The 576,716-nt window shown below is 36.8% G+C and overlaps 4 protein-coding genes, 2 long non-coding RNA genes and 2 pseudogenes across 24 annotated transcripts in view; 5 read left to right on the top strand and 3 right to left on the bottom strand.

Moving 5' to 3' along the window:
• Positions 1-26,501, top strand: part of EHBP1 (EH domain binding protein 1) — a 366,839-nt gene extending 340,338 nt beyond the window's left edge. For 11 of the 12 annotated variants that reach the window (XM_027623541.1, XM_027623544.1, XM_027623543.1 and 8 more), the window contains 4 exons: positions 17,984-18,083; positions 19,202-19,275; positions 25,547-25,661; positions 25,880-25,970. In XM_027623541.1, coding sequence (XP_027479342.1) covers positions 17,984-18,083; positions 19,202-19,275; positions 25,547-25,661; positions 25,880-25,970 — 380 coding nt within the window. Of the gene's footprint in view, positions 1-17,983; positions 18,084-19,201; positions 19,276-25,546; positions 25,662-25,879 lie in introns of all 12 variants that reach the window. The other variant, XM_027623542.1, reaches the window with a different exon arrangement.
• A 4,741-nt stretch (positions 26,502-31,242) lies between these two features.
• Positions 31,243-38,242, top strand: OTX1 (orthodenticle homeobox 1). 2 transcript variants are annotated; one of them, XM_027622856.1, is made up of 6 exons: positions 31,243-31,352; positions 31,710-31,778; positions 32,520-32,732; positions 33,394-33,600; positions 34,559-34,710; positions 35,967-38,242. In XM_027622856.1, exons 4-6 carry the CDS (start codon positions 33,504-33,506, stop codon positions 36,780-36,782), a joined length of 1,065 nt encoding a protein of 354 aa, XP_027478657.1. In that variant the 5' UTR covers positions 31,243-31,352; positions 31,710-31,778; positions 32,520-32,732; positions 33,394-33,503; the 3' UTR covers positions 36,783-38,242. The 2 variants fall into 2 exon arrangements, with proteins under 2 accessions (XP_027478657.1, XP_027478658.1); XM_027622857.1 differs by lacking the exon at positions 32,520-32,732.
• Positions 38,243-93,800: 55,558 nt separating this feature from the next.
• Positions 93,801-529,362, bottom strand: LOC113937823 (WD repeat containing planar cell polarity effector). Of its 7 annotated transcripts, none has more exons than XM_027622691.1 (20): positions 528,783-529,362; positions 429,083-429,167; positions 423,557-423,604; positions 422,741-422,791; positions 421,194-421,264; positions 420,863-420,922; positions 397,236-397,350; positions 394,356-394,489; positions 390,646-390,837; positions 368,008-368,617; positions 351,961-352,149; positions 348,372-348,495; positions 305,231-305,282; positions 301,876-301,922; positions 290,714-290,777; positions 233,694-233,796; positions 167,596-167,758; positions 143,767-143,846; positions 105,994-106,022; positions 93,801-94,645 (listed from the first exon to the last, which is right to left on the bottom strand). In XM_027622691.1, the coding sequence occupies exons 2-20, from the start codon at positions 429,141-429,143 to the stop codon at positions 94,595-94,597; spliced, it is 2,244 nt and encodes a 747-aa protein (XP_027478492.1). In that variant the 5' UTR covers positions 429,144-429,167; positions 528,783-529,362; the 3' UTR covers positions 93,801-94,594. The 7 variants fall into 7 exon arrangements, with proteins under 7 accessions (XP_027478492.1, XP_027478489.1, XP_027478490.1 ...); XM_027622688.1 differs by lacking the exon at positions 528,783-529,362 and adding an exon at positions 432,166-432,258; XM_027622689.1 differs by lacking the exons at positions 105,994-106,022; positions 528,783-529,362 and adding an exon at positions 432,166-432,258.
• LOC113937828 lies at positions 115,326-116,086 on the bottom strand (annotated as a pseudogene).
• Positions 324,635-369,354, top strand: LOC118357260. Its single transcript, XR_004820244.1, has 4 exons — positions 324,635-324,687; positions 324,784-324,876; positions 368,490-368,635; positions 369,305-369,354. It is a non-coding gene; the product is annotated as an uncharacterized LOC118357260 (long non-coding RNA).
• On the top strand, positions 454,504-455,271 carry LOC113938431 (annotated as a pseudogene).
• Positions 529,363-529,484: 122 nt separating the features above from the next.
• On the top strand, positions 529,485-548,445 carry MDH1 (malate dehydrogenase 1). Its single transcript, XM_027622698.1, has 9 exons — positions 529,485-529,631; positions 534,613-534,711; positions 535,872-535,968; positions 538,504-538,679; positions 540,563-540,685; positions 545,942-546,118; positions 546,830-546,943; positions 547,497-547,586; positions 548,107-548,445. Exons 1-9 carry the CDS (start codon positions 529,629-529,631, stop codon positions 548,230-548,232), a joined length of 1,005 nt encoding a protein of 334 aa, XP_027478499.1. The 5' UTR covers positions 529,485-529,628; the 3' UTR covers positions 548,233-548,445.
• Positions 540,693-555,386, bottom strand: LOC113937831. The gene is made up of 3 exons (XR_003524733.1): positions 555,344-555,386; positions 552,859-553,005; positions 540,693-541,043 (listed from the first exon to the last, which is right to left on the bottom strand). It is a non-coding gene; the product is annotated as an uncharacterized LOC113937831 (long non-coding RNA).
• Between the last annotated feature and the right edge of the window lie 21,330 nt (positions 555,387-576,716).

Here is a 576,716-nt window from a genome sequence, read left to right as displayed (position 1 = left end):
AAGTCTTCTAAGAGGTAATTCTTTATTTACATAATTCTAAAGCGCAAACCATTTTTCCCTCTATACTGTTTTCAAAAATAGAATTGAGTTCTATTATAGAGAGCAGGGAGCTTTTGAATTTTAACTAACTGAATCAGGCCTGCATGTGGCTAGTTGGTTGTTTATGACAAAGAACAGAAAATAAATGTTTTAGTGTTGTGTTCTGAAATGAATGGCAACATTTTTTAAAGATTGAAAATTATGTCACTTAGGTTGTTTCTGACTCTTTCTGAACTTTGTGATTCAGGCAAAAGAAACAAGCAAAGCAGTGATAAAGGTATTGAGGGTATGCACTAAGATTCACACACATGTCCTTTCTTATAAGTGGTGAAAAAAAACTTTTTGACTCAAACTGGAATGATACTATATAGGGCTGAATGTGCAGGAAAGGTTCCCACAATGCATTGTGCAAACCTAGGGCTAACAAATACCCTGCTGCTTTGAAACCCCCCCAAAAGACAAAAGCACAATGAAATAGAAAGCTTACCACCGGTAGCTTTCAAAACGACAAACTAGGCAAACTATACATCTCCACCACTCCAATTTTGTCAGAATGCTAATGAGCTTGCTCTGATCTTTACTCGGCTTCCCGTGTTTTCTACATCTTCAAGGACCACATGGCGCTAGCAAAATAAAGACAACTAAATGAGAATTTCGAATGCTTTTTGTGTTAGGACCTGGTGCTTTTCAGTGGACGCACTCGTTGAATATTCTCAACTTAAAAGAGTACAACAGGGGGTTGGGTATGAACTTTTTAACAGGAGGAAATTTGTACAAAAGTAAATTAGTGAGATGAGGAAAATATGAGAAAAATTTCTGATTAATTTCCACTCCATAATATCAATGACACCTTCAGCCCCACTCATACTCTTCTAACAAGAGATGCTGATAAAAGATGAATGATTCTGTGTTGTTCACAGTGAATGTTTAGTGGTTTTTTAATAGCAGCATTCTACATAAAAGGCACCAGGAAGTACTCCGCATTAGCAGTTGAGATCACTAGTTAATAGGATGATGTCTTTTAGCTTTTGTCACAAGATTATTAGAAAGGATGGGTTTCTGTTCTCATCGTGGCATAGTTGGAGTGCCTGTTGAGTACAAGTGCTAAAATACAGGTTTCTCAGTATTGTTTCACATGTAAAGCAAAAAGCCTTTTAATGCAACACCTTTTTCCTTTTTTTACCAGGTGATTTTGTTATTGATCTCTAATCTGCCCCTTTTGCTGTATTGAATGCTTGAAGTGTCCTGCTTTTCACTGTAGCCTTGATGCTAGCTATTTGTGTCTATAAATTCATTAACATTAAAACAGGGTCTATATAAACCATTTGATTCCGTGATTTAGAAAATGGCAGATAATGTAGTTTTTATGGTTTAAAGTATAGATAACAACAGAAAGGTAAGATTGCCTGAGTAAATACTATAAAAATAGGTTCTTTGATTAAAAGAAAAAACATATTTTTATGAGATTTAAATTATATATTTGTAAGGAACATATTTTTAACTAGCTCTGTCTCTTTTCTCTAGCAATCACTGTACAATTACTAGGAGATTAAGGTACTCAGCTGCATCTCTCACCATACCGATATCTGTAAGGGGAAAATGAAAATCCAAACTGGGCACATTTTTATATATAAAGATATCTGAACATAGAGTTAAACTGATTCTGTGCAACTAATAAATAGCCAGGAAAGGAAGTTTGATACACCAATACTTCTCAGGTTTTGTGTGGAGAAAATTCTTGGCTTAATACATATATTTCTGATATTTCTATATACTGTTCTTTAAATTTTCTCTTATGCTGAAAAATTGTATTTTTGTACATTAAACATTGAGCACATGGCTTAAGATCTTGCCTCTTAAGATACTGTAATTTATTCATACTTCTAACATAAAGAAGAGGGAAAACCGTACTATAATAAGAATAACATGGACAACTATCATTAATAAAGTCAGCAAAAAGTAGAAACTATCTTCTAAATATAACAACAAAGGTGTTTTTCTGTCTGGTTATTCTATATTCTCTATGATTTAGCATGATATTTCTAGGCTTCTTACAAGCATGGGTGGGAAGTGGTATTCACGTAATAAAATGTCTCCATTTTGTATAGGTTCTTTTTTAATAGACATAAATTTGTCTCCTTTCATATAAATTACAGTGAGAAAAGAGGCCATGTCACTGAAAAATATGCATTAAACCAAGTGAAATATCTATTTTGGCATGATAGTTATAAAACTGAAAAAAAAAGTTAAGAACTGTAGATTTCCCATTAATGAAAATTTTTTCTAACTTCATATGACATACCATGGTAAAATAGAAAATGAAGTTTTTAGCTTATTAAGGTAGAATGTTTCCATTTTGTCTCCATAAACATAAAATATGATGAAATGGACAAACTAAGATATCATACTGTGTCTGCAAAGGAACTTTTCATAAATACGAACAAAGTAAGGGAATTCTGGTCCTAAAAAGTAAATCAAATAATGTCTAAGGTTCAGAAGTAGTATAGACTTAGCCTATAGTTCCTCACTAAAATAATTACTCCTGACAATTCATAGGGGATTGAATCTGTAACATAATAAAGAAGCCAGTGAAAAAGTTTACATTTTATGTCTGAAAATTTTCTACAAAGAGAGTGTTTAGCATAATTTCCAGAGGCATTGAGCCACATCCTTTGATAGATTCTAAGAGTTCATAGAATCCATTCCTTTCTGGAAGTAAAATGGCAACATACTTTTGGTAAATGTGGTGTTACAGGTCTGTGTTGTGTGTCTCTGTGTTTTTAGCTGTGTCAAAATCTTAACTTTATGTCACCTAACTCCAAGAATGCAAAATAATATAAAATCATTTTCTAATTGCAAAAAGTGACATAACCTCATGTAATTATATTCTAATCCAATATTCAGAAAAATTAAAAGCATAAAAGAACATGTCATACAATTGGTTCTGTCACATCTTTGATTAGCAGAATCATAGCCAGGTGGAAGAATAGTGAGCCAAGGCCCAGCTCTCCAAGGTCTCCATGTGAATCTTCACTCCCGTGTCCTTGTCCATTACATACCAAAGCCCATCTGTCTTCCATTGCTGTTAACATAATTTATAGGAGAGGCTTTTCTTCCATACTTAATCCTTGGTATACCTTCATCTGAAAACATGGGCTCAGTCCTTCCAGCGGTGAGTTGGGACCCTGACGGGGAGATGAGAGCCATTCTAGTGTGCTATATGAAGCTCAGCTTCATAGTTTTGAGCCTCAGTTTCCACTTTAACAGAATGAGGACACTATGGTTTTAGAAAAAATTGGGGGAAAAGAACCTAACTTTAATTCCTATAAAGGAAGAAATTCATTTATCCTTTTATGTCTGGTGATTTTCATTCAACAAATATTTTTGAGCCCTGTTGTGCTTAAGTACTATACATTGAGTGTAGAAACTTAGCCCTGGCTAGTGAATATAATGAGTTCAAATTTGGTCACACTGGGTTAAAGTTGATATGGTGTGGCAGCTAAGAGAATTGTGAGAATTAAATTAGGTACCTTATATCAAGCATTTGCACAGTGCCTGGTGCATATATAGTGTTCGATAAATGTCATCTATTATTATTTATATAATCTCGTTAATATTTAAATTTGTCAAGGTCACCTTTGAAATAAAAAATACCAAAGGATGAAAAACATTAGTATGTTAGGAATGTTACCTGTCACCATCAAGCATTAAATAAAATATTTATAATAAGTTGGTACTGTTCTCGTTGCGCATATATACATTTTATTTATTACATATTGCACACATAATGGAATAGGCCTTTGATTACTGAAAATAATTAAATACTAATAGAAATATAGTATAAAGAAAACAAAGTGTTTTTAAAAGGAAAATTTACAGGGGTGCTTGGCTGGCTCAGTTGGTGGAGCATGTGACTCTCGGTCTCAGTATTGTAAGTTCAAGCCCCACATTGGGTGTAAAGATTACTTAAAAAAAAAAAAATCTTAAAAAAAAATAAAGGAAAGTTTACATTTTATTTTTTTTTTTTTAAGATTTTATTTATTTATTCATGAGAGACAGACAGAGAGAGAGGGAGGGAGGCAGAGGGAGAAGCAGGCTCCCTAGGAGCAGGGAGCCCGATGCGGGACTCGATCCCAGGACCCTGGGATCATGACCTGAGCCGAAGGCAGACACTCAACCATCTGAGCCATCCAGGCGCCCGAAAGTTTACATTTTAAAGTGCTTACAGTTTAAAGTGCTGTTTACTTTTTTACATCTTCAATTTTTAAAATTGGTAATATTCCTAAATTATTTTGTCCTTAATATTTTCCTTCTGTGGTTATAAGAAAAATTAAAACTACTGTCATACTTTCAGAATATCTTTACTCTCACAATTTGTTCAGCTAATTCACACATCTTTAATGTCTTGTTTCTATCTGCATTTCATTATTTGGATTATTTAAGAAAGAAAATATGTAAATTATATTTAAGTGTGGTAGCACTCAACTATTGTTGAATCAATCTAGTTCATGCAATAGATATTGGATCATACGATTTCTAGAAAGGAATCTCTCTGATTCAGAATACAGAGAACCTCACAAGGTTCTCATTTCTAACATTTGTTTCTTTTCTCCTTGGCACTCACTGTATGTCCCCGCCTTTTACTATATAGTCTTAAGGTGACTTTTTCATTTGCTGATTCATGTTTGTTCATTTATCCAGAAGAACAAATGTGTATAATTTCTACCAGTGATATTTAGAAAGTATTTTCTACTACTAGAAATTTGAATTGGAAATATAAAATATAATTTTTGAACCTAAAGAATTATCACATCACCATAATTTTTAATTTGGAACATGTCTATTGCCTAAAGTGAGGTACATTCTTATTCTAGACTGTAATAAAATTTCTTAACACTTAAAAAAGTAGAAATTCCAGGAAAATGTGTTTTTCTCAGCAACTATCTATGAAACAAAATTTAGGCATTTGAACTGATTTGGCAGCAACATGTTTTTCTTCTGAATGTGAAATTAAATTTGTGTAATGTCATGCCAATGCTAAAATAACATCTTATACATGAAATATCACCCTTTCTTAAAAAAAAAAAAAGATCTTGGTGACTTATTTGTAAAAGGGCTAAGACAGTGGTTCTCAAACTTTTGTCTGCATTTAAAAAAACCACCTGAGGAGTTTGTTAAAAATACAGATTTCCAGGACCTGCCTAAAAGATTCTGATTCAGTGGATCTGGGGTGGGGGCCATATTCTAGGCAATTTATAATACAGGTGATCCATGGACCACATTTTAAGAAACAAGGGACTAAGATACGTTGAATCTACAGTGTAATAAATGCTGAGGGAGGGCGCCTGGGTGGCTCAGATGGTTAAGCGTCTGCCTTCGGCTCAGGTCATGATCCCGGGGTCCTGGGATCGAGTCCCGCATCGGGCTCCCCGCTCAGCGGAAAGCCTGCTTCTCCCTCTGCCTCTCTCTCTCTCTCTGTCTCTCATGAATAAATAAACAATCTTTAAAAAAAAATAAAAAATAAAAAAATAAATGCTGAGGGAAGTAGCACAGCATAAAGATAGCAGAGCGTAGACTTAAAAACCAGCAAGATACCAGCTAGACTCTGGGTGGTCTTAGACAAATTACTTAACCTCCCTGAGCCTCTATTTCCTCAGCCATTTACTTTGAAAAAATAAAAAGGCTGATAAAACCTATTACAGAAGGTTATTGAGAATATGACATATTGATACAGATATAGATAAAATTTATATAAGAGTACTTGGCACAGAGCTCTCGGCAGAGGGTTAGTACCCAGTATAAAAGTAGCTGCTGCCATCAGTTATAGCAGTCGCTTCATTATTTATTATTCTAACTCTTCTCTTCCCTCAACACACATACACAGACTCTCTGAGTCCCTCTCCCTCCCCCCCAACCCAAAAAATGGTTTTAAGAACTGATTTGGCAATTTGACATAAGACTGGAAAGTTGTTGTTTGTTTGTTTGTTTAACCCTTGGCTTACACACAAAAAATAACATAACTGTGTGAACATTTTCACAACTAAATAAATAGCTAGGAGCAAACCTTAGGAATTTGCTAGTCCCTCAATCTATATACGTTTCATTGAATTGATATACTAATTATATGAGTTTCATGAGGCACATACAGAAATGAACAACTTAAGCTTTGTATTTTGAAAAATTTACTTTAGGACATCCATGTAGGAACCAACTTTGCAAATGTATTTTCTTGTCTTCTGTTTCATCCTGACACTATCCCAAGAAGCTTAACCAAGATTTCATAATTTGATTTGACAAAGAATGATATCAGAGATGGCTAAGCGTGTGTGAATTGCCTCTTCAGTCCAGAGTCAAAATCAAGGTAGTTTATGGAAGGATGAGAGCCCTGTTCCGGCACCTTTCTCTGAGTTTCCCCAAATGGAAGCATTTTTCTTAAAAATACAGATGTTAATGTACAGAGACAACTGGATAGTTGCTTACCCTTACTAGGTCCCTTCATCTTTGGATTAGGACTGTCCAGTTGAATAGCTGTGAACTTTCTCTTTATTCTTATACAGACTTACAAAGTTCTGCTTTCAAATCATTACTTTTTAGATTGTATAGACATTGCCAGCTCTTAGTCTAGTGGGTTGTAAATTATTGTCTTTCTTTTAGCAACCAGATAGGTTTTTAACACTTTCCAAAGGCCTCTAGGTGCACTGCATCAAAAAACTAAACATATATAATCATTGCATCTGTTCCCTGTCCCCATGTCATTTCTAAGCTGGAATGTGAAAGGCATTCATCCACTCAGGTGAGCTATTTCTTCAGGAGAAGTTTACGATATAAGTTAAGAAAAAAATGTCAAGCTGGTATCTATTTTTAAAAATTAAGTTAGATTTTTTTTTTAAAAAATGCTTAATATTACTGATTTGTAATGTTTATTGCTGATTAGTTTTTATGTAAAGGTTTTTTGTGTTTGTTTTAATTGGGTAATTTGGATGAATGTTGTAGGAGGAGGAAAATTAATCAAAATTGTTGGATTATTTTTATAGCTGCATGGCCTGAAAGGATAAAGTTTGAAAATGTATATGTAGCTGTTTTCCTGAGGGAGTACAATGGACTTTACCATCAAAATAAGATATATGAATTAGTTTTCTCTTCTGTTTTTATACTGGTGACATTGAGTGGGAGAGGATATGTAAATTCACAGTACAATGAGTTATGAACATCCAACTTGTGAGTGTTTTCTGCATTTATTGACTGTTTATATATTTTACCCACCCCAAAACCACCCAACCCCACTCCCCCAATGCCAGTTCACTCTGAATTAATAGCACCACTTGGTGGCCAAAGCTAGGAATTGTGTAAAGTACCAACATTTCTTCCCCACCAGCGTGTTCTCCCCAGATAGACGCTTTGATCTGAAACTTGATGGACCTGGTTATAGCTCTTTCTGTTGTACTTTTGAAGGCTCTACCTCTGTAAGGAAAGTTAAAGGATAAATTTTAATTTAAAAAATGAGTTTTTTTATGCATTTCAGTGCTTTAAACAATAGCAGTAGTTTCCTGTTATGTATAAATAACTTTCCACAGGAATAAATTATTAAAGTAGTCATAAATATTTTAATTCCTCATGAGAATAAAATTAGGGATAGCTAAAATTTCAAACTTTTAATACCACTTGTTTTAATTCAAGTGCTTAGGGGCACCTGGGTGTTTCAGTCGTTAAGCGTCTGCCTTCGGCTCAGGTGATGATCCCAGGGTCCTGGGATTAAGCCCCGCATCGGGCTCCGTGCTTGGCAGAAAGCCTGCTTCTCCCTCTCCCACTCCCCCTGCTTGTGTTCCCTCTCTCGCTTCTCTCTCTGTCAAATAAATAAATAAAATCTTAAAAATAATAAAAATAATTCAAGTGCTTATTTTGAATCTTAAGTAAAAGGTTAATAAAGTTATACTGAACGTTGCAAAATTGTCAGTGTTGACTCGGTAGCTATTTTGCTAAATTCTGAAATGTAGAATATTAACAGAAACATTGTGAGGACGAAACAGACTTGGAGTTGACCATGAATTTAGGTGGAATGTAGGTAAAGTTGTGTTACATGTGATTGCTCTAACCCTTTTTAAATAAGCTATACCTTATACAATAGAAGGACATATAGCTAACTGCTGGAGATTGGCCCATAAGACTTATGCAAGAATCTGAGAGAGACTGTTGGGGTAGCATGATGTTCTTCAGTCTCAGGGGTATCTAAACATTTCTATCATGATAAAAAGGGGAATTGAACATATTTTGGGGATTAAGTTGAGGAAAAATCTGAAAATCATCTTTAGAAATTCTAGAGATCTGGGAGTTACACACTAGATTTTTACTTTCTCTGAATTTCTGACTGAAGATACTGCTATTAGCAAGGGAATCTTTGCAGAACATGTGTAACCTTCGGAAACAGAATGTCTCGTATTGGTTTGCATTTGTTTTGATCCTTTAAAGAAAAATGGGTAATAGGTAAGTCAATGGGCTTCCATACTTGAGGGGAATGAAAAACTTAAAATGATGGTAAGATGACTTGGCCAGTGAAATGGATATGTAAAGACAGAAATTTCTGGCTCAATGTAGCTAACATCTCAAGTTTTGCACCAAATTGCCCAATGTGTTTACTTCTGTGGGTAGGCCTTCCCAGTGTTTGCATAGGCAGTAAAAAAAAAAAAAACAAAACTGAGTCTCTGCCAGGAGAAATCACTATTCCTTGCTCCATCCATAATGCCAAGAATCAGATAGTCAGAGAGGATCCTGGAGCTTAAATAAAGAGTGTGGCTCCTTACTGCATGTGTGTATATGGAGAGAAAGATAGTAAGAAAGAGAGAGAGAAAAAATACAGCAATAGCAATATAACAATAGCAACCACCATGACGTTGATTAAATAATGTTATATGCCAGGCACTATTCTGGGTGTTTTACATATATTAACTCACTTAATCTTCACAGAACCCCTGTTGAAGTAGTACTGTTATTTCCATTTTTACAAATGAGGAAACTGAAGCATAGGGAGATTAAGTTATTTATCCAAGTTCCTGTAGCTCCTCAAGAGCAGAGCTGGAACTTGAATACATCCTGATAATCCCGTGCTAGGCAGAGTATTCTTGTTTGGCCATTTTCACTGAAGGTTGCTTCAAATGCTCAAATGGAATCAGAGTGGTATATAGTTGTCCAAGAAGTGAACAGATCTATCCCTGGAATCATGTTTCTAGCAGACATTATACACTGACCTATAATTCAAGGATCATAAAGATATATGTGCATAGGAAAAAAGGCTGATTCACCTTGACATCCCCTGATGTACTTCTCTGAGATCATTGTTAAGTCCCAGTGGCCTACATTGGAAGAGCAAACAAAATCCCCACTACTAATGGATGAACTAAGGAACAGAATGGTTTTTGTTTGTTTATCAGAGATTTGAAGGTTTGCTTTTTGCTTTGTTTTGTTTTGTTTGTGCCATTTTGCTTATCAGAGCCATTCAGAAGGCTTTGTCAAGGTTAGCCTGAATTCTAAATAAAGGGCCTGTTCTTGTAAGACTGGTTACCCTGTGAGTGTCAGGTGGGGTAGCTGAGAGTGGTGGTTTACAAGACAGACTGCCTGGATTTAAGGCCTAGTTCTACCACTAGCTAGCTCTAAGTTATACAGCCTCATTAAATATCTGATGCTATTATCATCATTATAATTATCATTATTACCAGCCTATAAGAAAGTTACTGGTTGTCACTGATCTGATGAAAGAGAGATATTATATAGAGTAGCTTCTGTGAGACATTGTTGTTCCAGGGATTCAGGAAACAACACTGTGGGTACAAGTCCATCGTGAATGTGTCTTGTGTGCCACGATGAAGAGAACGGCTCCAATGAGAAGATTAAGGGGCGTTGGATGAGTTGATATATTGCTGAAATCCACACTAGTCACCTGGTCTAGTCTAGAAAAACAGCATTCATTGCTTTTGATTCAAAGTATTGTGTAATTTTGAAGCTTTGTGCAGGTTAAAGTGCTGCTGGAGATGGTTCTGCAGTGTCCATTTTGAGACTGAACATGGCCACAGGCTAGAAGGGGATAGGTTAAATTTCCTTCTGCTCTCCGTCATCAAATAAAGACTTTTAAGAAGGCACATAAGGAAGGATATATCCCAGTGTTACTTGGTTATCTGAACCCAAGCACGATTAAAGCAGGTATAGAGTGGAAGAGGTGCATTGGAGGTTGGGGCTTGAACTCATTCCTTATTGGAAACTGAAGGCACTGGAGACACTGTGTGTAGGATTTTTAAAGGACATTGAAACACTTTAAGCAACACAAGAGGGGGTTACCTAAAAGAGTAGCTGACTGACTACATAATACAACTTTGGAGAAACTTTATTAGAAAGAAGCCTATTTAGAGCATATCTACCTGGTTTGTCTTTCTATATTTTAAAAATGAAACATACTTAATTTTCTACATTCTCAACAGAAATCTAATCTCATTCTCACCTGGCATTTAGTAAATCAGCTGTTTCATCTGCATTGCCAATTTTATAAGCTGATTTTAAAGATGCTCTGCTTTTAATATCAAAATCTCTTTCTATAAAAATGATGAAAGCTTACTTTCTCAGTGAAGGTTTTTACTTTACAAATATTTAGTTTTTCTTGCTGAGGGCTTTCTTTTCTTAAAATTATATCCACTTTTACTTCAAATTGTCATTGTCATTTTTTTCTTTATTCTAATGGTAAACTTTTAAGTGTGTTCTAGTAGTGCATAATTTTCAATCTTAAAATTTACCTTCTTTAGTCTTTGATATTAAGCAATATTCTGTGATCTTTATTTTTAAATGTCTAGCACCCTGCAAATAATTAGACTCTCATTATTTGGAGCACAGCCACATTATTGTGTCATCATTACGGCCGCCTTTTGTATGCAGTAGTGATGCTGCTGACCTGGTAGGGCATCCACTTTGTTTTTCCAGCTGCAGCAATGAGTTTGTACTGATTCACCTACATTTTTCACCTATCCTGCTTATGACCAAAGACATACTAACTATCCTAACTGTATAAGTTGTTATGACTAACAAAGATTTAAAATATAATTTGTATCTGTGGAGTTGTTTAGAAATTGACCCTCACGCTAGTTATTCCTGATTATGTGTCTTTCCACATTAGACTGTGAGCCCTTTTGAGGTAAAAAGCCACATCTTGGTCATCTTTGTATCTCCACAGTGCTGCATTATGCCACCATCTCCCTCTTCATTATCATCATCATCATAACTAGCATTTTTAGTCTCAGGTACTGTGCTAAGGACTTTACATAGATTTTTTTCATTTAATTCCTCTAACAACCGTATGAGGTAAGCAATATGATTACCCTTATAGAAATGGAAACTAAGGCTCAGAGAGGTTAATTAGACTAAGATCAAGGAGCTCAGTCAATTTTTTTTTTTAGCCAGACTGGAAGAAAAGCCATTTGGGATGCAGATTCAATGTTCGTCTTATTTGCATCACATTCAAGATGATGGTTCTAACCAGCCACAGAAACTACAGACAGTACAATTATATGTTATGCTTAGCCTTACCAGAATTTCTAGTCTTATCCACAGAAGTTCCCCAGAATTAATACAAGTAAACACATTCATAAAGGTGGTACTTAATTTACTAGAGGTCTTTATTCTGAAGTTAATTTATGAGTCATTTTCATTTATTTATGAATATTTCCATAAAATACTTAAATTATGGATTGAGTTCCCAGACCACCCTAGAAAAAAAAAATTATGCCCAAATGACTGTAAAAAAAAAAAAAAAAAGGTAGACCTTGATTCTCCCAATGAGAAGATACCCCCTCCCGCCCCCAGAAATCTTGACTTACTTAAATATATAAAAGGTTAGGGGCACCTGGGTGGGTCATTCGTTAAGCATCTGCCTTTGGCTCAAGTCATGATCCCAGGATTCTGGGATTGAGCCCCACTTTGGGCTCCTTGCTCAGCGGGAAGCCTGCTTCTCCCTCTCCCACTCCCCCTGCTTGTGTTCCCTCTCTCACTGTGTCTCTCTCTGTCAAATAAATAAAAATAAAATCTTTAAAATATATATATATGTATAAAATGTTAGAAATATCTTTTATAATATTTAATTTAGCTATATAAACATACATTTAAAATCACATCTTCAAGTACATTAATCTAGAAATAATTGCTTCTGTCCACTCCTACTTTTCAAGAAATAATTTTATTCAACTCTTCATGTTTGTCTTTAACATTAATGTCTCTGTCACTTCTGGAGCACCTCTGAAGTCATTTCTATGACATGACTGTGAGAAGACCTTAGGACGGGATGGGGGGTAGAGGAGTTCACCAGGTGCAGTCCAAACAAAAGGGGCTTCAGGAGAGGGGAGAACTGGTGGGGAGAAGCTATCCATCTGTAAGCATGGCTCACAATTCAAGTTTTCCCCTTATTACAGGATGCCTAATTGATTCACTAAGTAGACAATAGTCTGTTTGGTTCAATGATGCCTATAAAAGTGACTCACTGTATTTTATCTTATTTTACAGAATATGTTAAATGTACCTTAAAAAAGTAAACACAGTTTTAAAGTTATGTTCTGAGCATTTTAACTAGTCAAGTGCCTATTTGTAGGTAGTCAGGATGGTCATGTATTACCTGAAATGTGGGTCATGTTAATACCTTTACATGCTCTTAGCACTGAAAAGTTAATAGGTGCAAATCCATCCCATATGTAACTTAAAGAAAATACTAAACTGTAAGTAAATATAAAGATTTTTTTTCAGTTACAGTTTTTCCCATGATAACTCCTTCCAGGCTTTTAAATTTATTTTTATTTTTTGCTATTTTGAGTTTGTGCCAAGTTTACCTTTGGAAATCTGGCACTGACCTTTGGCAGGAAAAAAGGCTACTCATACGCTATTAAGGAGTTGGTACAAGAAGACTGCTGTTAATTTCCAACCTTCGGAAATAGCTCCTTTTTATGTAAAAGTTTATGTAGGAAGAACTTTGGTGAAGTTGTCTATACCTCTTTCTGTAAGAAGTATGTGCTAGAAGTCTATCAGAAGTTATCTGTAGAGAGATGTTGCCCTGAATCTGTTTTACCAAATGGGTAAATAAAAGGTATGTTTGAGAGAGTGTGTTAGTTTTTATTTTACTGCAACAAAAGGAGACGGGATTTTCCCCAAAGTTTGTATTCTTAACACTATAACAAATATATCATGTTAAGCGAATAGTTTTAAGACAATTGCTGCTGAAAACATCAATAAAGATTATGAAATTCTTCATTTATGTTGACTGCTGTTTGAGGATATTCTTGGGGTAGAAACATTTATCAGCTATTTGCTTATATAGTAAAATTTCCTTTCATAATAAAGCTCTGTTTCCTAAGTGTAAAATATTTTCTAAAACTGATGCACTGGAGTCCTGTAGGAATATTGGCTTTAGGAGTTCATGTGTCTATGACCCTACATAACTACAGTAAATTCATCTTTTTTGTCCATTATATAGATCTACCAGATTTCACTTCCTTTGTTATTAGAATGTGTTTCTTAGTACCAGCTAGTTGGACAGCTTTGTGTGTCTCTCTGTTGTATTATATTATGTCTTTCAGAGATCATCATATTGGTGTTATCATACCATCAGGACAATTTGTAATGGCAGCTTTTTTGTTTTTATGTTTGGTTTGGCTTTGTTATGTTGTGTCCTTTAAGGGCCATATATGATCACTGGTCAGCCATCTCCACTATGGGGCTATGGCAAGATTTCTGGTAGAAAATCTTGAATTTGTTTATATGTACAACAGCAGCCTACATCTTTGTGTTTTCATTCCTTCCCACTGAATTCATCTTCTGTTTGGCTAAAATTGTATTGTTCCTTATTTATATAAGAATTCACTGTCTAAAAATATATCTTTCTAAAGAGATAAGGATTAATTAGGAAAGGTAAATTAGTAGAAAATTTTTGAATATATGATTCATAATTTTAGGTTTTTCACATCACTTTTCTTTTATTCATTTAAAAATTTACATTGAAAAAACTGCTTCTGAAAAATAAATGAAAACTACATACATATTCCTGGATGAATGAATGAATTCTTGAATGAAATTAATCTTAACTAAATTTAAATAATTTTTGGAGGAGATGAAATATAAAAATGGTTGATAGTCAACCTGTGTTTATTAAGTACTTATACTGTATGTAGTGCTATGGATTACACACTTTCTGTTAAATGGTTTTTGTGAACTATGTCACAGGGAAAATGATTTGAAGTCATATTTATAGTTACTTTTCCTGCCATTATCATTATTCTCGATCATTTGATAATTTTTACAAATCATATCCCAGCTCTGTAGTAATTGGTTAAAAGAAGAAACTGATGTTAAGAGATTGTGATGTCAGAAAAGATGTTACATTTCTAGAGGCAAAATAAAAAACAGAAGTCTTTGAGGGAAAAAAGGTAGGAAAAATATTGCCAGAGATTGAATTACTTAGTCAATACTTTAAAATGTTAATGTGATGTTGTTATTTGTAGTATATTTACATGAGGCACTGTGTTTTAAAATGCAGTATAACAACCCAGCCATGTTTTTACATTTTAGTAATTGTATACTGACCTGTAGTATTTTGTCATTTTTTTATTTCAAAATGGTCTTCACTTGTATATGTCCTGAATTTTTCAATTCATGAAACTGAAAAAAAAAATTGGGATTTTTTTTTTTTAAAGTATCCGTATTCCACTCTAAAGTGTCAAAAAAATGTAGTTGTAATTACAAATTAAAGATAATTTTCAAAGACAAGTAGTTAACCAGGTGAGGTTAAACAAGATAAAATGATTTATGGCCATTTTATAAAATAATGACAGTCTTCATTTTAAGCTACAATGTAAAGTGCTTTATTCTGAGATTATGTATTGTGGCAGAAGCTAAAACTGCCTTTTTTCTAACAGTGCCAGAATACAACCTCTTTTTCTTTTTGCACTAACAAGACTGCTTTACCACCACAGCCCACTCTAAGTAATTAAATCAATCCTTTGTACTTACCGTATTCTCCTCTAGTGACGGTACTAGATCTGATTATATGCTTCATGCATATTCAAAGTACCGCACTGACAGCTCTTTAATGAGCTCTTACTTAATCAGTATGAACAATGTTCATCTTGTTCTTTTTTTCCTCATGCATTAGAGCTAGGAACAGTTGGGAAAAATGAAACATCCAGCATTCATTTGAAAAATATATTGTACTTTGAAAAGTGTCTAAGCTGAGGAAGTTGCATTCTGCCCTTTAAAAGTCTGATGGACAAATTGGATTACTAGTATTGGATTAAATAACAAATGGTTAGAGGAGAAATGAGAAAAGCTCACTGTGATCACAGGCTTTAATATTTTTTGTTACTTATAAAGCTAAAGGGGTCTTTAACCAGTTATTAAAGTCAGGATTAATTTGTAATGGTTCAACTTACTGGCTTTTAAAAGCTTTTTAAATTTAAAAAATTTTAAATCCCGAAAAACAATAGTGTAATGATGTATTAGAAGAAAATTTAATTTTTTTATTACTAGGCTAAGTATAGATTTCCATCTTGTATACTATCTCAGATAAGGGTTTGTGATACAGAATTGATTTAACCTCAAATATGTTTTTTCAGTTAATTTATATAATCTGTGTAGCAGAGTGTAATGTGTCTTTAAATATTTGTTATTGTTAGGTTTATTTCCTTTTGAAACATGAGACTCTTGTATTATTAGTCATTTCCTAACAATTAGGGAAGGGGATCTTTTATTCTTACCTAGAAATCTTAGGCATGAGTTAAACTGAAAATAACACAGTACCATATCAATATTGTTATTCTCAAGGAAGCAGTCTTCCATTGAAGAAAATGATGCTAATTTAAGAGTAGGCTAGTTGCTTCTAGTATTGCTGAAAGCCTCAATTATAGGTTGAGTTAAACTCAAAACAAAGTTTTAAAATGTCTGTATTTTTAGAAGCCACTTATGCTATGAACACAAGAACTAAGTGTTTAATTAAAAAATAAAATATCATAAAAACTGCACCTATTAATATTGCACACATGTGTCATTTCACTGATCAAAAAGGCCTTCACCAGGGTACAATTGGCCTTTTTCCAAATTGCAAGCTTTTTCTCAGCTTTTTCTTTCTACTCTTTCTTCTTTTGTTGCTACCCAGGGATTTGTGCGTATCGCAGCCTGTATCACATGACCAGTGTCAAGACATCACATGGTCCAAAGTGAATACAAAACCAGCTACCCTAAAAGAGAGATTAAAAATACTGTAAAACAATAAAGACTTTTGTTCATATCCCAAAAAGATCTATCCTACGTCTGCTTCATACCATAAACTTAATAGCATTTAATGAAGGCACGTATCCTCACTATGCTCCCTAACGATGAACAACAGATACCTATTTTACAGGGATGCTCTGAAGTACATGTTTAATCTTTTGCACACAGATTATCATCTCTTTATATTCTATTTCCATTCTAAAAATTTCTTCAGATTTCTATTAATGTGGAAATAGTTAAATTATGGCACATCCATAATTTATGCAAGTATTAAAAAGAATGAGGTAGATCTTTGAACAGCATAACAAAAGCAAATCACAGGGCAATATATAATATGATCTCACTTACGCTAAAGAAAAGAAACCTGTATGTGTCTATAGATAAGGTATATGCATGTGTTTGATGCACATAGTAATCTCTGTGGTCTGGAAGGAGATATGCTAAACTGTAGAAGTACTTACTTCTGGAGAAAGGAGATGGAGAGAGGAATTGGAGAGAGAGGGGTTGGTGAAAGACTTGGCTTTTCACTTATTTTAGGTATCTATTGTCTGAATGTTTAAAATGGGCTGGTCGTGTGTTTGAAAGTTAAAATATCTTCCTTAAAAAGAAAATGAAACTAGAATATTTTATTTTTTATTAGATATTTAAGTTAGCCCTATGCATCTGTACAGAAGTGGGACTGAAGTATTAAATAATGGCCTAGCAAAACAATAAACCAATCATGGGTGAAATTCAGAAAAAAGAAAAGTCAAAGAATTATAAATTTGACTATGTACAATTTGAATGAAGAGGTGGGAAGAAGGTAGGGAATTAATATTTCTCTTGAATGTGATTGTGGCCTACTTCTACATGAACAATAATAAATATATCCTATACATTATAACCCTTGATATACTGGCCTTGGAAGTGGTATAGATGATGGAAAATGAATTTTAAATGTGCAATCAGTAAATCTAAATTTTAGATCTTCTCTCTGCTGAAATGTTTTGTGATTTACTGAACATTATTATTTCCATTATACTGTGTCTTTTCACAGATAGCTGTAGGCATTTTTTGTAGCCTGGTCATTTACAATGTATTTAAAACAATTTGCATGTGTTTGCCCTATTAGAGATGATGAGTTCCAGAATGGTATATGAACATATATCTTTAGTTTACTTTTGGGGAGAAAAGAAAAAAAGCAAGTTGTTACAAGTGGAAGCTTTCATGAAATCTCTGGACTTCTCTGATCTTTCTGCTAGTCTTATAATTCTCATAATGATTTTTGAATTTTTTTTTTTTTTATCATGACCTTATGTCTGTCAGCACCATGAGTTCCTCATTGAAACATAATAACAAATCAGCCTCTGGGGAGGATTTAAAAGTTGGAACACTTTTTTTTTTTTTTTTTTACTGTACTTAATGTTAGTCTGATCTGTAGATATGTTCAGGGGGACTGAAATATACATGCTGAATAATACCAGCTTTAGAAGATTGGCTTATGAATTTTTAGATGTTGATTTCTCTTTTCAGACCCTGGACTTTAATATTATGTTATTATAAACAGTTTAATTTGTACTGTTGGGGTAGCTAAAATATGTTTCATGTTAAAAAAAAAATACTTGTACTAAACTATTATTTGGCTTGTAAAATGTCATATAATAAATAATTTGCTGAATTACAGGAAGGAACACAGAAGAAGAAGAAGCTATGATGCAGGAATGGTTTATGTTGGTTAATAAGAAAAATGCCTTAATAAGGAGAATGAACCAGCTTTCTCTCCTGTAAGTACCCATGACTATGCTTGTTTTTCCTACAACAGTGATGAACTTTAGGCTTTTTGTCATTGCCTTCTTTGGGATTTCATATTTATTAGGCTTAATATTTTTCTTTCCTTGGAGATTACAGTATAGTTTTTTATAAAAATAAAAATTAAAAATAGCATATCATTTCTCATCTGAACAGTAAGTTTTTTAAAATAGTGATATATACTAAAAAATGTTTATTATATAGGAAGCCAAGGAATAAAAAAAATTTTGTATTTAAGAAATAAAGCACTTATGCACAAAAAGGAGATTTGGATTATATTAAGGGTTAGAGGACAAAAGAAATAAAATTGAAGTTTATTTAACATCACATTTTAAGTTAAAAATGAAAATAACTCTTAATAAGGACAAAAGTACATTTGTATTCTACAGATGATGTTACCCTAAATTTGGATAATTCCTCCAATCACAGAAAGATCACTTTTGTGTACAGTAAAATGGAGACTAGACCAAATGTAAGCATTCTTGGTCTTTAGCATTTAGTTCACTATAGGACTTAATGTGTGTTTCTTTTTGTTCACCAGCAATATTCTTATATTATGCCACCTAGTGTGGGAAGGAGCAGGCTCACATGTTTTATTTTAGTGAAAACCTCTATTTTTGTCATTTCTGCTATGCCTGAACTTGATAAAAAGAGTTATGAAGAAGCACAAAACTTAGCTCTCCGGATTTTTAATTGTCTCTGTATTAGATTTGCACTGGTAGTACTTACATGTTTCTTGTATTCTTTTTACATGGTGCTCCAGACAAAAGAGTGCTTATTGTGAGCTATGAAAAATATTTTACAAAATAGTCCTATACCTGGCACTTAAGACAAGAAGCATTGAAGAATGAGACTACTTATCTGAAGGTTAAAATATACCTCTGTGCAATTCAAAATTGAAGGAGAAAAATAATAGCATTAGTAATATTCAACCTGAGGAAGGTTTTAGGTTTGTGTATCATTTGTTTGGAGTAGCTTAAAGTTAAAGAGAAAAGTCAGTTATGAGTCCTAAAATCAATGTAACCTACAGGTTCTTTTAAGTGTTTAATGATTTAGTAATTAGCATATTGATGAACTTTTGCAACTTGCCTAGGGAAAAAGAGCATGATTTAGAACGACGGTATGAGCTGCTGAATCGGGAATTGCGGGCAATGCTAGCCATCGAAGGTAAGAAATGGCTATGATGGAATGAGGTATGTGAAGTGTCAACTGTCAAATAGATTTAAAGAGTGTAATACACTTCTGGTCTCACTAGGTGTGGCCTGACTAGGAACCAACAGATAAACACCTTAGAGTTAGAAAGCAACAGTCACGTAAACCCTAAGAACCCTAATTCAGATAGATAATCATTACGTGTGCTATTTAACACAAAATTGTCTTAACTTTGTCAGTAAGCTGAAATGTCCATAAAATAAAAAATATAAGGAGTTAAGTGATTTAATTACATTTTACTGTGTGTGAAATTTAATGTTTACACGAGGGAGGTGGGGAAAGATTTATCATTTTGATTTTTCACATCAGACTCTAAATTTTACCTTAATATTTAATTGATGTCAACACTGAAATATGCCTGCAGTCTGCTATAGTTCTTAAGATTCCAACTCCTATTAAGTGATTATTCAGGCAAAGATTGACATAAGAGATAAATAAAACACTTTAATACTTTTCATAAAGCTTTTATATGAATTACATAGTAATCCTAAGCATGGTTCATAATATCAGTAAACATCAGCTAGCTTAACTATGGCATTTACTGTATGATTTTTTAAAAAAATTCTTAACGTGTTTAAGAATGCACTTCTCCTTATGCCTTTTAGTTGAAAATGTCTTATAGTTCAAAGATGTCTGCTTAAAAAGTAATCCTTTGGGCTGTGTAAAATGGACCTTTTGTCTAATCAATGCAAATTGATTTTCCTATTCTATATTGACCTCTTAACCCATTGACTGTCCATAGTAATTTCCTTCTTTACCTGATAAGGTACCTGATCCATAATAAGCCAATTCTAATTAGTTTAGAAACTAGAAATTTAAGTTTGTAAGGGAAAGCCAAATGAAACCGTATATTTTAAAAATATTTTAATTAATATTGTGATTAAATAAAATATATGCTGTTTATCTAAATATAATCTTATATATTATAAAAGTTTTATTTTTAATTGCTTTTATATCTGTAATCTCATTTGATAAATATGACCGACAACGTTTGTGTATCCTCATTCAGAAATCGGATTTACTTTATTTTAAAGGCTTCAGATAGCTTATTTCCTTCAAATGGCTATCCAGATGAATCAAATTATACATTGATAATGACTAAAAATTTTGTCAAAATTATTTAGAAGTTCTGTAGAACTTGCCATTGAAATAAAATGCACAGGTGTGCTAAATGGTATTTTTCTTCTTGACACAATTTTTGTAGTCATGGTGTAGTCTTTAAAAGATTGGAAAGCTAAATAGTTGAAAAGTGGGTATAGAAGATACTATTTATATGGTTTATATATATATGTGTGTGATATAAAATGTATGTATATATAGTATATATAATGTGTGACTCATTGTACAGTTTATTCTTTATAGATTCATTACACATTATACTCAATACAGAGTATTAAAAACGCTCTCTCATGTATAATAAGTTAAATTATCCCTAAAATACAGCTTGATACAATACAGTTGATTTTTAAGGCAGATATTGTTTCTGTCCCCAAACCAGTTATATTACCAAATACCATCTTGAAAGGAGGGCCATGACACATACAAAAGATCTCAGTTTTATGGTAGTCCTGTGTCTATATACCAAACCTACAGTCACGAATCATTGAACATTTTATCTGCCTGTTCTTCTTGTACATATCAGTACAAAGTCATATTTTTTTTAAGGAGGGGAAGAAGTGTTTTTCTTTTTCAAACCCCTTTAATACAGTTGGTAGTTTTTTGAGATTTTGTTTTATTTTTTAATTAAGATCATTGTCTCATATGTGATTGTGCCAGTTTCTGTTGCTGGTTGAGGGACAGAAGAGACTTGAGGAAAGAAGTAGCTTGTTGATGACAAATAAAGGCACTTTCTTAGTAAGAGGCCTGTCCCACTAGCCTGGGCAGTGCATGGCCTGGGCTGTCCTAGACAGGTACTGACTGTCGTGATGATCAGTTCTGTGAACACACTGTCCTCTGAGCCAGCCCTTAGAATGTATACACATGCAGTTCAGTAGCCTTTTGGAATATTAAAACCCACAGAATAACACATGAATAGGCAACATTATTTGGTGTTGTTTTGCTCTCCTTTGTTGTAAGGTTCATTCCTCTTTTTGTCCCCATCTCTTCTACTAGGTAGCCATAAGATGGTTTTCATAATAAATAAACTAAAATCTTTTCAAATAAATCTGCTCCTGAAACCATTCACTAGGAGAAAGCACAGAATGTTAATAGCCACATAGCACATTGAAAGAAATATTAACAGCTTGGTTTGAGAGGGGAAAAAAAATTCAATATATCCATTCTTCTGAAAATCCATAATCACTTTGGCCTGTTTTTTGCCTTTTTTTTCCTCGAGGTGTTTTTCATAGCAGGAGTTTCACTCTACTGAGCTAAGTTGTAGGATCCCTTAAGCTAACAAACATCTTTTAGATACTTTTCCTATAGTTTTTTTGTTCCAGATTATTTAATGCCCCCTCAGGAAAGATAAATTCATTTCTGCACACATTGGGGTGGGCTTTTAGAAAGTGGTGTGTTCATTTTCTGCACAAGAAATGGATCTCCTCTAGGATTTTGTACATCTTGATTTATTCTTGGCTTAGAGTTTGAAGTGGGTGCTCTTCTAAAGGGATTTATGCATAGGTTCACTATTTTTGTAGTTATGGTTTATATGATAAGCTTTTTATATTTAAAATCAATATGTAATCCTGTGGAGGAGCTTATCCCCTAAAACCCCATTTGTAAATCTATTTTAGCTTTGTTACACAGCACAGCCACAGTCTTCCATAGATTGATTAGGTACAGCAGTAGAATCCTATCAAATGGCCTGCTCTGATGATGATGCAAACTCTTTCAGGATTGCTAGTTGACTGGAACTAAAGATAAGACTTGACTGCAATCCCCCAATGTGCTCTTTACAAAACTAGTGTTAATTTTCATCAAAGTGCCAGGCTTATTTATAGTGGCAAGGTTGAAGGTTTACTACAAGAACTTTAGGTCCTTTCTATCAAAGTGTTTATAGGTATTTCTTTTGCCTTTTTTCCAAGGTAATTATCAACTTCAGCAAATAAACTGAATCGGGGAATGAATAATTGGCCCTATATATAAAAAAAGAGATTTTTAAATTAACAAAACAGCTCAGTGCAGATGGACATAAACAGAATCTCTTTATTTCAACACTTTGGCTCAAATGCAGCATCAAAACTTAATCCTATTTGTTGCAAGAGGATATGGCTTTTGTAGAAGAAGTACACTGGAATCTTTAAATTAATCAGAAGCCACATTGTAGTCTGTTCAAGTCAAAGTCAGTGTATCTAGCTAGCTGTGACTGGTGTTATAGGTGAATAATCCTTTCTTAAAATGCGTAACAGGTAACACATAAACTTACAGGCAGGTTTTTAAAACATGACATTACATCTAGGTGAAGCTACTAAAAGGGGACTTAAAATTTTTTTAAATTTAGGCATGAACATACAAATATGGATCTTGATCAATTTGAAAGGGATTATTAATTTTTAAAAAAATCATCAAAATAGTTTAATTTCCCAAATCAGCATTCAATTATGTGTGTGTGCGTGTATAAATTTACTCCCGTGAGAAAGCAAATGCAAAGTAAAAGTAGTTCTGCTAGTATAAAATATACTCACTGTACATAGCTGTTTCCTCTACAATTGACTAATATTTTGTAGATAAATATTAACATAGCAATGACAAATTTAATATGAAAAATCCTTAAATTTATGCTGTAACATTTTAAATTCTACTCTGTTAAATTTGACTGTGAAATGATGAAAATAACCTAAATATTCATAACCTTAAAAATGTTTTTGTTACAGTTACAGAAAATGTCAGTATTGAGCTAGGAAAAAGTTAAGATTTTTTAAATTATTCGGTACTTCAGGGGTTAAAAAATAAAAGTTTTCTCTCATCCATATTGTTAAAGCCTTATTTATCTTGATATTTCTAATTATTAATTAAAGCCTTAAAAGTGACTGGTTAAGTACAGAAAAGGAACAATTTAATTAAGAAAATTATATGTCCTTTGTTAAAATTTATTTTTTTCTTGGTTTTAGAAAATTTTGTAATTTTCCATTTAATTGTATTTTTTAAGTGTATGGTGGAGGAAATTTATTTCCCAGTTGTGAAGCTCTTATCAAAATGTTTGGAAGTAAATAATTATAAGGCTTATAATCTGAATGATTTCTTGAGGTTAAAAGTGGAAAAATTAATATTCATCAAAACTGGTAGTCTTACTAATTATAAAATTTAGTTACAAATCTTTTACAAATTTAGCAGGTTTTTCTCTGAGTTAATATTTCTGGAACTACAGTTACCTGAAATTAGACTAGATGACCTTAAAGATCCTTCCAACTGGAGTGTCTATTAATTTTGCTGCTGTGTAGAATAAGACTGATTAAGAACAAGAACCAAATTAGAAAATTGTGTAGCTTTCCTGACCACAGTTGCATTTAAATCCAAATAACAAAATTGTGATAGATATGGCTTTTCTTCAATTTTGTTGTTTTATTATTTTTTAAAATTCTTATATTCAGAAAAAAACTTTATGTAAATAGTTTCTTTACTCCTCAAGCTATAGAATATTTCACTTCTTTTTTTATAGGAATGTAATGTGACCAGTTATTTAATGTACTAATTTTGTGAGTTTTGTATCAAATGTGGCTAATTAACACATGGCATGTTTCATATATATGTATGTATGTATTTGAGCTTATAAAGAAAGGAATAGTGATAAAATTGAATAAACCATTCTAGCTTTTTGCTGCTATTCTAACCTATATTGCATGATGATGCATCTAATTTTTAATTTGTAAATACAAGATAGAATTCCCTCTAGCACCATTTGCTTTCATAAAGCTGCTGAGCAGTTTGCTGTCTTGAATAAATTTTGCTTTGGAGGGGGTCGGGGGGATTTGAACCAGCACATTCTTGTGTGGTTTGTGAAGATTCACATGGTAACCAGCGGTGTGCATTGTTAGGTTTATCTGAATAAGCACCAGCCATGTGAGTTTTAACATGATTGCCCAGGGCAATGGAGAGAGAAGAGAGAAACCCAAAAGGATTGCACTCCTCTCTGTTTTTTGGAAAGTGCATTTGCTGGGGGAGGGGGCTGCATGAGTCAGTGGCCCTGGATTTTTTTTTTTTTTTTTTTTAAAGCTGGTGTCCTGTTTCCCTCTAGGTCCTCATTTGTTCTGCTATCTGCCTCATCATCTACTTCTTCTTTTCATTGTTTACCTTCCTAATGAGGGAGGCGGGGTAGACTGGGGGTTGATTGACAGCTACAAGCCCTTACAGTCTGGCCAGAGAGCAGTTGGCTTTGGTTTTAAAAGTGCTTTAAATGTTCGATTTGGTCCTGTTTTTATTAAACGAAACTGCTGCTCATCTTAAGGAAATTATCAGACCAGCGAAGATTAGCAAATATATTATTGGGTCCTAAAACCTTCAAAAAACCTGCCCCTACGCATGGAAAGAGCACTGCCCATCGGATTTTCCAACCTTTAACGTGAGGTTTCAAAAAGAAGTATGTAATTTTTCCTTTGCAGAAGTGCTTTGATTTTAAACCACCCAGCAAACCTCTCCAAAAGAAAACTGGCTGTGATGCGATCGAGAGCTGCAGTGTAATATTGCAGAGCAAATTTATTTTTTACTTCAAAGAAAAATGCTAATTAGCCGATTCACTACTTTTAAAGTTATTGTGAAGCATATGGCGCCCAGTGTGAGATACATCCAACTGCTAAAATAGAGCGAAGAGGAAATTAGCGAAGAATGGGCTGTATGGGGTGAGCATGGGGGTGGGGGAGGAGGATAGGTTCTCAAGCAGATTCTCTAGCCTTTTCAGACTAATTTTTATCGCCTATCTCTGCTTCCCGCCCCCTCATTTGCCCACTTCCCCCACCACCAACCCTCCGGCCGATCTTTTCTGGGCCTCCAACTCCCCCTCCCCCCCACTTTGGTGAAATCAGGTGCGCACCTCCGGCTGGCCACCCGCTCACACCTGGTCTCTTTTGCAGGTTCCAGCTCAGCGGTAGCCATCTCCATCTGCGGGAAAGATTTAGAAAGTTGGGTTTTAGGGTGAAATCCTCATCACGACGGCCAAACTCCCCATAAAACACTATCTAGTGGCTCTCTAACATGGTTTGCGGAGAGATACAAGGAAATTGGAAAAGGCGGGAAGGGGGGGAGGGTGTGCCGAGGCTCTGCGGGTGGGTAACGAGCCTCCCGTCCTCTGCAGACTGGCAGAAGACCGAGGCCCAGAAGCGACGCGAGCAACTCCTGCTGGATGAGCTGGTGGCCCTGGTGAACAAGCGCGACGCGCTCGTCAGAGACCTGGACGCGCAGGAGAAGCAGTGAGTGGGCGGTGGGGTCGGGGGTCGAGTCTCCAACGCCAGCTGAGGGGCCATGAAGTTTTCGGAAAGTTCAGTCCGGAGGTCTCGGGTGGGCCGGGGCAGCCCCCCGCTGGCCCCAGGAGTCTCATTCCCGCTGGGGCTCGGATTGCGAGGTGAGAGGAGAGTGCGGCTTTGCCCTCCACGGAGAAAAAATAAATTTGTTTCCGTTTGACTTCCAGGGCTGAAGAAGAAGATGAGCATTTGGAGCGAACTCTGGAACAAAACAAAGGCAAGATGGCCAAGAAAGAAGAGAAATGTGTTCTTCAATAGCAGCCGGACCAGAATCTCCCAACATTTTAGTCTTGGGTCCCCAGACCAGAAAATGTCAGACTCGTTGTTGATGTAAAACTTTTAACATTTTGGGGGGCTGGATTGTACTTCTTTACCACCACCACCCCTTTTCCTCCCTCCTTTCCAGATAATAGAACTCCAAAAGAGCTTTGTTTAAGGCTATTTTTTTTGTGTGAGTTAATCATTTCCTTGAAATCATGTGAAATAAATTTGCACAGACACCTTGTGAGTGATTGGTATTGAGTGTTCAAGAGAGTGCTCAAAGAAGAAAGAAAAGCAAACCCTTCCCCTCATTATTTTCCCTCAGTTTTTGATGGGAAAAAAAAATTTGGAACATTTTTGTTGTTGTTGTTGTTGTTAATAGCATAATGGTGGGAGGGGGGTAAGTGGGGGATAAGAAAAATGTCATGAATGATTATTCCAGTCCTGCCATATGTAACACTTGACTCTGTTACCTAAATTTTATAGTTAGAGCATATTCAATCTACTTATTAAACTGTGTTCTATTTACTAGTGGGATTTTCTGCAGTTGTTTTGCATTTCACTGTAAGGATAATAGAGTTCCTGTTCTCTGTTTTCCTTAGAGTATGGCCCTTTAATGTAGCCTGAGACAGTCCTGTGATTTGAAGGTGAGCTGTGAGGATGGGCCTAATTGACATGCATCAGTTTACAAAGACGGTCTTATCATCTGAGAATGCGCCATCTTTTTCTCTAGATAATTATTTATTACATCTAGCTTGGTTCCTACATTTTGTTGGGTCTGAACATTGGCTCAAGAATGCTGTTAATATTTATTCTGTATCGATAAAAGTCTGTCTTGCCACTATGAGTAAATCCCCCAATTAATATTTTCTTCTCTAGCATAGCACTGTCATTTTTTTGTGGAAATGGTTATCTGTTTATTTATTACACTACCGAGTCATATATAAATTTTCAATAAAAGCAGAAACTTTCTTACCTTAACCACTGCTGCTATTTCCTTACAATGAAAACTTGACACTGGTTTGAGAAGTTCCTGTATCCATAAGACTTTTCATGTGGAAAAAAAATGGTCCTCTTGAATGCAGAGCAGGATACTAGGCTGTATTTGGAGCTGAGTAAGTTTATACCATCCCAAAGGGGCCCTGCTGACACACGAATGCGAACTGAAAAGCAATTAGTCATATTTTCATAAGCAGTGTAAACTATCATCTTTTGTAAAGGGTCATCTCTGTTGTTAAAGATTTGAGGAAATTTGTGATTCCACAGCACTGAAAAAATGCTAATATCTTGATGAATTTTCCATGTTATTTTCGATTGTTAATGTTGCACTCATGAGGAAAAATTATGACTTCCGATAACATGCAAGTCTGTAGGTGCTGAAGTGAAAGGAGGGTTATTGTTGGCAGGGAGGGTAAATGTGTGCAGGTGTGTGTGTATGAGAGGAAAGAAAGAGAACTTTTAATAAGAAGTTCTAGGCTATAGAAAAATACTGGCGATTTTACAGTAGTTGCCATCACTCCTCTACAGAGGTGTCTGAAACAAAGAAAGCTCGTTCAACAAGTCTAGAGACAGAACAGTCCACTAGCGTTTATACTTTAGCCTAGATCACACATAAACATATACATGTACGTATACACACCAATCTACACACACACACACACACACACACAAATTCCGTTCCAAAAGTACGCAGCCGCCTTCAACTGCCAGTCTTTCAAAATGATAAAACTTGCTACGGTAGATTTCTTCATGAAAAGGATTTTAAGAAGTTACTGAAAAGTTATCAGAACTAAATGAAATTGAGTATTTGTCCTCTTTATTCAAGCAGGGGAGCGGAGCTGGCTGCCGCTCTCTGGGGAAAGCTCTCAGAACCCGACTCTAACCCCAGGGAAGCAGGCGGACGAAATCACCAGCCCCAAGATGCCTGGGGCTTGGGCGGCCAGCATCACCATCCCATTTACGCTGCATTCGGGGAACCCTCCCTCCCGAAGAGCCTCGCGGAGAGGCGGCTCCCCATGCCGCTCCCGACCTGTCAAGTGACAAACCTTCCCTAGCCCCACACTTGCTGTCCCCCTGCCCCAGTCCCGAGCCTCGCGGGGTTTCCATTTGGGCTGCTCTGTGGCGCCCGCACGCCCCGCAGCGGCGGCGGAGCGCGGACCCCCGGGACTAGTGGGGTCAGGCCCGCGGCGAAGGCGCCGCGTCCCCATTTCGTCGCGTTGTGCCCAGAGGCTGCCGGCCGAGCGCAGGCGCAAGCCAGAATGCCGAGAGGCCCGGAACCAGAAAGCCCGCGCTGCGGGTTAAAGAAACTGTGGGCTGAGGGGTCGCTGAGGAGGAGGAGCGTTGGCAGCCGGCTGGTTTGGGCACGGCCCGCGGGCCGGTGCAGAACTTCCGCCCCTGGCCAGGATCCCACGACCCCGACGCCAAACCCCTCCCCCTGTCCCAAGTGTCCCCCAGAGTCCGGCCCGGCCTCGAGGTCACCTGGGTGCTGGATCCGGGTCCCAGGGCCCAGCTCCCACGCCCCCTCCTCGGCCCGGGGGCCTGGAGCTGGGTGGACGTGCTCTCCCTCGTTGATGCCCCCTCTTCTTCCTCCCCGCCCTTCGGCCGTTGCTGGAACGGTCGCGGCTTCTGGCCCAGCGTCTCCCACCTGGACGTTTGCCTAGCGACGGCCTCCTCAGTCCTCCACGACGCGTACAAGAAACTTTCATCTCAGTCTCTCTTCCTCTCTACACTCCTCCCTCTCCCTCTCTTTCTTTTCTTAATCCCGGGGTTTTATGGGTTGAGCATTAAGAAAATTCGCCTGCAATTTGGGATTAGATAAATACTCTCATTAGAAGGGAAAAAAACCTGTGCTACTTGATACCTCCCAACTTCCCCGAGACCGTGGCAGCATCTGGAAGCGAGAGCGCCGGACTCCCGTGTGGCGGGCCCTGGGGACCGCCTGAGCACATTCCAGCGCGCACAGCCGCCCCACCTCGCGGCGCGGGACCTCGGCCGGGCGCTGCAGCTGCAGGCGAAACAGGGCCCGGAGCAAGCAGGAGCGCGAGAGGTGGCGGGGCTGGGACTAGGGCGTGCACCCCGGCAGCAGAGGGCTATACGCAGGCACAGAGCGCGCAGGCCTGGGCTGGGCTGCGCCGGCTGGGGACGCAGACGCGGCCGCAGCGCACCCCAGGGCGCCCGCTCAGTCTTCCCCCCAAAACTAGTGCCCTCCTGCCCGCGCCTTTCCCCAGAACTGAAGGCGGGGTGTATTTCATTTCTTTCTTTAAACCTCTGCACCGTCACAGGGGCTCCGAACCGCGGGCCTCGCGGGCTACTCCCCGCGGGGGCCTGCGAGAGCCTAAGTTGTGTCCCCGCCCGGGTCAGCGCTGCGCTCTGCGCAGTTTCTTTTCCTGTTAAAGCTTTTTCTTTCTCATGTTTTTCCTTTTCTCTCGTTCTTCTATTGTTTTCTCTCTCCCTCTCTCTCTCTCTCTCTCTCTCTCTCTCTCTGTCTTTCTTTCCCTTTTGTGAATGGGCTGCGGTGTCTTTGTTCTGGAGAGAAGCGCCCGTGTCGCTGACTTTTGTGAACCAGAGAAGGATCTTGTAAAACCTCCTTTTCTCCTTCATACTCCCCCACTCCCACCCCTCCTCCTTTGCCCCTTTGATTAGATGTTCCCTCATCGTCCAAAAAAAAAAAAAAAATGTAATTTCGTTGGTCTGGCGGCCACTTTCTTTGAACATTAGCTCGCTTTCAGCTCCAACTTCAATTAGAAGGAGTTGATTTTGAGAGATCAACAAAAGAACCGACCAAAGCCTTATTAAAGGTCCTAAGAAGATCTCCCGGGTCCTTTGAGAAGCAGTTAAGGAAACAGTGTGCCCTCCATCATATTCTGTTACCGTATTTTATTCGGACTCCAAAGGAAAGTGTCGCTTGGGGGAGGGGGAAGCACTTTGATGAGCGGCGGCCGCGGTCCCTTTTCACTCAGCGGGCTCCCCCTTCCTTCTCCTCCTCGCCCAGAGCCCAGTCCGCTCTCGGTGCCCGACCTCGAGGCCCCGGCTGCGCTGGCGCTCCCCACCGCGCTGCGCCTGGCGGCTCCTTGACTCGCCCTCACACTTACTCCTGTTCAAACTTTTCACTCCGCCTGTTGGGATGGAGGGGAGGGGGGATTAGGAAAAAGGGGTAGGAATTCCTCGAAAGGGAGTAAAGTGGTGCCTAATATTCAGAAAGAGGTGCCACTTACAAGAATCGCCTTGCTCAGGGTTGGGGCGAAAACACCTTTTTGGGGGGGGGCGCTCTGAAAAGTCCACCAGGTACACGGGTTTGAGAAGTTTGTTCGGCTGGGAAATGGGCTTCGCCAGTACGAACAATCCGGGGAAATAGCCCCAAGAAGGGTCCTTCTGCAGTGTGTGAGAAAGAAATTGAGGGCAGGGGTCTGTGGCCACGTTTTCCGCCAGATTGTCCCTGGTAAAAGGAGACCGGGAAGGAGACAGAGACTGAGTGTGAAAGAGAAAGTTTCCTATTAAAATCTTTCGATTCAGAAGTAGAGTGTGTGTGTGTAAGGGATAGGAGACGCTGAGCTCCAACATTTGAGAAGAAGCGTTTAAGATTTGCAAACACCCTTCGTGGGAACTGTGAACCTCAGGAGACGCCGAGGAGCAGGTAAGTGGCGGTGCCTCCCCAGCGGGTGCCGTTCCCGGGCGCGGGAGTCCCGAGGCGCCGAGGCGGGATCTGCGCACCCAGAGCTGCTCCTGCGCTCGACAAAGTAGCCTGTGCCAGCACGAGCCGCCCGCGGCGTCCGTCTGCAGGTGGTGGCGCGGTGAAAGAAGACGCTGGGGCCGCGGCGCCGAGAGAGGGGCCGGGGGCCCCCTCCACTCCAGCCCGCGGCTCCGAAGTCCTCGAGCCCACAGCCGGGCCGCTGAGCCGAGTGGCGCGCGGGAGAGCGAGGGAACCGGTTCTCCAGCACCTCGTCTCCTCTCTGCCACTCCCTCACGGGCGCCGAAAGGGCGAGGGAAGGGCGGGGACCCGGGGGCAGCCTCGGGACCGGCGTCCCCCTCTGCGGACGGGGCTCTGGCGCAGCGTTCGCTGTCTTCGCCTTGCTCTGCGCGGCGTTTGTCAGCCAAGCCCTGGAGTTAGCGCGCGACCAGGGCGGGGCGGGCGGGCGGTGAGGGCGGGGTGCAGGGGGCGGAGGAGGGCGGGGGCGCGCGGAGGTAACCCCCGGCTCGTGCTGCCATTGCCCGGCTCCCTGTCACTCAGCCCGCGCGGGGCCGGGGATTGGCAGCATAGCCCCGTTACGCACTCACCTCGCGTTCACATACCCGGGGAGGGCAGTAGAAAGGTGATCAATCTTCATCAGGCTACATTTCCAATCACCTAAACAACCCGGCAAGACAAGCCACTCCGACAAGGTAAATCGCTTGATTTATTTAGTTTGCAAAGTGCCTCTGCAGGACTTCCCTAGCCCCCACCGCCTCCACGTTGTATCGGGAATGCAACTGCAACCGGGAGCCACCTCCCCACTCTGCCCCTTTCACCCCCACCCAACCCTTGCGGCCCCTCGGCGCGGTCCCGGGCGAAGTAGTGTCTCGGGAACGCGTATGGCTTTGCAAACAAAGTGTGCAATAAAGTGAAACCTGGAGGGACACGCACAAAGCCACTGGAAAGAAAGAAAAGGAAGGAGGGAAGTTGGGCAAAGAAAGAAATCCGGGGATCCTACACCAACCGTCCGGCCCGGCGAGTAATTCCTGTGCCGCTCTGTTTTGCAGGTTGGCTGTCCCGCGGGTCTGTGTGAGGGCGCGAGGTAGATGGTGAGCGGCCCCGGCAGCTGAGGGCAGGTAAGGAGAAAGCCGTGGGGCCGCCCTGGACTCCGGGAGCGCATTGGTCGTTCTTAACTCCCCTTCCTCAAACGGGTCCCCGCTTCCCAGGTCCCCGGCAGGTGGGCGGGGCTGGGGGGCGGCCTCGCTCCCCTCTTGGTGCGCGGAAGACCCCAGATCTCTGCTTGGGCCCCGCGCCCCCTCCCCCGCCTCCTCCGAAGTCACCGAGCCGAAGTGCTAAGTTTGAAGAAAGTCTTTGAAAACTCACGCTGCAGCCTAGCAGAGGCGCCACGGCTTGACGTCCAGTTCTCTTTCGGCCCTCGAGCCCTGGCTCTTTCCCTTTCGTCCCCTTCCCTGCAAACTGTGTTCCCCCAGCCCAGACCCTGCGTCCTGGAGGATAGGAGCGGGAGACTTTTTTAGTTCTAACTGCTCTCCCTGAACTCCCTAGCCCGGGCCTGCTTTGAATTCCCGCGACGCGGGGTGAAGCGACAGGTCCTCTGGGGCCCCAGCCGCACTCCCCCCAGCTCCACTTCCTACCCCTGGGAATAGCGCCGCAGGTTGGAGGCAACCGGGGAAGCGAGGCTTCGACCTTCCAGCCCGGGTCAGCGCGAGCTACGCTGCCGAGGCCTAGTTGTCTAGTCTCGATAGGGCCCTGGGGCTGCGGGTTCATCTAGAAGGATAGGTGGGGCGCACATGGAACGCTGCACTGAGGCCTCCCAAATCTGTGAAACCCTTTGGGGCGCTGGGCGGGTCACCTTTCAGCCTCCGCCGGGACGACATTGTCCGCAGCCAGGACCCGGCAGAAGGAAGGACCCGCTCGCGTTCGCGAAGAAGGGCCTGCGGCCGTGGCGAGGCGCCCCTGACCTCCCGCCGCGTCTTAGAGCCGCCACCTCTACCGTGGCCCCTTCTGCGTCTTCTGGCCGCCTCTGCGGGCCCTGGGCCTGTAACTGCGGTTCAGGTGTGGTGGGATTCCCGGTGAGCAATCTTTCAGCGGCTGGGCACTGAGAAGTTAACTGGAGGGGTGGCTGTGGGCTCTGGGGCCCAGACCCAGTGGCAGAGACCTTGGAAGGAATCTACTCTCCTAAGTGGGCAAGGCCTCCCAGAGAGGCCCAGGTGCTGCTAGCCCCCCCCCCCCCCCCGCAGTGCCTCACCTTAGCTCTCCAGAGTCTCTACCTTTTTGTCCCGCTTTCAAAAACAAAACGAAACAACCCCTCATGCCCTGGACAGCCTGCCTCACTGGCGCCGAGTAAACGTTTGCTTTTGCAGTATTATTGAGGCCGGCTCCTACCGGACCAGAATTTTGCCTAGACTTGGGACCTTGTACACTCCACGTTGTTTCAGGCTCTCACCTTTCCAGCTTGGCCCTGCTTTTTAATCTCTCCTCACTCCTAGTGACACCCTTCGAGTGTCTTTTATCCATTCCAAGCCTGAAAAGAGGCGATGACGATCCAGAAAAGCTTACTTTTCAAAGAAGCTTCCAGTCTTTGGGCTAAGGCCTTGTAGAGCCGAGTTGACCGCCCTGCAAAGTTCCATAAGCCTGCGTCCCCTCCCCATCCCGAGGCTCCTTGCCTCCGCCAAGACCAGGTAGCCGAGATGGCTCCCAATCACTGTTTACATGTGTCTCCTGTCTCCATAGGCCGGGCCCCAAGACGCAACAGAGCTTGAAAGACTGCGCAGTGGGAGCCCCGCACTGCGCCTGGCCCAGGCCCCCTGGATCCGTCCGGGCGCCTCCACCCGGCTGTTAGCATGATGTCTTACCTCAAACAACCCCCATATGGCATGAACGGGCTGGGCCTGGCCGGGCCAGCCATGGACCTCCTGCATCCTTCCGTGGGCTACCCGGGTGAGCACCAGTCCCCACCCCCAGCCCCTGCAAATCTTGGGGACCCCCAGACTCTCGAGTTTGAGCACACATTTTGTGGCTGAGCAGGCCCAGGGAGCCGGTTGGCTAGTCTGCCTACAATGCACCGCATGTTGCAGGCTCACAGGACAGCCGTGGGTGGGTGAGGTGGGCCAGGCCAGTGATGTGATGCAAGGTATGTCCTCCCAGCCTGACCACACGGGCAACCTGTCTCTCATTGTGGTCCCACCAGCGGCACAGGACACATTGACCCACGGATTCATTTCTCATGGGTGGTGTTTTTGGGGTGTGTGTGTGTGTGTGTGTGTGTGTGTGTGTCTTTGTGTGTGTCTGTTCCTTTCCCCCCAATACTGAATGAGGAAATCTGGACACTCTCTAGGCCCTGACAGGAAGGGCCAAGATTTCCTTATGGAAATGACTGGCTGAGATGGAGAAGACGGATTCTTCCTCCCTAATTAAATTGTCCTATACGTCGGTGGTCTGCACCAACTTTTGCACTGCGGATGTGGAAGGCTTGAGCCGAATCCCAGCTTTTTTTTTTTTTTTTCCTAGCACCCACTCCTTCACCTCCATTTATTCCCTCGGAAAGTGTTTTCCAGGTGGTGTTTCTGCGCACCCCTTCCCCATCCTCCAGCCAGGGGATGTGTTGGGGGGGGGTGGTGAAAGAAGGGAGATTGTATAACTTCTCCTTTCTTAACCTCCAAGAGGCAGGGAAGGGGGCAACTCTAGAGTCTTGAAGACACTGGTTCCCAGTTGCACACATGCACTTTCTCCCACCTGTGGCCTCTCAGGCTCGGCCTTCCGGGGGTTTACTTTCGCTTGGAGCTCGGCTTTCTTTTGCAACGGCCTCGCACAGGGCCCGGCAGGGGCCTGTCTGCGTCCTCTAGTGTGGGTCCGCGTGGCCACCGCTGACCCGAGGCGCCCCCGCGTGTCCCCTCAGCCACCCCGCGGAAGCAGAGGCGGGAGCGCACCACCTTTACACGCTCGCAGCTGGACGTGCTCGAGGCGCTCTTCGCCAAGACTCGCTACCCTGACATCTTCATGCGCGAGGAGGTGGCGCTCAAGATCAACCTGCCAGAGTCCAGAGTCCAGGTGCGCGTGCCCAGGGCTCCGGGGTCAGGGTAGGGGCCCTGGGGCTGGTTGGAGAGGGCCTGGGAAGGGTGGTGTGGTGTGGGGCGGGCCTGCAGACTGGGCAGCCCCTCTCAGACTCCCCCTAGCGCTCAGCCCGGGCCTGGGAGAGGGGCAAAGTTAAAGTAACTAGCTTAGAGCCCTGGATTCGGCCCCTTGGTCCCAGGGCGCCTTCGGTATTGAAAGTCTTTTTTAGGATTTCGGGAGGGCAAGCGAGGCTCCCAAAAGTAAAGTGCCTAGAGGGCCTGACGCTTGCCCCTGCTTCTTCGGCCATTCCAGGATTTGGCAGTTTCCTTCGGGGTCTTGAAATCTGCCCCCGCTCTTGCCTTGCATCCGGGGGATCCTGGAAATGGAAGAGTGGAGCTTGGCCAGAGCCTGGTGCCCTGTCGGAGTGCACTCTGTGGGTGGCGCCGGTGTGATTAGACGCTCCTTTGCCCAGGGAGGATGCTGAACGCAAAACCCGGCTACCGGCTTTGCTGTTTCTGGTTTTTGCGATAAAAATACTGTTTGGATTACAACTCAGAACTCTCCTGAAGGGCCTTTTATCTCGTCTTCTTTCCCCCGAGGCCCGAGAAAGAACCTGGAATGTTGAGAACTTTGCCCCATTTGGTTCCCCACTTGGAGCCAAGAAGCCCAACGAAATTCTGCTCAGGCTTCCTTCACCAGTCCCCCGAGTGTACTGCCTCTGTTCGGCCTCCTGGCCTTGCTTCTGCATCCATTCAAATTCTCGCCTTGCCCACGGGGGGGAGGGGTGCTTCTGGGGCCGACTGGCTCCCACTTTGGACTTGGTGACTGTCCCACTCTCTGCGGTCTCCTTGATGCCTCTCCGCAGTTTCCTCAGCTCTAGTCATAGAATACAGAGCCTCCAAACATACACGACGCTGTTGGGAAGCAGCCAGCAGCAGCAGTTTAGAGATGGCTGAACTTCTGGCTGGACAGACGCAAATGTTCCGCCCTAGGGCAGAGCTGCGCTGGGGGTGGAGAGGGCACATCCCTGTTTGCCAGAGGAAGATCTTTGGTCAGAGGAACGGGGGAGGGTGGAGGAGCTGGGACCACTGGGACGTGGGTTGGCCTGGCCGGAGATGGGGAGGGGCGGAGGCCCTGGTAGGAGAGGGATGAGAGACCCTAGGCCGGGTAGTGGGTACAAGAGGCGGGGGAATAGCAAGCTCAGCTCCCCCCCCCACCTCCTGACACCCTCTTCCCCACTCGGCCCGCTGCAGGTCTGGTTCAAGAACCGCCGTGCCAAATGCCGCCAGCAGCAGCAAAGCGGGAGCGGGACCAAGAGCCGCCCAGCCAAGAAGAAGTCGTCCCCCGTGCGGGAGAGCTCGGGCTCGGAAAGCAGCGGCCAGTTCACGCCGCCCGCTGTGTCCAGCTCCGCCTCGTCCTCCAGCTCGGGCTCCAGCGCCTCCGCCAACCCAGTGGCGGCAGCGGCTGCAGGCCTGGCCGGGAACCCGGCGGTGGCAGTCCCGTCGTCGTTGAGTACGCCGGCTGCTTCATCCATCTGGAGTCCGGCCTCCATCTCGCCGGGCTCAGCGCCCGCGTCGGTGTCAGTGCCCGAGCCGTTGGCCGCGCCTAGCAACGCATCGTGCATGCAGCGCTCGGTTGCAGGCGCCGCCTCGGCCGCAGCCTCTTACCCCATGTCCTACAGCCAGGGCGGCAGCTACGGGCAGGGCTACCCTGCGCCCTCCTCTTCCTACTTTGGCGGCGTGGACTGCAGCTCATATCTAGCGCCCATGCACTCGCATCACCATCCGCACCAGCTCAGCCCTATGGCACCCTCCTCGATGGCCGGCCACCACCACCACCACCCGCATGCGCACCACCCGTTGAGCCAGTCCTCAGGCCACCATCACCATCATCACCACCACCACCACCAGGGCTACGGCGGCTCGGGGCTCGCCTTCAACTCTGCCGACTGCTTGGATTACAAGGAGCCTGGTGCCGCCGCTGCTTCCTCCGCTTGGAAACTCAACTTCAATTCGCCCGACTGTCTGGACTATAAGGACCAAGCCTCATGGCGGTTCCAGGTCTTGTGAGGCCAGGAGTGGAAGGAAGAGGAGAAGAAACTCAACTACCTGCGCCCTCCGTGGTCCCCGTCCTGTTGCTGCTGCTGCCACCGCCCGCCTTCGCCTCGGCTTCTGCAGACCTGAATTTTCATGCCCCTAAAAGATGCCCTTTGCTTGCACTGCCGCCCTCATCTTTCTGCCACTTGTTTGGGGGATGTGCAGACCCGCCCAACCCTTGGATGAAGGGACCGGTGCCTCGGCTTGGCCCGCAAGTTCTATATGGGGAGAGCTGTGTGCTCTCCTCCTCAACCCCTAACGAACTCCTAAGCCACTCTCCTCCAGTCTTTCTGGGCAGTTATTATGCACTTGCAGACTTCGGAGGCTCTTTGCTCTGACTCGCTGTTTGAGCCCTACCTATACTTTTATTTATTCTTTCTGGACACTGGAGTCCCTAACTGGCATGTGTCTGCCCATTGGAGTGTACCCACACTCCACCCCAAATCAAAACAACCACTAAGTGTTTCTCGCTTGCAGACTACCGCTCCTTCAGAGGCCCTCGCCCCTGCTCCCCGCCTGCAGGCCAGACCTTCCCGGCGTTTTCTCCTCCCCAGCAGGGTGCGCGGGGACAAGGCCCGAGGGAGGAGCGCGCCCCTAGCCTCTCGCGCACAGCCCCGCCCGGCGTAGAACTGGCTCAAGCTTCCGCCTCGGCGGGAATGCTGTACATAGTCCGGTCCGTTACAGGGACCACTTAAACTTTTTAGTTGCTATTGGTTGAACTGAACATATCTCGTCTTAGCGCCCAGGAAATAGAACTTTAAGATATATACAGCATATATATACATATATATACACACATATATATAAAACAAAAGCAAAAAATATTTTCCCTCTCCCCCTTCCTCTCTTCCTTAAACGATGGCGCTTTTATTTTTTCAGTTGTTGCAAAGCTGACCTGCCCTCTCACACCTTCTCCCTCTGTGTATTTATTAAAGAGAACCTTTTGGTTCCAGGAAGCTGGGCGCGGAGGGTCGGGAGGGTCTGAGAGTCTGGAGGAAACAGCCAAGTCAGGGTACGAGTGAGGGGGCTAGGCTGGGCGGGGACGTAGGACTGAGCCCTTCATCAGGTCCAAGCACAGAGTCGCAGTTCCGGTTTAGAGACCAATCACAAAAGAAAACAAATAAAACAAATAAAAATGCGGCATTATGGAAAAACAAACAAACCCATCCAGGCCCCAAACCCCAGTTCCAATTCCTCTGTCGGCTTCTCTCTTTTTAAACAACCCTGTTTTGTCTAGTGAGTTTTTAGTGCACCTTCATTCTCCGAAATCTGCGGAGAGCCCGCGCCTGTGTATGAATTTTGGCTTTGGCCTTTTCGTCCAGTAGGTGGGAAAGTAATTTGTAAATTTGATTTGTCCGATGTGAAGATCACAAATTACTTGTTTGAAATGTAAGGCAGTCCCCCTCCTCCCCCTTTATCTACATTATTTCCCGAAAATAAATGCAAATTAATGAACGGCTTGTCAGTGTCGCTCTTCTGATTCCAGCCCCAGGTCCTGGTCTCGGGGAGCCTAAAAGGAGGGAAACTCCCGCGTTAATACCCCCGCGTGTTAATGACCTGTGTGAAGCAGGAGGCCAGACGGTAGGGAGGGAGGACGTGGCAAGAGGAGTCTTGAGAGAACGTTCTCTGAGGGAGTGTCCTACCCTCCCGGTCAGCTTGGCCTCTTCCCCCAGGCATTTTGACCCCGCATCCCCTCTCGCCATCCAGGACAGAGACAGGTGTCAGGACTCAATTCCCGAAGCAATTCCTTTCTCTTCAGAGGCAGGAACCTGGCACTGATTTCTTCACCCTAATTGCCTGCATCAGACAGAAGAGGGGGAGGGGAAGAGGGTCGGAGGCGGGAAAGGATAGCTCTGTAATGCTCTCAGAGCTGAGCCAAAAAGGAAAAGAAAACAAAACGACAAAAAACCGATCCGTGTCCTGCATGTTGGCAGCAGACAACCTTCCTTTCTGCTGAGCTGTCCCGGGTGGCTTCACGGCGGCTAGGGGATCCGAGTCATTCCTTCCACGTGCTAAGATGTCCCTCTAAACCCTCAGGCCCTTGCCAGAAGTAGCCAAGTTATCTTTTGCTTATGGTGAAGTTTCTTTAAAGCGCAAACATAAAATCTATAAAAGTCGACAAGGACGCAGTTCACTTTGGCAGGGGAAGAAGACTCCCCACTTGCAGCAGGGGGTCGGAAAGGACGGTTCCATCTTGCCCTGAGAGAAGACCAGGAAGGAGGTGGGGAAGGGATGGGGTGATTCCTCCAGAAAACCCAGAGCCGGAGCTGTCCAGATTGTTTGGCCTGAAATCTCCTGGGTGGAAGGCCGAGAAGCTGTTCAACTTGTCCACGGGCGGGAAGGAAATAAGGAAACAACGAAAAGTTTCCTGCGAAGTGACCAACACACCCTATTCTTTTTATTCCGTGTGAGACCTGAGAACACAACGTGAGGCCGGGTTTGGAGAACGACCCCTCCCTCAGGGTCCCGCGCGGAGCAAGGTCTTAGGGCTGCGAGCTCCGGTGGTAGAAAAGCCTTTTCGGCCGCGTCCTCCCCCTGGACTCCGTAAGCCCGGCTCGGGCGCATTGCGCCTTCCCACTTCAGCAAACCCATTATCCCCGATTCAGCAAAGGCCCGCGGGAGGGCGCAGCCCGGGCCCCGCCGAGCCCGGCCAGCCGGCGCCGCCCCGGGAGGAAGACCCCCGACCGCAGTGCTGGGCCGCCCCCGCGCGGGCTCCGCCTTGGGCAGCGCCTCCAGTTAAAGGCGGAGCCAAGGCCGACCCGCCCGGGGAGCGCCGTGGCCCCTCGGGTGCGGGGCCCGCACGTGCCGGAGAGGCCGGGCCGGTGGCCAGAGCCAAGAGGCTTCCAGACCGCGCTGCACGGGCCTGGGCACCACTGCTGGAGGGCTTCCCAGGCGCTCTCCTCAGCCGACCCTGCCCGTCCCGCCCCGGGGCCGCTCTGCCTCACGCGGCAGCTGCCAGTGCCGCTAGAGGCCCAGGTGCTAGGCTGCCCCCACCCGCAGCTCTGAGGCGGGTTCCGGGGGGGCGCCTAGCGGTCCTCTTGGCTGTTCGGTGGAAAGAAACCAGGAGACCCGGCTTTGCGCCTGCTCGGACAACAGTGTGGCCTCCGGAGCAAGGTACTCAAACCCCTGGGCCTCAGTTTCGTCGCATTTGTTAGTTTGTCCCTCTTGGCCTGGGACGTTCCAGAACTTCACACTTTGTGCCGCGGTTGCTGGTGGGTAGGTCTGACGTGTCCCCGCGGCCCGGCCACTCGGCGGCGTCTAGAAGCTTCGGCGCCTGCGTACTTCGGCAGACGGGAACCGGTGGCCAGGCGCACGGAGGCCCGGCGGGAGTTCCCGCCCGGGGGACGAAGCTTCGAAAAGAGGCACGTGCTTTTCCCAGGGCCTCCCCGCCTGTGCCGAGGCCCCATGGCGCCGGGTGGAAACCAGGAACCCGAAGGCGCTGGGGCACCGCAGGCCACCGGGACGCGGGAGCTGGGGGGAGCAGGGTGAGTGCTTGGCCGGCGTGGGGGCGGCCGGAGGTGGCCAGGCCCAGTGAGGTGAGGGCGCCCTCGCGGGCGGAGCGTCCTCGGGAGGCAGCAGTGGCGGCGGCGGCGGCGGCGGCGGCGGGAGCGCCAAAGGCCCCTCCCGGCCGGCCACCTGTTAATGGGCAGAGCCGCCCTCAGCTCGCCCTTCGCCCTTCTCCCGGGGGAGAGAGGTTTGTCTGGTTTGGGTTTTGGTGTTCGTGACTCAAGTGAAGCAACTTAAGGAGATTTGGCAACTAAAGAACATTTAGCAATGTTAAGATGTCAACAGTTTTTTTCGTGGCGTGCTCAACGAAATCTTCGTGTTTTTTACCCATAGCGTGTATTCTCTCCTCGAACCCCAGAGGCAAAAAAGTTTACCCTTAACGTGAACATGTGCGAGGTGCCGTGTGGGTAAAGATAACTCATATTTGTGATTTTTAAGGAATTTTAAAACTTAAAACCATCCCAGGAGAACCGCATTAATTTACTGAAGCTCTGAAAAGATTCAGTAAAGTAACCTCGTTTGTTGTAGAACTTTTCAGTATTCAGTAGCTACTGAGAGTATATGGAGACATTTTCTTAGATGGTGAAAACATTTTTTGGGGGGAATCCTTAAAGCTAGAGAGTTATTAACGCGGTAGGAAAAACAGGTAAAAAGACAATGTCAACAAATTCGTGTCTGCTACATTATTGAGAGCAAAAAGCAGTGGTTTCATTTATTGTGTCAAAAGAAAATTACTAGGTTTTTTCATATATTTTGTTCAAAATAGCAGGTTCACAAACTTTTTTCGATTGTGAAAATAAATGAGAAATTCACTGGCAGAATTGTTATTGATGTTATTAAGCATTAACAGGCACTAAGGTTTTCTTTAGATACAGAAATAAAATGTATCTGATATATTAAATGTAGTTAATATATACATTATTGGTAAAGAAAATCTGTATCATTACTATTCAAAACCAAAAAAATCACTTGGCTTCTGATGCAGAATTAATTTAAGAACAGCAACAAGATATCTTTATAAAATTCCTTAATTGAAAACCGATCAAATTCTCAACAAGTTATTCTATATTTTCCACACTTTCCCTTCCCCCATACATTTTAATATCTAAAACGAGACCGAAAAAAAAAAACTCCTTAGGTTTAACTGAGGAATATTTTATTCAACAATATAAATCTTAAAGTAAAAACCAACTAAATGGTGAATACGAAATAATAACAATGTATTTCTTATTTGACAACAAGAAAACATCTCCATTATCTTTAAGAAAGAACTTGTTTAAATGGGTGTCTGGAATATACTCTTTTTGAGAAGGAGAGGCTTTATTTTTGGCTTTTTGGCTTTATTTTTAGTAAATTGTTCCTGAAAAAGCAATTATGCCTTAATCATCCTGTTGCTATTTACTGATACCTGAAGAAAGAATTGGATTGTTTTGTGAGGGAGGGGACCATGCCATTTTGACCTAATGATTGTTTAATCATGCTTTGAAAATGAGTTGGATTTTACTTAAAACACATTAGGTGCAGTCTTTCAAAAGCTTTTGAAAATCAAAAATATTTTCCAAAAATTCTTCAGTAACTTAGGTGAAATGGCAGTTGCATAATATAGCCAAAGTTGAAACTGCTTTTAATATATCTGATTTTTTTCTTAGGAAAAAACAAAGCACAGAAGTTTGTGGTGTGCTCACAATGAACATGCATATTCCTCTAATTATGAAATTGTACATTCAGGTTTCTAGGACTATTCAGAGACAAGGATATGCTTTAAAATATTTTGGAGTTCTTTCTAATCAAATAGGACTTAACTCGATTTAATCAGTGGTGACCCATCAAAATTTAAACATTGACAATCTGTTGTGTTTCTAAAAATTGTACACCTCCTATCCCCTTTGGATAATTTACTTGGTGGCTAATATCAAAGACACAAAGTTCCATTTCATTCCAAAAGTCCTAAATACTTCATTTTTCAGAGGTTAATCTTTATAGAACAGCTTATGAAACTATTTTAGAAAATTTTAAAAATTCTTTTAAAGTGGATTGTAAAACTAGGATTTAAGGAACTTGAGTCACAATTTTTTCAGGATTGAAGTGGAGTATAAATAAATCATAACTAATTTTGATAGTTGGCATAAAATTAATGAAACTGTAGGAATAAATGGCCTCTGATTCAACAACGTGTCTAAAGAGCTTATAAAATATTTTTAGTATGCAAATATTCTCATGTATGTTCAAAGCTCTGAATGCTTATAAGATATACCATCGTCTGTCATAGCTATTTAAATGTAGGAATCAAATTTTCTTTTTAAAGTTTACTTAAAAATTTTTTATTGTGAAATATACATGGAAAAGAAAGTGTAAAACACATATACTTTAAAGGGAAAAGAAAATTTACATGGAGCAGCATGTTTTGAAATACTTTGAAAAGTAGATTTGGAGTTGGTTACAATAGCAGTGTGTAAATCTGTTACATAAATTATGTCAAGTTATGTTTCAGGGATTTTGTTAAATCCTTTAGAATAGTGACTATTAACATATAAAGACACCTTTTTAAGGCAGAAGAACAATTACAATCATAGTATATAGAAGTTCTATAGGCCTTTGAAAATCTGTAGGGTTTCTTTTTTGATGTAAGAATTGTGCTTTATGTCTATGTTTTTAATGAAGGAGCACCAAAAATACCTATCTTCTTGTTTCTGAAGCATGGATATTTGACCTCCACACATAGCAACAGCTTCAACTCTTGATTTCATTCCTGGTGACCCTCAAATCCATATTCCTCTCTCAGACCTATCTGTTTGACTTCATATACCTGTACACCCACTGAGAGAAGCCATTGGAGTTTAGGTCTTAGTATGTTAATGATACGATGTCTGGGACTTGCTTCAAAATAATAGAGGAAGAGAAGGAATGAGTGGAATATAGATAAAACCAGATTAGCCACGAGTCGGTAATTGTTGAAGCTAACTAAGTGAGAATACATATAACTCATTATATTATACTTTTGTATGTTTACATATTTTTTCATAATAAAAAGGGAATAAAAATATGTATTTGCTGAAAGTAGTTTTTGAGTATGTTAAGAAAACTGAGTTTCCCATACTTTTGGAGCTCCTATAGTATTATTTGCGTATATTATTTTCTTTATCTGCTCTCAAGTCTTGCAAGATTAGTTAGTGTGAGCCTCAGAGAGGTTTGATTATTTACTCAAGGTTACATAATTGATAGGTGGCAAAACTTGGTACTCAGGTCTTCAGATCCCATGTTCTTTTGCTATAAAAGCTACCTAAAATTTTCAGTATGTTAGCAAACATTAATTTTTAAGAAACCACCAGATCACTTGACAGTCCAGTTACCAGATTATCAACAAAACATGCTTTATCTAAGTTCGAGTTATAAAATTTGAGCTTTGATAACTGAGAATTATTTCCTGGGACATTATTACCTTTATGTTTCTGGGCATCACTTCAATCTAATTTTTATGAGTGTTCAGGAAGATTTTAATAGAGCATTAACTGAGAGTACTGGTCTGAGACCAGGTCTATCTACTCTTCTAATTTCTTATTAATTTTTAATTCCTTACTAGTTCATTTCTGAGTAATTTTAAAATTCCTTCCTGGCTGGTTCATGTTTATGAGTGGTGTTTTTTGTTCTTGACCAAATCTTTTTTGCTCCTTAGAATATTGCTTTGCCACGTTATGAGAGTTTTAACCAGGGAAAGCTATGTAAACCAGATAAGGAGTTGAGATTAGATTAATGGCTCCGTGTGTGAGGCTTAATTTGTTTGTAAACAGATATTTGGAATCTTATTCTAACTATACTAACTTGGGAACTTCTCTTTTCAAGTTTTGAAGTTTGTAGCTTAATTTTTAAAATCTGATAGCAAATCCTGTCTTTTTAAGGGTAAATTTTATTTTTTCAGAGCTAAATCTGGAAATTTAAAAATGGGTTAACAAGTTGGGTAAGAGAAATCACATCACTTTATAGATATAGGTTTCCTTTATTGAAAAGTGAAAAGCAGCAGTCTTGTTTAAATTGCATCTTTATTTCTTCAGTTTTTAAAAACCCCTCAGGTCATGCTTCTGTTCTTGCTACTGTCCTCTTTCTTCAGTCTTTCTCTTCCCTGATGTAAAAAATAAAGGTTGTTTGTTCAGGATCCTTAATGTTTGGAAAAGAACACATCTAGTATCCGTATTCTTCCTGTATTTCCTCAGTTGAGGCAGAAACTTTATCATATACTTATATTAGCACCTAACAATTCCTGCATGCCTTTGTGTCTGTACATTTGGAACCGAGAGTCTTCCCACCCTATTGTATTCCAATCAATAAAATAGCTAAATCTTTTATCCCAAGAGAGATGAGAAGTCAGTGGGGGTCCTAATGCTGAGGGAAGCCTAAGGGATGTAAGTTTTCCTGTACTTGAAGTCCTTGGCACAGTGCCAGATACAAGGTAGGTCTCAAATGAAAGAATGAAATCCAGTCATCAGCCTTGAAACAGATTAAAATGTAATTCATCTCAGATACAGAATTGTCTTTTTTTCTTTGTGGTATTCAGAGTTAGTTCTGAATGAATTCAATAGCATGTTTTCTTAATCTCTTTTAATCATCCTTAGAATCAAGACCTTTCTGGTGACTTCTCACTATTACATCTCTTGTTAAATATAAGACCATTTCAAAATTTTGTTCATTAAATTTTTAAGTTATATACTTAAAAGTCCATAAAATGTATATATACATTTAATCAAATAGTTATCAACATCTTGTAATCACCACCACCAGGGTCAAAGAATATTGGGACTGCAGAATTGCTTGAATATATCCCTTGCCCATTACAATCACTTCTGTCTACCCATAAGTAACCACTATCCTATCATTTATAGTAACTGTTTCCTTGCATTTCTCTTTTAATTTAACCACTGGATATGTATTCCTAAACTATATGGATTTGTTTTGCCTATTTTAAATTTTATGTGAATAGAATTACATTGTATTTTTTTTGTAACCTTTTTCCACTTAAAATTATAAGATTCATTCATGTTATGGTGTGTATCTGTAGCTTCTTCACTTTCATTGCTGTATGCTGTATAGTATTCCATTGTATAAATATACCACAATTAATCTGTTCTACTGTTGATAGGCATTTGTGATGTTTCCAGGTTGGGATAATTATAATGGTGCAGCTCTGAACATTCTTTTATGTGTATCCTGATGTGCATAAAGATGCAAATCTCAAGAGTATATCCTAGGAGTGAAATTTCTGAGCCATAGGGGATGCATATTTTTAACTTGACTAGATATTGGCACAGTTTTTCAAGTTGGTTGTGTTAATTTATGTTCCCAAATAGTGTATGAGAATTCCAGTTGCTCCTTATCTTTGTCAAAGCTTAGTATTTTTAGACTTTTAAAAATTTTGTCAATTTATTGTATGTGTAATAATATCTCATTGTGGTTTTAATTTGTGTTTTCTTGACTAGTAGTTAGATCGAATGCCTTATGTTTATTTGGATATCATTTTTGTGAAGTGTCTATTCTTATATTCCTTTTTTTTCCTTTTAGGTTATCTACCTTTTTTCTGATTTGTAAGAGCTCTTTACATATTCTGAAAACTAGTCCTTTGTCATTTATAGGAGTTGAAGATTATTTTTCCCACTTCGTGCATGGTCTTTTCACTCTTTCTTATGGTGTTTTAAAGATTTTATTTGTTTATTTGTCAGAGAGAGAGAGCACAAAGCAGGGAGAGCGGCAGGTGGAGAGGGAGAAGCAGACTCCCTGCCGAGCAGGGAGCCTGAGGTGGGACTCGATCCCAGAACCCTGGGATCATGACCTGAGCCAAAGGCACTTAACTGACTGAGCCACCCACGTGTCCCTCTTATGGTGTTTTAAAGTAGCTGAATTTGTTAATCGTTTATGATTGGTGCTTTTTATGTGTCTTGTTTAGGAAATCCTTTCTTACCTCACGATCATGAAAGTATTTGCCCAAATTTTCTTTTAAAAGATTTAAGTTTCGCCTTACATATTAATCATCTGACTTTTTTGTAGAGTGCAGTATTTGACAGCGTTTCCTCCTCTTGAAACTATCTGCTTGTATAACTGCAAATGTTGATAATTCCAAAAATCTATATTTTTGGTATTGACTGTATTCCGTAGCTGAGACCCATATTTCCAACTGCCTCCTGGATCTCTCCACTTGAATGTCTTGCAAATATTTGCTAATATCTTAGTTTAAAGCTCATTTTTTAAAACTTTGTTTTTTGTTTAGATTAAATCACAGTATAAGCCAAAATACATGGTTGCATCTTTGACTCTTTCCTTATCTTCTCCATCAAAACAGCCATCCTGTTCAAGTGATTCTACTTAGGAAATGCATGTTAAGTCCATTCGTTCCCTTCTTTCCAGTTGCACAGTTACTGCTCAGAGTTCCACCTAGTCTGGTATGGTACCTTCTACTTGGTTTTCCTGCCTTCCTTCTATTCCCCTTCTCTAGTCATTCGCTCACACAGCTCCAGAGTTTTCTTTGTAAGACACAAATCCCATCTCTTTCCTGCTTTTTATGGCTTTTCATTGCCTTCATTATAACAAAAAATTCAAATTCCTTCACACAGCTCCTACCATTGTTCTGCAGGAATCTCGTGTTTTAGCCACACCATGCTACTTACTGTTTCCCAAAGAAGCCAGGTCCTTCTGCCTTTTTCCATGTTGTCCCATTTGCTTGGGATAGTCTTCCTTCCACCTCTTCTCACTGGGAATATCCGCCATCATTTCCAGAAAGAATTAATCCTCCCTGCCTCTGGGCTTCCCATAGCACTTTGTTCATACTTTTATTACAGTACTTATAACGCTTTATATTTATTGGTCTCCTATTCTAGACTATGAAGTTTTTGAAGACAGAGAATATGCTTTATTAACCTTTTCTTCTTAGAATCTAGCAATGCTTAGTACAAAATAGTAGTCAATAAATCCCTGAAGAAAAAAATATTGAAGAATTGTGTTAACTTTAAAAAAGAATATAGAAATGTATGCATTGACTAAAAAGCCATAAGCGGTGAAATACGTTCATGAAAGGGTATACTGGGCTGTTTTATGTGAGTGGATTATAGCTGAAAATATTAGAACCATGCTGCTCTGGTCCAATGCTAACTGAAGGGACAAAAATAATCTTAAAAGAACAAATAAAATTGAGTTCTCATTTTTAAAAGGGTGACTTACATATCAAACAGACTTAGAATAAAAAGTTAAATAAATTTAGTTTTAAAAAACCTAAGAAATTCACAATACTGCTAAAGAAGTTTTTGACTTTTAGGGACCACATTAATAAGCATAGTCTATCCTGTTACAAATTTTATAATATCGTGAATTACATCTGTTTTGACAATGCTTGCTAACTCTTACTCTGGAAGGTGCTGGTAAATCGAGGTACCCCTTAGGTTTAATCAGAACAGTGACAGGTTGACAGTTGTTGCATTTGCTGATTCTGCCGATTCCTATAACCAATAAAACCCTGGTGACTGGAGTCTAAATATTTACTCAATGTTCATACAGCAAACACACAGCACAATTGAATTATGGTGAGACAGTCTTTTACAGTTCCTCTGGAGGAAGCAGGGTTAGTGTTCAATAACATTATCTTTCTTTTCATGTTAATATAACTGATTCATTGTATGCACAAGAATATTCTAAATACAAAATGTTCTTAGAGAAATTTTAAGAGCAAAATGATTTTTCATTAAAATATTATATATCATTTATATTGGATTTTTGATTGGAGTAAATCTTTAAAGAAGCTTGAAAAAGTTTGTCTTTATCTGCAGATAAGTTATCTTCTGATGATGAATTTATAGATTTTGAAATAAACCAGCGCCTTAATCATAAAAGCAACTTCTAGATAAACATGGTCAGTTGAATACATGTTTGATTTTCACTGTCTCTTGAAAACATACTAAAATGAAAGTCAGGGAATAAAGAAAGGCATAAACTCCATAAGGACAAAGAGAACATGAGAGGAGATATCAACAGACGTTTGGAAGCTGGGCCATCGGTAGATGGATGAGTGGTAACTGTCTTAGTAAAGAAAGCTGACCCCTCCGTTTGTGCACACCTGGCTAGCTAAGATAGTGACAATCGGCAGGTGGCTGTTTAGATACTGATGGTCTCCAAACAAGAGGCCAGCGTGAGCTTGGTAGGGAACCAGAGCTCTATCTTGGATGATCTGATTGCAATACGTTTGTCTAGATTCTTTGAGTCTGGGAATAACTGAACATTCATAGATGAAATATGCTATGTAAGCAGCATATATTATGAATGATATTATTAATGAATATAAGGAAGACCTGCAGTGGGCTTTGTTCAATGAGGATACAATAACTCTAGATATTATACAATCATATAGAGCAACACTGTCTAATAATGTGGCCACTAGCCATGTGTGGCTTTTGAGCTTCTGAAATATTGCTAATCTGAATGAGGATTGCAATGTAAGTGTGAAATTCACCTTGGATTTCAAAGACTTAGTATAAAAAAATGTAGAATATCTCCTTAGTGGGGCTTCTGGGTGTCAACAGTCCATTAAAGCTTCCGACTCTTGGTTTCGACTCAGGTCGTGATCTCAGGGTTGTGGCATGGAGCCCTGGGTGAGGCTCCACACTCAGTGTGGAGTTTGCTTAAGACTCTTTCTCCCTCTCCCTCTGCCTCCCCCCTACCCCCATACTTGGTTTCTCTCAAATAAGTAAATCTTTAAAAAAATCTTAGTAATTTTTTATTAGTTGCTTAATGAAATATTTTGCATAGTATATGTTATGTTAAACAAAACATATTATAAAAATATTTCACCTGTTTTTACTTTTCTAATGTGGATACTAGACCATTTTAAATTTCATACGTGGCTCTTATTTTTATACAGCTGTGAATAGTGGTATTGATCCTTGAGTGGCTGGTACGGTTCCCTGGTCTGTGTCTTACAGGGGCCCTTTAAAATGAGGCCCTTTAAAAATAAATAAATAAACAAATGGGGACCTCCTCCATATTGTGCAACACCTCTCAGTAGTACCTAAAGTATTGCAATATATCCTTCTAGCAAAATATCCTGTTAGTGGAATTATGAGTCTGTTTATTGAATAAAAGAGAATAGTCTAAAGGTATCAGTAGATATCTTGATAAAATTTGTAATTTTCTTGTTATCCATCTACCATGGTTCAGCACAACTCCTTCCTTGATTCCATATAATTTTACTTACCTGATTACTGATTGCTTTAAGAAAAAAGCACAGATTTGAGCCAAATGAGAATATTGTAGAATCTTGGTTACCAACCTGGTCTTTGGTTCTCAAGCTTTCTAGCAATATTTCTGTTTTCTAATACTTCAGTCTTGATAGTGGCTACTTAAAACCTTTCACTCTTCTCAAGCCTCATATCCATGTTCTCAGCAGATGACCCCACATCCTACTTCACTGACAAAATGCTATGCAAGGTGTCAGAGGAGAAGGCCCTTGACTTTCAACTACAGATCTTTCTTGGAGTTATGTCCCAATAAACCCGATGTAAGTTGAAAATATTTTGAGTCAAAATGCATTTAATACACCTAACCTACCAAATGTTTCAACTTAGCCTCGCCTACCTTAAATGTGCTCAGAACACTTACATTAACCTACAGTTGGGCAAAATTATCTATTAGAAAGCCTATTTTATAATAGAGTGTTGAGTATCTCCTATAATTTATCGACTACTGCACTGAAAGTGAAAAACAGAATGGTTGTAGGGTATCACTTTGTGTGCTGTCATGGCTGACTGGGAACTGAAGCTGGCTCTCACTGCCCAGCATCATGAGAGAGTATTCTACTGGGAATCGCAAGTCTGGGAAAAGATCAAAATTCAAAATTTGAAGTATGGTTTATACTGAATGTGTATCACTTTTGCACCATCGTGAAGTCAAAAAATTCTAAGTTAGGGACCATCTCTATGAATACTCTCTATGTATGTATATATGTGCCATGCTACCATTTAACCTGTACTTAAAGCCATTCTTTACCTCCTGTCCACTGCTAGGCATGGTGGTTCTCTTCTCCTGTCTGAGGATAATCTCTTTCTGTGTTCTGCATCTTATCCCCTTGTGCTTCCTCAGAGCCCTCTCTTTTTGCATCTTCAGTTCCTTTCTCCTTCTCTATTAGCTTCATCTCAACAGTACTTAAACATGCTTTAACTTCTACCATCTTAAAAAAAAAATCTTCTTGGGGTGCCTGACTGGCTTGGTCAGTAGAGCATGTGACTCTTGATCTCGGGGTTGTAAGTTCAAGCCCCAAGTTGGGTGTAGAGATTACTTAAAAATAAAATCGTCTAAAACCAAAACTCTCTCTTGACTACTTGTCCTGTACCTACCACTGGGTCTTCCTCTGTTTAACGGTTGAGCTTCTTGAAAATATTTTCTGTTTGTTGTTTTCACATTCTCCCCCCTATTCACTTTTTAATTCACTGTCGTGAAACTCCCACCCCTAAGACTGCTTTTGCCAAAGTCACTAGTAACTTATTTGTTTGCAATCTGAGCGATAGTTTTCAGTCTTAATCATAATTCATCTCTCAATAGCATTTAATACTAGGAATCATTTTCTCTTTTGTGAAATACTTTTTTCTTTTGGTTTTTTGATACTCTACTATTCTGGTTTTTATTCTAATGTCTCTTCTTCCTTCTTCTTAGACTTCTTTGTGACTCCCTCTTTGCTGCTGTATTAAATAGTGTTGTTCCCCAAGACTCCACACTAGGCTGTCTTCTTACTTAACAAACTCACCCTGGCTAATTAATCTACTCCCATATTTTCAGTTTTAAATTTGTATTTTCAGCCCTAATCTCTAGATCCAATTTCTGTCTGGAAATACCATAGTACCTCTACTACCACATCTGCTCTTCTTGCTCTATCCTTTATCTCCACGAGCTAAACAAGGAAACCAGAGGGTCATCTGCATTCTAACCACAGTGGTCCTTCCTCAACACTCATTGTCAGTTACTCATCAAGTTTGGTCCATTTCATCACTCAACAGCTTTTTATTCTATTTACCTGTCTACACCCCAAATACAAATACAAAATGTCATTACAGTCTCTTAGCTAGTTTATTCTAATGATGTTGTAACTGGTTGGTATTCTCCAGTCTTGCACCTATGCATAAAATCTCTGGTAGCTCGTTTCCAAAGATGGCCCCCAGTGAACCACATCTCCTAGGATTCAGGCCCTTGTTTAGTCCCCTCATTCTGAATCTGAGCTTACCTTGTTACTCACTTTAAGTAATGGAGCATGGCAGAGGTGACGTTGTGCCAGTTCCAGGCTTCAGCCTTAAAAATGCATGATAGCTTCAACTTTTGTATCCGAAGTTCCTTGTAAGTCCCGCTAGTGCTGGACATCCCAGCATCCCAGCTGAATTCAGACTTCTAGATGTCCCTTCTAAGATGCCAAAGCTAGAGGAGAGCTTATTATACATGTTCCATACCTGGAAAACTCCTAGGTGACTTCAGCCCCAGGAGACATCAAATAAGCTAGAGAACTGCCCAACTGAGCCCAGTCAATCCATGGAGTAATGAGAGATAACAAAATGATTGTTGTTTTAAACCACTAAACTTTGTAGTGATTTATTTCACAATAGATAAAACCAAAACAAGACTTCTCTGTTCTGCTTCCTATTCCAGTCTTATCTTTGGCAATTCATCTTTGACACTTTAAGCTCTACCTTCACTAAGCTGCTTGAAGTTTCTAGACTGAACTCTGCTTTTTCTTCTAGACTTTTTACTCCTGCTGTTAGAAACATTTTAACATGCCCTCCCTTGCCAGATTCCTACCCAGCTTCCAAGTCTTTACTTAGACCTACCTAAAACCGTGGGTGACTAATTGCCTTGCTTATGTCCTCTCATAGTAGCAAATGCTCTTCCTGCAGAATAGTGGTTGAGAGTATGGAGTCCAGCAGTGTAATATTTTGCAAGGTATTCTTTCTAAGCTTCAGTTTATTCATCAGTAAGATGAGGATAATAATAGCAATTAGTTTGTTGGGAGCATGTAAAGTACCCCAAAAATGTTAGCTATTAATGTTATTAACACATTATCATAAGTGCCTGTTTATCACTTTATCCCTAGAATCTAGCCAAGTGCCTGGCACATAATATGTGCTATATAAAATGTCAGTGAATGACTGAATGTATAAATAAATTCAAATCATTTGGATTTCATTATACTAATCCAATTAAACCTAATTTCAAGCTTGTTTTTTTTATTGTGATGAAATATCTATAGCATAAATTTGCTAGTGTAACCATTTTTAAGTGTAGAATTCAGTGGCATTAATTACATCCACAATGTTGTACAATCATCACTGCAGTCTATTTCCAAAATTTTGTCATTACCCCAGATAGAAAGTCTATCACATTAAGCAATAACTTCCATTTCCTCCTTCCCCTCGGAGTCTGGTAACCTCTGATCTACTTTTTGTCCCTATGAATTTGCCTAATTTGATTATGTCATATAAAGGGAAACATACATTATTTGTCCTTTTGTGTCTGGCTTATTTCACTTAGCATAATGTCTTTAAGATTCATCTATAGCGTAGCATGTGTCAAAATTTCCTTCCTTTTTAAGGATGAACATTTCATTGTATGTGTATACCACTTTTTGTTTATCTGTTGATGGACACCTGGATTATTTCCACCTTTTGGCTATTGTGAAGAATACTATGGGAACATGGTATCCAAATATCTGCTAAAGACCCTGCTTTCAATTCTTTTGGGTATATACACATAAGTGGAATTGCTGGATCATGTAATTTGTAATTTTTTGAGGAACCACCATAGTGTTTTCCGTAGTGGCTGTACCATTTTACATTCCCACCAGCAATGCACAGGTGTTCCAATTTCTATATAACCTTGCTGACATTGGTATTCCCCTTCCCTTTTTTTTTTTAATATAATGGGCATCCTGATGTGTGAAATGTTATCTCACTATGGTTTTGATTAGTATTTTCCTAATGACTGGTGATCTTGTACATCTATTCATGTGCTTATTGGCTATTTGTGTATCTTCTCTGGAGAAATGTTTTTTCAAATCTTTTGCCCATTTTTTAAATCAGGTTTTGTTGTTTTGGAGTTGGAGGAGTTCTTTATGTATTCCAGATATTAAGGCCTTATAAGATATATGATTTGCAAATATTTTTTCCTAATCCATGGGTTGCCTTTTCACTTTGTTGATAGTGTCCTTTGGGAAACAAAGTTTTAAATTTTGATGTATTCTAATTTTATTTTTTTTTAATTTTATTTATTTGAGGAGGGGGTTGGTGAAGGACAGAGGGAGAAGCAGACTCCCACTGAGCAGGGAGTCTGATGTGGAACTCGATCCTGGGACTCTAGGATCATGACCTGAGCTGAAAGCCAATGCTTAACCAACTGAGCCACCCAGGTGCCCAGTGTATTCTAATTTATTTAATTTTACTTCTGTTGCCTGTAGTTTTGGTGTCATATCCAAGAAATCTTTGCCAAATCCAATGTCATGAAACTTTCTCCCTATTTTTTTCTATCAGTTTTGTGGTTTTAGGTCTTAAATTTAGTTCTTTGATCCATTTAGAGTTAATTTTTGAATGTGGGCAAGATAAGTGTCTAATTTCATCTTTTACATGTAGATATCCAGTTTTCCCCAACACTGTTTGTTGAAAAGACTACTTTCCTTATTTTATGGTCTTAGCACCCTTGTTGAAAATCATTTGACTGTGTGTGTGAGGGTTTATTTCTGGGCTCACTATTCTGTTCCATTGGTCTATTTGTCTTTATGCCAGTACCACTACTCTTTTGATAATTGTAGCTTTTAGTAAGTTTTGAAATTGTAGATGTGAGTCCTGCAATTTTGTTCTTTTCCAAGATTATTTTGGCTACTCTGGGTCCCTTGAAATTTCATATGAACTTTAGGTTTTTTTTTTTTTTCATTTCTGCCACAAATGCTATTGGGATTTTGCACTGAATCTGTATATTATTTGGGTAGTGTTATCATCTTAGCAATATTAAGTCTTCCAATCCATGAACATGAATGTCTTTCCATTTATTAATGTCTTTAATAGTTTTTGGCAATGTTTTATAACTTTCAGTGTACAATTCTTATACCTCCTTGGTTAAAATAATTCCTAAATATTTTCTTTTTGAAAAAAGTTGTAATTATTGCAAAATACATATAACGTAAAGTTAACCATCTTAACCATTTTTAAGTGTACAATTCAGTAGTATTAAGCACATTCACGTTGTTGTGCAACCAATCTCTGCAACTTTTTTTTATCAGGCAAAAGTAAAACTCTGTACCTTTTTTTTTTTTTTTAAGATTTTATTTATTTGACAGAGACACAGCAAGAGAGGGAACACAAGCAGGGGGAGTGGGAGAGGGAGAAGCAGGCTTCTCGCTGAGCAGGGAGCCCGATGCGGGGCTCGACCCCAGGATCCTGGGATCATGACCTGAGCCGAAGGCAGACGCTTAACGACTGAGTCACCCAGGTGCCCCTGTACCCTTTTTTTTTTTTTTTTTTAAGAACGCTTTATTTTATTTTATTTTAAGTAAACTCTGTGCCCAGTGTGGGGCTCAAACTCATGATCAAGGGTCACATGCTCTACTGACTGAGCCAGCCAGGCACCCCTAAAACTATATCCATTAAACAACTCTGTAGTCTCCTTTTCTGCAACCCATGGCAACAACCCTTCTACTTTTTGTCTCTGAATTTGACTACTGTATGTATCTAATAAAACTGGAATTACACAATATATGTCTTTTGTGACTAACTTATTCACTTAACATAATGTCTTCAAGATTCCTCTGTGTTATACCATGTCAGAATTTTCTTTTAAATTTTCTTTTGAAAGAGTAAGATTTCATTGTGTGGATGTACCACGTTATGTTTATCCATTTATCTATTGATGGACCCTTGTATTGCTTCTACCTTTTGGCTATTGTGGATAATGCTGCTCTGGATTGAGTGTGCAAATTTATTAGTTTAGTAGAACTGCCATAAGAAAATAATACAGACTGGATGGCTTAAACAACAGTAATTTATTTTCTCACAGTTCTGGAGGCCAGTAGTCTTAGATCAGGATGTCATCCGGGTTGATTTCTCCTGAGGCTTTTCTCCTTGGTTTGCAGATGACTGCCTTCTCTCTGTTCTCTCACATAGCCTTTTCTTTGTGTGTGTACAACTCTGGTATTTATTCCTCTTCTTAAAAGGACATCAGTCATATTGGAGTAGGACCCACCATATGACCTCTTTAAATGTGTTATCTCCAAATACAGTCACATTCTGAGGTATACGGGGCTTAGGATTTCAACATATGACTTTTGTGGGGGAACCATTTAGTCTATAACAATACATGTCTGTTTGAGATTCAGCTGTTACTTCTTTTGGGTATATTCCACTGAAGTAGAATTGCTGGATCATGTGGTAATTCTATTTTAGTTTTTTTTGAGAAACCACTGTACTCTTTCCATAGTGGTTGCACCATTTTGACTTCCCACCAACAGTACACAAAAGTTCCAATTTCTCTACATCCTCACCAACATTCAGTATTTTCTTTTTTCGATAGTAGCCATTCTTACACCTAATGGGTGTAAGGATGATTTTATTCTTTCAATACCCTTGTGAATGATATCATTTTCTTAATTTTTTTTAAGATTGCTCATTGCTAGTGTGTAGAAATACAACTGATTTTTGCCTGTTAATTTGTATCTTGCAACTTTGCTGAATTTATTTCTTAGCTGTAACAGATTTTTTTGGTGGATTCTTTTTTTTTTTTTAAGATTTAATTATTTATTTGACAGAGAGAGAGGAGAGAGGGAACACAGGCAGGGGGAGTGGGAGAGGGAGAAGCAGGCTTCCTGCTGAGCAGGGAGCCCAATGCGGGGCTTGATCCCAGGACCCTGGGACCACAACCTGAGCCAAAGGCAGACGCCCAACGACTGAGCCACCCAGGCACCCTTTTTGGTGGACTCTAGGTTTTCTACATAGATCATGTCATCTGTGGATAGAGATAGTTTTATTTCTTCCTTTCCAATATTGATGCGTTTTATTTTTCCTACCCAGTTGCTCTGGCAAGAGCTTCTAGTACTATGTTGAACAGAAGTGGCAAAAGTGGGCATCCTTGTCTTGTTCCTGATCTTAGAGGAAACAAAGCCAGTTTTTTTCTGTAAAGTAAAAACTTCCATATGTGGAGAATGATCTTTCAGATTTGGGATACATTTCTCATTAGCTTGGTTTGAATGAAGGACACATAAGAACTTATTAAGAACAAGAGGAAAAAAGTATAAGATGGAAAGAGCTGGGATGAAGCTGATAAGTAGGTATGGGAGAACCTAACCAGGCTTGCCGAGATGTTGAAACAGAGGTGGGGTCAGGAACATTCAAGAATCACCCTACCACTAGGAGGCAGTCCCTAGCTATCTCAGCTCTAGATCCTGACCTAGTAAGCAGGACTCTACAAGTTATTAGCAGTTATAATGGATATTCACAGGCTATGAGAGGTGTTTTTATAGATTAGGAATAAACATGAAGTAAAAAATAAGTGTAGTTCATAAGAACTTCCTGTCTTCATTGATGTGGGATCCATGTAACTTATTAGCTGTACTTTAAGAGTGAAAGAGGGTGCTACTAGTGATCCTTCCTAAAAAGCAGGTGTGAATTGACTGTCCCAAGGCAACTGGGACACAGGTTATTCTATTTATTGAACTCTTCACATTCATAGATTGCAACTGTAGTTAACATTTAATCTTGGGAATGTTTAGTCATAATGGCATATTGATTAATTTCTGTAGAGAATTGGCTGCTAAAACAATCTAAAGGTAGATTCCTAAGGTCGAGAAATTTAAGTAATTTCAGATTACAAATGAACAGAGATAATAAAGGATAATTTATGAGGAATATAGACATTCCTTCTGCTATAACCTCTGTTATTGCATATAACTATGTGCTCTAAGCTGGACTGCCTTTTAGACAACTTTTTTGCCTGTTACATTGAGTCACAGTAATCCTTATGGTGATGCAACTTTTTGTGATGATTGATCACGAGTTTATAGTTCATTTCTGCTTACTGTTATTTTCTTAAATTTGTAATAGCATCTATGGGTCTATTGACTCACCTATATATGACAGAATCCCTTTTCTGTAAGTAGTGTGTGTTTCTTTTAGAAAAGCCTTCTTCATGGAAGGATATATACATTACTTATCTACAGGCTGTAATATTTGTTATCAACCTAAAAGTTTAGGGGTTTGTATCATATTTGTAAACTGTCATGACTCTGTGGTCTATAACCTTTCTTAATTCTTAAAAAAATAATTTATATTTTTAGTTTCTAACACTTCCCTGGCAAGAGTAGAGCTTTCCATAGTTTTATCATTTGTATGTAAAGTAATATTCCCTTCTTTGGCTGCTGTGTGGTTCTTCTGGTTCTCTAGCCAGTGAGTGCTGTCCAAGACCCTATCTTCCACCTCTGTCTCTCTAGGCATTTTCTCTCTGAGCTCATTCATTCTGATGATAGATTCAGCTGTTAGCTTTATGTTGGTTTGGGGATTTTTGTTTGTATTTTAAGGGAGGGAGAGAGAGAGAAAGAGAGAGAGAGAGAGAGTGTGTGTGTGTGTGATGGGGGGGCAGAGAGAGAATCTTAAGCAGGCTCCATACCCAGCACAGACCGTGACATGGGGCTCCATCTCAAGACCCTGAGATCATGACCTGAGCTGAAATCAAGAGTCAGATGCTTAACTGACTGAGCCACCTGGGCGCTCCACTTTATGTTGGTTTTTAAAACTATCTATTGAAACTGATCATCTCAGTTTCATCAGATGTAAAACTTATCTTTGTACTTCACACTCCCCCTCCCAGTGTTGAGATTATTTATACATGTCTTTCTCTAAGTAAGTCTGTCTGTTCTATGTATTACTATTAGTCTTATCCTAAGTAATTTATCTTTACTACTCTCTCTGGGAGTGTATAGGAGCTTCCTTCTGTTATTTTAAATTCAGGCTCTTATGCCCTTCAAGGTTTTTCATCCTCTAGTTCCAGCATTTCTCTCTCACTGGTTCTCCCAAGATCTAACTTTGCCCCTCTTCCCCCTCCCTTGGCAAATAGGCTGTTTTTTTTTTTTTTTTTTTTTTGTCACGTACACATAACTTGCTAAAGCTGTCCAGTTAGTTCTGGAATGCACAACAGAAGGTCTGTCTTATTCTGAGGCTTTCTTGACCACACCAGGCTCCTAATTATGAACATTTGTTTCACAAAAGTTTAGAAGTTAACTGGCATTTAGTTCTTTGTTTTAATTGTGGCTTTGTCTCCTTCAATTCCCTGTAAGTTCCACGAAGGCAGACCGACCTGTGTTAAACCTCTTTGTCTATCAGTGTAATCAAGTGCTAGGCACATAGTAAAGACTTGATAAATTATTTTATCTTTTTTTGTTGTTGTTTGTTTCAAGTTTTAATTAAATTCCAGTTGGTTAACATATAGTGTAATATTAGTTTCAGGAGTAGAATTTAGTGATTCATCACTTACATATGCACCCAGTGCTCATCCCAGCAAGTGCCCTACCTATCACCCGTTTAATTCATCCTTCTGCCAACCTCCTCTCCAGCAACCCTCAGTTTGTTCTCTGCTGTTAAGAGTCTGTTTTCTGGGTTGCCTCTCCCCCCAACCCCGTGTTTATCTGTTTTATTTCTTAAATTCCACATGAGTGAAATCATAATGTATTTGTCTTTCTCAGACTGACATTTTGCTTAACATAATACACTCTAGCTCTATCCATGTCATTGCAAATGGCAAGATGCAATCTTTTTTTATGGCTAAGTAATGTTCCATTGTGTATGTATGTATGTATGTACACACACACACACACACACACACAACAACTTCTTCATCCATTCGTCAGTTGATGAACATTTGGGCCCTTTCCATAATTTGGCTATTGTTGATAATGCTGCTGTAAACTGTTGGTGGGAATTCAAACTGGTGCAGCCACTCTGGAAGACAGTATGGAGGTTCATCTAAAAGTTAAAAATAGAACTACCCTACCACCCAGCAATTCACTACAGGTATTTACCCAAAGAATACAAAAATACTGATTTGAAGGGATACATGTACCCCAGTGTTTATAGCAGTGTTATCAACAATAAATTATATCTTAAACATACTTTATTTCCCAATATTTATCTTTTTAAAAAGTATTTATTAAGTAATCTCTGTACCCAATGTAGGCCTCAAACTCACAACCCTAAGATTAAGAGTTGCACACTCTACCAACTAAGCCAGCTAGGCACCCCGTATTTATTTTAACCACACCATATTCGTGGATTAATTTAATCATGTTTTTGGTCAGTCATAGATTGTTCTAATTCAAATCTTCATCTTTAGAGAACCAAAGCTTACAGATCAGTGGTTCTCAATCTCATCAGACTGAACACCATCCTTTAAAAAATAAAATTCTTTTTCACATCCACTTTATTATCCTGAAATAAAATTTATAAACAGTACAACCTATTTATACATCTAATTTAAAAAGACAATATAGGGGCGCCTGGGTGGATCAGTCGGTTGAGCATCTGACTCTTGATTTTGGCTCAGGTCATGATCTCAGGGTTGTGGGATGGAGCCCCGAGTCAGGCTCCATACTCAAGTGGGGAGTTTGCTGGAGATTCCCTTCCCAGTGCATGAGTGTGCAATCTCTCTTTCTCGCTCTCAAACAAATCTTTAAAAAAATAAAAGACAATATAACGTTTGAAATCCTATTAAAAAGCAATAAGGGAAACTGACTTATAATAAAATATTAGATATTTCAGTGTATAAGTGCTCAGGCAGGACTGTACCAGAAGTTCCAAGGAAGTAGTCAGATTCTTGCACTTAGAATCACTGTTAAATAGACTGTACAAAGTGACAGAGGTGCATTTTATTGATGTTTAAAATATCATGAGTGGTGTTTCTTTTAATAGTGTGATTTTCTGAAATGGTGAACTGCTCTTGAAAAAATTCCAAACTTGGCATTCTTAAAAACTTCAGCACATATCAATAGCTTGCAAGAATACATTGTTTATATGAAATATGTAATTAGATTCTAGGCTTACATAATTATAAATTTTTCCCTTATAATCATAAGGAGTTTGGAAGTTGTGGGACATTTCTTTGTTGTATGGAACCATCCTCCTTCTTGCTCACTTGCTTTTGTCCACTAAATAGCAGCACCTCACCCATTCTGATGATTATAATCAAAATGCCACCACAGAGTTCCAAAAATATGTAAAAATTTTTAAATTGCCACATGTTTATTTATTTTTATTATTTTTAAAATATTTAACAGAGAGAGAGACACAGCTAGAGAAGGAACACAAGCAGGGGGAGTGGGAGAGGGAGAAGCAGGCTTCCCGCTGAGCAGGGAGCCCGATGTGGGGCTCGATCCCAGGACCCTGGGATCATGACCTTAGCTGAAGGCAGACGCTTAATGACTGAGCCACCCAGGCGCCCCTAAATTGCCACATGTTTAAAAATCAATTCCCTTTTATTAGGGGATGCCACCCCTTGAGAATAATGTTGAAAATGATTTTGATTTCGAGATAGAATCAACATTCTTCAAACTGTATTTTGTGATAAACCAGTTTTTGACATGATAATAGAATACCCATGAAGGAGAAAACATTCTATAGTTAAAACAAAATAACCTTTTTTCCTCTTAGAAGGGAGAAAAGATTCTATGGTTGAAGCAAAACAGTTTTTCTTTTTTTTTTTCCTCTGAACTGCATGACTTTTCATAGCCTTTAATGTGTTAATAGGTATTGTCAATTTACCAGAGGAAGATGCTGTATTTCCTCAAACTATCCATTGTGGAGTCTTTTTGAAATTGCTGAATTAGATTGTTTATTTATTTATTTATTATTATTTTTTTAAAGATTTTATTCATTTGAGACACAGATATACAGAGAGAGAGAGAGAGCATGAGCAGGGAGAGAGGCAGAGGGAGAAGGAGAAGCAGGCTCCTCGCTGAGCCAGGAGCCTGACGTGGGGCTCGATCCCAGGACCATGGGATCATGACCTGAGCCAAAGGCAGACGCTTAACCATCTGAGCCACCCAGGCACCCCAGATTGTTTAAAAATATAGACCCTTTAGGCATATTAGACTCTGTGGGTTGCATTTTGAAGATAAAACATGAATGTCTGTAAAATGATCTATTCATAATAGGAGATAGGCAGTCCTTGGTAAGCTAGAGAATTTTTAGAGTTGTGTATGTCTTGCCACATGTGAGCCTTTCAATTCCAAATTCCACCCGAATATTATGGAACAATTCAATACTGGACTGTGAAATTTAATAAACTTAGGAAAAGTTATGAAAAACTTATGAAAAATCATTATTGCACAATTAACTTTGGTATCATTCTAAAAGCGGCAGGAAGATGGAATGGCCAAAATTGGTGAAATAGGTTACCAAGTCTCCTTTGTTGACCAATCTGGTCTTAAATCTGTTGTGGATTGTTAAAAATTTCCTTTTGTTAATAATTCAAAAAAATTCATGAAGAGATTATATGCAAATTGGAGAAGACAGAACTCAGTGTAAAATATATAAATGTATCTCTAAAAAGGTACAAAGGGGTCACCTGGCTGGCTCAGTCCACAGAGCATGCAACTCTTTATCTTGGGGTTTTAAGTTCAAGCCCCACGTTGGGTATAGAGATTACTTAAAAATAAAATCTTAAAAAAATGCTAGATTTTTGGAGAAACCTCAAGCAAAGTTGATGGTCAGATGAAAAGTCAAAGAGAATGAAATGCACTAAAGGCTAGAAAGAACACAAATAAAATATATAGAAACTGTTACTTCTTGCCAAATATTTATTACAGGTGTTTGCAAGTAATAAATTTCCTGCTAATTTCCTTCACCTACTTGAAGAGGTGATTCTGGCTCTTGGTTGATAAATATTGTAGTTTTGTAACTCACGTGCTTTAACATCACACATATGTAGAATTACTAATTTCAAACTACCTAGCTGGCAGGAAATCTGTGATCATACCAAAGTTTCAGAGAAAATAATATAATAAAAGAAATAAAGACTCCAGTCTTTATCCCAATATTAGGAACTCCTCAGTCTTTGTCAATAATAGAAACAACATGACTGGATCAAAAAGTAGGCTCCATATATAGGTCCACTCTACCTCTGCTTCTAAAATGCCCCTAGTTGGGATGTCTGGGTGGCTCAGTCGGTTAAGTGTCTGCCTTTGGCTTAGGTGATGATCCCAGGGTCCTGGGATCGAGTCCTGCATCAGGCTCCCTGCTCAGCAGGGAGCTTGCTTCTCCCTCTGCCTGCCATTCCCCTGCTTGTGCTGTCTCTCTCTGACAAATAAATAAATAAAATCTTTAAAAAAATAAAATGCCCCTAGCTCCTTTAACCAGAACATATGATAGCCCTTTGATATGTTTAACAGCACATTAGTAGTTCCAGAGAGTTGAGAGAAGATAATAAATGCTTCAGATCAATTGTGATTGGACTGAACATGATTTAAAAAAAAATAAAAACTATTTTTCGGGGCACCTCAGTGGCTCAGTCATTAAGCGTCTGCCTTCAGCTCAGGTTGTGATCCTAGGGTCCTGGGATTGAGCCCCACATTGGGCTCCCTGCTCAGCAGAAAGCCTGCTTCTCCCTCTCTAACTCCCCCTGCTTGTGTTCCTGTTCTTGCTGTGTCTCTCTCTGTCAAATAAATAAAATCTTTAAAAAAACCCACTATTTTTCCATATAATGCTGATAAGACCTTACGTAGCATGGTGCAAGATGTTATCTTGGGGCAGTTGGGTGGCTCAGTCAGTTAAGCGACTGACTCCTGGTCTTGGCTCAGGTCATGATCTCATGGGTCTTGGCATCCAGCCAGAGTAGGGGTGGGTGTGGGGTCTGCCTACTATGGGGGGTCTGCTTGAAGAGCAGACCCTCTGCCCCTCCCCCCATGTGCATACATGTACTTTCTCCCTCTCTCAAATGAAGAAATCTTTAAAAAAAGAAGAAAAGAATGAAAGGAAGAAAGAAAAAGACGTTATCTCGCTGTTTATGTCTGAGGAAAAATGTGGCTGACTTTATGGAGACCTTGACACCAAATCAAGGGGTTGGTTACCATGGTCATATACAAATTTGCTGGAGGAAAATGAGGAGGAAACAGTGACTATGGCAACTCTATGCTCTACATCCAAAAGAAGCATCAGCCTGATGAATTGATTTGAGAAAAGTAGTGTCATTTCCCTCACTGAATTATTTGGAATGTTTGTCAATAAGAACAGTTGCAGAATTTTCCAAAACACTGTTTGTGGTAATAACTATTTCCTAAATATTGTGCCTATTTAAAAAAAAGAAAAAAAGAACATTAAGGAAGTGACTTTTAAGTACAAATAATATTGTTTCAAGTATTCATATTAAATAGGTGCATTCTATAGGGAGCTTGGCAGAAACATTGAAAAATAACAGTAATTGTAATTCATAATTCATACCAATCAGTCTTGAAACTCACAATGCAAAAGTGGGAGGCAGTATCCAGTGATTAACAACTTCATAGTTTTTGCACATCTGAGAAATCAGATGAATTTTATCTTCGGCAAGCATATTTTTATAAGAAATGTGGGTGTGCCTATTTTAACAATTGTTTCCTGTATCATGAAAAGTATTCTGCACAATTTTAAATGTTTTATACTAGAGAATTCTTTAATGCATACTTGTTAAATGTATGTATATTTATAATATACATATATATGTATATAATATATAATATATATTGATATATATTATATATTATATACATATATGTTAATATAATATATATTAATATAATTATATATATATATTACCCATATTACCTTTTTATTTTTTGTTTTAGATGTAAGAACATGCTCATATGTTAGGTACTTACATAAATTGTTACATTATTTTTTCTTATGTAATACCTTTTGTTTATGTGGTTCAAATATATTCTTCCTTTAAACGCTTTAGGAAAAAAAAAAAGCAACAGCTGGGACCCCTGGGTGGCTTGAGTCGCTTAAGCGTCTGCCTTCAACTCAGGTCATGATCCCAGGTCCTGGGATTGAGCCCCGCATCGGGCTCCCTGCTCAGCGGGGAGCTTGCTTCTCCCTCTACCAGCTACTCCCCCTGCTTGTGCTCTCTCTCATTCTGACAAATAAAATCTTAAAAAAAAAGCAACAGCTGCAGATAAGATAGTAGATATTTACAAAAGTGCTTTTACTTTTAAAGCATCAGTGTTCATCTTAGAAATATTTCCTAATGATGTAAGTGTAGCAAAACTGTCTTTTCTAAATGGAGAAAACCACTTTGCTACTGTGGAATTCTGACCATTGGGGACAGATGATCCATGGTACCAAAATGTGTTGGAAAAAAAAATCCTTGAAGTTCATCAAGATCAAATATAGGTAAACCAGTGTATGAAACTATAGGCTGCTGGTCCCAGGTTCCTTCCTGCTAGGGTTCAGCAACTTGTCGCTCTTAGGATGGCAAAGTAGGTGATTTCTACCAAATATTAATGATATAGGGGCCGTGTTGTTTCTACTCTAGGACTCTAGGGGTGCACAAGGTTTGAGTTATCCTAAATGCAGTTGTCAGGGAGTATTACCTGCTTTGAGGGGGGGGATGCTCTTTAGCCGGGAAAGAAAATGCAAGCACATTTATGATGGGAGAAGCAATGAGCTATTTAATTAAAGAATTGGGCATCTTTGCTTTCTTAAGGCAAAACAGCAGAGGAGTCAAAAGGAAACAAGGTAATTAATAGGAAGATGCCCAGATAGTTGAAGGAATCTTCCAGAACCCTGACTCTGCCTAATTAGGTCTAGCACTGGAGATGAAAACCTGGAATGACTCACCTGGCCAAATGACCCAGAACCCTGTGCTGCACACCAAGGCAGCATTCCTTACTCTCCCCTGGATAAAAGGGGACAAGTGGTCAGAGTGGACAATTTACAGTTATACAGAGACACCTTTTTATAATGAAACATTGCTTGAAAAAGCACTCTTTGCCCCTCCCTTAGCAACAAAATCCCTCCACTTAAGAGAGCCAGGAGAATTCTGTTTTACTACATTTGCCAATTTATGAAGTGAATGGCAAACTACTGATATTTAGTTGTTACATACAAAAGTTGAAGAAAAAAATTTTGAAGGAAATGAGGGAAAGTATCATTTATCACTTATAAAGGCAAGTACATGAACATTCATTTGTCATGCACTCTGCCTCATATTTTCTCCCAGGTTAACTAAGGTACAAAATAAGGAGGAATAAGATGCAAATGCTAGTTACTATAAAAATGCCTGCATATCTATAAAATCCAAGGGCTGGCAACTAAAACATAGTCAAATGATTTTAGGATTTTTTTTCAATATTGATACATCAGCATAAGTATTCACTTCCAAATAACACTTTTTGATTTTTTTTTCTCCTTCCTGCAGGAAAATTCCAATAAAGTAATAAACTTGAGGTTTGGGGTCTTTTTTTTTTTTTTGAGAATTTTAGTGAAAGACCTATAGGTTTATATCAGCCATGTTTGTGCTATGTCTAGAAAGCCCCCTATTTTGGGAAACTTAATCTGAAAGCTTTCTCTTCAAAATGAAGGCATCAGATTAAAAAATATATATATATGTATATAGTTTCTTTAATGTGATGCTAAGATAAATCTTTTTTTCCTGTTTATATTGCTTTAATCCCTGTCAAGTGTAGTTTATGAAGGGAAAGGACAAGTACCTTTGTATAGAATATACAGACACAGCATAGCACCATGGGGCCCATGGGAGGGGCAGGGGAGACAGCACTTTTTTCTGGGAGAAGCATCTCTAATCCCAGGAATGGTTCTCGGCTCCAAGCTGGCAGCTGGGGGCATAGATATCTTACTGAAGTGCTGCAGCACAGTGGCCTCAACTATTAAACTGTAAACAGTCAGTCATTCTCACTTAAAATAGTGTGACTCTTCTTCTTTCTCGTCTTGGGTGTCCCGGAACCTTGGGCTACTAGGATTGAATTCTCAAGGATGCAGCGCAACACAGGAAGCCCTCTAAGTGCTGCAAGGTAATGGATCTCACATTTATGAAATGTCCGTTAGATGTAGGCGCTGGGATAGATTCTTTTCATTTAATTCACATAATCCTCAGGTAAGTTTAGATATTTTTATTCTTCTTTTACAAATTATAAGAACTGAGACTAGGAAAAGTAACTTGTTGAGATCATTTAGCTGTTACTAAGCACTTTAGATTTTTAATTGTGGTTACTCTGATACCAAGTCAGTTATTTTTGCCGATTTGCATAATCTAAAACACAGTGTGAATGCAAATTATTTCTACTTATCAAGAGCAGGAACAAATTTTTATAATTGGGTTGGGTAGATCATCTTTTGGAAGTGACATTATATCCCCTTCTGAGTGGGGGATTGTTGATGAGTAAGAGGCAAAGAAGATCTTTTCTGGGAATAATGCACATGAGTTGGAGCCCCTCTACAACTGTCACCATTTGACAGGGAGTTGACTATCAGGCCTTGGGTGATAACAAGAAAGCAACCATTTGGGTCACTGATGCACTAGAACCTCAGAGTTGAAGCAGATTAGAAAAGGGGTAATCATGTAACTTCTTTGCTTGAAATCCTTCATTTTGGCATTCTGTTTAACTCATTGTAAAAACGTTTTTTTATTGTTTTTTTTCAAAGATTTTATTTATTTGAGAGAGCGAGAATGAGAAAGAGAGAGAGCACATGAGAGGGGGGAGGGTCAGAGGGAGAAGCAGACTCCCTGCTGAGCAGGGAGCCCGATGTGGGACTCAATCCTGGGACTCCAGGATCATGACCCGAGCCGAAGGCAGTCACTTAACCAACTGAGCCACCCAGGCGCCCATAAAAACGTTTTTTATAGTGGCCTACAAAGGCCTAATCCCGACCATACCCCTTTCCCTTGTTGTCTTTCCAATCTCCTTTCCAACCTCCTCCTCCACTATTTTTCTTCTTGATCATTATGTTCCAGCCACTCTGGCATTCAGATTTTTTTTTTTTAATACATCAGGCATATGTCTGCCTGTTCTGTCTTCTAGAACATTGTCTAGATATCCATAGGCCTCACTTTTTTTCTCTTTCAAGTCTTCGTTCAGGCTGTCCTGATTATCCTCCTTAAAATTGCCACATCCCCTATCTCAGTGCTCTCTTACCTTGCTATATTTTTTTCCCCATAGCATCTATCACCCCCAACATACTATATAATTTATTATATTTATTATCTTCCCATTCCCTCCCAATTAGAATACAAGCTCTATAGAGATTTTTATCTCTTTGTTTATTGATACAACTCCAGTGCCTAGAACAGGGTCTGGCACAGAGAAAGTGCTTAGTAAATATTTGTTGAATGAATGGTTGAGTTAATGAATGGCTTCTTCTTCATTTTTTCAGAGGTTTTCTGACATCTGCAGCAATTATTTTGAAGAATCCCTCAGTGTGTTGTCATCAGACAGTGACCCCGATAAGTAGTGGATAAGTCCCAGTTTCTCTGAGTGACAATATGGTCAGTCCATTTTTGGTAGAGTGACTTCGCTGTGATGATACTTGGATTAACATATATGAAAGACAAACCTTGATTTTTGTTTTCTGTTTCAGCTTATATAGTCTTAGATTTTTTTTTTAGTAAATTTTTTTCTTAACTTTTCATTTTGGAAAATTTTGGATATAAAGTTGGGAAATAAAATGAACTCTTAGGTACCTATCACACAGCTTCAACAGTTAATGCATGGCTAACCTCACTTTGTCAGTACTCCTTCTTGCTCACTGCCCATTCTCCAAGGTTATTGTGAAGCAAAAAGCAATGATAGGAAGACAACACATCATTTTATTTGTAAATTATCAGCGAAGTTTTAGATAAAATTGAATATTGTTTAAACTCAACATTGCAGCTCATGATTTGTTTCAAAATATAGTAAAAATCACTGCTGAAGCAAGTCACTCATATTCGGGAGTTTTACTATATTTTTATCTTTCCATTTAAGATCTGCTGGACCAGTTTTCTGACTTTGGTTTGAATGTGACTTCTTTAGTGTCGGCTAACTAGCTCAATGTGTTGGACAAAAAACACAACTTCCTTTTAAGGTAGCTGTTTTTCATATAAATAGCTTTTATATAAAATGATTGGATACTTTAAAAAAGGAAAGCTGTTTGTTTTTAGGGAGGTGGAATTATGGGTAATATGTATTTTTTCCAAAATTGGACTATATTATTACTGTTAAAAGAAAAAAACATTTTGTAATTAAGGGTTCCCTGCTTATCTGTGGAATATGAGATGACCAAATTAGTGATGCATGACAAAGGTCAATTTTGTTGTATCAATGGCTGAAGAAGAGTTGGATAAAATACTTTGTTCAGAGCAAATGGGCTGTGATTTTTATCTGAAAGCTTATTTTTTGAAGCATAAATTCTGTCTTTGCCCTGGGGTTACTTCAAGACATTCTCAAAGCACAGCCAAAGTCAAAGTGTTTAATTTGCTGTAAGTTGTTATAGGCTCCTATGATCTGCAGGTATTTTTTAGATTGGAGACAGAGGTGAAGGTAATCAATTTGTGTAACCATCACAATGTGTGCATTATTAAAACAAAGTTTTAAAAAATTAAAATTCCTTAAGTAATATATATCATATGCAAATTTCAATCTTGTTAGACTGTTACATGAAGTCTTAATAATTTTCTTAGCTTACCAGTTGTGAAGGTATAATAAAAAATTAGTCATTTGCTGTTGCTAAATTATAGTCCATGTTAAGGAACATATTCTGCTTAGAAACATTTGAAAGTTTTAAGTGCTGACTAGGAAATTTTTAAATGTTATATTATTTTAAAAAGATTTTCTTGACAGACAAATCAGCATCTCTGCCAGTTTTTGCATCATTATTTTTGGCAGGATAATAAGCTGTAATGCCAGGATTCAGATATATGGTAGTTGGAATTATAGATGATCCAAAAATTCATTCTCAAACTGTGATATATCTCACACCCATAGGAAGTAGGGTGTAGATTACAAATAACTAGGTGTATACATGATTTTAAAGCTACCCAAATAAAGATAAGTGGTTTCTAATAAGGGGATAACTTTTGAACTACTGTAACTTTGATTATATATTTTAAGTTAACAGAACATTAAAAGCCTTAGCACTTTGTCAGGCTTTGGCAGTACATAATAGTAAATATGTAATAATGCTCTGCTTTTCCTAAGAAGAAAGGCATAACTTTAAACAGTTTCTGATGTGTGTGTCCTTTGCTTAGGCGGGAACAGCTGAAGTCACAGGAGCAGGGGTGGTTGATGGAGTACAGTTTCCAAGGATGTGGTTGGTAAGGCCATCTTAAATGGTTATGTGTAAGAATGCTGGGCCAAGTGGGTGAAGAAGGGCAGAAATCTGGTGCTCTGCCTGCTAAATTTATGCCCTTGTGTAGGGATCATGTGCCTAAAGGAGGCACTTTTCTCTTACACAGTTTATACATTAGCCATCAGAGGCTCTGGTGGGTAGAGATGAGCTCCAGAGCTCAGGAGAAGCGATTCCTATTCCATAATGACAGTAGGCAAGCAGAAAGCAAAATCTAAGTAGACACTCTTTCAAATATTTATTTTATTGAGGGTAGGAAGATACTTTTCTAGTGAAAAAATTTTACATACATACATATATCATTATGTTTGTAATAAATTAACCGAAGGCACAGAACATAGCTTAACATTTTTAACTTTGTTAAAAAAATTGTTTTCCTATCACTTATGACTAGATAGCATTATCTATACACACTCATTAAGGTTTGAGTGGCCCATAAAGCCTTACTTGGTCTGACTTCTCCCTATATTTCTGCCATTATTGCCTACAGTTTATTATATTTCAGCCATGGAGAAGTCTTTTCTTCTATTCTTCAAAGGCCAAGATCATTTTTGGGGGAGACTTGGTATTCCCTCTGCTTGGTTCTGTTTCTGCCCCTGCCCTACCTTTGCACGGTGGGTATCTTTTTATCCTTTAGGTCTTTTGCACCGTACTGTGACCTTCCCTTTCTTACTTCCAGTCTCTAGTAGCAGCCTTGCCAGCCCAGTCTTCTCTCTCACATAATCTGTTTTTTTCCAAATAGTATCTATTAGTATATATTATCATCATTTATTTCTTATCTGCTTCTCCCATAATGTAAGTCTTCAAAAGCAGGGACCCTTGTTTGTCTTGTTTCCCAGAAAAGTACCAACACATAATTGGTGCTCAGTAATATTGTTTAATAAATTATTAAAGTGGGAAAGACTTGGTCAAAATATATTTTAAAGTTATTTTTTTCTGGTTTGTATGTTGGCAGCATGCTTCTTATTTTTCTATATTTTGGTTCTTTAGTCAGTTTTCTAATGCTGTTTTCTGAACCAGACAGTTTCCTGTGAGGCATACTAAAGTTTTCAAATTTAAGTTAAAAAATAAATTGCTTGTTCCTGGTAAATAGCATCATGCAATGCATGGTTTAATTTCAAATTTTCTGCAGATTTTGACTGTAAGTTTCAAGTACCTGTTAGTTATCTAGATCAGCATTCATAGTGTAGCCTTTAGTATACTGTACGATTTAATAAGTAGATACAATTTGCAAAAATACTGATGTCAATAGGTTAGTGTTAACAAGAAGTATTTAAAAATTTTCTACCAAATGCTGTCATTTGAAGTAGTTATGAAGTAGTTGGTTTAAATGGTCCCCTGTTACCAGTCTATTCCAGTGATGTTAAAGTACTTCTTGTAGACTGGTACTCAGGGAGCTACCTGTTCAGTCATCCCTGTAATCCAGCCTTAGGAAATGGATGGGTATGGGTATGGGTCCGTTTAGTGTGACAGCAAGAATTTGAGGATTTCCTGACCGATGTCCCTTATCAGTGAATTAGGCAGGGTCCCTTTGCTCAGATTAAGGGGACAATAGCATGATGGGAGGATTGAGGAAAACAGTGTAGAATGGAAAGGAATTGACTAGGGAAGTGGAGAAAGGTTATTGGGTGGAGTTGAGGACAGAGATAGGTAATGATATATTTCAGTGGTACCAATCTGTTCAATTGTATGAATAACTGGAATGATAAATTGTTGGGTAACAAATAGACAATTCTTATTTTTTTCAAGTTCTCTAGGATATGTTTGACAATTGGAAAAAACCCCACTATCAGGGTTTTTAGTGTATGTTAGTGTAGTTTATGAGACAATACAATATGAAGGGGGACGGTAAAGGGATCTATATGATGGTAAGATTCTATATTTCATTTGAATTGTTAAAATAGTGATTCTTTGTGGTTGCCAGGGGCTGGGGGGAGGAGGAACAGGGAGTTGTTAACCAACAGGTATACAGTTTCAGTTATGCAAAATGGGTAAGTTGTAGTGATTTGCTGTACAACATTTTACCTACAGTTAACAGTACTATATTGTACACTTAAAAATCTGTTAAGGACATAGACCTCATGTTAAGTGTTCTTACTACAATAAACTTGTTTTAAAAGGGAAGAAACAGTAATTCTAAGAAGCTTGTGCAAAGTTAAGTAAATTCATTGTAAATCTCTACAGCAACCACTAAAAAAAGATATAATAAAAAACGTAATACATTAAAATGAAATACTGAAAAAATACTCAAATAATCCGGAAGAAGGCAAGAAAGAGAAAACACAGGAATGAAAACAGAAGGACAAAGAGAAAACAATAAAATGGGAGTCTTAAATCCAAATGTCAATATTTATATTAAATATAAATGGTCTAAATACAACAATTGAAAGATAGCAGTTAAATTCAATAATTTTTTTCCAAAATTTTTTAAAAGATTTTATTTATTTATTTGATAGAGAGCACAAGCAGGGAGAGTGGCAGGCAGAGGGAGAGAGAGAAGCAGGCTCCCCACAAAGCAAGGGAAACCTGATGTGGGACTCAATCCCAGGACCCTGGGATCATGACCTGAGCCACGCAGGTGCCCTCAATGATAATTTTTAAAAAAACTCTGTTATATTCTGTATACGAGAAACCCATTTTAAGTTTAATGCTGTACGTAGGCAGGTTAAAAGGAAAGGATGGAAAAAGATATACTATTCAAATACTAGTAAAATATTTGGAGTAGCTATATTAATATTAGGCAAAGTACACTTCAGAGCAAGGAAAATTACCAAGGATATTATATAGTAATAAAGAACCAAGAAGACTTAATGATTCTAAATATTTTTCTACTTAAGAACAGAGCTTTAAAAAAAATACACGAGGCAAAAACTCGTAGAACTGAAAGAGGAAATGAGCAAATCCACTTGTAGGTGAAAATTTCAACATTCCTTTCAATAAGTGATAAACAAAATCAACAAAGATGTAGAACAACTGAATAACATCAACTAACTGGATCTAACTGAAATAGAGAATACAACACCCAAAAGAATAAAATATATATTCTTTTCAAGTGCTTGTAGAACATATACAAAGAATAGAATCGGCAAATGTTTTGTGTAGAAGACCAGATAGTAAATATTTAGGCACTATGAGCTGTATGGTTTCTGTCACAACTATTCCAATCTGCCACTGCAGTGCAAAAGCAGCCCTAGATAATTCATAAATAAATGAGTTTGGTTATGTTCCAATAATACTTTTTTTATGGACATTAAAATTTGAATTTCATGTAATTTTCACAGGTCATGCAATGTTCTTTTGATATTTTCATCATTTAAAATATAAAGATAATTCCTATATCATTGGGCCATACAAAAGCTGTCAGGGACTGGATTTTGATGTAAAAATAGGCCATAGCTTGCTCTCCTCTGGCCAAAATAAACCATATCCTGGGGCATGAAACAAACCTTAAGAAATTTTAAAAACTTAAACCATACAAAGTCTTTTCTCTAACAGTAATGGAATTAAATTATAAAACAGTATAAAAAGGTGTCTGGAAAATACACACATGTTTGGAAATTAGACAGCATAGTTCGAAATAACCTGTGGATCAGAGAAGATGAAAGAAATCTCAAGGGAAATTACAACATAGTTAGAATTGAACTAAAATGAAAATATAGGCAAACATATAAATACTTGTGGGATGCAGAAATAGAGGGAAATTTATAGCATTAAATTTATAGCACTAAAACAGAGGGAAATTTAGAGTACCAGATGCTTGTATTAGAAAATAAGAAAGATCTTAATAATCTAAGCTCTTATCTGTAGGTTTTTTGTATAGAAAGTTCATTTCTTTCATTATGCTGTTATATGATTTTGTGATTGACTTGATATTCCTTTTATTGTGCCCATTCTTAAGATATGGATCCCTCTGGGGTGCCTGGGTGGCTCAGTCGTTAAGCGTCTGCCTTCGGCTCGGGTCCTGATCTCAGGGTCCTGGGATCGAGCCCATCGGGCTCCCTGCTCCACGGGAAGCCTGCTTCTCCCTCTCTCTCTCCCCCTGCTTGTGTTCCCTCTCTCGCTGTGTTCCTCTCTGTCAAATAAATAAATAAGGTCTTTAAAAAAAAAAAAAGGTATGGATCCCTCTTCTGACTTTATATTTTCTTTAATCCAATATGGCTAAATTATCCTTGACTTCTTTTTTTTTTTAAAGATTCAAAAAAAATTTTTTAAGTAATTTCTACACCCAATGTGGGGCTCAAACTTAGAGTCATATGCTCCACTGACTGAGCCAGCCATGCACCCCTTCTTGACTTCTGATCTGTGGCCAGTTTATCTTCTCTGAGCTACAGTTTGGTGGTTGGGTAATGCCTTGTATTTATTTTCTATACTCTTATAGCTGGGAGGGCTATGGGAATAAGGGTAATTCAATTGGGGTTTGTGAAGCCTTTTCTAAAGGAAATGGGTTGTGCTTTTTCTTTGGAATTAATTATTAAGTGTCTGAACCAGGGTTCATTTCTTCTAACAATGGGATATACTTTTCCTGTGGAGGATGTCTCAGAGTTCAGATGGTTTCCTCCATTTTGTTGTGTAACCCTTGTGCTTTTTCTTCCACTGGGAAGAAACATTCTACTCCATTTTACTTATGTATTTCTACTTCAAAATTTATAGTTTATAATAGTTCACTTTCCTTTTAGTTTTTGATTTTGCTACATTCTGATTTACTGTTGTGGACCGTTGGCTATGCTTATGTTTTAAACAGTGGGCCTGAAGTTTCCTCATTTCTTCACTGGGATATAGGCGCTGTATTTGGAGTTTGTCTACTCTGAAGACCTTTTCAGTCCCTTTTTCCTGAGCTGCCTACTCACTTCCTCAATCTGCTTTTTTTCAAAGAGGGCACAATTTGTGAGAACTCTCATGATTTTTCTGACATTGCTTTTTTCAGAGCTTCTTTAGGGTGGAGGTGGGATGAAGATTATAGCCACTGCACACATTTCTTCAGTCAACATTTTTTTGAAGATTGTGGCAAATCATCAGGAAAAATTTTCCTCCACCCTCTTAGGTTCATTCTTGAGGGACCTGCAAATTAAACTACCAAAGACATGTTAGCAAGAGGAAAAGACAAGATTTAATTGTGTATGTTGCATCGGAATTAAATGTGATTGAAGAATTTGGAATTTGGGGCTTATATAGCATCTTAATCGGGGTGGGAGGGTAGAGGGGCATTTTTGGGAGAACAGTGACTTCTTAGAGGGGCATAGGGAGAAGGGGCACTTACGAAACAACAAATGACTTTTGGAAAGATAAGTGGGTCCTTAGGAGAAAAGATGATATATAGTTTTGTGACAAAATCTGACTGGGTGTAGTGCTGACTTCTTTTTTAGGAAAGAAATTAGAATTGTTCCTTGGGAGGGGCTTTATGACAATTGAATTCTTTTGGGAGTTCTGCTTTTGGCAGGTAAGGGATTTTAGAAAGTCAAATGCCTATAGCTCAAAATAATTTTTATGCCACAGTGGCTTATTTTTGACCCCTTCATATGGTTGTTTCTCCTTTCTTGTTTGGTTTCTCTGCCCTTTAAAATGTTCTTTCAGTTGTTTTTTTAGATTTTGAAAAAGAGAGTTTGTGATTCAGTTTTACTCGTATCCTTCCCTCCCGTTTTCTGAATCTGTAATATTTTATAGTAAGCAAAATTAATAAAGATATTAACATTTAAGAGAGTGCAAAATAGATCAAGAAGCAATTTATGAAAGAATGAAATGCTCATATATGTTTTAAAAATTGTTCAAAATAAAAGCAGTGCAGTGAAGTATTCAAAGAAAAATGAAAATTTATTGAGTATGCCATAAAAATCATATTCAAACCTGTTTCCTGAGAATTTGTGTTAAACTTTGTGAAAAACAATGTGATATGTTTGAAAAAAAGTTTTTAAAGATTTTATTTATTTGACAGAGAGCAGGAGAGCACAGGCAGAGGGAGAGGGAGAAGCAGGCCCCCCGCTGAGCAGGGACCCCCCCCCCCCCAATGTAGGGCTCCATCCCAGGACCCTGGGATCATGATCTGAGCTGAAGGCAGTCTTTAACCAACTGAGCCACCTAGGTGCCCTTGTTTAAAAATTCTTAAAAACATTTATTTTTTTTGACATAGCATTCCAACTCTAGGAATTTGATTTAAGGAAATACTCAGAAATAAGTATTTAAAAATAATGTAAATATGTCAATGTTAATATAAACCCTAAAATGAAACTTATCTAAATGCTGATCAACAGCTGAGTGTTAAAGTGTAATTGCAATATACTCAACTAAAAAAAGCAGGACCCTAAACTATATATGTTATGAGATCCCAGTTTTATAATATACAGGCATACCTCAGAGATGTTGCAGGTTTACTTCTAGACCACTGGAATAAAGCAAATCAAATGAATTTTTTGGTTTCCCAGTGCATGTAAAAGTTATGTTTACACTATAGTCTGTTAAGTGTACAATAGCATTATGTCTAAAAAATACACACCTTAATTTAAAAATACTTTAGTGCTAAAAAAATGCTAACAATCATCTGAGACTTCACCAAATTGTAATCTTTGGTGGTAGAGAGTCTTGCCTTGATATTGATGTCTGCTGATTGATTAGGGTGGTGGTTGCTGAAGTTTCAGGTGGCTTTGGCAATTTCTTAAAATAAGACAACAGTGAAGTTTGCCCCATCAGTAGACTCTTGCTTTCACGAATGATTTCTCTGTACCGTGGGATGCTGTTTGATAGTATTTTACCAACAGTAGCAGCTTTCAAAATTGACGTCCATCCTCTCATACCCTGCCACTACTTTATTAACTAAGTTTATGTAATGTTCTAACTCCTTCATTGTCATTTCAACATGTCTTCATAGCGTCTTCACCAGGAGTAAGTTCCAACTCAAGAAACCACTTTCTTCATCCATAAGAAACTTTCCTAATCCATTTAAGTTTCATCATGAGATTCAGTCACAGAAATTTAGTCCCATCTTCAGACTCTGCATCTAGTTCTAGTTCTCTTGCTATTTTCACCACATCTGCAGTTCCTTCCTCCACTGATGTCTTGATCTTCTCAAAGTCATCCATGAGTGTTGGAATCAGCTTCTTCCAAACTCCTGTTCATGTTGACCTCTTCCCATGAATCATGAATGTTCTTAACAACATCTAGAATGGTGAATGCTTTCCAGAAGGTTTCAACTTGCTTTGCCAGATCCATCAGAGGAATCAGTATCTATGGCAGCTTATGAAATGTATTTCTTCAGTAATAAGATTTGAAAGTTGAAATGACTCATTGATCCTTGGACTGCAGATTGGATGTTGTGCTAAAAGGCATGAAACATAATAAATCTCATTTTGTATCTCCATCAGAGCTCAGATGCATTGGTAATGAGCAGTAATATATTCAGGGGAATCTTTTTTTCTAAGCAGTAATTCTCAACAGTGGGCTTAAAATATTCAGTACACTATGTTGTAAACAGATGTGCTATCAGTCAGGCAGGCTTTGTTGTTCCATTTCTAGAGCAGAGGAAGAGCAGATTTAGCGTAATTCTAGAGGACTCTAGGATTTTGGGAATAGTAAGTGGGCATTGGCTTCAACTTCAAGTCACCAGCTGTATTAGCCCCTAAAAAGAGAGCCTGTCCTTTGAAGCCAGGCATTGGCTTTCCTTCTAGCTATGAAAGTCCTAGATGGTACCTTCTTCCAGTAGAAGGTTGTTTTGTCTACACTGACAGTCTGTTTTTTTAGTGTAGCCACTTTCATAAATGATCTTAGCTAGATCTTCTAGATAACTTCCTGCAGCTTCTACATCAGCACTTGCTGCTTCACTTCTTTCCTTAAACACATGAGCCAATTTCTGCTAGCTTCAAACTTTTCTTCTGCAGCTTCCTCACCTCTCTGAGCTTTCATAGAATTGAAGAGTTAGGACCTTGATCTGGATTAGATTTTGGCTTAAGGGAATGTTGTGGCTGATTTAATCTTCTATCTAGACCACTAAAACTTTCTCTATATCAGCAATAAACAACGCTGTTTCTCTTTCTTACCATTCGTGTGATCACAGTTGTAGCACTTTTCATTTTCTTCAAGGACTTTTTCTTTGCATTCACAATATGGCTAACTGTTAGGTGCAAGAGGCCTAGATTTTGACCGGTCTCAGCTTTGACATGCCATCTTTACTTAAGTTTAATCATTTCTAGCTTCTGATTTATAGTGAGAGACCTGCAACTCCTTGTTTTACTTGAACACTTGGAGGCCATTGTAGCATTACTGATTGGCTTAATTTTAATATTGCTGTATTTCAGGTAATAGGGAAATCTAAGGAGTGGGAGAGAGACAGAGGAATGGCCCATCAGTGGAGCAGTCAGAACTCACAGAACAATTATTATTAAGTTTGTCATCTTTTTTTTTTTTAAAGATTTTATTTATTTATTTGAGAGAGAACATGAGAGGGGGGAGGGTCTGAGGGAGAAGCAGACTCACTGCTGAGCAGGGAGCCCGATGCAGGACTCGATCCCGGGACTCCAGGATCATGACCTGAGCCGAAGGCAGTTGCCCAACCAGCTGAGCCACCCAGGCGCCCTTAAGTTTGTCATCTTATGCAGGTTCAGTTTGTGGTGCCCCAAGGCAATTACAATAGTAACATCAAAGATCACTGATGATAGATCATTATAACAAATATAGTAATAGTGACAAAGTTTGAAATATTGGAAGACTTATCAAAATATGACACAGAGACATGAAGCAAGCAATGACTGCTATTGAAAAATTTCTTACTCAGTGCAGGGTTGCCACAAAGCTTCAGTTTGTAAAAAACAAAAAAACAAAAAACAAAACCCCAAAAAACATAATTTCTGTGAAACCCAGTAAAGCAAAGTGCAATAAAATGAGGTATGCCTTTATTTACAGAAAAGGAGAGTAAAAAGTTTCAAATTTTATTCTTTAAAAATTTTATATATTTTAAAAAACATTCTATAACACATAATTTAAATTCAGAGAAAAAATAAGGTTAAAACGTATCTAATCTTGGGGCACCTGGCTGGCTCAGTTGGTAGAGCATGTAACTCTTGTTCTCGTGGGTTCAAGCCCCACGTTGTTTACCTAAAAATAAATAAGTAAAAAAAAAAAAGGTATCTAATATGGATAAAATAAATATAAAGAAACACTTGAATGCAAATTTAAGAAGTATTAAATAAGAGGATAAAAATAAGAGTTTAAAGTGGTAAGATAGCAAAAATATTAAGACAATAATATAAACTAAGTATAACCAATTTGGAATAACCAGAAAGTAAAAGATTAAATAACAAAATGATAAAATATGTTCATGTGATACAAAGAATAAAATAGTCTAAGAAATTGAAAAAAAATCACACAAATACGGAGGAGGTAGGTAGAAACTCAAATTAAATCTAGACATTAAAATCCTGTAAGATTGTTAACAGGTTCTGGGTTGAGGAAGTTTCACAGCTTGAGTGCTTTACTGCAGATTTTTTTAGAAGTAAGCTTGATGGCCAATGTGGGGCTCAAACTCAAAACCCTGAGATCAAAAGTTGCATGCTCCACTGACTGAGCCAACCGGGTGCCCCTTTACTGCAGATTTTTGAGGGATAAGGGGCAATATCTATTTAATGGTGTCATTTCTCTCATGCTTCTCATATTTGCAAAAACATTAGTTCTCAGATACTTTAAAGGAAATTTGAGTTTGCTTTTTTATTCTATCTTGTTTTTGGAAGTCCTTAATTATTTTGTAAAACTCTGTGTATGAAATATTTTCTGAATCATTGTCATAATCAATTAATGTTTGTTTATGAAAGCAGAAAGCATTCAAAAAGGTTCAAGTAAAACTCTCTTGGAAAGAGTTGATATCTTAAAGGGCATTTCATTTCATTCAATTGCTGGCAGCTTCTAGGAAACAGCTCTCTGGAACCAGCTGGCTTATTGACATTTCTCTGCATGTTTGTTTCTCTCTTCTTATTCATTATAAACTGACTTTCCTGCTCACATATTTACTTGCATATGGCCTTATCATGACCATTTCAAAATGATAGCCTAAGACCTATAGTCTACATGACTTCTAGCTCTTCATCCCACATCTGAGTGTCCCATCTTATAATTCCAAATTGCCAGGAGATAAGAATACATTGCTTCAATCAGTTGTGTTCTGGAGGTAGGGTTAGGAGTCAAGGGACAGGGTCAAATGGTACAAGAGGTCTGTCCCTTCCAGGGTTGTGAGCAGGACAGGTTTTCAAATAAGAAATTAGTGGCATCTCTTGTATATGTCCTGAGTAATTTTATTTTTTATATATTATGTTAATAATTACAGAGTAAAGCAAAGGATCTTCTTTTAGTCTGACAGTGCCTTTTACTCTTCTTGTGAATTATGTGAACACATCTCTCCTCTCTTGATGGTGGTAACTTCATTAAGTGATACAAAATGAGAACATGCTGACTTCTAGCTAGTCCCCCCTTCAATAAATTTCGGTATTTAATTCTTTTATATAAAGTGTTATCAAATGAAGACTTTAATTCTACCTCTTAAAAATTAAACGACATTTATTTGACATTTTAAAATAAAGAAGTCATTTATGTTACCTTAGACATTTTTGACACTTTTGACATTTTTAAATAAAATCTATTCATGTTATATAGACATTAAAACCTAATATTTTAGGAAAATCTTATTCTTTGTACATTTCTGGCATCACTTCCTGTATAATTTTTAAATCTGAAATCCTCTTAACATGCAGAATAAATAGATTATGATATACTGAAGGATTAAGCTTTACTGTCTTGTGTCAGATTAATTCCTCATATATAGATCATCATTTGAACTGACAGAAATATGGCTGCAATTCAGCAAAAAAGCTCAATGGATAAATTATTTTATGTAGGATGAATTCTACACTTCTTTACTAGTTGTTGTATAATTCTCCAAATTTAAATAAATCTCATAAACATTTTTCTTAGACTTTCATAGAGATTCATGGAAAAGGTGTCTCTGATGGTTTATGTGGTGAAATAGTGCCATTAAATATTCTATTTGGATTTTCCCACTTTATTGAGGTAACTCACTTGGTAAGGGTATTTTTAAAAATTTTTACATAAAAGTTGATATTATTTTGAACTTCATCTCGTTATACAAGTACAAATTTGCTTTTAAACAAAATAGTTAAATCTGTAAAAACATTGCTCCACTTGTTTATGTTTTTGAATGAAACAAGTAAAAGCTAAATGCATATAGGTGAATATTAAAATGACCATGAAAAATAAAAATAGCTGTTATAGTATGAGGAATATGGTGTGTAATTAATATACATATACTTAAGAAATATTTAAAGGGAATTTAAATAAAGCATACTTTTTTCCTAACAGGAGATGGTCTGAAAATGATTTGTAACTATCATTTTATGTAAATAGTTGAGTGATAGAGTAGAAATACTGACTTTAAATAAAATTGTTTTATTTTATTTATCTTTTTTAAAGATTTTATTTATTAGAGAGAGAAAACAAGCGGGGGGGGCAGCAGGCAGAGGGAGAAGCAGGCTCCCTGCTGAGCAAGGAGCCAGATGTGGGACTTGACCCCAGCACCCTGGGATCATGACCTGAGCCGAAGGCAGATGCTTAACCGACAGCCACCCAGGTGCCCCTAAATAAAATTATTTTAATAAATACTTAAAAAAAAGTTTGGGGGTATCTGGGTGGCTCAGTCAGTTAAGCATCCAACTCTTGATCTCAGCTCAGGTCTTGATTTCAGTGTTGTGAGTTCAGGCCCCATGTTGGGCTCCATGCTGGGCATGGAGCCTACTTAAAAATAAATAAATGAAATAACAATAAAAATAAAAAATAAAAATAAAAAATAAAAGTTTTAAGGGCATCTGGCTGGCTCAGTTGGTAGAGCATGTGACTCTTGATCTTGGAGTCATGAATTCAAGCCCCGCATAGGGCATAGAGCTTACTTACAAGAAAAGTTTTAAGAAACGTATATAACTCATGAAAATATTTGTGTGTAGTTTATGTTAGAATAATTGTGAGAGTGGGGTGTCTGGGTGGCTCAGTTGGTTAAGTGTCCAACTCTTGATATTTGGCTCAGGTCATAGTCTCAGGGTCGTGAGATCAAGCCCTGTGTCAGGCTCCGTGCTGGGTGTGGAACTTGCTTAAGATTCTCTCTTCCCCTTTCTCTCTGCCCCTCTCCCCTCCCTCTCTAAAAAAAAATTGTGAGAGAATTAAGGAATACTGCTTGTTTTCTTTGAGAATGGAAGTAGAATATCAAAGTAGATTTTTAGCAGAGTAAAATTAAATCTGGATTTTTTATTTTTCGGCTTATTTTTATTTTTATTAGTTTTTTAAGTAGCCTATGTAGCAAATGTGGGGCTTGAACTCACGACCCTTAGAGCAAGAGTTGCGTGCTCTACAGGTTAAGCCAGCCAGGTGCCCCTTTATTTTTAAAATTATTTTATTGTAAGTATATACAGTTCACGTACAATGTTATATTAGTTTCAGATGTATAACATAGTGGTTTGACAATAATATACATTATGAAATGCTGACTATAAGTGTAAGCACCATCTGTCACCACACAAAGTTATTACAATATTATTGACTGTATTCCCTATGCTGCACATTTCATCCCTTTGACTTATTTTATAACTATTTTGCGCATCTTCCCACACTCTCCCCTCTAGCAATCACCAATTTATTTTCTGTATTTATGAGTCTGTTTCTGTTTTTTTTATTGTTTATTCATTTATTTTTTAGATGCCACATATAATGAATTATTTGGTATTTCTCATTCTCCATCTGCCTTATCACACTTAGCATAATACCCTCTAGGTCCATCCATGTCACAAATGGCAAGATTTCCTTCTTTTTTATGGCTGAGTAATACTCCTTTGTGTAGATATCTTCTTTATTTATTCATCTGTCTATGGATACTTAGGTTGCTCCTGTAGCTTGGCAATTATAAATTGTGCCCCAGTAAATGTAAGGGTAAATCTTTTTAAATTAATATTTTTATTTTCTTCAGGTAAATACCCAGAAGTAGAATTACTAGATCATACGGTACTTCTGTTTTCAGTTTTTTGAGGAATCCTCCATACTGTTTTCCATAGTGGCTGTACCAGTTTACGTTCTCACCAATGTGCATGAGGGTTCTCTTTTCTCCACCTCCTTGCTAATACTTATTTCTTGTCATTTTGATAATAGCCATTCCTACTGGTGTGAGGTGATATCTCATTGTGGTTTTGGTTTGTTTCGCTGGTGATTAATAATGTTGAACATCTTTTTCATATGTCTGTTCCATCTGTGTGTCTTCAGAAAAATGTTAATTCAGATCACCTCTGCCCATTTTTTAAACTGGGTTGTTTGGTTTTTTGGTGTTGTTTTCTGAGTTCTTTATATATTTTGGATATTATCTCTTCTCCCATTCAGTAGGCTGCCTTTTTTGTTGTTGTTGGTTTCCTTCACTGTGTAAAAGCTTTTTAGTTTGATGTAGTCCCAGTTATTTATTTTTTTGCCTTTTTTTTTTTTTTTTTTTTGAGAGCGAGAGAGCAAGTGAGGAGGGGTAGAGGGTGAGGGAGAGAGAGAATCCCAAGCAGGTTGCATGCCCAGCATGGAGCCCGACAGAGGGCTTGCTCTCACGACCCTCAGACCATGACGTGAGTTGAAATTGAGAGTCAGATGCTCAACTGACTGAGCTACCAGGTGCCCTTGTTTTTGCTTAAAAAAATTTTTATTTTGCTTTTGTTGTCCATGTTTGAGGGGTCAGATCCAAAAATATTGCTAAGACAAATGTCCACGAGTTTACTGCACTTGTTTTCTTCTAGGAGTTTTATGGGTTTGGGTCTCATATTTTGTTCTTTAATGTATTTTGAGTTTATTTTTCTATATGGTATAAGAGAGTGGTCCAGTTTCATTCTTTTGCATATAAATGTCCAGTTTTCCCACTGGGGGAGATTGTCTTTTCCTCATTGTCTACTTTTTTTTTTTTTAAGACTTTATTTATTTATTTGACAGAGAACACAGCAAGAGAGGGAACACAAGCAGGGGGAGAGGGAGAGGGAGAAGCAAGCTTCCCATTGAGCAGGGAGCCCGTTGCGGGCCTTGATCCCAGGACCCTGAGATCGTGACCTGAGCCAAAGGCAGACTCTTAACGACTGAGCCACCCAGGCACCCCCTCATTGTCTACTTTTGCCTTTGCTTCCTTTGTCATAGATTAATTGACCATATAAATGTGGGTTTATTTCTGGTCTCTTTATTCTCATCTGTTAATCTATGTTTCTGTTTTTGTGCCAGTACCATATTGTTTTGATTACCATTGTATAGTTGTATAGCTTTGTAGTATAGTTTGAAATCTGGGATTATGATACCTCCAGCTTTGTTCTTCCTTCTTGAGATTGTTTTTGCTATTTGGGATCTTTGGTTGTTCCATACAAATTTCAGGATTATGTGCTCTAGTTCTGTGAAAAATAGTTGATATTTTGATAGGGATTGCATTGAATCTGCAGATTCCTTTGGATACTATGGACATTTTAACAATATTATTCTTTTAACCCATGAGCATGGAGTATTTTTCCATTTCTTTATGTCATGTTCAGTTCATTCATTGGTATCTTATAATTTGTTTTTTTTTTTTTTTTGTCAAGGTAAGTGTACTCTCTAATCCCCATCCCCTATTTCCCCTATCCAACCCCCCCCCAACCTCCCTTCTGGTAACCATCTGTTTATAATTAAGAGTCATTTTATTGGTTTATCTTTTTTTTTCTTTGTTCATTTGTTTTGTTCAAGTTTTTATTTAAATTCTAGTTAGTTAACATATAGAGTAATATTGGTTTCAGGAGTAGAATTTAGTGATTCATCACTTACATATAACACCCAGTGCTCATTACAACAAGTGCCCTCCTTAATACCTATAACCCATTTAGCCCATTCCACCCATCCCTTCCCTACATCAACCCTCAGTTTGTTTTCTCTATAATTAAGAGTCTCTTATTATTTGCTTCCCTCTTTTCTCCCCTTCCCCTGTGTTTATCTGTTTTGTTTCTTAAATTCCACATATGCGTGAGATCATATGGTATTTGTCTTTCTCTGACTGACTTATTTCACTTAGCATTATACTTCTTAGCTCTGTCTGTGTCATTGCAGTTGGCAAGATTTCATTCTTTTTGATTCGACTGAGTAATATTCCAGTGTGTGTGTGTGTGTGTTTGTGTATATGGCCTCTTCTTTATCCATTCATCTATCAATGGACACTTGGGCTTCTTCCACGATTTGGCTATTTTATTTTATTTAAAAAAAATTCTGGGGCACCTGGGTGGCTGTTGTTAAGCATCTGTCTTCGGCTCAGGTCATGATCCCAGGGTCCTGGGATTGAGCCCCGCATCAGGCCTCCTGCTCAGTGGGAAGCCTGCTTCTCCCTCTCCCACTCCCCCTGCTTGTGTTCCCTCTTTTGCTTTATATCTCTCTGTCAAATAAATAAATAAAGTCTTTAAAAATAAAAAAATTTTAAAGATTTATTTATTTTAGAGAGAGCATGAGGGGGAGGGGCAAAGGGAGAGGGAGAGAGAATCTGAAGCAGACTCCATGCTGAGAGCAGAGCCGGACGTGGGGCTCAGTCTCACCACCCTGAGAACATGACCCTAGCCAAAACTGAGTCAGACGCTCAAGTGACTGTGCCACCCAGGCACCCCTAGTTTGGCTATTTTAAATAGTGCAGCAATAAACATAGGGGTGCATGTATCCTTTTGAATTAGTGTTTTTGTATTTGGGGGATAAATACCCAGGAGTGTGATTCCTGGATCATAGGGTAGTTCTATTTTTTAACTTTTTGAGGAACGTCCATGCTGTTTTCCACAATGGCTGCACCAGCTTACATTCCCACCAGCAGTGCATAAGGGTTCATTTTCCTCCACATCCTTGCCAACACTTGTTTCTTTTATTTTTGATTTTAGGCATTCTGACAGGTGTGAGATGATATCTCATTGTGGTTTTGAATTGCATTTCCCTTAAGATGAGTGATGCTGAGCATCTTTTCATGTGTCTGCTGGTCATCTGTATGTCTTCTTTGGAGAAATGTCTGCTTGTGTCTTCTGCCCATTTTTTAATTGGATTACTTGTTTTTGGGGTGTTGAGTTGTATTGGTTCTTTAGATATTTTGAATACTAATCCTTTATTGGTTATGTCATTTGCAGATATCTTCTCCTATTCATTAGGTTACCTTTCCATTTTGTTTGTTTCCTTCACTGTGCAGAAACGTTTTATTTTGCTGAGGTCCCAATTGTTTATTTTTTCTTTTATTTCCCTTGTCTCAGGAGACAGATCTTTAAAAATGTTGCTGTGGCTGATGACAGAGAGATTACTGCCTGTGCTCTTTTCAAGGATATTTATGGTTTCAGGTCTCATATTTAGGTCCTTAATCCATTTTGAGTTTATTTTTGTGTATAGTAAAAGAAAGTGGTTCAGTTTCATTCTTTTTCATGTTGCTGTCTAGTTTTCCCAACACCCATTTGTTGAAGAGACTGTCTTTTTCCCATTGTATATTCATTCCTCCTTTGTTGATTGACTGTATAATTGTGGGTTTATTTCTGAGTTTTTTTTTTATTCTAGTCCATTGATCTGTCTCTTTTTATGCCAGTGCCATACTGTTTTAATTGCTACCACTTTGTAATATAACTTAGAATCTGGAATTGTGATACCTCTGGTTTTTCTTTTTCAAGATTGCTTTGGCTTGGGGCACCTGGGTGGCTCAGTCGTTAAGCGTCTGCCTTCGACTCAGGTCATGATCCCAGGGTCCTGGGATCGAGCCCCGCATCGGGCTCCCTGCTCCGCGGAAAGCCTGCTTCTTCCTCTCCCACTCCCCCTGCTTGTGTTCCCTCTCTCGCTGTGTCTCTCTCTGTCAAATAAATAAATAAAATCTTAAAAAAAAAAAAGATTGCTTTGGCTATTCGGGATCTTTGGTGGCTCTATACAAATTTTAGGATTGTTTGTTCTAGTTCTGTGAAAAATGTTACTGGTGTTTTGGTAGGAATTGCATTTAATCTGTAAATAGTTTCGGGTAGTATAGCCATTTTAGCATATTTGATCTTCCAACCCATGAGCATGAAATGTCTTTCCATTTTTTTGCGTGTCTTCAGTTGCTTTCATTAGTGGTTTGTAGTTTTCAGAGAACAAGTTTTTCACCTCTTTAAGATACTGTTTTTGGTGTAATTGTGAATGGGATTGTTTTCTTAATTTCACTTTCTGCTGCTTCATCATTAGTATATAGGAATGCAACAGAATTTTGTATGTTGATTTTGTATCCTGCAACTTTACCAAATTCATTTATCAGTTCTAGTAGTTTTTCAATGGAGTCTTTAAGGTTTTCTATATATAGTCTCATGTCATCTGTAAATAGAGTTTTACTTCTTCCTTACCAAATGGGGATGCCTTTAATTTCTTTATGTTGTGTAATCATTGTGACTAGGGCTTCTAGTACTATATTGAATAAAAGTGATGAGAGTGGACATTCTTATCTTGTTCCTGACCTAGGGGAAAAGCTCTCAGTTTTTTACCATAGAGTATAATGTTGGCCATGGGTTTTTCATATAAGGCCTTTATTCTGTTTTCTTCCATTTGCATAGCGTATTTCTTTCCATCCCTTTGCTTTCATGTTGTAAGTATCTTTTGATCTAAAGTGAATCTCTTGGGGCTCCTGGGTGGCTCAGTCGGTTAAGTGTTAAACTCTTGATCTTAGCTTAGGTCTCAATCTCAGGGTGGTGAGTTAGTGAGTTCAAGCCCAATATTGGGCTTCATGCTGGTCAAGGAGCCTACTTAAGAAAAAAAAAAAAATAAATACAGTGAGTCTCTTGTAGACAGCATATAGATTGGTCTTTTTAAAATTTTTATTAATCCATTCAGTCTCTTTATGTCTTGGATTGGAGCCCTTAGTCTGTTTGCATTTAAAACAATTACTGTTAGTTATGAACTTATTGCCATTTTGTTAAATGTATTCTGGTTGTTTTTGTAGTTCTGTGTTCATTCTTCTCTTGCTCTCTTTCCTTGTGGTTTGATGGCTTTAATGTTATACTTGGCTTTCTTTCTCTATATTTTCTTGTGTATCTGCTACAGGTTTTTGGTCATGGTTGCTGTGATGTTCATAGAATATAACCTCCTATGTTTATAGTAGTCCATTTTTTTTTTTAAGTTGATGGGTACCTATGTTTGAACACATCCTAAAAGCACTATATTTTTACTTCCCCCTCCACGTTTTAGGTGTCTGATGTCATATTTATATTTTTTTATTTTGCATGTCTCAACTAATTTTTGTAGACATAATTGATTTTACTGCCTTTGTCCTTAAATTTTTTTTTTAATTTAGTCTTTTGAGAATTTTTCTTTAAAGATTTTATTTGTCAGAGAGAGAAGGAGAGAGAGTATAAGCAGGGGGAGCAGCAGGCAGAGGGAGAAGCAGACACCCCAGTGAGCAGGGAGCCCGATGCAGCCTACCTAGGTGTCCCACTACCTTTGTCTTTTAAACTTTGTACTAGCATTATAAGTGATTGACTGTTATGTGTTTGCTTTTACTAGTGAGATATTTTTCCTTTCACAATGTTCTTACTTTTAGTTATGGCCTTTCCTTTTCTGCTTAAAGAAGGCTCTTTAACATTTCTTGTACAGTTTAGTGGTGATGAACTTCCTTAACTTTTGTTTGTCTGGGAAATGCTATGTTGCTCCTTCAGTTCTTAGTAATAAACTTGCCAGGTGAAGTATTCTTGGTTGTATGTTTTTTTCTTTTCAGCACTTTGAATATATCATGCCACTCTTCTCTGGCCTGAAAAGTTTCTGCTGAGAAATCAGCTGATAGCCTTATGAGGTATCCCTTGTATGTAACTAATTGCTTTTCCCTCACTGATTTTAGATTCTCTCCTTTTCTTAATTTTTGCCATTATAATTATTATGTGTTTTAGTGTGGACCTCCTTGGTTCATCTTGTTTAGGTCTCTGTGTTTCCTGGATCTAGATGTTTGTTTCTTTCCCCAGGTTAGGGAAGTTTTCATCTGTTATTTCTTCAAATAACTTTTCTACCTCTTTTCCTCTTTCTTCTCCTTCTGGGACTCCTATAATGTGAATGTTAGTATTCTTGATGTCATCCCAGAGGTTGCTTGACCTATCTTAATTTTTAAAATTCTTTCCTCTTTTTGCTGTTCATTTTTGATTGTTTTCACTACTCTGTCTTCCAGCTCGTTAATCTGTTCTTAGGCATCCTCTATCTGCTTTCAAATCCCTCTAGTATGTTTTTCATTTCAGTTACTGTATTCTTTAGGTCTTATTTTTTTTAATATTTTATATCTTTGTTGATACTCTCACTGAATTCATCCACTCTTCTCTCAAATCTGGTGAGCATTTTTGCAAACACTACTTTGAACTCTTCATCAGTAGATTGCCTACCTACATTTTGTTCAGTTCTTTTTCTGGGGTTTGTCCTGTTCTGTTGTTTAGACTGTTCTTTTAATTTTGTCTGACTCTCTGTGTTTGTTTCTATGTATCGGTAGGTCAGGTATGTCTCCTTGAAAATAGTGGCTTTGTATACAGGGTGTCAGCGGGGGGCAGTAGTGCAGTCCACTGGTCACCAGAACCAGGTGCTTCAGGAATGTCTCCTGTGTGAGCTGCATGCATCCTCCTGTTAATGACTGAGCCACAAGTTTTATGGGCATTCTGATGGCAGGTCTGGGTTAGATTGGCTGACTGCAATGACTGGATGTGACTACTGCCAGCATACTGGTGAGCAGGGCTATTCCCTGGCACAGATGGTGGAGAGGCCTGGCTGATGCTGCTGAGGGGGTGCTGGTTGGTGGGATTAGCCTCTGGCAGAGCTCGCTGACAGGCTCTACTATAACTATTGTGGACTTGCTGGCAGGTGGTGCTGGCCCCCCTTAGTGGGGCAGAAGACACTTTGGAGTGGTGCCTGTTGAGGTGGGCAGGTAGGGTGGGGGTGGGTCTTTGGGGGTAATGTTGGGGCTGGGTAAGCACTGCTAGCAAGTTAGATAGAGATTGTCAGTGCTGTCTTCCACCAGTGTTGGGCTAGCGAGGCTGAAGAGTGTCAAGAATAATGGTGCTCATCAGCAATTCCATTCCCAGGAAAGTTCCTACTGATCCCTGCCCCTCTAGCACATGCTCTAAAGTTAGTCAAAATTTTTCTTCATGTAGGGCCCAGGTGCTTTTTGAACACTTGCCCCTCTTCTGGGTGTTGGAGTGAATGCTATAATGTGCTGGTTTCTTTAAGAGTAGAATCTCAGTTCTATAGCCCTCCGGTTCTTCTGGAGTTAAGCCCTGCTGATTTTCAAAGCCAGACGTTATGGGGGCCTGTCCTTCCAGCACAGATCACCAGGTGGGGAGTATACCTAATGTGGGGCTTTTTGCCCTTGCTCTTCAGGAAGGACCTCTACATTTTTGATATCCCACTTGCTTGTCACTGCACCAGGGTTTTGATTCCCAGCCACATCTCTGGCCCTTCTACTCTTCTTCTTCTTTTTTTTTTTTTCCCCCTTCTACCCTTCTTGATGTGGCTTTTTCTTTACATTTTTAGCTGTGGAAGAGCTAGTCTGTTAGTCTTTAGGTCATTTTCAGATTGAGTTACACTATATGTAGTTGGAGCCTTGATGAGTGAGTTCAGGATTCTCTTACTTCACCATCTTCCCAAATTCTCCAAAATGTGAGTTTTTTAAGAATTGTGTTTTAATCCCCATGACTTTTTAAAAAAGCAAATTGGTGTTATTATATAGGGTTATACTTCTGGGTTATTAAAATTTAGAAAAACCTTGGTACTTCTGAAATTTAGCTCTTTTTTTGGAGTTATTTTAAGAAGATAACCAATCTCAGTGTACTTCTTTCAGAGCCTTCAAGGTCATATAATAAGGTAAACCTGTATGTTATCCATACTGAATTCACAACCCTGAGATCAAGACCTGAGCTGAGATCAAGAGTTGGACACTTAACTGACTAAGCCACTCAGGTACCCCGTTACATGCATATTTTAAAAATTGTGATAAAATATACATAAACATAAAATTCATCATCTTAATCAGATTTAAGTGTACAGTTCAGTAGTGTTAAGTATATTCACATTGTTGTGCAGCCAGTCTCCAGAATTTTTTGTCTCTCAAAACTGAAACTCCATACCTGTTAAACAGTTCTTGATTCTCCCACCTCCCAGCCCCTGGTAACCACATTCTCCTCTCTGCTTCTGTGAATCCGACTACTCCAGATACCTCATATAAGTGGAATCACACAGCATTTGTCTGTCACTTGCTTATTCACATAGCACAGTGTCTTCAAGTTTCATCCATGCTGTGGCATTTGTCAGCATTACCTTTCTTTTTAAGACTGAACATGCTATTGTATGTATATACCACATTTTGTTAATTTATTCATGCTTTGTTGGATACCTTGGTTGTTTCCGTCTTTTGGCTATTGTGAATAATGCTTCTATGAACATGGGTATACAAATATTTGAATCCCTACTTTATATTCTTTTGGGTATATATCAGAAGTAAAATTGCTGGATGGCAATTTTATTTTTAATTTTTTGAGGAACCACTGTATGTTTTCCATACCAGCTATAGCATTTTATATTACAATCAAGAGTTCATAGGGGTGGGCGCCTGGGTGGCTCAGTTGGTTGGGCGACTGCCTTCAGCTCAGGTCATGATCCTGGCGTCCCTGGATCGAGTCCCGCATCGGGCTCCCTGCTCAGTGGGGAGTCTGCTTCTCCCTCTTACCCTCCCCCCTTTCATGTGCTCTCTCTCTCATTCTCTATCTCTCAAATAAATAAATAAAATCTTTAAAAAAAAAAAGTTCGTAGGGGTTCCAGTTTTCTATATCCTTGCTGACATTTGTTTTTCTTTTCTTTTTTTTTAATAGCCATTCTAATGTGGTGAAGTAGTATCTCATTCTAGTTTTGATTTGCATTTCACTAATAATTAATGATGTTGAATATCTTTTCATGTGATTATTGGCCATTTATATATTACATTTGGAGAAATGTCTATTCAAGGTCTTTGCCCATTTTTAATAGGGCTCTTTGTTTTTTTGTTGTTGTTTTAGGAGTTCTTACCAGATACATGATTTGTAAATATTTCTCCCATCCTGTAGATTACTTTCTTACTCTGTTGATAGTATCTTTTGAGTCACAGTGTTTTAAATATTGATGTTCAATTTAATCTATTTTTACTTTTGTTGTTTGTACTTTTGGTGTCATATCCAAGAAATCACTGCCAAATCCAACGTAATGAACTTTCCCCCCATATTTCCTTCTAAGAGTCTTATTATATAAATTAGGTCTTAATGTTTAGATCTTTGATCCATTTTGAGTTAGTTTCTTTGGTGCAAGAAAAGGTTCAACCTCATTCGTTGGCATGTGGATATCCAGTTTTCTCAGCACCATTTGTTGAAAAGATTGTTCTTTACCCATTGAATGGTCATAGTACTCTTGTTGAAAATCAAAATCATTTGATTACATCTGTGAGGGTTTATTTCTGGGCTTATCATTCTATTCCATTGCTGTATCTCTTTTAAAAAATATTTTATTTGAGAGAGAGAGATACAGTGAGAGAGGGAACACAAGCAGGGGGAGTGGGAGAAGGAGAAGCAGGCCTCCTGCCCAGCAGGGAGCCCAACACAGGGCTCAATCCCAGGACCCTGGGATCATGACCTGAGCCAAAGGCAGATGCTTAATGACTGACCCACCCAGGAGCCCCTGTTTTTATATATTTAAAAAAATATAATTAATGAAGTTTTAGAATATAATATTACTTACAAATTCGATAATTCTTATTTTTATTATTGTATAGATGGTAAGAAAAAATGTAATATTAGTTTGGGTTATTTGGGTTTTTAATGAACCAAAACCATTAAGAGAGAAGTATTGCAAACAGTTTATTCTGGTAAAAGGCACAGTGTCATAGCTAATATGAATTATTGTGGAAATTATTCGAGATCTGAGAATTTTGAAGAATAGTCAGAAAAGTTCATAGATCCATTCCTGAATGAGAAAGTGAGCCTCTCAGTGCATGTGCTACCAAGCTGTTCTTGTCTATGCCACTATTCTCACTTTAGAGCTGTGGTGGTAGCAGAGCAGGAATATTAATTTCTTGGAATAATTAATTAGTAAACATCCCCAGGTTCACAGTGTTGGGAAAATACAACATTTATAGATGGATATTGTCAAGGATCTCTTGTATAATATATTCTTACTACTGTCTAGACTTGGTTTTCTATATATTTGAGTTAATTTTTCCAGAGGCATGTGAAGGGGGGAAAATGGGCAATTTAAGAATTAAAATTGTTTAGTTTTCATTTAGGTAACTGGCAAACTTATCATCATTATGATTATATAGGACAAATAGTTTTATTTATATGTATATTTTATCTTAATGTCTCATTTAAATTTTTACTTTTTTGCATTGACTATATTTATTTAGCATAGACTATGTCTACTTACATAGGACCTAGAAATAAAACTGAACTTTTCTACCAGTCTCTCACATCGTTGTGGAAGATTGTGGTGAAATGAATAAAAGGATATGGTAGATCAGGAAATGTGGTTTGTATTTTTAGTTAATGACTATTTATTAGAAAATTTGGAGAAAATGTGTGCAATCTTGACAGAACTATACTTTCTCAATACAATTTTTTCTTTAAAAACATTAGTTAACTTTTGATTATTGTGATAAAGAAGGATGGGAATAGTAAAATGAAAATTTGCTGGTAAATACATCTCTTTTTAGTATGGCTCACATACCATGTATTACTAAATCTTTTCCAGAGCAGTAGCAAACTGAAAAATCTAATTTGAGTTTTACTTCCTTTCTTCGTCATACCGTCTGGTAGAAGTACAGATGAATAGGAAGCAGGGAGAAAAATCTGAAGTATAAAAGCCTTCAACTTAATTAACTTTTAACTATAACATTTAAATATATAATATACCTCATGTATGACATTTGAAAAAGATGTTGATTATTCTAGACATTTACTATTGTAAAATATATGCTATCTGCTAATGAATGGGTGTCAAGAACTATGAAGGGTTTGAGATTTTTACCCTACTTGTAAACTAAGAAGTTACCAAGCAACAGTTTCATGCTGGTAGAAGACATGAGACTCCAGAGTCAGAAACAAAAGACAGTTTATTACTCATAGTAATAGTAGCTGGAGTGTCAACTTTTGGTGGGGGCATTGATTCCAAAGCCCATTCCCACAGGGTAATGTAAAGAGGGTCAGATGATACCTGCACACAGTGGGCTATGTAAAGGATAGGAACTCTGAGCTTAAGGAACTTTAAATCTTTTCAAATGGGTGGGGAACCTGGTTGGCTTGGTCAGTGGAGCATGCAGCTCTTGATCTTGGGGTTGTAAGTTCGAGCCCCATGTTTGGCATAATTACTTAGCAATAAAATCTTTACCAAATAAGAAAATAAAACTTATCAACTGGGTAGTAAGCATGCCTGACCTGTGCTGCAGAGATGGTATCTGGCTCCAAGGGACATTCTTTGCCTCATAGCAATAATTCAAGAGACCTGGGTCTGGGTGGAAATTTTTGCATAATAAATTTCTTATTCATAATGCAAATGAATAATGTAAACAAGATCACAAGAAATGTTTAAAATACTTGGGAGAACCAAGTTTAAATACTTTACTTTTTAAGCACCTAATGTACAATTTAAGAAACTTTGAAAATTTTACATTATTGAAAATAAATTAAGGACTTTTACTTATGATCACTGCTGTTATGCTACATGTTTTTGAGACTAATAGAAGTTTATTTTGAGAATATTCTGAATTTAAAACTCTTAACTAATTCATAGTGTTTTTCCTCTTTTTAATCTGTACAGGGAGATTCTAATCTGTACCAGGCCATGAAAAATTTAGATGTGAAAAATTAAAAAAAATTTTTTAAGTAAAAAGGAAGTTTTTTTTATTGTTTATACCAAGCCAAAGTGAACCATTCTGAGAGAACCACCATCTCCAATTTCCTGAAAGTAAAAACAAATAAAAACAATTAAAATCATGTTTGAGTAAACAATAATTGACTTAATATTTATATCTTTAATATTTTAATTTAAATATCAGAAAACATTGAAACAAAATAAAATGCACTAAATATATGTACATAAGAGAACTGTGTATTTTTCTTACTGTTAAAATATTGATAACAGTATTAATAAAAGTCAGTAAAGAGAAATAACATATGAAGCATAAAAGACAAAGAAGGAAGGACAGGATATTAGTTGAGATTTGAAAGCATGTGAAGGCCCCTACAGTGAAAAGTTGCAAACTGTGGGTCCTCATTTGTGATTCTTCCTATTACCTATTTGATTTTACAATACTGTCTATTCTCAAAAGTCTGATATAACATGTATTTCTTCATTTTGGTGTTTTACTGAGTATTTGATAGTGGCTTTTCAGGTAATGTTTCATAGAAAAGATCATGGTTTTCTTTTTTTTTTTTTTTTAAGATTTTTATTTATTTGACACAGAGCGAGACAGTGAGAGAGTGAACATAAGCAGGGGGAGTGGGAGAGGAAGAAGCAGGCTTCCCGCCAAGCAGGGAGCCTGATGCGGGGCTCGATCCCAGGGCCCTGGGATCATGACCTGAGCTGAAGGCAGACACTTAACGACTGAGCCACCCAGGCACCCCAAGATCATGGTTTTCTAAGCCCTTCATAAAATTTTATGAAGCTGCAAATAGATGCAAGGACTTCATCCATTTCCCATTTTTAAACTTTCTTTCACCCCTTCCCCCAACCTCATTAAGTATAGATAAACAAAGAATTTTATGATAGGATTCTGAAATTGGAGTATGTTTAAACATAGCACCAAAGGTGAATGATATTATTTAGAAAACAGTACAGTGGGGACATTTTTGAAAGTCTGGAGATAACCTACTTAGAGTTGAAAGGTAAAGGGGAAAAGTAAAGAGCGTAGGGATGGTGGTTGGTACTTAAACTAACATGTCATATTGGTGACATTTCTCTTATGTAAAAAAATTTAAAGTTATTCATTAATTATATTTGAAAGTTCTTTTTAGTAAGAGAAGCCTTTCAGAAATTTGTTATTTCTAGAAGAAAACAGGTATGGGGTTGGCAAGTAAGGGAAACATGTATGTATGCATGTGTCTGTGGATCCTGATTAACACAAAATTTAAAAAAAAAAAACCCAACCTGGAAAAACAGGTAACAAGAATGAGTAATTTAATATTGCCTGAGGCGTGTGTGTGTGTGCTGGCAAGTTCAGGGGTTTTAGGTAGCTTTGAATTTTAAAACAAAAAACATTGAATACACCAGCATTTTAAAAAACATAAGTTCCAATTCTTGGCTTATAAACCACTATAGCAAAAACCTATCCTGTACATCAGTAGAATGGTCATCAAGAAAGCTGGATTTAGCTTTTGGTCTTGTTAACTAACTGGCAGAGATCCTAGGTAAATTATTTTATTTTTCTAATATCTGGTTATAATTGTTGCTGGAAGGCCAGATTTTGTATACTTGAAGTATCTGGTTCAGCCATATTCTTGATGTATACATAGTGTCTTATGTTAAGAATTACATTTTAAAAAGTAGGAATCTTGGGGCTCCTGGCTGGCTCAGACGGTTAAGTGTCTGCCTTCAGCTCAGGTCATGATCCCAGGGTCCTGGGATCAAGCCCTGCATCGGGCTCCCTGCTCAGCGGGAAGCCTGCTTCTCCCTCTCCCTCTGCCTGCTGCTTCCCTTGCTTGTGCTCTCTCTCTGTCAAAAATAAATAAAATCTTAAAAAAATTAAAAAGTAGGAATCTCGGAATTAACTTCTCAAGAATCTCCCAGGACTTAAAAAAAAAAAAAAGCTTTGAAGAGTTTCCTTAAAAATTCAGCCTATTTTTAAAAGACTTACTTCAGGGCATTTCCAGGATTTCCATGATAATGTGTTCCATGCTGAATAACATTGACTTGTACCTTGTTTAACTTAGAAGAATATTTTGATGATTAATGAAATAATTGTTTTGTATACTCATTTATTATTTAAAAGTATATTCATTAAATAGAATTTGGAACACAGAAAGTATAAAAATTTACCCATATTCTCACCAGTATTATGAAACTGTGGTTTACCGTGTATCTGCTTCAGTCTTTTTTCCCCCCACATGTTTTATTTTTTAAAATATAGTTTAAATCATATTATATATACAATTCTATATATTTTAGAGGGTTTTGCCTTACTTTGAACACTTTTTTCAGTGCTCCCACAGTCTTTCTTTAATGGCTAAATTTTAGTCCATTAAATACTATAGCTTTATTTAACCATTCCTTATTTTTTTGGTTAAATTGATATTCATTCCTAATTTCCTTTTTTTTTTTTTTTAAATAACTCAGTGATAGACATTCCTTTTTTTTTTTTTTTTGTGATAGACCTTATTAGGCATGGCGGTTTTTTTGTGTTCAGGATTATTTCCTTGGTATGGAGTTGCAGAAATAGAATTATTGGAGCAGAGCTTATGAAATTTTAGGCCTCTGGATAAACACTGTAGAATTGGTAGTTTTGCTTTGTTTCTTTCCTGGCTTGGGAGGAGGTGATTTTGTTTGGTAATGGGAAGTATGGTTTCAGTGGAGGATGATCTTCATCTTATTATGTGCTGAAATTGTGCTCACCCTTGACTGAATGGTTACATGTTAATTCCTGTAATAATTTACTGCAACAAAAGGGTTTTCCCCAGACCCTCATTTGATTTCAACATATAGTTATGCACATTTTTCTAAGCCACACCCTCTTGCTGTTACCTAATGTTGGGTAATAGCAGGTCACTCTCTTTTAAATGTACATAGACTTCCATAAGACAAATTCTGTAGACAAGACAACTCGTTCTGTAGACAAGTTAAGCTTTGCTTTGCTACAAATTGGATTTTGACCTGTTCCTCACTTAATACAGATTTTTTTTTAAGACTAAGCGATCATCTCATTATTTTATATTAGGTTTCCCCTCATGGTCTCATTCAACATTTCTGATTTGGTTCAACAGTAATTAAATCCCAGAAGTATACTGTTTTAGAGATAGAAGAAAGTTTCCTAATTTGCAGTCTTTTCATTTTACAGATGAGGAAACCAAGGTTCATACAGGTTAAGTCTTTTATCCAAAGTTACTCATATAGTGGCAGAACTGGGATGAGAATTTAGTTATATCTCTGTGAAGTGCTTTTTTCCACTACAGCTTCTTTATGTAGTAACAGGGAACATGTGTTCCACAGGCTACTTTATGATTCACTCCTAGGATTGCCTTTACTTGTCATTTAAAACTCTTGTTTATAGGCATGCCAGTAGCCCACCCCTGTGTGACAGGAGATGCTTTCTTTTCTTTCTTTCTTTCTTTCTTCCTTCCTTCTTTCCTTTCTTTTCCTTTCCTTTTCTTTCTTTCTTTCTTTCTTTCTTTCTTTCTTTCTTTCTTTCTTTCTTTCTTTCTTTCTTTCTTTCTTTCTTCTTTCTTTTTCTTTTCTTTCTTTCTTTCTTTCTTTCTTTCTTCTTTTTTTTTTTCTTTTTTTTTTCTTCTTTCTTTCTTTCTTTCTTTTCTTTCTTCTTTTCTTTTCTTTCTTTGTTTCTTTTCTTTTCTTTCTCTTTCTTTCTTTCTTTTAAAGATTTATTTATTTTAGAGAGAGAGAGTGCACACATGTGGGGGGGAGGGGCGGAGGGAGAGGGAGAGAATCTTCAAGCAGACTCCCCACTGAGCATGGACCACCCCCTGCCTCCATGCAGGGCTCGATCCCACTACCCATGAGATCATGACCTGAACCGAAACCCAGTCAGAGGCTTAACCGACTGAGCCACAAGATGCTTTCTTGTGCAGTCAAGTTGTCCAGTTACTCAAGTTTCACTATTGACTGTTAACTCTGCTTCTTGCATATTTGGATCATACAGGGATTTTTTTTTTAATCAGTGTTCCAGAGTTGTGGTGCTTGATGCTTTTTCTAGAAAATGAAATCTTAAATTGACTACAATCTAGCAGTTACCAGAGGTTGGCTTAAGGCTTCTGATACTTACGAGAGACAGGCTAATAGATAAGCTAACTATCTAATTTTCCAACTTGCTCTGTTAAGTAAACCATCAGAAAGGAATGCACTTGGAGCTTGTCCTCTCACCTCTCTACAGAACTGCCTTCACTGAATTGTGGTTCAGTATAATTCCAGCTTTTATAGAAGGCTTATAGTGAAAACATCTATGTGAATAGGATTTCTTTTTCAAAACTCTACTTGAAGACATGTTTAGTTTTCTAACACAGACATTCTTTAGTGTGTTCCTAGTGCTGGAAAAACATTTCCATCCAGTTGAATTTACTATGTGCATACTTTAAACTATTAAGTCAGTAAAGACAATAATAATGAATGGTGTTTTGGAGTTTATAAAATGCTTTCACATTACCTAATTTTATGTAGCAGTCCTGTGATGTTATTAAATATAAGTATTCCCATTTTACAGTTTAGAAAATAGGTATAAAGAGGTATGGCTCTGAGGAAGTAGTGGAACAAAACTGGAACTGAGATAGTTTGCCTGTTAATCCTGCATTTTTTTTTTTTTTAATTTCTTAAAAATTCAGTTTAGTTAACACATAGTATAGAATTTGTTTCAGGGGTAGAATTTAGTGATTCATCAGTTGCATATAACACTCAGTGCTCATTACATCAAGTACCCTTCTTAATGCCCATCACCCAGTTACCCCATCGCCCCACCCATATCCCCTCCGGTGACCCTCAGTTTGTTTTGCATTCTTTCTATTATATCATGGTATCTCCCAGAGTAAACCTATTTCCCTTTTTTGCCTTAGCCTCCCCAAATTCTGAGTTAAACTCTGTTTTAATTTATATATATAACAGCCCACATATTCGACAACATCTCTTACTTTGCAAGTTTTAATTGATTTTTGCTTTGAGTAATGGTATTATAGGTATTTTAGGTATTTTGCTTTATGTAATTATATAAATAACTTTGTGAACTCTGCCCCAAATGTTTCAGAAAGTAGATAGGTCATAGATACTAAGATAAATTGATTTATATCTATGAAGAATGATCACTGTATTAGGGCTGTGTTGGCACTTCCGTTTTCTACCTAATAGTTTATCTAACTCTCCTCTTTAGGTAATATGTTGATACACTTAAAAACATTTTTAAAAATTTTTCTTTGGAGGAAAGATATGAGAATAGTTTAGCACTTATCATATCTCAACAAATATTTGAAGATGTTGTTATCCATCAAGTAGATTAATAAGCTTTATGATAGTAGTATCAATGAAAATCAAAATTGCTTTTATCACACTTTTAGAAATTGAATACTTAAACTTCAGTTATATAGGATGCTTTTTATTAAAGTGGATAATTGTCAGTATGTAAATATATTGATATATATGTGTAAATATATATGTATATATACATATGTATGTATATTATATGTAAATATATGTATATATTACATATAAATATACATGTGTAAGTATATGAATATATGTATGTGTGTATATATGTCTATATTACATATAAATGTATATGTAAGTGTGTGTGTATCCCCAATATTTACATATTGACATTATAGAGACACACACAAATACACTCTCTGTACTGTTTGTACTGCTCTCTTCTGGCTGGAATCAACCTTCCTGGATGATAGAAGGGCCAAAAGAGCAATATAAACAGCAGATTGGTATATCTGTCATAATTCCACATTTAAAGAATGAGTTTCTGGCATTTCCAAGTCTAAGATTTTTTCCAGACAGTATGCCAATGAGTAGTACAGGCCAGACAACATAGGTACATGACTATATGGTTTGTTACCTATTTGTCTGTGACTGAAGTCAATGGTAGGCAACAAGAGGTATGCTCCATCCTAGAAATGTATTCCAACATGCAAGCCCAAGTTAACCTCTTCCAAATTTGTCTATTAAAGTTTAATGGAAAACTCAAATTCTTTTCATCAGCTTTTGTCACTACAAAAGTATCCTTCCCAAAGTCTTCCTAGGAGCCAGCTAGATCTCTGTGGGTTTTATTTCTTTACTTTTTTTATTGTGGTGAAATATGCATTACATAAAATTTGCCATTTTAACCATTCATGAATTTTCTAATTTGTTTTTCTTCACCATGGTTGACTCTTAACTGTATCTCAGCTAGGGTGTTTTTTAAAATGGTTCTGGAGAAAGTGGGTAAGAATCTTAAAGTGTACTATATCAAAGAACAGTCTACTAAATTGCAGGGCATCTGAGGTTAGTAAGATAACTGTGAAGATGGTCTATAAACTTTAAAATGAGTAGGAGTTAAGCAGTTGTGGAACTGCCTTCTTGCAGGGTAAAAATTGTCAGCATTTTTTTGTTTTCAGAAAGACTAATATAATTGTTCTTCAGATGGTAGTTACTTCAAGTTAAGACATGGAACATAATTCCTTTTTCAGGTTTTTCACGAAAGAGAATGTGAACAGGGAAATCTGAAGAACAAACTTTTTCTTAAGAAATTATAAATAGGCACTAATATATACTATTTGAGAAAAATGTAGTTACTGTAGTAATAAAGGTTTTAACAGCCAGCTAATTCAAAGCATCAGAAAACTTTACACCCTGGATCTTTCTATATATTACCCAGCAGATTCTACCCAAAGAATTTTCTTAGAATTGAAGTCCATATTCTGATGAGGCCTAAAGCTAAGTTATGGTTAAAATAAGCAAGGATTAAATATAGTGCCACTCCTTACTTTAACCAGAAAATAGCTTTAGGTCTGAGCAGAATATGAACTTTAATAAAAGTGTTTGGGTAAAAGTTCTCTGGGGATTGATGGAGATAGATAGATAATTTATAATAATATGGGTGCAGTATATGTTATGTTTTTAAAAAAGATTTATTTATTTATTTTAGAGCACACAAGCAGGGGGAGGGGCAAAAGGAGAGGGAGAGAAACTCAAGCAGACTCCCTGCTGAGCACAGAGCCTGATGCGGGGCTTGATCTCACCACCCTGAGATGACCTGAGCCAAAATCAAGAGTTGGCTGTTTAACCGAATAAGCCACCCAGGCACCCCATATTGTTATGTATAACACACAGACACACTAATATAATGGAACACTTAAGATCTGTGTGTTTCATTGTATGTATATTTGGGAGGGAGTGGAATATTGTAAACAAATATTAAACTGTAGTTAATGCTATGCATGCTAAAGTGGTTTAAAGGGGTGAAGTGTATGGATGTCTGCTACTCAGAATATAAAATGGATTGATAGAAGGATTTGTTGATAGATATATGATAAAGCAATTACTATAAAACAATTGTAAAATCTAGGTAATGGTTATGTGGATATTTACTGTACAATTCTTACAACTTTTTTGTATATTTGAAATTTTGCATAATAAAAAGTTGGAAAAAATAGTGTTAATGATAAGGTACTTAAGTCTACATAGGTCTAGTTTGGTACAGTCAACAATTATTGACACCTACAGTATGCCAAAGTGCTATAACTGGTATTAGGATTATATGATAGTGAAATGACTCAGACAGTCTTAGGTGGTGAGTAGCAGGAGATGAAATTGGGGAGAAAGGCATATTAGGTAACAGAGAGTTTTATATACCATAATAAAAAGCTTAGACTTTATCCTATGGCATTTTAGGCAGGGGAATGATAGGTAGATCACTCTCACAGCTTTGTGGAGGCGAGATTTGAGGTAGTGGTGGCAGTGGTGGGGCTAGACTAAAGATGAGGATATTAATTAGGAAGTCGTATTCCAGATGCAGATGATTAAAACCTGAATTATAGCAGGGCTAGATTCTAGAAATATGTAGGAGCAATAATCAATAGAGCAATAATTAATAGAATAGATTCGTTTTATTAGTTGTGAGTAGGTTATAGGGAATCAAGGGTGACAAATACCATGTAAGAGAAGGAGCACGTTTGGGTCTGGAGGGTAAAACAGTAAGTTTGGTTTTGGATATGTTATGTTTCAGATACTGTTAAAATAACCATAGATGAAATCATTCATGCTACACCCCACATCAGCAAAGCAGAACCTAACTAAGTTTCTGTGCGTGGCCTTCCCAGAAAAGGAAGGCCTAGGTCAACTAGTTAGTGCTTGCCTACTTACACAAGTTACCTAACCCTGCTCCAAAACTTCCCTTTGCTTCATATAAGGAAAGTAACCCTACTTTAACCAATTAGCAAATGCCCAGAATAACTTCCTTGTTCCTGCTTACTTTACGCTGTAAATATCTCTTGCCTTGGGGCACCTAGGTGGCTCAGTCAGTTGAATGTTCGACTGGGTTTCAGCTCAGGTTGTGATCTCATGGGTCCTGGGATTGAGCCCTGAGTCAGGCTCAGCACTCATAGGAGAGTCTGTTTGAAGATTCTCTCCCTCTGCCCCTCCCCCTACTCATGCTCACTCTCTCTCTCTCTGAAATAAATTAATTTAAAGCAATCTCTTGCCTTGTACAGTTTTTTGGACTTCCTTTCTTTTTTTAAATATTTATTTATTCAGAGAGACACAGAGAGAAAGAGCAGAGGGAGAAGCAGGGAGCCCAATATGGGACTCAATCCCAGGACCCTGAGATCAGGACCTGAGCCGAAGGCAGATGCTTGACCAACTGAGCCACCCAGGTGCCCCTGGACTTCCTTTCTATCTACCAGATTGGATGCTGCCTGATTCATGAATCATCTGAATAAAAGCTTACTAGGTCAGTAAATTGTCTGTAGAAATTTTTCTTTTAACAGATATTATCTCCTCAAAGCGATATTTATTCATTCATTTGTATTTAATGGTATTTGACAAATACTACTACAGAATTCCATACCTGCTGCTAATAAGATGGTGGGCAAAAGGGACACAAATATTGCCTTTAAGAACCTTACAGTATAGTGGGAGAGAGAATTAAACCAGAAGGTATAATAAAAAGTGACATTTATGGTGGTAGGAGAAGCACAGGATGCTATGGAACTTCACAGAGGGGACAACTAACAGTCTGGCAGTGGCTCTGCAGGAACAAGATATATCAGTCTGAAACTTGGGATGGAGTCTGGGCTGGATACAGCAATTATGACTCTCTGCTACTGATTCCTGAGAGTTGATAAAAATGTCAAGGGATAATAGTATAGAATTGTTAAAGAAAAATGAAGGGGGTGGAAATCGGAGGGGGAGATGAATCATGAGAGACTATGGACTCTGAGAAACAAACTGAGGGTTTTAGAGGGGAGGGAAGGTGGGGGGATGGGTTAGCCTGGTGATGGGTATTAAAGAGGGCATGTTCTGCATGGAGCACTGGGTGTTATACACAAACAATGAATCATGGAACACGACATCAAAAACTAATGATGTAAGGTGCCTGGGTGGCTCAGATGGTTAAGCATCTGCCTTCAGCTCAGGTCAAGATCCCAGGGTCCTGGGATTGAGCCCCGCATTGGGCTCCCCGCTCGGCGGGAAGCCTGCTTCTCCCTCTCCCTCTACTGTTCCCTGTGCTTGTGCTCTCTCACTCTGTCAAATAAATAAATAAAATCTTAAAAAAAAAAACTAATGATGTAATGTATGGTGATTAACATGACATAATAAAATAAAATTAAAAAAAAAACAAAAAAAAAAGAAGAAAAGGCTAAAGGCAAGTAAAAAGCCAGAGAAGGAGACAGAAATGAAATAGCAAGGTAGAAGAACTAATTGAGTGTGGTGTAATGGAAACTGAATGTTTCAAAATGAAGAGTGTAGTCAGTAGTGTTAGTATAGAAAGTTCTGATGAGTTAAATAGCAATAATTGGTTTGGCAATTTGGAGGTCATTGGTGACTAAGTGGAAGTAGTTTCAGTTAAGTGATGTTTAGTTAAAAGTAAAAAAATTTTAATATCTTTAAGATATTAAGATGTAAAGAGCTACAAGACAAAGCACAAGGAAATGAAATAAAACTTTTATCTTAATTTTAAATTGGAAATATCTGTTACATATTTATTAAAAGAAAAAAGTTTTATTTGTATTCACTGAAAAAGTCTAAAAGTTAAAAACCCTAGAGAAAATAGTAGAAATGGAGAAATAGTAGGTTCCACATTTAAAGCAGGGAATATATGAGTCTGGGACATCTTGCATAAAAGTAAAGCAGCTGCCAAAGATGAATTGGTCCATATCAAAGGACAAAGGAGCCAACAGGGAGAAATTGGCACATCAAAACTGATAATGACTACAGGGGATTGAGACACATCAAGCACCTAAAAATCCATGAGTTCTTAGATTTTAATTTCCCTCTTTCTTTTATTGGGTATATGGAGGTTGCTGGGCCACCAACTCATTACTTTAAACCAGGGATCAGAAAACTATGGCCTATGGCCCCAATCCAGTCCAATCCCTATTGTAAGGCTGTGAGCCAAGCAGAGTTTCATAATGAATCAGTAATCCACTGTGACTTTTTAATAAAATTATGAGATCTTCTCTGACACATAACCTTTTTGAAATTGGTGTAATAGGGCATGGATACTTCCTCAAAATGAACTTAGATATGTTTATGGCAGGATATGGAGAGGGTCCTCACATGCATTACTTATAAAAATTATACATAAAAATAAAAATGAATTGGATGGCCTCGTCACTTTTATAAACCTTTTATCTTTAAACTTTTAATTTTGGTGAAATCTTAGCATTTGCAACTATGTGGATGGAGCTAAAGTGTATTATGCTAAGTGAAATAAGTCAAAGACAAATACCATATGATCTCATTCATGTGAAATTTAAGGCAGAAAACAGATGAACATAAGGGAAGGGGGGAAACAAGCCATGAGAAACTCTTGACGATAGAGAACAAACTGAGGGTTGGTAAAAGGGCGGGGGGGGGGCGGGGAATGGGCCAGATGGGTGATGGGTATTAAAGAGGACACTTGTGGTGAGCACTGGGTGTTGTATGTAAGTGATTAATCACTGAATTCTACTCCAGAAACCAGTATTGCACTGTATGTTAACTAAGTAAAATTTAAATAAAAAATAAACTTTTAATTTTGGATAGTTTCAAACATAGCAGAGAAAATGGTATATGTAAACTGCTATTTTACCCATTACCCATCTTCATCAATTATCAACTCATGGTAACTTAAATTCATGTATATCCCTCCTTCTTTCTCCCTACTGGATTATAATGAAGCAAATTCCACATACATAATTTCATTTGTACATTCCATTATGTACAATTTTATTTTTCAAAAATAGTATTATAACCTTGGAATACTGAAAAGCTGAATAGTTATTTAGAAAAATGTTTTCCAGTTAATGTATACCAGTAGGCATCCTTTTCTGAGTTCACAATAATCACATATACTGTGCTTTTCTCTTGGAGTTTAATTGTATAATAATAAAGGTTAAGAGGAAGTGTTTTACCTGTTCTATGCAGTCTTCTCTCATTTCTCCTTTAAAAATAAAATATCACAACATTAATTATCTTAACAGAACCTTTTCATATAGCCTTAGTAGAAAGAGAAATACTTAAAATAATCCTAATTTAAACAAGTTGAAATACTGAAAACTGAAGAGACAGCAATAGCCAAAACTCAAAAAGTATGAAAGTACCGATGATTCTCATACATAACCTTTAGGGCTGATATCTTCACTGAAGCCAAATGAGTAGACTATGCCTACATTGCTCCTTCTGTTCTTAAAATGATACCTTAAAACTTGCATGGCAAGTAAGTTTCATCTAAGTGCCAATTTTAGTTGATAAGTGGTGGTTACCTACAGAATTGTGCTGAGAACTTTTATAAGGCCTTTTTTTTTTTCTTCTCAATGGGAAAGAATACTGTATTTGATTGTGGGTTATTTGCTCTCATAGCAACAAATTACCTGCTGGCTCTGGTTTAGTATATCAAATGACGCTTTTATTTTTTTAAACATTTTATTTATTTGACAGAGAGAGACACAGCGAGAGAGGGAACACAAGCAGGGGGAGTGGGAGAGGGAGAAGCAGGCTCCCCGCTGAGCAGGGAGCCCGATGTGGGGCTTGAACCCAGGACCCTGGGATCATGACCTGAGCTGAAGGCAGACACTTAACGACTGAGCCACCCAGGCGCCCCTCAAATGATGCTTTTAAAAGAGACATCTTTGCTTAAATTTATAGGCCATTAGGCTGAGAGAAAAGCTATGTGATAGGGCTACAGTCTAATTTCTCATTATTGATAGATATTAGGTAGACATTAATTTACATATTCTCATCCTTGAAACAAGTAATTGTGTATAATTTGTGGGTATTTATAAGTACCAGTTATGTGTTTCTCTTATAGCACTTAGTGCTTGCACGCATATACCACTCATTTGGCACTATGCTTATGTTAACTTATTATTTACTTCCTTTATTTATTTAGTCTGCCTTCCCAAGTAGATTGTTTTCTAAAGCTTATCCGCAGCATCTTATCATATTCCTCCCTGTAGTCTTAGCACCAAGAAATGCCTTGATGACGACTGTGTTTCTATAAAAATACATGTTACTTGTCTGTCATTAACTCAAAATTACTTGCTATTTTGGGATATTTTTGTATAGACTGGGATTTTTTTTAGCTATATAGTTCAAAAATTGCATAACACTTCTAATATGATATGGAATCATGCTGTGAGATCTGGATTATAATGTTTTCATAGGACATCTGAATTTTTAAGATAGTAGATGGCCCTTGTCTTTAGGTAGATAAAAGAATAAATCCTACAGTAAGATAGTTATTCTCTTGAAGATCTCTAGGAATGTAAAAGTTAAGTCTCTCTCAGAAACTTGTTTAACATTCTCTCTTCCCAGTAGTCAATAAATTATTCTTATGACCAAATAAAACTAAAGACAAAAAACAAACCCTACCCTGCTTGAATTTATGTTTTTTAATCTTCCTTAGACTTTAAAAACAGCCCAGGGTACTTTGTATAGTGTTAAATAGAAATTGTTATGTCTGTAATCTTGATATTTTTCAAGCTAAACAACTTTTCAAAGCTATTAAAAGTAGACATCGAGTTTCACCATATTAGTCATTATCAATCTTCCTTGAATCCATGCCAATTTTTTCATGTAAAGGAAATTAACTTTCATGACAGAAGGGTTAAGATCTAAGATCTAGATTCTAGAAGGACATCTAAGGGGATTGGTGTAATGAAGTGATTGCTTCTGACTCTGGTATGTTACAGTCTTTTAAATATATACCACTGCTGTTTATTTTTCTCATAAAAGCCAGTGGTTACTGCTTCATTTAGTTTCTTGTCAACTGTAACAGTCCCCATCTCTTAACTATATTTGTCTTAGTCACGATGAGGGGCCCCATTAGGTAAAGAAAGGACCAGACAGTAAATATTTTAGGCTTTGCAGGCCAAGAGGCAAAACTGAAGATATTAGGTAAGTACTTATATATCAAGAGAGAAAAGTTCTATTAAGTTTTTATTGATAAAATTTAAATTATAATTGAGTATTTTGTGTGATACACATCTAATGGGAATGTGGGGATAGCATTTAATTTAATTGGGGTTCAAAGTTAGTGTTTTCTCTTATCAAACTCAACTGCAAATGTTCTGTTAATGCTGATCTTGGTATATATTTTGTGTATTTCACCTTTGAAAATGCCCTTTCAAACGGGTAGGTACTACCAAATACTGATACCAGTCTGTGAGCAGCATCATATTTTATAGAATTCTGTTAGATTCTTCTCTTGATGTTGGCCTTTTAGCGTGTTATTACATTGCAGATTAATCATTGCTGGTTCTGGGAAGCTCCTCAATTGCACAGTTGATGGATTTTGAAATAGGGAAATTTACTATGCATTTGTATTTAGGTCCGAAAAATGCTGCTGGAATTAGGGGGGCCAGTTCTGATATTCTGGGACTGAGTGGTTTCCCAGGATTTGGGACTCAAAGTGCTAAAATTGGGACTTTGTTACCCTTACTAGGACTTAGTTTGAGATCAGAAAACAGATCTACTTCAGATTTATATGGGAATACAGATGTCATTTCTTTTTTTAATTCTTGACAACTCAACTTGACATTACTTTATAATTCAAACAACATTAATAGCTTTACTTCAGTAAAAATTTCACATATAGTTAGTTTTGCCTTGTAATTTTAGGTTCAGTTCATCAAGAAACATCAAATTTGAAACAAAAGATGATTTCAAAAAGCCATTCAATTTGATAATAGTGGCCAGTTCAGTGGTGGTTCTCATTCAGAAAAATTTCAGTCTCAGCATAGAGCTAAAAAAAAAAAAAAGCCACTGCTTTTACCACTGCTAAGTTTTTGAACTTGTGGATAGAAGGGCAAGTCAGGATATTCAGCTTCTATTTCTGACAAAAATTCACAAAACTGAAAGTGGTGAAACTCACAGGAGTGAATGAAGTTCACCTTTGACATTTTCGGTTCAGTAACATATGACGTATTTACATATTTTCTGCAAAGTAACTGTTGGTTGAGTAATATATTTAAACATCTAAAATTTTTAAATTTTATTTTAAATAATAGATTTAAACACCTTAACTTTTTTAAACACCTTTAAAAATAAAGATTTTATTTATTTATTTGACGGAGAGAGCAAACTCAAGCTGGGGGAGCGGCAGGCAGAGGGAGAGGGAGAAGCAGGCTCCCCAAGGAGCAGGGAGCCTTACGTGGGGCTCAATCCCAGGACCCTGGGATCATGACCTGAGTCCAAGGCAGCAGCTTAATAACTGAGCCACCCAGGTGCCCTTTTAAACACCTTTTTATAAGCTTCATAAATTTGTCTTTTTTCCTCTCCACATATTTATCATAATCAGTTGATTATGCACATCTTAGCAGATTCCACTTTAGGTTGAAATGAATTAGAGTTTTCTCAACTTTGAAAATATTCTTGCCTGAAGTTGTTTTACACAGACTATTCATAGAGGCTAATTCTCCAGTTACTTCAAACTTGGCATTGACTCAAAAAAAAAAAGTTGAACAGTGTACATCTGTTGACCACAGAAAACCACTTTAAATCATCTTCCTTTTTTTGTCTTGTTTTTAAATAAACTATTAATGTTGCTCCCAGTGTCCTCAACTTTTAAGCAAGTGTACTTGCCCAGTGGCCAAAAGTCTTAAGTTTGTTTTCTCTGGACACATTTCTTCATCTTCTACAGTCAAACATGGTTTAATTAACTCACCATCAGTGAATGGCTTTCCTTGCTTGGTTAACAAATGAGCCACTCAGAAACTTACTTTGGTCATACTTCATGTTTATTTTCTGTTAGTGAAGAAATTCTCCTATGATGAGACACTTCTTTGTAAATTTTCTACTTTTTCTCACTGTTGCTTGCCTGTGGGCAGGGGATACTACGATGAGCCCTTTGTTTGGTAATACTGCTGCATATTGGACTGTGCCTCAAAAGTGTGATATTGTAAGTCCAATTTTCTTTCCTTATTTTGATAAGATGGGTATGCACTGGTAATAAAAATTAAAAGTTGTGGTGTAGCAATATGTGTGGCACTTGCAATGCTGTGCACCTATAACCATGTCACTACAATTGGCGGTGTGCCAAACAGCCAGGTAATGCGCTAATCAGTTCTGTCATTGTAGCATGAAAATAGCCATAAATAATATGGAAAAGAATAAGCATGGCTCTGCTCCAATAAAACTTTATTGGCAGACATTGAAATTGAATTTCGTATAATTTTCATATGTCACAAAATTCTTACTTTTTCGAAAGTCCTTTCGACTTTTTCCAAACCATTTAAAATGTAAAAACCATTCTAGTTGTGGGCTCTAAAAAAACAAGTGACGTATGGGCTGTACTTTGTGCATCTCTAGTCTAGATAGCTTTTTTCAAACTATGTAATATTACTTATATTTTTTAACCCTTGCATTCATTTATATCAATTTTCCCTTTTTTATGTTATTTTAAAATTTATTTCTACTTAAATAAAAAAACTGAGTGAGGGCACCTGGGTGGCTCAGTCATTAAGCGTCTGCCTTCCGCTCAGGTCATGATCCCGGGGTCCTGGGATCAAGCCCCACTTTGGGCTCCCTGCTCAGTGGGAAGTCTGCTTCTCCCTCTCCCACTCCCCCTGCTCTCACTGTCTCTCTTTCCCTCTCTCTCTCTCTGTCAAATAAGTAAATAAAAATTTAAAAAAAAATAAAAAAAACCTGAGTGATAGTTATTCTTTAAATGGAGGATAACTAACTTTAGCATAGCACCTAAAATACTCAGCAGAGTGCCTGGCACATTGTAAATGCTCAATGATTGTTTGCTTTACTGTTGACATTCTTATTGAGATCATCCCCTGATAGTGGTAGAGAGGTGTTTAAGATGAAAGAAGGAAAAAAGGAAAGAGGAAAGAAAGGAAAGGAAGGAAGGAGGGAAAGGAAGAAAGGAAGAAAAGGAAGGAAGAAAAGGAAGGAAAGAAAGGAAGGAAAGATGCTTTCTACACACACACACACTTTCTAGTTTGTTTTGGAATACAGGACACAAAATCATGAGCCCTTTAAAATTGGGGTATGAAGATTATATCTATAACTTAACCATGTAGACTGTGATAGAAATAAACTAAATTGATAGGATGAGAATTGCTTTCGAAACAGAAAAGCCTTGCTTGTTGTATCCTCGTCTCATGAGTTTTATAGGAAAGATGCTAAATTATTGAGTAATTTCTTTCCATACCTGGTCAAGAAAATTGCAGTGTTAATCTGACTTCTGTGATGCTTTTTAAAACAAACACTTGTGATCATTAGCCATTGTTTTAAATCCCTTACAGTGCATATCCATTAGGTCTTTCTGACTTGAACACATCCAATGTTTCTGTTATTTCATCACAGATTTATTATATGAGCTTCCTCCCTAAGGTTAATGGGGCATTATTCTTAGACCAGTATTACTCGAAGTATGGGATGAAGACTAATAACTGATCTGCAAAATATTATTGGCCTGTTAACTGTTTATTATTTGTGATAGAAAAAAATTAGTAGAAACAATTATAAACTTTTATGACAGTTTGACAGGATAATTTTATGTATATTTAACAAAAATTTGGATATTTTTATTAAAATTTTAATACATTTAAAAAGATGATATAATTGGTATATAACATTATATTAGTTTTAGGTGTACAACAAAATGATATGATATATTGTGAAATGATCACCACAGTATGTCTAGTTAACATCTAATACCAGTTACAATTATTTCTTGTGGTGAGAACTTTTAATGTGCATTCTCTTAACACCTTTCAGAAATACAATACAGTATCATTGACTGTAGTCATCATGCTGTGCACTATATCCTTATGACTTATTTATTTTATAAATGGAAGTTTCTTTTTTTATTTTAAAGATTTTATTTATTTGTCAGAGAGTGAGAGAGAGAAGTAAGAGAGTGAACAAGCAGGGGGAGCAGTAGGCAGAGGGAGAAGCAGGCTCCCCACTGAGCAAGGACCCCGATGCAGGACTTCATCCCAGGACCCTGGGATCATGACCTGAGCTGAAGGCAGATGCTTAACCAACTGAGCCACCCATGCATCACTTAATGGAAGTTTCTACCTTTTGATCACCTTCACCCACTTCTCCCACCACCCCACCTCTGGAAAACACTAATGTCTTTTTTGTCTATAGGAGTTTAGGTTTTTGGGTTTTTTGTTTTTTAAGATTCCACATGAGTGAGATCATATGGTGTCTGTCTTTCTCTGTCCGACTTATTTCACTTTGTATAATGACCTCAGGGTCCATCCATGTTGTCACAAATGACAGGTTTTCCTTGATTTTTATGGCTGAATAATATTCCCTTGTGTATTTATACCACATTTTATTTTTTCAACCATTGATGGACACTTAGGTTGTTTCCATGTATTGGCTGTTGTGAATAATGCTGCAGTTAACATGGGAGCGCAAATATCTTTTCAAGTTAGTGTTTTTGTTTGCTTTGGACAGATACACAGAAGTCAAATTGCTAGTTCAAACAGTAGTTCTATTTTTAATTTTTTGAAGAATTTCCATCTTGTTTTCTGTAGTGTACATTCATACCAACAGTGCACAGGGTTCCCTTTCCTCCACATCCTTGCCAACCCTTATTGTTTCTTGTCTTTTTGCTAATAACCATTCTCACAGGTGTGAGATGATGTCTCACTGAGGTTTTGATTTGCATTTCTTTAATGATTACTTTTGTTGAGTACCTTTTCATATACCTGTTGGATATCGGTATGTTATCTTTAGAAAAATGTCTACTTAGATCTTGTGTCCATTTTTTAATTGGGTTGTTTGCTATTGAGTTGTTGAGTTCTTTATATATTTTTGATATTAACCTCTTATTAGATACATGATTTGTAAATATTTTCTCCCATTCAGGAGATTGTCTTTTCATTTTGATGATGGTTTCCCTTGCTGTGCAGAAGCTTTTTAGTTTGATGTAGTCACACTTACTTATTTTTGTCTTTGTTGCCTTTGCTTTTAGTGTCAGATTCAAAAAATTGTCTCCAAGATATATGTCACGGCTCTCCTTGCTTGTATTTTCTTTTTCTTTTTTTTAATAAGATTTCATTTATTTATTTAACAGACAGTGAGAGAGGGAACACAAGGAGGGGGAGTGGAAGAGGGAGAAGCAGGGTTCCTGCTGAGCAGAGAGCCCAATGCGGGGCTTGATCCCAGGACTGTGGGATCCTGACCTGAGCCGAAGGCAGACGCTTAATGACTGTGCCACCCAGGGGCCCCATCACTGCCTGTTTTTTCTTAAGGTGTTTTAGTGTCAGGTTTTATGTTCAGGTCTTCAGTCCATTTTAGGTTATTTTGTGCATATAAGATAGTGGTCTAGTTTCATTCTTTTATATGTAGCTGTGACAGTTTTTCCAGCACCATTTATTGAAGAGACTGTCTTTTCCCCTTTGTATGTTTTTGTACCCAGTGTTGTAAATTAATTGACCATATATGCCTAGGTTTAATTCTGGGCTCTCTATTATTTTCCATTGATCTATGTGTCTGTTTTTTATGCCAATATCATACTGTTTTGATTACTATAGCTTCGTAATACAGTTTGAAATCAGGAAGTGTGATACCTCCAGCTTGGTTCTTTTTTAAGACTGTTTTGGCTATTTGGGGTCTTTTGTACTTCCATACAAATTTTAGGATTGTTTATTCTTTTTCTGTGAAAAATGCCTTTATAATTTTGAAAGGGATTGCATTAAATTGTAGATTCCTTTGAGTAGTATGGACATATTAACAATATACTTCCAAACTGATCATGGTTTATCTTTCAGTTTATTTGTGTCACCTTCAATCTTTCATCAATGCCTTATGGTTTTCAGTGTGCATGTCTTTCACTTCCTTGGTTAAATTTATTCCTAGGTATTTTATACTTTTTGATGCAGTTGTAAATCAGATTGTTTTATTTCTTTTTCTCGTAGTTCAACATTAGTGTATAAAAACACAACAGATTTTTGTATACGGATTTTGTATCCTACAACTTTAATGAACTTGTTTATTCTAACAGCTTTTGGGTGGAGTCTAGGTTTTCTATATCCTGTCATCTGCACATAGTGACAGTTTTAGTTCTTCCTTTTCAATTTGGATATGTTTTATTTATTTATTTTTCTTGCCTAAGTGCTCTGGCTATGACTTCCAATTCTGCACTGAATAAAATGACAAGAAGGGGCATTCTTTTTTTTTTAATTTTTTATTGTTATGTTAATCACCATATATTACATCATTTGTTTTGGTGTACTGTTCCATGATTCATTGTTTGTTCATAACACCCAGTGCTCCATGCAGAATGTGCCCTCTTTAATACCCATCACCAGGCTAACCCATCCCCCTACCCTCCTCCCCTCTAGAACCCTCAGTTTGTTTTTCAGAGTCCATCATCTCTCCTGGTTCATCTCAAATTCTTGTCTTGTTCCTGATCTCAGAGGAAAAAGCTTTCAGCTTTCACCATTCAGGATAATGTTAGCTGTGGGCTTGTCATTTATGGCCTTTATTATGTTGAGGTATGTTCCCTCTGTAACCACTTTTTGAGATTTTTTTTTAAAATCATAAGTGGATGTTGAATTTTGTCAGATGCTTTTCCTGTATATATTGAGATAATCGTATGTTTTCATTTTGTAAATGTGGTGATCACAATGATTAATTTACAAATGTTGAACCATCCCTTGCATCCCTGGAATAAATTGCACTTGATCATGGTGAATGATCCTTTTAGTGTTATTGTTGAATTTAGTTTTCAAATATTTTGTTGAGGTTTTTTGCATCTGTATTTGTCAGAGATACTGACCTCTGTAGTTTTCTTTTGTATGATGTCATTGTCTACTTTTGGTATCAGGGTAATGCTGGCTTCATGAGATGAGTTTGAAAATGTTCTCTGCTCTTTTTTGAAAGAGTTTCAAAAGAATTGGTATTCTTATTTAAATGTTGGTAGAATTCACCAGTGAAGTCATCTGCTCTTGAACTTTTCTTCTGGGAGAGATTTTTTTTTTTTTTCACAAATATGATTTTTGTATTTGTCACCATTAAATGTCTGGCTTTTTTTAAAAAGATTTTATTTATTTATCTGAGAGAGAGAGAGAATGAGAGATAGAAAGCACGAGAGGGAAGAGGGTCAGAGGGAGAAGCAGACTCCCTGCTGAGCAGGAAGCCTGATGTGGGACTCGATCCCGGGACTCTAGGATCATGACCCGAGCCGAAGGCAGTCGCTTAACCAACTGAGCCACCCAGGCACCCTAAATGTCTAACTTTTAATCAGATTCTTGGACTGGTGGGCTCATATCCATCAGCTCGTTCAACTTTAGCACTCGGTCTCATCCCCAGTAGCTTTTCCAGAACTACTACCTTCACCATGAAGCTCCATGAGCTTTCCCAATTCAAACTTGGGCTTCTTCAGCATTTTTACTTTTCTAATGAAGACATCATGAAGTGGATAATAGACTGACAAGCCTTTTCTGTATCTTTTCCAGATGCTGTCTGGAATCAATTATTGACCACTTCTTTCACGTCATTTGTTTGCACCTCTCAGGTCATGATTTCCCTCATCTTTTTCCGAATTTGACGGACCTGTTGGTGCTGAGCATAAGAGGTCTTCTGAATCTGATTATTGCGTTTTTTAGTAAAACCAACACAAAATAGACAAAGCAAATAACCATTGGTAGTCTTGACATCAACATGAGCTTCAATCATGGTCTGCCATTTTTTGACCATGGAGCACATTTTGTCATGGGTAAGATCCATGCCATGAAAATTAGTCAGGCAGTTTTTGCCCTGAACATTCTCAGTAATTAGCTTGAATTTTCTAAATGCAACTTCATCATTCTGCAAATCAGCAAGGCTCACTTCAAAAATCCGACCCTTGAGGCCATCAGATGCGATTTTGGTTCCTTGAGTTCTTGTGACTAATGTTTTTCCAATATTTCTTATATTGAACATAGCTGGTGCTTTCACATCATACCAATCTTTCTTAGAAAATGGATCAACCACTTTCTTCTTGGCTCCCTTTTTGCCGCCTTTCATAGGGCACTTGTTCTTGCCGGCCACCATGGCACTGCTCAGGGAGCCAAAAAAAAAAAGTGGGAGAGATTTTTGATTAGAGATTCAATCTACTTGTTATTGGTCTGTTGAAGGTTTTCTGTATATTCATGATTCGCTTTGGTGGGCTGTATGTTTCTAGGGCTTTGTCCATTTCTTCAGATTTTCCAATCTGTTGGACTTTAATTGTTCATAGTAGTCTCTTATCCTTTGTAAAGGTTTCTGGGATAACCATTGTAATGTCTCTTTCTTTTCTGATTTTATTATTATTTTTTTTTTTTAGTCTTCATTTCATTTGTTTTTGCTGATTGTTGCTATTTCTTTCTTTTTACTGACTTTGGGTTTAGTTTGTTCCTCTTTTTCTAGTTCCTTGAAGTGAAAAGTTTATTTGAGATCTTGTTTCTTAATGAAGGCATTTATCATTCTGACCTTCCCTCTTAGAGCTGTTTGTGCTGAGTTCCATAAGTTTTGGTATGTTGTATTTCCATTTTCAGATTTCTCAAGATATTTTTTGCTTTTTCTTTTGGTTTCTTCTCTGACTACTTGGTTGTTCAGCAGAATGTTGTTCAGTCTTCACATATTTATAAATTTACCACTTTTCTTCTTATAACTGATTTTTAGTTTGAAACCACTGTGGTCAGAAAAAAATGCTTGATATGATTCAGTTCTCTCAAAATTTTATGACTGTTCTGTGGCCTAACATATGATTTTTCCTGGAGTATGTTCCATGTGCACTTAAGACTGTATGCTGTTGCTTAGATAGAATCTTCTGTATGTTTGTGTTAAGTCCATCTAGTCTAACATGTTATTTAAGTACAATGTTTTTTTAATAGATTTTCTGTCTGGATGATCTAATTGATGAAAGTGGGGAATTTAAGTCCTCTACTATTTTTTAATTGATGTCTATTTCTCCCTTTATATCAATTAATGTTTCTTTATGTATTTAGGTGGATAAATATTTACAAATGTTTTATCCTCTTGTTTGATTTGTTCTTTTATCATTATTTTATGACCTTGTTTGTCTCCTATTATAGTCTTTGTCTTAAAGTGTATTTTGTCAGCTCTATATTTTGTAAATATACCTACCCCAGCTTTCTTTTGGTTTTCATTTGCATGTAGTATATTTTTTCTACCCTTTACTTCCATTTTGCACATCCTTACATCTGAAGTGAGTCGCCTGTAGACAGCATATAGATGGATCTTGTATTATTATCCATTCAACCACTGTGTGTCTTTGTATTGGAGAATTTATTTCATTTTCATTTAAAGCAGTTTTTGAGGGGTCTGTACTTATTGGCATTTTGTTAATTGTTTTCTGGCTGTTTTTAAGATTTCATTGTTCCTTTCCATTTTTCTTGCTCTCTTCCTTTGTGATTCAATGATTTTCTTTCTTTTTCTTTTAATTTTATTATGTTATATTATTGACCATACATTACATCATTAGTTTTTGATGTAGTGTTCCATGATTCATTGTTTGTGTATAACACCCAGTGTTCCATTCAATATGTGCCCTCTTTAATACCCATCACCAAGCTAGCCCATCCCCCCACCCCCCTCCCCGCTAGAACCCTCAGTTTCTTTCTCAGAGTCCATAGTCTCTCATGGTTCATCTCTCCCTCTGATTCCCCCCCACCCTTCATTTTTCCCTTCCTACTGTCTTCTTCTTTTTTTTTTTTTTAACATGTATTATTTGTTTCAGAGGTACAGGTCTGTGATTCTATAGTGATATGCTTAGATTCCTCTTATCTTTTGCATATCTATAGACTTTTGCTTTGTGACAACCATGAGGCTTACATAAACAACACATATATATTATTTAACACACACATATGTAAAATAGTCTATCTTAAATTGATAGCTTAAGTTTAGATCCATTCTAAACCTTTTTTTTCTCCCTCTCCCACATTTTATGTTTTGATATCACAATTTACATCTTTTAGTTTTCAGTCATTTACAAATTACTGTAGTTGTATTTTTACTACTTTAGTCTATTAACCTTCATACTAGATTTATAAATAATTAACCAACCACCTTTAAGATTACTCTGAATTTTACTATTTATTTGCCTTGACCAGTGAGATTTATACTTTCATATATTTTCCTATTACTAATAGTACCCTATGTTTCAGCTTAAGGAAGTCCCTTTAACATTTCTTGTAAGTCTGGTCTAGGGGCAATAATTCCTTTAGCTTTTGCTTGTCTGGAAAACTCATATTCTACCCCCCCACCCCATCCAAATCTGAAGGACAGCTGTGCTAGGTAGAGTATTCTTGTTGGCACTTTCCTTCTTTCAGTATTTTCAATATATTATGCCCACTCCCTGCTGACCTGCCAAGTTTCCACTCAAAAATTTTGATTGTCATGGGCCTTCACTTGTGTGTAACTGTTTTTCTCTTACTGCTTTTAAGATTCTCTCCTTGTCCTAAGAACAAATAGTGTTAAAATGTCCATACTACCCAAGGCAATCTGCAGGTTTAATACAATCCCTACCAATATACCAACAGCACTTTTCAAAGAACTAGAATAAATGATCCCAAAATTTGTATGGAACCACAAAAGCCCTCAATAGCCAAAACAAGAATTAATACCTATTTTTCTGAAACTGTTCCAAAAAATAGAAATGGAAGGAAAACTTCCAAACTCATTTTATGAGGCCAGCATTACCTTGATCCCAAAACAAAAGACCCCATCAAAAAGAATTACAGACCAATATCTCTGATGAACATGGATGCAAAAATTCTCACCAAAATACCAGCCAATAGGATCCAACAGTACATTAAAAGGATTATTCACCACAACCAAGTGGGATTTATTCCTGGGCTGCAAGCTTGGTTCAACATCTGCAAATTAATCAATGTGATACACTACATTAATAAAAGAAAGAACAAGAACCATATGATACTCTCAATAGATGGAGAAAAAGCATTTGACAAAGTACAGCATATAGCATCCTTTCTTGATTAAAACTCTTCAGAGTATAGGGGTAGAGGGTACATACCTCAATATCATAAAAGCCATCTATGAAAAACCCGCAGCAAGTATCATTCTCAATGGGGGAAAACTGAGAGCTTTTCCCCTAAGGTTAGGAACATGGCAGGGATGTCCACTATCAGCACTGCTGTTCAGCATAGTACTAGAAGTCCTAGCCTCAGAAATCAGACAACAAAAAGAAATAAAAAGCATCCGAATCAGCAAAGAAGAAGTCAAACTCTCACTCTTTGCAGATGATGTGATACTTTATGTGGAAAACCCAAAAGACTCCACCCCAAAACTGCTAGAACTCCTACAGGAATTCAGTAAAGTGGCAGGATATAAAATCAGTGCACAGAAATCAGTTGCATTTCTATACACCACCACCAAGACAGAAGAAAGAGAAATTAAGGAGTTGATCCCATTTACAAATGCACCCAAAACCATAAGATACCTAGGAATAAATCTAACCAAAGAGGCAAAGAATTTGTACTCAGAAAACTATAGAATACTCATGAAAGAAATTGAGGAAGACACAAAGAAATGGAAAAACGTTCCATGCTCATGGATTGGAAGAATGAATATTGTGAAAATATCTAGAGCATTCTCTAGTACTTAGAGCAATGTACACATTTAATGCAATCCCCATCAAAATACCATCAACTTTTTTCAAAGAAATGGAACAAATAATCCTAAAATTTGTATGGAACCAGAAAAGACCCCGAATAGCCAGAGGAATGTTTAAAAAGAAAAGCAAAGCTGGCGGCATCACAATTCCGGACTTCAAGCTCTATTACAAAGCTGTCATCATCAAGACAGTATGGTACTGGCACAAAAACAGACACATAGATCAATGGAACAGAATAGAGAGCCCAGAAATGGACCCTCAACTCTATGGTCAACTAATCTTCAACAAAGCAGGGAAGAATGTCCACTGGAAAAAAGACAGTCTCTTCAACAAATGGTGTTGGGAAAATTGGACAGCCACATGCAGAAGAATGAAACTGGACCATTTCCTTACACCACACACAAAAATAAACTCAAAATGGATGAAAGACCTAAATATGAGACAGGAATCCATCAAAATCCTAGAGGAAAATACAGGCAGCAACCTCTTTGACCTTAGCCGCAGCAACTTCTTCCCGGAAACATTGCCAAATGCAAGGGAAGCAAGGGCAAAAATGAACTATTGGGACTTCATCAAGAAAAAACTGCACAGCAAGGGAAACAGTCAACAAAACCAAAAGACAACCGACAGAATGGAAGAAGACATTTGCAAATGACATATCAGATAAAGGGCTGGTATCCAAAAGCTATAAAGAACTTATCAAACTCAACAACCAGAGAACAAATGATCCAATCAAGAAATGGGCAGAAGACATGAACAGACATTTTTCCAAAGAAGATGTCCAAATGGCCAACAGACATGTGAAAAAATGCTCAACATCACTTGGCATCAGGGAAATACAAATCAACACCACAATGAGATACCACCTCACCCCAGTCAGAATGGCTAAAATTAACAAGTCAGGAAAGGACAGATGTTGGTGAGGATGTGGAGAAAAGGGAACTCTCTTACTGTTGGTGGGAATGCAAACTGGTGCAGTCACTCCAGAAAACAGTATTGAGGTTCCTCAAAAAGTTGAAAATAGAGCTACTGTACAATCCAGCAATTGCACTACTGGGTATTTACCCCAAAGATACAAATGTAGTGATCCAAAGGGGTGCATGCACCCCAATGTTTATAGCAGTAATGTCTACAATAGTCAAACTATGGAAGGAGCCTATACATCCATCAACAGATGAATGGATAAAGAAGATGTGGGTGTATATATACAATAGAATATTATGCAGCCATCAAAAAAATGAAATCTTGCCATTTGCAATGATGTGGATGGAACTAGAGGGTATTATGCTAAGTGAAATAAGTCAATGAGAGAAAGACAATTATATGATCTCACTGATATGAGGAATTTGAGAAATAAGACAAGATCATAGGGGAAGGGAGAGAAAAATGAAACAAGATGAAATCAGAGAGGGAGACAAACAGAGGCTCTTAATCTCAGGAAACAAACTGAGTGTTGCTGGAGTGGAGGGAGGTGGGAGGGATTGGGTGGCTGGGTGATGGACACTGGGGAGGGTATATGTTATGGTGAGTGCTGTGAATTGTGTAAGACTGATGAATCACAGACCTGTATCCCTGAAACAAATACATTATATGTGAATAAAATCCTACAGAAAAAAGAAAAAGAAAAACAACTGGAGATATCACAATCCCAGATTTCAAGTTATATTACAAAGCTGTAGGAATCAAAACAGTATGGTACTGGCACAAAAACAGACACGTAGATCAGTGGAACAGAATAGAAAACCCAAAAATAAACACACAATTTTATGGTCAGTTAATCCTTGACAAAGGGCAGGACATGCAATGGGAAAAAGACAGTCTCTTCAACAAATGGTATTGGGAAAACTGGACAGCAACCTGCAAAAGAGTGGAACTGGACCACTTTCTTACACCATACACAAAAATAAACTCAGAATGGGAAACCTGAAACCATAAAAGTCCTAGAAAGAGAGCACAGGCTGTAAAATATCTAACTTTGGCCATAGCAACATCTTTCTAGGCATGTCTCCTGAGACAAGGGAAACAAAAGCAAAAATAAACTATTTGGACTACATCAAAATAAGTTTCTGCACAGCAAAAGACAACCTACTGAATAGGAGAGGATACTTGCAAATGACATATCTGAAAAAGGGTTAATATCCAAAATACATAAAGAACTGATACAATTCAACACCAAAAAAACCCAGTTAAAAAATGGGTAGAAGACATGAACAGACATTTCTCCAAAGAAGACATCCAGATGGCCAATAGACATGAAAAGATGCTTAATATCACTCATCTTAAGGGAAATGCAAATCAAAACCACAATGAGATATCACCTCTTCTGTCAGAATGGCTAAAATCAAAAATAAAAGAAACAACAGTGTTGGTGAGGATGTGCAGAAAAAGGAACCCTTATGCCCTGTTGGTGGGAAGGAAAACTAGTGCAGCCATTGTGGAAAACAGATGGCGTTTCCTCAAAAAATTAAAAACAAAACTACCATATGATCCAGTAATTCCACTACTGGGTATTTACCCAAAAAAGAAAAAATACTAATTCAAGATGGTAGATGTACCCCTATGTTTATTGCAGCATTATTTACAATAGCCAAATTATGGAAGCAGCCCATGTGTCCATCAAATGATGAGTGGGTAGAGAAGATGTAGTGTGTGTGTCTTTGTGTAATAGAATATTAGGCATAAAAAGAATGAAATCTTGTAATTTACAACAACATGTATGGATGTAGAGGGTATAATGCTAAGTGAAATAAGTCAGAGAAAGACAAATACTATATGACTTCACTCATATGTGGGATTTAAGAAATAAATGAATGGACAAAGAAAAAAAAAAGACAAACCAAAAACCAGACTTTTAAGTATAGAGAACAAACTGATCATTACCGGAGGGGAAGTTGGTGGGGGGGATGGGTGAAAAAGGTGAAGGGGATTAATAGGACACTTATCTTGATGAACACTGAGTAGTGTACAGAATTGTTGAATCCCTATATTTTACACCTGAAACCAATATAATACTGTATGTTAACCAACTGGAATTAAAAAAAAAAAAACTACATAGATGTGAGGCTGAACCAATTACCAACAACAAAAAAATTCTCTCCTTCAACTTTAGACAATTTAATTATAATGTGTATTGGAGTGGTTCTCCAAGAGTAGGGAAGTTTTTAGCTTTTATCTCTTCAAATAAGTTTTCTACCCCTTTCTGTCTCTTCTCGTTCTGGGGCCAGTATAATATGAATGTTGGTCCACTTGATGTTCTCCTATAAGCCCCTTAAGTTTTCTGCTCTTTTTTTTTTTTTCTTTTTGTTGCTCTGATTAGATGAATTCTGTTGACCTGTCTGAGTTTGCTGATCCTTTCTTATTCATCATCGGCTGCTGAATTCCTCTATTGTATTTTTCAGTTCTGTTATCATATTTATCAGTTCTGTGATTTCTCTTGGGCACTTTCTTATATTTTCTCTTTGTTAAAATTCTTAACTTTGTTCATGCATTTTTCTCCCAAGATTGGTAAGCATCTTTCTGTCATTTTGAACTTTCAATCAGGCAAATCACTTGTTTCATTAAAATCTTTTTCTGAGGTTTCATTTTGTTCTTTCATTCGGAACATATTCCTCTCTTTCTTCATTTCCTTGACTCTATGTGTTAGTTTCTATGCATTAGATAAAACAGCTATTTCTCCCTGTATTGAAGGAGCAGCCTCATATAGGAATGATCTTCACCTTTCAACCTCTCAAACCTTTGTGCCTGTCCAAGCAGCCTACTTTATTCTTGGTGGCTGTGAGTAGTTGAGGGTTTGCCAAAACTTGTCAGTGACCCAAAGGAGAATATCTTGGTTGGCCTCATAGATTCAGACTGATTGGAAACCAGACCCTCAGGCAGCAGCTTTTAAAGTATGCAAACATACCTCTTTCAGGGGAAGACTAGGAATGTTTTTGTCTTTCCCTCTACACTGAATCCTGAGGTGGTAGCCTGTGAAAGCAGGTCCCACTGGCCACCAGAGTCAGGATATCAAGGGTTTTGTCCCCTGGGCAGCAGACAAAAGTTGTGGCACAGGACATGTAAACAAGCTCCTTTCTCAGAAACACCAGCAACCTGGAGTGAGGCAGAGGGAGTGCAGGAAGATCGCGCCCACCCTCTGAGAGGTCTGGAGAGGATACAGTTGGTTCTTAGATGTGTATTTAATTAAAAGCCTGTCACTCAGAGTGCAGCCAAGAAGATACACTAATAGACCTCTCACAGAAAGACTGGGCATTTCAGTCTGCTGCCTCTCTGTTGTGCATTGGGGTAGCTGGTTAAGAACTCTTTCTCCATTTGTTGTAGTCATTTTGGATGTAAGCCTTGCTGGCCACCAGAGGTAGGTGATCAAAGGGTATCCCCAGGGTGGCAGCTACAAAAACTGGGATGCCAAACAAGTGCGTAGTTCACTTCCAGGAGGTATTGGCAACCTGGAACGAGGCAAAAGAACACATAGATGGTTCCTTCCAGTTTCCATCTTTGGAGAGTATTTCCATAGAAACCTAGATGTGTGTTAAATTAGATGCCTGTCCCTCAGGTTGAAGCTTTAGGCCTATTTCCCAGAAAGACTAGATGATTTTCAGTTGGCACCTCTGTGCTGGGCCCCTTTAAGAACTCTTTCTGCATTTGCTTCAGTGTTGTGGTCTCATGGATGCAAGCCGAATTTGCTGTGTTTAGGGCCTCATGTCTCAAGTGTTGGTCGTTGTCATTGTCCTCTTTTTACATTTTGCATTTTATTTACTTTTTGCTACTTGATTCAAAGTTACTGGTTTACAGATAGATATGTATTCTAGAATAAAAAAATTTTTTTGCCACTTTGTATACTACTAATATCCACCTGACTCTAGCCTGTAAGACCCTTTAGTTTCATCATCTTACACCTACCCCCTGGAAGAAGTAGTAAAGTACATCATTGTGCAGTATTATATATTAATATATGTTGATCTCTCTGTGTCAGACCCTGTATAAAGACAGGTATGATGCAATGGGATTTACTTAACGTCCTTGAGCCATAGTGTTTTCCTCTATATAATGGCAATAATTATTTAGAACCCTCAGGGTTAGAATGAGGACTTAGGAAGAGTTCCTTGTGAGCTGCAAATTGCTGTATAAATGTTGGATTGATGTCATTTTCTTTCCTGCCTTACTTTCCCTTCATTTAACAAACTCGTGTCTTTTATTTTTTTTAAAAGGCCAAGGTCCTGAAGATTTTTTTTTAAATTGAAGTATAATTCATTTACAGTATTTTAGTAGTTTCAGGTATATATCATTGTGATTTGATATTTTTTATATTATGAAATTAACCCTATGGTAAGTCTAGTTACCATCTGTCACCATACAAAGTTATTACAATATTATTGACTATATTCCCTGTGCTGTATATTATATCCCCATGACTTACTTATTTTATAACTAGAAGTTTATACCTCTTAGTCCCCTTTACCTATTTTGCCTGCCCCCCAAACCCTCCCCACTCTAGTAACCATCAGTTTGTTTCCTACATCTATGAGTCTGTTTTTTAGATTCCACATGTAAGTGAAATCATATGGTATTTGCATTTCTGTTTCACTTATTTCACTTAGCATAAAACCCTCTAGGTCCATCCATGTTGTCACAAATGGCAAGATGAGTTATATTTCATTGTGTGTGTGTGTGTGCCTGTGTGTGTGTATATCTCACTTTATCCATTCACCTATTGATAGACACTTAAGTTGTTTCTATAACTGGCTATTGTAAATAATGCTGCAATGAACATAGGATGCATATATCCCTTTGAATTGGTGTTTTTGTTTTCTTTGGATAAATATCCCAAAGTGGAATTGCTGGATCATGTGGTAGTTCTTTTTAATTTTTTGAGGACCCTCCATACTGTTTTCCATAGAAGCTACACCAATTCACATTCCTACCAACAGTGTACAAGGGCTCCCTTTTGTCTACATCCTTATCAACACTTGTTATTTTTTGTATTTTTGACAATAACCAACTTGACAGGTGTGGGGTGATACTTCATTGTGGTTTTAATTACATTTCCCTGGTGATTAATGATGTTAAGTACATCTTCATGTCTTTTTTAGAAAAATGTCTATTCAAGTCCTCTGCCCATTTTTTACTTGGGTAATTTGTCAGGTTCAGGTCTTAAAAGTTGGGGTACCACATGTGGGGTTCAAACACTCTGCTTTTCAGGGAGAAACTTAGAATTGAAAGTTCCCTCCTGATTGTGGATTGCCAAACTATGGGTGGAGATTGTGGTGAGATTGTGGTAATATTGTGTCCCAGGCTCTCCTATCTGTTTCATTGTGGGGTTTATTTGTCTGCCCAATGTGTAGGAGTCACTGAGCTTTTTTGAGTTTACTTCAGAGGAAAAGTTTTCCATATGTAGATGTAGATTTGGTATGTCTATGGGTGGGGGGGATGAGGTGAGTTCAAGAACTTCCTACATCACCATCTTGAACCAGACCTTCTAGGATATTACTTTTTAAACTTTATATTAATTTTTGTGTTTATTTTACAAACATACTGATCCATTTTGGATTGGAAATTATTTAAAAAGGGAAAGAAACAAAACTGATCTTTCTCCACATACAGTTTCATTAATGTATGATTTCTATAAAGAAAGAAGGGAAGAAGCATGAAAAGTTTCTATTTTTACCTTTACTGTACTTTCCCTCCTCACTCTTGGGCTGATTTCCACTTTTTTTTTAACCCTTCAAATTTCAGTAAAGACCTTAACGTAGACAACATGGTCATTCATTGGGTTTTTGTTTTTACTTTTTGGTGTATCAGTTTATTTTATTTATTTATTTATTTAAAATTTATTTATTTGACAGAGAGAGACACAGCAAGGGAGGGAACACAAGTAGGGGGAATGGGGGAGGGAGAAGCAGGCTTCCTGCAGAGCAGGGAGCCCGATGCGGGGCTCAATCCCAGGACCCTGGGATCATGACCTGAGCTGAAGGCAGACGCTTAATGACTGGGCCACCCAGGTGCCCCCGGTGTATCAGTTTAGTTTATAGCTTCCTAATCAGCCTCATCTCTATAGTATTACTGCCTGTTATTTTGCATTAGTAAATATCACCTTTATAAAGGTTTTGTACTGTGTAAATAGACTTGGCTAAGCAGGACCCATGGACAGTTAAGTTTGTAAGTCCATTTGGGCCCACATTTTTGTCATGGTACCTGGTTGTTTGGTCAAACATTATTGTGGGTGTTTCTGTGAATGTGTTTTGCATGAGTTTTCAAGTTAAGTTGATATACTGAGTAAAGCAGATTGTCCTTCCTAATGTACCCTCCCCAGAAAAGCCCGAATGCCTGAATAAAACAAAAGGCTGACTCTTTCTTGAGTGAGAGGGAACCTCTGCTTGTCTGTCTTTGAGCTGGGACATTGGTTGTTATCTGTCTCTGGGCTTGAACTGAAACATCAGCTCTTCCTGGATTTTGAGCTTTTGTCTTCAGATTAGAATTAGACCATCAGCTCTCCTGGGTTTCCAGCTTGCTGACTTCAGATCTTGGGACTTGTCAGTCTCTATAATCACATGAGCCAATTCCTTATATTAAATACACACACAAACACACACCCCCCCTGTTGGTTCTTGTTTCTGTGGAGAACCCTAATACAAGCCATGTTCATTAATTTGTTCTCACTGCATTCATCCTTTGGTACTTACGTGTGGCAGTTCACACATAGTAAGACACAAAGAGAAGACCTGATGTGTCATGTAGCCACCTGTTTAGAATTTTTAACTTAATTGAATACTATTTCTAAAGTAGTTATTAGAAATGACTAAGATATAAATAGGGCAAAAGAGGATTCAGTGGGCTAGAGAACAAGGAAGGAAAAGATAAGAGTATTTCAAGGAAGGAATAGTCAATAATATAGAATGCTACCAGTGGTCATGTGGAGGAGCTCTGGAGAAAGATCATTAGAATTTGTCAGTAGGAAATGATTAATCATTTTCAAGTATTTTTAGAAGCATTGGGTAGAAGGTGTCATACACACATTGTCTTGCTTGATGAAGAAACAGTTAAAATGTGTAGTAGTAAATAAGGTTGGATAGAGATGACATGGACAGATTATACAAGGTCTAAATGGTTTAAGGTCACCCTAATGTCAGTTTGGAGAATGCCTCAAAGCCTTCTACCAAAGTTTTTGCCTATGAACACATTATAGGCAGGGATTGTGTCTTTTAACTCTATTTCCAGTGCATAACATAGTTTCTGGAACATACTAGGCACTTAATAAATATTTGTTGAATGCCAGATAAAAGATTGTAAAAAGTCATATTAAATCTTTTAACATAATTTCTCTCGAAATTAACCTTTTTGTGTTCTTACTATCAGTATTTTCTTTTTTTTTCCTTTAAAGATTTTATTTATTTGACAGAGAGAGACACAGCGAGAGAGGGAACACAAGCAGGGGGAGTGGGAGAAGGAGAAGCAGGCTTCCCGCGGAGCAGGGAGACCAATGCGGGGCTCGATCCCAGGACCCTGGGATCATGACCTGAGCTGAAGGCAGACGCTTAACAACTGAGCCACCCAGGTACACCACTACCAGTATTTTCACATAGACCTACTACTAAATTATTATAATAAGCTTTCTAGGTAGGTTTTCCTTTTGTCATTTCTCATTTCAGCCAACTTGAGATGAGGCTGTCAGATTGTTTTTATACCATGCTTTTGAGTATATCACTGTCCTGCTTGACAACTTTATTTTTTAAATTATTTTATTATTATTTTTTTCTGCTTGACAACTTTAAAAGCCATATAAATACCTACTGAAATAAATGTAAACTCTTCAGCCTTACACCAAAGCCTACCCAAAATCTGGCCCGTAACCTGGGTTTCAGTCCTTATCTTCCACTGCTCCTTTACACTTTAGCATCATTAAGTTTAGAAAACATATAAAGCTATGATCTGCTAGCCAAATACAATGACTGTCCCTGTCAAAATGGCAGAATCTCACAACCATATTGGTTGTTCCAAAATAAGTCAAGTTCTTCAATTACATTTCTTTAATACCTTGAAGGAAACTATATTAACCAGAGTGATACAAAAAGCTGTAGATGTTTAAATGTATACAACATGATGGGTTTGGAGATAAGCATACACCTATGAAACCATCATTATTATAACTGCCATAAACTTACCCATTACTTTCAAAAGTTTCCTCCCATAGCCCCTTTGTTGTTTCTCCTTTTTTCCTTTGTGGTGAGAGCACTTAGTATAAGATCTACTCTTTTAGCAAATTTTATTGTATTATTTATTTATTTATTTTTAAGATTTTATTTATTTGACAGAGAGAGAGAGACAGCGAGAGAGGGAACACAAGCAGGGGGAGTGGGAGAGGGAGAAGCAGGCTTCCTGCCGAGCAGGGAGCCTGATGCGGGTTCGATCCCAGGACCCTGAGATCATGACCTGAGCTGAAGGCAGTCGCTTAACCAACTGAGCCACCCAGGGACCCCTCTTTTAGCAAATTTTAAAATATATAATACAGTATTATTCATCATAGGTCCTGTATCTCCAGAACTTGTTTTGCGTAACTGAAATTTTGTACTCTTTGACCAACACTTCCGCATTTCCTCCTTTCCCCAGGCCCCTGGCAACCATCATTCTACTCACTGCTTCTATATGTTTGACTGTTTTGGATTCCATATATAAGTGAGATCTAAGATTTGTCTTTCTGTGTCTGGCTTATTTTACCTAGCGTCCTGTCCTTCAGGCCAGTCCACGTTGTAGCAGATGGCAGGATTTCCTTTTTTAAGACTGAATAATATTCCATTGTATACCATGAGTTGTAGTTATTTATAAATTTTGAGTATTAACCCCTTATCTGATATTTGGTCTGCAAATATTTTCTCCCATTCTGTAGGTTGCCTTTTTATTTTGTTGAGGATTTCTTTTGCTGTGAAGAAGCCTTTTACTTTGATCTATTGTCTATACCCACTTGTCTATTTTTGCTTTTGTTGCCTGTGTTTTTGTTGTCCTATCCAAGAGACCATTGTCTAGTCCAATGTCTGGCAGCTTTTCCCCTAGATTTTCTTCTAAGACTTTATTGTTCCAGGTTTTAAGTTTAGGTCTTTAATCCATTTTGAGTTGATTTTTTAGAAACGATTTTATTTATTTATTTGAGAGAGAGAGAGAGAGAGGCAACATGAGCTGGGTGGGGGAAGGCAGAGGGAGAGGAAGAAGCAGACTCCCTGCTGAGCAGTGAGACTGATACGGGGCTCAATCCCAGGACCCTGGTGGCATGACCTGAGCTGAAGGCAGACACTTAACTGACTGAGCCCCCCAGGCGCCCCTGAGTTGATTTTTAAAATATGGGGTGAGATAAGGGTCTGGTTTCATTTGTTTACATGTAAATTTCTAATTTTTCCACCAGCATCTGTGGAAGAGACTGTCTTTTCCCATCCATATTCATGGCACCCTTGTTGAAGACCAGTTTTCCTTATATATGGACTTAGTTCTGGACTCTCTATTCTGTTTTATTAGTTTGTATTTGTTTTTATGCCAGTACCATACTGTTTTGATTATAACTTTGTAATATGTTTTAAAATTGGGCAGTGTGATACCTCCAGCCTTCTTCTTCTTGATCAATATTGCTTTGGTTATTTGGGGTCTGTTGTAGTTCCAAATGAATTTTCTATTCTATTTCTGTAAAAAATGCCATTGGGATTTTAAAAAATAATTTATTTATTTGAGAAAGAGACTGAGCACAAGCAGGGGGAGAGACAGGGAGAGGGACAAGCAGACTCCCTGCTGAGTGGGGAGCCTGACACGGGGCTTGATCCCAGGATCCCAAGATCATGACCTCAGCCAAAGTTAGACGCTTAACTGACTGAGCCACCCAGGCACCCCACCACAGGGATTTTGATAAGGGATTGCACTGAATGTACAAACTGCTTTGGGAAGTATGGACTTTTTAACAATACTAAGTCTTCTAGTCTGTGAACATGAGATGTCCTTCCATTTATTCGTTTCTTTTCAAATTTCTTTCATCAGTGTTTTGTAGTTTTCAGTATATTTTACCTCCCTGGTTAAATTTATACTTAAGTATTTCATTCTTTTTGATATTATTGTAAGTGGAACTGTTTTTTTTAAATTTCCTTTTGATAGGTTTTTAGTATATAGAAATGCAGTTGATTTTTGTATGTTGATTTTGTATACTGTGTCTTAACTGAATTCATGTATTCTAACAGTGCTTTTTGTGGAGGCTTGAAGGTTTTCTACATTTCAGAATATGTTACCTGCATTATATGTTAAAAAAAAAAAAAAAGAAAGCAGGAAGGGAAGAATGAAGGGGGGAAATCGGAGGGGGAGACGAACCATGAGAGACTATGGACTCTGAGAAACAAACTGAGGGTTCTAGAGGGGAGGGGGGTGGGGGGATGGGTTAGCCTGGTGATGGGTATTAAAGAGGGCACGTACTGCATGGAGCACTGGGTGTTATATGCAAACAATGAATCATGGAACACTACATCAAAAACTAATGATGTATGGTGATTAACATAACATAAGAAAAAAAAGAAAAGAATATGTTATCTGCAGTTTTACTTCTTCCTTTCCAATTTGGGTGGTTTTATTTATTTTTTGTTTTGTTTTTAATTGTTCGGCCTCATACTTTCTGTACTATATTGGAGAGGGGAAAGTAGACATCCTTGTTTCAGAAGTTAAATGGGATGCTTTCAGCTTTTCACTGTTGAGTATTGATGTTCGCTGTGGCCTTTTCATAAATGGCCATTATTTTGTTGAAGTGTGTCTTATATTCTTATTTATTGAGAGTTTTTTCTTTTTTATCATTAGAAGGTGTTTTATCATTTTATCATTAAAAGCATTGTCAAATGCTTTTCCTGTGTATATTGAGATGATCCTGTGAGTTTTATCCTTTGTTATGTTACTGTGGTATATCACATTCATGGATATTTGTATGTTGAACCATCCTTGCATGCCAGGGATAAATCATACGTGGTTAATATATGGTTCTTTTGATGTGCTGTTGAACTGAGTTGGCTAGTATTTTGTTGCGAATTTTTGCAACTATGTTTGCCAAAAATACCTGTAGTTTTCTTTTTTTCCTGATGTCTTTGTCTGGCTTTGGTATCGGGGTGATGTTGGTCTCCTATAATAAGTGTAAGTGATCCCTCTTCTTTGACTTTTTAGAAGAGTTTGAGGAGGATTGGTGTTAATTTTTTTAATGTTTGGTGGAATTCATCTGTGAATCCATCTGGTCCTGGCTTTTCTTTGTTGGAAGGTTTTTAATTACTCCTTCAGTTTCTCTTTGTTATTGGTCTGTTCAGACTTTGTATTTCTTCTAGATTCATTCTTGGTGGGTATTATGTTCCCAGGAATTTTTCCATTGCCTGTAGGTTTTTCAACTTATCGGTATATAATTGTTAATAATAGTCCTTTATATGTCTGTGGTCTCAGTTGTATTGTCTCCTCTTTCATTTCTGTTATTATCTGAGTCCTCCCTCTTTATTTCTTAGTCTAGGTAAGGGTTTGGTGACTTTATCTTTTACAAAAAACAATTCTTAATTTCATTGATTTTTAAAAACTGTCTTCCTTTTTCTATTTCTACTCTAATCTTTATTATTTCTTCATTCTGCTAACTCTGTGATTAGCTTGTTCTTTTCTAGTTCCTTGTGGTATAAAGTTATGTTGTTTGAGATTTTTTAAAAATAAAAAGTTTATGGCTATAAATTTTCCTGTTAGTACTGTTTTTGCTACCTCCCATAAGTTTAGTATGTTGTGTGTTCATTTTTGTTTGTTTAGAGATATTTTCTTATTTCCCTTTCAATTTCTTATTTGACCCAGTAGTTATGTTTTTAAAATTTCGAACATTTCTGAATTTTCTCATTTTCATTTTATTATTCATTTCTAATTTAATTCCATAATGGTCAGAAAAGATGTTTCAAATGATTCCAGTCTTTTTAAATGTATTAAGACCTGTTTTGTGACCTAGCATGTGATCTATCCTGGAGAATGTTCCAGGTGCACTTGAGAAGAATGAGTATTCTGTTTTGGGGTGGAATGTTCTGTGTGTTTTTAGTTTCCATTTGGTCTATAGTGTCATTCAGTTCTGCTGTTTTCTTACTGAATTTTTTGTGTGTGGATGATCTATCCATTATAAAGGCAGGGGTATTAAAGTATACTACTATTGTATTATCTATTTCTTCAGGTCTGTGTTTGCTTTATATATTAATATATATTGATAGGTTTATATTTGATGTTGGGTGTGTATTTATAATTATTACATCTTCCTGGTAAACTGACCCTTTTATCATTGACTTTATCTTTTCCAAAAATCAATTCTTAATTTGTCTTGTGATAGTTTCTGAATTAAAGTATATTTTGTCTACTATAGTGACTTCTGCTCTCTTTTGGTTACCGTTTGCATGGATATCTTTCTCCACCCTTTCACTTTTTAGGCTTTCTATGTCCTTAAATCTAAAGTGAGTCTCAGGCTACCTGGCTGGTTCAGTCGGAGGAGCTTGCAACTCTTTATCTTGGAGTCATGGGTTCGAGCCCCACATTGGGAGTAGAGATTTCTTAAATAAATAAAAAAAATAAAGTGAGTCTCTTGTCAACAGCATATAGTTGAGACTTGTTTTTTTTTTAATCCATTCAGCCACTCTATCTTTTGATTGAGGAGTTTATTCTATTTACATTTAAAGTAATTACTATGATAGGAAAGGACTTATTATTGCCATTTTATTAACTGTTTTCTGCCCATTTTGTTCTGATCATGTTCCTTCTCACTTGCCTTTATTTGATGATTTTGTAGTAGCAATAATAGTAGTATTCTTAGATTCTTTTCTCTTTATCTTTGATGTATCTGTCATGCTTTTTGCTTTTGTAGTACTGCAGGACTTACATCAAACATTTTGTAGTTAAGGCCATCTGTTTTAAGCTAATAACAACTTAATTTCAGTTATGTACAGAATGTGTACACTTTCCTTCTAATCTCACACAAACTTTGAGTTGATTCCAGATTCTACTTACTTCTTTTTAACAATTTTTTAAAAAGATTTTATTTATTTATTTGTCAGAGAGAGCACACACAAGCAGGGGGAGCAGCAAACAGAAGGGAGAAGCAGGCTCCCTGCTGAGGAAGGGGTACAGTATGGGACCCGATCCCAGGACCCTGGGATCATGACCTGAGCCAAAGGCAGATGCTTAACCAACTGAGCCACCCAGGCATCCCAAGATTTTACTTATTTCTATATTGTGTTTCATTTCAGTGGTTATAATTATTCTTAGTACGTTTATCTTAATTTTGTATATTAGTGTTAAAAGTGATTTACTTGCCACCATTACAGTATTTCCTTTAACAGCAACAGTGGTATTTTCATATGCTTTCATGTTACTGTTTAGCTTTTTTGTTTGATTCAACATGAATTCTCTTTAGTACTTATTGTAAGGCAGAACTAGCATAATATACTTCCTCAGGTTATGTTTGTCTGGGGAAACTCTTTCTTTTATTCTTGTTTTTTTAATGTTTTTTTTTTTTGTTTTGTTTTTTCTTTTTAGTATTTAGTTTTCATTTAAATGCTAGTCAGTTAAGATAGAGTGTAAAATTTGTTTCAGGAGTAGAATTTATTGATTCATCACTTACACATAACACCCAGTGCTCATCACAAGTGCCCTCTTTAGTACCCATCACCTATTAAATTCATCCTGCTGCCCACTTCCCCTCCAGCAACCCTGTGTTTGTTCTCTGTTGTTAAGAGTCTGTTTCTGGAGTGCCTCTCTTTTTTACCCCCACTATGTTCAATTGTTTTATTTCTTATATTCCACATATGAATGAAATAATATGGTATTTGTCTTTGAATGACTTATTTTGCTTAATGTAATACACTCTAGCTCCATCCACATCATGCAAATGGCAAGATTTCTTTCTTTTCTTTTGATGACTGAGTAATATTCCATTGTGTGTGTGTGTGTATACCACCTCTTCTTTATCCATTCATCAGTTGATGGACATTTGGGCTCTTTCCATAGTTTGGCTGTTGTTGATAATACTGCTGTAAACATCAGGATTGATGTGCTCCTTCAAATCTTTATTTTTGTATCCTTTGGGTAAATACCTAGCAGTGCAATTGCGAGGTCATTGGGTAGTTCTATTTTTTACTTTTTGAGAAAACTCTATACTGTTTTCCAGAGTGGCTACATTGGTTTGCATTCCCACCAACAGTGTAAGAGTGTTCCCCTTCCTCTTCATTCTCACCAACATCTGTTGTTTTCTGCGTTGTTAATTTTAGCCATGAAGTGGTATCTCATCATGGTTTTGATTTGTATTTCTCTGATGATGAGTGATGTTGAGCATCTTTTGATATGTTGGTTAGCCATCTGTATGTCTTCTTTGGAAAAATGTTTATTCATGTCTTCTGCCCATTTCTTAACTGTATTATTTGGTTTTTGGGTGTTGAGTTTGATAAGTTCTTTATAGATTTCAGATACTAACCCTTTATCAAATGTCATTTGCAAATATCTTCTCCCATTCTGTAAGTTGTCTTTTAGTTTTGCTGACTGTTGCTTTCTTTGAAGGCAAGCTTTTTATCTTGATGAAGTCCCAATTGTTCAGTTTTGCTTTTGTTTCCCTTGCCTCCAGAGATGTGTCTAACAAGAAGTTGCCATGGCCAAGGTCAAAGAGGTTGCTGCCTATGTTCTCCTCTAGGATTTTAATAGTTTCCTGTCTCACATTTAGGTCTTTTGTCCATGTTGAGTTTGTTTTTGTGTATGGTGTAAGAAAGTGGCCCAGTTTCATTCTTTTGTATGTTGTTACCAAGTTTTCCCAACACCATTTGTTGAAGACTTTTTCCCATTGCATAGTCTTTCCTGCTTTGTCGAAGATTAGACTATATAGTTGTGGGTCCATTTCTGGGTTCTTGGTTCTGTTGTATTGATCTATGTGTCTGCTTTTGTGCCAGTATTGTACTGTCTTGATGACCACAGCTTTGTAATATAGCTGGAGGTCTAGAATTGTGATGCCTTCAGCTTTTTCTTTTTCAAGACTGCTTTGGCTATTAGGGGTCTTGCCTCATTGAGGTTAATATTACCTAAATTCTATACAAATTTTAGAATTGTTTTAGTTCTGTGAAAAATGCTGGTAGTATTTTGATAGAGATCACATTATATGCGTAGATTGCTTTGGGTGGTATAGACATTTAAACAATATTTGTTCTTCCAGTCCATGAGCATGGAATGTTTTTCCATTTCTCTGTGCCTCTTCAATTTCTTTCATCAGTGTTGTATAGTTTTCAGGGTACAGATCTTTTAACTCCTTGGTTAGGTTTTTTCTTAGGTATCTTCTGGTTTTTGGTGCAATTGTAAATGGGATCGATTCCTTTATTTCTCTTTCTGCTGCTTCATTATTTGTGTATTGAAAGGCAACAGATTTCTGTAGGTTGATTTTGTATCCTGTGACTTTGCTGAATTTCTAGCAATTTTTTGGTGGAGTTTTTGGGTTTTCTATATAGAATGTCATGTCATCTGCAAAAAGTGAAATATTGACTTCTTCCTTGATTTGGATACCTTTTATTTCTTTCTGTTGTCTGACTGCTGAGGCTAGGACTTCCAATACTGTGTTAAATAAGTGTTGAGAGTGGACATCCTTGTCTTGTTCCTGACCTTAGAGATAAAGCTCTCAGTTTTTCCTCATTGAGGATAATATTACCTGTGGGTGTTTCATATGTGGCCTTTATGATGTTGAAGTATATTCCCTTTATCCCTACTTTGTTGAGGGCTTTTATCATGAATGAATGTTGTACTTTGTCAAATGCTTTTTCTTGAAATGATCATATGGTTCTTATTCTTTCTTTTATTAATGTGGTGTATCATGTTGATTGATTTGCAAATATTGAACCACCTTTGCAGCCCAAGAAAAATTCCCACTTGATCCTGGTGAATGATTCTTTTAATGTATTGTTTGATTCAATTCTAGTATTTTGTCGAGAACCATCTCCTACTTTCTTTTCTTTCTTTCTTTTTTTTTTTTTTTTTAAGATTTTATCCATTCATTTGACAGAACACAAGTGAGGGGAGCTGCAGGGGGAGAGGGAGAAGCAGGCCCCCCACTGAGCAGGGAGCCTGAAGTGGGGCTTGATCCCAGGACCCCGGGATCATGACGCGAGCCAAAGGCAGATGCCTAACTGACTGAGCCACCCAGGCGCCCCTCATCTCCTACTTTCATTGATCTGTTCTACCTTTTTTGTTGTTGTTTTTATATCATTTATTTCTGCTCTGATCTTTATTATTTACCTTCTTCTGCTGGCTTTAGGTTTTATTTGCTGTTCCTTTACGAGCTCCTTTAGGTGTAAGGTTAGGTTGTATATTTGAGACTTTTCTTGCTTCTTAAAGGAGGCTGGTATTGCTGTGTGCTTCCCTCTTATGACCACTTGTGCTGCATCCCAAAGGTTTTGGACTGTTGTGACTTCATTTTCATTAGCTTCTATGTATTTCTTCTTTAATTTCCTGCTTAGCCCATTCATTCTTTTTAGAATGTTCTTTACCCTCCGTGTATTTGTGGTCTTTCCAAATTTTTTCTTGTGGTTGACTTCTAGTTTCATAGCATTGTGGTCGGAAAATATGCATGGTACGATCTTGATCTTTTTATACTTTTTGAGGCCTGATTGGTGGACCTAGTATGTGATCTCTTCCAGATAATGCCCCATGTGCACTTGAAAAGAATTTGTATTCTGCTGCTTTAGGATGAAATGTTCTGAATATATCTGTTAAGTTCATCTGGTCCCGTGTGTCTTTCAAAGCTATTGTTTCCTTGTTGATTTTCTGCTTAGATGATCTGTCCATTGATGTAAATGGGGTGTTCAAGTCCTCTACTATTATTGTATTATTATTAGTGAGTTTCTTTGTGTTTGTTATTGTTTTAAATATTTGGGTGCTCCCAGGTTGGGGGCATAAATATTTACAATTGTTAGATCTTGTTGGATAGTCGCCTTTATTAAGATATAGTGCCCTTCATTTCTTGTTTCATTGTTTGGTTTAAAATCTAGTTTGTCTGATATAAATATCACTACCCTAGCTTTCTTCTGACATCCATCAGCATGATAAATATTTTTCAATCATCTCACTTTTAATCTGCAAGTATCTTAATGTCTAAAATGAGTCTCTTGTAGGCAGTATATAATTGGGTCTTGTTTTTTTGTTTTTAATCCATTCTGATACCTTGTGTCTTTTGGTTGGAGCATTTAGTCCATTTACATTCAGAATGCTTATTTTTTTAAAGATTTTATTTATTTATTTGACAGAGAGAGAGGGAGAAAGAGAGAGGAGAGAGAGACAGTGTGCGCACAAGCAGAGGGAGCAGGAGAGAGAGAAGCAGTATCCCTGCTGAGGAGGGAGCCAGACGCGGGGCTTGGTCCCAGGACCCCATGATCATGACCCGAGCCAAAGGCAGATGCTCAACCTACTGAGCCACCCAGGCTCCCCAGCATGTTTATTGATATATATATATATGTACTTAGGGCCATTTTATTAGTTGATTTGTCGGTGTTCCTGGAGATTTTCTGTGTTCCTTTCTAGGCTTTGTTGTTTTTGGTTTTTCTTTCCAGTTAAAGAGTCCCCTTTAACATTTATTGTAGGGCTGGTTTAGTGGTCATGAACTCCTTTAGGTTTGTGTGTCTGGGAAACTATTTAGCTCTCCTTCTGTTCTGAATGAGAGCCTTGATGGATAAAGTATTCTTGGCTGCATATTTTTCGCATTCAGCACATTGAATATATCCTGCTGCTCCCTTCCGGCTTGCCAGGGTCTCTGGAGAGATCTGCTAACCTTATTTGTCTTCCCTTGTAGGTTATGGTTTTCTTTTCCTTGCTGCTTTCAGGATTCTTTCCTTATTTCTGTATTTTGCAGATTTTACTCCAATATGTCTTGATGTGGCCTCCTTTTGTTGATTTTGATGGGAGTTCTCTGTGCCTCCTAGATTTGGATGTCTGTCTCCTACTCCAGATTAGGGAGGTTTTCAGCTATAATTTGCTCAAATAAACCTTCTGCCCATTTTTCCCCCTCTCCTCTTCTGGAACTCCTATGATATGAATGTTTTTACACTTTACAGAGTCATTGAATTCCCTGAGTCTGTATTCATGATCAATATTTTTCTTTCCCTCTTCTTTTTAGCTTTATTATTTCCCATAATTTTGTCTTCTCTATCACTTATTCATTCCTCTACTTCTTCTACCCTTGTGGTCATTATATCCAGTCCATTTTGCATCTTAGTTATAGCATTTTTTTTTTTTTTTAATTTTGGCCTGACTAGTTTTTAGGTCTTTTATCTCTGCACTAAGGGACTCTGGTGTTTTCTATGCTTTTCTGAAGCCCCAGCTAGTATCCTTCTGATTGTTGTTTTAAATTCTGGTTCAGGCATATTACTAATATCTGTTTTGATTAGATCTCTGACCATTACCTCTTCTTGTCCTTTCTTTTGGGGTGAATTCCTCCATCTTGGCATTTTTTCTAGGTCTCTGTATTCTGTGTTATGAAAAACTGTTATGTTTCATGCTCCTGAGAGTAATGACTATATTAAGAAGAGGTCCTATCCTGTCCAGGGCCTGGCACTTCAGGAATTGTTTCTGATGTATGCTGCATGCACTCTGCTGTTGTGTTTTGGCTGCTTTTTCCCTCGGGTCAGTTCTCTTCAGAGTTTCTCTTTGCCTGCAGTGGTTATTGTTTTAACAAGGCGTGTTTTGGTCTGCTTGTTAAAAGAGGCTAGATCCTGTTTCTCCTAGAGCTGAAGCTTTTCAGCACTCTATGGTCAGTAGACTTGATGCGTGCAGGGGGTTTGTGCTGGTCTTTTGGGGGAGAGGCCCACTACTGTTTTGAGTCTCAGGCACACTTGCCCTAGTTCAAAAGCACCTGTAGAGATGCAGAGGTGCGTGGCTTGATGTAAGTGACCCAAGCCTCCACTGTGGGGCACTTTGCTGCTCACTGAAGTTCCTCCATGCTGATGGGGAGGATGAGGGAGGTGGGGGGGTGTGGAAATGGCATCAGTGGGCTCTCTGGTCCCCAGAGAGTGGAGTGTGCACCCACTGCTGCTCAGGGAGCTCTCATAGAAGAGCAGACAATTTCCCCTCATTTGTCCCTGGCATCCCTCAGATCACTGCCTTCACCCTGTCTGTGTCTGAGATGTCTGCCCATCCAGTCATTCAGTGCTCCTGTGTTTTATCTCAGACACACTGGCTGGGTTTCAGAACTCCTAATTTTAGGGACCTAGTGCCGTATGGACCCACACTGATCCACTGGAGGAGGGTCTGGCCAAGCTGTGGCTGGTGCCAGTTTGTCCCAGAAGAGCAGTCACACAAATGTGTAGGGGCTTGAAGTTTATGGTGAAGTGCAGCAAAAAGCCAGTGTCCAGATTATCTGCCCTCTGTAGGTGTCTGTGCTCATATGCTAATGAACAGAGCAGCCCAACAGGCTCTTTTGTTCCTGGAGAGGCAGTGCCATTTCTCCCAATACACTCCAAGAAGGAGGAGAATTGTCTCTCCCAGTGCCACCAGGGATCTTCAGAGCACACTGTCCACTGTCTGCTCCTGGGCCTCTGCCCTCCTTCTCCACAGGAGCACCTCTACACCCACCAGGCTCTATGTAGTGATGTTGCAGACTTCTAAAACTTTAGTCTCTGAGCTCTGCTGCTTCTAAAAACTTGCAAAAATCAGCCTCTCTCATTTTCCCTATCAGTGGTTTTGGGGAAGTGTTTTTCTTGTGTAATGCCCCAAGTTCTAGTCTCTCTCTCTCTCTCTCTCTCTCTCTCTCTCTCTCTCTCTCTCTCTCTCTCTCTCTCTCCCCCCCTCCCAGATTAGGGCTCTTTCCCCTCCACAGCACCTGTGATTCTTTTCTCCCCCAAATCACATCTCTGCATCTCCTAGTTTCCAGGATGTGACCACTTTTCTCCCTCTAGTTGTGCAGTTTGTTCTCTCAGTTCTCAGATTGATTTCCTGGGTGTTCAGAATGATTTGATATTTATCTAGCCATGCTGGAGGGACAAGGCAAATACAGGGTCCTCATCTTAACTTCTCCTCTTTTATTCTTAAAGTATAGTTTTTCCAGGTAAAGTATTCTTGTTTGGCAATTTTTTTTTTCCTTTCAGCGCTTTGAATATATCTACCCACCTTCTTCGGCTTACAAGGTTTCAGCTGAGAAATCCACTGATAGTCTTAGGTGCTATTCCTTGTATAGTCCATTGCATGTGACAAGTCATTTTTCTCTTGCTGCTGTGAAAATTATTTTTGACTTCTGACAATTTAGTTATAATGTGTCACATGGTGATCCCTCTGGGTTGAACATATTTGGGAAATTTTGGGCTTCACAGATTTGGATGTTCTTTTTCCTGTGTAGATTTGAGATGTTTCAACCATTATTTAAGTTTTTGGCTCCTTTCTCTCTCTCTCCTCCTTCTGAAACTCCTATAATATGTTGGTTTTTTTTTTTTTTAAAGATTTTATTTATTTATTTGAGAGAGAGAGAATGAGAGATAGCACGAGAGGGAAGAGGGTCAGAGGGAGAAACAGACTCCCTGCCGAGGAGGGAGCCCGATGTGGGACTCGATCCCAGGACTCCAGGATCATGACCTGAGCCAAAGGCAGTCGCTTAACCAACTGAGCCACCCAGGCGCCCTATGTTGGTTCTTTTTGGTGTTGTATTAAGTCCCATGGGCTTTCTTCATTTTTTCATTCTTGTTTGTGGGTCTGAATTTATAATTTCAAATGAATTGTCTTTGAGTTTGTTGATTCTTTCTTCTGCTTAATTCTGCCGTTGAAGTCCCAGAAATTTTCAGTTTGATCATTAAATTCTTCATCTCCAGATTTGTTTAATAGTTTTTATTTCTTTATTTTTATTTTTAATTTTTTTGTTTTGTTTTTATTTTCTGAGCTTCTCATTTTGTTCATGTGCTGTTTTTCTGATTTTCTTTAGTTATCTGTGTTCTCTTTTAGCTCATTGAGCTTTTTAATGACAATTTTTAGGAATTCTCTGTTAAGCAGTTCATGGATTTCCATTTCTTTGGCACTGGTCACTGAACTTTTTTAGTTTCCTTTGGTGGTGTCATGTTTGCCTGATTCCTTGTGACTCTATAGCCTTGCACTGGTATCTGTGCAACTAAAGGAGCAGGAACTTCTTCCATTCTTTACAGAGTGCTTTTGGTAGGTGAAGACCTACTCAGCAGGTTCCCAGGAAACAATCCTGCCTCTAGGAGTGCAGTTGAGCAGAACCAGGGTCAGATCATGGGGCTGTTTTCAGGTCTACAGTCAGGTCAATGGTTAGCTACTTTATTACTGGGGGCATCAGTAGGCATAGCTTGTGTTGGTTACCCAGGTGGATAAGCTACTTCTGAGTCCATAGTTGGCAGGCCTGTTACTTGGGACACAGATTGGCATGTCTCCTCCCTGGTCCCTTGGGTGGACAAGACTGACTCTGGGATCACAGTTGAGCAATTGGAGTTAGTTATGGGGTTGCTTCTAGGTCTGCAGTTGGATCTGCAGTCAGTGAACCTGTTGTTAGGGTCACAGGCAGGTGTTATCCCTACCAGGTCCACTGGTAGGCAGGACTGGTAGCATGACAATGGATGTGTGGGGCCAGAACATATACATGGGATAATAGAGCTGCTCCTGTGTCTGTAGTCAGGCCTTGGGGCAGGGTATGCTTTCTCAAGGAGTCCTCTGTCTTGGGCTCCACTGTGGTGTTGCAACTTCCTACCTGGATTTTGAAGCTCCCACGATGGCACTTTTGTTTGTGGATGGTTGCCAAATTCGTGTTTTTTGGGGGAACGAGGGCTGGAGACCTATTCTGCCATCTTGCTAGTAACCATCAATTAGCTGCTGGCCTTGTTGAATACTATAACTTCACACTTCTTTTCAAATTCAAAGGAAAACAAAATTGGAAAATGCCATTTTTTTTCCCTACAGGGAATCATTAACTTTAAACTACTAATGCCCAAAGCATTGCTTTAAATTGGTTATTCAACTGCTCATCCTTTATAAGAATTGTTCCATTGAAATTTTGATTTTATAGATGAGAACAACTGAAGAGTTGAAGTGATAGTATTTTGGGTCGGAGTTGGGACCGTGTATTGTGTTGGCTTTGTGACACACTTGATAGGCCTCAGTTTATAAAACAATAGCAGTAAAGTAAGTGCTATATGCCTGGCACTATGCAATACTTCTGAAAAGTTCTTTTTTTCTCCCGTCCACTTCCCTCAGATGCTGAAGTTGCTCTCATGCACTTCCTTCTCTGGGCTATGCAGAAAAAAAAAAAACAAAAAAATCCAAAACCCTTCATATAAAGTCTCAACTCCACATGCCTCTCTTGTCTTTCTCTGTATTTTTTCTTTTGTTCCAAATTTTGCATTTCAAAGTCTCAAAGACTTAGTTAAGCAGAAATGACCCATTTTCAGAGAGAAAGGTAAGAAAGTAAATAGGCAAAGCTAAGATTCATCTTTAGGGAATAGTGAAAAGGGGACGTAGTGAGAACATTAAAATATTAACTATTTTTGCTCCTCCACACACAGTCATCTATGTGCTATTTGTGCTTTTTTCTATAATTCCTCATACGATTTCTTCTGCCATGTTGAAATTCTTATTTTTGAAGGCCACCTGCTCAGCTGAACATCTTGGCTGGAAGTGATTGCTCTCTTACCTCCTCATGTTTTTTGGGAGTTACCACTTGTAGTATAACTTACTATGTACATTTCTTCCTTACTAAATTAGGCAAGAATCATGCCATTTTTCTCAGTGACCTTCAAAGCCTGGTTTCTCAAAGTATAATCTCCAAGCCAGCAGTATAGACATTACTGAGAGCCTGTTGGAAATTCAGAATCATGGGCTCTGCTCCAGACCTATTCAGTGAGAATCAACATTTTAACAAGATCCCCTAATTTATTTGTATGATCATTAAAATTAAGCCTTTGTTATAATCAGCTGACTTGGTATTTTACATTATATTACCCAAGAACCGTCTTATAACACACCAACTAGCAATGCTCAGGGATTTCTTATTTTTATTCATTTACTAGAAGCTCTTCCCAGCTATAACACTGTTACTCTGTTATACTTTAAATACTTTGGGTAATTTGGATACCATTACCTTCTTTATTACAGGTCTTAGGCGTCAAAGATTCGGCACAGGTGTCTTTTTCAAGTTCATTTCTTCCGTCAAGTACTTGTCTGTTGTTTTTTTTAATTGAAATAGGATTAAAAAGAAAATTATAGGGTTAATATGTTACAGACTTTGAAGTATTAAATACTTTCAAACTTCTGAAGTTTTGAAAATGTAATAAAAAATTTCTTTGGAACCTTTCAGCAATACAATCATTTAAATACCATAAAAACATTGAAAATCGTTTTCAACTTTCCCATCATTAAATAATTTATAGGACATTTTTGGAGAATAATTAAATTCAAATTTAAGATACAAATAAAATATTTTACATATATGATTTTCAAAAGAAGTAATGGAAACAAAATGTGACACTCTAAACTGCTGGGGTTTAGAAGATTTGAATGTATGGTAAAAATTTCCTATTAAGTAAATTTTATTTTCCTAACTTTAAAAGTAACCTATTACTATAGGAAAATTTAAAAACCACAGGAAAAAAAATTAATATAATACAAATATCCAGAGTTCTCATCTGGATAATTAGCTCCTATACTTACTATTATGCATTTTTAAAAACAAAGCTGAGATAGTATTGTCTTATAATGTTTTTTATAGTTCTCATACGTTTTTTGTTAAATGTTTTATTTAAATTATTATACATTAAAATGAACTTTTAAAGATGTAGATTCTAGGGCTAGCTCAGTTGGAAGAGCATGAGACTCTTGATTTCAGGTTTATGAGTATGAGCCTCACTTTGGGTTTAGAGATGACTTAAAAATAAAAAAAATCTTTAAAAAAAGATGTAGATTCTGGGAATTTAACAGATGTATAGATATAGGTTATTGCTGGGGTGCCTGGGTGGCTCAGTCAGTTAAGCAGCCTGTTCTTGATTTCAGCTCAGGTCATGATCTCAGGGTTCTGGGATCGAGCCCTTGTTGGGCTCTGTGCTCAGTAGGGAGTCTGCTTGAGGATTCTCTCTCTCCCTCTGTCCCCTCCCAAATAAATAAACAAATCTTAAAAACAAAACAAACATTTCTGTTACTGCTACCAGTATACAGAATACAAAATAGTCTCAGCATGTCAAAAAAACAAACAAACAAAAACTCCCTCACACTTAACAGTCACACTCTCCCCTACTAGTAATCCCTAGGAACCACTAATTACTCCTCCATAACTATAGTTTTGACTTCAAGAATGTCGTGTAATTGTAATTATAGGTAAAAACTTGTGACTGGGTTCTGTCACGCAGTATAGTGTTCTTGATATTCAGCCAAGATGTTAAATTCAGTAGTTCACTTTTTATTGCTTAGGAGTATTTCACTGTATAGGTGTATCAGTTTGTTTATTCACCTTTTGAAGGATATTTGTTTTCCCAGTTTTGGCGATTATGAATAAAATGACTCTAACCATTGGGTCTTTTTTTTTTTTAATTCATTCTGATACTCTGTGTCCTTTGGTTGGGGCATTTAGTCCATTTACTTTCAGAATGCTTATTGATATATATGTGTTTAGTGCCATTTTATTAGTTGATTTGTTGGTGTTTCTGGAGATGTTCTCTGTTCCTTTCTAGTCTGTACTTTTGGTCTTTCTTTCCAAAGAGTCCCCTTTAATATTTCTTGCAGGGCTGGTTTAGTGGTCATGAATTCCTTTAGTTTTTGTTTGTCTGGGAAACCCTTTATCTCTCCTTGTATTCTGAATGAGAGCCTTGCTGGGTAAAGTATTCTTGGCTGCATATTTTTCCCATTCAGCACATTGAATATATCTTGCCACTCTCTTCTGACTTGCCAAGATTCTGTGGAAAGATCTGTAGTCAGCGCTATAATCCCATGTAAGTTAGGGATTTCTTTTGTCCTGCTGCTCTTAGGAATTTTTCTTTATCACTGTATTTTGCAAATTTAACTATATTATGTCTTGGTGTCCGCCTAGCCTCTGTTGATTTTGATGGGAGTTCTCTGTGCTTCCTGGACTTGATATCTATTTCCTACCCCAGACTAGGGAAGTGTTGAGCTATTATTTCCTCAAATAAATTTTCTGCCCCCCTTTTCTCTCTCTTCTTGTTTTGGGACTCCTAATACCGTTGCTATTATGTTTGATAGAGTCATTGAATTCCCTAAGTCTGTTCTCATGATCCATAATTCTTCTTTCTCTGCTTTGCTCTATTTCCTCATTTTCCATTATTCTCTCTTCTATATCACTTGTTTCTCTGCTTCTTCCATCCTGGTGTTCATTACATCCAGTCTGTTTTGAATTTCAGTTACTGCATTTTTCATTTTTTATTTCTTAAAATTATTTTATCTCTGTGGTAAGGCTCTCTTTGACATCTTTCATATTTTTCTCCAGGTCAGTGAGTATCCTTATAATTGTTGCTTTAAATTCTTCATCAGGCATATTGCTTATGTCTCTTTCAGTTAGATCTCTGGCCGTGACCTTTTCTTGTTTCATTTGGGATGAATTCCTCCATCTTGGCAGTTTGTCTAAGTCTGTCTTCTTCTTTGTGTTAGAAAAGCCTGTTATGTTTTCTGCTCCTCAGAGTAATGGCTTTATGAAGAATAGGTCATACAGTGTCCAGGGCCTGGTGCTTCAGGAAGGGTTTCTAGTGTGTGCTGCGTGCTCTCTGCTGCTGTGTTTTGGCTGCTCTATCCTTCAGGCCAGTGTTCTGCAGAGGCTCTCCTTGCCTGCAATGGGCAGCATTTGGACCTTAGCCAGAGTGTGGCAAGTTTTAATGGGTTTGCTATGGTCTGCTTGTTAAATGAGACCTGATGCTACTTCCACTAGAACTGAAGCCTTGGAGAACTCTGGTCAGGAGACTTGGTGTATGCAGGGGTTTCTGCTGGTCTTCTGGGAAAGGGGCCCACTGCATGGGGATTAAGCCACATATCCCCAAGAGGGGCAGTACCAGCAGAGTGCAGGGGGGCAGGATTTGGTCTAAGAGGTAAGGTAGCCAGTGTTGGCACTGTGCTATTTACTGAAGCTGGTTTATGCTGAGGGGTTGGGGGAGGGAAGTGGTGCCAGCCAGCTCCTTTGTCCCTGGAGAGAGATCTGCATACTTGCTGCTCTCAGGGAAGCACTCCCAGAAGGGCAAACAATCTCCACCCCTGTGCGTCACAGGTGTTTTTCAGATCACTGTTTTCACATTGTCTGTGTCCAGGTTGCTTGCCTGCCAGGAGCAGCACAGCGCACTTTGGGCTCTATCCCAGCCAAGCCTGATGACTTTTAAAACTCTAAACTTTAGGGATGTGGTGTGGGGGGTTTGTGCTGGTCTTCTGGGGGAGAGTCTCCAGGTTTGACCAAGAAGGGCAGTTGTGCCAGAGCATGGGGCATGGGACTTAGAGCAAGCAGGCTAGGCAGACAGTTCGTGGTGAGCCACCCTCAGCAAGTGGTTCTGTGGCTATGCCAAGGGGTGGGGATGGGAAAGGGCGCCCACCAGCTCTTTTGTCCCCAGAGAGGCATCTCTGCAAATGCTACCTTTCACAGATGCACTCCAAGAAGAACAAATGATCTCTCCTCTGTGGGGTGTAAGCATTCCCCACATCACCCTGTCTGCTCCCAGTGCTGCTTGCTTGCCTTCTCTCCAGGAGTAGGGCAGTGCCCTCAGGGTTCTATCCCAGCCAAGCCTACCAACATTTAAATCTCCAATCTTTGACCCCCACTGGTTGAAAAATAACTTAGGAGGTATAGATCTGTACCTCTGAAACAAATAATACATTATATGTTAAAAAAAAAAAAAGAAGATAGCAGGGGGGGAAGAATGAAGGGGGGGATTGGAGGGGGAGACGAACCATGAGAGACAATGGACTCTGAAAAACAAACAGGGTTCTAGAGGGGAGGGGTGTGGGAGGATGGGTTAGCCTGGTGATGGGTATTAAAGAAGGCACGTTCTACATGGAGCATTGGGTATTATACGCAAACAATGAATCATAGAACACTACATCAAAAACTAATGATGTAATGTACGGTAATTAACATAACATAATAAAAAAAAGAAAAAAAACTCAGGAAGATCAGCCCCTCTCGTCTTCCCAGCCAATGGCTTTGGGGAGGTGTTCTCCTTGTGCGTTCCCATGTGTTCCACCCTCTCCTTCTCTGCAACTTGGTCTTCCTCCTCTCTGCAGCAGCTGTGATCCATTTTTCCTCCAAACCACGTCTCTGTACCTCCTACCTTTCTCAATGTGGCCTCTTTTCTCCTAGTTGTGCAGTTTGTTCTATCAGTAGTCAGGTTGATTTCTTGGGCATTCAGAATGATTTGTTAGTTATCTAGTTGTGTTCAAGGGACAAGATAAGCCTAGGGTCCTCTTGCTACAACACCATCTTAGCTCCCTCCTCTACAAAACATTTAAAGAAGAGTTAGTACCTATCCTCAAATTATTCCAGAAAACTGAAGAGGAATGAACCCTTCTGAACTCATTTTACAAGGCCAGCAAGTTAGTGCTTTCATTTTCTCTGAATAAATACCCTCAGAAATGAAATTGCTAGGTTATATAGTTCTCTTTTTAATTTTTCAAGGAACCTCCATACTCTTTTTCCATAGTGGCTGCGCCAGTTTACATTCCCACCAGTAGTGCACAAGGGTTCCCTTTTCTCCACGTTTTCACAAACCCTTGTTATTTCTTGTTTTTTTTTTAAATTTTTTTAGATTTTTAAAAAGATTTTAGCCATTCTGACAAGCATAAGGTGACATCTCATTGTGGCTTTGATTTGCATTTCTCTCATGGCAAATGATGTTGAGCATCTTTTCATGTACCTGTTGGCCATCTGTATCTCATTGGAAAAATTTCTAGACTCTGTGCCCATTTTTCATATTTTTTGGTTTTTTGCTTTTCAGTTGTATGAATTCTTTATATATTTTCGATATTAACCCCTTATCAGATATATGGATTTACACATATTTTCTCCCATTCAGTAGGTTGCCTTTATATTTTGTTGATGGTTTCCTTTTGCTTTGAAGAAGCTTTTTAGTTTGCTGTAGTCACACTTGTTTAGTTTTGTTTTTGTTGCCTTTGTTTTGGTGTCAGATCCAAAAAACATCATTGCCAAAACCAGTGTCAGGGAGCTTACTGCCTTTGTTTTCTTCTAGCTGTTTATGACTTCAGGTCTTACAGTTAAGTCTTTAATCCATTTTGAGTTAATTTTTGGAAGTGGTGTAAGATAGTGGACTGGTTTCATTCTTTTGTTTGTGGTTTTCTAGCTTTTCCAGCATCATTTATCGAACAGACCGTCCTTTCCCCATTATATGCGTGGCTCCTTTGTTATGAATTAATTGACCCATGTGTATGAGTTTATTTCTGGGCTTTCTATTCCTTTCCATTCTGTGTGTCTTTTTATGCCAAAACCATACCATTTTTATTGGATTGTGATTTTTTTAATTTATTTTTTTATTATGTTATGTTAATCACCATACATTACATCATTAGTTTTTGATGTAGTGTTCCATGATTCATTGTTTGCATATAACACCCAGTGCTCCATTCAGCACGTGCCCTCTTTATTGTGATTTTTAAAAATGTATTCTGACAAGGTATTTTGATTAATCTGTGTGTTAAGATTATATTTAATGTTTGGATTTAAATCTATTTTTGTCATTTCTTCTCCCACAGTTTTTCTTTTGTTTTTTCTTTTGGGGTATTTTAATTTTTTTTTAGTATTCTATTTTAATTTATTGTGTTTTTTATTATTTATCGTTGTGTAGTCTTTTAAATGGCTGTTCTAGGGATACAATATGCATGCTTAACTTTTCTCAGTCTACTTAAAATTATTATTTTACCACTTCAAATGGAACATAGAATCCTTTATGCATGTGTGTTCCTTTACTGTTTATCTTCTGCACTTTTGTAGTTTTCTTCTATATTACTGTAGAATGCTATATTATTGAAATAATCTCACCAGTGTTATATATCTTTGCATTCAACTTTCAAACACTTTAATGAACTCAAGAGGAGAACAGTCTATTATATTTATCCAGGTATTTACCATTTCTGTTTCTTTTTCTTCATTCCTGATGTTCTCTTTTTTTCCTCTGGTATAATTTCCCTCTGTCTTCCTTTAGTAATTCTTTTAGAGCTGGTCTGTTGGAAACATATTCTCTCAATTTTTCTTCACCTGTATTTGAGAAGTTTTCAGCCATTCTTTCTTTCTCTATTTTTTTTCAGCATGGCACCCTTTTTCTTTTCTTTCTAGGACACTGATGTTATGAATATTAGACTTTGGCATTGTCTCAGAGGTCCCTGAGACTCTCTCCTAATTTTTTTTCAATATATATTTTTTCTCTTGTTGTTCATTGGATATTTTCTATTGATTTGTCTTCCAATTCACTGACTCTTTCCTTTTTCATCTCAATTCTATTATTGAAGCCATCAGTGAGCTTTAAAAAAATTTGGCGTTTATTTTTGAGTTCATTATTTGTTTTTTTCTGCTTTCTATTTGTTTTTGAGACTTTATTTTTCATTTGTTTAAATGGTTTTATGTTTGTTGGAGAATTTTTGTAAAGCTGCTTAAAGTTTTGTCAGATAATTCCAACATCTGTCATCTCAGTGTTGTCGTTTAATTTTTTTTTTGTTTGTTTGTTTCCAGGTGAGTGGAGTTTTTCCTGGTTCTTTATATGTCAAGTAATTTTGGATCCTGGACATTTTGAATATTGTATGACTTCCTTGTTAAAATCCCATGATAAATGTTGATATTTTTGTTGTAGCAGGCAACTGATCTTGTTAGGTTTAGGTTTCAAATTTCAATGCACCTCTGTGCATTGTGGTTCCAATATCAGATAAGTTTTCAAAGTCTTTGCAATACTATTTAGATCTGTCCATATGTGCACTATCCATTTGTCAATCTATGACTTGGGTGATGTTTTATCTGTTAGTTTAGATCTCAAAGTCTTTTATATTGCTGGTTAAGATTAGATCCACACATGCATGGGCTTGGGGTGTGAACCTGGAGTTTATAAATAATTTAATGGGGTCACTTTCTTGAGGTCCTTCCTGTCTGTAATCTCCTTTGGTACCTTCTACTTCAGGAAGCAGTGGCTTCAGTCACTCCATACTGCCACACACCTCCTTGACTGTAACTGCTTCCAGGCCCAAGTAGTGGCAAAATGAAGGAAAAAAATACTGGTAAATTCACCATAGCATGAGGTACTTCAGATTCTGGTCTTCTTTCTCACTCTGTCAGCCACTCTTTACTTTCTAGAGTCTTCAAATAGCTACTCTGTACATTCTTTGTAGGATTTTAGCTGTATTCAATAGGAGAGAAAGGAATAAATAGTGTGCTCATTCCATCTGGAACCAGAATCTGATCATCATGATTTTTAATGGCTTACATAATATTCTAATATTTGGATATACTATAATTTACTCAATTTCCCAAATACACATTTAAGATTGTTCACTTTTATGATAACAATGTGATGTACATTTCTATGTATATATTACAAAAGTGAAATTTTTTTTTTTTTTAAGATTTTATTTATTTCTTTGAGAGAGAGAATGAGAGATAGAGAGCACGAGAGGGAAGAGGGTCAGAGGGAGAAGAAGGCTCCCTGCCGAGCAGGGAGCCCGATGCGGGACTCGATCCCGGGACTCCAGGATCATGACCTGAGCCGAAGGCAGTCGCTTAACCAACTGAGCCACCCAGGCGCCCCACAAAAGTGAAATTTTAAGTCAAGATATTAAAAGCTTTTTGATTCAATTGCCAAAATTACTTTCTGGAAAGCTTAATTGGATTTATAAAACTTGACCATCAAAAAGAATATTGACCACATTAAAATAAAAACAAATGGAGGGGTACCTGGGTGGCTCATTCATCAGTTAAGTGTCTGACTCTTGATTTTGGCTCAGGTCATGATCTAAGGTCATGAGGTCAAGCCCCCAGTTGGGCTCTGTGCTCAGCGGGGAGTCTGTTTCTCTTCCTTTCCCTCTCCCTCTGCCCCTCCCCATTAGTGTGTGCATGTGCGTGCTCTCTCTCAAAAATAAATAAATAGAATTGTTTCTCTAATTTCTCTTTCTACAGTTGCATTGTTAGTGTATAAGAAAGCAACTGATTTCTGTGCATTGATTTTGTATCCTGCCACATTACTGAATTGCTGTATGAGTTCTAGGAATTTGGGGGTGGAGTCTTTTGGGTTTTCCACATAAAGTATCATGTCATCTGCGAAAAGAGAGAGTATGACTTCTTCTTTGCCAATTTGAATACCTTTTATTTCTTTTTGTTGTCTGTTCTTGCTAGGACTTCTAGTACTATGTTGAACTGGAGGAGATTATGCTAAGTGAAATAAGTCAAGCAGAGAAAGTCAATTATCATATGGTTTCACTTATTTGTGGAACATAAGGAATAGCATGGAGGACATTAGGAGAAGGAAGGGAAAAATGAAGGGGGGGAAATCAGAGGGAGAGATGAACCATGAGACACTATGGACTCTGAGAAACAAACAGGGTTTTAGAGGGGAGGGGGCATGGGGGAGGGGGGATTGGTTAGCCCAGTGATGGGTATTAAGGAGGGCATGTACTGCATGGAGCACTGGGTGTTATACGAAAACAATGGATCGTGGATCACCACATCAAAAACTAATGATGTATTATATGGTGACTAACATAACATAATAAAATTTAAAAAATAAAATAAATAAATCTTTAAAAAAAACAAAATGGAGACCAGCCTTGAAAATTCTCCCAACAGGGAATTAATGGTTGATGGGGAACTTTCTATAGATCTTCCTTGACTTTTGATGGCGTTATATCCTGATAAACCCATTGTAAGTTTCAAATACTCAAAGTGGATGATGCATTTCATACCCTAACCTACCAAACATCATAGCTTAGCCTAACCTACCTTAAATATGTTCTGAACACTTATATTAGCCTATAGTTGGGTCAAATGATCTAACACAAAGCCCATTTTCTAATAAGGTGTTGAATATCTCATGTAGTTTATTGAATACTGTACTGAAAGTGAAAAACAGAATGGTTGTATGGGTACGGAATGGTGGTTAAGTGTGTCGGTTGATTACCCTCCTAATCATGTGGCAGATTGGGCGCTGTGGTTGGCTGCCACTGCCCAGCATCACAAGGGAATAATGTACCACATATTGCTAGCCCAGGAAAAGATCAAAACTCAAAATTTGAAGTATGGTTTCTACTGAATGTATATCACTTTTGCAACCTGATAAAGTAAAAAAAAATCCCAAGTTTAACCATCCTAAGTCAGGGACCATCTGTAATGGAGAATTCCAGTTATTAATTTTAGCATCACTAAAAGACATTGTATACTTCATGTTGTGATGTAAGAAAGAACACACAGTATCCTTTATTTTTTGTGATTTGGAACACAAAGCAACCATTTCTCTAGATTTGTTTATAGGAACATATATAAGAAAAGCAAAATAATTATAATTTCTAATTATAGGGGATTTACAGATGATATATATTCTTTTCCCTTATTCCAGACATGCAGTTTGTCTCTGGGAAGGGATATGCAAAGCTTGGTGTATCTAGAATTATAGGTAAGGGACAAATAGCTTGGTCTATAAGGAAAAGGTATTACATGGTGCTGTCAGGGTGTTTCAGGCCCCATTGAGAGGATTTTCCTGGAGATCTGCCATATCTTCAGAATGTAGTTCAGGACCTCTGTCCACCTGTTTTCAGTTGTACATGAAATAGCAAAACCAAAGCATCTTTTGTTACAATTTTTTCCTGTATATTTAAATGGCATCATCTTAGGTTATTTTCTGCTTTTGTAATTCTCTCCTTGAAAGCTTCAGTTTCCTAACTTTTTTCATTTCTCTTTGTTGTCAGAGGAAAGGTATGTGAACCTAGATTCAGCAAATATGGCAGAGAGATAAAAGATAGACCCAAAGAAATAGTGAAGAACAGTAAAGGCACATAGATATTTCTGCTTTGTCCTCAATGGCATACATTTCATTATTTTGAAACCATACATTTAAATATTTTAATATAGCTGCTTGAGGTCCATATCCAAGGATACTACTTTCAGGAAACAATAAATGTATAAATAAAGGCTCCTTGAAGTGAGTCTGTTTCTTTCCTTCCTTTCTTCCTTCCGTCCTTCCTTCCTTCCTTCCTTCCTTTCCTAGAGCAAGTCAGTTGAGGGAGGGGCAGAGAGAGAGAGGGAAACCAGCAGATTCCCCACTGAGCGGGGAGCCCATTATGGGCTCCATCCCAGGATCCCAAGACCATGACCTGAGCCAAAACTAAGAACCAGATGCTTAACTGACTGAGCCATCGAGGCGCCCCAAAGTGAGTCCCTTTAAACTGGAATTGAAAATCACCATAGGGGCAGCTGGGTGGCACAGTTGGTTAAGCATGGGACTGTTGGTTTTGGCTCAAGTCGTGATCTCAGGGCTGTGAGATCAAGCCCCACGAGGGGCTCCGCACTCAGCCAGGAGTCTGCTTCCCCCCTCCCTCTCCCTCTACCCCTCCCTGCCAAGCTTTGTCTCTCTCTCTCTCAAGTAAATAAATAAATCTTTAAATAAAAAATGTTAAAAGAAAATCACTGTAATAGTAACAATACAATTAATACAATATAATTAACTAAAAACAATACAGTTAACTAAAAAATAAAAGGTAAAAACAGAAAAGCTTATATTAATAAAAGGTAGGTTATAATTTCAACTCTGCACAAATTCTTAGAAGGAACAAAGAGTAAATCAATTAGGTGGGTGGGGAGTGGTCCTAGTTTTTCTGACTAGATTCTCTAGAAGTGTTATATGGCATCTTTAACTTCACATTTGACTTTCACAACACACATCATCATAAAGAGGGCCACTTTTTCAAGAAATACTTAAGGACTTCATCTTTCTGTGGCTTCTATTAATACTATGATAATAAACTCATTTTCTTTTGGAATTCTTTTAATTTCATTATCCTTGTGGAATTTCTCTTTTTCACTTAATCGGTCTAAATGCCATTTCCTCATTTATCAATGGTTTTTGCATGAGATCTGAACATTTCCCCAACATCCCTTTCACTGAGCTCATGAAATATTCTTTCGTGCAAGATTTTTAGTTGTTTCTTAATGTCTTTGTATTACTATGTTAGGTGTTTGCATAGCTGACAATCTGTGAAAGCACTGATGACCTAGCACATAATAGGTGGAATTAAATGATTATACTCACTGTGGAGGGATATTTGAGTGGGGACTGAGGTATAAGTAGTTAGCTCATTCTTAACTATTTCACATTATGAAGACTGTTGTTGTTCTATATAAACTCATATAACTATAGGGTTTCAGAATGAATACTAGGTAATAAGGACCCCCCCCAAGCTGAAATGTTATATTTTGAATGCAGAGTTATGAAGTTGGAATGCTCTGAGCTTCGTGGAAGAAACGTACTATGTAGGAAGTATGGTGAAATCCACTAATAAAAGTTAAGGGTTTCAAAATATATAATACTAATAAGGCTTTGTACATGAAATTATACTTTTATGTTTTTCATTTCACTTAGTTAATAAAAAGAATACATTCCAAGCCAAAACACTAACCCTTAAAATACATAAATTTTGGAGCTTTGGATTTTCAAGGTATTTGCTTTTCTAGTTTTAGTACTGGAGAACTACGATTCTATAATAGAGCCATGAATCTGTAAAGCACCTCATTCCCTCTTAGCTTTTCTTGAGACACATTAAAGCCACAATAAAATGAAACTTCTCTTTCACAATAAGCTTTAGTGGGTCAGAAAATGAAAATAAGAAAATTCATTGGAGACCAGATTAGGCTGGAGAGAAAATGGAAATACTCTTTTTTTGTTCTCCAGCTGTCATTATATATCTTTCTCACATTATCTTGATGAGCTTTCTTAAACATAGCTAGAGATTCAGTGAAAACCTGTAAATATCTTTTGGTTGTCAAAATGCCAATACCCTTTAATCTTTATGTTTTAAAAGAGCTTAAGACTGACGGTCTTCTTTGGAAAAATGTTTAAAATTGGCCAGTTTTAGTCATATGCTGGGGCTTAGAAAAAGGTGTCTGTACTTGTTTTATGTTTGCTGCCTATAAAACCAAAAACTATCTTGGGGATAATTTGAACTTAATTAGTCCTGTGTAATATACATTAAGTTACCTTAATAGCCGCACATTGGAAATGCTCAGTATATTCTACATTTATTTCAGTTTAAGATGCAGAAATGGACTTCCTAGACATATGCCATATGTTCTCTTCTTATGCCAAGTTAACAAGAATTAAAAGACTGAGATGAATAAACAAGGTCAACTTAAGCTGAGCCAAATTAGACAACAGAATAATTGTCAGATTTTCTGTTGGCAGGGACAGTTTGTTTTGAGCCAATCTTCATGAATTATAGGCTGTAAATTTTTTTTTTCTGGTAAGTCTACCGCCAGGCATTCTGTTGACAATTTTCTTTGTTTTGTAAACACTGAAAATTTTCATCAGTTATATTGTTTATAGGCACACATAAGGATTATGGATAGATAGGGGTTTTTGTTTGTTTGTTCTAAATTAAAGGAAATTTGCTTAGATACAAATCAAATAAAACCAAGCCAAAATGTAGTAACTTTTAACAGGGTAGTATTTAATTTGGAGTTTCTTAGGCATGAATTCAGATATAGTAAATAGCAGGAAACTAATATTACAATTAATTTATGACAGTAAGTATAAAAGTGGATACATTTGTTACAAATACAAGGTTTGATTGCTCTACAGTAAAGAATCTTAGACCTTGAAGGGGCTATTCTAATACAAATGGGAAAATTGAAGCAACCAGAGAAATGGAATGATTTTAAATATAATAACTAGTTTAGAGCAGTACCAAATCTAAAGGTAAATATTTAGTCCTAGGATCATTTATCATTGCCCTCTCACTCTGCCCTTTTTCTTTCTAAACTGCTTTCTCTTTGAGAGTTGTTTAACTTTTTCAAACTACCATGTCAACAATATGAAAAACTAACCATTTGAATAATGTTTATCTTAGCCACATCAAAAATATGAAAACCAACTATTTGAATAATAGTGGCAGTGACATATAAAGTATAAAATCTCAGTCAAATCACACAATGGTGATTTTTAAAAACACTCACTTATACCCTAGATGTAGTAATTGCTATTACTGTGCAAGTGCCTGATTATTTTGGGGTATCTAAAGTGTCTATTTAACACACTTATTACCAGCTTTATATTCTTATAGCCTGTATATTCTTGTATTACAAAAATAATTATTTTGCTTATTCAGTAAATATTTATTAAGCATCTGTTACATGCCAGGCACTTTTCTACATCCTGGAGGATCCAGCAGTGGGGGAAAAAAAAAAAAAGACAAACCTCTACCCTCATACGGTTTATATTCAAGTAACTTTGTTTATAAACTCAAGCACAGTAGTCTATTCAAAACCAGTTTTCAGTTGGCTTCTGAATTATATTTAGTTCAAGTTAATTCAGTTTATTTCACCATAAGCTACCCAGAGATTAAAATTTTATTCAGTCATATAAGCATATGAAGAATGTAAATAATGAATGGGAGGGAAGGATTTAAAATTAAGAGGCTATTTTATAAAGTAGGCTGAAATTTTATGGTTCATTCATTCATTCATGGATGAGATATTTGTTGAATGCTCACTCTGTGACTGGTACTGGGTTGGATGCTGTGGATACAACAGTGAGCAAAAGTAGATACACCCTTAACCCCTGGTGAGTGGGCCCATGCTGCCATTCTATTCACTCTGCTTCTCTCTCTTTTAGAGCCTGAGACATTACTGAACTCCTCTAGACAAAAACTTTTAAGTATCTTGGGGTAGCTAAACTTCCCCAATGCAGTTCTGGTATTCAAATTTAGCCCTGAGCCCTAGCATTCAGATGGTGACGTGTGAAAACAGACCTCACATCAAATTTCCACTGATATCAAAGCAGCTTTCCCTATCAAGTCAGCCCAGTCATTCAAAATGATCTGTTAAAGATGCAGAACACATCTTAACACTTTGTATTAATTCCTCCTTGCTGCCATAACCAATAGCCACAAATTTAGTGACTTAAACAGGGTGCATTCCTTTCTGGAAGTTCTAGAGAATAATCTACTTTCTCGCCTTTTTGAGCTTCTACAGGCCACTCTGCATTCCTTGGCTCATGGCTCCTTTCCTCCAAAGCTAGCAGTGGTAGGTTGAGTCCATCTCGCCATGAGTTACTGGACACTGATTCTTCTGCCTCTCTCTACCACATTTAAGGACCTCTTTCACATTTAAGGATTACATTAGGCCCATCTAGATAATCCATCTGTTTTAAAGTCAGATGACTAGCAGCCTTAATTCCACTTGCTACCTTAATTCCCCTTTGCCACGTAATATAACATATCTACAGAATCTTGGGATTAGGATGTGGACATCTTTGGGAGGCCATTATTCTGCACACCATATACTCTAATATCCTTTATTGTCTTCTCACTGCAATTAAAACAAAGATCATACACACTGACATGGCCTACAGGCCCTAATAATTTATTATCTTCCATGCCCCGTTTATAGTTTAGCTGTATTGGCTCTCTGTTACTCAAACCTCCCAAACTTATTTCTACCCTAGGGCCTTTGCATGTGCTGTTACCCCTCCCTAGAATCTACTGGCAATATACCACATCTTCACATAGATGACTCCTTGTCTTTCAGCCCTTAACTCAAATAGTGCCTTCTCTAATCACCAATTCTTTGTATTTTTTCCTAGTACTTACCATTAACTGAATGACCTTAGTTATGTATTTTTGCTTGTTTCTTATCTGTATCATTCCTCCTCCTCCCCCGCCCCCCATTTGAGAACTTGAAGAGTGCAGTAGGCCTTGCAGTGTGCTAACTACACACCAGGCATTGTGCTAGGGCTTAAAGAAATGATCCTAGGACTAAATATTTATGTTTAGATTTGGTACTGCTCTAAACTAGTTATTATATTTAAAATCATTTAAATATAGCTTAAAGATCATTCTTAGAAATGATTTAAGAATCATGATGGTTTTTGCCTTCATGGAGTTTATAGGTTAATGAAGCAGATAGTAATCTAATAATCACATAAAAATAAAATTACAAGTGTGACAGTGTTACAAAGCTTTATAGTTAGGGTGTTTTAGTATCTGATAGGACTAGCTCCTCTCTCATAGTTTCTTCTTTATTTTGTTTTTCTTTTTTTTTTATGTTAACCTTAATAGCACTTTGTCTAACTCAATAAAAAAGTATGTTGGTCTTTTTATTGGGATTACATTAAATTTAGTTAATTTATTATTTATTATTTTTTTAAAAGATTTTATTTATTTGACAGAGAGACACAGCAAGAGAGGGAACACAAGCAGGGGGAGTTGGGAGAGGTAGAAGGCTTCCCACCAAGCAGGGAGCCCAATGCCGGACTCGATCCCAGGACCCCGGGATCATGACCCGAGCGGAAGGCAGACGCTTAATGACTGAGCCATCCAGGTGCCTCTAAATTTAGTTAATTTAATAATTTAACATAATACATTAATTTAGAGAGAACTGACATCTTTATGATGTTGAGTCATCCTATTCAAGAAGAGAGGATATCTTCTCATTTGCTCAAGGCCATTTTTGTGTATATCAGAGTGTTTTAAAATTTCCATCATGTGAATTTTGCATATTTGTTGTTCAGTTTATTCCTCAGTATTTAATCTTTGTTGATAACATAAATGGAGTTTTCCTCTACCATTATATCCTCTAACTCATTTGTGTATGTGAAGGCTATTGGTTCTTGTACATTAATTTTACTTCTTTCTACCTTATTATTTTTGAAATATTTGATTATGTTTTATCATTGATTCCCTAGGGCTCTTCTGTTATATTGTCATATCATTGCAAATGAAGATACTTTTATTTCCTTACCAATTTTTATTCTCTAGTTCAAGGATTGGCAAAAATTTTCTGCAAAGTACCAGATAATAAATTTTTAGGCTTTGAGGATCATACAGTCTCAACTACTATAGATGATAAATAAACAAATGGGTATGGTTGTATTCTAATAAAACTTTATTTATAAGAATAGTCAGCAGGTTTGGATTTGGCCAGTGGGCCATAGTTTGCCCCTTTGATCTGGTTGATTGATCTAATTGTAATGGCTAATAACTCTAGTACAGTGTTGAATAGTAGCAGAGATAGTGGGTATTCTTGCCTTGTTTCTGATCTTAGCAGAAATGCCCTTAGTGATTCCCCATTAAATAAGATACCAGCATTAGGACTAGTTATATATATATACATATATATGTATATATACATATATTCTTATGTTATAATATATCCCTCAATTTCTATTTTCTTGAGTATTTTTATGAGGGTTGTGTTTTGTCAAAGGCTTTTTCAGCATCTGTAGAAATAATCATGATTTTTATTAACCATAGATCTATTAGTATGCTGTATGATCTTAATGCATCTCAATGGATTTGGTAACATTGAACCAACCTTGTAACATCAGGATAGATTTAGGGGTTGAATTTTGTTGTAATATTTAATATTTTTACATTGATATTCATGAGTGATATTCATTTGTAGTCATCTTATTTTTGTACTGTAGAAGTTTTTCTTTAATTTTAATGTATTGGAACGGTTTGTAGAGCAATTAAAATATCTGTTCTTTGAACAAGGGTTGGAGGTAGAATTCTCTAATCAAAACACCTGGGCCTTTTTAATAGGGTACTTCCTTAAGAATTTTGTGTATTTCTTTCATGGAAATTGGTCTGCTTCAGATTTCTAAATCTAATGGTGGTTACTTTTGGCAATTTGTATTTACCTAGGAAATTTTCTTCTGCTTTTAAATGTATTTGCATAGAAATCTACAAAGTGGTCTCTTATGATTAAAAAAAAAATCTGTTACAATGGTTAATTCCTCCCTCTCTGTGCCACTTCTTATTTTGTATATTTATGCTTTCTCTCCTTGGTCTATTTTCTTTTTTTCAAAAACATCTAGATTTAATCAGATCTATAATTTTTTATTTTGTTTCTAAACTTCTACCTTAGGGGTCAGTAAACTATGGCCTGTCAGCTAGTCACCTGTTTATATAAATAAAGTTTTACTGGATCACAGCCATGTTCATTCATTTTATGTATTATTACAAACAGCTGCTTTTGTGCTGCAACAAGAGTTGAGTAATTGCAGGAGAGAACATATGGCCCACAAGCCTAAAATATTTACTCTCTACACGTTTAGAATTTCCCAACCTCCACTCTGCCTCATTAATTTTTGCTTTTATCTTTATTATTTCCTTTCCTTTTACTTATTTTGGTTTAGTTTCTTGTTATTTTTTTTCAGATTTTTGAGTGGGAATTAATTTATTTTGTTTTTTCATTTTCTCTGATTGAAGTGTTTAGTGCTAGTACTTTTTTCTAATTATTGCTTTCAATACATTCCATAGATTGTGATATGCAGTGTTTCATTATAATTATTTTTTTAAGAATTCGTGCTGTTTTCTTCTTTCACACAGGAGTTAATAGAAGGCTTTAAAATTTCTAGGAGGATGGTCCTTTTGTTTCTCGTTAAACATTTCTAGTTGTATTGCATTGTGATCACAGAGTATTTCTAATAGTTCTTTCTTATGGAACTTAGTGATATCCTTTTGGCACCTAACATATCATTTTTTGGTGAATATTTGGGGAAAAAATCTATTTTCCATTATCAGAGTGTAGAATTTGATAAATATCCATAATATTATATTACTCATTATGTTGTTTAGGTATTCTTTCTCCTTATTTTTTGCCTAATCTATTTTGTAATAAGAATAATGAGTTAAAGTCTCCTGTTATTAGTGTCTATGTCCCCTTGCATTTCTTATAGATGTAACTTCATAGAGGTGGTTTCTTTGTTAGTTGGTGCTTACATACTGGTTGTATCTTTGTTGTGAAATTTGGATGTTAGTATTTCTTTGTCAATATTTAATACTTGGGGGCTTTAATTCTGTTCTTTTTATAACCAGGAGTTCTGTTGGTTTCTTATTTTCATTTGCCTAGGATATCTTTTCCCATTTCTTCATTTTTAGTTCTTCTAGATCAATTTATTTTATTTTGTTTTTTTATTTGACAGAGAAAGACAGCAAGAGAGGGAACACAAGCAGGGGGAGTGGGAGAGGGAGAAGCAGGCTTCTCGCCAAGTCAGGAAGCCCAATGTGGGCTCGATCCCAGCAACCTGGGATCATGACCTTAGCCGAAGGCAGACGCTTAACAACTGAGCCACACAAGCGCCCCTAGATCAATTTATTTTAGATATATCTCTTTAAAGATGGATTTATTTTAGCACAAGTTGGGGGAGGGGCAGAGGGAGGGAATCTTCTAGCAGACTCCCTGCTGAATGTGGAACCTGAAGCAGGGCTCAGTCTCACAACCCATGAGATCATGATCTGAGCTGAAACCAAAGTTGGATGCTCAACCAACTGAGCCACCCAGGTGCCCTCCTAGATGTCTCTTGTATACAGAATATAGCTGGATCTTGGTTTGTGGGCATACTGAAAATCTTTTTCTCTTAATAGAGGAGTTAAGTCTATTTATATTAATTGATATGACTGATATACTTGATCTCTCTTTGAATATTTTATAATTATGTGAATTTTGTAATATTTGCTTACATTTCTTAAGTGGGTGTGATTCTTATATTTAAGTGGGTGTATTTTTTGGGAAAGTTTGTATTTAGTTTTAGTATTTACCTTTGTACTAATGTTTTTTCTAATGCCCTTAGTCTCTTCTTAGTTAACCTTTCATTATCTGATGTATCAATGTTTATTGTTGTCTTTTAACTCCCACCTATGTCTATACAACAATCAGAGTTTATTCTACTTTTCTCTTTCACTCTTTGTTCCTCTCCCATTTTTTCAGTTGTATCATTTCTATTTAAGAGTCTTCCACATTCATCTCTCCACTCTCCTGTTTTGGTCTTTTTTTTTTTTTTTTTTTTTAGGATTTATTTATTTGTTTGAGAAAGAGAGAGCATGCGTAGATGTATGCGTAAGTAGTGGGAGGGGGAGAGAGAAAATCCTTAAGCAGACTCCATACCCACTGCAGAGCCCATGGCAGGGCTTGATCCCAGGACCCTGAGGTTATGACCTAAGCCAAAACCAAAAGTCTGTAGCTCAATTGACTGCGCCACCCAGGCGCCCCTTGTTTTGGTCTTCTGTCTACATTTATATGTATTAAAATGTTCGGAATTAGTTCTTTTGCTGAAGTTTTTCCAGTTATCTCATGGTTGGATGAAGCTCTTCCTTTAGTATGTTCCTCAAGAAGGGTTCATGAAAACTATTTTTCTTTAGCCTTGATACTTGAAAGAGAGCTTGGATAGCTATAAAATCATTAGTTTACACTTCTTTTCACTGAGTTTTTAAAAATCGCTGCTCTACTTTTGTCTTACCTTGTATTTAATTTTTGAAAAGGGTGATGCTTGTTTAATTCTTCTGCATTTGCAAGTTATTTGATCTTTCTACCAGGAGGCCTTTGCAGATTTTTAAAACTAATCTTTGAAATCTAAGAGTTTTGTTAAGATATGTCTTCGAACTGATTATTATAATAATTTTTCTCAGGCACTTGGTATATATAATCTTTTTTTTAAGATTTTATTTATTTGAAAGAGAGAGAGCATGAGTGGGAGGGAGAGCGGAGGGAGAGGGAGAAGCAGACTCCCTGCTGAGCAGGGAGCCTGATGTGGGGCTCAATCCCAGGACCCTGGGATCATGACCTGAGCTGAAGTCTCAACAGCCACCACCCAGGTGCATCTTGGTATAATCTTTTGATATGTAAACCAAAATCTTTTAAAAAAAATTTATTTCTGAAACATTTCTCTGGATTATAGTTTTAAATATTAATTCTGTTTCCAATGAATCAAATTGTACAAATGCTCTTACTTCTTTGCCTTATTTGTTTTTCCATTACTTTCTCCCTTGTCTTTTTTTTTCTTTATCTCCTTTTCATTGTCTTGTTTTCTGCCTTTTTCAGTGCCTTTTATTAAATTTCAATTTGAATTTATTCCCATTTGGGTGCCTTGCAATATTTCATTTTTAAGATATTTTTCTTTCTTTTCTTTCTTGAATGCAATGAACTTCCTCCTTTCCTACTCCCAGCTCTTCCTCTTAGTTTTTGTCCTTCTAATTCAGAGTGGGTTTCCATGTACCCAGCTGCTTGTTTGAATATATTTAATTTTGCATGGAGTGTTGTAGTTCTCTTCTATTTCATAGTTGTTTTGGGGGTTGAGAATTTTTCTCAATTGGTATGTGTTGGTTTCATTTTCTGTTTCTTTGAAGTAACTGTATAGAACTGTTCATCTATTTCCTGTTTATTTTTGTGGTATTGGAATGTATTTTGGGAGATTCTCGTTCATGGAGCCCTCAGTATAGCTAAGTCTGGCACTTGTTTGTGTAAAAGTAGATATAGAGACCAATGGAACAGAATGCCAAATCCAGAAATAAATCTTTACACCTATGTTCAACTGATTTTTGACAAACGTATAAAGGCAACTGGATTTTCATGTACAAAATAATGAACTTAAACACTTTATATCACATCAAATATAAAAATGAACTCAAAATGGACTTGAGTGCAAAAGCTAAAGCTATAACATTTCCATTAGAAAACATAAGAGAAAATTTTGTGATTTTAAGTTAGAAAAAAATTCTTCTATACAAAACAAAAGCATAATCAATAAAAGAAACCATAACTACATTGGGTTTTACCAAAATTTGAAACTTTTGCACTTCAAAAGACACGATTAGGGAAATGAAAGGGCAAGCCACAGACTGAGAGAAAATATTTGCAAATCATATATCTGATTACAATTAAGAATATGTAAAGAGGTCTTATAATTCAATAATAAGAGAACTTATTTGAAAATGGACAAAGTTTTGAATAGATATTTCACCAAAGAAGATATACTAATGGCTAATAATCACATAAAAATGCTCAGCATCGTTAGTCATTAGGGAAATGCAAATTAAAATTATAATGAGATACTACTTTATACCCAGTAGAATGATTATAATCAAAAAGACTGACAATACCAACCACAGGTGAGGATATAGAGAAACTGGAACCCTTGTACATTGCTGATGGGTATTTAAAATGTTATAGTCACTTTGGAAAAACAATTTGGTAATTTCTAAAAACTAACAAGATAAATATAAACTTAAAATATGATCCAGCAATTCCACTCCTAGATATCTACCCATGGGAAATGAAAACATGTCCCCTTGAAGACTTATATATGAATATTTATAACAACATTATTCACAATAGCCCAAATCTGGAAGTAATTAAAAATATCCAGCAGCTGGTGAGTAGATAAACAAAATGTGGTATATTCATACAATGGAATACTATTCAGAAACGAAAAAGGAATAAACTACATGCTACAACATGTATGAACCTCAGAAACCATAATGCTAAGTGAAAGAAGCCTGACACAAAAGACAACATATTGTATGAATTCATTTATATGAAGTTTCCAGACTATATGATTTCATTTATATGAAGTTCCTGTAGAGGCAGAAAGTGACCAGTGACTGGCTCAGGCTGGAGGTAGGAGTGGGAATGCACTGTAAGTTGGCACAAGGGAACTTTGTGGCAATGGAAACGACTCTGGTGGTAGTTGCATAATTTTATAAATTGCATAATTTTATAAATTTAGCAAACATTGAATTGTATACTTACAGGGGGCAAATTTTATGGTGCATGTAAATTATACCCCAGTAAAATCATTTTTAAAACAGTAAATAAAGAAGTAGGACTTCCAAGAAAAGGGGAGTATGTCAGAGGGGGAGACGAACCATGAGAGATGATGGACTCTGAAAAACAAACTGAGGGTTCTAGAGGGGAGGGGCGTAGGGGGATGGGTTAGCTTGGTGATGGGTATTGAGGGGGGCACGTTCTGCATGGAGCACTGGGTGTTATGAACAAACAATGAATCATGGAACACTGCACCAAAAACTAATGATGTAATATATGGTGATTAACATAACAATAAAAAAATTAAAAAAAAAAAAAAGAAGTAGGACTTCCAGGTAGTTGAAGACAATACTGGCTGCCTTCCTTTGCACTTCCCAGTACTTCCTCTATAAATGATATAGAACATAATAAAAGAAGAAAAGAAACTACATGAAAGCCCCACCTTTAGCATGACTTGACAGAGAACTTCCAGACAATTGTAAATAAAATGGAAAAAATGCCAAATCTCAGGGCATGATCTCCACATCCTGCTGTTCTTGTAGATTAGAGCATGAACTACACCATGCAGTGTGAAGGGGTAGTTTTTTAAATGCACAGCTTCTGTGGTGGGGAGATGGGTGGGTGAAAAAAGGCAAAAAGGGAGAGGCACCTTCTGACAGTTGGGTATGAAGGAAGAAAGAAGCAAAAGGGGAAAATTTAGGGTCCCACAAGATAAAAGGGAGCCAAAAAATAAGAGGTCATACAACTCCATCAGGAATGTGTAGAGAGCTTAATTAGACCCTCTCTGATTCTTATTCCAGATCTTCCTGTTAAAAATTTTTTGGCTAGTCTCCCGTTCTGTCACTTGACTTAAGCAGGCTAGTAGGGCTGTGGCTTTCCCTGTTCACTTCCTATCAAGTTTGTTACTTTTACTGACAGTTAGTTTGCTGTTTTATTGATAATGCCGCTGGGCAGGGTTTTTCCACTCTAAGCTCCAAATCAAGTCAGCTGTTGTTTTTCACAGCTGTCCTACCCTAGTAGAACTACAAGGCTGAACTAGCTTGGGGGTCAAGAAAGGAAGGATGGGAGCAGCCCCAGAACATCAGATTTCCCCTTTATTACTAGAAGTTCAGCATTTTTTCATGAATAATGCTTATCAAACTCTTGTTTGCTCCTATTTGATTTCCAGAGTTCTGAAATGGTAATTTTTGTCCAGTTTTATCATTGTTTCCTGGGGAGAAGATTTACTTACCTCTAAACTCTGCCATACCTGGAAATTCTCCTTTATTTAGTATTAATTAAACTATGTAGTTTGAGGCATTTTCCTCAAGGATATTATGAGTGTATATATGTATAATATGAAATATATGGCTTATATTTCATATGATATATATAAAAAATACGGCCTCTTCACAATTATTGTATATAAGTTGGGATCCTCAGGAGCAGGTGTGTAAACTGCAGAATGGGGGCCAAATCCTGCCCACTGCCTGTTTTTGTAAATAAAGTTTTATTGTAACACAGCCACTCTCATTTATTAATGTATTGTCTGTGGCTGCTTTCATACTACAATGGCAGAGTTGAGTGTTGTGATAGAGTCTGTATGATCCACAAAGCCTAATATCTGGTGCTTTACATAAAACGTTTGTTGACCTTTGCTTCAGAGCAAATTATAATAGTGACTAACGTAATTACCATTACAAATAATATTACTTTGTCTCATATTTTTTTTCACATTTATCCTGTTTATTTTCTCAATAACCCATATAATCAGCTGGATAGTTATGAAATTATCATTTATCAGATTTCAGAAACTAATGGCAAAGTTGCATAAGTACGATCATATGAGTTACAAACTAAATATACTAAACATACTAAAAATTAATATTTTAATTTAATAATCTAACAATTCTAAAATTTAACAACAGAATAAAAATAGAATTTGATATGTTATAGTAATTTCATGTTCATCTTGGCCTGGAATAACATTCATTCTAACAGTATTCTGTTTACATTGAATTCTTCCTCCATCATACCTGCTCTCGCATGACCAAACTACTGCAAAGTCATCGCCATGAGAAAATGCACATTTTTTTCTTTGACATTTTGAAATATTCTTGCTTAACTATTAGTTTGGATTTCAACAGGGTATATTTAAATTGTTTAATACTAAACACTGTGGAGCACTTTTCTCAATTCAACATATCTTACCTATTAGAAGAGACATTCAGTGTTCTTTGTTGAATAATATGTTTATGGATTGAACAAAAGGGAGGGAGGTTATCTGTAAATATGTCTTCTCCTTGAGGAACTAAAGATAGGCCAACAAAAGCTTCATTTAGCATATCTCCTCTGTCCAAAGGCCCCAGGAGTTCTGTTAAAAAATGATCAACATATGAGTCAAAATCCAGTAAGATTTCTGCTAGCTCCTTTATGATTACAGGAAAACTTCTGCATATCCCAATGAAACTTTTTAAAAATTTGTTAACTATATAGTGTAAAACTTATAGTCCTACTCCCTATATGACTTCTCTTCTTCTGACACTTAGCTCAACCAGGGGAATTTGATAACTGAATAAATGTTTTCAAGTTCACATTTGATAATTGAATGAATTAATGTTTTCAAATTCACATTTTAAAAATTCATTTATAACTTCCCCATTCATAGTGTTTTTAACCAGCATTTTATTAATCAAATATTTTTTGTTGTTGTTAACTACTGGAATACTTTATTATATTGGAAAATAGAAGTGAATTATTTTACATCCCACATATAGAACACAGTTTGAAAGCAAAAAAGGAAAGTATCTTTTATAGGAATGTATCTTTTCCAATATTTACTCATCTTAATGTGTATAGAGAGTTTGCTGTTCCCACGTCATACAGATGTACAGAGCAAACTTTAAAATTGGCAGCTTAGGGCATTGTTTAGAAAAATTGTGAAACATGTTGAAGTTGTGAAAAATATATCTGAAAAAACAAACTTTATTAAAGTCTAAAAGCTCTTAGGACCACACTATGTGTGTGTATTTTTTTTTTTTTTTGCCATGTTAACCATTTTCTAAGCGTGCAGTTCAGTAGTAGTAAGTATATTCATCTTATTGTGCAATAGATCTCCAAAATTTTTTTCTGCTTGTAAAATTGACACTGTACACCCATTAAACAACTCCTTATTTTTCTTTCCCTTCCTCTAAGCCCTGGTAACCACTATTTTGCTTTTTGTTTCTATAAATCTGACTACTTTGGATACTTCATTTAAGTGGTATCATATAGTATTTGCATTTATGTGACTGGCATATTTCCCTTTGCATAATGTCCTCATGGTTTATCCATGTTTTAGGATTCCCTTCCTTTTTAAGGCTGAATGATATTCCACCGTATGTATATACCACATTTTGTTTATCCATTTGCCCATCCATGGAAATCTGGATTGCTTCCAGCTTTTGGCTATTGTGAATAATTCTGTTATGAATATGGGTGTGCAGATATCTTTTTGATACCCTGATTATAATTCCTTTAGATACATAGCTATAAGTGGGGTTGCTGGGTCATATGTAAGTTCTATTTTTAATTTCTTAATTAATTTCTTTAATTAAATGTAAAGTTTTATTTAAGTAATCTCTACACAGAATGTGGGGCTCAAACTCACAACCCCCAGATCAAGAGTCACATGCTTCTCCGACTGAGCCAGCCAGGTGCCCCAACTGTTTTTAATTAATGAACCACCATGTTGTTTTCATTGTGGTTGCACCATTTTACAATCCTACCAACAGTGCTCCAATTTTTCCACAACTTTGCCAACACTTGTCTTTTTTTTTTTTAAGATTTTATTTATTTATTTGAGAGAGAGAGAATGAGAGATAGAGAGCACGAGAGGGAAGAGGGTCAGAGGGAGAAGCAGACTCCCCGCTGAGCAGGGAGCCCAATGTGGGACTCGATCCCAGGACTCCAGGATCATGACCTGAGCCGAAGGCAGTCGCTTAACCAACTGAGCCACCCAGGCACCCAACACTTGTCATTTTGGTATATTTTTTTTTTTTATTATAGCCATTCTAATGGGTATGAGATGATAACTTGTTATGGTTTTGATTTTGCATTTCCATAATTATCAGTGATGTTGAACATTTTTTCATGTCCTTATTGACCATTTATTTATCTTCATTGGTGAAATATCTATTCAAGTCCATTTGCCCATTTTTGAATCAGGTTGTTTGATTTTTGTTGTGGAGTTTTAGGAGTACTTTATATATTGTGGGTATTAATCCCTTATCAGATATATGATTTTCAAGTATTTTCTCCCATTTCATGGGTTGCCTTTTCATTCCATTGATAATGTCCTTTGATGAATAAAAGTTTTAAATTTTGATGCAGTCCAATTTATTTTTACTTTTGTTGCCTATACTTTTGGTAACCATTGCCAAATCCAATGTCATGAAACTTTCTCCCTGTTTTTTTCCCTAAAAGTTTTGTGGTTTAGGTTTTACATTTAGGTCTTTGATACATTTTGAGTTAATTTTCATATATGGTACAAGTTAAGGGTCCAACTTCATTTTTTAAAATATGGACATCCAGTTTTCCAAGCACCATTTGTTGAAAAGATTTTCCTTCTCCCCACTGAATGGACCCAGAACCCTTGTTGAAAATCATTTGACCATATATGTAAGGGTTTATTTCTGGGCTATTTTATTGCATCAGTCTATCTGTCTGTTTTTATGCCAGTATTATATTGTTTTGATTACTGTAGCTTTGTGTAGTGAGTTTTGAAATGAAGTGTGAGTCCTTCAGCTTTATTATTTCTTAAAATTACTTTAATTCTTCAGGGTCTCTTGAGATTCCATATGAATTTTAGGATGGGTTTTTCTGTCTCTGTAAAATATGTCATTGGGATTTTGATAAGGATTACATTGACTCTGTAGATTCCTTTGGGATGTATGGACATTTTAAAAATAAATCCTACAACCCATACACAAAAGGGATGCTTTTTCACTTAGTACTGTGTTTATTTTCTTTCAGCAGTGTTTTCTACTTTTCAGTGTATAAGTCTTTCACCTCCTTAGGTTTATTCCTAAGATTTTTATTTTTCTTGATGCTCTTATAAACAGAATTATTTTTAAAATTTTCTTTACAAATTGTTCACTAAAAAATTTTTTAAGGTTTTTATTTAAATTCTAGTTACTTAACATATAGTGTAATATTAGTTTCAGGTATACTATACAGTGATTCAACACTTCCATACAATACCCAGTGCTTATCACAGCAAGCACACTCCTTAATCCCCATCACCTGTTTTACCCATCCTCCCACCCACCTCCCCTCTGGCAATCATCAGTTTCTTCTCTGCAGTTAAGAGTCTGTTTCTGATTTCGATGCCTTTTATTTATTTTATTTCCCAATTGCTCTGGCTGGGACTTCCAGTACTGTGTTGAAAAGAAATAGAGAAGAGGGCATCCTCATCTTGTTCATGATTGTAGAGGAAACGCTTTCAGTTTTTCACTATTGACTATGATGTTAGCTGTGGGATTTTAATAATTTTAGTATGGGTCTTTTTTATGTCAAGGTAGTTTCCTTCTAGATTTAGTTTACTGAGTTTCTTTCAAAAATGGGTATTGAGTTTTGCCAAATGCCTTTTCTGTATCAATTGAGAAATATATAGTTTCTGTCCCTTATTCTGTTAATGTGGTATTAAATCAATTTATTTTTGTAGGTTGAACTATCCTTGCATTTCAGAAATAAATTACTTGGAGTATAGTTTTTTTATTTTTATTTATTTATTTATTTATTTTTTAAAAAAAGATTTTATTTATTTATTTGAGAGAGAGAAACAGCACGAGAGGGGAGAGGGTCAGAGGGAGAAGCAGGCTCCCCGCTGAGCTGGGAGCCCGACGTGGGACTTGATCCCAGGACTCCGGGATCATGACCCAAACCGAAGGCAGTCACCCAACCCAACTGAGCCACCCAGGCGCCCTGGAATATAGTCTTTTTAATATGCTGCTGAATTTGGTTTAGTAGTATTTTGTTAAGAATTTTGTATCAATGTTCATCAGAGATATTGGTCTGTTCCTTAGTGCCTTTGTCTGGCTTTGGTTTTAGGGTGCTAAGAGAGTGGGGGAGGGACATCAAAATATCCCTAAATTGAGAAGGCACTTTGAGACAGGAAAACAAAGGAGGTGACTCTATACAGTTTACACAGAGTTTTATTAAGGATAACTTACTGATGGGGGAGATCAGGTAGAGGATGATTCATGGCAGCTGCACAGTTATTCTCCACAAGATCCAGACCTTAGTCCATAGATTTTATTAGAGCAAGGGGACACAAAGAAGGACAGTGCAGTGAGATCAGAGGGTTCACATGCACCTCAAAGGGATGCATGCACCTAATTGACAGCTAACCTTTAATTAGATCCAGTGGCACCACCTGTGTGTCAGGCAAGAGAAAGACTGTGTTATTGCTAACAGATTCATGGGAGGCCAGAACATGCCTCCCCCGCTATCCTGACCTTGGCAGGCTTTCTAAGGTATGTATATTAATCTCCAAGGGGTCTGGAATATGTCACCCCAAGTGAGGTCATCAAGTGAACATGAACAAGATGGAGGGCCAAAGATGAAATCAGTATTGTCAGTAATAGAGCAATGATGACTTCATAGAATGAGTTTGGGATGTGTTTCCTTTTCAAATTTTTGTACAAGTTTGAGAAGGATTGGTGTTAATTCTTCTTTTAATGTGTAGTAGAATTTCCAGTAAAGCCATCAAGTCCTGGACTTTTCTTTTTGATTTAACCATTTCTAGAATTTATCCATTTCTTCTAGGTTTTACAATTTGTGGGCATGCAATTGTTCATAGTATATTTAGAATCCTTTTTATTTCTGTGGTATTTGTTGTAACAGCCCCTTTCATTTTTGATTTTCATTTTTTGAGTCATTCCTTTTTTTTCCTTAATCTAGCTAATGATTTGTCAATTTTTGTTGAAGTTGAAAAAAACAACTCTTAGTTTCCTTGGTCTTTGCTATTGTTTTTCTGGTCTCCATTTCATTTATTTCAGCTTTGATCTTTGTTATTTGCTTCCTTCTGTTGACTTGGGGCTTAGTTCTTTTTCTAGTTCCTGTGGTGTAAAGTTAGGTTGTTGATCTGAGATCTTTCTTCTTCTTAATGTAAACATTTAATGATATAAACTCTCTTAGCACTGCTTTTGCTTCATCCCATAAGTTTGGGTATGTTGTGTTTTCATTTTCATTTTTCTCAAGATATTTTCTAATTTCCCTTGTGATTTCTTCTTTGACCCATTGGTTATTTAAAAGTGTGTTGTTTAATCTCCATGTTATGATGGTTAATTTTATGTGTCAACTTGACTGAGCTAAGGGATGCCTGTAGGCAGTAAAACATTATTTTTGGGTATGTCTGTGAGTGGGTTCATGAAGCAATTAGCATTTGAATCAGTAGAATGAGTAAAGAAGTCTACTCTTACCAATGTGGACAGTTACCATCCAGTCTACTGAAGGCCCAAATGGAACAAAAAAAAACAGAGAAAGGACGAATTGTCCCTTTTTTTCTTAACTGGTATATCCATCTTCTCCTGCCTTCTGACATTGGAACTCCTGGTTCATGGGCCTTTGGTCTCTGGAACTTGTACCAGTGGTGCCCAACCCCATCCTCCCCTCCTCCCCCTTCTCAAGCCTTTGGCCCCAGACTGGGAGTTATACCCTTGGCTCATCTGGTTCTCAGGCCTTCACACTCGGGACTGAATTACACCACCAGCTTTCTTGGTTCTCAAGCTTGCAGATGGCATATTGTGGGACTTCTCAGTCTCCACAATCATGTGAGCCAATTCTCATAATAAATCCCCTCGTGTATCTATATATATATTCTATTTGTGCTGTTTCTCTGGAGAACCCTAATACACACATATTTACAGATTTTTAGTTTTCCTTCTGCTGTAGATTTCTAGTTTTATTCCACTGTGTTAAGAAAAGATACCTTTATGATTGCAGTCTTTTTAATATTGTTAATACTTGGGTTTTTGTGCCTGACTTAAGGTCTGTCCAGCAGAATGTTCCATGTGCACTTGAGAAGAATATATTTTACATTGTTGTGTGAGTGTTCTGCATATGTCTGTTAGGTCCACTTGGTGTATAGTATTGTTCAATTCCTCTCTTACTGATCTTCTGTCTGGTTGTTCTTCTATTATTGAAAGATGGGTATTGAAGTCTCCCACTATTATTTTGTTACTCTCCATTTCTCTTATCAATTCTGTCAGTTTTTGCTAAATAAATATTTATAATTGTTATATTCTCTTTGTGAGTTGTTCTTTTTATCATTATATAATACACTTCTCTGTCTCTTGTGACAGTTTTTGACTTAAAATCTATTTGTCTGATATTAGACAACTCTGCTGTCTTATCATTTGTACAGAATATCTTTTTCCATCCTTTCACTTTCAGCCTGTTGTTGGATCTTGTTTTTTTAATCTACTCAGCCAATCTGTTTTTTGATTGGGGATTTTAATCCATTTACATTTAAACTAATTATTGATACAGAAGGATTTACCAATGACATTTTGGTACTTGTTTTCTAATGTCTTACAGCTTTTTTGTCCTTTGTCTTACTGCATTTTTTTTTATTTCTTTGTGTTTTTTGTTTGTTTTTTGGTAGTGATATGCTGATATGCTGATTTCCTTTTTTGTGCATTCTATAGTTTTTCTTTTGGCTATAATTTTGATTACATAAAATATTTTAAAAGTTAAAAAATCTATTTTAAACTGATAACTTTAATTACACACAAAAACCTTACTCCTTTACAGTTCTGCCCCTGTCATTTGTTATTGTTACAAATTATATCTTTATATATTGTGTACCTGTTAACATAGATTTACAGGGTTTTGGGGAGTTTTTGTCTTTTATAGTCTATATAAGAATTAAAAGTAGATTTATGCAGTTAATAATACAGGATTCTATATTTGTTCATGTATTTAGCTTTCTTTACTGGGTAACCTTATACTTTCATATGACTTCATGTTGCTGTCTAGCATTTTTCTGTTTCAATTTGCAGGACTCTCTAGCATTTTTTTTTTTTTTTTTGTATGGCAGATAAGTGGTACTGAATTTCTTCAGTTTTTATTTGGGAAGATCTTAATTTCTTCTTCAGTTTCAAAGCACATTTTTACAGGACACAATAATCTTGGTTGGTAGTTTTTTTCTTCTAGCACTTTTAGTATACTATCCCATTCTCTTGTAATCTTGTAAAAGCAAGGTTTCTGCTGAGAAATCTGATAATCTTACTGAGGCTCCTCTGTACATGATGAGTCCTTTTTCTCTCGCTGTTTTCAAGATTCTCTTTGACTTTTAACAGTTAGGTTATAATGTAGGTCTCTGTGGTTTTGCTAGTTGGAATCATTTGAGTTTTTGAGTTTGTGTTTTGATTTCTTTCCTCAGATTTGGGAGGTTTTCAGCTATTATTTTTTTCAAATGAACTCTCTGTCCTTTCTCTTTTCCTTCTGGGACTCCTATAATGCATATGTTGGCCTCTTTGATGGTGTCCCATACGTCTCTTAGGCTCTCTTCACCTTTCTTCATTCTTTTTTTCTGTTTCTCTGACTCAAAGAATTCAAATGACCTGTGTTCAGTTTTACCAGTTCTTTCTTCTGCCTGATCAAGTCTGTTTTTGAACTCCTTTGATGAATTTTTCAGTTCGGTTATTATATTTTTCAGCTGCAGAATTTGTGGAGTTTTTTTTCTTTTAATATTTTCTATCTCTTTGCAGATACACTTTTTGTTCATGCATTGTTTTCCTCATTTGTGTAGTTACCTGTGTTCTCTCTAAGGTTATAAATCATTTTTATGATAATTACTTTAAGTTCTTAGGAACTTTATACATATGCATTTCTTTATCTTCAATTTCTGGAGCTTATTTTTAATCCTTTGATCAAGCCATGTTTCTCTGTTTCTTTGTATGCCTTGTTGTCTTTTCTTGAGATTTTTTCATTTGAAAAAATAGCCATCTCTCCTAGTCTTTATGGACTGGTTTTGTTGAGGGAAAGATCTTTACCAAACAGACTAGCTAGAGGTTCTGGGGCCTCTCGGTCCTTTTCTGATGTGTCTTCCTTGAGGGTGTGTGTGCTTTCATTTTAGTATATATGGGTGCTTTTGATTGTCTTGATTTCCCCTCCCCCCCCAGAGATTTTTGTTTCTATTTCTATTAAATTACTCTGCCCTTATTCTCTTGCTCTGACTAGTGCCTGCCTGCATGACTGCAGAACCTCTGCTGTTTCATTGCACCAAGGCCCTCACCTGTTTTCAGTGGCCTCCAACCTGATATGCAAACTATACTGCTGTCATTCTTATCAACACCCTGGGCCAGGAAGGATAGAAATCAGTTCCTTGTGCAGCTCCCAGAGAAGTCAGAACACTGTACTTAAGTTCCACTGTATTTCTTCTGTTTCAAGGGAGGGGCTGGTTCCTGGGTGACAGTCTTCCTATTGTACCACGCTGCCCGAGGAGAGAGGTATTGTGTAGGCTAAGCAAAATGCAATGAACTTTTTTACTCTTATTGGAAACTACCCCCTTGGTGTGGGTCCTATAGCCCCGTTTCTAAAGTTCTCACAAAGATATTTTGTTTCTTATATTGCTGTTAAGTTGGTGTCTTCATGGGAGAACAGGGGCCTGAAGCTTCCTATCTTTCTGAAGTCACCCCTTCCACAACGAAGTCATTAGTTTCCATAATATGTGTGTAAAACTGTAACAGGTAAAAACTAAATGCTTGGGCGCCTGGGTGGCTCAGTTGGTTAAGCAACTGCCTTTGGCTCAGGTCATGATCTTGGAGTCCCGGGATCAAGTCCCACATCGGGCTCCCTGCTCAGCGGGGAGTCTGCTTCTCCCTCTGACCCTCCTCCCTCTCATGCTCTCTGTCTCTCATTCTCTCTCCCAAATAAATAAAAAATCTTAAAAAAAAACTAAATGCTTTTATGTAGACAAAGATGATTGCATTTATTCTCACATTGAGTCCTTTTCTCAATTCCTATTGTTACCAGTTTTTTTTTTATGTCCATTACAAAATACATATGGTTTAGATTCCAATAATTTTCAGTAATAAATTCTTCTTGGAGATCTGTTAGTATTATCTTAAGGAAGAAAATGTTTGTAGGAAGTGTTTTCATAAGCAAACTTACTTTCCAGAATACCATTACATGTGCCATTTTTACTCTTTGCTATTCATAAACCTGAAATGAGAATGTATAAATCTCTGCCAATAAACAGAGTTCTCAGGTGGTTCCATTTTCAAATGTGAAAGTAAGCTTTGGTTATTCATATAAGCGAACTTTCATTGAGAGTCTGCTCTATGCAGGTTGCTCTACTGATTGATTGGGGGATATAAACATCAAAATGAAATAATCCCTGTCCTTGATGGGCTTACAGTTTGATAGCAGGATAGGGAAATGGTCAGAAGAAATAAAGACTAACAACATAGACGCAGAGTGGAAAAGTTCTTGGAAGATACTAAAAGGCTTATTTTGGGTTATTTGTGCTTATAAAATGCTTAAATTGTGCTTTCTTGAATATAAAGTGGAAGTAAGATGCACAGTAGCAGTAAATGATTATTGTTGCAGTTGGGGGAAATGTCAGCAGAAGGGAAGAACAGTTAGTAAAAAAAGATTAATTCAACAGTCTTTTTAGTCTTAAATTAACTATTTTAAGTCAGATGGTCTTAGATTATAGCTGTACTAGTGTGGTTTTATTTAAAAATATAATACTGAGCTTACTAAATTTCTGGGAAGGTTGTAGGCATGACTAGTAGTTTGGTGCCACCTAGTAAACAAGGCATAAAGTCTTACACTAGGAAGCTACAAAGAGGCAGAATTTTGTTTAGGGTAAAGCCAGAGGATTGGGTAGGGAGAGGTTATAGACTTAGTGATCTATTACTTTTATGGAGAGGAAGAGTTTGGGCTAAAGCTTACTGAATTGGGTAACTTCATGTGTTTGCTAGAAAGCAGGAATTATCTAGAATTTTGTTTTGTTTTCCTAAAGCAAAAGATTTTAAACTGGTAGTCCATATACCCAATTCAGTTTCTAGATGTATACATGTATATAATTATCTTCTAAGAACAAAGCTTTATTTAAAAGAAAAAAACACCAAAAACCTAACACTTCTTAAAAGATTATGTCTAGGGGCTTTCTGAATTGTTTAAAAGATCAGTATGAAGAATTCTTGTAAACAGTTCTTACTTGGTCTGTGTCCTTTTAACTTAAAAGGTTTTACAGTATAATTGCTCTGTAAATATCAGAATTTTCTGTATGTTGTGCAGTGTACACAAAGAAGCCTTCAAATGGCTTACCTTGTACTTACCAACTTGTTTATTTTTATGCCTCCAAAAAGCTGTATTTTTTTACAAGAGCAGCTGCTACTTTGTAAATATTTTAATGGCTTCTGTTAAGTAGAGCTGTCAGTTTAACAAACAATGTTATAAAAGATTTTCATTCTTCTGTGTATTGCATATCTTGAAATGTACTTTACCCTGAAAATCTCTGGGAGATTTTAGACTGGAACGGATATCTCCTTTGAAGGTGCAAAGCCAACAAAAGAAGAGATTTAAAGAGCAGTGTATAAGATAACCAAGGAAATAGTGCCATTTATTTCAGAACACAAATGTATGACAGCAATAAGTTCTCTTAGCACACATCTCCTTTTTTGAACTCAATTGCAAATTTAAAGTCTGTTCAAATTAATAAACTGACACAGGCAATATGATAATTACTAACCATTATCTGAGTTTTATTCTTGGCTGTGCCATCCGATCTTGGACAGGTCATCTAACTTCTCAGATTGTTGGTAAGGGTTTTAGAAATGGGCATCTTGTATACTGTTGATTGTATACTGTTGTAAATCAACAGGGAAATTTGGCAGTATGCATAAAAATAAAAATATTTCTCTCTTTGGCCTAGAAATACTGTACCTTGAAATTTATCCTAAACACTAGCATAATGTGTACAAAGGTATTTACAAGGGTATTTTTATTTATGCCAGCTTGTTATTTAAACATACCTCCCCCCACCCCAGAAATCTTATCATGGAATTTCAACATGTCTGAAACTAAAGAGAACAGTATAATGAACCCTTAGCTAGTTCTCTGTTATCCAGCTTCAACAATTACCAGGAATGGTCAGTCTTATTTCTTCTCAATCCTCTACCACTTCCACACTCTAACCACTGGAATAATAATTGAAGCAAATCCTGGACAGATCATTTTGCTTGAAATATTTTATATTGTATCCCTTAAAAGATAAGTGATTCCCCTTTTTTATTATTTTTTATTGAAGTATATTAATATCTTAGTTTCAGGTACAATTCTATGCTTTTACTCAGTGTTTATTAAGGTAAATGTACTCTTAATCCACTTTATTTTACCCATTCCTTCATCCGCTTCTTCTCTGGCAACCACCACTTCATTTTCTGTATTTAAGAGTGTGTTTTCTTGTTTCTCTTTTTTTCTTCAGTTCATTTGTTTCTTAAATTCCACGTATGAATGAACTCATATGGTATTTGTCTTTCTCTGACTTATTTTATTTAGTATTATTTTAAGTAGATACATAGTAGTAGAAATGCTGGATTGTATGCTATTTCTATTTTTAATTTTTTAAAGATTTTATTTATTTGAGAGCAAGAGATAGCAAGAGAGAACATGAGCGGGGGTGGGGGAGAGGGAAAAGCCGGCTCCCTGCTGAGCAGGGAGCCCGACGCGGGGCTTGTTCCCAGGACCCTTGGGACCATGACCTGAGCCGAAGGCAGACACTTAACAACTGAGCAACGCAGGTGCCCCTATTTTTAATTTTCTGAGGAGTATCTATACTGTTTTCCACAGTGGCTGCACCAATTTGCATTCCCACCAACAGTGCACAAGAGTTCCTTTTCCTCCATATCCTCTCCAACACGTTACTTCTTGTCTTTTTGATTTTAGACATTCTCACAGGTGTGAGGTGGTATGTATGTCTTTGTGGTTTCAGTTTGATGATTAGTTATGTTGAGTATCTCTTCATGTGTCCACTGGCTATCTGTATGACTTCTTTGGAAAAATTTCTATTCAGGTCCTCTGCCCATATTTCAATTGTATTATTTGGGGGGGGGATTAAGATGTATAACTTTTTTTTTCTTTAAAGGTTTTATTTATTTATTTATTTGAGAGAGAGAGTGAGAAACAGCATGAGAGGGGAGAGGGTCAGAGGGAGAAGCAGGCTCTCCGATGAGCCAGGAGCCTGATGTGGGACTCGATCCCAGGACTCTGGGATCATGACCTGAGCTGAAGGCAGTCACTTAACCAACTGAGCCACCCAGGCACCCCAAGATGTATAACTTCTTTATATATTTTTGTTATTAACCCCTTATCAGATATGTCATTTGCAAATATCTTCTCCCATTCAGTAGGTTGTCTTTTTGTTTTGTGGATGGTTTCCTTTACTGTGCAGAAGATTTTGTTTTGGTCCAGTAGTTTAATTTTGCTTTTGCTTCCCTTGCCAGAGGAGACATATCTAGAAAAATGTTTCTGCGGCCAATGTCAAAGATATTACTGCCTATATATTCTTCTAGGAGTTTTATGGTTTTATGTCTCAGATTTAGGTCTTTCATTCATTTTGAGTTTATATATGGCTTAAGAAAGTGGTCCGTTTTCATTTTTTATGTAGCTGTCCAGTTTTCCCAACACCATTTGTTGAAGAGGCTGTCTTTTCCCCATTGTATATTCTTGCCTCATTTGTCATAGATTGACTATAAAAGTATGAGTTTATTTCTGGACTCTCTATTCTGTTCCTGGATCTGTATGTCTGTTATTATGCCAGTATCATACTGTTTTGATTCCTGCAGCTTTGTAGTATATATTGAAAATTGGGATTGTGATATCTCCAGTTTTATTTTCTTCTCAAGATTGATCTGGCTATTTGAGGTCTTTTGCGGTTCCATACAATTTTTTTTTTTTTTTGTAGATTCCATACAATCTACAGTTTGCTTTGGGTAGTTTTTTTTTTTTTTAATTAATTTATTTTTGAGACAGAGAGCAAGCGGAGTAGGGGGGGTTGGGAGAGGAGAGGAAGAGAGAGAGAATCTTAAGTAGGCTCCACACCCAGCACAGAGTCTGAAGAGGGGCTTGATCTCATGAGCTGGGATCATGACCTGAGCTGAAATCAGAAGTCAGACACTTAACTGACTGAACCACCCAAGTGTCCCTAGATTGCTTTGGGTAGTATGGACATTTTAACAATATTGGTTTTTCCAATCCATGGGCATGCAATATCTTTCCATTTGTTGTGCTATTTTGTTTGATGCTTGGTTTGGTTTCTCTCTCTCTCTCTCTCTCTCTCTTTCTCTCTTTTTTTTTTTTAATAGAAACTACATCATTATTTAATACTGATATTGTCAGTTTAAGTTCAGGTCTCCAGCAATTTTTCTTTTTCATCAGTGTTACTGTACTTATATCACCATTCTCCTATGTTGAAAATCTTAGTTCTTAATAATATTATCATTATCATTTGCTTTATTCTGTACCACATGTGTGACTCTTGGGTTCTCAATAATACTGCTGCTGATATGATTATAAAACAGTTAAAGATTTTTTTTTGAAAGACTGTTTTTATCCTTGGGGTATACCTATTTGAGATGCAGAGTTACAAATATTGTATTTTTAAAAGTCACTTGGAATAATTCCTTCATTATTATGGCAACAGTTGGATATGTAGTTAGCTTTGCTTCATTTCAGGATTTTTTTTTTAGATTTTATTTATTTGAGAGAGAGAGAGAATGAGAAAGAGAGAGAGAGAGCATGAGAGGGGGAAGGGTCAGAGGGAGAAGCAGATTCCCGCCAAGAAGGGAGCCTGATATGGAACTCGATCCCAGGACCCCAGGATCATGACTTGAGCCGAAGGCAGCTGTTTAACCAACTGAGCCACCCAGGTTTGTTTGTTCATTTGTTTGGTTTTTTAGAATCCACATAAACATGAAGTCATGTGGTATGTGTCTTTCTCTGTGTGACATTTCACTTAGCATAATACCTTCTAAGTTCAACCATGTTGTTGCAAATGGCAAAATTTCATTCTTTTTTATGGGTGAATAATACTCCATTGTGTGTGTGTATGTGTTTGTGCGTGTGTATATATACATATATATCACATTTTCTTTATCCATTGATCCATCAATGGACACAGGTTGCTTGGCTATGTAAATGATGCTGCAGTGAACATGGGAGTGCAGATCTCTCTTCAAGATCCTGATTTTGGGGCACCTGGGTGGCTCAGTTGTTAAGCTTCTGCCTTCGGCTCAGGTCATGATCCCAGGGTCCTGAGATCGAGCCCCGCCTCGGGCTCCCTGCTCTGCAGAAAGCCTGCTTCTCCCTCTCCCACTTCCCCCGCTTGTGTTCCCTCTCTCACTGTGTCTCTTTCTGTCAAATCAATCAATCAATCAATCAATCTATCTATCTATCTTAAAAAAAAAATCCTAATTTCACTTCCTTTGGATTTATACCTAGAAGTGGGATTGCTGGATCTTATGGTAGTTCTATTTTTAATTTTTTGAGGAACCTTCATAGTGTTTTCTATACTGGCTGCACCAATGTACATTCTAACAGGGCACAAGGGTTTCCTTTTTTCCACATCCTCACCAACAGTTGTTATTTGTTGTCTTTTTGATAATAGCCATTCTAACAGGTGTAAGGTGATGTCTCGTTGTAGTTTTGATTTGCATTTCCCTGCTGATTAGTGATGTTGAGCACCTTATTAGATTCTCTTCCCATTTTTAATTGGCTTGTTTAGGGTTTTTTGCTATTAAGTTGTATGAATTCTTTATATATTTTGGATATTAACTGCTTATCTGATAAAAGATTTGCAAATATTTTCTCCCATTCTGGAAGTTGCCCTGATAGTTTCCTTCAGTTATTTTTTATTTTTCAAGTGTTTTCTCCTTTAAATTTTCTAGTTATTTTAAGGCATTGTGTTTATTTGGTTTTGTGATACTTCTAGTTTAAGCTCCACTTCTGAAATGATTTTTTTCCCTTTTATTTCTAATTATTTTCTTAGTTTTTTTCATCTCTAAGAAATCTCACCTTAGTTATGAATTTCTCCAGTACTGATTTATATTGTTCTTTCATAACTTCATAATGTGTATTAATTTATTTAAGCTTACTTTAGAATATTAGGGTCCATTTTCATGTACTTGTGGGCATGTTTTTCTGGAGTGCTTTCATTCTAGGGAATTATCCTGCTCTTCTATTTTTTACAAGTAACTGTGTATAAAATTTGATGGTAACTTTTACTGTTACTCGTTTTTATGAGAAATTGGTTTTTCTACTTTTAAGAGGGCAGGAGGGGCCAAAATAACTTTTTAAAATCTTTATAAGTTTGTATCACCGGGGTGTGTTTTGTTCATCAAGCAGTCAAAAATACAGTTTCCTATTATTGTCTTATTCTATGTAGGCTGCTGTACCAGAATACCACCAACCTGGGTAGCTTATAAACAACAGGGACTTACTTATTTTTATTTAAACTCACTTAGCCAACATATAGTACATCATTAGTTTCAGATGTAGTGTTCAATAATTTATCAGTTGCATATAACACCCATTGCTCATCACATCACATGCCCTACTTGGAACTTATTTAATATTGAAGACGAAGATGCTAACAAGATTTTTAAACAATATTTTTAAAAAACAAGATTTTTAAAAAATCCCAGCGACACATTTTCCCTTTGAAGCATAGAAATAAGTCCATGAAACAAGAATCAAAATAACCTATCAAAACAAGGGTTGTTAAACATGACAAGGCTAAATCCAGCCTGATGCCTGTTTTTCTCCGATCTATAAGCTAGGAATGATTTTTGTATTTTTAATGGTTGGAAAAAAGTCAAAAGAAAAATGTTTTTATTTTATTTTATTATGTTATGTTATTCACCATACATTACATCATTAGTTTTTGATGTAGTGTTCCATAATTCATTGTTTGCATATAACACCCAGTACGTGCCCTCTTTAATACCCATCACACCAGGCTAACCCATCCCCCACCCCCCTCCCCTCTAGAACCCTCAGTTTGTTTCTCAGAGTCTATAGTCTCTCATGGTTCATCTGCCCCTCTGATTTCCCCCCCTTCATTTTTCCCTGTGAATTGTGTAAGACTTGTACCTCTGAAACAAATAATACATTATATGTTAAAAAAAAAGAAGATAGTAGGAAGGGAGAAAAACAATGTTTTGTGACAAGTGAGTTTATATGAAATTTATATTTCAGTACCCACAAGTAAAGTTCTATTGGAACTCAGCCTTGATCATTCATTTACGTATTATCTATAGCTGCTTTTGCCCAATGGCAGGGTTGAGTAGTTGTGACAGAAACTATGGCCTGCAAAGTCTAAAATATTTACCATGTGGCTCTTTATAGAACAAAACGAGATAGAATATCTCATTAACCTGGAAAAGCTGGGTCCATTAAAATCCTAGGTTTTAGATCATCTCTTCAAATTTATTTTGGTTCTATCAGAGTGATCAATAAAACAATTGGTTTGATCCTCAATTAGAATTTTTCATTTTCATTCATGACTTTGGTAGGAACAACAAATACAGTATTTGAAATAGTTTTCTTTCTCCCTAACTAAAACCGTACCTCTCAGCTGTCATCCTGGAGTAAAAGGGAAGACATATTTTGTGCTGGGCCACATAATTAATGGACCAGTGCACACACTGATGGGTTTAGATGAAAAGTGACTGAAATTTGAACTGTTAGCTTTCCCTTTCTTGTTACTTCAAAACTAGTTTGGGCTTTAAACATCAACTTACAGGTGTTTATCTTTTCTGACTTGTCAGATAAATAGGCTTCCTGAGACATAGTTTTGTGGTTTGGTCCACCTCAAAAAGAAAATCCCAGTAATCCTACAGTTGAATCCACAAAGACTAAACTACCTAATATCCCTTAAGGTTGCCTCCACCATTGACATATCCTTCATATTCATTCAGATATGAAAAATTAGAAGTGTCACTATTGAATACTAAGTTACTGAGCAATCAAACTGAAAGATCTTTACCTCATAGTTTGAGCACTGATCAGAATTTGGTTTGGTAATTTATGGTAAAGGATTAAAACCTTAATACTTATCTAAAAGCTAGACATTTGAATTATTGCATTACTGAAATTTAGACCACAAAAGTTATTTTGTTGCAAGTAAGGTTTTTGATCAGGGAAAGAGGGATTATAAGGGATTTTCACTGATTATACTGGTACTCTATAAAATTTGAATTTTTTTTCAATTTCATACTTTATTAAGACTAGTTAAGATTAAATTATCTAATATTCAGTAGTAAATATTTAGAATATTATTAGTAAGCCAATAAAATGTAATACTGGTTTTTATCCCTTATTTCAGTTCAAAATTACACAGAAAAGTATAATGTCAATGTATATTTTTTCTGCATCTATTTTTTTTCCCCTTCAAATATTCCATTTATTTATTCGAGAGCGAGAGAATGAGAGATAGAGAGCACGAGAGGGAAGAGGGTCAGAGGGAGAAGCAGACTCCCTGCTGAGCAGGGAGCCTGATGTGGGACTCGATCCCAGGACTCCAGGATCATGGCCTGAGCCAAAGGCAGTCGCTTAACCAACTGAGCCACCCAGGCGCCCCATCTATTTTAATATTTTAATGTAAAGTTAGGCATTTCTAATAAAATACATTATGCTTTAAAACAGACATTTTTCCCCATAGGACTCCAGTGAAGTTTTTGGTATTGATAGCAATTTCTTTCTTCTTTTTTTTTAAGATTTTATTTATTATTTATCTGACAGAGAGAGACACAGCGAGAGCAGAAACACAAGCAGAGGGAGAGGGAGAGGGAGAAGCAGGCTTCCCGCCGAGCAGGGAGCCCAATGTGGGGCTCGATCCCAGGACTCTGGGACCACGACCCGAGCCGAAGGCAGATGCCTAACGACTGAGCCACCCAGGTGCCCCAGCAATTTCAATTCAGTATATATTAACAGTGTTTTAAAATACTGGTTCGAAACTGCCAACAATTAATAAAATTATTTTCTTTCTCCTCAATCTGAACTAGCTGAACAATAATTAAGGGTGAATTAGCTCATTGTAATGTTTAAATGTATTTTATATATATATATATATGCTCTCTCTATATGTTATATATATATATATATATATATATATATATATATATATACACATATATATATAGTGTGATAAATCTTCTTTGCATTGCTTTTTGCTATTTGGGTTTATTATTTCATTTTTTTTCCAGATGGATGCTTTTATGAGCCAAAACATAGGAGCAGTTTCTGAATTTACCTTTAGGCATTAAGACAAAAGAAGTAGGGGTATTATAACCCAACTTGTTTAAAACATCACTATGCTACTTTGAATGACAGTTTACAATTTACAAGTAGGGTGTGGCTAATAAAGTCACTGAAGCAGACATAAGCATAGGTTTCTTCTATACACACTCCTGGCCTGTCAGTCACATCTCCCAAATGCTCTGTTGCACAGGCATGCCAATAACTAAAACCACATTTTATCATTCTTGTACCCAAAGGCTTTTAAAAGGCCATACAACCATATTAGTGTTTGAAAATTCCAGATTAAAGTTGAAGTCCTTAAGCAGAGATTTCTTTTCCATCTAAAAGAGTAAAATTTCCTTTCAACTGATATAATGTATTATAGGAATGATGAAAATTATAATTGAACAAAATTGTTAAAACTTTGGCTTTAAGGGGAGCCTGGGTGGCTCAGATGGTTGAGCGTCTGCCCTCGGCTCCGGTCGTGATTCCAGGGTCCTGGGATGGAGCCCCATATTGGGCTCCTGGCTCAGCACGGAGCCTGCTTCTCCCTCTCCCTCTGCCTTTCCCCCTGCTCATGCTCTCTGTCTCTCTGTATCTCTGTGTCTCAAATGAATAAATAAAATCTTTAAAAAAGAAAAAAAAACAACTTTGGCTTTAAAGTACTTGTTCTGCCTTGTTTCCAACATTTTTTATATAGTAACTTTTACACATCTAGAAAATGTTAATACAGATGACTTAAATATATATGTATATTATCTTCAGTGGTTTAATGCATATTTTATGCAAATTAAGGTACAGTAAAAACAACAGCAACAAAAAACTATGGCTATGCTGACCACATCCCCTTTCCTGGCTGTCCTGAACATGGCCAGGAAATTTTTTCTTATTTATTTATGTATTATCTGTATGCATTTTATCTTTTGTGTGGTAATCTGATACATAAATTTAATTCTAAGGCATAGATTTGGGTGGTAGAAGCAGAGTTTAAGCCAATAAAAGTTTTAGCACTTTCTAGTTTTAGAAAATTGGTTCGCATGATAGCAAATTTCAGCGCTGGATATGAGGTTGTCAGGAGTTTGTTACTTTTTGTATACCCTCTGTGGTTGGAGCATGGGGTGATAAAGTAACTTGAGGGAGGCAGGGAACAGCAGAAGAGTAGGTGAATCTGACTGAACATGTACAACCCTAAGCTGAATGTGCGGTAGTTGGTTACAACTATGACTGTGAAAGGCTCAAGAAAACTTCTAGCTAAAATGGATGTGTTCTCGAATAAAATGGTGTTTCCAGCTTTGATTATATCTCCTGATGACTGTTGTCTATTGCTTGGTAATAAGAAGGTTTTCTCTAAGTCTTTTTAGGTTTCTTAGTGTGAAGTTCTTCCTAAACTAGTGACTTGTGAGGCTTTGTGAAATTACCCAGTGGTGCAGAAAAAAAACACAAAACAGGCTAGTGTCTTTTTGAATTAGTATTCCTGTTTTCTTTGGGTAATTCCAGTAGTGGAGTTATTGGATCATATGGTATTTTTGCTTTTAAGTTTTTGAGGAAACTCCATACTATCTTCCACAGTGGCTGCACCAGTTTACATTTTCACCAACAGTGCCTGAGGGTTCCTTTTACTCCACATCCTCACCAACACCTGTTGTTTCTTGTCTTTTTATTTTAGCTATTCTGACAGTGTCAGGTGATATCTCATTGTGCTTTTGATTTGCATGTCCTTGATGGTGTGATGTTGAGCATCTTTTCATGTGTCTGTTGGCTATCTATGTGTCTTCTTTGGAAAAGTGTTCAGATTCTTTGTCCATTTTTTAATCAGATTGTGGGTTGTTTTTTTTTTTTTTTTGGTGTTGAGTTGTATAAGTTCTCTATATATTTTAGATATTCACCCCTTTTTGTATATATCATTTGCAAATATCTTCTACTCAGTAGGCTGCCTTGTTTTCTTGATGGTTTTCTTCATTGTGAAAAGCTTTTTATTTTGATGTAGCATTATCTCTCATAGCCAAGATATGGGATCAACTTAAGTGTCTATCATAAACAAATGGATGAGGAAGATGTGATGCATACACACACACATGCATACACGCACACACACGTATCTACAATGAACCATTACACAGCCATCAGAAGGATGAGATCATGCCACTTGTGACAGCATGGATAGACCTAGAGGGTGTTATGCTAAGTGAAAAAAGTCAGAGAAAGACAAATACCGTATGATTTAACTCACATGTAGAATCTAAAAAACGAATAAACAAACAAAGCAGAATCATACCTATAAATACAGAGAACAAACTGATGGTTGCCAGAGGGGAGAGGGTGGTAGGATGGGCAAAATGGGTGAAAAGGAGTGGGAGATACAGGCTTCCAGTTACGGAATGAGTAAGTCACGGGAATAAAAGGAAAAGCATAAGGAATATAGTCAGGGTATTATGGCAGCCTTGTATGGTGCTAGATGGTAGCGACACTTGGGGTGAACATAGTACAATGTATAAACTTGTGGAATCACCATGTTGTACATGTGAATTTAATGTAACACATGTCAATGTGTACTCAGATAATTTTTTAAAAAGGTGAAAAAACGGGCGCCTGGGTGGCTCAGTCGTTAAGCGTCTGCCTTCGGCTCAGGTCATGATCCCAGGGTCCTGGGATCGAGCCCCACATCGGGCTCCCTGCTCCGCGGGAAGCCTGCTTCTCCCTCTCCTGCTCCCCCTGCTTGTGTTCCTGCTCTTGCTGTCTCTCTCTCTGTCAAATAAATAAATAAAACCTTTAAAAAAAAGGTGAAAAAAACCAGGCATGGAAGTCAGAATTACTATGCAGTGATATTCTGTAAATGAAGGCAGCAAATTATTATTTACTGGCATAGTAACCCTCCAGTGCAGAGTTTATGTTTGAGTTTTTCTTTTAGATACATAGAACCAGATATACTGCCACATGACTTCCCCATCTTCTGACCTATATTCCTTATCTTTAGGGGCTCATCTCTAAAACGTTCTTGATGAGGTTAGGTATTGCTATGTTTAGGTGTCCATTTATTTCCTCCTAATTGTCTTTGTTAATTAGAATTATGTGCAGAATTCATAACTAGAACTAGAAAAGTTTCACACACACACGTGTGCGTGCATGCATGCCCACACATGTGCACACATGCACATACTCAGGCACACACACATGATTACTCCTAGTATAAAAGATCAAACTTTAGTATCTGGCTGAAGCACTACAGTGGAGAAATTACTTTTAGCTGAAGAGTTTCTGGAAGGCTTTTCTACTTACACTTCTCCCCTGTAAGTACAACTTCTGTAGGACACAGACCTCACATTGTAGAGTGCTGGCACAGTAGGAGTTCCCTCACGTCCCACCCCCTTCCTTTTTTTAACAAGACATTAGAAAAAAACTGAAGATCTCATGTATCAGAGCCATTGATCAGGAAAGTAGGCACAGAAGAATCTGGCTTGGATAATAACTACATTGTTTGCCATGCTAAGCACTAAGTCCTTCACTTACAGTTCTAGTGACAGGGTAAGTCCTTTGGTTTCTTGATTTGTTGACTATGTTTAAGGCCCTGCCTAGATGTGAAGCTTGCAGTATTTGAGTCAGCAATACAATACAGCCTGCATTTGCAGCTGCTACATTTACAGTGATTCTAAGCACAGATATAAGCAATTTAGTATTTATTTCATTATGCCTTTTAGTCTAGAAGTATCACAAAGATATTTTTAAATTGTAAATGCATTGTTTTATTAAAATTATGCATGTGTGTAATATATACATGTTCATCACCTATGAGTTTGATTCTGGCAGTTTGTTTTTATATTTTTATTTTTTTGAAAGATTTATTTGAGAGTGAGAGAGCACACGAGCAGGGGGAGGGGCAGTGGGAGAGGGAGAAGCAGACTCCCTACTGAGTAGGGAACCCAGTGTGGGACTCGATCCAAAAACTCCAGGATCATGACCTGAGTAATGGACTGAGCCACCCAGGCGCCCCTCAACCGTTTGTTTTAAAAAGAGGAAGAAGTCTATTAAGGTTAAGAACAATTGATCTAACCTATAAAGCCTAAGAAAAAATGGGGAAGTGGCCCCAACAAAGCAGTTTTCTATACAGACATTATAAAATGGATATATTCTTTAATTATTTTAGTTTCTCATTAAAGAAAAATGAAAAATGACTGTATCAGTTTTATTTAAGTCTAAATGTAGGAAACCTTAAGTCTTTAAACTAGTAATTCCTATTTAAGGGAAACAACCCATCTTCCATTGATAATGCTTATGAATTCTATTCATACTTGAATGTTGGGGTCATTTTGACTAAATTGTGCAATCCATTTGTGACTATTCAGGTAATTTCTGAGAGACAAACAATAATCAGTAAAGACTCAGATTCTCCATTAACCCAGTGATATTATCAGAGAACATTTTACTACCCTCCTATGTGAGTATCACTAGACAGCAGATGTCTAATTTTGAAAATCCTAGTAGCACTTACAAACCTGGCTATGTAAAAAAAATATAGTATTGTTACAGTTATATGAAGGCACCTTGGAAGAGAGAACGATAATAGTCTAGTTTCTACTTTCCTTTAGCATTTGTAAGAGCCCCATTCTAGGGAAGTCAGTGGGCAAGGTTTTGAGTGAATTTTGCAAAACTGAAGACATAACAGCTTCACATAGGGTAATTTGTTTTTGTTTTTTTCAAATTTTTATTTAAATTCTAGTTAGTTAACATATAGTGTAATACTGTTTCAGAATTTATTGATTCATCACTTATATATAACGCCCAGTGCTCAACACGACAAGTGCCCTCCTTGATACTCATCATCCATCTAGCCCATCCCCACCTTCCTCCCTCCATCAACCCTCAGTTTGTTCCCTGTCACTGAGAGTCCTTTATGGTTTGTTTCCCTCCCTCTCTTTTTTTCCCCCTTCCCATATGTTCATCTGTTTTGTTTCTTAAATTCCACATTTGTCTTTCTCTGACTTATTTCACTTAGCATCATACCCTCTAGCTCCATCCATGTTATTGCAAATGGCAAGATTTTATTCCTTTTTATGGCTAATATTGTTACATATATATACGTACACATACATATATATGTATGTATACACACACACACCACATCTTCTTTCAATAAAGAAGATTCATCATGGATGGACATTTGGGCTCTTTCCATAGTTTGGCTATTGTTGATAATGCTGCTGTAAACATCAGGGCACATGTACTCCTTTGAATCTGTATTTTTGTATCCTTTGGGTAAATACCTAGTAGTGCAGTTGTTCAATTGTAGCCTAGTTCTATTTTTAACTTTTTGAGGAGCCTCCATACTATTTTCCAGAGTGGCTGTACCAGTTTGTATTCCCAGTAACAATGCAAGAGGGTCCCCTTTCTCTGCATCCTTGCCAGCACTTGTTGTTTCCTGAGTTGTTAATTTTAGCCATTCTGAGAGGTGTGAAGTGGTATCTCAGTTAGCCTTCTGGATGTCTTCTTTGGAAAAATGTCTGTTCATGTCTTCTGCCCATTTCTTAACTGGATTATTTGTGGGTTTTTTTGGGGGGGGTGTTGAGTTTTTTAAGTTCTTTATAGATTTTGGATACTAACCCTTTATCCAATATGTCATTTGCAAATATCTTCTCCTATTCTGTTGGTTGCCTTTAGTCTTGTTGTTGCCTTTGCTGTGTAGAAGCTTTTTGTCTTGATGAAGTCCCAATTGTTCATTTTTGCATTTGTTTCCCTTGCCTCCAGAGACGTGTCTAATAAGAAGTTGCTATGGCCAAGGTCAAGGAGGTTGCTGCCCGTGTTCTCCTCTAGGATTTTGATGGTTTGCTGTCTCACATCTAGGGCTTTCATCCATTTTGAGTTTATTTTTGTGTATGCTATAAGAAAATGGTCCTCATTCTTTTGCATGTTGTTGTCCAGTTTTCCCAAAAACAATTTGTTGAAGAGACTTTTTACCTTTGCGTAGTCTTTCCTGCTTTGTCAAAGACCAGTTGACCATATAATTGTGGATCCATTTCTGGGTTTTCTATTCTGTTCCATTGATCTATGTGTCTGTTTTTGTGCCAGTACCATACTGTCTTGATGATTACAGCTTTGTAATTTACCTTGAAGTCTGGACTCGTGATGTCTCCAGCTTTGTTTTTCTTTTTAAGGATTGCTTTGGCTATTCAGGTCTTTCGTGGTTCCTTACAAATTTTAGGATTGTTTGTTCAAGCTCTGTGAAAAGCTGGTGGTATTTTGATAGGGACTGCATTAAATGTGTAGATTGCTTTGGGTAGTATAGACATTTTAACAATATTTTTTCTTCCAATCCATGAGCATGGAATGTTTTTCCATTTCTTTGTGTCCTCTTCAATTTCTTTCATCAGTGCTCTATAGTTTTCAGAGTACAGATCTTTTACTACTTTGGTTAGATTTATCCTTAGGTATTTTATGGTTTTTGGTGCAATTTTAAATGGGATTGATTCCTTTATTTCTCCTTCTGCTGCTTTATTATTGGTGTATAGAAATGCAACAGATTTCTGTATATTGATTTTATATCTTGCATCTTTGCTGAATTCATGTATTAATTTTAGCAATTTTTTGGTGGAGTCTTTTGGGTTTTCTACATAGAGTATCATGTCATCTGTGAAGAGTGAAAATTTGACTTCTTCCTTGCCAATTTAGATGCCTTTCATTTCTTTTTGTTGTCTGCTGAGGCTAACCCTTCCAGTACTGTGTTAAATAATAATGGTGAGGGACGCCTGGGTGGCTCAGTTGGTTAAGCATCTGCCTTCGGCTCAGGTCATGATCCCAAGGCCCTGGGATTGAGTCCTGCATCGGGCTCCTTGCTCAGTGAGGAGCCTGCTGCTCCCCCTACTTCTGCTTTCTGTCCTTTCTCTCTGTCTCTGACAGATAAATAAAATATTAAAAATAATAATAATAATGGTGAGAGTGACATCCCGGTCTTGTCTTCCTGACCATAGAGGAAGATCTCTGTTTTTCCCCATTGGGTATGATATTAGGTGTAACCTTTCATATATGTCCTTTATGATGTTGAGGTATGTTCCATCTATACCTACTTTGTTGAGGGTTTTTATCAAGACATAGGGTAATTTGGGCGGTGGGGAGGATGTGTTGGGGAGCCCAGGATGTTAGTGCCTTTGTAGATGTTACGGGTCTTTACTACTAGTCTGAGCAATTTTGAAATCCCTTGTCTGGAAATTATGTACTGATTGCCAGTATTTCAGGAACCAAATAAGAAAAGACCACCAGGGATCTTAGCATTTCTTAGTTGCATACCATAACTTAATCCCTGTTTGTGGCATGGTACTAACCCTGGGGTCTCACTCCTTTTTACACTCTCCAGAGAAACCCCTAGAAAATAAACCTCTACTTTTCTGCCAGGGTGGAGAAGGTCACTCATCTTGTGGCACGGGGATCAAACTACCTACCCTTCTTCAGGAGCTTTCCCTGGTCCTTTTTATCCCCTCTTTCTACCCTGACTTCATAGTTACCTGTTACTGCCATTTCTTTTAGTGTTTTGAGGAATCTCCCTTATAATTTGAGAGTTTTAGTGAGTAAATAATTTATTTTGTGCTTTGAAGGTTTGATCCACTGTTGTCTTGTTGCTGGTGCTGCTGTTGAAAAATTCAAAGAAGGTCCTATCCTTTGGCTTTGTATAATTTGGCTTGGTTCTCAGCCTTCCCCATGCTGGATTATTTCATCAGTTTGTCAGTTACCAACCCTTTACCTCTCTTCATCCTCGTTGTAGTTTTGGGAGACAGCAAAATGAGATGAGTATAGCCTGCCATTTTCTAGGAGCTTAAAAAAAATTCTTAAGTGAGTTCACTCATAACTCTGGCTTCCCTGCTTTCTCACTGAAGAAAGGGTTTTCAGAATTTCAGAAAAAACAACTATTTTTAAGTGTAAAGAGTAAGTCTAAAACTGGAAGATAAAAGATTTTAATGATGCCACAACTCAGAACACTTTTACATCCTCTCAAATAATTCAGTTTTCAAGTCTCTTTATATCTCTTCTATAACATTTTGTGTTGCTTAGGAATATTAAAATTTTCTCCTTTGGAAATAAAAACCTTTGTTTCACAATGCCATATAAATAGTCAAAGGAATGCACAGTGGAGATTTCTTTATTCTACCCTCTAGAGTTTTATTAGTAGCCAAATCTGAACTGCATGTACTTGCCCAGAGAGCTGTACTATGGAGCCCGTCAGGTAATGACCAGAATTTTACCAAAATCTACAAATAAGAAACATGTTTAGTGTATATATGGTATGCTTTGACAGCAGTAAGTTACAGGTTTTAAAACTATACTTTTCCTTGAGAAGTTAAACTGAATTTTTTTTAATTACAAAAAATTCCTATTCTAAGATATTTATGCTGTGATTGCTTTCTGAATATTTCTAATATTATCAGGAAGGGTACCAATATCACCTTGCTCTCCCAATTTGGTAGGTAGGAAAACTAAGGCATACAATATTGATTTTTTTGGGTATATGTTAAGTTTTAGGAGATATACTCATGTAGTGAAGTTTAATACTTAATGTATTATTATTGCATTATTAGGAGCAACGTAAAAAAAATCATTTTCCTGACCTCTTTCCTGCTGCCTCCAAACAATAACTCTGACTTAAAAAAAAAAAAAGTAACATGGGTAATATAGAATGAGAGATTTTTTTCATATTTCATAGGGAAATAACTAGATATACTAATGGAGTGAGTGCTTATATTGTGCCTTTGTGAGCTGCAATGCATATGGCTGAAAACAGATGTATCTGTTACAAATGCCCAAGAATACTGTTTTACTGTGCATTGTCACATTACTTCTTTGGAAGGTTGCCCATGACTCTTCTGGTTCATTTTGTGTATTAGAGGAAAGATAATCATTTCGCCCCATTTCATTTTTTGTTAATTCTCAAACAGATGCAAAATTAGTCCCTATCAAAATTGATTTTAATATCACTGATTCAAAAAAATAGTCAAGAGGATAATTAACATGAGAAATTGAATAACAAAAAGACTAAATTCTAAATCCCCTGTCTCTCCCCTCTGGCTTGGGCTCTCTCTCACTCATTCTCTCTCTTTCTCTCTCAAATAAATAAAAATAAAATATTAAAAAAGAATGTTAAAGGGATGCCTGGGTGGCTCAGTCGGTTAAGCGGCTGCCTTCAGCCCAGGTCATGATCCCAGGGTCCTGGGATCGAGTCCCGCATCAGGTTCCTTGCTCAGCAGGGAGCCTGCTTCTCCCTCTGCCTGCAGCTCCCCCTGCTTGTACTCTCACTCACTCTCTCTCGCCTATGCTCTCTCTCTCTAGCAAATAAATAAAATCTTAAAAAAAAAGAATGTTATGCAAATAGATTCATACAGTATGAGACCTTTTGAGATTGACTTTTTTCATTAAACCTAACACCTCTGAGGTCCAACCTAGTTGCTCCCTGTATCAATAGTTGACTCCTTTTTTTGCTTAATGGGATTTCATTATTTGTATGTGCCACAGTTTAATCATTCACCATATTAGTTTCCAGTTTTTGGCTACTGCAAATAAAACTGCTGTGAACAACTGTGTATAGGTTTTGTGTGGGCAGTTGCTGGATCACTGGTAAGTGTATGTTTAGTTTTGTTAGAAACTGTCCAACTGTTTTCCAGAATGACATACCATTTTACATCCTCATGAACAATGTACGAGAGATCTAATTTATCTGCATCATTGCCAGCATTTTTTATTATTATATTTTTTATTTTAGTTGTTCTAATGGGTGTTAGATTATATCTCATGATGGTCTTAGTTTACATTTCCAGAAGAGCTAGTGATGTTGAATATCTTTTCACATGCTTATTTCCTAGCTTATATCCTCTTCTTAAAAAATTTTTAAAAAGATTTTATTTATTATTTTGGAGAGAGAGAGCAGGGGGAGCAGCAGAGGGAGAGGGACAGGCAGACTCTGTGCTGAGCACAGAGTCGGATGCGGGGCTCGATCCCACAACTCTGAGATCCTGACCTGGGCCAAAACCAGGAGTCAGATGCTTAACAGACTGAGTCACCCAGGTGCCCCACTATATCCTTTCAAGTGAAATGACTCTTCATATGTTTTGCCTAATTTGTAATTGGATTATTTTTTACTGTTGAGTTTTGAGATTTCTTTATATATTCTAGATATGAGCCCTTTGTTAGATAATGTGGTTTGCAAATATATTCTTCCAGTCTATAGTATATCATACTCTTGAGAGGGTCTTTCATGGAGCAAAAGCTTTTAATTTTGAGTAAGTCCAATTTCTCAATTTTTCTTTAATGGATTATTTTTGGTGTTATTATCTAAGACTCTTTACCAAGCCCTAGGTCTCCAATTTTTCTTCTGTCTTATCGTCTAGAAGTTTTATTGTTTTATATTTTATAATTTGCATATGACCCATTTTGAGTTGTTTTTTTTTTTAATAAGGTGTGAGGTTTAGATTGAGGGACTTTTTTTCCCCCTTATGACTCTCACCAGTTGTTCAAAAGGTATCCTTCCTGAAATTAATTGCTTTTGCACCCTTCTCAAAAGTCATTTGAGCATATTTGTATGGGTCTATTTCTGGGTCCTCTGTTCTGTTTCTTTGATCTGTGTGTCTATCCCTCTATCAATACTATAGTCTTGATTACTTGATAAGTTATCTTGAAAATGGGTATACTACCACTTCCCTCTATATGCTTTTCTTTTTCAAAATTATTTTCACTCTTCTTATAATGATCTTGCCTATATCTACCATTAATCTTGCTGTGATTGTGATAAGAATTGGGTTAAACCTGTATATCAATTTGGGGAGAAATGACCTCTTTCTGGTGTTGAGTCTGCCAATCCATGAACATGGTATGTCTCTACATTGACTTAGATCTTTGACTTTTTTTCATCATTGTGTTGTACTTTTCAGCAGAAGAGTCTTGAAAGTGTTTGTTAGCTAAGTATTTTATTGTTTTGAGTAGCTGTATATGGTGTTGTATTTTTAATTTTGGTGTCTATGTGTTCATTGTTGTCTTTGGAAATACAGCTGAATTTTAAAATTTGATCCCTTATCCTGCAACCTGCTGAGCTTATATATTAGTTCTAGGAGGTTTTTCAAGATTCCTTGAGTTTTCTATGTAGACCATCATGTCCTTAGCAAACAGAGACAGTTTCCAGTTTTCTTTGTTTTCCGACTGTATGCCTTTTATTTCCTTTTCTTACCTTACTGCACTAGCTAGAACTTCAAGTACTTTGTTGAATAACAGTGGTGAGAGTAGATATCTTTGCTTCTTTCCCAATCTAGGGAGAAAACATTCAGTCTTTGATCATTAACTGTGATGATTACAATAGGGGCTCTTTTATCAAGTTAGAGAAGTCCCTCTCTTCTGATTTTCCTGAGAGTTTTTATCATGAATGGTGTTTGTCAGATGCTTTCTCTGCCTTATTATGACCATATGAGTCTTCTTTAGTCTCTTCATATAGTGGACTACACTGAGTTTCAGATATAGTATCAGTCTTTCATGCCTGGGGTACTCTGACTTGACCACACTGTATAATGTTTGTTTTTGTGTTTTGTTTTGTTTTGTTTTTTACATATTACTGAATTTGTTTTGCTGATATTTTGCTAAGGATTTTATTCATTTATATTCATGAGGACTACTGATATGTAGTTTTTTGTTTTTGTTTTGTTTGTTTTGTTTTTGTACTCTCTTTGCCTGACTTTGGTATCAGGGTAATACTGGCTTCGTAAGATGAGTGGGAAAGTTTTTTCTTCTCCTCTGTTTTCTGAAAAAGACTGTGTAGAACTGGTGTTACTTTTTTTTTTTTAAAGATTTTTATTTATTTGACAGAGACACAGCAAGAGAGAGAACACAAGCAGGGGGAGTGGGAGAGGGAGAAAGCAGGCTTCCCGCTGAGCAGGTAGCCCGATGCGGGGCTCGATCCCAGGACCCCAAGATCATGACCTGAGCCGAAGGCAGACGCCTAACGATTGAGCCACCCAGGCTCCCCAGTGTTACTTCTTCTTTAAAAGTTTGTCAGACTCCAGGAGCACCTAGGTGGCTCAGCCGGTTAAGCTTCCAACTCTTGATTTTGGCTCAGGTCATGATCTGAGGGTGATGAGATTGAGCCCCGTGTTGGGCTCTACACTTAGTGTGGATCCTCCTTAAGATTTCATCTCTCCCTCTCCTTTTGCCCGCAACCCCCCCCGCCCCCGCCGCTCGCTTGCACTCTCTGTTGCTCACTCCCTTCCCCCCCCGCAAAAAAAAGTTTGGTAGACTCCAGTGTATGCCACCTGGGCTTGGAGTTTCCAAATTATGAATTTTATTTAATATAATAAGATTACTTGAATTATCCATTTCACATTGGGTGAATTTGGGTAGTTTATACATTTTGAAGAATTGGTCCATTTTCATCTATGTTGTCAAATTTAATTCTAGAGAGTTCAAATTTAGTTATTTGTAGTATTCCTTTATGAGCCATTTTATGTCTGCAGGGTATGTGGCAAAATTTCTTTTTTCACTGCTGATAGTAGCATGGTGAATCTTCTCTTTTTGTTTTGTTTTTGGTCAGTCTTGATAGAAGCTTTTCACTTACTGATGTTTTCCAAGAACCAGCCTTAGTTTCTCTGCTGTTTTCTGTTTTCAGTTTATTGATTTCTGCTCTTCGTTTTATTATTTCTTTCCTTCAGCTTAAACTTTGGGTTTATTTTGCTCTTCTTTTTCTAGTTTTTTGTGAGAGCATAGATTATTAACTTGAGACTTTTAATCTTTTTGAATATAAGCATTCAATTCTATAAATTTGCCTCGACATATTTTTAGCTGTGTCCCACAAATTTCAATTCTTATTTTCATTTTTATTCAGTTCAGTGTAATTTTTAATTTCCCCTGAGACTTCCTCTTTTGTGACCCATGGATTATTTAGAAGTGTATTGTTTTCCAAGTGATGAGGGGATTTTCCTGTTATATTTAGATTATTTTTATCTGTTACTGACTTCTGTGATTCCCTTAAATGCAGAGAACACATTCTTTATGATTTCAGTTCTTTTAAATTTATTGAGGTTTGTTAGCTCAGGATATGATCTGTCTTAGTATATGTCTTCTGAGCAATTGAGAAGAATATTCTAATGTTGGGTAGTTGGTGATGTTGTTGAGTTCTTCTGTGTTCTTGCTGATTTTCTGTCTAGTTCTGTCAAGTGTTAGGAGAGTAATTGTGGGCTTGTCTAATTCTTCTTCCAATTAAGTTACTTTTAGCTTCACTTATCTGGCAGCTCTGTTTTGTACTGCATACACTTTTAGGCTTATTACTATGTCATCTTGGTGGGTTGCTCTTTTAGATTATGTAATGTCTCTACTAATTTGCTCTGAAGTGTACTTTATCTAACACTAATAGAGCCACTCCTGATTTCTTTTGATTAATGTTTGGATGATAAATCTTTTTCCATTTTTACACTCAGACTACCTCTATTATTGTTGAAAAAAAAGAAATGAGTTTCTGGTAATCAAAATAAATGTAAGGTGTTTTTTTTTTTGTTTTTTTTTTTAACCACTTTACAGATCTGTTTAGTTGATACATTTAGACATTGACAATTAAATTATTACTATGTAATGGCTTAAATTGTTATTTTTTATTCTCTCTTAATGAGACACAATTGACATATAACAATTGTATTATTTTAGGTATACAACATAATGATTTGATAAATATTGTGAAATGATTACCAAATAAGATTAGTTAACATCACCACACAATTTTTTTTCTTATGAGAACTGATAAGATTTAGTCACTCTGTAACTTTCAGATATATAACACAGTACAGTTAAATATAGTCATCATGCTTTATATTACATCTCCAGGATTTATTTATTTTATAACTGGAAGTTTGTACCTTCTGACCACCTTCACCAGTTTGGCCCAGCTCTCGCCTCTGGAAACCATCAGTCTGTTCTCTGAGAATCATTCTTCTTAGAGTCCACATATATGTGAGATCATGTGGTATTTGTATTTTATTGTGTGACTTATTTCACTTAGATGGACTTGAGGGCATTATGTTATGTTGTTGCAAATGGCAAGATTTCCTTTATGTTTATAGATGAATAAACACTCCATTGTACAGGCCTCCACATTTTCTTTATCCATTCATCCACTGATAGACACTTAGGTAGTTTCCTTATCTTGGCTACTATAATGTTGCAGTAAACATGGTGGTACAGGAATCTTTTCAAGTAAGCTTTGTTTCCTTAGGATAACTACCCATAAATAGAATTGCTGGATCATACAGTAGTTCTATTTTAATTTTTTTCAGGAATTCCATGCTGTTTTCCATAGTGGTTGCACCAATTCACGTTCCCATTAACTGTGTACAAGGGTTCCCTTTTCTCTGTATTCTCACCAACACTTAATTTTTTGTCTTTTTGGGAATAGCCATTCTCACAAGTGTGAGATACTTCATTGTAGATATCTCATTATAGATATTTCATTGTAGTTTTGATTTGCATTTCCCTGATGATTAAACATGTTGAGTACCTTTTCATGTACCTGTTGGCCCTCTGTGTGTCTTCTTTGGAAGAATGTCTTCAGATCTTCTACCTATTTTTAAATCAGATTGTTTTTTTACTTTATTAAGTTGTATGAGTTCTTTATGTATTTTGGACATTAAGTCCTTATCAGATATACTATTTGCAAATTTTCTCCCGTTCTATAGGTAGCCTTTTCATTTTGTTGATGGTTTCTTTTTAGTTTGATGTAGTCCCCCTTATTTTTGCTTTTGTTGCTTTTGCTTCTGGTGTCAAATCCAAAAAAATCTTTGCGATCACTCATGTCAAGAAGCTTATCAGCTGTTTTCTTCTAAGAGTTTTATGGTTTCAGATCATTATGTTCAAGGCTTTAATCCATTTTGAGTTAATTTTTGTGTATGGTGTAAGATGATGGCCCAGTGTGTGTGTGTGTGTGTGTGTGTGTGTGTTTAGATCTATTTATTTGAGAGGGAGTGGGTGAAGGGCAGAGTGAGAGAATGTCAAGCAGACTCCCCACTGAGCACAGAGTCCAATGCCAGGCCCAATCCCAGGACCCTGAGATCATAACTGAGCCAAAATCAAGAGTCAAACGCTAAACGATTGAGCCACCCAGGCATCCCCAGTTTCATTTTTTTGCATGTGGCTGTCCAGTTTTCCCAGCACCACCTATTGAAGAGATTATCCTTTTCTCCAGTGAGTATTCTCAACTCCCTTGTCAAATATTAGTTGATGTATATGCATGAATTTATTTCTAGGCTCTCTATGCTGTTCCATTGATCTTTGTGTCTGCTTTAATGCCAGTACCATAATCTTTTGATTACTATAGTTTTGTAATATACTCTAAAACCAGAAAATGTGGTATCTCCAGCTTTGTATTTTTTTCTTGAGTGAGTGCTTTGGCTATTCAGGGGCTTTTGTAGTTCCATACAAATTTTAGGATTATTTGTTCCAGTTCTATGAAAAATGCCATTGGAATTTTGAAAGTGATTACAATGAATCTGTAGTTTGCTTTAGGTAATATGGAGGTTTTAACAACATTTAACAACAACAGGTTTTAACATTTAACAACATAATTTTTCCAATCCGTGAGCATAATTTATATTTCCATTTATTTGTGTTATCTTCAGTTTCTTTCATCAGTGTCTTATAGTTTTTTTGTTTGCTTTTTAAGATTTTATTTATTTATTTGACAGAGAGAGGCACAGCGAGAGAGGGAACGGAAACGGGGAGTGGGAGAGGGAGAAGCAGGCCTCCCGTGGAGCAGGGAACCCGATGTGGGGCTCGATCCCAGGACCCTGGGATCATGACCTGAGCTGAAGGCAGACGCCCAACGACTGAGCCACCCAGGCACCCTTCTTATAGTTTTAAATGTATAGGTCTTTCAGCTCTGTGATTGTTTATTCCTAAGCATTTTATTCTTTTTGGTGCACTTGTAAATGGGATTGTTTTCTTAATTTCTTTCTGATCAATATTAGTGCATAGAAGTGCAAGAGATTTTTTTTTTAAAGATTTTATTTATTTATTTGAGAGAGAATGAGAGACAGAGAACACGAGAGGGAAGAGGGTCAGAGGGAGAAGCAGACTCCCTGCTGAGCAGGGAGCCCGATGCGGGACTCGATCCTGGGACTCCAGGATCATGACTGAGCCAAAGGCAGTCGCTTAACCAACTGGGCCACCCAGGCGCCCTAAGTGCAAGAGATTTTTGTATATAGATTTTGTATTCTGCAACTTTACTGAATTTGTTTATTAGTTCTAATAGTTGGGTTTTTTTTTTTTTTTTTTGGTAGCGTCTTTGGGTTTTCTATATTTAATCGCGTGTCATCTGCAAATAGAGACCATTTTGCTTCTTCCTTTCTGATTTGGATAACTTTTATTTCTTTTTCTTGCCTAATTACTTGGACGAGGACCTCTGATAATATGTTGAATCAAAGCGGTGAGAGTGGGCATTCTTGATTTTGATCTTAGAGAAAGAGGTTTCAGCTTTTCACCACTGAGAAAGAAGTTAGCTGTGGATTTGTCATATATGGCCATTATTATGTTGAGATATGTTCCTGCTATACTCACTTGAGAGTTTTATCATAAATGGAAATCAAATTTTGTCATATGCTCTTTCTGCACCTATTCAGATGATATGATTTTTATCTTTCATTTATTAATATGTGTCCTACTGACTGATCTGCAGATATTGAATCATGCTTGAATCTCTGGAATAAATCCCACTTGATGAAGGTGTATGATGATCCTTTTAATATATTATTGAATTCAATTTGTAGTATTTTGTTGAGGATTTTTGCATCTATGTTCAACAGATATTGGCCTGTAATTTTATTTTCTTTTATAGTGTCCTTCTCTGGTTTTGGTATCAGGGTAATGCTGGCCTTGTAAAATGAGTTTCAAAGTGATCCCTGTTCTTTTATTTTTTGGATTGAGAAGGATTGATATTAATTATTTAATTAGTATGCTAGTAGAACTCACCAATGAAGCCATCTGGTCCCGGACTTGTGTTTGTTGGAAGGGTTCTGATTAGTGAGTGAATCTTCTTACCAGCAATAGTTCTGTTCAGATTTTCTATTTCTTCATGATTCCATCAATCCATTTCTTCTAGGTTGTCCAATTTGTTGGTGTATTTAAGGTTTCGATTTGGATTATATTTAACATAGATCAATTTGGACAGTACATGTGTTTGAGTATAATTATGTCCTTGGGGTTTACTGAATATGCCACAGCTTGCTGTAATTTTTTTTAACTCCAATATAGTTAACATAAATGTTAGATTTGATTTTAAAAATATTTTTCTATTTTTTCCTCACTGTTCTCACTTAGGCTTCCACTTGTTATGTCTAATAACTGCCATGAGCCTCTTCTACTATGATTAGAAAAAACAAGCCTGTAAGTTTCTCAATATAAGTTCTGAATGAATAAAGTTACATGAGGTCTAGTTTAGTGCATGGACTTTATGATCTCTGTTTTGTCTATTTGGACTTCTTTTCCGTTTTCTATTTTACAACCTTGATAGTTTAAGTGGCCAGTGAAATCATTTGAAAAAATGAATTATTGCTGTACATTATACTCATGTTATTTTTCTAATTTTTAATTGCCTATTAAAATACAACAGTTTCAGTATTTACAAATCACATACAATGTATCTAAGGATAATTATAATCTTCCACAAAATATCACTGACCCATATATTAAAAATCAGTGACTTGTACACTTTGAAATAGTTAAAATGGTTAATTTTATATTTTATCACAACAAAAAAGTCATTGACCCTATATTTAAGTTATTTTTAAAATTACTTGAAAGTAAAAGAGAATCTAAATTTTGCTTTCAGGTAGGATGAAAGAGTTTGCAGCACACCAGTATTCTCTCTGAGAACAAATAGAAATCTAGATTAAAAATTTTTTAAATTACCTGTTTAATTTTAAAGATATGTATTACATAATATATAATAATGTTACATGTATTATGTATGTTTGTGCATATGTATATACAGAGTAGGAATAGGGAAAGGTCAGAGGTAGACTAAATTTTACCAAAACTACAAGCAAGTCTCAATTTAGCCCAGTCTCTGATTGTATTAAGGTTATCATCCCTCACTTTTTTGCTGAGCAGAGGAAAAAGAGAATCCTATCTAGAGGAATATAACTGGAGCCTCTATAATTTTTTGGATTTAAGGTATAGAATTTAATAAAATATTACTAGTAAAATCAGGAGATAAGATCATACCACTGAAAAACAGGGAAGAGATAGACAACAGAAACAAATTCAGAGATGATCTCGGTGTGGAGTTTTAGTAGAAAGAACCACTAAGATTTCGTTAGTATGTTTCGTCTGTTTCAAGGAACACAGCCTCTTAGGGATTCATCCTATTCTTCTAACCTCTTTCTCATGAGCCTCCCTTTATTTCAATGGTTTATGGATCTGCTTCACCACTACTTTTTTTGTATATAAATTATATGGCCTGATTTAAAAGAAAAACAAGTCTACACTACACGAAAAAAAATTATATGGCAACAAATTAGACAACCTAGAAGAAATTCTAGAATAAATTCTTAGAAACATACAATTTTCCAAAACTGAATTAGGAAGAAATAGAATGTCTGAATATATCAGTTACTAATAACAAACTTACTTAAACTGGTAATCAAAAAATGTCCAACAAACAAACAAAGTCCAGAACCAGGTGGATTCACAGGGAATTCTATGAAATGTTTGAGGAAGTGTTAATGCCTATTCTCCCCAATCTGTTTCCCCCCCTCAAAAAAAAGAAGTGGAAGGAAAACTGCCAAATATATTCTATGAGATCATCATTACCTTGATTCCAAAACCAAAGACACTACAAAAAAGAAAACTACAGGCCAATATCCTTGATGAATATAGATGAAAAAATCCTCAACAAAATATTAGCAAAGCATACTCAACAATACATTAAAAGGATCATTTGCCATGATCAAGTGGGATTTATTCCAGGGATGCAAGGATGGTTCAATATTCACAAATCAACAAATGTGACACACCACATTAACAAATGATAAAAATCATCTGATCATCTCAATAGATGCAGAAAATGCACTTGACAAGATTCAACTTCATGATAAAAACTTTCAACAATGTGGGTTTAGGGGCGCCTGGGTGGCTCAGTTGGTTAAGCATCTGTTTTCAGCTCAGGTCATGATCCTGGGGTCCTGGGATCGAGCCCTGCATCGGGCTCCCTGCTCATCGGGGGACTACTTCTCCTTTTCTCTGCTGCTCCCCCTGCTTGTGCTCAGTCACTCTCTGTCGAATAAATAAAATCTTTAAAAGAAAACAATGTGGGTTTAGAGGGAACATAACATAATAAGGGCCATATATGAAAAACTCCAGCTAAGCACACTCAATGGTAAAAAACAGAGAGCTTTTCCACTCAGATCACAAACAGGAATGTCTACTCTTGCCACTTTTATTCAACATAGTACTGGAAGTCCTAGGTGTAGTAGTCAGACAGGAAAAAGAATTTAAAAGGCATCCATATTGGTAAGGAAGAAGTAAAGCTTTCACTATATATCCAGATGACATGATACCATACATAGAAAGCCCTACAGACTCCAATAAAAAACTATTAAAAGTAATAAATGAATTCAATAGTTTCAGAACACAAAATTAATACACAGAAATCAGTTGCATGTCCATGCACCAATAACAAAATAGTAGAGAAATTAAGAAAACAATCCATTTATATTTGCACCAAAAACAGTAAAATACCTAGGAATAAACTTAACCAAGAAGGTGAAAGACCTGTACTCTGGAAACTATAAAACACTGATGAAAGATATTCCATGCTTATGGACTGGAAGAACAAGTATTGTTTAAAATGTTCATAATACCAAAAGCAATATACTGATTCAGTGCCATCCCTATCAAAATTCCAATGGCATATTCCACAGAACTAGAACAAATAAGATTTATATGGAACCACAAAAGATCCCCAATAGCCAAAGCAATGTTGAGAAAGAACAAACCTGGAGATATCACAATCCCAGATTTCAAGATATACTATAAAGCTGTAGGAATCAAAACCATATGGTACTGGCACAAAAACAGACACATAGATCCATGGAACAGAATAGAGAACTCAGAAATAAACCCACGCTTATATGGTTAATCTTTAACACAGAAGGCAAGAATATGTAATGGGGAAAAGATAGTCTCTTCAACAAATGGTGTTGGGAAAAGTGGACATGCAAAAGAATGAAACTTGATCCTTAATCCATTTTAATTTTGTTTGTATATGGTGTAAGGATGTAAATGTGAGACCTGAAACCAAAAAAATCCTAGAAGAGAGTACAGGTAGTAAATTTCTCTGACATCAGCCATAGCAACATTTTTCTAGCTATGTCTCCTTAGGCAAGGGAAACAAAAACAAAAACTATTGGGACTACACCAAAATAAAAAGCTACTGTACAGCGAAGGAAATTGTCAACAGAATGAAAAGGTAATCTAGTGATTGAGAGAAGGTATTCGCAAAGATATATCTGAAGAGCAGTTAATATCCAGAATATATTAATAATTTATACAACCCAACACCAAAAAAGCAATTTTATTAAAAAATGGACAAAGGATCTTAACAGACATTTTTCCTAAGAAGACATACATGGCATACACATGAAAAGCAACTCATCATCAGGGAAATGCAAATCAAAACCCGTGAGGTATCACCTTACACTTGTTAGAATTGCTATCAAAAAGACACAAAATAACAAATGTTGGTGAAGATGTGGAGAAAAAGGAACGCTCATGCACTGCTTGTGGGAATGTAAATTGGTGCAGCCATTGTGAAAGACAGTATGGAGAGTCCTCAAAAAATTAAACATGGAAATACCATATGACCCCGTAATGCCATAACTGTATATTTCTTTAAAATAAAACACTAATTCAAAAAGATAAATGCGCCTCTGCGTTTATTGCAGCATTATTGTCAATAGCCAAGATATGGAAACAACCAAAATACCCATTAACAGATGAATCGATAAAGACGTGGAGAGTGTGTGTGTGTGTGTGTACACTCACACACAATGGAATACTGGCCATAGAAAAGAATGAGATCTTGCCTTTTGTAACAACATGGATAAAATTAGTGGGTATTATGCTAAATGAAATAAGACTGAGAAAGACAAATTACATATTACATGTTACACATATTATATATATTATTTATACATATTATTTCACTCAATAAACAAAAAGCAGAAACAGACCTATAAATACAGAACAACTAGTGGTTGCCAGAGGTGATAGGGATGGGGCCTGGGCAAAATGGGTGAAGTGGAGTGGAAGATAGATGCTTCCAATTACGGAATGGATAAGTCGTTCATCGTATGGTATTGCAATCACATTGTAAGGTAACAGATGGTAACTACTTTTTTTTTTTTTAAAGATTTTATTTATTTGAGAGAGAGAATGAGATAGAGCATGAGAAGGGGGAGGGTCAGAGGGAGAAGCAGACTCCCTGCCGAGCAGGGAGCCCGATGTGGGACTCGATCCTGGGACTCCAGGACCATGATCCGAGCCTAAGGCAGTCACCCAACCGAGCCACCCAGGCACCCAGATGGTAACTACTTTTGTGGTGAGCACAGCATAATGTATAGACTTTTTGAATGACTATGTTTTACAGCTGAAACTAAAGTAACATTGTATGTCAAGAATACCTCAGTATGATTTTTTAATAAGTCTACAGAAAATGAACCTCAAAAATATACTATTTATAAGAGCATAAATATCCTAAATATTTAGAAATAAATTTAAGGAAAGACATGTAAGACCTCTACATGGAAAATTGTGAAATATAAGTTAGATTGAAGAGGATATATAACATGTGGATGGTTGAATGTTCTCAGCATACCAGTTCTCTATATTTTTTAAAATTCAATGCAAACCCCTTTAGAGTCCTAACCGTTTTTTTTTCATGTAAATTGAAAATTGATTATAAAATGGAAATGGAAATTGCAAGGGACCAACAAATAGTCAAGGCAATTCTGAACAACAAAGCCAAAAGACTTATATTACTGGAAATCCAGACCTTTTACAAATCTGTAGTAATGGAAACAGTGATAATGGTGAAAGATATAATGTAGTAACCTGACTTACGATAAAGGTGGCACTGCAGTGGAGAAAGGATTACCTTTTAAATAAATAGTGCTGGGTTATTCGGATATCTATTTGGTTAAAACATCAATTTCTAAAACCGTGCCCCACAGTGTATATAAAAATCAATTTTAGATGGATTACAGACCTAAATATGAAGAGTAAAATAAAGATCTTAAAGAAGACATAAGAAATCTCTTCAAGACCTTAGAGTTTTTCTTAAGACTTTAGAACAGGGCACAAAATGTAATAAGCATAATGGAAAAAATGGGCACTTTGTAGTACATAAATTGGAGTACATTAATACTAAAAACTTCTGTTCTCAAAAGAATATTTAAAAAGGCAGTCCAAGAGTATGACAAAATAACTGTTCTATAATATATCCAATAATGGATTTGTATCAGAATATTTGAAAATCATAAAAAGGATAATAGAACAATGATCAGAAGTCTTGAAAGGCACTTCACTACACACATATCTACATTTTCAGTAAACATACAAAACAATATTCAACTTCATGAGTCATCAGGGAAAATAAATATTAAATCTACAATGTAATATACCTTCCAGAATGAGTAAAATTGTGGCAGGGGATAACAAGTGTTGGCAAGGGTGGGATGACCTGGAATTCTCATGTACTGATAATAATGTACACTGCTTCAGCTATTCTGGAGAAATCTTTGGAGGTATATACTCAAGTTGAATGTATGCAGAAATAGGTATATTTGCAAATGACATGAAGAAGAGTATTTGTAAGAACCCCAAACTGAAAACAACCCAAATGTTTCACATTTGATGACAAAATAAGTAAATAAATTGTGGTACATAGTTGTATATGATAGAATAATATACATAAATGTATGGGTGCATTTCACAAACACTGTTAAATGTCAGACCCCAACCATCCCCAGAAAAGACCCTAATATTCATCTCTGTACATTACTGCAGTACATATATTTATGACTGCACCTATTTTTAGATAAGGATGTGGGATTCCCTTACAAGATCAGGTAAAACTGATTTGTAGTACTAAAAGTCAGGAGTGTTTATCCTTTGGAGGCATGAGAAGAGGGGGACAAGGAAGCCTTTTGGGGGTGCTGAGAAAGTTCAATTTCTTTATCTGGATTATAGTTATATGAGTGTGTTCACTGAGTTGAACATTTACAGCATGTACACCCCTCCAAATATATATTTTAATGTTTACTTCAAAAAGGACACACTCATTTTCCTATGCTAGAAACAAAATTAAGCCCCTTGGAAGTAAATATTATGATCTAACCATATTCTTTGTTGAAACCCCATGCTTTGGGATAGGAGTGTATGATGACATTGAAATAACTGCAAAGGCTTTAGAAGAAAAGGAATAGTAGGCGATAGAAACAAATTCAGCATTTGATTTGTCTGGTCAACAAATAAATATGGGAACACTGAATAAATAGATATATCTGCTGGTAGGTACTCCAACAGTAAAGGACCCTAGAGATTCCTCCCCTATCTTCATTGCCAAATATTTCCTTTTTTCTGAGTAAAAGACTTTCTTAAGCATTTGAAGTTAATTCTTTATAGTCTTTTTTCCTATTATTCATCATATTCTATAGATCTTTAAAATACTATTTATTTAAACTTTTTAAATTTTTTGTTTTTAAGATTTCTTGAAATTCCTGACCTGAGTCATCTTTGTGATATGTCATACCCTGTCACATCAAGTTACCTTACATTGAGTAAACAGAAGAAAGGTTATAAACTTAGCATGCATACCACCTGACATGAAAATATTTGCCAGTTGTTTCTTCTGCTTAAATGATTGTGTTCCAAATGTCTAGATTATTAGCTTGGGAAAACTATAAATTTTATAAAAATTTAATAGTCATCTCTGAACATTTTTCTAGTGCGTACATTTATGAATGCACCTAATTCTAGATAAGGAAAGAGTTTTACTAGAAACAACATGTTTCTCTTTCACATTTTGTCTTTTCCTTTGCTCTTGGGTATACATGTATGTGCTCAAGTTTGTTTTACTTCCTTCTTAGAGGCAATTTATCAGGAACATGGTAACTCTCTATTACACATGGAATTTAGGAAAATTAAAAAGAATAAAGTAATTGAATTTTAACAGAAAATTTATGCAGGAAGTATTTATGGTGTTCAGGTCTTCATGACATTTTTCATAACAAATGGTATGTTAACGTAAACAATTTTATTTCTAATTGCTAAGGCAAAATTAAGTGTTGGATATTTAGTGCAGGAAAAAATTTTTCTGAGTAAAAGTAATCAGTCTTAACACACGCTCAATAGTTTCCAATAACGTAAATCATTTAGCTACATTAGGCAGAGTTTTTAGAGTGCTTAGTCCTCTTATCTCATATTTTGTTATATAGGTTTCAAAATATCCACTACATGGACAAGTCATTTTCTTTTAGTTCTGGAGAAATGGCAGTTTACCATTTAATAAGTGAAGGAACTATTTAATAGCTCAAAGTCTAAGGTAAAGAAATTCAGTTTCAAAGGTATAAGAGAGATTGCATGAGCTTGTGCTCAAAGCTATTTTCCTGCACTATGCTATGAAAAAGGTGTAAGTACTCACTTTTGGCACTGTTAGTATAATATGGTAACCAAAGATAACAGAGAAAACCTTTTTTTGCTATCCTTCTTTACTGCCCCAAAACTTCTCACAAAAACCAAAAAGGCAAAATAACTTAAAAAATAAGTAACAAGCAATGTTAGGCAGTAAGGAATAAGGGAAATAGCAGTGAACTTGAAATAAAAAAAGCAGAATGCAAACTGGTTCAGAATATGAGATTTGGAGTCAAACAAGAATGGTTTTAAGTTCTGCATCTCAAACTTTGAGTCTCTGTATCCTCATTTGTAAATGAGGAAAGTAATATCTCTTATGGTTGTTAGAAATATGAAATACAACAGTGATTGCAGAGCATAATACCGCAATTGGCAAATAACATGTGCTGGCAATAGTAGTATTTTTATTTTTAATGAAGATTGGTTCCTTTATTCTCTTACCCTGATAATACTCCATTTTTAGATTCAGCGTAGTAGAGAAGTTAAGGACATACGCTTTGAGGTAAAAAAGACCTATGTGTAACAATCTCTCTGCATCATACTTTCTTCATCTGTAAAACAGATATGTTGCAAGATTGTCATGACCATTAAATGAAGTAATGCACCATGTTCAACATATTCTCTAACATCTAGTAAGCATTTACTAAATTATGGCTAAAATTCATAATACCTGTATTCTGGCTCCAGCCCTTGCACCGATCACTGTGTAACTATGAGCAAATCTCTTAGCCTTTTTGAATATCATCCCCAAAATGGGCCTAACAACACCTGTCCTGTTTATCTTGTAGGTTGTTGAGATAATAAAATGATGCAGGTAAGCACTTGGAAAACTATAAAGCCAGTAAAAATGGATGGTATTATTATGGTTCTGATGGCAGTTTAGAGGTTAAGTACCATAAAAATGAGATTTAAAAATTCATTTTGCGTAATCAAGAGAGCTGTACTGGACTTTTGTGAGTTTTGCAGAAAACAAACAAGTCATGAACATTATAGAAGTACCATTTTTTCCATTGGGATTGGTTTATTATGGTACTCAGGATCAGAAAAGTTACTTAATATGAATATTTTGTCCTGTTCATCACTCAGGAATAAGACCTTAACACTTGAACTTTTGTAGTATAGAGTGTATGACAAGTGTATTGAAGGTTTTTGTTGAGCAGAAAGATCTTTGGCCTCAGGAATTCACGTTTTTTTAATTCTTTTTTTTAAATTTATTTATTTGAGAGAGAATGAAAGAGAGAGAGAGAGAGAGCATGAGAAGGGGGGAGGGTCAGAGGGAGAAGCAGAGTCCCTACTGAGCAGGGAGCCCTATGTGGGACTCGATCCCGGGACTCCAGGATCATGACCTGAGCCGAAGGCAGTCGCTTAACCAACTGAGCCACCCAGGTGCCCCTCAGGAATTCACTTCTAACAAAAATGATATGTTCTTTGTGTAATTACAATTTGTAAAGCCCTTCTAAGATGGAAAACACTCTATAAATGCTTAGCATTTATTGCTACTAACACCTGACAATGTTAACTCTTCTTCAAAATGCAGCTATTTGATGATTAGTTGTTTAAATAACATAACATGACAAAAATGGTCTCTGTTGTATCCTATGAGTGATTTCATAATTATAGCAATCATTAGAACTTTTATTAGTTATAACTATTAATTCATTATTCTACTAAGGTTATTATTGTCTCAGAAAACTGAGGCACTGAAAAGTGAAATAATTCATTTGATTGCAAGCTTTAAGCTGGCACAGAATAAGGCCCAAGCCTCTGGGAAACTTCTACAGTACAGATGCCACAGAGCTACACTGACCAGTCCATTAACCACTAGTATGTGTGGCTGGTGAACTCTTGAAAGGTGGCTAGTATGACTGAGGAAGTAACTTTTAAATTTTACTTAATTTTAAATAATTTAAAGTTAAAAACTGATACTCAGTTTAATAATTATTAAAAAAGAAAAAAAATGTGTGGACCAACCTGGGTACTGGAAACTACTTCAACTGTAAATTTTATGAATTCTAAATGCAGTTGAAGTGTTTCCAGTGATAAATTTAACATCTGATTTGAGATGTACTTGAAGTTGTAGTTGAAAATTTTATATATGGCTTGCATTGTTTCTATTGGACAACACTGTTAAACAGGTTCAAAGACATGCAATAAATTATACATGATATGGAGCTTACTCTCTCTCTTATCCTTCCAATCAAATTATAGGAAGTTGGAGAAGGATATATGAATGTTAAAAATTTTATTCAGTTCTGGTAGTTATAAAATCAGGTACAGTTATAGATCTTTGATAGGGGGAAATTCTGCTCTCATGAACTATAACCTGGGATCACCTCAGTGATGTTTTCTTAAATGATTAATAACCAAAACAAAAGCAAAAAAAAACCAACAACAACCCCAATTTGCTTATTTCTGTGACGTGAGTACTCCTACCGTGGCCATTTTCAAGCTACCAACATGGTGTCACTGAACTTTCAGTGTATCTCTTCCCAGCTCTTGCAAGGCCATAGAAGCCCACACTAATGCATCACTAGAATACTTTCTGAATTCCTGACATCTACATTTCTTGAAAGGTGTGTATGTATGTGCATGGTAGGAGCTGAAATAGATCAGCTTTAAACTAAATTCTACCTCACAGCAAACTATAAGGATGATTAGATCTGGGAATGTAGGGCATTTTATTTTCGTTATGCCTCTGGGAACTGACTATAAAAACTCTGATTGGGTGTTATATGCAAACAATGAATCATGGAACACTACATCAAAAATTAATGATGTAATGTATGGTGATTAACATAACATAATAAAAAAAAAAGAACTCTGATTGTTCCCTGATTCCCTAGGAATATAGATTTATGGTAAAATGAAGCCATTTTGTAAACTTTAAAATGATTAAAAGGAGGTAAAAATACTACTTAATTTTGATAAAACAGATGTATGTTTTTAACTCATAAACTTTATAGATCAACTATATAACACTGTTTTGTGAACAGTGGTTTCCAGGGGGCATGGTAAGGGTACAGAAATGTGACCTTAAGAATTGATATAAATTCTGACACATAGAGAATTTTATACATGCAAAGTAAGTGTAAGAGGTCCAAATTCAGCTGAAAAGTAATCAATTTTACGATTTTTGTCAGCTAATATGTGAAATCATCATTTATTTAGAAATTATTCAGTTCCTATATTAGCTTCTGTGCTTTGGCACCTTGATGTTACTTTATATTGAAATTTATTGTAGCAAAACAAGCATATATATGAGAATTTAATCCAAAAGAATCTTTTGAATAAAGCAAATTCCCCTAAGAGAATATTCAAACTAATTTTTTTCAATATGGGTTGTACAATTAGGTAGATCTGAAGAAATGATTTTGTTTTAGAGTTGTATGTTGTCTAGAATTCTTTAGCATCCTGATTGGGTTCTACCTGGTCATCTAATCATATGCATAAAGTTTTAGTGCTGAAAAAGATTTAGACTCTTCTAGTTCTCTTTATTTTATACATGAGCAAATGAAGACACAGAAAAGTAACTTTTAAAAAATGTCAGATGGTTAGTCTTGACTAGTTTAGCCAAAACTAGAACTTAACTTTCCTGACTACCACCCTGGTATTCTTAAAGTTTATAGCATATAACTGCATAAATCTATTTGTCCATCCACATTTTGGGATTATTGATAGAGGATACTTTTGTTGTATTCTACACTGGCCAAATTAGCACATATTCTATTTATTCTTAACTTTATGGTTTCATTAGCTATTCTTAATATTACATACCAATCCTCAAGTAAAATTCTTTCATTATTTACTTACAGAAAATTTAATTGGCAATAATTCTGTCCTAGATCAGCATAATTTACTATTCTGAAAATAAGTAAAAGAAAGAAGAATGCTTGAAACATTGACTCCTTTCTGAAGAGGAGAAAAAGTAGGGTTGAAACCCAAATAGTGTAATACTTGCTCCTTTTTCCGCAGGAAAAGACTATTAACATTTTTTGCTAAGTGTCAATTTATGACAAGGTGAGTTCTGAAAAGATGACATCGTGTTTCATTATATAGTTAAAATATTTTGAGTTCTGAATACTATTTAACTGTTTAAATGATGGAAAGGTCTGACCTGAAAATAAATATCTAATTTAGAGAAAATCTATACTTAAGGTAATTAAGAACTGGTATTATTTAACATGGCACATTTTGTGACTGACGGTGTTCTGTTGCCACAAAAAAAGCAACAGAGGTTGGATACACATGCATTCTAAGGAACTTCACTGAAAACTATAAATCTCTTTTGTTATAGAAGTAATAGTCTTGTGTAGGCCTCTGCAGCTAAGCAAAGCAGTTAGTCTTTGATGTGCTTATAATCATGAAGGGTTTAGGGTTATATCTTTAGGCAAAGATGCCTAGGGATAGGAAGGTATAGATCAAACCTGACATCACGACACAATAAAGAGAAGACAGGTGAAGTGGAGCCAGAGATAGGTTGGCATGAATGACTCTCCTAAGTCAAACGAGTAATAGGATGTGGCCTTTCAAGCAGTATAGGTAAACAGTTAAGCCCGATTTTAAATTGTAGAACTTAAAACTTCTTTTGTAGATTAATTTTAGCAGCATTTTATATAAATAATGAGGTATTTTAAGTATAAGAGCAAAGTTTTACATTCATCTATGTATCATGTCCTGAATATTTTATACAGTTTTTGCCATGGTACCATGATTTTATAGTAAAGTCAAAAAGACAGTTAAGATAACATTAACAATCAGGCTTCTGAATGATTTTTAATGATATGGGAACACCATCACAACATACCGTTGGGTAACAAAAAGGAAGATAAATGATTTGAATTTTGTTAAATATATGCTTAGTAAAAAGCAGAGTAATATCAGTTTTCTCTGGGTCATAATGAGTATTCTTTGTCATTTTTGTACTATATATTTAATATTGCATTCTTTAAAGTTCTCCTTTAAGCTTTTATATCACACATAAGCTTTTATATCAGAAGTTTAAAATGTATTTTAAAGGGGGATGGCAAATTATAAAGGCTGCAGCCTTTATAGCAGAGATATGAAAGATCATATACGATAAGTATATTTGGAAAGATAATGCATTTGGAAGAATTTCTTTATATGCAAATATGTAGACAGGCACATTAAGTGCAGCTGCAAATTGTCTTTGAATAGAGTTTTAAAAATATTTCCATTTCTGGGAATATGTGGATTATATAGAGGAAGATGGTTCCCCATTTTGCTATTTTCTTCTGCTAAATACTATTCTATAAGTATCATTGTAATGCATAACCTGTTAGCTCTCCCCTCAAATGGCTATTACTTTTATAGTTACAGGTGTTTCACTGGGTGTATGATTACCCCACTGAAGATGCTTCCCAGACTTTAACACATAGGTGTAGTCTTATGACAGAAACTCCTAGAAGAAAACACAGGGAAAAGCTCTTTGACATGGGTCTTGGCAACGATATTTTTCTAAATGATACCAAAAGTGTAAGCAACAAAGGTAAAAACAAATAAGTGGAACTACATCAAATTAAAGAGCTGCTGCACAGCAAAAGAAATAGTCCAAAAATGAAAAGCCAATTATTTGCGATCCATGTATCTGATAAGGAGTTAATATCCAAAATATACAGAAAACTCACAATTTAATAACAAAGAAATCCAATATGAATAAAATATTAGCAGAAGACAGACATACAGAAGGCCAACAAGGTCATGACAATGTGCTCAGCATCACTAATCATCAGGGAAATGCACATCAAAACCACAATGAGATAGCACCTCACACCTGTCAGAATGGCTAGCATCAGAAAGAGAATAAGTGTTGGTGATGATATAGAGAAAAGGGAACCCTGGTGGTGAGAATGTAAATTGGTGCAGGTAATGTGGAGAACAGTATGGAGGTTCCTCAAAAAATCGAAAACAGAACTACCATGTAATCCAGCTGTCATACTTTTTGGTATATATACAAAGGAAATGAAAAATAACTGCACTCCCATGTTTATTACAGCATTATTCACAATAACCAAGACAGGCAAACACCTAAGTGTTCATCAATGGATGAGTGGATAAAGAAGAGGCAATACGTATGTGTGTGTGTATATATATGTATATACAAGTTGATATATATGTATAAATTGAGCCATGAGAAGAAGGAAATCCTACCATTCGCAACCACATGGATGGCCCTTGAGAGCATTATGTTAAGTGAAATAAGTCTGCAGACGGAGGAAGACAAATACTGTACCACAAGTCTTAAAAACCTTAACTTACAGAATTAGTAGAATACTGGTTGCCAGGGGGTGGGCGTGGGAGAATTGAGATGTTGATCAAAGGGTACAAATTTCCATTGATAAGAAATAGGTTTTGGGGAATCTAATGCACAGAATTGTGATTATAGTTAATCGTACTACATTTTACTTAAAAATGCTAAAAGAGAAGAGTTAAGTCTCATCACAAAAAAGAAATGGTAATCATGTGATGATAGAGGTGTTAGTTAATACCGCTTTGGTGGTAATCATATTGCATTCTGTGTATCAGAAACGTGTTGTGCACCTTAAACTTACACAATGTTATATGTCTACTGTATCTCATTGAAGTTTTTGAAAATCAAACAACACAAAATAAGATCAGAGGAATAAATATAAGAAGTATTAGACAACTATGAGAAATTACTAGTTATCATTGGCAAACATCAAAGACCTTTTTAAATGAAGAGCGATACCACATTCATGGCTGCAAATATTCAATACTGTAAAAATGTCAATATTCGGTTAGTGCAATTTCCCTTAAAATACCTGGTAAAGTTGAGGTTCAAGGAAGTTGGTGGAGTAGGAGGATCTTGAGGATCTCATCCCATGAACACTAACAGCTACATTTAAGCACCTAACTGAAAACCTGCAGATTGGCAGAACAGACCTTCTGCAGTTAATTGTAGAGAGGAAGCCACATTGTAACGGGTAGGAGGGGCAGAGACACAGTTGGGAACCAGACCCTCCGCAAGACTAAACACAAATCAGAGGAACACCAAAAGCAGGGAGAAAGGAGAGGATCAGACCCCACATCAGGTATTCAGGCACTGGGAAGAGGAGTCTCCATAACATCTAACTTCGAAAATCAGTGCAGCTTAAATCTGGGTTCTTTAAACATCAGTGGGCCTAACTCTGGGAACGCTGAAGGATGACTGTAAACTCAGTCCCCACCATTAAAGAGTGAGCCTAATAACTTGGCCAGAGACACAGCACAGAAGCAGCAGTTTGAAAAGTGCCTGAAGTATACACAAAGATTTCTTTACTCATCTCAGAATAGGCACTGAAAGGGAAGGGACTCTTCAGGATATTTCTCCAGGAGCAAAAGTGCTGGCAGGTGTCCTTTCTTTTCCTCTCTCCCAAACTAGCTGGACACTTGTGGGAGCCAGTGGTAACACTCTCCACCTACCTTGCCAGCACTGGCAAGCCCACCCCTGTGTTCTACATGGATCTGCCTGCCTCAACAGGCATCCGTCCAAAGTGGCTCCTGCTATGCCACATCCTGCAAGTAGCCATGGCAGGGACCAGCACCTTTGCAAAGTGGCACCTGCCCCGCTGAGAGTGTAAGACAACCCCACATACCAGTGTGCCAGCAGTTCCAACAGCCAAGCCTTTTAAGTGGCTGTGCAGGGAGAAAGACCTGCTGCTTGGTACACCTGCAACTGCAGGTTTCTAGTCTCACTGCTCACCTTGCCCATCAACAAAAGCCTCTCGGTTGGCCATGCAGAAAGCAAGTTCTGCCATTCAGTGTACCTGCAGCTGTGCAGTGGCTAATTACGGACAGCTAGCTTGACCACTGACCCTGCCCACCTACAAGCATCTCAACAGCACAGAGACCAGTCCCTGTCTGGTGCACCCACAGCAGGCAAAGTGGGCCAGCAGGCTTGTCTGAAGACACACCTGGTTCATTCACAACTGCAGGGTGCATGTGGCCACACAGCAGACACCCCTAGGGTCCTAGTCCTGGTGACCAATGGGATTGCACTATAGAGCACCACAGGACCTCTCCTACACAAGGCCACCACTTTCAAGACCAGGAAATGTGTCTGATTTTCTAATACAGAGAAACAAACACAGAGTTAGAAGAAATGTTAAAGGGAATTCTTTGGGTGGAAAGAAAAGGCCATAACTAGAAATAAGAAAATCGTAAAGGAAAAAATTTCACGGGAAAAGTAAACACACAGTAAAGGTAATAAAAGATCCACTATAAAACTAGGATGGAGGTTAAAACACAAATGCAGTTAAGAGCAAATATACCTACAAAAACCAGTCGAGATACACAGAAAAATTGTAAAATATGACATCATATACATAAAACATGCAGGGGCGAGTAAAAATTTAGTGCTTTTAGAATGTGTTTGGACTTATACAAACATCAACTTAATATAGACTGCTATATACATAATGGTAACCATATATCAAAAACCTATAATACACAAAAAATAAAGCCTAGCATAACACTGAAGAAAGCCATGAAATCACAAGAGAAGAGAAGGAACAGAGAACTACAAGAACAACCAGAAAACAAGTAACAAAATGGCAGTAAGTACATTCTCATCAGTAATTATGCTAAATTAAATGGACTAAACACTCCAAAAGACAGAGGGTGACTGTGAATGGATTAAAAAAATATAACAAGACTCATATATGTGCTGCCTACAAGAGACTCACTTCAGACCTAATGACACAGAGAAAGTGAAGGGACAGAAAATGTATACCATGCAAATGGAAACAAACAAAAAAAAATAGCAATACTTATATCAGAAAAATTAGACTTTTAAAAAAATTCAGCATGAGACAAGGGTATTTCATAATGATAAAGGGATCAATCCAACCAGAGGATATAATAGTTGTATATATCTTATGCACCCAACACTGGAGTACATAGATACATAAAGGAAATACAAACAAACATAATGAAAAATATTGACAGTAATACAATAATGTAAGGAACTTTAATACCACACTTACATCAAAGGATAGATCATCCAGACAGAAAATCAACAAGGAAACATTGACTTTGAATGACACATTAGACCAGGTGGACTTATTAACAGATTCATACAGAATATTCCATCCAAAAACAACAGAATATACATACTTTTCAAGTGCACATGGAACATTTTCCAGGATAGATCACAAGTTAGGCCACAAGTCTCAGTAAAAAGAAGATTGGTATCATTTGATATTTTCTGACCATAACACTATGAAACTAGAAATTAATCACAAGAAAAAAACTGGAAAAACACAAATATGTGGAGGCTAAAAAACATGCTAGAAAACAATTAGTCAACAAAAAAAAATCAAAGAAGAAATCAAAAAACAAACAGTTCAAAATCTTCGGGATGCAGCAAAAGCTGTTCTAAGAGGGAACTTCAGAGTGATACGGGACTACCACAAGAAACAAAAATTTCAGACAACCTAACTTTATACCTAAGAGAGCTAGGAAAAAGAACAAAATCTAAAGCTAGTAGAAGGAAGGAAACAATAAAGATGTGAGCAGAAGTAAATGAAATACAGACTGTAAAACAATAGAAAACATCAATGAAACCAGGAACTGGTTCTTTGAAAAGATCAACAAAATTGATTAACCTTTATCCAGGTTTATCAAGAAAAAGGACTCAAAATCAGAAGTAAAGGAAGAAATGTAACTGACACCACAGAAATATAAAGGATTATAAGAGGATATTATGCAAAATTATATGCCAACAAATTGGACAACCTAGAAGAAATGGATAAATTCCTGGAAACATATAATCTTCCAAAACTCACTCAGGAACAAACAAAATTTGAACAGACTGATTACCAGTAATGGAATTAAATCAGTAATGAAAAAACTCCAAACAAACAAAAGTCCAGAAGCAGATTGTTTCAGTGAACTCTACCAAACACTTAAGAAGGAAAAGGTCCAAATTCCTACAAGGCCAGCATTACCCTAATATCAAAACTAAACAAGGACACTAAAAAAAAAAAAAAAGAATTTCATGCATATAGATGTAAAAATCTTCAACAAATATTAGCAAGCTGAATTTAAAAACATTAAAAGGATCATTTGCCATGATCAAGTGGCATTTATTCCAGGGATGCAAGAGTGGTTTAGTATTCACAAACCAACTAATGTGATAAACCACATTAACAAGATGATAAAAAAAATCATATGATCATCTCAAAAGATGCAGTAAAAGTGTTTGAAACAATGCAACATCTGCTCATGATCAAAACTCTTAACAAAGTGGGTATAGAAGGACCATACCTCCACATAATAAAGCCCATATATGAAAAAGCCACAGCTAACTCATACTCATACTCAATAGTGAAATTACCTCTAGGATCAGAAACAAGACAAGCCTATCCATTCTCACTCATTTTATTCAACATAATACTGGAATTAGTAGGCACAGCAATCAGACAAGAAAAGGAAAAAAAAGCCATCCAAATTGGTAAGGAAGAAGTAAAACTCTGTATTTATAGCTGACATTATATAGAAAACCCTAAAAACTCCACCAAAAATTTGTTAATGAATTTAGTAAAGTCCCAGACTACAAAATCAATACACAGAAATCTGTTGCATTTCTATATACTAATAAAGAGCTATCAGAAAAATTAAGAAAACAATCCCATTTACAATTTTGGCAAAAAATAAAATACCTACAAATAAACTTAACCAAGGAGGTAAAAGACCTGTACTCTGAAAATTATGAAACACTGATGAAAAGAAATTGACAATGACATAAATAAATGGAAAAATACCATGCTCATGGATTAGAAGAACCAATATTGTTAAAATGTCCATAATATCCAAAGCAATCTACATATTCAATCAAATCCTTATCAAAATACCAACAATATTTTTCACAATCCCAGATTTCAAGTTACTATAAAGCTATAGTAATCAAAACAGTACAGTACTGGCACACACACACAAAAATAGATCCATGAGAATAGACAGCCCAGAAATAAGCACTCACTTATATGGCCAATTAATCTTTGACAATGGAGGCATGAATATATAATGAGGAAAAGACAATCTCTTTAATAAATGGTGCTAGGAAACTATACTAGTTTATCAGACCATACATAAAAACTAACTCAAAATGGATGAAAGACCAAAATACGAGACCTGAAACCATAAAGCTTCCCCAAGAAAACATAGCTAGTAATGTCTTTGACATCAGCCTTTGCAGTATTTTACTGGATAATTTTTTCTCCCCAAGCAAGAGAAACAAAAGCAAAAATAAACAATGGGGACTACATCAAACTAAAAAGCTTTTCATAGTGTAGGAAATCATCAACAGAGCATAAAGAGAACCTAGTGAATGGGAGAAGGTATTTGCAAATGATATATCCGATAAGGGGTTAACATCCAAAATATATAAAGAATTCATATGACCCCCCCAAAGCCCTAAATAATCCGATTAAAAATGGGTAGAAGACCTGAACATTTTTCCAATGAAGACATACAGACAGACAAAAGACATATGAAAAGATGCCCACCATCACTAATCATCAGAGGAATAAAAATCAAAACCACAATGAAATATCAATTTAAACCAATCAGAATGGCTAGTATCAAAAAGACAAAAGTGTTGGTGAGGATGTGGGTAAAAGAGACTAATCATGTACAGTTGGTGGGATGTAAATTGGTTTGCCACTATGAGAAACAGTATGGAGGTTCATTAAAAAATTAAAAATGGAAATACCATACAACCCAATAATTATATACCTGAGTTTTTCTGAAGAAAGTGAAAACACTAATTCAAAAAGATTTATGTACCTCTTTTTTGCATAATTATTTACAATAGCCAAGATATGAAAGCAATGCAAGTGTGCAACAGATGAAGGGATAAATACAATGTGATTTGTTTGTATGTAGGCATGTGTGTACACACGTACACACACACACTGGAATAATACTGAACCATAATAAAAAAGAATGAAAGCTTGCCATTTGAGACAACATGAATGGACCTAGAGAGTATCATGCTAAGTGAAGTAAGACAGAGAAAGACAAATACCACATAATTTCATTTATATGTGGAATCTAAAAAACAAAACAACTGAACAAACAAAAGAAACTGACTCATAAATATAAGAAATTGGCGGTTGCCACAGGGAGGTGGGTAGTAATAATCAAAATAAGTGAAAGAGATTAAGAACTACAAACTTCCATTTGTAAAGTAAGTCACAAGCATGAAAAGTATATAGGGAATATAGTGAATAATATTGTTACTAGTTTGCATGGTGACAGAATACACTAACCATGCTTATCATATTGTAAGTATGTATGGTGACAGAATACACTAACCATGCTTATCATATTGTAAGTATATAATTGTTGAATAACTATGTTGTACACCTTAAGCTAATATTATATGTCAATTATATTTCAATAAATACATAAAGATTTAAAGCTGGAATTCCTTAAAACAGTGAGATACTGGGTCCAAGATGGCAATGTAGGGAGACCCTGAACTTACCCTTCTCCACAGATATGCCAAATCTATACCTGTTTATACAGCAATTCCTCCAGAAGAACCGAGGGCTGGTCGAACAGTTTCCTCACAACAAAAGTGACCACATAGACAATGGCAATATAGATAGAGACATGGCAATGAAAGGACCACCCACTCCTGATGCTGCAAATAGCAATGGAGAGAGAGAGTACTGAGGGACCATAAGCAGATTTGTCTGCCCTGTGGTACAGAACAAAAGCTGCAGTTTAAAAGGGTAACTAGAGGGGTGCCTGGGTGGCTCAGTCAGTTAAGCGTCTGCCTTTGGCTCAAGTCATGATCCCAGGGTCTTGGGATTGAGTCCCGCATCAGGCTCGCTGCTCAGCCGAGAGTCTGCTTCTCCCTGCCCCTCCCCTCCCCACTCGTGCATGCACACTCGCTCGCTCTCTGTCACTCTCACAAAAATAAAATCTTAAAAACAGTAAAAGGGTAACTACAATACAAGTGAACAAGCCCTAGAACCCTCCCAAACAGTAGGAGCTGCTGGAATTCTTTCCAGGTCAAAGGGGCAGGAGAGTGCCACAGTTTATGCTCTCCTCAACATTGATGGCACAGAGTGGAGCAGGGTCTGCACACCAAAGCCAGTCTGCAGTCTGTGAGTTTTGGGTCCCTAGGCCACTCCAGACCTAGATACCCTGGGGCACAGGAAAAAAAGCCATGGTTTAAAAGAGTGACTAAAATATAAAGGAACTAGCCCTAAGACCATACAAATGGTGGAGGAGTGGTGGGTCAGAGAGGCTGGTGAGCACCAAGGTTTACACTCCCCTTCCACCTTGATAGTATGGATAGGACTAGGGTCGATGGCCTACCACTTCTGTGAGCTCTGTGCCCCTAGCTCACACTAGCCCTGGCCATTCCAAGGTGGCCCCAGTGCATCGCATACTGCAGCTCCAGCATATCACCAAGGTGGCACAGGCACAATGCATCCTAGAACACCCTGGCTTAGAGTTCATCAGGACCTCCTGGCTCATAGTTGCTTTGGATCCAGCTGCCCTGCCAAGGTACCCCCATGCAAATAGGGGGCCCAGGACACCATAGCTTGCACCTGCTTCAGCTTTTCTGCCAGAGTACTCTCTGTGTGGGGAGTCTTGGGACTGTCTCAGCCCATGCCCACTTCAGAAATGGCCATCCCACTATGGCAGTCCCAGCACGGAGTGCCCTGTGATGCCAGCCACAGTGCCACCCAGTGAACCAAAGTTACCAGGCACATACAGCCTACACAGGGTACAACCATACACAAGACCATTCCTTCACATTTCAGAGAAGCAGCTGTTCTGCATAATTCACAGAAACAGCCACAGAAAGCCAAAATGAGGAGACAGAGAAATATGCCCCAAATGAAAGAACGAGACAAAAACTTCAGAAAAAGAAGTAAAAGAAACAGATAAGCAATATGCCTGATAAATAATTTAAAGTAATGATCATAAAGATGTTCACTGTATGAAGAGAAGAGTGGAAGAACTGAGAGAGAACTTCAACAAAGAAAATATGACAAAGAACCAATCAGAATTGAATACAATAACTGAAATGAAAAATATACTGGAGGAAATCAATAGTTTTGTGGATGCAGAATAATGGATCAGTGATCTGGAAGACATGGTAATGGAAAGCACCCAATCTGAACAGCATAAAGAAAAAAAGAATTTTTAAAAAATGAGGACAGGTTAAGGGATCTCTTGGATAATATCAGGTAAACAAAGATTCACATTATCCCAGAAGGTGAAGAAAGAAAGGGCCAGAAAACTTATTTGAAGAAACAGATGAAAATTTCTCTAACCTGGGGAAGGAAACAAACATCCAGGTTCAGAAAGCACAAAGAGTTCCAAACAAGATGAACCTAAGGAGGTCCACACCACAACCTATAATATTTAAACCATCAAAGATTAAATACAGAATCTGAAGGGAGCAAGAGAAGAGAAAAGTTATATACAAGGGACCCCACAAGGCTAACAGCTGATTTTTCAGCAGAAACTTTGCAGGTCAAAAGAGTGACATTGTATATTCAGAATGTTGAAAGAAAAAACCAGCAACCAAGTTATATTCTACCCAGCAAGGTTATCATTCAAAATCGAAGGAGAGGGAAAGTGTTTCCTAAACAAACAAAAGTTTAAAAAGTTCATGACCACTAAACCAGCCGTACAGGAAATGTTAAATGGACTTCTTTAAGTGGCAAAGGCCATAGTTAGGAGATATATAGGAATTAAAAAATGTAATACCTAATAACATATACATAAAACATGGAAGGGGTAGTGAAAGTGCTTTTTTAAAAAGATTTTATTTGTGAGAGAGAGAGTGTGTGTGTACACAAGCAGGGGGAATGGCAGGCAGAGGGAGAAGCAGGCTCCCCACTGAGCAAGGAGCCCGATATGGGACTCAATCCCAGGACCCTGTGATCATGACCTGAGCCAAAGGCACATATTTAACTGACTAAACCACCCAGGCATCCCCAAAGTGCTTTTAGAATGTGTTTGAATTTAAGTTACCATGAACTTAATACAGACTTCTATATACATAGGGTGTTATATATGAACCTCCTGGTAACCACAAACCCATACTTACAATAATGTAAGGGAATTTATTACCCCACTTACATCAAAGGATAGATCATCCAGACAGACTGTCAATAAGAAAACAGTGTCTTGGTGGGAATGTAAACCAGTACAGCCACTCTGGAAAACAGTATGGAGGTTCCTCAAAAAGTTAAAAATAGAACTACCCAATGATCCAGCAACTGTACTACTAGGGTTAATCCAAAGGATACAAAAATACCAATTCAAAGGGACACATGCACCCAGATGTTTATAACAGAATTATCAACAATAGCCAAATTATGGAAAGAGCCCAAATATCCATCAACTGATGAATGGATAAAGAAGAGGTGGTATGGTATGGCATGGAATATTATTCAGCCATCAAAAAGAATGAAATCTTGCCATTTGCAACAACGTGGATGTAGCTGGAGAGTATTATTCTAAGTGAAATAAGTCAGAGAAAGACACCATATAATTTCATTCATGTGTGGAATTTAAGAAACAAAACAAATGAACATGGGGGGAAAAGAGAGGCAAACCAAGAAACAGACCCTTAACTATAGAGAACAAAATGATGGTTACTGGAAGGTAGATGGAGGGGGCGGTTTAAACAGGCACTTGTTATGATGAGCACTGAGTATTATAAGTGATGAATCACTAAATTCAACACCTGAAACTAATATTGCACTGTATGTTAACTAGCTGGAATTAAAAATTTTTTTTGTAAAAAAAAGAAGAAAGAAAGAAAACAGTATCTTCGAAAAAACAAATGAGACCAGGTGGACTTAAAAGATATGTACAGAACCTTCCACCTAAAACCAACAGAATACACATTCTTTTCACGTGCACATGGAACATTTTCTGGGATAGATCACAAGTGATGCCACAAAACAATTCTCAATAAATAGAAGACTGGTATCATATGCATCTTTTCTGACCACAACACTATGAAACTAGAAATCAGTCAAGAAAAAAACTGGAAAAACACAAATATGTGGAGGCTAAACAACAGGCTACAAAACAGTTGGTCAAAAAAAACAAAAAAATCAAACAGGAAATCAAACAAATGGAAAAAATGAAAATGAAAACACAATGTTCAAAATCATTGAGATGCAATGAAAACAGTTCTAAGAGGGAAATATAAATCAATACTGAGATACCTCAAGAAACAAGAAAAATCTCAAACACTGTAACCTTACAATTATAAGGAACTAGAAAAAGAACAAGCAAAACCTAAGATGAGTATAAGGAAGGGAAAAGTAGAGATCAGAATAGAAATATATGAAATAAGGACTAAAAAAAACAATAGAAAAGATCAGTGAAACCAAGAGCTGCTTTTTTTAAAAGATCTACAAAATTGATAAACTTTTAGCCAGATTCATTAGAAAAAAAAAAGAGAGGATCCAAATAAATAAATTCAGAAATAAAAGAGGAGAGGTAACAAAATACTACAAAATACAAAGGATTAAAATAGACTACTACAAAAAAATTATATGCCAACAAATTGGACAACCTAGAAGAAATGGATAAATTCCTAGAAACATAATCTTCCAAAACTGAATCAAGAAGAAATAGAAAATCTGAACAGACCAATTAATAGTAACAAAATTGAATCCATAATCAAAAGACTCCCAGTAAACAACAGTCCAAGACCAGATGGATTCACTGGTGAATTTTACCAAATGTTTAAAGAAGTCAGTACTGGGGTGCCTGGGTAGCTCATTGAGCATCTGACTCTTGGTTTTGGCTTGGGTCATGATCTTAGGGTTGTGGAATTGAGCCCCACATCAGGCTCTGTGCTCACTGCGGAGTCTGTTTGTCCCTCTCCCTCTGTTCCTCCCCCTGTCGTGTGATCTCTCAGTCTCTCTCTCAAATAAAAAAAATAAAATCTTTAAAAAAATAAAGAGTGAGTACCTATTTTCCTTAAACTATTCCAAAAAAACAGAAGAGGAGGGAAACTGCCACATATATTCTATAAGACCAGCATACCTTGATACTAAAACCAAAGACACTTTGTTACAAAGAAAGAAAACTACAGGCCAGTAACCCTGATGAACGAAGATGCATAAACCCTCTACAAAATATTAGCAAACAACATTGAATGATACATTAAAAAGATCATTAACTACAATTAAGTGGGCTTTATTCCAGGAAGGCAAGGATGAGTCAATATTTGCAAACCAATCAATGTGCTAAACCACATTAACAAAATGAAGGATAAAAATCACATGATTGTTTCAAAGATGTAAAAAAAAAACATTTGATAAAATTCAACATCTGTTTCTGATAAAAGCTCTCAATAAAGTGGGTTTACAGGAACATGCCACAATATAATACAGACCATATATGAAAAACCCACAGCTAACATAATGGTGAAATGCTGAAAGCTTTTCCTCTAAGAACTCAAAAACTAGGATGTCCTCTCTCACCACTTTCATTGAACACAGTACTGGAAGTCATAGCCACAGCAATCAGACAAGAAAAAGAAATAAGAGGCATCCAAGTTGGTAAAGAATAAGTTAAAATGTCACCATTTGCAGATACAATACTGCATATAGAAAACCCTAAAGACCTCCACCAAAAAACTACTAGAAATGATAAATTCAGTAAGATTGCGGGACACAAAATTAATACACATAAATCAGTTGCATTTCTATATACTAATAAGTGGCACAAAGAGAAATTTAAAAAAACAATCCCATTTACGATGGCACTAGGAAGAAACTTAACCAAAGAGGTGAAAGACCTGTACTCTGAAAACTATAAAATGTTGATGAAAGAAATTGAAGATGACACAAAATGGAGATATTCCATGCTCATGGATTGGAATAACCAATATTGTTAAAATGTTCATAATACCCAAATCAGTCTATAGTTTCAGTGCAATTCCTATTAATACCAACAGCTTTTCTCCCCACAGAACTAGAGTAATCAAAAATTGGTATAGAACAACAAAAGATCCCAAATAGCCAAAGCAATCTTGAGATGTATCACAATCCCAGATTTCAAGATACACTATAAAGCTGTAGTAATCAAAAACAGCATGGTACTGACACAAAAACAAATAGATCCATGACATAGAATAGACAGCCCAGAAATAAACCCACACTTACATAGTCAATTAATCTTCAACAAAGGAGGCAAGAACGTACAATGGAGAAAAGACAGTCTCTTCAACAAATGGTGCTAGAAAACTGGACAGCTACATGCAACAGAATGAAACTGGACTACTTTCTTACACCATACAAAAAAATAAGCTCCAATTGTATTAAAGACCTAAATGTTAGACCTAAAACCATAAAACCTTAGAAGAAAACATAGGTAATAATTTCTTTGACAGCAGCCTTAGCAGTAATTTTCTAGACCTTGTCTCTTCAGGCAAGGGAAACAGATGCAAAAATAAACTATTGGGACTACACCAAAATAAAAAGCTATTGCCTTTTCCTCTAAGAAAAGCGAAGGAAATTATCCACAAAACAAAAAGCAACCTACTGAATGGGATTAGATATTTCCAATGATCCATCTGACAATGAGTTAATAGTCAAGATATATTAATAATGTATACAACCCACCCCCAAAAAAGCCCATCAAACAATCCAGTTAAAAAATGGAAAGAGTACCTACCTGAATTTTTCCAAAGAAGACAAACAGATGGCCAATAGGTACATGAAAGAGACCTCAACATTACTAATCAGCAGAAATATGCAAATCAAACCACCATGAGATACCACTTTACACCTTTCAGAATGGCTCTAACCAAAATGACAAGAAATAAATGTTGTTGAGGATGCGGAGATAAAGGAACCTTCAGGCACTCTTGGTGGGACTGTAAGTTGGTAGAACCACTGTAGAAAACCACATGGAAGCTTCTCAGAAAATTAAAAATAAAAATACTATATGATCCAGTAATTCCACTACTGGGAATTTACCCAAAGAAAATAAAAACACTAACCTGAAAAGATGTATGTACCCTGTGTATTGCAGTATTATTTGTAATAGCTGAGATCTGGAGACAACCCAAATGTCCATCAGCAGATGAATGCATATGTGTGTATATACATATACACATATACACACACACCCTCAACCATAAAAAAGAGTAGTAAGATCTTGCCATTAAGACAGCGTGGATGAACCTAGAGGATATGCCAAGTGAAATAAAGTCAGACATAGATAAATACATGGAATCTAAAAAAACAAAAAGCAGAAACCCATAAGAGAGAAAAACTGAGGGTGGGATGTGGGTGGGGGATGGGCAAATGAGTAAAGGGAGAGTGGAAGATAAAGGCTTCCAGTTACAGAATGAAGAAGTCATGGGATGATCTTCTTCTTCTTCTTCTTCTTTTTTTTAACATATAATGTATTATTTGTTTCAAAGGTACAGTACAGGTCTTCAGGAGGGGAAGAATGAAGGGGGGGAAATCGGAGGGGGAGACGAACCATGAGAGACGATGGACTCTGAAAAACAAACTGAGGGTTCTAGAGGGGAGGGGGGTGGGAGGATGGGTTAGCCTGGTGATGGGTATTAAGGAGGGCACATTCTGCGTGGAGCACTAGGTGTTATGCACAAACAATGAATCATGGAACACTATGTCAAAAACTAATGATGTAATGTATGGTGATTAACATAATATAATAAAAAAAAGAAATCATGGGATGAAAGGTACAGGGAATCTAGTCAATGGTATTGTAATAGCGTTGTATGGTGACAGATGATAGCTACGCTTGTGGTGAGCATAACATAAGATACAGACTTGTGGAATGTAACATTGTGTGTCAACTATACTTCAATTAAAAAAAAAAAAAACCACTGAGATATTTGTGCAAGTACAAAGAGACCAATGAAATAAAGAGCCCAGGAACATTCTATACACTATCACATTTACAAAATACTAATGTCTTCCCCACCAGAATGGCTAAAATGCAAAAGACAGACAATATCATGCATTGAGGATGGGGCAAGCTCTACTGTTATGATGGAAAGAGCCCAAATGTCCATCAACTGATGAATGGATAAAGAAGAAGTGATATATATATATATATACACACACACACACACACACACACACACACACACACACACACACACACACACACAATGGAATATTACTCAGCCTTAAAAAAGAATGAAATCTAATACTACACCACTGCATGTTAACTGGAATTTAAATAAAAACTTTAAAAAATAAGAATATATAAATTGATTAAAAAAAGATATGCCTCTTTGGCATATTGATTATTCTAAGTTGGTATTTTTTAAGAAACTGTAGACACAAGAATATGTCTGAAATCCCAGTTTCCCTCCCTTAAGAGACATTTCCATGTATAAGGGAAATCTACATTTGTAAGGGTGTCTCCCTCAGTATCAGAAAGAGGGGGATAACTCTTAGATGCCTAGAAACTGTTACCAGTGGAGAAGGCATGAACTTAAATCTGCATGACAACTTTAGCCTTTTTTACTATGCTTTTTATGGTAACCTCCCATAAATGATCCTCTACCTACATCTTATCTTGTCTTTAGATGGAGATGGTATTTAAGGTGATGGCTTCAGCTATTTTGGTGAGATACTCAGTTTTCTTGGGTCTCTCCCATGTATACAGGAAGTATATATATTATTAAACCTTGTTTCATTTTCTATTAATCAGTCTTTTTTTTTTCCTTGGGTTCTTTTAAACTTAAATACAATTAGCCAACATTCTCTATTTATCAGTCCTGTGTAAACCTGGTTTTTAGTCTGGGTGGAAAAACCTTGAAATACAGAGGAAAACTTTTTTTCCTCTCCCATACTATTAAAGCTGAATATATGAATATATCCTGTGTCCCAGCAAATCCACTTTTAAGCACATACCCAGAAGATCTGTGTATATATCTGTTAAAAGACAAACACAAGTATATTCATAGCAACACTATTCACAATAAGCCCCAGGCTTGAAAGAATTCAGATACCTGGCATAGAATAAATAAAATTGTATATGTTCATCTACTGGAATACTGTTATATAATAAAAGGAAAGAATTACTTATATACAACAATATAAAAGAATCTCATAAAGTATAAATAAATAAAATTGTATATGTTCATCTATTGGAATACTGTTATATAATAAAAAGGAAAGAATTACTTATATACAACAATATAAAATAATCTCATAAAGTTAAGTGAAAGGAGCCAAAAACAAAATAATAATATAGATTCCACTTATTTAAAATTTGAAAGAAAGGTAAAGCTAATCTATAGTATTATAAGTAAAGATAGTTCGGCTGGGATGTAGTATCTTAAAGTGGATATGAGAGGGCTTGTGTGGTCCTGGTAATGTATGTTACTTGGTCTGGATAATGGTTACAAGACTGTTTACTTTGTGAAAATCCACTGAGTTACATTTATGATTTGTGTGTTTTTCTGTATGTTATACTAGAATAAAAAATTTAAATAAACTTTCAAATTGTTCAGATTATTATCATTGAACTTATCCTTTGGCAGCTCTTGCTTTTAGTTGTGTTGACGGCTACCACATGTGATAATTTTTACAGACTCTTCCATGTAGACTGAAATACTTCAACTTACTTATTTTTTTAAAAAGATCTTATTTATTTCTTTGACGGAGAGAGAGAGCACAGCAGGAGGAGTGGCAGGGAGAGGGAGAAGCAGACTTTCTGCAGAGCAGGGAGCTCCACGTGGGACTCGATCCCAGGACCCTGGGATCATGACCTGAGCCGAAGGCAGATGCTTAACCGACAGAGCCACCCAGGCGCCCTTGAAATACTTCAACTTGAGTGCTCTTGTTATGTTACATAATTTACCTTCTTGCTTGCATCAAGCAACACTTTTGAAAGCCAAAAACTTATTTTCTGCTTTCAGAAATGTTTGAGAAAGCAGAGTCGAACTAAATTGAAGGGATTTGAGAGAAAATTAGCTTTCCCCAGCATGATGTGGGCTATATGGAAGAACTAGACAGAAACTGCCATTAAGAAACTAGAGATTCTTTCCTAATTCCTTTTCTAATTTTGAGTGGGAGTCACCCCAGTTTTCTAAAATAAAAGTGTACTAGAACATCCATCTGAATGTTCACCTCTTGATAGTTACTGTTGTTACTGAATGGTATCTTTGTCAAGGGAGTAATCAAGGTCAGAGGGTAAAGGCCTGAAGAAAAAAGGCTGAAAAGCAGGGAGGTACAGGGTTTCAGTGAAGAAAGATATTTGCTAGAAATGAGGCAGGGCTCAAAAAGACTCTGGCTAGGAAGTATCAGCTGGCTACAGGAATCTAATCAAAGCATTCACAGGGCACAGAAAGCATACTGGGGAATAATGGAATTTCTTCCTTTTTCTGAAATTTTGTGATAATTTCTTCACATTCCTTTTCACCCTTACTAACTTTAAATAGCTTTAAAATGCAAAACCTCCATCCTTAAAGAGAAGCTGGCAATTGCTCCCTCTGGCTGCAAATAGCATTAAAAAAACAAAGATGATCAATCACTGGAGAGGCTTGTTATAATAATTTGAAGCAAACTTACAAAGTAGAAATCTATTAAAACTTCCTTTCTCAGGAGTTCCACAAAGAAATGAATTCTTTTGCAATTCTGAGGGCCCTTTGCCTAATCTAGGAATAGTAAATACCAGGAAGAATAGCAATTGGGATGTCCAGAGATCAATAATTCCAGATTTAGTCACATTAGACAAACTAAGTTTAGGGAAAAGGGAGCTCATGTTGATATTATAATAGTTTTTAAAACTATCATTTTTATATATTATAAAGTTTTGTATGGACCTTTAGATTAAATAGTTTTCTGATTGGTCTTCTTTGGAAGACTACACTGTAAAACAACTAGTGGCTTCTAAAAGAAACAAGTCACCCATCAAACCTAAAAGCCCATGTGAAATACTTTGATATAGGACAGAATTCCTTTGAGATATGACATGTCTATGTATATAAATAATTATATAAGTTTCTGTGTTGGCTAATATTAATAACGGTGCTTACGATAATAACTACCTCAAAAATCTTATGAAAACAGTGTCTTTTTGACTTTTTGCTAAATGGTGATTAATCAGTGATTATTAATTTTTATATCAACACTGTTCCCACTTACATATCCATATTGTACTACCTACCCAGGCTTAATTCTTTTTTAAAAGTCACTTTCTTACAAAGAAAGTAATTCAAATTAACCAACCGGGCCTTACAAACATAAATATACATGATACTGAGTAAGTATTGACTGAAACAAAAAGCACTTAAAAAAACCAGCATTAATTCTTACCAACTCCAGAGGTTATTGATTCTGCATCAATGTCACTAGCTCTTTTTCTTGCCACTTCAGCTAGTGCCAATTCACCCTTATCTAATGCAAAGTAATGGATGTCCTTTGGAAAAATAAAAAAATAAAAAAAAAAAGGTTAATCCAAATAAATCTTGGTCAAGTTACAAAGAAGATTTTGAGCTAAAGAGCTTACTGTTCAGATTACAAAACAGACATGGCCGATGAATATTTTTTGTGTTTTAATTCTCTCAGTTTTCTAGTATAAGCAAATTTTCTTGAATTGTAGATTATAACTATACCTAATAGCATTATTTAAATAAGTTATTTTAATTCTTCAGGGAAAAAGACAAGTTTTTAAACCAAATGTTCGACATACTCAGTTTTGTCAGGAAATAAAAACATTTATTGCTATGTTCTTTGGTGAGATTTTAATATCTGAGATGACTTCTTCAAAATTCAATTGTGTATAATATTATGATAAGCGTTTTACAAGAAATACAACTACACAAATTTGTCTCTGACATTTATGTGTCTGGCACATACTACTTTGTTAACATTATTAATATTACTATTATCTTGAACTCATACAGTCAGCAAATAATCAGCACCTACTAAGTGTTAGGCATTGTTCTGGAATATAGAGATCAATTACAATTCCATGTCTCAAGAAGCTGTGAGCCCAGTGGGGAGACAGATCATTGTGAACAGTTAATTACATAATGTGTGATAGGTTTTATAACAGATATTTGCACAAATATTTGCTGTGGAGTTAAAGAGAAGGAACTGATCTTTGCTCTGAGTCTTGAAGGACAAATAAGAGTTATGCTAGGAGGGAAAATAGAGAAAAAGCGACAGAATTAGTATCTGGTGCATTTTTTAGAAGTTCAGAATATTTACTGGCTGCAGAGACTTCCAGGGAAGATGGCAGAGTAGGAGGATCATTAGCTCACCTCATCCCATAAATACCACTAGATAACACCCACATCAGTGTAAATAACCCAGAAAATGACCTAAAGACTGACAGACCAGACTCTCTACAGGTAAATGCAGAGAAGCCACATCAAAGAGGGCAGGAAAAGTGGAGATGCTGTCAGGAGCCAAATGGACCCACAGGACTGTCCCCAGGAAGGAGGGACACTGTGGATGTGGAGCGGAGAGAGAAGCAGACCCCCACATCAGGCACACCAGGCATCCGAGGCATGGGGGACACACTGGGAAGACAAATCGTCATAACATTTGGCTTTGAAAACCAGAAGAGCCTAACTTCATGAGTTCTTACAATCAGTGGGCCATTACACCTGGAACTCTAAAAATCAGTGGGCGCGGTTCTAGGAGAGCAGGGAGAACAAGAGGAAACTGACTTTCTGCCCTTAATCTTTTTTACTACAAACAGCCCCCCTGAAATACAGCATAGAAGCAGCAGTTTGAAAACTGCCTGGGGTATATGGGGATGAGATTTATTTACTAATCTCAGAGCATGTGCTGGAGGGGCAGGGATCTTTGGGAGACTTCTCCAAGAACAAAATGCTGCTGGGCACCATTTCACTCCCTTGTCCAACCCCCACCCCCAGCCTAAATATATGGATACCTGCAGGAACCAGCACAGCACCAACATGTTCCACCTAGCTTACTTACAGTGCACCTTGCCCTGGTGCACTTCTGCAGATCTGCATCCCCAGTCCCACCAGTCTTGACAAGTTTTCCCAGGTGGCTGCAGGTACTCTCCTTTAGTAGACTGGTGAAGACCATCCTGGCACCGCATGCCCCACCCCTACATTCTACAGCAGACTTTCTTCCTCCAGTATGTCCTTGGCAGGATCCCATCCAAAGTGGTACCACAAGACTGGCAGTGTGCAAGCAGCCCTGACAGGGGTGAGCACCACTCCAAAGTAGAGGGTAAGATAACCCTATACTCCAATCCAACTGTGGCTCCAGAAGTGGGCTGGGAGCAGACATCAAGTCTGACTACAGGCTCCACCCACCAACAAAAACTCAGGGGAAGCACCTTGCAGTTTGGTGGTACTTCATCTCTGGTAAATGCCTGGTTTGACTCAGCTCAAACCCAACACGGCCCCAGAATGGCCCATTTTCAACACAGTGATCAAACTCTGCACACAAAAGGCAAAGAGAGTCATTGTAGATGACAGAACTAAAGGTAAATGCAGCTTAGCCACACAGTACTGCACATGCAACACACACAGGAGATACCCTGAAGCTCCAGGTTCTGTGAACTGGGGACATTGCACTGCAAGGCACTACATGACCTCCTCTTCATAAGGCCACTACTTCCTTTTTTTCTTTTTAAGATTTATTTATTTACTTTAAGAGAAACAGAGAGCGTTGGTGGGGACAGAGGGGAGGGAGAGAGAGAAACCCCAGCAGACTCCCTGGTGAGCACAGACCCCCATGTGGGGCTCAATCCCACAATCCTGAGATCACAATCTGAGCTGAAATCAAGAGTTGGGTGCTTAACTGAGCCACCCAGGTGCCCCTAAAGCCACTACTTTCAAGAGAAAGAGATATAGTGGACTTTACTAAAACACAGAAAAAGACACCAAGAGTTAGACAAAATGAGACAGAGGAATATGTCCCAAATGAAAGAACAAGACAAAATCACAGTGAGAGCTAAATGAAATGGAGATAAGTAATACACCTGATAGAGAATTTAAAGTAACGGTCATAAAGATATACTCAACTAGACTTGAGAAGAGTAGAGGAATTCAGTGACACCTTCAAAAAAGAGACAGAAAACATAAAAAAAAAAGAACTAATGAGAGACGAAGAACTCAATAACTGAAATAAAAAATACACTAGATGTAATAAATAGGAGAGTAGAGGAAGCGGAAGAACAGATCACGGACCTGCAGAAGAGAGTAACAGGAATCAAGCTGACTGGAGCGAGAGGGACAAAAAATAATGAAAAATGAAAATAGATTAATGGAACTCAGCAACACCATCAAGCATAACATTTACATTATAGAAATCCCAGAGGAGGAGAGAGAGAAGAGGGACTGAAAATTTATTTGAAGGAATAATAGCTGGAAACTCCCCAAATCTGGAGAAGGAAACAGAAATCTATACCCAGGAGGCACAGAGATTCCCCCAAAAATTAACCCACAGAAGTCCACACCAAGACACATAGTAATTGAAATGGGGGGAAAAAAAACAGCAAAAAGGAGAGAATTTTAAAAGCAGCAAGAGAAAACAGTTACATACAAGGGAAATCCTGTAAGACTCTCAGTGGATTCCTTAGCAGAAACTTGTAGGCTAGAAAGGAGTGGCATGATATATTCAAAGTGCTGAAAGAAAAAACCCTGCAGCCAAAAATACTCTATCCAACATAGCAAGCAATCACTCATAATACAAGCAGAGAGAATTTCCCAAATAAAAATTAAAGGAATTCCTCACCCTAAACCAGCCCTATAAGAAATGTTAAAGGGGACTCTGAGTGGAAAGGCAAGTCCATAGGCAAGAGAAAGAAAAGTAGGAAGCAAAAAGGCACTAAAATTAAATATACCTATAAAAATTAGTCAAGGGCCTCACAGAATAAAAGGATGTAAAGTAGGGCACCATATACATACAACAGGGCTGGGAAAAGAGTAAAAACATAGTGCTTTTAGGATGGGTTCAAACTTAAGTGACCATCAACTAAACACAGACTGATATACAGAAGATGTTATATATAAACGTCATGGTAACCACAAATCAAAAACTGATACTAAATAGGCAAAAAATAAAGAGAAAGGAATCCAAGTATTATCACTAAGAAAGCCAGAAAACCATGAGAGAAAAGAGCAAGAGAACAAAGGAACAGAGAAGAACTACAAAAACAGCCATAAAACAAGTAATAAAATGACAATAAGTACATACCTATCGACAATTACTCTGATTGTAAATGGACAAAATGCTCAAATCAAAAGACATGGTGATGGAATGGATAAAAAAAGCAAGGCCCATTTATATGTCTGCCCATTTCAGACCCAGAGGCACATTCAGACTGAAAGTGCAGGGATAGAAAAGCACTTATCATGCAAATGGATGTGAAAAGAAAGCCAGGGTAGCAATACTTACGCTGGACAAAATGAGCTTTAACAGAAGGTTGTAATAACGGAAAAAGGACACTATATAATCATAAAGGGAACAATTCAAAAAGAAGGTGTAATAACTGTAAATATTTACACACCCAACATGGCAGCCTCTAAATATATAAAGCAGCTAATAACAAACATAAAGGAAATAATCAATAGTGATACAATAATAGTAGGGTACTTTAACACCTCACTTACATCAATGGGTAGATCATCCACACAGAAATTCAACAAGGAAACAGTGGCTTTGAATGACACACTAGGCCAGATGGATCTAACCGATGGATCTGGACCAGATCTATTCAGAACATTCCATCCTAAAATAGCAGAATACACTTGATTCAAGTGCACATAGATTACTGTCCAGAACAGATCACAAGGTTAGCCTGCAATAATTTCAACAAATTCAAAAAGACTGAAGTCATACTATGCATTTTTTCGGACCACACTGCTATAAAACTAGAAATCAAACACAAGAAGAAATGTGTAAAGAACACAAATACATGGAGGTTAAATAACATGCTATTAAGCAACAAATGGGTCAACCAAAATATCAAAGAGGAAATAAAAAATTACATGGAGACAAATAAAAAATAATACAATGGTCCAAAATCTTTGAGAAAAAGCAAAAGCTCTTCTAAGAGGGAAGTTTATAGCAATACAGGCCTGACTCAAGGAGCAAGAAAAATCTCAAATAAACAATCTAATGGAGCTAGAAAAAGAAGAAGAAACAAAACCCCAAACCAGCAGAAGAAAGAAAATAATAAAGATAGAGCAGAAATAAATGAAATAGAAACTAAAAAAACAGGATAACAGGTCAATGAAACCAGTAGCTGATTCTTTGAAAAGATCAACAAAATTGATAAGCTTTTACCCAGACTCATCAAAAAGAGAGAGGGCTCAAATAAACAAAATCCTAAGTGAAAGAGGAGATAACCAGAAAGAATTATAAGAAAACATGATGAAAAATCATATGCCAACAAAGTGGGCAATCTAGAAGACATGGATAAGTTCCTAGAAACATATAGTCTTCCCAAGGTCACTCAGGAACAAACAGAAAATTTGAACAGACCTGCTGCCAGCAATGAAGATAGAATCCGTAATCAAAAAACTCCCAAGAAACAAAAGTCCAGGACCAGACAGCCTCACAGGTGAATTCTACCAAACATTTAAACAAGAGTTAATATATATTCTCTCATACTATTCCAAAAACAGAAGAGTAAGGAAAGCTTCCAAATTCACTTTTGAGATTGCCATTACCCTGATACCAAAGCTGGATAAAGACACTACAAAAGGTGAACACAGATGCAAAAATACTCAACAACGTATCACCAAACCAAATCCAACACATTAAAAAATCATTCACCTTGATCAAGCAGAATTTATTCTTGGGATGCAAGGATGGTTCAATATTTGCAAATACTGCAAATCAGTCAACATGATACATCACATCAAGAGAAAGGATAAAAACCACATGATCAATAGATGCAGAAAAAGGATCAAAGTATAACATGCATTCATGATAAAAACCATCAACAAAGTAGGTTTAGAGGGAACACACCACAACATAATAAAGGCTACATATAAAAAACCCATAGCTAACAACATATTTAATGGTGAAAATCTAAGAGCTTTTCTCCTAAGATGAGGAGCACGATAAGAATGTCCACTGTCACCACTTTTATTCAACACAGTACTTACTGGAAGTCCTAGCCATAGCAATCAGACAATAAAAAGGAATAATAGGTATCTAAATTGGTAAGGAAGAAATAAAACTGGACTATTTGCAGTTGACATGATACTATATACAGAAAACCCTAAAGACTCTACAAAAAAAAAAAAAAACTACTAGAAATGATAAATGAATTCAGCGAAGTCACAGGATATAAAATCAATATACAGAAATCTGATGCTTTTCTATACACTAATAATGTAGTAGCAGGAGAAGAAATTAAGAAAAATTCTCCATTTACAACTGAAGCAAAAAGAATAAAATACCTAGGAAGAAACTTAACCAAGGAGGTGAAAGACCTGTACCCTAAGTATAAAACATTGATGAAAGAAATTGAAGATGACACAAAGCAATGGAAAGATATTTTATGCTCATGAACTAGAAGAATCAGTATTGTTAAAATGTCCATACTACCCAAAGCAATCTACAGATTTATTGTAATCCTTTCCAAAATACCAACAGCATCTTTCACAAAACTAGAACAAGTAATCCTAAAATCGGTATGGAACCACAAAAGATTCTGAATAGCCAAAACAATCTTGAAAAAGAACAAAGCTGGAGGTATCACAATCCCAGATTTCAACAAAGCTATAGGCATCAAAAAATATGGTACTGCAACAAAAACAAATACACAGATCCATGGAACAGAATAGAGAGCCCAGAAATAAACCCATGTTTATATGGTCAATTAATCTTCAACAAAGGAGGTAAGAATATGCAATTGGAAAAAGACAGTCTCTTCAACAAACAGTATTGGGAAAACTGGACAGCAACCTGCAACAGAATGAAACTGGACCACTTTCTTACACCATACATAAAAATAAAATGTATTAAAGACTTGAATGTGAGACCAGAAACCATAAAAATCCTAGAAGAGGCAGTAATTTCTTTGACAGCTGTAGCAACATTTTTCTAGGTATGTCTCCTGAGGCAAGGAAAAGAAAAGCAAAAAAAACCTTTGGGATGGTTGGGATATGGAGAAAAATCCTACTGCACTATTGGTGGGAATACAAACTAGTTCAGCCACTGTGGAAAACTGTGTGGAGGTTCCTCAAAAAAAAAAAAAACCTCTTAAAAATAGAACTACCCTACAATCCAGCAATCCCACTACTGGGTATTTACCCAAAGAATGCAAAAACATGAATTCAAAGGTATACACGCACCTCTATGTTTATTGCAGCATTATTTACAATAGCTAAGATACAGAAGGAGCCCAAGTGTCCATCGATTGATGAATGGATATACTAGATGTGGTACATATACACAACAGAATATTATTCAGTCATAAAAAATAATGAAATCTTGGGGAGCCTAGGTGACTTAGTTAAGTGTCTACCTTAGGCTCAGGTCATGATCTCGGCTCAAGTCATGATCCCCTTTGGCTCAGGTCATGAGTCCTGCATCAGGCTTCCTGCTCAGTGGAGAGTCGGCTTCTCTCTTTCCCTCTGCGCCTCCCCCTGCTTGTGCTCTCTCTCTTGCTCGCTCTCTAATAAAATCCTTAATAAAAAAATAATGAAATCTTGCCATTTGCAATGACATGGATGGAGCTATTGAGTATAACAGTAAGTGAAATAAATCAGAGAAAGAAAAATATCCTATGATTTCACTCATGTGGAATTTAAGAAACAAAACAAAAATGAACAAAGAAAAAACAGACAAACCAAGAAACAGACTCTTAACTATAGAAAACAAATCAATGGTTGCTAGAGTGGAGGTGTATGGGGGGTATGGGTGAAATAGGTGAAGGGGATTAAGAGTAAGCTTGTCATGAGGAGCACCTGTAATGTACAGAATTGTTGAATTACTATATTGTGCACCCAAAACTAATAGATCACTGTATGTTAACTATACTGGAATTAAATTATGAAAAGGATTATTTACTGGTTGCAAAGTTTTGGAGACTCAGACACATATATTTACTGGGAATATAAGACTTTCTAGAGCAGGGGTCCATAAAGTATGGCCTATGGGCCAAATATAGCCTGCCTTTTGTAGAGTCCTCAAGTTAAACATGGTGTTACATTTTTAAATGGTTGGAAGAATTGTGCTCACCACTCTTATTTAACTCTAAATGGCTTTGGAATTAGCTTACGCTACAAACTTAAAAATATTTCAATCTAAAATTGCAAGGCAAAATACTACTTATATATGAAACTTATAGTATGATAAAGTAATTTCAATGATTGCCATTTTTTTGACTTGCAAGTAATGTCAGGCTGTGTTATACATTCCCTGAATTGTGAAGAAATAAAGGGAGATCTCCATTCTACACAAATTCCTGCAGCAATATATTTTCTGATTTCAATCCACAACAGTGTTTTTCAACCTTGATGCAAGTGCAACAGAAATTTCCATATTCCAAAGTCTATTTATGCATCTGAGGAATTTTAACTGGGAGTGATTAATTTGTAATAAAATGACATGCTAAATGGCATTCTTTAAGTCTTCTAGTTAACAGAATTCTAAAAATGTCATCTAATTGGTGAATATACTCAATTAAAACCATATGCCCATGGACTGATATTAATAGGAAAGAAATTTGCAAAAGTGAAATACATAAAATCATCATAGATCAGCATTAAAAGATGAACATGTTACAATAGATATTTTTTAATAAGGAACACCAACTTTCGGCCCTAATTTAAGTGAAATGTTATTCCCCCAACAGAAAATTCCATTATTTACATTTGTAAACTTGTACTATCAAAACTACTCAATTATTGTATTTCTAATTTAGTTAATAAAGATTAATGGAAGTTTGTGTTTTTTTGTTATATGCAAGTACTTATAAACTCAATTTTGCTTCTTGGTCTACAAGCCTATAATATTTAATATATGGACCTTCTCAGGAAAGGTTTGTTTATTGTGCATCTTAACAATGTATTAGTATTTAAAATTATAACAATGAAAAACTGGAAGCAATGTCAGTGAACATCAATTGAAATAATTATGTGGGTTTTTTTTTCTTTTAAGCCAAGAGTGTCACTACTGTATTCAATTAGCTAATATTTTAAGACTTTTACATTTGTGTTCTTACTTAAGAAAAGTCAATGACTTTACTTGGGCTTAACAGCTAACAAGCCCTGACTGCTATGAAGGTTATACTAGCCTTATAAAATAAGTTGGGTGGCTTTTTTTCTATTTTCTCTTCTCTGGCAAAATTTATATGTGATTATTCACTGAAAATAAACAAAAGATATGCAATAAATTTGAGAAGAAATTACCATTACTGACAAACATAAGTGAACACCTGATTAAAATACAGACACACCTGCTTATGGCTGAAAAGACTATCTGTGATAGAGATCAATTCTGACCACAAATAATCTGTAAAATCCAGTGGAATTACAATTAAAATCACTTCAAAGGTTTTAATGGAACTTGATAAGTTGATCTTAAAGTTCTTATGTCAAAGCAAATGGTCAAGAATATCAAAGACTTACTCTAACATTAAGACTATATAGCACTTTTATATAGACATACAAAGCGCAGAGAAACATACCCATACAAATATGGTTTTCATTGTGAGTTACTAACTCTAGTACTTTATGTTTAGCAGTGATGTAAGTGTTGGCTGTAAGATCTGTGGCCCACAAATTACTTCTGGAACATTCTGGCTTTCCTTTTTATTATTTTTTTTATTTTGAAGGAAACAATCAACAAAAGATTTTTTCTAATTTATTTAAATTCAATTAGCCAACATATAGTACCATCATTAGTTTTTGATGTAATGTTCAATCATTCATTAGTTGCATATAACACCCAGTGCGCATCACATCTTGTGGCCTCCTTAATGCCCATCACTTAGTTACCCCATCCCCCCACCAACAACCTTCCCTTCCGCAACCCTCAATTTGTTTCCTAGAGTCAAGAGTCTGTCATGGCTAGTTTCCTTCTCTGATTTCTTCCCACTCAGTTTTCCCTCCCTTCCCCTATGATCCTCTGACCTACTTCTTATGTTCCACATATGAATGAAACCATATAATTGTCTTTCTCTGATTGAGTTATTTCACTTAGCATAATACCCTCCAGTTCCATCCATGTTGATGCAAATGGTAGGTATTCATCCTTTCTGATGGCCGAGTAATATTCCATTGCATATATGAACCACACCTTCTTTATCCATTCATCTGTTAAAGGACATCTCAGCTGCTTCCGCAGTTTGGCTATTGTGGACATTACTATGAACACTGGGGTGCAGGTGCCCCCTTTTTTTTTACTACATCTGTATCTCTGGGCTAAATGCCCAGTAGTGCAATTGCTGGGTTGTAGGATAGCTCTATTTTTAACTTCTTGAGGAACCTCCGTACTGTTTTCCAGAGTGGCTGTACCAGCTTACATTCCCACCAACAGTGTAAGAGGGTTCCCTTTTCTCCACATTCTCGCCAACACTTGCTGTTTCAGGTCTTGTTAATTTTAGCCATTCTAACTGGTGTGAGGTGGCATCTCATTGTGGTGTTGATTTGTATTTCCCTGATGGCAAGTGATGTGGAGCATTTTTTCATGTGTCTGTTGGCCATATGTATGTCTTCTGTGGAGAAGTGTCTGTTCATGTCTTCTGTCCATTTCTTGACTGGATTATTTGTTTTTTGGGTGTTGGGTTTGAGAAGTTCTTTACAGATCTTGGATACCAGCCCGTTACCTGATACGTCATTTGCAAATATCTTCTCCCATTTCATAGGTTGCCTTTTAGTTTTGTTAACTATTTCCTTTGCTATGCAGAAGCTTTTTATCTTGATGAAGTCCCAAAAGTTCATTTTCGCTTTTGTTTCCCTTGCCTTTGGAGACATGTCTTGAAAGAAGTTGTTGTGTCCGATGTCAAAGAGGTTGCTCCCTGTGTTCTCCTCAAGGATTTTGATGGATTCCTGTCACACATTGAGGTCTTTCATCCATTTTGACTTTATCTTTGTGTATGGTGTAAGAGAATGGTGCAGTTTCATTCTTCTGCATGTGGCTGTCCAATTTTCCCAACACCATTTGTTGAAGAGACTTTTTTCCATTGGATATTTTTTCCTGATTTAAGATTAGCTGACCATAGAGTTGAGGGTCCATTTCTGGGCTCTCTATTCTGTTTCATTGATCTGTGTCTGTTTTTGTGCCAGTACCACTGGCACAAATTGATGATTACAGCTTTGTAATAGAGTTTGAAGTCAGGCATTGTGATGTCCCCAGCTTTGGTTTTCTTTTTAACATTCCCCTGGCTATTTGGGGTCTTTTCTGGTTCCATACAAATTTTAGGATTGTTTGTTCCAGCTCTGTGAAAAATGTCGACTGTATTTTGATAGGGATTGCACTGAATGTGTAGATTGCTCTAGGCAGCATAGACATTTTAAGAATGTTTATTCTTCCAATCCATGAGCATGGAATGTTTTTTCATTTCTTTGTGTCTTCCTCAATTTCTTACATAAGTGGCCCAGGGCCAAAAGACTGCAGTCCCCCCTCTTCAATAAACCTTCTGGGACAGTCTTCACCTTTGTTTGTGCCAAACTCTGCAGACTCTTGCCATGCATGCCCACAGGAATCTTCCCGGAGGGAGTCCGAGGGACCCCCGCATGTTACTGCCCTTTGTGTGCCTTGGGAATGCAAGCAGTTGCGGGTTTGTGCGCATACCCTGCTCTGCTGCTCCCAGCCATGGCTGGGTGTCACCCTACTGTCCTTTCCAGGGGCCACCGCTGCCCTGAGAGCTGTTGCCCAGCCGTTTTGCCCCTTCCAGGGGATGGTAAACGGCCCATGCGTTCCAGTCCTTTTCAGGGTGTGCAGGCAGAAATTGGTCACCCAACTGGTCCAGCTCAAGGTTTATGGTGACCTGAGCTGCAAGTCCCCTCCTGGGTTCATTGACCATAACCAGTTTCCCCACTCCACTAATTGGGCACTCTGCCGGTTCAGGCACTACTGTTCATTCTGTCTCCTGGGATCCTGAGACCACAATGACCCACCTAGAATTCTGCCCTTTTCATCCCCTGAGCCCCTTTCAAAAAGGGATATCTCTCACTGGAGCAGATTTCTAAGGGCTCCGGTTTGTGCTCCAGGGTTATGGAACTTTCCAGTAGCCAGCTTATGGAGGCTCCTTCCCCACTCTGTTTATCTTCTGATAGCTCCCTGCAGATTCATGACTCTGCACCTTCTACCTTGCAAAAAGCAGTCAATTTTCCACTTGTAGAGTTCCAGATCTATTTTCTTACATCTCAGGCTGAATTCGTGGATGTTCAGAATGGTTTGATAGATATCCAGCTAACTTCAAGGGACCAGATGAAACGAGGTCCCCTACTCTTCCACCATCTTGCCTGCTCCCACATATTCTGTCTTACTCTTTCATTTTTCCTTAATTCTATGATTTCTCCTCTTTATTTTTTAATTGTTATAAAGAATTGGAGTCATTAGTTTGAAGAGAGTAAGCCTCAACAGTTATTATATCTGTACCATAAAGGTTTTCGTTCCTTAATCTTTCTGTTTACAGTCTATTTATTTGCTGATACACTTGTGAGCCTCCTTGCTATTCATGTATCTGAATGTAGTCTTTGGCAAAATGTAGTAGAGAATATATCCCTTTAACTCCATGCTCCTCAGTTTGACATAGTTCATGAATCTTTAGGGGGTGATACAAGACTCTTTCGGGTCTGATGCACAACATATCTAGTATCTATATCTCTTGCCAATTGACTATCCTCTAGCTTCACTTATTTTTTAACTTTTGGATAGTTTTAGTGTTGGAATTTAATTTAAATGTTGGATATATACAACTAAGTGGGTTCACATACCTCTGGGAAATGGTCATATTCTAAATGAGTCAAGAAAATAAAAGGCACTTGGCTTTAAATTTCATTTTCATGTCTTGTACCTGACTAGGCCAGTACATACATGAATACAGGATATCGAGTAAAGCTGGTTGAGACTAAACTAAACTAAACTGTACTGTTAAATCATACATTAAGACATTTCAAGAGGCCACTACCAAGACTGACATGCCCTTCCACTCATCCTGGGTTCAAATTCAATTACTATTAATAAAAAATCATTCCATAAATAACTATGGACTATTTACTATGTGCCAAAAATCAATGAAGCTTAGGCTTCATTGCCTCTCATTTGTACATAGCCTTTCCAGTACCTAATTCTGTATTTGAAATTTTAAACTCTTTTTAAGAAATACTCCTCAAATTATGCAAGCTACAAGCTCTATAAAACATGGATCCACCCCTGATGCACAACCATCAAAGTTCTCACATACTAGTGGACTGTGTTACCACATGCTTAGTTTACAATCATGTGTCTGGGAGGCACAAGGAGACATTGCAAGTTGTACAGCCCTTTTTTGTTTTATTGATCTGTTTTTGGAAATTTATTGTATAAGATTAAGATGACATATAACAAGTTTAAATGGACAACGTGGACAGCAATAGATCTGAAAAGTGTCATATTGATAAATCCCAACCTTTACTGCCACCCAACCAGGGCCTTGTTATTGGATGGTTTTATTATTAAAGTGTTACTAACCCGGAAGCAAGTTTTCAAAAAAATACTCAGAAGAATAAATCACTTAGTTTTTGTCATTCTCAGTAACAATTTTATAATTTACCATTTACCAAACTGACTTAGATTAGTATCATCATTTAGCACTATTCAGTGAAATTGGCTTCCACTGCACAAAAGATGACAAACACTGATAGTCTTTGGCCATGGTCCAGGTTTAAATATTTACACATATCTTGTCTGTGTCATCTAGGATCAAAAATAAAAAGCTTGCTGTTACTGGGTTCTTACTAACTTTCACAAATGACCTGAATGTACTACTGGAATGAATATGCAAATTTACAACAAGATATTTAAAACTAAAAAAAATCCCGAATAGACTTTCATCTTTATATCATACTTTGGATCAGTCATTGACAATTAACTTTTATAACATATTGTTGTTATAACCTTTCCTAATTTTTGTAATGTTGGCAGGTGCCATCTATGCAGGTGCCATCTATGACTTTCTTTGCTAGAGAGAAGTCAATACCTGGCTTCAAAGCTTCAAAGGACAGGCTGAGTGTCTTGTTAGGGGATAATGCAGCTGATAACTGTAAGTTGAAGCCAGTGCTCATTTGCCACTCTGGAAATCCCAGGCCCTTAAGAATTATGCTAAATCCACTCTGCCTGTGCTCTAGAAATGGAACAACAAAGACTGGAAGAAGGGCATGTGATGTAATGAGCATTGGGTATTATATAAGACTAATGAATCACTGACCTCTACCTCTGAACTAATAATACATTATATGTTAATTAATTGAATTTAAATTGAAAAAAAGGAAAGCAAATTTGTTTACAACATGGTTTACTGAATATTTTAAGCCTGCTTTGAGATCTACTGCTCCAAAAAAAAAAAAAGATTCCCTTCAAAATATTACTTCTCATTGACAATGCACCTGGCCACCGAAGAGCTTTAATGGAGATGGACAATGAGATTCGTGTTGTTTTCATGCTTGCTAACACAACAGCCATTCTGTAGCCCATGGAACAAGGAGCAATTTCACCTTTCAAGTTTTCTTATTAAAGAAGTACATTTCCAAAGTGGTTGTATCAATTTGCATTTCCACCAACAATGTAAGAGGGTTCCTCTTTCTCCACAACCTCTCCAACATTTGTTGTTTCTTGCCGTGTCAATTTTTGCCATTCTAACTGGTGTAAGGGGGTATCTCAATGTGGTTTTCATTTGAATTTCCCTGATGGCTAATGATGATGAACATTTCTTCATGTGTCTGTTAGCCATTTGTATGTCTTCTTTGGAGAAGTGTCTGTTCATGTCTTCTGCCCATTTTTTGACTGGATTATTTGTTTTTTTGGGTGTTGAGTTTGAGAAGTTCTTTATACATCATGGATATCAACCCTTTATCTGTAGTGTCATTTGCAAATATCTTTTCCCATTCAGCGTGTTGCCTCTTAGTTTTCTTGACTGTTCCCTTTGCTATGCAGGAGATTTTTATCTTGATGAAGTCCCAAAAGTTCATTTTTGCTTTGTTTCCCTTGCCTCTGGAGGTGTCTCTTGAAAGAAGTTGCTGGTGGCCTATGTCCAAGAGGTTACTGCCTATATTCTCCTCTAGGATTTTGATGGATTCCTCTCTCACATTTAGGTCTTGCATCCATTTTGTGTATGGTGTAAGAGAATGGTGCAGTTTCATTCTTCTGCATGTGGCTGTCCAATTTTTTCAACACCATTTGTTGAAGAGACTTTTTTCCGTTGGATATTTTTTCCTGTTTTGTCGAAGGTTAGTTGACCAAAGAGTTGAGGGTCCACATCTGGGCTCTCTATTCTGTTCCATTGATCTTGGTGATCACAGCTTTGTAATATAGCTTGAAATCAGGCAATGTGATGCCCGAGCTTTGTTTTCCTTTTTCAACATTTCCTTGATGATTCGGGGTCTTTTTTGGTTCCATACAAATTTTAGGATTGTATGTTCCAGCATTTTGAAAAATGCCATTGGTATTTTGACTGGGATGGCGTTGAAAGTATAGATTGCTCTGGGCAGCATAGACATTTTAACAATGTTTATTCTTCTAATCCATGAGCATGGAATGTTTTCCATCTTTTTGTGTCCTCCTCAACTTCTTTCATAAGTGTTCTGTAGTTTCTAGAATATAGATCCTTTACCTCTTTGGTTAGGTTTATTCCAAGGTATCTTAGGGGTTTTGGTTCTATTGTAAATGGAATCAATTCCCTAATTTCTCTTTCTACAGTTACATTGTTAGTGTATAGGAAAGCAACTGATTTCTGGAAAACAGTGTGGAGGTTCCCCAAAAAGTTAAAAATAGAGCTACCTTATGACCCAGCAATTGCACTACTGGTCATTTACCACAAAGATACAGATATAGTGAAAAGAAGGGCCACATGCACCCCAATGTTCATAGCAGCAATGTCCGCAACAGCCAAACTGTGGAAAGAGCCAAGATGCCCTTCAGCAGATGAATGGATAAAGAAGATGTGGTCCATACATACAATGAAACATTACTCAGCCATCAGAAAGGATGAATACCCAACTTTTGCATCAACATGGATGGAACTGGAGGAGATTATGTTAAATGAAATAAGTCAAGCAGAGAAAGTCAATTATCATATGGTTTCACTTATTTGTGGAATATAAGGAATAGCATGGAGGACATTAGGAAAAGGAAGGGAAAAATGAAGGGGGGGAAATTGGAGAGGGAGACGAATCATGAGAGACTATGGACTCTGGGAAACAAACAGGGTTTTAGAGGGGAGGGGGTGGGGGGATTGGTTAGCCCAGTGATGGGTTTTAAGAAGGGCACGTATTGCATGGAGCACTGCGTGTTATACACAAACAATGAATCATGGAACACTACATCAAAAACTAATGATGTACTGTATGGTGACTAACGTAACATAATAAAAAAAAATTAAAGCATTTATCCAAAGCAAAAAAAAAAAAAGAAGTACATTTCATAAGGCTATAGCTGCCATATACAGTGATTCCCCTGATTGATCTGGGCTAAATAAATTGAAAACATTCTGGAATACATTCACTATTCTAGATGCCATTAAGAACATCCATGAATCATGGAAAGAGATCAAAATACCAAAATGAATATGAGTTTGGAAGAAGCTGATACCAACCCTCATTGATGACTGAGAGATTCAAAATTTCAGCGGAGGAAGTAACTGAAGATTTGGTGAAAAATAACAAAAGGACTAGAATTAGAAGTGCAGTCTGAAGATGTGACTGAATTGCTGCAATCTCATGACAAAACTTGAACCAATAAAAGTTGCTCCTTATGGATGAGCAAAGAAAGTAGTTTCTTGAGATAAATTCTACTCCTGGTGAAGATGCTGTGAAAACCACTGAAATACAATGAAGGATTTAGAATATTACATAAACTTAGTCAATAAAGCAACAGCAAGGTTTGAGGGGACTGACTCCAATTTTGAAAGAAGTTCTACTATGGGTAGAATGTTACCAAATAGCGTTACGTGCTATAGAGAAACTGTGTGAAAGGAAGAGCCCACTGATGTAGACAACTGTATTGTCTTCTTTCAAGAAATGGTTACAGCCACTCTAACTTTCAGCAACAACCACCTTGATTATATAGCTGCCATCAACAACAAGGGAAGATTCTCCACCAGCAAAAAGATTACAACTCATCGAAAGCTCAGATGATGGTTAGCAATTTTTAGCCATAAAATATTTTTAAATTAAGGTATGTATATTATTTTTAGAATACTATTGTATACTTAATAGACTACAATAAGGTATAAACCTAAGTTCTCAATACACCAGGAAACCAAAATTCATTTGACTCACTGTATTGTAGTGGTCTGGATCTGAACCTATATTATCTCCGAGGTATGCCCATATAATTATCATAATTTTAAAAAGTCTTCTAATCTATCTGTATACTGCTATGGCGTCATCTCAAGAAAAAAATCAAGTTGGCAAACAATGTATTTAGTGTGCTACTAAAATGCTAAAACAGGGATTTATTTGAACATATATGCATATTTATATATTTTTTTCCATAAAAGATGGACAAACCATAATGACAACCTAAAGAGGAAGGAAAGGAACAATGTAAAGAAAACCAGAGATTGAAGTTGGACTTCACTGTATGTACCATTTTTTAAGATCTGATTTGGAACCATTTTTATATAATGCTAGGATAAAATAAAAATTTTTAAAGTATTCCTCAAATACCATAATCAAAATTAAATTAATGAGTTACTACATCAATTTAGTGGCATTACTACATAAAAAACTATTTTCAAGTCAGTTTAAAATACAGACATTTTACCTCTTCTGGCACATGTCTAAAAACAAAGGAATTGCAATGAAATCTTAGAATGTTTTCATTATTATACTAGTAGGAATAATATTTGTAGAAATATTCTAAAACTAATTTGTATAAATGTATAACAGAGGTCAGTAAATTATAGCCTGTGAACCAAATACAACCTACAACCAGTTTTTGTAAATAAAGTTTTATTAAAAGTCATACCTGTAGGAAGATGGCAGAGGAGTAGGGGACTCTAGTTTTGTCTATCCCTGGAATTAGCTAGATATAGCTATCAAATAATTCTGAATACCTGCAAACAACCAGAGATCTAAGAAAACAATTGCTGCAGTTCTACAAATAGAAAAGCAAACAGTTTTCACAAGGCAGGAGGGACAGAGAAGTGAATCTGAGGTGATATATCAAAAGAAAACTATGGGGGGGGGCTCTTTAAGCCGGGTACTGGAAAGTGATATAGCAGTGGAGCACAAAATCAGAACTTTTAGGGACACCTAGGTGGCTCAGTCGGTTAGGCGGCCCTCGGCTCAGGACATGATCCTACGGTCCTGGGATGGAGTCCTGCATAGGGCTCCTTGCCCAGCAGGGAGTCTGCTTCTCCTCTACCTGCCTCTCCCCTTGCTTGTGCTCTCTCTGACAAAAAAAAAAAAAAAAAAAAAAATCAACTTTTAGAAACCTGCTCCAGTGGGGGACGTCCCTGCCTGAAAGGTGCTGAGGTGGCAAAGTGGGGCAGAATACTAGGTGGGATAGTGTGGTCTTAGGATTCCTGGGGTCACAGAAAGAACAGGGGTGCCTGAGTGTGGCAGAGGTCCCAAGTGTCAGAGCAGGGAAGCCAAATGCAAACAATGAGCCCAGGAGTGGGCTTTCAGCATGGTGTTGCCACAAACCGTGAACTGAGGCACAATTAGGTGACCCCTCTTTGTGCAGGGGCCCAGCAAGAGGCAGAACCAAGGGAGGACCCCTCCCTTGCCCTGGGAGGAGTGGCATGGGTGTGTGCCACAGGAGTCTGTAAAGTTTGGGGAGACTCAAAATGGGGTCACCTGAGATAAAAACACTTGGTCACAGGCTGAGAGAACAGAGTGTGGACAGAAACCAGGGAGACAAGAATGATTGACTGCTTTTCTGTGAGGGCTCATGGAAGAGTGGGGGGCACAAATTTTACGCTCTGGGGCTGGATATTGGGGCACAGCCATTTTCATCCTCTAAAGTGGTACAGAAAACCTTCGGGGAACAAAAGCCACATAGAGCATTCTGGAGGTGCTTACACTGAGCCTGGCCCCTTGGCAAGGGGAACGCAATTCCACCAGGTCAAAGATACTTGAGAATCAGTGCAAGAGGTACCTCCACCAGAAGACCAGCAGGAACATTGGCTAATACCAAGTTTACCAATCACACAGAACTGCAAAACTCCAGTGGGTTTTTCTCATGATTCTTTAGTCTTTCAGTTTAAGTTTTTTTCTTTTTCCTTTTTATCCTTTTCAACTAGTTTCTTATATTATCAACTCTTTTTTTAAGTCTTTTTAAATTTTCATTTTTAAATTTATATATATTCATTCTTCATTTTTGGCTTCCTTTCATTGTATTCAATTTTACTTTTTATATTTATAAGTCTTTCTTTACAATTTTGGGATCTAGTTTCTTCTAGCAAACAGACCAGGATACACCTAGGACCTAGTGTATGATTCTGTTCTGTCCACCTGTTTGATTATATTGTCTGTTTTTTTCCATTTTTGGTTTCTGAACTCTTCAGATTTGTTTAGCATATATTTTGCTGGGGTCGTGGTTGATATCTTTGTATTTTGTTCCCTCGTTCATGTATTCTTCTCTGGACAAAATGACAGGATGGAAAAACTCACCCCAGAAAAAAGAACAAAAGGCAGTAGAACTGCCTTTTAGTCAATATGGATATTAGTCATCCATATTAGTCAATATGGATATAAGTAAGATGCCAGAGCTAGAATTCAGAATAATGATTATAAAGATACTGGGCTTGAAAAAAAAACATAGAAGACACTAGAGAATCCCTTTGTAGAGAAATAAAAGACCTAAAATCTAATCAGGTTGAAATAAAAAAAGGGTATATACTGAAATGCAATCAAAATGGAGGCTCTACCTGCTAGCATAAATGAGGCTGAAGAGAAAATCAGTGATATAACACAAAGATAAGGTCAAAATGGATGAAAGACCTAAATGTGAGACTGGAATCTATCAAAATCATAGAGGAGAACACAGGCAGCAACCTCTTTGACATCAGACACAGCAACTCCTTTCAAGACATGTCTCCAAAGGCAAGGGAAACAAAAGCAAAAATGAACTTTTGGGACTTCATCAAGATAAAAAGCTTTTACACAGCAAAGGAAACAGTCAACAAAACTAAGAGGCAACCTACTGAATGGTAGAAGGTATTTGCAAATGACGTATCAGGTAATGGGGTGATATTCAAGATCTATAAAAAACTTCTCAAACTCAACACTCAAAAAACAAATAATCCAGTCAAAAAATGGGCAGAAGACATGAATAGACACTTCTCCAAAGAAGACATACAAATGGCCAACAAACGCATGAAAAAATGTTCAACATCAGTAGCCATCAGGGCAATTCAAATCAAAACCACAATGAGATACCACCTTACACCAGTTAGAACGGCTAAAATTAACAAGGCAAGAAACAGCAAGTGTTGGAGAGGATGTGGAGAAAGGGGAACCCTCTTACACTGCTGGTGGGAATGCAAGCTGGTACAGCCATTTTCGAAAACAGTATGAAGGTTCCTCAAGAAGTTAAAAATAGAGCTATCCTATAACCCAGCAATTGCACTACTGGGCATTTAGCCCAAAGATACAGATATAGTGAAAAGAAGGGGCACCGGCACCCCAATGTTCATAGTAGCAATGTCCATAATAGCCAAACAGTGGAAGCAGCCGAGATATCCTTCAACAGATGAATGCATAAAGAAGATGTGGTTCATATAATCAATGGAATATTACTCAGCCATCAGAAAGGATGAATACCCATAATTCGCATCAACATAGATGGAACTGGAGGGGATTAGGCTAGGTCAAATAACTCAATCAGAGAAAGACAACTATCATATGATTTTACTCATACGTGGAACATAAGGAATAGCACGGAAGACCATAGGGGAAGGGAGGGAAAACTGAAGGGGGGGAATCAGAGAGGGAGACAAACCATGAGAGACTATGGATTCTGGGAAACAAACTGAGGGTTTCAGAGGGGTGGGGGGGTTAGGGTAGCCAGGTGATGGGTATTAAGGAGGGCATGTGTTGTGATGAGCACTGGGTGTTAAATCCAACTACTGAATCATTAAACACTACATCAAAAACTAATGATGTGCTATATGGTGGCTAACTGAACATAATAAAAAAAGAAAGAAAAAATCAGTGATATAGAAGACAAAATGATGGAGAATAAGGAAAATGAGAAAAAGAGTAAACAACTATTGGATCATGAGGGGAGGATTCTAGAGATCAGCGATTCTATAAAGCAAAACATTATTAGAATAATTGGAGTCCCAGAGGAAGAGGAAAGGGGGTCAGAAGGTATATATGAGCAAATAATAGCTGAGAGCTTCCTTAATCTGGGGAAGGAAACAGACATTCAGGTCCATGAGGCATAGAGAACCACCATCAAAATCAATAAAAATAGGTCAACACCTTGACATATAATCGTGAAGCTTGGAAATCTCAGAGACAAAGAGAAAGTCTTGAAAGCACCTCCAGACAAGAGGTCCTTAACCAACAGAGATAAAAACATAAGGCAGGCAGCAGACCTATTCATAGAGACCTGGCAGGCTAGAAAGGACTGGCATGATATATTCAGTGTGCTAAATGAGAAAAGTATGTGGCCAAGAATACTATATTCAGCAAGGCTGTCATTCAGAAGAGAAGGAGATAAAGAACTTCCAGGACAAACAGAAACTAAAATAATTTGTGATCACTGAAGCATCCCTGCAAGAAATAGTGAGGGGGATCCTTTAAGTGAACAGAGAGCCCAAAAGTAACACAGACCAGAAAGGAAAAGAGACAATAGAAGCAGTGACTTTACAGGTAATACAATGGCACTAAATTCCTCTTTCAGTAGTTACTCTGAATGTAAATGGGGTAAATGCCCCAATCAAAACACAGAGGGTATCAGACTGGCTAAAAAAGCAAGACCCAATGATATGCTGTCTGCAAGAAACTCATTTTAGACCCAAAGACACCTCCAGTTGAAAGTGAGGGAGTGGAAAACCATTTATCTTGCTAATGGATATCAAAAGAAAGCAACCCTTATAATCAGACAAAACAGATATTAAACCAAAGACTGTAATAAGAGATAGAAAACGTCTCGATACCATAATTAAAGGGTCTATCCAACAAGATCTAAATATTGTAAATATTTATGCCCCTAACACAGGAGCAGCCAATTGTATAAGCCAAGTAATAACAAAATTAAAGAAACACATTGATAATAATACAATAATAGTAGGGGACTTTAATACCCCAAACACTGCAATGGACAGATCATCTAGGCAGAAGATCAACAAGGAAACAAGGGCTTAGAATGACACACTGGGTCAGATGGACTTCACAGATATATTCAGAGCATTCCATCCTAAAGCAACAGAATACACATTTTTCTTGCATGTACATAGAACATTCTCCAGAATAGATCACATACTGGGTCAAAAATCAGGTCTCAACCAGTACCAAAAGACTGGGGTCTTTCCCTGCATAATTTCAGACCACAATGCTTTGAAACTTGAACTCATTCACACAAGGAAATTTGCATAGAACTCAAATACATGGAGGCTAAAGAGCATTCTACTAAAGAATGAATGGGTCAACCAGGAAATTAAAGAAGAATGAAAAAAATTCATGGAAACAAAGAATGAAAACACAGCTGTTCAAAACCTCTGGGATGCAGCAAAGGTGGTCCTAAGAGGGAAGTACATAGTGATACAAGCCTTTCTCAAGAAACAAGCAAGGTCTCAAATACACAACCTAACCTTACACCTAAAGGAGCTGGAGAAAGAACAGCAAATAATGCCTAAAATCAGTAGGAGAAGAGAATTAATAAAGATTAGAGCAGAGATCAATGAAATCAAAAGCAAAAGAACAGAACAGATCAACAAAACTAGGAGCTGGTTCTTTGAAGGAATTAATAAGATTGATAAACCCCTAGCCAGACTTATCAAAAAGAAGAGAAAGGACCCAAACGAATAAAATCATGAATGAAAGAGGAGAGATCACAACCAACACCAAAACACTACAATTATTTTTTTAAAATCTTTTTTCCTTTGTTTGTTTTTTGTTTTTTTTAAGATTTTATTTATTTATTGGACAGAGAGAGACACAGCGAGAGAGGGAACACAAGCAGGGGGAGTAGGAGAGGGAGAAGCAGGCCTCCCATGCAGCAGGGAGGCCGATGCAGGGCCTGATCCCAGGACCCAGGGATCATGACCTGAGCCAAAGGCAGATGATAAATGACTCAGCCACCCAGGTGCCCCCTAAAAGTACAATTATAAGAACATATTATGACCAACTATATACCAACAAATTAGGCAATCTGGAAGAAATGCATGCATTCCTAGAGATGAATAAACTACCAAAACTGAAACAGGAAGAAATAGAAAACATGAACAGACCCATAACCAGCAAGGAAATTGAAGCTGTAATCAAAAATTTCCCAACAAACAAGAGTCCAGGGCTGGATGGCTTCCCAGGGGAATTCTACCAGATATTTAAAAAAGAATTAATACCTATTCTTCTGAGTCTGTTTCACAAAATAGAAATGGAAGGAAAACTTTCAAACTTTTTCTATGAGGCCAGCATTACCTTGATCCCAATACCAAAGAAAGACCCCATCAAAAAGGACGATTACAGACCAATATCCTCAATGAACATGGATGCAAAAATTCTCACCAAGATACTAGCCAAAAGGAATTCCACAGTATATTAAAAGGATTATGCACCACAACCAAGTGGGATTTATTCCTGGGTTGCAAGGGTGGTTCAACATCCCCAAATCAATCAATGTGATATACTACATTAAGAAAAGAAAGAAGAAGAACCATATGATCCTCTCAATAGCTACAGAAAAGCATTTGACAAAGTACAGCATCTTTTCTTGATTAAAACTCTTCACAGTGTGGGGATAGAGGGAATATACAATATCATAAAAGCCATATATGAAAATCTCACAGCAAATATCATACTCAGTGGGGAATTACTGAGAGCTTTTCCCCTGAGGTCAGGAAAACAGACAGATTTTCCCTCTCACCACTGTTGTTCAACATAGTACTAGAAGTTCTAGCCTCAACAATCAGACAACAAAAACTAAGAAAAGGCATCTGAATTGGCAGAGAAGAAGGCAAACTCTCACTCTTTGCAGATGATATGATATTTTATGTGGAAAACCCAAAAGACTCCACCAAAATATTGCTAGAACTCATACAGGAATTCAGCAAAGTGGCAGGATATAAAATCAATGCACAGAAATCAGTTGTATTTCTATACACTAACAATGAGACAGAAGAAAGAATTTAAGGAGTTGATCCAATTTACAATTGCACTAAAAGTCATAACATACCTAGGAATAAACCTAACCAAAGAGGTAAAGGACTTGTACTCAGAAAAGTGTAGAACAGTTATGAAAGAAATTGAGGAAGACACAAAGAAATGTGTCCATGCTCATGGATTAGAAGAACAAATATTGTTAAAATGTCTATGCTTCCCAGAGCAATCTATACATTCAATGCAATCCCTATCAAAATACCATCAACTTTTTTAACTGAGCTGGAACAAATAATCCTAACATTTGTATGAACCAGAAAGGACCCTGAATAGCCAGGGGAATGTTGAAAAAGAAAAGCAAAGCTGGTGGCATCACAATTCCGGACTTCAGGCTCTATTACAAAGTGGTGATCATCAAAACAGTATGGTACTGTCACAAAAACAGATACATAGATCAAAGGAACAGAATAGAGAACCCAGAAATGGACCCTCAACTCTATGGTCAGCTAATCTTCAACAAAGCAGGAAAGAATATCCAATGGAAAGAAGACAGTCTCTTCAACAAATGGTGTTGGGAAAACTGGACAGCCCCATGCAGAAGACCATTTTTCTTACACCATGCACAAAAATAGACTCAAAATGGATGAAAGACCTAAATGTGAGACAGGAATCCATCAAAATACTAGAGGAGAACACAGGCAGCAACCTCTGTGACCTCGGCCTCGGCAACTTCTGACTAGACATGCCTCCAAAGGCAAGGGAAACAAAGGCAAAAATGAATTACTGGAACCTCATCAAGATAAAAATCTTCTCCACGGTGAAGGAAACAGTCGACAAAACCAAAAGACAACTGACAGAATGGGAGAAGATGTTTGAAAATGTCTTATCAGATAAAGGGCTAGTATTCAAAATCTATAAAGAACTTATCAAACTCAACACCCAAAGAACAAATAATCCAATCAAGAAATGGGCAGAAGACATGAACAGACATTTCTCCAAAGAAGACATACACATGGCCAACAGACACATGAAAAAACGCTCAACATCAGTCGGCCTCAGGGAAATCCAAATCAAAACCACAGTAAGATACCACTCCACACCTATCAGAATGGCTAAAATTAACAAGTCAGGAAACAACAAATGTTGGTGAGGATGCAGAGAAAGTGGAACCCTCTTACACTGCTTGTGGGAATGGAAACTGGAGCAGCCACTCTAGAAAAGTGTATGGAGGTTCCTCAAAAAGTTAAAAATAGAGCTACCCTACAACCCAGCAATTGCACTACTAGGAGTTTATCCCAAAGATACAAATGTAGTGATCCAAAGGGGCACATGCACTCCAATGTTTCCAGGAGCAATGTCCACAATAGCTAAACAATGGAAAGGGCCCAGATGTCCATGGACAGATAAATGGAATATATATATATATTGGAATACATATATATAATGGAATATTACTCAGACATCAAAAGAATGAAATCTTGCCATTTGCAATGATGTGGATGGAACTAGAGGGTATTATTCTAAGTGAAGTAAGTCAATCAGAGAAAGACAATTAGCATATAATTTCATTCATATGTAGAATTTAAGTAACAAAACAGAGGAGCATAGAGGAAGAGAGGTAAAAATAAATTAAGACAAAATCAGAAAGGGAGACAAACCATGAGTCTGAACCAAAAGAAATATACAGGGTGCTGGAGGGGAGAAGGGTAGGAGGATGGAGTAACTGGGTTATGGGCATTGAGGAGGGCACATGATGTAATGAGCACTGGGTGTTATATACAACTGATGAATCACTGAGCGCTACCTCTGAAATGAATAATACACTATATGTTAATTAATTGAATGCAAGTAAAGTTACATTTAAAAAATTGGAAAAAAATAAAATGCTCACCAGAGGAGGAAAAGAAAAAAAGAAAGAATCCATACTCATTGTTTACATATTGCCTATGTCTGCTTTTAAGCTACAATGGCAGAGTTGAACAATGACAGAGACTATGTGACTTGAAGACCTAAAATATTTACATTCTAGCCCATTATAAAAGAAGAATTTGACTACAGTTTTTCTAGCTCTCTCCTTAGAAAACAATGACAAAGTAGAAACAAGCACGCTAGCATCCAGTCTGAACTCTAGTATCCATTTGTGACTAAAGGAAATCAAAACTACTTGGAGATATCATTGATACTAGGCTCGGGGCACCTTATCATACAAGAAGGCAAGGAAGAGATCAGTGCTGGGGGTCATCTTAATAGTACTCAGAAATCAACTAAAGGGACTTCCATGACTAAAGAGGAGTGCAAAAATATTGCCATCTGTACACCTTTTAAAGGAATATAACAAAGTCCAGCACTCTGCAACAAAATTAATGAAATCTGGCTTCCAATGACAATATACTAGATATCAGATGTTAAGAAACTGTGACCCCTAACAAGGAGAAAAACTGGTCACCTGAATCACACCTAGAAATGGCAGAAATAATGGAATTAGCAGAAAAGAACTTTAAAAGAGATATAGATACACACACATTTATACATATATATCTACACTTATGTACACACACAAAGATTTAAGGGAAAACACAAACATAATAAAGAACTGGATTATATTAAAAAGAACTAAATGGGACTAGAGATTTAAAATAGTATATCTAAAATGAAAAATTCACTGGAAAGGACTAAACAAATTAGACATTGAAGAATAAAAGATAAGTGAACTTAAAACAATAGAAATAATCCAACATTAAGCACACTGAGAAAAAAAGACTGGAAAGGAAATGAACAAAGCCAGTGGACAATATCAAGCAGTGTAACATAAACACAGAAACGGAATAAACACTGAAAATAATAAGCAGAGGTTTAATGTCCAGTGGATAATATTAAGTACTGTAACATAATTGTAATTGGCTACCCAGAACGAGAAGGGAGAAGGTGGGAAAATATTTAAACAGATAAGGACTGAAAAATTTCCAAATATGATGAAACATATTAACATATAAATGAAAAAAATCCACAAACCCCAAACAGTATGAACACACATATATGCACATCTGTACACACACACACACACTCACCAAAAAAGGTACAACGTAATCAAACTGCTGAAAACTAGTGACAAACAGAAAATCTTGAAAGCAACCAACCAGAGGAAAAAGACATTATGTACAGAAGAGTAAAGATTAGATAGATCAAAGACCTACCATCTGAAACTATGTAATCCACAAGACAATAGAACATCTTTGTTCCATTGGGTTTCCTGGTGAATTCTATCAAACATTTAAGGAAGAAATCATACCAACTGTAGACACACTTTTCCAAAAAATGATGAAAAAAGAAGGGAAGGAGAGAGAAAAGGGGAGAGGGAGAAATGAAGCCTAGGAGAAGGGAGATGGGGAACATTTCACAATTCATTTTGTCACACTGATGCCAAAACCAGAAAGACATTAAACACTACAGACCAATATGCACATACTGTAGTGTGCATGTATGTTATGTGTCTATGTGTATATATACAATTGAGTGTGTGCATGTGTGTGTGTATCAAAACTACTGAGAGAAATTAAGAACTTAAATAAGTGGAAAATATGCCATATCCATGAACTCAGTATTTCTTTTTTTTTTTTTTTTTTTTTTTTGAGGGAGAGGGAGGGAGAGAGTGAGAACAGGGGGTGGGGGAGAGGGAGTGAGAGAATCTTAAGCAGGCTCCACACCCAGTGTGAAGTCCAACGTGGTGCTCAATCTCACGACCCTGAGACCATGACGTGAGCTGAAATCAAGTCGGATACTTAACCAACTGAGCTACCCAGGTGCCCCTGAACTCAGTATTTTAAAAATGTCAACTGTTTGACTCAACTGATTTACAGATATAATGCGACCCCAATCAAATCCCAGCAGAATTTTTAAAGAAACTAATAAAATGATTCCAAAAATTTATATGTAAATGCAAAGGACCTAGACTAGCTAAAATAATTTTTAAAAAAAAGTTGGAGAATTACACTGCCTGATTTCAAGATTTACAATAAAGAATAACAAGACAGTGTGACAGTAGCAATAGTATTAAGCAGCGTATCTAAATCTTAGGATTATTGACATTTTGAGACAGATATTTTTTTGTCATTAGGAGTTGTCCCATGTATCCTAGGATGTTTAATACTATTCTCAGCCTCTACCCACTAAATACCAATAACACAACTGTTGTGACAATCAAAACTGTCCCAAGATATTGCCAAATGTCCCTGGGGGTGGGGGAAGGGTCATCCTGTTGGAAACTACTGGTATAGACATATAAATCAATGGAACAGAATAGAGAATTCAGAAATAGACTCACAAGATATGTGCCCAGTTGATTTTCAAGGAGGTGCAAAAGCAGTTCAGTGGAGAAAGAATAGTTTTGAAAGAATTGTACAACCATATGCAAACAAAACAAAACCTCAACCCATACCTGGTTTCACATTCAAAAACTGGGTATTCAATCATGCATACACCTACCTATAGGAACTAAAACTATAAATTTTTTGAAGAAAAAATACAAGAAATTAATTGCAGCATTGGGTAGTAAGGCAAAGATTTCTTGGATTTGACTCAAAGTGCACAACTTATTCAATAAATTCCAGTTACAAAATAGTATATACTATGTAATTACATTTAAATTAAATTCTTGACAATGTTATCTATAGTAGTTCAAGGCAGATTGGTAGATTCCTGGGGTTAGGCAGTAAAGTGACTACAAAAAACTTCCTGGGGTGATGGAAATGTTCTTTAAATAAATGTTCTATAAATGTTCTATATGTTTGTGATTCTGTGACTATATACATTTGTGAAAACTAATCAAATTGCAAATTTAAAATTGGTGAATATGATTGTATATAAATTGCTCAGTATTATAAATTTAAAAATAGCATTTTCAATGGATTAAGCATATGAATTATTTTTGAGTTAATATATTAATAATAATGATGTACAAAAAAACAGAATTAGTAGCTCTTAGAGAATGCTAGGGATATGGGAAATACAGATAAAGAATCCAGCATTTGCCTTTTCTTTCCTACAAGAACTGTACCTCAGAATAACCCCAAAAGCAAGGAGGAAAACAATTTTAAGAATTCCAGCTAACAAATGAAGAAGGAATAATAGAATATCACCACTTTGCAGCACTAATGAAATAAAGGACGTAATAGCAATGATTCAAGCTATATAGGTAGAAAGCTTCAGGGGAAATTTATAATGATTAGATTAGATCAATAAACCCTGAACCCACTGATCAACCTTAATATCACAAAAAAAGAAAACCTAACATTATTTGTCATTTGATACACAATATGTATGAAGCATCTTTGTCAAAAAACCAAAACAAATAGACAATTTTTTTTCTCTTTGTTTATATGTATACACACACAGATAAATGAACTACTGGTCTACAGGAAATACAGGAGACAGAGGAACATGTTAAGCACTCCAAAGATAATGCAACTGGCACAATTCAAATATGAGAAACTCTTCAGGGTAAATGCTCAGTTTATTCAAAAAAGAAACTGCAAAACACGTGGGGAAAAGAGAGGTAGCTGGACTTCATATTAAAATAGACCTCTGAGACACACCAACCAAATGTAATGTTGGACCCTCTTTGTGTCCTGAGATCCAACTACCTTTTTACATGTTTAAAATAAACACTTAAGGAGATAACAGGGAAATGTGAACATCAATTGGATTACGTGACGATACTAAGAAACTAAGGGGGACTTTTTGGGTGTGGTAATATCATGGTTTTGTTTCTATAAAAATTAAAAAACAAAAAGAACTCATCTTTTAGAGACACATACTGAAGAACTTAAAGTAAAATAATATGATGCTTCATAATAATCCCAAACAGGATATAAGGTAGTTGGAGATATAAATGAAAAGTGTTTAGTAAAGCATAGATAACCGTTGAAGCTACCTAACTGGTATATAGTGATGTATTATTTTATTCTCTCTACTTTTTAATCAATAATAAACTAAATTCAAAATAAAATTAACAGTATCATCCTACTTATAAAATTTCCTTTCTCTGTAGTTTTTTCCTTTTAATCCTAATTTTTTGTTTTCTTCTGTGCATCTTGATCCTATCTTCCAAACTACTGTCATATAGATCTTTTCTAGCAAATGGCTCTGATTTTTATGATAATTTTTTTTAAGTCAGCTGACTTTTTTATTTAAATTTTTATTGTTATGTTAATCACCACACATCACATCATTAATTTTTGATGTAGTGTTCCATGATTCATTGTTTGTGTATAACACCCAGTGCTCCATGCAGAATGTGCCCTCTTTAATACCCATCACCAGGCTAAGCCATCCCCCCACCCCAACTCCCCTCTAAAACCCTCAGTTCGTTTTTCAGAGTCCATCGTCTCTCATGGTTCGTCTCCCCCTCGGATTTCCCCCTCTTCATTCTTCCCCTCCTCCTATCATTTTTTTTTCCTTAACATATATTGCATTGTTTCAGAGGTACAGATCTGTGATTCAACAGTCTTGCACAATTCACAGCGCTCACCATAGCACATACCCAACCCAATGTCTATCACCCAGCCACCCCATCCCTCCCACCCCACCCCCACTAGAGCAACCCTCAGTTTCCTGAGATTAAGAATTCCTCATATCAGTGAGGTCATATGATACATGTCTTTCTCTGACTGACTTATTTCACTCAGCATAACACCCTCCAGTTCCATCCACGTCATTGCAAATGGCAAGATCTCATTCCTTTTGATGACTGCATAATATTCCATTGTATATATACACCACCTCTTCTTTATCCATTCATCTCTTGATGGACATCTTGGTTCTTTCCACAGTTTGGCTATTGTGGACATTGCTGCTCTAAACATCGGGATGCACGTACCCCTTCAGATCCCTACATTTCTATCTTTGGGGTAAATACCCAGTAGTGCAATTGCTCGATCATATGGTAGCTCTATTTTCAACTTTTTGAGGAACCTCCATACTGTTTTCCAGAGTGGTTGCACCAGCTTGCATTCCCACCAACAGTGTAGGAGGGTTCCCCTTTCTCCGCATCCCCGCCAATATCTGTCGTTTCCTGACTTGTTAATTTTAGCCATTCTGACTGGTGTGAGATGGTATCTCATTGAGGTTTAGATTTGGATTTCCCTGATGCCAAGGGATGTTGAGCACTTTTTCATGTGTCTGTTGGCCATTTGGACGTCTTCTTTGGAAAAATGTTTGTTCATGTCTTCTGCCCATTTCTTGATTGGATTATTTGTTCTTTGGGTGTTGAGTTTGATAAGTTCTTTATAGATTTTGGCTACTAGCCCTTTATCTGATATGTCATTTGCAAATATCTTCTCCCATTCTGTCGGTTGTCTTTTGGTTTTGTTGACTTTTCCTTTTGCTGTGCAAAACTTTTTATCTTGATGAAATCCCACTAGTTCATTTTTGCCCTTGCTTCCCTTGCCTTTGGTGATGTTTCTAGGAAGAAGTTGCTCTGGCTGAGGTCGAAGAGGTTGCTGCCTGTGTTCTCCTTTAGGATTTTTATGGACTCCTGTCTCATATTTAGGTCTTTCAACCATTTTGAGTCTGTTTTATGTGTGGTGTCAGGAAATGGTCCAGTTTCATTCTTCTACATATGGCTGTCCAATTTTCCCAACATCATTTGTTGAAGAGACTTTTTTCCATTGGACATTCTTTCCTGCTTTGTCGAAGATCAGTTGACCATAGAGCTGAGGGTCCATTTCTGGGCTCTCTATTCTGTTCCATTGATCTATGTGTCTGTTTTTGTGCCAGTACCATACTGTCTTGATGATGACAGCTTTGTAATAGAGCTGAAAGTCTGGAATTGTGATGCCGCCAGCTTTGCTTTTCTTTTTCAACATTCCTCTGGCTATTTGGGGTCTTTTCTGATTCCAAATTTTAGGATTATTTGTTCCATTTCTTTGAAAAAGCTGGATGGTATTTTGATGGGGATTGCATTGAATGTGTAGATTGCTCTAGGCAGCATTGACATCTTCACAATATTTGTTCTTCCAATCCATAAGCATGGAACGTTTTTCCATTTCTTTGTGTCTTCCTCAATTTCTTTCATGAGTATTTTATAGTTTTCTGAGTACAGATCCTTTGCCTCTTTGGTTAGATTTATTCCTAGGTATCTTATGGTTTGGGGTGTAATTGTAAATGGGATCGACTCGTTAATTTCTCTCTCTTCTGTCTTGTTGTTGGCGTATAGGAATGCCACTGATTTCTGTGCATTGATTTTATATCCTGCCACTTGACTGAATTCCTGTATGAGTTCTAGCAGTTTTGGGGTGGAGTCTTTTGGGTTTTCCACATAAAGTATCATATCATCTGCAAAGAGTGAGAGTTTGACTTCTTCTTTGCCAATCTGGATGCCTCTTATTTGTTTTTGTTGTCTGATTGCTGTGGCTAGGACTTCTAGTACTATGTTGAATACCAGTGGTGATAGTGGACATCCCTGCTGCGTTCCTGACCTTAGAGGGAAAGCTCTCAGTTTTTCCCCATTGAGAATGATATTCACTGTAGGTTTTTCATAGATGGCTTTTATGATATTGAGGTATGTACCCTCTATCCCTATACTCTGAAGAGTTTTGATCAAGAAAGAATGCTGTACTTTGTCAAATGCTTTTTCTCCATCTATTGAGAGGATCATATGATTCTTGTTCTTTCTTTTGTTAATGTATTGCATCATGTTGATTGATTTGCGGATGTTGAACCAACCTTGCAGCCCAGGGATAAATCCCACTTGGTTATGGTAAATAATCCTTTTAATGTACTGTTGGATCCTATTGGCTAGTATTTTGATGAGAATTTTTGCATCCATGTTCATCAAGGATATTGGTCTGTAATTCTCCTTTATGATGGGGTCTTTGGTTTTGGGATCAAGGTAATGATGGCCTCATAAAATGAGTTTGGAAGTTTTCCTTCCATTTCTATTTTTTTAGAACAGTTTCAGGAGAATAGGTATTAATTCTTCTTTAAATGTTTGGTAGAATTCCCCTGGGAACCCATCTGGCCCTGGGCTTTTGTTTCTTGGGAGATTTTTGATGACTTGCTTCAATTTCCTTAGTGGTTATAGGTCTGTTCAGGTTTTCTATTTCTTCCTGGTTCAGTTTTGGTAGTTGATACATCTCTAGGAATGCATCCATTTCTTCCAGGTTATCTAATTTGCTGGCATAGAATTGCTCATAATATGTTCTTATAATTGTATTTCTTTGGTGTTGGTTGTGATCTCTCCTCTTTCATTCATGATTTTGTTGATTTGGGTCATTTCTCTTTTTTTTTTAATAAGTCTGGCCAGGGATTTATCAATCTCGTTAATTCTTTCAAAGAACCAGCTCCTAGTTTCTTTGATCTGTTCTACTGTTCTTTTGGTATCTATTTAATTGATTTCTGCTCTGATCTTTATTATTTCTCTTCTCCTGCTGGGTTTAGGCTTTACTTGCTGTTTTTTCTCTAGCTCCTTTAGGTGTAGGATTAGGTTGTGTATTTGAGACCTTTCTTGTTTCTTGAGAAAGGCCTGGATTGGTATATGCTTTCCTCTTAGGACTGCCTTTGCTGCATCCCAAAGGTTTTGAACAGTTTTGTTTTCATTTTAATTTGCTTCCATCAATTTTTTTAATTCTTCTTTATATTCCTGGTTGACCCATTCATTCTTTAGTAGGATGCTCTTTAGCCTCCATGTATTTGAGTTCTTTCCGACTTTCCTCTTGTGATTGAGTTCTCGTTTCAAAGTATTGTGGTCTGAAAATATGCAAGGAATGATCCCAATCTTTTGGTACCGGTTGAGACCTCATTTGTGACCTAGGATGTGATCTATTCTGGAGAATGTTCCATGGGCACTAGAGAAGAATGTGTATTCTCTTGCTTTGGGATGGAATGTTCCCAATATGTCTGTGAAGTCCATTTGGTCCAGTGTGTCATTTAACGTCTTTATTTCCTTGTTGATCTTTTGCTTAGATGATCTGTCCATTTCAGTGAGGGGGGTGTTAAAGTTCCCCACTATTATTGTATTGTCGTCCATGTGTTTCTTTAGTTTTGTTATTAATTGCCTTATATAATTGGCTGCTCCCATGTTAGGGGCATAGATATTTACAATTGTTAGATCTTCTTGTTGGATAGACACTTTAAGTAGGATATATATATAGTGTCCTTCCTCATCTCTTATTACAGTCTTTGGTTTAAAATCTAATTTGTCTGATATAAGGATTGCCACCCAGCTTTCTTTTGGTGTCCATTAACATGGTAAATGGTTTTTCACCCCCTCACTTTCAATCTGGGGGTGTCTTTGGGTCTAAAATGAGTCTCTTGCAGGCAGCATATCGATGGGTCTTGTTTTTTAATCCAATCTGATAGCCTGTGTCTTTTGATTGGGGCATTTAGCCCATTTACATTCAGGGTATCTATTGAAAGATATGAACTTAGTGCCATTGTATTGCCTGTAAGGTGACTGTTACTGTATAATATCTGTGTTCCTTTCTGATCTATGCTGCTTTTAGACTCTCTCTTTGCTTAGAGGACCCCTTTCAATATTTCTTGGAGGGCTGCTTTCGTGTTTGCAAATTCCTTTAGTTTTTGTTTGTCCTGGAAGCTTTTTATCTCTGCTTCTATTTTCAATGACAGCCTAGCTGGATATAATATTCTTGGCTGCATATTTTTCTTGTTTAGTGCTCTGAATATATCATGCCAGTCCTTTCGGGCCTGCCAGGTCTCTGTGGATAGGTCTGTTGCCAATCTAATGTTTCTACCATTGTAGGTTACAGATCTCTTCTCCCGAGCTGCTTTCAGGATTTTCTCTTTGTCTCTGAGACTCGTAAGTTTTACTATTAGATGTCGGGGTGTTGACCTACTTTTATTGATTTTGAGAGGGGTTCTCTGTGCCTCCTGGATTTTGATGCCTGTTTCCTTCCCCACATTAGGGAAGTTCTCTGTTATAATTTGCTCCAATATACCTTCTGCCCCTCTCTTTCTTCTTCTGGGATCCCAATTATTCTAATGTTGTTTCATCTTATGGTATTGCTTATCTCTCGATTTCTGCCCTCATGATCCAGTAGTTGTTTATCTTTTTCTCAGCTTCTTTATTTTCTATCATTTGCTCTTCTATATCGCTGATTCTCTCTTCTGCCTCATTTATCCTAGCAGTTAGTGCCCCCATTTTTTATTGCACTTCATTAATAACCTTTTTGATTTCGACTTCGTTAGATTTTAGTTCTTTTATTTCTCCAGAAAGGGTTTCTCTAATAACTTCCACGCTTTTTTCAAGCCCAGCTAGTATCTTTAAAATCATGATTCTGAACTCTAGGTCTGACATCATACTAACGTCCATATTGAGTACGTCCCTGGCAGTCGGTACTGCCTCTTGTTCTTTTTGTTGAGGTGATTTTTTCCATCTTGTCATTTTGTCTAGAGGAGAACAGATGAATGAGAGAACAAAATGCTAACAGGGTAACAACGTCCCCAGAAAATATACTCTAAACAAATCAGAAAAGACCTGAAACCAGGGGAAAAGAAAGGGAAAGAAAGAAAAAAAAAAAGAAAGAAAGAAGAAGAAAAAGATAAAAACAAACAAAACAGAACAAAACAAAAAAAAACAGAATATGATCAAATATGATCAGGCTGGTGCATAGATCAGTGCCACACACTAGATTTTGGGTGTATTTTGGTCTGTTAGAAGAAAGTGTCTCCCAAAATTTTAAAGAAAGAAAGACTTATATATGTACAAAATGAGGGTTGATACGATGAAGGGATGGAATATGCCTGTAAAGATGAAAATTATAAAAAAATTTATAAAAGGAATTGATAAGATCAGAAGTTGTTTGAAAAAAGAAAGAAGAGGATTTTAAAAAAAGAAAAGAAAGAAAGAAAAAAAGGGGAAGAGAATATGATCGGGCAGGAGACTGGAACAAAGCCATACACTAGAGATTTAGGGTATATTTTGATCTGTTAGAAGAAACTGCATCTCAAAATTTTAGAGAACAACTTATATATATTTGCCAAAAATAAGGGTAACTACTATGAAGGGATAGACTATGACTATGATAGAATATGATAAAAAGGGGATTAATAAGATGTTGGTTGAAAAAAGGAAAAAGAAAAATTAAAAAAAAAAGACAGTTAAAAAAGGTTTACTTTGAAAGACTAAAGAATCATGGTAAAAAAGCCATGAATTCTATGTGCAGTATTCCCCTAGCGCTGGAGTTCTCCCGTTCTCACTGATCGGTAAACTTAGTCTTGGCTGGCTGTTCTTGCTGATCTTCTGGGGGAGGGGCCTGTTGCCGTGGTTCCCAAATGTCTTTGCCGGAGGCGGAATTGCCCCGCCCTTGTCGGTCCGGGCTAAGTAATCTGCTCAGGCTTGCTCTCAGAATCTTTTGTTCCCTGCAAGCTTTCGGTACAGCTTTGGAGGACGATAGTGAAAATGGCGGCCTCCCAATCTCCGCCCCAGAGGAGCCAAGAACTCGGGGCCCCGCTCCTCAGTGCACCCCCAGAGAAAAGCAGTCAATCTCTCCCGTCTCCCCGGTCTCTGGCCACACTCTGCTCACCCGGCCTGTGACTGAGCATTTCTATCTTTGGCACCCAACGCAGTGTGGAGTCTCCAAACCCAGCAGATCCATGCAGTGCGCTCCCGCGCTGCTCCTCCCAGGGGAGGAAGGGGAGTCTACCCGGAGCTCCCACTTGTTGGGTCCCTGCTGGTGGAGCAGTGGCCCGACTGTGTTGCCAATCACAGTTTATGGCAACTTGAGCTGAAAGCCCGCGCCTGGGCTCCGTCTCTGCAGCCGGCTTCCCCGCCCCAATACCTGGGAGCTCTGCCACACTCAGGCACCCCTGGTCTTTCTGTGACCCTGAGGGTCCTGAGAGCACACTGTACCATGAGGGTTCCACCCCCGTTTAGCCAGTGAAGCGACGTCCCTCAGTGGAGCCGACTTCTAAAAGTTCTGATTTTGTGCTCCGCGGCTCTATCACTTGCCAGAAGCGGCCGACAGAGGCCCCCTCCCCCGCCATCTATCCTCCCGAATATCACCTCGGATACACTTCTCCGCACGTCCTACCTTCCAGAAAGTGGTTGCTTTTCTGTTCAGAGAGTTGTTGCTATTCTTTTCTTCGATCTCCTGTTGAGTTTGTAGGTATTCAAAATGGTTTATCCCTATCCAGCCGAATTCCTGAGACCAGACGAAATCCAGGTCTACTCCTCCGCCATCTTGCTCTGCCCTCTATGATAATTTCTACTTTTAAATTTTCATTTAATTTCTTTTTTTATCTTCTTTTATTTCATTTTTCTAGATCCTTTGGATTTATTTACCTTTCCCTACCCTCTTGGATAAAAGCACATATGATTTATTTTGAATATTTTTAAACACTAATGGATTTAAGACTACAAATTTCTTCTGAGCATTAATCCTTTGGTTTTAAGGCAAGATTTGATATATAATATTTTTATTGTCATTAAATTTAAAAGTTTATACTTTCTGCCTTTAGCCCAAGAGTTATTAAGAAGCATGCTGTTAAAGCCCAAAACCAGTAGGAAGGAAGGATATAATAGATATTAGAAAAGAATTACATGAAATAGAGACTAAAAAACAATAGAACTGATTAATGGAACCCGTTGCGGGTTCTTTGAAAAGACAAACAAAACTGATAAGCCAGACTCATCAAGAAAGAAGAGAGGATTCAAATCAAATCAGAAATGGAGGAGAAGTAACAACTGACACTACAGAAATACAAAGGATTATAAAAGATTATGAAAAATCATGTGCCAACAAATTAAAAACCTAGAAAAAAATGGATACATTCCTAAAAACATATAACCTCCCAAAACTGAATCAGTAAGAAATAGAAAATTTGAACAGACCAATTATTAGCAATTGAAGCAGTAATCAAAAACTCTCAACCAACAAAAGTCCAGGATCAGATGCCTTCGCAGGTGAATTTTACCAAATATTTAAAGAAGAGTGAATGCCTATTCTTCTCAAACTATTCCAAAAAAATAGAAGAGAAAGGAAAGCTTCCAAATTCATTCTATGAGGCCAGCATTACCCCAAAACCAATACCAGAAAAAGACACAAAACAAAGGAAAAAGTATAGGCCAATATCTCTGATGAACATAGATGCAAAATCCTCAGCAAAATAGCAGCAAACCAAATCCAACAATACATTTAAAAAAATGATTCACCATAATCAAGTGGGATTTATTCCTGGGCTTCAAGGGTGGTTCAATATTCACAAATCAACCAACATGATACATCACATCAAGAGGAAGAATAAAGACCATATGATTTTAGTAGATGCAGATATAGCATTTGACAAGGTACAATATTCATTCATGATAAAAACCTTCAACAAAGTAGGTTTAGAGGGAAAATGCCTCAACATAACAAAGCTATATATGAAAAAACGACAGCTAACATCATATTCAGTGGTGAAAATCTAAGAGTTTTCTCCTAAGATCAGTAACAAGATAAGGATGTCCACTCTCACCACTTTTTTCAACATAGTACTGGAAGTCCTAGCCATGGCAATCAGACAAGAAAAAGAAATAAAAGGCATTCAAATTGGTAAAGAAGGAGTAAAACCTGCAGTATTTGCAGATGATGTGATACTATATATAGAAAACCCTAAAGACTCTACCAAAAAACTACTAGAAATGATAAATGAATTCAGTAAAGTCATAGGATACAAAATTAATATATAAAAATCTGTTGCATTTCTATATACTAATAATGAAGTAGCAGAAGGAAAAATTAAGAAAACAATCTCATTTATATTTGCCTCAAGAAGAATAAAATATCTAGGAATAAACTTAACTAAGGATGTGAAAGACCTGTACTCTGAAAATTATAAAACACTGATGAAAGAAATTGAAGATGCCACAAACAAATGGAAAGATCATGGAGTGGAAGAACCAATATTGTTAAAATGTCCATACTATGCAAAGCGATCTCCAGATTTAATGCAATCCCTATCAAAATACTAACAACATTCTTCATATAACTAGGACAAATAATCCTAAAATTTGGATTTGTATGGAACTAAAAAAGACCCTGAGTAGCCAAAGCAATTTTGAGAAGGAAGAATAAAGCTGGAGGTACTGATCCCAGATTTCAAGATCTACTATAAAGCTATATTAATCAAAATAGTACAGTACTGGCACAAAAAAAGACACAGAGATCCACGGAACAGAATAGAGACCCTAGAACTAAACTTACACTTTTATGGTCAATTACGACTAAGAAGATAAGAATATACAATGGGGAAAAGTCAGTCTTTTCAACAATGGTGCTGGGAGAACTGGACAGGTATATGCAAAAGAATGAAACTGAACCACTTTGTAACACCATACACAAAGATAAACTCAAAGTGGTGTAAAGACCTAAATGTGAGACCTGAAACCATAAAAATCCTAGAAGTGAACATAGACATTAATTTCTTTGGCATCAGCCATAGAAACATTTTTCTAGATACTTCTCCTCAGGCAAGGGAAACAAAAGCAAAGTTAAACTACTGGGACTGCAGCAAAATGAAAGCTTCTGCACAGTGAAGGAAACCATCAACAGAAAGGATAACCCTAGTGAATGAGAGAAAATATTTGCAAATCATATATCTGATAAGGGGTTAATATCCAAAATACATAAAGAACTTTTACAATGCCAAAAAAACCAAATAATCCAATTAAAAATGGGCAGAAGATCTGAATAGACATTTTCCCAAAGATAACACACAGATGGGCCAACAGACACATGAAAAGATGCTCAGTATCTCTCATCCTCAGGGAAATACAAATCAAGACTACAATGAAATATCATCTTATACATCAGAATAGTAGAATCAAAAACATAAGAAATAACAAGTGTTGGTAAGGATGTGGAGAAAAAGGAACCCTTGTGCACTGTTGGTAAGAGTCCAAACAGCCACAGTGGAAAACAGTATGGAGGCTCCTCAAAATTTGAAAAAGAATTACCATATGAATCAGTAATTCTACTACCCAAAAAAAATGAAAACACTAATTCAAAAAGATACACGCACCTTAATTATAGCAGCCAAGATATTGGAGCAACCCAAGTGTGAATCCATAGATAAATGGATACAGAAGATAGCTTTATATATACATGTAATATATAGAATATATATATATGTAATATACATAGAATATATATAATGTGTATAATGTATAGTATATATAATATATATAGTAATATGGAGTTTCCTGAGTCATAAAAAATGAAATCTTGCCATTTGTGACAACATGGATATAGCTAGAAGGTATAATGCTAAGTAAAATAAATCAGACACAGAAAGACAAATGCTATATGATTTCACTTATGTGGAATCTAAAAAACCAAAACAAATGAACAAACACAGGGCAAAAAGAGACAAACTCTTAACTACAGAAAACAAACTGGTGGTTGCTGGGGCGGGGGAAGAGAGGGTGAAATAGATTAGAAATATTAGATTAGAAATACTAGAAATATTAGAAATAGAATAGTACTAATAGTACTAATCATGATGAGCACAGAGTAATGCAGAGTTGCTGAATCATTATATTGTACACCTGAAACTAATATAACACTGTATGTTAATTATACTTCAATTTAAAGAATAAGTCTGCTGTCAAATTTTGAGTAACATGTTATATTATAGCAGGGCAATCTTTTTATGGTCACTGTATATGGTCTCTATGATAGCAATCTTCAAATTGTTGAGATATCCTTGGTGGCTTTGATATTATCTTTTGTGATTGATTTGGTCATTGTGTTAATAATGTGAATTGATTATTAAATAGATCTTCATTAGCTCAAGTTTTCTGATTGTTATTCAAACCCTCAAGATCATCACTGTTTATTTCCTTCTTAGTATATAGTTTTCTGAGAAATGTGTATTAAAATCCTGCATTTTGCGGATTTTTCAATTTTTCCTTGAAGCTTTTTCTTTGAAAAAAACAAAAACATTTTGGAGCTCTGTCGTTAAATGAATAGTGCTATATCTACTTGATGGATTCTACTGTCAACTATATAATTATGAAGGATCTCTTTGTATTAGTTGTCTGTTGCTGCATAAAAAAAACACCCTAAAATTGGCAGCTTAAAACAATAAATAGTGATTATCTCACAATTTCTGAAGGTCAGGAATATAGGACAACTTAACTGGGTGATTCTGACTCAGGGTCTGTCATGAGGTTGCAGTCAAGATGCTGAGCAGAGCTGCAGTCATCTGAAAGTTTGGGGATGAAGGACCTACTTCGGTCCTACCTGGTGCCTCATTCACATGTTTTTGGCTGGAGGCTTTTCCTAAGATACATTGGTATGCCACTGCACAGACCTCTCGATCAGGCTGTTTGAATGTCCTGATGACATGGCTACTAGTTGCCCGCAAAACAAGTGTTCAGAGACAAAGGGATTGAAAAGGAAGCCACAACACATTATATTACCTAGTTTCAGAAATTATAACTGAAATGAGTTGTAGTCCAGCTCATAGTCAAGGGGATGAGAGGATAAGGCACTAACTTTTGGAAAGAGAAATATCAAGTCAAATATCAAATATCAGGACCTATTTTTAAAGTACCTCACTTGTCCTTCTCTAATCTTTTTGCATACATATATTTTGTCTGATACTTGGTTTTGGCAGCATTTATTTGTATATCTTTTTCCATTTGAACTTTCCCATGTAAATTTGAGTTTGGAGGGTTTTTTCTATATGCAACATATATCAGGATATTTTAAAAATCCAATCTTATGGTCTCTGGTTTTCAATAGGTGAACTTCATTCATTCACATTTTGCATTATAATTACTGACTAGACATTCTTAACAGCTTATTTTGTATTTTCTATTTACTATGCCATTTGTGATTTCCTTTTGATTATTTCCTATTCGCTTTTCAGTAATTCATTAAGCTTTCTTTCTTGTATTTTTCCTATCTATTGGTTCCAAGGTTATGCTGTTTGTGTTAGTCTGATAGTGCTGCCATAACAAAATACCATCGGCTGGGTGCTTTCAACAACAGAAATGTATCTTCTCACAATTCTGGAGGCTAAAGGTCCAAGATGAAGCTGTTGACAGGTTTGGCTTCTTCCTGAGGCCTCTCTCGTTGGCTTGCAGAGAGCCACCTCCTTGCTGTAAACTCTCATGGCCTTTCCTCTGTGCACATGCATCCCTGGTGACTCTTCTTTTTATAAAGACACTCTCATATTGCATTAGGGATCCACTTTAACGGCCTATCTCCAAATCCAGTCACACTGAGGGTTAAAGCTTAAACATATGGATTTGGGAGGGCATGGGGAGAGAATTTATTCCACAACACCATCTATTCCTATTTTTCTTGTGTATAGTCCTAAATTCTTAGCATACTCACATCAACTTACTTTCCATAGGCATGGGGAAATTCTGGTGCTTTTTCCAACCTTGGGAGCAGTATTCTCCTCTTGACATTCAGGTTTCTGCTTTCTTTCTCAATCTCATTTTGTCTGTTTTACAGCTTTCAGTGGATTCCTCACAGCTTCTGGTCCATCATACATTCTTGTTTTGAATTCCAGTTATAAATTTTAAATACACACACACACACACACACACACACACACATACACACACACGTTCCATCATTTCTAGAGATTTGGCACAGGAGGGAGAGGTTGATGTATGCACTCAACCCAGGGTCTTAAAACAGAAGAGGTACATTTCATTTAGAAGTTAATTCTTTAGAATGAAGACTTCTGACTGGGAAAACTGAAATTGGAAGTCCAACTGGGTAAGTCTGAGTCAATAGAAGCCAGAAACGTCTATAGTTATAATATTTAAAATTACAACTATATTGTATGTAATGAATGGTAATTCTTATTTCAGAAGTTAGCAGGTATAAAACTCCTCTATAGAGAAACAGTGCCAAAGAGGCAATTTTATGTCAACTTGATCATCAAGCAAGTGCCTAGGAGTGGCAGATGTAAGCCACACTACAGAAATCATGCCAATGAAAGACAAACTACCCAGTAGTGTCATGCCAAGGGAAGGCACAGATGGCTGGAGAGCAGCAGCTATAGGTCTTTTTATAGCATTATCAAATGGCACACACTTGACATTCCAACTGGTCCTGTGCCAATGGCCAAGGTAATTAGGGATGCCAACGTGAGAATGTTCAGAAGGCATACTCATCTTCATGCCATCCAACATGGGGCCAGAGAAGCAATCTTGGGTGGCAAATGAGTAGTTTTATGCCACAGTAATAATTAGGTTGGAGAGGTTACCTGAATTTTCAAAAGCAGAACAAGATCCCAAAGACACAAAATTAAAAGCAGCATTTCTGTGACCAACAGAAACAGACTCCCAAACCACACAGCTTCTACCTAGAAAAACATGGACAATAAAGAGTCTAGAGCCATGACAACAGTGAAAATTGTTTTTCTTTAAAAAAATTTTAAGCAACCTCAGAGTTAGAGAAGTTTCAAATACAGGACAAAGATTTTTCCTTCTGAATTATTTGAGAGGAAGTTGCCAAAACACTCCTGAATACTTTGGTGTTATTTCCTACTAATTAGGACATTCTCCTATATAACCACAATCAAATCATCAAAATCATAAGGTTACACTGATAACATTCCAGCTTAAATCACTGAAATTGCACCAACTGTTCCAGTAATGTTTTTCATATCACAAAGATCAATTTCTTGACAGATTTAGTTGTTATGTCTTTTTAGACTCCTTTAGTATACATTAGTTCTTTAGTCTTCCTTTCATTCACATGAACTTGGCATTTTTTGGATAGTATAGGTTAGTTTTTATAATGTCCCTCAATTTGGGTTCAACTGATGTTTCCTGAGGATTAGATGCCGGTTATGCCTTTTTTTGCAGGGATATCACAGAATGGCTGTTGTGTTCTTATTGTAGTATATAAGGTAGCAAATTATTTTGATTTGTTCCATTATTGATGATGGCTTTTTGATCACTTAATTAACATGGTGTTTACCAGCTTTCCACTGTAAAGTTACTCTTTCTTTTTTAAATAGCACATACTTTGTGGGGAAATATTTTGAGACAATGTAAATACCCTGTATCTCAGGAAACTTTTACAGTTTTAGCATCCATTAATTATTCTTGCCTTACTCCATTATGACTATAATATCTGCCAAACTGTGATTTTCTCAATCATTCCTTTTACATTTATTAGTTGGGTTTATTTACTTATGTACTTACTTGAATCAATATGGACTCAATGGCAATTTATTATATACAACTGATTATAATCATCCCACATATTTTGATAAAATTCAATTCAAAATATTTCCTAAATTCTCTTATGATTTCTTCTTTGACCCATGAGACTTTCAGAGAAATACTGCTTAATATGCAAATAGTTGGGAACTTTGTTGATAATTTGAATGCTACTGAATTGTAATTTAATTCCTTTGGTGTCATAGTTCACTCTTCTAAAGTGTATTGTGCTTTATTTTTGGACCAGCATATAATCTATGTTTAGTGAATGTTCCACGTGCATTTGAAAAAAAAAGTGCATTCTTTTCTTTTTGTCAGAGAGAGAGTGAGAGAGAGCACAAGCAGAGGGAGCAGCAGGCAGAGAGGCTGAAGCAGACTCTCCGCTGAGCAGGGAGCCCAATGTGGGACTCAATCCCAGGACCTTGGGATCCTGACCTGAGCTGAAGGCAGATGCTTAATCAACTGATCCACTCAGCCATCCCAAGAATGTGCATTCTAAAGTTGTTGAATATAGGTTCAAAAAACATCAGGTCAAGTTGGTGGATAGGTTCATATATTCTGTATCCTTATGGACTTTTTGTAACTACTTAGTCTGTGAATTACTACATTTGTCTATTTTTCTTTTTTGGTTGTCATCTTTTGCTTTGTATATTTGAAACTCAGTTATTTTGTATATAAACATTTAGAATTATGTCTTTCTGCTGACCTTTTATTATCATGAGTATCTCTATGTCTTTTAATACTTCCTTTGTTCTGAAATCTACTTTGTCTGGTACTTATGTTTTGTGTGTTGTATCTTTTAAATTTGTGTCATAATAACTAATGTGTTTCTCTTACAGACAGAATATAAGTAGGTCTTGCTTTTTATCCAGTTTGACAATCTCAGACTTAAAAAAAATTCAATCTGCATTTTAATTAGAGTGTCCAGTTAATCTAAATTTAATTTTCTTTCCTGTCCTACCCTCTTTTGGATTGAGTATTTTAAACGTCTTTTTAAATTTTCCTCTATTGACTTTTTTTTTAGCTGCATACCTATTTAAATTTTTAAGAAAACCCTCTAGGCACTACAATACACAGTGTTAACTTATCACAGTCTGCTTAGAATTAATATTGTACCACTTTTTTAAAATTTTATTTTATTATGTTATGTCACCATACATTACATCATTAGTTTTTGATGTAGTGTTCCATGATTCACTGTTTTCGTATAACACCCAGTGCTCCATGCAGTACGTGCTCTCCTTAATACCCATCACCAGGCTAACCCATCCCCCTACCCCTCTCGCCTCTAAAACCCTCAGTTTGTTTTTTAGAGTCCATAGTGTCTCATGGTTCATCTCTCCCTCTGATTTCCCCCCCTTCATTTTTCCCTTCCTTCTCCTAATGTCCTCCATGCTATTCCTTATGTTCCACAAATAAGTGAAACCATATGAATATTGACTTTCTCTGCTTGACTTATTCACTTAGCATAATCTCCTCCAGTCCCATCCATGCAGATAAAGGGCTGGTATCCAAGATCTGTAAAGAACTTTTCAAACTTAACATCCAAAAAACAAGTCAAAAAAAAAAATGGGCAGAAGACATGAACAGACACTTCTCTGAAGAAGACATACAAATGGCTAACAGACACATGAAAAAATGTTCACCATCATTAGCCATCAGGGAAATTCAAATCAAAACATTGAGATACCACCTTACACCAGTTAGAATGCAAAAATTGACAGGGCAAGAAACAACAAATGTTGGAGAGGTTGTGGAGAAAGGGGAACCCTCTTACACTGTTGGTGGGAAGACAAGTTGGTACAGCCACTTTGGAAAACAGTGTGGAGGTGCCTCAAAAAATTAAAAATAGAGCTACCCTATGACCCAGCAATTGTACTACTGGGTATTTACCCCAAAGACACAGATGTAGTGAAAAGAAAGGCCATATGCACCCCAATATTCATAGCAGCAATGTCCGCAACAGCCAAACTGTGAAAGAGCTGAGATGCCCTTCAACAGATGAATGGATAAAGAAGATGTGGTCCATATATACAATGGACTATTACTCAGCCATCAGAAAGGATGAATATTGTACCACTTTTGGTAAAAGGTATGACTCTTACAATGGTATGATTCCATTTTACCATCCACCAATGATGTTAGGATGTTACTGTCATTCATTTCACATCTAAATGTTATAAATACCACAATGAATTATTATTTTGCTTTGGACAGTTATCTGTTAAAGAATTTTTTACATGAGGAAAAAATACTTTTACTACTAATCCACATTTACCATTGCCAGAGCTTTTCATTCTTTTCTATAGACCATGTTTCTATCTAGTATAATATTTGTTCTGCTGAAGAATTTCCTTTAAATTTTCTTGTAGTGCAGGTCTCCTGAGTTGGTGCTATCTCAGCTTTCATTTATTCAAAAGTGTCTTTATTTCACTATTTTAAGATAGTTTTCACTAGATATAAAATTTTGTATTGTGAGTTATTTTTTCAGTACATTAAAGATGTTACATTATCTTTTGGCATCATTTTTCTGTTGAGAAGTCAGCCATAATTCATATTAGTTGGTCCTTCTACGTCCTTTTGTTTGTTTATTTTCTGGATATTTTTTAGATTTTTCTCTTCACCATTGTTTTTCAATAGTTTGGATAAGCTGTGCCAAGATGTGGTGTGCCTGAGTATTGCTTTGTCTATTTGGAGTTCACTGAGCTTCTTGGAAATGTAGACTGTTTTCCACGAATAACATGTATTTTAGACCAGCTGATTTTGATTTCACAAATTACTGAGGCTTTATTATTTTTGTAATATTTTTCATTCCTTTTATTAAGATTGGATGATTTCTACTAATCTGTCTTGGTATCTGTGGATCCTTTATTATATTGTACAATCTTTTGCTAAACCTATCCAGGGAATTTTTCATTTCAGATTTTATATTTTTCAGTTCTAGAATTTCTTTTGCCCCTTTTAAGTTTTCTTATCTCTGCTAAGAATCCCTATATATTCAATCATTATGTTCATCTTTTCCTTTAAAATACTTGAACTTATAATAGTTGCTCCGAAGCTTTTTTCCTCTCCTTTCAATATCTGGGTCCTCTCAGGATCTGTTACCATTAGCTCCTTTTCCTCTTCATTATACATCACATTTTCCTGCATCTCACATACCTAATAATGTGTTACTGTGTGATGTATATAGGGGACATCACATTATAAGGAGTTTGGGTAATATTGTCTTTTAAAGGGTGTTGAATTTTGTACTAGCAGGGCATTAAATTAGTGGTGGATTCTTTTGACCATGTGCAGTTAGTTTTGTGATTTTTAAAGGCAGATCTCTTTCAGTTTTATACAGAGTCCTGGGATATGGCTTTTATGTTCAAACATGGCATTTCTGTGGTTTCATATAAATGCCCAGTGAAGTTGCTTCACTTTGATCCAGAATTCCAGCATCTCTCAGCATTATGCAGCCTCTCCATTTATTTATTTATTTATTTTAAGATTTTATTTATTTGTCAGAGAGAGAGCACAGCAGGGGGAGGGGCAGAGGGAGAAGCAGGCTCCCCACTGAGCAAGGAGTCTGATGTAGGACTCGATCCCAGGACCCTGGGAACATGACCTGAGCTGAAGACAGACGCTTAATTGACTGAGCCACCCAGGCGTCCCAGCAGCCTCTCCATTTGGCTCTCAGTCTCACAGAAGTGACTCTTTGGTAAGCCTTGTGTACTTGTGGCTTAGCCTTCCATCAAGGACCCAAAGGAGCCACCTTGTAGACTTCTGGATCCCCACTCTTCACACAGATTTTCCCATTCTGGTATGTTGCCCCACAAATTCTAGATCACTCATCATCTCTGAATTCTGAATTCTTATCTTTGGCTCTCCAGTTGAGTGACATTACTGGTCTCTGTTCTGGAAATTATATAGAGAGCCATCTGTGTATTCCCTATTTTTTAAGAAGCAAAGTCCTGCAGGACTTACTGTCCAATGCCTAAATATAGTTGTCTAATATTTTGTTCAGTTTTATAGTAGTTTACAGTGGGAGGGCAAGTATGAAAACCAATTTGTTCATTAGCTGGAAGTGGAAAATCGCCTTCCCTTACCAGTAATATTTTAAAACAGTTGAGCCAATATTGATTATATAAATATTCCTTTTTGCTTGGGTTTTGGTAGGAAATAACCTTGAACTGCAGGGGTCAATGAGAAACTAATGTGTTTTTTTTTTTAAGATTTTATTTATTTATTAGACAGAGAGAGCACAAGCAGAGGGAGTAGCAGAGGGAGAGGGAGAAGCAGGCTCCCCACTGAGCAGGGAGCTTGACGCGGGGCTCGATACCAGGACCTCGAGATCATGACCTGAGCTGAAGGCAGATGCTTAAACATCTGAGCCATCCAGGTGCCCCAGAAACTACTGTTTTTTTTTAAAGGACAGGAAATTGGGGACAGACACTTTAAAAAGTGTTGTACTTATCCAGTTCACATGACACTCTAAGATACAACTCTTCGTCATGTCTCCCAAGATGCAGATGGGTTCTCAAAGAGCAGACTCACAGTCCTAGAAGATCTATCAATATCATGTTTGACATATTCCACATCTATCTCTAAGAAAACTATCACTAAACATGTGAAAGTATTCTTCCCTGGAGCCATGAATGAGACATAGGGAAATAGGCATTGGTGTTATTTTTCTGTGGTCCTTCCTATATTCACTGTATACTTCCTTTTATTATAGATTAAGAGCTCTTAATCTGGATGAATAATACTCTAAATAAACCAGGGTTCTGTAAATCATTTAAGCTAGATCAGATGTCATTCTGCAATAAACAGATAATGTTCTTACAGATAACTTCTGAATTTTAGTAAATAATAAAAGGAAAAGAGTAGTTTTTTGAACTTAGTTAGGGGGAGTCATCAAGTCATAAATCACAGCTTTGGGAAACTTCCAAATTTTTAGTTTATATAAGTCGTTTGGTATAAATGGAATTAGTATGAACTTTAGAGTCAAAAACATCTGAGTTTGACTCATAATTCTTAGTTTTCCTTATAATCAGTTTTATCAACTATAAATAGGTATAATAATTCTATTGGTTAGGATTATTATGAAAATTAAATAGTTGCTTATATTATCTTATTTTATCTTATAAAATAAGATAATTTATAAAATAGTATAATATATATTATATATTATATTAACACAATATGTTATATCATTATATAAGGCATTATCTGGTATAATGCTTTTGCAGATGATCAAAAGTTAACTGCTTTAATTTTGTGAGATGTAATGATTTTGTTGCTGATAATCATAAAGCACTTGGCATGCCCTCAAGAAAGAGAGACTATAAATTTAAGCAGGCATAAACACAAATATCTTCTATTATCAAAAAGGAAAGCTCTGCATTATTAACCTTATAAGATTAATACAATTCTTCAACTTGAAAGGCTGAAATTTTTTTTTACTTTTTTGAAAATAAGATAAAGTTTAAAAAACTTAGGTTTTTCTTTTTTTGATGCTTTTGCTATAATTGAACAATAAACCCTAGTATATACAACATCTTATAAAATTTCATTTGTTCCATTTTGGGCATAAAATTGATGATATGTCATGCTTTAAAGTAGAATTTGTGACATTTAAAGCTCTTAGTGATTAATAGTTCAGACATAATAGCACACTGCAGGGGGTTATCCAGAATTGGAAAGCAGCTAGTGCCAATTTTAACACTTTACTCACCTTCTAAAAATATTCTACAGAACTTCTGATTCCAGTTACCCAGATAAGGATATATCAGCCAATACTCTTGCTGATAGCAACTAGAACAGCTGGATAAAATAATTTTTAAAATTCTGCTTGAAGATATTGGAGAACTACCAAGACAGTGAATATTTGAAGGACCAAGATTCTAGACAGAAGCAAAGCCCAGAGAGGTAAGCCTGACATTTGGTGCTGCTTTTGCTTTTCAAAGCATTTGCCAATATGTAATTGGCGGCCAAGAGGGTGAGAAACTTAACAGAAAGTAGTGTTTGAAAAGTTGAGAAACTGCAGAGAGCTTTAGGTAAAGTCAATGGGCAAAGACCACAAAGTTATACTTCAGGGTCTGCTAAAAGGGCAGGGCTTCCAACTAGGTTCCTGAGGGGCTACACTCTTGATGTAAGTATAAAGTAGAAATAAGCCAGTTCTTAGACTGAAACTCATCTTCAAATAAACTCAATCCCAGAATAGATTAAGGTATCATTTAACCCCTACCCTAACTACCTGCCAGAAGCAAAAGTAAATTCTTTCTGCAGGAAAACAGCATCATACACAGCCTCAAATTATCATTACATTTTTAAAATTCTATATACAACATTCAATAAAAAAAGAACAAAGAGATAAGACCAAATGACCCCAAAACAAGAACAAAAAGATCCAATTAGAGGAAAAATGTAACTAATAAGCAAATTGGAGGGAAAAATGGAATAATATAATTAACATAATAAAGGGCAAGGGTGGTTAGATAAAAGGACATAGAATAGGTGGAACAAATAGAAAAGAAAGAGGGTAGGACAAACACAATTGTATTATTTATATTATAATTCAATTAAATAATTTAATTGAAAGACAAAGGTGACAGTTGATTATAAATATACAATTATATATTGTTTACAAGAGATACAACTTAAATATAAGGAGATATGCATACATGATATATGAAACAAATACAAACCAAAATAAAACTGGTGTAGGTATACTTTGAGATGAAGTAGGTTATTTTTTAAAATTTTTATTTATTTATTTGACAGAGAGACACAGTGAGAGAGGGAACACAAGCAGGGGGAGTGAGAGAGGGAGAAGCAGGCTTCCCGCCGAGCAGGGAGCCCGATGCGGGGCTCGATCCCAGGACTCTGGGATTAGGACCTGAGCCGAAGGCAGATGCTTAACGACTGAGCCACCACCCAGGTGCCCCTAGATGAAGTAGGTTTTAAGGCAAGAAGCATTATTACAAAATAGAAGAATGTTTCATAATGATGAAATCTCAATATACCAAGAAAATTGGCATGCATCTAATTACACAGTGTTAAACCAAAACAAAAAAGACAAGTCCACAATTATAGTGGAAAATTTTAAAACACAGTCTCAGTGAGGATACAGAAGAACTGAAAAACATGACTAACAAACTTGATTTTATATGGAATACTGCATTCAACAACTGTGAACTGTAGACTGCACATTTTCTTCAACGCACATGGAAATCTTACCATTGACCATATAATGAGCCATAAAGGAATCTCAATAAATTTCAAAGGGTTGATGTGATACAGAATAGGTTAAGGGGTGTGTGTGTGTGTGTGTGTGTGTGTGTGTGTGTGTGTGTGTGTGTGTGTGTCTCCCTAGGAAATGTTTTATTGTTTGAAATTAGGAAATATACTTTAAGAAACCTAGAGCAAAGAAGAATTCCCAACAGAAATGTTAGAAATAGCTTGAGCTGAATGATAATGAAAAATAGACACACAAAATTGTCAGAATGCAATCAAAGCCATGCTTAAATGGAAATTATACCCTTGAATGCATACATTAAGAAACAGAAGCTGAAAAATCCACGACTTAAGCATCTATCACAAGTTAGAGTAAGAACAACACATTTAAACAAACTTGGAAGACTTACACTATTGGATATAAATATTTATAAAGTAATTAAGGCAGTTTGGTATTGGAGCAAGGACAGAGTCTAGTAGTAGACCTACACATATATATGGGCACTTGGTTTATGTTTATTGAATTATAGTTGACATACAGTATTACATTATTTGCAGGTATACAACAGTTCAACCGATCTATACATTATGCAATGCTTACCATGATAAATGTAGTTACCATTTGTCAACACACAAAGTTATTACAGTATTATTGACTATATTCCCTATGCTGTACTTTTCATCTCCCTAACTTATTTTATATGTGCAGGATTGTAGCTCTTAATCCCCTTCACCTACTTTGCCTATCCCCCTACACCTACTTTGATGATCACCATTTTGTTCTCTTTATTTATGAGCCTGTTTCTGTTTCTTTTTGGTGTTTGTTCATTTGTTTTTTTTTTAATTTTTTGTTATGTTTTTTTTTCTTTTCTAATTAGAGTTTTTTTTATTATGTTAATCACCATATATTACATCATTAGTTTTTGATGTAGTGTTCCATGATTCATTGTTTGTGCATAACACCCAGTGCTCCATGCAGAATGTGCCCTCTTTAATACCCATCACCAGGCTAACCCATCCCCCTACCCTCCTCCCCTCTAGAACCCTCAGTTTGTTTTTCAGAGTCCATCGTCTCTCATGGTTCATCTCCCCCTCTGACTTACTCCCCTTTATTCTTCCCCTCCTGCTATCTTCTTCTTTTTCTTTTTTCTTAACATATGTTGCATTATTTGTTTCAGAAGTACAGATCTGTGATTCAAGTCTTTATTTTTAGCTTCCACATATAAGTGAAATCATCTTGTATTTGTCTTTCTCTGCCTGATTTATTTCACTTAGCATAATACCCTCTAGGTCCATCCATGTTGTCACAAATGACAAGATTTCATTCTTTTTTATGGCTAATATTCCATTGTGTGTGTGTGTGTGTGTGTGTGTGTGTGTGTGTGTGTGTGTGCATACATCACATTTTCTTTACCCATTCATCTATGGATGGACACTTGGGTTGCTTCCATATCTTGGCTATTGTAAATAATGCTGCAGTAAACATAGGGGTGCATATATCTTTTCAAATGAGCATATTCATTTTTTTTTAAGATTTTATTTATTTATTTGACAGAGAGAGAGACAGTGAGAGAGGGAACACAAGCAAGGGGAGTGTGAGAGGGGAAGCAGGCTTCCCGCTGAGCAGGGAGCCCAATGTTGGGCTCGATCCCAGGACCCTGGGATCATGACCTGAGCCAAAGGCAGACGCTTAATGACTGAGCCACCCAGTCTCCCCAAGCGTATTCATTTTCTTTGGGTAAGTATCCAGTAGCAGAATTATTGGATCATATGGTATTTCTATTTTTAATTTTTTAAGGAACCTCCATACCATTTTCCATAGTGGCTACACTAATTTACATTCGTGCCAACATTCTCCACATCCTTGCTACCACTTGTTATTTCTTTTTTTTTTTTAATACTTTTAAGTAATTTCTATTCCCAACATGGGGCTCAAACTCACAACTCCAAGATCAAGAGTGGCACACTCCACAAACTGAGACAGTCAGGTGCCCCCACCACTTGTTATTTCTTGTCACTTTGATACTAGCCATTCTGACTGGTGTGAGGTGATATCTCATTATGATTTTGATGTGCATTTCTGTGGGAACCTCATTTATGACAAAGGTGACCCTGTAAAGCAGCAAGCAAAGGACAATTTTGTCAATAAATGGTCACAAGTCAACTGGATATACATATGATAGATATCAGTTTTGAGCTATATCCTCTTAAAAATCAACAGAGGTGGATTGTAGGTTTAAATGTTAACATTAAAATAATACAAATTCTGGAAGACAAAAAGAAGTTTTGGGGCACCTGGCTGGCTTAGTCTGTAGAGCATGCAACTCTTGATTGGGGGGGTGGTATGTGTGTGTGTGTGTGTGACTTTGAGCCCCATGCTGGGTGTAGAGATTACTTAAAAATAAAACCTTTTAAAAAAAAAAAGAATTTTCAAGACCTTGGGGTAGTAAAAGATTTTTAAAACAGGGCACAAAGAGCACTAACTAGCCCCTGGCAACTACTACCATTTTACTCTATTTCTGTGAAATTAGCTTTTACTTATTTTTTAAGATTCCATATATAACTGATGCCATCCAATATTTGTCTTTCTCTATCTGGCTTATTTTCCTAACTGTAGGAAACTATAGTGCCCTCCAGGTTCGTCAATGATATAGCAAATGGCAAGATTTCCTTCATCTGTCAATGGACACTTAGGTTGTTTTCACAACTTAGCTATTGTGAATAATGCTGCAGTAGACATGGGTAGATACTTCTTCAAGATACTGATTTTTTTTTTCCTTTGGATATTTACCCAGAGGTGGAAATGTTAGATCATATAGTTTTATTTTTAATTTTTCGAGGAATCTCCATATTATTTTCCATAGTGGCTGCACCAATATATACTCCCACCAACAGTGAACAAGGGTTCCCTTTTTTCCACATCTTTGTCAACCTTTATAATCTCTTTTTTGATATAAAAGACATCCTAACAGGTATCAGGTGTTATCAGATTGTGGTTTTGATTTGCATTTCCCAGGTGATTAGTGATGTTGAGTACCTTTTCACGTACCTGTTGGCCATCTGCATGTCCTTTTTGAAAAAAATGTCTTTTCAGGTCCTTTGCTCATTTTTTAATTGAATTATTTGATTTTTTTGTTATTGATTTGTATTTGTTCCTCATATATTTTGGATATTAACGCCTTATCAGATATATGATTTTCAAATATTTTCTCCCATTTGTAGACTGCCTTTTCATTATTCTGACTATTTCATTTGTTGTGCAGAAGCTCTTTCACTTGACATAGTCCTATTTTTCTTTGTCTTTTTTTTTTTTTTTTTAATGTGGGGCTTGAATCCATGACCATGAGATCAAGATCTGAGCTGAGATCAAGAGTAAGATCACCCCAAGTCCCACTTATATTTTAGGTTTTGGGGCTTATGCTTTTGTTGTCTTATAAAAACAAAAACTAATACACACACACACACACACACACACACACACACACACACACACACACACACAAAACATCGCCAGACCAATGTCAAGGAGCTTTTTCTTGATGTTTTCTTCCAAAAGTTTTATGGTTTCCAGTCTTACATTTAAGTCTTCAAGTCATTTTTAGTTAGTTTTTGTGAGTGATGTAAGGTCTAGGTTCATTCTTTTGCAGGTGAATATCCAATTTTCCTACCACTACTTATTGGAAAGACTATCCTCTCTCCATTGTATGTTCTTGGTCAAAGACTAGTTGACCCTATACATATGGATTCATTTCTGGGCCCTTATTCTGTTCCATTGATCCATATGCCTGTTTTTATCCCAGTACCACCCATAAAATGGAATACAACGTAAACACTGAAGAAATTATATAGACTTATGTTTACTGATATGGAAAACTATGTTATATTGTTGAATGAAAAAACTCAAGTTATAAACAAAAAGTACAACACACACACACACACACACACATACACACATATTCACAGAGAGGTATTTTAAAGGATGTTCCTTTCTAGACTGCAAGATTTCAAGTGGATTTTACTTTTCTCTATACTTTTATGGTAATGTTTACTTTCTATTATAGTATTATTTATTCTTACAATCAAAATATTTTATTTTCATCTAAGGTCTTGCTGAATCATCTTGATTTTGCTTAAAAAATATCCTCTCTTTTACAGTCGTATAATTCAGGCCCTGTTTCAGGTCTTCATTATTTCTTACATAGCCATGTAATAACAATAGTTGCTCTGTCTTAACAGCAGTAACACATGATATCTGTATACTACTTACCAGTTTACATAAGTCTTTCAGTACATTGTCCCTAGGCCCAAAACAACCTTACAAGTAAAGAAATAGGAAGAAAATCTACCTTTACTGGAGGGAACAGAGGCAGAGGTGAAAAGGTGGAGATAAAGTCAGTGGGATCAAAAAATCTAAAAAGTGTTATAATTTCTGAACTCTGATGTCAACATGCTCAGATATTGTAAATATTAAATAGTAAAACCTTCTCTCAATATATGAAGATGCCTGTTCAATTTGACAGAACAAAATACAAAATACAGATGATAAATAACAGAAGGTTCATAGTTTTGAAGTAATTAGAAAGATTTTTTTCATGATCAATGAAAGCACAATTTAAATGAATGGTGCAAAGCTAGAATTTAAACAACAAACTCATTCCAAAGACAAGTGACCTAAAGCCATGAACCCATTTTAACATCTAAGCCATCAAAGCTTAATTTAAACTACAAAAATGTCTTCGTTGTGCAGGAGATTCAGGTAAAAGAGCCTTCTAGAATTTTTTTGCTTTCAAGAAGTTTTTGCTTTATTGTTTCTTTGCCGACAATGAAATTTCTGTGGAGCAGAATATGCTAGGAAACCAGAAAAGGAACACCACCTTCATCTGATCTCACTGTGACATTGTGGTAAAAGATCTTATAAGAAAATGATACAGAGCACAAGGATCTGTAAGAAACTGGCCAATTTTACTGCTGTTAGCTAGTAAATGGGAGGATTAAAATGTATGTGAATTTATAACCCCTTGGATCTACTTTGCACTGTGGTTACTTTAAAACTACAAGTGAGAACATTCATAATTTGTTACTTCACACTAAAATGTAAGGGACCAACTGAGTACGTTCAAAATCTATGGTACAGATTTTCCTAACTTCTGTAGCTGTACTTCAGAGGATGGATTAAAAGGACATTTAAGCTTATTAGATAGAAAGGTGTCATCCCCTCACATCAAAGTACATGAAGAGAAAAGTTCAAGAATTATAAATTATTAGAAACCATAAAATATCCTTTGGGGCCTGGCAAGGAAAATGTCAACAAGTCAAAGGAGACTAGATGGCTATTGACCAGTTTCATGAAGGGAGAGCTGCAAGCCAAGATGGAATAATGCTTTCCCACCATGTGTCTAAGGCACAAATGACACTAATCCTTTTTAATGGTCACAAAAGCTGACAACTTACTCAGCCTTAGAACTGAAGGCACAAAATCATCTCTGGGAATGACTCACCATAAACAGGTCACGAGCACCAATGTCAACAGCTAACAGAAATGCCTTTTCAAATCTCTGGTACCTATAAGGAAGAAAACAAATGTTCTATGTTAGTTGTGAACAAAACCATAAAAGGAGAGAGCTGCTAGTTTAATGTATTTATGTTATTGTTTTTTTATTCTTCTGATGGGAAAAATATTTTCAAGCAGTAGGGAATTTGCCTGTTGGGATTTTCTGTATGTGAAACGTTACTGCATTTAGGGGGAGCTGAGGCAAAGCGTCCATAGAGGCCTTCAGTGCAACTTTCAAGGATAAGCAGAACCCAGAGTAGGTGCTGCTGAATATGGGGAAAAGCTGGCTTATCTCTCATAATTTTTAACTTTATTGTGCTTTATAAGAGAAAAGTATGAGGACATTGAGAATATAGCAGGATAAAAGTAATTAACAAATCAAATAACTACATTTTTCTGTTTCTTAGGTAAAAGGTGAGAAGTCAAATGTATTATTACAAAAGTCGTATTTGTGAGTTTTAGAAAAAATACATCCTAGGCTGTTCTCAAATAACAATAATAAAATGTTTCTAAATATTTTAAAGTATTTTCTAAATATGTGAAGTATTACTTGTCTGCTCTTTTTTCACAATCGTACTATCTTTCCCTGAAGTATAACTTTGATAATTCTTTATGGTGAAAGTTTAACTTTATGCTAAGATACATGATAACTACAGTTTATATAATTACCTTTACAGAAAGTTTAAGATCTTGAGAGCGAAGCATGTCATGATCATATACTTTTTGCACAGAGGTTTAGAAGGAAAGGTCTTTTTTTTTTTTTTTTTTTGGTCTGAATGTGGAGATTTACACAGATATAATTGTGAGTTTTTCTGACTCCAGAAGCAAGCAGTTAAGTAACCAAGTTGTTCTCTGTTCTCTATTTCATATTGTGAAATACGATAGTATAAAATATAAAGATTTCAACTAAAACATATCAGAAATATGGAATATTAGTTATTACTAATAGATTACATAAATTTCATTAATAAAATAGCTATAATAAGTAAAGTACAAGCAAAAAATTAATGACTGTTCTCCCCAATTTCCTCCTTTGCCCTTCTTACTAGCCTCTCCAGTATTTGCCTGAATTTCTTTCGCCTGTGGACGATCAGAAGGCAATTGTGTTTATTTTTGTTCCAGGAAGCTTACTGATTCATTATACTTTCAGTGGAGGTAGGATGTAATGAAAAAGAGGACAGAGGATTATAGCAAGTTACAGTACTTGTTCATACAGTCACCGCTATTTTGCCACTACACTGAAACTTTTCTGGCAATAGTAATCGTCCATCTTCTAATGATCAAACAAATGATAAGTTCTCCTCTTGTGTCCCTTCTGGCCACATCTGACCCTATAAATTTCCCCTCTTTGAAACCTCCTCTTTCCTTGCATTTGGAGAGGCCATTCTTTTGTTTTCCAATTTCTGGCATTTCATCTTCTTAGTCTCTTTTCCTAGTTTGTTTTTCTCTGCCTACTCCACGAAGTTGGTGTGCTTTTGTACTCTTTTATTTACACTCACTACTCTAATCTTCCGACTAACCTTACGTACTCTCATGGCATTGATAATTATATCAGTGACTCACGAATCTCTAGGATCCCTATCTTTCCTGAGTTTGAAACTCTTATTTCCATGTACTTTGAATTTAAAATGTCTAATATGTTCATTGATACATCAAGTTGGCCATCATATATAGGATAAATTAAAATTGGAGAGAGTGAAATTCAGAGGGGCAAGATAGGATGTATTCTTCTTTCTAGGTGAGAGGTAATGAATGACACTATGATAAAATGAAAGAACAAGCATTGGCATCTGGCAGCATGGACAACCAGAAATACCAAAGGGAGCTCCCAACTAGACTGCCTATAAAACATACATTAAAGTATATCACAGAATTCTAAAAAAATAAGAAAATCTCTCCAAGTGTTCCATAGTCTTAATCAAAAAATAGCAACAAAATGAAATCCCTTCATTAAAACTAGAGTAAAGATCCCTGAACAGAGAGCAAATACTGGAGAGCAGGGAGAGGCAGAACTATCTAAGGGCCATCACATTCAAGAGACTGAGCCCTGAACAAGTCTCAAGGTAAAGGTGCTAAGCCCAAGACTTCTGATTAAGCCAAGGGTTAAAATATTCCCAGGATATAGTCTAACTTTGGCATAAAGAATAAAAAAAAATTCATCTCTGGATTAAAGCACTTTTTTTAAGTAGGCTCTATGACCCCAAGGCCTACATTCCCATGCTCCACCAACTGAGAAAGCCAGGTACCACTGGATTAAAGCGTTTTTTGATAGAAAGGCCCAGGATTACCATCAATTAAAATAAAACAAATGAGTTCACCATCAAAAATCACCAAATGTAGGGGTGCCTGGATGGTTCAGTTGATTAGGCATCTGACTCTTGAATTCGGCTTAGGTCATGATCTCAGGTCATGAGATGGAGCCCTGAGTTGGGATTCTCTCTCTCTCTCCCTCTGCCCCTCCCCCTGCTTGTATGCTCTCTATGAAATAAGTAAATCTTAAAAAAAAAAAAAATCACCAAATGCACAAGAAAACAAGCTACTATGATGGAAAATAATTTCACAGACTGTTTTTTCTTATGGAATCTTATAATTCATATATGCTTTCTGTACTCTTTTTAAATTTTTATTTAAATTCAGTTTAATTAACATATACTGTATTATTAGTTTCAGAGGTAGAATTCAGTGATTCATCAGTTACACACAACACCCAGTGCTCATTACTTCAAGTGCCCTCCTTAATGCCCATCATCCAGTTACTCTATTCTCCCACAGACCTCCCCTACAGCCACACCTGTTTGTTCCCTATAGGTAAGAGTCTTCTATGGTTTACCTCCCTCTCTGTTTTCCTCTTATTTTATTTTTTCCTTCCCCTCCCCTATGTTCATCTGTTTTGTTTCTTCAATTCCGCATATGAGTGAAATCATATGGTATTTGTCTTTCTCTCACTGACTTATTTCACCTAGCATAATACCCTCTAGGTCCATTCACATCATTGCAAATGGGAAGGTTTCATTCTTTTTGATAGCTGAGTAATATTCCATTGTGTGTGTGTGTGTGTGTGTGTGTGTGTGTGTGTGTGTGTGTGTGTGTAGATACCAGATAGGTGTATAGATAGATAGATATCTATACCACCTCTTCTTTAGCCATTCATCTGTCGATGGACATCTGGGCTCTTTCCATAGTTTGGCTATTGTGGACATTGTTCCTAGAAACATTGGGGTGCATGTGTCCCTTCGAATCACTATGTTTATATCCTTTGAATAAATAACTAGTAGTGCAATTGCTGGGTGGTAGGGTAGTTCTATTTTTAACTTTTTGAGGAACCCCCACACTGTTTTCCAGAGTGGCTGTACCAGCTTGCATTCCCACCAGCAGTGTAAGAGGGTTCCCCTTTCTCTGCATCCTTGCCAACACTGGTTGTTTCCTGAGTTGTTAATTTTAGTCGTTCTGACAGGTATCTCATTGAGGTGGCATCTCATTGTGGTTTTGATTTGTACTTCCTTGATGTCGAGTGATATTGAGCATTTTTTCATGTGTCTGTTGGCCATTTGTATGTCTTCTTTGGAGAAATGTCTGTTCATGTTTTCTGCCCATTCCTTGATCAATTTTTTTTGTTTTTTGGGTGTTGAGTTCTTTATAGATTTTGGATTCTGGCCCTTTATCTGATAAGACATTTGCAGATATCTTCTCTCATTTCAAAGGTTGCCTTTTAGTTTTGTTAACTATTTCCTTTGCTGTAGAGAAGCTTCTTATCTTGATGAAATCCCAATATTTCTTTTTTGCTTTTGTTTCTTTTGCACTTTCTTCACTCCTTTTCATTCTTTTTTCTTTGTTCTCCTTCAACTGAGTAATTTCAAAAGACTTGTCTTCTACCTCAGAGATTCTTTCTTTGGCTCAATCCTGTCTGATATTGATGCTCTCTACTACATTTTTCATTTCATCCATTGTATTCTTTACCTCCAGAATCTTTTTTTGTTGTTTTTTTTATGATTTCTATCTTTGTAAAATTCTCATTTTGTTTGTGCATTGTTTTCCTTATCTTATTGTCTTTGTTTTCTTGTAGCTCATTGAGCTTCCTTTAAAAAACTATTTTTAATTCTTTATTGGGTAAATCACAGACCTCCATTTCTTTGGGGATATTTACTAGAAAATTATTGTGTTTCTCTGGTGTTATCACATTCCTTGATTTTTCAAGCTTCATGAAGCCTGTGTTGCAATTTTCTCCTTTAAAGAAGTAGTCACTTCATCCAGTCTTACCAACTAGTTTAAGGAATGAAATAGCTTTTATTAGCCCTGTGGGGATTTTGAGTCTTTCTCAGTCCTTTTCTATGGATACACCTGCTCCACACTTCTGTTCCCTCTTGAGGAGGAATTCTTAAGGTTGTATGCCCTCTCTCTATTCTGTAACCCTAGGCCAGATGCTGAGAGCCTCCTGTTTGCTTGCCTTAGGGTAGTCTTTAATGCTCAAGTTTGTGTGCTTTCTCTTAAACCTGCAGAGTCAGGCCAGCTTTCTGTGTGTGATTAGTAGCCATTTGCAAAGGCGCCTGTTGTCATCCTGGAGGTGTGCACAGAGAACCGGCCACTGGGTGTGGCGGCACACATGGAGCATTGGGGACACCTGATGCCAGTTTTGGGGATCCATAAGCAAGGTCTCCTCATGAGTTTGTGGGCAGGCTTCCTGATAACAGTCTGTCAATCAGTTAGTAGGATCTGTGTCCCCATGATGCCCTCTGAGAGCCATGATTGCTGTTGTTCCAGCTGCTCCCCACCACCTAGTTATGCAACACACCTCAGTATTCTAGATGAGGTGAGAAAGAAGTGAGTCTCTGGCAGCATCCTACATAGCTTGGGAAGTCAGGCAGTTATTCACATGCTCTCACTTTTAGCCATGGGAGAAATCATGTGCTGAGAATTGTGGGATCTTGGCACTGAGTTGTGCCACCTTGGGGAAGGGATGACACAGGTAAAGTGAAACCGCTCCCCTTACCCCACTGAATGCATCCAACCTCAGATTGTTTTTTTTCCTTTTTGCTCCAGTGGTGTGCTGGAGCTTCTCCACTGGACTCCCAGACTTCCACAAACGCACTCTTATTCATGGATGATTGTCTAAATTGGTGTTGCTTGGGAGTAAGATGGTAGAGAACTCTTATTCTGCCATGTTGATGATGTTACTCTCACTCTAGAAGTTGCATAATTTTACCTTTTACACTGAGGGCTGTGATCCATTTCAGGTATATTTGTGTTGGCATGAGGTAGAGGACAAGACTCATTTTTTTTTTCCCCATTTGGGTGTCCAGTTTATGTGGCATCATTTTTGGAAAAGACCATCTACTCTACATTGAATTACCTTATCGATTTAGTAAAAAACAAACAAACAAAAAAACAGTTGTAGTAAGTTTTGAAATTGGGAAGCATGTGTTCTCTTTCTTCTATTTCAAGACTGTTTGGGCTGTTTGGGGCCCTTTGCAATTTCATATAAATTTGTAAACTGGCTTTTTCTATTTGTGGAAAAAAAAAAGCCATAGGAATTTTGGTAGGGGTTGCATTGAATCTGTAGACTGCTTTGGGTAGTGTTGCCGTCTTAACAAGAGTTAAGTTTTCTAATCCATTTACACAGGATGTCCACATTTAAGTCTTCTTTAATTTCTTTTAGCAATGTTTTTCTGTGTTCAGTGTATAAGACTTTGCCAGGCGTAGAATTCTTTATTCTTCTATGTTTTTTATATGATCCTTATTCATATATATGTATATATGTATATCTTTATTCTTTATATATATATGTATAAATTCTTTTCAATATGTATATTGAAGTATTATTAACATAAGGTGTTCTGTTAGTTTCAGGTTTATAATAAAATGATTCCACAATTCCATATATTACTCAGTGCTCATCACAAGTGTACTTTTCTTTAATAAAGATTTTGTTTATTTGACAGAGAGAGACACAGCAAGAGAGGGAACACAAGCAGGGGGAGTGGGAGAGGGAGAAGCAGGCTTCCCAACGAGCAGGGAGCCAGATGTGGGGCTCGATCCCAGGACCCTGGGATCATGACCTGAGCCGAAGGCAGATGCTTAACAACTGAGCCACCCAGGTGCCCACAACAAGTGTACTCTTAATCCTCTTTATCTCTTTCACACATCCCCCAACCACCTGCCCTCTGACAACTACCAGTGTGTTCTCTGTATTTTTTGTCTTTTTTCTTTGTTCATGTCTTATTTCTTAAATTCCTATATGAGTGAAATCATATAGCATTTGTCTTTCTCTGACTGACTTATTTCACTTAGTATTATACCCTCTAGGTACATCTACATCATAACAAATGGCAAGATCACATTCTTTTTTATGGCTAAGTAATATTCCATGATATATATAGTATACATATCACATATTCTTTATCCATTCATCAATCATCACGCACTTGGGTTGCTTCCATATCTTGACTATTATAAATAATACTGCAATAAACATAGGGGAGCATATATCTTTTTGAGTTAGTGTTCTCATTTTCTTTGGGTAAATACCCAGTAGTGGAATTACCTGGATCATATGGTAATTATATTTTTAATTTTTTGAGGAACCTCCATACTGTTTTCCATAGTAGTGGTACCAGTTTGCATTGCCACATAGCACACAGGGTTCTTTTTTCTCCATGTTCTCACTAACATTTGTTATTTGTCTTTTTGAGTCTAGCCATTCTGACAGGTATAAGGTGATAACCTCATTGTAATCTTGATTTGCAATTCCCTGATGATTAGTGATGCTGAGTATCTTCTCATGTGTCTGTTAGCCATCTGTATGCCCTCTTTGGGAAAATATCTATTCAAGTTCTCTGCCCATTTTAATCAGATTATTTGGGGGTTTTTTGGTGTTGAGTTGTAGAAGTTCTTTATATATTTTGGATATTAACCTCTTAGATATATCATTTGGAAATATTTTCTCTCATTCACCAGGCTGCCCTTTTGTTCGATTGATGTTTTCCTTCACTGTGCAAAAGCTTTTTATTTTGGTGTAGTCCCAATAGTTTAACTTTTCTTTTGTTTCCTTTGCCTGGGGAAACATATGTACAATATTGGTTCTACAGCCTATGTTGACGAATTTTACTATCTATATTCCTTCTAGGAATTTTATGAGTTCAGTTCTCACATTTAGGTCTTCAATCCACTTTGAGTTTATTTTTGTGTATGGTCTAAGAAAGTGGTCCAGTTTCATTCTGCTGCATGTAACTGTCCAGTTTTCCCAGCACCATTTGTTGAAGAGACTGTCTTTTCCCCATTGTATATTCTTGTCTCCTTTGTTGTAGATTAATTGACCGCTGAAGTGTAGGTTTATTTCTGGGCTGTCTATTCTGCTCCATGGACCTATGTGCCTATTTTTGTGACAGTACCATACTCTTTTGATTACTACAGCTTTGTAGTATACCTAAAATCTGGGACTGTGATACCTCCAGCTTTGTTCTTCTTTCTCAAAATTGCTTTGGCTACTCAGGTTCTTTTGTGCTTCCATACAGATGTAAGGATTATTTCTTCTAGTTCTATGAACAGTGCCATTGGAATTTTGATAAAGATTGCATCAAATATGTAGATTGCCTTGGGTAGTATGAACATTTTAACAATACTGGTTCTTCTACCCCATGAGCATAAGACATCTATTTGTTTGTGTCATCTTTAATTTCTTTCATCAGTGTTTTATAGTTTTCAGAGTACAGGTCTTTCACCTCCTTGATTAAGTTTATTTCTAGGTTATTTTATTCTCTTTGGTGCAAATGTAAATGGGATTGTTTTCTTAATTTCTCTTTCTGCTACTTCATAATTAGTGTACAGAAATGCAACAGATTTTTGTATATTAATTTTGAATCCTGTAACTTTACTGAATTCATTTATCAGTTCTAGTAGTTATTTGGTGGTCTTTAGGCCTTTCTATATTTGGTATCATGTTGTCTGCAAATAGTGGAAGTTTTACTTCTTCCTTACCCATTTGGATGCCTTTTATTTCATTTTCTTGTCTGACTGCTGCAGCTAGGACTTCAAGTACTATGTTGAAAAAAGTGGTGAGAGCTGACATCCTTATCTTGTTCCTGATGTTAGAGAAATATATATGAAAAACCCACAGCTAACATCATGAGTTGAGAGCTTTTCTTCTAAGATCAAGTGTAGAATTCTTGGTTTATGGTTTTCTTTGTACATTTTAAATGTCATCCCATCACTTTCTGACCTCCATGGTTTCTAATGAGAAATAAGCTGTCAATCTTACTGAGGAACCTGTCTACAAGATAAGTTGCTTTCTGCTTTCCACTTTCAAGATTCTCTTTTTGGTTTTTAAATTTTGATTATGTTTTGATGTGGATCTCGTTGAATTGATTCTATTCGAATTTCATTGTGTTTCTTGGATATATAGATTCATGCTGCTAGTCAAAATTTTCTTCTATGACTCCCATAATGCATATATTTGATGGCATCCCACAAGTTGCTCAGGTTCTATTCATTTTCTTCGTTATTTTTTTCTATCTGCTCCTCTAACTTGATAATTAACAGATTCTTCTGCCTGCTCAAATCTGTTGAGCCAATCTAGTGAATTTTTCATTTCAGCTATTATATTTTACAGCTCAAATTTTTCTATTTGATTCCTTTTTAATTTTGGTCTCTTTATTGTATTCTCTGTCTGGTAAGACATCATACTTCTGGTTCATTGTCTATGGTTTCCTTTAGCTCTTTGAACTCATTTAAGCTCATAGTTGATATAAAGTCTTTGACTAATAAGCCCAATGCCTGGGCTTCCCCTGGGATGCTGCTGACTTTATTTTTTTTCCTGTGAATGGGCCATAGTTGCCTGCCTCTTTGTATGCCTTTCAATATATATATTTTTGAAATTAGACATTTTGAATATCATAACGTGATAACTCTGGAAATCAGATTCTTCCCCTCTCCATGTTTTGTTGTGCTGTTGAGAGCACTCATCCAGTTGTTTACTGACATTCCCAAACTGTTTTTGCAAGTCCTATATTTTTTGTCATGTGTGATCTCCAGCATCTGTTTCATTATCTCAGCAATCACCCAGATATTTTAAAAACTCCTGACAAGTGACCTAATATATCTTTTTTTAAATCCTGAAGCAACAAACCAACAACTCTCCCAGTCTATATAGATTGGCTTGGAGTTAGGACACTCCCTCATTGCTTAGCCAAGTTACCTACATACAATTCTGTCTTAGCCTTCCCTGCTTGCTTATGCAGAGCTAAAAGTCTTCCAGAGGTTTATGACTGGAGTTCTCAGGTCTTTCCCAGCATGCATCCAGTTTTAGGCATGTGTGTTGCACCTATGATTCCCTGATATATGTGTTAGCCCTTCAAGGACCTTATTCCCCCAAAACTTTCTCCTCAGTTTTCTCTTTCTCAGATCTATTGGTCCAACTGCTGCTTTCCCCATTCTCCATCTCTTGCCTGAGACAGCTATGCATATTATATGTCTTTAAATTCTTTTGACATATGTGAATGCTTTGCCCGAGATGCTGTTCCAGCCTGATGGAGGCAAAACAAAACCAAGCCTCTGCACTGGTCCCTCTGGAAAGCACAAGACTGGTCAAAATGCAAAATGCATAACCACAGTTTTTTAGAACAAGGTCCATCACGGCCCTCTGACACCAGGGATGGTAGACAGGTAAACAAAAATGCAGTAATGCTTTCTTACCAATATTTAACATCCTCTGTCTTTATTAAGCACTCTCCTGATTGTTGTAAGTTTTTATATTAGATTTTCAAAAGTTAAAGTTAATTCTGTCAGTTTTGTTTGCTTAATGATTGCTTCAGTGGAAGGACTGATTCTTGGAGCTCCCTACTCTACTGTTTTCATGTCATCTCTCCCACTTCTATTTATAGACCTCAATGTGGCATTCATGAGAATATCTCTCTCAGATCTCCTACTGCAGGGAGTATAACTGACTGACAGCCCCAGCTGCTGCATTTTGAAATGTATCATTGTGTTTTCCTGTTAAGGCTACACTTTCCACAAGCTGCTCCTGGGCAGTGACTGCGGGCAGTTGAGATACTAAGGCAGTTCCATTATTGGGTGATGTGGGATTCTTCAGATGAGCAACATTGGCTTGACAACTTCTGATAGCCTTAGAACTTTCTTTAGAACTGTTCTGTGGTGTGCTTTGGTGGGTGGTGGAGGCTGTGGATGGGCAATACTTACTAAGCAGACAGTGGAATAGGCTGATTACTACTAAGTTATATTTATGCCCTAAGGAAGCATAATGAGAGACTGAGTGCTCTTTTCATTTCATTTCTTTCCTTTTTCTGAGTGTTATTTTCAGTTACTAGCCAGAGAGCCACTTTGGTAGCTTACAGAGGTCCTTATCTTCTGCATTTGAAAAGCAGACACAGTTGACAGGTGAGAGACCTGTTAGAGTCATAGAGTTCTAGAGACATATGGATGTACCACCAAGGCAGGCAAGTCCACTTTGCTAGTCAATGCCCTGTTAAAAAAACACCTGTGATCCTGATATCTGGGATGGGTACATCTGAATACATGCCTTTAATGGTATTGACAGTGCAGACCCCCTGAATCCGAACCAGGGGTAGAAGATTCTGTAGAGATTTCTCCCCACAGTCCAACAAATATTCCCTCCCCTCAGGAAATGCCTGTACCCCTCTCCTGGCTGCCAGGCTAATAACTGGGGTTAAATCTCAGCACAATCCAGCTGGGAACATGCTAGATATGATGAACTAAGAGACCACACACTTAAAGAGTTGAAAGATTTAGCCAGCATGTGCCAGTAAGAAAAGAGGACTTGGAATGGAAGTGAGGTTAAATAAGAATTCATTAATGTGGGGAGCACTCTCTCAGGATATGGAATTTAACATCCTATCAATGACTCCAGGGGGCTGGGATAAATTGCTACTGGAATGTCTCTTAAAGGCCTGGAAAAAAACAAAAACAACAACAACAACAACAACAACTCACAATGGCCAATACTCAATGAAGTGGAAATGCCTGGTGGTGGCAAATAGTGCAAAAAGAAAGGAAGTGGATAGTGGTGAGGGAGAGGATGAATACTATTTGTAGCCATGAGATGAAATGTAGTGACAGTGGATATAGTTTTATCTTACTTACTTCCCTTTTTGTCTGCAATCAGTTTCCACAGAGTAGCTGCTCTGAGCCTATGTGGAAAAATAGATCCGTACATTGGTATTCATGAGAATGCACCTCTGAGATCTCTGACTTCAGGAAACAAAATAGATCAACAGTTTCAGCTACTGTAATCTGAAATTCATCACTGCACCTACACTGAGGCTACATTCCCCCAAGCTGTACCCAGCCAATGAAATATGAAGTAGGGATTCTCAGGCAGGTCCATTATTGGTAGACATGGATCTGTCCTGTCATTGTCTTTTGCCTAGCCTCGTGGAGTCTCACTCTATGCATGCACAGTTTAGGGTTCACCTAAGTTGACCCTTAGGCAGATTTCTGGAGCTCCTTCTCTATACAGCACCTGCCTCTCCATACACAAAACCACAAATTCCAGTTGTCTCATCTTCCCTGTCTTCATCTCCCCTGAACTCTGACCAACTTGACAAACTGCCATGTTCTGCTTGGGTTCCCCCCGCCCCTAACCTCTTGCTCTCCGGTTTAGAAAGTGCCCTCCATAGGAAAACTGGGAGATCGTAAGATTGACCTCATTTGTTTTTCACTCTCAGGGATCAGAGTCCTGCATTGTCAATCACTTAATCTCTAAAAACAAATTTTAATGCATTTTGTTCAGTTTAATAGAGGCCTCTGGTGATAGGTCAGTCTGTTACCAGTCAGTTATCACAGCTGACAGCAGAAGGTCTCAGAAATATCTTGAATAAATATTATAACCCCATCAACAATAGCAAAGTATCATTTATTGAGATCTTCTCTATGCTAGCTACTATTCTAAGTATTTTCTATGTATTAACTCATGTAATCTTCACAACAACCCTATCAGATTGGTACTATTATTATCTTCCATTTAACAATGAGAAAACTCAAGCACAGGGAGGTTAAACGTTGCCATACAGAATACCCCGTTAAATTTGAATTTCAGATAATGAATACTTATTTTTTTTAATTTTTAAAAGATTTTATTTATTTATTTGAGAAAGCGAGAAAAGGAGTAGCGGGGAGAGGCAGAAGGAGAGGGACAAGTAGACTCCCCACTGAGCAGGGAGCCTGATGCAGGGCTTGATCCTAGGACCCCAGGTTCATGACTTGAGCTGAAGGCAAATTCTTAACCAATTGAGCCACCCAGGTGCCTGAATAATTCTTTAGTGTTTATATCCCATGCAATATTTGGGACTTACTTATACTAGACAGTTCTTTATTATTTGAAATTCACATTTAACTGAGCATTCTTTATTTTTATTTGCTAAATAAATCAGGCAACTTTAAACTTGCTCAAGGTCCTAATGCTACCCGAATAGCAATCTGGATCCAAAAACTGCACCCTCTTCCATAGCACTGCTCTACTACCACTAGAAAAGAATGAACTATGTGCAATAGGCTTACAGGTCCTTCTTCTTGAGAACAGGTCTGTGGTTCTTGGGTTTCTAAGTTCCAGATCAGAAATGCCACATTGCTTTCATTAAAAAGGAATGACCAAATGGCTTCCATGTTTGGCTCTGTAAAGAGATGAGCCAGCTACCTCTTTGACTTCTATAGTATGTTAGGGACCTAAAATTCTATCATTTTGAACCATACAAGCTTTTAAATTAATATCATTCGAAAGTTATCATAAGCTACACTGTCACCTATGAGTACATTTACTTTTATAGGGTGCTTACAAAATACCTCTAATGCCCAAGTTTCTGTTTCAGAACTCAAAGGGTTAGAAAAATTAATGACATTAGCTCTTGACTTTAAGCAACTCCCAGTCTAGTAGGAGAAATAGCCATAAACACAATGATAGTAGCTATCACACTTATTAAGTACTTAATATATGCTAGTTACTTCTTATTTATTATTTATAATCTTGACAATGATGTTTAAGGTTGGTAAATTCCTCATCTGTAAAATGGAAATAAGAGCTTATGAATCCAGTAAATTATGCAGCTAGGATTCAAACTTGACTCCAGTGCTTGGGCTTTTCGAAAATTATTGAGTACAACCTCCACAACTGACTAAAACCTCAGTTTGTAAGTACTGTACTAGAACTGTAAATTAAGACTTAAGGGAGCATTCCTAACTAGTACATCCTCCTCAATAGTTAGTAGAGGTGCTGTTCATAATTGCTGTTGAGATTATTGAGATGGTATGTAGCAATCAGTCAAATTGTTGGTGGTATCATATTTATTAAAGATATTATATTTGAGACCTTCTTCTGTCAGCTATGATGAGTATGCTGGAAATAGATTGAGTCTATCACCATAAATATAATGGTAGAAGTCATTCATTGCTGTCATATGGACACTGCTAACAGTATGTTGCAGTATTACGTTGTAGTATGTAAAAAAAACCCCACTAGGTTGAAGAATAATTCTATGCTAGTAAATCAAAATAAAATAAAAATATGAACCTCCAAATTAATAGCAGCAAGTATATTTTAAAAATAGGAATATAAGTGAAAGGGCCTGATAAAGGAGAACAGTACTGCTTAACAAAGAATACTCCTCTAGAGAGAACAGTTCAGTGAGGATTTCTGAGAACATATATGACAACATATTCTGGTCCTAAGGACATCAAGACTTTCCATAATAGCTGAGCTGATGACATACCAGTTAAACAGTGGCCCTGTAAAACATGTTGAGAGAGGAGAGGGAGATATATCTAAAAAGTGTTGAGAAATGTTTCTCAGAGTCATTTCATGGAAACTTCAACTGAATTTGCCTCCAGTTTCTCCTGCTGAAAAAGTAGGTCTGTCTGTATGCCTATATGTTGAGTATAGGATTGAAAATTTGTGATTAATAAATCTGTTAAAAATTTACATGCACTAGTTGTTCTGATTTAATCTGGGTTCAAAACCAAAGAGGAGAGGAGACTGGAACCAGTGTCTCCTACAGTTGAGCACATGACTTCTACTATGGTCTGAATGCTTATATCCCTGCAAAATTACTTTTAAAAAATTTTTTTTTAAATTTTTAAATTTTTTTAGAGATATCCACTGAACTTTTATTTTTATTTTTTTTAATTTAAATTCAGTTAGCCAACATATAGTACATCATTAGTTTTTGGCAGAGTGTTCAATGATTCATTAGTTGCGTATAATACCCAGTGCCCATCACATCACATGTCTCCCCAAAATTTCTATGTTGAAAACCTAATTCCCAACATGATGGCATCTGGACCATTAGGTGGGGCCTTTGGAAGGTGATTAGGTCATGAGGGCAGACCCTTATGAATGAGATTAATGCCCTTAAAAAAAGAGGCTTGAGAGAGCTCCCTCACCCCTTCCACCTTGTGAGGACACAGTGAGAAGGTGCTAACTATGAAACCAGAAGAGGGCCCTCACCTGAATGTGACCATGTTGGTATCCTTGATCTTGGACTTCCCAACCTCCAGAACTGCGGAAAATAAATTTTTGTTATTTATAAGCCACCCAGTCTGTGGTATCTTGTTACAGTAGCCCAAAAGGACAAAGACAACCTCTGTGTGCCAGACCTTTTTCCTGGCCTCCAGTAAGACCAGGGACACACATACAGGGATAACACATTCTTCAAGCTGGAGAGTGTTAGCTCTATGCCTTGGAAGCTTGTGTTCATTCCTTACAAATAAGGTGAATTGGACATGAATTTACTGACTCCTGCTATATCCCAGTTGGTATCTAATGATGGTTACACTAATGAAAAACTAGTAATGAACTAGCTCCTTTTAATGCAAATTAGTAAAGTAGTTTTTTTTCAAAATCATGGTTATATTTGCATTCATTTAACATTTCCAGTCCTGCTATTTCCCAAAGTTTTTTCTAAAATTAGCAATTACAATTTATATTTGTAAAATAACTTATAGATGTAAAAGTGTTTTCTAGTAATTGTTTTAATGGCTACAACACTCCCAAGAGTTTGATTTCCATTTTACAGATACAGAGCTTATCAAAGATCTCTTAGTCTTTGGTAAAGCTGGGATGAAGAATCATATCCCTCCAGTTTTCTTTTAACTCTACCACCAACAGCTTAGATGCAATTAAAGGAAATCAAATTCTTCTCCATTTTCCTTGCAGGTTACAACTTATTACACTCATCCCCCAAACTTCTCTAATGGTCTACCTCAGTCTCTACTTCTTATTAGTCCTATTAATACTTTCTAGTCCCCCAAAAAAGCCCCTGTTATTAGGATGTACTTAGCTTTGACATATTTCATCTTCCTCCTTGGAATCACTATATCTCTTACTTATCCCCTTTCTTCATTCTTCCTATTATCTTTATCTATCCCTCTCTTCCTTCCTTCCACTATATTCTCTCTCTATTCCCTCTCCCTTCCTTCCTTTTTTCACCTTCCCTCTTTCCTTTCCCTTAACCTTCTTTTTTCTCCTTCTCTTTCCCTTTTTATGTTCATATCTCAATACCATACCCCCAATGTTTGAATCTTAGCATAATCCAACTACATCATTCTGGCTCCAGTTCTACATTTAAAAATCCACAATGTCATCAAATAGTCTTGCAAAATTTCCCTCATGCTTACAAAATACAAACCTGCATTTCCAAAGAATATCCATAAACTTTTTAAAAAATGTATTTTCAAAAAGTCCAGTTAGAAAATAAACAACGGACATGAAGATATATTTCACCAGAGGATATACAGATGGAAAATTAACAGATGAAAACATCATTAGCCACCAGGAAAATGGAAATGAAAACTACAATGAGGTATCACCACATGTCTATTATAACAGCGAAAATGAAAAATAGTGACAATGTCGGCAAGGATGAGGAGAAACTAGATATTTCATATACTGCTGATAGGAAGGCAAAATGATACAGCCACTCTGAAAACAGTATGGCAGCTTCCTATAATACATTATATGTTAAAAAAAAAAAAGAAGAAGATAGTAGGAGGGGAAAAATGAAGGGCGGGAGGAAATTGGAGGGGGAGATGAACCATGACAGACTATGGACTCTGAGAAACAAACTAAGGGTTTTAGAGGGGAGGGGGGTGGGGAGATGGGTTAGCCTGCTGATGGGCATGTATTGAATGGAGCACTGGGTGTTATTCGCAAACAATGAATCATGGACCACTACATCAAAAACTAATGATGTGGGGGTGCCTGGGTGGCTCAGTCATGAAGCGTCTGCCTTCGGCTCAGGTCATGATCCCGGAGTTCTGGGATCGAGCCCCCCGCTTCGGGCTCCCTGCTCCACGGGAGGCCTGCTTCTCCCTCTCCCACTCCCCCTGCTTGTGTTCCCTCTCTCGCTATCTGTCAAATAAATAAATAAAATCTTAAAAAAAAAACAACTAATGATGTCATGTATGGTGACTAACATAATAAAATAAAAAATTTTTAAAAATCTATTAAAAAAACCCTATTGTTAATTTTCTCTGGTATTTAGAAAACGCAAGTCTTTGTTTAGCTCAAGAAAATTTCCACCAAATAGTTCTTCAATGATGACTCCATTTTTATTGGTTCTTCTTCTGAAATTCCTAATATTTAGAGGGATGCCTGGCTGCCTCAGTCGGGGGAGCATGCAATTCTTGATCCTGGGGTCATGAGTTCAAGCCCCATACTGGGTGTAGAGATTACTTAAAATAAATAAATAATTAAAAAAAAAGGAACACATGCTACTTTGCATATGACTTTGCCAGCACAGTCTTGGGCATTTATCACAGAGGAATGGGAATTCACATCTACGCAAAAACCTGTACATGAATGTTCATGGAAGGTTGATTTGTAATAGCCCCAAATTGGAAATAACCAAAATGCCCCTGGATAGGGAAATTCCATGATATTTAGAATTGTTCTTAACAGAATAACATTTCTTAGGAGAGTTGAATTAATACAGGATTAATATTAAAAAGTAGTATCCATTAAAAAATTTTTAAGAAATTTGTCTTTCTGCAAACAGTGCAAAACAAACCAAACCTGAGCTTTGCATTAGACTAAAGGCAAAACAATGGAAGCCTGTGTCTTGGTGTTACTTTATGTACCAAGTACATATACTTGGTTTTATTTTACAGTTAGGGTCTCAATGTTAGATGACATTAGTGAACATTTTTATATCTAACAAAAGTTAATCAAGAAAACTACTTAAAAAGAAAAATGAAAACTACTTTTATTCCCTTGCCCAAACCCTTATTGACTTTTTTATTTTCTAAATTCTTTCCATTTTTCCCCAACATGAAAAATTCTTAAATTGCCACAATACCTTATGCCATAGATTATTTTTGTTTTTATTCTTTATTATAATTATGAATGTAATACATAAATATTGTCCCTTTTCAAAATTCAAACAATGCAGAAAAAGCAAAAATCCCCTCAGAACCACTTCCAAGTTCCGAGCCCAGGTATAAGCAGAAGCAAATACTTTTATTATTATGGATTGTGGCTTTTCATACCTTTACTGTGACTTTACATACATATTAAGTATCAAAATAAATGGTATAAAAACATACCGTTTTAAGAGGGGTTTCCCTTAGGCATCTGTATCCAGTGAGTAACCTCCAGTATTACTCCCTCTCGAGGAAAACCTTTTATGTTTCACTAACCTCTTACTACTCAGCTGCTTCTCAATAGTCTGTGTTTATCTCTGAATACAGGCACTGGTGAAGCATTGTCAGCAAAGTGCTTCAGGCCAAAAACAGGTGTTAATTAAAAATGCTGATAACCCATGGCACCTGTTGTTTCACCCTTCTTTTGCTCTAGCCCCAGTCTGCCAAATCCCATCCTTTATTTCAGTAATTCTCTGCACCTTTTCTTCCATTCCAGCTGTAGGTCTTCCACTGTAGTGATCATTTAAACTTAATAGGAAAGCCATGTTTTACTGAACAAACCTGTCAGGATGACTACACACACAGCTCAAGGAATCCAACGTCACAGCTCTAAGAATGAACTACATTATAATGATAAATGTCAATTGTCCGGACGTGATATCGCAACAATTTTAACTATGGGAACAGGAACTTAGACATCATTTAAATATATGTCTCTCTTCCATCTCTCCTTCAGATCTCAATAGAGATTTTTCATGGCAGGACAAGATGGAAGAAAGGAAGGGAATATGTCTAACACTGAGAGAGACCAGGTCAGAATTCACAGTGACTTTAATCACGTAGACATGGAGTTAGAAAAGATTAAAGTTCTTGAAGAATAACTACAGTTAAGTCACTGAAAAGGAAATAAATTATATAAAAGTGATAAGATGGGGAAGGACATGAAGAGTCAAAGATTTGCACAGTGGATCATATAAAGTACTTAAGACTTATAATGTAATATTGTGGGCTAAATAGCTAGTGACGTAATAAATGTATAAGCTTGAATAAACTGAAACTGATCATTGACCACTAACTATAAATTATACTAAGCATGGGGCTGCCACCTCAGCAGATACAACAATATAAAGCTTTAAGCTCTATTCTGCACTTTTGGTATAGTGGAGGATACCCAGTAAATAAATACTTGTTGAGTGAATCAGTGTTTTTTTCAAAAACTAAAGAAAAATTTGGAGAAGATTCCACAGAAGCAAAAATAAAGAAGTGGTTTGAAACTAAAACCACCTGAGTGTGGTTCACACTATACCAAGCACCTGTGTCACCACACAGGGTAGAAAACTCCTACTCAGTTGTATGTTGGTAGCACATGACCTGCCCAAGCACCAGCCTTATCTTTAATTCTTTTGCAGACAATACAAGTGAGGGGAGTGGAAATAAAGAATAACAGTGAGGACAACACTGACAAAGGTTAAAGCTGTACTTATCAAAGAGAGACGGGATGAAGCAGCAAAGCTCTAAGATTCATAGCATCTCTACGAAAGGCAAATTTACTTGAAAATTTGGAGTGGAAGAGGAAGGTTTTATTTTTTTTCCTTTTTAATGAGGTAATGTTACATGCATATACAGGTAAGATCAATAGAATCCCATTTTTTTAGCAGTTGTGGGTGGGGTGGGAAAGGGAGAGAGAGGTAAGAAAGGATGCCTGAAAATAGAAAAACATTGTTCTAAAGAAAATGTGTTATTCTTATCTTGGTCATCAGTGATGTATTTATTAATATTGCAGTCTTATGACTATGAATAGGACCCAGTACTGTCAGGAAAATGAATTATGCTAATGACGCTGGTCTGCTAGGCTCTGCTTCTCCAATGAAGTTTAGGAGAGGCTGAATGTGTGAAATCTGAGGTGTTAGTACAGATTTGAAAAATGAACTTGCCCCTTCAGAGATTAGTTTATTTACTTGATGTTAACACAAAAATTTTGTTTCCACAAATTAAATAAAATTTCTTAACCACTGTGCTTGCATGAATGTTTCATTTACACACTAGGCTATTCTGAGGAATATTTTCTGCTTCAGTTTTCCTGTAACATAAAAGCCTCTAAAGATCATCATTTGGGGTAAAATTTTAGTATTGTTCTTCATTTGTGATCAAAAACTTAAAAAATTAGAAATGAAAAAATATGTAGATGAGTACAAAGAAAAACATAATTATCATTGTTAACTAATCTAGATACATACAGTTGACCCCTGAACAGTGTATGGGTTCGGGGCCTGAGCTCCTACATAGTTGAAAATTCATGTATAACTTTACACTCCCTCAAAACTTTTTTTTTAAAAGATTTTATTTATCTATTTGACAGAGACACAGCGAGAGAGGGAACACAAGCAGGGGGAGTGGGAGAGGGAGAAGCAGGCTCCCTGCTGAGCAAGGAGCCCAATGCGGGGCTCAATCCCAGGACCCTGGGATCACGACCTGAGCCAAAGGCAGACGATTAACAACTGAGCCACCCAGGTGCCCCTAGACTCCCTCAAAACTTAACTACTAATAACTTATGATGACTGGAAGGCTTACCAATAACATAAACTGTCAATTAACACATATTTGTATGTTATATGTATTATATACTGTATTCTTACAACTAATTAAGCTAGAAAAAGTATTAAGAAAATCATAAGGAAGAGAAAATACATTTTTAGCTTTGTACTATATCAAAGAAAATCCATGTATAAGTGGGCCTGTGCAGTTTAAAACCATGTTGTTGAAAGGTCAACTGTATATACTTATATCATTAGATGTTTTCTGATATGCACAAAATAATCACCCTTGTTTTTATAAAACGGATATGTATTCATAAAAAAGAATTCAAACAATGGAAAAGGGCAAAGATCAAAGTATAAGTCACTCCCACATTGCAATAAATACCCCAAAATTTCCATTGTTCACATTAGGCATACATCATCCCAGACATCTTTGTATAGGTATATAAAGTAGATGGAGGGATACCAAGAAATTCTTTATGTAAAAGGGCTTGTTATACATCCTATTTGTTAATAAAGAGAATAAATTTAATTTTGCTTTAAAGAAAAAAGAAAGGCAGTTTTGTAGGATTAACTTCAAATATTTCTCTTTTTCTTAAGATTTTATTTACTTATTTATTTGAGAGAGAGAGAGAGAGAGAGAGAGAGAGAGAGAGAGAGCAAGGGCAGAAGCAGAGCGGGGAGGGCCAAGGAGGGGGAAAGAATCTTAGAGTAGACTCTGCGCTGAGTGTGGAGCCTGATTTGGGGTGGATTCCATGACCAATCGTGAGATCATCACCTGAACTGAAACCAAGGACACTCAACCGACAGCCACCCAGGAACCCCTCAAATACTCATTTCTTTTTCTTTTTTTCTTTTTAGAGATTTTATTTATTTGAGAGAGAGAGAGCATGAGCAGGAGTGGGGAGGGGTAAAGGGAAAGGGACAAGCACCACTAAGCAGGGAGCCTGATGCTGGGCTCTACTCCAGGACCTGGAGATCATGACCTGAGCCAAAGGCAGACACTTAACTGACTGAGCCACTCAGGTGCCCCTCCAATATTTATTTCTTAATCACAGGCTATTTCCTAAAAGATCCCTTCAAGGTTAAGAGATTATGAAAAATATTCAGGCTTTTAAAAAGCTTTGTGTTCCTTTTAAACAGGATTTACTGACTCTGTTTTGAAAGATAATGACTGATGTTTTCTCCATCTCCCCTTCCTTTAACTTCCAACTCTTAATACAGTTATGTTACTTTTATATTATCCAAGATAATACTCAATTACTTTTCTAATCATAATTTCTAAGTTGTCTACTATTAGTTGACTCACCAACGGATTGCTTACCACTATGTTTCTTTGTTTTTCCATAAGATTCCCCATTCTTGAGGAGACTTTTATTTAAACTCATTATTAAGCATTTTTTCAATGAAAGGTTCAGAGATGTTATATTGTCTGAGGACTTTAACATTTGATGTATTTGCCTGAAATATCACCTAAGTAAAATACTCTTGGTTTGAACTGCTTGATTTTCTTTTTTCATTTCAGGGACTTTTTTCTTGTATTATATATTTGAGTACATCTTTTCTTCCCATTATCCTAATGTTGAATTATCTGTCTTCTATATCTAATACATACTTGTAATTGCTTTAATCTCTTTGCCTCTTTATCTACATTCACTGTGATTATCTAAAGTCTGTCCTAATTTCCAATGGTATCTGTTCTGTCTGGTGCTGTTTCTATTTTTTTTAACTGGAGCATTTAGACCATTTACATATAATGTGATTATTGATATGTTTTGGTTTTAAATCTTCCACATTACTATTTGTTTTCCAATTGTCTCATTCTTTGTTGTTTTTTTTCTTTCTGGTATTCTTTTGGATCAAGTATATTTAATGATCATATCCTATCTCTTTATTATCAAGATTTTTCTCTTCTATATTCTGGGAATAAGCCCAAGGTTTCAAATGTCACTGTAAGAATGATTTCATGTGATTACTGCTCAGAACATAAGAGAAATCAAGTTGGAACTCATGTGCATCTGTAAAATAGCAATGCCATTATTTTGAAATAAGCAACTTATTGTAGTATGCAATTTGGGGTCAAGTTTTATTGTTTACATTTGCTTCAATAGTTATGGTAGGAGTAGTACATTCTAGTAATGTAAGGATGGTTTATTATTAGGAATCTGTCAATAAAAGTGACTATCCTTATAAAGGGAGAAAAGTTACATATAATCCTATCTGAAGATTACCAAAAGGCATTTAATAAGATACAAAATATGTTTCAGCCCCTTGGTAGCTTAGGAAGAGACAAATGTTTGGCTAACATGATTTAAAAATACAACAGGGAAGATTCTGGGAAGATGGTGGAAAAGGAAGCACTAGGCATTGGTCTCCCCACCTAGACAGCAATTGCCCCATCAGAATCTGCCTGATGTAACTATTTTGGAACTCTGGAATCTATTGAAGGCTCCTAACTTCCAGGGGAAGACTTGGATTGTAAACTGAGACTAATTTTGGTCAATTTCAGCTCTTACCACAGTAGCAGTTAATCATCCCCTACCCCCATCCATATGGCAGGCATCTGTGCATGTATTCCTGGAGCAACTTTCACAACCGTGGGAGCTAGGATGGGGAAAAGGACTCTGTCCTCCAAATATTGGGGAACTGTGTTTTGTTAATTGCTGCTCCTGATCAGAGACGTGCAAAGAAGTGGGGGAGCCACCTTTGATGCATCTCCTCCCATTGTTACAAGCCCTTTCTCCTTTGGCTGAAATGAATTTCACAGGATTTCAAGGGCCCTCTTCCCCCCTCTTCACCTTTTGCTTTTTCTTCTTTTGAGAGTAGCCATCAAAGACTAGGACACTTAAAAGCCATTACATTTGTAGTAAAATTAGAAAGTGACACTGCACACCCAGGTAAAAAGCTCAGAAATGAACTGAGAAGACATTAAGTTTATATTTTAGGCTGATTCTTGGCACAGCGACATCTAAAACAATCAAAAAACAAAAATAATAACAAAAAACAGTAAACCTTGGGAAAGGAAGAGAATCTGATTTCCAGAGTTAACCAAATTATTACATTCAAATGTCCAGCATTCAACAACAAAAAAATCATAAGGCATACAAAGAAACAGGAAAGTATGGTCCTTTCAAAGAAAAAATAAATCAACAGAAACTGTCTGTGGAAAAACATAATGGCAAATATACTAGACAGCTACTTTAAAACAATTGTCTGAAAGATGCTCAAAGAACTAAAGACATAAAGTAAAAAAAAAAAAAAAAAGTGTGAGTAAAATGGAAATCTCAACAGAGAGAGAACCTGAAAAGAAACTGAAAAGAAATTCTGAAGCTGAAAAGTACAACAACCAAAATGAAAACTTCACTAGATGGATTTGAGGCAGATTTAACCAGGCAGAGGAAAGAATCTGTAAACTTAAAAAGAGGACAATCAAGGTTCAGAAACAGAAAAAAAAAAAGATGGAAGAAAAGTGAACAGAGCCTTAAGGACCTGTGGGACATGGACCAACATATGCATCATAGGAGTCCCAGAAGAGAGAAAAGAGCAGAGAGAATATTTGAGGAAATAATGGCTGAAAACTTCCCAAATTTGATGAAAGACAGAAATATAAACATCCAAGAAGCTCAATGAATTCTGAGTAAGGTTAACTCAAAGAGACCCATACAGACACATATTATAATCCAACTTTCAAAAGTTAAAGAGAGAATGTTGAAAGTAACAAGAAAGAAATGAATTACACATAGAAGAGATCCTCAATAAGACTATAACTAGATTTCTCATCAAAAACTTTGGAGGCCAGAAGACAGTGGAAAGATATATTCAAAGTACTAAAAGAAAAATATTTGTCAACCAAGGATCCTATATCTAACATAACTGTCCTTCAAAAGTGAGGGAGAAGTAAGACATTCCCAGATAAACAAAAGATGAGGCAGTTTGCAACCACTAGACTTGTCTTGGAACAAATGCTCATGAAGATTCTGTAGGGTGAAATAAAAGGACACCAGATAGTATCATGAAGCCATGCGGAGAAATAAAGGTCTCAATAAAAGTAAATACATGGAAAATTATAAAAGCCATTATTATTGTAACAATGATTTCTAACTGTACTTTTTGTTTTCTATATGATACATTAAAAAAAGACAATTATTAACTTAAGACTAGTGTTATTATAACTGGTTTGTAACTCCACATCTGGTTTTCTACACAGATTAGGAGACTAATGCATTTAAAAGGATTGTTAGTGTATGTTTTGGTGCACACGATACGTAAAGATGTACAATAGTCCCCCTTTATCTGTGGTTTTGCTTTCCACAGTTTCAGGTACCCATGGTCAACTATGGTCCAGAAGCCAGTGAGTAGTAGCCTAATGCTATGTCACAATGCCTGCATCATTCATCTCATTTCATCTTATCATGTAGGCATTTTATTATTTCACATTATCATAAGAAGGGTGAATGCAATATAATAAGATACTTTGAGAAAGCGAGACCACATTCATACAACTTTTATTACAGTATATTGTTATAACTGTTCTATTTTATTATTGTTGTTGTTAATCTATTACTGTGCCTAATGTATAAATTAAACTTTATCACAGGTATGTATGTATAAGAAAAAATACAGTATATATAGAGTTCAGTACTATCTGTGGTTTCAGGCATCAGCTGGAGAGATGGAACATATTCTCCATGGATAAGGGAGACTACTGTAATTCTTTATAATCAACAACTGAAAGGGGTGGGGACAGAACTGTAGAGAAACTGACTTTTGGGATGTTATTGAAGTTAAACTAGTATAAATTTAAGTTAGTGTTATAACTTTAGAATGTTATCCCCATGATAATCACAACAAAAGTAGGTATAGAAGATACACAAAAGGAAATAAAAAAGGAGTTTAAACATTTCACTACAAAAACTCAACACAAAGGAAGACAGTAATGCAGGAAATGAGGGAAAAAAGCACTATAGCACACACAGAAAACAAATAGCACAATGACAGAAGTCCCTCCTTATCAGTAATTACTCTAAATGTACATGGTATAAATTCTCCAATCAAAAGAGAGACTGGCAGAATGGACAAAAACACATGACCCAAGTACATGCTGTCTTCAAGAGACTCATTTGAGACTCAAAGACACAAACAGATTGAAAGCGAAAGGATGGAAAAAGATATTCCATGCAAACTAAAAGAGAGTAGGGGTGACTAACTGAGAGTAGGGGTGGCTAAACTAATAGACAAAAGACTATTTTTTCTTAAGATTTTATTTATTTATTTGACAAAGAGAAAGAGAGCACAAGTAGGGGAAGCGGCTGGCAGAGGGAGAGGGAAAAGCAGGCTCCCTGCTGAGCGATGCAGGGCTCAATCTTAGGACCCTGGGATTATGACCCAAGCCAAAGGCAGATGCCCAACTGACTGAGCCTCCCAGGTGCCCCACAAAATAAACTTTAAATCAAAAAAGGTTACAAGAGACAAAGAAGGACATTATATGTTAATAGAAGGAGCAAGAATATAAAACTATTATGAACGTTTATGAACCCAAAGACAGACTATCAAAATATATGAAGTAAACACCAAAAGAATTGAAGGGAAAAAATAAGTTCTAAACAATAGTTGGAGACTGCACGATCTCACTCACAATAATGGACAGTATAACCAGACAAAAGATATGCAGGGAAACAGAGGACATAAACAACACAATATACCACCTAAATATAATAAACATATACAGAATTCTAGCCAACAATACACACATTTTTTTCAAGTGAGCATGGGGCATTTTCCAGGACGTGCCATATGTTAGGTCACAAATTAAGTCTCAGTAGGTTTCAAGGATAGATTTCATACAAATTATCTTCTCTGACCACACCGGATGAAGTTAAAAATAAATTACAAAAGTAAAACTGGAAAATTCACAGAATTGTGGGAATTAAACAACACACTGTTAAATATATATATTTTATTTATTTATTTGAGAGAGAGAGAAAGGGAGAGCACCAGCAGGAGGAGGGGCAGAGGGAGAAGCAGACTCCCCACTGTGCAGGGAGTACAATGTGGGGCTCCATCCCAGGACCCTGAGGATCATGACCTGAGCCAAAGGCAGATGCTTAACTGACTGAGCCACCGAGATACCCTAAACAATACATATTTAAGCAACCAATGGATTTGAGAAAAAATCACAAGGGAAATTAGAAAACACTTAGAGATGAATGAGAATGAAAACATAACATGCCAAAACTTACGAGATACAGTTGAAAGCAGTGCTAAGGGGGAAATTTATAGCTATAAACTCATTAAAAAACAAGAAAGATCTCAAGTCAATAATCTAACTTTACAATTTAAGAAATGTTCTAGAAAGGGGCACCTGGGTAGCTCAGTCATTAAGCATCTGCCTTTGGCTCAGGTCATGATCCCAGGGTCCTGGGATCGAGCCCCGCAATGGCTCCCTGCTCCACGGGAAGCCTGCTTCTCCCTCTCCCATTCCCCCTGCTTGTGTTCCTTCTCTCACTGTGTCTCTCTCTGTCAAATAAATAATAATAAAATCTTAAAAAAAAAGAAATGTTCTAGAAAAAGAACAAAAAGTCCAAAACTAGCAGAAGGAAGGAAACAATAAAGATTAGAATAGAAATAAATGAATAGAGAACAGAGAAATAGAGAAAAACAATGAAACAAAACCTGGTTCTTCAAGAAGATCAACAAAATCGACAAACTTTTAGCTAGATGGACTAAGAAAAACAGACGACTCAATTACTAAAATCAGAAATGAAAGTAAGAACATTACTACTGATTCTACAGAAATAAAAAGGATTATAAGAGAGTACTATGAACAACTGTACATCAAAAAATGGAATAACCTACATGAAATGCACAAATTCCTAGGAAGACAAAGCCTATCAAGACTAATAAATGAAGAAACAGAGTCTTGAATAGATTTATCATTAGGTAAGGAGATTAAATTAGGAACAAAAAAATCTCCCAACAGAGAAAAGTCTGGGCATGACAGCTTCACAGGTGAATTCTACCATACATTAAATAACTAATAACAATCTTTCTGAAACTTTTCCCCAAAAATTAAGAGGGGCCACTTCCTAACTTATTCATTAAGGCTAGCATAACCTAGATACCAGACAAAAACACTAAAAGAAAACTATAGACAAATATACTGTATGAACGTGACACAAAAATAACTTCAACAAAATACTAGCAAACAGATTTTAATAGTATATTAAAAGGATTACACATTATGACAAAGTGGGATTTCCTGGAATGTAAGGATGGTTCAACATACAAAAATCAATGAATATATCCTGCATATTAAAAAAATGAAGGGGAAAAGCACATGATGATCTGAACTGATTTGGGAAAAGCATCTGACAAAATTCAACACCCTTTCATGATAAATACTCAACAAAATATAAATAGAAGGACCTGCATCAATCTAATAAAAACTATATATGAAAAGTCCTCACTAAACATCATACTAGATGATAAAAGACTGAAAGCTTTTCTTTTAAGATAGGAACAAGGCAAAGATGCCCACTCTTGCCACTTCTATTCAACATAGTACAAAAATTCAAGCTAGAGCAATTAGAGAAGAAAAAGAAATAATAGGCATCAAAGCTTTACTGTAAAGGAAGAAATAAAATGATCTCTCTTTGCAGATGATGTGATTTTATATGTGGAAAACTCTAAAGATTCCACACACAAAAAACACTGTTAGAACTAATAAAAGAATTCAGCAAAGTAGCAGGATACAAAGTCAACACACAAAAATCACTTGCATTTCTACATAACAAAAATGAACAATCTGAAAAGGCAGTAACAAAATCAATTCCTTTTACAGTAGCATCAATAAAATACTTAGGAATTCACTTTAACCAAGGAGATAAAAGACTTGTCCAATGAAAACTACAAAACATTGCTGAACAATTAAAGACAAGAATAAATGGAAACATATCCCATGCACATGGATTAGAAGACTTAATATTATTAAAATGCTGATAGCACCCAAAGCAATCTTCAGATTCAATGAAATCCTTATTAAAACCCCAATGTTGTTATTTGCAAAAATAGAAAAACCCATCTTAAAAGTCATGTAAAATCTCAAGGGGCTCTGAATAGCCAAAACACTCTTGAAAAAGAAGAGCAAATTGGAGGATTTACACATCTTGATATCCACTTACTGCAAAGTAATCAAAACAGTGCAGCATTGGTGTGGTATTGGTGTCCAGACATATAGACCAATGGAGCAGAATACAGAGCCCAGAAATAAACCCTCACATATATAATGAAATGGTTTTTGAGAAGGGTGCCAAGATTTTTCAATGGAGAAAGGACGGTCTTTTCAACAAATGGTGCTTAGAAAACTGGATAGCTACATGCAAAAGAACAAAGTTGGGCCCTCGCCCCACAAGCATATATAAAAATTAACTGAAAATGGATTAAGAACCTAAATATAAGATAATAAAACTCTCAGAACAAAACATAGGATAAAAGCTTCACAACATTTAATTTGACAATTTCTTCTTGGATATGACACCAAAGATGCAGGTAAATAAAGAAAAAATAGACAAACTGGACAGTATGAAAATTTTAAAATTTTGTGCATCAAAAGACACCATTCACAGAGGAAAAAGGCAACCTACAGAATGGGAAAAATATTTGTAAACCATATATCTGTAAGGGATTAATGTCCAGAATATATAGAGAACTCCTAAAACTTAACAACAACAACAACAACAAAACAACCCAATTGAGAAATGGGTAAAGGACTTTGGGAACACACATTTCTCCAGATGTACAAATAGCCAATAAGCACATGAAAAGATGCATGACATCACTAATCATTAGGGGGATGTAAATCAAAACTGCAATGAGATATTACCTTATACTCATTAGGAGGGCTACTATTAAACAACAGAAAATAACAACTACTGGGGAAGATGTGGAGAAATTAGAACCCTTGTGCACTATTGTTGGGAATGCAAACTAGTGTAGCTATTGTGGAAAACAGTATGGAATTTCCTCAAAACATTAAAAATAGAACTACTTTATGATCCAGCAATCACTACTGGGTATTTACCCAAAGATTTCAACAATACTAATTCGAAAGGATATATGCACCCCTGTGTTTTCTGCGGCATTATTTACAATAGCCAAACTATGCTATGGAAGCAGCCCAAGTTTCCATCAATAGGTAAATGGATAAAGAAGAGGTGGTATATTTCAGATAGATAGATAGATAGATAGATAGATAGATAGATAGATAGATAGATAGATATTCCATTTTATATATATAATGGAATATTATTTGGCCATCAAAAAGAATGAAATCTTGCCATTTGCAATGACATAGATGGAGCTAAATAATATTATCCTAAGTGATATAAGTCAGAGAAAGACAAATACCATATGATTTCACTCATATGGAGAATTTAAGAGACAAAACAAATGAACAAATAGAAAAGAGAAAGAGGCGAAAGAAGAACGGACTCTTAATTAGAGAGAACTGATGGTTATGGGTGGGGGATGGGTGAAATACATGATGGGAATTAAAGAGTACACTTACTCTAATGAGCACTGAGTAATGTATAGAATTGTTAAATGACTATATTGTACACCTGAAACTAACAGAACACTGTATGCTAACTATACTGGAATTAAAATAAAAACCTTGATAAAATTTTAAAAACCAGTATGTATTTCAAAACAACTCAGTATCATTCTAAATTATGAAGGAATAGCAACATTTCCATTGAAGTCACAATTAAGAGTATCTTATTGCCACTGTTATTTACTAGACAAGAATGAGCAGTATAAATAAAGGAGAAAATGATGATTATTGTAGACAACATGACTGTCCACTTTGGATAGACAAAATAACTGAATGTTCAGAAAGGTAATCCACTAAAAAATTAGTATACAAACATCAATAGTTTCTGATATACCAGAAATAATAAATTAGGAAGTTTAATTTAAAAATGTCCTACCCATAATAGCAAAAAATACAATAAAATATGTAGGAGTAAACATGAAACATATGCAAATAAAAATATATCTGGGGATGTAAAGGAAAACTTGAATAAAGAGAGAGAAATCTGTTACTGAACAGAAGAATTCAATATTACAAAGATGTTGATTCTTCCTAAAATTAATCCATATATTCATGCTATTCTATTTTTTTTATAGATTTTATTTATTTATTTGACAGAGAGAGAGAGAACACAAGTAGGCAAAGAGGCAGGCAGAGAGAGAGGGAGAAGCAGGCTCTCTGCTGGGCAGGGAGCCTGATGCAGGACTCAATCCCAGGACCCTGGGATCAGGACATGAGCCAAAGGCAGCCACTTAACCAACTGAGCCACCCAGGTGCCCTTATTCATGCTATTCTAATCAAAATCCTTATGAGATTTCGTTTGTTTAGAACTTAACAATAGGACCCTAAAGTTCATCTGAAATTTTATTTATTTTTTTAAAGATTTTATTTATTTATTTAAGACAGAGAGACACTGACAGCGAGCACGAGCAGGGAGGAGGGGCAAAAGCAGGTGCCCCGCTGAGCAGGGGCCCAATGCAGAGCTTGATCCCAGGACTCCGGGATCATGACCTGAGCCGAAGGCAGTCGCCCAACCAACTGAGCCACCCAGGCGCCCTCAAGAAAAGATTTTCAAAAAGCAATTTATTTTAGGAAAAACTGATACCAAACAAACAAAAAGTAACAGTGAACAAATCAATAGTACATGTGATTTCATTACTCTACTAAATCTATGTCTCATATTGTATATAAGCATTCTTGGGAATGAATGAATGAATAAAGAAGATGTGGTTTATATGTATACAATGGAATATTATTCAGCCACAAGAAAGAAGGACATCCTAAAATTTGCAATAACATGGATGGACCCTGAGGGTAATACACTAAGTGAGATAACTCAGATAAAGACAAATACTGTGTGGTATCACTTATACGTGCAATCTAAATAAAAAGTCAAACTCATAGAAACAGAGATTAAAGAAGTGGTTGCCCGAGGCTGCAGGGTAGGGAAAACAGGGAGATGTTTATAAAAGGGTATAAATTTTCAGCTCTAAGATAAATAAGGTCTCAGGATTTAATGTATAATGTGGTGACTATAGTTGATAATACTGTACTGCCTTATTGAAATATGTTACAGAGTATAACTTAAATGTACTCACCAAAAATAAACAAATAAATAAATAGATAAATAAGTGAGGTGATGGATGTATTCATTAATTAGATCAGAGGAATCCCTTTTTTTTGCTGTTTTTTAAATTTAAATTTAAATTCAATTAATTAACATATAATGTATTATTAGTTTCAGAAGTAGAGGTCAGTGATTCATCAGTCTTATATAATACCCAGTGCTGATTGTATCACATGCCCTGCTTAATGTCCAACACACAGTTACCCCATCCCCCACACCTCTCCCCTCCAGCAACACTCAGTTTCCTATGATTAAGAGTCTCTTATGATTTGTTTCCCTCTCTGATTTCCTATTGTTTTATTATTCCATCCCTTCCACTATGATCCTGTTTTGTTTCCTAAATTCCACATATGAGTGATATTATATGATAATTGTCTTTCTCTGATTGACTTCTTTCACTTAGCATAATACCTTCTAGGTCCATCCACATCATTGCAAATGGCAAGATTTCATTCTTTTGATGTCTGAGTAGTATTCCATCATATATATCACATCTTCTTTATCCATTCACCTGTCCATGGACATCTGGGTCCTTTCCATTGTTTGGCTATTGTGGATATTGCTCCTGGAAATGTTGGAGTGCATGTGCCCCTTTGGATCACTACATTTGTATCTTTGGGATAAATTCCTAGTAGTGCAATTGCTGGGTTGTAGGGTAGCTCTATTTTTAACTTTTTGAGGAACCTCCATACACTTTTCCAGAGTGGCTGCACCAGTTTCCATTCCCACGAGCAGTGTAAGAGGGTTCCACTTTCTCTGCATCCTCACCAACATTTGTTGTTTCCTGTTAATTTTAGCCATTCTGACAGGTGTGGAGTGGTATCTTATTGTGGTTTTGATTTGGATTTCCCTGATGCCAAGTGATTTGAGCACTTTTTCATGTGTCTGTTGGCCATGTGTATGTCTTCTTTGGAGAAATGTCTGTTCATGTCTTCTGCCCATTTCTTGATTGGATTATTTGTTCTTTGGGTGTTGAGTTTGATAAGTTCTTTATAGATTTTGAATACTAGCCCTTTATCTGATAAGACATTTTCAAACATCTTCTCCCATTCTATCAGTTGTTTTTTGGTTTTGTCGACTGTTTCCTTCACTGTGGAGAAGCTTTTTATTTTGATGAGGTTCCAATAGTTCATTTTTGCCTTTGTTTCCCTTGCCTTTGGAGACGTGTCTAGCCAGAAGTTGCTGAGGCCGAGGTCACAGAGGTTGCTGCCTGTGTTCTCCTCTAGTATTTTGATGGATTCCTGTCTCACATTTAGGTCTTTCATCCATTTTGAGTCTATTTTTGTGCATGGTGTAAGAAAAATGGTCTTCTGCATGGGGCTGTCCAGTTTTCCCAACACCATTTGTTGAAGAGACTGTCTTCTTTCCATTGGATATTCTTTCCTGCTTTGTTGAAGATTAGCTGACCATAGAGTTGAGGGTCCATTTCTGGGTTCTCTATTCTGTTCCTTTGATCTATGTATCTGTTTTTGTGCCAGTACCATACTGTTTTGATGATCACCACTTCATAATAGAGCCTGAAGTCCGGAATTGTGATGCCACCAGCTTTGCTTTTCTTTTTCAACATTCCTCTGGCTATTTGGGGTCCTTTCTGGTTCCATACAAATGTTAGGATTATTTATTCCAGCTCAGTTAAAAAAGTTGATGGTATTTTGATAGGGATTGCATTGAATGTATAGATTGCTCTATGTAGCATAGATATTTTAGCAATATTTGTTCTTCCAATCCATGAGCATGGATTGGTACTAGAAGTTCTAGCCTCAGCAATGAGACAAGAAAAACTAAGAAAAGGCATCTGAATCAGCAGAGAAGAAGTCAAACTCTCACTCTTTGCAGATGACATGATATTCTATGTGGAAAACCCAAAAGACTCCACCCCAAAATTGCTAGAACTCATACAGGAATTCAGTAAAGTGGCGGGATCTAAAATCATCGCACAGAAATCAGTTGCATTTCTATATGCTAACAAGACAAAAGAAAGAGATATTAAGGAGCCATTCCCCTTTACAATTGGGCCCAAAACCGTAAGATACCTAGAAATAAACCTAACCAAAGAGGCAAAGGATCTACGCTCAGAAAACTATAGAACACTCATGAAAGAAATTGAGGAAGACACAAAGAAATTGAAAACATTCCATGCTCATGGAAATTCTATATTGAGATCACACAAGTTCTCATAGAGGTGAGTGGCTCTCCCCTTTGAAGGAATCACCTTATTCAAATGATTTTATTCACTGGGGACAGGGAAGAAAGTGGGGATGTCTCAGCGAATTACCTCCACATAGTTTATCTCTATGATCTATAGCCAAAGTGAACTTTTTATTTCTAAAGGGAAATGTTTGCTATACCAGCAATTGGAAGAGAAATTGATGTAACTGATTTTTGTGGTATGTTAGAACCATAACATAAGAACAAGTAAATTCATTCCTAATTGTGATCTTATTAAATAATTAAATTTCTCTTCATGTAGTCAACTTATATTTCACTAGATGGATGAAAACAATTATTTGAGTAAATTAAAACAAAACAAAAATATTCTCAGTCATCACCTCTCAGCACTGTCTTTCTCTATGCAGAATTTTTTTTTTTTAATTTTTATTGTTATGTTAATCACCATATATTACATCATTAGTTTTTGGTGCAGTGTTCCATGATTCATTGTTTGTTCATAACACCCAGTGCTCCATGCAGAACGTGCCCTCCTCAATACCCATCACCAGGCTAACCCATCCCCCTACCCCCCTCCCCTCTAGAACCCTCAGTTTCTTTTTCAGAGTCCATCATCTCTCATGGTTCGTCTCCCCCTCTGACATACTCCCCTTTTCTTCCTCTTCTGTTATCTTCTTCTTTTTCTTTTTTCTTAAAATATGTTGCGTTATTTGTTTCAGAAGTACAGATCTGTGATTCAACAGTCTTTCTATGCAGAATTTTTTACTAAACTGACTGAACTGTTTCATATGCTGACAAGACAAATTTCTCAGGTAAAACAAAAACACTTTTTCTCTTGCAAATTAGCATTAATGAAATTAATGTTTTATTGGCAAAAATGAATATCCCATCTATATAATGTTGTATGGCTCGTTCTTCTCAGTGTCCCATTTAATGAATAACACTATAATAGGATGGCTATATAGCTTTAGCAAAATAGGTCATTATATGTTCATCAAAGTTTGGCAGAATATCTGTGAAATTTTTCAGGGTACAGTTGAGAACCACTGATCTAGGGATGCCTGGGTAGCTCAGCCCGTTAAGTGGCCAATTCTTGATTTCAGCTCAGGTCATGACCTCAGGGTGGTGAGATCAAGCCCCACATCAGGCTCCACATCCAGTGGGGAGTCTGCTTGAGATTTTCTCTCTCCCTCTGCCCGTCCCCCTCCTTCTGTGCTCTCTCTCTAAAATAAATGAATAAATCTTTTTTTTTAAGATTTTATTTATTTGAGAGAGAGAGCAAGAGAGAAAGAGCATGAGAGGTGGGAGGGTCTGAGGGAGAAGCAGAATCCCTGCTCAGCAAGGAGCTCAATGTGGGGCTCGATCCTGGGACTCCAGGATCATGACCTGAGTTGAAGGCAGTTGCTTAACCAACTGAGCCACCCAGGCACCTATAAATGAATAAATCTTAAAAAAAAAAAAAAAGAATCACTGATCTATACTGATAACACACCAGAAAATGAGAAGAGTTGCTATTTCCTATCAAGCTACATATCTAAAAATCTACAGATGCTACTATATATCATCACAGAGTATGGCACATCACAATGAAAGGGAGAGGGAGAAGTTAGTGAAGTGGTTGGTCTAAATGTTAAGGGCATGGATGACTAAAGATCCATTCCTTGGGTGAAATTGAGGACAACAATAACAATGATAGTAGTAATATGTGAAAGGAACTTATACTTTCTGCTAAATCTTCTTAAAGGAAAACACATGGTAGAAAAGTCATAAGTAGGTCTTTGGAAGTTGGAAATCATAGACCTTTGCTGACATCATTCTGAGAAGCAGGTCAGATTGCCTTAAAAACAGCTATGACCTATTAGAGAAACCCAGTAAGGCCACCCTGGCCTACAGGAGATTATAGAAAGATTATACAATTTCCTTTTTTAACTGTGAAAGTAATGGCAACAATGGACAGGGCTTTTAGGGTTTTTAAAAATGTGTTAAGAGGCTTCCACTGCTGGGAATATATGATAGAAATATTTTTCCTACATCTCCCTCTAAGTACAATTTAAAAACCTGGACAGTATATATAAAAACAAACATAAGAAGACTGAAAGGTGGGGAGAAAAAGGCAAACCAGCTTAGAGAACTTGGGACCCAAGGAACGACACAATGGTGTTTCTGGATTTTCTTTTTGCCTCATACATTCCGACTTGAAGCTGAATAAGTCAGCAATCCCAAAATGCCAATAGGTACAGAGAAAGAAAAAGCACCCCAAAAACCCTGATCCTTTATCCAAAGAACCAAGAAAGGACAGTCTACCAAGACTGAAAATAAAATAAAAAAATAAATAAAATAAAATAAAATAAAATAAAATAAAATAATAAAATAAAATAATAAAATAAAATAAAATAAAATAAATAAAATAAAATAAAATAAATAAAATAAAATAAATAAAATTAAATAAATAAAATTAAATTAAAATAAAATAAATAAAATAATAAATAAAATAAATAAAATAAAATAAAATAAAATAAAATAAAAAATCCTCTTTAGAAATAACTGTTTTACTCCAGCCAAATAACCAGAAAAACTGTGCCCCCACCCATGCCAGCAAAGGCCTATGACTTCCAACCTTAGGGACTGAAACAGGAGCTCTATCCCTCCTACCCTGCTCCTCAGAGTGATGTCAGAGAAGGCTGAGTAGGGAAATGGAACTTTCATTCCTGCTAGATAATAATGATACTAGGAAATTTGGATATCCACAGGTAAATGAATAAATTTAGATCACTACTTTACACCATATATAAAAATTAACTCAAAATGGATCAAAGACATGAAAATAAGAGCTAAGACTATAAAATTCATTGAAGGACACAGGAGTAAATCTTTGTGACCTTGAAGTAGACAATGATTTCTTAAATATGACACCAGAAGCACAAGAAACAAAAGGCAATAAACTGGACTTCATCAAAATTAAAAACTTCTGCACATTAAACACTATCAAAAGAGTGAAAAAATAACCCACCGAATGAGAGAAAATATTTGCAAATCATATATCTGATAAGAGTCTACAATCTACAATGTATAAAGAATTCTCGACAACAAGAAAAACAGCCCAATAAAAAATGGTCAAAGAACTTGGATATTTCTCCAAAGAAGATATACAAATGACCAAAAAGCACATAAAGAGATGTCCAACATCATTAATCATTATAGAAATGTAAATCAAACCAACAATGAGATACCACTTCATACCCACCAGGATGGTTATAATCAGGAAGTCAGATAACAAGTGTTGGCAAGGATGTGGAAATGCTAGAACCCCCATATATTGCTGGTGAGAATGTAAAATGATGCAAATACTTTGAAAAACAATCTGGCAGATCCTCAAATGGCCAAATATAGAGTTACCATATAACTTTGCAATTCCACAGGACCATTGAAAACATGTGCTCACAGAAAAACTCGTATAGAAATGTTCACAGCAGCATTATTCATAATGGCCCAGAAGTGGAAACAATGCAACTGTCCATCAACTGATGAATGGATAAACAAAATGTAGTATATCCATAGAATGGAATATTATAAAAAGGAATGAAATACTGATACATGCTACAACATCGATGAATGTTGAAAATATGCTAAGTGAAATGAACAACTGATTCCATTTATATTAAATTTTCACAATAGAAACCATCATAGAGGCAGAGAGATTAGTGACTTCCAGGAGTTAGGGAGAGGGAAGACTGGGGAATGACTGCCTAATGTACATGGAGATTATCTTCAGTATAATGAAAATGTTTTGAATTAGAGGTGGTGGTCATATACTAAAAAACAATTATACACATAAAAATGCTTAAGATGGTGAATTTTTAAATTATGTTGATTTCATCTTAATAAAAAAACCAATCTAGGTAAATAAAATTGGAATTCTCAAGAATGTTCAAGTAATATATGAAGGCAGAAAAAATAGTAAAATAAAAAAGGGAGAGCAAAAACAGAAAACAAACAAAAATTGCAGCCTTTAAACTTAAACATATCAATAATCACATTAAATGAAAACAGTCTAAATATAACTACTAAAAGAGAGAATGGCATAGTTGATTTAAAAACATGACCCCGGAGGAGTTAAGATGGTGGAGTAGTAGAAGGGAGCCTGGGCTTTCCTCATCCTTCAACACAGCTAGATCAACATCAAATCATTTTGAACAACTAGAAAACTGATCTGAGAATTAAGAAGACAATCTGCACAATTGGAGGGACAGAACATGGCAGGTGTGAGGTTCACAGATGTGAACTGGGGGAGAGAAAAGCCAGGGTGCTGCAGAGGGGAGAGAGCCCTTTTCATAGACAGAAGTCAGAGAGAGAGGGAGAGAGCAGGAGAGAGAACAGTGTGTAGGGTTCACTCAAGATGCCATGGTGTGGGGATCCTGTGGGTTGTACTGGAAGAGAACATTCCCCTTCCTGCTACACATTTGGAAAAGAATATATTGCCTCTCCAAGGACAAAAGGCCTACTGGGCACCACTGAGTGTCCTTTCAACAGCAGGGGACACAGGTGTGCACAGGGGGCAGATAACATTTGTTTCCTTTTCTCGTTTTTTGGATCAGGTTTGTTTGTTTTTTTCAAATCAGGCTTAACAAACATATCAAAGCATACCTAATTAAAAGTCCAAACACTCCCCACTGCAAGCAAGGAGGAACTATGCAGAGGACTGACCTGTGGGAAAGAGGAGCCAAAACACAATAACAGGGTGCACACAGCATACACCAGAAACACTTCCTGAAGCACCAGGCCCTGGACAGTGTATGACCACTTCTTAACATGGCATTACTCTCCAGAGCAGGAAACATAACAAACTTTCATAACACGCAAAGACAGAAACCTAGAAATAATGACAAGACAGAGGAATTCTCCACAAAAGAAAGATCAAGAAGAAATCACAGCCAGGGATTTCTGAACAAGAATTCAGAACAATGGTCATAAGAATAGTAGCTGGGCTTGAAAGAGGCATAGAAGACACCGGAGAAACCCTGCTGCAGAGTTAGAAGACCTAAAAACTAATCAGCCTGAAATAAAAAATACTATAACTGATATGCAAAACTGACTGGATGTAATCACAACAAGGATGGAAGAAGCACAGGAATGAACAGGTGATAGAGAAGATAAAATTATAGAAAATAATGAAGCTGAAAAGAGGGAAAGAAAACTGTTAGATCACAAATATAGACTTAGGGAACTCAGCGATTCCACAAAGTGCAATAATATCCACATCATAGGAATCCCCAGAAGAGTAGGAAAAATGGGCAGAAGGTTTATTTGAACAAATTATAGCTGAAGAACTTCCCTAATCTGGGGAAGACAACAGGCATTCATGTCCAAGAGGCCCAGAGAACTCCCCTCAAAATCAACAAAAACAGGTCAACACCAAGACATGTCATAGTGAAACTTGCAAAATACAACGATAAAGAGAGAATTTGGAAAGCAGCTAGAGACAAGAGGTCCTTAATCTACAAGGGTAAACACATAAGGCTAGCAGCAGACTTGTCCGCAGCAACTTGGCAGGCCAGAAAAGAGTGACATGATATATTCAACATGCTAAATGGGAAAATATGCAGCCAAGAATACTACATCCAGCAAGGCTGTCATTCAGAATAGAAGGAGAGATGAAGAGTTTCCAAGACAAGCAAAGACTAAAGGGAGATCATGAACACTAAACCAGCTCTGCAAGAAATATCAATGGGGATCATTCTGAGTGGGAAAGAAAGACCAAAAGCAATAAAGACTAGAAAGGAACAGAGACAATCTACAGGAAGAGTGGCTTTACAGGTGTAAATGGCACTAAATTCGTATCTATCAGTAATTACTCTTAATGTAAATGGACTCAATGCTCCAATCAAAGGACAAAGAGTAACAGAATGGATAAAAAAACAAGACCCATTGCTTTGCTGCTTATAAGAAAGTCATCTTAGACCTAAAGACACCTCCAGATTAAAAGTGAGGGGGTGGAGAACCATGTATCCTGCTAATGGACATCAAAAGAAAGCTGGAGTAGCCTATTTATATCAGACAAACTACATTTTAAGCCAAAGACTATAATAAGAGATAAAGGCACTATATCATAATAAAGGGGTCTATCCAACAAGAAAATCTAAATATTGTAAATATTCATACCCGAACTTGGGAGTAGACATATATATAAATCAGTTAATGACAAACTTAAAGAAACTCACTGATAATCACTGATAATAATACAATAATAGTAAGGGACTTTAACACCCCACTCAGAGCAATGGACAAATCATCTAAGCAGAAGATCAACAAAGAAACAATGGCTTTGAATGACACACTGGACCGGAGGGACTTAACAGATATATTCAGAACATTTCATCCTAAAGCAGCAGAAAACACATGATTTTTGAGTACACATGGAACATTCCCCAGAATAGATCACATACTGGGTCACAAATCTTAGGCCTCAACCAGTACAAAAAGACTGAGATCATACCATGAATATTTTCAGACCACAACGCTATGAAAGTTTGAAGTCTACCACAAGAAAAAATTTGGAAAGACCACAAATACATGGAGGGTAAAGAACATCCTACTACAGAATGAATGGGCTGACCAGGAAGTTAAACAAGAAATAAAAAAATACATGGAAGCAAATGAAAATGAAAACATGACAGTTGAAACCTTTGGGATGTAGCAAAGGCAATCCAGTCACAGAGGGAAGTATATAGCAATACAGGCCTTTCTCAAGAAGCAAGAAAAGTCTCAAACAACCTAATCTTACACCTAAAGGAGCTGGAGAAAGAACAGCAAATAAAGACTAAAACCAGAAGAAGGGAAATTATTAAGATTAGAGCAGAAATCAATGATAAGAGAAATTAAAAAAAAAAAAACAGTAGTAGAACAGATCAACCAAGCTAGGAGCTGGTTCTTTCAAAGAATTAAAAAAATTGAGAAACCCCTAGCCAGACTTATAAAAAGAGAAAGGAACCAAATAAATAAAATCAGGACTGAAAGAGGAGAGATCACAACCAACACCAAAGAAATACAAACAATTATGAGACGATTATGAGCAATTATATGCCAAAAACTTGGGCAATCTTGAAGAAATGGATACATTCCTAGAAACATATAAACCACCAAAACTGAAACAGGACAAAATAGAAAACTGAACAGACCCATAACCAGCAAAGAAATTGAATCAGTAATCAAAATTTCCCAACAAAAAAAACCCTCCAGGGCCAGATGGCTTTACAGATGAATTCTATGAAGTATTTAAGAGAAGAATTAATATCTATTTTCTTAAACTATTCCAAAAAATAGAAATAGAAGGAAAATTTCCAAACTCTTTCCATGAGGCCAACATTACCTTGATTGCAAATAAGACAAAGACTCCACTAAAAATGAGAATTACAGACCAATATCCCTGATGAACATGGATGCAGAAATTCTCATCAAGATACTAAACAATAGAATCCAACAGTAATTTAAAAGGATTATTCACCATGACCAAGTGGGATTTATTTCTAGGCTACAGGGGTAGTTCAATATCTGCTAATCTATCAATGTGATACACCACAATAATAAAAGAAAGGATAAGAACCATATGATCCTCTTAATAGCTGCAGAAAAAACATTTGACAAAATACAGCATCCTTTCTTGATAAAAACCCTAAGCAAAGTAGAGATAGAGGGAACACACCTCAATATCATAAAAGCCATATAGGAAAGTCCCACAGCTAATATCCCTCAATGGGGAAAAATTGAGAGCCTTTCCCTTGAGGTCAAGAACTCAATAGGGATGTCCACTCTTACCACTGTTGTTCAACACAGTACTAGAAGTCCGAGCCTCAGCAATCAGATAACAAAGAGAAATGAAAGGCATCCAAATCAGCAAGGAAGAAGTCAAATTTCACTCTTCACAAATGACCATGATACTTTATGTAGAAAACCCGAAAGACTCCAACCAAAAAACTGCTAGAACTGATACATGAATTCAGCAAAGACAGAGGATATAAAATCAATGTACAGAAATCTGTTGCATTTCTATACACCAATAATAAAGCAGCAGAAAGTGAAATCAAGGAATCGATCTCATTTACACCTGTATCAAAAACGGTAAGATACCTAGGAATAAACCTAACCAAAGAGGTAAAAGATCTGTATTTTGAAAACTGTGAAACACTATGAAAGAAACTAAAGAAGACACAAGAAATGGAAAAACATCCATGCTAATGGATTAGAAGAACAAATACTATTCAAATGTTTATACTACTCACAGCAATCTACACATTCAGTGCAACCCCAATCATAATAACACCAGCATTTTTTACAGAGCTGGAATGAACAATCCTAACATTTGTATGGAACCAGAAAAGACCCCAAATAGCCAAAGTAATGTTTAAAAACAAAAGCAAAGCAGGAGGCATCACTATCTCAGACTTCCAGCTGTATTACAAAGCTGTAATCATCAAGACAGTATGGTACTGGCACAAAAACAGACACATAGATCAATGGAACAGAATAGAGAGCCCAGAAATGGACCCTCAACTATTGTCGACTAATCTTCGACAAGGCAGGAAAGAATATCCAATGGAAAAAAGACAGTCTCTTTAACAAATGGTATTGGGAAAAGTGGACTATGACATGCAGAATCAAACTGGACCACTTTCTCACACCATACACAAAAATAAATTCAAAATGGATGAAAGCCCTAAATGTGAGACAGGAAGCTATCAAAATCCTACAGGAGAACACAGGCAGCAACCTCTTTGATATTAGCTGTAGCAATTTCTTCCTAGATATGTCTCCTAAGGCAAGGGAAACAAAAGCAAAAATAAACTATTGGGACTTCACCAAGATAAAAAGCTTCTGCATAGTGAAGGAAACATTCAACAAAATTAAAAGGCAACAATGGAATGGGAGAAGATATTGCAAATGACATATTTGATAAAGAGCTAATATCCAGAATATCTATATCTATCTATATATAATCTATATAGAAGAACTCCTGAAAATCAACACCCCAAAAATAAATAATCCAGTTAAGAAATGGGCAGAAGACATCAACAGACATTTCTCCAAAGAAGACACAGAAATGGCTAACAGACACATGAAAAAATGCTCAACATCACTCAACATCAGGGAAATACAAATCAAAACCACAATGAGATACCACCTCACAGTGGTCAGAATAGCTAAAATTAACAAGTCAGGAAACAACAGATGTTGGCGAGGATGCAAAGAAAGGGAAACCCTTTTGCACTGCTGGTGGAAATGCAAACTGATGCAGCCACTCTGGGAAACAGTACAGAGGTTCCTCAAAAAGTTAAAAATAGAACTACCCTATGACCCAGCAATTGCACTACGAAGTATTTATCCAAAGGATACAAAAATGATGATTCGAAGGAGCATATGCCTCAATGTTTAAAGCAGCACTATCACCAATAGCCAATTATGGAAAAAGCCCAAATGTTTATCAACTGATGAATGGATAAAGAAGATGGATCATATATATATGTGTGTCATATATATTTTGCCATTTGCAACTTTGTGAATGGTACTAGAGTGTATCATGCTAAGCGAAATAAGTCAGAGAAAGACAAATATTTATCATGTGACTTCACTAATATGTGGAATTTAAGAAACTAAACAGATTAGCATAGGGGAAGGGAAGGAAAAATAAAATAAGATAAAAACAGAGAGGGAGGTAAACCATAAGACTCTTAACTGCAGAGAACAAACTGAGGGTTGCTGGAGGGGAGGTTGGTGGGGGATGAGCTTAACGTATGATGGGCATTAAGCAGGGCACTTGTTGGGATGAGCTCTGGGTGTTATATGTAAGTGATGAATCACTAAATTCTACTCCTGAAACCAATACTACACTATGTTAACTAACTTAAATTTAAATACATACATACATTAAAATAAAAACATGACCCACTTATACCTTGTCTCTAGGAAACTCACTTCAAATACAATAATATAGGCAGGTTAAACTTAAGGATGGAAAAAATATTATGCAACACAAATAAAAATAAAGAAGTGTCTATATTGACATCTGATAAAGACTTAAGAGCAAAGAAAATTACCAGAGACAGAGAGATTATGTAATGGATAAGTCATTCCACCATAAAGACAGAGTATATATATCAAACATCAAAGCGTTTTAAATATGTGAGGAAAAACTGATAAAACTGAAAAGAGAAATAGGCAAATCACAATTATGGTTGGAGACTTAAACATTCCTCTCTCAAAATGGATAGACTAACTAGACAGAAAATCAGTAGTCATGTTATAACTCAATAGCACCATGAACCAGCTTGATCTGTTGACAGTTATAGTACATTCCACCCTGCAACATCAGAGCATACATTCTTTCCTAGATATCCTGGTCATAAGACAAACCTTAACAAATGTAAAAGACGTGAAATCATAAAGTGTGTTCTCTGACCACAATGGAATCAAACTAGAAATCAGTAACAGATAATAAATAGGAAAATCTCCACTTATAAACAACACACTTCTAAATAATCAATGGGCTAAAGAAGTCTCAATGTAAAATAAACAAAAGAATTTAACTGAATGAAAATGAAAAGACAACATATCAAAATGTGTGAGACACAGTGAAAGCAGTTATTAGAGGGAAATTTATAGCACTAAATGCTCATATTGGAATAGAGGAAAAGTCTGAATTCAATAATCTAAGCTTCCTTAGTGACTATACTTATTGTGGTGATGTAAAATAAGTAATATACATTAAGTAATATATAGAATTGTTGAATCATTATGTTGTACACCTGAAACTGATATAATATTGTATATCAACTATACTTTGATAATAAATTCTTCTAAAATAAAATTAATTAAATTAAACATCACCCACAGAAAAATAATCTAAGCTCCCACCTCAAGAAACTCGAAAAAGAAGAGCAGAATAAACCCAAAGCAATAAGGATAAAAATAATAAAGATGAGTGGATATCAATGAAATTGAAAAAAAAATAAGTGAAACAAAGGGCTATTTATTCAAAAAGAGCAATAAAATTGAAGAACCTCTAGCAAGACTAACAAATAAAGAAAGAAGACACAAATTACCAATATCAAGAATGAAACAGGGATTATCACTACAGACACTATAGACATTCAAAAGTTAGTAAGGGAATATTACAAACAACATACACACATAAATTTGACATTTTAGATGAAATGGAGCAATTCTTCAGAAAGTACAAACTATCAAAACCTATCCAAAATGAAACAGATAATCTGCATAGCTCTATAACTTTAAGGAAATCGAATTCATAATTTTAAACCAACTAAAAAAGAAATCTCTAGGCCCAGATTTTTTCACTTGAGAGTGTTTAAAAAATTAACAGAAATTCTACATTATCTCTTCCATAGAGCTTAAGCAGCAGGAGCACTTCCCAAATCATATAACAAAGTTATCATTACCCCCATATTAAAATCAAACAAAGAAAGGGGGACCTGGTTGGCTTAGTCGGTATTACATGCGACTCTTCAGCTCAGGGTCATGTGTTCAAGCCCCACACTCGGTGTAGATATCACTTAAAAATTTTTTTTTAATAAAAAAAAATTTTAAAAAATACCAAAAAAAGGAGACTACATATAAATAGTCCCTCATGAATATAAATGTAAAAATTATTTTAAAAAACTATTATTTATCTCAGCAGAGAGAAAGAGGGAGACAAGTAGACTCCCTGCTGAAGGGGGAGCCCAATGCAGGGCTCTTTCCCAGGACCATGAGATCATGACCTGAACTGAAACCGAGAGTCGGATGCCCAACCAACTGAGCTACCTAGGCACCCCTAAATGCAAAAATTCTTGACAAAACATTACAAGTAGATTACAGCAATATGAAAAGAATTATGCACCATGACCAAGTTGGGGTTTATACCATGGATAAAAGGCTAGTTTAATTAATGTAACCTACCATAATAACAGGCTAAAGAAGAAAAATCATCACATAATTATATCAAGTCATACAGAGAATGCATTTGGCAAAATCCAACAACCTTTCATGATAAAAACCCTCAGAAAAACAGGAAAGGAGAAGGACTGCCTCAAATGACAAAGAACATCTTTAAAAAACCTATACCTTACATTGTTCTTAATGGTCAAACTCTGAAATGTTTTCCCCTAACACTGAGAACAAGGTGAGGATGTCCCCTCTCACTACTTTTTCAACATAGTGTTGGAAGTTCTAGCCAGTGCATTAGGGAAGAAAGGGAAATAATAGGTGTATATATCAAAAAGGAAGAAAGAAATCTGCCCCTATTTGCAGATTACATGGTGGTCTATGTCTACAAAAAAGTCTAAAATTAATAATTGAATTCAGCAAGGCCACAGGATAGATCAACATACAAATATCAATTATATTTCTATATAATAACAATGAACATGTACACACAAAATCAAAAATACAATACCAATGACAATTAGTCAAAAAATATGAGACACTAGGATGCAAATCTAACAAAACTTGTACAGCATTTGTATGCTGAAACTACAAAATGCTGGTAAAAAAAACAGTAAAGAAAATCTAAATAAATGGAGAGATATACTATCTTCATGGATTAGAAATTAAACATAATAAAGGTGTCAGTTCTGCCTAAAATAATATAAACAAGTTGAGTACAATTCCTACCAAATTCAAAACAAGATATTTTTTAGATACAGACAAAATCATTCCAAAATTTATATGGAAAGACAAAGGAATTAGAACAGCAGAACTACTTGGAAAAAAAAGAAAAAGAGAGGCATCAGTCTACCTGATTTCAAGACTCATATAGCTACAGTAATCAAGACTGCATGGTATTGACAGAAGGATATATATATAAAACAGTGGAATAAAATAGAGAAACCAGACATAGATCCACACAAATATGCCCAACTGATTTTTGACAAAGGTGCAAAATCAATGCAATGCAAAATCAATGCAGTAATCTTCTCAACAAATGCTTTAAGAACAACTGGATATAAAAAACAACCGGATATAAAAAATAGTAAAATAAAATAAAAACCAAAAAGCCTCAACCCAAATCTCACACTTATGTAAAAATTGCCCAAAATGAATTATGGTCTTCTATGTAAAATGTAAAACTATACATTTTTTAGAAAATAAACATAAGAGAAAGTCTTTGGTATATAAGGCCAGGCAAAGACATGTGACACCAAAAGCACTATCCATAAAAGGAAAAATTAACCTATTGGACTTTATCACAATTAAAAAATTTTATTCTGCCACATACTCTATTAAGAGGATGGAAAGACAAGCTACAGACTGAGAGAAAATATTTACAAACCACATATGTGACAAAGGTCAAACATCAAAACATAAAGAACTCTCAAAACATAACAATAAAAAATTAGAAAATGGGCAAAAGATAGAGATATTTCATCAAAGAGGATCTACTAATGGCAAACAGTTGTATGAAAAGATATTCAACATCATTATCCATTAGGGGAATGGAAACTAAAGCTATACTGAATATCACTACACACCTCTCAGAATGGCTAAAATACAAAACAGAGGCTAAGATGTGGGGATTAAATATGATCATGTTTATAAAGCCCTCAGCTTTAACTAGCACATCTTAAATAATAGCCATTCACATAATAATACAATACAAATAATACAAAAATATATATAGGAGATGTGTGCAATGACCATCAGTAAAAAAAGAAATTAATATTAGAGCAGATGGGGACAGAGGGTATATGAGAAATCTCTATACTTTCAATTTTCCTGTGAACCTAACTGCTCTAAAAATAGTTTACTAATTATTAAAAAGAACTTTAATTGAAAGAATACACAAAAAATAAAATCAGAAAGATGCCAAATTCTGCATATTTGTCAATGTTTTAAGATACTGATTTTTCAACGGTGGGTATGATAAGTAATTTCACAAAAAGGTGAGGGGAACATTTGACTATATATATCAAGAATAACTTCTGACTTGGTAATTCCACTTATAGGAATTTATTCTTAGGAAATAATCAGATAAAGGCACAAAGGTGTGTGTGCAGGTATATGAGATATATATATATAGCATATATACATGAATATGATGATTATAGCATTGTTTATAGTAGCAAAACATTGGAAATAATCCATGTCCATAGATAGGTTGAATCAATTATGGTGGTGCATCCTTATAATGCAAGATGTGAATCTATATTTATTGACATGCAAAGAGGGCAATGATATTATATTGTGAAAAAAAGTTATTTATTACTTCTGCAATCAGAAAGCTATTTTTATTTTGGAAAAAAACTATAGCTAAGTGTTCTAAAATACTATAATGACAATGCACAGTCCTCTGGATCAGGAAAAGTTGAATTAATGGAAGGGCTTTAGGGTTAAACAATGTTTATTTATAAAACCAATGAACTAAAGACAAATACATATCCTTGCATAGTAGTAATGACATGTGATCAGAATGCTCATTAAAGATTTTTCCAAAGTAATGTCTCTTTCCCAACCACTTCAACACTGCTGAGGCCCACATGTTAGCTTTCCAAGGAAAGCTAATATTTGTTACCTCCCTAAAATTTAGACAGACACTCCTTAGTTCTCCAGGTACTGACAAAACTTAAGTATCTCTTTCTAGCAAATGTAATGAGATAGTTAATAAGGATCAGAATATATAGCAAGCTGAGTATTATTTTATTATTTGAACATGGTTATCAGTAGGGAAGGAATGGGAAGAGAGGAAAATTCAAAAACTAGGAACAGAATGGTACTTATCTTGTTTCCTCCAGAAGGAGACAGATGGGTGAGAGTACTTACTATAATCAGAAATAAAGTTACATCATCTGTTCATAGTTTTTTTGAGTTCTGTGAAGTTTAAATACACAATAAAAGGATGAAGAATTATTAAAGTTGTGTATACACTTTATCAAACACAAAGGAAGCAAATGTATTTCATATAAAGGTAGACATATTCTGAAATTGGTTTATTAATGTTCATACGTTGTATGTCATGGTCTTTCCCTGAGCCATGAGATCTGCAAATGTAATAACATCTGCCTAATAAACTGTTGGTTGTATTTTCTCTGCATGTTGCCTTTCAACAAGGCAGAATATCTAACAAAGCAGAATTTCTCCTAGACTTTACAAGGCACTCATGAGTGTCAATAGCCAAGAATCATCATCTCTCTCTTACTAGCTACAATTTGCGCATACCATGCATGTCCTTCACTATATAGTAAGACATCTTTGATTTTTACCACATTGGTAAAGGCTGTCCTCATCCTTCAGCTTTAATACAGCTGGAACTTTGTAATAGAAGTGTCCACATTAATCCCTAGAACATACCAACTGCTGCTAGGGGTTATACTCAAAGGTACCTAAAGGTCATTAATTTAATACAGGGAATATGAACAGGTCCTAGAGTCTTTTAATCCCTCTCTGCCAAATGAAAGAGACTAAGACTTCCTGACAAGAAGTGTGAGGAGGCCATCAGCCGGGGCCATTCTAGGGTCTGAAGCCTACAACTGCCTTGATCAGGGGGCACCTGGGTGGCTCAGTTGGTTAAGCATCCCACTCTTTATTTTGGTTCAGGTCATGATCTTAGGGTCATGAGATTGAGTCCCAAGCCAGGCTCTCCATGATTAAGATTCTCCCTCTCCCTTTGCCCCTCCTACCCTACTCTCTCTCTATCTCTCTTAAAAAAAAAAAAAAGTCAGGTCTGCAGACACAATTCATTCACTCATAAACATGGCCTTTTACCCAGGTCCTAGAATATCATTCATTGAATAAGAGTACCAGAGAAAACAGTGGGGAGTTGCATCAAGAGAAACTGAGAGTGACAAACAGTTCTGAAAAGACAACTGGAATTTTGGTGGAAAACAAATTTTGTACATCACAGATGAAAAGATAACTAATGACTAATGACTAAGAAAAGTTTAAGATTCATCCATTCAATGTGATGTCTAATACACAGACCGTCCCCACTCTTAGCTCGATCTCTACAATGAATCTTGTCTATTTCTCTCACACTGGACAAAAGAGGGTTCCCTAAAGCCATTACAGTAATTCTAGTAAAACAGAATGGTTATTATCATAGCTTTCCAAAGAATCATGGTTTTCTTTAACAATGCAGTTTTTACCCTTTTTGATTTTTAGATACAATATCTGAGAGAGAATGTGAGCAACAGAAACAAAATTTAAGGACTTAACTTCATTGGTATGTTACATACAGGGAAGTAATGCGGTAGGAATGCCAGACTGCCAAATGCAATGCAGTTTAAATGTTTGGGCCACATCCCTGACTAACTACAAAAGGGGAATCTTAAGGAAGAGCCAAGTATATAAAATTTGTTCATGAAATGGCCTTCAATTTATTTTTACCTATACTCTGCCGATTTTGTTTGGTATCCTAGTTTACTGATTAGCTTCATTACTTTTTTTCAAATTGCCATTATGGTAGAGGCCCCTCACCCCTTGGCAGAAATCCAAAGTACCCCCATACCCAAGTTTTTCTTCCCAGCCAGCCCTAACTGGGCCCACATAAAAACCAGCTCCTTCATGTATAAAAGCACATCGTTCTAGGTGCTTTTAGTTAAAGGGCTTGAGGTTTTTCTGTTGTTCCCTTCTGCTTATTTTCCCTTTTTATTCTTTCACGTTTTTTCTTAAAAAAAAAAAAAAAAGTGTTCATATGTGTGTGGACCACTTTCTAAAGGCCACAATAAATCTTTTAAATCTGAGTACCATATCAAAGAGAGTAAAAGCCTCTTGGAATGCCATCATAGTGAATCAACAAAAATGATTCTTTTCTTTAAAATTTCATGTACTCAATAATTACAACTATGTAAATAAATATACATTTGAAAAAAGGACTAAAAGAAAAACAACAAAGAAAAAATTGTGTGAGTATAGTGATGGAACTTCACTTGTTAAAATATCCTGGGACTGTGGCTTACTTCATGGGAAAATGTTAATTACTAATTTAATTTTTTATAGGTTATAGAGCTATTCAGATCTTTGATTTCTTTTTTAGTTAGTTTTGGTTATTTTTATATTTCTTAAAAAATGTCCAATCACCTAAATTTTTCAAGTTTTGTGTAATGAAGTTGCTCATAGTAAACAGGGTTATTTCAATATTTAAAATCCTCTGGTATGTCTATCATTAGGTCCCTTTTATATCCCTAATACTGTTCACTATTTTTCTATTTTACTAATCTTGTCAAAAAACAAGTGCTTAGCTTTATTAATCCTCTTATTGCTTTTTTGTTACATTGATTTCTGAATATATTTTTATTATTGTCTTTGCCACTTTGAGTTTATTTTACTGGTACTTTAAAATTTTCTTAAATTGCATAGCTCTTTGAGTCTTTCTTCTTTTCCATCATCAACAGTTAAGGCTATGTATTTCCCTTTATAATTCTGCTTCAGAACTCACCTCTGAATTCCTCACTCAAACTCAACACGTACAAAACTAATCTCAGGTCCCTTTCCCACACACCTGTTCTTTCTGCGGTCTTACCAATCTTGTCAATGGCAACTCAATTTTTCCAGTAGCTCTGGTCCAAACACTTGATGTCATCTTTGACTTCTCTATCATGTTCTTCATCCAGTCTGTCAGCAAATACTGTCAGCAAAACCTTCAATATACCCAAAATCCAACCACTCTGTCCTCATTCCTTTTGCTGCCAACCTGCTCTGAATGGTCACTATTTCTCACTCAATTATTGTAGTAGACTTCCAAATGCCCTTATCCTTCAAAAGTCTATTCTTGACATAGCATCTGAGTCATCTATTCACTCGTTGATTCCAAGTCATCTACTGACTTCCCCTACTATTCAAGAGAAAAAAATCTCAATTCCTTATGATAGGCAACAAAGTCCTATATTACCAAGCCACCTGCTACCTTTCTGACCCATTCCATTCTCTTATTATTCTGCCATTCTGTTCACTGCTCCAACGAAACTGCTGGGATTTAACTCAGAGTTCACCTTCTTAGTGAGGCCTTCCCTGACAACTTTATTTAAAACTGCAGTCCACCCACTCCACCATTCAATATTCCCTATCCACTGTCCCTGCTTTGTTCATCTTTGTGGAACATATCATTATCTAATATACTATGTATTTTACCTACGTATTTACATATTGTTTCTTTCACTATAATGTAAACTTTATGATGCCATAGATTTTTGTATGTGTGTCTGTTTTGTTCTTTGCTATCATCCTAGTTCTAACAATAGTGCTGGCATGTGGCACTCAGTAATTAATTACTGAGTAAAGACAACTAATTAATCCTTTGAAATTTTCAAGGATTTATGGCCTAGGACATGGTCAATTTTAAAAAATGTTTTTGTCCGTTCATGAAAAAAGTATAGTCTCCAATGTTGTATATAGTACTCTATACATGTCCAATAAATCAAGCTTTTAATTATATTGTTCTAATCTTATATTTCCTTACTGATATTTGATTTGTTTAACCTATCAATTACCATATGAAAGGAATTAAAATCTCCAACTATGATAGTGGATTTATCAATTTATTTCATGTGTATTTAAGCTATGTTTTACACATTTAGAATTGTCTTATCTTCCTAGTGAATCGATTTTTCTGCCGAGATTGATCTCTAGTAATCTCTACCAATGATTTTGCTCTAAAGACTATTTCTATAACATTGCTAGCTCTTTTTTTGGGTATTTACCTAGTATAATTTTTCCCATTCTCTAGTTTTTAAATTTGTTTTACATGTCTTTTGTAAAAACTTACAAGAGAAATCTGTTTCAACAATCTCTGCAAATGAAAAATTTGGCTCACTTACATTGATAATGACTATTTTTAAAATTGATTTCTACACCTCATTGTGTGTTTTCTGTTTGTTGGTTTTTTTTTTTTTTTAATGTTTCTTCCCCCTATATGCTGTACCCTCCCCCAATTCTTGCCTTCTTTCGGGATGAATTATTTTCCTCATCCAACATTTTCACTATATTTGTTTGAAATGTACTCAATTTCTATTTTTTTAGTGATTACCCTAGAAATTCTACCATGTATATTTTACTTAATAAAATCTAGTATTAATCAGTATCTCTATTTTCCTCTTGGAAAGTATAAAGACCATAGAATGCTTTAACTTCTCCATTCATTTTCTGATTTATATATTGTTACTGTTCAGGATTTTATCTTAATTTTGAACCCCTTGAATTAGACATTGGTGTTTATGTTTCATACTATCGATTTTTGTGTTCCCACAAGTTTAATATTCTTTTTGGCCCACCATTCCTTCTTGCCATTCATACCTTCCTCTCTTATGGTTCAGAGACGATGCTACCCTTCAATGGTACTAGATTGATGTGGGGATCTTGGATCCAATCTCCCACTCCGCTTGAGCCCTAGGCTTTGTCTCCTATACTCTTAAGTATAAAGCCTTTGTAAACCAAGTTCCTCCCTGCCAAGTGCCAGCACGTGCCCTCAAGGCAAACTGAGAGTTTGCTCACTTGTAGAATCAAGCATCCTTGTCATTTCAACCTGAGTGTTTCCCTTCGTTTCCTGCCAGCTCAACCTTGCTTTAAGCAAATATTTTAAATATATTATCCACCATTTTTAGATGATCTGACCGGGAAGTTTTTCCATGCAAATATTGTCTTGTTCCCTAAATATCCTTAGGTAACTGTTTTAGTATTCATATGCTTTTTTTTTTTAAGATTTTATTTATTTATTTGAGACAGAGAGAATGAGAGAGAGAGAGAGAGAGAGAGAGAGAGCACATGAGGGGGGGGAGGGTCAGAGGGAGAAGCAGACTCCCTGCCAAGCAGGGAGCCTGATGCAGGACTCAATCCAGGGACTCCAGGATCATGACCTGAGCCGAAGGCAGTCATCCAACCAACTGAGCCACCCAGGCGCCCCTAGTATTCATATTCTTTGAATTGATTTCACATAATGGTTTACTTACTGTGTATGCTCCATTAGTGAAAAATGTAACTGAAAAAGCCATTTAGAAATCAAATTGGTTAACAACTTTTTTAGTCACAAATGATTTTTTTGCCTGTCATATATATTTATTGCATAAGTTAAGAACCATTCCAAAAGCTAAGAATAATTTCCAAAACACTACCCTTTTTTTCCTGAACTCTAAATATAAATATTGACTCCAATATAATGTATATTTCCCTTCAACACCTTATCATAAAAATTTTCAAACATCTAGGAAAGTTGAAAGAATGTATTTACCACCTAGATTCTATCACCATTTTACAATATTGTTTTATCACATATCCATCCATCTCCCTTTCTATCAATTCATCTTATTTTTTGTTGCAGTGCAAAGGAAAATGCAGACATCAGTAAATTCTGCCTCAAATATTTCACATAGTATTTTTATTTCTAAGCAATAAAGCTCTCTTTCCCAACATTGTGCTTACTATTTTATAAGAACTGAAAAGCATGACTCTGTGCCATAATCACCTAACACCATTTGAGTCAAAAAACAGTAGTCTTACAGTTAAGAGGGGAAATAAGTAGAAAAAATTAATTTTAATCCTTTATATTTCCATGTTAGTAAAATAAGCTTCATATGTGGCACATTTACTTGAAATGTTTGCCCTTTTATTTCATCAATATCTAGGAGTTCCTATTACAGTTTCTTTTTATTTATAATGAAAAGCTCTTACTTGTTAACACTTTCCTATTCAGTAGTTCTGGAGGACTATTCAATTTCCTGAGGACAGAGAAATGAACAACCAACTTCTGAACTTAGACAGCTGAATTTACCTTCTGTGACATTGTGATTTATAATAAGAAATATATATTTGGTCTTTGTCCCATTCCTGGCACAGAGCCCCTAAAATCCTCAGAGTTTCCTAACTGAAAGGAAAATCTTTTGTTATTCATACAAGTCCCTTTCAGCCCATCTGAGTTTATATTACAGAGAAGACTTTGTGACAGCCCCTAGGCTGGGGGCTGGTTGTCAGTGGAATCAAGCACACAATTAGAAGATTGGAAATTTCAGTCCCACCCCCAGACCTGGGGCTGGGCAGAGGGGTTGGAGATTGAATTATTACCAATGGCCAATTATTCAATCAATCATGCCTATTGTAATGAAGCCTGCATAAATATCCAAAAGGACTGGGTTGAAAGAGTTTCCAAACTTGGTGAACATGTGGAGGTGCTGGGAGGGTGGCATTCCTGGAAAGGGAAAGAGGCTTCACATCCTCCCCCATATAACTTGCCCTATGCATCTCTTCATCTGGCTGTTCACTTGTATCCTTTAAAACATCCTTTAAAATACCAGCAATAGTAAGTAAACTGCTCTCCTGGGTTATGTGAAACTGAGGAAGGAAGGGGTAGCAGGAAACTCCAATTTGTAGCCAAGTTGGACAGAAGTTGTGGGTAACCCAGGGACTTACTACTTGCAAATGGCAGCTGAAGTAGGGACACTAGGACTGTGGGACTGATCCTTTTATATGTGGGGTCTGTGCTAACTCTGGCTAGTGTCAGAACTGAATTGAATTGTAGGACATCTAGCAGGTGTCAGAAAATCACTTTGTGTGGGGAAAAAAACTCCCGCCTATCTGGTTTCAGAAGTGTGAATATGAGAGTAAAGGAAAACACACTGAATTTTTTTTACACACCTTCTATAGATAGGTGTCTTCCAGCTTAATGATTTTATGAATTAGACTGCATCATCTATTTAAAATTTTACTACAGTAAACATTTTATTTAGCTATCATATCAATATTGTACCTCTGCTTTCTATCTTCAATGTTAAGAGCAATGATTTACATTTATAGGAAGCATTTCTTTATGAAAATTTATCACTTTGAACACATACAAAAAGGTGTCAAGAAAGGACATGAGAAATAAGTTTTAAAGTTTAGATTCATTTGGATTTGGAGGAAGGCTGTCAAGATAACTTAAGAAAAGACAAAAAGACCCATGGTCTTCCTCTAATGTCAAGATAAAAACAAAATTATATGCAAAAAAATTTTAATAACCCACATAGATAATTGTCAATTATCACAAACTCATACTATGACCTCACACTTTATATGCTGTATGAAATTAAAATCAGTGTAATATTTTATTCCTTATCAAAAGAGGCTAATCTGGACTCAGGCAACCTCAGTCCTCAGCTTTACCAATTAGTGACCTTAGGTACACCCCTACTCTGCATGGTGCTCTTTTCTTCATCTTTAATTTAAAATTCTTTATGATAGTCTTTACTGTTTAGGACTTATTCCATTATCTAATAACTTTTTTAGAGTATTATACTAGCTAGACAAGGTGCAGGTTGTAATGTAATTCTAGCACTCTGCGAATACAAAAAAGTATTTGGCATGTTCCTTTTCCCCTAAGTAGGAGAACTTCCTGGCAGCAGATTAAACAAAAAAATAATTCCAATTTAAGCTATTTCATTTAATTTCTTCTAAACTTACTCTTCTTTTTTCATAATGTTATACATGGCCTACTGTCAAAAGAACTAATAAACACTCATTATAACTGAAATAATTGCAAAGCATGCAAAAAAGAAAACGTGAAAAACGCAGTATACCCCAAGGAAAAACATTCAATTCCAGGTATAACCACACAGAAAAGCTAAAGTCTAATAATAATGACAACAACAATAATAGTCACCTCATCAAAATACATTCCAAAAAATAATTAGAATACTGCATTTGAGGAAAAAATTAATAAACAAAAAATTGCACATTAGTAGAATGTGTGAACATCAGCAGGATATGAGCATCCTAGGGCCCAGCATTTTGAAATGCAAGGCTCATGCACAACTAAATCACTGCATAAAGTCAGAGAAGCCAGACAGCGAGGCCACCAAGAATATGCCTCCAAAACATCTGTTTCATTCAAATTAATCTTTTTGGGCTCTTCAGGCAGGAGGTGAATTCATTAGTTTTCCCCAGAAACAAGGAAAACAAAATATAGTCAGAGCAAAGAACAAAGCCCTATGTCCAAATAAATGTGACACCAGCCCCAATATTTTTGGCGTATGTTCACACGTAGAAAAATGCCTCATTCAGGATGAAGAGTTTCTTGAAATATGCTAAAGTCATTCAGATAAAAAGGCAAGATTCAATCATAGATTGTAATTCAAGCAATATATTAACATTTTTTAGTTTCTAAAAAGACTGTTTTCCAAAGGTTTCCCTGTTGGGTAAAGATTAAAGTGCCACTTAATAGTTTATTTATTTGTCAAATGATAATACCCTCTTACAGAGTTGTTCTGAGAAAAAAAGGAGAGACTACACATGAAATTGCTTGAAAGAGTTAAAAAGAACTATATCAGGTTATAAATGAAATCAAAACTCTACATTCAACTCGACCTAATACTTCCTTTTGGTACATGAAGTTGGTAATTCTATTACTTCTTGTTATAAAACACATCATATATAAAAGTATACAACATGTATATTCAACTAAAAGAATAATAATTTTAATGGACCTTGGTATAATTCCCTCTCATCTTAAAAAATGGAACATTACTAATACCTTGGAAGCTCCCATGTGCCTATTCCTATTATATTTCTCTTAACCCATCCTACACTATCCTAAATTTTGTGCTAATCACTTCCTTGCTTTTATTTATAGCATTGGCACATTTATATGTATCCCTAAACTATCTAGCCATCATCTATCTAATTCCATCCATTCACCTTCCTTCCTTCCATCCATCCATCCATTTTTTGAACTTTATGTATATGGAATATGCTATATGTACTTGCCCTTCAACTTCTATAGTCTTTTACTCAGAGTGATTTCTTGACATTATTATCCAATTTTTCATACAATCCCTAAGATTAAAGAAATGTATTATACCCATTTAAAGCAGAGAAAATGAGGCACAGTGCAATTAGGAACTTGCCACATTGTATGAAAGGACAATCGACAAATCCTTCTACAGTAATTCTGAAAGTAAAGCAAACCAATGACTGTCTCAGAGCTTTATAGCACATTCATATTTTTAGCTTCAATTAAAACTAAAACATTTCTCTAGTGCTAAGAGCACAATTAATACTTTAAAACTGACTTTACCCCCCAAAAATTGACTTTACATAGTATTGTTTGCTTTCATATTAAAGGGGAAGTTATAGTCAAATGTACTGATGATGTAAAAGCCCTAAACAATATTCAAATATATTCCTTAAAAGGAAAACAAAAACAAATTAAATAAAGAATATCAAGAGAAGATTTGTTTTTCTTTTCCTTAGGAAATGGACTATTAGAAAACAGCCATATTATGAAATATTCTAATTAAAGAAAATGACTCATTAAATAGGTAATTAGTCTGACACTCATCAATTCCAAGATATTGTTCACCTGAGCAAGTGATGGAAGAATCTTCTTGCATATTTGCTGATTTCGTCTCTATATTCCAATATAGTTGTATCCAGGAGTGGTCTTGTTGGAGCATAAAAGGTTCCAAGGCTTGCCTCAAGCTGTGCTGTGGAATTCAAACATAGCAGCACTAAAACAAGTGAAACTCCTTCAATTACAACAGAATACTCATGTTTGCAGTCAGTCAGGTTTTGCAAACTTGGATGAAATGTGAGCTTGTTGCAGGAAAGATGAAATTAAAATATGACAGCTGGTACAAAAACAAACCTGTGTATAAACTTTCACTTGAGGCAAAGCTGACAATGACTCTGAGCAACAAAAAGCTGTCAAAACTGAAGAAATCCATAATGAACCAACCTCTCACCACAAATGGATAATTAAAACAGTGACTCATCAAAGTAACACAGTTTGAACTAGTATTTCCAGTAAAATCAACTCACAGTGTGCTCAACATTTACCCTTTAACTGAAAGGAGAAAACAAACTTTTACATTGGGAATTGAAATAAGTATTAGAAGTGTTTTCGAAATAATACAAATGAAAATAGCCCTGTTGGAGTAATAATACCTTTCTAAGACAATTTTAAAGAAACAGTGAAAGTCCCCATGCCTTCCCTAAATCTCATCCTAAAAAACAAGATTGTTGGTTTTGTCCAAGTGTGAAAGCTAATACCCCTGGGAGGGATGACATGCTAATCCCCTCTTGGTCAACTGACACCTTCCTAGGAAAAAAGGATTGGAGAGCAAGTTTTGATAAACCAGAAGGCTAGAGATTGGGAGAAAAAGGCACATTTTGCCTGCTTCATGATTTTACCATGCCATGCCTTTGGGGTTGTGTTTTCTCCCAGAAATACCTAGAAGTTATATAATTACAGTAATGGTGAGAGTTGTATGAGAACACTACAGTTCACAGTAAGACTCCATTGATTTTTATGCTACCAGCGCTGGATTGAATAAACAATTCCTTATTTAGCAAAACTCTTTAGTTTTAGGCATATTTAGGTTTGAAAGTATTAAATACCTCATCAGAGTAATTGCTATGGACTTGGCTAAGTTGTTAGTAATTTCTTTTTTTCTAATCTCAAATCTAGAGAGTAAAGTAAGATGAACTTTAGGGGTATTTTCTTTCAAAGCAGCAGTCAATTTAGATTAAAATTGAATACAGCAACACTATTGTGAAAACAAGCCAGATCCTCTTGCCATTGCTTGTTTTCTAGACAGCATGTACTTCTGAAATGTTTGAGCCTACATGAAATACTCATAACTCCCAGCACAGTTACAGATTCATTAGATAGCCCAGCTTGATGTTTAAGGCAGAAATGAAGATCTCAAAGATAACCACAACACAGCCACAAATAAAAGAGCTCACTGAGTTCCACTAATAAAAGGAAAACAAATTACCACATCAAATTTGTTAGATTCGGATAGAATAAATCCCAAAAGAGAAGAATTCTGAACGTTTTACAACTGTATTTTATAGTTACTTGGGGAATAACACATATACCTACTTAAAATGTACATATTCTGATAACCCAGTATCATGCAAGTGTTTTAATACAGTGGTATCATACAAGCTTTTTATTTCCCTATCTTCCCAAAATGGTTCCTTGAAAATATCTTTTATTAAAGCAAGAATCTGCTAATGCCCACTTGTGAATTCCCTAATAATCTTTCTTACAAACAAATTCACCAAGGTGCTAGCAATTTCTCAGTGTCCTGAGTGACAGTCAATATTTTATCCTCTCTATGATTCTCCAACTGTAAATTAGGATCTCTTGTATAGATTGTGTATACCATAACAGGCTTTCTTTATGGACTCTGCCTTTTTTTTTCCTACTATGTACCTAAGCTTGAGAGTGTACCAATATAAGAAATAAGTACTTGAGATAACTCTGTAGGCAGACATATTACAGTAATACTAACATTGTGGAGTTATACTCTTCTTTTTATTTTTAACTAATATTCTTTGAGTACCTACAGTAGGCCAAGCACTGTCTATGCTAGGCATTTTCTCACTGTAGAAATACTGGACCCTCCATAGATGGATTGGACTACCTCCGAAAAGCACATTCAATTAACATTAAATAAATATTTATTGCGGGCCTCCTGTGAGTTGGTACAAGTCCCATGATGTGAACTTCCTGAGGGAACATGCCCTCTGAAATGACTACAACGAAGGTTATGTATAGAATTTTATCTAAACACTGTGTTTACTTTGGAAATGTAATAAAATGGAATAAGAAAATCTATAAACTTTCGAAGAAAATAGGAGGAAAAAAAGCTCTTCAGCAAAGACCTTTTGACATATCTCCTGTTTTCTCTATCTTGTAAATTACCTAGGGACAGTTTCTCATTGGCTAGGACTTATCATTAACGTCAATGATTCTTGCAAAGATTTGAAATAAAGATACAAGTGCAAGAACATTTAGGTGCATTTTACATTAAGTAAATAACTTATAAGAAAAATAACATATACTGGATAATTAACAAATCTAAAAATGAATTTCATTATTGTATGTGGCACATTATCCCCCCCCCCCTTTTAAAACAGTATCCTGAGGGGTGCCTGGCTGGCTCCAGTTGGTAGAGCATGCAACTCTTGATCACAGGGTCATGAGTTCAAGTCCCATGTTGGGTGTAGAGCTTACTTAAAAAAGAGAGAGAGAGACAAAACAGTGTCTTATCTGAGATCCTGTGGACAGAACTACTTGCTGAGGGAAAGTGGAGAAATCGAGCCGGCAGAGGGCTATCAGAACCACTGGTGAGAATGACAACAAAGAGCAGCTGGCTGAGGTACCATCAGAACCACCGGTGAGAATGACAACAAAGAGCAGCTGGCTGAGGTACCATTCTCGATCTCTCTCGCTCTCTCATACACACACACAGACACAGACACAGACACACAAAATCAGTGGTTAGGACTATTCTCTGGACAAAAGACTTGGGGTGGGAGAGGAAAATATTTATGTCTAAAGTGAAGGAAGAATAAGGACTTTTGTTTGGGGCCCTTTGTATACCAGACCCTAGAGAATACATGTAATTCTTTTTTTTTTTTTTAAGATTTATTTATTTATGTATTTGAGAGAGAGTGTGTGTGCATGTGCAGGGGGAGGAGTAGAGGGGGAGACAGAGGGACAAGCAGACTCCGCGCTCAGTGTGGAGCCCAACGCCAGGCTCCATCTCACCACCCTGAGATCATGACCTGAGCTGAGATCAAGAGTCAGACAGTTAATCAACTGAGCCACCCAGACACCCCAAGAGTCCATGAAATTCTTGATTAAAGTTTGAAATTTGAGCATATTCCACACATGAACTTAGACTGAAATGTACAATGACTGCATTGTGAGTTCCAACATAGATACATACAAAAATTTTACTCTTTATATTCACAAATACTAAAAAGTACCATATAATTATCTCATATCTGATCTTGTCAGTTTTAATAGGGCACTAACATTTTAGTCTTTCAATCTCCAATAACATAACTCAAAAAATACTCAAAAGATAATTGACTCAATAAAATGTACTTCATATATATACAAAATCCATTTATGAACTATATTTCATGCTGACCTTCTCTCTCTGGAGTGAGTTTTTGTCTAAGAAGATGGTTTACAATGGCACTCATGCTGATAAAGCATTGGTGACCCAGAGTGTCCCAGTTCATACTGCTCAGGATGTTTATTGCCTCATAGATCTCATCACAGTGAATGTACTGGAAAATGATGTCTGTCAGGCCCAGCTGTCCTCGTGTGAAGATACCTGTCACAAAAAAAGTAAAACCAAGTGATTGTTTTAAAAATAAAAAATAGACTAACAAAAACAGAGTTAATACCTCCATAAAGGAAAAAAACAGTAATCATTTCTTGCATAAGTGCTAAAAATGTGGGATTGGCAAGGCCAGTAGTGATTCTGTGGTTAAATCTTCATTGTGAATACCAGCTACCAACCAACTCCATCTATCTCATGCCTATCATTCAGCATTAATTAATTTATACTCCACATAATCAAACTGCTTACACTAAAAATGCATAAACATGAGAAGAATGTTTAGGTAGACCACAATAGCTAACTCTATTTTTCTCATCAGTTGTTGGGCCTCTGTTTTATAGATTTAAAGACAGGTTTTTGATATGAACACAATTCTTGTTGACCAGCTTCATCAGTTCTAAGTTGTTTTTAGTTGTCAGCCCCACGTACTTTGGTATGGGTGTGAGTAAATACAAATATCCATGACAAATATGACTATATAAATAATTTTAAGTCTGTTTTATTAATGGGTACTCTCAATCGACAATTATTTCATAGATACTACATACCAATTTATCTTATATTGGCATTTAAAGACTATTCTTTTTGTTTTGTTTTTAAAGATTTTATTTATTTATTTGACAGAGAGAGAGAGACAGCGAGAGAGGGAACAAAAGCAGGGAGAGAGGGAGAGAGGGAAGCAGGCTTCCCACGGAGCAGGGAGCCCGATGCGGGGCTCGATCCCAGGACCCTGGGATCATGACCTGAGCCGAAGGCAGACGCTTAACGACTGAGCCACCGAGGTGCCCCAAGACTATTCTTTTCTATTGAAGTAAGAAGTGATCAGTATTAATCCTGCTACTGATGCCCTTCACAACTAATATTTACTTTGAAATATTCTTGGTATAATATAAACACATTTGTTTATCCTTCTTAAAATGAAAGAAAATCTATTTTTTTAAAGATTTTATTTATTTATCAGAGACAGAGACAAGAGCACAAGCAGGGGGAGAGACAGAGGGAGAGGGAGAAGCAGGTTCCCTGCTGAGCGGGGAGCCCAACGTGGGGCTTGATCCCAGGACCCTGGGAACATGACCTGAGCTGAAGGCAGTCGCTTAACCAACTGAGCCACCCAGGTGCCCCAAGAAAATCTACTTCTAATCTTAGAGGAACAAGACTACAAAAAAAAGTGGGTCATTTTGTTCTAATTTTATTTTATCATTTTTTATATATGCTTGATCTCATTTGAAACTAAGAATTTCTGTGTAATTGAATGACAGTATTAGGGCTTTTGAGCAGTTATTTTTTTCCTAATCTTTCAAAAATGGCTGGCTATAAAATCTTTTTTCTTCAGCCAATGTTTACTGATTAAAGTGAGTCTTTAAAAACTTCTCAATACAAATAATCATAAAGCTAAAAGAGAAAATGTATGTGAAATGATTTGTAAGCTGTAAAGTATATAAAATATTACTGCAATTCTTTTTATTGCTATCATCATCATCATTTAACTGGAATAGTTATAGGTTTTAGGATTTTAAAAAGTATTAGTTCATAACAAAGATGCCAAAATTCTTCATATTAACTTCAAGTCACATCAAAATGAGAATTTGTGCTGTATCTGACAGAATTCAACTTGAAAGGGAATCTGGGGAATTGCCCTGACTATACTAAGCAATAAAACCTCACTATTCTTTTTGTGTTGGTACTATCCAAAAGCCTTCATGAGCCTGCAGTCAAGCACTGGAAGACCTCATAAATCAGGGTGGTTCCTTGGCAGTAGATACTAATGTGTAGGAACTTTACAAGAAACCAAAAATATCTGAAATCTGTTGACTCCATCTATACCCTAAGCAATACTTCTAGCAAGAGAAGGAAAAATCAAATTGTTCTTTATTTGTATTTATTTTATATATAGTTATAATATATTTTATTTATATTGATTTATAATATATTTTATTTATATTTATTTATTTACATTTATAATAAATATTTGTATTTATAAATAATTGTTCCAAAGAAAAGGACACACATACAAAGATACGAAAAATTGCAAAGTTTGCTTCTGAAATCATGCAAGCCAAAAGATGACAGCAAGACTTTTAAAAATGCTGAAATAAAAATAAACTAAAATTCCATACCTTTATAATAGTTGAAAAGTCATGAAAAATCATAACAATCTTAAATGTACCTAGTAACAGAGTTCTGAAATAATAAAGCAAAGAGATAGAACTAAAAGAAGAAAAAGTCAAAACCACAATTATAATTGGAGATTTCAGCATTTCTCTCTCACTAATTGAGAGAACAGGTAAACAAAATCAGCAAAAATAGAAAATACTTCAAAAACACTATCAATGAATCTGACCTGACATTTATAAAATATTTCACCCAACAACAGCAAAATACACATTCTTTTTACATGTACATAGACTATCAGCCAAGATGGGACATATTGAGGGTGATAAAACAAGCCTCAATAAATTTACTTGCTTTGAAAACATACAGAGTAGGTTCTCTGACCACAACAGAATTAAATTAGGTATCAATACAGAAAGATGTCTGGAAAATCTCCCAACATTTAGAAATTAATCAACATTCTTTTAAAAAAAATTATGAGTTAGGGGTGCCTGGGTGGCTCAGTCGGTTAAGAATCTGACTTTGGCTCAGGTTTCAGGTCATGATCTCAGGGTCCGGCAATGGAGCCCCACATTGGGCTCCCTGCTCAGCAGGAAGTCTGCTTGTCCCTTTCCCGCCCCCTCTGTCCCTCATCCTACTTGTGTTCTGTCTCTCTCTCGGATAAATAAAATTGTAAACAAACAAGTAAACAAAGTATGATTTAAAGAAGAAATCACAGGGGCACCTGGCTGGCTTAGTCAGTAGAGCATACAACTCTTGATCTCAGGGTTGTGAGTTCCAGCCCCATGTTGGGGGTAGAGATTACTAAAAAGATAAATAAAAATAGAGAAGAAATCATAGAGTAAATTTAAAAATATTTTGAAATGAATAAAAATAAAAATATAACGTTGAAATTTGTCAGATGTACCTATAGCAGTACTTAGAGGGAAATTTCTAGCATTAAATGTTTTAATTAGAAAAGAAGAAAGATCTAAAATCAATCCAAGCTTCCACATTAAGAACCTACGGAAAGAAGAGCAAATTACACCTAAAGTAAATAGAAGGATGGAAATGATAAAAATAAGAAATAGAAAATAAAGAATAGCCAATGAAATCAACAGCTGGTTCTTTGAAATGATCGGTTAAACTGACCAATATCTGCCTAAACTGATAAAAAGGAGAGCAGACACGACTTACCACAATCAAGAATAAAAACTATAGAACTACAGACATTAAAAAATAATAGTGATTAATATGAATAACTTTATACAAATAAATATAATTTAAATGAAACGGATTCTTTGAAAGATCAAAACTCTCAAAGCTCTTTCAAGAAGGAATAAATAATTTGACTCTGTGTTACTTAAATTTGAATTCATAGTTAAAGAACCTTTATATACATATACACGCATACACACACACACACACACACGCGCGCGCGCGCACTCACACACACACACACACACACACACACACACACACAACCTGCATGCCCAGATGCCTGCATTGGTGAATTCTCTCAAACATCAAAAGAAGAAATAATATCAACTCTCCACAACTCAAAATATAAGAGGGAGCACTTGTCAACTCATTTCATGATGTTAGCATTACACTGATATCAAAAATGACAGCAAAATTACATGAAAAGAAAAAGAAAACTATAGACCAATATCTCCCATAAACACATACAAAAATCCTTAACAAAATATTAGCAAGTCCAGCAATATATTAAAAAGATTATATATCATGAACAAGAGAGATTTATCCCACAAATGCAAGGCCACTGAAATAGCTGGAAACTAATCAATATAATTCACCACATAACGAGAAAAAACATATAATCATTTCAACTGATGCAAAAAAAGCATCTGAAAAAATTCAATATCCACTCAAGATAATGGATCTCAGGCAACTAAGAATGGAAGGGGACTTCCTCAACCTAACAACATAAAACTTACAGTGAAAAAACTAAATGCTTCCTACCTAAGATCAGACACAAAACTGAGAGCTTTCCCCCTAAGGTCAGGAACACGGCAGGGATGTCCACTATCACCACTGCTATTCGACATATTATTAGAAGTCCTAGCCACAGCAATCAGACAACAAAAAGAAATCAAAGGCATCCAGATTGGCAAAGAAGAAGTCAAACTCTCACTCTTTGCAGATGATATAACATACTTTATGTGGAAAACCCAAAAGACTCCACTCCAAAACTGCTAGAACTCATAAAGGAATTCAGTAAATTGGCAGGATATAATATCAATGCACAGAAATCAGCGGCATTCCTATACACCAATAAGACAGAAGACAGAGAAATTAAGGAGTCGATCCCATTTACAATTGCACCCCAAACCATAAGATACCTAGGAATAAATCTAACCAAAGAGGCAAAGGATCTGTACTCAGAAAACTATAAAATACTCATGAAAGAAATTGAGGAAGACACAAAGAAATGGAAAAACGTTCCATGCTCATGGATTGGAAGAACAAATATTGTGAAGATGTCAGTGCTACCTTGAGCAATCTACATATTTAATGCAATCCCTATCAAAATACCATTAACTTTTTTCAAAGAAATGGAACAAATAATCCTAAAATTTGTATGGAACCACAAAAGACCCCAAATAGCCAGAGGAATGTTGAAAAAGAAAAGCAAAGCTGGTGGCATCACAATTCCAGACTTCAAGCTCTATTACAAAGCTGTAATCATCAAGACAGTATGGTATTGGCACAAAAACAGACATATAGATCAATGGAACAGAATTGAGAGCCCAGAAATGAACCCTCAACTCTATGGTCAACTAATCTTCGACAAAGCAGGAAAGAATGTCCAATGGAAAAAAGACAGTCTCTTCAACAAATGGTGTTGGGAAAATTGGACAGCCACATGCAGAAGAATGAAACTGGGCCATTTCCTTACACCACACACAAAAATAGACTCCAAATGGTTGAAAGACCTAAATGTGAGACAGGAGTCCATCCAAATCCTAAAGGAGAACACAGGCAGCAACCTCTTTGACCTCAGCCGCAACAACTTCTTCTAGAAACATCGCCAAAGGCATGGGAAGCAAGGGCAAAAATGGAACTATTGGGACTTCAAAAAGATAAAAAGCTTGTGCACAGCCAAAGAAACAGTCAACAAAACCAAAAGACAACTGACAGAATGGGAGAAGATATTTGCAAATGACATATCAGATAAAGGGCTGGTATCCAAAAGCTATAAAGAACTTATCAAACTCAACACCCAAAGAACAAATGATCCAATCAAGAAATGGGCAAAGACATGACAGACATTTCTCCAAAGAAGACATCCAAATGGCCAACAGACACATGAAAAAGTGCTCAACATCGCTCAGCATCAGGGAAATCCAAATCAAAACCTCAATGAGATACCACCTCACACCAGTCAGAACGGCTAAAATTAACAAGTCAGGAAATGACAGATGTTGGCAGGGATGCGGAAAAAGGGGAACCCTCCTACACTGTTGGTGGGAATGCAAGCTGGTGCAGCCACTCTGGAAAACAGCATGGAGGTTCCTCAAATAGTTGAAAATAGAGCTACCGTATGATCCAGTAATTGCACTACTGGGTATTTACCCCAAAGATACAAATGTAGGAATCCGAAGGGGTATGTGCACCCCGATGTTTAGAGCAGCAATGTCCACAATAGCCAAACTGTGGAAAGAGCCAAGATGTCCATCAAGGATGAATGGATAAAGAAGGTGTGGTGTGTGTGTGTGTACACACACACACACACACACACACACACACACACACACACACACACACACACACACTGGAATATTATGCAGCCATCAAAAGGAATGAAACCTTGCCATTTGCAACGACGTGGATGGAACTGGAGGGTATTATACTGAGCGAAATAAGTCAATCAGAGAAAGACTTGTATCATATGATCTCACTGATATGAGGAATTCTTTTTTTTTTAAAGATTTTATTTATTTATTCATGAGAGACAGAGGGAGAGAGAGAGAGAGAGAAGCAGGCTCCCAAGGAGCAGGGAGCCCGATGCAGGACTCGATCCCAGGACCCTGGGATCATGACCTGAGCTGAAGGCAGACGCTTAACGACTGAGCCACCCAGGTGCCCTGATATGAGGAATTCTTAATCTCAGGAAACAAACTGAGGGTTGCTGGAGTGGTGGGGGGTGGGAGGGATGGGGTGCCTGAGTGACAGACGTTGGGGAGGGTATGTGCTATGGTGAGTGCTGTGAATTGTGTAAGACTGTTCAATCACAGACCTGTACCTCTGAAACAAATAATACAGTATATGGTAAAACAAAAAAGAAGATAGTAGGAAGGGAGAAATGAAGGGGGGGAAATCGGAGGAGGAGACAAACCATGAGAGACTATGGACTCTGAGAAACAAACTGAGGGTTCTAGACGGGAGGGGTGTTGGGGGGATGGGTTAGCCTGGTGATGGGTATTAAAGAGGGCACGTACTGAAGGGAGCACTGGGTGTTATACGCAAACAATGAATCATGGAACACTACATCAAAAACTAATAATGTAATGTATGGTGATTAACAGAACATAATAAAATAAAATAAAAAAACAAAGCAAGACTATCCTCTCTTGCCATTTCTATTTAATACTGTACTAGAGATCCTAGCTAATGTAATAAGGGAGAAAACCAAAATAAAAGGCATAGAGGTTAAATAATAAGATGTAAAACTGTTTTTAATTGCCATCATCATAGTCATCTCAGAAAGTCCTAAAGAAAAAAAAGAAGAAGAAGATAGTAGGAAGGATAAAATGAAGGGGGTAAATCGGAGGGGGAGACGAACCATGAGAGACTATGGACTCTAATACCCATCACCCGGCTACCCCAACCCCTTCCCCTCTGAAACCCTCAGTTTGTTTCCCAGAGTCCATAGTCTCTCATGGTTTGTCTCCCTCTCTGATTTCCCCCCTTTCACTTTTCCCTCCCTTCCCCTGTGGTCCTCTGTACTATTCCTTATGTTCCATGTATGAGTGAAACCGTATGACAATTGTCTTTCTCTGCTTGTATGCTCAATATTTTAAAATTTTATTTCTATATAATCCCAATGAAAAATTAAAATTGTAATTAAAAATATTATACTGTATTTTAGTGTATAGTATAAAAATACAGTAGCACCCAAAACCATGAACAAAATATATATAAGAACTTTATACTTAAAACTAAAAAACACTGCTGAGAAATTTTAAAAGATCTGAATAAATACAGAGAGATCAGAGAGATACTGTGTTCATAGACTGAGAGACTCAATATTGTTAAACTGTCATTCCACTCCAAATTGAACTATAGATTCAACATAATCCCAGTCAAAATCTCAAGTGTTTTTATGAAACTGACAAGTTTTATTTTTTAATTATTATTTATTTTATTTTATTATGTTATGTTAGTCGCCATACAATACTTCATTAGTTTTTGATGTAGTGATCCAAGATTCATTGTTTTCTATAACACCCAGTGCTCCATGCAGTATGTGCCCTCCTTAATACCCATCACCGGTCTCACCCATCCCCCCACCCCTCTCCCCTCTAAAACCCTCAGTTTGTTTCTCAGAGTCCATAGTCTCTCATGGTTCATCTCTCTCTCCGATTTCCTCCCCTTCATTTTTCCCTTCCTTCTCCTAATGTCCTCCATGCTATTCCTTATGTTCCACAAATAAGTGAAACCATATGATAATTGACTTTCTCTGCTCGACTTATTTCCCTTAGCATAATCTCCTCCAGTCCCATCCATGTGGATGTAAAAGTTGGGTATTCATCCTTTCTGATGGCTGAGTAATATTCCATTGTATATATGGACCACATCTTCTTTATGCATTCATCTGTTGAAGGGCATCTCAGCTCTTTCCACAGTTTGGCTATTGTGGACATTGCTGCTATGAACATTGGGGTACACAGGGCCCTTCTTTTCACTACATCTGTGTCTTTGGGGTAAATACCCAGTACTGCAATTGCTGGGTCGGGTAGCTCTATATTTAATTTTTTGAGGCACCTCCACACTGTTTTCCAAAGTGGCTGCACCAACTTGCATTCCCACCAACAGTGTAAGAGGGTTCCCCTCTCTCCACAACCTCTCCAACATTTGCTTTTTCTTGCCTTGTCAATTTTTGCCATTCTAACTGGTGTAAGGGGGTATCGCAATGTGGTTTTGATTTGAATTTCCCTGATGGCTAATGATGTTGAACATTTTTTCATGTGTCTGTTAGCCATTTGTATGTCTTCTTCAGAGAAGTGTCTGTTCATGTCTTCTGCCCATATTTGACTTGATTATTTGTTTTTTGGGTGTTGAGTTTGAGAAGTTCTCTACAGATCTTGGAAATAAGTGCTTTGTCTGTAGTGTCATTTGCAAGTATCTTCTCCCATTCTGTGGGTTGCCTCTTTGTTTTGTTGACTGTTTCCTTTGCCGTGCAGAAGCTTTTTATCTTGATGAAGTCCCAAAAGTTCATTTTTGCTTTTGTTTCACTAGCCTTTGGAGATGTATCTTGAAAGAAGTTGCTGTGGCCAATGTCAAAGAGGTTACTGCCTATGTTCTCCTCTAGGATTTTGATGGATTCCTGTCTCACATTGAGGTCTTTCATCCATTTTGAGTTTATCTTTGTGTATGGTGTTAGAGAATGGCCGAGTTTCATTCTTCTGCATGTGGCTGTCCAATTTTCTCAGCACCATTTATTGAAGAGACTGTTTTTTTTCCACTGCATATTTTTTCCTGCTTTGTCGAAGATTATTTGACAATAAATTCATATCTTTCAATAATCACTCTCAATGTGAATGGCCTAAATGCTCCCATAAAACAGCACAGGGTTGCAGAGTGGATAAAAAGACAGGACCCATCCATATGCTGTCTACAAGAGACTCATTTTGAACCTAAAGATACAACCAGACTGAAAGTGAAGGGATGGAGATCCATCTACCCTGCCAACGGACCTCAAAAGAAAGTTGGGGTAGCAATTCTTATATCAAACAAATTAGATTTTGAACTAGACTGTAGTTAAAGACACAGAAGGACACTATATCATTCTTAAAGAGTCTATCCAACAAGAAGATCTAACAATTGTAAGTATCTACGCCCCCAACATGGGAGCAGCCATCTACATAAGCTAACTGTTAACCAAAATAAAGAGTCATATTGATAACAATACGTTAATTGTAGGAGACCTCCCATACTCCACTCTCAGCAGTAGACAGATCATCTAAGCAGAAAATCAACAAAGAAACAGGAGATTTGAATGACACACTAGACCAGATGGACCTCATAGATATATACAGAACATTTCACCCTACAACAACAGAATACTCATTCTTCACAAGCGCACATGGAACTTTCTACAGAATAGACCACACACGGGTCACAAATCAGGTCTCAACTGATACCAAAAGACTGAGATTATTCCCTGCATATTCTCAGACCATAATGCTTTAAAACTGGAACTCAAGCACAAGAAAAAATCTGGAAGAAACTCAAACACTCGGAAGCTAAAGATCACTCTGCTCAAGAATGTTTGGGTCAACCAGGAAATCAAAGAACTTAGACAAGTTCGTTTTAAAATTTACATAGAAATTCCAAGGATCTAGAGTAGCCAAAACAATTTTGAAAGAGAACAAAGTTGGAGAACAGTACTTGGTTTCAAGACTTACAGTAAAACTACAGTAATTAAGACAGTGTGGTACTCACTTAAGTACAGACATACAGATTAGTAGAAGAGAATAGAGTCTATTCATAGAAACATACACATATGGTCAAGGCAATTCAATGAAGAAAGGACAGTCTTTCCAACAATTGGGTCTGGGACAAGTGAATATTCATATTTAAAAATTAATTTCAATCCATGCCTCATGCCATATGCAATAAATTAAAACAGAAAGGTCTTGAAACAGACCATAAACATAATTCTAAGAGCTAAAACCATAAAACCTCTAGAAGAAAACAGGGTTAGACAAACATTTCATACAGTATGTGAAAAACACAAGTCATAAAGAAATTTAAGAATTGAATTTCATTAAAATTAAAAACTTCTGCTACTCGAAACACACTGTTAAGTAAATGAAAAGGTAATTACAAGCTGGAAGAAAATATTCATACTACTAGTATCTTACAAAGAACTTGTATTCAGAATATATAAAAATTCTTACAACTCAATAATAAACAATCCAACTAAATTTTGGGGGCAAAAGATTTGAAGACATACTTCATCAGAGAAGGTACGTGGCAAATAAGCACATAAAAAGATGCTCAACTCCAATAGTCATCAGTGAAATGCAAATTAACACTATTACAAACCCATTAGAATGCTCTAAATTAAAAAGACCATTAATGCTAAGTGTTAGGATATACAGCAACTAGAACTCCAAAATAGTTTCTTCTTCAGTTAAACATACACTTAGCCTATGGCCCAGCCATTCTACTCCTACGTTTTTCCCAAGAGAAATTAAAATATATATTGATATAAAGATGTGTACATGAAATCACTGGCATTTTTATTGATATCAGCTTAAATCTGGAAACAACCCAAATGTCTATCAACATGTGGAACAATATTGTGGTTTATCTATACAATGGAATACTACTCAGTAATGTAAAGGAAAATTTACAGATATACACACTAATATGGAAGATTCTCACAGATAAATGCTGAGTAAAAGTAGTAGGACATTAAAAAAATACATACTTTATGAGTCCTTTTCTATGAAATTTAGAAAAAGCAAATCTAATCAGTAATGACAGAAAGCAGGTCAGTGCTCTTTAGCTTTGAGGGAGATGGGGAATGGCTGCAAAGGGGGTTGAGAGAATTTTTTGGTGATGGAAATGTCCTATATCTTGGTTGTGGTGGTAATCATGAGAATATACACATTGGTTAAAATTCATTAAACTGTACATTTGGAATGGGTAAATTTTATGTAAATTATACCCCAATAAACTTGATTTAAAAATCCTTCAGCACTCCAGTTGAAAGAAAGCAGAATGCTATCTCAAATAACAGTCCATTTCAAATGATATGAGATCCAATTTTAAGATGAGCAGGCATCTAATGAATTATCTGACATTTCTTTCCAGCAGTAAGTTACCCCCAATTACCACTTGGGTAAAGTATATTTCAATAGCTTGATAAAAATAACTCTCTTGATGATGGACTCTGAAAAACAAACTGAGGGTTCTAGAGGGGAAGGGGGTAGGGGGATGGGTTAGCCTGGTGATGGGTATTGAGGAGGGCACGTTCTGCATGGAGCACTGGGTGTTATGAACAATGAATCATGGAACACTGCACCAAAAACTAATGATGTAATATATGGTGATTAACATAACAATAAAAAATAACTCTCTTGAAGAAAATACACTTCTTACAAAAATACTAAGAGAAAAATCATACTACTTGTTTTTTAGACAGAATGACACACATATGCACACATATATTTTGCCTGTAATTTTCAAAATCCTATGAGAGGGAAGAGGTTAGCTTTAATTATTTCTTGCTTGATATAATTACTGGAACATTTAACCTTTTCCCAACTTTGCAGGCTCTAGTCAGAGCACTCCAGGTGGATGGAATACTATTTAAAACACCATGGGAAGGAGAGAGTGTGAGAGCACATGCCATGGATGGGGAGCTACACTCCTGCAAAAACAGCTGGGGAGATGAAGCCTGAGAGGCAGACAAGGGCTTATCAACCACTGAAGGATTTCAAGCTGGAGAATCCATAACCAAATCTGCAGTTAGATGACTCTGGTGACAGTTCAGGGGATTAATTGTGGGGTGGGATGAGAAGATTGGAAGGCAGAAGATTATAGACAGAAAACTACTACTTGATCACTGCTTGAAAACAGGGAAGGTCAAGATGAAGGTCATGACAGCAAGGCTGACAAGAGATGTTTCTGATAGTATTTAGAAGGTAGAACTGATGGGACTTGGTCACTGATTGGATATGGCCTTAGGGGTGAGGGAGGATTTTAGGATGATTTCTGACTTGGGATTCCATCTGAATAATTGTACCATCCACCAAAATGCAGAATATAAAAGACACAGGTTTGGGGAGAAAGAAAATTAGAAATAAATTCTCAATCTGTATAAAATGGGAGGAGCTAACAATGGAACCTTAGGGAGCCTCAGCATATTCATGAGTATGCAGAAGAGCATGAAAAAAGTGATGAAAAGGTATATCCCAGGTCACAGAAGGCAGTATGATGAGAATTCTGTGACAGAATTGGTCAGCAAGCATCAAAGGCTGAAAAGTCATCAAGTAACATAAAAGAAATATATGCATCAAGTAGGAAGTCTCTGGTGACCTTTCCAAGAGCAGTTCCCGGAGAACACTAAAGATCCAAGTCAGAACTTAGTACTGTGAGGAATGAATGGGAAGAAGCAGAGAAAGTCAGTGTTCACTATTATTTCAGTGAGTCTATGAAAAGAAGGTGAACATTTGATTGATTAGTAACAGAGGAGAAACAATTTTAAGGAGAGATGGTTTATGGGGTGACTTGGGCCTGTATCTCCTGGCATAGCAAGGTTCAGGGCGGGTGGGGAGGATGACAAAGTAAAGGGATCCATAGGAATGTAGGAGGATGGAGACCGGAACTAGTGGTGGAACTAGTCTTAGACAAGAGGAAGGGCTCCTTTTCCACTGAATTGAGAAGGAAAGATTTATGTTCATGGTAAGATTTATGTTCAAGATAAGTGGTTGGTTGGGGGGGTGGGTAGGTGGTGAGCAAATAAACTTAATGAAGTGCCAATTGAAAGGTAAGACTCTGCTGAGAGGGCAGGGAGCTGATCATGTGAGTTTAAAGAGAGCAGTGAAAGTGGAAAAAGGTACTGATGAGAATGGAAAAGCTTTAATATCTCTGTAATATAATTAGGGACTCCTCTTTTGAAAGTTAATCTCAGTCTACATATGTGGAAATATGGGACAATGATTGCCAAGCAAAGAAATCTGATTACATTTTGCTTTATATAAAACAGTACTTCTTGGCTTCCATGTGGGAGGATGATACTTCTAGCTCCCTCCTGAGGAAGACATGCTCTTCAAATTTTTCTAACAGTAGTGATGGCCTTTTGATCCCCAAAACATTCGTGTGATGATTATAAGGATTTAGAATGGAAGTTCTAGTCTTGGAACAAAGTTTTCCTTCAACATTGCACTGACCTATTCTAAAAGTCAAACTTCAAAAATCTTAGCATATTGGCACCACCACCCATTGCCACGTTTATATATGACAGCATTCTATTTTAAACTATGATCTATGTCAGCTTCTTAAATTGTAAGCTACACCTTGCATGTCAAATTTTCCAAAGGCTTGCATAACAAGCTTATGAAAAAAATCTCATAAATGCTCCCTAGTGGAGAAACTGCACATGCAACTACCTGTTTATATATGCAGTAACTTGAATTATACATGAAAATTCCACATGGATGCCCAGAATCAGCACTGTGTTAATTCAAGAAGTATATTAAAATTTTTGGATGTATTTAGTAGCAGAACCTAAGAAAAATCTGTTCTTTAAACAGGGTTTTCTTTAAAAAAAAAAAAAAGATCTGTTAGTTGGAATCTACTGTTTCAAGGAATCGACTCTTCCTAGAAAAAATAATCTGTAATAAATATTAATCTTACAATACATTTTTTTAATTCTGGGAAACTCCATATTTAGATCTTTTAAAGAGTCTGTAAGTCTGTAAAATTTCCCCTATCCCATAAAACTTAAGAGTCATATTGAAAATAAAATTTAAATGATAAATGTCAGTTGCAGAAGTTATCACCTTTTCATTTGAATGCTGACTTCTATTGGATAATTCTCTTCCAAGAGACCTTCTTGGGAAAAGAGGTGACAGCCAACTCATTGCCTAATTGATTTAGGAACAGTGCCCAGGGAGACAGTCCAATTAAGTTTACAAGCTGGCAATTAGCAGGAAGCCCTCTAAATCCCTACACTGAGAGCCTGTTTACTTTAGTAAGAAGGCAAATGTGATAGAGATAGGAAGAGAAAGCTGTGCTTTTTGCAAAGCTGTTGTGAATAGGCCCACAAGGGAGGGCTGAAGAAAAGCTAGGTATATGTGGGCAGACAGCCTTTTGTTTGACAGGTAACTGGGTAATTTAGAGAGAGAGAGAGAGAGAGAGAGAGAGTGAGTGAGTGTGTGTATGTGTGTGTGTGTGTGTGTGTGTGTGTGTGTGTGTGTGTGTTTTAACAGACATGCAAAACAGCTAACATCCACTTTAATGAGTGTTGTGTATGGAGACATACAACTGTTAAACATGTAGCTGGGCAAAGTAGAACTGGATTATCTTACAATGAATGAGATTCCAAACATTTTTTCTTGGACAACATGAATATTATAGATTTAGCTGCATTTTTATTACAGGGAGAGAATATAGCCCTCATGTTATATCCATTATACCTTTCAGGTTAATCAAGTCATTGTCAATTAGATTTATTTCATGGGTTCAATTTCAGAGGTAGATACACTACAAAAAAAAAAGTAAACTGACAGCTATTTAACAAATACTTCAATGTCTTTAAAAACTTAACTTCATATCACAGAGACAAATCATGCAATGGGTTTTAAAAATATATTTACTTTTCTATGTTTTCAAGTTGTAATAATAGGCATTAATTAAAATCTAGTTTTTAAACTTAAGTGAGGTTCTCTCAAGAATGTTAAGTTATACAAAACTACCTAAAGAATATTATAGGGCATAGCTGGGAAGGCAAAACTGCAAAAGACAAATCATACTAATACAATTTTGTTTTAAAGTTTCCTGGTTGAGGGGCGCTTGCTGGCTCAGTCAGTAGAGCATACGAAACTTCATCTCCAGGTTGTAGGTTCAAGCCCCACGTTGGGTGTAGAGATTACTTAAAAATAAAATCTTTAAAATCTAAAAAAAAAAAAAGTTTCCTGGTTGAAATGGGCTATATTAATACATGATTTTCATAATATTGGAATATCTTTTTCAATATTTTTATCTAAAAGGAAACAAGAAAAGTTATACAACTCTCTGCCCAAATTCTCCAAACATTTGCTTTTTCTTCTTTTAAAACACTTGTCTTACACATTCCAATCTGGGAAGCAATGGATACTTATTATCTAAAATAACTTTTTAATAGAAAAAGTATTTTATTCCTATAACACTTTTTTTTTAAGATTTTTATTTATTTGAGAGAGAGAGAGAGTGAGTGCAAAAGATAGCACAAGTGGTAGAGAGAGAGAAGCAGGCTGCCCATTGAGCAGGGACTCGATTCCGGGACTCTGGGATCATGACCTGAGCCAAAGGCAGCCACTTAACTGAATGAGCCACCCAGGTACCCCACCACAGAACTTTTTAATGGGCATAGTAAGTACTTTTAAAATATTCACATATGTATTTATTTTGGAAAGTATCAAATGTGGAAGTTTAAGCTTTTCATGCATCACAATGGGCAATTAGTGCAATTTCCAAATTCTTCACTATCTACTGTTCCTTAACATTTAGAAAATCACCCACAAAGCTTTCTTAAAGAAACTATATGAGCGCACCTGGCTGGCTCAGTTGGTAGAGCACGTGACTCTTGATCTCAGGGTCGTGAGTCTGAGCCCCAGGTTGGGCATAAAGATTACTTGAAAAAAAAAAAAAAAGAAACTATATGAAATGTTTGAAAGGCAAACCTATTTATGGAATAACATAGAAAACCTCCATTTCTAGAATGGTTTTATTCTCTTAATCATAACGTCATCATCATAAACATTTTAATTTACTTACTCACCAATTTCCTTGACTTACCAAGTTTAAACAAAAGTACACCCAAAGGTCCTCTGTCAAACCTGAGGAAGAGGAGATCATAGATGTCCCCACATTCTGGCTTCTGAGTAACCACCCAAGGAGCTATCCACTGCATTTGAACAAGACTGCTGGAAATGTCAAAGAATTTATTGAACTGCAGAATCTCCCTGGGTGAACGGTCTTCAGCCAGGAGCTGGATGTTAATAGGGGATAAAGCCATATCAAAAATCTGAAGCTCCCCTTGGTTGCTGCCAACTAGTAGAATGGCGCCACTTGGGTGGCAGCTTATTAATGAAGGCAAAAGTTCAGCCTGGGCTAAGAGAGTTACTCTACGGTGAGTTTCATAAAGAATTACTGAAGAATCTTCACAGCCCAGAATCAGTTTGTCTTCAGTAACATTCCTGCAGCAGCTAATGGCCTTTGATCTTAGTGGTATTCTGGTTACTGATATACACTGGATTTTGTTCCGAACATATTCGTAGATGCAGCTGTCAGCCATGGGCTCTTTGTCTACACTGACGGAGCGCTCCACTGTCAACACCTGATGAGGCTGTTTGGTGCCAAAGCGAATATCCAGTGGATCCCATTCTGTGCGGACACAACTCAGAACCTGCAAGAAATGTATCAAGTATGTTCACACAGACCTTGGTTTTTCTTCAACAGTCACACACAGGCCTGCATATTAATCCAGCATCCTATTGAAGAGCATCAATTATCACCCTAACCATCAGCAACATATAAGTATGTATGTGCTATATATATTTGTATATATTTCTCTCACATAGAACATCTATAAATATATATAGCACATATAGAACACAGCTGCAAAATTATAAGATTTTAACATTAACATGTTGTTTTTGAAAGTCTGTAAATAACTTAAAGACAAATATGTTCAATATATAAAGATTAATAAAGTGGCCTTTTACTAAGCAGAATATCTAAAAACATCAGAAGTTTAATTTTTAAAAGAATGAATAAAGGACTTTAAATAATTTAGCTAATCTCATTCCCACCCACTAGCCTTCCCAGTTCTGAAATTTTTGGTAAATTACTTACCAGAATACTTCTAATTAGTAGGGTAGGGTACTAGAACCCTGTTAAAACAGTCTTATAGAAATATTTTACTATCAGAAATGATCTGAAAGTTGTTAAGTAGATAAATGACCAAAAGAAAGAAATGTTATATAATAATATAATGCACTGGTTAAAACAAAACAAAAAAAAATAAGACCTGATAAGTAATATGGTTTGTCAATGCTGATGAAGTAAAATTTTTAAATCATCTTTATTGTAGAAAGAAAAGGCTACAAGGAACACCTGAGCAGAAGAATAAAGAAATAAAACAACAGGCCATTCACTTTATTTTTATGTAAATGTGGGAGGCCAAGAACCTGGGGAGTATTATTTTTTTTTAAAGATTTTATTTATTTATCTGACAGAGAGACAGCAAGAGAGGGAACACAAGCAGAGGGAGTGGGAGAGGGAGAAGCAGGCTTCCCACCGAGCAGGGAGCCCGATGCAGGGCTTGATCCCAGGACCCAGGGATCATGGCCTGAGCCGAAAGCAGAAGCTTAACGACTGAGCCACCCAGGCACCCCCTTGGAGAGTATTATTAAAGAGGAGATTGTCTAACACTTGGTCAAAAACTTTAAAATAAGATGTAGAAACATTAAAAAGCATGTTTCTACACATGTGACAAAATTTTAGAATTCTATACATACACACACAAAAGTGTATGTAAAGTATGATAATATTCAACTAAGTCCTAAGTCAGAGTTAATAGTATTATACCAAGGTCATTTTTCTGGATTTGACAATGAACTACAGTAATGTAAGATACTATCATTGCAGCAAATCGGGGGGAAAGTATAGGGAATTTGCTTTTAGCAATTTGAGCAGTTTCTTGAGAGTCAAACATTTCAAAATTTAAAGTTTTATTGTTTTTTGTTTTTTAAAGCACAAATAGCTATGTTACATAGTGCTTGGGGACAGGAAGGAGGGACTGATGGAATTTTTAAAAAAAATCCATCCTATACATCATCACCTAATCTCCCTAAAGTAAATATTTTCATTCTCACTCCCCTATTCAAAGCCTTCTAATGAATTAAATTTGTACTCCCCTGCTTAGAATGCAAATTCCTGTTGCACCTATATCCAATTCCTTCCCTCCCTCTCACTCTCTTTCCTGCTCTTGATTTTCTTTTTTATCTAATAAATATATGAATATGAGCTATGTGCCAGATACTGGTCCTAGGTCCTGGGGATACAACAGTAAGTCCTCAGTCCCAGAGAATGTGCACTCAAATGGCTTAACACAAGGCAACAATTCACAAGCAAACATACATAGAATGTTAGTGATCCTATATTTGTACTTCCTGAGTACTGAGAAAAATAAAACAAAGTAGGGGGAATGGAGAGTGACAGGAGTGAGAGGGGGTGATATACAGAAGTCGGGACAGGCCTCTCTGATAAGGGCGACCTGAAAGAAGTAAGGGTGAGCCACATAGCTCTCAGGCAGAGGAAACAAACACCCTGAGGTGGCGCTCTCTGCCTGATCAAGGGAAAGAGCTAAAGAAGGAGGAGGAAGAAAGTAGTGGGAATCGGGGAAGGGAACAGATTATGCAGTAGCTTGTAGGCCATTTTAGGGACTTTGGCTTTTTCCCTAAATGAGATGAGAAACCATAAGCAAAGAAGGACATGATCTGACTTGCAAATTCTAGTGTTATCTTCTCCAGTCTCCCCTCATTACTCTACTCTAAATTCAAATTAAAATCTGCCCTGCATTTTTACAGCTCTATAACTTGTTAAATTAATTTAACAAGGAGACCATTAGACTGAGGTGGCTCTAATGCCATGGTGCCTACATGAGCAAAACCAAAGTCAAAGCCTGTAAATGCCTCAAAGTGACAAAATCAAAATGCTAAGGATACCAACCACAAAGAGCCAACTAGGCTTTAAGCTATAGCCAATCAAATAATTTCCTTTCTTCGCTTCTGCACTTTCTCTATATAAGTTTATCCCCTAGTTCCTATCAGCAGAGTTCCTAACCACTTCCAGTTTGTCACTGCCCTGCTGGAATAAATTTTTGCTCAAATAAGCTCTTAAAATTTTAAATATGCCTCAGTTTATCTTTTAACAACTTCACTCATGTCCTTTGCCTGCAATCCACCCAGAGACTCAGTTTTTCCTATCATCATATCCACCCTTGAGGAACTAGAACAAATGCTATTTCAGTTTTTTTCTATCATCATATTCACCTTTGAGGAACTAAAACAAATACTATTTCAGTTTCTGGATTCCTTCCAGCTGGGTGGCATCCTTTCTCTCTTTGATCACACCTACTCTGTATTCCCTTACCCACTCTAACTTAGCCAATGACTTGCTTGGGACATTCAGCCTTCTATTTACTTCTAATATTTGGACAAATGTCCTCCTTTTCACTGTAAGCTTAAAAAAAAACCATCTCACCATCTCAACTACTTTACACTTCTTTTATGTCTTATGTAGCAGCTAGCTAAAAGCTATGCAGGTAGTGGGTATGCAATAAACTTTCAAAACTATGAATTAAATACACACACATAATATAATGCTGGTTGAAATACCATACTTCCAGAAGGCTTAAAGTTTTGTAAAGGAATCCTCTGGGCAGAAAACTGAGAGGCCAACTGACTCTGAATATGGCCTGTACTCACACAGAAACAGCCTAAAAGGAAGAGTCTAGCCAGATGGCAGTCTTGGCATATTACGAATTAGGCTCAAGGACCAGGGAGAAGGGTAAAGGCTTCCTGATTTCCAAGAGTTTATGTCAACCCAATAGGCTCTGTAGTTTCACCAAGAGAAAGGGTAAGTATGACACTGCAATTTATAAGAAATCTATATGTATGATTATTCAGATAACCAAAATATATTTCTCATATATATTTAGTCTTTTTCCACAGTTCCTGGCTCACAGGTCCCAAAACTCTTGGAATTTCCTATGTGCAGAGAGTGAAAAAGGTGTCTATTGTTATGTTAATGAAGTGACTTATGTGCCGTACCTAAGGGTGAGGGTTGGTTGTCAAGGGTTGTCAACCATGTGTTCAGAGGGTTGGAACTTTCAGTCCCACTCCCAGACCTCCCAGAAGGAAGAGGGGCTGGAAGATGAGTCAATCACCAATGGCCAAAGATTTAATTAATCATGTCCATGTAGTGAAGCCAAAAGGGAGGGGCTTGGAGAGTTTCAAGGTTGGTGAATATATGGAGATACCAGGAGAGTGGAAGCCTGAAGAGGGCATGGAGGCTCTGAGCCCTTTCCCCATACTTTGCTCTATACATCTCTTCCATCTAGCTGTTCCTGAGTTATGTCCTCTTATAATAAACTGGTGATCTAATAAATAAAATGTTTCCCTGAGTTCTCTGAGCTTCTCTGGCAAATAAATCAAACCCAAAGAGGGGTCAGAGGAATCTCTGATTTACAGCCAGCCAGTAAGAAGTCCAGGTTGTTACATCAGACTGGCATTTGAAGTCCAAGGAGGAGGCTGTGGGAACCTCCAGTCTGTAGCTGGTAGGTTAGAAGCACAGGTATCAACCAGGGCTTGTGACTGGCATTTGAAGTGGGCGATGGGGTGCAGTCTTCTAGGACTGAGGCCCTTAACCTGCAGAATCTCCAGACAGATAGTATCAGAATTACGATACCCTGCTGGTGTCCAAGAATTGATTGGTGGTATGGGGGGAATCACCCCCACACCCCACCATTAGAATTGGTACCAGAAACAATTCTACTGTCAATCCCAGATAACTCTAAAATGCTAGCTAAGGTCAGAGGATCACCTGCTATCTTTCCCACTAAATAGCTCAAGTTCATTTAAGAAAAGAAAATGATTTACATGGCATAAAGATACATAAAAGTTTAAAGATTAAGAGAGAGTCCAGGAAGGCAGAGAAGTAGGAGATCTTAGTTTCATCTGGTCCCAGGAATTCAGCTAGATAGCTATCAAATCATTCTGAACACCTGCAAATTCAACCCGAGATCAAAGAAAAGAATAGCTGCAACTCTACAAATAGAAAAGTGACCACTTTCTGCAAGATAGGAGGTGAGAGGAAGTGAATCTAACGTGGTATCTGAGAAGATAAACCATGGGGGGAGGAAGCCTCTGTAAGCTGGCTACCGGAAAGTAATAGAGCAGCCGACCACAAAATTGGAAGTTTTAGAAGTCTCCTCCGGTGAGGGACATCCCTGCCTGAAAGGTGCTCAGGTGGCAAAGCGAGGTGGAATCCTAGATGGGACAGTGTGGTCTCAGGATCCCCAGGGTCACAGGAAGACCGGGGTGCCTGAGTGCGGCAGAGTTCCCAGGCATTGGAGCAGGGAAGCTGGCTGTAATCAGCGAGTCCAGAAGTGGGCTCTCAGCTCGGGATCGCCATAAACCCCAAACCACAGCACCACCGGGCGACTGTTCTCTGAGCAGGGGCCCAGCAAGCAGCAGAACTGGGGAGATCCCCCTTCTTCCTCTGGGGAGGAGCAGTGCGGGTGTGTACCACAGGAGTCTGCAGGGTTTGGAGACTCCAAATGGGGTCATGTGCCAGGGATAGAAATGCTCGGTCACAGGTTAGGAGAGCATAGAGAGCAGATGGAGACCAAGGAGACAGGACTGATGGACATCTTTTCCCTGAGGGTGTACTGAGGGGTGGGGCCCTGAGTTTGGGGAGATGGGATTGGAGACTGGGAGGCCGCCATGTTCATTCTCATCCTCTAAAGCAGCACAGAAAGCCTTCAGGGAACAAAAGCCACGAAGAGCAATCCAGAGACTTACTTAGCCTGGCCCCCTGGCAAGGGCAGTGAAATTCCGCCTGGGGCTGAAGACATCCAAATGGCCAACAGACACATGAAAAAGTGCTCAACATCGCTCAGCATCAGGGAAATCCAAATCAAAACCTCAATGAGATACCACCTCATACCAGTCAGAATGGCTAAAATTAACAAGTCAGGAAATGACAGATGTTGGCGGGGATGTGGAGAAAGGGGAACCCTCCTACACTGTTGGTGGGAATGCAAGCTGGTGCAGCCACTCTGGAAAACAGTATGGAGGTTCCTCAAAAAGTTGAAAATAGAGCTACCGTACGATCCAGCAATTGCACTACTGGGTATTTACCCCAAAGATACAAATGTAGGGATCCGAAGGGGTACGTGCACCCCGATGTTTATAGCAGCAATGTCCACAATAGCCAAACTGTGGAAAGAGCCAAGATGTCCATCGACAGATGAATGGATAAAGAAGATGTGGTATATATATACAATGGAATATTATGCAGCTATCAAAAGGAATGAAATCTTGCCATTTGCAACGACATGGATGGAACTGGAGGGTATTATACTGAGCGAAATAAGTCAATCAGAGAAAGACTTGTATCATATGATCTCACTGATATGAGGAATTCTTAATCTCAGGAAACAAACTGAGGGTTGCTGGAGTGGTGAGGGGTGGGAGGGATGGGGTGCCTGGGTGACAGACGTTGGGGAGAGTATGTGCTATGGTGAGTGCTGTGAATTGTGTAAGACTGTTCAATCACAGACCTGTACCTCTGAAACAATACAGTATATGGTAAACAAAACAAAACAAAACAAAAAGAAGAAGATAGCAGGAAGGGAAAAATGAAGGTAGGGGAAATCGGTGGGGAAGATGAACCACGAGAGACTATGGACTCGGAGAAACAAACTGAGGGTTCTAGATGGGAGGGAGGGTGGGGGGATGGGTTAGCCTGGTGACAGGTATTAAAGAGGGCACATACTGAAGGGAGCACTGGGTGTTATATGTAAACAATCAATCATGGAACACTACATCAAAAACTAATGATGTAATATATGGTGATTAACATAAAATAATAAAATTTAAAAAAAAGAAAGAAAGAAATTCCTCCTGGGGCAAAGACACTTGAGAATCAATGCAACAGGCCCCTCCCCCAGAAGATCAGCAAGCCAAGACCACGTTTACTGATCACTGAAAACTGCAAAACTTCACCACTAGGGGAATATAGTATATAGTATTCATGGTTTTTTTTCCCCCACGATTCTTTAGTCTTTTAATCTTAATTTATTTCCTCTTTCCTTTTTCAACCAATTTCTTATTTTATCAACTATTTTTTAAAATCTTTTTAAATTTTCATTTTTACAGTTATATTCCATCCTTTCACTGTATTTAATTTTATTTTTGTATACAAATAAGTTTTTTTCCTTTACAATTTTGGGATTCAGTTTCTTCTAACAGACCTAAATACACCCAGAATCTAGTCTACGGCTCTGTTCTCTTCACCTGTTTGATCATATTCTCTCTCTTTTTCTTCTTTTTGTTTTGTTAAAGTCATTTTCAATTTTCATCTTTACATTTATATTCTATCGTTTCAATGTATTTAATTTTATTTTTGTATATACGTAAGTTTTTCTTTCTTTACAATTTTAAAGATGTAGATACTTCTAACAAACCGAACAACATACACTCAGGATAAAGTGCATTGCTCTGTTCTGTTAACCTGTCTGTTTATATTCCTTCTTTGTTCTTGACTTTTAATTTTCATTTTTACAGTTATAGTCTCTCCTTTCATTGTATTTAATTTTACTTTTGTACATATATAAGTTTTTCTTTATTTACAATTTTGGGACCTAGTTTTCTAACAAACAGATGAAAATACAAACAGGATCCAGTGTATTACTCTGTTCCATCCACCTGTCTGATTACATGCTCTTTTTTTTTTCTCAAAAAAAAATTTTTTTTTCAGTCTTGGGTCTTATCTGATTTGTTTAGTGTATATTTCTCTGGGGTCATTGTTGCCATTTTAGTTTTTTGTTCTCTCGTTTATCTATTCTTCTCTGGGCAAAATGCAAGACAGAAAAACTCATCTCAAAAAGGAGAACAAGAGGTAGCACTGACTGCCAGGGACCTAATGAGTATGGATATAAATAAGTAAGATGTTGGAATTAGAGTTCAAAATAACGATTATAAAGATACTGGCTGGGTTTGAAAAAAACATAGAAGACACCTGAGAATTCCTTTCTAGAGAAATAAAAAACTAAAATCTAATCAAGTAAAATAAAAAAGGCTATTAATAAGGTGGAATAAAAAATGGAGGCTCTAACTGCTAGGATAAATGAGGCAGAAGAGAGAATTGGTGATATAGAAGACCAAATGATGGAGAATAAAGGAGCTGAGAAAAAGAGAGATAAACAACTACTGGATCACGAGTGAAGAATTCGAGAGATAAGTGATACCATAAAGTGAAACATTAGAATAATTGGGATCCCAGAAGAGAAAGAAAAAGAGAGGGGCAGAAGGTATATTGGAGCAAATTATAGAGGATACCTTCCGTAATTTGGGGAAGGAAACAGGCATCAAAATGCAGGAGGCACAGAGAACCCCACTCAAAATCAATAAAAATAGGTCAACACCCCGACATCTAATAGTAAAACTTACAAGTCTCAGAGACAAAGAGAAAATCCTGAAAGCAGCTCAGGACGAGAGGTCTGTAACCTACAATGGTAGAAACATTAGAGTGGCAGCAGAGCTATCCACAGAGACCTGACAGGCCAGAAAGGACTGGCATGATATATTCAGGGTACTAAACAAGAAAAATATGCAGCCAAGAATACTTTATCCTGCTAGGCTGTCATTGAAAATAGAAGGAAAGATAAAAAGCTTCCAGGACAAACAGAAACTAAAAGAATTTGCAATCACCAAACCAGCCCTACAAAAAATATTGAAAGGGGTCCTTTAAGCAAAGAGAGAGCCCAAAAGTAACATAGACCAGAAAGGAACAGAGACAATATACAGTAACAGTCACCTTACAGGCAATACAGTGGTACTAAATTCACATCTTCAAATAGTTACCCTGAATGTAAATGGGCTAAATGCCCCAATCAAAAGACACAGGCTAACAGATCGGATAAAAAAGCAAGACCCATCAATATGCTGTCTGCAAGAGACTCATGTTAGACTCAAAGACACCTCCAGATTGAAAGTGAGGGGGTGGAAAACCATTTACCATGCCAATGGATGTCAAAAGAAAGCTGGAGTGGCAATCCTTCTATCAGACAAATTAGATTTTAAACCAAAGACTATAATAAGAGATGAGGAAAGACACTATATCCTACTTAAAGTGTCTATCCAACAAGAAGATCTAACAATTGTAAATATCTATGCCCCTAACATGGGAGCAGCCAATTAATAACAAAATCAAAGAAACACATCGACAACAGTGCAATAATAATAGGGGACTTTAACAGCCCCCTCAATGAAATAGACAGATCATCTAAGCAGAACATCAACAAGGAAATGAAGGCTTTAAATGATACACTGGACCAGATGGACTTCACAGACATATTCAGAACATTCCATCCCAAAGCAACAGAATACACATTCTTCTCTAGTGCACACGGAACATTCTTCAGAACAGATCACATCCTGGGTCACAAATCAGGTCTCAACTGGTACCAAAAGACTGGAATCATTCCCTGCATATTTTCGGACCACAGTGCTTTGAAACTAGAACTCAATCACAAGAGGAAAGTCGGAAAGAACTCCAATACATGGAGATTAAAGAGTATCCTACTAAAGAATGAATGGGTCAACCAGGAAATTAAAGAAGAATTAAAAAAATTTATGGAAACCAATGAAAATGAAAACACAACTGTTCAAAATCTTTGGGATGCAGCAAAGGAGGTCCTAAGAGAAAAGTATATAGCAATATAAGCCTTTCTCAAGAAACAAGAAAGGTCTCAAATATACAACCTAACCCTACATCTAAAGGAGCTGGAGAAAGAACAGCAAATGAAGCCTAAACCCAGCAGGAGAAGAGAAATAATAAAGATCAGAGCAGAAATCAATGAAACGGAAACCAGAAGAACAGTAGAACAAATCAACGAAACTAGGAGCTGGTTCTTTGTAAGAATTAACAAGATTGATAAACCCCTGGCCAGACTTATCAAAAAGAAAAGGGACCCAAATAAATAAAATCATGAATGAAAGAGATCACAACCAACACCAAAGAAATACAAACAATTATAAGAACATATTATGAGCAACTCTATGCCAGCAAATTAGATAATCTGGGAGAAATGGATGCATTCCTGGAGATGTATAAACTACCAAAACTGAAACAGGAAGAAATAAAAAACATGAGCAGACCCATAACCAGCAAGGAAATTGAAGCAGTAATCAAAAAGCTCCCAACAAACAAGAGTCCAGGGCCGGATGGCTTCCCAAGGGAATTCTACCAGATATTTAAAGAAGAATTAATACCTATTCTTCTGTTTCAAAAAACAGAATGGCAGGAAAACTTTCAAACTTTTCCTATGAGGTCAGCATTACCGTGACCCCAATAACAAAGAAAGACCCCATCAAAAAGGACGATTACAGACCAATATCCCCAATGAACATGAATGCAAAAATTCTCACCAAGATACTAGCCAATAGGAATTCCACAGTACATTAAAAGGATTATGCACCACAACCAAGTGAGATTTATTCCTGGGTGGCAAGTGTGGTTCAACATTCCCAAATCAATCAATGTGATACACTACATTAATAAAAGAAAGGACAAGAACCATATGATCCTCTTGATAGCTATAGAAAAAGCATTTGACAAAGTACAGCATCCTTTCTTGATTAAAACTCTTCACAGTGTGGGGATAGAGGCAATATACCTCAATATCATAAAAGCCATCTATGAAAATCCCACAGTGAATATCATTCTCAATGGGGAAAAACTATGAGCTTTTCCCCTGAGGTCAGGAAAACAGACAGGGATTTCCCCTCTCACCACTGTTGTTCAACATAGTACTAGAAGTTCTAGCCTCAGCAATGAGACAAGAAAAACTAAGAAAAGCATCCGAATCAGCAAAGAAGAAGTCAACTCTCACTCTTTGCAGATGATATGATACTCTATGTGGAAAACCCAAAAGACTCCACCCAAAATTGCTAGAACTCATACAGGAATTCAGTAAAGTGGCAGGATATAAAATCAATGCACAGAAATCAGTTGCATTTCTATATGCTAACAATGAGACAAAAGAAAGAGAAATTAAGGCGCCAATCCCCTTTACAATTGGACAAAAAAACCATAAGATACCTAGGAATCAACCTAACCAAAGAGGCAAAGGATCTATACTCAGAAAACTATATAACACTCATGAAAGCAATTGAGGAAGACACAAAGAAATGAAAAAATGTTCCATGCTCATGGATTGGAAGAACAAATATTGTTAAAATATCTAGGCTGTCTAGAGTAATCTATACATTCAATGCAATCCCTATCAAAATACCATCAACTTTTTTCACAGAAATCCAAAGCTACTGGCATCACAATTCCGGACTTCAAGCTCTATTACAAAGCAGTAATCATCAAGACAGTGTGGTACTGGAACAAAAACAGACACATAGATCAGTGGAACAGAATAGAGAATCCAGAAATGGGCCTTCAACAATATGGTCAACTAATCTTCGACAGAACAGGAAAGAATAGCCAATGGAAAACAGTCTCTTCAACAAATGGTGTTTGGAAAATTGGACAGCCACATGCAGAAGAATGAAACTGGCCTATTTTCTTATGCCATACACAAAAATAGACTCAAAATGGATTAAAGTCCTAAATGCAAGATAGGAATCCATCAAAATCCTAGAGGAGAACACAGGCAGTAACCTCAGTGACCTCAGCTGCAGCAACTTCTTGATAGACACATCTCCAAAGGTAACAGATCCAAAGGCAAAAATGAACAATTGGGACTTCATCAAGATAAAAAGATATAATTCCATATGTGGAATTTAAGAAATAAAACAGAGGATGACAGGGGAAGAGAGGAAAAAATAAAACAAGACAAAATCAGAGAAGGAGACAAACCATTAGAGACTCTTAACCAAAGGAAACCAACTGAGGGTTGCTGGAGGGGGTGGGGGCGGGGAGATGGGGTAAGTGGGTGATGGACATTAGGGAGGGCATGTGATGTAATGAGCACTGGGTATTATATAAGACTGATGCATCGCTGACCTCTACCTCTGAAACCAATAATACATGATATGTTAATTAAATGAATGTAAATAATAAAAATCTAAAAAAACAAATATGTAAATAAAAAGGAAAAAAATAAAGATTAAAAAGCACTTGAGTATGTGTAAGTTTCAATAAAGAATATTCCCACCAAAAATAATATGCAGCAAGAAAATAGATACTATGCTCATCATTTTTCATACATTGTTTTATTTAAACTTTTTAATACTCCAAAGTTTGGTATTACAATCTATGTTCTAGAGATAAGGAAAATGAGTGTCAGACAGATGGTTTAAGAAGTCCTTGATCCCAAGGTTAATAAGTGATAGAGCTGTAGTTTCAAATCCAGGTCTGTCTGACTCTAAAAACCAAGGTCTCTGCAAGACACACTGTGAGCATAGGGAATTAATAAGTTTCCACGAAGGTCCCAGCTTTTCCTCAATGTGATTAGAGGGCATGCATGAGAAGAACCACAGGGCATTAGGAACCTCAAGTGTAGTGGAAGGATCCCCACAGAGCGGAGGAGTGAGAATTAGGTGAATGAAATGAAGAGACAAATTATGCAAATGTCAATGGAGCCTGTTAAACTGAGTATGAAAAAGAGGCTTGTGCTGATGATCTGGGCAACTTTACCTAGCATGATTGAGGAAGTTTGGAAGGCAAGGGTCTTAATAAACTGACTTCTTTTAAAGATGCTTCATTCCTGTATTGACTGAGTTGTACTGAAAATAGACAGCATACTTTGTAAGTGTAAATGTAAAAAATCCCTAAATGAACCAAATACAAACTAAACTATTTCCTCACAACAAAAATTATACAAAAACAGACATCACTGTCAGTTCACTGTCAGTTTTTGCATTTGTTTGTACAGAAGAAGATAAAAAGGAAAACTTTACGTTTCTACTATGATGTTGTATGAAATCTTCTGAAAATAATGTTATGTCATTAGAAAGGGTCCAGTTTATATGACTTAAAATATAATAAGATGACAGCATTAAAATCCAAAATACCTGTAGGCTTAAAAGTATTTGATATAGTTAGGTTCAAAATTTATTTCTAAGTTGGATTTGACCCTATACAACAGCCACAGAGCAACACCACACAGCAGAAGTAGCACATAACAGGGGCTGACTCCTTGTTTTGGTGATAGAGAGCTCTGGAGTCTGGGGCAAGATAACCTCTTGGAACTGTGGTTTTCTCATCTGTAAGATGTGGATTTATTCACCCATGCTGCAGATTGCCGTATGATTTAAAAATAACATACCTAATATGCAGAGGACAAACGGGACTGCAATAAATAGTGGCTATCCTTGTTGTTCCCGAAGAGAAAGTCTTGGAGTTCTTCACAAGAATAGCAGATAAAAAGAAGGAGAGACACTGATCCTAAATAAATTCCAAATTTGGTTATTTAGAATTCGTGGCTGACACTTACATAGTTGCAAACTATAAATGTGGAAGATAATTTTAAACATAGGAAAGATTTAACTTGGAAGTTAATATTAAAGTGATTTCATTTATTTATGATATTTAGTGCTGGGCTTGGTATATGGTAGTAACTTAATAAACATGACTGACTGAATATATTTTAAATAAGATATACAATGTTCATACTTAATTCCAGGATTTTAAATTCATTTAAAATCATACTTATGTGATATTTAAAGATAGCCAATATTATCAGAATGAAAGAAACATTTCAGTCCATGAAAATAAGAAATCTGTACATATAGATACTGTCCTGATAAAGTTATCATGTACTATTATAAACAAGAAGCAGTACTAAGTACATAATGACTTAAGTATATCTTCACAGAGAAATGTTTATAAATAATTTGACTGACATGGCACAAAACCTTATTGCAAAAGTTCAGGTCAATCAGGATTCCTGCAATGATACTTGCATGTTACCTAATGTGATATTAATATTTTTAACTGATAGGAAAAGTGGACTGAGATTCCAATTAGAATTCTGAAGCAAGACATTTTGTTTATAAGCACAGAGAAACAGTAATCATTAATAAAAATGGACTCAACTCAGCTAAAATAAAGCAATGAGATGCAGGAGAGGAAAATTCAGTCATTCAGTTTTTCTGCAAACATGCTAATGTGATGGACCAAGATTATGAAAATGAAGTGTTATACTGCATTTTCAGCAGCCTTTTAAAGTTATTAAAATATACCCTATTGACCGAAGAGCTATATGGAAGGAAAATGTGTCAATACATTTTCTAGCTATAAGATGCTCTGTTAGCCGATCATTTGCAAATAAGAAGTTGAAAACACCAAATGCAATTATACAGTTATTGCAAAATACCAAGAAAAAACAGACTTTTTAAAATCCAAACTTGCATCTACTCAGACATCTCTCATATTCATGCAACTAGTTTTTCCTCCCCAAATGAACTTAGTTCGAAGTACTAGTCAGGAGATAATCAGGCCAAGATATAACGCTAAGATAAAGAAATAAAAAAATGTGGTGTGTAGTGAAGGGAGAAATGTTAAGTGACAATGCCCTGAAGAAAAAAGCACAAAGGAGAGAAAAGAATCCAAAGACATTGGCGGGTGATATTCATGTAAGCTACCAAGATTAATTTGAAGTCTACTATCACCTTCCATAAGGCATGTTTAATGCTATCCTCTACAAACTTCATAATCAAGAATTCCTTTCTCTCACTGAGTTCTTGGCCTTTTTTTCTTTTTATGGAGGTCTAATTGACATATAACATTATGTTACTTTCAGGTGTCCAACATAATGATTCAATATTTGTATATACTGCAAAATGATCATCACAGTAAGTCTCATTAATATCCATCACCATATATAGTTACAAAGTTTTGTCTTATGATAAGTACTTTTAAGATTTACTCTCTTAGCAACCTTGAGTTCTTGGTCTTAATCCTATCTTCAGGCATTCCCCAGATTAGGTGAATTCTGAAATCTAATAACTCTCTAAAGATTCTTAAAATACATATGTCAGGTTTCAGGAACAGATCAGTAGAATTCAAGTGGGAATGGCTGTGATAAAGAACATGGTGAAAAGTTTTAATACAAGCATAATGAAGAGGCAAACAATGAGACAGGGAAGAACAGTATAGATAATTAAGGGATGAAAAAACGAAGACTTTTATAATGTGTGGTGATGGGCTCAAAGTCGTCTGGAAGTCTCTAGAAAAAGATCTCTGCTTTGATTCTAAGGTAACAGGAAGGTACAAAGAAAAGCACAGAAACACAGGCTAAAGGCTATGCAATGTTCCAAGTGCCCAATTAAGAGAGATTGTGACACTAGACAAGAGGTGGATGACCATGGCTCAATGTTTTATTTTTTGTTTGCTATTTGTTTTTTGTGTGTTTGTTTTTTTAAAGAAAACTGTGTGATAAAGAAAGAAATGGTAAGAATTTAAAAATTCAAGCTAAGAAAGGGCAGAAAAGATAAAGAAGAGTCCCAAGGGTCTTGGAATTTCCCAGTTTCAAGGATAAACAAGCTGATAGTTTCCTTCCTAAGAGAACTGTTTTCAGTCAAGTTTAAATCAGTCAGCTTTAAGGTTGAAACTTGTTGAAAAACACACACTGAGATGATTTCATTTTTATTCTTAAAAAAAGCTAAATTTGAAAAAAGTAGACAGAACTGATCCAAAAGTCATCAAAATAGGAACAGTACAGAGGAGGAGAAGGAAAAGCATAAGCAGTCAATATGACTGTTACTGTGTCTGGGAGATATTCTGAAATTAAGAATGTACAGAAAGCAGAAATGCAATTACAGTGAGCTGGAGATAGGCTCAAGATTGTCATGTTTCATGTTTGGCTATAGAGGGTTGGTTCAAACTAAGTGTTTATTGGGGCACCTGACTGGCTTAGTAAGTAGAAAATACGACTCTTGACCTTGGGCTCATGAGCTGAAGACCCATGTTGGGCGGAGAGCTTTAAAAACTAAGTGTTTAAATATGACCATGAATATAGCATCCCTGATTCTGGCAAAGTGGTGATGGCGGCACTATAGTTTTGAATCTCTCTAAATCCCCACACAAAAGAAACAATTCAACTAAATAGCAAAACCAAAAACCCATGGATGACTAGATGAAGATTAAAAGACAGAGAACATTATGTGTAATGACTTTATGCTCCAATAATGTAAATAAAGTACACCTATTTAAAAATGGAAAGGAAAGAAGTGATAAAAACATAGGCAAAAAGTTTCTGAATGTTCTCAGTAATTTATATTAGTGGTAGTATTAGTATGATTATTCTCAGACTGTTAGGTGTATACTGTGAGCTAAAGTAAGCAAGTAATTATGGTATATTATAATTTGTCCCCCACGTCCCTGCAAACTAGGATTTTTGGTATGAAAATGAGGAGATACATGTTATATAGAAGCTGTTAAATTAAAACCCCTGTATCCTGAATTCGAGGTAGAAATAACAATGTGAACTCACTTTGAATACATATATATGTATAAAATCTCTAGCTCATTCTACTAAAGAAACCTGAAAACAATGACGAATCCAGTAACAACAACATACTATCACTAGCTCCCAAACTTGGGCTTAAAATACCATTTTCCATTAAAAGAAACCAGAGCTTATTGAAGAAATGGCTAATTCCAGGTCTGAGGCAGGAAATATACAAGATAAGCATGGGACATATTTGTCATACCAAATAGCAGGAAAGCTACCCAAGACTGCTGAGGTCATGACAAAAAGAAGAGCCAACTTGTAGAGGTTCCCAAACATAAGACAAGTTTGAGCTTTCAAAAGGATAACAGATACAATTTATAAAACCCATCAAGGCAAATATATTTAAATCCATCAATTAATAATGCTACTTGAAAAACAAAAACAAATTGGTTACCTTCAGGGAGTGATAAGGAACCATTTCATTATCTTGAAAACTAGCAAATAAAAGAAAAGAAACTGACATTTATCCTGATTATACTATCTATATGAATTCATCCATTGGGAAAACAAATAGGAGATGAGTACAAGCATCTCTTTATAAAAGTATCCCAATTAATAAATGAAAAAATAATAATTAGAATATCACCATTTTGCAATCCTAATGAATGAATTAATTCAACTAATGAATTAATGGATGTAGGCACCGAGCATTAACAGCTGCTAACATTAAAAGACAGACAACCAAGAGAGAACTTGACATTACATGCCTTCTGATAAAAAGAACACACCGCCCCATATAGTCTTGCCAAAACCGACTAACTTGTAGAATTTTCAAATGATAGAGAAACATGTTGAACCTTACTACGATTATGGAAAAACAACAAAATTGGGACACTGCAGTTTCAAAAGATCAATTTTAAGGAAAAGAGAGGGATGGAGGGGGAACTTGTAAATCAAAAGATACATTAGAGTGGTTTTTTTTCTTTAAGATTTTATTTATCTGAGAGAGTGAGTGAGAGAGAGAACATAAGCAGGGGCAGAGAGAGTGGGAGAAGCTGACTCCCCTGCTGAGCAGAGAGCCTGATGCAGGGCTCGATCCCAGGACCCTGGGATCATGATCTGAGCTGAAGGCAGAAGCTTAACTGACTGAGCCATCCGGGAGTCTCACATTAGTGTTTTAAGTGGATAATATTCAACTTCAGTGTGGGGAGATGCATTAGGATGATAAAAACTACATGGCTATGTAAGAAAGTGATGGAAAGTCATGATAGAGGTTACTTTTGGGGACCAAGAAGGGGTCGAAATCATGACAGTACATAATAGTATTTCTGGGTGCCTGGCAATGTTCCTCTTCTAGACCTGAGTGTGGTTCCAGGGGTATTTCCTTCATAATAGCTCATTAAACTATACATTTATTTTGTGTGGTTTTCTTCATGCATGTTTTATAATAAAGAGATCTTTTAAAAGCTATCACACCGAGAATATAAAATCTTTGTTATTTGGTTGAAAGATAACACAATACATACATGTCTTTGGAAGAGATGTTTCTTAAATATTTTGGCTTTTCAGTTGAATGCATGTGTAACACTTTCTGAATGCTTCTTTAATCAAATTATGCTATATTAAAAGTTGGTCACATTTTTACTTTTCCATTAGTTGCTGCTCCTCTAAATCACCACAAAAATGGCTTTTAAATTTTAGAGGAAAACAGTTATCTTTGTGAGGTTTTATTTCCCTATCCCTGACAACACGTTTTAAGGTTTAATAGCTCTGCTTAAGTGTTTTTGATTAATTTGGTAAACAAATTCAGGTGACCTCTTCTGAGGAATATATCTTGAAATTACGACCATACTCAGAAAGCATTATCTAATCCATACAGTTGAAAAGTTAAAATACTTGTTGAAATACAAAGGTAAGGGAAGAATAAGTTGTGTTGTCATCATATTTTTGACAAAGTGAATGAATTAAATAGTTCTGTGATGATGGTTAAAACTTTCCAAAAGGAAAGCATAAAGCGTATGTGGAATTTAAATAAAAATCATTACCGTGTTATATATGACAATCCACACTTATACCATTAAAAACTGCTTTTAAATGAATTTATTGATAAAAAATTTCTTTTTCTACACACTATCTATTGTATATTTTTCAAAAGGAATTTTTTTTCTAGACTACATAACTCTCTCTGCTTTATGCTTCTAAATAAGATACGTGCTGTTGTTTAGAGCTCTGCGGTGTGAAATTAGACCAGGAGTTTTCTAATATCCATAAAATAAATTAAAAAATGTTCCTCCTCTGAAAGACAGATAATTCAGTCACAGAGAGCTTATTTCTATGTTTCCTTTGTTTTCTTTTTTCTTTCTTTTTTTTTTTTTTTAGCTGCTTGGTAAGCCAATTTTCTACTTAGAATCTACTGTTAAAACTCTCATTTGGTTCAGTATGTGGGCTTTATCCTTTCCATGGTCTGTTATGCAAAAATGATGGCTTTAAATTCTTTTTTTAAGTTTGCTGTAAAGCAGTGTTTCTCAATGTGGATGCACATGAGAATCACCTAGGGAACCTGTTAAAGAATACTGGTGCTTCCTCTCCCTCTGGATATTCTGATATAACTGGTCTGGGTGGGCCCCTTTGTAAAAGCTCTGCAGGTGATTGTAATGTGTTGCCAAGGCTAGGAACCACTACTCTAGGATCTTGTCACTTTCCAACTAAAAGCTTATTATATTTTCTGATTGAACTTGGATGGGAAATGCTTTTTAAAAATTCTATAGTTTTAACAGATGCAAAGATTAAATTTCTTCTCTATGAGGTTGCTACTCTTTTAGTTTGAATTTTAGAGTTTAAGAGCAGATTGTATCTTTTATTCTGATGATTAGCTAAAGAAGTCTATTGGTGGCCAGTGAAAAAAATTTAAAGACATATGCCAGAAAATTACTTTTATAGACTAGTGGCTTTCGTTCATATTCTAAAAAATGTGCTACAATTAATTCATAGTTAAAAATTATGTCTTCACATGTGAAGAAAAAAGAAACAATTATTTCCCTAGAGATTTCTTCCAAAGACGTTCACCTTTTGCATACAGAAGTTCAACGTGAGGTTCTGCAAAAGTAATCTTCACAAATTTTTCCAACAGTTTAACTTTGATAGAATGACTGAAAGGGCCAAATCCAAGAAAAAGCTACTCTTGCTAAAAAAAGGAATTTCTGTATCTTAATATAGTAGGATTGAAAAGGGGGGCATTAACTATGCAATCAGTGGTGAATAACTAAAAATCATGTGCAAGTATCATATACAACTTTATGAAAATCTATTCAAAAACACTTACATGAAATGGATAATTTTCCAGAAATACAAATTTAGGAAAGTGACTTCAAAATTCCTGAAAAAAAAAAGCAGCCCTTAAAACTGGAATCTGTTATTTAAAAAAATCTACCTTCCTTTAAGACACCACACCCAAGCAGTTTTACAGGTGAGTTTCACCAAACGCTCAAGTATCAGATAATTCCTTTCGTTACTGTTTCAAAGAGGAGAAAAAGAAAAAGCTAGCCAAATCACTCCAGAGGGCTAGTACAACCTTTATATGGAACTTAGAAAGGATAGTAAAAGTAAAACTGTTTGCCAATCTCATATTTGAGCAAACTGTAAGGCCTCTTTAGTGTTTCCTCCTATCTCCCTAAGTGGAATCAATCATTCCCCACTGGCTCCTATGATAGCTTGCACATGCTCTATCCACAGCATCCTTTAATGCTTTAGTGCATTTACTTCATATTTGTCGCTCATTGGCTGGACACTAGGATCCCTGCAGCAGGGTTATTTTTGTATTCAGATCCCTTGGAATGAAATACAGTGTTTACTCCATGGCCATGCTCAATAGTTGTTGAATGATGTGGAAACCTAAGGAAGGGCCTTTCAGGTAGAAATACCAGTAATGTGTACAGGCAGGACATGGAAAATAAGAGGCAATGAGTAAACCACTTGGCTAGAAGAACATAGGTTTGTATAAGGAAATACCACTGGAAAGGTAGGTCAGGGCCAGTCAGGGTGGGCTTTCAGTGCTGAAGCTAAGTTTAGTTTCCTATCTACTGAAGGCATTTGAGCAAGCAATGGCTAAATCAGATCCATGGCTTCAGAATCCAGGTGAGCACTTTTTAGAGGTGTCACAGACCTGGAGGTGACCTATCTGGTGGAAATCCATCATTTTAAAAATAGAAAACTAAAGTCAGAGAGAATAGGTGATCTACCCAAGGGCAAAGAACACAAAATTAGCTAAGGGCAGGCAGAAGCTTAGAGGGAGTAAACTTGACTAAGGTTACACAGTTAGCATGTATATGGTCCAACCAACAGGTAAACTAGGTTTGTCCAACTCCAAAGTCCATGATCTAGATGACACCAGGAGATAAGGTATGTAGACCATATGTATACCCTTTAGAACACTCCTAATTTCATGTAATACACTCATTTCAAATAAAGGTAATTTATGTAGAGTATAACTAAATTATTTTTACCTTTATTATAAGGCAGAACATTTAACAGAATTCTAATTAGCTTCATTACAATCATTTTGATGTAGTCTTTTACTCAATTAGCTTCTGAACCCAAGATCAATAAAGCACTAGGCATGAAAAGCAAGTGAATAGGAACAAAGCACTTCCTTAGCCTCACAAATCCACACCTAAAGCATTACAAGTGGTTTTAGTCACTGCAACAAAATTGGAAAAGTTCTAGAAAAAGGTTAATTAATTAAAAATGACTCTGCAGTCTTAAAAGACAGTCTGAAAGTTTATAACACCAGAAGAGGCAGGTAGAGATAGAAAAAACTTGGACTTGGACTTGTTCATTGTATCTCAGAATTAAAGCCTAATAGATAATAGATTTAAAGAAAATATAGAAACATACCACAGTTTTCCTTGCCTTACAATGGAGTCAAGTCCCAGTAAACCCATCATAAGTTGAAAATATCCTAAGTTGAAAATGCATTTAATACACCTAATCTACCAGACACCACATCTTAGCCCTGCCTAGCTTAAACATGCTCAGAAATTTAAATTAGCCTATACAATTGGGCAAAGTCATCTAACACAAAGCCTATTTTATAATGAAGTGTTGAATATCTCATGTAATTTATTGAATACTGTACTGAAAGCAAAACACAGAATGGTTGTAAGGGCAACAGTTGTTTATCTTCATGATTGCATGGCTGACTGGAAGCTGTGGCTGACTGCCACTGCCCAGCATCATGGGAGAGTAGACACATCACTAGACTGGGAAAAGATCAAAATTCAAAATGCAAAGTATGGCTTCTACTGAACATGTATTGCTTTCGTACCATGGCAAAGTCGAAAATACTAAGTCAAACTATGTCTAAGTTGGGACTGTCTATATTTTACTCAGGCAAAAACTTAAAAAGAAATAGGAAAAGTTGCTTTTGTTTTAAATTATAAAAAAGAAAAACAGAATTCCATACTCAAAGTACTGGTACAAGCTGGAATTACCCATAGGTTCACAATAATGAATGATGATGGAACCATGGTCAGGAATAGATAGGATAAATACTGCCCCCCCCAACACTCCTAGATTAACCATTTTGGTGCTCCCATCCAAGGCAGGATACTAGACTGAGAAGGCCACCGCTCTACAGCCCTCCTTATAAATTCTTGCCTCAGCCATGGTTTGGTATCACAGAGTCTTCCACAAAATAAGCATTCATCTAATGTTTGCTGATTCAATGACTGAAGTATAAAGAAGGTGACAGAAAACATAGCTTTGGCAGGTATGAAATTATGGGCAGGCAGTAATGACGCTACTAAAAATGGTAATAACAAGAATCACAACAGTGATCTGTGTTTGGGAGTTTACTATATGTAGGTATTGCTCTAGATGCATGTATTAACTTATTTATCTTTGTTAACTCTATTTTTCAAACAATGAAACCACAGTGCATAGAGCTTAATACCTTGCTCAAGAACAGAGAGCTACACAGTGGCAGAGCTTGGATTTGAACCCAGAAGCCTGTGTTCTTAATCACTGTGAGATTCAAGCCAGCCCTGGAATTGTCTGTTTACCCTATAGATATGATACTTCTAAGGATCCCACTTTACTGTAATTTCCTCTTTTGAGAATTTAGGAAAATAAATTATAGGTTTAAAAAAGTATTCATCTTTATTTCAGAACAGAAAAATTAAGAGTCTTATTTTATTTGCTCTTCAACAAAATGTATATATTTGCTTTAAATTTACCTCCAGTCTTCCTTGAGCATAACCTAGGAGCAGCAAATTGGCTCTGTCCTTCTCAGGAGAAATGGGGGCCCAAGGCCAAGCATCATCACTGACCAGTGGCCACCAGCAAGCAACTATATCCTGAACACAATTGATAGCTAGATGACGCTCTGTTGTCCTGTTTACTGGGCCAGGTATCTCGTAATAGGAAATCTAATGATTAAGGGAAAAAAGCATATGAGAATCATTTTTTAATGCAAAATCCTCCCAGTATTACAAAAATTAAAGCATCTGTAAATGTAGATAAATGCAAGTAAATATGCATGTTAAACATGTGCTTAAGGAGGTGTCAGAATTTACCAAATTCTTTTGACACATATATAAAAAAGACATATGTTCAAAATTCTCCCCATTTTTAGCAGAGGAAAGGAAAAGGAGAAATGTGAGTTAGGGAGGAATTGGCTGTAGCAATCCCAATCAATACCAAAATGTACAGTCATGGCTGCTTGACAGCTTCGACCTACACATAGGATTTAAGACCAGCTATATTAAATGACAAGTTCAGTACTGCTGACCAAGAGTATCTGACTACTGTTTAAGACATAACACGTTAACAATGACTGACAACAATAAAAGGAAAAACAACTTGAGGCAAATATCACTTTAAAGAATAATATATGAGACATATATTCTGCATAAAGGGATAAGACACAGCATCATGCGTAAAAGTTTATGCAGCTTCTGAGAATTATGCTTCTCTTTCTTAGGAAGGATTTGTAGAATTTATTATTCAAACTATGTTATTTTGGAACATGGTTATTTGAAAACATAAGCACAGCACCATCTGGGTGACACATGCCAAGGAAATATAGATTGCACCGTATTTCTGCTTAAGGAATTAATGGAAGGTTGATAGCTTGGAAGAAAAAAAAAACTATCTTGCCATTGCTGGTCAGCAATAATCGAACCACTTTCTGGGGATTAAGCGCATGGCTAAGCCTACTGGACCAGACACTAGCAAAGGGCAGGGGGTCTTCTTATCAGAGAAATGCTTCTGGAGCCAGTCTCACTACATGACAGATTGCTTTCATATTCCTGTCTGCAAGGCAACAAAGGATGGCAGTAATGCGATAATGCCAGAGTGCAATGGGTGTTAAGAACCCGTTGCATTTATGTATTGTATTTAGTAAATAATCAGGCTCATCCAAATTGTGATCTCACCACTCAACCAAGGCCATTAAAATCAAGGTTAATGCTTTAATAATCCTCTGCTATTTTTTTTAATATGGTCAAAAGGAACCCTTTTCTATTTGTATGGCCATAATATTATTGACCTCTTCATCCTCTGAATGCACATCAAAAGGAACTGAAATCAAAGTAATTACCAGTGTTGTTCTCCTATGGTAAACATTTAACTCCTTGCACTGTCCCTCTCCTGTTAAATAAATTGAATTGGATTTTTAAAATGTAGACTGGAAAACTTGTTAAAGGTCAGCAGTTTCAGGATATTTACCCTGCAATTTTCTCTGCCAAAATTATTTCAATCTGAAAGAATTAAATTATGGTACAGCTGTAAAGAAAAGCAGAGTTATAAATACTCTACACTATTTCTTTGTTTTAAAATTCAAATGGGCAATGACAGACAACACAGATGTACTTTAGGCTTCAAAGTGAAAATTCTTATACTTATGCTCTCAATATCATTATTTTAACTACTTATCTTCTTGAGATAAATACCATAATAGACTTGCTAAGTCCTCACAAATAAACATACATTGTTTCGATATCCTATTGCCATGTAAGCATGTTACGAATTTCTAGATGAGAAAATAGTGTTAAGAGACTGACACTTTCAGTCCTCCTATGGTGCAAATCTGAAATTTCCTGTTTCCTGTGAATTTTAATGGCATCAGTATTCTATCATGATGGTCAACAGGGCAAGTAAAGTGAACAAATTTCTTAAATTATCCTTCCAATAGACATATGGCCATTTTTACTAAGTATTAAATAACTGTATTTTAAATACTGGACCAGAAAATGAAATCCATGGGCTTTTCCAAAGGGAAGCAGGTTACTTCTCCAATGTATAGAAATGATGTGGAGTACCCACATTATCCTCAAATCCAAAGGCAGAAAAAAGAAACAAATAAGCAATTCCCTTAAAGTGTAAGAGTCCATATAGTAAGTCTATTTTTCATATCTTTTCATAAGAAAAGATAACATCCTGACAGTTTCTCTCTGATCTCATTAATGGGTAGCTACTATCCTTCAGCTGAGAAGACTACTAAAATATCCATCATAGCTAAGACAGAGGAACTCGTCATACAAAATTTTATATTAGTAGCACTGAAAACATTTTAAATATATTGAGTTAATGCATATTGGAGCATTTCATTAATTTATTTACTTTTTCTATATTGGTGCATTTTAAAGACCAGTATTTGTAAATAAGCAACATTTCAAATAAACCTACAGTTAGCCAATCTAGAAAATAACATCCAATTAAGAGTGCTAATACCAGTTTTTATACTAACCAAAATATAATACATGAATACCACCGACTCGTTAAAGAAAATCAGTATATACAAAATATTACAGAAGATCCACAAGGTTGGCAAAGAAAACCAAATTAGTTTATTACCACAATGAAAAACTCATTTAATATATTTTATCCCATGTCAAAAATCTTTTTTATTAGAATAGATGTTTCTACCAAATAAAATTAAATCCTCCGTATATCACCACCACCTCAATCACAATAAGAAATAATCCCAAAGGGCAAAAGGTTAGCTTAAATACTACTTTTTAAAAAACACACAAAGTTTCAAGCCACAAAGCTGACTTCTAAAAATCTTTGCCCGTATTATAGATAGATATTCTGGGTATGGCATAAGTGTGCATCTTTTTTAAGGAAGCTGTATATCAGCTCTGTTCCCAGTGAACAGTGAACTGTCTCAAATCCACGTCACAGAGGTTGGATCAATCTTGCAAACACAAGTCATTGCTGAAAAGAGGCCTTGAACTGAAACAGCCTGGAAAATGTATTAGATACTCATCCTAACAGAGAGTATGCCTTCCAAGCAGTTAAAATGTAATATGGCAAAACTTATATTAAACACATCATTTAAAATAAAAATCCTGCCTTAACAGATGTAAAATCCCTGATACAAGGAAACAAATTACCTGGAGTTAGTGAAGGGAGAGATACTAACATATGAAGGAGATTTCGTTTTGCATTTTTCTCCAGTTATAGTTGGGTGTACGTGTGTGTATGTGGGGGGTGAGGGGTCTTCCCACTCCTTGTTTATTACACTTTTCTATTAACCTTTGAAAGTGACTTCTTTCTTCTTTCTTTTCTTGTGAAATGGAAGCCAGAGCAGCTATCCTTGCCTAGAAAGATGATATGGGGTTTTAGGGAAAAATGAGAATGGTGTATATCCTGCCCTTAGCAAGAAAACCATTTTCAAATGTGTAACTTGTCTCTATTGTCTATCTTTGATTTCCATAAGTACTTAATAAATTGCTCCAAACATGCCATTATTAGACTCCCATAATGAGAGTAAAAAAGAAAAGGTATGATAGCCACTATTTTCAGTGAATCAACCTTAATCATATAATTAACTCTGGTTTGTCTGAAATCTAGAAATGTTCAAGAATGAGCATAATATCCATGGGATACTCTAGCATACCTTAATAATTAATAATACAATTCTATAAATTGAAATCTCTACCTTATAATCCAAGGCTGAGAGTTTTTCCAGTCTTTTGTTTGTATCAGGAGAACCCATCTTCTTGGTAAACTGAATAAAACATAGTTTGTTTTGTGTCAAAAATGATAAGATGATAAAGTTGTCTGTGAGAAGAGCTAAAAAACAAAAACAAAAAAGATTTGATAATATTATAAAATGCTAAATTAGAATAAAATGATAATGAATTGAGAATTTTCACTAAAATATTACAAAAAGCTATTCTCAAAAGATAAATACCAATTGAAATAACTAGTCTCCTAAATATCATTATTTTGCAAGAATATTAAAGAAATTACAAATAAACAATAATCATCAATCTAGTCATGCATGGATTTGATACTTTCCCTTTTTCCTAATACCATTTTATGATACACTGATGTTTGGGGACAACCACCAAATGAACCAAGGCTAGAAAAGCATAAAATAAAGACTATCTCATACCTGAATGTAAAGATGAAAACATTTACTTTTATTTGTACTTAGCCTTTAATCCTGTGTTTACATGATATAAACCATCTGAGAATAAACTGGTTTTTTAGGGGATACAGATCAGTGTTCTCCAGATTTATTTATTTATTTGAGAGAGAGAGAGAGAGAGAGAGAGAAAGAGTGTGTGAACGCGCTCATGCACAAGCGCACAAGCAGGGGAAGGGGCAGAGGGAGAAGGAGAGGGAGAAGCAGACTCTCCACTGAGCAGGGAGCCCAACACGGGGCTCTATTCTAGGAGCCTGAGATCATGACCTGAGCAGAAGTCAGACGCTTAAAATGACAAGCCACCCACCCCAGGTGCCCCTGTATTTTTTTTTTTTTTTTTTTAAATTTTTCATCAATCAACCTTCTTTTTGAGGGTATACAAGCTGAATGAAATAAAGCATATTATACTCAATATGCACATTATATTAATTAATATCTAATAATGAAGATTAGCAAAAATATTTCTACAGCCTTATTTCTAATGCACACAAGTAGGCAGACAATTAATATTCATGAGTTACATAAAGGATTATTAATGTTATAAGAATTGATAAAAAACTTAGTATATTAGGAACTTGAGAAATGTTTTATATTGTTCCTACCATAAAGAAATTATTGAATGTTTCATATAGTTTTCTTTACTTCCATACCCTGGCTGTGCAAGCAGCAACCAACAGTATATCTACACAATTACAGGAGAATCTGGAGAACTGCCAAGAAATCACATTGTTATCATGGTCTCATGAGAGTGTATTATTTTGGATATAAATAAAAGAAACAAGTAAAAAGAGATATCTCAGAGACACGAATAGTGTTGGGAGTCTCCTTTTAATTCTTATACAGGAGCATCAACATGACAAAATCATCACAGCCACTATTTTATTTGCAGTGTCAACAAAGGGGTCAATTATTACACATATGAAAATGGAACTTCTTCCATAAGAAGCTTCCTTGACACCATGTTCCTGTAAGGAAGAGGAAACGGCACACTTACAATCCTATCCCCAGCTTATTATTATCAAGAATGTTGCTAATTATAGCCATCCTGCAAAGTGCTTTTCTCTAAGATGATGAAATTGGGTCTAAGTTATTCAGAGGTAGCTAGTGATAGCACACAGCAGAAGCAAGGTTTCTGTATTCTCACCTCTGTCCTTTCCACTAGATCACACTTTGTTTTGATTATTCAGTTAAGAATCTGACAATTTTCAATCACTAATGATAATGCAACCTGTTTCTTAAACCTTTTTACCTTCAATAAAAGAATATAACCTTAAAACCTCAGGAGTCAGCACAGTATAGCAGAGAGAAAATGGGCTCTGCAGTTAGAACCTGGGTTCCAATCTCAGTTTGGTTATTTTCAAGCTGTTCCTTAGTATCTCATTTATGGGCATGTTCCTTAGTGTCTTAGCTTCAATTTCCTTATCTATAAAATGGAAATAACTATACCACATAAAGTTTTCTTTTACTTAAATGAAATAAGTAGGTTGACACAGAATTATAGAGCCTTTTAGGGCTCAATAAATGTCAGTATCCTACCTTTTCAATAATTGGCTTAAAATCTTTGTGTGCTTTTTAAAAATATTTATTTATTTGAGCGAGAAAGAGTGCGGGAGCGAGAGTGTGTGCACGTCCATGTGTGTGTGGGAGTGTGAGGGTGGGGGAGGGGCAAAAGGAGAGGAAGAGAGAAACCCAAGCCACCTCTGACTCCATGATGAGCGATAAGCGTGAAGCCCAACTCCGGGCTCGAACCCAGGCTCAATCTCTGACCCTGAGATCACAACCCAATCTGAAACCAAGAGTTGGACACCCTACTGACTGCACCACCCAGGAGCCCCTTTATTATGTGCTTTGTAGCAAGTATATACTGATTGTGGTATACTTAAAAGGATCTGGCTTTATCTAGTATATTTGGCATTGGTTTTTGATATTTAGAAATACTGCCCAAATTTTTTCAAAAGTTAGTATTCATAGATTTTGGTAACAAAGGATCTTCCTACTAGCCAAATCATAGATTTTTTTTTTTTAATTGGTGGATGTGTTGACACATTTGGGTTATTTATCCAAAATTCATTTGAAAATGAAAAATATTTGAAATGTCAACAATAGGGGACTAATTTTGAAAGAACACACCAAAAAAACACCCTCTTTTGAAAATACATTCACATTTTTTAAAGGAAAAAGTGAAAAATACTCAGAGTATGAGCCTAAGGCTTGACAAAATTTTTGTAGTAAATATTAGTCAAAACTTGTATTGGTCCCAGGGGTTGTAACTATGCTATTATAAGTGATTACTTGTGTTTCCAAGTCCCCAGTGGTAATAATTAGTGTACCTGTTGACACACTATTTCTCCTGCACCACTGTTAATGTAGGCACATGGGGGTAATTACCATCACTGATGGAGTTGGAGATGAGCTTCCCCACCAGGCTTCTGTCAATCACCACTTTTTCCAGCTGCGGCCCAGAGAGGCTTAGGGACACCAGCACACCTGAACCAAAGAGGAGCTAAAACCAGGTAAAGGGGTCAGGGGGAGAGATATACTGCGAATTAGAGTCTTTCAAAAATCTCTCTTTAAATGTATTTAAATTATAAAGATATTTACATGAGCATCTACACCATGAAATTATAAAGAGTTTTTCTTCATTGAAAACAATCACTGCCATTCTGAGTAAATAGAAACAGGGGGGCTAAATGATGCACCACAATAAATGCACTGATTAAAGCTATGTGCAGAAACTGAATTTAGACCATGTTTATTAGATGCCTAATCATCAAAACACTTAGAAAACACCAATGTAGAAATAACTGCTTTGCACTGATTTCAAAAATGTACTGTTCTATTAAAATATTTTGAGAGATTACTATTTCTATCAGAAATTAAAAGAAGATTTCTGAAGGTTTGAATAGTTGTTGCTATACATTAAATATAGAAAAGATGCAACCATTACAATATAAACAAAACAATATAAAAAGTGAATGTTACAATTTATTTGGAATTTAAACCCCACTTCTACAAATAAAGATCTTGTCAGTTTAAAATATTAAATACATGTAATCAAGTCAATTTAAGTAAAATGTTAAACTTTAATATTCACAAACAAATAGTACATGTCACAAACAATTTCTCAAAAAGAGATAAACACAGTAAAGTACCCGGGCTTTATCAATATCAGTGTTCACCCAACCACCAACAAAAGATGACTGGATATCACCATTATGATTTTATACTGCTCCTTTCCATTTGTGGCAGCATAATTCATTCATCTCCAAATGTTTAAAACTTCTGAAAGGACTATGCATATGCGTATGCTTGTTATCTATGAGATTATGAAATATCAACATTGGAAGAAATTGTTTCACCTTCAAGGCAACAGACTCAAAGCTGATGAATCATGGAAGAGCATATGGTATAAGAAGAAAAAAAACCAATTGTCAGTAAACTAATCATGAACATGCTAGCCAAACTCAAAGACAACTATGATTTTAAGCAAAACAGGGGAATTCCCCACCTACCTAGGAGTCGTGTCCCAGCTAGAAAGGATGATTCTGTGTCAAGACATATTTAGACATGTGTGAAGGATGAGCAGCATGAGGGACCAGGCTAATATAAAGAAAGACTACTACTTCCCCACTGCCTAACAGATTCCAGGCACATGAATAGGAAAAGAAACTGAAGGGTCTCACATGACTTAACAGACTGTCCTTTTAATGTCAATGCCCCTACACAGGGCAGAGGGCAGGGAAGAGGTTACCATCTTTATTCGTTTGAGAGACTAATAAGAGAAGAACATTTGTTCCAAGAATTTCAAAATATTCACAAACTAATCTCTACTGAATTACATCCAGCCCTGCAATACACCTTGATGGCAAACACTGATACTTCTCTTTGGGGAATTCTCCCATAACAACATAACACATGGTCTTTACTTCTAAGTTCTCCCTTTTCAGGCAGGTAATTTTAGGGTCATCTTTCATACCCAGTTCTCCCCTATGTCACAGCTTTTTCCCCCTCCCCCATTTATTCAAAACATCTCTAAAAGCTGTCCTTTTCAGGGCGCCTGGGTGGCTCAATAGTTAAGCGTCTGCCTTCGGCTCAGGTCATGATCCCAGGGTCCTGGGATCGAGCCCCACATCGGGCTCCCTGCTCCACGCAAAGCCTCCTTCTCCCTCTCCCACTCCCCCCTCCTTGTGTTCCCTCTCTCACTGTGTCTCTCTCTGTCAAATAAATAAAATCTTCAAAAAAGATATAATAAAAAATAAAAGCTGTCCTTTTCTATTTATTTTTATCCACTAAGACTTTACACCTATATTCCTGAGCATCTCTTTTCTTAGTTATCCACTGACTACTAGCTCTTTATGGATATTGGCTAGGCCACTTTTATCTTTGTATCTTCAATGCCTAAATCAATGCCAGGCACACAGTAGGTGCTAACTAAATGTTGGAAGAAAAAAATCATAATTAACTCATTATAGGATTAGATTATTCATAGTTAGAAACTTAGTCTAATCTTCCACAATGACATGAAAGTTCCTTCTGCAGCATCCCTTCAAGCATCCTTAAAGCATTCAGCCCATGCTTGAATACCTCTAGTGATCAAGAGCTCATGATCTTATCACTGGACAGTTCTAATTGACTTAGAGATCATTTATTCATGTTTTCCATTCAACAAAAACTGAATGTTGATTATATGCCAAGCACTAAACTAAACTTAGTAGCTCAAAAGAGAATAAAGTATAATCCTCAAAATAGTTGAAAGATACGTTAATAGAAAGAGGGATACAAGCAAGTGTACTAGTGCTATTACAGGTTCTATTATTGGAGTACATACTGGGGAGACTGGGAAGACTGAGTAGGAGATGGTGGTGCTTGAGCCTGAGGTAAAGGCTAATACTGCCTTCTAAGAACTTCTATAATAATCTAAAATTTTCTTCAATAGCACACTTTAAAATTTTAAAAGATAGTAACATAGTGTTAAGCATGGACTCTGAATCAGCATGAAATCAGCATTGGCTCTACCTCTTACTAGCTGTGTGACCTTGTGGGAGTTACTTAACCTCTCTATAACTTCATTTCCTCATCCAAAAAGATAGGGTAACATCTACCTCATAGGATGAGCATTAAATAACTTTTTACAAACAGTATTTAGAATAATGCCTGCCACGTAGTAAATGTTTGCAATTACTATTACTATTATTCAACCATTACTCATATGATGTATGTTCACTATACTATTTGCCATCTCTGAACACTTTTTTTTTTTTGTCTTTCTAAAAATCTTGTGCCCAGATTGGACTCAATACTAGACAGAGTGCATTAGACTCCAGGTGAGTTATCACCAGTACAATCTTTTGTCACCTTTCCCATTTGCTACAATTTCATAAGTATATTGTCTCCAAGATATTTGCAAGTTCCTCCAGAACTCTGGAATTTAATTTGTCCAAGTTTCAAATTTCCTTCCTTACTTTCTGCTCTCAGCACCACTATCATGAACTAACCCTCATGTCCTAAGAGCAACTGCTGTTTCTATGTATGAGCATTTGTTATCTTAGAAAATGAATTCTAAAAGACCACTTTTGTGGGATGGAGATGTAAAGTGCAACCTGTGAGAGTAGGTAAAAGAGGGACGTAAGCTGGAAAGGATTCGAAGGTGAAGTTTTGAAGTACAGTAAGAAAGCATGCATGTTGCAGTAGATAGCATGGAGATTGGAGCAGTGATTTGGGAACTGTGAATCCTGCCCAGCGAGTTTCAGCATTCCTTCAGAATCTTTCTTTGAAGGATAGGTGCAGCCACTTATTTACATATTCATTCATTCATTCCACAAATCTATATTTAGTATTTTGTATGAGCCAGGCCCTGTTCTAGGCACTGAAGATACAGCAGTGAACGTAACCAACAAAGTCCCTGCCTCCCTCACCTCAGGGAGCTTGCATTCTAGTGTGGACACACGCATAAGCAAATAGTTTTGATATAATGTCAGATAGCAACAAGAACTACAGAGAAAAATAAAGCACAGTAAAGATGGGGATTTTAGGAGAATGCTCTTTTAAGCAGAATGACTAATAAATAAATAAAAAGATCTCTCTAAGGAGATGACATTTGAGTCATTTGACCTAAATGAAGTTATTGAACAAGCCATCGGATTATTTGGAGAAAGGGCACTTGAGGTGGAGAACAGCAAATGCAAAAACTCTAAGGTCAGAATATGCCTGGAATGACTGAAGAAAGCTAGGGCAGAGTAGCTAGAGGGAAATGAGTGACAGTGATATTCACAGAGGATGAAATTAGAGAGGTAGCTGCGCCAGGTTAGGTTGATGAGAAATCACTGGGTTTTAAGCAGCAGAGAATTACAATCTAATTTATGTTTTAAAGAGGGGTCTGGGCAAGAGTAGAACCAAGGAGACCATTCAGAGCCTGTCGCAGTGGTCCAGGTGAGAGAAGATGATGGCTTGGACAGAATGGCAATGCTAGAAGAAATGATATGTGGACAGATTTGAGATATATTTTAAAGGGAATCAACTAGGACCTGCTGAAGGATTGGATGTGGCATACAAGAGAAAAACTCAAAAAATTTTGGGCTGAGCAACTGGATTTAATGAGACAGGGAACACTCAAGGAGACACATATTTAGGGGGAATCAAAAGTTTGGTTTTGGACATGTTAGTTTATGGTGTCTATGGACATACAAGTAGAGATATTGAGTAGACAATTAGAAATGAGTCTGAAGTTCAGGGTGAAGTAAGGGCTAGCAATATATATTCGGGAGTCATCAAGAATATAAAGATAGTGTTTAAAGTCATGGAACTGGATAAGCTGTCCTGAAAAAATGAGTAGAGAGGTCATATGGTTGGGGCCCTAATCCACCCTGACTGGTGTCCTCATAAGAAGAGGAAGAGACAACAGAGAGCTCTCTCTCTCTCCATGTGCACGCAGAGAGGAAAGGCCATATGTTAACATAGTAAGAAGACTGATGTCTCTAAGTCAGGAAGAGAGGACTTACCAGAAAGCAACCCTGACAGCACATTGGTCTTAGAATTCTAGTCTCTAGAACTGTGAGAAAAAAAAAAACAAACAAAACATTTCACTCAATCAATCAACAAAGTTGAAAGAGAAAGAGGACCATGGTCTGAGGTTTGGAGCATTCCAAACTTTAGAGGTATTAAAAGATCAGGTTAGCCCTCTTACTGAAACCTAGGTTGGGTACTCATCAGGATCAAGGTATGTCCATCATTATAGATCTCTAAATGTCTTGTGGCCTAGAGGTATCTCTGACACCAGATTTTGAAATAATAAGATACAAATAAATTAATATGCGAATCAATGCATTTTTATAAAACAACCTGTGGGAAAGCATAAAGTTTCCAAGTACTGGTGTCAAAGATAGTCCTGGATATAGTAATGGAGATAACCAGAATCAGGAAAAAATAGTCTGAAGTTCAGGAAAAGAATATTCCAGTTCAGACAAGAAAGTGTTTCCATCTGTTTCCCCAAAAGGTTTGTTCTTAAACCCTCCAAAATGGCCTATGTAAGATTTGGCACGACAAGAAGAAAAAGGGGCACTAAGATACTGTCCCATCCTACTGCAAGCCGTTGGAAAATTCTGACAGCTCAGAAAATGAAAAAGAGGAGAGAAGTAAAGCGAAGCCACTACAGAGCAGATTTGAGCTTGAGGCTAGATCCACAGGATGAATCAATGGAAGGCCCATGAGATTTCCCAAAACTGTTCTAATTTTAATGTTGTTCTTTTTGTAGAACATGACTAAGGCAAAACAGGAACGGAAACTTTTTCTTTTCTCAGACGGTCTCCTAGGCAGGAAGTATTTCTGCTCTTTCCATGTTTCTTTCCATTGCCTTTATCATTTCTCCTCATTTTCTCCAATAAGCTCACACCAAAGAGGCTTTCTCTTTAAGAAAATGGGAAATGATTCCCATAATCTTCAAATGGCTCTTCAAATGGTTTCTGCTAACCTTAGATTCAGTACTTAATTGGAGGTGAAACGGCACCGGGAAAAGAAAAAGAAAATTGTATCAGATGATACCATTAATCTACACAAAACATAAACAACCACAAGAACCTGAGTTTCATTTCATTCACTAGGTCAAAATATGTGAGTGCCTCCTATATAATCCAAGTATATAGATGGGGATACAATGGTGAATAAGGAAGACACATGTTAGTAGAATATATATAGAATACAGGAGAAGACCTCATTTCAGAGAGAAGTGAAGGTTTTGGTTAGGATAAATGGCTGTTACCTAGAAGAGAGAGTTCAATACCACGGAGAAGAGAAATGCATCACACTTGGTCTCAAGTATTGAAGAAGAACTGGTGCAGTAACTGTAAATGAGCTATTTTATAATAGTGATCACAAACAATTCCAGTGAATTCAATATTCTCATTGGTTAAGAAAACTCTCCCCAAATCCATGTGACTATTATTGCATCTGAGGAGAAAATGAAAAGTAAAGGTATGCAGGGTCAGTACTAAAAATCAACAATGAGTGACAGGTTCAATCCATGATCTGAAAATTAAGTCATGAACAGGCAGCAAAGTCTGATTCCCAAAATCATTAGCAGGCATGTGGGAAACAGCAGGTGCTGAACACCACAATCCAGAGAGACAACAAAGTATTAGGACCACTGGAGTGAATTCTAGGGCTGAAGGAAATATTTAAAGTATTATAGAGCCACTCCCTTGGAGGTCCAGTGAATTTACATCACGATGGTACCCAACAGTCACTCAATCCTGCCCCCAATCCAAACCATGGGATAAATTCTGGAGAAACTCTGAGAGCTATCGATAGTTAAACAATTTTACATTGGGGAAATCTATAATGAAGAGTAGAGTCACTGATCATTTTAGCAGATAACCTGCTGGAAAAAAGATAACGTGTCTTCTGTAATTTATTCCTTCATTCAGCAAACATTTGAGTATAGAGGGAAACCATGCCTGACTAATCCATTAAAGTGGAGAAACAAAAGTGAATGCAGTTAAGACAAGGACAAAAAAAGTTTAATTGACTTTTCAGAGGGAATTGACTTAAGGACAAGAAACAAAAGGACAAGAAGTAAACAGGTATTTTTCTGGATAGAGAAGTGTTAACAATGGGGTTTCCCAAAGATTTGTATAGTGCTATTCAATATATGGAATACATACATGCCTAGAAATTTGCCTGCTAAGTCTATTTCAATATAAGAAATCTCCTTTTCTCATTTACTATGAGTAATGCTACTTTTTAATCCCTAATGTAATTTTCAAGCCACCTCTTTTATGTTTATATATAATTATTACATAAAAGTGATCATTCCTAGAAAATATTTATAATCATGGTGAAATTCATACACACATAAAAAGTACAAAGGTAAATCTCCTATTTGCCAGTAGTTTCAAAGATCAAAAGGGATAAAAGCATTGGTAAGAAGTAAACAGGAAATCATACCAGATAGCACAGTACTTTTGTACAAAATTTTACAATTTACATAGGACTTCTATACACATTATAGTGCATGTAAAATGACAGTACAACTCCGGTATCTAATAAGTATACAAGTTAAAAAAAATAATAGTAACAAGGTTAATTCTCATACTAATTCATGACCAGGAAGGTAAAGCAACTAACCAAAGGTCTCATAATTAGTGGAAAAGTAGAGACCAAGACATAGGACAAATTCAGTATTCTTTCTCACACCACTGAGGAACTAATACCCTGTAATATCCCATCCAGTTTTCCTCTCTTCCTCTCTGTTGCTCACTCTTCAATCTAACCCAGTCACCCTCTAAACCAGTGGTTCTCAACTGGGACTGATTTTGGCCACCAGGGGACATATGGCAATGTCTGGAGACACTGGTGATCACAGCTCTATCTGTGAGTCGCTTCCACAGAGGCTCACCCGAAGAGAGTGCTCGTAAATGAGCTGCTATGATGAAGGTTCTCCCTATCTGCATCAGGCAGATTTGGGGGATCCTCAAATTCTAATCAACACTTTCCTCACATAAAGAAAGGGTAATGTCTGAACACCTGGTCAGATATCGTAAATGGAGTGGTGAGCTGTGCACAGTTCAGATCAGGAGCCTGGACGAAGCCTGTTCTGTATGCTTCTCACCATGTTCAGGGCAATGAGTGATAACTAATGCCGGTTGTCAAGACAGAAAGAGCCCCAGGGCAAGTCAGAGAGCTACCATAGCTTGAGAGAAATATCCTGTAAGAACACCTCCTCACTTTTGTTCTAATTCTTAGCTCACCAATCAGCCTTCTTATCTATAATTTTGTCTCTTGAGTAATTCAGCCATCAGGTGGGAATGCCCCAAGCAAATGAACAAAAATCTATGATGCCAGATATTATGACACTATAAATTAATAAACTGACATACCAGTTAATAAATCAGTAGCTTATGAGTTTGGTTATTGTGAATGTTGTTAGTACAAGAAAACAAATAGAGATAACATAAAAGATAAGTTTATTTAATCAGAAGTTTTCTGCCCAAGTCTATGATACATTGTTGAGTAAGGGGTGTGTGCAGAATTTCTAAAAGTTGCAGACCTGCATGAAGAGCATCATCCCATTTTATTAGGAAAAAAGTGCTGTGGTATGTGTGTGTATATATATGCATGTAGAAATTATGTGCATAAATACAAGATAATGTCAGAAAGAATATGCCCAAAACTGTTGACACAACATACCTCAAAGAGGTGAAATTAGGAGCTAGAGGCATGAATTTTAACTTCTGGCCTCACACAGTTTTTAAAAATTGGGATTATGGATGATTTTTTAACTTTTTATATGTTTTTGGTATTTTTCTATAAAACTTTTTAAAAACAAAGAAGCACTCTTATTTGGTCACAAATATATTTCTTATTTTATGGTTTTAAAGAGATGCTTTTATGCCACAAAATCTGTTTGTAAGAAGTCAGACTTTAAATCATACTGAAAATGAACTACAACAGTGGATCCTTACTAAAAGGATCAAGTAGGAAACTGGACTGAGTCCCTCTCCTCTGCAATTTCACTTACTAAAAATAAAAAATCAAAACACTCTTTTTTCTTATCATAATGCTTTATTAGATTGTCCATCCATGTCCAATTTATTTACTTACAAAAAAGAATATCACTGTAAAGTATGGTAGATCCAAATTATGGATTATTATGCACCTACTAAAAATAAGGAGGTAGATGTAGATCATTGACAGGTATGTTATACAGTTATGTGAAGCAAATTACAGAACAGTATGTACAGAGTAATACCACTTATTTTAAAAACAAATGTATATGCATACATAAACACAGAGAAGTGTTTGTAAATACATGGAGGAAGGACATAAACCAAACTGTTAACTGTGGTTATCATGAAGAGGGGAAGTTAGCTTGGGGTTGGGGGGTACTTTTACTTTTTACTATATACCTGTTCTTATTGTATGCCATTTTAGAGTGGTAAGGAGTCATTTTAATTATTTTAAATTTTATTTTTTAATTTTTTATCTATTTTTTATTTTAAGTAGGCTCCACACCCAACATGAGGCTTGAACTCACAACCCTAAGATCAAGAGTACATGTTCTACCGACTGAATGAGCCAGGCACCCCTAATTATTTTAAATTTTACTTTATTTTTTTTAAAGATTTTATTTATTTATTTGAGAGAGAGAGAATGAGAGATAGAGAGCACGAGAGGGAAGAGGGTCAGAGGGAGAAGCAGACTCCCTGCTGAGCAGGGAGCCCGATGTGGGACTCGATCCTGGGACTCCAGGATCATGACCTGAGCCGAAGGCAGTCGCTTAACCAACTGAGCCACCCAGGCGCCCATTATTTTAAATTTTAAAACATTAAAACGGAATAAAGATCACCACTAAATCTTTTTTCAGTTCCTTTTGTTTGAATTTACCATTTTTAATTGGTCACCTTCACCCAACAGATTTCAAATTCACCAATATGCTGCCGATTTTCTTCAATTCTCTAAAATGTACCATTCTTAATATAACTCCTTATCTGTTCTCTTTGATTAGGACCATACTCAACAGTTGCCCCTGAAACATTCTGCTTCTCCTTCCCTGTAATAAAATACTAATATAGCATAAATCTAAAAGAGCATTTCCCAAGGCATAGTCTGGGAAATATTAATCTCTGAAGATGTTCCAGAAAAGTAAGTTTGGAAATTTTGTATATACGTCACCTCTTAAAGACTGACAACAGGCACTTCCTGAGTTAATTCAAACACACACATACACACACTCACCCTTAATATGCAGTCAGATACCTTCCTAATTTAACAACACAGAGTATGATGCTGGGCTTAAGCACAGCAGAGATTTCTTAGGATTAGTATCGTTAAATTGTTACTACTTCTTTTTGTTCAGCTAGAAATATAAAACCACAAAAATCTTTAAAAATAAAAATCTATCACAAAATACTGAGCAGTTTTATAACTTCTCCCAAATAGTTTATAACTTTGCTCTAATTTAACATACCAAGCACAGTCCCTGCCCCCCGGAACTTTTTAGTCAAATCGGTGAGGCAGATAGTAATTAGATGGTCATATAATAAATGTAAAACTGGAAATACAATGAGTGCCAAGCAGTACATGGTCTTGTAAAAGCACATAATAGAGGACAGAACTTGTCAGGGAAGGCTTCCCTACAGAAGGGATAACTGGTGGTCTGAGATGTATGGATAGCAGCGTGTTACCTCAGTGAAAAGGGGAGCAAAGGGCACTTTAGGCAGAGCTAGGAACAGTTTAGGCAAAGGCCCTGAAGCAAGAGAAAGCATGTAGAGCATGAGGGACTGACAGAAGCTTGTGTGGCTGAGGCACTGAGATTTATTTTGTTTTGTTAGGGCACTGAAATTTTTTTCTTAAATTTTTTGAGAGAGAATGTGCATGTGAGCGGGGGTGGGGGAGGGGCAATGGGAGAAGGAGAGAGTCTTAAGCCAACTCCACGCCCAGCACAGAGCCCAACTTGGGGCTTGATCTCACAACCCTGAGCTGAAATCAAGAGTCTAACACTTAACCAACTCAGCCACCCAGGTACCCCAATTTTTAAAAGAGAGTATAGTAGGGGATGAAGTTAAAAAGGTAAGTAGACTAGGAGTTCAGTCTAGCTTTTAAGAGTAGTGTGATGCTATAATTTTTAAAATTCAATTTATTGATTTAATTTTTGGAATGGATAATACATTCATGTAGTTCCAAAAGAAAACAACAACAAATTATACAGAGGTAACAGTTAAAAGTCTTGTTCCTGGGGCGCTGTGGGTGGCTCAGTCTGTTGAGAGTCCAACTCTTGATTTTGGCTCAGGTCATGATCTCAGGGTTGTGAGACTGAGCCCCATATCAGGCTCTGTGCTCAGTGCGATGTCTGCTTGAGATTCTCTCTCTCCCTCTCCCTCTGCCCCCCACCTTGTTCTCTGTCAAATAAATGAATAAATCTTTTTTTTTTTAAAAAGTCTTATTCCTTTTCCTGTATCCCTCCCACCCATGCTCCCTTACCCCTGCCCTAGTTAATCAGTTTTCAGTTTCCTGTCTATTCTACAGAGTTGTGGGAGGGTTTTAAAGAGAAGAGTGACCAGTTTGCCTTTAAAAAATCATTTTGGCTACAGTGTGGAGGGTAGACTGATGGGGAGCAAAAATGGAAGCAGGTAGAACATTTAGGAAGTGTTTAAGTAGTCTAAAAGAGAGATGAAGTGAGGTGGCTCTGACTAAAGTTATTAGCAAAGGGATGGAAAGTCTCCAGTCAGTGTGAGAGAGATTTAGGAGATAAAATCAACAATAAGAGTTCAGTTAGACATGTGTGTGGTGGTGGGGGGAGTTAGGTAAAGAAGAAGGTAATTTCTAAGATAAACAGGAGACTTCCAGCTTTCTGGTTTCTGTAAGTGGAAGGAAGGCAGAGCTATTCACTGAGACTGGAATAGCAAAAGAAGAACAGGTAAAGGGCTCTGAGTTCCATTTTAAAGATACTATGTTTAGGAGTGCCTGGCTGGTTCAGTTGGTACAGCATGTGACTCCTGATCTCAGTGTTGTGAGCTGAAGCCCCATATGGGGGGGGGGGGGGTGGGTAAAGTTTACTTAAAAATTTTTTTAATTAAAAAAATATATACCATGTTTGAAATATCTTTGAAGTATCCAAGGGGAGACATTAAGTAGGCAACTAGATTTATGGATTTGGAGCAAAGGGAAAAGGTCTGAGCTCTATAAAGAAGCCATTAAAGCTATAGATATAAATTTGATAACTCGGGAGTTCAGAGGAGAGAGGACAGGGCTTAGAATTGGGCCTTGAGGAATTCCAACATTCAAGGACACAGGAAAGGAGTATGGGCCTGAAAAGGAGGCCAAGAATGCCAGAGAGGTAGAAAGAATATGGGAAGAACAAAGTATCAGGAGAATTAATAGGAAAAAAGCACTTCAAGAACAAGGGAGTGGTGCAGTGCTTGGGTGGCTCAGTCAGTTAAGCATCCAACTCCTGATTTCAGCTCAGGTCATGATCTCAGGGTTGTGAGACCGAGCCCTGCATCAGGCTCCGTGCTGGGCGAGTCTGCTTAAGATTATCTTTCTCCCTCTCCCTCTGCCCTTCCACCCCACTCTAAAACAAAACAAAACAAAACCAAAAAAAAAAAAGGGGGGGGTGGTCAGTAGTGTTGAATCCTGTGTATTTAAGATGACGCTTTAAAAAAAAAAAGTTCATTGCATTTAGTAATATGGAGTTTTTTGTGACCTTAATGGCAAGTTTTTCAGCATAATAATCAGGACAAAAGCGCAACTGGAGTTGGCTGAACCCTGAGTGAGCAATAAGGAAAGGGAGACTACAAATAGGGACAATTCTTTTGAGAAATTTGCTTTTGAAAAAAGCAATAAGACCTGGTAGTACCAGTGATGAATAAGACTTGTGGTTATTTGTTTAAAAAGAAAGGAGTTGCGCCTATTTAAAAGCTAATTGGGAATCTCAGGGATCCCAAATAGCCAAAACAATTTTGAAAAAGAACAAAGTTAGAAGATTCACATTACGTGATTTCAAAACATATTATAAAGCCACAGTAATCAAAATGGTGTGATTCTGCCATAGAGACAAACCTATAGATCAATGGAACAGAACAGGGAGCTCAGAAATAAACCCTCACAAATAATGCTCAAAGTGATCTTCAACAAGAGGGCCAAGACCATTCAAGAGGAAAGGACAGTCACTTCAACAAATGGTGTGGGAAAAACTGGATATCCACATGCAAAAGAATGAAGGTGAACTCCTACACATACACAAAAATACCAAAATGGATTAAAGATCTACACTTAGACACAAAAGTATAAAATTCCTCAAAGAAACCACAGGGAAGCAGCTTCATGACATTGGATTTGACAATGATTTCTTAAATATAATACCAAAAGCATAAACAAAAGAAAAAATAGACAAATGGAACTACATCAAACTTTAAGACTTTAATGTATTAAAGGACACAATCAACAGGTAAAAAAAGGCAATCCACACAATGGAAGAGAATATTTGCAAATCATACATCTGATAAGGGGTTAATATCCAGAATATATGTTTTAAACTCCTATAAATCAGTAACAAAAAATCATATAATCATTAAAAAATGGGCAAAACACATGAATAGACATTTCTCCAAAAAAAATATACAAATGGCCAACAAGCAAAGGAAATGATGTTCAACATCACTAATCATTAGAGAAATGCAAATCAAAACCACAATGAGATATCACTTCACACCCATTAGGACAGCAACTATCAAAAAAAACACAAAAAACAAAAAGTGGTGAGGATGTAGAGAAACTGGAACCCTTGTGTACCATGCTAGGATTGTAAAATGGTACAATCACTATGGAAGACCGTATGGAGTTTCCTTGAAAAACTAAAATAGAACAATCATCTGATTCAACAACCCAACTTGTGGATATATATCCAAAAGAAATGAAAGCAAGGTCTTGAAGAGATATTTGTACCCCATGTTCATAGCAGCATTATTCACATAGTCAAGAGAAGGAAGCAACCCAATTGTCCATCAGTGAACGAACAGATAAACAAAATGTGGTATATACATACAGTGAAATATTATTCAGTCTTAAAAAGTAAGGAATTCCTGTCACATGCCACAACATGGATGAACCATGAGGATATTATGCTAAGTGAAATAAGTCAGTCACAGAAGAACAAATACTGCATGATTCTACTTATATGAGGTATCTAAAATAGTCAAACTCACAGAAACAGAGAGTAGAATGGTGGTTGCCAGGGACTGGGAGGAGGGGGAAAGAGGATTTGTTGTTTAAGGGATATAAAGGTTCAGTTTCTCAAGATGAAAAAGTTCTGGAGATCTGTTTCACAACAATATGAATATATTTAGCATTACTGAACTATGCACTTAAAAATGGTTAAGATGGCAAATTTTATCTTTTTTTACCACAATAAAAATATTTTTTAAATAAAAAAATCTTAAGTTGATTCAAAAGATCTAGTTAACAGAAAGTTTAAAAAGCAGGTCTGTGCCAGAAACTAAACATTTTATATATTTTAACTTCTTACAATAAACTTATAAGTTTTTATCTTCATTTTATAGTTAAATAAACTCTGGCACAGAGAGGTGAAGTAACTTCCCAAAGTCACACAGCTAGTAAAGCCAAGATTTGACACCATGAAGAATGAAGCAGTTTGTGCTTTCCACCATTATGCTACATATAAAACAAATGACAATCATTTGGGGTCCTGAGAAGGCCAGAGGGCATGGGATCCAAAATCTAGGCCAGGGGCTCCCAAAGTTTCTCATTTCATGGCATCCTATATGTCTCAGTAATCTTATGGTGCCCCCAGGCCAAATGTAACTGCAGTTCCATTTAATAAATAGACTCCAACAACTTAATAGGTATTTACGTCCCAACAACTTAGTAGCCATTTGAAAACATAACACAAAGAGATTGAAAGAAAAAAATTAATTCCTCAATAACCATAGTTACTTTCTAATAGGATGTGTGAAATATGAAAATCAACAAGAGACAGATTATTCAGATTTTGAACTCATTTAGCTTTCCATATATTTACTATTAACTATAACTGAATATATGAGGGAAATTCACAATCCTGAACTAGCTTCCTTTGGGGCAAAATACCTTGAAGCTTCCAAAACATTATTAGAAATGAATGCCAAGGGCGGAGGCAGGGAAATTACAAGTTTCTTTAAAGAAATGCTTTAAAATGAAAACAATTAATAAAAGAAAAGAAAGAACCATTTATGAAAAGAACAGGAAGGAAATGTAAGTTGATGATACAAAGATACATTATTATAAAGATCAAAATTTTCTTTGTGTCATAACCATGTTCCAAAACTGGGTTCATATCTTACTGTATTTTTAAGAGTAAATATTTACTGTATCAGTGAATTGTCATAGGTCATTAAACTCTGGATTGAGATCATCAAGCTATAATGTAAATTTTCTGTTTTTCCTGGAAAAGAATTAATTTTTGCCTAAGAAAGAGTAATTATTAAGGCATGATATTAAATTGGCTAGCTGAACATTAAGATTACTAAGGTAGAGTATTGTATATGCGCAAATATAGAAACACATGTTCTTATTTTTAATGTAAATCTGTGGGAATGATGGCCATGGATGTGCAGTACTCAGAGATTCTTCAGGAGGAACAGAGGCTGGGAACCTGTGTCATAGCTGACTGACAAAAGCTACACTTTCCCTGGTGGCTACTGGCCAATGTTTCAGCATGGTCAGGTGCTAGTTCAACAGGGGACTCCTCTAATGAGCAACTTTGGCTCAGGGACTCCCCATTTATCCTCCCTGAAACTTTCTCAGCACCATGCTATAGCCTGAGGCCCTTTATACACAATCTGCACTTTCTCCTTTCAGAGTTCAGACCAGTATCCCAGTCAAAAGGCCCTTCCCACCTACTTTTGCTCCCCTCCCGCTTTCTCTTTCACATCTCCCCCATAAATCTCCTGCATTCCTAGTACATCTTCTTTTTAATCTTTATTTATTTATTTTTTAAGTGATCTCTACACCCAACATGAGGCTTAAACTCCTGACCCCGAGATCAAGAGTTGCATGCTCTACTGACCGAGGCAGCCAGGGGCCCCTAGTGCAGCTTCACATCTGCTTCTTAGAAGCACTCTGGGCATGTTTAAAAAAGACTTCAATTAAAGGGGCGCCTGGGTGGCTCAGTCAGTTAAGCATCTGCCTTTAGCTCAGGTCATGATCCCAGGGTCCTGGGATCGAGCCCAGTGTTAGGCTCCCTGCTCAGCGGGGAGCCTGCTTCTCCCTCTCCCACTGCCACTCCCCCTGCTTGTGCCCTCTCTCTCTAATAAATAAAATCTTTTTTAAAAAAAGGTTTCAGTTAAAGAAATACACGTATAAATTGTTAAAATGTTGAAGAATACCTGGAATTAAAACAACTGTTTACTGCCTATTCCCACGATAGCCTCTCATCCCACTTGCAAATAAGACCATTTTTAACTCTTAGAGTAGCTCCTTCTGGTTCTATGCCCACATTTCTAAGCATGTTTTGTCACTTAGAATTGCATTCAGGTGCATGTAACAGAAACCTAAAAAATAGAGAACAAACAAAGAAAAAACCCAATCACTTAATAGAATGGGTTTGTTTTTCCTCACAGAACCAGAAATCTACAGTTAGGCAGTCCATGCCTGATAAGACAGGTCCATGGTTTCATCAGGTACCAGGCACCTACTTTTCATCCCCTCTCCCTCTATTAAGTGGCTTCTTGTGAACATTACTTGAGCAATTAATTCTCCTCTTTCCCCAAATCAGTTTTTCCCCTCTCTATTGGGTCATTCCCATTAGCATACCAACTAGAAATAGATGTTATTTCTCCTATCTAAAAAAGAAATAAGAACCTCTTTTGACTCCACTTCTCCTTCAATCTCCTGCCCTATTTCTCCATTCTCCTTTATAACATAACCCCTTATGTTGTTAATTCCTAATTTCTCCCTTCCCATTCTCTTCAATATATTCCAACCAGGCTCCTGTCCACACCATCTACTGAAACTGCCTTTATCCAAGTCACTGATGATCTTTGTGCTATTCCATTCAATGGTCTATCTCAGGCATCTTGCTACTGGTTTCTTATGTAACAGTAACACTTCACTTTCTTCTTGAAACCTAGTTTCCAGGATATACACTCCTTCCAGTGTGCTCTGGCTACTCCTTTTTAGTCTCCTTGCTCCATATCTCCCTTTCTCTATCTCCAATCCCCAAAAGCCAGAGGACCCCAGGACTCAGCCCTTCAGCTTCCGCTAGTTCTGTATCTAAACTCACTCCCTTGGTGATCTTCATCAATCTCTTGGCTTTAATACCATCTGTGTGGCTCCCTCCCAAATTCATCTTTCCAACCCAGACTTTTCTCTCAACTATTTGACTTTTCCACTTGAATATCTAATGGCCTTTCAAACACTGATGTCCAAAACTGAGTTCTTGATATTTCCCTCAAAAATGTCACTTTGGAATCTCTCCCATCTCAATAAATGGCAACTCCATTCTTCTAGCTGTTCAGAAATTTTTTTCTATCTACCACATTTGATCCATCAGCAAATTCTGATGGCTCAAAATTCAAAATATACCCAGAATCTGGCCACTTCTCACCACTCAACCACTACCATCCAGTCAAGGCCACCATTATTCATCTGGACCATGGCAATAGACTTCTAACCTGTTCCATCTTCATTTTCTTCAATTCGTTCCTATCATAATGCCCAGAGTGATCCAACTGAAAAGTGAATTAGATCAAGTTCCTCCTCAGCTCAAAACCTTTCAAGGGTTTCCCATCTCACTTAGAGTAAAAGCCAAGTCCTATCAAAGGCCTAAAAGGTCCTATATAACTAGTGTCTAATTTCTTCTGATTTCAATTCCTGCTACTCTTTCTCCTTGCTCATTCCATTCTAGTCATGTTGACTCTTTCCCATTCTTCAAACATGTCAGGCATCCTCCCATCTCAGGGCCTTTGTATCTGCTGTTCCCTCTACCCGGGACTCTCTTTTCCAGGTATCTTCCATTGCTTGCTCCTTCATGTCTTAATCACATGGTATTTCAGTAAGGCCTTTCCTGGTCACCAAATATCAGGCCCATCATGCCCCACCATCCTCCACACTTAAATCCCTATCTTTCTTGCTTTGATTTTCTCTAACAGTTTTTACTTTCTCACATACTCTAAATTTTACTTATCAATATTTTCAGGACTATCTCCCTACTGGAATGTAAACCACAGGGGAACAGGAATATCGGTCATTTTGTCTTTTTGTTCACTGGTATCCTCAGCATTGAGAATACTCTCTGGCATATAGTAGACACAAAATATATATATATATGCCTTGAGTGAAAAAAAATGGTTAAAAGTGGGCCCCTGACCCTCAAGCATATCTCAGATCCAGACGAGAAGCAAGCAAAGAGCAGAAACTGAAAAGGCATATCCCAGGCGAGTCTGGCCTCTTAGTAAGTTTTCTTGTAAGTCCTACCAGTGACCTGTGCTTACTTTGGCAAGAGCTACTTCATATAGCCACCTCCAGCTTCATAAAGGAAGAGGGTAACTGAGTGCTTTAAACTGGTCACACTGCCACTGGGAACATCAGGGCCTGATCATAAAGAAAAATGGATATTGGGCAAGTGACTAGCAATGTCTTCCACATATTATTTATTTAGTCATTACTACTGATTTCCTATTATCATGAATCAAGATTTAATTCTCTTCTATCCTTTATTTCTTATTTATTATTTTTTTAAGTTCTGTATCAGATCAGATATTAGAATTATCAGTTCCTTTTCTTCCCTCCCTCCCTCCAACATTCCTAGTAGAATCTTCTGTCCCCTGCCCCAATTTGGACTAGTTGCTCTCTAGGCCTAAGGCACAGTTACCATCCTAAGATTTCTCTTCACTTCTTTCTTATGAAAGATCCTCTATCCTTTTGTCATTCTGTTCTGCAGTACAGCGATATTTGAACTTTCTCTTTCAATTCTTCTATTAGTTTTTCTATTTAAATGATGTCATATTTTTAATTCCCAAGAGGCCCTTCCCTTTTCCCCAAGTATTCCTTTGCTAAAAATAGGTTCCTATTCTTGTTTTAAAGATGCAACAGCTCCTTTTACATCTCTGTGGGTTAATTTTAATTCCCTGAATTTAGTTGTTTATTGCACTGTCCCTGATTCTTTATCTTTAGTTTTTTTTTAAACTCACACACAAAGGGGTGCCTGGGTGGCTCAGTTGGTTAAGCGACTGCCTTTGGCTCAGGTCATGATCCTGGAGTCCCGGGATCGAGTCCTGCATCGGGTTCCCTGCTCAGTGGGGAGCCTGCTTCTCCCCCTAACCCTCCCCCCTCTCATGTACTCTCTCTCTCTCTCATTCTCACTCTCTCAAATAAATAAATAAATCTTTAAAAAAAAACTCACACACAAAGATCTTGGATTTACAGGTGGAGAATTTCTTCAAAAAGTATCATAATCTCTAGCTCTCTGGTTATATTTAAAAGTAAGTCGCTTTAAAAATTTAATGAGAGCATTTTATGCATTGGTAAGCTTATTAACTTATAACTCCACTATAAGGATATTGGTTGGCCCATCTACCTTTTCAAAGGAAACTACCAAATATCAGTATCTATAGCCATTGTGCTGGGTTGACAGGTGGGGGAGGGGAATAATCTACTTTTTTTCAGAGAAGGATCCCTTAAACAGGTTACACAGAGACTTACACCTCACAGCTAGAGAGGGGAAAGAGCTGAGGAAGATCTCACCATTCCAGATACAGACTCTCACTCAATCCCCTTATTCTCAGTCTAGCCACCTCACTTCTACTATGTATTGTGCTTAGCATCTTCAAATCCAGAAACCCTTTGGGTTGGTGTTTCCAGAAAATAATTATCCTATCTCATTTGTTCTTTATACAAACTGCCTCTAGTTTTCCTGTTTTATCCTACATCTTAATGCCATGCTAATCTCTATGGTTTCTCTCTAAACTCTTACTATCTTTTCACTAAACTTTATTATCTTTTTACCTGGTATCCTACAACTTAGTACTCTTTAGTGTCTTAGTGATTTCATGTATCTATATTCCTTCATTAGGTTATACTGGGGACTCAGCCCACATCTTACACTTCCTTAGTGCATCCCATAATGGTGGCACTCAATAAATACAGTGTAATAAGTTTTATATAAGTAATATGCTGTTTCTAATAGTTGTAACTTAAAGTCATGGTTTGTCAATTATTATTTTATGAGAAAACCAAACTGATTTTCAATACAATTTGATGAAAGGAAAGATCAGCTAATGATGCTATCAACTCTACAACTGAGGAAATTATGATAAAATGAGTTCCATGCACTCACAATTTATCTGTGGTAGGCTTAAAAAATAATTTATATTCTTACATAGCATGTCAAGTAATTCATTATATGAACCAAAAAAGAAAACTATCTTTTCTTGGCATTTTTTAAAGATATATTTATTATAGAGAGAGAAAGCATGAGCAGTGGGAGGAGGGGCAGAGGAAGAGGGAGAGAGAGAATTCTCAAGCAGACTTCCATCTGAGCACAGAGCCCAATGCAGGGCTCCATCCCAGGACCCTGAGATCATGACACAAGCAGAAACCAAGAGTCAGCCGCTTAACCCAACTGAGCAACCCAGGCTCTCCACTGGCATTTTAAAATTGTATCCAGAAATGTGGAACTGTTACAGAAAGAAATCAGGGTACAGCTAACTATATCATATACTTTTGTAGCTGACTATACATATTTGATTCAAATAATTTAATCTAAAATTGACATATATGATGTTATATCTATCTTAATAACTTTGCTTTTAAATTATGCAATAACCTGTAAATATGAATGTGACTTAAAGCACAATAATTAAAAGAATTTAAAAATTCCACCATAGTGGTATACAATTTAATAGTCTCCGAATGCTAAAACTATTATTCCCTTTGTAAAATATTTATAAAATGAATAGTTTGTAAAATGGTTTAAGAAATTCAAAGTGGAAATTATTAAACACTTTCTTATAATAAAATGATTTTAGGAAAACCAAAAAAAAAGAGAGAGAGATATTTTGATAGCTTATGAAACTAAATCTCTAAATTACATCTCATACTTTTAATGCATTTCAAATTAGGAATAGGCATAGCCTGAAAAAACAACTTTAAAAAACAAGTTTCATACAGAGCATATGTACAGGTAAATCTTGATTTATAAACTTTTGAATTTGCAAGTGGAGGAATTATTTTTAAATGGTATAATTTATAGGTCATTGGATCAACAACATGAACTAAGCGTTGGTTATGATGACAACCTATAAAATCTCATTATTCAACAGAGGGAAAAACCTAAGCTCAAAATGTATCCTCTGAAATCCTTTATGTCTCTGTAGTTGCCTGGCTGATTTCCAAACAGTTAGACCTTTTGAAGAAATAAGGATCCCGTAAAAAGAAGAAAACCAAGATAACTTCCATAAGTCTTAAATTTGCCATTTTGGGGGGTAAAAGATTTACAGTAGTTGAGGAGTGGCCACAATCAAAGACTGAGAGTTCAACTATGTTAGCACCAACTTTAATTTCACCCCCTTTTAAGAGTATGTTGTGGTCAGTTGTCACCATTTTAGGGCTAAATATATGGGGAAAACTACTAATAGAAATTTAAGCCTGTGTTATGGTGGAGCCACCACACCTCACAAAAGGAGGACCCTGGAGTAAATTGGGGAGTACTTATTTTGTAACTAACAAAAGGTTAAGGGGATCCTTTAAAAAACTAAGCACCAAATTTTTAATTTACTATGATATTAGAGATCTTTATGATAATGCACATACACACATATTTTTAGAAGAGTTAGCTCATAGTCTTGTTTAGAAATTGAGGAAGTGGATAAATAATGTTAGGAAGTCTCTCAAAGGCCCTAAAGATTTGCGGACTAATCAGGATGGGCAGGGTGGAAGTCAAGTTATCTTATTAAAATATACCATCACATCAAGAATGTGCTGGTAGTAAAAGGTCTATTTTAGGAATAACTTATCAATCACACAAATAAAGCACAAAATATGACAGAACATACAGAAAGAGACACTTCATTGGAAATATTAAAAGGGACTCATTGGTACAAAAGCCTAGGAAACCACTGTTGTCAGTTTGCTATAAATTACAGAAGTAATTTTATATATATTCTATCATGAAAATTCCTTTTCTGCATTGAAGTAATAATGAGGGACGTCCTCCTCCTTATTCCTCTATATACAAATACATACAAACTTGCTTAAAAATTAAAATGCAATAACATCTATTTATAAAGGATTGCCTAGGGGCGCCTGGGTGGCTCAGTCGGTTAAGCATCCGACTTCAGCTCAGGTCATAATCTCGGGGTCCTGGGATTGAGCCCCTGGTCAGACTCCCTGCTTAGCAGGGAGCCTGCTTCTCCCTCTCCCTCTGCCTCTCCCCCTACCTGTGTGCTTTCTCTCTGTCAAATAAATAAAATCTTTTTTAAAAAATTAAAATAAAAAAAATAAAAAGGATTGCATACTGGGATGCTTCACTGCATATTTTAAGATGCCTGACATGTTCCAACTTACCCTGTGCAATGGTAAGGGTGGAGGCCACAAGACAGATCTCTTACTATGGGTAGTAGGCTTGCCCTCCAGTCAAATTATTTTGAGCTTGCTTTTAAGGTGAGTAATTGCATTGAGACGTACAATGAGTTTTACTAAGTTTAAAACTTCCTGGAGCATATTTTGTATTAAAGTTTTAAAGTTTGATTAAAACTTTAATGAAAACAAATTATGAATTTTTAAATAATCTCATTCTTTTGGATAGAATCCTAAGTCAAATTTAGAAAGTATTATGCTGCTGATAATATTAATTCAGCCTTGCAAACAGTCTCTGGAAAAAATAATTTACGCCATTTGAGGAGGTAACTAGTTACCTTCATGAATAAAAGTAGGCTTGTTTAAACAAAAAATGAGGAAAAACTAGAGTCCATTAAAATGATAGTCTATATTCAAATACTCAATTAAGATATGCTCATAATAATTACAAATTCAATGTTATAGATTTATGGATAGACCCATAGGCCTAAACTTCAAACAAGAATAGTTAGACCTAAAATAAATCACATTATAAACAAGTAAGAACTTAAATTCATATAGGATATTCAATTCCATAAAACTTAAGTTATAATTATTAGTAGTGTTAATGTAACTTCAATTACACACATGAGTAGAATATGACTAATGATTCTTTTAATCACAAACAAGTAAGATTTTTCTAGGCAACTAGTATTTCTTAAGCCTATAAACAAAGCTAAGGCATTTGTCCATTATTCTCTGATCAATGGTCACTAATTATTATGTCCTGAACCTAGACCCATTCAACATGCAGCTCATGTTGTCTAGGCCCTAACTGTGCTAACAGAACTTTCCGTGATGGAAATGTTCTTTATCTATATATGACAACATGTGGCTATTGAGCACTTAAAATGTGGGTAGTGTAACTGAGGAACTGAATTTTTAACTTTCTTTAATTTTAATTAGTTTAAATTTATTTTTAAATAACCACAGGTGACTGGTGGCTATTGTATTAAACAGCACAACTTAGAGGGTTCAAAAAATAAGAGCAAATGTCTTATGTTAGGTCTAACTCTAGTCTGCTTGTTGGTTTCCATAAGCATGGTACTCACAAATGCTTATTAGAGTAATATGCCAAAAAACCTTCTGTCCTGTGCTTTTATCTTCACTCAAAAATATGATTAAATCTATGCCAGGAAACATCTAATACAGCATTCAGACAAATCTAAACAAAAAATACCATTTTTATTAGTGTTCATAGTGTCAGTACAACTATATTGATTAATGAGGCAGCCTGGTGGGTGTGTCAATCTGTCTAATGTTAGTTCTAGAATGACTAGAATTCAAACTATGAAATATCCACTCCTAAAAAGTTTTTGTCCATTATCTATCATAAACACAAGAATACCAATTACTGCATAGTTTTCAGCTCCATTGGTTAAACACTGCAAAAGTATGTCAGACCATTTTACCTGACAGACATATTTGTTCTTCCATTTGCTCAGCACACAGTGACTGTTTTGCATCAATTCCTGAAGGAAACAGAAAAAGAGAGAGTGCAGTTGGCTATACACATTGTTGTTATCAGAGTGCTTCTGATTTGCAAGCACCAAAAAAAAAAAAAAAAAAAAAAAAAAAAGATCAGCATGCCACACAAAGATGCAACTGTTTTGGAACTCCTCAGTAGACAAAAGCAAAGCTATCATCACTAGGAGAGTTGATCCTTTATGAAAATTAAAACTGTTGAAAGATGTTTTAAAACAGATTTGTTTGTTGCCATTTTTGAAACTTTTGGAAAGATACCTCCAACTCCTTGAGTGAGTCTCGAAGTTTTTCTGGGCGTCTATTTTTGAGTGTCCACGGATAATCTCGTGCTGGCAAATGAAATATGTACTACAGTTAGTTAAACAAGATTTAAAAAGGAAACTCTGCTTAGCAGTGTGCCTTAGGAGGATTAAAATAAAACACCTCCTTAATTGAGAGGAAGTGGGCTTCATTTCCATCATCAAATAACAGCCTTTTGAAAGGCTTTGTCATAGGAACAGGATTTTTACCACAAAACAATCTTGGTGATCATAATTTTATGATGACAACCAACACGGCTCAGAGAACCCCTGGGAAAGTTTCCTAGTCTTGTGAATCTAGTACCTAGTTGTAAATGACCAACTCTTTACCAGAGAATAACTTTCCCATATAAATAATTAAAAGTTCAATCCAAAAGAAATTCCAAAATCTGCAAATAACTCTCTCAGACCTGAAAATTCCTACAAGTGAATGGATATACTGAGGAAAGAAATAAAACACAAAATATGATGCGCAGAATATAAATTTAAAAGGAAGCATCACCTATTAAAACTTTTTTATTTAAAATGATCCTCTTTGAAATGTACACAATTCAATAATGATAAGCCTTTGTTTTGTTTTAAATGCATTTAAAAGATAAAATCATTTAGTAAAATCTCAATATTAGCCTAAGACAAACTAAAAATAGTTTTATTTCAAAGAAAATGTTAAATTCATTTAACCATATCTATTTCATCATGAAAATTCATCTTTGAATTCTCCTAAATAATAATTCTAAAAAAAGAGTTGTATGTATGTGTGTATGTTCTGTGTGCATACTCATAGTATATACAGACATTTAAATTTTACAGTAGAATTACTATATATCTTATTTCAGCAAATTAATTTCATTCTATAAACATAATGTATGATGTATATAGCATATATGCAAGTTTTTAAATTTATATTGTAGTTACTAATATAGCATTGAAAAAAAAATGTCAGCTTGCCCATTTAAAACAAGGGAACAAGTAGGACTTTCAGCTCCACCTGTATTCCAAATAAAAGTTAAATTATATTTAATTTCAAGTCATTAAAGCCATCTTTCATTGTAGCCATATTATATCTATATATCCGAGAACAGAAAAGACGAGAAAGAATAAAATGCTAATACTAGTCATTACAAATTTTTTTTTACAAGTTTTATTTTCTTAAAATGGGTAAAACATAAACAATTTAGGCACGGTGTGTGTAACAAAATGTTATCAGAATTTAAGTATGATACACTTATTTTAAATATATTAAATGATATAAATATAGTTCATTAAGAAAGTTTATGTTTACACAGGCATATATCTTATTAAAACTGGATAGAGATTTCAATGGTCTAAATTAGAAATGCCTACCACATATAATTCTCACTCATATGTTTATATACCTAAACAATGGGAATTTATAATTTTAAGATATTTGTGCAGAAAGCTTAAAATATTTTTTAAGACTGAATCTTCCGGGATATTCAAGTTCCAGTTTTATAATAATTACAAAAAAGTATAAAGTAAGCTTACATTCTGCCAGCTTCTGCTTTTCTTCTAAGTTACCATGCTCTGTCACTGATACTATGGCAGGAGAAAGAAGGAAAGAAGAAAAGTGCAAATTATTTTAATTAAAATACTTTGTATTTTAAATGCACACATATAATGTATATTATGCACATTGCTGAGTATTTCCTAAATTTGTAGTAAAAAGGCTTACACAGCACAACAGGTGGGCCAATATCCTGAGCTCACAATCTCATCAGATAGGGAAGAGAAGAACTGCAATGGAGTCTAGACAGAAGCTGCTTCAGGCTGTCATCAGAATCATGAAGTTAGCCTATTAACCACCAAGCTAAGCACACAGGATGCCCACACAAGCCCCACTTCAACAGAGACCAAAACAGGAAGTAACTAGCTAGAAAGACCTTTTGGCCCATCACGAAACTTCTGGGATTAACAGGATTAATCAGATAAAGAAAATTGATCATTCACTCAGAAATGCCTATTTCAGATATCAGGTAAGGATCCAGGAGGCCAGCAACAGTGGGACCCATGCATTAACAATGCCCTCTACTGGGACACTGATAGATAAACGTGAATAGACTGTCCAGTTATCAGTTGGATCGGCAGGAAAATGAAAATTTTCATGTTCCTCTACAGTATTTTCTCGATATTGCTTTATTTTATATAAAACAGATTTCAACCTCAGTATTTTTCTAAAGAACTGAAATGACTTTTTTTAACTTTAGAATTTATCTAAAGCTCAAAAAAAGAGTTAATGGTCAGTATTTTATAGTTTAGAATATTTCATTTATAAAAATTAGTTGAGTAGAATAGACAGTTTACCTGGTGGGTCTTTCTTGTCATAATACTGGTAGATCCCTATGTCTCTATCTATGGAAAAGAAGAAATAACATTAGATTATGGTAAAAAGTTCTGGAGAATAAGAAGCCAAACCGTATTATATGATACAGCAGGACTGGGGTTAGGGGGCGGGTAGGCAAGGACAGAAACAATCTTTTTATGTTACTATAAATAAATAAGTTCAAAAGTATCTTGACATGAGTTCATCTATTCTAGGGACATGCAGGAACTGGAAGGTTTATCAATCTAATTTAAAGATTTACACAAAACTACAAGGGCATGAGGAAAGGAGTAGTAAAAAAAAAAACTGAAATCAAGGAAGACTAACTTTTTTCTTTCACACTTCCTCTGATATTTTTCACAGGGTGCTACCAAAAGGAACTGCCACTAAGCAATGCCAAATGAAATAAGAGGATGGAAAAAAAATGCCCTGTTTCTGAGCTATTGCTTTCTCTTCCCCAGTTTAGCTGGAAGCTAGTATGGTGCTTGGGGGAAATTTGCAGGAGAGGAAGAGAAAATTAGAGGAAACATACGTATGGTTAAGTTAACTGAAGCTTGTTTAGACTCAAAAAACCTTCAAAACCCATTCAAATTCAGGTGCTCTTCCGGCGGGGGGCGGGGGGGGGGGGTCGGGTACAAAAGCAAAAGCAAGGCTTCGCAGATGTTGAGAGTGATTTAACCAAGAACTCTGTCCTTGCAATTGAATTACAGGAAAACCAAATAATCGTATCCATTTAATTCTTATCTGTGAATACTGAAATATCTTTTTCTTTGAAGTAATAGTTGTTTCCCTCCTTGCAAAATAATTCTAGTTACTAACAAAAGGATACAACTGTTTCTAAAGTAGTGGAAGCAGTACAGGCTGCCCCCTAGTGACTGACTGCTCCAAACTTTCTCAAACTGAAACATGAAACTTGAAAAAAAAATGTATTACAGCTATAATTTTTATTTTTATTATTTTAAAGATTTATTGATTTATTTACATAATCTCTACACCCAACATGGGGCTCAAAATCACAACCCCAAGATCAAGAGTCACATGCTCCACCAACTGAGCCAGCCAGGTGCCCCATATAATTAACTTTTCAAATAGAGTTTTTCAAAAGAGTCAATCCTGTGTACTTATTAAAGCTCCATTCTATTCATCATGCCACTAACTGGGACATATAATTTTTTTTTAAGATTTTATTTTTAAGTAATCTCTACATCCAATGTGGGGCTCAAACTTACAACCCCGAGATCAAGAGTCACATGCTCTACCAACTGAGCCAGCCAGGCACCCCAGGACATATAATTTTAAAGACTACAGTTTATTTCTATTGGATAGATTGAAAATATATAATAAGGGGTGACTGGGAGAGGTCATAAGTAGCACTCCTAAGATACTGACAATATTTTATTTCTTGGGTGATGACTTTATGGGTGTGTTCATTTTTTGATAGTTCAAAACATACCCTTATGATCTTTATACTTTTCAATACATATGCTATACTTCAATAAAAAGGTGTTTTTTTAAAATCTAAGAACCGTAAGCATTATAAACACAGGCAATATTCTCTAGCATAATAATCCATCATTAGGTGCAGCCAAATTATTTACAACTCTAGAACAGCACTATGAAGAACATAAAAGGCCTTGAATTCTTTTTTTTTTAAGTTTTTGTATTTATTTAAACAATCTCTATATCCAATGTGGGGCTCAAATCCATACCCCGAGATCAAGAGTCACATGCTCTACTGACTGAGCCAGTCAGGCGCCCCACATACTTCTTTTAAAAGAATATTTGCATTGATACTGTTTTGAGCTTTGTAGAAAAGTATCATTAATTATGATATTACCAATGTCTTTGGGGGTATAAAAAGATTGCTATTTTTGGCTTCCTATCTTTTTAAAATATCTAATTCAAACATGGCAGGGCTTTAAAAAATTCAGGTATACTGCTCAAGTCTTTCAACATAAGCAACACTGCCACACTGTATATCTTCTAGCCCTCAATACCTCCTCCTTAGAGATAACTATTTTGAACTATGAGCTGTTTCTTCTGTATATTCCTCCATATTTATAGTTTTCTCACCCTATTATTTTTTGATTCTTCAGTTGTAGATATTATCTATTGCCTATCCACTATGGAAATTGAGAATTCAGTTATCTTTTACCACTGTGTACCCCTCCCTACCTACAGACACTTAACTTACACTTCTCCCCATCCTCCCAATATAATTAGAGCACAATTTTTGGTTAAGTCAGTGCTTACAATATTAATGAATACATAAACACTATTCATAACCAAAGCATGGGGTAGGTACACTATATGATTGCATTTCCTTTTTTTATACAACTTCCCTGATGTTAAAAATTGCCTTGTTTTTTATTTGCTTTAAAAGAATGTTAACACAGGTGCCTGGGTGGGTCAGTCGGTTAAGCATCTGCCTTCAGCTCAGGTCATGATCCTCGGATCCTGGGATAGAGCCCCACATCGGGTTCCCTGCTCAGCAGGGAGTCTGCTTCTCCCTCTCCCTCTCCCCCTCCCCCCGCTCATGCTCACTCACTCTCTCTCTCTCAAATAAATAAAAGCTTTTTAAAGAATGTTAACACTAATTAATCTCCAATATACTCTCACATTTCAATGATTAATCAGTATAATTTTTTCATTGGCAACATCTTCCCTAGAGCCTTATGATCTGGTACTATTTCTGGACTGTCTAACTTCTAGGTCTGATGCACAGACACTGTCTATTTTCCTGACTAGACAGGTGTGCCTTCTCTCTTGGATTAATTCCCTTGTTTGGCAAGACACATATGCTCTGGTAGTTTAATGAGAAAAGGAAGGTAAATTTGGTGAGTATTTACAAAGCTGAAAATGTCTTCTGACAACTGACTGACTAGCTGGCTGGGAAGAGAATACTAAGTTGGAAATAATTTCTCTCTGAATTTTGAAGACATCATTCCATTGCTTCATAGTGTCCACTATCAGTGTTAAAAAGGCCAAGGGCAATCTAAGTTCCAACCCTTTGTATGTAATCCATTTGTTCTTTTTTTGCTATATCTTTTTTTTTTTTAAGATTTTATTTATTTATTTGACAGAGAGAGAGGGAGATACAGTGAGAGAGGGAACACAAGCAGAGAGAGTGGGAGAGGGAGAAGCAGGCTTCCTGCTGAGCAGGGAGCCTGATGCGGGACTCGATCCCAGGACCTCGGGATCATGACCTGAGCCGAAGGCAGACGCTTAACAACTGAGCCACCCAGGCGCCCCTATGTCTTTTTTGATCTCTGGATTTTTTCTTTATGCTCAGTGTTCTGAAATTTCACGCTGATGGGCCTTCATATATGTCTTCTTCGATTCATTGTGTTCAGTACTTACAGGACTTTTCAACCTATAAACTCATTTTCTTAGTTCTAGGAAAATTTCTAGTAATATTTCTTTGATAATTTCTTTGCTTCCTCTTTGCTGCTTTTCCCAGAATTAGTAATTGAGTATAGAATTCGTATGTTGAGACTCTACTATTCTTATTGCTCCTGTTTATTAATCTTATCTTTTGTCACAGCATTCATTTCACTTTTTCCTATCAGATTTTCTATCTATTGTTTTTGAACTTTCTCTAAATGCAATCATACTATTTGTACTCTTCTGCAACTTACTTTTTTTTTTTTTTTTGCCCAATATTATATTCTTGACATTCACTGATGCTGTTGCATACAGCTATAACGCATTCACTTTCTCTGTTGCATAAATCCATTCTCCTGCTGGGTTGTTTCTAGTTGCCTACGTCATAAACAGTACTATTATGAACATTTTGGTACATGTCTCCTGGTGCACAAGTGTCAGGGCTTTTCCTAGAGTATACACCCAGGAGTGGAATTACTGGTCAATAGGTGACATATAGCTCCAACTATACTAGATAATGTCAAATTGTTTCCTAAAGTGGTTGCACCAATTTATACTTTCACTAGCAGTGAAATAAGCTGAATTTCTTCCTGTGGGTTTTTTTTTTTTTTCTCTTCTATTTTCGGAGAGAATTCTTTCTTTGTTGCTCTTTTGAGTTTAAAATTTTTTTCTGCTATTTTTAATTTCCAAGAGGTCAGAATCACTTTCCAGTGTTTTCTGAAACTTCTGTATTTTGTTTCTTGCTCTTCATATTTCAAAATGAGGCACTAGAAAACTGATTAGAAGCTCTGTGTACATGAAGAGGGCTTGCCAACTGGTGGGCTTCACCGATCAGCCAGGGACCAGGGTGTTTCACTGGAGGAACCCCTCAAATGTCAATGTCAATAGATCTTCTCTTTGAGGTCATGCAGTTGCTCCAGGGCCTCAAACTCCTTCTTTCTTAGAAAGTACACAACTGGCTGTGACACATTTCGGAATCAAGTGGGATTAAGAGGACTTCACCCATCAGTAGGTAGGTTTTCACTTCATCATATTTTCACGTCAGCACCTTTCCCCTGTCTTCTTTTCCTGGGGCTGATGTCTCCAAGTTTAGAGCATCTCTAATTAAATACTTCCACATGTATGAGAGGTGTCTCACCACTTCATAAGCAAACTTTCAAGTCCCTTTGTTGTCACCCTCATGCTGAATCCCCATCCTTCTGCAGTATCTGGCTTCTCAAATTTCTGTATCTTTCTAGAATTCTGAGACACAGAGTGGCTGTCTTTGCAATTCTCTTCTGTAGACATTTGATATTCAGATTTTTAAGTTTTGCTAATTCCTCCATCCATCTTCCAAAAATTGCCCAATTGCAATTGTCTCCTCTCCTATTCTCTTAGTCCTTATGGGTTTATGCCTTCTTTAATTCATTTATTCTCATTTTAGAAGAATTTGGGGAGGAAGCAAATGTGTGTTAAATCTACCTTGTTTTACTGGAAATTCTATCCTTAGCACATTTTAAGCAAAGTAAACTTAGTGAAATTATAATTACATTTGCCAAGGCAAACCATCTTCTTAGTAATGATGCTAAAGGCATATAAATAAAAGTCTCCTAAATACTAAAGTTGTTTTGGATAATCAAAGAGGAAAAGATATTTAAAAGTTATTTCCTAACAATACATACTTTATGCTAAAATACTAATAAACATCATTAAAACGTCCCCCAAAATGTGAAATGAAAGAATATAAACATAATTAATTGTACATCTTAGCTGTATGTTTGAAATATTATCTTAATATTGAATAGAAATACCCTTACCATTAGCTAGCCTGCAAATATTTATGAATATATATCAGTCATTATGAACAATCCCAGGAAAAAACTGAACATGTATGTATCCTAAAAGGAAACAAATATTAGGCCAATAAAATTAATTTCACAACAGAAAATCTAACTCAAGTTGAAAAAAATAACTTTTTCAGAGTAACTAAAAACAATTATTTTTCATTAACCAATTTTTCATTAAGTATAAGAAAATAATGCAATTCTAGCTAAAGAATCCAGGCTCTAACCTTTGCTAGTACTTACTTATAACGTTATAACTTATATTTGAAAAATACTGAAATTAACCCAGAGCTCACTTACCCCCAATGTGTAAGGTATTCTTCAAAGACCACAGGTGCAGTTCAGTCAAGCAGAAAGACATCTGATGGCAGAAGAAATCTCTGTCCTGTTTAAAAAAAAGTTAAAAAGAGATGCCAATTAATTATTGTCAATAAAACCAGATCCCTTAGAAAAATAACAGAATCATTTGACACTACTCATATTTGAGATATGGCATCCATTAGAATAAACATATTTTAACATATCCTTGGTTAACCATCCAGAAATAAACTCTAGAAAAAGAAAAATACACTCTTCCTAAACATAGTATGCCATCTCACTGAGAAATGTGGTAAGAAGAATGTATGTATTTGAATTTTCAGTAACTTGTTTGATTTTTAAGGCTCTGAGTATATTTAGAATTATTTAGTATTTAAGCATTTTTAAAACATTTTAAGAAAAGGAAAGATCTGTTAGGTAATTATTAAGTACAAACACCTTTTGTGGTGTATTTTTAATATACAAAGCAAATATTTATGATCTCCCACATATAAACAAGCTAATTAAAATGGAATTTGCAAGGCAAATGGTATACAGTTACTATTATCAGAAACATTTACTTAAAGGTAAACTGTAAAACCACATTAGCATTCAGAAAAGTTTGTTAATCTGCATGTCATGATAGATTCAGATACTCTACTCTAAATACATTAAGATGGAAAAAACAAGATAACAAAACAGTTCATTGAGTATTTCCTCCTAGTTTTAATATCAGGGGCTAGTGATGGATATTACTGATATTTTTTCATGAAGTAGTATGTCATTAATTTGGACTAATTGGAGAAAGGCCAATATGAATCAGAAAAAAAAGTCAACATTTTACAAATATTTTATAACTTCCAAATGTTTACTTAGAAATACATGTAGTACTATACTATATGTATAGTTCACTATATATTAGAAATATGTAAACTACTGATACTTTCTTTATAGAGATAATAAAAAAATTGCTCTTTCCAATAAACATGAATAACAAAGAAAGCTTGAAAAATATTTTATGACATCTCTAGACAGAAGAAAAAGCCCCCAGCTTCTTTAATATTAGGAGAGACTAAAAATATTTCCCATACTATTCATATGGGTGATAACCCAAAATAATTTTATTTTATTTTTAAAGATCTTATTTATTTATTTATTTATTTATTTGACAGAGAGAGAGGGAACACAAGCAGGGGGAAGCAGGGAGCCTGACGCAGGGCTCAATCCCAGGACCCTGGGATCATGACCTGAGCCGAAGGCAGATGCCTAACGACTGAGCCACCCAGGCACCCCCCAAAATAATTTTAGACATAGTACAATCTTCTTTCTTCCTTTCTTCACCATTACATTTGATGTCACTGTATTTACAATAATCAAGAAAGAGATGCATGTTCAAATAACAAGATGTAGTGTGCCAATACTGAGATGGCAGAGTGAACAATGTGGCAGCATGGAAGAGCCAAGCCCGCCTGCAACAGTGGGGCTCTGAGAAAGCTACAGAGAAGTTGTGAAATGTTAGCAGGACCTCAAAGAAGCATAGGATTTCACCAGTTAAATGATGATAAAGAAAATGATGATGGGGCACCTGGGTGGCTCAGTTGGTTAAGCGACTGCCTTCGGCTCAGGTAATGATCCTGGAATCCCGGGATCGAGTCCCGCATCAGGCTCCCTGCTCAGCGAGGAGCCTGCTTCTCCCTCTGGCCCTCCCCCCTCTCATGTGCTCTCCTCTCTCTCTCATTCTCACTCTCTCAAAATAAATAAATAAATCTTAAAAAAAAAAAGAAAATGATGATGATAACAGGCAACAGGCAATATTTCCTAAGTACTGACCTCATTACAAGCACTGTTCTAAACATTTTATATGTATGAACTCATTTAATTCTTAGAGCTACCCTTTGAAATACTACTCCCATAATGAGGAAACTGAGGCACTGAGAAGCCACATAGCCAGCAGGTAGTTGAGGCAGGCCTTGAAAAAAGCAGACTGGCTCCAGGATCTGTGCTTGAAACCAGAGCACTCTTGAATACTGGGCTATGTAGAGGTGTGAGAGGGAGAATAGTAGTAAGGTGAGTAAAAGGATGGCATATGCCAAGCAAGGAGGTAGATTAAAAAGCATGGTAGAAAGTGATAGAAAAATGAAGCTGAAAATGGGTAACAAGGAAACAGGCCATAAAAATAATAGAGATAGGGGCGCCTGGGTGGCTCAGTCGTTAAGCATCTGCCTTCAGCTCAGGTCATGATCCCAGGGTCCTGGGATCGAGCCCCGCATCGGGCTCCCTGCTCCGCGGGAAGACTGCTTCTCCTTCTCCCACTCCCCTGCTTGTGTTCCCTCTCTCGCTGTGTCTCTTTCTCTGTCAAATAAATAAAATCTTTAAAAAAAAAATAAGAGAGATATTTGGATTGATCTGAGTTCACTCTCCTCCTTGAACTAAAGTGCCTTAAAAGGCTAGCTATAAAACAAAGGACCCGTCAGTCCCCAGATCTATCCTGCTGTCACCAGAAGCTGGCTGCCACTGTATACAGCTATGGGGCAGAAGAGCTAGTGGACCTCATTACTGTGAAAGAGGATGACGTTCCTTATCGGCAGGCAATAGAGAAAAAGTGATACTAAGCTAATTACAAGTTTTTCAATTCAATTGGGCATTATCTCAGAGTTGTCTCCTTGGGAGTGATTCTAGTGATGCTGCTATTACTCAAAATATTTCCAAACCCATATTTTTTGGAATTGCTTTCAGTTAGTTTTATGAGGCTTATTTTGGGATTATTACTTTAGGGTTATACTTTTTTTAAAACCAAAATACTTACTGTATTAGAATATGTAAAATGCACCCTTCTCATTTGGATGAGGCCTGGAATGTTTGTTTAAAGAAACACTTAATAAATAAATAATAAATATTATATATTTATATATAAATAAAACAAATAAATAAATATTTATTTGCATTTAGTAAGCTTAATGTATAGGTTCTACACTCTAACTGCCTGGTTTCTTATTCTAACTTCTCAGTTTACTAAGTAACTTGGACAACTAACTTATTTCTCTACGTTCCCCCCAGATATAAAATGGGTATAATAAAGTACCTACCTCAGGACTATTTTGAGGGCACTTTTGTTCAATTAATTTATTGTTACCACTGTTGTTGCTGCTACTGCTATTACTCAATATCTCTAGCATTATGCAAATTTATCTGGAAAAAACACAAGAAGTGTATTACCTACAATCTCTCACCTTAGATAGTAATTTCACAAGGTGAAATGAATAAAAGAATAAGTACAAAGTACAATAGGGATTTTATGAAGGTAAAACATCTAGTTTCTACACAAGAGAAAGTATTTGAATTAGGACATGGAAATGGACTAATATTTCACTGGGAACAGAGAGAGGATGTGATGAAACAGGAGCATATTTCCTCTGATATTGAACAACAGAAGTCACAACTTTTAGACTACACTAGAAAATAAAAACTCACATTCTTAAATTTAGTGTTTACTCAACACCAATAATTAGAATTTATGACAATATGGGCAAAGAAAAGGCTGAAGTTTAGTTGTTAGTAGCTAAATTAAAAAAACTTTTATTATGCAAATTAAATATGAAAATAATTTTATAGTTAAAGCCAAAAGGGCCACACCTTTACTTATATATCAAAAGCAGACTGCACTTGAAACTCTGTTTCTCCATTTAAGTCAATTCAATAATAAAGAATTTGTCAACTTTCCCCTGATAACAGAAATGGAGACTAAAGAATAATTTTCCTTGTAATCCACATTGTTTTTTTTTTTAAAGATTCTATTTATTTATTTGTCAGAGAGAGAGAGGGAGAGAGCACAAGCAGGGGGAGTGGCAGACAAAGGGAGAAGCAGGATCCCCACTGAGCAAGGAGCCTGATGTAGGACTCAATCCCAGGATCCTGGGATCATGACCTGAGCCAAAGGCAGCTGCTTAACTGACCAAGGCATCCCCACATTGGCTATTTCTTTTTTTTAAATAATTGTTTATTGTTATGTTAATCACCATACATTACATCATTAGTTTTTGATATAGTGTTCCATGATTCATTGTTTGTGCATAACACCCAGTGCTCCATGCAGAATGTGCCCTCTTTAATATCCATCACCAGGCTAACCCATCCCCCCACCCCCCGCCCCTCTAGAACCCTCAGTTTGTTTTTCAGAGTCCATCGTCTCTAATGGTTCGTCTCCCCCTCCGACTTACTCCCCTTCATTCTTCCCCTCCTGCTATCTTCTTCTTTTTTTTTTCTTAATATATATTGCATTATTTGTTTCAGAAGTACAGATCTGTGATTCATCAGTCTTGTACAATTCACAGTGCTCACCATAGCACATACCCTCCCCAATGTCTATCACCCAGCCACCCAACCCCTCCCACCCCCCACCACTCCAGCAACCCTCAGTTTGTTTCCTGAGATTAAGAATTCCTCATACCAGTGAGGTCATATGATACAAGTCTTTCTCTGATTGACTTATTTCACTCAGCATAACACCCTCCAGTTCCATCCACGTCGTTGCAAATGGCAAGATCTCATTCCTTTTGATGGCTGCATAATATTGCATTGTGTATTTATACCACATCTTCTTTATCCATTCATCTGTCGATGGACATCTTGGCTCTTTCCACAGTTTGGCTATTGTGGACACTGCTGCTATAAACATTGGGGTGCACGTACCCCTTCGGATCCCTACATTTGTATCTTTGTGGTAAATACCCAATAGTGCAATTGCTGGATCCTATGGTAGCTCTATTTTCAACTGTTTGAGGAACCTCCACACTGTTTTCCAGAGTGGCTGCACCAGCTCGCATTCCCATCAACAGTGTAGGAGGGTTCCCCTTTCTCCGCATCCCCGCCAACATCTGTCGTTTCCTGACTTGTTAATTTTAGCCATTCTGACTGGTGTGAGGTGGTATCTCATTGAGGTTTTGATTTGGATTTCCCTGATGCCGAGCGATGTTGAGCACTTATTCATGTGTCTGTTGGCCATTTGGATGTCTTCTTTGGAAAAATGTCTGTTCATGTCTTCTGCCCATTTCTTGATTGGATTATTTGTTCTTTGGGTGTTGAGTTTGATAAGTTCTTTATAGATTTTGGATACTAGCCCTTTATCTGATATGTCATTTGCAAATATTTTCTCCCATTCTGTCAGCTGTCTTTTGGTTTTGTGGACTGTTTCTTTTGCTGTGCAAAAGCTTTTTATCTTGATGAAATCCCACTAGTTCATTTTTGCCCTGGCTTCCCTTGCCTTTGGCGATGTTTCTAGGAAGAAGTTGCTGTGGCTGAGGTTGAAGAGGTTGCTGTCTGTGTTCTCCTTTAGGATTTTGATGGACTCCTGTCTCACATCTAGGTCTTTCAACCATTTGGAGTCTATTTTTGTGTGTGGTGTAAGGAAATGGTCCAGTTTCATTCTTCTGCATGTGGCTGTCCAATTTTCCCAACACCATTTGTTGAAGAGACTGTCTTTTTTCCATTGGACATTCTTTCCTGCTTTGTCGAAGACGAGTTGACCATAGAGTTGAGGGGCCATTTCTGGGCTCTCTATTCTGTTCCATTGATCTATGTGTCTGTTTTTGTGCCAGTACCATACTGTCTTGATGATGACAGCTTTGTAATAGAGCTGGAAGTCCGGAATTGTGATGCCGCCAGCTTTGCTTTTCTTTTTCAATATTCCTCTGGCTATTCGGGGTCTCTTCTGGTTCCATACAAATTTTAGGATTATTTGTTCCATTTCTTTGAAAAAGCTGGATGGTATTTTGATGAGGATTGCATTGAATGTGTAGATTGCTCTAGGTAGCATTGACATCTTCACAATGTTTATTCTTCCAATCCATGAGCATGGAACGTTTTTCCATTTCTTTGTGTCTTCTTCAATTACTTTCATAAGTATTTTGTAGTTTTCTGAGTACAGATCCTTTGCCTCTTTGGTTAAATTTATTCCTAGGTATCTTATGGTTTGGGGTGCATTTGTAAATGGGATCGACTCCTTGATTTATCTCTCTTCTGTCTTGTTGTTGGTGTATAGGAATGCCACTGATTTCTGTGCATTGATTTTATATCCTGCTACTTTACTGAATTCTTGTATGAGTTCTAGCAGTTTTGGGGTGGAGTCTTTTGGGTTTTCCACATACAGTATCATATCATCTGCAAAGAGTGAGATTTTGACTTCCTCTTTGCCGATTTGGATGCCTTTGATTTCTTTTTGTTGTCTGATTGCTGTGGCTAGGACTTCTAATACTATGTTGAATAGCAGTGGTGAGAGTGGACATCCCTGCCGCGTTCCTGACCCTAGGGGAAAAGCTCTCAGCTTTTCCCCATTGAGAATGATATTCACTGTAGGTTTTTCATAGATGGCTTTTATGATATTGAGGTATGTACCCTCTATCCCTATACTCTGAAGAGTTTTGATCAAGAAGGGATGCTGTACTTTGTCAAATGCTTTTTCTGCATCTATTGAGAGGATCATATGATTCTTGTTCTTTCTTTTGCTAATGTATTGTATCATGTTGATTGATTTGCAGATGTTGAACCAACCTTGCAGCCCAGGGATAAATCCCACTTGGTCATGGTGACCAAGCCTTGCAGCCCAGGGATAAATCCCACTTGGTCATGGTGAATAATCCTTTTCATGTACTGTTGGATCCTACTGGCTAGTATTTTGGTGAGAATTTTTGCATCCATGTTCATTAAGGATATTGGTCTGTAATTCTCCTTTATGATGGGGTCTTTGTCTGGTTTTGGGATCAAGGTAATGGTGGCCTCATAAAATGAGTTTGGAAGTTTTCCTTCCATTTCTATTTTTTGGAACAGTTTCAGGAGAATAGGTATTAATTCTTCTTTAAATGTTTGGTAGAATTCCCCTGGGAAGCCATCTGGCCCTGGGCTTTTGTTTTTTGGGAGATTTTTGATGACTGCTTCAATCTCCTTAGTGGTTATAGGTCTGTTCAGGTTTTCTATTTCTTCCTGGTTCAATTTTGGTAGTTGATACATCTCTAGGAATGCACCCATTTCTTCCAGGTTATCTAATTTGCTGGCATAGAGTTGCTCATAATATGTTCTTATAATTGTTTGTATTTCTTTGGTGTTGGTTGTGATCTCTCCTCTTTCATTCATGATTTTGTTGATTTGGGTCATTTCTCTTTTCTTTTTGATAAGTCTGGCCAGGGGTTTATCAATCTTGTTAATTCTTTCAAAGAACCAGCTCCTAGTTTCGTTGATCTGTTCTACTGTTCTTTTGGTTTCTATTTAATTGATTTCTGCTCTGATCTTTATGATTTCTCTTCTCCTGCTGGGTTTAGGCTTTATTTGCTGTTTCTTCTCTAGCTCCTTTAGGTGTAGGTGTGTGTTGAGTCGGGCTCCCTGATCAGCAGGGAGCCTGCTTCTCCCTCTCCCTCAGCCTCTGCCCCTCCCCTGCTTGTACTATCAAATAAATAAATAAAATCTTTAATTAAAAAAATACAGACAAAAGGGGGAGAGAGAGATTTTGCTTTATAAAGGACCTCTTTGCGGCCCCCATAGGGAACATTTGGTATAAAAGTAATGTAGTGGCTATAGGGGATGATACCCAGGAGAAAGTAAGCAGGACTGGCAGCCCTTTGGATTAACATACTCAGCAAGAGTGGTGGTATCCAGACAAAATGGATCCACACTCAGCAAAAGTAGACAGGGTGGCCAAGGAGTAATCCATAAAACCTGGAGAAATATCAGCAATAATCAGTTGATGGAGCAAGCCTAGCAAGTAGTAGGTGAGGCAAGTGAGAAGAAAATAGCCAATGTCCATTAGTAAATGATTGTACTTGTTTATGAGCACATGTGACAAGTCCTGCAGACTTCCCAAAATATATATAATTAAGGAGGAGGTTTTGCAGGAGTCATGCTATAGCAGGCTGGCCAAAAACAGTCAAATTTGGGTTATTCATCCTTCTCTTCCCCTGAACTGTAAATATCTGCTAGTACGACCATATAAAATTAAAGAGAATTAATGGAGTAAATAAAACAACTTTATAAAAATCTAAAATAATAACTAGACGGGCATGGTGAGAGGAGACCAAGGCAATATCCTTTTTAGTCCTCAAGATATTTTGCCATCTTTACACTGTGCAAGTTTTTGTTTTTAAAGATGCAGACCTTTAAATCTTGCATCTTACTCAAGAATGCCGCCAGTTAAAAAGAATGCTGGTTATTTCCTTGTTTGAAAAATCTGCCTGGAGGAAGTAGTCAAGACTGAGCTCGTATTATTCAAATATTGTATTAGTGCATAAATAGTTGTTTTGAAGGAGGAAAGAAAAGAATTTCAGAAGAATGCTGGATTTTGCATTGTGGGATCAGGGTGTGAGCAGGGATTAAAAGGGTAGAGAAATAGGGAGTGCCTAAAAAAGTTAGCTGAGAAAGGCTGCCCTTACTCAGTGTCCTTGTGCATTTCTCTGGGAATAAAACCCAATGCACAATTTAGAACTAGAACAAAAGTGGCCATTTAAGGGGAAATATGAAAGAATGAATGAATGAATAGGAAATATAGAAAAGAATTATCCAAATGAAAAGAACAGAAGGAGAAACTTAAACAACCAAATGCCCATATTTTTTATTTCAAAATAACTCTTAAACTTTTACAATTTTCTATTTACTTTAATTTTGTAAGGTAGTTGGTGACAGTCCCAGATGTCTCAGAAGGCCATTCTGAATCTGAACTTCCAGTCTCCATAAGAGAATAAGAAGCATGATTTAAATTAATCTTGACATAAATCTGGATGATTGCTCCCATAGGGGGCAGGATCTATGATAGCCCAAATTTTGAGGACAGAGATGAGAGGATCTTAGAGGTCCTTCTTTTTACTCACATTTTTAAAAGGTTTAAAGCCTTCCCCCCAAAACAGGTTACATAAGAAAAAATTAATATTTATTTGCCTTAAGAATAATTGTTACCATACAGACTAAATTTTAAGTAACATGCAAAATAAAAACAGTTGTGCTAAGATGCTGTAACCTGTTTTGCTTTTGATAATTTTCTTTTGAAAAATAAAAACTATGTTTTAGAGGTACAGATTTCTTGCCACTAAATAAATCTGCAAACTACTTGTCTTCCATGGTTTCTTAAGTCAGCTATTTTGACTGCTTTGGGAAGGAAGTTTGAGGGCAAATAAAAACCCTAATGTAAAATATGATGGGAAAGGAAAGAATTAACAAATAGAAGACACTGCTGCTGTGGTTTAACAAAGATAAATGATACCAGGTGCCAACAAGACATTTAAAATAAATGTGTATCAGCACAATACCTCAGAGAGCCTAAGGGAATCTTTCTTGGGCATAATCCTAGAGCATACACTTGTTATTTATTGCCAATAGACTTTCTGAGGAATCTATTCACCAATTCAAAATGTACAAAAATAAAGACAACTAAATAGCATAAATTTAAGATAAACCACTGGTTTAATTATATTAGGTGTTTTAGTCATCAATAGGTAATTTTCAAATTACATAAAATACAATGTATCCCCCCATAATCTCTTGTCAATAACAGAATTATACTAATACCTGTTAAGCATATACATGAACATAATCAATGTCACATTATCAGAAATTAAGATTTTAAAAAATATTTAATATTTAATTTAATATTTAAAAATATTTTGAAATATTCAACACTAAACCAAACAATTAGGCAGTGATAAAATTTGTGTAAAAGGACAGGAGTCTCAAAATACAAAGACCTCAAGCTTGGATTGAACCCACAACAAAAAAGACTAGAGTGTTAGAAACACTGGGTCATTAGTACCTCAGAGAGTCTTATATTAATTATCAACTAAATTACGTTAATTAAATATTACCAATATTTTGAGCACCTTAGGTGTATGACATTTTACTGTGAGTCCTAGATATGAAGACTTACAAAGTAGGGTCTCTACTATCAAACAGCTATAATCCAGTGTAACAGATAAAATAACCACAAAAAATAATGAGGTTTGTGGTAAGTGCTAAAGGGCCAGGGGTGCTCAGTAGAGGCTCTGGTTTGATAATGAAGAAATGTTCTTATAAAATAGACGGGCATTTGAGGATTATTAGATTTTGAGAGGGGTGAAAGCTAAAAATGAGGGAATAATATACAAAAGCATAAGTTGCGAGGCTTATTGGAGAAATAATAAGCAATTGGTTTGGTGCACAAATTGAAGAGAGAAATCAGGGCCACACTAAGGAAGTCTGAATGCCATCCTTAGCCGTCAGGACTTTGCATCTGCTAGGTAACTAATGAGGAAGAGTGACAAGTTTCTGATCTGGTAAGGGATTTTAGAAAAAGTAATCAACAGATCAGAATTGTTGTTGGAAGATTAACTGGTAGGTGGGAATATTGGAGGAATAGAGGAATACGATACAAGTGACCTGTTTGAAATGTAATACAGTAACAGGTAACACTAATATTAGGTAACAAGAACTTGAAATGGGATGGTAGCAATTGGAATGTAAATAAAAAAACATTCAAGTCATCTTTTGAAGAAAGAATCAACAGCCTATGGGGACTAATGAATTGTAAAAGTGAGAAAGAAGGAAGAGTCTGGAGTAACCACCAAGGAATGGGGATCTGGTCACTGCTCTGATAGTGACCCTTGCCTTGAACATGGCTCCACTGAGCAGGCATGTCTATCACATGTACCAGTATATTCTGCTCATGACTGCCTTAACTACTCAATCCATAAACCTCAATCCTCCCAGCCACTGACATGGTTACTCGGTCTCCTATTTTACTTTTCCCTTGCCCCTCAGTTTATAACTCTGGCTCTTCTTCCTTAGACTGTAATTCAGCTTCCTCACTCTGGTGAAGGACTCACAACTACCATTTTTCTTAGCCACACCCAGTTCACAAGAACCCCTTAGACCTTTCCCTACCTTGTTTATTCTGGTTTCAAGAACAGGAGTTGGAATAAAACATATACAGAAACAGGTTAGTCTAGAAAAGGAGGAAGTTTTGCCAATGTAGGCAAATTTTTGACACAGTGGGAATTTAAGGTAAAAGTAGATATGGGTAGAAATGTCTAGCTGGTAGCTAGAAATACAGAAAAGGGACCTAGACTGCACAAAAACTATCTTGGGATTTTCTGAATACAAAGTTAAAAACCACTGAATAAGACCCCAAAAGAAAAATAAAGTCAAGGATAGATATTTTGGTAATCCTCCAATAGGAAAACAATGAAAAAGAGATTAAGGCAGTATAGTGTCAAAAAAAAAAAAAAAAAAAAGAAGACAACACAATGTCAGGAAAACCAGGGGAGAAAAAATGGCATATGTGTGGTTTTTTTTTAATGGTTATATAGTGATGATCAAACTTGTTTCTGAATTTCAATGTAGACATGACCTCAATATAGTTTAATGAGAAGTAATGTTTTATCAAGGACACACAGATTAAGTCTTCTAAAGAAGGTGTGGTTCTACTGTTCTGAATGCTAGGCTGTGAGGCAAAACTGCCTCAATTCTGATCTAGCTATGACAAACTTACCCCAAAGCATTCAATCTCTCTGCCTCAATTTCCCCACTTACAAAAATAGGGATAATGATATTGACCTACATTTATAACAATGTTGTAAGGATTAATGCTGTATAATGCTTTGAAGATGAAAAGGACTGAGCATTATTAGTTGGAATTGCGTAAGTAATTGCCTATAATACTGAAAATTTTATTCTTTAATTTTATTCAAACAGCAGTTATCACATAAATGTTCTAGTTCCCTTAGTGACATTTACCTTCAAATTATTATTTTTAATGTATCGAGATCTTTTCTATATTATATAATACATGTTATTTCATGGTATATAAAGATTTGATCAGTTCGGAAGTCTAGAACAACTTTTCAACCTAAATGTTAAGTATAAATATTCAGGACATATTTATTTCCTAATAAGCACCCACTACAAGTATTCAATAAATGCTAAAAGGTAATACTTTAACTATGAAATTTTAGATTTAATAAATAACACTAAGCAATTATATGGTAAAGGCAAAATACAAAAGCACAAAGCAGTGTGTTAAAGACACAGTCTATGATGTCCTTATTTCTAAAACAACCTATACATCTAAAAGTGTACAAAAAAATGAAGAGAGAAAGTTGTAAATCCATTAGACAATGTCTGGTTTTTTGTTTCTTCTTGGGTTTTTTAAAATCACAATACTAATACATGCTCATTGGTTTAAAAAATGCAAATATGGAAATATTTGATGTTAAAATGACTCTGTTCTTCTCCCAGCTGCCCTCTCCACTGTGAAGAGAGCCACTGCACAGCATAGCATGTGGCCTTCCAGATTTTCTTGATGTACTTACAGTATGTCCACATCCATACTTACTTGTTTCATGTTTTTGTAAAGACAAGATTTTATTATACATACCATTTCCTTTTTTCACTGAACATCACAGCATGGGTATTATCTGTCAGCATACACAGATTTACTTCATTGTTTTCTAATAGCTGCAAGATGTTCCACTGGATAGTGATCATAATTTACTTAACCACTTAATGTACACTCTGTTTCTCCTTTTTGCCTTATAAATAATACCTTGAAAACATATATGCACACATTACATTTTGATAGATAATGCCAAATTGGCCTCCAACATGACTGTGCCAACTTACATTTCTACCAATAACATGACTTTTTCTCTGTATCCTCAGTAACATGGGGAATTATCAAAGTTTTACATTTTTGCCAATCTTCTAGGTGAAAATTGGATTCCTGTAGTTTTCAGTTTCATTTTTCCATTTATTATAGAGCTCAAACACCTTTTCATGTACTTTTAAGCAATTTTGTTTCTTCTATAAATTACTTGTTCCTATCTTTGTCCATCTTTCTACCGAATTCTTTATCCCTTTTTCTGTGTATTAATAATATTAATCCTTCGTTATATAAATTGGACAAATTTAGCCCTTTTTAAAATTTTTTCATCAACTTTATACCTGAAGAAAATAAGAGAATATACGATTCACGTTGTTTTAAAAATTGGGCATAACCTAACAGAAAGCTTTTTGAACTCCACTCAGCTCTTGCTGTGCAAAATGCCTTGGCCAGAGGTGGTTCTTCACAGCTGTTCACAATTGGTCAGATGATGCTATTTCTAGATGAAACAAAAGGCAATAGATTCCTATGTTCAGGAAAAACTGTGCATCATTCTTACTAAAAGAGGTTAGAGGAAATTCTATGCCTAGAAAGAAAAGTAGGAGTCCCTTCACTTTCCCAAAATAAACTGTGGCAAAAATCTTTACAGATCTCCTGTTCTGCTTAAATTTGGAAAATATTTCTCTAGGGCATTGTTTAAATTGTTTAATGCATCTAGTTAAATAGATTTTTGTCAATTTAACATTTTCCATACTGTATGCAGTTTTGACATTTAATTTATCAATGGCTTCTTTATTGTGGCCTGTTTCCTTTTCTTTCTACTCATTACATGCAACAAATTAAATTTCACTAATATTTAAAGATCAGTGTTGACCTTTGCATAGCTATTTTCTAGGTTCCTGTTAATACAAACACCTTGTTTGCTGATGCTCATTTTGAATATTTTGCTGTACACACACAATTTCCATTATTCCAAAGAGACTTGTATCTAGTTGAAGTACATTTTTCCATGACCTTGCAAAATAACTGCAATGGCTTTTTAGGGAAAAAATGGCATTTTAGGAAAAAAATGGCATTTTAGGGAAAAAAAGGTATGCTTGCATAAGCAAATAATAACAACAATAATCTTTGCCTACCACCACCTCTACCATATGTACCCACCTTTCTTATCGACAAAAATATGGACTTAATTCTTCCCTTTAGGATGTATTTCAATCACAGCAATGAAAAGACAAGAAAAATAGAAATGTTGGCAATGTAATCATGATAATTAATTTGAGATTATAATTCCATAAATATAGTTATATGCTATACTTGGATAGGAAGAAATGGGACTTTGAGGAGAGAATAAACTGAATTTCAGGAATAATTCCTAAAGAGCTGAGTTAAAGACAAGAGAACGCCGAAATGCTCTTATCTAAACCAATGCTAACTGCTGAAATAATTTGTCAATTTAGATTACTGTTTTAAAAAGCATATAAATCAAAGACTGTTGCAAAGTGAGCAAGAATGAAAAAAGATAGAGATCCTTTCTCTTCAAATAGCAAACACAGTGAAAAAATTTGAAGTGGCCTCCAGCTATACCACCTCAACCTTGTCAGATTTCACTTGTCAACACTTTGATGACAGATTGCCACCCCCTCCTCTAAAAAACAAACCCTAGTAACTGTTGAAAGAAATGGCTTCTTATAAAAAGTGGAATATCTCATGCAATTTGATAGTTGTATACTTTAAAATCTTTTTTCCTCAAAAGAGACTTGAAAAACCTTTTTCTGTGGCTTTTATCAAAGCTTAAAAGCTAAAGAACCCTCCCAGTGTGGGGAAGAAAAGGGGGTATAACATTTTTAAATACCTACTTATTAATGCACTTTATATTCATTATTTCATTTAATCCTCACAGTAACCCTCTGAAATTATGTACTAAATTGTGCACATATCTGCCTGCATATGTATGGTGTGTGAGTGCATAAAACTATTTTTCTGGGCAGGGAATAGCAGTTTCTCCAAGGAGTCCATTTGTCTCCCCTCCCCCAACTCAAGTCAACTCTGATAGACTCTAAATCTCTTAATTTACAGATATGAAAACTGAGGTCTAGGGAGGTAAAGTAATTTGTACAACTTCAGTCAGCTTATTACAGGAACAGTTAGGGCTAGAATTCCTGTCCACAGATTATCAGTGCAGTGCTCGTTCTACTCTACCTCCCTCTGCCTAAACACTATGCTAAATACAGCCTTTTAGTTAAGCTTCTGCTTAAGTACCTGAGACAGGTGTCAGTTTAGACTTGTATAATTAATCCATGGCGAAAGATACAAATGAAACCTATTTTCTGGCCAAATTTAATTTATTTTGCTTAGAAAGCCCTTGGAGGAAGTTATTTGAATGACGATTTAAGGATTATTTTTAATTAGTATATCAATAGTTTGTAAGTAAACTGATATATCTAAAACATCTGATTAAAACTGGTATTTCTTAGGCACTAAAAAATCTTCACAGTATTTACTTAACAAACTTCACAGATAATACAAAAGTAAGCTCCAACATGAATTATTAATGTTTTACAGCTGATTTTAAATACATTAAGGTCTTCTTTTTAAGTTACTGCATTACATCAGGGAAGGTTTATTTCTATTTTTACTACCCTTATTTGGTAGTGACTCTCATTAAGTTCTCAGCTCCTCAATCTCTATGACAAGTTCTTAATGAAATGTAAACAAGTCCTAAAACCTCCCAGTTTATAAGAATTCTTCAGTGAATCCTTTTATATTGTGATTGGATCTTCCTTCACACTCTTTCTTCCCTGATTGGTTATTTTCACCTTTACTAATGGTTTGTCACAGCATCACTTATATAATACTTTTAATGTTTTGTTTCAGTGGTTGAATGGAAAACCAAAGTAGGTAACTTAGGGAAGAACAGCCTTCTCTTATTGAAATGAAGGCTGTGAATAACCACCAAGTTCCCCTGAGAAGGGATCAATTTCACCTTAATATATTTAACACAGGCATACATCATCATGGCTTAAAATGTTAATAATTCCCTAACGAGTAGAAAATTATTAAATAATATTTAAAATCAGTAGAATAAAACAAGGAAGATTCTAGATTATGATCATGTTTTAACCTAAAGCCCAAACAAATCATGGATTCATAAAAAATGTTTCCCATGCTTTTCAGACTGGACCCTATTTTACCAAGTAAATAGGATAATGTATTTGAAAATATGTGGCAAATGATCATTGTTCAATAAATGTCAGTTTCCTTTTCCTGAATATTCAATACCCATAAAATAGAGCCTGATTTCAATAATAGAAAAGGAAAATATACTCTGATTATTTTAGCGTTTCACTGGGTATCATTTCATCTTCAAGTTATTTTAGTTTGGTTCAACCTAAATTTGCAAAGCAACTACCAAGTGCCAAATTGGGCCATGCATTGTTAAACCCCCCAAGAACTTGCACTTGAGGAGGTGACAACTTAGTAGGGAATGGGGTAATGGTTAAGAGAAAAACGATGAATACAATTACATCTGAGTACGGAAAATAAAATAGAACCATATTCAAGGAAGAAAGTACAGAGAAGAAAGTTATTAATTCTAAATCTAATACAATCCCAGCCACAAAAATTGAAATCATAAATCCATTTTCAGAACCTGAGGCCTCTTTTAGAGAAAATGAATACCTAGCATATTACTGGGTCATATGAATCTACTGTATGATTCACATTTGATGGTTCTGAAACTTACGTATCTTAAAATCAATGTATACATTTAATATAGTGTTGCTTTTTTATCAGAATTTGATATTAAATCAATAGCACTTCATAATCAATGATAAATTAGAATCAAGGAAATATGGTATCTATCAAGTTTGACTGGTTTCTTTTGGTAGCACAACCAGCTCCAAGAAAGCTGGCAACACACACAAAAATCCTGCATAGAGGACCACTCTAATAAAGATAGGGGATTGAGAACGTAAAGTTACCTTCACTTCCTTCCAAACCTACACTAAAATGACAATAAACAATAAAAAGAAAACTCTCGAGGCAAAGAGAATTAGAAGACAACAAAATAATTATCAACAAAATTTTGGAGAGTAAAAAGCAGATGGACAAAAGGTAACTGACAATAGATTCAAAAAAGTAGAAAACCAAGTACATATGGACGGTAGATGGCTGAGAGACAAAGAGTTCATGCACTGGAACTCTAGAAAGGCTCAGAAACTGGAGGGACCAAATACTTTTAAAGGAATGCCTATGCTTAGGATTGAAAACAAGGGATCTGTTTGAAATTCTTTGTAAATAATACTTAGACTTTGAGGTGCTTTTCTCTGCCAGCACAGCTGGGCAATCCTTTCCTACCATAGAAGAAAACTGTAAACTGACTCTTGAAAGGTTGTATCAGAGCAACTACTTAAGAAAGAAAACATTACTGAAAGTAGAAAAGCTACTCTGAAAAGAGGGACAAAAGGAACTCTTGAAAATAAAAATATGTGAGCCAAAATAAATAATTCAAAAGAAGATTTGGAAAATAATGTTGAGGTTATCTCCAAGAAAGAAAAAGAAATGCATACTTACAGACACATGCATGCATGCACACACATGTGCAGAGACAGAGAAAGAAAAGGAATTTAGAGAAGCAGTCAGTTTAATCCTAACTTACAAATATGACTAAGGAAGAAAACAGAGGCAATGGAAGGAAGGGAAGAAATTACTAAAGAAATAATACAAGAAAATTTCCCAGAACTGAAGTACATGAGTTTCTAGGTTGAAAGAAATTGCCAAGTACCCAACACAATTATTTGCAAAAGACTCACCCCCTAGGCACATCATTATGAAATCTCAAAACATTGGAGATAAACAAGTCTTAAGTTTCCAGAGAAGAAAAAAACAATGACAAAAACAGGTCACTTAAAAAGGATCAAGGCATCAGACTTCTCAACAGCAACACTGGAGCTAGAAGACAAAGGAGTACTGCTTTCGATTTCTGAAGGAAAATTATTTCCTACCTATAATTCCGTATGTAGCCCAACCGTCACCTCAGTGTGAGTTAGAATAAAGATGTTCAAAGAGGTAAAGTCTCAAAAATTAATTTAATTAATTGTACATTTTTTTTTACAGGAAATTACTGGAAGATGTGTTCCACCAAAGGATACAATAAATCAAGAAAGAGGACAATACGGGATTCAGGAAATAAAGGATCTAATACAAAAACAAGGAAAAAGAATTTCCAAAATAGCAATGAAGGGAAATCATACAAGGGTAACTATATCTAAGGCAGACCGAAAGAAGATAGCAAACTCCAAGAATATTGCCAAGAAAAAATAAAATTGAAAGTTAACAGATTACCTAATGCATACAAATTTACTGAAAGATTTACACTTCTCCTGGGGAAGGTGGGAATGAGGAAATAATAGGTCTATAAAAAATAAGCAAATTTGAAAAGTAAGGCAAGTTTTTACTGCGCAAAAAAAAATTATATAAGAAAATGTAATCTTAGAACGTTACGTTGCTAAACTTTGATTATATACCGTTAGAATACTGTAGACACACAATTTGGATTAACCAAAAACCATGGTATATCTGTGTTGGAAGGGAGAGAAGTGTGTATGGGAGGGGTGAGTGCTAAGGTGGGGGTTAAGTTCTCTTCCAAAGTAAGAAGTTAGTACGTTAAAAACTAAAATTTTCAAAATGAAAAATAAGTAAGGCATGTTGTTTACAAACAGAGAGGTAAACACCAGAAGAAATAACTAAAGAATTTTAAGTGGTGGTCTGTGGAGAGTGCTGAGAAATGCAAATGGCGTTCATTGTTAGTGATAAGCCTTGTAGAACTCTGACTTTCTATACTATGTACGCGTGCCACTTTGATTTAAAGAAAAAGTTTCCCACCTCCTCCCACGTTTATTCAGAACACATATGCAGATGGAAACAGCAGTGAATGCTGAGTAAATGCTTCATCCCCGGTGCTTCACTCACTCCTGTGCTAATGCCTTTAACGTCTTGGTGGGCATCTTTTATTCTCCTTCAATTGATACTCTGTTTAACCACTGCAATAGCAACTAATCCTACTACTTCAACAGGCACTCACCATGAATTTTTCTGGGATAATTCACCACTTTGACTTTGCAACATTCCGTGATGTCATCTGGCATTTAAAAATAGGTGCAAAACTGCTGAGCTGCCCACAGTTAGCATTTATTATTTAGGGATGAATATTCTGCAGAGTGTCAAGCTAACTTAAAGCATCAGGTAGACATTAAACACCCAACTACAGATATGGAGCTCAGGAGGGAAATCTAAAATAAAAATATGGGTTTAGGAGCCAATTATGTGTTTGAAGCCATGAACGTGGATGGTGAGAAAGGGTGGTAGCTAAAGGAGTTTCAAGACAGAGGGAGGGTTTATTTTTTAAGAGAGAAGAGACATAAACTATCAATTATTCTCATCACTCCTGCATTTGCAAACTCTTCTCCTATCTCCTCCTTTCCAGAGGAATTAGACAGGGCCAGGGCTGCAAAGAGCACAGCGTCAATACTTGGTTTTGGTGCCAACTCAGGCTGCAGCTGTGTGTCTGTAAACAGTACAGTTCAGAATTTGTCACAGATGGTACCAGCCAATGAGAAGGTGTCTAGGTATTCAAAGCAGGGTTTGCTATTTTTCCAGTAGTTAGTAAATATTATATGTCAGTTATTTTCTAACAAAAAAAAGATATACATATTTTAATTACAAAATATTTTTTAAATGTATGGCTCATACACTCACAAATGAGTGCATGGTGGATTTGGCATGAACACTGGTTTAACTGCATCCCCTTCTATGAACATCCCAATGTACACTTATATAAAGTACCTAATTTATTAGATTGATGTTTGACATGATTTAGTTATTTCAAACATCAGTTTTATGGTATGACTTTGTTACAAATTATTCAATATGTGGCATACTCAAAAAGTGCTTTAAATTAAAGATACTCAATAAAAGGCTTAATACTCTTATAAAACAATGGTCAATTCCTGAAAACTAAATTTGTGCTGGGTGTTGTTAACCTCCTATATACAAATCACTGATTATGCAAATAAGGAAATATGTGTAATTTGCTTTAGAAATTGCATTTACTTGTTTTTACATGAAAAATCTCTACGGTTTTAAAGTTATTCATTTTATGTTTGATCAAGAAGAAAGTTTTCTTCTCAGCTAATTAGAGTGTGCCTACTGTATGGTGAGTGCTTTATATGCATTTTCTCATTTAGACCTTAACAGCAACCATATGTGGCAGTATTTTCCTATTTTATAAAGTAGAAAGGTGATGAGCTATATTTATTTAATTTAATTTTATTATATTATGTTAATCACCATACATTACATCATTAGTTTTTGATGTAGTGTTCCATGATTCATTGTTTGCATATAACACCCAGTGCTCCATGCAGTACGTGCCCGCTTTAATACCCATCACCAGGTTAACCCATCCCCCCCCCCTTATAGAACCCTCAGTTTGTTTCTCAGAGTCCATCGTCTCTCATGGTTCGGATGAACTATATTTTAAACACAAATTTGTCTAATCCTAAAATCCATCATTTTGTCAGTACATGCTTCTTTCATTGTAGGGTATATTAAAACCATTTTTTAAAAAGTTCTGACTGCCCTACCTCATGTTTCAGCTGCTACAGCTGTCCATGAGGCTCAGAACCTTCCTCTGCAGATGCCTGTCACCCCTAAGCCAGAGGGAGAGGGTGTAGCCAGAACCATGTCGTGAAGACATTCAAACAGCCCATGAAGAAGACCACTTTGGGGGAGGGAAAGCTGGCGCCCTGGCAACAATCAGCACCCCCTTGCCAACCAGATGCTTGCGCCTCCTGGGACTTATATCCATGAGTTCCAGACCAGCCATCAGATCACTTCAATCTCTTGAGAGATCCTGAACCAGAACTGCCCATCTAAGCCACTCTCAAATATCTGATACACACAATGAGGATAACAAATGCTTATTTTTTCTAAGTTCTGATATTCTTTTATTAAATATATAAGCAATTCATTTTGAATGTGGGCAATCTTTCCAGTCTTACCAACAACTCCTTTCCCTTTCCCTTTCACTAATTTTCAAAGTTTTTTTCCTGGTAGACCACTTTTCCTTCAATAAAATATTACACTAACTCCAACATATAAAACTTGTAAAAGTAGAGATGCTCTGGTTGAAGCAAGGTCCAGAGGCCCATCCCAACCACTACTACCAACAGGCCAAATGGTTACATGTGGGGGAACAGCCTTTATTTCTCAATTTCTAGTTATACTGCATTGCCTGGATTGACCTTCCATGGCTTAACTTCTTTCCCACATTTTGTCTTTTAACTCTGAGAATATTTCTTTGATTTTATCTTCCAGATTACTATTTCAGTCTGTAGTTAGATCTATTACATTGTTTTGCTCTTCTGATAATCAGAAAGACATATCTTGAACAACACAGGTTTGAACTGAACAGGCCCACTTATACCCGACGTTTTTCAATAAACACAGTATAGGGATGCTTGGGTGGCTCAGTCGGTTAAGTGTCTGCCTTCGGGTCGGGTCATGATCCCAGGGTCCTGGGATCAAGTCTTGCATCAGGCTCGCTGCTCAGGGAGCCTGCTTCTCCCTCTGCCTGCCTCTCCCCTGCTCCCCCTGCTTATGCTCTTTATCTCTGATAGATAAATAAATAAATAAAATTTAAAAAAATAAACACAGTACAGTTCTGTGAATATATTTTCTCTTCCTTATGATTTTCTTTATATATTTTCTTTTCTCTAGTTTACTGTATTGAAAGAATATAGTATATAATATATATATAAAATATGTGTTAATTAACTATTTATGTTATCAGTAAGGTTTCCAGTCAACAACAGGCTATTAGTAATTAAGTTTTAGGGGAGTCAAAAATTATACTCAGATTTTCAACTGTGCAGGAGGTCAGCACCCCTAGCCCCCATGCTGTTCAAGGGTCAATGGTATATATTTAGAGTTTTTTATTTCATTTTTTTTTTTTTTATTTTAAGTGGGCTCCACACCCAATGTGGGGCTTGAACTCACAACCGTGAAATCAAGAGTTGCATGCTCTACCGATTGAACCAGCCGGACACCCTTATATATTTTTTTAAATTTTAAATCATATGTTTAATTTCAAAGATCTTTTTCTCATTGCTTCTTTTGAATCATGGTCTATTCTTGTTCCATTGTCTTCTGGAATCTCTCAAAAATTATTGATTAGAATATATTGTATATGCTCTTCTGTTTTTTGAATTATATGTTTCATCCAAATCAGTGGTTTGTTCATCTTGGCTCTTCTTTTTCCTGCTATTGGTTTTCTTAAGTGTCTGATGATCCTTGGCTATCCATTCATATTTCTAAACAAAAAGCTAAGTTTATGAATATACACAGCTGGCCCAGGTTTTCTCTATAGCCATCTAGATATCTACCCCATCTGGTCTCTTTCCTATACAGGAAGACTGACTGCTGGTATATTAGTGGCCACAGTCACATTAAGATGTGTAGGCTAGCCTACAGAGGCAAGCTGAGGAGGCTCCAAGTGACAAAAGAAGAGGAGTTTTACTCTGATTATGGAGTACTCTAACATACTTCCCTCGTGGGCGGAACTATCTTTCATTTTTCCTCCCATCCACATCTGTAACATAGATAAGTCCTCCCAAGTTACTTCATGTTCTACTCTTATCTTTTTTTTTTTTTTTAGGATTTTATTTATTTATTTGACAGAAAGAGACAGAACACAAGCAGGGGGAGTGGGAGAGGGAGAAGCAGGCTCCCCGCTGAGCAGGGAGCCCAATGCAGGGCTTGATCCAGGACCCTAGGATTATGACCTGAGCCAAAGGCAGACGCTTAACAACTGAGCCACCCAGGCACCCGTTATACTCTTTTCTCATGTCCCTACAGCCACACTGAAAGCCTTTCCCAGATAGGTAGTTTATCTTATGTATGGCTTTTGAATTTCAGAAATGGACAAATGCCACTGCTGCCTGCTATCACTAGTGTGTGTGTGTGTGTGTGTGTGTGTGTGTGTGTGTGTGCGCGCGCGCGCGCGCAAGAGAGAGAGAAAGACAGAGAGAGACAGAGAAAGGGAGAGAGGAAAGAATGGAGAATGCATGTGTATGTGCCAGATTTGAGGAGAAAGAACTGGGCAAGGAGAAATACTGTCTTCCGATTTAAGGCACATACCTTTAAATAATTACCCCTACTAGCAAGAACTTTAAACTTTTGAGGGTTTCTTTTCAGGGTTTCCTTTCATGCACAGTTGTTTTCTGTGCCACTCTGGGCTGTCATTTTCCAGCCTTCTGCTTTCTGCCTCTCAGGAATTCCTCACAATTTCTGATGGCACTATTTCCTGTCTTCCAACAGTGTTGAGAATTTATCTTTTAATTTTTCTGGTTTTAAAGAATTTGGAAAAGAAAGGGAAGTAGTGGCATCTATTCAAAAGTTATTTAGAACAGGAAAGACCCCTAGAATATCTATAAATTTAAAAGGTATAGGGCGCCTGGGTGGCTCAGTCAGTTAAGCATCAGGTCATGATCACAGGGTCCTGGGATCGAGTCCCACATCGGGCTCCCTGTTCAGCAGGGAGCCTGCTTCTCCCTCTCCTCCCCACTCGTGCTTTCTGTCACTATCTCTGTCTCTCTCACATAAATAAATAAAGTCTTTAAAGAAAATAAAAGAAAGATATAGTGGAGTAACGAAGGTTATAGACAGAACAATATTCAATCCTCTTGTCATGACCTACCTCTCCAAATTCATCATTTACCACTGTCCTCCTTAGCTCACTACAATCTAGAAACATGGGCTTTTTGTTTCTCCAAAAATGTCAATCTTATTCTTACTAGTTTTTGTGCTCTTCTTTTATGTGGAGATCTGATTCTTCTCATAATTCAGATCTCTGTGCATATGTCACTTCTTCCTACAATCTTCTCCAGTGATCCCCATATAAAATAGGACCATCCCAGTTTGTCACATCATTCTTTTTGATTTTAACTTTATTGAGCTTATCCTATACTAAGATAATCTTGATTATTTCTTTGCTTACTTGTCTGAGTACCTCGACTAGCATAAGTGCTACATAAAGCTGCTTTGTAACATCTTGCATTGTATCATATAAATATTCAATAAATATTTGATAAATGAAGGTTTGAGAAGACATAGCCATGACACAAGATCTCAGAAGTCAAGAGAGAAGAGGATAAAAATCAAAGTTGAAGAGTTAGCCATGAAAAGAAATGACTTATTTCTGAGATATATAGAAATGAAAGAAGGATAGAGATTAAGATGTTCTGAGGTATTGAGAGACAATCCTCTATAAGTCTCCCATTTCTGTAAAAGAGGCGCTGAGTGTCCTTTGTTCTAGACTATCTTTTCAAGGATAACAAATAGCCCTGGAACATATAGAATGTTTCTTATGGATCAAAGAGCAGGCATGCTTACTTCCCATTATAAAAAATTTAGGTTCCCTAAGCTCAGGGTTCTTCTGTAATGCAACCCACTGCATGTACAGGTGTCATCTGACACTCTTCATGTCACACTAAAGAAACTGGGGTTCAGGGAACCAATGTAAAAATGCTAATATTTCAACTGCTCTATTGCTTTGAATAAAAACTTAACCTCTGGCTCAGGAATCTCATGTTTTCTACCAGCATCTATGAAACTGGCTAACTTACTAGTCTGCAAGTAAGGTAAAAATCTCAGACTCTTCATGCTTCTTGATGTAAAGTAGGGACAAAAAAAGTGAAACATTAAAGCTTGATAACTTATTTTTTCCTAATGAAGAATGAAGAGAGGTCTTCTGTTGAGGAAGGCAAGGAGAATAGGGGGAGGCTCAATATGATGATTTTAGATAAAAGTCACTGTGAGAAAAAGGAAAGAAAGCAAACTGGAAATGAACACCTCCACTTTCCCTGTTCCTTCCACCAGTTCACAAATACTGTTGACTTTTTTGCCCAATTTATATTAATTTCCTATCCTCTCCAGTGCTATAGTTTGATTTGGTTCTGGCCCTGTACTTCTTTTCTGGACTATTTCAATAATCTCTCCAAAGAACTCTCTTTGCCTCAACCTAACCTACTAATAGATTAATCTTATCATATCATTCTTCTATTTACAAGATACTGAAAATTACAGTAATGGCATGATCACTTTTTTTAAAAATTGTGAAATATATTATACATCCTAAAGTATAAGACATATAAGTACTATTTAATGAATAAAATGAATATCCTGTACCCACCATTCAGTTTAAGAAATAGAACACTACGAGTACCGTAAAATGCTCATGTCCCCTCCCACGTCACATCCTTCCCGTTCCCTCCTCCAGAGGTGACTTGCACCCTGAATTTTGGGTTACTTTCTTTCCTCAAAATAGATCACTACCTTATACCTATATATGTATCCCTAAAAAATATACTGCTGATGAATGGATAAACAAGATGTGATATATCGCACACACACACACACACACACACACACACACACACAATGGAATATTCTTCGGCCTTAAAAGGAATGAAATCATTCTAGTTAAAATCCTCCTATGGCTTCCTATTGCCAAGAGCATAGAACTTTTAGCATGTCAATCATGGCCTTCATAATCATTTCCTTCTATTACCTTTCTAGTCCTACCTCTAACACCAACCCTAGAATTGTATGTCCCTAGCTGACATACCACTTGTTACTCCTACAGCCTTATACTTTCCTACCTTTTACTATGTTGCCCCTTTACCTGGAATATATTCCCCACCATTCAGTAGCTTCTTTACATGTGCTTTTCAGCTCGGAGGTGGTAGGCTGCTTCAGGATGAAGCTGAACATCTCTCCCAGATATTGGCTGACAGAAACCTATTGAAGTGGATGATGATCGCAAACTTTGTGCCTTTTATGAGAAGCGTATGGCCACAGAAGTGGATGCTGATGCTCTGGGTGAAGAATGGAAGGGTATGTGGTCCGAGTCAGTCCTGGCAATTACAAACAAGGCTTCCCCATGGAGCAGGGTGTCTTGACCCAGGGCCGTGTCTGCCTGCTGATGAGTAAGGGGCATTCCTGCTATAGACCAAGGAGGACTGGAGAGAGAAAGCGCAAATCTGTTCGGGGTTGCATTGTGGATGCCAATCATAGTGCTCTCAACTTGGCTATTTTAAAAAAAAGGGGGGAGAGGGATATTCCTGGACTTACTGATACTACTGTGCCTCGTTGCCTGGGGCCCAACAGAGCCAGCAGAATCCAAAAACTTTACAATCTCTCTAAAGATGATGTCTGCCAGTATGTTGTGGGAAAGCCCTTAAACAAAGATGAGAAACCTAGAACCAAAGCTCCCAAGATTCAGCGTCTTGTTACTCCACGTGTCCTCTAACACAAACGTCCCTGTATTGCTCTGAAGAAACAGCACACTAAGAGAAATAAGTGGCTGCAGAATATGTTAAACTTTTGGCCAAGAGAACGAAGGAGGCCAAAGAAAAAGACCAGGAACAGATTTCCGAGAGACAGAGGCTGTCCTCTCTGAGAGCGTCTACCTCTGAAGTCTGAGTCCAGTCAAAAACAAGATTTTCTAAGAGTGACGAATAAATAAGATCAGACATCAAAAAAAAAAAGTGTTTTCAGATGTAACCTCCTCCATGAAGCATTCCTGTTCCCTAGCCAGTCAGAAAAGATCTTTCCTTCATCCAAAATGACACAGCACTTCACCTGAATTTCCCATATAGTGTACATTTTCTACCATTATATTTCTACTCTAACTGCCTAATAACCTTTTTAATCACTTTCATCTATTGGTTTCACTCTCCTCATTTTCAACCTATCTTTCTCTAGCTGCCACTTCTTAGTATTTTTCACTGGGTTTTCCTCTGTCCATCTCTTAAATATTGAATTCTTCAGGGTCCTACTCAGAGTCCTCCAAGATCTCTTCTCTTTAGATCCTCCCTGCAAAACACCCCATCTACTCCAATTATTAGCTAACATGCTGATGACTCTTAAGTCACTAGCCCTCCTTTCCCTCCTGAGCAGCTAGTTTATACATCTACCTTCTATTGGCCATCTTCCACATTAACATGAAGTTCACCATTTATAAAACTGAATTCATATTCTTCCTTTTCTGATTCCTTTCATGATTCCAGTCACACTGAATGGAAGCACTATCCACCTAATTACCTAAGTTAGAAACTTGTCAATTTTACTACTATTTATTTCTGCTACAAACTCCACATCCTATCAATCATCAATTCTGTCACTGTTACTAGTTAAAATTTCAAAAATTCATCTAGTTCTTTCCAACTCTACTGCTACCAAAATAGTTTATGACTCAAACACATCTGAATAAATTACCCAGAAGGTCCTTACTTTGTATCCTTGTCTCTAATCTAACTTCTTCTAACCCATTCTCCATACTGCTGCCAGCAAAAACAGCAACAAGAATCATGTCATTTCTCTGAAAAGTCTTAATGACTTTGCATTGCACCAAGGATGAAATTCCAATAGTACATAAGATCCTGCAAGAAATACTTCTTACTCACACCTCCAGCTTCATCTCTGAACACTGAAGTCTTAGAGTCCCATGAGTCATGCCACGTTCTCTAGTTGCTCTTTGCCTTTGTACATACTTCATGTGAAATGCACTTGCCTAGCCACACATCTAGTTCCCTTCTAACACATCACGGGGGTAACCCTTATACATGTTATGCCTCAGGTTAGCCAAAACTTTCTCCAGTAAGCTTTCCCCAACACCAGGCTCCACAAAGATTTGGTTAGATGGCCAAACCTAATTCCACCACACGTACTTTCAGAGTACCCTGTACATTCCCCAATCATAGTACTAATCAACTTACATACTTAGATTTTAATTACCTATTTACTTGTCTGTGTCCCCCACAAGACTGAAATCGACTTGAGCCCTGAGAGGTAACTTAATTACTCTTATAGAACATAGTAGATGTTTTATAAATATTTGTTGTCAAATCAATGAATCAATGTCTTATCTCTGCTAAATAAGAAGGTATGTCACTCAGTGGCAAAATCTGAGTACGATAAATCTGCAATCACCATATACTATGCTCAAAAAAACAAGAATTTAAAATAATTTCACAAAAGTCAAATAAGGCTTAAATTTCAAAGAACATGATCTGCATTCAAAATGATGGTTCAAAATGCTAAGAAAGGAACCCCAAGAGTCACACAGTCCAAACTCCTGTCTTTAATCAAGTAAAATAAAATCAATCCCTCAATTATATATGACCAAGTATTTATAAATTGTTGTTAGCAATATTATTTAAAGTAACATGTGAAGTTACAAAATTAGATATATAGAATCCCAAATAAGATGTAAAAATAAAAATTGACTCTAAGAGGCATCCATATTAGGAAAGAAATTAAACCGTTACTATTTGCAGATAACATGATATTATACATAGAAAATCCTAAAGACTTCACCAACACACTACTGGAAGTAATACATAAATTCAGTAAGATTACAGGATACAAAATTAATACCCAGAAATTGGTAGCTTTTCTATACATTAATAAAAAAGTAGCAGAAAGTGAAATTAAGAAAATAATCCCATTTACAAATGCACCAAAAAGAAAAAAATACCTCAGAACTTAACCAAAGAGGTGAAAGATCTGCCCTCTGAAAACTACAAAACATTGGTGAAAGAAACTGAAGACGACCCAAACAAATGGAAAGATATTCCATGCTCATGAACTGGAAGAACGAATATTGTTAAAATGTCCATACTACCCAAAGCAATCTACAGATTCAATGTAATCCCTATGAAAACACCAACAGCATTTTTCACAGAACTAGAACAAAAAAATCCTAAAATTTGTATGGAACCAAAAAAGACCTGGAATAGGCAAAGCAATTTTGAGGAAGAACAACAAAGCTGAAGGTACTAATCCCAGATTTCAAGATATGCTACAAAGCTGTAGTAATCAAAACAGTATGGTACTGGCACAAATACACATAGATCCATGGAACAGAATAGACAGCCCAGAAATAAACTCACACTTTATCTAAGACTAAGAAGATAGTATACAACAGGGAAAAGAGGCTCTTCAACAAATGGTGCTAGGAAAACTGGACAGGTATATACAAAAGAAAGAAACTGGACCACTTTTTTACACCTTTCACAAAAATAAACTCAAGTGGATTAAAGACCTAAATATGAGACCTGAAACCATAAAAATCCTACAAGAGAACACAGGCAGTAATGTCTCTGACATCAATCATAGTAACATTTTTCTCGGCATGTCTCCTAAGGCAAAGGAAACAAAAGTAAAAAATAAACCATTGGGACTGCATAAAAATAAAAAGCTTTTTTACACAGTGAAGGAAACGAACAACAAAACAAAAAGGCAACCTACTGAATGGAGAAGATATTTGCAAATGACATATCTGATAATGGCTTTATATCCAAAATATATAAATAACGTACACTACTAAACACCAAAAAACCTCCAAATAATCTGATTAAAAATGGGCAGAGGACCTGAATAGACAGTTGTCCAAAGAAGACACATAGATGACCAACCGACATATGAAAAGATGCTCAACATCACTAATCATTAGGAAGATGCAAACCAAAACCACAACGAGATATCACCGAACTCCTTTTATCAAAAAGACAAAAAATAACAAATGTTGATGAGGATGTGGAGAAAAGGGAACCCTCATACACTGTCAGTGGGACTGTAAACTGGTGCAGCCACTGTGGAAAACAGTATGCACGTTCCTCAAAAAATTTTAAAAATAGAAATACTATATGATCCAATAATTCCACTGCTGGGTATTTACCCCTCCAAAAAAACTCAAAAATATTAATTTAGAAGGATACATGTACCCCTATGTTTATTGCAGTATTTATAGTAGCCAAGATATGGAAGCAATTCAAGTGTCCATTGATAGAAAATGGATAAGGACAATGGGGTGTGTGTGTGTGTGTGTGTGTGTGTGTGTGTGTGTGTGTGTGTTATAAATAAATACATATATATATATATTTCATAGCCACAAAAAAGATGAAACTGTGCCATTTGCAACAACACAGACCTCGAGGGCATTACGCTAAGTGAAATAAGTCAGATGAAAAAGACAAACACATTATGATTTCACTCATATGTGGAATCTAAAACAATAAACAAGTAAACAAAAAACAGAATCAGGCAGAGAACTGATGGTTGCCAGAGGGGAGAAGGGGTGGGAGGCATAGGCAAAATGGGTGAAGGAGAGTGGGAGATACAAGTTTCCAGTTATGGAATGAATAAGTCATGGGAAGAAAAGGAGCAGCATAAGGAATAGAGGCAATGACATTGTAATGGTGCTGTATGGTGATGGTAGCTCCACTGTGGTGAACACAGACAGCATAAAGTATGAACTTGTGGAATCACTATGTTGTACCTGAAACCAATGTAATATTGTGTGTCAATGATATTCAAATAAAATAAATTAAAAATAAAAACTGACTCACTACATATGAACTGATTCACTAATATGCTCGTGTAGAAAAATAAGAAACATTGAGAAAAGTGACTATCCTGTAGAATTAAGTTCACTGTAATCTACTTGAGTTTAGAGCTTTTCATCTTAAAATACTTTAAACCATCACTTAAAAATTAAAAATTCACTTTTGACAAATTGCTTTGGGTATTCAAAGGGAGAGAAATTCATACAAGCAAGGTTATCCAGCTGTGAAGATGATTTCTATACCCCAACAATTTTAGCATTTATTACTGACATATGCCTGCCTTAACTATACATCATCCAGTGTATTTTCTTTATAGCTTAATATCAGTCATCAAATCACTAGTGTCAACACCTTCTTTAAAAGCATTCATTCATGTCTCATTCAAGGAAAATATTTTTAAAGCATGTATTATTTTGACGTGTATTTTCAAACCAACAAGATTTCAGCAATTTATTAAGGGTTTACAGTTTTTAAAGCAATAAAGCTAGCAGAAAAGATGAAACTAGCTTGATAGAATTTCACTGTCCAATGGTTCTGAGAGTCAGAATCGTATTACTCCTAATGAAGTTAACATTTAAGAAAAGTAAATTATGTATTCATGGAAATCAGTCACTTTTATTTTGTTCTGAGATATCATATGAGGTGAGATGCAAAATATTTGTACAGTTAGTGTATGTTTTCAAAACAATACAGGTTTAGTCATTAGAATTCATGGGCTGGGGGCCTCTGGATGGCTCAATTGGTTAAGTGGCCAACTCTTGATTTCATCTCAGGTCATGATCTCAAGTCCTGGGATGAAGCCCCACATCTAGCTCTGTGCTCAGCAGGGAATTGGCTTAAGGATTCTCTCTCCCTCTTCCTCCACCCCTCCCCCCACACACTATCAAATCAATCTTAAAAAAAAAAAATTCACGGGCTGGTGTCTATTTCTCAGACTTTTCTGAATTTTCCTCTTTGCAATTCCTGAATACAAGTCTCCCAGAACTTTAATAAACTACTAAAGAATATTGTTTTAACATCTGTTGCTGAAATATTTAAAGGAAACCTATTTTTGGCAAACATAGCATTTGATGAGAAGTGAAACTTTCCCCAAATATATGCAATTATTAATTTTTAAAAAAATTTGTCTTTTCTTCTAAGACAGTGAACCCACAATTTACATTTATATAGAAAACTATGTTATCTCATTGCAGTCTTGCTAATTTTTCGACACCGAAAGCCCCTCTTTTCACTTGAAGTAAAAAGTGAAATAAGTTGGATGCAAGGTATATATTGCAAGGTAAAAGCAGATAAAACTCTTTCACATTGCCAAAATCTCTGTAACATATATTTAGAATAAACTGAGTATGCTGAATAAAATCTGCTCCACAAATAATAGTTAAAAATGAACTCTGGTAATACTTTGATTACTCCAAGTATTATCAAACTAATTTTTAGTAGTGTATTTCTTTCTAATAGTTGATTATCTATAGGCAATCAGAGAATTTGAACCAACAATGTCATTTATTGATAGATGAACAGATTGGTAGATAATAGCTAATAAAAACTTCTTGAGTGATTCAGGACATGCTTTGTATTCCCTATTTCTTAAATACTCTAATAACTTCATATTTATTGTTATTCTAAATAGAAGCAAGTCTTTCTATTAAAAGGTTATGTTCCAGTAGCTTTGTAGTAAGTGCTATTTTGAAAAGCAATTAAATTTTAAAACAACTAGACTTTAAAAATCTATATATTGTTTTCTGTATCACTATTCAAGGTGGCTTAAAGATGATGTGCACAATTCTATTCAATACAAAGACAGGTTTCTTATATTAAGAAATAGTATTTGATTTACAAATTATTTTTATAAGTAAGACATAAATATTTGTCTATTTATTTGACCTCTGTTAACATTCCTCTAAAACATCAAAGTACTTCTTTTTCTTTTATAACTAGGTTAAACTCCTACAAAGTTAGGTCACTAACAGCTAGTGTAAACAAATTAATGAATTAAAAGAAGGTACAGAATTCAGAAAGTTCATTACATAAAATGTTCACTTTTGGAGCAGATAATTATGTACACTCTGTTCAAGTAAAGCAGAAGTAGAGAAAGCAGCTTGTTGGCATCAAAGCCTCCTCTTACGGTTGGCTAAGGAATGGACATGGTACTTGCAAGAGGCACCTCTAACCCTTCAGAAATAAAGGAATGCTAATGGTGGGCCAGAAAGCATGTAAGTGTGCATTTTATATTAGATATGTTAATAATTATGTCTCTATATGTGATTGTTTATGTTAAATACAAAATGAAGAAAAGCAGCAAGTTTATTTTCCTAATTAAAACATGATTAAATTCTGTATTTCAGTTTTTAATTGGTCCCATTTTTATTTAATAAGCATTGAAACTCAAATGGGTTTCAGGAATGCTTTATCATTTTCCAACTGCACCAAAGAGTTCTTATTGTCAGGATTTATAATTCAATACAGTATGTAATAAAGTAATAATCATACATGGTCTTTTATTTCACATAATTCTTAATTGTATAATGTTGAAAAAACTTATTTCAGATTACTTTCATATTGTTCTTATAATAATATTCTTTCCTGTTCTGTCAAAATCATTTAACATTATGGAATATAGAGAACAAATATTAAAATATATAGCAAATATTTTGATTTTGCCTCAGTTGGTATTAAAGTAGCAAATGCTAGGTTTCTGCCCTTTTCTTCCCACCTTCTCTGATAGACAAATACATTAAGATGTTTAAAAGTAAGGGTAGAAGAGTCTTGTAAAAGCCAGATGAGTTAATAATTTCAAAGTAATGAGACCATGATCCAATTTTTTTTTAAACACCGCTGTCAAATCTCTTTGGGCTAAATTTTTGGTTGCATGTGAAAATTAGCCATAGTAATCCCATTACCCTAATGAGTATTCTATATGTAACTCCCCACGCATTAAATATAAGTCTTGCACAGTTTCTTTCAATTATCTAAATAAATATGTATATACATAACACAAAATCCAAATTCTTTATAAAACTTTAACAAGCTTATATAATGTACATAGATACGTATATTTACATATCAGTAATATATATACACTACATACACACACAAAAACACATTTATATCTCTACACTCCACCAGTCTTTTACATAGCTAAGAAGTTGAGTTATAGTCATTAAAAGGATTATCCAAAATAAGTGCCTGCATAGCAATATCTTGAACGAGGTCTGAATGAACTATATATTTAACAGAGCGTGTCAAATGTGAGGATTCCTATTCTTAAGACTATATGTATTACTTAAATGAAACGGTTTGAAGCTTGAATACCGCATTCAATAATACAGGCCTGGGAAGGAAGCACTTTTTTTTCTTCCTGAAGTGAATTTGATGCTTCTGAAAGACTGACAGATTTGGAAGAAAAAGTATAGCTTTAAACTAAATTAAGTATTCACAGAACAAACACTGCAGCTGCAAGAGCAATTCAAATTTCCTATCACCCACGTTTCAGTCCTCTTTTTAAAAGAACGATTTCTGAGGTCAGAGGTTACTCCCATTTTCATGGCTATTCAGGCCCCTGGCTAATATAGCTAACATGGGTACCATTAAATAGTGACAATTGTGAAAATGGATATATCTGCAAGAACAGCAAGTCATTTTATAAAGGCTGCCAACTACTATAAAAATAGTGATTTTTCAATTCCACAAATTGTTTCTATAACATTTTATCTAAAAATGACTTACATGACTCAAATATTAATTGGTATTTTTTAAACAAAATATTAATTACATGTTACATTCCAAAAGTTTCAAAGGGGATTGTGAAAATAAATTTAAAATAAAAATATATAGCATCAAATAAGCCATGAGCATGGCCCAACCAGTCAGACTCTGATGTATGTATATCTGTGAACACATATACCCATTTCACGAAAAGAAGGAAAATGACTTTATTCATAAGTAATGAAATAATATTACATCAAAATAGATATATCAAAGATTCAAAAAAGAATACTAAAGGTGGTAGCCTTGAGGAGAATTATAATGTTAGGGTGAAAAAGTTTCATAAAACATAAATCTAAATTCTTAAAAATGTTGTAATCATTGCACAGTACATGGAAAATTAAGTTTTAAAACAAAGTTGTTTTAGTACATTAAGTGAAACTTAAAATCAGTTTTGTATAACTTTGTATCTGATAGAGGATATATGATTCAATTAGAAAAATAACATAAAAATACACATATAATTTGTGTAATTCTATCAGTTATGGAAGCCTATGGAAGTACTTAAATTGATTCTTATTTTTCTGTGATTACTGGTGAATGTTTCAAAATGATAAGATAGTTTCATTTTTTGCTTCCAAAATATTGAAAGGCATTTAAATATAACTGTAACTGAAACAACATTATTCATTAAATTGGTGGAAGACATAAATGACTTTAATTTGAAAAAGAACTGTATCTCAAATGGGAAAAGAACCTAAAAGGGAAAAAAAAATTCAAAATAAGACTTAAAACTTCAAATATATATCTGAATAGAAATACTTTCCTTTCTTCTCTTTAATATACAAATAAATCAATAATAATTATTTTTCATTTCAGAAACTCAATCTTAAATTTACTAATTTAGTGACCCCAACCTACACAGGAATGCAAGGTTTTTTTTTTTAATGGGTAAAAGAAAACGAAACATGCCAAGAGGAAAGCTACCTTTCAAGTTTTAACTTACCAATAATCACTTGATAAGATAAACCATAATATTAATTATAATTGCTGAAATCCTATGGTATTGTCGAATTATTTGAAATAGTACAGTGTAAGCCAGTTTACTTGTAGTCATACAGCAATTCAATATTGAAATATTTATAGAAAACCAAATTGTATCAGTTTTCTTTTTTGTCTTTTGTGGAGTTGTTTTTCTTTCTATAGTTGGTTAAGCTTAAAATGCAAAGCAAAGAATACACAAATACTTTGAAGCCTTTGTGATCTAAATCAAAGATAGGATCCATTTGAATTCCAGAACAATTAATAAGAGAGCAAGATTCATCCATGCATTTTAATATTTAATATTTCCAAAGACTTTCCTCAAACCAGAATTTTAATTTCATCCTCCTGCCTTCCAAAAAACAAAAAAACCTTCCATACTTCATTACATGGTCCTTGCACAATTGCACCACCTAGTGTTCACTAGGCAACAAACCTACAAATTTTGTAAAGCTTTCTCAATATTTAAAAGAAACAAAAACCACCACCATCACCATCAAGACACTACAGTACTACATCAACCATCCAAACTTTAACTTGTTATCTTGTTTGGCTTATAAAAGTTTAACAAATTAATATGCATAAAATGATTTTAATTGTGATTTAAATAATCTAAATGTACTGAGGTAGGATCCCAATTCTGAAAATAATGTGTTTCAAATGTGCTCAAACTGATTACATATTACCTCAAAAAGAATCACACTTAAAAATCTAGAATGTGAAAAAAAAAAATCTAGAATGTGTTTCAAAGCCAAAATTAACAGAGACAAATGAGAATGGTGGATGGCCTCTTCATAGTCAAAGGCAATGGCATACCTTCTCTTATCTTCTACTTCTTTGGCTTCCTGAGAGTAACAGGGTAGGCTCTTGTTCCTGTTCTCCACACAGAATCACATTTTAAAGACTATGTTAACTGTGTATAAGAAAGACATACTACTGGGCAGCCTGGGTGGTGCCATTGGTTAAGCATCTCACTCCTGTTTTCTGCTCAGGCCCTGATCTCAGGGTCTTGAGGTCAAGCCCCATGTTGGGCTCTGTGCTCAACATGGAGTCTGCTTTAGACTCTCCCTCTCCCTCTGCCCTCTGCCCTCTCCGCCCCGGGTTTCTCTCCCACCTCTCTCTCAAATAAACAAATCCTTAAAAAAAAAAAAAAGACATACTACTATATTTATACTACTATAATTATTTCCTCAGTAAATATTAGTTTTGGAATTAAAGTTTCTATTATATTGTTGAGCAACAACTTCTTTAAATGTGCATCCATGAATGATAAAATGTCAGTTATATTAAATTTACAATATTAACCTCACACTTATTTAATAATATATATGATGATAAGTCATCTTTACTGCTCTACATGGTAATCAAACATAAATGATAAACTGTTCACATGAATTACTGTAATCAACATTGCCTCTCTATAGTTAAAACCAAATGTTTCTAAGGTAAATTGGAGGGAGAGAAAGGGAAACCCAGGTGGAAAAGAAAAATACTCGAAGGCCCTACCAAAGACATTAGATCTACTATTTATACTTGGAGAGACAAACCTATTCCTTTTCTAGCAGCAGGGTGCCACGGTTGTAGATTACAGAATTCCCTGGCTGGTAAGTATACCAGTCCTCCAACTTGCCAACCTCCAGTGTTGAAAGCCAGGAGAGAGCCAAATACACTTTGGCTTAGAATAGTAGCTAGTGTTAAAGTGTGTTAAAATGTGTGTGCGTGTGCCTGTGTGTGTGTGTGTCTGTGTGTGTGTGTGTGTGTGTGTGTGTGAGAGAGAGAGAGAGAGAGAGAGAGAGAGAGATGGGTGGTGGGGGGATGGGAAGGGAGAGGGAGACACACACATGAAAATGGAGGGCTTCAATCCAAAATGAGAACTAGTCTAGGTTCCCCACTTAAACAGCTAAGTATGCAATCAAATCTTAGGATGGTGTCTATTTCCCTTTGTTCTCCAGCACTAGGCCTCTATCACCATTCATTTTCTTATCTCTTAAATCCACTCTGTGATAATCTACCCTTTCTTTTGTCTTTGGACATTTCATTTTTCATTTTCCCTAGTTGAAGGGTATGACCTATATAGTTTATCTGTCTAAAGCTAAACATAGAAATGATCCAAGAAATATTCTTGGCCACAATATCAAGCAGAGCTCAGATCTACCTGAAAACATTGTTTATGGATTACCTCATAATCTCTAAAGACTGAAAGTACACAAAAATATGACACCTCCGTGGCAAAAAATGGGACACAGGTCTGCAGAGGTTTGCTCTTTGAGCTCTTCTAATTGTTTCTGACATATTCATTAGATTAGTATTCCTTGTCATGAGAACTGGGCTCTATGGTAATATGAGGGGTACTGTGAAATGTGGGTATGGTTCAACAACTTTTTCTAACTTCTATAAAACTTACTAAAAACTTTCCCTTTGCTACACTGGTCCAGAGATCCCATGATCCTAGAGGCCAACTCATAATAAATTCTCCTAAGATTCTGAAAGCCATGGCTTTGAAGATCCTGAGCCTAACCTAGAATCCCATGGCACCATAACCACTAAAATGTTGTGGGATACATGTTCAACAAAGCAGAAAGATTAGAAAGGATGCTTGTGAGAGGTTTAGCCTATAATTAGGTTAGTAAAAAGATGAGGGTGATATTTATTCCCATTCTTCCTGCACAATAAATGAAAGCGGTGAATGCTAATATGTATGTGTGTATACATATATGCATACATATAAATATATATATATTTATGCATAAACTATGTGGTAATAGATAACTCAGAACCTTGAACATGAACTCAGAGAAGAAGAGTAATGTGGCTTTTAAATTCAAAAGAAGGCAGAATGTAGGCCTGTCCAAGGTAGGGAATCTAATAGACAACCATTCCCACTGTAAAGTTTGAACCCTGAGGTACTACATTCTCAATGTAAAAACAAAACAGAAGTAAACCCACCCAACCCCTCTTATCCCTAGAAGACTTCAAAGAAAGTTATCTTGGGACTAAAAGTTACCAAAGGATCCTGCTCCTGAGAAACTACAGCCTGAAGTCAGCCATCACATAGAAATACAGTCCAAATTCTCTTGACCTGGGTGTCCAAAGCATTTTAAATTTTGAATTTAGCCCAAAGTGGTCCCAGACCGGTAAGTGATTTCTATGGCAGAAGCAAACATAATTCCTCTTTAAGGAATGAATATACACTTTCATTCCAGTCCTCAAAGACTTCCCAAAATCAATTTTTCAAATAAAGAATGACAATACATCATGAACAAGAATCAGCAAAGGCAACAGAAAGCAGAAACAAACTCAAAGAAATATGTTGGAATTACTAGGTACAGGTTATAAAATAACTATCCTTACTATATTTAAAGAAATAAAAACCCAAGTTGAAAATACTGCAGAGAATAGTAAACTATTTTTTTAAAGACAGATTTTAGAGAAAAATAAAACTCCAAGAAATAAAAAAAACCATATTTATTGAAATTTAAAACTCAATGGAAAAAATTAACAGCAGAATAAAGAGCTGGAGGGGTGCCTGGGTGGTTCAGTTGGTTAAGAGACTGACTCTTGATTTCTACTCAGGTCATGATCTTGGGGTTCTGGAATCAAGCCCTGTTTAGTGTCAGGCTCTGTGCTCAGCATGGAGTCTGCCTGTCTCTCTCCCTCTTCCTGCACCCACTCTCTCTCTCTAAGTAAATAAAGTCTTAAAAAAAATTTAGAGTACAAAGTGAGAAATTATTTAGTATGTCTGATTATTGCTCAAAAACGACAGGAGAGACCAGGGCAGAGGCAAAATTTGAAGGAACACAAAGAAATTTCTCACACTGATGAAATATAATAATCTACAGATTCAAAAAGCTCAACAATCCAAAGATGAATTTAAAAGGAAATAAAAATTCATGCACAGAAACATCACAGTGAAACTGCAGAAGGCCAAAGACAAAGCCAAGATCTTAAAAGCAGTTAGACAGACTGACTTAAAATAAGCAACAATTAGACTGACAGCTGACTTTAATAAGCCATAAGAGAAACCATGTGCTGAAAGAAACTAAACTGTGATCCTAGAAATTTAAACTCAGTAATAATATTTTTCAAGAATGGGGGCAAAATGAAGACATTTTCAGACAGACAAACAAAACCTGAAAGTCTAGTACCAGCAACCTTTGAGAACAACAATTCTGTGAATATACTTTAAGTAGAAGGAAAGTAATCCTACTAGATGGAGATCTGAGCTGCAAAAAGGAAAAAAGAAAATTGAGAAATGCAAGTATGAAACCCTGTATTAAACCTATAATAATTTCTTTTGAGATTTCAAAAAAAAAGAATTGAAATATAAATCAGCAATAACATATAAGTCAGCAGGTAGGCAAAAGTAATGAAAAAGATCTAAAGTTGGGGGTGCCTGGGTGGCCCAGTTGGTTGAGCGTCCAACTCTTAATCTCAGCTCAGGTCTTGATATCAGGGTCATGAGTTCAGGCCCCGAGTTGGGCTCCACACTGGACGTGGAGCCTACTTAAAAAAAAAAGTCTAAGATTGTTATATTATCTGAGAAGAAAATAGAGGCATTAGTTGGCTTTGATCTTGAAAAGTACAATATTTGTAATTTTTAGGATACCCACTAAAAGAAGAGAAATGAATATATAACTTCTAAACTAGCAGAAGGGGAATACGAAATGATTTTTAAAAATCAACCCAACAGGATGCCTGGGTGGCTCAGTTGGTTGGGCGACTGCCTTCAGCTCAGGTCATGATCCTGGTGTCCCAGGATCAAGTCCTGCATCAGGCTCCCTGCTCAGCAGGGAGTCTGCTTCTCCCTCTGCCATTCCTCCCTCTCATGCTCTCTCTCTACCATTCTCTCTCTCTCAATAAATAAATAAAAATCTTAAAAAAAAAAAAATCAACCCAACAGGGATGCCTGGGTGGCGCAGTCGGTTAAGCATCTGCCTTCATCTCAGGTCATGATCCCAGGGTCCTGGGATCAAGTCCTGCATCAGGCTCCTTGCTCAGGGGAGAGCCTGCTTCTCCCTCTGCCTGCTTGTACTCTCTCTCTCTCTGACAAATAAATCTTTAAAAAAAAAAAATCAACCCAACAATGATAACACACACCTATTAGAATGGTGAAAATCCAAAACACTGACAACACGAAATATAAGAATCTGAAGCAATAAGAACTCTCAATCATTGCTGGTTGGAATGAAGCTACACTGGAAGAAAGTTTGGCAGTTTCCTACCAAACAAAATATACCCTTACAATATGATCCAGCAATCACACTCCTTGGTATTTTATGCAAAAGAAATGAAAACCCTTGCCCACACAAAAACCTGCGCACAGATGTTTATAGCGGCTTTATTCAATATTGCCAAAACTTAGAAGGAACCAAGATGTCCTTCAGTAAATGGATAAACTGTGGTATATCCAGACAATGGAATATTACTCAGCACTATAAGGAACTGAGCTATCAACACATGAGAAGACATAAAGAAACCTTAGATGCATAATATTAAACAAAAGAAGCCAATCTGAAAAGGCTGAATCACTGTATGATTCCAATTATATGGCATTCTTTACTATAGATAGTAAAAAAGATCGGTGGTTGTCAGGGATTGGGGGAAGGGAGAGATGAATAGTGCACAGAAGATTTTTAGGGCGGTGAAACAATTCTGCATCATACTATAATAGTGGATAAGTTTCTCATACATTTGTCAAAACTCAGAGAATGTACACCACCACAAGTGATCCTAATACAAACTACGGACTCCGGGTAGTGATGTGTCAATGTAGGTTCATCAACTGCAACCAATGTGCCATTCTGGTCTGGGAAGCTATATGTCTCCGTGTGGGTGGTGAGGAGCAGTGGGTATATGAGAACTTTCTGCACTTTCTGTTCAATTTTGCTACAAACCTAAAACTGCTCTAAAAACTATTTTTAAAAAAATCAATCAATGCAAAAGAAGGCAAAAGAGGAAAGAAAAAGAAACATAAAATACGAAAGACAAGAATCACAAAATAAGACAGTAACTATGAACCTAAAAATATAAGTAATTACATCAACTGTAAATGGATTAATGGCTCTAGCTAAGAGATTATCAGACTGGATAAAACAGAAAAACCAAAAACAAACAATGACATTTAAAAGAGATATATCTAAATATAAGGATACATAAAAATTCAACCTAAAAAGGAAAAATGATTTACCATGAAAAGACTAACCAAACAATGACTGGTACAGTAACATTAACATTAAGCACACATAAAAAGTAAGACTTTAAGGTAAAAGGCATTACTAGAAATGAAGAGAGTCAATTCATAATACTACAGGTTCAGTTCACCATGAAAAAAAATTTATAATGAGTATGCATCTGATAACACAACTCCAAACTATATAAAACAAAAATAGAATTAAAAGGACAAATAAATCTATTTTCTAACTGAATAAACAGAAAAAAAAACTGGACTACAGAGAACTAAAAAATACCATAAACAAACTTGTCTCAATGGACATACAGAGACCACTATATTCAAAGGCTAAGGAATATACACTCTTTTCAAACTCAATTTGGAATTAAAAAACCACATGGAACAAGTCTTCACAAATATCAAAGGATTTAGATCTTATAGAACACATTCTCTGATTAAGCTAGAAATCAACAACAAAAATGGAACTAAAAGAAATCTCCATGTGTTAGAAATCAAGAAACATACTTTTGTATAACCACGAGTTAAGGATAAAAATCAATAGGAAAAAAGTATTTTGAAATAAACATGGATGACCCTGGAGGACATTATGCTAAGTGAAATAAGCCAGACACAGAAAGACAAGTATTACATGACCTCACTTTTATGTGGAATCTAAAAAAAGTCAAATTCGGAAAGTAGAATGGTAGTTAACAGAGACTGGGAGGTGGGGGGAAAGGAGAGGTGTTATCAAAAGATACAATCTTTGAGTTTAAAATGTTAAGTTCTGGAGACCTAATGTACTGCATGCTGACCATAGTTAATAATAAGGTATTGTATACTTGAAATCTGCTAAAAGAGTAGATCTCAAGTGTCTTCACCCCACACACACAAAACAACAACTATGGAAGGTGATGGACATATCAACTAATTTAATTGTACTAATAATTTCACAATGTACACATATATCAAAACATCATATTGCATATCTTAAATGTATACAAGTTTTGTCAAAAATAAGTTAATAGTAAGCTTTTAAAGGAGCTACAAAGTAAATTCAAAGTAATTAGAAGGATACAGCAAAAATAGCAGAAATTAATAAAATCAGAAACAGAATCAACAAAGTACTTTAATAGAAACTGGAAAAAAATTACTAGATTATCATAAAAGATGTTTTAAAACTATTCCCATAAACAGTTAAGAATTAGAAAGACATAAGGACACTCCCAAATGAATGCTAGTCTACCCAAGATTCTGATTTGTAGTTTCAAATGGTAAGGAAGGAAGATCTGAAATACGGCAGTTAATTAAGTAGGAAAGATGTTCTCTCCCAGTTTTTCCTTTCCTTTCCTGTCTCCCACTGTTCCCCTCCATGCCAGACCTTTCTGCAGTACCCTATGAATATCCTCTAAATCTGTCCTTAACATCCTCAAATGCACTGGCAGGTATGTCTCTCCTCCCCCTACTCTAACTCCTGAAATGAGAACTCCTGAATATAATGTTACTTATCAAGGACCAAAACTGAAGCCCTTATCTTCACCAAGCAAACTTGTCCATCTTTTTTGTGGTTCCAGTTTTAGTGAATGTTCACTGAATTGCTCAAGGAAAAAACTTAGATTGTTCTTTACTCTTTCTCCCTTGCTGTTTACATCCAATCAATATCTACTAAACTCTACTTTATAAATGACTTTCAAATTGATGTGAATCTCTTCTCTAAAATAGCATCATTTATTCTAAGATTTCAAAAACCAAGACCCTAAAATTCATGATTTCTTATAAACAATACAAACTTTCCCTACTTCCATAAGAAAAACTAGGTTAGCTTTCATTTATTTATCCATCCATACTGAACTATGTTTAAATGAAGAGGAGAAATAACAACCCAATATCCCAGATATACAAAGAACTATAAGAGAATATTATGGAAAAATTATTTGCCAACAAATTGGACAACCTAGAAGAAATGGATACACTCCCAGAAACACACAAGCCTCCCAAAACTGCATCAGTGAAGAACAAAATTTGAACAAACCAATTAGTAGCAACAAAACTGAATCAGTGACCAAAAAACTTCCAACAAAGTCCAGGACCAGATGGACTCACACGTGAATTTTACCAAACATTTATAGAAGAGTTAATACCTATTGTTCTCAAACTATTCCAAAAAACAGAAGAGGAAGGAAAGCTTCCAAATTCATTCTATGAGGCCAGCATTACCCTGATACCAAAATCACATAAAGATACTACAAAAAAAGAAAACTACAGGCCAATATCTCTGATTAACATAGATGCAAAAATCCTCAACAAACTATTGGCAAACCGAATCCAATGATACATTAAAAAAATCATTCACCACAATCAAGTGGGGTTTATTCCAGAGATGCAAAGGCAGTTCAATATTCACAAGTCAATCAATGTGATACATCACATTAACAAGAAGAAGGATAAAAACCATATGATCATTTTAACTATGCTTAGTGTCTCCTGTATTTAAAAAAGGAGAACAAAACAAAAACCCCTATACTCCTATTTCCTTCTACTCCTAACTGAATTATTTCAATTAATTCATTCACCCAAGATTCCTTGAACATTTGACATATTCCAGCCACTGTGCTAAGAAATGAAAAAAACAGACTCTCTGTGCTAAACAATTATCCAGATTGCTATACAAGCCCCTTATTTAAAAATATTGTATAGCACAGGAAAAATAAATCCAGTAGATCTCATTCTTCCAAAAAGAGGGCTTTGGGATATCAGATCAAGGGTGTCCTTAATAACTGCAGGTGAAAGCACAACATGTGATCATACAATAAAAATATTCATAGGTAAGAAAAAAGATAGCTAAGTAGAATTCACACTGCCCATGACTTGAACCCTAGCCCTATGGGATGCAGAGGCTTAAACCACAGAACCAAACTTTTCAGGGTAACACAAGAAATCAGATTCCTTGGAGTACCGCCACTGCCAGCCTTATCAGGACTGCCACCTATGAACCCTCAAACCCTAATCTGCCAGACATTTCATATTTTCCATTGAGAGATCTTTAGACTTCAGAAATACCTGGTTCTAAAGGCTATGAGTTCATATTCCAATTGTCTTCCATTTCAGAAGGGCCCCGTTCAAATAAAGACCTAACTACACCTCAGCCAGTCAACCTGAACAATCAAGTGAGATAGATACAGGAATTGGTGGTGCCATACCTAGGGTGCAAAGGAGCAACCATCCGTTCCTCAAAGAGTTCTAATAACTAGGGTGATTTTCAAGTGAGGATGTAGGCAGGGATTCAGATTCACCCAAGGGGCTTTGTCAAACTACACCCTAAAGATTATGATATGAAATATGCTTTGGGATACCTGGGTGATGCAGTTGGTTAAGCATCAGCTCTTGGTTTCGGCTCAGGTCGTGATCTCAGGGTAGTGAGATTGAGCCCCGCATTGGGCTCCACATTCAGCGTGGAGTCAGCTTGAGTTTCTCTCTCCCTCTCCCTCTGCTCCTCCCCCCATGTTCGCTCACTCTCACGCTCTCTCTCAAATCTTTTTTTTTTTAAAGTAAGCATTTACTTTCAAACCCAGCAATCCTTCTAAGAATGTCAAAAATAAAAAATGTCAAAAATACAAAATGCCCAATGCAATTCACTGCAACATCATTTATAATAGCAAAGTAACAGAAGCAACTCAAATATCCATCAAAAGGGAAATGGATGAATAAGCCATGGTATATCCACACAGTGGAGTTCTATTTAGGCAGCTTTAAAAAGGAATACAAGGTATCTCTATATACTCCTACAGTTTGATATCCAGGATATACTGATTAGTGAAAAAAGCACAGAATGTATGGTATCCTGCTTTTTATCTACTAAAGAGATATACAAATGCTTATTTTTTTTAAATGGAAGCATAAACCAAAAAGTAAAAAAAAAAAAAGGTTACCTAGAGAGTAAGAGAGATGCCAAGCTGAAGTAGAAAAGAATGAAGTTAGATTTCTCTACATGTACCTCGTTTTATACATTTGATTTGGGAACCATGTGATGGTTTACAAAACTATAAGATGTAATTAAATAAAAGTGAAGGGGAGGGGCGCCTGGGTGGCTCAGTCGTTGGGCGTCTGCCTTCGGCTCAGGTCATGATCCCAGAGTCCTGGGATCGAGCCCCGCATTGGGCTCCCTGCTCCACGGGAGGCCCCCCTTGTGTTCCTGCTCTCGCTATCTCTCTGTCAAATGAATAAATAAAATCTTAAAAAAAAAAACCTTAAAAAAAAAAGTGAAGGGGAAAAAGCCATTCTCCCAAACCAAAAGCAAAATGAAGTTCAAACAAAGAGGAGCATCTTGGGAAGATGGTGGAGTAGGAAGACCCTAAGCTCACCCCATCTAGATATCACTCGCATCCATGTAAGTAAACCAGAGAGTGAACTGAAGGCTGGCAAAACGAACTCCACAACTAAATGTAGAGAAGAAGCTACAGCTGAGCAGTTAGGAAGAGCAGAAACAGTGGTCAGGAACTGCCCACAGGAGGAGGGAGCTGGGGGAACAAAACAGAAACTAAAAAAAACCAACAGAACAGATCAGTGAAACTAGGATCTGGTTCTTTGAAAAGAGCAACAAAATCTATAAACCTTTAGCCACACTCGCCAAACAAAAAAGAGAGAGAACCCAAATAAATAAAATCAGAAATGAGAGGGGAGAAGTCACAACTGACACCACAGAAATACAAAAGATCATAACAGAATATTATGAAAATTTATAGGCCAACAAATTAGACAATTTAGAAGAAATGGATAAATTCTGAAAAACATATAACTTCCCAAAACTGAATCAGGAAGAAAGAGAAAATTTGAACAGACTGATTACCAGCAATGTAATTGAATCGGTAATCAAGAAAAACTCCCCATAGGGGCGCCTGGGTGGCTCAGTCAGTTAACCGTCATCTGCCTTCGGCTCAGGTCCTGCTCAGCAAGAAGTCTGCTTCTCCCTCTCCCTCTGCCCCCACCCCTGCTTATGCTCTCTCTCTCTCTCTCTCAAATAAATAAATAAAATTAAAACAACAACAACAAAAAACTCCCAGCAAACAAAAAGTCTGGGGCCAGACAGCTTCACAGGTAAATTCTACCAAACATTTAAAGAAGAGTTAACACCTATATTTCTCAGACTATTCCAAAAAACAGAAGAGAAAGGAAAACCTCCTAATTCATTCTATGAAGCCAGTATTACCCTGATACTAAAACCAGATAAAGACACTACAAAAAAAAATTACAGACCAGTATCTCTGATGAACATAGTTGCAAAAATTCTCAACAAAATATCAGTAAAACAAATCCAACAATACATTAAAAAAAATCATTCACCACGATCAAGTGGGATTTATCTCTGGGATGCAAGGGTGTTTCAATATTTGCCAATCAATGTGATATATCACATCAATAAAAAAGGAATGAAAACCATATGATCATTTCATAGATGCAGAAAAAGCATCTGACAAAGTACAACATCCATTCATGATAAAAACTCTCAACAAAGTAGGATTAGAGGGAACACACATCAACGTAATAAAGGCCATAAATGAAAAACCCAAAGAAAACATCACACTCAATGGGGGAAAACAGAGAGTCTCCCCTAAGGTCAGGAACAAGACAGGGATGTCTACCCTTACCACTATCATTTAACATAGTACTAGAAGTCCTAGCCACAGCAATCAGACAAGAGGAAGGAATAAAAGGCATCCAAATTGGTAAGGAAGAAGTAAAATTTTCACTATTTGCAAATGATATGATACTATATATAGAAAACCCTAAACACTCCACCAAAAAACTACTAGAACTAATAAATGAATTCAATAAGGTTGCAGGATACAAAATCAACATACAGAACCTGTGGCATTCTTAGACACTAATAATGAATCAAAAGAAAGAGAAATTAAGAAAGCAATCCCATTTACAATTACACCAAAGATGATAAAATACCTAAGAATAAAGTTAACCAAGGAGGTGAAAGACCTATACTATGAAAACTACAAAACATGGATAAAAGATATTGAAGATGACACAAGTAAGTGGAAAGATATTCCATGCTCATGGACTGGAAGAACACATTAAAATGTCCACACTACCCAAAGCAATCTAGCAATTTAATGAAATCCCTATCAAAATACCAACAACTTTTTTCACAGAACTAGAATGAACAATTCTAGAATTTGTATGGAACCACAGAAGACCGCAAATAGCCAAAGCAACCTTGAAAAAGAAAAACAAAGCTGGAGGTATCACAATCCCAGATTTCAAATTATACTACAAAGTTATAGTAATCAAACTAGTATGGTACTGGCATAAAAACAGGCACATAGGTCAATAAAATCACATAAAGAGCCCAGAAATAAACCCATGTTTATATGCTCAATTAATCTTTGACAAAGAAGGAAAGAATATGCAATGGGTAAAAGACAGTCTCTTCAACAAAGGGTGTTGAGAGAACTGGGCAGCTACCTGGAGAAGAATGAAACCAGATCACTGTCGTACACCATACACAAAAATAAACTCAAAATGGATTAAGGACCTAAATGTGAGACCTGAAACTATAAAAATACTAGAAGAGAGCACAGGAAATAATTTCTCTGACATCAGATGTAGCAAATTTTTTCTAGATATGTCTCCTAAAACAAGGAAAATAAAAGCAAAAATAAACTACTAGGACTACATCAAAATAAAAAGCTTCTGCACAGCAAAGGAAACAACAAAACTAAAAAACAACCTACTGAATGGGAGAAAATATTTGCAAATGACATTTCTGATAAAAGGTTAGTATCCAAAATATATAAAGAACCGATACAACTCAACACCACAAATAATCCAATTAAAAAATGGGCAGAAGACATGAACATACGTTTCTCCAAAGAAAATATACAGATGGCCAACAAACATATGAAAAGATGCTCAACATCACTCATCTTAAGGGAAATGCAAATCAAAACCACTATTAGATATCATCTCACAGCTGTCAGAATGGCTAAAATCAACAACACAAGAAACAAGTGTTGGCGAGGATGTAGAGAAATAGGAACCTATTGGTGGCAGTGCAAACTGGTGCAGCCACTATGGAAAACAGTATGGAAGTTCCTCAAAAAAGTAAAACTGGAACTACCCTGTGATCAGTAACCACATTATGGGTTGGGGTTACCCAAAAAATACAAAAAGCACAAACTCAAAGGGATACATGCACCCTTATGTTTATTGCAGCATTATTTACAATAGTCAAAATATGGAAACAGCCCAAGTGTCCATCAATAGATGAATGAATAAAGAAGATGTGGTGTGTGTGTGTGTGTGTATGTATACACACATATATGTATGCATATGCAATGGAATATTATTCAGCCATAAAAAAGAATGAAATCTTACCATTTGCAATAACATGGATGGAGCTAGAGTATTAATGCTAAGCAAAATAAGCAAGTCAGAGAAAGACAAATACCATAATTTCACTCATATATGAAATTTAAGAAACAAAACAAATGAGCAAAGGGTAAAAAAAGAGACAAACCTAGAAACGGATTTTTAACTATAGAGAACAGATGGTTACCAGGAGATTGGTGGGGAGATGGGTGAAACAGGTGATGGGGATTAAAGAGTACATTTATCATGATAAGCACTGAGTAATGTACAGGATTGTTGAATTACTATATTGTACACCTGAAACTAATATAACACTGTATGTTAACTATACTGGAATTAAAAGAAAAAACTTAATTAAAAAATTTTAAATAAAATAACAGATAAAAAAGAAATGAAGTTCAAACATGCCAAAAATTACTTTAAGTGACTTTAAAACACAGCAATTTGCTATTCATCCCTAATGGAATATCCTAAGGGAGGGAGAAGGGAGAAATTCAAAATTACTGTTTTTGATAGTCATATTGATAGTAATGATAGTGTTATACTAAAATCCTATCTCTTTTAGATTAACTTTAAGTAATTATGTTGATTTTCATTTAGAACCAAAATTTTCAGCATGAGAAAAGACACAATAAATAAAACCAAAGAAGTTAAAAACCCTGTCTTAATTTGAGTCAGAATATCAGTAGGAACACATGATGTATTTCTTCCCCCCAAAAAAATACATATTTCCTAGCTCTATCCATTAAGAAGGCTTGGAAAACAATAACCAATCCAATAATGTGCACTCCTGCCCAAATTGTGGCCTCTACATATATTTCCAAAAGGACCAAGGCTCCCTGGAGAAATGACTAATTCCAAGTCTAGAACAGGAAATCTTCAAGATGGGCCTCAAACATCTTATCATACCTGAATACAAGGAAGCTCTCAAAGACTATGAGGATTGTGTCAAAATGATTCAGAAGCCAACTTGAAGGAATTAACACTTTGGAAAATAGTTGTGTTGGACATTGTCTCCTAAAACTGAACATTCATATAGCATATGGCCTAGCATTTCTTTCTTTTTTTCTAAAAGAAAATTTCTTTCTTTTTTTTTTAAGATTGTATTTGTTTATTTGACAGAGAGAGAGACAGCGAGAGCAGGAACACAAGCAGGGGGAGTGGGAGAGGGAGAAGCAGGCTTCCCGCCGAGCAGGGAGGCCGTTGCGGAGCTTGATCCCAGGACCCTGGGATCATGACCTGAGCCGAAGGCAGCCGCTTAACTACTGAGCCACCCAGGCACCCCTGGCCTAGCATTTCTAACTTATAGGTATGCATTCCCCAAAACATGTACTAGAGATGTATAAGAATGTACTTGTCTTCAGAATACCAAAACCTGGAAACCCAAATGTCTACCACCAAGACAATAAATGAATAAACCATGGAATATTCAAACAGAGTACCATACGGCAGTTAAAACAAATGAACCATAGTGACATGCAACAATATGAATGAACTCAGCAATATAACATTAAGCTTTGGGTTGTTGCCAGAGTCACTGCTTCCCCCCTCCCCCACTGCCCCAATGGTAAGTTTACAGATGCCTATTAATTATTTTGAAAGTAATACTCAAAAGAGGAAAAAAAAGTTTGCCATCCTGAGTTTTGGGTATTTTAAAAATCTGTCTGGTCAAAAATACAACTAATATAATGGCAACAGATGTTGGCCATAGTGATCTTAGATAATAAAACAATTAAGCCCCAAAATATATTAAAAGCAAAATGTTGGCATAATGTTTGGGTTCCTAAAAGCAACTACACACATGTGAATTATCTGCTCAAATCAGATGTACCCAATTGAAAGGATAATGAATATTTTTTTATAATCTAGATTCCTAGTTGCCCTTCTTTAACCTATCCCCAACATATTCTTCCTTTTTTAACTCTTCTTAACCTAGTAAACAACTAAGCATAAGTAACTTTTTACTTTCTTTAAAACAACACATTAGGGGTGCCCGGGTGGCTCAGTTGGTTAAGCATCTGCCTTCAGCTCAGGTCATGATTTCAGGGTCCTGGGATCAAGCCCCCACATCAGGCTCCCTGCTCAGCAGTGAGTCTGCTTCTCCCCCTCCCTTTCCCTCTGCTCCTCCCCACTGTTTGTACTCTCTAATAAATAAATAAAATCTTTAAAAAATTATATTCTATATTCTATTAAAAAGGTAAGTGCTATATTATACTCCCCCAAAGAAAATTGTAAAAATTTATTTCACTGGTATCACATTTAAATAGCAAGAGTTTGGGAATGCTTAAACTGAACAGAATGTTGAGAGATAACATCCTTTATAAAAGATAAATTTTCTCTATTCATTTTCTTTTATGTTGTTTTTCCCAGTTATTCCAAGAGAAAAAAGTATACCTACTCCAATTCATTTTGAAAAATCATTTTAATTTTAAAGATTCCAAAAAGTAATAATGGTATGCCAATTTTAAAGGATTTATATCCATTTTAGGTAATAAGTGCCTAAAGGATAACTGTGTACATTAAAAAGTAATTCAACTAAAAAGACAGCTAGGCACTGTCAGAAAGACTGGGAGGTACAAATACAGTATCTCCTCTTTTGGAGTTTACAAATTAGTTGAGAAGACAAAAGGGTACAGACACAAATAAGAAAACAAAAATGTAGAAGATTTAAGATTAAATGTCAAAGAAAAGGCTTTAACAAACAAGCTGTAAGATGTCTTAATACAGAGAAATCACTGTGGACCAAGAGGACTAGAAACAGCTTCCCAGAAGAAAGATACCCACAATGTATTTTGATAGATGAGCAGCAAACATTCAGAAAAAAAGAGGTGAGAGAATCACATGTAATTAGAAGCAAAAATTTTTTTACAGGGTAAAATAAATACAAATGTGTCAAGATGATTTCTACAGGGTAGTAAAGTTAAGAAAGTAAGAAACATAGGTTACCACTGAACTACAGAAGAACACAAATGCCAACTAAGGTATAAAATGCAATCTGACCTGTGTAGGCCTAATGGCGGTGAAAGGAAAGCATCCAACGCACTTTCACTGATAACTGGGGTAAGCAATGAAATTTTTAAAGCTTTCAGTTTCACTGCACACTACCAGAATGGGGTGGGAAGTGGGGAGGGATATAATGGATATAAAAAATAAGCTTGACTTAACTTTATTAGCTTTTCCCAAGTAACAACAAAATCACAAATGAATAATGTGAAGTATTCAACTGTTAAATTTTATTTATGAAATATGATACAATTTTTTCTTTTGTTCTCTTTAAAGACTAAGCATTTATTTCAAAGTTATGGAAAGTATTTCCCCCATCTTGGTACATGTCCGAGCCAGTTATTTTGTAGCTTTGAAGTTCCTTCAAGGTCTGTCATCTGTTAAGGTCAAGAGATAAATGCCTGAGGTGTTTTGTCCTCTAGGATGCTATTTTTCCTTAATGCATCTCTGTTTAGAAATAATTTATGTACTTTGGACGACAGGGTATTTTTTTAAGATAAAAAAAAATCAAAAGTCCCATGTCAACCTTGTTATATTCAAGGCACAACTGTCCATACATCTATTTTGTATAAATACTCAAACTCACCTTTGCATCAATCCGATCATTTTAAAATTAAAAAAAACAAAAAACAAAAACTTGGGGCACCTGGGTGGCTCAATGGGTTAAGCATCTGCCTTCGGCTCAGGTCATGATTCCAGGATCCTGGAACTGAGCCCCAGGCTGGGCTCCCTGCTCAGCAGGGAGTCTGTTTCTCCCTCTCCCTCTGCCCCCCCCCCCCGCTCATTCATGCGTGTGCGTGCTCGCTCTCTCTCTCTCTCAAATAAATAAATAAAATCTTAAAAAAATTAAATTTAAAAAATGTTTTTCTTGGTAAGTAGAGCATTCAATGTAAATTAGGTCATAGGGATAATCAACTTTTGAAGATAGTATTTCTTTAAAAATGTACTGTGAAATAACTTAAAACAGAAAAGTGGCAATATAGTACAAAGAACTCCTACACACTCTTGACCCAGCTTCCCCAATTGTTAACATCTTACCTCATTAAACTTACATTCACTCATATATACACAAATATTTTTCTGGTCCATTTGAAATTACGTTGCAACATGATGTCCCATTAAGACTACTTTGTATATTCCCTCCAATTAAGGACACTATCCTACATAACCATAATACAATCACCAAAATGAACAAATTAATTTTAACGTGATTTTAGGATTTATTTTTTTTATGCATTACTTCCTGGCTGAAGTCTTTTATTATTTTTTTATTATGTTCAGTTAGCCAACATATAGTACACCATAAGTTTTTGTTGTAGTGATTTTATCATTTAAACCAGAGACCCAATTCAAATTTCACCAGTTGTTCCAATAACATGGAATCCAATAACATGATCCAATTCAGATCATGTTTTGCATTTCATTGTCACGTCTCTGTGGACGACTCCAATTTGGAATGCTCCTTCAGTTTGTCTTTGATAACCTTGACATTTCTGAAACATAAACGCTGCTACTTCATAGAATGTTCCTCATTGGGATTTTTCTAACGCTTCCTTGTCATGAATAGATGCAGCTTACGTATTTTTGGCAAGAATATCATAGAACTGAGGCTATGCTCTTCTAGGTTCATTATCAGGAGGCATACAATGTTGACTTGTCCAATTACTGGGGTTGGTAAATTTTGTCACTTGTTAAGATGATACTTGCCTCAGTAAAGTTAATAAGAACTTTTTTCTTATTTAAAATAAGGGCACCTGGGTGGCTCAGTTTTTAAGCCTCTCCCTTCCGCTCAGGTCATGATCCCAGGGTCCTGGGATCAAGCCCCGCATCGGGCTCCCTGCTCAGCGGGAAGCCTGCTTCTCCTTCTCCCACTCCCCCTGCTTGTGTTCCCTCTCTCGCTGTCTCTCTCTGTGAAATAAATAAATAAATAAATAAATAAATAAATAAATAAATAAATAAATCTTTAAAAATTTAAAAAAATTTAAAAAAATAAAAATAATTACTAAGCATTTTATGGGGAGATATTTTGACTATGCAAATATCCTGCTTTTCATCAAACTTTCACTCACTATAGTATCCACTGATAATTTTGCCTAAACAAATTATTGCTATGAGGGCTGCCAAAGGTGATTTTTTTTTTCTTCCAGAATTTTATTTAAATTCAACTTAGTTAACACATGGTGTGGTACTGGTTTCAGGAGTAGAATTTAGTGATCACTTACATATAACATCCAATGCACATCACAACACATACTCTCCTTAATGCCCATCACCCATTTAGGCTATCCCCCACCCATCTCCCCTCCAGCAGCCCTCAGTTTGTTCTCTATAGTTGAGTTTATTATGGTTTGCCTCCCTCTCTGTTTTTATCTTATTTTATTTTTCTTTCTCTTCCTCTATGCTCATCTGTTTATTTCTTAAATTCCACATATGAGTGAAATCATATGGTATTTGTCTTTCTCTGACTGACTTATTTCACTTAGAATAATACACTCTAGTTCTATCCACATCATTGCAAATGGCAAGATTTCACTCTTTTTGATGGCTAAGTAATATTCCGTTGTAGGTATATGTGAATATATATGTATGTGTGTGTGTGTACATATTCCATTATATGTATGTGCATAAACATATATATATATATATATATATATATACACACCACATCTTCTTTAACATTTGGGGTCTTTCCATATTTTGGCGATTGTGGACATTGCTGCTATAAACATTAGGATGCATGTGCCCCTTTGAATCTATTTTTGTATCCTTTGGGTAAATGCCTACTAGTGCAATTGCTGGGTCATAGGGTAGTTCTATTTTTAATTTTTTGAGGACCCTCCATACTGTTTTCCAGAGTGGCTGCACCAGTTTGCATTCCCACCAACAGTGTAAGAGAGTTCCCCTTTCTTCGCATCCTCGCCAACATCTCATTTCCTGGGTTGTTAATTTTAGCCATTCTGACAGGCCTGAGGTAGTATCTCACTGCGGTTTTGATTTGTATTTCCCTGATGAGGAGTGGTGGTTCTGCATTCTTTCATGTGCCTGTTAACCATTTGCATGTCTTCTTTGGAGAAATGTCTGTTCATGTCTTCTGCCCATTCCTTAACTGGATTATTTATTTTCTCAAGTGTTGAGTTTTGTAAGTTCTTTATAGATTTCTGATACTAGCCCTTTATTTAATATGTCATTTGAAAATACCTTCTCCCATTCTGAAGTTTCTCTTTTAGTTTTGTTGATTGTTTCCTTCACTGTCAGAAGCTTCTTATCTTGATGAAGTCCCAATTGTTCATTTTTGCTTTTGTTTCCCTTACCTCTGGAGACATGTCCAGTAATAAGTTGCTATGGCCAAGGTCAAAGAGGTTGCTGCCTGTGTTCTCTAGGATTTTGATGGTTTCCTGTCTCACATTTAGGTCTTTCATCCATTTTGAATTTATTTTTGTGTATGGTATAAAAAAGTAATTTTTTTTACTTTTGATGAAATTCCAGTTTCATTCTTCTGCATGTCACTGTCTACTTTTCCCAACACTACTTGTTGAAGAGAATCTTTTTTCCATTGGATATTCTTTCCTGCTTTGTCAAAGATTCATTGACCATATAGTTACAGGTCCATTTCTGGATTCTCTATTCTGTTCCATTGATCTATGTGTCTGTTTTTGTGCCAGAACCATACTGCCCTGATAATTACAGCTCTGTAATACAGCTTGTGATGCCTCCAGCTTTGGTTTTCTTTTTTAAAACTACTTTGGCTATTTGGGGTCTTTTCTGGTTCCATACAAATGTTAGAATTGTTTGTTCTAGTTCTGTGAAAAATGTTGGTACTACTTTGATAGGGATTGCATTGAATGTTGACTGCTTTGGGCAGTACAGACATTTGAACAGTATTTGTTCTTCCAATCCATGAGCATGGAGTGTTTTTCCATTTCTTTGTGTCTTTTCAGTTTCTTTCATCAGTGTTTTACAATTTTCAGGGTACAGGTCTTTTACCTCTTTGGTGGGTTTATTCCTCGGTATCTTATCAGTTTTGATGCAATTGTAAATGGGACTGATTCCTTGATTTCTCTTTCTGATCTTTCATTCTGGTGTATAGAAATGAAACAGATTTCTGTATGTTGATTTTATATCCTGTGCCTTTGCTGAATTCATGTATCATTAGCAGCAATTTTTTGGTTGGAGTCTTTCAGGTTTTCTATATACAGTATCATGCCGTCTGCAAAGAGTGAAAGTTTGACTTCTTCCTTGCTGATATGGATGCCTTTTATTTCTTTTCCTTGTCCATTGCTGAGGCTAGGACTTCTAGTACTATGTTGAATAACAGTGGTGAGAGTGGGCATCCCTGCCATGTTCCTGACCTTAGGAGAAAGGCTTTCACTTTTTTGCCACTGAAGATATTACCTGTGGGTCTTTCATATGTGGCCTTTATGATGTTGAGGTTGTTTCCTCTATCCCTACTTTCATGAGGGTTTTTATCAAGAAAGGATGCTCTGTTTTGTCAAATGCTTTTTCTGCATCTATTGAGAGGATCATATGGTTCTTATCCTTTCTTTTATTAATGTGATATATCATGCTGATTGATTTGTGGATATTGACCCACTCCTGCAGGCCAGGAATAAATCACACTTGATTGTGGTGAATAGTACTTGTAAATATACTGTAGGGTTCAATTAGGTAGTACCTTTCTGAGAATTTTTGCATTCATGTTTATCAGGGATACTGATCTTTTGTAATTCTCCTTTTTAGTGGATCTTTGCCTGGTTTTAGAATCAAGGTAATGCTGGCCTCATAGGATGAGTTTCAAAGTTTTCTTTCCATTTCTATTTTTTGGAATAGTTTCAGAAGAATACATATTAATTCTTCTTTAAATTTTTGGTAGAATTCACCTGGGAAGCCATCCATCCTGGACCCTTGTTTGTCAGGGAGATTTTTGATTACTGATTCAATTTCTTTGCTGGTTATGGGTCTGTTCAAATTTTCTATTTCTTCCTGCTTCAGTTTTGGTAGTGTATGTTTCTAGGTATTTATCCATTTCTTCCAGATTGCCCAATTTATTGGCATATGATTGCTCATAATCTTCATTATAATTGTTTCTGTTTCTGCAGTGTTGGTTGTGATCTCTCTTCTTTCCTCTGTGATTTTATTTATTTGGGTCCTCACTATTTTCTTTTTGATAAGTCTGGCTAGGGGGTTATCAATTTTGTTAATTCTTTCAAAGAACCAGCTCCTAGCTTTGTTGATTTGTTCTGTTTTTTTTTTTTTTTTTATTTCTATTCAGTGATTTCTGCTCTAATCTTATTTCCCTTCTTCTGCTGGTTTTAGGCTTTATTTACTGAGAACTTCCCTAATCTGTGGGAGGAAACAAGCATTCATGTCCAAGAGGCAGAAAGGACCCCCCCCCGACCAAGAACTGTGAACAGATCAATGTCCCAACATATAATACTACAACTCGCAAATCTTAGATCCAAGGAAACAATCCTGAAAGCAGCTAGGGGGAAGAAATTTCTTACATACAGAGGGAAGAACATCAGAATAATGTCAGACCTGTCCACAGAGACCTGGCAAGCCAGTAAGGCCTAGCGAGACATATTCAGGGTACTAAATGAGAAGAACATGCAGCCAAGGATACCTTATCCAGCAAGGCTGTCATTCAGAATGGATGGAGAGACAAGGAGCTTCCAAGACCAGCAGAAACTGAAAGAATACGTGACTACCAAGCTGGCCCTGCAAGAAATATTAAGGGGGGTTCTATAAAAGAAAAAAGACCCCAAGAGTAATATAGAAAAGAATTTACAGAGACAATCTATAGAAACAAGGACTTCACAGGCAACATGATGACAATAAATTCATATCTTTCAATAATCACTCTCAACGTGAACGGCCTAAATGATTCCATGAAATGGCACAGGGTTGCAGATTGGATAAAAAGACAAGACCCATCCATATGCTGTCCACAGGAGACTCATTTTGAACCTAAAGATACATCCAGACTGAAAGTGAAGGGATGGAGATCCATCTTCCATGCTAACAGATCTCAAAAGAAAGCTGGGGTAGCAATTCTCATAGCAGACAAATTAGATTTTAAGCTAAAGACTGTTGTTAGAGATACAGAGGGACACTATATCATTCTTAAAGGGTCTATCCAACAAGATCTAACAACTGTAAATATCTACACCCCCAACATGGAAGCAGCCAACTACATAAGCTAACTGTGAACCAAAATAAAGAATCATACTGATAATAATACTTTAATAGTAGGAGACCTCAACACTCCACTCTCAAAAATAGACAGATCATCTAAGCAGAAGATCAACAAAGAAACAAGAGGTTTGAATGATACACTGGACCAGATGCACTTCATAGATATATACAGAACATTCCACCCTAAAACAACAGAATACTCATTTTTCTCCAATGCACATGGAACTTTCTCCAGAATAGACCACATACTGGGTCACAAATCAGGTCTCAACTGATACCAAAAGACTGAGATTATTCCCTGCATACTGTCAGACCACAATGCTTTGAAACTGGAACTCAATCACAAGAAAAAATTTGGAAGGAATTCAAACACTTGGAAGCTAAAGACCATCCTGCTAAAGAATGTTTGGGTCAACCAGGAAATTAAAGAAGAACTTAAACAATTCATGGAAACCAATGAAAATGAAAACACATTGGTCTAAAACCTATGGGATACTGCAAAGGTGGTCCTAAGGGGGAAATACACAGCCATCCAAGCCTCACTCAAAAAAGAAGAAAAATCCTGAATACACAAGCTAACCTTACACCTAAAGGAACTGGAGAAAGAACAGCAAATAAAACCTAAACCAAGCAGGAGAAGAGAAATAATACAGATTAGAGCAGAGATAAATGAAGTAGAAAACAGAAAAACAATAGATCAGATCAACGAAACTATAAGCTTGTTTTTTGAAACAATTAATAAGATCAATAAACCTCTGGCCAGACTTATCCAAAAGAAAAGAGAAAGGACCCAAATTAATAAAATTATGAATGAAAGGGGAGACATCACGGCTAACACCAAGGAAATAGAAACAATTATTAGAAATTATTATCAGCAACTATATGCCAATATAAGCAATCTGGAAGAAATAGATGCCTTCCTGGAAACCTATAAACTACCAAAACTGAAACAGGAAGAAACTGACAATCTCAATAGGCCAATAACCAGTAACGAAATTGAAGCAGTGATCAAAAACCTCCCAAAAAACAGAGTCCAGGGCCAGATGGTCTCCCACGGGAATTCTACCAGACATTTAAAGAAGAAATAATACCTATTCTCCTGAAGCTGTTTCAAAAAATAGAAACAGAAGGAAAACTTCCAAACTCATTCTATGAGGCCAGCATTACCTTGATCCCAAAACCAGGCAAAGACCCCATCAAAAAGGAGAATTACAGACTAATATCCCTGATGAATATAGATGCCAAAATTCTCAACAAGATCCTAGCTAATAGGATCCAAGAGTACATTAAAAGGATTATCCATCAAAACCAGGTGGGATTTAACCCTGGGATGCAAGGGTGGTTCAACATTCACAAATCAATCAACGTGATATAACACATAAACAAGAGAAGAGACAAGAACCACATGGTTCTTTCAATTGATGCAGAAAAAGCATTTGACAAAATACAGCATCCTTTCCTGATTAAAACTCTTCAGAGTGTAGGGATAGAGGGAACATTCCTTAATTTCATAAAAACCATCTATGTAAAGCCCACAGCAAATATTCTAATGGAGAAAAATTAAGAGCCTTTCCCTTAAGATCAGGAACATGACAAGGATGCCCACTCTCGCCACTATTGTTCAACATCGTACTGGAAGTCCTAGCAACAGCAATCAGACAACAAAAAGAAATAAAAGGTATTCCAATTGGCAAAGGATACCATGTGGCAGGATACAAAATCAATGCACAGAAATCAGCTGCTTTCCTATACACTAACAATGTAACTGTAGAAAGAGAAATTATGGAATCGATTCCATTTATAATAGCACCAAAAACCTTAAGATACCTTGGAATAAACCTAACCAAAGAGGTAAAGGCTCTATACTTTAGGAACTACAGAACACTCATGAAAGAAATTGAAGAAGACACAAAAAGATGGAAAAACATTCCATGCTCATGGATCAAAAGAATAAACATTGTTAAAATGTCTATGCTACCCAGAGCAACCTATACTTTCAACACCATCCTGATCAAAATACCAATGGCATTTTTCAAAGTGCTGGAACAAACAATCCTAAAATTTGTATGGGACCAGAGAAGACTCTGAATCGCCAAGGAAATGTTGCAAAAGAAAAACAAAGCTGGGGGCATCACACTGCCTGATTTCAAGCTATATTACAAAGCTGTGATCACCAAGACAGAATGGTACTGGCATAAACACAGACACAGAGCAATGGAACAGAATAGAGCCCAGATATGGACCCTCAACTCTATGGTCAACTAATCTTTGACAAAGCAGGAAAAAATATGCAATGGAAAAAAAGACAGTCTCTTCAATAAATGGTGCTGGGAAAATTGGACAGCTATATACATAGAAGAATGAAACTCGACCATTCTCTTACACCATACACAAAGATAAACTCAAAATGGATGAAAGACCTCAATGTGAGACAGGAATCCATCAAAATCCTAGAGGAGAACATAGGTAGTAACCTTTTCGACATCAAACACAGCAACTTCTTTCAAAACCGTCTCCAAAGGCAAGGGAAACAAAAGCGAAAATGAACTTTTAGGACTTCATGAAGATAAAAAGCTTCTGCACAGCAAAGGAAACAGTCAACAAAACAAAGAGGCAACCCACGGAATGGGAGAAAATATTTGCAAATGACACTACAGATAAAGGGCTGGTATCCAAGATCTATAAAGAACTTTTCAAACTCAACACCCAAAAAACAAATAAGTCAAAAAGTGGTCAGAAGACATGAACAGACATTTCTCCAAAAAAGACATACAAATGGCTAACAGACACATGAAAAAATGTTCAACATCATTAGCCATCAGGGAAATTCAAATCAAAACTACATTGAGATACCACCTTATATGAGTTAGAATGGCAAAAATTGACAAGGCAAGAAACAACAAATGTTGGAGAGGTTGTGGAGAAAGGGGAACCCTCTTACACTGTTGGTGGGAATGCAAGTTGGTAAACCTCTTTGGAAAACAGTGTGGAGGTTCCTCAAAAAGTTAAAAATAGAGCTACCCTATGACCCAGCAATTGCACTACTGGGTATTTACCACAAAATTACAGATGTAGGGAAGAGAAGGGCCCTGTGTACCCCAATGTTCATAGCAGCAATGTCCACAATAGCCAAACTGTGGAAAGAGCTGAGATGCCTTCAACAGATGAATGGATAAAGAAGAGGCGGTACATATATACAATGGAATATTACTCAGCCATCAGAAAGGATGAATACCCAACTTTTGCATCAACATGCATGGAATTGGAGGGTATTAGGCTAGTGAAATAAGTCAAACAGAGAAAGACAATTATCATATGGTTTCACTTATTTGTGGAACATAAGGAATAGCATGGAGGACATTAGAAGAAGGAAGGGAAAAATGAAGGGGGGGGAAATCGGAGGGGGAGACGAACCATGAGAGACTATGGACTCTGGGAATCAAACTGAGGGTTTTAAGGAGGGGGGGGATGGGTGAGACCGGTGATGGGTATTAAGGAGGGCATGTATTGCATGGAGCACTGGGTGTTATACACAAACAATGAATCATGGAACACTACATCAAAAACTAATGATGTAATGTATGGTGACTAACATAACATAAAAAAAAGAAAAAGAAACCAAAAATCTGAGGGTTTCAGAGGGGAGGGGGGGTGGGGGATGGGTTAGCCCAGTGATGGACATTAAGGAGGGCCCATGTTGTAATGAGCACTGGGTGTTATATGCAAATAATGAATCATGGCACACTACATCAAAAACTAATGATGACTAACATAACATAATTTAAAAAAAAATTAAAAATTAAAAAAATATTCAAAAAATTCAAGAAGAATTCAAACCTTGTAAGATGAACTATATATACTTAAGACATCTAGGAGCCACTGAAGTAAATAGGGTGTCAGTGGTTTAGTACTGTGCTTACATTCAATTTACTTCTGAATCTCTCACTTTGTCTAACCAGTGCCTTGCTTATTGTAAAGTCTCAAAAAATTTTAAAAATTATTGTATTGCAAGGTAATCTAAAAAGCAAGCAGGAAATCAGGATATAAAACCAAGAATCCCACATTAGTTAAGCATCTATTTTCTTAAGATTTTAGTTCTTTTTTAAGTTTTTATTTATTCATTTAAGTAATCTACACCAAACATGGGGTTCAAACTCACAACCCTGAGATCAAGAGTGCACCGCATGCTCCTCTGACTGAGTCAGTCAGATACCCCAAGTATCTATTTTTAAAAAGCACTAAATTCTATTACAGTTTATACAATTGAAGAGAAAAGTTGTAAGTCTGGGCATATTGAATAAAAAATGAAAATACAATTCAAAAGTTAGCATAGAAGGTTGATAAATCAAAAACCAGAACTATCTTTGACACCTCCCTCTCTCTCACCACCCATGGTTACAAAAACAACCATTACCCAGTCTTGTCTATTCTATATCTTAAATATTTCTGAAAGTCCAGTTCTCTCCATCTCCACTGCCATCATCATCTGCCACCTCTAAAACTGATTATAGCCTCCCCAACTAATCTATATTTAATACCTTCTCTATGCTGCAGGCAGCTCCTTTATGATGTAAATGGATCCTGCCCCTCTCCATCTTCAAATCCATTCCAATTCCCCTTTGTTGTTCTTTACTTGGCCTGCAAGTCCTTGAGTGTATTTCTTCCAATTTCTCCATTTTCACTGCTCCCACCTTGCTAAGCTTTAGCTTCTCTGGCTTCCCTTAGGCCCCCAACATACCAGCTCTTCTCCACCTGAAAGTCCTGGCACATGATAACCCCCTTTAGGGAACACTCCTCTCCCTACTTTGCTTTTATTGCAGCTTAAATATCAGTTGCTAAAAGGGGCTTTCTCTAGTTCCTCCATCTCAAGGAGATATTTCCTTGCTTTTATCCCCCTCATAGTCCATATTCTTTCCTTTCATAGCACTGATAACAGTCTGAAATTCAATACTTGTGTATTTATTTTATGTCTCTGAACTCTACTAAACTAAAGTTTCTTAAAGGCAGAGACACCCATTTTAGTTGCTGATTGTATGCCCCATGACTTATACAATGCAGGCATCTAATAAATGCTTAAGTTTTTGGAAAAAATAAGTAAATTTTTACTGATAAGTAAGCTTTCAAAAGGACAGGACTGGGAAGTAATAAATTTAAGTGTATAAATGGGTCTCTCATAAAAGATAATGACAAGCTTTTTCCATTTCCATTATGGGTAGAATAGAATAATAATAGCTAAAATTTTTAAATGTTTACCATGTTTCAGGCACTTTATATAGATTAATTCATTGATCCTTAAAACAACCATACAAGGTAGTTTGCAGGTGAGGACCTATGGCCAGAGAGGTTAAATAACTCCCAAAATCACAGAGACACGAGAAAGTTGGGAGTTTTGAAGCTGGTTCAACCACTATGCTTTTTAGAATATAAGGAAACAAGTTAAACTATAATATAATTAGTTTACATAAGAAAACAGGAAGAAGTCTCTGACTGTGGAAACTACTAAGGAGATTCCCGAAGTCAGTCCTCTGAAGAGCTTAAAAAATTCCATGAGAGCTTCTCATGTGTACTGGGAGACAAGTACAAAAATGTATATGGTGGCAATGTTTGAAATAGTTAAAAATCAGAAACAACCCAAAGGTCTCAGTATACAGCAGATAACAACATGATTGACTCTCAACTATACTGAGCAAAGGAGCAAGCTGAAGAAAAATACCTATGATTTCATTTATATAAAATTTTAAAATGATCAAAACTAAACACATGACTTAAGATATAAATGAGAAATTTATGAAGAAAAGCCAGAGAATAACTCAAAACTCAGGATGGTTATCTCTGAGAGGGAAGGAAGGGAATGAAATTGTGATGGGACCTACAGGTGCTTTAGAAGCACTGGTAATGTTCTATTTCTTAAACTGGAGGGGGATAGGGGTACACTTATATTTTTTTTTTCCTTTATGCCTCATATATGTTATGAATTATTTCACATATATCTAGATAGAGGTACACTATGTCATCTATGCAAAGATCCAACTGGATAGAGAGAAGCCCAAGGAAGCAATGTCAAAAAACAGATGGGAGAGCCCAAGGATTTTAAGTGTTATTCTACCTGAAAATGAACACCACCTGGCTTTCTTCCTTCTTTATCTTTGGTGCTGGGGCCTATACCCAATTTCCTGATTGCAAACATTTGCTAAGTCACAAGGACAAGGCATAAGTGCATCGGAGCTATCATTGACATACAAAAGCAAAAAGGCAGTTTTAAAAGACTAATAGTATATGTGATGACTAAAAACCCCCAAATTCTCCACCTCCACGGTATTTGCTGTATCCTGGTTGATGTGGCTAGCAAGCATGTTTTCAGTTTAGTCAGTGGTCCCTCAGAGTAGGCTACCTGACTTCAACACAGGAAGGACCCCTAATGAGCAGTTCAAAAGACCCTTCAGATTTTTTTACATGCCTTAAAACTCAAGTGTCTACACATAGTTATAATCACTCAAGATAACCCAAGAAAAGGGGTGGGGTTGTGATACATGACTCCCTGCCCCTCTGTTAGTAAGGCCATTTTTCACCACTTATCTCAACATTCAGCAACCAAAACCACAGAAATAGCTGGGTGCTGAGACTAAGATCATAATTATCTACAGTTCTCATTTTCAAATTCTGCTTTTAGCAAAACGTGATTAATCTCACTGACCTGATGCAAACATTACAAATACGAACTTACTAAAACATCTGTGTAAATAAAATACCACTTTTGTTTTATGCATTGCAATAAAATGAGATTTTTAACTTGGAAAAAAGATTCTTTGCTATTTAACAAAAAAAGTTTGAAAACACAGCTATACCATGTATTGTTAAAAAGAAATGGCAGAAGACAGAATGCAGAACATTTTTATGAACCTGATACACGGGCATTCAACATAACTCTATGTCCTTCCCCACCAAACAGTAGCCTGATTTTTCTCTTCTTCGTGGTCTATGAATCACACACTTTCCCTCATTTTTCCTACTCCAGGCTATAAGAAGCTCTTGTTTTCCAGTCAGATATATTGAAAGAGGGGGCCACCAAAGTAAAGAAAGCACTAAGGGACAAAATAAAGCCAAAGAGTGGAGAATTTGGGATAGGAATTACCCACCCCAGGGATTAACCACGGAGATACACTAGCTAGATGATCATTATCAAGTTTATATCGGAGAAACTGAAATGTATATATTACACATGAGGAAAAGAGAATGCTAAAAATATTAGAAATAGGAATTGACATTTCCTCATATTTCATATTTTAACACATGCTTCACCTTTAATTTAGTTTTATTCATATACTGTACTTTATTTGCAATATATTGGTCATGAGGCTTAATTCAGGTTTCATTTTCTGAGGAAATATAATATAGTAGTTAGGAGCACAAACTCTAAAATCAGGTATTCTGGGTTCAAATTTTGCCTCTGCTACTTACTAGCTATGATACCTTGGATAAATTATTTAAAACCATATTATTTAATACCTCACTCTGTAAAACGGAATAATAGTAACTACCCCATTAAGGATGTTGTAATGAATAAATGTGATAATATATGTAAAGAGCTTAACACAATGCTGATACATAGCATTCAATAAATTTTAACGATAATTATTATTTACCAGAGAGTTTCTGCATTATTTCAGTACTTTTACATGCTGCTAGTATTTTCCACTCTACCATTTAAAAATTATCTTATGTTTGAAATCTTATAATTTATATACATTTGTCATTCTTTTTTGAAATATGGATTCAGCTGCATGCAAGCATACTGAAAACTGCTAACTTCTTATTTTAGCAATCCCTCTTTGCATTATTTTTTAGTGGTTGCTCTAAAGATAACAACATACATCCTTAACTTTTCACAGTCTACTGAGAGTTAATATTGTCCCACTTCATAAAAATGCAGGAACCTTGCAATTTCCCTTCCTCAACATTATGCTATAATCATTGTAGGTATTACATCTACATATGCCATATTGAAACCTCACAATACAATATTACAATTTTTCCTTAAACACTCTGATGTGTTTTAAAGGAATTGGGGAATAATAAATACATTTACCCACATACTTCCCATTTCTGGTGCTCTTTATTCCTATGAAAAATCCAAGTTTCCATCTGGTATCATTTCCCTTCAGCCTGAAGAACTCCCTTCCAGCATGTCTTGTAATGCAAGTCTGCTGGCAATAAAATCTCATTTTTGTTTATGCAGTGTTATTCTCTCCAAGTGTTGACTCCCCTTCCATTTCTGCCTGCTTATGGTCACTCTCCAGTGCCTTCAGAGTTGTGGGGTTTTTGTATTTTGTCCAGAATTTATAATGGCTTTCTGCAGGAGGATTAGTTCAATACGAGCTACTCCACTATTACTAGAAGCAGCTAAAATTTTAAGATGCCAGAGAAGTTTTAAATATTCAAAGGATATTCTTGGGCATGTGACTCTAAGGTAAAAGATGGACTACAATACTTCAAAATGATATATTCACAGGTATACTATTATTCCATACATTGATTCATGTGGTCTGTTACGTTACAATTCAGCAACCGAATTATTTCAGCATTGTTTCTATTTTCCCCACATACAATAATATATACTTCACTTTGTCCTATGTAAATTTGATAATGACCACATACCTAGAAATATAATCATGTACTTGATTGTTTCTTCTATTAGAGTTTTGTTTCAGTTTTTGTTTGCTTAATAAACAACAGAGACGAAGTCCAGTTAACTTTAGCAGAAAAGAAACTGCAAAAAAATCAGGTAGATCACAGAATCAGTAGAAGCCCAGAGAAATCAGACTCCCAAGGAAATCAAAGGAGGCAAGGTATGATGAAAATCCTAAGCCATAAACTCAGGCCCCATAGCCCTGAGAACCCACTGAATACTCATCCCCACTCTCCACACCCATACCGCTGAAACTACTCCACAGCTGCATCATCTGATCTAACTAATTTAACATCCATCACTCCCTTAAGAGTCAATGTCCTGGGTGTGCCTGGGTGGCTAAGTTGGTTAAACGTCTGCCTTCGGCTCAGGTCATGATCCCAGGGTCCTGGGACAGAGTCCCGCATCAGGTTCCCTGCTCAGCCAGGAGTCCGCTTCTCCCTCTGCCTCTCTGCCCTACTTGTGCGCTCGTGCTTTCTCTCTCCTCTTTCTCTCTTTCAGTCTCTCAAAAAAAAAAAAAAAAAAGTCAATGTCCTGAGCAAGACTATCTCTGACTCACAGTCCAGCTGCCAGGGGTATAGGTACAGTTTACCTCACCATACTTGGTATTCCTCAAAATGAGAGAGGAGTATGTAACTCTAAGTTAGTTCTAAGATATTATTATTAGTTATAAAATACAATGATTGGCAAGAGAGCAAACATTGGAGCAAAATCATACAATATGAGGATTTCATAAATATAACATGCCATACTTGCTTCACTCATGGTTCAGCGCTTCTAATTATTTTGGAGTTAAAGTTATACCCAACTTAAAATGTGATATACATAGCTCTCATTTATAAAATAAAAAGGCAAGGAGGAATTAATTCTATCCGAAGAGAATTCTTGCTTTTCGGAAGTATTCATTGCTGGATGCCTTCATATAACTGACTCCTCCATTATAATTAAAATAATATTAGGTTTATAAAAACCCTATTTTCTTCTACTTTTTGAAGCAGGACATAGGTTTTAACCATTCAACTTTTGTATTTACACCAGAACATCATTTTATTGATTTATAGATTCATGCATTTTTGAGTACCTGCCCTCACAGAATTTACATGACTAAACTGAAATCAGTAGATGGACATGAAACAATGTTTCTCATGCAACTACTCAAATCAAGTTAATATAAAATACCATAAATGAAAACAGTATTGGACAGTAAGGAAAAACTGTGAAAGACTGAAATTAAATGGGAATCTTGACTAGTTCAGACATTTGTCATTGACTAGACTTTTTTATAACTGTAGAAAGAGAAGTTAACTTGTGGAAATGGATAATACAAACATGTCCTAGAAATGCAAATTGGTCCTGATTATTATCCAGTGGATATTGATCAGTTTTATCTGCTCTGCATTCATTTGTACATTCATTTCCGCATGCCTTAGACCATAAACGTGGTACTTTGAACTGGCAACAGTATCATAATACAATTAATTAATGAGTTAAATATAATCTTCAGTATATATTCATTTTATATTTGTATGAAAGTCATGATCACATTCTCTTTTAAAATGTATCCTTTAAAAGGGTGCCTGGGTAGCTCAGTCAGTAGAACATGTGACTCTTACTCCCAGCATCCTGAGTTCAAGCCTCATGTTGGGCATGGCTGGCTGGCTCAGTGAGTGGAGCCTGCAATTGTTATTCTCAGCGTCCTGAGTTCAAGCCCCACATTGGGTGTGGAGCCTACTTAAAAAAAAAAAAAAAAAAGTCTTTTGACAATAGTCTGCTTAGTAGAGGGCTAAAACGAAAAGATAAATGTACACACTGCCACCAGTAATTCTATATAGCACAACCTTAAAATATATGGCAAAGGAAGTCCTGCTTAGAAGATAATTGCTGTAACTGAAGACTTAGGATTACTGATATAATTATTTCTCCATATGACATAATAGAAATAGCCTAGAAATGCACTGTTCTCTACTATAGACGGTGTATCTGTCAGCCTCTGTTTCTATCTCTCTCTCTCTCTCTATATATATATATATATATACACACAGTACATAAATATACATACACTATACATATATACACATACTTTGTACAATATAGGGTATATATACTGTATATTATAAGAATATCTTACACAGTATAGAGTATATATATAAACTCACACTACTATACATAGATAGTGTACAGCAGTCTGTATATATGTGTATATGTATATATAAATCCTATAGACAATATAAAAAATTAGAATTTTCCTAATATTAAATGATCATTTCCACCACTTAGAATAAGAATTCAGAAAATAACTATGAATCCTAGACACCTGTATTTTAACTTTTCACCCAGTTGTTCATTACAATGAGAAGAGAGTTTATTTTCTTTTTATAGGCACACAGTTAAGTAATTTTATCTTTTCAGTCAGACATATAGGTTAAATAAATAGCTTTCTCATAATAAACTTATAATAAAAATCACATTTTCACAGCCAGGAAAGACCATGTTGTTTTAAAGCCTTCATTATAAAGTAGTTCCACAATTCAGTTTCAAATATTCTTAAAGAATTTAAAATAACAGTAACCAAAATGTTTTTAAAAATCCCTTGGCAATGAGTTCCATTCAGTATGGTACCTTCATTAATTTTAGATACATATTTTAAATTTTTATTTAATCCTACCTAGAGAGTAATTTCAAAGTGTTATTTCCTGAAGCCAAAACCCAGACTTCATGTCTCTAGAATAATCTTGCCTTGTGGTAGTTTTCACTTCAGTAAGTCTATATGCCCACCCCAAGTAGTTCTGGCTGGCCTGGGCTTGTTGTAAATAGTTGGTTCCATCAGGCAGCTTTTTAAAATGTCAACACATTTAACAATTCATACAATGTACAAGGGAAGTATTGTACTTTAAAATAAAGGTTTGTTTCCTCTTGTGAAATAAAGTTAATCATTTGGGAGAGTCTGCTTAAAAGAAATGAGACAGTTTTATGGGCTCTAGAAAAGAACTGAAAGGGTATCTCATCTCACTGTTCCTACCCTTTATTCCATTTTGAGCAAGACCTAGAGATCAAATGTTTTATGTATGACAAAATAAAAAAAGACACTTATCATTAAAGGATGCAAATCTGCAAAATCTAATAGTCATATAAGCCTGTGAGATTCCCAAAAACTGTTCTATATTTTTAATATCTGAAAATAATCAAATAATTTTATGTTAAATACAAATTTTCCAAGCTCCCTAGTATATCCTCTCTAAAATTTTAAACAAATATACTTGATATGAGAAATAGCATTTTATCCAAATATCAAATATTATACTGAGTATTGGAATAGCAAACACAAACAGTCCTAATCCCAATCACAGACTATGTTGTAAAATGTTAATGTATTTAAATTTTTTAATTATACATGGAATTAACTGAAATGCTCCACTTTAAACAATTAGTTATTAATATTTCAGTCATATTAAATAACAAGAACACATGAACAAGTGAAATTTAATGCAGGAAATTTTCAGAAGCAAATTATACAATGTGGGAAGTCTATTTTGGGCTTCCAGAAAATGTTAAGGGAAAACAGTCTCATCTACACAGATTTACATAGAAAGTGCTAAATAGCTTTTAAGGAAAATACTAAATGATGATGCCACAGTAACACAAAAGTAAAGGAAATATACAGTTATATTTATACCTCTCAATCAGGTTAAATTAATGAGGCACACTTAATTACAAGTCATGCTTTCATAATACTTTTAGTGAATCATACCAGGTATTAGATTATTGAAAATCCTTGTCTAAGTTTTATACCAATTTTCAGCATTATCATTACTGAAAATAAATTAAAATAAATATCATATATTAATATTATGAAAATAACTCAGAAGGTCAGTCACTTAGCTTATGTTGCCTACAGACAGAGTAAGGCTCTGTTCTGAAAGGATGAAGAAACAGGATGCAGATACATATTGCAAACTATATCCGTAATAGCCACTTATGGAAAATGCCCTCTCCAACAACCCTACTACAAGGGTATTCCATGAAAAGGAATGTGTTCTGAAAATCACGACTCCATACATATATCTGAGTGGGCTGGGAATGGGCACCTGCCGTAGTCTGAAGACTGGTAAGCAAAATATGAGGGTTCTGGTAGGGGAAGCTCCGGCCAAGCAACAATGGTGAGAACCTCCCACGCCTCTCTCCCTCTCTCTTTTTCTCAGCACTTATGGATATACCAGACAGTTAAGAGTAGGAAGAAAAGCAGAAAGACTTTTAAAAAAGTCAGGTTATTGGTGAATCTGTGAATTCCTAAAGCTAGATGGACAAGATAACCAAAAATACATAACCTTCTGAGATTCTAGAATAGCCTATCAGTTCTGTTCTCCATGAGGCTCACATAATTGTCCTATTTGTTCCTGTTCAGGGAAAGGGAGAGTGGGACTAAAATCTGTTTGACTTTCCCTCGGTTCTGAGAGTTCTTGCCAAGTTGCTGAAATTTGTCCTTTTCTTCTTACTACATGTATCCTCACAGTATAGCTTCAAAATTACAAAGCATCTGAGGTAATCTCTGTTCCTAAAAAACCAAGAATGCTAAATAAAAGACCTCTGGTTTTGATATTAGCTCATTTCCTCTTACTAGGTCATGCCAAATTAGAAAAAGTCATTATCATTTACTTAAAGAAAAATAAACCCTTTGGGCGCCTTGGTGGCTCAGTCAGTTAAGCATCTGCCTTCAGCTCAGGTCATGATCTCGGGGTCCAGGGTTTGAGCCCCAAGCCAGACTCCCTGCTCAGCAGGAAGCCTGCTTCTCCCTCTCCCCGACCCCTTCCTGACCCTGGCCCTGGCTCATGTGTGCTCTCCCTCTCAAATAAATAAATAAAATTTAAAAAAAAGAAGAAAAAAAGAAAAAAGAACCCCTTAAGATACTAATGTAATTCACTAAATAAAAATCCACAAGCCTATACTAACTAGATAGACAGAGTGATTCTGTGATATAATAAACGTTTGGTCTTCATCCCTGGTTCCCTAGCAAAAGAGCTTCTAAAACCCTTGGAGTTTCCTGAGTGATAAGAGTGCCTTTGGTAATACTAATGAGAAGATTCTTGGCCGAGGTGCTCCTAGATAGCTTCAGGATGGGTGCCAGAAAGACCAAGGCATGATTAAAGGTTGGGAACTTTCAGCCCCGTCTCAGGATCTCCAAGGAGATGAGAGAGGCTAGAGAATGAGTTAATCAATAATGGCCAGTGATTTTTCTCAATGTCTAATTATGAAACCTCCATAATAACTACAGGGTTCAGAGAACTTCCAGGTTTTTTAACACATCAAGGTGCTGGGAGAGTGACATGCTCAGAGAAGACATGAAAGTTCCATACCTCTTCCCCTACACCTTGTCCTATACATTTCTTTCATTTGGCTGTTCCTGAGTTGTACCCTTTATAATGAATTAGTAATAGCAAACAATCTTCCTAAGTTCTATGAGCATTCTAGCAAATTACTGAACCCAAGGAGTGGTCCTGGAAACCTGTGATTTATAGCCAGTTGGTCAGAATTATGGGAGGTCTGGACTTGTGATGGCTCTGAAGTGGGGAGCAGTCTCATGTGATCGAGCCCTTAACCTGTAGGGTCTTGCTAACTCCAGGTAGTGTCAGAATTGAACCGAATTGTAGGACACCCAGTTGGTATCCACAGAGAAGTGGATAATTGTTCAGTGTAGAAAACACACACATTTGGTGTCAGAAGTGTTGGTAGTAAGAATAGATGATATATTGATAAATAATAAGGGAAAACAAGCTTACAGAATGACATCTGTGTTGAAAAATGACAGACTTTGAAGAGCATTTTACCATCATACTAATAGCTGATTTGAGAAAAAATTATCAGTGAGAGCTAAAACTATTCGTTAAATTTTGATGAGAAATAGGATTTTAACAAAGTATGTCACCACTGATTATTAATTACAAAGGGAAAAGGCATGATCATGTATTGAAGAAAAAATGTTGGGGTGCCTGGCTGACATGCAACTCTTGATCTCAGGGTTTTAAGTTCAAGCCCCACATTGGGTGTAGAGATTACTTAAAAATAAAATCTCTAAAGAAAAATGTTGGGGCATCTAGGTGGCTCAGTCGGTTGAGTGTACTGGACTCTTGATTTCGGCTCAGGTCATGATCTCAGGGTCATGGAATCAAACCCCATGTAGGACTCCACACTCGACACAGACTCTGCTTGGCCCTCTCACTCTGCTCCTCCCTCCCCCCCCATTCGCTCGCTCTCACCCTCTCTCAAACAAATAAAATCTTTTTTAAAAAATGTTATAGGTTATTATTGAGACAACTGGCAGTATGTGAGCATGAGAGGATACTATAGTTGTGAAATAAGAAGAAATATAAATATTGGTCTCTCCCTCTAGTTCCTGAAAGAGAAAACTAAAACCCTTGTAAAAGGGGTGCTAGGAGAATTTTTTGTTCTAATATTTAGCCTTTGAGCCCAGTTCCCAGCAAAGAGGTCCCAAAATTCTTATAATTTCCTAAGTGATAACATACTACGAGCATGTTTAGTTTGAATATTTGGATCTTTTTACTTTTTGAGGCAAAACTGACATATAACAGTGCTTTAGTTGCAGGTATACAACATAATGAACTGATATTTGTATACACTGTGAAATGATCACAATAAGTCTAGTTTTCCCCATCACCATATTAAGTTATATAATCTGCAATACGATATTATTGACTATAGTCACCATGCCATACATTAAAATGCCATGACATTTCTGACTGGAACTTTGTAACATTTGACACCTGCCCCAGTTTCACCAAACTCCCAACCCCCTTCCCCTCTGGCAACCACAAATCTGTTCTCTGCAATGAGTTTTGCTTTGTTTTGTTTTGTTTTTTAGATTCCATATATAAGTGAAATCATATGGTATCTGTGTTTTCCTGTCTGATGTACTTCACTTAGTATTATATCCTCAAGTCAATCCATGTTGTCATACATGGTAAGATTCCATTCTTTTTTATGACTGAGTAGCATTCCATTGTACATATACATACCATTTCTTCTTTATACATTCATCCGTCAGTGAACACTGGTTGTTTCCATATCTTGACTATGTGAATAATGCTGCAATGAACATAGGAGTGCACATATTTTTTGAATTATTGTTTTTATTTTCTTCAGATAAATACCTAGAAGTAAAATTGCTGGATCATATGGTAGTTCTATTTTTAGTTTTTTGAGGAACCTCCACTGTTTTCCATAGTGGCTGCACCAATTTACATTCCCATCCACACTGCATGAAAGTTCCCTTTTCTCCACATCCTTGACAACACCTGTTATTTCTTATCTTTCTGATAATAGTCATTCTGACAGGTGTGAGGTAATATCTCATTGTGGTTTTGATTTGCATTCCCCTGATGATTAGTGTTGCTGAGCATCTTTTCATGTACCTGCTGGCCATCTTTTTTCCATTTGGAAGAAAGGTCTATTCATATCCTCTACCCATTTTGTAATCAAATTGTTTTGGGGGTTTTTTGTTATTGAGCTTTAGGAGTTCTTTATAGATTTTGGATGTTAACCCATAATTAAATATATGACTTGCAAATATGTTTTCCCACGCATCTGGTTGCCTTTTGTTTTGTTGATGATTTCCTTCGCTGACCAGAATCTTTTTGCTTGATATAGTCTCATTTGTTTATTTTTGCTTTTGTTGCCATTGCATTTGGAGTCAGACCCACCAGGCCAAAAAAAAAACAAAAAACAAAACAAAAAAAAACTCCAAGAGTGATGCCAACCTAACTACCTCTATTTTCTCCCACAAGTTTTATGGTTTCTGGTAATGCATTCAAGTCTTTAATCCATTTTGACTTAATTTTTGTGTATGGTATGATAGTGATCCAGTTTCATTCTTTTGCATATAGCTGTCCAGTTTTCCCAGCACCATTTACTGAAGATACTGTCCTGTCCCTATTGTATATTTTTTGCCTCTTTTGTCATAAATTAATTGGTCATACATGCATGGGTTTATTTGGAGGCTCTCTATTCTATTCCACTGACCTATGTGTCTGTTTTTATGCCAATACCACACTGTTTTGATTACTATAGCTTTGTAATACAGTTTGAGATTAGGAAGTGTGATACCCTCAGTTTTGTTTTTTCTCAAGATTGCTTTGGGTATTCAGAATCTTTTATGGCTCCATACAAATTTTAAGATTGTTTTTTCTATTTCTGTGAAAAATGCCATTGGAATTTTGACAGGGATTATATTGAATCTACAGTTTAGTTTGGGGTGATAAAAACATTTTAACAATACTAACTCTTCCAATCCATGAGCATGGAATATCTTTCCATTTATTTGTATTGCTGTCAATTTCTTTCATCAATGTCAAAGACCTTTGACCTCCTAGGTTAAATTTATTCCAATGTATTTTATTCCTTTTGATGTAATCGTAAATGGGATTATTTTCATAACTCCTTTTTTCTGATAGCTCATTGTTAGTGTATAAAAATGGAAATGAGTTTAGTATATTGATTTTGTACCCTGCAACTTTACTGAATTTGTTTATTAGTTCTAACAGTTTTTGGTGGAGTCTTTAGGATTTTTTATACATTAATTCATGTCATCTATAAAGGGAAAATTTTATCTCTTCCATTGGATGCCTTTTATTTCTTTTTCTTGCCTGATTGCTCCAGCTAGGACTTCCAATACTATGTTGAATAAAAGTGGTAAGAGTGGGCGTCCTTGTCTTCTTCCTGATCTTAGAAGAAAAGCTTCCAGCTTTTCACCACTGAGTATGTTAGCTGTGGGTTTGTTACATGTGACCTTTATTATGTTGAGATACATCCCATCTATACCTGCTTTGTTGAGAGTTTTTATCATAAATGGATCTTGAATTTTGTCAAGTGCCTTTTTTCCTACAACTATTGAAATTATCACATTTTTATCTTCCATTTTGTTAATGTAGTATATCACATTGACTGATTTGCAAATATTGAATCACACTGCATTCCTAGAATAAATCCCACTTGATCATGGTGTATGACCTTTTTAATGTATTGCTGAATTCAGTTTGCTAATCTTTTGTTGAGAATTTTTGCATCTATGTTCTTTACAGATATTGGCCTGTAATTTTCTTTTTTTCTTTTTTTTTTTTTATGGTGTCCTTAACTGGTTTTAGTATCAAGGTAATGCTGGCCTCATAAAATTAATTTAGAAGCACTCCCTCCTCTTCAATTTTTTGGAACAGTTTGAGAGGATAGGTATTAAATATTCTATGAATCTTTGGTAGAATTCACCAGTGAAGCCATGTAGTCCTGGGCTTATGTTTGTTTGAAGGTTTTTGACTGCTGATTCAATCTTGCTGGTAATTGGTCTATTCAGATTTTCTATTTCTTCATGATTCAGTCTTGGAAGACTGTATGTTTCCAGCCATTTATCCATTTTTTTCTAGGTGAATATTTGCCCTTTGACCCTGGTTTCTGATACAGGACTCCTAAGTCCCTTGGAATTTTCTGGATGATAGGAGTGTTTTTTGTTCTAATGAGATGGGCTCCTGGATCAAGGCTGGTCACAGAAGAGCAAACCATGATTAAAAGCTTGGAATTTTCATTCCTATCTCCCATTCTCTAGAGGGGAAAGGAGCTAAAAATGGAGTTAATAAATGATCATGCCTACATGATGAACCTCCATAAAAATCCCCATACTATGGGGATCAGAGAGCTCTCAGACTGGTAAACACATCCGTGTACCAGGAGGGTGATGCACATCAATTCCATAGAAATAAAAGCTCCTGTACTCAGGACCCTCCCAGACCTTGCCCTATGTATCTCTCTATTCGGCTATTCATCTGTATCATTTATCATATCCTTTATTATATAAAACACTGGTACACATAAATAGGTGTTTCCTTGAGTTCTGTGTGCTGCTCTGGCAAAAAATCAAATCCGCTTCTGATTTGCAGCCAAGTTAGACAGAAGTTAGGGGTAACCTGGGGATGCACCACTTGCTATTGGCACTGAAGTGAGGGGCAGTCTCAAGGAACTAGGGCCTTAACCTGTGTGATCTGACACTATCTCTAGGTAGACAGTGTCAGAATTGGGTGAAACTGTAGGACATCCGGCTGTTGCAGAATTATTTGGTGTACGAAAAATCCCCATACATTGGATGACCAGAAGTGTCAGAAGTGAAGTGTTCTGTATGAATAGCGAAGGAGAAACCTAGGAAGAAGACAGAGTTTTTTCCTACAGGAGAGTATACAATCATGTTAAATTTTCTGAATTTTATATTTTGTTGGTTATGGGAAAGAACGTCCTTATTCTTAGAAAACATTCACTGAAGAATATTGGAGTAAAAAAAAAAGCATGATGTCTGCAACTTAATATCAAATGGTTCAGAAAAAACATCTGGAGGGAAAGTAAAGAGAGAGAACAAGTGTAATAAAGCAAATATAACTAGATGTTAATTGGTAAATATAGATGAGAGGTCTCAGAAGTTCTTACATTATTCTTACAATTCTTCAGCAAATTCAAATTATTTTTTTTAAAAGATATTTAAAAAGAGCTGAGCTTTCAAGAAAAAGTTCATATTTACCAAAAAGAAAGTACAGTAAAGGAAACAATTAACAAAACTAAAGGACGATATACTGAATGGGAGAAAATATTTGCAAATGATATATCTGATAAAAGGTTAGTATCCAAAATATATAAAGAACTGATACAACTCAATACCCAAAAGACAAATATTCAATGAAAAAATGGGCAAAAAATATGAACAGACATTTCTCCAAAGAAGACATACAGATGGCCAATAGGCACAAGAAAAGATATTCAACATCACTCATCATCAGGGAAATGAAAATCAAAACTACAATCAGGTATCACCTCATACCTGTCAGAATGCCTAAAATCAAAAACACAAGAAACAACAAGTGTTAGAGAGGATGTGGAGAAAAAGGAACCCTTGTGTACAGTTAGTAGGAGTGCAAACTGGTAAAGCCACTGTGGAAAACAGTATGGAAATTCCTCAAAAAGTTAAAAATGGAACTACTCTATGATCCAGTAATCGCACTATTGGGTATTTACCCCCAAAATTTAAAAACACTAATTCAAAGGGATACATGCATCCCTATATTTATTGCAGCATTATTTACAATAGCCAAACTATGAAAGCAGCCTAAGTATAGATAAATGGATAAAGAAGAGGGGGGATATATAGTCAATGGAATATTAGTCAGCCATAAAAAAGAATGAAATCTTGGCATTTGCAACAACATGGATAGAGCTATAGAGTATAATGCTAAATAAAATAATTCAGAGAAAAATAAACACCATATGATCTCACTTAAACATGGAATTTAAGATACAAAACAAGCAAAAGAAAAAAAGAGAGAGAGAGAGACAAACCAAGAAACAGACTCTTAACTCAGGAGAACAGAGTGATGATTGCCATGGGGACAGGTGGGTGAGGGGCATGGGTGAAATAGGAGAGAGGAATTAAAGACCACACTTATCATGATGAAAAAAAGTAATAATAATAAATAATAAAATAATAAAAAAAGAACAAACCCATGCCGATATCCTTTGAATCTCCAAGTTCTTGATTTATTATGTAAATTATGTAAATTGTTTAACAACCTCATTTTACCAAAAGAGATTTTAGTCACCACTATTCTAAAGAACTGTCTTACACAACAGGGTACCTCTGTAAGGAGCTGCGCTGTTCATGAGCCAGGATCACCCTGGTCATCAGGGGTGGAAAACAGCACAGACCCTAAAGGGACAACCAGGCCAAGATGGCCTTAATCCTTAGTAATAAACATAGCCCAGTTTCTTAGGGGTCAGATTTATAACTAAGGAGGCTCCACCTTATATAACAAACTCACCAGGGAAATGGTGACTTTTCTGAAGATATCCAGCCAACTGGTTTGGAAAATTAAAAAAAAAAAAAAAAAGAATAAACCAAATGTCCCTATTCCTTCCCATTCCTCTGATAGATGATGGTGGGGAAGGTTGGTAAAGCAGGAGAAATAAGAGGAACAAAAATTGTAAAAACAAGAAAAATAAAATGAAAAATAAAAATAAACAGGCTGGATCAGAAATAAAAAATGTCAAAACAAGCAAAAATGACCTTTTGATAAGAAAGGTATTTCATAATACAGTGCCTATAACATGGAAAACCACTTTGCACTACAAATCACTTTTCCACAAAGAATTAAAAGCAGAATAAACATAAAAATCAATTAAGGTCCAAAGAAGGGTTCCAATACCCCTTGAAGGGCTTGTTCTTATCCAAACACTGACTAATGTAGGTACTGTCAGGCTACCTAGTAGAGGATATTTTTTATTCTCCTTGAGCTTGTCTGTTTGGAAAGTGATTTCCCCATTTTAGTTTGCAAGGAAAGGTTAAACTGGAGGAGTAGAATGTTCTTCCACTTAGAAAATAATCCAATCCATCCCAGTGCCTAAGGCTGATGGAGCCTCCTGTGGGAGTATCAGTCTCCAAGGGGCTCTCCTGGCTGTACCAAGGACCAGCTTTTGGTTGTAGGTGAGGCCAAACCTCTCAAGAAAAGCACCCACCATTTTCAACAGCTCCCATCAAGAACAAGGCAAACATGGAGAAACCAGCAAAACACTTGGCCCATAGGAAGAAAAAAATAGCTGAGCTTGCAAGAAAAAGTTCTTGTTTACCAAAAAGTAAGTAGGAACTAAAAACAAAACTGGTAGGCATACTGAAGCTGTGTTCAGAGAGAGAAGGTATGATACAGAACAGGGGAAATCAGGAGGAGCCCAGGAAAAACTTGGGTTGAGGAGACAGTGCTGGAAGACTGGGGAGGACAAGACGGTTAAAATTCTCTGGAGAGGAGACAGCCACATAGAGGGAGAACTACAGAGATCTTCACAGGGTCCCCTTGAGAATTCAACCAATTACTGACAGTATATGCATATAAGAAAATTTCACAAGACCAGGGAAAGAAAGACCAGGAATGATTAAAGATAATAGTGCTTGGCACTCATATGGGGCTAAGAATAGTGCCTGCTCCCACCAGCCTGTCAGAAAAACTTCGTAATTTACAGTAATTGTATAGAGTATCCAGAAAAGTCTTGTTTACCAAAGTCTTGCCTCAGGAATGAAGATTAGCCCTAGGCTGAACACTACTCAGTTCTACCTAATAAATCTTAAAAGCAAGTCCTGACAGATCAAACTGTTTCCAAATAACATAACTGCATCCCAGAATAAAGTTCAAAATTATTTATAGAGAAATAAATCTATCCAACACCCCAAAAGATAATATTTATAGCATCTGGCATGCAATACAAAATCACCAAGTATCCAAAGAACCATAAAAATATGATCCAAAATAAGAAGAAAAATCAATCTAAACCAAATCATCTCTGACAATTAAGAGACTAGAATATTAAAACAATTATTATAATCTATTTCATAGATTCCAAAAACTTAGCAGACATGAAAGCTATGAAAAAGACCCAAATCAAACTTCTACAGATGAAAACTACAATATGTGAGATGAAAAGTACAATGGATGGAATCAACATTAGATTACAGGTAACCAAAACAAAAAAGAAGAAAAAGAAAAGAAAATAGTGACCTAGAAGAAACAGAAATAAAAACTTTACAAAATGAAACCTAGAAGGAAGCAGTAATTTAAAAAATGAACAGAACATCAGTAAGCAGTGGGACTATTTCAATCAGCCTACTCTACAAATAATTTGCATCCTCAAAATAGTGGCAGGATGGGGGATAAGCAGACAAAATATTTGAAGAAATAATAACCAAATTTTCCCAAATTTGTTGAAAACTATAAATTCACCAATCCAAGAATTTCAAAGAACCCAAGCATAAGAAACATGAAAAAAACTAAACCAAGGCATACCATAATAATATTATTCAAAACCAGTGATAAAGAATAAAATAGACACATACAAAAAGAAAGATAAAGATGACAGCAGATGACATCAGAAACAAGGCAAATGGAAAAGACACCATCTCTAAAGTACTGAAAGAAAAAACTGTCAACCTAGAACTTTATACCCAGTGAAAATATCTTTCAAAATAAAAGGTAAAACAAGGAGTTTTTCAGACATACAAAGCTGAGAACATTTTTCACCATCCACTTTGTGCTATAATAAATATTTTAAAGAAAATCTTTTAGGTAGAAAAAAAATCATGTCATACTAGAAATATGGATCTATACAATGAAAGTACTAAAAAGGGTAACTACATGAGTAAATGTTAGATATTTTTCTCATTATTTAAATCTCCTTAAAAGGTAATTCTTTAAACAAAAATAACAACATAGTATGTGACTCAAACTTACGCAGAAATAAAACATATAACAACTAAAGCACAATGGCCAGGAAGGGAAAAATGCAAGTAACTTACTGAATATTCTTATACTGTAAGTGAAGTGGTATAACACCAATTTAAGGTAGATATGAGAAATGGAGGTATGCTATTAACCCCGAAGCAGTCACATAAATAAAACTCTTATCACTAATAAGTCAACAAAAGAGATAAAATGGAACCATAAAAAATTTCAATTAATCAAAAAGAAGGAAGAAAAGGAGGGAAGAGAGAGAACAAAGAATATATGGCACAGGGCGCCTGGGTGGTGCAGTCAGTTAAGCGGCTGCCTTCAGCTCAAGTCATGATCCTGGAGTCCCAGGACTGAGTCCCACATAGGGCTCCCTGCTCCGTGGGGAGTCTGCTTCTCCCTCTGTCCCTTACCCTGCTCTCATGCTCTCTCTCGCTCTCTCTCTCTCTCAAGTAAATAAAATCTTTAAAAAAACAAAAATACAGGACAAACAAAACAAATGGCAGGATGATAATTTAAATCTACCCTTGAAAATCTGAATGGGATTTACAGAAATGTAAATTTGTCTATTAGGGTAGAAGATTTATGAGAGACTTAAATCTTTTTCAAAGGTGTTACTTCATAATAAAAGAAAAAGCTCTAAGCATTATGTATTTTTTATAAGGTATCATACAAATGTGATCAGATGTATATATTTTAAATATGTAATATTAAAAACATACAAAAGAATAAAATAAACAAATACCCATGTACCCATACATCTTAAGAGGCAGATTACCAATACTTTGAAGACCACAGTACACCCACCCTCTCCCACTCCCCATCAAAGAAGCCACTATCCACTATCATAACTTCTGAATTAATCATTCCTCTGTTGTTCTATATGGTTTTACCAGATGTGTATGAAACCCTAAATAGGATTTTTGCACATTTTTAAATTTTATAAAAATAGGGTCATACAGTATATATTATGTGATTTGTTTTCACTCAACATTGTATTTTTGATATCTATCCACGTTGGTGTATGTAGTTATGGTCCATTCATTTTCAATATATTCATTCATTCTCCTACTGATGGGCAAATGGGTAGAGTTTTGCTCTTAGAAACTTATGAACATTCTTGTGCATCTCCTGATTTTTGAAATGGCTCTCTATAGGAGTGGGACTATTACATCACATTTCCAGGCTTTATGTTCATTTTTGTGTTATTATCCTCCCTTTATTAATAAACTGAGGCTTAAAAGAGACCAAAAAACTTGTTCAAGATCACACAGCTAGGCAGTTTAAACCAATAAATTCTATTACATCTACTTAAAAGAAAAAAATCTCAAGGTTAGGTACCTCATAGAACTGGAAACAAGCACTTATCACAAAGAATCCTGATATATTTTATCTTGTTTTACATGAAATTAAGAGGAGGTCCTAGCAACTGAGTCCAGTCAATTCTACCTCTTGACCACTCACAGCAACTTGATTATATGATAATCACATGACCATAACTTTCCTCCTGTTAAAATATCCTGTACTTCACCATTCCTGAAAATCTAATCAAATATTTTATAGTTAGGGACACCTGGGTGGCTCAGTCGGTTAAGCGTCTGCCTTCAGCTCAGGTCATGATCCCAGGGTCCTGGGATTGAGTCCCACATCAGGCCCCCTGCTTGGTGGGAAGCCTGCTTCTCCCTCTGCCTGCCAGTCCCCCTGCTTGTGCTCTCTCTCTCTCTCTCTCTGACAAATAAAATCTTTTAAAAAATACTTTTAAAAATATATATTTTATAGCTATGCTGGGATGTGTGTAAATTGTATATGTATAAAATATAAAAAACAGTAATAAAGCAGCTCCCATTGTGACTACAATTTTAACTTAAATTACAAGCACTTTTATTTATTCTACAACTAAAGTTGATTTTGGAATTGCAGTGTTTAAGATCTGCCAAAGTGAATGTAATAATCATTTTTAAAATACTCTGGGGGTGCCTGGGTGGCTGAGCATCTTACTCTGGCTCAGGTCATGATTTCAGGGTCCTGGGACTGAGCCCCAAGTTGGCTCTGCACTCAGTGGGGAGTCTGCTTGTCTCTCTCCCTCTGCCCCTCCCCCTGCTCTTTGGGCTCACACATGTGCTTTCTCTCTCTCTCCCTCTCAAATAAATAAATAAAATCTTTTAAAACAAATTAAAAACTCTGTATTCACTTTAGAAGCCATTTAAGAATACCTGCAAAAACTGTTTTGCATGTCACCTAAACCAAATAATTTCCAAGATACCTTAATACTATCCTTGCATTTAAAAAAGAGTACAGCCCAAACTTTTTTTAGTAGCTAAGTCAACTAGTAACTATTTAGATCTGCATAATCCTTCAATTTAAAAAAATATTTATGTGTAGACAACTCTGGGAAGATGGTAGAGTAGGAGAAACACCAGGAATCTGTCTCCCTACCTAGGCAATAATTACACTGGCAGAATCTGTCATATGTAACTATTTTGGATGTCTGGAGTCAGACGAAAACTTGCAATTTCCAGAAGACCTGAATGGGCAAATTTGTTAGCTTTAGTCAATTTCAACTTTCAGCACAGTAGCAGCCAGTGGACAGCTGTGCTTGTGTTCCTACAGCAGCTTGCTCATAGCCTCCTGGACATAGGCGGAATTAAAAGAACTCTGTCCTGGGCGCCTGGGTGGCTCAGTTGGTTAAGCAACTGCCTTTGGCTCAGGTCATGTTCCTGGAGTCCCAGGATTGAGTCCCGCATTGGGCTCCCTGCTCAGCGGGGAGTCTGCTTCTCCCTCTGACCCTCCCCCTCTCATGTGCTCTCTCTCTCACTCTCTCTCAAATAAATAAAAAAATCTTTAAAAAAAGAAAATACAAAAAAAAGAACTCTGTCCTTCAAATAGTGATAACTGATTACTACTTCTGCTCAGAGTGCAAAAAGGCAGCCATTCTTGTTGTACACCCCCTTCATTGTTGCAAGCCCCATCCCCTCTGCTGAACTGACCTCTCAAGGATTTAAAGGGCCAGTGCCCAATTTTTTCCCTCTTCATTTTTTGCTTTTTTCCTCTTTGGGGAGCCAGGTATTAAAGAGTAGAACATCAAAAACACTAAACATACAAGGAAAATTAGAAAGTGACCATGCATGCCCAGAGAAAGGCTCACAAGAGACCTGAGCAGACATTAAGTTTATACTTCAGTCTTATCTCAGCATAGATGCAGCCTATATTTAAACAATAGCAGCAAACCCTGGGGAAAGCAGAGAATTCAATTTCCAGAGTTACCATATTATTAGATTCAAATGTCTAGTGTTCCACAAAAAAAAAAAAAATTACAAGGCATACAAAGAAACAGGGAAGTATGGCCCATTCAATGGAAAAAACTAAGAGAAACTGTCCCTGAAAGACGTAATGGCAGATATACTAGACAAAAGGCTTTAAAACAACTGTCTTAAACATGCCCAAAGAACCAAAGAAAGATGTAGAGGAAGTCAAGAAAATGATGTGTGAACAAAATGGAAATATCAATGAAGAAACAGAAAACCTAAAATAAACCAAAAATAAATTATGGAGATGAAAAGTACAGTAACTATAATGAAAAATTCACTAGATGGATTCAAAGGCCAACCTAAGCATGGAGAAAAAAGAATCAGTGAACTTGAAAATAGAACAATGAAATTTACTGAGGCTCGGGAACAAAAAGAAAAAAAAAGACACTAGACAGCAATTTAAAGCCATATGGAGAAATAAAGATGTCAATAAAGGTAAATACACAAGCAATTATAAAAGCCAGTATTACATAACAACGTTCTGTAACTGCACTTTTTGTTTTCTACATGATTTAAGAGACTAATTCATTTAAAGAAATAAAAGCAATTAGTATAAAAACTAGTATTACTGTAACTTAGGTTTGTAACTCCAAATGATGTTTTCTATATAATTTAAGAAACTAATGCATTTAGAAGAACTATTTCTGTTTGGGGGTACACAATGTGACATCAACAACCAAAAGGGTGAGGCTAAAGCTGTAAAGGAATAGAGTTTTTGTATGTTTCTAAAGTTAAACCAGTATAAGTTCAAATTAGAATGTTATGACTTTAGGATGTAAGATGTATTCTGCATGGTAACCACAAAGAAGTTAACTATACTATATACACAAAAGAAAATGAGAAAGTAATTTAACATTTTACTACAAAAAAAAAAAAATCAACTAAACATAAAAGAAGACAGCAATGAAGGAAATGAGGGTCCAAAAGTCTACAGGACATATAGAAAACAAATAGCACAATGACAAAAGTCCCTCCTTTTCAGTAACTACTCCATATTTTAATGTATTAAACTTTCCAAACAAAAGACAGAAGTTAAAAGAATGGGTAAAAATATATGCCCCAACTGCATGCTGTCCTCAGGAGATGCACTTAAGACCCAAAGACATAAAATGCTCAAAATGTATGAAGGAAAAAATGACAGAATTTAAGAGAGAAATAGACAGCTCTATAATATAGCTGGAGACTTCAATACTCAATTCACAATAATGGATAGAACTGCCAGGCCAAAGATAACTAAGGAAATAGACCACTTAATAAAATAAACCAAACTAGAGCTAACAGACATTTTAGAACACTCTAACCAAAAACAGTGGCACACACATTCTTCTCAAGTGCACATGGATATTTTCCAGAACACACCATATATTGTGCCACAAATTAAGTCTCAACATATTTAAAAAGATATCATACAAACTCTAATCTCTGGCCACAACAAAAAGTTAGAAATCAATAACAGAAATCAAACTAAAACATTAAAAAAATTGTGGAAATTAAAGAATATACTTGTAAACAATATTTCAAAAAAGAAACCACAATAGAAGTTAGAAAATACTTAGAAAAAAATAAAAACAACAACATGCAAAAAATTATGGAACATAGCAAAACCAATGCTAAAGGGGAAATTACAGCTAAACATGTGTACATTTAAAAAAAAAAAAAGATACCAAATCAACAACTTAACTTTACAACTCAAGGAACCAGAAAAAGGAGAACAAACTATCCAAATCTAGCAGAAAGACGTAAATAATAAAGATTAAACCAGAGATAAATTAATAAAGAATAGAATAGCAGAGAAAATCAATGAAACAAAAAGTTGATTCTTTGAAAAGATCAACCAAATTGACAAACTTTTAAACTAGACAGACTAAGAAAAAAGGAGAGAAGACTCAAATTACTCAAAAATCAAAATCAGAAAAGAAAGGAAGGACATTACTACTAATTCTACAGAAATTAAAGGTATTATAAGAAAATACTGGGGCGCCCGGGTGGCTCACTCATTAGGTGTCTGCCTTTGGCTCGGGTCATGGTCCCGGGGTCCTGGGATCAAGCCTGGCATCCGGCTCCCTGCTCAGCAGGAGGCCTCCTTCTCCCTCACCCACTCCCCCTGCTTGTGTTCCCTCTCTCGCTGTGTCTCGCTCTGTCAAATAAATAAATAAAAAATCTTAAAAAAAAAGATCCTTTAAAAAAAGAAAAGAAAGAAACTACAATGAACGACTATATACAATGAACGACTATACGCCAAAGAACTGGACAATGTAGATGAAGTGGAGAAATTCATAGAAACACAAAACCTACCAAGACTAAATCATGAAGAAAAAGAAAATGTTAATAGAAATCTATAAGAAATCTATAACTAGAAAGGAGATTCAATCGGTAATAAAAATCTCCCAATAAAGAAAAGTCCTGCAGCTGTCACAGGTAAATTGTACCAAACCTTTAAAGAAAACTGAATCAATTCTTCTCAAACTTATCCAAAAAATTGAAGGAAAGGGAATACTTTCTAACTCATTCTAGGAGGCCAGCATAACACTGATACCAAAGCCAGGCAAAGACACTCTAAGAAAATTACAGATCAATATCTCTTATGAACACTGATGTAAAAATACTCAACAAAATAGTAGCAAACAGAATTCAGCAGCATATTAAGAAGATAACACCATGACCAAGTGGATTAATGTAAGGATGGTTCAACAAATGAAAATCAATGTAATACACAATCAACACATGAAGAAAAAAAAAGCACATGATCATCTCAATTGATGGAGAAAAAAGCAGTTTACAAAGTTCAACATCTTTTCATAACACTCAACAAATTAAAAATAGAAGAAAACTACCTCAACATAATATAAAAGCCATATGTGAAAAATCCATAGCAAACATCATACTCAATGGTGAAAGACTTAGAAGCTTAGAGGATCTTAGAGCTTTCCCTCTAACTTCAAGAACAAGGCAACATGCCTACTTTTCACCGTTTCTATTCGACATAGTACTAGAAGTTGTACTTAAAGCAATTAGGCAAAAAAAAAAAAAAGGGGCATACAAATGGGAAAGGAAGAAGTAAAATGATTTTATATTTTTTATATTTAGAAACCCTAAGACTCCACAAAACAGCTGTCAGAATACCAACAAATTAACAGAATACAAAGTTAACAAACATCAGTTGCATTTCCATACACCAACAATGAACAATCTGAAAAGGAAATTATAAAATCAATTCCATTTACAACAGCATCAAGAACAATAAAGTACTTAAGAATTAACTTAACCAAGGAGGTGAAAGACTTGTTCAGTGAAAACTACGAAACACTGCTGAAAGAAATTAAAGACAACATGAATAAATGGGAACACATCCCACGTCCACAGACTGGAAGATTTAATTAGTTAAAATGTCAATACATCCCAAAGCAATCTACAGATTCAACGCAATCCTAATGACATATTGTGCCAAAACAGAAAGACTCATCTTAAAATTCATATGCAATCTCTAGGGACTCCAAAGAGCCAAAATAATTGGAGAGAGAGAGAACACAAAACTGGAGGCCTCACACTTCATTTCAAAACTTACTACAAAGCTACAGTAATTAAAACAGTGTGGTATTGGCATAAAGACAGATATATAGACCAATGGAATAGAAGGCCCAGAATAAACCCTGACATATATGATCAAATGACTTTTGACAGGGGTGCTAAGACAATTCAATGGGAAAAGGAGTCTTTTCAACAAATGATGCTGGCAAAACTGGATATGCACAGGCAAAAAAAAAAAAAAAAATGAAGCTGGAACCTTACTTTACATCTCATATAAAAATTAAGTCAAAACAGATCAAGGACCTAAGTGTAAGACCTACAACAATAAAATTCTTTTTTTTTTTTAAGATTTTATTTATTTACTTGAGAGAGTGAGTGAGAGAGAGCATAAGCCAGAGGAGGGGCAGAGAAAGAGGGAGAAGTAGACTTCCTGCTGAGCAGGGAACCTGGTGTGGGACTCGATTCCAGGACCCTGGGATCATGACCTGAGCTGAAGATAGATGCTTAACCAACTAAGCCACCGAGCACCCCAACAATAAAATTCCTAAAAGAATACATAGGACAAAAGCTTTGTGACATTAGATTTGGTGATGATTTCTTGGATATGACACCAAAGGTCCAAGTAACAAAAGAAAAAATAGACAAATGGGACTACATGAAAATTTTAAAATCTTATGCACCAAAAGACACTATCCTTAGTGAAACAATGAATTACCTAAAAAGTCATGCATTGGTACAAGAGCCATTTAATGTGCAAGAAAGGTCTACAGATTTTTTTATGTAATCGAATAGGAAATATTCAATGATATTGTTTCAGGTTCCATTTTGCAAATGACCTTTGAGAAACTACTATTGGTGTAATTTTAATTTAGTATTAAAAATAAACATCCACAATTACTTGAAAAGGTTGTAAGAAAAAAAACTACTAAGAAAAAAAGAGACACTATACACAGAGTAAATGGCAACCCACAAAATGTGTGAAAATATTTGCAAATCATATATCTGGTAAGAGATTACCATCTAGAATCTACAAATTCTAAAGCTCAACAAAAACAAAAACAAACAGGGCACCTGGCTGGCTAAGCTGGTAGAGCATGTGACTCTTGGTCTTGGGCTTGTGAGTTCAAGGCCCATGCTGGGTATAAAGATTACTTAAAAAAAAAGAAGGTCTTAAAAAAGAAATCCAATTCAAAAAAAGACTTTAGTAGACATTTCTCCAAAGAAAATATATGAATGGTCAATAAGCATATGAAAAGATCCTCAAATCACTAGTCATTAGGAAAATGCAAATCACAACTACAATAAAGTATAATCTTATACCCACTAGGATGGCTACTATCAAAAAAACAGAAAATATATGTTGGCAAGGATGTGGCGAAATCAGAACCCTCGTGCAATGTTGGTAGGAATCTAAAATGGAACAGCTGTAAATGGAAAGCAAAATGGTAGTTTCTTGAAAAATTAAAAACAATTACCATATGATCCAGCAATTCCACTTCTGAGTATTTACCTAAAAGAACTGAAAGCTGGGTCTCAAAAAGGTATTTGTACACCCATGTTTATAGCAACACTAATCACAGTAGCTAAAACTTGGAAGCAACCTGTGTCCATCAACTGATGAATGGATAAGCACAATGTGGCTTACACCTACAGTGAGTGGTATATTAGCCCACCTTTAAAAAGAAGAAAATTCTGAGTATGTCACAACATGGATGAACCTTGAGGACATTATGCTTAGTGAAATAAACCAGTTACAAAAAGTAAAAAACTATGTGATTCCACTTATGTGGGGTGCTTGTAGTCAAAATCACAAAGACAGAAATTGTAATAGTGGTTGCCATGGGCTGGGGAGAGGGGAAAATGGAGAGTTATTGTTTAATAAATATTGAATTTCAGCTTTACAAGACAAAAAGTGTTATGGGGATGGAAGATGATGATGGCTGCCAAAAATTATGAAGATATTTAAAACCACTGAACATTATACTTAAAAATAGCTAAGATGGTAAATCTTAAAAAAAAAACTTTATAATAATTTGGTATCTGATTTATTTCACAAGTCTTAATCTTGCTTTTTAAAAGATCCTGTTTTGGGGATGCCTGGGTGGCTCAGTTGGTTAAGCATCTGCCTCAGGCTTGGTCATGATCCCAGGGTCCTGGGATCTGCTCAGCAGGGAGCCTGCTTCTCTCTCTCCCTCTGCCACTCCCCCCTTGTGCTCTCTTGCTCTGTCTCGCAAAGAAATAAAATCTTTAAAAAATAAAAAAGTAAAAATAAAAGATCCTGTTTTTAATTACACTATTATCTACCATGGCTCTTTATTAATTACACAGATGGTATGTAAAACACCTATTTCTAAACATGCAGATATTTAAACCAACAACAAAGGTATCTTAAGATTACTCCCTAAATATTACTTTGCTGGTTTCAATGAAATAGAATCAGATTATAACAAAATTGTTATATAAAGAACCTTAATTGTAGTTCATTAAAAAAAATATTAAAATGAATGATTTTTAGGCAGAATCATACCAATTTTACATATGCTATAAATAAAATTAATGAGTTTAAATAATTTCATACTGTGTAAGTATAAAATCTTGTAAGCTCCAAAATACCTACAGTATCAAGAGCCAACATTCAATTTTAGGGATATGAAACTTAATGCTCCTTCAATAGCTCTGGTGGATGTTGTTAGAATGATATTTCAAATATTTTTTATCATTTGAATTAAACATTACCTAAATAATGCCGAGCTGAGAAAAAACATTTAAAAATCTTCAAATCTAACATAACAGATTAATGCTTTATTGTTTGTTGTCTTAACAAAAGTGAAAGCTTATGAGGAATTCAGAAACCACCGGGAAATTCAAAATCACAATGAAATTGCAATGACATATTGTGCTACTTGATATTTTTACCAGAGATGGTTCTTCAAGAAAGCAGAGAAGACAACCTTATTATTAGTATAATTGGAAATGGGCTAATATGCCCACCAGAACAAAAATCCTCTCTTGCAACATATTACATTACCTGTGAAAGGTAATTTATAAACTAATCAGTGCTAATGAGTGTTTCTTCATCTGACTTAGAGAGGAAAGGCCCACGAACTACCATAGAGCTGACTTTGTATTTGGACTGGAAGGTGGGGCGGGAAGGGGGAAGGTATACATGTCTATGGCCTACTTGGAATATGGAGATGTCCTATTCCACTGTAGGACTGCAGTGAGATTTGTGGTTTTGAAAACTCTCCCTTCAAAAATTCACTATAAATCGAGGACAGAAATCATGAGATTTTAAAAATAACAACAGGGGAAATACCTTTTCCTCTTAGCGGTTAGTAGAATTCATGTGGTAGGATCATGGGAGAAATTTTTTATAAACTTAGAAGCTAGGTTTGGAGAATATGCACACCTACTCTATAAGAGAAAAGGAGATCAATCTGTTTTGCTCCCAGAGAGAAGGAAGAAAGGAGAGGGAGCATGCTGTGTGCCACGCCATGAGAGCCATCCTGGCACTCTATGCCCAATCTTTGGTAGGAATTTAATGGAAACCACATTTTTTAAGCGAATTACACAATAAAGTATTTATTCCAATTACAGTCAATCTTGATCTTAGAAAATGTTATTTTCTAGTTTCTATTACCAAAATTTAAAATTATATGCTAGTTGCCAGACCAACTCTTTTTAGTAATTCACTTTCTTCATTAAGTACATTGGAAAAGTCTGATTTTGAAGTGATTGGTTGAGTGTAAGAAGTCTAACAAAATTCCTGTATTTACTTCTAATCTGTATACATGATTCTTAAGTACTCTGCAGCTCAAAACCTTTAATACCCATTTACTGAAGGAATACCATACCTTTTATCATATTCCTTACTTCATAAATCATTTATCATTTAGGTCCACTTTATATCACTTTATTATAAATTAAGCAATGAGAAATAGCATTATTGTGATTTTAAGAAGTCATTTTAGACAATATTTTATCTCTGCATCATTTTAACCTTCACTTTATTGGTTTAATAATCTTTCTTTTTAAAAAAAAATTTTATTTATTTATTTGATAGAGAGAGACACAGCAAGAGAGGGAACACAGGCTTCCCGCGGAGCAGGGAGCCCTGATCCCAGGACCCTGGGATCATGACCTGAGCCAAAGGCAGACGCTTAACAACTGAGCCACCCAGGCACCCCTAATAATCTCTTTCAAATGCAATCCATAACTTATTTCTCAGTGGTTTTTATAGTATTCCTCAAAATGGGTATTAACACATTAATTTAATTTAAAATGAAGTCTTTTTTTTTTTTTAAAGTAAGTCAATCTTATTTGACTGGGCTTCACCAATTAGGCTCCATGGCATTATTTTATCCAAAACTGAAAATTCAACAGGCAAATAAACCACCTCAAGTCTTTGACATGTCTAAATAGATTTAAAGCATATGGTAAAATGAAAGCATTTAATTAAAAATATTGTTTGGGGAAGGTCATAATGAAATCCTATGTCAAATTTTCCGAACACTTTCAGAGCATATTAAATTAATCAAGGTAACTCTAAATCAAAGAGGGACTGTATAGTTTTAGACAAATTTTAGTAAAGCTTTGAATGACTAATAGGTAATAAATCCTTTTGGAAGTCAGGTGGTTTTCAATTTTTTGTTTTCAGCCAAATTAAAGAAATGGCCTAAATGAGTTACATCACTGAAAACAGTTTCTGATAACAGACCACCATGTGATTTTGTTTTGCAAATAACATGGAAGGAGTTCAAATAATTCCCATCTTCTTATTTTTGTGAATAGGTTTCTAAGCACTTACATCTATAAATCTAAACAGGAATAAATTTGAAACAGAATCCAGTCTCATTCTAACCACAAGTAATATTCATCCACATGTATATAAATTAATCAGGGAAGAAAAGTCCCAACCATTGAGATAAAACCATTAAATTTTTACTTTTAATTTTTAATAAATATCTAAATTTGTAACATTTGTTTTGATAAATTGTATGCTATTAAGAACTGTAATGATAAAAGGTTTATTTTATTTACAGCCACAGGTAACAAATTAAAAAAACAAAAGTTAGTTTCAACTTATATTCATATTTTTGTGATAAAAAACTGACAGTATGATCATAAAAAGCCTTCTTAGCATTAAAATCCATTAAAGTAAGATAAAATTATGTCAGTGAAGTGTACTGGAAGTTTGAGATTAGCAATGTATAGAAACCTCAACTTTTAACTGTCAAACAAGAGATATTGATGTATTTTTTAAGTGGATGAGGGTAGGAGGATATTTAGATTCCACTGCATGCTTTTGAAAGAATGATCTAACAGTTTTGTTTAAAAAATCAATACTCATAGGGGCGCCTGGGTGGCTCAGTCGTTAAGCGTCTGCCTTCGGCTCAGGTCATGATCCCAGAGTCCTGGGATCGAGCCCCACATCGGGCTCCCTGCTCTGCGGGAAGCCTGCTTCTCCCTCTCCCACTCCCCCTGCTTATGTTCCCTCTTTCACCGTGTCTCTGTCAAATAAATAAAATCTTTTAAAAAAAAAAGAAAAACCAATACTCATAATACATTGGAAATTACAACCTTTACAACTGTATAAACATAATACCTTTTAAATGTTCATTTTTAAATGTATGAGGGGATATGTAATTTGTTTTCTTAAAGTAAGAAGATCTGTTTTCTAGACATGGCTAGAAGAACTGGAACAAATCACAACCTTTGAAATTGAGTTTCTTAAACTATAAAAATGAGAATAATATTCACTCTACCTCAGGATTATACCTATGTAATATTATACATATTCACTATCTATATGTTTTTTGTAAAATGTAAAACAATATGATTAAACTTATGAGGGCCTAGGAAAGTAACATCTCCCTTAATTTTGAGTCCTTTTTATATGAATTAGACCAAGAAGACATCACATAACAAATACCAGCTGTAAGTCATGAAAACTTGATTCATTTTCAGGGGCTATATATTAAATTGATCTATAAATAAGTAAATTCCTATGTGCCATGTTTCTTTAAAATTAAATTTAACCAAATATAAGAGGGTATTACAAAACCAGACTTGGGAACTAAGACACTGAAATGTAAAAAGGGAACAGGGGACTTAGGTTTAGAAACAATGTTATGGAGGGCCATCCTTACCCAGTCAAGCTCATCTTTTGGGGACAGTTTGCAACTTTCTATCTTAAAATAAGCATTTTGTAACATAAATTCTTAGGCCTGCCTCAAGGTTATGAAACCCATAAGAGTAACATATGCCCATTTTCTGGGCCTCCAACTACAGTTCTCAGTAGTTTCACTTAGATGGAGCCAACTATATTCTCCAAGCAAACCAAGCACACTAGATAATACATCATATTGAAATAAAAAAATAATTTTCCAACATACATATTTTATAATCAGAACTGTTCTTAATTCTGCCTATAGATTAATCCTGATAATTTAGCTAAATGATTTGGTACTCAAATGAATAAGCTATTTACCAAAAATTGATATATAAATTTTTATTAAAGTGCAAATGACATCTGTGAAATTTCAGCTATGCTCCGTATTTCACAAGTTCTTCCAATCATTTTCCAATATAATTTGCACTTACAAAATTTCTGCTTAGCTAGAAAAGTTTGAAACTGATCAGGTCCATTAAGCCAAGATTATTAGTCTTGTAACAGCAATTATAAAGATATTTCTCTTGTACCTACTGTGAGGAAGACAACATGTCGTGTTCTATGCGGCATACATAGATGTATAAGATGCAGTCTCTAAATTCAAAGAAATTACCAGTCTAATAACTGACACAGAAAAGTTGAGAACATTGCACAGTGATTACCACTTAACTTCTATAATTAACATTTTACTACACAGCATTTCCTGTACCTATATTTGCTTTATCTATATTTTAATTTTTTATGGACCTAACTATTCAACCCTCTTTACATCCATCATCTATCTTTTTTTTTTAAGATTTTATTTTCAAGTAATCTCTACACCCAACATGGGGCTCGAACTCACAACCCCGGGATCAAGAGTCCCATGCTCCACCAACTGAGCCAGCCAGGTGCCCCCTAATGTATTTCAAAGAAAGTTGCAGGCTTAAGTATGTTTCACACCTAAATACTTCAGCATACCTATCATTAGCTGAAGCTTAACAGTTTTTAGCTTTTTTAGAGGAAATTTTACAAATATGAAATGTACAAATCTTAAGTGTCTCAACTGCAGATTTTACAAATGCTTACACTCTGTAATCCAAACCCCATCAAGATTTAGAACATTATACTGTCACCTAAAAAGTTCCTTCTTGCCCATTCGCAATCTCCACCCCAACTCCCACCTAGAGGGAACCACTATTAGTGATTTTTTTCCCTACCATAGATTAGTTTTGTAGATAATTTTAAAACTCAAAATTTAAAACAAAGCATGATCAACAGACTGAGGAATCAAAAAAGGCTTCATGTGGATGGAGAGATGTATAAATACATGATAAAGTAAATATAACAAAACGCTAACAACTGTAGAAATTAGGTGGTGGGTATAGGGGTGTGCCAGTTATCAATTTACTATCCCTCCACTCCAAATCTACTTTTCTTCATCCTGCTTTGTGACACTAGAAACATTTTTCCTTTGCCAGCTTTAGAGAGGACAATGGAGTGACCCTGTAATGTGAAAGCAGCAAAGAGACACTTGCCTTCTGAATTCAGGTCTCCATCATCATTATCATTATTATTACTATTATATTATCATTATTATTATCGTTATTATTCAGCATGAGAGCCCAAAAGCCTTGCTGAGGAGACAAGTTCCAGCTGTGGCTGTGGCTCCAGCCTCCCCACTGACAGTGGGCACTTTTCTAGACCACGTAGCAATAGTACACATGCCTTTTCTGAACAGGTCTCCATACAGGCTCTGGGAAAAAGGGCCCTCTTCTTCTGCCTCATCCTAGAAATATTAGCTGTTCTTTAACATCTGCTACTTCTAGAACCCTTAGACTCAGAGCTCTTTTACGCCTTTTAGTATAACCACCTCCTTGTTCTAGTTAACATTTCATCATATTAAATTTTCAAAACCAGCAGAGATCTGTCTCCTAACTAAACTCAGACTACTATAAAGGGTTATTCACTATACAGCTTTTCTGTATGTTTGAAAATGTTGGGGGGGCAGAGAAGCAAAAAGGCATTCTTTTTCTTGCCAGCAAAAATGGGTTTATTCAGGGGTAACAGAGAATTATACTTTGGGGCATGCAAGCTATGGCAACTCAAAAAAAAAAAAAAAGGAAGGGAACATTATTTGAGGAAATTGGGAAGAGTTGTTTAGAGTCCATCCATTGGGGAAATTGATTTGCAGGGGTATTTGATTTCTCGTAGGAGACACCATATACATCTTTACCAGTTGAAGCCTGTACTGGATGATTCATTCCTTTTGACGATTCTCTGCAGGGGTCTATAACTGACAATTCTTCCTGTAATTGATGTTGAGTGGTATATTTACCCCGTCTAGCCTCCCCTTCTATCCTCCTGATTCCACTTAACTGATGTTGCCCTCTATTAATTTTCACAGCCATTTTGGATATATATCTCCTTCCTTTATCACCAATTTCCCTCACTTTTAGCCAGCATTTTGGCTGATCTGTATTGTTTGTTTGCCTATTGGTGTAACCAGAGCCTTTATTCCTGAAGGATCTGAGCCCTTAGCTGCCCTGCCCTTATTGGATTGTGGCTTCTGCAGTTGTCTATACAAAGGTCTGACAGACCCAGTTTAGGCGCTTCCCCAGATTTGCTTGGCCTTCCCCGCTGACTGGACCTTGGCTGCTTGCATATTTAAAAAGATTGATAAACTCTTAATAATTGTTAAAGCTGGATGATGGGCTGAGAAAATTATACCACTATCTCTTCATTTGTTTATGTTTTAAATTTTCTGTGATACTTTTTTAAAAAGGGGGGTGGGGGGGAGAAAGGCTTCATAACGGCCAAAGATTTATAAAGAACCCGGTGGAACGGATTTTTTAACAGGCAGAAACAGAGGATAAGACTCCAGTTAAGTAAAAAGCACATATCAAATATGGAGGCATAAAATCAAAGGACATGTTTTAGCAACAGCAAGTAGGTTGGCTAACGTGTAAGACATAAAACGCAAATGAGTGTGCTTGGTGAGATTTTTTTTTTCCTCCCCTTCACTTCAGTATTAATTCTTCACATTCAATTGCTTTCTTTTTGGCCTACTCTCCTGTCCCTGCTCTGCGCATACTTCTACCTACTGTCCAAGGTCTAGCTCTTCCCACTCTTCCTCACCTCTTATGAGCCATAAATTGATCCATTGCATCCTTTTTGTATCTTAATTTCTTCAAACATGGGCATAATTTTATGTCTTTGGACATATTTATGACAAAATGTAGATATGTCTGCACTTATACACCAGTATTTTTTTTTTTTTACATTTAAAAGCCATCAGCAGTAACATAAAACTAACATGTCTAGTTAGTAGGGGATAAGAAAAAGCATTAGTTGATTTTTTTATTATTTAACAACTCGTGACTTTTTTATAATTACAAAATGTATCTATACACACAAGAGTGAGTGTATGTGCACGTGTGTCAACATAAGATCTCTGGGAAGGGACTGGTAATATTCTTTGTTAAACTGAGTGGTTGAGTACAGTTGAACAAATAATAAAATGAATACCCAATATTTTCTCCACCCACCCATATATTTAAAGCACACTTAGGCCACTGTCCAATTGTATCTCTATTTTTCCCCTTCCTTAGAAATGACAACTGTGGTGAAATTTGATTTACAAAAAGCATGTTTGTTTCATCCAAACTGAAAATATTAAAAATTATAAACCAGCTAGATATTTAATAGGAAGAACTCATAAAAAAGATAAAGAACACAAATATATCCAAACACAACATATGACAATTCATTAGAAGCACATAAGAACATGGACTTGTTGTACACATTAAAGTATACAGATACCCCAGTGAGGCTCCTTTCCCTCCTAATCCCCATTACTGGTAAGGTCCGAACCTGCCATTCTATTTCAATATGTGTTATAGGCTCTACATGTGTTATAGGCTCTTCCATCAGTTTAAATGTGGCAGGAACAAAGGTATTCCAAAACAGTAGAGAGCAGCAGACAGATGTTGTGTGGTATCACCCAGGCAATGACCTCTGCTTTCTCAACCCTTTCTGGGCTCGCTGATGCAAAGTCTGGCTCAAGATCCAGGACAATGCAATGTTTGGAAACATTTGTTCAAAAAGGTACACCAAGACTGTTAAAGTAAGTTCTTCCAAAATACAAAGGCAATGGTCAAGACTAGAACTGGGTTTCTTTCTTGCCTCTGACCTTACCCTTCCTGTGCAGTCAGTATCACAAACAGCTATGCACTCCATTGTACACCCAGGGCAAAAGAAACGCCCCCACAAAGATATGTTGCAGCTGTGCCTGCTCTGGGTGACGCCTTGCTTCCACTAAGTTCTAGCAGCTGTGAAAAGAACTTTCTGTGATAATGAAAATGTTTGATAATCTGTCCCATGTGGTTATTGAACACTTGAAATATAGATAGTGTGACTGAGGAACTGGATTTTTAATTTTATTTATTTTATTTAATTTTAATTAATTTAAATTTAATAGCCACATGATTCATAGCTACAGTCTTGAGTAATATAGTTCTAGAGTTTTAGTTTAAAAAAAAATCAGGAACTTAAAGCATGTATGGTTGCAAATTGCCTTACTGCCAACCCAACACTGCAAATGTGGTTCTACCTCCTACCTTAGCTGCCTGGCAAAAACATCCATTTGTCTTCATTCATTCAAGGCAGCACCTCCTTTGAAAAGTCTTGGCACCCTAGAGTTACTAACTCTTTATTACTACCAACCAGGTCATACCATGTTATCATTACGGGTTTACATAGTTGTATTCCCTGCTAATATGAGGGCTCTAAAAAGGCAGTAATTGTGTCATACTAATTTCTAATTTCCCACAGCCTAATAGGGTGCCACATCCTAAGGCCCTTGCCCTACATTTTCCTAGCCAGTTTATTAAGCTGGTCTTCATCTAACTAATCGGTCTTCATCTAACTAATCACAGCTCTTTACTACTCTACCATTTGAAATCTCATAATCCCATCCACAACAAACATCTTAAAACTGGAGAAATTCCAGGTCATTTTATCTGTATCAAAGGGTGTGGTGTTTTACCTCTATATATGATTGTTCAGTAGAAAACACTGTAAAATAGTGAAAATGATGCATTTAGAAAATCATGGGGAAATAACGAAGAAGTAGTTTGAGATAGAATCTGGAATTCAGGACAAGACACAAATTTGGGAGCTTTCTGACATAGACGTAATCATGCATTTGACATTTGTAACATGCAACTCCTAACTTATATCACTTAGGGATTAAGTGTAGACAGAAGGACAAAGGCACTCCAATGTTAAGTCAGAGGTAAAAAAGAACGTTCGAGGAACTGAAAGGGGCAACCAGCGACTAAGAGGAAAACCAAGAAAGTATACGATTAACAAGTGAATAAGGTGATTCAAGGAAGACAGAATCATTCAGTTATGATAAATGCTATTGATAAAAAGATTGGAAAGGTGTTATATTCTTTCCCATAATAGCAAACCCTCCAAAAGAGTCTACCTCAAGAGAGTAAAACTGAACGATACCACTTGGCGTTCAATTACCAGTGATAGAGACAAACTAGAAGTTACAGCAATGTTATCTAATATAGATACTGCACTCACTTTCTTTACAGATAGTCTATTCCAAAACACCACATCTTCCTTTCAATATCCACATCAAACAAGGTTTCAAGGAGACTACAACTCTCGTGGGCAGCATTAATTTTAAATGAAAACCTCTTGTTTTACCAGTTGAGATTCTGCCTGAAACAACCAGTGTCTCCCATACAGCTGCCACACTTAGAAATACAGGTATGGCATAATTTCAAGGTCAAGATGGTTTATACAGCAGCTTCCAAAAACGAATGGGCAAAACTGTCAACATTCCCGGAGGTCTTAAGAAAAAGTTAGATCCGTGAACTGTGAGCTCCAGGAAGGCAAGCGCTCACTATTTTTTATTTAACTCTGAAAGAGCTGCATCTTACAGAAGGGAGGAGGGCGAGAACTTCAGGGCACTACACCCTCCAGAATGCTATTGCCCTAACAGCGCTGAGTAGGGACCGGCGAGACTGCGGGCACCCACCCAGTAGGTCAGCACCCGGGTAGATAAAAGCAACGCCGGACGGCGCACAACCGCATTCCAGACCCTAAGGTTAACAGAAAAACCCTTGCCCTCGGGCCCGGGCTCACCTGCCTTTTGGAGTGGGGAAGACGCGCGGCTCCTGGCCGCCTCACAGGCGCGTCCCCGCAAGCTGCTCAGCTCGTCACCGGACACTACCCAAAGTGGAGGGTCCCCCTGGCAACTAGGAAGGAGGACCCGGCAGGCTGGGGCGCGCTTGCTCGGTCTCTTCTGCCTAGGAGCTGCAACAGCCACAAATCCCTCAGATAACTCCCCAGCGGCTCGGGCGTGCGCGCGCACTCCCGCCTCGTCGCTTAGCAACTTGAGAAGCCTTCCAGTCTTCGCGACACGTCAATTCCGCCCGCTCCTCCAGAGTGTGAATAGTTTTTAAAAAGACTTTGTTTCCGGGTCGAGCCGCTTTTACGCAGCGGAAGGTCTCTTCACCTCCCACGTTTACCCTTGGGGTAAGATAGTCTCACTAGCGCACGAGTGGGTGATGTAGCTAAAGGGTCTGTATCTCCTCCCTCGAGTTCCACATGCCTCCCCTCCCACCAATTACTGGGCGCCAACAGACGGCTCTTTCCCTCTAAGCATAAATCTTCTGCTCATCGCTGTCCTCCAATCACAGCGGCCCGCCCTCAGGGACTACTTTGCAATGGCGAAGAGCGCAGGGAGAAGGGCGTGAGCAGACCCCCTGACCTCGGGAAGTGTAGTTCAACACTTGAAGGAAATGCGTTGGGGAGTGCGCCAGAATCCGGGCACCATAAACTACAGTTCCCAGAGGGCGCTGCGGTTGGGAGATGAGCATTTTCTTTCTTACATCGCTCACCCTCCCCAAGTCAGTTCCGCGGTAGAGGTGACCCGATTCCTTGAGGCTCATTTTGCAGGCGCTGAAATTGTTCGCGCACTTCTTAATCATGGTGAGTGTTGGCCCCTGGATCCGGCCGACCCCCGACCTTCGCGCCCTTGTGTGGGGTTTCTTGCATTTGAAGGACTTTCGGGGCGGGGGGCGGCTGTGCAAGGCACAGTCTTTCCAGCCCTTTGGAAAAACCCGACTCAATTTTTGGGGACTGTCGCAATGACCCAGTTATTGGGAAGGGGTTGGTTTCCACCTGGGGATCTCTTACAAGGACTCTGGAGAAATTTATCCTTGGAGAGGCTTGATCTCAGTCCTGCTGCGTGGCTTGGGTACAAAATAAGCTGCGGATTTTCTCCAAACCACGATATGGGGTTTGATAAGGATGCTAAGGTTTGATATGGGAGGCGGAGGTGTTTGGTTCCTAACGCCCCCTTTTTTTAATTGAGCCAACGGTGTTTTTAAGGGTTTTTGTCACAAAGCCCTTGAAAGCAAAAGGCCTTCAGTTGTAAAGATTGTGCTTACCAGGTACTCCAGATTACGATCGACGTTTTCGAGAGACGTGTTTCCGCCATATCTAATTTCACAAAATGTTATTTAAAACCTGTTCATTAATCTCCTTTTGTAATGACAGGACGTGTTGCAGTTACGGCATCACTAGCCAAAAACTAGTGTAGATACTCTTTGCTGGTCTGTACGTTATGAATTCTAGAACCACTACTTGTAATGTTACACAATGTAACCATCTTGTGAAGGTCTGGATACCTAGATCACCGTATCTTGTCTCTGCTGAAAGGGAGAAGGGGGGGTGGTTGGTGAGGGAACTCTGACGTATGAATAATCTGCGTGATGTTTGAAGGTGACATTTGACATGAGACAAATTTCTCCAGTACCTGTATTTATAGTTGAAGTTATTCTTCCTCCGTTAGCTCAAAATACTGAAATAGGTGGGAATTACGGGGAAATATTTGAATGAATTGGAAATTTTCCAGAACCTGAAAAGACATATTTTTAAGGCAAGGGGATTACTGCCTCTGCCTTTATAAGGGTCCAGTGAGGACAGCTACTAATTCTCAGTAAATGTTAAACCTGTTTCCTACTTATAATTTAGTCATTTAAATGATGGTTTCAGTGGTCTCTGACTTAATAATCTTAGCAAGAATGCAGAGGTAACAGAGAACCTGAGACTTTATAATTTTAGAACTGGATGGGACCTTTAAAGATCATTTTGATAAATCTCCCCCCACTTCAGATCTTAAAATTGAGCTTATTAAAACCCAAAGAGAATGATTTGCTCAAGGTCATACAACAGTTTGCTCCCAGGAGCCTTAACAACTCTTTCCGTCATACCATATTGTGCCATACAATTACCAAGTCATTTTGAAAATTTATTTTCAGTAGCTGAGGTTCTGGAGGAACATACAAACTGCAAATACAAACTAAAGTATTTTATCAGCATTTATATTACCTGATAGCTTTATTCCCCTGCAATTCAGAATATTGGAATTCTAGACTTAGAAGTGAATTTGGATATTATTTACTCTAATTTCAAAAGGTAGCCTGGTGAGGTTAAATCATTTTTCCAAGGTCACAGGGAGAATCCTGGGCCCCTATTCTTAAGTTGTTTTGCAACGCAGTAGATAAAGACGGGCCTCACCCCTGGAAGGTCACTTGGGCACCAGGTAACACAGAGATGTCCCTAAGAAAGAACACTCCTGTCAGTTTACTGAAACTGACAGCCCTCTCAGGTGACTCAATCTCCTTGCCTCCTCAGGAGACCATGTGAACAATCACTGAGTTTAAAAAGAGCCATCTTTTATAAGGCTGTTGAAAGCAAGTTTTTTAAAAGAAGGAATAGGGAGGGACAGCAAGGATTAACTGTAAGAAGAAATCTGAATGATTGTTTTTTATATTACAGAAATATATGTAAATTAGAAAGTAAAAAAGGAATACATGGGTCTTTCTGTAGAATAACAGAAAGAACACTTACATTCAAGCTTCACAACTGAGACTTGAGCACATGCCCAAGGCAGTCTGAATCTGCAGGAAGGTCATTAGAGCCCTGCCAAGAGCAGAGACATTCCTTCTTTGGATCTTGGCAGACTGCCCAGATATCTAAGCAAAGAATAGTAACCTGTCTTCACACTGTAACATTGTAGAAAGTCAGCAGGAATCTCCCACCCTCCTGCTTTTCTACGCAATGTTGCAAAGAGCAAAAAGAAGCAAATACACATATCCTTTCCCATTTCATAATCAAACATTCAGGCATTTACTAGGCTTCATACTACTCTTAATAAGATAGAATTACCTATCTGTGAAAATAATTTGTTCATAGACATAGAAGAAGGGAACTGCTGAAATGGAATTAGCAGTTGTTCATTAGTGGCCACAACCACTTCACTAAGGACTGTGATACTGGGAGCATATTTTTTAGCAGCTAAAATTAATGCCTAAGATTGACTATTGTGTTCTAACCATCTACCTGTAAGCTTTACAGATAGTGATACTCACTTTCCCCTTTATTTCTTATCCTGGCCTGCTTTACATTGAAGTAGCATGTGTTTATATTTAATTCAACAAATACTTGTCGAACACTGTATGGGAGTACAAATTTGAGTCAAGGGCAGACTGCTCTCACAGCAAGGGGGTGGTGGTTCACAGCCTAGTAGAGAGTAACGGACATGTAAGTAGAACCCCACAAGGTGTAAGAATCCTTAGAGGAAAATTTTATGGTGACAGAGACCTATAATTATAGTATTTGCTACATACTGCTCTTAATGCTTTGTATGTTAACTCTGAATCCATACTACTACCTTATTTGTTAGGTAGCTGCTATCATTATCTCCACTTTACTGTGGGGAAACTGAATACAGAGGTTAAGTAACTTGTCAAAAACATACTGCTGATGAGTTGTAAGTCTTAAGTTTGAACCCAGAACATCTGCCTCTAAAGGCTATCTCTTTACTACACTCTGCCACCTCTCTAGCCCCCTGTTTTAGAAAATTGGGTTATCCTCTTGTTTCCTGCACATGGTTCACTAATGGATTCTCTGGCCTAAAATAGTACCAGGTACATAGAGATTCAGTAGTGTATTTAATGAATGAAGTGAAATAACAGTTCATCAATTGATTTATAAAACTGTATCATTAGAACTGGTGACATAATTTTGCTAACTATAGCTGGAATTACTGTGGTCACTAAGTTTCCAACCCTCTCAATGCAAGTATATATGAATAAAATATCTTCAACAGTTTTTTGAATCGTGTTAGGTTTGCTTCCAAACAATTCTTTTACATTTCCAAGTTTGGGGTAGTCATTGTACAAGATTCAGCTATTCCTTCATCAAGTATTTGAGCTCCAGCTACGTGCCCGGCATTGTTGTAGGCAGTTGGAATACAACAGTAAATAAAACAGACAAAGCCCCTGTCCTTAAAGAGCTTGCATTCTAAAGCGAAAGGAGGAATAATTTCTTCCTCTATTCCCTTTTTCTCACCTCTCTACTTCAAGGGAATAGGGAAAAATGACATAATTAAAAACATATAAAGGCCACATGATAAAAAAATAACCATATATGATAACTTTTAGCGTTCTTTATAAACCTAAAGTCTGTTGGAAACATAAGAATGTCTTGTTAAAAAAAATGGTTTATTTTAGGGAATTACCATATTTTGTCTTTGTAGGGGTATGAAGGCCTGGGGCAAAAGTTGGTGAAGAAAATGGGGAAGAGATTCAGAAGGTCAGGGAGCAACTCTCCATAGTTTTCTCCTTTTTTGCACTCACATCCCGGTCACACCTGTGAGGAAGAAATGCACATATAGTCTGCTATGTACAGATTCATTTCTCTACAAGCAATTGACACTTCTTTCCTGAGATTTTTTTTCCTTTGATTTCTCTGGGTGTCAAATTGCTAAATGCTGCTGACCTTCAGAGGTTAGGATTGGAAAGTCAGAGGACATAGTCTCCTTCCACCCCAAAGACATGACTCACCTGGAAGAGGGAATTCTAAATATAAAGATTCATTTCAGTAGACCACTTCTCTCATGCAGGTAACAATAGAGGTGACTCAGTGAAAGTCTGTTTACACAGTATTGTCAAGAAAAGGAACAGTTCACCTTGATCAAATTTGTACATCTAATGTGTCCGTTAAGTTTCCAAACATTTTTGTTCAGTTCTTTTTAATAGAAATATTTCTATTTAATTCTCTGAGCTTCTTTTTTTTTAGTGACTCAGGATCATCACTTTGAATATTGGTTACTATTTTTGTACATACGTCTGTATTTTGTTCAGGGTCTGTTGAGGTCTGTAAGGTGACTTCTATTATAACTATTATGCTCTTTGTACTTCTTTCTCCTCTCTTTTAAAATTAATTTTCCCTTGGAATCAGGTTGTCAGCTGTCACTATATTTTGATGTAGTTATTTAATACTAAAATTTATTGTAATCCAGTATTCTCTTGCTTTTCTTTCTCCTTAAATAAAAAATAAAGACTTATTTTTCCTCCTTCAAGTAGTCAAGTTGAATCATGATTAGTAGTTTTATTAAAACTTTCTGACTTACTGTAAGTGGAAAATTTTAACCACTGTCACTCCTCTTCCTGGCATGAAGGATCCCTATTCTAGCAGATGGGGCGTGGGGGGATTTACATAAGAGGATTTATAAGGTTCCAGTCACTGCCAGGGTTTGTATCACCGTATAAGGCACATCAACATTGTTAGGCCTATTTCAGTGGCAAAATAGCCTTAAAGAGATGGATAAGATTTTGTAAGTAAATCCAGGATAACAGTGAGAGTTAAGTAACACCGCATAAATAGCTAGCCAAAGGACACATGTTCTAGAAGTTGCTCAGCTGATTTGTGCATGCTATATTTACTGGGACAAATCTGGAATAAGTTTGTCTTCTACTAAGCCAAATGTGAAGAGACTTTAAAATTTTACATTAACTTTTAAAGTACGTGGTTGTCTTATTATAGAGAAAACTCTGAATGTCTTTAGGGTAAAATAGCATTTTTAAATCAAATGTTAATTAATGGGTCTCTTTCATTACAGTCTGAACCAATCAGAGTCCTTGTGACTGGAGCGGCTGGTCAGATTGCATATTCACTGCTGTACAGTATTGGAAATGGATCTGTCTTTGGTAAAGACCAGGTAGGGGAACCATCTGTGTACCTCAAGTCAAAATAAGAATATTGTCAGTAAACCCTGTAATTAGTTTCAAAGAATTATTTTAATGATAAAGGAATGGGTTATCCCAATAAATGTACTGGGCACACTGCTATAAATGTAAGCTGGTATCTTACTTATATGTAGCCCTCCAGCCATTGAAAATGCTTTGCAAATCAACTATTCCGCATACTTTATTTAGTTGACTTGGTACAGCCAGCAGGTATCAGTCAGTGGAAGGTTTTCACTAGTAACAGTAACTATTAGGGAGAGTCATGTGGGAGAGAAAGTTGCTGAATTAGCACTTCCTTGTTGATAAATGGTCTTTAGAACCCAAAATAGTCAGACAGGCAGATCTGCTTTCCAGTTTAAAGAGGCACCCCCTATTCTTATTCCCCTATTCCACTAAAATCCTTTTTAAAGTATTCATTTATTCCTTCTCTTCACCCATAGATAATCAAGTTCTTCCTTCATGCCAGATAATATTTAGCTTTCCATGAACTAAAATTAGATACAGAGCTGTGAACAATAAGAGTAAACTATGGCGGGGCACCTGGGTGGTGCAGTTCATTGAGCATCTGACTCTTGGTTTCAGCGCAGGTCGTGATCTCAGGGTCATGAGATCAAGCTCCACATCCGGCTCTGCACTCCGAGAGGAGTCTGCTTGAGATTCTCTCCTCCCTCCCGCTGCCCCTCCCCCTCAGTGTGGGTGCACACATGCACACGCTCTCTCAAATAAATAAATCTTTAAAAAAAAAGTAAGCTGTGGAATGTCACTTCAATTTAATATTTTTTCCATGTATACTCCTTTAAAAGTCAGTAATGATGATTCCTCTTACTTTGTCTGTTAGCAAACTATTGCTGGTTTTATAGCATTCCTTTTTCTGAAAGTGGCATGATGTTAGATACCTCAACGTCCTAAAATAATTATAACTAATTAATGGTAATTATACATATATTATATACACATATACATATGTATGTGTATATATTTATATGTGTGTGTATATATATATACACATATATATACACACACACATATACACACACACACCAAATAAACAAAAACTTTACAGGAGGACTTTTTTGTGACTAAATGACCTAACCTACACTGACAGATGCTGTCTTTGCTATTTATTTGGCAGCCAGTAACTCTTGTGCTGTTGGATATCACTCCCATGATGGGTGTCCTAGATGGTGTCCTAATGGAACTGCAAGACTGTGCCCTTCCCCTCCTGAAAGGTGAGTTGGGGGGTGGAGGATAAAAGGATTTTATAGTATTTTATGTCTTTCAAAAAATAGGTTTAGATTTTTAACTAGCCTCTCAATTAGAAACTATGTCATAAAAGTATTTTTTGTTTGTTTTTTGAACTATAACTATTTGGTAAAGTGTATACCAAGAATAAATAAGGGTAAAAACGGTAAAAACAAGAAGTAACCAATGTCAGTTAAAAGACTATGCTTTTTTTCCAACGTGCTTATACATAATTTACCTTACTAATTAAGCATAGTATTACACGAGGGTTATACTCCTGAGTTGCCTACATTGTGTTGTTATTTAAAATCTATTTAAAAAGTAATAGTAGTGCCTAAATTATGCAGCTCTAAATGATGTCTTCCAGAGCTATATGTTGCCCTGAAGCTGGAAATTATTTGGTCCCTCACATGTAGTCCTAACCCACAGCCAGTCATCAGATTGAGAAACAGCATAAATTGTCCTAATCATATGCTACATCGTTTGAAAAAGCCCATGAGAGTTCTGCTAAGAGCCTTTAAGAATCATTGAACTATTACACAAATGTAAGACAGAAGTCTTAAATTTGATTGAGGTTTTCATTAAAATATTAAGTCAACTTGTAAACTAATTTAAGTATTTTTCTTTAGGTATACCTTCATTATGATCATTTTCTTTTGGTAAGGATTAATTAATAATAGTCTGCTGAGTTTGCACAGAGCAAAATATATACACACCCAACGGAAACCATGCTCAGAGGGGCGCCTGGGTGACACAGTGGGTTAGGTGTCCAGCTCTTCTTGGTTTCGACTTGGGTCATGGTCTCGAGCTCTGCATCAGGTTCCATGATCAGCGGGGAGTCTGCTTGAGATACTCTCTCCTTCTCCCTCTGTCCTCCCGCAACATATTGCATGTGTGGGGGGTGTTTGTGTGTGTGTGCACACATGCACACTCGCTTTCTCTCTCTCTCTCTCTCTCTCTCTAAAATAATAGGTGAATAAATCTTTAAAAAAAAGGAAAAAAAACCATGTTCAGAATTCATACATCCATTCAGTAAACGTTTACTAGAAGGGGTACTCTGTTGTCTGAATCATTTGGTTGCATAGCTATATAAAAGAGTGCATTGCCCTGCCAAGCTGTTCTGCTGGCTCCCTTTCCTCACCCTCTCTTTTTTTCAGCTGAAGTATAGTTGACACACAACTCACTCTCTATTTCCAAATCAACTTTGTTGCATTGTCCCATTTTTATTCCTTTCTCTGCTGAGTTCTGATCTCTCTAATGGGTCCAGGTTATAGTCAGCTTGTCCTCGGTCAGCTGTGAATATGACAGGGAGGGAAGATTCTGCAGATAAGGATGCATGGCTGGGAAGAACATTCCCCTCACCAACTGGTGTTTCTTTGTATACCTGTTGGGGGCTCTACAGCAGCCTTACTGTGACACACGTTGACTCCCCTAAAAATTTACCAATGACAATGCTGAATCCTGGTTGTCTTAGTCCATTTGGGCTACTATAACAAAAATACCATAGACTGAGTGGCTTATAAACACAAAAATTTAATTCTCATAGTTGTGGAAGTTGGGAAATCCAAGATAAAGGTACCAGCATGGTCTTATTCTGGTGAGAGGCCATTTCCTGGTTCCGTCTTCTTCCTGTGTCCTCAAGGTGGAAGGGTGAAGCAGCTCTCTGAGGCCTCTTTTATAAGGGCACTAATCGCATTCATGAGGTCTCTACCCTTATAACCTAATCATCTTCCACAGGCCCTACCTTTCAATACCATCACACTGGAGATTAGGTTTCGACATGAATTTTGTGAGGGACAGAAACATTCAGTCTGTAGCACTGGTCGTGGCCTTTTTATACTGTCAGTAAAGGAGAGTGATGATTTATGTTCTTTAATCAAAGAGTAAGTGGTATATGTTTATTGGACTAGCACAGCGGCAGAGTGGTTGACCTCTGGACCAGCATGGGCTGGAATTACAGGTTCACTGCTTTTTGATGGCAAATTAATCCCCTTAAACTTCTTTGTCTTCATGGATGAAATATTAAGATTAAATTTGATACAACAAAATTCGTAGTGTTATTCCTGGCATGAAACTCCTCAATAAACAGTATTTTGAATTTGTGATTGATGTCTTAGACTTTAAAGTAATTACAACTTTTAAAGGTTAGGTAAATTAGTTTCTCTTTCATGTTATCTGTGGTAATTGGTGTGAATAACAAATGTTGCACAGAGTTGAAAGTTACCATATTGTACTTTGCATCATATCTGATCCTACAACAAAAAGCTGTAGAGTTTGCAAACTTGAAATAATTACTGAGATAGGAAAAGCAAAATAAATGTAATTTACATTTCTGCTAATATTATGTTTATTGATTATATAATTTTTCCTTTCTTAGACCCCTAAAGCTTTTTATCATTGTGATATGTGAAAGTAAACATTTGCTACAAAGTGAAAGAATTACTGGGTAGATTCAGTGTGAAAAAGAAAACCTCAGACTTTGGTGTTTCAGTAGCTCTGCATATTTATTGCCGTGTTCACAGATGTCATAGCAACTGATAAAGAAGACATTGCCTTCAAAGACCTGGATGTGGCCATTCTTGTGGGCTCCATGCCAAGAAGGGATGGCATGGAAAGGAAAGATTTACTCAAAGCAAATGTGAAAATCTTCAAATGCCAGGGTGCAGCCTTGGAGAAGTATGCCAAGAAGTCAGTTAAGGTGACCAGTACAGTATTTTATGGGGTTTTCATTATCAGCATTTGAAACTACTTCTTTTAGCATTGAAGTAAAGACAAAATTATTTGCTTCCCCCTCCCCCCCCAGTTTTGTGCAGTGGTCAGTAAATACAGATAGAGTTTTGCTTGATAAGCTCTCCTTTTCTGAGTTTTTTTTGTTTCTTGTTTTTTTTATTATGTTCGTCACCATACATTACATCATTAGTTTTTGATGTAGTGTTCCATGATTCATTGTTTTGAGGTTTTTTTTTTTTCTTTTTCTTATAACGTAGAAATCTTTATTTAGAGGTGCTCAAAAATATTTTGCCCATTACTGTGGTACGGAAATTTAATAGGAATTTACAAACCTATAGAGAAGGCACAGAGCCTTCTGGTGGGAATATTTGTTCAGACATTTGTGTGTGATAGTAGAGAGAGAAGGCTGTGAACTGCATTCTCAGCAGTGAGAGATGGTAGCTTCTGAAATACTCAGATTTTCTCAATCCAGAGAGATTTTGATATGCTTGTCTCTTGAGGAGTTGCATTGGTATAACTTCCTCTTCTGTCTCTGTGTACAAGTTACTTTAGTTTCTAAATTTGCCTTAATATTAGAATAAGGCCTCCTTTTACCAAATAAGTAAGCAAAAAGACTTGGCTGGTTAGAGGTTTTACTGATTTTGATAGATTTGTTCTTCCCAATCCTGACTTTAAACCAAGGTAAAAGAAAATCTTTAAGGTTTTAAAGTTGCCAGTTACAATGTTCTATTATAATATTTTATACATACCTGAATTTTTGCTTCTGTAGAATTCATTTTAAATAGATTACTTATATTTTCTGTAATCATTAACAGAAAATAGTAGAAATGACTAGAAATCCAGGGGTCCCTTAATAAAACATAACAGTGTTGTTTGGACTGCTCCAGGCTGCTTGCACTGTAATCACCCCTCAGCCAAGTGTCCTTTTTGGGAAAATACATACTGACACCGGAGTGCTTAGGGGCATTGGAGTATCATATCTTCAGCTTGCTCTCAAATGGGCCAAAAAGAAAGCCTAAGGGTATAGTGTATGTGTGTGTAGAGAGAGGGAGAGAAATGGAAAAAATTAGGGAATCTGGGTAAAGAGGATGTGGGAGGTAGTCTTTGTAATATGCTTGCAGCTTTTTAGTAAGTTTGACATCATTTCCCAGTAAGTTTATAGTTTTATTAAAGAATTTAAAACTTAAAAGATAAAGTCCATGTGTACATTTGCCTATACTATATTACAATGCAGTGTATCCTGTACCTCCCCAATTAAAAAAAAAAAAAGCCTGAAGTGCTTTCTGCTAAGGATTGATTGAACAGGTATAGAGTGGATAGGACCTGGTAATCTGTATTTAGCAAATCCCAGTTAATTTTTAGGATTAGGAAAGATTAAAAAACTCCTGTAATTAATAAAGATAAATCATCATTCTGCTCAAGTAGAATTTCTTTCTTGGACTACTTTTATAAGAAGGAAAATTTTATGAATGAATTGCTCTCTCAGAGCCTTAGATTACTTGTTTGTGTGTGTGTGTGTGTGGTAAAGAAATAAATGCTCTGTCTCTGTTTTGTCACAACACAAAATAGAAAGACATGTACCTTTGGTCTTGGATGCTGCCACCTGGAAAGCACCTTGTATACATGTTGGTGGCTTTATTAAAGACGTTTTTTCAGTAATCACACCAGACACTAACAGTGGGGGGGGGTGGGGTGGGAATACTATAGAAACTACAGTGGTAACTCCACATACTTCGCTCATACAAACTTGACACATAGGCTACATGTTACACATTTATCAGCCATATTCTAAGATAGTTTAGTTCATCAGTATATGGTGTGTAACTTTGCTGTGCCTCCCGTGTATCCTAGGTCATCGTGGTGGGAAACCCAGCCAATACCAACTGCCTGACTGCCGCCAAGTCGGCCCCATCCATCCCCAAGGAGAACTTCAGTTGCTTGACTCGTTTGGATCACAACCGAGCTAAAGCTCAGGTATATTTTAAAATATTGACTGTTCAACTTTAAAACCTTTTTCTCTCACTTTTGAAGTAGCTGAATTTTACTTTTTTTTGTTTTTGTTTAGTAGGAAACCATTCTAATTTGTTAGGGAGTCTTTAAATGGAGTCTCTTAAGGAGGCTGAACTTGAACTTAATTTACTCTACTATAGTTCATTTGCTATGTCAAAATACGGTCCCTAATGTCCTCTTACTTCAGGGGTTAAAAAACCAGTCATTAGGGGTGCCTGGGTGGCTCAGTCATTCAAGTGTCCAACTCTTGATTTTAGCTCAGGTTTTGATCTCAGGGTCATGAGTTTAAGTCCTGCCTTGGGCTCCATGCTGCGTGTAGAGCCTGCTTAAGAAAAAAAAAAAATCAGTTATTAGTATAATTAACGGGACAATACATAGTTTATTTTTGCCAGATATATAGAACATTATAAAAAGAGAGATTTGAGCTTTTTGTTTTGTGTGGTTCTGCTTCCTTTTTCCCCTTAACTAAGCCATCAGAATCAGATTTTTTAATATTTAATTTTATATTTAACTTTATTTTTACATCTTTTTAATATTCTACATGTTTCTATAAGACTTCCTACTTTTCACTACTTAGCAACTAAATTTTAATTGTTCTCAAGTTTCCTTACCCATTGGAGTTTTAGATAAATGTGCCAAGGGGTCAGTGACCAGGGTATTAACAGTAGCTTTTTGAAAAATGAGACGCCACCTGGGTGGCTCAGTCAGTTAAGCAGCTGCCTTCGGCTCAGGTCATGATCCCAGGGTCCTGGGATTGAGTCCCATATCGGGCTACCTGATCAGCGGGGAGCCTGCTTCTCCCTCTGCCTCTCTCTCTCTCTCTCTGTCTCTTATGAATAAATAAATAAAATCTTTTAAAAAAAAAGAAAAATGAGACGCCACCACCAATCATCTGTGCTGGTTTCCTAGGCTTTCTTGGGTCTAGATGATCCTGGTGCCCTTCAAAGCCATGACAAAATTCTGGAATCTTAGACATAATGCCTTTCCTTTTCCCCAGCACCTTTCTGGCCATACTTCCTCATCCACAGGTCATCACTGTTAGATAGGTCTATGAATTTAGTCCTTTTTTTCCTAAAGAAGACAACTTTGTTTAGTTTTAAGAAAACATTTTATCAACGGGGCGTCTGGGTGGCTCAGTCGTTAAGCGTCTGCCTTCGGCTCAGGTCATAGTCCCAGGGTCCTGGGATCGAGCCACGCATTGGGTTCCCTGCTCTGCAGGAAGACTGCTTCTCCCTCTCCCACTCCCCTTGCTTGTGTTCCCTCTCTCGCTGTGTCTCTCTTCGTCAAATAAATAAAATCTTTAAAAAAAAATTTTTTTAGGGCGCCTGGGTGGCTCGGTTGGACGACTGCCTTCGGCTCGGGTCATGGTCCTGGAGTCCCGGGATCGAGTCCCGCGTCAGGTTCCCTGCTCAGCAGGGAGTCTGCTTCTCCCTCTGACCCTCTTCCCTCTCGTGCTCTCTGGCTCTCATTCTCTCTCTCTCAAATAAATGAATAAAATCTTTAAAAAAAATAAAAATTAAAAAAAATTTTTATCAAAAGATGGTGTGAGGTCTAAGTTGAAAAACCACTGCTTTAAACTGAGAATTGATCACCTTTCAGTTTCAGAGTACCCAGTAACGGAGAAAAGAATTGATATTTGTTAAGCTTCTACCCTAAGCTAAATGCTGTACGTGTAACTTATCATTTAATTCTTCTAATAACCGTGTGAGATATGTTATTATCTTTATTTTACACAGAAGAAACCTGAAGCCCAGAAAGGTCTGGGATCATAGTCATATAGCTAGTAAACCTAGATTTGCCTGACTCCCAAACTCTTAGGTGTGTTCTTACATAATGAGATTATGTGACCTAAGTCCACTTACTAGCTCTGACCTTGAGGGAGTATATTCAAGGTATAAAATGGGGCAATAATTCTTTCTACCTCAAAAGGAGGTTATGTGGATTAAATGAGATAAGATCTTTCATGGTACCTGTCACATAGTAAAACTCAATAAAGATTGGCTGCTCTTGGTAGTAATGATTTTTATTAGTAGTGTTATTATTAAGAGGGATGTAACTAAGAGTGGAGAAGAGCCACACCTCATATATCTCTGTGAATATTCCATTAATTAAGAAGGTCATTGGATAACAAGCTTAAATTGCAAGTATTTCCTGAAGGGCTTTAGGCTGTGAGCTGGGTCTTTTTCCTTATTTTTTAGAGTCTAATGGGTGGAAGGAATGGGAGTTAGTTTGAATGAGTGTAGGCAAGAGATTTGGGTACTACAGAACAGTCATGAAGGAAAAGGTGGTTTTAGGTGTTACATTTGTAGCTTCTAGATGGCCAGATGGTAGCTCTCCCTGCAGTAGGGAAAAAGAGGTAAAATGACACCACTGACAAACTTGGTTTTTGCTATTTCAACTGAGGCCTTGGTGGAGGAAGACACTGGAAAATTTCTGCTTCCAGAGGTATTACTAAGTGACTTTGTCCCTGTTCCTGAAACAGTTTTCCCTATGGGGCAAAAGTCTGAGTGAGGAAAGAGAGAAGAAGCAGTCTTGCTAGGCTTTAACTTTTGGCACATGTTCCAGTATGTCAGTCTGGCACAGTGAGAGCTTTTGGGAAGTTTTTGAAAAAGCAGTTTCTTCCTCCTGTAGAAGTTGTTCATCCAGTGAGAAAAATAAACTCAAAGACTAGTTTCTTACATGAATGTTGCTAGTCTTACATAATTCATTTTGGAAATCCGAAAACCTAGCTACCTAGTGACTCTTCGTCACCTGCAGAATTCCCCTATGTATTTGCAGACCAGAGCTGTGTATGAATGCTGACAGGGTATTTTGGCAATAAAACTAGTTAGCTGGTATGGGGTCGGGGGAGGTGGGAGGAATTCCTGGGGCTGGAGAATTAGTCCAAACCTATTTAACAGATCTGTGTGGCAGACATGAAAGGTCTAAGGGAGCAAGGAAGTAGCAATCCTGGATACATGTTAATTTAGACTAGCTCTGACATGAATGAAATTCAGAAACTACGTCTACAAAGTATTGGCCTTTGGTGTCTAGACAGAAATGGATTAGCTCAAGAAAACAAAAAAACAAGAGGAGGTAGGCAGCAAGACAAAGGAAGTAAGGAGCTTCCTGTAGGGAGGAGAGGCCCAGAGGCAGTTTGTCTTCACCATTCAGCAAAATTATAGATTCTAAGTTCTTGGTAATAGACATCTCTGAGGTAAATTTTCCTTTTTCTCCATGATTCCAGCTAACTATAAGTAAGGGCAGTTCTTCCCAAGTCCTTGAAGGTCATGGCACACACAGAAAATGGTACTCATTGCACAGCTCCACCAACTGTGCCTCAGCCACTAAGCAGATCAGTAGCTGGATTCTCTAGAAACCAACTATCCAACTAATTTGTGAAGATTGATTGGTACTTAATAGCCCTAATACTTGCAGAACTCTAGATGAAGCAGGGTTTAGCAGAGAAGTGATGTTAAATGTCAAAAACAGAATTTTAAGTGAATTTTTAAAAATCATTTAACTATTCTAGGATTTAAGAAACAAGTCTCAACTTACTTTAAGGGTCATAGTGAAAGTAAACACAATTTGATTCTTACTTGACTGAATATATTGGTGTGAAGAGATGACTCAAGTCACTGCAAACATTTTAGGTATTGGCCTTTTTCATCAGTATCCTTTTTGTTTGGTTGCTTGCTGTTTTGTTTTTTACTTTTTATTTTGGAGTAATTATAGACTCAGAAGAAGTTAAAACATAGTACAGAGAATCCCACATCCCCATCACTCACTTCCCCCAGTGGTAACATCTTTCATACCTATAGAGCATCTTTAAAACTAGGAAATTGACTAAACTACACACAACAGTTTTAATAGACTCACTCAGATTTCTGCAGTTTTTACATTCATTTTTTTGTATGTCATTCATCACATATCTAGATTACTATAATCACCACAGGCAAGATACAGAACTGTTTCATCACCCATAAGAGAACCTCCTCATGCTACCTCATTATAGTTGCACACTCCGTCTCCATTCCCAAGCTCTGAAAACCACTTAACTGTTCTTCATCTCAATTAATATTGTCATTTTGAGAATGTCACAAAAATAGAATCATGTAGTAAGTGACCTTTTGAGGCTGGCTTTTTTCATGCAAACGCAGTGAACTCTGGCACAGCTATTTTTTTCTCCCATTCTAACTGTAACATGAAAGAAGGAAAAATCACCCACAACGATACCCTACCATATCAGCTCATAAAATCATAAAAAATTTTTTCCCACACATTTCCTTCTGGTTCATCACAATTCTGCTACCTAATTAAGAACAAATTATGCATACAACTAATCATAATTTCTTTTTGCACATTACCTTATCAGGTGAGTAACAAAATAAGTGAACTTACTTTGTTTACTTAAATCTTTCAAAACATAACATTCTCTCCCTTTCTATGGCTAGTGTACTACATAATGTGTTTGATAGTCATGTGACTACAAGGCTTGCAGGATCTTAAAGTGTTTTTTTGTTTGTTTTTTACATTTTTTAAATTTATTTTTAAGTAATCTCTACACCCAACATGGGGCTCGAACTCATGACTCCGAGATCAAGAGTCACGTGATTCCCCAACTGAGCCAGCATGGTGCCCTCTAAAGTGCTTTTTGAACCTATAGCTAGAAATTGTTACATTTGGTATCATTTTAGTATTATATTTAAGCTCTTTCCTTTGGTTTCCTAATCTATAAATTGAAGACAATCATACTTTTGGTAATCTGAGCCCCTTCCAACTCCAAAATTTCATATTTAGGATTATTTGAAAATTAGCTAATTTATGTACGTGGTATATGATAAAAATTTCACCTAAATATGGAGAAATTCCCATATTCTAACCTGATTGCTCAGAAGTGCTGAGGAGACATCTCCTAGGTATTAACAAAACAGAGGTCATATTTATATATTCTTAACCTCTTGCCTTGTATTTTATGTCAGTGTTTTATGTTTGATAAACCCCCTACACTGATAAGTTAAATCATTAACTGTAGGATGTTCTCTACTCTAAAATATTCTACCCTATAATGTTTCAGGTTCACATTTTGTTTACACTGTTAAGCTTTAGGAAATTACCAAGCAATATAACTCTTGTGTGTTCTCTTGAAATTTCAGAGGCCTTAAGGATGTTTGTTAAACAGGCACAATTTGAAATAAAAAGCGTTTGTCTAAGTAAGGTATTTGTTTTCTATTTAACTAGATTGCTCTTAAACTTGGTGTGACTTCCGATGATGTAAAGAATGTCATTATCTGGGGAAACCATTCCTCCACTCAATATCCAGATGTCAGCCATGCCAAGGTGAAGCTGCAAGGAAAGGAAGTTGGTGTTTATGATGCTCTGAAAGATGACAGCTGGCTCAAGGGAGAATTCATCACCGTAAGAAAAACCTCTCTTGGGGCGCCTGGGTGGCTCAGTCGTTAAGCATCTGCCTTCGGCTCAGGTCATGGTCCCAGGGTCCTAGGATCGAGCCCCCCCATCGGGCTCCTTGCTCGGCAGGAAGCCTGCTTATCTCCTCTCCCACTCCCCCTGCTTGTGTTCCCTCTGTTTGCTGTCTCGCTCTGTCAAATAAATAAAATCTTTAAAAAAAAAAAAAAGAAAAATCTCTCTTAACAGCCAAGCATAAAGAACTCTTAAGAGAGACACCACATTGCTGACCCGACTATCTCTCCAAGTGCCTCTCAGTTTGGTGGTGTGGTTCTCAAGGAGGGCAAGCCTTTCCTGGTTGCTCTGATGACTACATACAGAGCCAGTCATGAACCAGTCTGATCTGATCTGCTGTGCAGCAGTCAAGACGGATTGCTAGCGTGGGAAGAACTAGAGTTCCCTCTAGTCATCCAGTCTTCATAAAGAGATTCATTTCTTTGTGTGGAGTGTAGTAAACTTTTATGTGGATTTATAGTTTTCTTTTTTTCAAAAAGACTGGTGCTTTTAACTGAAATAGGTTGGTAAGGCCCATGCTGGGTAGTTGGATGAATTTGGGGGGAGGACATTAAACTGTGATTGTGGTCTTTCACCCCAGGATTAGTTTGGAAGCGATGAAAATTCTCTTATGATCAAGTAATGCTGTCTCTGCCTGTCCCCAACCAGACTGTGCAGCAGCGCGGCGCTGCTGTCATCAAGGCCCGAAAGCTCTCCAGCGCCATGTCTGCTGCAAAAGCCATCTGTGACCATGTCAGAGACATCTGGTTTGGAACCCCAGAGGTAAGGACTCTGGGATTGGCACAGGCCACTCGTTGATCTTTGTCCTCTGATGCTGTGATGTGAGAAGAACGTAACCTTGCAGTCAGGCAGGTTAGTTAGGGTTATATCCCAGATCAGCTGCCTACGAGCCAAATAATCTTGGGAAAGGTACTTAACCTTTGGTTATCTCTTACACGGCATTTACCTCACAGGGTTGTTAAGGATTAGATGAGATGAAGACTGGGAGCCACCGAGCACACCTGGTGGACGTGACTTTTTTCCTTAAAACTTCTCCTGGGCCAGAGCTTCCTCATTTATGAAATGAGGATTATGTTATAAAATGAGGATTATGTTTCTCCGGCCTACTTCAGACGGAAGAGTGGAATGAGAGAGAATACCCATGAAAGTTACCCTGTCCTGGCAGTGCCTAGTGATGCTTCTGTATACAGTACTGAAGTCACACACGTAGTAAGAAAGCATTACCTGGCTTAGTTTTGTTAATTCATGTGTTATTCGATTGCATAAACTAATCCCGACGCACCATGAGAATGTAAACGTTGATTATTATTTTCAGGGAGAATTTGTGTCCATGGGTATTATCTCCGATGGCAATTCCTATGGTGTTCCTGATGATTTGCTGTACTCATTCCCTGTTACAATCAAGGTAAAGTATTTTGGGGTTATTTCCCCCTGTCCCCTTCTGAGAAAGTAGTTGCATATTTTTATGAATGCTGGTATAATTTAGTCTACAAAGTTGTTCCTTTACTAAATTAGACATTTTTCTCAACTTTGAAATTCTACTAAGCACAACCACAGGTTACTAAAAGATTGAAAATAATCTGGAAAGCAAGGTTCAAGTCTTGCCACTAGACACTGTTATTATGCCTCTAATATTGGATATCTACCAATATAGTATCTTACTTTTTACTAAAGTGAGTAGGTTTTTTTAATGTTTGCTAATTAAATCCTCATTTAAAGATTGTTTTCTAGATTCATTGAGTTTTAAATTCAGGTGTTGAACTTTTATCAGAATTACCTGTTAAGATCTGGATTTTGATTTGCTTCTTTAATCAGACTTTAAAAACAGGTACTCCTGTAGCTTTAAGTTCAATCTAAATTGTTGCTTGCTGGAAGACCAGTTCTCTTTAATTATAAATCTTTTATTTCCAATTATTTTCAAACAGAATAAGACCTGGAAGATTGTTGAAGGTCTCACTATTAATGATTTCTCACGTGAGAAGATGGATCTAACTGCAAAGGAACTGGCAGAAGAAAAAGAAACTGCTTTTGAATTTCTTTCTTCTGCCTGACTAGACAATCATTTTGATGTTATTAAAGGCTCCAAAGCTGAAGAATCTAAATGTCGTCTTTGATTCTAGTACCAAATAACAATAATGCTATACTTAAATTACTTGTGAAAAACAACACATTTGAAAGATTGTGTGCTTCTTGGTATAAATTTGTGACAGTTTATCATCATGCTGTTAGTGCTGCATTCTAAATAAAATATATATTCAAATGAAGATGACTCAGACTCTAATTTCCAGCTAACATTTCATTTCGGTTCAGACAACAAACTTGCATGTTTCCTAGCTTGGGGTTGTGATTTTTTTTAAACCAGAGAAAGGTAGTAAAGACAGAAAATGTTAAAAAATAAAGCATAATTCTCTTCTATTTAATCTTTTTTTTTTTTTAAGAGTGGGAGGTAGGAGGGGCAGAAGGAGAGGGAGAGAATCTCAAGAAGCAGGCTCCACGGCCAGTGCAGAGCCTGTCACAGGGCTTGATCTCACAACCCTGAGATCATGACCTGAGCCAAAATCAAGTGTCAGGGGCTTAACTGACTGAACCACCCAGGCGCTCCTCTCTTCTATTTAAATAGGATAGGAAAATCCACCTTGTGGTAATGAATCAATCTACTCCAGAATATATTTTTAAACATTACCTACATTATGCTATTAAATACTTAACATTTTTTAAATCTTGAAGGTTCATGCTCTGTGGATAATGTGATTTTAACATCTGTTAAATAGGTTGCAGAAATACTGTTAACAGTTTAATGCCATTTGATGAAATTACAGCAATCATTTTTTGTGATGGAAGGAAAAGGTAATCTTCCTTGATGTATACCTATCGCAGATAAGAAATAATTTACATTTCATAACTGGTAAATGCCACAGAAATGTAAGCTAGTGGGAATGTTTTCAATCTAAGCTTATTACTAGAAACAGTGTTGTTCAAAAAAATTGTCTTTTTTTCCAAAATTCATAAGGACAGGAGACCTCTATCTTCATTCTTGTACTTAATTCATTGTACATAATAGACACTCAATATCCTAAATCTCTCAGTGCCTAATCTAGTGCTCTTCATGGGTGCTCAAGTACTTAGTTGGATTTATAACATGAAACTACCTATATCATTTCATATTTCAGATGTAGAAAAAAGAGAAGCCAGTGAGTGAAAAGTGGTTTTAGAACTGTTGTTAATCAGATGCATAAAAACAAAATTTCATATGAATCCTCTTTTTAAATTTTATATAAAGGAAGCATGAATGTGTACCATTTATTAAATTACTCTCAGTTCCAAACACACCCTTCTATACTTGTTTATGACACTGGGTCTGGGATTCTGCAAACATTTCTTTACCAGCTGCTCCTTGAGTTAAAACCTGCCAAGAGAGGGTACTAGAAGGAGACCAGCAGGCTGGGGAGGAAGAAGGAACATAGTCTTGCTCCTCCCTGTTGGCTTCTTTTATCATTACTTTCACTCCACTTGATAAACAAGCCAGAAAAGAAAACAAGTCAAACTTGTCTTTAAAAGAGCAGTTAATTGGAAGCATGAAGGCAAAATAGTGTACATTTTTTAAATGTCATATGAAGAAAGAACATATAAAAGTTACAAGAGCTAGAACACATGATAGAACTGGAAGATGTATAAACAAAATTAACTCAATAATATATCCACCTCTATTTTGTCATCCATTTGTGTAAACTGGCCTACTGTTTGATTCTGTAAATTAACTCCCTATAATCAGGGGTCACATAAATAGCAAGCAATAAGGCTTTGGAGAGATCTGGTAGATTACTTGTAGAAACAATTTCTCACCAACTGCTTCTGAAGCATGGCTTCGTGTTTGAATATTCACACTGGGAAGCTTATCACTCCTGTATGCCATTTCTTTATGCTATTCACCTCTGTCACCTTAACCATGAGAACAAAGCATTTTATTGATGTCTCTCTTAATGGACAGTCCACGCCCAGGAAATTGTGCCCTTAAGTGTGATAATTTGGGGCGCCTTGGCTCGGTTAAGCATCTGCCTTCTGCTCGGGTCATGGTCCCGGGGTCCTGGAGTCGAGCCCTGTGTTGGGCTCCATGCTTGGTGGGGAGCCAGCTTCTCCCTCTCCTGTCGCCCCCCACTTGTTCTCACGCTCTCTCTGTCAAATAAATAGAATCTTTAAAAAAAAAAGTGTGATAATTTGTGAAAAGCCAGGCCTTTCTTAAGGATTTTATTAGAACGTGAAGAAATGACACATGGGTGAATTACAGGGCAAAAGATATTACATGTTAATACAATAAAGCTGGATTCAAAAATTTTCCAGAAAAGATACAATCTGAATAAATCTTAGGAGAGAATTGGCCTCTGCAGATCATGAGCCTGGTAATGTTTACTAAAAACAGAAATAGCCAGCAACAGCTTTTTCAGAAAAATTTTAAAAAATATTTTTTAATTGTAAGAAAGCATAAAGAAGGGGGGTGTAAAAACTGTAATCCTACTACCAGTTAAATCATATTTTATATAAAAGTAATAGATACTTGTCAGAAAATCAGTGAAATGGTATTAAATGAATACCAAAAGCCCCTTCCTTCTCTCATGGATAAATGCTTGAAAAAAGAGGGGTTTGGGGGGCCTCCCATGGATAAATGCTCAAAAAGGGGCTTTTGGGGGGCACCTGGGTGGGTGACTCAGATAAGTGTCTGACTCAATCTCAGCTCAGGTCTTGATCTCAGTCATGAGTTTAAGCCCTGCCCTGGGCTTAAAAAAGGTGGGGGTGGGGTGGGCCTAACCTTCCAGGGAGAAAAAAATACAAACGCATAGATTTACTTCAAGAGGTTTTTTTTTTTTTTTTTCCCTTGAGTGAGGGCTATATAGTGAAAAGAAACTTTTTACTCACCTAACTCCTACCCACCTAAAGCCCATTTTTGTCTCCTTTCTATAATACAAAAACATTTAATACATAACCCAAGTATATAATGCGAGTATGTGTTTATCTTCCCCTTTCTGTACATAAATTATACTAAGTACACTATTCTGCACTTTTGTTTTTTTCCCTCAATAATATATTTTAGAGCTATATTGATACCTATAGAGCTGCCTCATCCATTTGAACAGCTGTGTAGTATTCCATTAAATGGATATATTAATTTTATATAGTCAGTTACCTGTTGATAAATTTTTAGGTTCTTTCCAATCTTTTACTACTGTAAAGATGCTGCACTAATTTTGTAAGTAGGCTATTTCACACGCACACAAGTATATATATGGGATAAATTCTTGAAAGCATAGTGGGGGGTTTTTAATACTGTTGAATCTGATTTATTTTAAAAGCAACAGCCTTCTGGGTCCTATAGCATTATATTTATTTAATTAACATTTTAATTGGTTTTCTTCTAAACTCTTTTTTTTTTGTTTTAACAAGACCTTGATTAAACCATCCACAATATTTCTCAAGGAATGTTGACCAGGGACAAAGTCTATTAGAGGATACCCTTTTGGTATATAAACTTAGAAACTTGGCTATGAAAAACAAAAAGCAACAGAAGTAGGTCGGAAGGAAGAAAATGGAATAAGAACCCATGATCTTTATGGCTTGTAAACAACATTAACAAAACTGGAAACCTATCCATATTTTGGTTTCTGAATATTAATTGGTTACTACAAGGGTTAATGACTCAGTAGTGTACAGGCTTTGAGATATTTTCCTATTAGTGTCACCTAATTGGTGACTGGTATTTTGTGGGTTGTATTGACAGTAGTAGCCATCCTGAGTTTTCATAAGGTAAATAATGCTTATGACACAGGATTAAATTAGATAATGTTTATATAGGTGGTTGACACTCAGTAGGTGAAAAATAAATGTTACTTCTCTCCATTACATACACCGTGCTTAGTGATAGAAGGAAATTACTCGCTCTATTGCTAAGGTACCAGACTAATCTGGAAAATTATACAGGCTTGATTTTTTTAGCATGAAAAAGAAAGTCTACCCTGCAAATCTGAGTCCTTTATATATCTTTTATTTAGCTTTTAATAAATATAAAATAAAGGAGTGCCTGGGTGGCTCAGATGGTTAAGCGTCTGCCTTCAGCTTGGGTCATGATCCCAGGGTCCTGGGATCAAGCCCCACGTCCAGCTCCTGGCTCAGCGGGGAGCCTGCTTCTCCCTCTCCCTCTGCCATTCCCCCTGCTCATGCTCTATCTCTGTGTCTCAAATGAATAAATTTAAAAAATCTTTAAAAATATATATATTTTTAAATATATATATTAAATATATATATAAAATATAGAAAAATAAAGATAATTTTAAGCTTCTAGTGGCTTAGTATTGGCATTGCCAATAATATTGATTAGCAGACAGTTCTGCTTATCCTGACTGGAAAGAGGTCATATTACTCTACTACCTTCCTCTAGTATTACAATGCAAATATCATAGATACTTAAACACAGCCTCTCATGCATAAAAGAAAAAATTACTATAAAGGAAAAAGTATATGCAAATAAGGATTGTAGTGATAATGTGAAATGACCTATATAAAACTACAATCCATAGAAGAATTTTAAAGCTGAAAGAAACCTTTGCATTTATTTAAAAAAAAAAGAAAAGAAAAGGACCTTTAGAGTCTAAGTATTTTTGTTTGTAAAAAACAAAATGCCGTGGCACCTGGGTGGCTCAGTTGGCTAAGCGTCTGCCTTCAGTTGGGGTCTGGATTCCGGAGTCCCCTGGTGTCGGGCTCCCTGCTCCGCAGGAGTACTGCTTCTTCCTCTCCCACTCCCCCTGCTTATGTTCCCTCTCTCGCCGTCTCTCTCTCTGTCAAATAAATAAACAAAATCTTAAAAAAAAAAAAAAAATGCCTTTCTACAACATAGCCAAGAGTGAAAGTAAAGCTCAATTAAGTGGAAAAACAAGTTTAGAAATGAAGGCAAACCAGGAGGTTTTGCCAGGTCTCTGCTCTGCTGGCAGGTCCTTTAGCGCAGAACTGAGCTCTCGCCATAAGCACTTCACCAGGGAAGAAATTTTTAAGAACTCTCAACAAAGCCATTCATGACACAGAATAAATTCTTGCACATTACTCTAGGGGGGAAAAGATCTACATTGGCCATGCTTTTGCAATCCTAAGAGCTAATAATTAATCATGTTTTAATGTAACTGTTGGAGTGATGATGTAGATGGGCTGCCTTTTGATTCAGCTATCCAACTCAAAATAAAATTTCACAGAATTACCTTAAAGATGGGTTGATGATAAGATTAAAATGATTACATTGTACTTTCAGATGAAATAATGACCTCATTCTGATAAGGAAAATCTGTGTCCTAAGATGGCCAACCAAGCCAGAGAGAGAGTCTCAGTCCTTGCCCCAGCGCTCTTCCAGGTTCTTCTCCCTGCTCCGCTTTGCGCACGCGCCAAAAGTACCAAGTACGCGGAAGAAGAAGTGTATAAATCACCCCCTTTGTGCTGGGGCTCAGACGTTTGGAGACCACTCTCCTCTGAGCGCCAGCATTAAATAAACCTCCTATCCTCCAAGATCTCTGGATGCTGCTTGGTTCTTCTGACAGGTGATCCAGTCCATGTTCCGTAACATTTGATTCCCTGACTGGGAAACCCAACTGTGCTGGCTCATTGTTGCCCCCGGTTTGGGGCAATGGTGGGGCAGTGACGGAATGAGGGATTGTAATGGAGAAGGCATGCCCTGCCTAATTTTCAGCAGTCTCCCATCCTGGTCGCCTCAGGCCAGCCCCACTCCACTGTTCTCACCAGACTCAAGGAGACTTGGCAGGTGAGGACCTGGTCCTGACGTCGGATTCCAGTAAGGCCTGGGGCCCCAGGACCCAGACACGCCCACCCCCATTAGGGTGGAAGGGGAGGCTGATCATCTCCCAGAGACCTCTTAGAGGTCTCACAGGTAGGGATTCCAAGGGAGGGAATGTAATAACTTCTGGAGTGTGAATGTGTGAGGGAATGTGCAGTCTGACCTGGCTTGCTCAAGCGGACTGATTCTGTGACTCCACAGGCAGGCACCCTCCTTAAGGTCCCCAGAAGCCTACAGAGTCTGAGTGGGCCCATCTGTGATTCCGTGGTGAATGGCATACAGTCTTTGGTGGCATCGGAATAGCTTCTGTTCTTAAGTCACAATGCTGAGACCACTATGGCTAAGCCTCACCTAAGCTCCTTTGGGACATGGCCAGACAGGCATCTGATTGGTCTCCTCATCTCAGGAGGCACCCCCCCTTTGTCTGTCTCTGCGCCACCGCACACAGGGATATCTCCATGGGGTCAGGGCAGAGTAAACCTACGGTTCTAGAGACGATGATCAAAAATTTCAAGAAGGGGTTTTCAGGAGACTATGGAGTCGGGATGAACCCCGGCAAGTTGAGAACTCTATGTGAATTGGAATGGCCCACCTTTGCTGTCAGGTGGCCTTCAGAAGGGACATTGGATGTCCCAATGATTAGTCAAGTATAGCAAGTCGTAACAGGAGAACTGGAACACCCTGACCAGTTTCCATACATTGACTCCTGGCTAGGAATTGCTCAGACCCTTCCGCCCTGGGTGCGATTCACTTGCAATAGGCAGGGACAGGCCAGGGTCTTAATCGCCTCATCCAAGCAACCTAAAGAAAATCAACAAAAGCCCCAGTCTCCACAAATCCTAGCCAGAGATGCTGAGGATGAACTGACCCTGCCCCCACCCCCACCGTGCGTACTCCCAAGACTGCTTACACCTGGCCCTTCAGCTCTAGACACTCTGCCGCCATCGGTTTCACTGGCACCCCCAGGCCCAGAGGATCCACCAGTGCCCCCAGGCCCAGAAGATCCACTTTCTCCAGGACCAGCAGCCAGGCTGCACCCTGGGCCAGGCACAAGTGCCTTCCAAATGCTGGTACGAGAGACTCGGGAACCCGAGAGGCGCGATCCAATCAGGGACAGTCCAACCCAGCCGTTCCATGATGTATTATCAGCCTTTCTCCACCACCGACCTCCTCAACTGAAAACATAACACCCCATCCTACAACCACAGGCTATGGTAGACCTCATAGAATCCCTCTTTCAGACTCATCAGCCAACCTGGGAAGACTGCCAACAGTTACTCCGCAGCCTGTTTAACACAGAGGTAAGAAGGAGAATAATGAAAGGTGCAGAGCAGTACCTGGAAGAGCATGCACCAGCGGGAGTCATCAACCCTGTCAGCCTCCTTGCCTCCACCAACCTTCAGCCTCCTTGCTGCCACCCTGAAAGAAAAGGACAACACAAAGATGGGGAGACCCCAAACACCGAAATGGGGGAAGCCCAGAACCCCCTTGGCAAGGGATCAATGTGCCTACTGTAAAGAGAAAGGGCATTGGAAAAATGAATGTCCCAACCGGGGAAAGGTTCAAAAGCCCAGCTGCTACAAGGAAGAACCCCGAGAGGAGGACCTCACAGGCCTTGCGGGAATAGACTTAGACTGAGGGGGACCGGGCTCTTTCCTCCTTGGTCCCCATGAGCCCACGGTCAAAATGGAAGTGGGGGGCCAACCAGTGACTTCTATGGTTGATACTGGGGCCGAGCACTCTGTTGTCACCTCCCCAGTGGCCCCTTTCAGCAAAAGGACTGCAACCATCCTTGGGGCCACTGGGACGTGGGTGATACAGCAGCCCTTTTGCCAGGCTCGCTAGTGTGAACTCAGGGGCCACAGGGTCCAACATGAATTCCTTTATCGGCCTGACTGCCCCATCCCTCTCCTGGGCTGAGACATACTCTCCAAGCTTAGGGCTCAAGATAACCTTTGAGCCCACTGGACACACTAGCCTCCAACTGAACCCAAGGCAAGAGGAGATGGGGTCGCTAATACTAGCAATTACCACACCAAGGGAAGAAGAATGAAGGCTATTCTGTGCCCAGGCCCAACTGAGCAGCCCGCTGGAGTTCAGACTTGCCTTCCCTTCAGTATGGACTGAAAACAACCCACCTGGACTAGCCTGGAATCAGACCCCTGTCATTGTTGAACTGATCCCAGGAGCCCAACCTCAGAGGCAAAGGCAGTACCCCCTTCCACAAGAAGCTAAGATCGGCATTCAAGAACATCTGACCAAACTCAAAGAAGCAGGTAATCTAGTCGAGTGCCAGTCGGCCTGGAATACTCCACTCCTGCCAGTCAAGAAGCCAGGAGGGGGATACCGAATAGTTCAAGACCTGTGGGCCGTCAACAAGGTGACCATCTCTCTGCACCCAGTGGTTCCGAATCCATACAACCTCCTCAGCCAAATCCCAGGGTCGGCCAGATGATTCACTTGCCTAGATTTGAAGGATACCTTCTTCTGCCTCCACTTAGCTCCCCAGAGCCAGCCACTATTTGCCTTTGAATGGTCTGAACCTGATACAGGGCGCCAGATGCAACTGACTTAGACGCGCCTCCCACAGGGGTTTAAAAACTCACCAACCCTCTTTGGGGAAGCACTGGCCATGGACCTCACCAGCTTCCCAAGAGAGGCCACATGATGCACCCTCCTCCAGTATGTGGATGACCTCCTCCTTGCCAGTGACACACAAGAAAACTGCACAAAAGTCACAAAGGCCCTCCTACAGCTCCTGTCAGACTTGGGATACCAAGCCTCATGGAAGAAGGCACAAATCTGCCAACCACAGGTCCAATACCTTGGTTTCCTCTTCACCCAAGGGAAAAGAGAACTAGGGCCAGAAAGGAAAAGGGTCATCATCTCCCTGCCACAGCCACCGACAAAAAGGGGCCTACAAGAATTCCTGGGGGCTGCAGGATTCTGCCGCATCTGGATCCCTGGGTTCTTGGCAATAGCAAGAGCCCTTTATGATCTCTTAGGGGCACCAGATTGAGAACCCCCTACCTGGACTGAGGAAGCAGAAGCTGCTTTCACAGAGATAAAGACCGCACTGGGACAGGCTCCAGCCCTGGGCCTACCAGATGTAGAAAAACCCTTCAATCTCTTTGTGCATGAAAAGGTATGATTAACGCTTCCCACCAAGCATTTAACCACTCAAATCCACCCCTAGCGTCTGACTGCTGGATCTGTATAAAGCCCAGTCCCATCCAATACCTAAGTGTCACCTAGGTACTCACCGAAGCTGTTCCCTGGCAACGGCCAGTTGCTTACCTGTCAAAGAAGCTGGACCCAGTGGTAGCGGGGTGGCTGCCGTGCCTCAGGGAGCTGGCAGCCACAGTCCTACTCATCAAGGAGGTGGAGAAGCTTACCCTGGGGCAAGAACTTAACATCAAGGTTCCTCATGCAGTTGTGTGTCTCATGAATGCACAGGGACACCGCTTCCTTTCCAATTCTCGGCTAGCACAATACCAAGGGTTCCTCTGCGAAAACCCACGGGTCACCCTCGAAACAGTAAGGACATTAAATCCAGTAACCTTTCTCCTCATGGAAGAGAGGGAACCAGACCATGACTGCTCCAAGGTGACTGATGAAGTCCATGCAAGCTGTCCAGATCTGCAGGATCAAGCCATAAAGAATCCATAGCTCATGCTATTCAGCGATGGCAGCAGTTACCTACAAGAGGATGCCTGGAAAGTGGGTTACACAGTAACCACAACCACTGAAGTCCTAGAAGCTAAAGCATTACCAGCTGGATGGTCAGCTCAACGGGCTGAATTATATGCCTTAGCCCAAGCCCTCACCCTCGGTGAAGGCAAGAGTCAACATCTATACTGACTCTCGGTATGCCTTTGCTACTATACATATACATGGAGCCATCTACAAGGAAAGGGGCCTCCTAACCGCAGCAAGAAAAGCTATCAAGAACAAAGAGGAGATACTGAGACTCCTCGAAGCCGTCTGGCTTCCAGAGGAAGTAGCAATCCTGCACTGTAAGGGACACCAGAAAGGAGACAACCCCATAGTGCAGGGAAATCCTCTGGCAGATGAGGCAGGCAAGACCACAGCCAGTGAGGACATGGACAAAGCCCCTCCCCTCACCATGGCCCTAACACCCCAGAAGAAGTCCCTTCACTCAGTTACACTAAAAAGGAAAAGGAATGGGCCATGGCTGAGGGAGCCACCCTGACTGAAAAGGGATGGTGGATGATGCCAGACGGGCACATCTTTGTTCCAACAGCAACTGGAGGGCACATAGTCAAGGAATACCACCAATGCACTCATCTGGGAAAAACTGCATTAGAGGCCCCTCTCAAGACATCAGTCAGCTGCCAGCACTATGCCGAGCAATGGGTGAACCAATGCATAACGTGCTAAAAATAATGCTCGGTCTGCACCACAGCCCCCGCCAGGTGTCCAGAGGATGGGAACAACCCCCTTCAAAGATCTAGAGGTAGATTTCACAGATGTGCAGCCAAGCAGGGGGTACAGATATCTCCTAGTAATAGTATACACATACTCTGGGTGGGTCGAAGCCTTCCTGACTAGGACAGAGCAAAGCTGGGAAGTAGCTAAAGTCCTCTTGAGGGAGATTATGCCCTGGTTCAGCCTGCCATTAACAATCCATAGTGACAATGGACCTGCATATGTGGCAGACATTGTACAGGTCTTGACCCAAACTCTCAGCATCACCTGGAGACTCCACACTGCTTCTGGCCCCAAAGTTCAGGGAAAGTAGAGTGAATGAATCGCACCCTCAATGGAACCTTATCAAAGTTGTCAGGAGACTAATCTCCCATGGCCAGATCTGCTACCCCTAGCTCTCCTGCATGCTCGCTGCACACCCAGGACATCAGGTTTCTCCCCATTCAAATTAATATATGGACAGCCTCCCCTGTGCTTGGGAAGCCTTCCAGGAAACTTGCATCAGGTTGGAGATAAAGGGATAAAGGAGCAGCTTCAGGCTGGGGGCCACCCTAAATAAATTACAAAAGTACACCATCAAGAGGTCTCCAATCTCTTTAGGGTCTCAGGTACACTCCTTCCAGACAGGGGACTCAGTTTGGGTCAAAGATTGGAAGAAAGACCTCCTCAAACCACAGTGGACAGGGCCCCACACTGTTGTTCTAACCGCCCCCGCTGCCCTCAAGGTCTCAGGTGTCACCCCATGGGTCCACCACTCCAGAGTGAAGAAAGTTCATCATGCAGATGAGAAGCCACACCAGCGGAGAGTCCAGCCAGGCTTCAGGAACCCACTCCAGCTTCACCTTCGACGAGACCCTACCAACTGATGGACACCTGCTCACCATGGTCCCTGGCTCTCATTGGCGTGATTTCCTTCATCTTGGGAGTCAGACTCTACACTGTTGCCCCTCCTGCCTGGACTTTCCCCCAGAGGCTTACTATTGTCATTGCTTATTGGGTGTCCCTAGGGTATATTACTGCACTTACTTGTCCACAGGTTTCATCTGCTGATGAGTTAGCCATGATGGCTCCCTCTACCTAAGGTCATAGATCCCACTTTTACTGGCCCTCTGCTGTCTACTCCTGAGCACATTTCACCATGGTTTTCCTGGCCCCAGTCAGTACTGGTCTTCTGCTACCTGGTATGCTATTCCTCCTCACTGCCTCTAGCTTGCCCGGCCAGGCAAACTCTCGTATCACCGTTACTGGCAAATGGACTTTCCAGTTCATCCCCCTCAATCCCGCACCAGCGCCCCCACTGACTTCTTCCACCTGGGATGGGCACACACCAAAGGTTAACCTCCATTTTGATGGATGCCAGCTTCTTAATACCTCCTGGGAGCCTCATAGACAGTGTTCCTACCATGGCCCTCACTCGGGTTACTGACTGGTAGATATCTACATCTGTGGGGGCCCTACGCCTCAACAGCCAAACACCTGCCCTCAGTTCTGCTCACAAGCCTGGGGATGTGAGTCATGGGTGGCTACTTGGCCGGGAATGGAATGATGGTCCGCCAGGTGGTGGCACCTCAAACAGGGCAGTGACACCCGGATTTCCTTGTCACACAGCGCCACCCCCTCCTCTTGCTCTAGCAGTCCCTGTATACTGCTCACCCTCTCAGTCTTAGAACCCAATGCCACATCATGGGCTGTAGGAATCATTCTCCTGTTGGGCCAATATCACCCCATGGGAACCGACCCCATGGCCAAATTTATGATTAAGTCCATGTTCACTCCAAGCCTTACAGTCAACCCCCAGAGTCAGACAGAAAATAATTCATCCTGGAGAATACCTGGGTCCCCCATCCACATGCAAGCATCTATAGTGCAACTGTTAGGTATGAGTAACGCCTCCCACCAAGCGCTTAACCACTCATATCCACCCCTAGTGTCTGACTGCTGGATCTGTATAAAGCCCAGTCCCGTCCAATACCTAGGTGCCATCCTCAACCGATCTACTGTGTCACCTCCCACCTCGGCACCAGGGACCTCAGATTATCCCTTTCTGGCTCCAGTACCGCTGTATGGCAACTCTTCCTCTCCCATCACGGGCCACAACCAGGTCTGTGCACCTAACAACAATTTTCTGGCTTGTGATCAAGGTGTATATACATCTGCATCACCCCGCGCAATCAATCGTGCACGCTTGTCAGTCTCTTACCCGATCTTTCAGTCCTTCTCGGGAGCGATGTCCCACTCATATAGAGACCTCCTAACTGCCCTCAATGCTCCGCCACGGCCATCCCTCTTACCATGAGCCTGCTGGCAGCATCAGGTGTTGCCCTTGGCGCCACGCACATCAGGATGTCTCAGGTTCAGTACCAGGGGTTAACTCAACAACTCACGCCGGACTTTTCTGCCCTCACTCAGTTGGCCCTAGCCCTGGAGCACCAGCTTGATTCACTGGCCTCAGTGGTCCTCCAAAACAGAAGTGGGCTCGACTCACAGCCGTGCAGGGCGTGCTCTGCCTCTTCTTACAGAAGGAATGTTGTTTCTATGCTAATGAGTTGGGGGTGGTCCAAGAAACTCTGACCCAATTACAGGAATGAGTACATCACTGGTGGGAATCACTCCAGCAGACACCTTAGTGGGATACCCTCTCACAATGGTTCCCTTGGTTCACCCCCACTAGCCGGCCCCCTCCTATTGCTTCTCATAAAATAGCATTTGGTCCTTGTATTCTTAATGCCCTTACCAGGTTTAGCACTACTCAAATTGCTAAAATCAGACTCCAGTTACTCCTTACTCACTATCACCCCTTAGAAGATGAAAATGATGCCCTCTAAACTAAGTGTTTAAAGGGGCATCAAAGTGGGGGAATGATAAGGAAAATCTGTGTCCTAAGATGGCCAACTGAGCCAGAGAGAGCCAGTCCTTGCCTGGGGGCTCTTCTCCCTGCTCTGCTTCCCGTGTGCACCAATCTGGGTCCTTCTCCCTGCCCTGCTTTGCGTATGTGCCAAAAGTGCCAAGTATGCAGAAGTAGAAGTGTATAAATTGCCCCCTTTGTTTGTGCTGGGGCTCAGACCTTTGGAGATCACTCTCCTCTGAGCCCGCCAACGTTAAATAAACCTCCTATCTTCAAGATCTCCAGGTGCTCCTTGGTTCTTCCGTTGGGTGATCCAGTCCAGATTCCATAACAATTCCTTCATTTCATATGTATATACATACACAGTTTTATTTCAACCTTTTACTGGGAAAATACAAACAAATATCTTGAAACCCCATGGCTTTTAGGCAAGACAAATGAAAATAAAGAAGAAAGGTGCTTTGTTAAAATTCTTTCTCTGTACTGTTTGTTTTCTCTTATGGTTGTTTCATTTATTTTAAAAAATGCATTTTGCATTTAAACTACTAAATCCTTGAGGATTAAGATAGATTTAAATGAAAGAGGAGCTTATGTAAATGCAACCACCTTTGAGTTGGAAATAGAAACAATTTTCTTTTCTGCTCAGATACCAACGTCCTGTTGAGAAGAAGATTCTCCAAAATGCTCAAGCAAGTGCTTAGAATGAAAACTCAGCCAGCATGGAGTAGAGGACTGGAAAGGCAGGGAGCATGCTTTATTTCCTGGGGGGAGCCACATCTTTGAACTTAATAGCTTAAGGGGGGAGGTACAATCTGCAACTTAGGCAGAGATGGACTTCATTGTCTTCCTGCAACACATCCAGCACAGTCAAGTGTAATCACTAACTTATTAAGAATTTAATTGCCCAGGTGTCAGACCTATTTTTTTTTTCTGACTATTTACTGCAATTGTCAAATGATAAGTGATTATCTCCCATCTTCATCCTTTAGATGCTATCACCAGGCATGCTGGAGCAATTTCTCTTTCAATACCCTTGGGCTCTGGTTGACACAATTCTGCATGCCCTTGGTTCACTTTTGGAAGCATAAGGACCACAGCCCTTAAAATGTGTTACTCTTGATAGAAAAGGGATAATCATTTGGTTTTAAATTGGCTGTAAATTGTATGTTGTGAGGAGGATCTATTACAGCACTGATCCATGTTAAGATGTAAAATTAAACGAAACCACTAGCAGGTTTCCCAGGAGGATTTTCTTTATTCTCTGATCCTCTTTCATTTCTTGACCACTGACTCTTTCCCCAACCCATGTCAATCTGCTGACCACAAAGGGAACAAGAAAAAAGAATGAAGGGCAGAGAAGGGTTTTAAACTGATATCAGTATGCTGGGTCATGGGTAACTCAGATTATCCACAAAAATTACCCAGCTTCCTTTAAAAAGACTAACAGAAGGAATTTCAAGGCTTGAAATGCCTATTCTCCTTCACCTCCATCTATCCACATCCCTCTCACCCTTCAAGATTTGGTTCAATTATCACTGTCTCTGAAAACTCCAATCTGAAGTGATTCTTCTTCCTCAAAACTCCCATAGAGATTTTCATTGTAATTAACTCATTCAGGCACTTATCCTATGCTGGCTCATATCATCTACCTTTGAACCTAAACTGCTATCACTGTTTACTTTTCCAAAGATGTATGTGCTAGTTCACTAGACTGTAAGCACCTTGAAGAGCAGGATCTACATTTTATATTCTCTAACAGCCTAACACCATGCTTTAGACCTAGTGGACTATTAATAATTACTGTTGAATTGAAAATAAGCACCATGCAACTGGTTCACATGAAAAACTCAGGAATTCATTAAATGGCACATTTGGTGACTATTTCCATAAAAAGATAATTTTCCTGCTTTGATCATGATTAACTCATTTTGTTTTCTAAAACTTTAGTCTCAGATACTGAAATTTTTTCTTGGTTTTCCGAAAAAAAAAAAAAAAAAAACGGATACCTAGCAGACAACCTGCAGTTCAAAACCCAAAGCTCACTTATTCTTTTTTTTTAAGCTTTTATTTATTTATTTGACAGAGAGAGAGACAGTGAGAGAGGGAACACAAGCAGGGGAAGTGGGAGAGAGAGAAGCAGGCTTCCCACTGAGCAGGGAGCCCGATGCGGGGCTCGATCCCAGGATTCTGGGATCATGACCTGAGCCGAAGGCAGACGCTTAACGACTGAGCCACTCAGGTGCCCCAGCTCACTTATTCTTAACTCTCCTCAAGATTGTCATGATCTAGGGGCACCTGGGTGGTGCTGTCATTTGAGCATCTGACTCTTGATTTTGGCTCAGGTCATGATCTCATGGCCTGGGATCGAGCCCCATGTAGGGCTCCAGGCTGGGTGTGGAACCTGCTTGGGATTCTTTCTCCCTCTCCCTCTGCCCCTCCTGCTCATGCTGTTTCTCTCTCTTTCTCAAATAAATAAATAAATAAATAAATCTTTTTTTAGAAAAAAGATTGTCATGCTCTGGAGTCACGATAGTCATAATACCCAAGAAGCATTTATCTTTTCAACAAATGGTGTTGAATGCAAAAGAATGAAACTGGACCACTTTCTTAACATCATACACAAAAATAAATTCAAAATGGATTAAGGACCTAAATTTGGGATCTGAAATCATAAAAATCCTAGAAGAGAACAAAGGTTTTGACAGTGACTATAGCAACTTACTTCTAGATATGTCTCCTGAGACAAGGGGAAAAAAGCAAAAACAAACTATTGGGACTTCATCAAAATAGGAAACAAACAACACTAAAAGGCAACCTATGGAGTGGGAGAAGATACTTGCAAATGACATTCCAAGAAAGGGTTAGTATCCCAAATATATAAAGAACTGATGCGACTCAACACCAAACAGCACAAGTAATCCACCTAAAAAATGGGCAGAAAACATGAACAAACATCTCTCCAAAGAAGACATACAGATGGCCAACAGACACATGAAAAGATGCTCAACACCACTCATCATCAGGGAAATGCAAATCAATACCACAATGAGATATCACCTCACACCTGTCAGAATGGCTAAAATCAACAACACAAGAAACAAGTGTGGGTGAGGATGTGGAGAAAAAGGAAATTCATGTACTGTTGGGAATGCAAACTAGTGAAGCCACTGTGGAAGACAGAATGGAGGTTCCTCAAAAAGTTATAAATAGAAATAACCTATGATCTAGTAAATATACTACTGGGTATTTACCCCCAAAATACTAAAGTACTAATTCAAAGGGATACATGCACCCCTATGTTTATTACAGCATTATCTACTACAGCCAAATTATTGAAATAGCCCAAATGTCCATTGATAGATGAATGGATAAAGAAGAGGTGGTGTGTGTGTGTGTGTGTGTGTGTGTGTGTGTGTGTGTGTATACACACAATGGGATATTAGTCATAAAAAAGAATGAAGTCTTGCCATTTGCAATGACATGGATAGAACTAGAGAGTATAATGCTAAGTGAATAAGTCAGAGAAAGACAAATACCATATGATTTCACTCATATGTGGAACTTAAGAAATGAAACAAACAAACAAACAGAAAGGGGCAAACCAAGAAACAGCCTCTTAACTATAGAGAACAAACGGATTACCAGAGGGAACGTGGGTGGGAGATGGGTGAAACAGGTGATGGGGATTAAGGAGTACACTTATGATGAGCACTGAGTAATATATGTAAGTGTTGAATCACTATATTGTACACCTGAAACTAATATTATACTGGGTTAACTAATGGGAATTTAAATAAAAGTTTCCAAAAAATTGTCAGTTAGATGCTTCTTGTATTTTTCTGTTGTTGTTGTCTTTTTGTTTTTCTTCTTTTTTGGGGGGGATTAAATTCATTTCAAAAAAAACTTTAATTCCAGTCTAGTTACTCTCTAGATCCATCCATGTCATTGCAAATACCAGGATTTCATTCTTTTTTATGGCTGAATAATATTTCTGTGTGTGTGTGTGTGTGTGTGTGTGTTTGTGTGTGTGTTTGTACACACACAAATACATGCATATATATATGTATATATACACATATATATAATGCGATAGAAATGTCTATTCATGATTTCTGCCCACTTTTTTTTTAACTTTTTAAAAAATTTTATTTATTTGAGAGAGAGAGTGAGAGAGAGAGAGCACAAGAGGGGGTAGGGTCAGAGGGAAAAGCAGACTCCCTCCTGAGCAGGGAACCTGATGCGGGACTGGATCCCGGGACTCCGGGATCATGACCTGAGCCGAAGGCAGTCGCTAAACCAACTGAGCCACCCAGGCGCCCTCTGCCCACTTTTTAATTGGACTATTTGTTTTTTGGGTATTGAGTTCTATCCGTTCTTTATGTATTTGCGTTACTCCCTTTATCAGATACGTCATCTGCAAATATTTTCTTCTGCTCCACAGGTTGCCTTTTAGTTTTGTTGGTTGTTTCCTTTGCTGCGCAGAAGCTTTTTATTTTGATGACGTCCCAATAGTTTATTTTTGTTTTTGTTTCCCTCGCCTCAGGAAACATATCTAGAAAGAAGTTGCTATAGCCAATGTCAAAGAAGTTACTGCCTTTGTTCTTTTCTAGGATTTTTATGATTTCAGTTCTCATATTTATGTCCTTAATCTGTGGTGAATTTATTTTTGTGTATGATGTAAGGAAGTGGTCCAGTTTTATTCTTTTGCATGTAGCTGTCCAGTTTTCCCAACACCATTTGTTGAAGAGACTGTCTTTTTCCCATTACCTATTCTTTACTGCTTCATCAAAGATTAATTGACCATCTACTTGTGGGTTCATTTTTGGGTTTTCTATTCTGTTCTATTGATCTATATGTCCATTTTTCTGCCACTACAATACTGTTTTGATCACTACAGCTTTGTAGTATAACTTGATATCAGGAATTCTGATGCCCCCAGCTTTGATTTTGTTTTTCAAGGTTGCTTTGGCTATTAGGGGTCATTTGTGGCTCCATATAAATTTTAGGATTGTTTGCCCTAGTTCTGTGAAAAATGCTGGTGGTATTTTGATAGAGATTGCATTAAATGTGTAGATTGCTTTGGGTATCATAAACATTTTAACCATATTTGTTCTTCCAATCCATGAGCATGGAATGTCTTTCCATTTCTTTGTGTCATCTTCAGTTTCTTTCATCAGTGTTTTACAGTTTTCAGAGTATAGGTCTTTCAGCTCTTTGGTTAGGCTTATTCCTAGGTATCTTATGGTTTTTAGTGCATGGTACATGGGACTGATTCCTTCGTTTCTCTTTCTGCTGCTTCATTATTGGTGTATGGAAATGCAACAGATTTCTGTAGGTTGATTTTGTATCCTTCAAATTTACTGAATTTGTTTATCAGTTCTAGCAGTTTTGTGTGGAATCTTTCATGTTTTCTGTATAGAGTATCATGTAATTTGCAAATATTGAAGCTTGACTTCTTCCTTGACAATTTGGATGCCTTTTATTTCTTTTCATTGTCTGATTGCTGTGGCTAGGACTTCCAGTACTATGACGAATAACAGTGGTGAGAGTGGTGATCCCTGACTTGTTCCTGACCCTAAAGGAAAGCTCTCATTTTTCCCCATTGAGGATGACGTTAGTTGCTGATTTTTCATAGATGGCTTTTATTATGTTGAGGTATGTTCCCTCTAAACCTACTTTGTTGAGGGTTTTTATCATGAATGGATGTTTTACCTTGTCAAATGCTTTTTCTGCATCTATTGAAATGATTATATAGTTCTTATCCTTATCCTTTCTTTTATTAATGTGGTATATCACATTGTTTGATTTGTGAATATTGAACCACCCTTGCATCCTGTGAATAAAATCCCACTTGACTGTGGTGAATGATTTTGTTTTTAATGTATTGTTGGATTCAGTTTGCTAGTATTTTATTGAGAATTTTTGCATCCATCCTCATCAAAGATATTGGCCTATAATTCTCTTTTTTGTGGAGTCTTTATCTGGTTTTGGAATCAGGGTAATGCTGGCCCCATAGAATGAATTTGGAAGTTTTACTTCCTTTTCTATTTTTTGGAATAGTTTGAGAATAGGTATTAACTCTTCTTTAAATGTTTGGTAGAATTTGCCTGTGAAGCCATCTGGCCCTGGACTTTGTTTATTGGCGTATTTTGATTACTGATTCAATTTCTTTGCTGGTTATGGGTCTGTTCAAATTTTCTCTTTCTTCCTGTTTCAGTGTTGGTAGTTTATATGTTTCTGGAAATTTATCATTTTCCTCCAGTTGTCCAATTTTTTGGCATATAGCTTTTCATAATATTCTCTTATAATTGTATTTCTGTAATGTTGGTTGTTATTTCTCCTCTCTCACTTGTGATTTTATTTATTTGGGTCCCTTCTCTTTTCTTTTTGATAAGTGGCTCAGGAGTTTCAATTTTACTAATTTTTTCAAAGAACCACCTCCTGGTTTCGTTGACTGTTCTATTGCTTTTTAGTTTCTACACCATTTATTTCTGCTCTAATCTTTATTATTTCCTGCTTTCTGCTGACTTTAGGCTTTGTTTATTGTTCTTTTTCTAGCTCCATTAGGTGTAAGGTTAGGTTAGGTTGTTTGACATTTTTCTGGCTTCTTGAGGTAGACCTATATTGCTATATACTTCCTCTCAGGACTTCTTTTGCTGCATCGAAAACATTTTGGACCACTGTGTTTTCATTCTCTTTTGTTTCCATGTATTTTTAAAATTTCTTCTTTGATTTTCTGGTTGACCCATTCATTGTTTAGTAGTATGTTGTTTAACCTCCATGTATTTGTGGTATTTCCAATTTTTTTTCTTGTTGTTGACTTCCACGTTCACAGCATTGTGGTCAGAAAAGGTGCATGGTGTGATTTCAATCTTTTTGTATTTGTTGAGGTCTGTTTTGTGATCTGTTATGTAATCTATTCTGGAGAATGTTACATGTTCACTTGAAAAGAATGTATATGCTGCTGTTTTAGGATGGAATGTTCTGAATATATCTGTTAAATCTATCTGGTCCAGTGTGTCATTCAAAGCCATGGTTTCCTTATTGATTTTCTGTTTAGATGATCTGTTCATTGATGTAAGTGGGGTGTTTAAGTCCTCTACTATTATTGTGTTATTATCAATTAGTTCCTTTATGTTGTTATTGTTTTATATATTTGGGTGCTCCCATTTTGGGTACTCCCACTTTGAGTGCATAAGTATTTAAATTGTTACATCTTCTTGTTGGATTGTCCCACTTATGATTATATAACCCCTTCTTCATCTCTTGTTATAGGCTGTGGTTTAAAGTCTAGTATGTCCAATATAAGTATTGCTATTCTGGCTTTCTTTTCCTATCCATTTGCATGATAAATGTTTCTCCATCTCCTCACTTTCAATCTTCAGATGTCTTTAGGTCTAAAATGAGTCTCTTGTAGGCGGCATATAGATGGGTCTTGTTTTTTTTTTACCTATCCTGACACCCTATGTCTTCGAGTGTTTAGTCCATTTACATTCAAAGTAATTATTGATAGATATGTATTTTATTACTTGCTTTGTCATTGTTTCTGGTGATTTTCTCTGACCCTTTCTTGTCTTTGTTACTTTTGACCTCTCCTTTGCAAAGAGTCCCCTTTAATATTTCTTATAGGGCTGGTTTAGTGGTCATCAACTCCTTTAGTTTTTGTTTGTCTGGGAAACTCTTTATCTGCCCTTCTATTTGGAACAATACCCTTGCTGGATAGAGTATTCTTGGCTGCAGATTTTTCCCACTCAGCATGTTGAATATATCATGCCACTCCCTTTTGGCTTGCCACGTTTCTGTTGAGAAATCTCCAGTTAGCCTTATGGCTTTTCCCTTGTAAGTTAAAGACTTTTGTCTTGCTGCTTTTAAGATTTTTTTCTTTGTCACTATATTTCGCAGATTTAGTTACAATATGTCTTGGTGTTAGCCTGCTTTTATTGATTTTTATGGTAGTTCTCTGTGCCTCCTGGATATGAATGTCTGTTTCCTTCCCCAGATTAGTTAAGTTTTCTGCTATTATCTCTTTACTTAAATTATCTGTCCCCTTTTCTCTCTTCTTCTTCTTCTGGGACTCCTATAAGATACATGTTATTACATTTGATAGAGTTGCTGAGTTCCCTAAATCTATTCTTGTGTTGCATAATTCTTCTTTCTTTCTTTTGTTCAGCTTCATTAGTTTCCATTATTTTGTCTTCCAGATCACTAATTTGTTCCTCTGCTTTTTTCCAGCCTGCTGTTCATTGCATCAAGCCTGTTTCCAATCTCATTTATTGCATTCTTCATCTCTGATTATCTTTTGTCTTTTTTATCTCTGCGATAAGGGTCTCACTGATGTCTTCTATTCTTTTCTCAAGCCCGGTGAGTATCCTTATGATTGTTGCTTTAAACTCTCCATCAGGCATGTTATTTATATCTGTGTCACTTAGATCTTTGGCCATGGCCTTGTTCTTTCATTTGGATAAATTCCTCTGTCTTGGCATTTTGTCTAAGTCTCTGCCTTCTTCTGTTAGAAAATCCAGTTATGTTGCCTGCATTTGAAAGTAATGGCCTTATGAAAAAGAGATCATGTACTGCTCAGGGCCTGGCACTTCAGAGAGTGTCTCCAGTGTGTGCTTTGTGCACTCTGCTATAATGTCTTGGCTGCTCTATCCTTCAGGCCTGTCATCTGCAGAGGCTCTCCATGACTTCTGTGGGCAATGTTTGAGCCCTGGCCTGAATGTGGTGAGTTTAACTAGGTGCGCACTGATCTGCTTGTGAAATGAGACTTGACACCACTTCCTCCGGAACTGAGGCCCTGCAGAACTTTCTGGTTGGGAGACATGGTGTAGGCAAGGATTTGTGCTGGTCTTCTGGGGGAGGGCCTCGCTTGACTGGGAATGAGGCAAGCTTAATTGAGAGGAGCAGTCCCACCAGAGCACAGGGTGGGTGGGGCTTAGTGTAAGCAAGTTAGGCAGCCAGTGTTGGTGCTGCACTGCTTCTGGCAGGTGGTTCTGTGTTTATGCTGAGGGGCAGGGGAGGGAAATGGCACTAGCCAGTTTCTTTGCTCCCAGAGAGCAAACTGTGAAAACTGACTCTCAGGGATGACCTCCAAGAAGAGCAAATAATCCACCTGTGTGCCCCAGGTGTTCTTCAAATCACTGTTCCCATGCCATGGGGTTTTTTGCCTGCCTTCTCTCAGGAGTAGGGCAGTGCCCTCAGGGCCCTATCCCAGCTGAGTCTGTTGATCTTAAAAACTCCAGGCTTTAAGCCCCACTGGTTGCAAGAACTCATGAAATTTAGCCCCTCTCATTTTCCAAGCCAGTGGCTTTGGGGAAATGTTCTTGTGTATTCCCCTGTGTGCTCCTCTCTCTCTTTCTCTCTTTCACTTTTCCATGACCACAGCTCCCTCCCCTCTGCAGCACCTGCAATCAAATAAATTTGTATGCCTTTTCTCCTGTTAATCTGCCTGTTGTCAGTTTACTGCTCAGACCCAGCCAGACAACCTAAGAGGGTAGAGAAGAATTTTCCTCTCCTATATATACATATTGATATTAAACCCAAAATTTTGATAATGAACACCACTTCGACAGTTCTATTTATGACTTTATAAGCAGAAACAACAGCAGAGCTCATCTTTAAATGTCTATTTAAAAGGCATAAATATCAACTGAGAAAAAACTAAGATGGGATGTTAAAATTAGAGAGATTTCAGTCTAAGATTCAAAAAGATTGCTAAGCTTCTGCTCTGTTAGGGAAATCAGAGATGTAAGTTTAGGTTTCATCTGGTTTAGGGGAATCAGTTTTTTCATACAGAGGAGCAACTCCCAATTTAACGCCTTTGTACACGGCCTAAGGAGGTTGATAACTGCCAATTGCAACAGTTGCCACCTTTTTTTTAAAAAAAGATTTTATTTATTTATTTGAGAGAGAGAGAGGGTGAGCAAGAGATAGCACAAGCATGGGGAGGGACAACGGAGAGGAAGAAGCAGACTCCCTGCTGAGCAGGGAGCCTGACCCAGGGCTTGATCCCAGGACCCTGAGATCATGACCTGAGCCAAAGGCAGACACTTAACCAATTGAACCACCCAGGTGCCCTAACTCCCACCCTTTTAATAGAAAGTCATGGGAGTCTGGGAGGAAGGCACATCCTATGGCAATTGGCTTAGTGATCAATTGGGTAAGTTGGAGAATATCTAATTGCCTGCAAGATCTGTTCTAATGTCCCAGATCCAAGACCAGAATACAGAACACTGTATCTCAGAGCTGGAATGGACCTCACCATTACCTAGTCCAGTGGTCCCACACTTGGACTCAGCTACAAGTGTCCAAAAAACCCCTCAGGACTTCTGCTTCCAGAAAAGTGGAGATGTTATTTTCTCTATCCCCCCCCCCCAACTATAACTTAAAATCCAGGACATGATATATAAATAAACATAAGAAGGCTGAAAAGTTGAGAGAAGGCAGACTTGCCAGGGACTTCAGGATCTCAAGAAACAACATGGTGGTGAGTTCCTGGGGTTTTCTTTTTGCCTTATATATCCCAGAAGTCAACAATCTGGAAATGTCAACAGCTGCAGACAAAAGAAAGTTCCTACATAAGTCTACCCTCTTCGGCCAAAAGAGAAGGAAAGAGGTAGCCTAACAAGAGAAATACCACCCAGGCAATAACTGCTCTACTCCAGCCAAATGCTACATAAAAGACCTGTGGGCCCACTAACCCACACCAGTAAATGCCAAGTGGGGATCCTAGAATTCCACTCAGGCCATGCTGTAAAGAGGCATCTTAACCCCACCACTGGGTAGTATCAGAAAAGACTGAGTAAGTTTCCAGGACTTTCATCCCTATAGGGGTGGGCAGTTTGAGGCCATCTCCATGATATCAGTGGAAATTACATAGGAAGTCTGGACTTCCACCCCTTCCTCCACCTTTGTGTTATGGTGGGATCAGAGGAGGGCTATTGGAGGACTTGTGTTGCTAATAAGAAGGCCAATCCCTTCTTGGTGCCGGTAGAGGCCACATGGGAAGAATAATGAAGCACTCCTACCTCTCCCAGCCAGGGAAATATCAATGGAGGCTTAGTGGGGAGTTAGAACTCCTATCTTCACCCAGCAGTATTGAGCAGTCTCCCCCATACCCTGGCTGGATATCAGCATAGGCTGAAGGAGAGATCTAGATGTCTACCCCCAACTGGCAATAAAGAGGTGGCATCCCACTGCTTTCTTCCTCTGCCAGAGTGATATCATAGAAAATTAGTTAAAACAAAGGTTGTAAGCAAGATCTAGAGTAAGATTTAAAATCCCATAACATAATACTGAAAATGTCCAGATTTCAATTGAAAATCACTTATACCGTGAGTCAGAAAGATCTCAAATTGAATGAGAAAGACAATCAATAGATGCCAACACCAAGGTGACAGAAATGTTAGGATTATCTGACAAGTATTTTAAGACAGCCATTATAAAAATGCTTCAATGAGCAATTATGAGCATGTTTGAAATAAATGAAAAATTAGAAAATTTCAGCATAAGTTATATATATATCATATATATTCATATGTTATATATATGATATATATAGCCATATATATATAAATGATATCCATAGCAAGCACTAAAAAAGTATAACAAAGAGATACACTCAAAAAACTATAAGATAACTTTCTAAAAAATGCTCAATTAATCCACAGGAGGGCAGGTAAAAGAAAACAGAAACAAACAAAAAAACCCCAGAACAAACAGAAAACAGAAATAAAATGGCAGACTTAAACCATACTTTTCTATAATTAAACTAAATGAGTATGGTCAGATAAACCAATTAAAAGAAAGAGGTTGACTGTGAGGATTAAAAAACAGAATCCAGAATGCCTGGCTGGCTCAGTCAGTAGAGCATGCGACTCTTGATCTTGGGGTTGTGAGTTCAAGCCCATATTGAGTGTAGAGATAACTTATAAGTAATAAATAATAAAATATAAAGAATTTTAAAAATTTAAAAAACAAAAAACAGGACCCAACTATGTACTGTCTAAAAGAAATTCAATTCAAATATAATGATAGAGACAGGTTGAAAGTTCAAAAAAAAAATTGAAAAAGATATGCCATGCAAATATTAATCAAAACAAAGCAGGGGTAAAATTAGGAGGATACAGAAGAACTCAACATCAAACAACAGTATCTAATTGACATTTATAGAACACTCCACCCCACATCAACAGAAAACACATTCTTTTCAAATTTCCCTGAATATTTCCAAGATAGACTGCATTCTGGGCACTATAATAAAACTAACCCAATTTAGAAAAATTGAGATCATACAGAGTATGTTTTCTGACCACATCAAATTGGAAATGAATAGTTAAAAGGTAATGAAAATCAGGGTGCCTGGGTGGCATAGTTGGTTAAGCATCAGACTTTTGGTTTCAGCTCAGGCTGTGATCTCAGGGTTGTGGGAACAAGCCTTGTGTAGGGCTCCATGATCAGCGTGGAGTCTGCTTAAGATTCTCTCTCCATTCTCCCTCTACCCCTGCCCCAATGATCTCTCTCTCTAAAATAAATAAATAATGTTAAAAAAAAAAGGTAATGAGGGGAAGCAGGGTGGTTCGGTTGGTTAAGTGTCTGCCTTCAGCTCAGGTCGTGAGCTTGGGGTCCTGAGATTGAGCCCCATATTGGGCTCCCTGCTCAGCAGGAAGTCTGCTTCTCCCTCTTCCTCTGCCTGTTCCCCCCAACTCATGCTCTCTCTGTCTCTCTCTCTCAAATAAATAAATAAAATATTCAAAAAAATGTAACGAAAATCTCCAAACACCTGGAAACAAAAATAAATGAAAATAAAACATATCAAAAATCATTGGGCACAGACGAAGCAGTGCTGAGAGGAAAATTTATAACTCCACATTAGAAATTTATAGCATATCTTAGAAAAAAGAGTCTCAAATCAATTATTTTAATCCCCACCTCAAAAACCTAGAAAAAGAAGAGAAAATAAAAATCAGAAAGAAGAAAATAGTAAACATAAGAGTATAAATCAATGAAGTTAAAAATAGAAAAACAATAGAGAAAAGCAATGAAACAAGTAGTTCTGTGAAACTATCAATGAAATTGACAAATCTCTAGCTTGACTGATAAAGAAAAAACAGAAGACACAGATTACTAATATCAGTAATAAAACAAGGATATCATGATAGATTCTGCAGACATTAAAAGAATAATAAGTGAACACTATGAACAACTCTACATTCAGAAAGTTGGCAACCTAGGTGAAATGAACAAATTCCTTGAAAAATATAAACTACCACAACTCATCCAATATGAAATAGATAATTGGGATCACCTGATAACTATTAAGGAAATGCAATTCATAATTTAAAAGTTTCCAAAATAGAAATCTCCAAGCCTAGATAATTTTACTAGAGAACTCTAAAAAATGTTTAAAAGAATTAACACCAGTTCTCTACATAAGCTCTTCCAGAAATTAGAAGAGGTAAATACTTCTCAATTCATTTTATGAAGCTAGTATTACACTGATAGCAAAACTAGACAAAGACAAAAAGAAAAGAAAACTACAGAAAGACAAAAAGAAAACTACAGACCAACATCTCTCCTGAATAAGATGGAAAAAATACTTCACAAAATATTAATAAATTGCACTCAGCAATATTTGAACCAACTATGACCAAGTGGAGTTTATTCCAGGGATACAAGGGAGGCTCAATATTTGAAAATCAATCAATGTACTCTATCATATTAACAAGCTAAAGAAGAAAAACTACATAATCATATTAATTGATACAGAAAAAGCATTTGACAAAATTCAGCACTCATTCATGATTAAAAACTCTCAGGGAAAATAGAAATAAAGGGAAACTTCCTTAATTTGATAAAAGGCAAGTAAAAAAATCTACAGCTAACATACTCAATGGTGAAAGAATGCTTTCTGTTAGGGGCTGAATTATGTCCCCCAAATGCATATGTTGAAGTCCTAATCCCCAGTACTTCACAACTTGACTGTATTGGGAGATAGGGTTTTTAAGGAGTTAATTAAATTAAAATAAGGCTGTTAGGTATCCTTATAAGCAGAGGAGACTAGGACATTCAAAGAGACACCAGGGGTGTGCATGCACAGTGGGATGGCCATGTGAGGAGACAGCAAGAGGCCAGGCCAGCCACGTGCAAATCAAAGAGAGAGGCCTCTAAAGAAACCAAACCTGCTTATACTTTGATCTTGAACTTCTAGCCTCCAGAATGTGAGAAAATAAAATTCTGTTGTTTAAGCCATTCTATGTTATTTTGTTAATCACAACCCTATCAAACGAATACACTTTTCCTCTAGGATCAGGGATAAGGCAAGGATGTCTGTTCTCTCTACTGTTAACATACTAAAAGTTCTAGCCAGTGCAACAAGGCAAGAAAAGGAGATCAGATGCATACAGATTGAGAAGAAGAAATAAAACCTCCCTCTTTAAAGATGATATAAATGTCTACATAGTAACAGTAATCAAGACTAAGTAGTACTGGTGAGGAACAAACACACATATAAGTGGAACAGAATAAAAAACTCAAAAATAAATCCATGTAAATAGGCCCACCTATTTTTTTTAAGTTTATTTTTATTTATTTATTTATTTAAGTAAACTCTAGGCCCAATGTGGGGCTTGAACTTACTATCCAGAGATCAAGAGTTGCATGCTGTACTGACTGAGCCTGCCAGGCACCCCTGCCCACCTAATTTTTTAGTTTCAAAAGCAATTCAATGGAGGAAAGACAGGCTTTTCAACAAATGGCACTAACACAATTGGATATCCATAGGCAACAAAATTAGCCTAAACCTAAACCTCACACCTTATATCAAAATTAATATGTAATGAATCACAGGCTTAAATGTAAAACATAAAACTACAAAACTTTTAGGAAAAAACATAAGAGAAAATCTTCAGGATCTAAAGCTAGACAAAGTGTTCTTAGACTTAATCCTCAAAATTATAATCCATAAAAGCAAAAATTGATAAATTGCACCACAATTGAAAAAAAATTCCTCACTGGGAAAGACCTTGTTACGAGGATGAAAGACAAGCTGCAAACTAGGAGAAAATGTTTGCAAACCACGTATCTAACAAAGGAGTAGTATCTAGAATATATATACCTCTTAAAACCCAACAGCAAAAAACCAACAATTCAATTAGAAAATTGGCAAAATATCTGAACAGATATTTAACCAAAGAGGATATACAGGTATCAAGTAAGCACATAAATAGATGTTCAATGTCCTTAGCCATTAGGGAAGTACAAATTAAAACCATGATGAATTATTACTACACACCTAACAAAATAGCTTAATTAAAAGATAGTGACCATGCCAAATGCTGACAGGAATGCAGAGGAACTAGATCACTTATACATTGCTGGTGGGGATGTAAAATGGTATAGTCACTAAGGAAAACACT

This window comes from Zalophus californianus, chromosome 8 (assembly GCF_009762305.2).
Source record: "Zalophus californianus isolate mZalCal1 chromosome 8, mZalCal1.pri.v2, whole genome shotgun sequence".
In the NCBI taxonomy this organism is placed as follows: Eukaryota; Metazoa; Chordata; class Mammalia; order Carnivora; family Otariidae; genus Zalophus; species Zalophus californianus.
This window is presented reverse-complemented; position numbering and strand designations above follow the sequence as displayed.

Bases quoted from the DNA above. Each gene is read 5' to 3' on its own strand.
- OTX1 (XM_027622857.1), top strand. From the start codon at position 33,504: ATGATGTCTTACCTCAAACAACCCCCATATGGCATGAACGGGCTGGGC. The intron at 33,601-34,558 runs GTGAGCACCAGT...GTGTCCCCTCAG, and splicing joins TCCTTCCGTGGGCTACCCGG to CCACCCCGCGGAAGCAGAGG. The intron at 34,711-35,966 runs GTGCGCGTGCCC...GGCCCGCTGCAG, and splicing joins TGCCAGAGTCCAGAGTCCAG to GTCTGGTTCAAGAACCGCCG.
- LOC113937823 (XM_027622688.1), bottom strand. From the start codon at position 432,255: ATGCTAGAGATATTGAGTAATAGCAGTAGCAGCAACAACAGTGGTAAC. The intron at 423,605-429,082 runs GTAAGTGAGCTC...TCTTTTCCATAG, and splicing joins GAATACCTTACACATTGGGG to ATAGAGACATAGGGATCTAC. The intron at 290,778-301,875 runs GTAAGTAAGATA...TCTTCCTTATAG, and splicing joins GATTGCAGACAAAAAGGGAA to GTACCAGAGATTTGAAAAGG.
- MDH1 (XM_027622698.1), top strand. The intron at 534,712-535,871 runs GTAGGGGAACCA...TTTATTTGGCAG, and splicing joins CTGTCTTTGGTAAAGACCAG to CCAGTAACTCTTGTGCTGTT. The intron at 546,119-546,829 runs GTAAGAAAAACC...GTCCCCAACCAG, and splicing joins TCAAGGGAGAATTCATCACC to ACTGTGCAGCAGCGCGGCGC.